This window comes from Engystomops pustulosus, chromosome 2 (assembly GCF_040894005.1).
Source record: "Engystomops pustulosus chromosome 2, aEngPut4.maternal, whole genome shotgun sequence".
NCBI classification, from domain to species: Eukaryota; Metazoa; Chordata; class Amphibia; order Anura; family Leptodactylidae; genus Engystomops; species Engystomops pustulosus.
In genome coordinates this window covers 43136624-43679083 of record NC_092412.1, presented here as the reverse complement: position 1 = coordinate 43679083, position 542460 = coordinate 43136624, and the positions used below count along the sequence as shown (strand labels likewise).

Genomic DNA, 542460 nt, shown 5'->3' with positions numbered 1-542460 from the left:
TAAGCAAAACATGTGCTCCTTGTTCTCGATCAGTCAGGGTTTAGGTGTAAATGCATATGTTATTGGGCCGAACTCCTCCCCCACAGCCTTAAAATTGCATTTCAAAATACAATTTGTGCGCTGTGTGTGAATCCAGTCTATGCCAAGAAGATGTGTGTAGTAGGATCCTCTGCAGCAGCTGATGTGTGTATTGAGAGGTTCTGCAGCAAGTTAGGTGTGTATTATGAGGTTCTTCAGCATCTGAGGTGTGTATTATGATGTTGTACATTATGTAGAATATTAATATAGTAAGAATTATGTGTTGGGGGGAGGCTTTTCTAAAACTTGCTCTGTTAACCAAATAGCCAAATAGAAACTGTTAATATATGGTGGCAATTTTGTAAAACACTGTTCTAGTGGCATGGTGTGCCCCTTACAAAAATCCATTCAAATGATGATCAATGTAGATTACAGTATTTCTTAGAAAATCAAGTGATTACACATTGTTCTCTAAGTTTGATCTTCAGAGCATATCTGATACCAGAGCTGTGGGAGAAGAGCATTAACATGGCACATGATGGATCGTTCTGCGTGAACGACTGAAGTCGGCTGTCCTCAGTGAATAGATGGCCAACTTAACCCTTCACCTAAACGGCTTATCACACCCCCTTTAACATTATAAAATTGGGTTAAAAGTGGTGTGGAGTGGGCAGACAGGCTGGACTGAGGCTCCCTATTATACAATAGGGAGCCGTTTAGGAGCCAGAAGAGCCGACTCTTCTTGGTGAGCAGAGCCTAACTATCCAGCTCACTTAGAAGGGCCGGACTTCCCATCACTATGAGGCACCTCCTAGGGAAGCAGAGGGGCACCTTTCAGGAAAACTATCCTCCATTGGGAGGTCTTCTCCATGAGCTTGTAGTCACATTGTATGAAATGGCCGGGTAATTGTCAATTAAAAAAGGCAGGACTGGTAGATGCTGGGCAGGTGCACTGAAGTATGGTAATACATGGAAAATAATTTATGATGTACAGTATTCATCTGAGTGCCTTTTCCTATTTACCCACAAGATGGCGACATTGACCCCTATTAGATGAAGTTCACAAATGGTGACCTATTAACCTATCACCTGCACATACAGCTATAGACTGGGAAAATATTTATCATACATTTTTAAAAAAATTACTGCGAAAGACAAATGACCAAATATTTTTTATTACCAGAAATCATAACCTTTCATTTAATTTCTAATATTAGACATCATCATATATTTTCATCTGAAATCAAATTTTATACAACCATATAATAAATTAAGAAAATGTCATTGAATTGTTATACACATTTATAAAACATAAACAATGTGATCCATAGTAAATTATTTTATGCGTTTGTGATCAATATTTCTCTATGCGCGGCTGATTCTGTTCTTGTGTATAAAGTGCATCCATACATACATAGGGGGAATGTATAAACGTTTGGGGAAAGGTCTGTTTTCTGGATCCCCCTTCAGTGTTGTTTTGTGGTGTGATTTTACATTGTGTTGCAAGGGCTTAAAGGGGTTCTCCAGATACATACAAGATAGCACCTATCCACAGTACCAGGGTCAACATCTGCAAAGAGTTTGTATGTTCTCTCCGTGTTTGTGTGGGTTTCCTCCGGGTCTTCCGGTTTCTTCCCACACTCCAAAACATACTGGTAGGTTGATTAGATTGTGAGCCCCATTGGGGACAGGGACCAATTTGGTAAACTCTGTGTAGCGCTGCGTAATCTGTCTGCGCTATGTTAATAAAGGAAATATTATTATTATTAGTGGCTAAGTTGCTTTCCAAGTATGGTGCTTGGCAATCTTAATCTCAAACAATTCTCGTGATCTGTGGGGGTCCCATCACAGAGACCCCCACCGAACAGCAAGTTAGCCCCTATACTTTAGATAGGTGCTAACTTGTATGTGGCTGGAGAACCCTTCCAATGTATTTAGCGCACTGCAAGAAGAAAAAAACAACTGTCAGAAATGACACTCCAAATTCAGGAAGGGGTTTAGAAGTTGGTATACTTGCTTTTTGTTAGTTTAAATGTGCACTAAAAATGGTGGCAAAAAAGGAGTTGGGAAACTAGTAGTGCGGCAAAAGTTTCAGAAAGCAAATGCTGCAGGCGCAGAAGCATTAATACATTCCCCTTATTGTGTGCGCATTTTACGCAGACCTGACATAGAATCAATTGCTATCTACTGATTTAGGAAAATATATATTTAAAGAGTTAATTAAAAAAAAAAAGAGAAATAAATGCACAATGTATAGCTTGTATTTTGCAATCAACTTGTTTTATGTATAATGAATATACAGCAATACACATGGATAATATCATATATAATCAGCTCCTCAACACCAATAAGGAGAAGTCATCAAATTTTGGAACACACAGGTTGGTTATGTCAATGATACGCAAATAATATAAATTGAAACATTATATTTAAAAATTATGAGCCCTCAGAGAACACAACATTGGCGGGGGGTAAGGGGGTGGACTTTATCACGCAATGTTATACATTGATGTTATCCCCGCCCCTCCGGGTATGGTGGATATACAGTATATAGAGGCTCCGGCCTTCTGATATGTCTGCCGTCTGCCATGCGGCAGCAGGACCTGGCGTAGAATTGCACTATAACCTTTGCCAGTTGCACGTGCATGCTATTGGTAGTGCACAGGCACGGGGCAGGAGCGCTTCACTCAATGTGTGTATGACGCCTTAGGGAAGATGCACACGACAGTGAAAAGCCCCCACGTGCTGTCTATTATTAGATAGGACAGCACACGGCTTCTCAAATTCATTTTAATGAATCAGTGCCCATCACCTTAATTTTTTCCGGACCATGCAATTGATTTGTGAAAAAATGAAGCATGTCCTAGGGAAAACTGTAACAGTCATAGGGGCTCATTTACTAAGGCTCCGAACGCCGCACTTTCGTCGGGTTTCATGAATATTTCTGTTTTGCGCCGAATTGCCCCGGGATTTTGGCTCGCATGATCGGATTTTGGTGCATCGGAGCTGGCTTGCACGCGACAGAAATCAGAGGGCGTGGCCGTCGGACAACCCGATGGATTCGGACAAACCGCGGAATTTTAAAAAGGTTTTTTGTCGCAAGATCAAGCACTCACATGCACCAGGAAAAAGCAGGTGAACTCCGACGGACCTCTGGCAGAAGTGATGGATGCAGGAACTCGGACGCACGATCTTAGTGAATCACGCTGGACTCGAATCCACGTCGGACATCGCACTGCGGGATTGCGGGTAAGTAAATCTTCCCCATAGCAGATGCCAAACTAAGTCCATTTTCACTGTATGTGTGCAGTTGTCTGTTGTAAAACCATTCAAATTTTCCCCATCTGTAATGCTGCATTTTGAGTAACTAGAACTTAAATGATATTTTAATTTTGATATTTTTGAAGAAAAAAAGTTTTACATTTAAAAAAAAAAATAAAAATTGGATACTCATTTGCATGTGTATATTAAATTGCTACTGGTCACTGTTTGGTTAATTCTTTTTTTTTCTTTTTTCTTTATATAGCGCCTACAGGTTACACAGCGCTGCACCAAGCATGTCAAATTGGTCCCTGTTACCATGGGGGGTCACAATCTAATCATGTTAAGAAAATATTTGCTTAAATCAACATTGACATTTATAAAAGTGTTTGCGCCAGTTCTTTGTCTGACTTTGCACTGAAAAGAACATGCAAACTGCATACACATGTATTTATACAGTTTCTGCGCCCATAAAATAGTGCACACTCCCCGAGCAGTGCAGGGCGCACCAAATTCATTCGTGCACCAGTTTTGATAAATCTGCATCACTCCGCACACTCCACAGTCAAACTGCACATAGTACAGACTGCAATAATTTTGATATATGTGGCCAATTATTTTGTAAAAAAATAATTTTAATTAAGGTCTATGCAAAACTAGCTTTTTAATGGATCTCACTGATCAATTGGTTTACTTCATTCACAGAAATTTAAAGGAAACCTACCATCAATTACTCATAGATCCAGGCACCATGGTAATCTTCATATATTTATTAATCAAGGCCTCCTTCCTTCTAAGCTCAAACTATTAAAATGATGATAACGGGGGTGTTACCAGAGCCATTCCCTGCTGTAGCTGCATAGGCTGTTACACTGTACTATTCACTTCTGCTGTGAGATTACAGTAGGCAGAGGGAGGAGGGAAGGCCGCAGGGAGAGGGTGTGACTTGACTGGTTGCTATTGACAGGGCCGGCACCAGCACCAGGCATACCTGGGTAAGTGCCGGGGCCCAGAGCTAATGGGGCCCCACACAGTTGGATCTCAGTCCCCAGCAGCCTGGCAGCACCTGGTGAGGGATGAGGCTGTATATAATGTATAAAACTGTGTATAGTTAAACTGTGAGAGGGCTGTATATAACACAACCTTGACAGGGCTGTTTGGGAATGATAAACTAGGGAATACATTACTTAGTTTCTGAATTTTTAATGCCACCACATGAGTTTGCTGAAAAGGGCCCACTGAGGCTATGTTGCCCAGGGGCCTACTGAAACCTGGAGCCAGCCTTGACAACAAGTACAGGTTTTTAATAAATTAGGCCCAGTATGTACGTTGGCCAGTTACATGTATCCTAACTACTCTACCAACATGAATGCTGAGTCAGCGCCAAACCCTTCTGACCATTTGTGTATCTCCGTGAATACAAAAATCGAACATATCTAATCCAACATGCCCAAGCATTGTATGGACTATGGGGCTGCCTTAATATACAAGCAAAAATATCCTATCTGATTCAGTGTGATGGACTTATTCTGGCCATTCCTAGATAAATGGATCTCTTCATCAACAGGACAGCTAAATGTAAGCCTAGGATCATCATAAGTTGTCAGCGCTGATAAAATTCCTTATTGTATTGACTAATAAAAATGTATGGTAATAAATCATTTCAATCATCCATTGTTTGCACATCCTGAGGGTCTGATACTGGAGCCGAGTAGTAGCAAAAAAATCTATTTTAGAATCACATAACATATCCAGGAAAGATTCCAATAGGAAGCCTGTGAAAAATAGAGCTCCACAAAGCACAGACCTAGTTTATACTATTACTCTTATATTACTATACAAATTCACAGTTTTACGAGTCAACCCGGAGATTGGAGATGTTGGCAGCATCCTTGTCATGAAATGGACAATTTACTGAGCAAAAAATGATGAACCACCAAGTCAATTCAAGATCGGCTCAGCGCACAGTCAACAGGATCCTACTGATGTTACGGGTGATGTGAGAGACAATGGTGGTAGAGGAGGCAAGGGACCATCCACCAGCCCATAGTCGAGGCATTTCTTCTTCTAATCTGTTTCTACCAAGACAAGTTTTTTCCTACTTATATCTCCTTTTGCCCTTTTTTGAGTAATAGGTGATCATAAAAACAGAGACAATGAATACGAAGCACATGAAAGCCACAAAAGCAAACAAATATTTTCTAGTCTGAAACACGTGACAGTCTGTGCAATCAAAGATCTCCTCCGGGCAGGGGGCTGGAGTGGTATCCATGCTGGGAAATCCATTATTATTTATGATCCTCCTGTATATATTCTTTGAATCTTTTGCCTCGTATTTATTGGCAACATATTTGAACAAACCAAACTGGGGATCCATCTTGTCAGTGAAGGAATACACAAAATATCCACGAAGATCTACTCCGTCTAGTAGGGTGGCTGAAAGAGATGAATATGATATTAACATTCATAAGGGTTAGTTATAGACTAAATAAACAGTTACAACCACTGGTGATAATTCCTTGTCTGTTACATCAAAGGCTACATTCACATGACCGTATGGGGGACATGGAGGACAATCTTGCAGCTGTACATGCTTCCCCCATAGACGGCAATGGCCGCACAGAGCGATACGGTGCTGCACATGGGTGCACAGCTTGTGTGCCGTGGATCTCTATGGAGAGGGGAGTCACAAGACTGACTATGGTATGAGTGACCTTAGCGGACCACATGGCATCACTTCCTTGGTAATGGGAAGGCACATCCCTAGGTCTGAGGAGGCCACTTCTTAGCTGAAGAGGGGCACATGATGCTCCAAAACTAACAGCCAGATGCAGTGCCGAAAACCAGAAGTACAAGAGTGATTCTGGGACAGTAATTTTGCTCTCTTTTTTGTCTCCATCCATACTCTGGCCCCCTAGGGAGTATTCCAGATTCCTGGAAAACCCCTTTAACTTTCTCTTTTTTCCTCTATCCTTTCCATTTCCTCCCCATTCCCTTTCATTCTATACTACCTTTCTCTTCCCTGTTTACCTCTTTCTTTTCCTTTTGCTTTCTCCTTTGATTTCCTTTCCAACCATTTTTCTCCTTCCTTATCCTCTTCCTATTATTTTCACCACCTTTACTCTTCCCTTCTTTTCCTACTATTATTAGTTTTCCTCCCTACCTTTTCACTCTCCTTTAATCTACTGCTCCTGGGAAACATAAGTAGATTGGACCTATCTGTTCTGTTTGATACCACCACAGGGTGAAAAAATACCAATAGAATAAATATAAATGTACCTTTTAAAGCTTCATTAATATAATGCTGAATATAGTAGATCCTCAGCTTATCATCCAGTTTTCCATCATCAATTCCATTTCCCAGGACATATATGGGTATATCCCCATACTTGGATTTTATCCAGTTTAATATTTTCCGCAGCCCCCAGGGAACCACAGCATACTCATGTGGAGAATGCAGGAATGTACTATCAGTGATAAATTGAACTTCAAGGCCATAGTCATATCTCACAGTATCTTCCATCTCCCAGTGTACAAGTTCAGTAGTGTAATGGGTTAAAGCAAAAAAATCAAAGGTCCCTTTGATCAATTGCTTTTCATATTCCGTAAAATGAGGTAAATGAAAGTCAAATACTCCATGACTGTTCTTCTGACCCAGCCATTCACGTATTACTTTTGGATAATCTCCACTGAGAAATATGGGATCTGCGAGTCGTCCGATATCAAATTCCAAAACCCTCTCACTTGTGGTATTATCATTTCGTGAAAAAGGAGAGGCAGGTTCCACCCAATCGGCATGAAGTGCCAAAGAGATTTTTCCTTTTTGGGTCAACCGGAATTCCTTGTCATACAGATGCCATGCTAACGCGTGGGCCTTTAGGAGGTTGTGTCCTGACGTTGAGGTTAGGTTTCTCATTGGGGGCTCATGCATGGTTATCCAGATGGCCACAAAGTTCCCAAGTTCTTTAAAGCACAATCTAGCATATTCAACAAACGCATTAATGGTGTGTACATAGTCCCATCCACCCATTTTATAGAGTTTTAAAGGCATTCCCTGGTGCTCAGCCATAGGTTGCCAGAGAGCGACTACCGGTGTGATGTTAACTCGAACAAGCTCAGTTACAAAACACTGGTAATAGTGAAGAACGCTGTGATTGATCTGAGATATGTTCCCATGAGGAACGATTGAACTCCATTTCAGTGAGAAATAAAAATGGTTAATGTGTGTAGAGCGTAGCATAGATATTTGGAGCCTTATTGAAGCATAGTCAGCACAATGGGTTTTTCTTTTTGGCATTCTCAGACCTTCCACCTTTGTAAGTCCCTTAGTCTTATTCATGTCCCATACGTAGACACTAGGGTCATTGAATTGGGCTGGGATTGAGTCCACCTGCCACAAAAAAAAAAAAAAATATATATATATATATATATATATATATTATAACATAATATATCATTATACAAAAACAGAAGAAAATATATTGTCACATCGGACCCCACAAGTAGACATTTCTCCTTCCCCTGTGCTATACTTTTAGATCCTATGTACATAGCAAAGATGTGTGTAGGATAACAGGTGCAAAAATATTCTCCTTTAGTATATATATTTTTTTTTTTTTAAAACCTGCAAAAATAACTAAAACTATTGCTACTAACATAAAAGGCCATCACTGATACCTGAATTGTGCATGCAGTAACTCCCCAAGCGAAATTGCATGGAAACGTCCCTTGGATAGGTTGATTCTCCTGTAATGGTGGAAATCCATTCTTTTTAATAAGTTGCTGATAAAATAGAGCTGAAGATTTTGGCATGAGCTTTTTGTTCTGACTTGCAAAATCAACATAAAACAATCCACGTCTAATCCTGTATTCTCGGTGCCACTCAAAGCCGTCCATGAGAGACCAGGCCGTGTACCCGATGACGTTCACCCCGTCTATTCTAATCGCTGAAAGTAAATCAGAGAGATACGTATGTGTATTTACTGCATTAAGTAACACACCTGACATGCTAGTATTGGAGATAACAATCTAAACGGTGGGGATCCGACTGCTGGAACCCCCATGATCACAAGAATCACCCCCCACCAGTCATGAGAATGGGGGTCCCACTCTCACAAATTGAGAGAGTGGCAGATTGAGAATGCGTCATGCTTCTCCATACAGTACTATGGGAGTGTCTGAAATTGCACAGTACATAAGTACATAAATAGTCCATGTGAGAACCAGAGATACCTGAGCGCTGTGCTCTGCAATTTCCAATGCTCACATAGTATTGAATGGCATATGACACATGCTCAACCTGCAGCTAAATTCATTCGTAAGAGTAATACCCACCCCCGTTTTCTGGATAGGGGGTCTGTGCATGGGTTGGACCCATAATGATCAGATTGTTATCCACTGTTTACATTATAGAGAATAAGAATCAAACTTTAAGGGGTTGTAACAAGTTTTATAAATGGTATGCCCAACTTTTAAGACCTCCCATATGACAATCTTTACGTTTTGGAAAGGTCCTACAAGAGAGTGAATTTGTCACCACACCACAAGTAAAACCAGATATATGTAATTTTCGAAAACATTCCTATCTTTATGCAAATGATCTTCTAAGTTGTTTAAGTAACATTCAGAACATCTCCTTTACATAATTATTTACATCCCTTAGGTCCAGGGGCGTAACTTGAGGGGTTGCAATGATGCAATCCTAACAGGGCCCAATAGAAGACTACCATTATAGGCTGGGGCCTGGCACAGACTTTGTATTGGGGCTCATCACCTTCAAGTTACACCACTGCTTAGGCCTCAAGCTCCCGAGCGAGTCTGATGAGACTAACTCGCATCATACTTGCATCACATGATTTTGGAATGTCCGGCCTGAAAACTTAGAGACCGGAACCTTACTGACATGCGAGAGGCCTTAAAAAAAGAGGTTGTAGAAAGAAGAGAACCCACAATCATGTTCCCAGCCTTGGTGCACCAAGAAGTTCATATGCACATATCACTTATTTCTAAAAGCCAGAATAATGCTATAAAATAAACCATCTTTGCTGTCAAAATATTCTAGAACATTTATAGAAACTTGCCAGATCCCATATATATCATTAGTGTCTATAGGGGGTTATTGTGATTTGTTAGATGAAAGTTATGGGGTTAATGAACTATAACCAATACTGAGGGGACATAGCCTGAAGCAAGAAGAAGATGGAACATTATACTGATTTTACATACCCTTTAACGTCTCCATGACAAATGTTTTGAGATAATACATATACTTAGCATCTTCCCTCTTGGTAAAGGCGGCAATGAGCCAGCTGTTCTCTACAATAAATATTGGCGGTTGGTTGTACTCCGTGTTAATCCAGTAGAGGAGCATCCTCAGAGATAAAGACTCCATTTGTCGGAACTTCATATCCGGATCCAGCATTTGGAAACTTAAGATGGGCCCAAAGGAAAGAGCAAAAAAGTCGGCTGTTCCTTTATTGAACCTTTTCTCCTCCTCAGTAAACTCAGGCAGGAGGGAAGTCAGATTGTACTTCATGGATTGAGGATAATCTCCGTCTATAAATATGGGCCTGGCAAACCATCCCAAGACAAAATCCAGGGATTTCCGAGATTCTTCGATGCAGTGTTGGGTCATATTGATTGGGTTTATCCAATGAGAAGCCAGCGCTATGGACACTTGACCTTTTTGTAAGGATCGGAATTGTGTGTCATACAGATGCCATACACGAGCGTGAGCCTGTGCCGGGGAAAACACAGATATCATTAATATTCGTGACAAAGCTCATATCTTTATATCCATAGGGAATAGCAATACACAATGTTATCATAGCATGTCATTGCATATCATAGCATATCATGCACCCAGGGCCGGTTCTAGACAAATTGGGGCCCTGGGCAAAACTAAAAGTGGGGCCCCAAAATAAAACAATTTTATGACAAGTCAGTAAGTGGCTCCCTTTAGTATGGTAAAACAAACTGTAATATGGAAGGCGATAAATAGATTGATGATAGGCAGCACAGTGGTTCCGTGGTTAGCACTACAGCCTTGCACCGCTGGTCATCATCGGCAAAGAGTTTGTATGTTTGTGTGGTTTTCCTCTGGGTCCTCCGGTTTCCTCCCACACTCCAAAAATTACTGGTTGGTTGAATAGATTGTGAGCCCCATGGGTACAGGGACTGATTTGGCAAGCGCTGTGTAATCTGTGTGCGCTATATAAAGAATTATTAATTATTATGATAGAAGATAAATATGAAAGCTGATTTCTAGATGCAGAACTATAAAGTAGATGATATAAGCAGTAGATGGATATGAGAGAAGTACACTAGAACAGAAATAGATTGATTGATAAATAGAGAAAAAGCGAGATATATAAATGTTCAGATTATAGGAGATAGATATATAGACAGGACAGAGATGATAAGCATCTTCACCCGGGAATTCGACAGTCAGGTATTTCTGGATATTTTGTCGCATTATTGACCTGAGCAATTTTTACAATTTTGGCGTTTAAAATTAAACTCAAAATAACAGCAAAAAAAATTAAAGTTACCCAACAAACCACATATTTTCTGAGGGCAGACACTTGCCCCATTTTCAAAATTGCATTAAAGAGTTTATAGACATAGGCGCCTTCATGCAATTTTGATTCAAACTCAAACATTTTATAAAAACTAAATAGTTAAAATTTGACTTTGATGGCAAAAAATGTTCTCCAAACAGAAAATATTTACCTTCACATCTCCTAAATGTAATAGAGTTCACAATATCACTAAAACTGTAATAACTAGATATCTGCTTTTCAACTAGAAATTCCATTATCTGTGAGAAGCACAGAAAATTCTCCCTGCAGCCTGATGGCTAAGAATCTGGTGGGGGCAGTGGCGTAACAACTGCCGTAGCAGACGTAGCCGTCGCTACGGGGCCCGGGCGCAGGGGGGCCCGTGATGGACGGGCAAAGAATAATTTATTTACTTGCTTCCTGCCTCTGGCAGGAAGCGGGAACGCTGATTTAAAGAGCGGCCAATGAGCCCGGGACCAACATCCGAATTATAATTTGTTATGGATGTGTCCCCGGGCCTGTCCCACTGCATATGAGGTGGGCGGAGAGATAGTGGGACAGGCCCGGGGACATATCATTAACAAATTATAATTTGGCTGTCCGTCCCGGGCTCAAGAGCCGCCCCACTACCTTTGCTGAGGAATCTGGTGCCTGCCCCGCCCACCAGGCATCAGGCCCGCCAACTTCATGTCCAGCCCGCACCACCCTCCGCCCATGCGGCCCGGCCGCCTCTCCTACTGCACGCTTCTCCTGTGGCCTGGCTCGCCCGCCTCTCCTGCGGCCGTCGTGCTCGCCTCACCTGCGGCCCGCTCACCTCGTCTGCTTTCTGACCCCAACACCACGTACTTCCGGGGTCCCCTCCACTGATAAAATAATTATGTCCAATACTAACAATAGATCATTAATATTTCACTGGCCACAAAGCTAGACTCTACTGCGTCACTGACAAGAAGTAGATCACTGTAGGGTTAGAAATTCACCATAATTGCATAAATAGATGACACAACATAATGTTAACCACAACATAATGGGAAGCCTTTACTAAGAACAGTACAAACTGCACTAAATGCAGTTTGCCTGTGTATAGTGTAGGGGGCGCCAGATTCAGGATTTCTAGCGCACGTTCTGCATGAATCTGGCGCTTCCTGCAATGTCTCGACAGAGTGTACCACTTTTTTTTGGTGCACCTTTAACATAGGGCGTGCAACACAATTCTGTCGGACTTTGCATGTTAAATTTGGTGCATGGCCGACTGAGCACCAGAACGTCCCTAATTTGTGTTGCATAATGAATAGTGCAACTGCACCACAAAAGGGTCCCATGCAACACATTTGTGGCGCAGACACTTCCATAAATACCTGTGCAAGCAGTTTGCACTAAAGAAAACGGGCAAAACTGGTGCATGGCCCTTACTAAATGTGCCCCAATTTTCTTATTAATTTGGGGATTTATTTAATAATAACCTCATACCCTACCATATTATGATGGTTCCCATTCTGAACACCATCTTTTTAAAATAGCATATTGATAAAATCCTTGCAGTCCCTAACTGCCATGTTATCAAAATGACTACATTCAGCCACCACTAGGGGGAGCTCGCTACATAATAAATAATACAGCTACCATTAAACTCAATGGAAGATATACAATTATGTATGCACTAAACAGCCAATACATATGGAGCTACTGCTGACTGTGGGGTCCAGGTGTTACAGCAATAATAGGGAGTCTAAATGCAGCTGAATTACAAATGCTTGAAATCGACCATAGGGAGAAAAGGCTGAGATATAAAGAGTCATCTGCAATGGTGACAATTTCTGGCTTTATCCTCAGTTGTACAGAACACTCTATTAGCTGTAAATTGGCATGAAAACAAATGTAAAATGAAGATAAGGTTCCTCCTGGTGCACTCCGGCCTAGTATTCAATGTCCTCAGTAATGCATTAATTTAAATGGATTTCTCGGCATTAGAATAATGCTGATCTTTAGTCCAGACAGGAGGATTTTTAGGTGGATTAAACAACCTGTATCATCCAGAACACAAGGAGCCTAAATCAGCATGTAAGAAACCTGGAAGACAAATCCTACTAAAAAAAGTAATTACTTTCTGCCTACAACCGAGAACTCTGAAATAAGTCAGTCTGTCTGTCGGCCATTTACCCCAGAAAGAGACATAGCAAAGGATCTGTATCTCCAGATGTCAATCTTTTGTGATAATCAGATGGTCACAGCAAGGGTATTACAATATTTTTCCTCATACAATGATAGGAACCAGAGGAATCAAAGTTAAAGCCACCCTCCCCCCCCCCCCCCAATTTAAAGGTTTTTTTCCACAAAACAAGTTAGGCCCTATCCACATCACTGAGACCCCCAAAGATCACAAGAACGGGGGGTCTAATGTACCTCCTTCGGACACACTGACATTCCCCGAGATGAGCGTTCTCGTGATCTGTGGGCGAATTGCATTCCGCCGGCATTGGCCACCGCCCTTTAGGGGAGAATGGGTGGTCCCTTCAGACGTCATCTGGGAGCAATGACAATGAGTGTCAGCTTTGCCAGACAGTATTTAAATATATAACACCAGCACTGATTGTGGGTGTTGTTGGCTTTGCTGTTGAGCAGAATGCAAACTTTAGTCAGAAGTTTGGGTCCAGCACCTTTAAAGTCCGCTAAATACTGCTCCTGCTCATGTCCAAAATCTGTTTTGCTGGTGACACCCGTGTCCTGCTGTGCCACGCAGCACCCCGGTCCGGTTCTTGTCAGGGGTGTTGTGGATCGTGGGTGCACCCGTGCTCCGCTGTCCAGCCCTGCTCCCCCTCGCCTTTACTCACCGCTCCTGGCTCCGCTCGGGTCCCAGCGTGTGGTCCGCGCGCCTCCTTCCTTCCCGGCCGTGCGCTCCCGCTGCTAGGGAACTTAAAGGGCCAGCATCCTCCTTATTGGTGCTGGCATCACGGCTCTGCTATATAGCCTGGCGACTCCCAGCATTCCCTGCCAGATCTTCATGTCCTGTTACTAAAGAGAAAGCCCTCCGTGTTCCCAAGCGTTTCCAGACGCCTCTGTGGATTCTGTGTTCCGTGTTGTTCCCGTGTTCCGTGGTGTTCCCGTGTTCTGTGGTGTTCCGTGCTGTTCCTGTGTCCTGTGGCGGTCCTGGTATCCTGTGGCGGTCCTGGTATCCTGTGGTGGTCTTTTTATCCTGTGGCGGTCCTGTTATCCTGTGGCAGTCTGGTAATCCAGTAGCCATCCGTGGTCCTGCCAGCCATCCGTGGTCCTGCCAGCCATCCGTGGTTCTGCCAGCCATCCGTGGTTCTGCCTGCCATCTGTGGTCCTGCCTGCCATCTGTGGTCCTGCCTTCTCATGGTTCCCGTGTCCCTACCTTGGCTGCCGCCGCGGGCCTGGTCGCACCCGTGGAGCGACCTGGTGACTCCCCGTCGCATCAAGACCATCCCGCTTTGCGGCGGGCTCTGGCGAAGACCAGGAGTTCATTTAGACTCTGCTCCCGGGTTGCGGCTAAGGTTGCTATCCCCCATGCTGGTCCAGGGAGTCCCCTGAGACTGTGACAGTCTCACATATGTTTAAACAGCGTTTGATGAAACTTTATGTATACTTTAAGCATATTTCTCCTATTCAAAGGCTCCACTTTGTACTAGGGCTCATTGTGATTACAAGAGGCATTTCATGTTCATTAATCACATAAAACCCAGGACATCCAGGTATAAAATTAACTTGAATTAAAGAGAGTTCAGTACATGGTCACATCCAGCCTTGCACAAAGAATATGTTCAAAGGGCATCTCTTCTGGTACAATGCCATATTTCTAGATATTTTATGTGTTAAAAACAAGCCACTCGACATTATGACTTTAACCTTTTGTCTAGACAAAGTGAAAGTTACAGCCTCTGATGTCCATCGACTTCTAAGAACATTTGTAGGACAATCAAATATCCTAGTTGGATTTATATTGACAGTCTGGTAGCAGATACAAAGGAGGGAATATACTACAGAAGTGATGTCATGGTATAATAAAATGAACAGATGCAATATTAATAAGATATATTAAGCCTCAACTCCATACAATGTTAGTCTATGCAAGGACACACCTACTTGGCCATTTACGTTATAAGAGAAGATGCTCCGGAGTTGTTATATTATATTGAATACTTTTTTTTCAATTGGTATAATTTTTTTCTTGTGCCTCACAAGCCATTGGCAATTTATGGGTAAAGAGGCAAGCTATAACCCAGTCCTCATGTAACAGTCCCACCCCCATCGCCCTTACCCAAATGTCCGTTGAAGAGTAATCCCTAGGGGTATGTGCTATCGATAGTAGTATAAAATAGATACAGCGTGCCGCCATGTAGTATAAAATGCATACAGCGTGCCGCCATGTAGTATAAAATGCATACAGCGTGCCGTCCTGTAGTATAAAATGCATACAGTGTGCCGCTATGTAGTATAAAATGCATACAGTGTACTGCCATGTAGTATAAAATGCATACAGAGTACCGTCATGTAGTATAAAATGCATATAGTGTACCGCCATGTAGTATAAAATGCATACAGCGTGCCACTATGTTGTATAAAATGCATACAGAGTACAGCCATGTAGTAAAAAATAGAAGCCCTGATAAACAACACAAATACTGCATAGACATACAGCATATATACACATATACAAACAGTTGATACAGCATATACACACACATATACATATATACACATATACACACACACACACATATATACACATATACACACACACACACACATATATATATATATATATATATATATATATATACACACACACACATATATACATATGTACTCATATACGTATATACAGATATACACACACACACATATACATATATACACATATAGACACACATATACATATATACATATTACATAGATCGGGGAACCGAGAGCCTGGAGGGGGGAGGAGGAGGGGGGAGCAGAGCGGGGTTGAGACAGGAGCGGGGAGTGGGGGTCAGGAGCACAGTGTCGGCCGTCGGCCGGGAGCACAGTGCCAAACAGAGCACTCGAATGCGGTGCTGGGAGGCCAGTGGGCGGTAGTTCGATGAAGGCCGGCAGGGAGGCGGAAGCTCGGTGCCGGCAGCGGCGGGGGACGGGCGCAAGGTGCCGGCAGCATCTGGGAACAAGGTGCCGGAAGGAAGGCTGCTGCGCGGTCCCATCCGGCATGCGGGAGCTTAGTGGCGGCCGGCGGGAAGTGGGAGCGTGGTGACGCCCCCTCGTTGAGCAGGGGGCGAGCCGCCTGAGGTGAGATGCTCAACTTGCCTCATGGCAGGTGCGCCCCACTGTGTACAATCAACACAAAGAGCATGCTTAAATATGATCAAAACTTGTTGAAGGGAACCTTCACCAGGGACCTAATTTTCACTAAAGACAGGTTGCAGAAGTCCATTACACCTGCATTGCATTTGTGCTTTCTTTAAGTATTGCATAACAATATAATTGTGTGTTATAACTTACCTTGCACCCTGACAGAATCCTCTGTGTAGTCCCAGGGGTTTGGCTTTGGTTTGGATGCATTACAAAAAACAACATATGACTTGTGTGTGCTGCAGACTCTTCAGCTCTCAGCCCCCACTTTTGTGCTCCTGTACAGCTCCTTCCTCCCTCACGAGGCTGTGGCCTCTGTGAAGGAGCAGGAGGGAGGAGCTGTACAGGAGCACAAAGGTGGGGGCCGAGGGCTGAGCAGACTGCACCACAGACAAGTCACATGTTGTTTTTGAAATGCATCCCCAAAAAAAAGCCCAACCCCTGGGACTACACAGAGGATTCTGTCAGGGTGCTAGGTAAGTTATGACACACAAGTATATTGTAACGCAAATGCTTAGAGACAGGCATATTTGCAATGCAGCTGCAATGGGCTTCTGTAACCAGTCTTTAGTGAAAATTAGGTCCCTGGTGACAGGTTCCCTTTAAATTAGATTTTCAGGGGCAACCAAATTTAAAAAAAAAAACATTTTAAATATAAAACATTATCCGGTACTAATAATCCTTTTCCAAAGTCCATACAATAGCCTAGTCCAAATAGCCCACCCAATAGCATCATACCAGAATTGCATAAAAGAAAATGAACCCCTAACTAAGTAGAAAAGCATGACTTCATAGTATTAGTGTAGCTGGACTGGAATGTCCCCGCACTAATGAAACTTGTGTTCTTGTAGTTTATACTTCTGCTTTTACAGATTAACCAACTAAGTAAATCATCAAATCCGTCGGAGTTATTAAGAATTAAATGACTAATACACAACAACACTCTGCAAGAAAATGTTGTGTAAATCTTTCATGGGCCATGTAGTCAGTATATACTGTATAGATATTATGTGGCACATTTAATTAGCCAGTCCTGTCGCAATCCCCCATCCGGACTGTCCGACGAGGATAAAGTCTCGAGTGATTCACCAAGATTGTGTGCCTGAGATCCTGCATGTGCCGCTTCTCCGCTAAGGTCCGCCGGAGTTCACCTTCTTCTTCTCGGTGTATGTAAGTGCATGTCTTGCGTCACAATTTGACATGTTAAATCCAGCGTGTTGTCCGAATCCGTTGGATCGTCCGACAGCCCGCCCCCTGATTTAAGTCGCGTGAAAGCCAGTGCTGATGCACCAAAATTCGATTGCATGCGACAAATGCGCCGCACATCAGAAATTATCGGATATACCGACAATAGTGCGGTCCGTGGACCCTTAATACATGAGTCCCAATATGTTTTCAGCAGCTACTTAATTTGACGAATTTGTTGAATAAATGGCAATTCCCAAGTTTCATTCTGTTTACACTTATAATTTAGCTGCAGAACAAGAAGTATAGACTTAGGGTTCCTTAGGTGGCCCAGGGAAAACTATTCTTAAAGCCTTTCCACGATCTCTATAGATCATGTAAGCAGTTATCATTGCACATACAAGTTACATCAAATTGCCTCCAAAACAGCATCAAGATGTCCGCATTTTGGAAAAGAGGAGAAGGTATTTTGGTGCCCAAGGCAAAGAAGCAAAATTGCCCAAAACCCTTCTTGTAAAATTGTAGCAAAAACACAGCAGAATAAGGCCATCAAATATCATAAGAAAGGATATTGGGATGGGATCATCTACAATTAGGCCTACAAGCAGTAAATACAGTACAAATACCAAAAATATGTCCCTCCACTGAATGTAGGGAACACATAAATATATTCCTGCAATGAATATGCCAAACACAAAGATACCAAAGACTATCCGCACATGTCAATATTTACGGGCAATAAATATACTGCACATATAAATAGATGCCAAAAATGAATATACTGCACATATAAATAGACACCAAAAATGAATATACTGCAAGCGGAAATATATATCAGCAGTAAATAACCACACATAAATATATACCAGCATTAACACCTTAAGGATGACAGCACATGCCCCCAGTATATATGTATCCCAGAACATGCCCCTAATTAATATGTAGCCCAGCACGTCGCCAGTATATATGTAGTCCAGTACATGTCACAAATATATATAGCCCAGCACATGTCCCCAGTATATATTTGACACAGCACTAATATATATATATGTAGTCAAGCACATGCTGCCGGTAAATACGTAGCCACGTCTATGCCGCCTGTATATACTTTATGTAGCCCAGAATATGTCCTAGTATATATGTAGCCGAGCAGAAAAAAATATATACTCACCTATGTGTATATGTATGTGATGTGTATAAACGGTATGTCTGTGTATATAATGCATGAGTGTATATGATATTGTATTGTATGTATTTTTGTATATACTGTATGTATGAATATATGGTGTGTCATTGTAACTCACATGTGTGAGTATATAGATGTGTGAGTATATGATCTGCTCAGCTCCTTCTGCTCTATAACATGCAGCCTGCAGATAGGACACTATGTACAATCTGCTCAGCTCCTTCTGCTCTATAACATGCTGCCTGCAGATAGGACACTATGTACAATCTCCTCAGCTCCTCCTGCTCTATAACATGCAGCCTGCAGACAGGACACTATGTACAATCTGCTCAGCTCCTCTTGCTCTATAACATGCAGCCTGCAGACAGGACACTATGTAGAATCTTTTTATCTCCTACTGCTCTATAACAGCAGATAGAACGTCAAGTCTAAACAATTTGTTATACGTTACCCTCATAAGTTACTGGTACTTTATTCTTACTAGGGCACGAGGTCTGTGCAGGGCTGTGTACATATAAAGAAGAAGAATTGAGGCACATTACCAAAACACAATTAAGCAAAATTGATCTAGTAGTCTCAATGTAATTAACAGGAGCACATAATACATTATCTGACAAGCTTGGAAACATTATGTTCTTAATGAATGCTGCACGTAATCCTGGAGCGTCATGAGATTATACAGTATATGCTGCCTATGGGTTGTGTACAGTTTTATGTAGGTCCCACAGGTCCTAACATAACTTTTGAGCTGTAGGAAAGGGGCCAATGATAAACAGGTGTTTGATTTTGTGGGAGGTTTTTCTTGCTAGACTTCTATATAATTTCAGGCTTATCTTTTCATGTGATATAAGATAATAGTATGTATGTCGTATGTACAGTCAGCTCATAGTGTTAGGTCATATCCCATAGAGCATTAGTGTTTATTGCCGGAACATGGTAAAGTTGAATTATTTTATGTGGCCAAATGATCCTGGGAGAATGCAATAAAAATAAATGACATTACTATGGAAAGGCGAGTATTATGTATCTGTACTCTGCTTCCTTTACCTTAATAAGGTTACACAGATCAGCGGAACGACGGAGTCATTTCACTACAAATAGGAGATTGCCTTAAAGGGATTCACTACAAAATAGACCTGCAAATGACCTAAACAAAGATTTATTCAAATAAATATATAGAATAGTAGGTGGCCTGTGGCAAACAGGTTACAAAGAAAGGTCAAATGTGATGGTTTCTTATGAGCAACTCCATTATACATTTCCATGGGGGCCAGGAGTCACTACCCGGTGTCCGGGTGCCTTACTTAGATTATGGTGCCGTTTTGTGCAGACCACCTAAACATAAAAAGTTCTAGAAACAAACAGGTCACAACTGCTGTAGCTGCAAGCAATAGGATGGAAGTAAATTTCTGAAACTGCATACCCTGGAAGCAATAGGAAACCCAGGGTCGGGCAAACTCTCAGCAACAGGTTTGCAATGTTTATAATTTGATGTAAATGCTTAAAGGGGTTGTCCAGCCACTGAGATGAAATTTAACCTTTTCCTCCATCCAAGGGATAGGGGATAACTTGCTGACTGGTTAGAGTCTTAGTGGTGCTGCCCCCATGAATCACAAGAATGGGGGTCACACATCACACATGCTCCCTGTTGCTCTATTCATCTCATTGGTGCTGACAGAGACAGCCAAGTGCCATACTCAACTATCTCAAACATCTTTTGGGGTACAACCAACCCCATTCTTGTGATCCATGGGAGTCTCCCCACTGGGTCCACCACCAATCATGTAACTCGACAACTGCTTTTAAAGGGAACCTGTCATGGTGATTTGCGACACTAAACCACCCCCAGGTCCTTATGTACCATTGGTTTAGTGTCCTAAATCGGCTTGGTTTTTGAAGTGCGCACCAGAAAACCCCTAACTTTATACTCACCTCTGTCCTAGATCCTTCGGCACCTGTGCGTTGAGGGTAGTGAAGCCAGTGTAGTACACCACAGCTTCACTGCGCAAGGGCCGTAGGTACAGCTCATGCGCAGTGAAGCCAAGAAGTTATCCCAGCCTCATTTGCCTCACCACAAGGAGACAACAGCACGGGATCTTGAGTTCTGAGTCGGATATGCATCATCGGACTTTTGTCTAGGTGTAAAAGTTAGGTTTTTTTAAAAAATTTTCATGGACCTTAAACCACAGGCCTGTAGTTGGTTTATGGTATCAAATTGACCCGACAGGTCTTCTTTAATGGAAATCCTTTTACCACTAAGCTAAAAGCATAATGGGGGAAATTTATCATACGCTGGTGCATAAAGCATCCCCTGCATGCGCCATATATAGCTAAAGATTGCAGCCTCCTGATGTATAAATACAAGAACAGTTAGTACACTACGTGCGGTTACCATACTAGACATAAATTGTACATGTACATGTGAGCTCAAGGCAGCATAATCAGTCCCAAAGCAACCAGAACAATTAAAATAGTATTAGGCCATAATGCCTCTGACGTTACCATAGCATGAATAATGAGAACATTGCAGTTACACGCATGAGCTGTTCTTCACTCTAAATTTATGGAATTTAGACGCACCATGCTTTGTTAGACTGGCTTCATGTGCATGATGACATATACTATTGTAGAAAAATCTGCAAAACTTTATAAAACCTGTTGTAAATAAGCCCTTAATCAGCCAAGAAGTTGAAAACTTTGTCCACATTTAGGACTTGTAAATTGCAGCGTCCATACTGGGGCTTATTTACTAAGGGTTCGTGCACGCACTTTTTGGGGATTGCACGGCTGTGATAGTTACTTAACAGGGGTCTGCGCTGGGATTGTGTTGCGCCGGCTTTCATGCGGCAGAAATGGGGGGGGGGCGTGCCATCAGACGATCCGACTGATTCGGACTGAGCGCGGGATTTAACTTTCAAATTGTGTCGCAAGACAATGCACTTACATGAAGAAGAAGGTGAACTCCGTCGGACCTGAAGGGGAAGCAACACATTCGGTTAACTCCTCGAACCAGGTAAGTAAATGTGCCCCACTGTGTTTTGCTATACAACGTCATAGCTTTTAAAGGATTATTTCCATAAATTTCATAATGTATAACTAATAAATGGAATACGAGATCAATGGGGTCTTACTTTTGAAAGCCCTGCTGACTGAGTGAATGTTCCTTCTGGTTGCCTATAAGTTCTCTTATCCACCTCTACTGCAAACAGCATTCAGCAGCTGCAATCTAGACATCTATCCTCATCAATATAAAGTTCATTTCATAGTAGGCCAGGTGTAACCTGGTGTAATAGGCCAGAGTATACCCCCAGCCCAAACAATACCTGGGGTTAAAGTGGCCTAGCCCAAATTATACCCCCCCTAGTCCATTTTATACCCCTATTAGTAACAGTGTGATATACACAAGAATAACCTAATTTTTCTACATTTTAATTGGGATTAATCTCTTATAGGGTAAAGGACATCTACCACCAGGTAGAGGACATCCTGCTCCTCCTTATAAGTTAATTTCTTCAATTCCATTTTACTAAAAAATGTCTATGTGTGAAGATAATTTACCATAAATGTCACCATTTTGTCCCTTAGAAACAAGATAGTTGTCCTTGGATACAACTGTGTACATAAATGTGGTGTAAACAGTGCTATAACATTGGGGCACATTTACTAAGAATAGTTGAAACTGCACTAAGTGTGGCTTGCCTGTGTATAATGCAGGGTGTGCCAGATTCAGGATTTCTGGTGCCCGTTATTCATGAATCTGGCGTTCCCTGAACTGGCCCAACAGAGTGCACCACTTTTTTCTGGTCTATTTTTAACAAAAATCTTTCTCACCAGAGGTAAGACTAGTGTTCTCTCTCAAAGTATTTGAGAATTAAGCCCATTTAGTTTCCTACAAGTAAATCCAGTGAAGACAGCACATACAGGATGAATATGGTGAAAGCCTAGCAGCTTCCATCACATGAAGGAGCAGGGGACATGTACAGGACATACAGGATGTATATGGTGACAGCCTGGCAGCTTCCATCATTTGGAGGAGCAGGGAACACGTAATAAGTGGTCGAAATCATTAGTACATGAAGTCTATAGCCTGGGCTGTGTGAGCACTAAGGGTTAATAACTTATCTGCACAGAGCTGATGCCACGACAAAGTGGGGGAAGGGAGCAGCGTGAGGTGCAGAGAGAGACAGAGAAAGTTCCGCAGAATCACAGACTGTGATAGGGAACAGGAAGTCCTGTACCACACTATTCTGTGCAGGAGACATGTGTATCCACAGTCTGGAACACATACATCTCTTCTGTATACACAGAGAGAGCTCTGTCACGTAACCTCCTCCCCTGTGAGCAGGTAGCAGCAGCTCCTCCCCTCCCGTGAAACCGATAGATAAACAAACTACGGACCCCAGGGCTTGTCAGCAGATGGAGCGGAAACAGCTTCTGCTGCACTGAGGTAATCTGAGGCGTATAGCAAGGAAACTGCTGGATATAGGTAACAAAGATAATAGGCAAAGTTGTTTTACATCCCGAGAGCTATTGATTTGGGAAAAAAAAACCTTTACAGTTACTCTTTAAAAGTTTTTATCAAAGTTGAATGTTGGTGTGTTTTCTAATAAAGATGAATTATTGAATGTTGCTCGCCCACTCTTTTCCTAGCTCTGTGGGTGTTTTTTGACGTGCTCTATTTAGCAAGGAAAGATGCTTGATCTGATCTTACCTAAACTTTAACCCTGTCTTCTATTCTAGATTAGATGATTATCCCTAGGAATCTTGACAAGGAATCCATGAGTTCCATTAGGGTTCTGTTTTTGATGGCAAATGTGGTGCTATATTACACACCCCATGATAATATGAATAGCTTACAATTCACTCAATATATTGGCCCACATTCATTAAAGTGTTTACACCCGTTCTCTGTCTGACTTTGCACTGAAGAGAACATGCAAACTGCTTACACATGTATTTATAAAGTGTCTGCATTTATTACTGCGACTCGACAGAATTGTGTTGTACACTCTATGCAAAAAAAAGTTGTTGCTCACATCCAGAGCAGTTCAGGGGGCACTAGATTAATGAAGAACATGCGCCACTTTTGATGCATCTGGCGCCTTCTGCACACTACACAGGCAAACACCATCTAGTGCAGTTCGCACCACTTTTGATAAATGTGGTGTGGAATTTTAAAGTGCCATCAGTTTCTGGTCAATTCCTTCAACACTATACAATTTTGCTCAAAAATAACATACTGATTGACTGTATTTATGATCTATTATTCATTAGGGAAATCAGACAGATAACCCCAATTATATCCCGTAATCCTTTTTAATGTAACCTATTAACTATATGATACCATGATCTAGGAGTAATAGAAGACAATAATGTCAGAAGAAGATGTACAGCTGAAGAATACAATCACAGATATTATGAACGTGTCACTGAAAAGCCTATATTTGTATATATATATCGTAGTATCCTGATACAATGTACACACAAATAAGAGGAATGACAACTGCAGTCACTCCTACACATTGCATTAAAATAATTAAGGCTTGAATGTGTGATCTATTTTTTAAGTGAGCGTCCTATCCTTAAAACAGGTTATTATTAGGTGATTTAGGGTATTGCTTTTGTCTCTTCTGCCAGTCTCCTGCTTGTTAGCTCTATGACACTTCACTTTGTTGTTTAGTGGCCGTGTGAGACATTACAGCTCGGTTTCATTCACTTGAATGGAAAGAAACTGAAAGAGATGTAATACCAGGCAGAGCCACTACTAGAAGTATGGAGCTATAACTGATAAACAATGGAAGGGGGAGCAGAGTAATGAGCTACCAGGCTATGACCTTTAAACAGGTACACGCGCGCATCAAAATATATTAGTTAGGGTGGCACGGTGGCTGGGTGAGGCTGGGTTCGAATCCCGACCAGGTCAACATCTGCAAAGAGTTTATATGTTTTATCTGTGTTTGTGTGGGTTTACTCCGGTTTCCTCCCACACTCCAAAACATACTGTTAGATTGTTTAGATTGTGAGCCCCATGGGGACAGGGACCAATTTGTCATACTTTGTGCAGCGCTGCGTAATCTGTGTGCGCTTGTACAGGCCTTGGCATACAAGCCATGAACAAGTCACAATTGGTGTCCACATGTGTCAAGTGAGCCTGGAGGGGCGCAGAATGGACCTACTCAGTAGCTGTGGCCAGGAATTGGCATAGGTTATAGTGCAGTTCAATGCCAGACAGGACTTGGCGTAGAATTGATGGGCAGCTCACGGACTGTTATCAGGAGGCCGGATCCTCTAGATATATCTGATGTGGAAGGAGGAGCAGGGTTTAGATCAAGCACTGGGACACCATGTGCCAGCATGTGATAGATACCCCTATAGTGTATGTGATCCTTCATGAGCTATAGAATTCATGGCATACATTTTATATATAGGAGGAATAATTTCTGTAGCACCATGTATATCATACAGTCATGTATTTTGATGTTCTCAGGTAACCTCATGATTTATTACCCACATTTATATCTCCAAATTGGAGGAAAATGACAATTATATTCCTGTATCATCACTGCTGAGTATTAATGATGACCAATAAGACATATATACAGCACATAACTCAGGGCAGCATCTTGCCTTATGTGCTGATCCACATACTGTACCCGCTGCACTATATTCGAGAACACGTCCCTGCATTTATCTCTTCATTTTAGTCCCCCCTGCTCCTCAGACAAATGACTATGAGACTAATGATTTATCAGAAATTCATAAGCTAAATCAGAGAACATCAGCAATGAATTCTCTATGTTCATGTCCCTCCTGTGATAAGGTAAACGGCACCAAGGATCATTTCTATTTATAGAAATAATCCAAATAATGGATAAAATAATAATCTATGTGCATATATAAAGTAATAATAAAGATATGTTCCATATTGAATGAAGTGATATATTGCATTACTTCTATTGCCGTTAAAAACTTTAAAAATAGATATGAAAAGAATTCCATAGTATAGATAGATGATTGGTAAGTATGAGATAGATACAGTGAAACCTCTTTGAGCAGACCACTCAATTCTGAACAGAATGTGATTGAAAAAAAAGAATCAGACACTGAAAATAAATCAGTTTTTAATAGAGGGGAGGTCTTTTAGAGAGTCTTCGCTGTAGATAAATAATTGACACAAAGGTATGGAATATATATTTTGATCATAGATAGAGGAAAGAAGGTTACAAATAGATATGAAATGGAGTGAAAGATAGATTTTACATAAAAATATATCTGATAGAAATGTAAGATGAGAAGTAGATAACATAGATATTAGATGGAAAGATAGATAATCCAAAAAAATAGGCAGCATACTAATATAAAAAGAAAGTGGGTACTTTATTGAACCAGTGCTCTTTTTTATATTGGTGTGTTGCCTACCTTTTTGGATTTTTGTACTGAGAAGTTTTAAAAGATAGATAGATAGATAGATAGATAGATAGATAGATAGATAGATAGATAGATATGATGGGTAATACTAGAAACAATCAGATAAATAGATGACAGATAGATACAAGATGATACATAGACATATGTGAGATGATATTGCAAGATAGGTAGATGATAAATATATGATCACTAGATGTGAGATATAGATCTTCTTATAATAATAATTCCCTTATATTCCCTTATTTATATAGCGCACACAGATTACGCAGCACCACATGCCAAATCAGTCCCTGTCCCCAATGGGGCTCACAATCTAATATCTTATAACTACATCATTCATTCTAGCTTTTCCTTATTCCACTTCTCCTTTGGTCTAGTCCCAGGTTTGCCCCTTACCTTTATGAGGTTGTGTCCAGCTTTGTACCCAAGTAATTTGTCTCCTTTAATGCCAGGGGGTAAACTTCCACTGGAATATCCATGCCATGCCACCACGTAAGGATTGTCAATGGTGATCCAATACTTCACATCTTTCCCAAAGAGATTAAAACAAGCTTTAGCATAAGCTTCAAAGACTTCCACCATGGACTCGTTGACCCATCCACCATAGATATCCTGTAGCCTCTGAGGAAGGTCCCAATGGTAGAGAGTAACCACAGGTTTTATGCCAATCTCCTTCAGCCTGTGGATGAGTGTCCTGTAATATGCATACCCTGCCTGACTGGCACCTGCATGGGTCCCATTAGGAAATAGCCTGGACCAAGAAATGGAGAACCTGTAATGTGAGACCCCCAAAATCTGCAGAGCTGCTGTGTCCCTGTAGATGTTGTTGTAGCTGTCACTGGCCACATCTCCAGTGGCACGTCCATCCTTGTGGCAATGTGTGTCCCAGATGGAGGGTGCCCTGCCATCCTGCTGCCAGCCACCTTCCACCTGATAGGCAGCTGTGCCCACTGCCCACATGAAGTCCTGGGGGAAGGTGTCATAGAGGAACAGGTTATCTTTAGGGAAGGGCAGCCTTGCAAACCTATGCCATATATTCTCTGCACACCCAGGGAGCCAGAAGCCCAGTGCCAGCCATGCCACCAGTGCCCTCATGGTGAGAGGAAAGTGCTGTCAGCAGTCAGCTCTATATATCACCTGCCTACTCTAAACTGTGCGCAATCCCCTATAGCAGGGAGGGACAAGCCATTAATAATTAGCTGAAGAGCTCATCAACTCCAGAGCTTCCTCCTCTGCTGAGAAGCTGCAATGTTCAGAGCTTCATACAACAAGTAGCTTCTCCCCCTCCTCCTCCTCCTCCTGTGCTCCACACTGTGACACTCTAATTACAGCCAGGGATGCAGGGGCACAAGGCTGTAGCAATAAGCAGGCACCACAGGGGGCACATGAGATGAGCACAGTTCATAGGGTGCACTGCCCTCAGCCATGGATGAAGGGATCACATAATAATCACTGCAAGGGAGACATAATAGGCAGGTGCATAGGGTTACATGATCCTCCAGAGCTGTCATGTTAATTAACACAAACTAAAGATGATTAATTAATATTCATTCATCAATTATTAGATTAAAAACAAGTTATCTCCAGTATATTGGCCTCATTAAATTTCGTTATTCTAAAGGGAGCACCCACTTCAAGGCTGAAGCCTTAATTTGGGAAATGCATACCAGCAGCATCAGGGCTCTTTCACATTGGCGTTTATTTTTCACGTCCGTGGTTCAGTGATTTCCACAGATGCCGCACAAAGCCATTGGTTTCTATGCGCTTGCATTTTCACTGCTCTGTGGAAAAAATTACGAAAAATGTCCTTTTTTCACTGATGAGGCTAAAAAAACTGATGTGATGTTTTCAAAGCAATGTTAAACCTTCAGTTTTTTTGCAGACACAGAGACAAAACAAAATCATCACAGACACAAAATGCAATGGATGTGCAACTGATGCTGAGCACTAATACCAATGTGAAAGAGGCCTAATACACAGTGCAGTAAGTTCAGCGCATGTTATAGACCTTGAGGAGCTGAGCAGATTGTATAACGTGTACTATCTGCAAGCAGCATGTTATACAGCAGGAGGAGCTGAGCAGATTGTATATAGTGTCCTACCTGCAGGCAGCATGTTATACAGCAGAAGGAGCTGAGCAGATTGTATAATGTGTCCTATCTGCAGGCAGCATGTTATACAGCAGGAGGAGCTGAGCAGATTGTATAACGTGTCCCATCTGCAGGCAGCATGTTATAAAGTAGGACGTAAGCAGATTGTACATAGTCTCCTGGCTGCAGGCAGCATGTTATAGAGCAGGAGGAGCTGAGCAGATTGTACATAGTGTCCTCTCAGCAGGCAGCATGTTATAGAGCAAAAGGAGCACAACAGATTGTAAATAGTGCGTTATCTGCTGGCAACTTGTTAAAGAGCAGGAGGAGCTGAGCAAATTCTAAATAGTGTCCTATCTGCAGTCAGTATATCATAGAGCACGAGGAACTGAGCAAATTCTACATAGTCTCCTATCTGCAGGCAGTATATCATAGAGCAGCTGAGCGATTAGTACATACTGTCCTGGTTGAGAATTAACCAAATGTGTATAATATGTTCCCATTCTCTGTCGTGCAAATTCAATACAGATTTACTTTTGGAAACCCTCTTGTTCCCGAATCTGGTACCCGCAGATTCCAGCATCAGTCAGCTACCAATTGTAGGATGTGTGTATATGGTTTGTGCTTGTTCTACTCTACAATTACCTGCTGATGAAGGTCTCTTGGTTGAGCAATCACTCAGAGAAAAAGTACAAAAACAAGAGCAGAATTATTCAGGTGAGAGCAAGTTCCATAGTTACAGCATGAATCACATTACAAGGAAACAAACAATATAGTATGCGACTGAGAGACGTAAGAAATGCCATCAAATGTCAATATATTTGTCAGTTAGAGATCTCAAATCTCACATTCGTATTATGTATGTATATGGAAACAATATGTTACAAGCAATTGGTATAGGTCCTGGAGATCTGTGTAATCATAATGATTGTGTGTGCTGTAAGTAGCAGCAAGACATTTATATTCCAGGATTGCAGCTGGAATTGAAATAATGGAGGCTTGTCCTCACAATTCCATGCTGTGTGATATCTAATCTGAGCTGCTCTATACAGATCATCCCCTCTCTGTAGCAGACTTGTAATTGGACACTATACGAGTCACTCAGTGCAGAAGGGAGTGGTAGGTGGAGCAGTACAGTGCAAAGACCCAACAGCACAGCACTGTGAGGATACAGCCCCATTATAGACTGCCAGCCTCTGTAGTATATAGCCTGCCTGCCCCCCATTATATAGCTTGCCAGTCCCCTATAGTATGTACCCTGCCAGCCCCCCCCAGTATATAGCCTGCCAGCCCCACCCAGCATATAGCCATCTCCCTCCCCCCCAGCATATAGCCATCTCATCCTCCCAGTATGCCAAGTCTTCCGACCCACTCACAGGTCCACTTCTTGCTTTGGATGCTCCGGTACCTCTTCGGGTCCTCTACAGGTCGTTCGGCTCTTCTTTGGCTCCTCAGCCACTTGCCAACGTCATTGTTTGTAAGCCATCGGCATCGCGAGCCGAACGACCCAAAGAGGAGCGCAAGGACCCGAAGAAGCGCCTGAGCATCGGAATAAAAAAAAGGACCTTATGATTACAGTGTTGATTTTTTTTTATTGACTCCAGTATAAGCCAAGTTAAGTTTTTCAGCACAATTTTTGTGCCAAATTGTGACTCAGGGACCGTCGTAGACTAGGTTTTGAGCTGAAATCTTCACCCTGCGCTTTCCAAAATAAACGTATAAACCACCATATACAGGAACCATTGTCTTCTGCCTGATGTGGCAATTAGCAACCATTGACAGCTCAGTTTCTATTTTGCCACAGGTCATTAATATGAGCTCTGAGCTTTCATTGGCTATAGGCTATAGGCAAAGAATATAAGAAAGCTTAAGTGTGAGGTAATATGTGAAGTAATATGTGAGGTATTATGAGGTAATATGCAAGGTCATATTTGATGTGATATGTAAGGTTATATGTGAGGTTATATTTGAGGTAATATGTGAGTAATGTGTGAGGTGATATGAGGTAATATGTAAGGTTATATGAAGTTATATGTGAGGTTATATGTGAGGTAATATGTAAGTTGATATGAGGTAACATGTGAGTTAATAGGAGTTACATGAGGGCATAATCACACAGTATCCAGACTCTGAATTGCCAATTGTTACATTGACATGGTTCTCTCTACATACAGACTGGAAATGATGATGCTCTCATGACCACGATGGGCAAATTATTGGCCCCGGTTGCCACACGTGCAAAAACGGTGATGTCACTTTGTACTAATTTTGTAAAAAAGTTGGCACTTATGGTCATAATAAATTGATGCTATACAATCATAATATGGATATTTAATGGGTTGTCCAAGATTTAAATAAAAGTTATAAATTGCTGTGGGTGAGGGGGGGGCTAGGAAAACAATAAACCTCTTCTACACACCTCCTCTATGTATACAGAGGTTGGCGGTGATGCCCCGACCACTGCTGCGTGCCTGCTATAGCCTGAAACTAATGCTGTGCAGAAGTGGTCAGAACAGCGCTGAACAGGAGTGCAGGAGGTGGTGAGGGTTTTTTTGGAAGGAGTTGGTATCATAAAGATGATAGAGAATGCATATTAGAACCCAATATAAGAGCACAACCACCAATGTAATGGTTAAACCCTTATGGAAAAGTACCAAGCTGGTTTAATTATTTGTGATGTTGGAATTTCTTCCTAATAATACGAGTAACTGGATATGACTAGTTACAAATCTACCACCTCCAGTCTATTGTAAGTAAAGAAACCAATCTTCACCAATGTGGGAAGGACGGTGTCCACACGTGCAAGAAGTTTTACCTTCTCCATCAAAACATGAACAATCACCATCTCGCCTGATGTTCTCAGAAGATATGCGCCTATTTATAGACTTTGCGAATAGCTGCTGGTCATTTACCTTTATTTATAGTAGTTGGGTTCAGTGTTAATGACCAAATGTAAAATACCAGGAACCTTAAAACGTTTAAAATAAGGACTAAGTATGGTCATTTTGCTAAATATTAATGGTATTTTATGGTTTGTATTCTAAATATAGTGTCTCGATATATAGATATATGTACACAACAAACATTACCTTAATGGAGTTCTCAGGAAGAAGGGGAAAAAGAATCCAACAATTCCCCCTCCCAACAAATGGTAGTATCCAGTTGTGATACTATTTTAAAGGTAGCGTAATGGAACGTAACATCAACTCAACACAAAGAAGGGAGAGGTTCCAGCCTTTCAAATAAAATTCCATTTTTATCATACCATATATTCCGGCGTATAAGACGACCTGGTGTATAAGACGACCCCCCTACTTTCCTGTTAAAATATAGAGTTTAAGATATATTCGCCGTATAAGACTACCACTTTTCCAAAGCATACAAAACACCGGTAAAAATTTAAAAAAAAAACAGATTTGAATTTAACATGGTCCTTTTTTTAATTTAAATTCTTATGACATGCAGGTATACAGCAGGAAAACTGTCGCTCATAAACATAAGGCATACAACAACAACATTACCATCGTCCATTTTACTGTAAATGTTACCATACTGTACCTTAAATTTTTATTTTATTAAATATCCCATGCCATGTATTCAGAAGCGGGAAAAAAATTCCAAATGCAATGAAAATGGTGAAAAAACGCATTTGCGCCATTTTCTTGTGAGCTTGGATATTACGTCTTTCACTGAGCGCCCCAAATGACATGTCTACTTTATTCTTTGGGTCGGTACGATCACGGGGATACCAAATTTGTATAGGTTTTATAATGTTTTCATACATTTACAAAAATGAAAACCTCCTGTACAAAAATTATTTTTTTGATTTTGCCAAATTCTGGTGCTAATAACTTTTTTATACTTTGGTGTACGGTGCTGTGGGTGGTGTCATTTTTTGCGAAATTTGATAATATTTTCAATGATATCATTTTTAGGACTGTACGACCTTTTGATCACTTTTTATAGATTTTTTTATATTTTTCAAAATGGCAAAAAAGTGCCATTTTCGACTTTGGGCGCTATTTTCCGTTACGGGGTTAAACGCATTGAAAAACAGGTATCATATTTTGATAGATCGGGCCTTTTTTGGACGCGTCGATACCTGATGTGTTTATGATTTTTACTGTTTATTTATATTTATGTCAGTTCTAGGGAAAGGGGGGTGATTTGAAATTTTAGGTTTTTTTATTATAATTTTTTTTTTTTTACTTTTTTTATTTTTATTTATACTATTTTTCAGACTCCCTAGGGTACTTTAACCCTAGGTTGTCTGATCGATCCTATCATATACTGCCATACTACAGTGTGGCAGTATATGGGGATTTTCCTCCTCATTCATTACAATGTGCCTCGGAAGACCCGAGGCTACCATGGAGACTGATCGCCGCCCCCGATGACGTCACGGGGAGCGGCGATCCTAGGTAAGATGGCGACGCCCATGCGCCGCTATCTTTTTGAGGCTGCCGGCAAAGCCATCGCTGTGAAAACACTAGCTAGCACCGATCGCGGGTGTTACCGGTAAGCCTTTGCTGCAATATGCGGTGAATACACGGTGGGCAGTCAATTACCGGCGTATAAGACGACCCCAGACCAGACAGAAGATTTTTCTGTCTTCAAAAGTCGTCTTATACGCCGGAATATACGGTATTTGTGTTATAAAATTCACCACATCACACAATGAAGCCGGCACAATACTGCTTCCTGCGCATGTGCCTTGGATACAGCGCTTGTGCAAAAAAGAGGGGGTGTACTGCTTTGTCTTCATGGAATCACTGCGCACGCAGTGCGGGGAGCATGAGTCTGAGGTGCGTCATCAGTGCCATCTCTAGGTTAGTATAAAGGTTTTTTCTTTTAGCGCCCACGGAGAGATCTTAAACAGGGCGATATGGGACACTAAACCACTGGTCAGTAAGGACCTGAGGATGGTTTAGTGTCCCAAATCACCCTGACACGTCCTCTATAGCAGAGTAGAGCTGTGCACAAGGGGGCCCAAGACATTACAATGTTAAAGGATCATTTGGGACACTAAACATAGTACAGGTTCATATGGTTTAACCCCTTCCCACACCCTGACATAACTCTACGTCATAGGAAGCGGGTAGTTCCCGTACCTTGACGTAGAGTTATGTCATGGCGATCACAGCAGCCTATCACTATCCTGCCTGTTTAACCCTATAGACACGGCGGTCATAGTGACCGCGGCATCTATAGTGCATTGCCATGACAATCGGCCCCCTCCATGCAGGAAACGCGGCGATCGTTGCCATTGCAACCCTGGGGTAGCAGCCTGCTTGGATCGTGCTGAATGCAAAAACAGTGCAGCTGTCAGCCTTTGCATAGGCCAGTGATGGGCAACCTTTTGAGCTTGGTGTGTCAAAATTCGCCAAAAACCGAGCAAAACTCGGGTGCTGTGTCACCTTTAGAAAAAAACCTAATTTTGTAATAACATGTCCAGCAGCAGCCTCCCCTTATTAATAACATGTCCAGCAGCGGCCTCCCCTTATTAATAACATGTCCAGCAGCGGCCTCCCCTTATTAATAACATGTCCTGCAGCGGCCTCCCCTTATTAATAACATGTCCAGCAGCGGCCTCCCCTTATTAATAACATGTCCTGCAGCGGCCTCCCCTTATTAATAACATGTCCAGCAGCGGCCTCCCCTTATTAATAACATGTCCTGCAGCGGCCTCCCCTTATTAATAACATGTCCTGCAGCGGCCTTCCCTTATTAATAACATGTCCTGCAGCGGCCTCCCTTCCCAAATAAAATACCCCACCGGCCTCCCTTTACTATTAAAATGCCCCTAGCAGCCTCCCTTCCCTAATAAAATACCCCAGCGGCCTCCCTTTACTACTAAAATACCCCTAGCGGCCTCCCTTTACTACTAAATTACCTCTAGTGGCCTCCCTTTACTACTAAAATACCCCTAGCCGCCTCCTTTTACTATTAAAATACCCCTAGCTGCCTCCCTTTACTACAAAAAATACCCCTAGCCGCCTCCCTTTAAATATAATATAATAATAAACTTATATACTTACCCAGTGATGTCTTCTTCCCTGTAGCTTTACTGCAGGCGGCTCGGCACCTCCAGGTTGCACCACGTGCCTCGGGTCACGTGACTGAAGTGACGTCAGGTCGCCTCAGTCACGTGACGAGCAGCGCGCATTGCAACCTGGAGGAGCCGGAGGAGTTGCAGACGGTGGGCGGACCAACGCGGCGCCGGACAGGTAAGCAGGGGGCAGAAACACAGGGAGGGGGGCGGGACATTTACACAGGGACAGCACATTACACAGGGAGGGGGGCGGACCGCTCGCGCTGGGCGGCTGCGTGTCACCAAAAATGGCTACGCGTGTCAGTGCTGACACGCGTGTCATAGGTTCGCCATCACTGGCATAGGCTGACTATGTAATATGCTGCAATACATTAATATTGCAGTATATTACAATGAACTAGTGATGAAATGATCACTTGTTCATGTCCCACCCCGGGACAAAATAAAACAGTACAAAAAGTTTAAAAAAAATTCAATTAAAAAATTTATTAAAAAAGGATAAAAGTCCCCTAAGCCCCATCCCATATAAAAATCAAATACAACATAAAATAGTGAAAATCACCATAAAAACATTTTCACACCTGACCTCATGAAAACAGCATATAAAGTGATCAAAAAGTAACATCTACCTCAACATGATACAAAGATAAAGTACAGCTTGTCCCGCAAAAAATAAGCTCTAAAACAGCTCTGTAAACGAAAAAATAGAAATGTTCTGCCCATTAATACCTGGTGATGCAAAAACAAGCACATTTCTCACAAAATGAGTTCTATTCTGCAAAATAAGTAAGCCTTAAAAAAGCCATATAAATGGGGTATCGCTGTCATTGTGATAACCCATAGAATAAAGATAACACATTATTTTTATGGTATAGTGAACTTCCGGGGAAAAAATACAGAAAAAAAATAACAAGAATTAATGATTTTTGTAACCACCACCAAGAAAGAGTTAATTAAAATCGGATTTTTAGCTATTGAACCCCCCCATAAATGTTGTACCTGAAAAGTGGATCTCATCCGCAAAAAAAAAAAATCCCCAGTATGTCCAAATTACAAATAAATAAACATTTTATAGCCTGTAAAATGTGACAATGCAGATCTGGTCTTGATGGGGCCTCCTTCCCTTCTATGCCCAGCCATGCGCCCATACACCAGTCACTACCACATATAGGGAATCAAATTAGGTATCAAACTTTGTGGAGTTTCTTATCATTTATTATTTTGTTTTTGGCCAAAATTTATGTATTGTCTACAAAAAAATTACAGCTCGAAAATGACACCACTATTTTGTTTTAACACCTGTGAAACATCTAAAGGGTTAACACACTTCATAAAGTTGATTTTTCACATATTGAGGGGTGTAGTTTCTAAAATGGCATGGTTTATGGGGTTTTACTGCTTTTTAGGCCTCTTAATGTCACTTAAATCTGAGGAGGTGCCTCCAAATAAGGTTTTTGGCGATTTTCATAAAAATTAGAAAAATTGCACCCACAATTCTGAACCTCCTAACAACCTAAAAAGAGAGAGGATCCATAAAAAGCCCATGCCGATATAAAGCAGACATTTGGGAAATGTTAGTTATAAAGTTACTTGGGTGCTGTCACTATCTGCCTGAAAAGCAGAAAATTTAGAACTTTAAAAATGAATAATTTTTTGACATTTTTGCCAAACTTCCATTTTTTTTCACAACTAAACACAAAAGATATACCATATTTTTCAGACTATAAGGCGCACATAAAAACCTAAGATTTTCTTAGAAATCCAAAGTGCGTCTTATAGTCCGGTGCGCCTTATATATGAAACAAGCTAAGGGCCAAGCAAGCAATATCCTACTAACACCCTGCACACGGGCACAATACCCCACATCAGTGCCCTGGCACCGCCATAACAAAATTGTGCCCCTCCGTGCATCGGAGCAGGGCAGTAGCAGGAAGAGACCAGAGCCACGGCTGCGACCCTGCACGACCAGCAGTACCAGAGGGGGACTCGGCAGTGACTGGAGGAGACAAGGAGGCAAGTCGGAGGAGGGCAACGGACCCTACTTACATGGGTCCCTGCTACCGGAGACAGCCCCTTCACTGCAAATCACCAGCGGAAACTGCAGACCATGCGGGGCGCGAACAACAGGCGCCATAGCGCAAACCAACTTCTGTCCCGCCCGGTGTCATCTCCCTGTGTCCTTGCTGCTGCTTGGGGAGGGTGGTGCTGACAGTTGCCGGGTCACTGCTTTACCAGAGCTGGTTGCGACCGGACCCCCTTCTAACCCAAGCAGCCACCAGTGCGCCTTATATATGCACCTAGACATCGTAGCTGGCCTTTATTCATAATGCGCCTTATAGCCCGGTGCGCCTTATCATCAGAAAAGTACGGTAATCAAAAATGTTCTATTACTTTGAAGTACAGTGTGTGATGAGAAAACAGTCTCAGTCTGCATTTAAAAAGCAAACTTGTATACTTACCTCTGTCCAGAACTCTCTGGGCCTGCGTGGTGATTAAATGAAGCCAGCATAGTACAACCTGGTTTGACAGTGCATGTGCCATAGGTGTTTCACATGGCTAGTTAACCCGAGATGAACCGCTCCTACTTCACCAAATTCCCATGCAGACAACAGGCGCCCAAGAGAGGAGTCCAATGTCAGACCTGTTGTTGCACTGTTACTTTGGTAATCTTCTTATATTTTATTAACCATGGCCTCCTTCCTTCTAAAATTATGTTAATGAGCCTGAAGGGCACCTGGGGGTCTTCACCATAACCCTTATATGCTGTTAAACTATGCATTCTCAGCACTTCCCCCTCCCTTTGCCTGCTGTAAGCTCACAGTAGCAGTGAATATTAGCACACAGTGAGAGTGGAGAACAGTGTAACAGCAAGGAGGGGCTCTGGTTTGTCCCCCCCATAGCACTCCTGACTCATTATCATAAGTTTGGAAGGAAGGAGGTCGATGACAAATATAAGCAGATTACCACAGTTACAGAGCCTGGATCTGTAACTGGTTTATTATGTTTGGTTTTAATTTCCACTAACATCATGCATGTAGAGCGTAAGGGCTCCAGGGGGCGATACCTCTGAGCTCCAGGCTATAACAAGACCCCTAAAGCTTTTGTAACACAAACCCGATTCTCCAGTTCTCTCACTGTTTGCCAGAAATATCACAGAAGCAGAGGCCGTGTTACAACTACTGTAGAGCCCGGAGCTCAGAGGGGCTATGGTAACGCCCCCATAGAGACCTTTCTCCATTTGCATAAAGTGCTCCTAAAAAAACATCCAGCAGCCTGAATACTTGATACAAGACAAACTAATTGTTAGATTTGCTTTGAATATTCCTGCCAGGTTCTCCAGTCTGATTCTGCAATTATGATCCCTTTGGTCTGTCCGCCACCTCTTACTAATCTATCGATCTTATGTCAGAAAGATAAGCTGGTAAAACGTGTTTTTTATGACTAAGTTATTTATTACTATGACTTAGATATTAGACTGTTGATATTATTGATTTTCTTGCATTTAGTATTTTTAGTCTGGGACTTTTGCTATGTCTAAGGGTCACGGCAGCACAAGTAACTGGACGCTGTTTACACTGATGGATGTTCTTCTGATGAAACATATTAGTTTGTGAGCGGTTTGGAATCTTGGACGGCTCCTCATAATATGCCAGAGACATCCAACCCCTCCATTGCCTTCTGCTAATCTTCATACCTGGGTGCTGCCTTTTCTCCCACCTCTTTACTTCACCCCTATTGTCAGCAACTGCACTCTCCTCCTAGGGGTGAACCAAAAACTCTACACTTTATGGGCCGGACTATAGAATAGCCTTTATTCCTCATCCAATTGTAATGTATGAGGTTATTTTTTGAATAAGTGGGTTCTCCATTCAGTGTCACATACCCATGCAGACAAAAGTTTGAATGGACACTACTTTTAAAACCAAAAAAGTCTGAGTGTATATATTAGTAGGTCCACTCACGAGTCCACTAGAGAGCTTACATAGAGCTTACAAAACTTTAATAAAAGTGATATTCTGTGGTGTTCAACTCAAACAGTTTCCTCAAAATACCTCCATGGTGGTATTTGTGTGTTATGTGTTTTGTGTGTTATTTGTTAGGCTTCCTAACACTACTACTTTTAAGGAGCAGGTCCTGCCTTGCTGCAGACGGTGCTGCCTGAGGTAAGAATCTCACCTTGCCTCATGGCTGGTGCACCCCTGTCTACTTTCTTGCTCAGTTAAGCATACATGTTGTGTGGAATTTGAAGGACATGGCCATTGGCCATGGAACTAGCTACCTTGGCTACAATTTATTTCACAGCATATATATATATATATTCTAGTCGCCTTATTTCAGCATTAAGTATATGGTAAGAACAGGTCTAAGTTTTTATGTTGGGGGAGTCAGAAACAATCCCTGTTCACTTAAATAATTTTCATTTATACAGTTCAGTATTTTTATGCATCTACAAAAACACATCAAGGACATTGGTTGAGTGACTGCAATGACTTACCTTCTATTATATTGTGTAGACTAGAGGAATAATGGCTGTGTAACAATAATAGGCTGATAGTTTATACTTTATAACATAACAGATTCTAACAATGTAGTTTTTCTAACTTCCCCAATAAAAAATGACTTCATAATGTAGCCATTTTGTGAAACCGTTTCATCCTGCTGATACAGACGTGTCCTTTTTGGAATGGAGATGTCCACATTTATATGAGCTTTTCGATACAATAATGGTTTTCTGATTTTGATGGTATGGCTACAGGATCAGACTTTCACTCTGTTTCTTTGTAGTCTGTTACCAACGAGACACAAAGGACTCAATAGAACAGGAGAAGCGCCGGAGACTAGCAAGTCACCTAGCGGGATGTCGGCACTGCCAGACCAGGAGTGAGAGTAGTTGATGGCTGGGGCACAGGTACAGTGCTTCGGGCTTGATTAGACCAGGATATATGGGTGGTGCACGGCTTGTTCAACCAGGTGGATGCAATCAAATAAAGACAAAAGATAGCGGCACTCACCCAGAAATCTTCTTTATTCAGCTTAATGCATAAGACAGGGAGGTGCAGCACAAGAAAGGCTTCGGCGACGGGCCGTTTCGCGCACTCCTGCGCTTCGTCTAGCCGTACAGACGGCTAGACGAAGCGCAGGAGTGCGCGAAACGGCCCATCGCCGAAGCCTTTCTTGTGCTGCACCTTCCTGTCTTATGCATTAAGCTGAATAAAGAAGATTTCTGGGTGAGTGCCGCTATCTTTTGTCTTTATTTGATTGCAGACACAAAGGACTGTATAGGAATTTAATATACAAGATAGAAACCGTATTATTATCAAGGATTTTTAAAGTTTTATTTTTTAGATGTAGGTAATTAACATTGTTGGTAAAGGTGGATATACACTGGAGATCTTACATTTTAATAATAATAATAATAATAATAATAATAATCAATAATAATTCTTTATTTATATAGCGCACACAGATTACACAGCGCTGCACAGAGCTTGCCAAATCAGTCCCTTCCCCAATGGGGCTCACAATCTATTTAACCTACTAGTATGTTTTGGAGTGTAGGAGGAAACCAGAGGACCCATAGGAAACCCACGCAGGCTATAACAATCACCAATCAGTAGGAAGTGTAAGGTCCTTTGCTTTGAATGACTTCTGCACATGCGCGACCACACAACATCACTAGTCTCACACTGCTCTGCTGGGATTCTGCTCCACTCTTCTTCCACTCTCTTCCACAGTTCTGTGACTGTTGTGGGTTTCTTGGCCATAACTTTGTCACCAAGGATTCCCCAGAGGTTTTCTATTTGGTTTGTATCAACGTTTTCTGTTTCAAGGAAATGCTACACCTGTTGTGCTGTGTGACATGGGGGCATTGTCATGCTTGAAAATGACTGGCTGATTGAGTGAGGAATACAAGGATGGAACCAAGTGTTGTTTAAGAAGGTCTGGATACATTCACTTGCATTCACTATGCCATGTAGCTGTATGAGAGGTCCAACTCCTGTTGCAGGAAGCATTCCCGAAACCATAACACTTCCTCCACCACCTTTCACTGACTTCTTTACACATGGGTTCAGTCTTTCCCAGTTGGTCAGCAAACATAATGTTTCCCAAAAAACCCAAATAAATTAAACTTGCTTTAATCACTAAAGGGAACTTAGGTAACATGCTCCTCGGCAAGGGAGTCTCGCCTTTTGATCCTTTCTGCTAATGAGAGGTTTGGACACTGCTTTCAGACCAAATGGTCTTAAATGTTGAAACACTATGAAACAGATCCCTACCCTGTTCAATTACCCATGGAGATTCTCTGAATTATCCTGTCCTCTTTTGCATTTGTGTTTTGAGGGTTAGTGGTTAGCATTACAGCCTTGCAGCACTAGGGACCTGGGTTAAAGTCCCAGGGTCAACATCTGCAAAGAGTTCTCTCCGTGTCCAGGTCCTCCGATACTGTAGGCTGATTAGATTGTGAGCCCCATTTGGGAATAGGGAATGATTTGGCAAACTCTGTGCAGCGCTGCGTAATCTGTGTGCGCTATATAAATAAAGGAATTATTATTATTAATTGTAAAGATGCAGTATTCTAGAAATCACTGACCTGCAACGACCAACTTCTCTTTTTACGGCTAATAGGGTCTTCTCTTAAATCTGGCACCAGAAGGGAGAGTCACACCAATAACTTGCTGGTATCTGAAATTGTGCTCTAATTTTGGTTTTTTTTTCAGTTTTCGCATTAAAATGTTTACTCTGTGCTTTAGAATGTATACAGTTTAGGTAATAATTAGAGATGAGCGAGCACTAAAATGCTCGGGTACTCGTTATTCGAGACGAACTTTTCCCGATGCTCGAGTGCTCGTTTCGAGTAACGAGCCCCATTGAAGTCAATGGGAGACTCGAGCATTTTTCAAGGGGACCAAGGCTCTGCACAGGGAAGCTTGGCCAAACACCTGGGAACCTCAGAAAAGGATGGAAACACCACGGAAATGGACAGGAAACAGCAGGGGCAGCATGCATGGATGCCTCTGAGGCTGCTTAATCGCACCATTATGCCAAAATTATGGGCAACAGCATGGCCATGACAGAGTGACAGAATGAAGCTAGATAGCATCTAAAACATCCAATAATTGACCCTGACACTATAGGGGACGGCATGCAGAGGCAGCGGCAGCAGCGGAAGGCTAGAGAGTGGCATGGCGACATACCCTAAATGGACTCAGGCTTCAAACCAATGGGTAGCAGAGAGGAACCAAAGAAGGTGAGCAAGAAGCGCTCAAATAATATTGGTACATGATAAAAGTTTGCCAGTATATTTTGTGGATTACACAGCAGGGTGGCGACAAAGTTAACATGGAAGCCATGAAAACAATCCAAAATTCTGCCTGACACAGCTCGTTTGATAAGGGGACGATGTATGGAGGCAGTGAACTAGTAGTAGATTAAAGGTACTGCAGTTAAAACTATGTTAGTTGGTTCTTGGCATGGAGCTGGCGCTCCGCTGCCAGGCGAGCTTTCGCCAATCCAAGCCCCTGTCTCTAGGCTACTCCCCAAACAGCACTTCTAAGAACCTTTCGGATAAGATCAAGTGTAGTAGCGTTCTTATAAGTTTGGGATATGGCGGGTGAGGGGAATGTAAACATCTGCGCAAGAAGCGCTGAAATAATATCCGTAAATGAAAAAAGTTTTCCAGTATATTTTGTGGCTTACACAGCAGGGTGGCGACAAAGTTAACAAGTTTGATGTGGAATGCCCTGCAATAGCTCTTGGGCGGTGTGCCTTTTATCACCTAGGCTCAGCAGTTTGAGCACCGCCTGCTGTCGCTTAGCAACGGCACTGCTGCTGTGCCTAGAGCTACCGACTGATGGCGCCATGCCCACGGATGGTAATTCGGAGGAGGAGGAGGTGGAGGAGGGGTGGGAGGATTTGGAGGTATAGTAGGCCTTTGAGACCTGGACCGAGGTAGGCCCCGCAATCCTCTGCGTCGGCAGTATATGACCAGCCCCAGGGTCAGACTCGGTCCCAGCCTGCACCAAGTTAAGTGTAGTAGCGTTCTTATAAGTTTGGAATATGGCGGGTGAGGGGAATGTAAACAGATGCGCAAGAAGCGCATGATGCGCATGGAGCTGGCGCTCCGCTGCTAGGCGAGCTTTCGCCAATCCAAGCCCCTGTCTCTAGGCTACTCCCCAAACAGCACTTCTAAGAACCTTTTGTATAAGATCAAGTGTAGTAGCGTTCTTATAAGTTTAGGATATGGCGGGTGAGGGGAATGTAAACAGATGCGCAAGAAGCGCATGATGCGCATGGAGCTGGCGCTCCGCTGCTAGGCGAGCTTTCGCCAATCCAAGCCCCTGTCTCTAGGCTACTCCCCAAACAGCACTTCTAAGAACCTTTTGTATAAGATCAAGTGTAGTAGCGTTCTTATAAGTTTAGGATATGGCGGGTGAGGGGAATGTAAACAGATGCGCAAGAAGCGCTGAAATAATATCCGTAAATGGTAAAAGTTTGCCAGTGTATTTTGTGGATAACACAGCAGGGTGGCGACAAAGTTAACAACTTTGATGTGGAATCCATGAAAACAACCCAAATTTCGGCCTGACAAACCTCGTTTGATAAAGGGACGATGTATGGAGGCAGCTATATGGACGACTTTTGGAGGTAGCAATGGAGACAACGTGTGGAGGCTGCTATGGAGACAATTCAATTTGGATAGTGCCTGTATGTGGCAGTCCAAAAAATTTTTCAAACCAGAGGAGCAGGTAGGTGGCCCTCCAGAAAAATGGAATAGATTGAGTGCCTGTATGTGGCAGTCCAAAAAATTTTTCAAACCAGAGGAGCAGGTAGGTGGCCCTCCAGAAAAATGGAATAGATTGAGTGCCTGTATGTGGCAGTCCAAAAAAGTTTTCAAACCAGAGGAGCAGGTAGGTGGCCCTCCAGAAAAATGGAATAGATTGAGTGCCTGTATGTGGCAGTCCAAAAAAGTTTTTAAACCAGAGGAGCAGGTAGGTGGCCCTCCAGAAAAATGGAATAGATTGAGTGCCTGTATGTGGCAGTCCAAAAAAGTTTTTAAACCAGAGGAGCAGGTAGGTGGCCCTCCAGAAAAATGGAATAGATTGAGTGCCTGTATGTGGCAGTCCCAAAAAATTGTTTAAAACAGAGGACCGGAAAGGTGGCCCTCCAGAAAAATTGAATAGATTGAGTGCCTGTATGTGGCACTCCCAAAAATTGTTTAAAACAGAGGACCGTGTCGGTGGCCCTCCAGAAAAATTAAATGCATAAAGTACTATACCTAGAGCCAGTGGGCCCTGTCAAAAAATAGCCAGTTTCCTCTGCTTTACTGTAGAAAGAGGAGGAGAAGGAGGAAAATGAGGAGGAGGAGGAGTGGATAAATTATTCAGGTTGAGCTTCCTTCACCTGCTGGAGATTTGAAATTAGGAGAAATCCATGCTTTATTCATCTTGATAAGCGTCAGCCTGTCAGCGCTGTCAGTCGACAGGCGTGTACGCTTATCGGTGATGATGCCACCAGCTGCACTGAAAACCCGCTCTGACAAGACGCTAGCGGCAGGGCAGGCAAGAACCTCCAAGGCGTAGAGCGCCAGTTCGTGCCACATGTCCAGCTTTGAAACCCAGTAGTTGTAGGGAGCTGTGTGATCATTTAGGACGATGGTATGGTCAGCTACGTACTCCCTCACCATCTTTCTGTAAAGATCAGCCCTACTCTGCCGAGACTGGGGACAGGTGACAGTGTCTTGCTGGGGTGACATAAAGCTGGCAAAAGCCTTGTAAAGCGTACCCTTGCCAGTGCTGGACAAGCTGCCTGCTCGCCTACTCTCCCTCGCTACTTGTCCCGCAGAACTACGCACTCTGCCGCTAGCGCTGTCAGAAGGGAAATACTGTTTCAGCTTGTGCACCAGGGCCTGCTGGTATTCATGCATTCTCACACTCCTTTCCTCTCCAGGGATGAGAGTGGAAAGATTTTGCTTGTACCGTGGGTCCAGGAGAGTGAACACCCAGTAATCGGTGCTGGAATAAATTCTTTGAACGCGAGGGTCACGGGATAGGCAGCCTAGCATGAAATCTGCCATATGCGCCAGAGTACCAACGCGTAAGAATTCACTCCCCTCACTGGCCTGACTGTCCATTTCCTCCTCCTCCAACTCCTCCAACTCCTCTTCTTCTGCCCATACACGCTCAACAGTGTAGGACTCAACAATGGTCCCCTCTTGTGTCTCGCCAACATTCTCCTCCTCTTCCTCCTCATCCTCCTCCACCTCCACCTCCTCCGATATGCGCTGAGAAACAGACCTAAGGGTGCTTTGGCTATCAACAAGGGAATCTTCTTCCCCTGTCTCTTGTGAGGAGCGCAAAGCTTCCGACTTCATGCTGACCAGAGAGTTTTTCAACAGGCCAAGCAGCGGGATGGTGAGGCTGATGATGGCGGCATCGCCACTGACCATCTGTGTTGACTCCTCAAAGTTACTCACCACCTGACAGATATCAGACATCCACGTCCACTCCTCATTGTAGACTTGAGGAAGCTGACTGACCTGACTACCAGTTCTGGTGGAAGTTGACATCTGGCAGTCTACAATCGCTCGGCGCTGCTGGTAAACTCTGGATAACATGGTCAGTGTTGAATTCCACCTCGTGGGCACGTCGCACAACAGTCGGTGAGCGGGCAGTTGGAGGCGGCGCTGCGCTGCCCTGAGAGTGGCAGCATCTGTGCTGGACTTCCTGAAATGCGCACAGATGCGGCGCACCTTCGTGAGCAAATCAGACAGATTGGGGTATGTCTTGAGGAAACGCTGAACTATCAGATTTAACACATGGGCCAGGCATGGCACATGTGTCAGTCTGCCGAGTTGCAGAGCCGCCACCAGGTTACGGCCGTTGTCACACACAACCATGCCTGGCTTCAGGTTCAGCGGTGCCAGCCACAGATCAGTCTGCGCCGTGATGCCCTGTAATAGTTCTTGGGCGGTGTGCCTTTTATCGCCTAGGCTCAGCAGTTTGAGCACCGCCTGCTGTCGCTTAGCGACGGCACTGCTGCTGTGCCTAGAGCTACCGACTGATGGCGCCATGCCCACGGATGGTCGTTCGGAGGAGGAGGTGGAGGAGGGGTGGGAGGAGGAGGAGGCATAGTAGGCCTCAAACACCTGGACCGAGGTAGGCCCCGCAATCCTCGGCGTCGGCAGTATATGACCAGCCGCAGGGTCACACTCGGTCCCAGCCTCCACCAAGTTAACCCAATGTGCCGTCAGAGATATATAGTGGCCCTGCCCGGCAGCACTCGTCCACGTGTCCGTGGTCAGGTGGACCTTGTCAGAAACGGCGTTGGTCAGGGCACGGATTATGTTGTCTGACACGTGCTGGTGCAGGGCTGGGACGGCACATCGGGAAAAGTAGTGGCGGCTGGGGACCGAATACCGAGGGGCGGCCGCCGCCATGAGGCTGCGAAAGGCCTCGGTCTCTACTAGCCTATAGGGCAGCATCTCCAGGCTTAGCAATCTGGAAATGTGCACATTAAGGGCTTGGGCGTGCGGGTGGGTTGCACTATATTTGCGTTTCCGCTCCAGCGTCTGGGGTATGGAGAGCTGAACGCTGGTGGATGCTGTGGAGGATCGTGGAGGTGACGATGGGGTTTTTGTGGCAGGGTCCTGGGCAGGGGGCTGACTATCAGCTGACACAGGGGAAGGAGCAGTGGTGTGCACGGCCGGAGGTGAACGCGCTTGTTGCCACTGAGTGGGGTGTTTAGCATTCATATGCCTGCGCATACTGGTGGTAGTTAAGCTAGTAGTGGTGGAACCCCTGCTGATCCTGGTTTGGCAAATGTGGCACACCACAGTCCGTCGGTCATCCGGTGTTTCCTTAAAGAACCTCCAGACTTCTGAAAATCTAGCCCTCGCCGCAGGAGCCCTCGCCACGGGAGCTTCACTAGTTGACACATTTGGCGCTGATGCACCAGCTCTGGCCCTGCCTCTCCGTCTGGCCCCACCACTGCCTCTTCCAACCTGTTCTGGTCGAGGACTCTCCTCCGTCTCAGAAGCACTGTGTTCACCCGGCCTCTCAACCCAGCTTGGGTCTGTCACCTCATCATCCTCCGATCCCTCAGTCTGCTCCCCCCTCGGACTTCCTGCCCTGACAACAACTTCCCCACTGTCTGACAACCGTGTCTCCTCATCGTCGGACACCTCTTTACACACTTCTTCCACTACGTCAACAAGGTCATCATCACCCACAGACTGCGACTGGTGGAAAACCTGGGCATCAGAAAATTGCTCATCAGCAACCGGACAAGTGGTTTGTGACTGTGGGAAGGGTCCAGAAAACAGTTCCTCAGAGTATGCCGGTTCAAATGTCAAATTTTGCTGGGAGGGGGCAGACTGGGGGGGAGGAGGCTGAGGTGCAGGAGCTGGAGGAGTGCCGATTTCGGTGACATGGGTGGACTGCGTGGAAGACTGACTGGTGGACAAATTGCTCGAAGCATTGTCGGCAATCCACGACATCACCTGTTCGCACTGTTCTGGCCTCAACAGTGCTCTACCACGAGTCCCAGTAACTTCAGACATGAACCTAGGGAGTGTAGCTCTGCGGCGTTCCCCTGCTCCCTCATAAGCAGGTGGTGTCTCACCCCGCCCAGGACCACGGCCTCTGACCCCTGCAGTAGTTGGACGCCCACGTCCCCGCCCTCGTCCTCTACCCCTAGCCCTCGGGTTAAACATTTTGAAAATGAGAGTTATAACTTGTATTTTTTTTTTAACTTTTTTTTTTTTTTTTTTTTTTTTGTGTTTTTTAGTTTTTAAAACCAAACGATGCTATCCTATTGCTATGGCTATTTTCTAGCCAAGTATTACAGCACACTACTATGCCAGATGAGATGACGCTGAGTTATGAAAAAAATAAACGTAAAATAAAAAAGGAAATGGCAGACTGTGCCTAGTTGAAATACAACCCCGGGCCCTAATAAATTTTCCCACTTCGGTCTTTGCGATGGATATGTGCATCACTAAAACACAGTGGTCGCAAGTCTGACTCCAAATTGCTCCCAATTTGATAGTAGATGCACTGCAGCAAGTACAGCCACCAGCAGATCAACCAGAAATCAAATATATATAACGCTACTGTAGGCGTAATTAAGACGTTTGTATTCTCCTATGGCTATTTTCTAGCCAAGTATTACAGCACACTACTATGCCAGATGAGATGACGCTGAGTTATGAAAAAAATAAACGTAAAATAAAAAAGGAAATGGCAGACTGTGCCTAGTTGAAATACAACCCCGGGCCCTAATAAATTTTCCCACTTCGGTCTTTGCGATGGATATGTGCGTCACTAAAACACAGTGGTCGCAAGTCTGACTCCAAATTGCTCCCAATTTGATAGTAGATGCACTGCAGCAAGTACAGCCACCAGCAGATCAACCAGAAATCAAATATATATAACGCTACTGTAGGCGTAATTAAGACGTTTGTATTCTCCTATGGCTATTTTCTAGCCAAGTATTACAGCACACTACTATGCCAGATGAGATGACGCTGAGTTATGAAAAAAATAAACGTAAAATAAAAAAGGAAATGGCAGACTGTGCCTAGTTGAAATACAACCCCGGGCCCTAATAAATTTTCCCACTTCGGTCTTTGCGATGGATATGTGCGTCACTAAAACACAGTGGTCGCAAGTCTGACTCCAAATTGCTCCCAATTTGATAGTAGATGCACTGCAGCAAGTACAGCCACCAGCAGATCAACCAGAAATCAAATATATATAACGCTACTGTAGGCGTAATTAAGACGTTTGTATTCTCCTATGGCTATTTTCTAGCCAAGTATTACAGCATACTACTATGCCAGATGAGATGACGCTGAGTTATGAAAAAAATAAACGTAAAATAAAAAGAAACTGGCAGACTGTGCCTAATTGAAATACAACCCCGGGCCCTAATAAATTTTCCCACTTCGGTCTTTGCGATGGATATGTGCGTCACTAAAACACAGTGGTCGCAAGTCTGACTCCAAATTGCTCCCAATTTGATAGTAGATGCACTGCAGCAAGTACAGCCACCAGCAGATCAACCAGAAATCAAATATATATAACGCTACTGTAGGCGTAATTAAGACGTTTGTATTCTCCTATGGCTATTTTCTAGCCAAGTATCAAAGCACACTACTATGCCAGATGAGATGACGCTGAGTTATGAAAAAAATAAACGTAAAATAAAAAGAAACTGGCAGACTGTGCCTAATTGAAATACAACCCCGGGCCCTAATAAATTTTCCCACTTCGGTCTTTGCGATGGATATGTGCGTCACTAAAACACAGTGGTCGCAAGTCTGACTCCAAATTGCTCCCAATTTGATAGTAGATGCACTGCAGCAAGTACAGCCACCAGCAGATCAACCAGAAATCAAATATATATAACGCTACTGCAGGCGTAATTAAGACGTTTGTATTCTCCTATGGCTATTTTCTAGCCAAGTATTACAGCACACTACTATGCCAGATGAGATGACGCTGAGTTATGAAAAAAATAAACGTAAAATAAAAAGAAACTGGCAGACTGTGCCTAATTCTACTCAAACCCCTAATAAATTTTCCCACTTTGGTGTTTGAGGTGGATATGTGTGTCACTAAGAGCTAAACACAACGGTAGCAAGTCCCCCTGCTAATTCCTCACAATATGGTACTAGCTGCAAATAAAAAAAAAAAAAAATTATAACGTTATTGTAGCCCTAAGAAGGGCTGTTGGGTTCTTTAAGAATCACTCCTGCCTAACAGTAAGCTAATAGAACACCCTAACGCTTTCCCTGAGCAGCAGCAGCTCTCTCCCTAGCGGCATCCAGACAGAGAATGATCCGAGCAGCGCGGGCAGCGGCTAGTCTATCCCAGGGTCACCTGATCTGGCCAGCCAACCACTGCTATCTACGTGTAAGGGTACCACGTCATGCTGGGTGGAGTGCAGAGTCTCCTGGCTTGTGATTGGCTCTGTTTCTGGCCGCCAAAAAGCAAAACGGCGGGAGCTGCCATTTTCTCGAGCGGGCGAAATACTCGTCCGAGCAACGAGCAGTTACGAGTACGCTAATGCTCGATCGAGCATCAAGCTCGGACGAGTATGTTCGCTCATCTCTAGTAATAATCTTAAAATGCTGCTATTTTACTCATGTTAGGATATATTCCCATAGAACACACAATAACCTTGACAATTCTGTGTTGTTCTCATTGTAATTTTACATATGAATGTGAACAAGTAGAACTGCAGTGTAAAACATGGAAGATGAAAGAAAATAAGACATTGTGAGAATGTGTAATTCCACTAGTCTACATTAAAGGGAACTAGTCAGGGTGATTGGGGACACTAAACCACACACAGGTCCTTATGGACCAGTGATAAAGTATCCCAAATCAGGCAATATGATTGCCAGCTGAAGTCATTAAAAAAAAAAATCTGTAATGTTTATGTGGGTCCACTGCTCCCAATGCCTACAATGTAGTGTAGTAAAGTAATGGACTGCATTTTTACACATACACAGAGAAGCCGTGAAGTACCTCTCCAGCTGGAGGAAGGATGTCAAGGGAATGTCACTTTAGACTGCCCAATCTTTGGTTTATAGCACCTACAAACATGCTTTTGGTGTCATATTAAAGATAAAAATATCATCTTTCAGATTGCATCAGGCTTCTGGTTTATGAGAAACAGAACCTGCTATATAGACAATTAAAGAAAAACAACTGGTTCTTTATCTGCAGCCCACGCTTCCACATATGTCTGTAATGCAGCTGCAAGGAAAGGACATCCAGTTGGAAAGGAAAGGACAGGCACAGACAGTGCCCCTACCTGCTTGTCAATCCTAGCATAATTAGTCGATGTTCCCTTTCTGCACAAAGTGAAAGCACAGAGACAGAAAACAGGACAAACACAGTAAAATGGTCATACAAATATGGGTCAAAACCATGAAAACAATGCAGTACAGAATCAGGAGACAAACAGATGGTCAGAAGACAAGCAAGTGTCAGAAGATCAAAGAATGCGAAAGAAAAAAAACATTATAGCAGGCTGCAAAGAAGACTAACAAGCACTGGGAAGTGGGCAAACAATTTTCTTAAATGATATCAGAGTTCCAGTCCAAATGGTGACTGCATCAGTGCTCTTGCATCCAGACTAACCAGACCTCTAGGGGTGGAATCTGAGTGGAAGAGGCATCTGTCCATCACTACTAGCTTATCTGTCTGCAACAGGGAAGATGGGTGGTGTGGAAATCAATTAAGACAGTCGGGAGTAAAATAAGGCAGTGTTCAGACTAGTGCAGGCCAGAATGAAAAATAAGAACAAAATTAAAGTCTGCAGTGAATCTTCTGCCATACTTTAGGGCAGAGGATGGTGCTGAAGTCCGAAAGCGCATAGTTGTTACAATGTGGTTAGCTTCCTCTATCTCGGATGCTGTAACTCACAGAACCACAAGCCTGACATGATCTGAAAGATGAGATTCTTATATTTAATATGACACCATGTTTTAGGTACTGTAGAACTGAGGATAGGAGTGTTTGGATTGACATTCCCTCTGTAGTCTTTTAACTTGACTCATCTCAGGTAAAATATGACAAAGAGGGAATTTTAGAAAGGATGTTTCATACTATACTTGAGGGGCTAGTAATTTAATGGGGTCAAATCTGATGCCAGAATTCCTTAAAGTGTTCATGCTGAGCAAAAATCAATAAGTATATCTGCACAGTGGTCAAACCCGAGACACTAAAAGTCAAGTGGATCTCATGAACACTAAACCTTGGTTAACTTTTAATCAATGCCATTAATTTTCATGTAGATCATATTGTAATAATTGTGGTTTCTCAGCTGTAAACGGTATTAGATAAGATAAGCAAAAGCAATTGCTCTATATACAATGATCTGTTAGTGGAGGCCTCCGCCGGCATTAACATATTCTTTCCCAAATCCATTATAGATTTACATACAAAGTGAAGAGTTTTAGTTAATATATAATTTTTATAACTTTTTTCCATTCTGGTTTTATAGTTTGTGTGATATAAAAAAAACAATTAAAGGTCTAGAAGCGCTACAGAAACGACCTACTGAGACTTTGGACTTGTATGGATATGTATAAAATATTCCATCAATAACAAGTTGACAAGGCTGTTTTTTTTATGCAGATCAAAGTTTGTTTTTCCCAGAAGTTCTTTGGGTAATTTAAGGAAGTAAAACAATCCAATGACTGCGGTCAGAGAAAATTATTTTTTTCCATGGATATAGATTCAAAAAAACCATGTGTCATCCTGATATCATGGAACAGTCCACTGCTTATTATCAACTGGAATTTTTTTTACATTTTTAATTTATATTCAATTATATTTAATTTGTCTATTTTTAATATATAAAGCTCACAAAAATTAGCATGTTATATATTAGTCTATTGCTGTTATGTTAAATAAACAACTCAGAATAGGTCCTTAGCATCCAGTGATCTCCTCACTGTAAAATCCATAGGTGACTATTCTCTCCTCATTCTTCTGGATCTCTCTGAAGCATATGATACTGTGGACCACCAGCTCCTCCCCAGGATGTTTCACTCTATTGGCCTGAAGGACACTGTGCTCTCTCTAGGTTTTCTTCCTATCTTTCTGATCTCTTTCTCTTGATCTCTCTTATCATCTTCCTGGCGCTGTTGGGGTTCCTCAAGGCTCAGCCCTAGGTCCACTTGTCTGTACCCTCTATACTGCCCCCAAAGGACAAACCATTAGCAGATATGGGTTTTAGTACCATCTCTATGCTGACAATACCCAGTTATATACTTCAATTAACATCACCCCTACCTTAGTGCATAACACCTGTGATTGTCTCTCTGCTGTCTCTAACATCATGTCCTCTCTCTACCAGAAGATTAATCTTTCTAAAACTGAACTTCTGATCTTTCTACCATCAACTAACCCACAGAACCTTCCCATCTCCGTTACCATTGGGGGATATCACTATAACGCAGATGCAGCAAACTTGCTGTCTTGGCGTTCTGTTGGATTCCGACATCTTGTTGGCACTGAACATACTATCATGTGCATTGTAGAATCCAATGTTTCTTGACTATGGAAACCTCTAAACCCGAATCATCAAATTGATTCACTATTGCCAAAATTAGCATAACTCCCAATTAATCTAGACTCTTCGACAGTCTATTTTTAATGCAGCAGCCATACACATCTTTCAGTCCAGACTCGACATACATGCCTCCAGTCTATGGTAGTTGCTGTACTTGCGCCTTCTGAATTCAATTCAAACTGATTTCCCTCATCTGCAAAGCTCTGGACATTGCTTCTCCTACCTACCTGTCTTCCCTCATCTTAGTCCATCGTCCAAACTGTGCTCTTTGACCTTCCATTGATCTACGATTAGTCTCTTCTTTAATTCAACAGCCTTCTTTTCCTGTCTCCTGGACTTCTCCAGAGCTGCATCAATTCTCTGGAATCCCCTTTGGAATTTAATTATTTTATCTTTTTTTAAAAATGGACCATTGTACAAGCACTGTCACCTCCCTGTTTTACCCCTTCATCCTAATTCCTCTTGTTTCATCACGTTATTGCTCGGTTATGTCTTATTTTCTTTGCATATACTCCATGATAAATAGAGATTCTTGCATTCATTCAGAGAAAAAATTGTAAAACAAAAAGAATGATTGAGGTGAATTTAAACACCGAAGCCCTTAAACATGACATGACATGAAACGGAGTGGTTAGGTAGTAATTGGCTGGTTCTTGCTGGTTTGGATTACTTTGGGGGCAGGGAAAAGGCACCACAGAGGCAGGTTAAACCTTTATCAAACTGATATGTATGAACTAAAAGTCCCCAAATAAATTTAAAAACACATGACTCACTTCATCAAGGTCCTTAACCCCTTAACGATGTGTGACATAATAGTACGTAAAGCGTAGGCTGCAGGTGCATGGAGAGGGCTCACAGGCTGGCAAAGCTGCCAGCGGCTTCAAAAAGATGGCAACACATGGGCGCCACCATCTTGGTGAAGACCGTCGCTCCCCGTGAAATCTTCGGGGGGCAGCGATCACTCGCCATGACAGCCTCGGGTCTTCCAAAGACCCAAGGCTGTCTCGTTTTAACCCATTCATTACAATGTGTGATGAACACATTGTAATGAATGAGGAGGTAGTATGGTAGAATGAATGGTAGTATATGTTAGGATCGATCAGACAACCTAGGGTTAAAGTACCCTAAGGGGGGTCTGAAAAAAAGAAAAAAAAAATTAAAAAGTAAAAAAAATTATATTGAAAAAACCTAAAAATTCTAATCACCCCCCTTTCCCTAGAACTGATATAAATATACATAGACAGTAAAAAACATAAACACATTAAATATCGCTGCATCCGAAAACGCCCAAACTATCAAACTATATTAATGTTTTTTGCTACGTTTAACCCCGTAAAGAAAATAGAGCAGAAAAATAAGTTGAAAATGCAACTTTTTTGCCACTTTGAAAGATATAAAAAATTCAATAAAAAGCAAACAATAGGCCATACAGTTCTAAAAATAAAAGCATTGACAACATCATCATAAGTCACAAAAAATGACACCACCCACAGCTCCGTTCACCGAAATATAAAAAGTTATTAGCGCCAGAAGATGGGAAAATTAAAAAAAAATTTGTACAGGAGGTTTTAATTTTTGTAAATGTATGAAAACATTATAAAACCTCTACAAATTTGGTATCTCCGTGATCATACCGACCCAAAGAATAAAGTAGACATGTCATTTTCCCACAAGAAAACGGCACAAATGCTTTTTTCCACCAATTTGACTGCATTTGGAATTTCCACCAATTTTCATTTGCATTTTTTTAGCGCTACCCAGTACACAGCATGGAATATTAAATACCGTCACTATGAAGTGCAATTTGTGACTCAAAAAACAAGCCCTCGTAGAGCTCCTCAGATGGAAAAGTAAAAAAAAAGTTATAGATTTTTGAAGGTGGGGAGTGAAAAATGAAAACGCAAAAACGAAAAAGGGCCTCGGCGGGAAGGGGTTAATAGGTAACAATTGGGTTATTAGAAAAACTTAATCACTGATATGGTAAATACTAGATGTCTGCTTAAAGAAAAAAAAACATGTGGAATGTAATTTTTTTTATTCCGTTATTAGACACCATTAGTCATGCGTTCTTAAATACAGAAGGATTTTGTAGCATCTGCAACTTATTGAGAACCTTGAGTTCTCTTGCTACAAACCCTTGATGATTAACCTGATTATTAAACTATAACTCAAGTACAATTATTAATTGGTTTTCCCCATCAAAGTCACACAAACTTGACATATGAGTAGTTTTTCAGATATGACTAATAAAGATTAAAGCACTATTTAAGTTTTTTTTAATTAATTATTGATAATAATATATTGGGAGGGTGTTACAGCAAATTAATGTTATTGCTTGTCTGACCATGGTCACACAGGTGCACGGCTTGTTATGTCACACGGCTCTGATTTAGGAGATTTATTATTAGTGTCTGGGATCATAACTGTTCAAGTTGCCCATGGCCACCATTCAGAACTAAGCTTTTATTATGCTGTTGGACAATGAAAGCTGAGATCTGATTGGTTGCCATGAACAACTAGAACAGTTCTGCTCTTAGACACTTATAATAAATCTTCCACCATGTTTGGTCCTCATGCTGACACTGGTCTTTACTTTATTACTGATTTACTGATTTACTTTATTACAGAACCAAATTGGTTTGGTTCTGCTATTCCGCAGTTAGATGTCATTGTTTATATTAGGTTATTCTAACAGTTTCTGCCATTTAATGGGTAAAAGGTGACATCACAGTTTCAGAAGGGAGGTCAAAAATGTGTAACACCTTAAAGCCGCATTCACATGACCGTTAGGGGACATATATACGTTCGCAAGCTTGCGGCCATATATACGTCCACAATAGGCTAGCAAAGGGTGCACGGAGCGGTACGGTGCAGTAACCCTCCTCCTCTCCATATCGCCGGATGTATGTCCGCCCGGCCAACATACATTCATGTCATTTTACACTAACAAAGAGTGACATAATAGTATGATGCAGATTCAATAGGAATGAATGGAAAGGGCTCCCGGGCCAAGGCTGCATTCATACTACCAAAAGGGGGACGTATGTACGGCTGCAAGCTTGTGGCCGTACGGTGCGATACAGTGCTGCACGTACCGCTTCATTCGGCCTGTACCCAATGCATTGCTATGGAGAGGGGATGGGTCACCCATGCATGTGAAAAGTGTGTATCAAAAGTAAAAATGTGAATTAAAAAAATGAAAAGGTTGTACAGTCCCCACCATCTACTGTGCATAGGTAGTTCATCATCACGTTGCAGTGTGATATCCTCAAGGTTTCTATGAGGTTGGTGCCAATGTCCCCATCTCTTTCATTCTATATCAATTTGTAATTTCCTTTTTCATACTGACCCTAAGAATAAAGGGGAGATGTAAAAGCAAAAAGCCATAAAAACAATTACGGTAAAACAAAATAAAGTGGCTCCAATGCATTTTTTCAACAATTTCACTGCTTGTGTCATTTTTCCTGCCTGTATGGAACATTAAATGATGCCAACTAGGAAGTACAATTAATTTTGCAGAGAACAAGCCCTCATATATCTGTGTATATTTGGGTTTTAGGAGGAGGGCAGCGAAAAATAGAAAGGCAAAAACGGAAAAAAACACAACCGAAGCAAGACTTGTTCATACTCAGATGCATATTCTACTAGGTGAGGTCAAATCATTCACATGACCTTGAGGCTAATGACTCTGTGATTACCAAGTCTTACAATTAAAGTGGTGAAAATGCCATTTTTTAAATTCTGATTATTGACAAGCTGCACAAATGACATCACCATTACATAACATCTGATAAGTTACCTTCAGGTGAAGTGTTCATGAGCACATTAGAGCAGATCTTCTAGATTATTCTTTTAACAATTACTTCAATTATCTTCATCCATTAGTGATAATAATTAGCAGTGTTATAAACATTATCAGCTATTATATGATAAGCTTTCATCATTGGAACCAGCTATAGAGGGTTCAGAGATAGGTGTCCATCACATCCAGAGCCCAAAGATTACTTCTTATCACAGTCTTTGAGATAAGTTTCAGTCTACAGTATATATTCTCGAGTATAAGCTGACCCGAGTATAAGCCAAGGCCCCTAATTTTACCACCAAAAACTGGGAAAACCTATTGACTCGAGTATAAGTCTAGGGTGGGAAATGCATTGGTCACAGCCCCCCTCCCCCTAGTATATAACTAGCCAACTAGGCGTGATCGGAAGTGACCTCCCTGTTTAGGGGAGGGTCACGTAGGTCTTTTTAACTATAAATGTTTGTTAATGTGTATTGTACATCAGCCATGACTAATGCATTGGCTGTATATGTCTGTTGGAGTGGATATAATGGATGTAATGCTACTTATGCTTCAATAAAAAAACTATTGTGTTTGGAGCCTGGCTGGATCGTGGACTTATTATCTCTTTATTAGAAACACAACTGCACCACACTGCTTGAGTGTAACCTCATAGGAAAGTCTAAAGAAATCAGCCAAGATATCAGAAAGAAAATTGTGGACTTGCACAAGTCTGGTCCATCCTCGGGTGCAATTTTCAGAAACCTGAAGGTTCATCTGTATACAAAATGATGTGCAAGTACAACAGGTTGGGAATGTGCAGCCATATTACCGCTCACGAAGGAGACAAATTCTGTGTCCCAAAGAACAAAACAAAAGAACTTGTGAAGATGCTGCGCGAGACCTGGTAGCCTTCTCCTCTTTTCCTCCAAATATAATGCTGGTCATTATGGGTAAACAGTAAAATTTTAGTCTCTAAAAATGAGACATCTCTGAGACACAACATCTTGCTTTATTTTGATTCTTTTGGAGTAAAGGCTTCTTCCTGGCAGTGTTGTCTTTCAGCCCATGCGGATACAGGACTCCTTTCACTGTGGATAATGACACCCTCTTACCAGCCTGAGAACACCATCCCAACTGTGAATGGAGCATCATGTTGAGGAGGGACTGGTGCACCTCACAAAATAGATGGCATCAGGAGGATATATCATTGTATATCATATCATTGTATTTCTGCTGCCTCTTTTCAAAGTTGTCTGCTGTTGGCACACTTGTGTGTTCTTATGTATCCAACATGTATTTTTTTTTTGGTAGGGTGAGTTTGTTTGTTGATCTTTTGTGACTTTTTGGTCACATGTATGGAAGTGGGTCAGTTGTACTTCGATTTGCACCTAAAAAGTCTCTAATTTGCTCAAAAATAGGGGGTGAAGAAGGCACAAATCAAAGAAAACATCCACACACACACCAGCAAACTTAACATCTTGGCATAGGTGCAAAAAAGGTGCAAATACTCGGAAAAAGGTGCAAAAAATCCAAAAAGGTGCAAAAAGAGGTCATAATAAAGATACATGCCCTACATTATGTAACAATACTAAAACAACATCTCAAGACATCAGCGAGGAAGTTAAAGTTTGGGTTCAAATGGGTCTTCCAAACGACCCGAAGCCACTTAACAAAGTTACAAAGCCATCACAAATACCTTTATGGACAAAGCTGAAAAGGCCGGTGCGTGCAAGGCAACCTACACACATGGCTCAGTTATACAAGTTCTGTCAGGAGGAATGGGCCCAAATTTCTACCAACTATTGTGGGAAGATTGTGACAGGAGATCCAAAACATTTGACCCAATTTAAACAGTTTAAGGGAAATGGTACCAAATACTAATGAACTGTATTTAAACTTTTCACTTTGCACTACTGCTCTACAGGCAGTCCCCGGGTTACATACAAGATAGGGTCTGTAGGTTTGTTCTTAAGTTGAGTTTGTATGTAAGTCGGAACTGTATATTTTATCATTGTAATCCCAGCCAGAACTTTTTTGGTCTCTGTGACAATTGAATTTTAAAAATGTTGGGTTGTCATAAGAATCAATATTAACACTAAAGCTTCATTACATACACATTTGATAACTGTTATAGCTGTTTATTGTAGCTTAGGACTAAAGTAAAATAAATTACCAATATCCAGAGGTCCGTTTGTAACTATGGGTCGTATGTAAGTCGAGTGTTCTTAAGTAGGGGACCGCCTGTATATCCTTTATTTTCCCAATCTTGAACTGTCTAAAAAAATAATTTAATGATGAGTTACAATTGTGCTCTCATAACCCATCTATTTAAGAAAGCCAATCACATTTCCCATCTACATGAAACCCTCCACCCCAACTACCGTCCAGACCAGATCTCCCAGACAGTGTAGGAGAAGTGAATGCCACCCCTGGATGCCCCGTCTCTGTGCTCTGCAGCTAAACTTCCCCTCATACTGTCAATACTCGAATATTACCTAAGGCTTCTAATTCTATAACAAAAAAAACTGGGAAAAGTTATTGACTAGGGGTAAGAAATACAGCTACTACTCTAATATAATGCCCATCAGCCGCACCACATTGATAAAATGTCCACAGCAAATGCCCCGTCGAAAGAAATGTCCACAGCAGATGGCCACTTTACAGAAATGTCACTGCAGAGCTTACTCCCCTTCCCCCATTATCGAAATGACCACATCAGAACCCTCTTGGAAAATTAAAACTCTATACTCACCTTCGGCTTCTTCTCCCTACGGCTCTGTCCTCTCCTCTTCTTGCCCATGTGCACACACTATGATGTCACGCAGCCATGACACTGCCACGTGTCACGGGTGTCCCCATGACCCACATCTCGGGTCGCGGGTACACCCCGTGCCTCACTCTGGTCCTCGGCTCCTCCACGGCCCCCGGCTTCCCCCATAAGTCCTTACTTCTCCAGGCTCCTGCTCTGGCAGCATGGCATGCGCATCCCCATCACCTAGGGCATGCGCGCTGGTGCTCAAAGATTTAAAGGGCCAGCACACCGCTAATTGGTGCTGGCCATTTCCAGGAATTTTATAATGCTGGCCACTTCCTGCATCCACCCCCCCCTCCCCCTTCCATTTTTCTAAGATGTCATATCAGTGATCTAATTTTATTTTTGTAGTGATTTGGGAGCTGATAGACACCCCTTTAAATGTTTTTTTCCATATAGTAACCACTGATATTTTTACCCAGTTATGAACCTGCACCAGGGTCAGCGCTGCATAACAAACATTATCCTTGTAAATGTCTATAAGCAATTATGTTTTAAGATATTTTCCCCTGATAAGATAAGAATTTTACTCAGAGATCCCACCTCCTGATATGCTACTCCAGTACAGCCACATACAGTGCCGCTAATAGGACTAAAATGGACAGATTTATGACTGTGGAATTTAACCCAGATTCTCAGAGCACAGTTACTAAGCAGCGTAATAAGAAATTTCAACTTAGGTGTAAATTGAATTCTGCTGCTACAGAGGAAGGTGAAAAGAGCAGGAGCCTGTAGTGTGCTCTGAAATGAAGAATACAGGGATTGCTCAGGGATATGTGAAAGCCCATGTGAAGCGTGACTAGATGTTTTGGGTTATAAACAGCATCTGGGGGGAAATACATCGGGGATAACTCTTCTACATTGGGCTCTCTCTTAGGAGAAACAGAAACCCTAGATCCCTATTAAGGGTATTACCTACATTTTTAGTAAGGATACAGGGACTATTTACAAGCCCAGCCTTTCCATCTAAGCCTAAACTAAACCACTAACAACACAGATATTAAAAGATAGATGCCACTCAAATTCCATTGACCTCAAATACTTAAATGAAGGTGGTCCCCGTATTATGGACACCCGACTTACAGACGACCCCTTGTTACAGACGGACCTCTCTGACCACTGTGACATCTGGTGGTGGTCTCTGGATGCTTTACTTTGGTCCCAGACTACAATGATCAGCTGTAAGATGTCTGTAAAGAAGTTTTATTCTTTGCTCCCACAACAAAATCCAATTGTCACTGGGCCAGAAAATTTTTTTGTCTGGAGCTAAAACGCCAATAATTATAACATATACCAGACTTACATACAAATTAAACTTAAGAAAAAACCTAAAGAACCAATCTTGTACGGAACCCGGGGATTGTCTGTAACCGAAATTGATCTAAATAACAACACTAGGACTAGTGACTCAAGAGGTAAAAGTGCTTGTACACTGCTCCAGCCTCTCTTTATAATAATAATCAGAAAGTGAGTAACCAGCTGCTATCTGTATGTATGGAATTAAAATTGCACGGGCATTATTATTATTATTCTAATTATTTGAAGAGTCCCATAATGCTGTACAATCAATGAAGGACAGTCGGACACATTTTGGTACAGAGTTCCAGAGTATTGGGGAAGCACGGGAGAAGTCTGAGAAACGGTTGTTAGAAGGTGGTAATGATGGTAATAGATATGGAGGGGACAGGTTGTGGACGGCTTTGCAAATCATGATGAGTTTTATAAATGTTGATAATTCTTTGACTTGTTTCCAATTTTTATGGTCACATTCTCGTAACCACACATGGATCGCACCTACATGGGAGTCTTGTGACATAAAGCAGGAAGCACTGCCTCCATACATGATGTAACAAATTGTTTTAAATATAACTACATTGTAGCGTCATGACTAAGACACAATAGCGGTAATTTATCTTTATTTTTCTTCTTGTCTTTTTCTGTCTTTTTTGAGGCATTATTTGGCGCATTTCAATTTTTTTTTGCCTTTTTGGGGACATTTTGAAATGTCTGCTGGAAATGAGTTTTTCGTCAGTAAGACACATTTATCTTCTATTTCAGATGTGCTAAATGTTGCAAGTGCCATTTATCATTTCAAATTGTCTAAAATTTGCAACATTTTTTGGCGCAGAAAACTCCAGACAAAACCATACTTCAGGAAAACTTATAAAATGGAAGAAGTGACTTAAGACATTTGTGCAAAATGTTTGAGACATTTGTAAGAAATGTCTCAAAAAGAGATCGAAAAAAAAGCATTTAAGGCTACATGCACACCATGTATGCCCGCCGAATACATTGGCGCTGGGGAGAGGAGGAGCACTGCTCACCCCTGCCCCTCTCTATAGAAATACACAGCCGCACCAAACCCCTCCCGTACAGCGCCACAAGGCCATTGAAGTGTATGGGGGATGTATATACGCTGTATATACGTCGGCCATATATACGCCCCCCATACGTTCGTGTGAATGTAGTCTAACACAAGGAAAAAGTGAGATTGATAAATTACCAAAGAAGCAGACGGAAAAATTACAGGCAAAAAACTAGCCGAAACAAACAGAGATAAGTTAAATGACCCCCTATTTCGAGACAAAAATGTTCACTTCTGTCCCAGTCTCCTCCATTCTCTGTGTATTGAAGCCCCGGGAAGAAGCTGAGAGGCGAAACCCTGGGTCGGGCAGAGATTGGCGTCCTCGTGGAAAACAATTTTGATATGCGCTTTTTTACCTTTTTATGTGAGAAGAACCTGTAATAAAAGTTTTAAAACTGTCTACACTATGTCTGGATATGTCTCTGATACACATTGAATGGAGGAGACTGGGACAGAAGTGAACATTTTTGCGGTTTCTTGTCTAAATGGTGACTTATTCTCGAAAGTAATCTCTTGTGTTTGGAGTGGTGCACAAATAAGGAGGAATTGTACAGTGATCGATGGTGGAATTATGAGCTCCGGTCATTGAAAAAATTGTTATTGCTGGACTACTAAATAGTGGATGATCGCTGGATCCATCCAAGACCGTGAAAAGAGCTCGTAGGACAGAAGGTGCAACACCATTTACTATTATATGTGTCCATTCCATAGAATTAGTGCAGCTCGCGAGAAGTCTTGAAGAAAATAGTTGGAGATTTGGATTATAGAAGGTGTTAGTCTTTGACTGTTGACACTCCAAATAGAGCAGGTAGGGTGATAGACAGGGATGCTGGAGTACAGCTAGGGAGGTGCAGCATTGTTTGATTTGTTGGATGGCGATGTAAAACCAGCGGAGTGACTGGAGGCATCTGGATTGTGTAGCATCTTGATTGAAAGATGAGCCTGGCCGCCTCAAGATAGATTATGGAGGAAACAAGTGGAAAATCATTCAGTAAAGAGTTACACAAGTGTGAGCTAGGGTGACGGTCATTACAGAGCTTTTATCTCATGTGTATGGGCAGCTTGACTAATTTCTCTATGATGAATGTGCAACATCCCCCACCGGGGCCTAGCCCTTTGAGGTGAGGCCTGGAGACAGCCGGGGCCCGCGGTACCGGAGTGGCTGGCGGTTGCGGCCTAAGCACGCTATTGTCACGGTGCTTGGTACGGGGGAACCGGAGGGCTGTCCTACAGCCTGGCAGGTCTCCAGCAGGGTGGTGTTGGCAAGAAAAGATGAGGGAGAGGCTGCTATAGCGGATCTCCCTGGGGCAACCTCTTAATGTCCCGAGTGTGAGTCTCTGGGTGATGGACAGGGTGCCGGTGATGAAGGCAGCCGTATTAGCAGGGACCAGACGGAGACAGAAGTTGAAGAAAACAACTTACAGTTCTTTATTTGAACCGGCAGGAACCGCAGCAACGTGCCTTTAACAGGTAGATGGAGTGCGAGATGTAAGTTGGAGGGAGCCTCAGGAGATAGTTCACCAGCCTGGATGTAGAGGGCAGGCTGGGAAGGCAGCTGTGTCCTGGTAGGAAGCTTCAGCTTGTCCTGTAGGGCTTCAGGTATCACCTTTAAAGGTAAGATAATACCCCTTTTCCTCACTACACTAACTCTAGTCTTCTTGCTCCACTCTTCAGAGGCAGGGGCTAGGCTCTTCCTGCTCTGGTATGGGTTAGACAGAGATTACTCACTCACTCTCTAGGATTCTCCTACACTGGAATCTCTCTCACTGAGAATCCCCTAATGTTCTCCAGAACATTCCTGGCCAGGGGTTTTATTACCTTCCTTTGGTCAGGTGGTGGCTGCTCCTCCAATCACATCTCAGCTTACAGAGCACAGGATGTAACACATATCATTGGACAACAGCATCTTGCATCATACAAAATACTTAACCTCTGCCTTGCCAGGCAGGATTCACCACTGCAATATCCCCTATGTCCTATCAGGACCATGTAGTGTAAGGTGATTACATGCAGGTGGGACGTATTCGCAAACCCTCCCTCGCCATTGCATCGGCGAGGGTGTTGCAAATGAAACCTGCAGGTTATCTATAGAAGGAAAGTTTATGTGTTATATATATTATAAACAGTTTACCATTCCTTAAGGTTAGGGATATAATATGTTACTAAAGGAGACGGTACATATTTTTAGGGCGTATTATTATTACATGTCTACAACGTGTTCTGCTAAGGTATAATGTTCACTCATTCAGTTAGACATTAGGAAATGTAATCAGTGATAACATCTTGTTTTATAGCTGTCATTCATAGCTAACACCCATCCCTCTCTTTCTGAACTTCAGGTAAACATTGCAGCCATGTCATTTAAAAAATATATTTGCATAGAAATAGCAGCCCACCTGCTAGTTATTTTAAATAGTCGGACAACCGCTTTAAAACCTTCCAGATCGTGTTTCTTTCATGGCTGAGGGTGGTGGTGTCATTCAGAAAATCAACTTTGAAGTGAATAGGTTCAATAAAGTCATGTAGATGGAGAGTTCAGGGCTGTCAAGTTCTCCCCACCTCAGAAAGCCCTTTTGCTGTGATTTGAGATCATTCCTCAGGCTTCAGAAAAGCCCTTTACTGATATTCATGGATACAGGGGTTTTAATTACAGCACACGGGTCACTTTGAAGCTGGGAGAGCTTGACTTCAGTGCTGAATTCTCTTCCTCCTAGACTTTATACATTCAATTTGTATCTGCCTTAAGTTCATTTTCTCAATAATGCCACAAAGCAGGTCCATAAAGGGAACATGATCTGGAAGGTGTTAATCCATTTGCCAACATGCTGGTAGCAGGTTTACTAGGTTAATTTCTGCTGACAGATTCCCTTTAAGCAATCATAAGAAATGAGACTTCCATTACAGAGCAATGGTGCATTGTGTAGAGCAGTGGTTCTCAAACTTTCTAATGCTGTGACCCCGCAATACAGTTCCTCATGTTGCGGTGACCCCAAACCATGCAACTTGCAGTAAAAACACAATAAAATTGCGGCTCCGATGGCTTTAGGCGACCCCCGGTTTTGTTCGTTCTACCCCATATGGGGTCCCGACCCACAGGTTGAGAACCACTGGTGTAGAGGAACCTTCAGACCACAGACATGCAACGGGGTTCAGCATTTTCGAGTTAAGCCCCTGACCCCTATACAATACATACATAACACTATATTAGCACTGCTTGAAATGACCCCCCTCTAGTGGTGATAGCAGCAGGAGGCCAGTATATTGTAATCAAACTTCAGAGATTATCTACATATAAAAAAAGAGATTAAACAACTCAGAATCATGGACCTAAATGTCTTCCTATACTGCAAAGATATTTGGGCAGATTTACTTACCCGGTCCTGTTGCGATCCTGCGGTGTGTTGTCCGACAAGGATTCGGAGCTGCCGTGATTCACTAAGATCATGCGCCTGAGTTCGTGCATCTGTAGCTTCCCGATGAGGTCCGCTGGAGTTCACCTTCTTCCTCACGGTGCTTGTAAGTGCGTGTCTTGCGACACTATTCAAATTATTATCGCGTTGTCCGAATCCGTCGTAGCCCCCGATTTCTGCCGCGTGCAAGCCGGCGCTGATGCACCAAAATCCGATCACGCGCGCCAAAACCCCGGGGCAATTCGCCGCAAAACGGAAATCGCCGGGAAACCCGGCAAAAATGCGCTGTTCGGACCCTAAGTAAAAGAGCCCCAATATATGGGAAAAGAATTTTAAGACAAGTAGGTAATTATATTCAGGACTAGTCGGCGGCTGGCCCTGACTGTAATACTGTAAACCTTAAAGCCAATCTGTATCTTTATCAGAAAGTCCCGTTTTCCATAAACGAGCTTGAATGAGGTTACAGTGACAGGGAGAGGACGTCGGTGAATTACTCGCATGTCCCGCAGCTATAATTTTGAAAGCTCCTGATTTCTGTGAATGCTTTGATTAGGTTAGAAACAGAACAGAGACTGTCATTCACAATGAGATTATACAAAGAGTCTAACAGGTCAGCGAGCTCTGGTGACGTCAGGATGATCCGGAGGAGAATATCTTCGATTGTATTGCTTTTCCATTTTCAATTATAGTATTTGTGAGGGAATGTTTAATATCGAGCGTCTGCACTTATTTGTGGTAAATCAGCCTTTGAAGTATTATTGTAAAGTGTGAGCATTACTATGCGAGACTGTAACTACTGTATTATTTCAGACCTTACTAATAACTATGGGAATAGACATGATTAGAGGGTCTCCTATGACTCTGTGTATACAGCTTCTATGTAGACATGTGTATTTCCATGGTTACAGACCCAAAACAAACCCTGGATAATGTAATTGTGCATGTCATGTCACTACAGTTCCTTCCTATATTATTTGAAGAATATCTATCATCAGTTTTACTACTAAAAAGATCCTTAAGAACTATGCTCCTCAGGACTTCTTTTATTAGAACTCTATACACCATGATTGCGGCAATATAGAGTTATAAAAATTATATTAATTAGTCTGGAGTGCTCTGACCACGCCACCGGAGCACCTCAGAGCGATTCGTCTTATAATTTATTCCTTATCCCGTAAAATACAAGTCCTGCTCGTCAGCATTGTGGATGCGTGGGACTTGCATGTTAGGAGGGAATGAAATTATAACACTTGCCACTAAGAGGTGCTCCGGTGATGTAGCCAGAGTGCCCTAAACTAATTAGCATAATTTTGATAACTCTATATTGCAGCAGTCATGCGTATAGAGTTATAATAAGAGAAGTCCAGAGGAGCATCGTTCCTCCGGAGAACTTCTTAGTAGGACACGTCCACCATCAGTAAACTGTTCTTTAAATTAGTTATAGTAACAAGCAGTAAATGGTGCTGCCAGGTAATTGGGTTTAAGTGGACAATGCTGCAACAAAGTCATTGTCATTGGCCCAAATTTATTAATAGTGAGACATACTGTATTTTGTGCAGTTTTCCTCACTATCGTGTAGAGCAGTGATTTTCAACCAGTGTGCCGTGGCACACTAGTGTGCCGCGACACATGGTCGGGTGTGCCGCGGGGAAAGTTCCCCAAACTATGGTGCCCCCTGTGTTTTGTTTCCCGGCAATGTGCAGCGATGTAAAATGAGAAATACTATAGTCATGAGGCTGGAGTACTACAAGTACCAGCTGATATGCTGAGTATATGAGCTGGCACTTGTACTCTGGCCTCATGGCCATAGTACTTCTCATTGCACCCCTTTATTTTGCAGTATATAAGCCACATAATAATCAGCACCACATACTAAAAACAGGGAGAAACTGAGAACTGTTGAGGAAGAGGTTTCACACTCATTGAGTGAGTAAAATAAATTTAGAATCTATATTAACTATATGTATAATATGACTGTTTTAGTGTCATTTTGTGCTATTTTGGTTGGTGGTGTGCCCCAGGATTTTCTAAGCCTAAAAAGTGTGCCGCGGCTCAAAAAAGGTTGAAAATCACTGGTGTAGAGTGCACCCAATTCAGGAAGACTGGAGCATGGTCTTCATGAATCTGGGGCACCCTGCGGGTGCTCAAAGTGCTTAAGCTGAGTGCACAAGTTTTTTCTGGTGCACTCAGCTTAACGGGCATGTGCCACGATTATGTTGGACTTCCAGCATTAATGTGGTGCACCGTGCGAATGCGCAGCGGAGCACAGTATTGTGTATTTATGTGCAGTCTATGCCAAAATACCGGTGCAGACTGCTGAGTAAATGTGGTCCATTATCTTTTCAGAGCAGTCCAGGTGTAGGTGGATCTGGATGGACCTAGAGATCTGGAGGCAAAGCACCAGGTAGTTAGACAAAGAATAGCCAGGGACAACCCCAAGTCAGGGCAGTCTGCTTTCTAGCAGAGACGAGGTACAGGCTAAGGTCAGGTAGGATGGCACAGATATGAGGTCAGGTCAGGCTAGAACCAGGAGTCATAAACAAGGAGTTCAGCTGACGTCAAAATTAGGTTAGGAGTCTTTAGAGCTCAGACAGGTAGGTATTCTGCTGATGGCTCTCACCTCCTGCATTGTGCTGCCCCGCTGCTGGCTTTCAGTTTCTTCAAGGGCAAGTTCACAATAAAAAAACTGTGTCCCCCTGGGTGCTAATCTTCATAAAGATCCTTGTGTCACAAGTCAACTACCCAAGCAGCAAATTATAGCGCATGTTGGGTGCTCTATTTTTATTGTCATTTGGGGTGTGAGCAGGCTGATAACATAACCACAGGGCCATTGTTTGCGGCCCTTGATTTTGTGTGTTAGGCCTAAGCTTAGCGTGTTTTCTTCACCTAACAATCTTGGTCACTGTCTTTTTTCCCCATGACCTCCACCTTCAGCTAAAACTTACCTTCTGACCACAATTTTTGTATACGACTTTAGACCTATGATACAGAAACTTTTATATGTCTGACAAAACCTACTCCAGGGGGAAAAACGATTCCCAATGGAATAATAAGTCCATACCTCTTTAAGACGGTAGGGTGTATTCTCCATTGCATTGGAGAATATCACTTAAAGTGAATCTAATAAATGATTTCCGCTTCCCTTACTTTGAGCAGGTAATCAAACCTGACTTTGATTATATAAAAGGGGCGGAGTATCCTGACATGACTCCTAGGAGTGAGTCTCATCTCACAGGATGATTGACAGACATACTGATACAGGGACAGCTGTCAATCATTGTTTGTGGGCGGGTTTATCTCAATGTCTCTCCAGGGAGTTCTGACAAGATTTATAGAAACCCGGATGCATATCCCATAAACCCTGTATATCACTGACCTCAGCATCTACCCTGCTCTACGACAGTACTAACCTGACAATTTAGCATTTCTTTTAATGGAACCATTACCAATCAATAAAATATAATCATTAACATTTCAGCATTATAAAGTCGAATAATAAATATAGTTGGAAAATTCAATTTTCAGAGTCCGAGCATTTAATACACCTAGAATTTAATTACACAAGTTTGTTTGTCTTGCTGTGAACGGTTGTTGCTGCACAAATTCGAGTTAATCTTTGGTGACTAAAGAAGGTTTTGATTGAGCCCATAGGATATCATTCATAAGTAGATTTTAATTAGAAACATTATTTTAAGCTCTCGTGTTGCGGCTGCTTAGGCGGTAATCTTGGCACATTACGCATTAAGCGGTCACATTGGACTCAAACCCGACATCCACAGCAGCGATAGGAAACATTTTGTTCTCAAAAGTTTGATTTATCTGATAAATTTCATTATTGCTTTCAGTTTGATGAAATTCCACAGAATCCATTGTGAAAACGCTTCCCATCATTTTTCTAATTGTATTTTTTTTAACCGGTAAAGGACCGGGCCCTTTCCTGTTTTTTCATGTCCATTTTTCACTCCCCACCTTCAAAAATCTATAACTTTTTTATTTTTACACGTAAAGAGCTGTGTGACGGCTTGTTTTCTGCGTAACAAATTGCACTTCATAGTGATGGTATTAAATATTCCATGCCATGTACTCGGAAGCGGGAAAAAAATTCCAAATGCAGTGAAAATGATGAAAAAATGCATTTGCGCCATTTTCTTGTGGGCTTGGATATTACGTCTTTCACTGAGTGCCCCAAATGACATGTCTACTTTATTCTTTGGGTCGGTATGATTAAGGGGATACCAAATTTGTATCGGTTTTATAATGTTTTCATACAAAAATTAAAACCTCCTGTACAAAAATTATTTTTTTGATTTTGCCATCTTCTGGCGCTAATAACTTTTTTATACTTTAGTGTACGGAGCTGTGGTTGGTGTAATTTTTTGCGAAATTTGATAATATTTTCAATGATATCATTTTTAGGACTGTACAACCTTTTTTTAATAGATTTTTTTATTTTTTTCAAAATGGCAAAAAAGTGCCATTTTCGACTTTGGGCGCTATTTTCCGTTACGGGGTTAAACTTTAACCCTAGGTTGTCTGATCGATTCTATCATATACTGCCATACCAGTACTATCAGCACATTGTAATGAAGGGGTTAAAACGAAATAGCCTCGGGTCTTCGGAAGACCCTAGGCTACCATGGAGACGGATCGCCGCCCCCCGATGACGTCATCGGGAGCGGCGATCCCAGGCGCCCATGCGCCGCTATCTTTTTGAGGCTGCCGGCAGCTTTGCCGGCAGCCATCGCTGTGAAAACACCTGCGATCGGTGCTAGCACCGATCAAGGGTGTTACCGGTAAGCCTTTGCTGCAATATGCAGCAAAGACTTACCGGCTATGGAGAGGGCTCAGCCATGAGCCCTCTCCATGCAGCGCGACCCGACCGCCGCCGTGAATACACGGTGGGCGGTCGCGAAGTGGTTAATGGTTATGTGCAGTTGAGCTTCGTCACACCTCACAACAACGCCGGATGTCTGACAAGATCTAACAGAGTTTGTAAAGTTCATTGTACGGAAGGGCGGTCTCTATTGCCACTTCCATTACACCTAACGCAGAAGCGGATGTGTGCCGCGCGCCACAAACCCGGAAGAGAGTACGAGCTGAGCTAAGCAGCCGCTCCACAATCAAATAAATTTTGCGGAGTGGCAGCTCGGCTCGGACACAGGGTGGCGAGACACAATGGGGAACATTTACTATTGTGTTTCCGCTCTCATTGGAAGTTCTGCTTTCCGACCTATTTATTAGCTGGAGGCGCCAGAAAAAATGACTTTTTCCGCCTGTTCCAACTCTGCTTCGAAAAGGCGTGTGGCAATTAATGTGCGTTGTAGCCACTTTTGGGTGCTGTAAACTGGCGGAAAGTAGACCAAATGAAATTTGGTCTAGCAGGGACACAAAACCGTGGTATTGCACTCAGCTTTCACTAGCGTACCCCAGACTGCAGGGAACTTTCTTTTGAAAAATGGAGTTTAAGATCAAATTGTGTTCTACTGCAATTGATATCATAGATTTTGGATTAATTGTACAACAGTCTATAAAATGTAGGTGTCTGCTGAAAACACTCACCACATAAGGATGTCTGCTGCCTGTCCTTCTGGTATCCAATTCTGAATGGACGAGCTGTCGGACGAGGTCAGCCACTGATGCATTGCTGCATCGGACATTGCTGCTCTCCAGGGCAGCGCTCAGCTTATTCTCCAAGTGCTAGACACATTTCTGGTGCTCGGGAAAGAGTTTTGTCCGAGGGACAGAAAATGGTCTTGGCGCCAGAATTATATCTGCACAGCACCACAATATTAAATATATATCTCCTATCTGAGAGCAGGTCGGTAACCACGCCAGTGCAGACACCGACAGATTCTCCAATAAGATCACTGCACGGTGTCCTTGCATTACGGGGACCATTTACTAAGAATGTGGGAAACTGCACTGAAAGTGCTCGGCCCGTGTATAATGCTGGGTGCGACGGATGCCAGAAATCATTAATCTGTTGCTTCCCTGCATTGGCCCGACAAAGTTCAACAACTTCTTTGTGGTGCATCTTTAATATAGGGTGTGCGACAGACTTTGCATTATAAATATGGCACACAGTCCGACTGAGCACTGGAACGCTCCTTTAGTTGGGTTGCATTGGGGCTAGCACAACTGTGCCACAAAAGGGTCGCGTGCAACACATTTGTGGTGCTGGCACTTCTTAAATACCTGTGGCACACGCGGCTATTACACTAGAGCCTTTCATAATTAGGAACTGAAGGAGCATTTTTAAAAAAAATTTTATCGTTATGCACTTGTTCAGGCCTAATGAAGATATTTTCCTGAAGCAAAAGGCCTACCGGTACTTTGTCCAAATCATGTCTACCGAGTTGTAGATTTCCTTTAAAGGATACTTACTACCAGGATGAAGGATTGTAAACCAGGCACCCTGACATAGTGGTGTGTGCCCCCTTTGGCAGGATCTGCTCTGCTTTAAAGGGAACCTACCACCACAAATCTACCTATAAAGGTAGATCGGGTGGTAGGTGGATCAATGGGACGTGAGGATAGCCCTTTTAAGGGCTAATCCTCACGTCCCCGACCTTTTTAAGTAACTTTTATGCTAATTTTATTATGCGGCTACTGGGGCGTGGAGTAGCCGCATCTGAGGTTACACGAGGCGGCTACTCCGAGCTCCGGTAGCCTCTTTTCTCCTCCTACTCAACATCTTCGACACGCAGCTGCTCGTAGCTCTGCGCCCTCGTCCGGCGATCATGCCGTCTGCGCAGGCGCAGAACAGCAGGCCCGCGCCTGTTTCGGAGCAGTGACTGCACAGGCGCGGGCCTGCTATTCTGCGCATGCGCAGACTGCAGGACCGTCGGACGAGGGGGCGCAGCTACGAGCAGCTGCGCGCCGAAGATGGTGAGTAGGAGGAGAAAAGAGGCTACCGGGGCGTGGAGTAGCTGCCACGTGTAACCTCAGATGCGGCTACTCCATGCCCTAGTAGCCGCATAATAAAATTACCATAAAAGTTTGATAAAAGTTACTAAAAACGTGCGGGGACGTGAGGATTAGCCCTTAAAAGTGCTATCCTCACGTCCCATTGATCCACCTACCACCCGATCTACCTTTATAGGTAGATTTGTGGTGGTAGGTGCCCTTTAAGCTTCCTATGCCCTTGTTTAAGGTAAAAAAAAAGGCTTTAGAAACATGAGGCTATGGAGCCTGGATCATTTGCATAATTGTAAAAGCAGGGGGGCACACACCAGTATGCCAGTGTGCTTGGTTTACAATCCTTCCTCCTGGTGGTAGATGTCCTTTAAGGTTCATCAAGACCTTTAACTATGTTTACAGCCAGAAGAAGTGACACCAGAAACAGGTTTGATACAGAAAATGCAGTTTATAAAACATGACAAATTCAATTAATATGTGGTATTTTATAAAAAGGCAAAGAAAACACAAGACAAAGTGGAATAATACCAATTCCTACGGTGATAATCTCATTTATTCGCGCTCATGTCTTTGCTCTCTCTGCTGAATCTGAAGGATAAATGTAACTGCACACCATGTAAAAATAAACCTGGCTCTGGAAATCCATCCCGGGGAGCGCGTGTGCGGCCGGTGGCTGCTGATAAAGGCCGCGCTCTGTGAAATGTAATTATCGGCAGGAGATGCCAGTTCACAGCGGAGCATAATCAGCCTCTCCTCCACTTGTCAATGTGGCAGAGCAAATCACATCAAATGTAGCCCTGATCTTATCCGTCCTCAAGACCGCACTACCTGCATCTTATTGCAAACTATTATTAGAACAATTAATAACGGCAGAAATCTCGTCTTGTCTCTTCCAGTAACACTCCCCTCTCATTTCCATTACATACAGACGCCTCAGGCCCTGGAAAATGACGGCGTCAGTAGAAGATAATTATGTTTTCTGTACTCTGAAGCCTCCATGTTTATTATACGGCAATGAAGGCGCTTTTGTCACTATAAAAGTAGGATTTCTACAACACGCATTATTCTGTAACTCATTCACACAGACGGTAAAAGATCCTATTACTATATTTAAACTATATTCTACCAACTAATAGGACAATATATAATCTACTCAGCTCCTCCTGCTTTATAATATGCTGCCAGCAGATAGGACACTACACACAATCTGCTCAACTCCCCCTGCTTTATAACATTATCTGCAGACAGGAAGATACAATCTACTCAGCTCTGCTTGCTCTATAACATGCTGCCTGCAGATAGGACACTATGTACAATCTGCGCAGATCCTCCTGCTTTATAACATACTATCTGCAGACAGGAAACCATGTACAATCTTCTCAACTCAGCTTGCTCTATAACATGCTGCCTGCAGATAGGATACTATGTACAATCATCTCAGCTCCACTTGCTCTATAACAAACTGCCTGCTCATAGGATACTATGTACAATCTTCTAAGCCAGTGATGGCGAACCTTTTAGAGCCGGAGTGCCCAAACTAAAAGCCACTTATTTACAGCAAAGTGCCAGCGCAGCAATTTAAGCAGTAATTTATTTCTCCTTTTTCTTTGACAATTTTCAATTGTTCAGCCTCTTAAGGACACCAACACAGTTGAAAGGAGGAGGGCAAATTTGTCTAATATTGTAGGAAGATTCTGTAGGAAGATTCTGTAGGAAGATTCTTTGAGTCCTGTCTGGTGAACTTCATTATGGGGTGATGACCTGGGTGCCCACACAGAGGGCTCAGAGTGCCGCCTCTGGCACCAGTGCCATAGGTTCGCCACCACTGTTCTAAGCCCTGCTTGCTCTATAACATGCTGCCTGCAGATAGGATAGTATGTACAATCTTCTCCGCTTCCCTTTGTATATAATGTCCTTTCTACAGATGTTATAGACCATCTGCTCACCACTCCCTGCTTTATAACATACTATCTGCAGACAGCAAATAATATGTCATAGAGCAAGAACAGGACACAGCATACAATAGTCAGGAGGTATTTCATGACATACAATCTGTTTAGCTCTAGAATGTTTTCTGCACATAGGAAACTTTTTGACATTTTCTCAGCTCTTCCTGCTCTATTATATGCTGCCTGCAGATGAGACTGGATTTTTTTAAGTGTAGTTAAAAGATCCAAGTCGATCGTGAGTTTCTTGGTTGTCATTTTTTTTTTACTTTATTTGGAATTTACTATGAAAAGTATTTTAAAAATTCAAGGTTTTTTTTAAATTGCTTTTAAATTGAAATACTATTACTGTTTTGTGTTGGTAGTTTTTATACCAGATATGTGTAATGGTGGGTCAGACTTCAGGGTAGCTTTGCATTAGCGGAGCTTTTTTGTCTTATTTAAATAATATTTTTATTCTTAATGAAGAGGATTTATTGTATATTTATGCCACAAAACTATCCAAAATGCCACATTTACCAAGAGTTTGCCAGCTTTATGCACTTTTTTTAAGTAGTACAACAAAACTGATGAAAGTGGGAAAAGGAGCGGGAGCCTGAAATTATGCAAATTAACTAGAGTTTTGATGCAATTTTTGTGTGTAAACTAAGCCAACCATTTGATTGTCTGCTCTTATTTTTAGGCTGCCAATACACAGTGCCCCCAAAAACTTAGTGATTATTACTGTTAACATGGGCGGCACGGTGGCTGAGTGAGTAGCATTTCTGCCTTGCAGCGCTGGGGTCCTGCGTTTCAATCCCACCCAGGTCAACATCTGCAAAGAGTTTGTATGTTCTCCCCGAGTTTGCGTGGGTTTCCCCCAGGTCCTCCAGTTTCCTCCAAAACATACTGGTAGGATGTTTAGATTGTGAGCCCCATGGGACAGGGACTAATTTGACATGCTTTCAGCAGTGCTGCGTAATCTGTGTGCGCTATATAAATAAAGAATTATTATTAACATGACAGTCATTAAGTAGTAATGTTATAATGAATTATTGGCACAATTCCTTAGTTCGTTTAGTTCTTACAGGATTTGTCAAGGACAATGCAGCGTCTAAGATGCATCATGCACACGATTGTTATTTGGAGACAGAGTTCTGTCGTTTTTGCTTAATTAATCTCATTATCTTTGAAAACAGTTTGGCAGGTATAATAAGCCCGGACTCAGTATTGTGCATCGATTAAAGTAGGAATAAAAGAGAATGACGCACAATGGGGATGTTTATAACGCGTCACTGGTGTACAACAGAGCAATGACGATGGATGCGTTATCACCGGATGCATAGGAACATATGGGGGAGATTTATCAGAAGTGTCTGATGTTAAACTGTTCTAGTTGCCCATGGAAACCAATCAGAACTCAGAACTTTAATTTTATAAACAGCAGTGGAAAAATAAAAGCTGAGCTCTGATTGGTTGCCATGTGTAACTAGAACAGTTCTGCTCTGTGACACTTCTGATAAATTGAAGTGAATCATAGCCATTGTCCTAGATCTATTATTCTGGCTGCGCCAGTTTTCTGTCTGACTTTGCTCTAGAAAGAACATCTTGGGAGCTTTTACATGTATTTATAAAGTGTCTGCACCAGTTTTGTATCGAGGCACCACTGTGTCCGACAAGGCAGCAAAAAATCTGCACCTAAAAGGGGCAAGTTATTGCTTAATCGGATTTTGCAACACATTGAATACAACTTCTTGGCAGCACACTCTATGTTAAAGGTGCACCTAAAAAAAAAAGTCGGTGCACAATTCCCGAGCAGTGGGCCAGTACTCAATAATTTGGTGCACCCTGCACATCCATGACGCAGACTGAACGTAGTACAGACTGAACTACTTTTGATGAATCCGGCCCATTGTGTTTTGAAGAATATATAGTCAGGTATTTCATTTGTAAATCACGAATGTCCACATGTGGCTCAGGCAACTGACCAATGACAAAGGATGAAGTTACTAAATGGACAACTATCTTTTGACCAACTTACTACTCAGTACAGGGTTCCCCCAAATGACTTTGTCACCCACTCAAATCTCAAGTCCCTGAATTGAGGCTCCTGATCTCCTCACCTACTCATAGACACATGGTCAAAATTATTGGTACCCCTTGTTTAATGAAAGAAATACTCACAGTGGTCACAGAAATAAGTTGAATCTGACAAAAGTAAAAATACATTTCTATGGAAATGAAAGGCAGAAATTGATTTTCAACTATGCTACAAAAAACAACTCATGAAACTGGCCTGGGCAGATATGATGGTTCCCACTATTTGAGGCAATCACAATTTCTGTAACTGTCCATGAGACTTCTGCACCTCTCAGCAGATATTTTGGGTCACTCCTCATGGGCAAACTGCTCTTGTTGTCTGGGGTGTGACACCAAAGATGCTCGATAGGATTTAGGTCAGGGCTCATAGAAGCCACTTCAGAATAGTCCAATGTTTTATTCTTGGGTGTTTTAAGCTGTGTGTTTTGGATCATCACCTGCGACCAAGGCCAAGCTTTCTGACACTCGGCAGCACATTCCTCTTTAGAATCAGTTGAGTTTTCATTGTACCCTGCACAGACAGCCTGTACCAGATACAGCAACTCAGAACATAACATAGCATCCTCCATGTTTCACAGCAGGGACAATGTTCTGTGAATATAGAGCTGTTGAGACCAAAAATCAACATTTTTGGCAAGGCGCATCCATAGGACATGCTGCCAGAAGCTTTGTAGCTTGTCAACATGTAGTTTTGCAAATTCCAGTCTTGCTTTTTACGATGTGTTTTTAGAAACTGTGTCCTCCTTGGTCGTCTCCCATTAAGTCCACTTTGGCTCAAACAACAAAGGATGGTGCAAACTGACAGTGATTTCTTGAGCTAGAGGTTCACCTTTAAATCTCTTTAGAAGGTTTTCTGGGCACCCTAGATACCTTTCTTATAATTTGTCTCCTTGATTTATAATCAATTTTCCTCCTCCGGTCACATCCAGGGAGGTTGGCTACCATCCCATAGATATTACATTTCTGAATATGTGTAGCTGTAGTCATAGGAACATCAAGCTGATTTGAGATTCTCTTATAACCGGATGGTCTATAATCTATTTTCTAAGTTCCTTAGATAACCTTTTCTTCCTCTGGTTGTGGTACACACCATGGCAACAAACAGCACAGGGAGTGGCTGTAGCCCTATTTACATGCCACTGACTGAATACAAGACACCTGAGATACTTATCAGTGGACTGTCCAGGGCTGTTTTGTGAGTTAAATTTTTTTTTAAATGATGTTGAAGTATGGTTAAAAAGCCATGTCTGCCTTTCATTTGTTCATTTTCATAGAAATTAAATTCCAATTTTATTTTTATCAGATTCAAATTATTTCTGTGACCATTGTGAGTTTTTTACCATCATTTAACCCCTTTGTTGGTGGTTTGATGGTCATTGGTAACTGAATGTCCACGTAAACTTTTTGCATGTTTTTTTTGTCATTTTTCCTATAAAATTGCTTTAATGTAGTAACTTTTACTAAAATATGTTCTAAATATGTACACTATATGTACATTATCCAGATGCAGAGGGTGCATGTACTTCTTTACTGCAGCTCCTTCTATATCCTGCCTTTAGTCGACAGGCTGGAGGGGGCTCATACCTATATCTCCTGAACCCTTGCACTTAGAAACCCTGGTGTAATATTAAAAACAGGAAAGACTCCCCTTTAATATGATATAAGGATTGTGTATAGATGCTTAACAGAATCTGAAAAATCTGCTCTTAGGATTTACAGTTGGACATCGAAAGCTGTACATAAAAATAAAAAAATGGTTTAGTATAATTTTAAGGGTGGATCTCTCTGGGGGGGGGGGGGGGGGCTAGCAAACGTGCGAACTGAACTTAAGTTTTTTTCTAGTTTTAGGGGTTTTGGATTTATTTCAATAAGAAATTGTGGGTACGAAATTGAATCTTTTGTGATAGAAATGTAATGCTAACTATAGGATATATTCTCTGTATTAAATAAACGTAAATATTGATATTGTATTATGCTTAATATGCTTGTGTAAGGAACGCACTTGTTAAGTTATGTTAATTTTTTCTTTGTCTGTATAATGTTGATATAAATACATTTTGTACTTTAATATAAAAAAAAAAAGGTGGATAGCTCTGGTTCCATGAACCATACAGCAGTGATGGCAAACCTTTTAGAGACCAAGTGCCCAAACTGCAACCCAGACCCACTTATTTATTGCAAAGTGCCAACACAGCAATTCTAGCATTAACTTATTAAAATCTTCTTGCTCCGTGCTGCAGCTTTCAACGGTCCCGTGGACACCAATATCGTTGACAGAAGCAGGGAAAATTCAGATTGCCATTGGAAATCCCTTTACGACCAGGAAGAATTATGGAGCTAAGAGCAGGAGCTTCAATGGCGCCAATGATAATCCGCCCATTTCCACACCTTCTCTTCCTGCAGTCTCAGGAAGACCCACTTTAAAATAACGCCAAGTGTGTCGCGCCTTGGGATACCTGGGCCTGCATTAGGTTCTGTCTGGTGAATTCTGTGCTGGGGCAACAACCCGAGTGCCCACTGAGAGGGCTCAGAGTCCCAACTCTGGCACCCGTGCCATAGGTTCGCCACCACTGCCATACAGTATATCATATTAAAGGGTAGATTCTCCTGTTTAATATGACACCAGAATTGTGTTTCTAGGTGCCAGGTTTCAGGAGATCTAGTCGTTTGAATTTTGCTACTATCATGGCGTTTATAATCGTCCTTTCCACTAAATTTTGTCTTATATTTCTCATAGGCACTGCACAGGCGTAGGCATCCTGAAAATCCAGAGCCTATGAGGAATGGATGCTGATTTTGATCTCTTTGCCTCCATATAGTACACAATATTTTAATCGAATGGTATTTTTGGACATGGATACATAGAGCTCCATTTACTTGCATATTTTCATTTACAATAGGATCCTAGGGCCGACAGAACCTATTGTATGCCTATAGCAGCTTCCGCCTGGGTATTTCCCAGTTTAAGCGTCAAAAAGGGGTTTATATTGTGATGTAAACACCTCTTACATAGTCACCTATTGAGCTTAGCCCTTGTTAGTGTGCACATACTATGTAGCCAGCACTTAGGAAAGATTGATATTTGAGTATACATTGCAACAAAACCCAGCAACTCCAGTATGTGAGCGGCGCGACATTGTATTTCTCTCCAGCCGTGACTAACGCGTTTCGTGTTCTCGGCGCGGCTCACACAGACATAAAGTCACTCTTTAAACATTCACCTTGAACAGTTTGCACCTTCGTTTCTGTACTATTTGCATCACAGCCCAAATATTACATGGACTAAAGGTCATCACTATAGATGAATTAGTAATGCTAAATTTTCTACCTTCATGTGCACCAATATCTAGAAGGAAATCTCCACTTTGAGGTACATTTGTAACTTTGTTCGAGGATGTTAGAGCGTCAGACTTTTACCTAAATGAGAATTTAAAAAAAAATGGTAAAATTAAATATCAATTGGTAATTTGGTGACTGGTAATATGGACCATGTGCGTTCCCAACAAAGTTTTACCTTGTCCTAAATAACGTAGTATTATCCAAGTAAACTGATGATCACCTGCACTTGTGTCCCATACTATCAGTATCCGGGTGCTATGCCAAGCCCAATGTCAGCAAAGCATAGGGTCACATCTGTGTACAGCAGGAACAGAGATTCTGTGCACGCTTTGGCTGGGCTGCTTAGAGCTCAGCCTTATGGGAAGTGAGGGCAGCTTCTCTGGCCTCGGTGCCCTCACCACTTCAGTAGGAGCCGGAGATGATTTTATAAAAAAGGTTTGGTGTACATACACACATCCCCTAGAAAAAAATCCAGCAACATGATATCTGTATTGATGGAATTGTTACAAGCGCTCTCCAGCTGTGCGAAAACTAGTTTTTGTCAGGTAACTTAGTAATTTCCCAGCACTCCAACAGTGGACTTTGGACATCACCTCCAAAATCCACTGGTGGTAATTTCACAGCACCCCAATGTGCCGGCACAATCATATTACAGGATTACCCTATATATTTGAGTATAAGCTGATGTACCACAAAAAAAAAAAACAAAAAAAAAAAAAACTGGGAAATCTTATTGACTCTAGGAAAAGCCTAGGGTGGGTAATGCAGACGCAACTCCTTTATAAAATGTCTAGCTTCCTTAAAATGAATAAATTCCTCTTCTCCTCAGCAGTGTGGGCAGAGGCACATTGTTGCACAAACTGTGATGTAATCATACGGAGACAATGGCATGCCATAGCCTGCACTGCCACGAAGTTGGAGCCATGGAGAGAAACCAATCTGTGGGGAGCACTGAAAGCAATTACTATCCATCCATACACACAGGGGCAGAGTGGAAATTTAACTTGGCCCTGGAAAAAAACTGTAAAAGTCGCCCCATTCTGTGGACAGGGGTCAAAACAAGTAGGCGTGACCATGTGATGTGGGTGGAGTCACTAAACTCCACAGAAACTGTTCATGGTTTAAATCAACATGTACGCCACAGAGAAAGACTCACACTGCTTCCCTTCTACAGGAATAAAGCTTCTTTTAAAAGAACACAACTTTATACTGATATATATTCCTCAAGTATGCCATTGTTGATCATATCCAGTTCATATAATTTTTTTTTCATAGGCATTATGATGTAACAATGCTTGTTTGGTGAAAACTACATCTGTACGAATTGGGGGCCTTCTAGACCCCCGCTGTTTTTATCATGTTTTCAGAAGTGTTTGAGTCTCAAGTTACTTTATTTGTAGTCAGTGACGCTGGTGGAGGGGCCAGGGTGTGGATAATAACATGTGAGGATGTCATGTTAATATGTATATTTTTAACGTCATGCGTTCTTGGATTAAGAACACCTGACTTGCTTACGACCCCTGAATGTTGGTAACTTACTGTATATTAGCCTTCGGCTACAATGATCAGCTATAACAGTTATCACAGGTGTCTGTAATGAAGCTTTGTTTATCCAGGTTCTTATGACAATCCAACATTTTTCAAATCCAATTGTCACAGAGACCAAAAAATTTTGGCTGGGATTACAATGATAAAATATACAGTTCCGACTTTATACAAATTCAACTTAAGAACAAACCTACAGACCCTATCTTGCATGTAACCCGGGGACTGCCTGTATACATATACACACACGTTAACAAATTGCCTATGATAACAGTATATTTCCCTAGAATTGATCGAAAAATAAACAGTAAAAATCATAAACACATTAGCCATCACAGTATCCAAAAACGCCTGTTCAAAATATAATAACGTTTCATGTTTTTGCATGGGGTATCCATCAACCAGCCACCCATCCTTCCATCTGGACCAGCGAGCATTGCACGGCACTCATCGGTGAACAAAACAGTTTTGAAGTTGCTCTTCATGGAGCGTTTCTGCTTGTGTGCAGTGCATAGAGGAGGTCGACAGGATGGGTTACGCACAGCTGCAAACCTCTGAAGGACCCTGCATCTTGTTGTTTTGGGTACATTGGAGGCACCAGCAGCTTCAAAAATTTGTCTGCTTCTAAGACAAGGCATTTTTGCAGCCGCTCTTTTAACCGGAAGTACTTGCCTGTTGGAAAGTCCTCAATTTTCCCTTATCGGTGCTCACACTTGTGTGCTGTGAATCAGCTACTTCTTCTTGATTGTGTGATGATCACAATGAAGTGTCTTGGAAATGTTGATTGTAGTCCTGCCTTGACCTAAACACACCACAATTTGTCCCTTCTCTGAAGCCAGCACATGCTTTTTCTTTCCCATTTTAGATGAAAATGTTGGCTGCTTAATAATGTGGGACAGACTTGTTAAAGAGAACCCGTCATGCAAAATAACCCCCCTAAACTAAATATATTTTCATAAACTGCCATTAGAGAGCATTGTCTCTCTCCCTTCATTGTCCCTCTACATGCCTGTAAACCTAAGCAATGAGGTCCTAAAGCTGTATGCAAATGACCTGTGAAATGTCCAATGAAGCATTAGCATATTCAAGCTGTCCGGCTTATTCATGAGTGGGAGGCACAGCCACACCCCCAGTGCATGACTGACAGCCTGTATAATGATGTGAGGCTGTATAATGATGTGTTTCCTGGTGCTGGCGCCCCCTGCAGCCTGTGTGTGCATGTGTGTGTGTATAGGAGAGATACAGCAGCTCCAGGCAGCCATGTTACAGCAGAACATGTCAGATTCATGTGTAGCTGATGTCTGTGTCTCTCACCTGTATATTAGGAGGATGCAGCATGTCAGCAGATGCAGGACACACACTAGTCATGCTTTACTATACATTACACACAGACATGAGCAGGGGGAGGAGAGGGGAGGGCTAACAGGAGTGACATCACTGCCTCTGACCATGTGACCAGCCTCATTTAAATGATAAAAAATAGATGATTTTACAATGAATAATGTATGAAATAACTAGATAAAGGCTGGGATGGGATCCTTGTGAGCTGCTCCAACAGGTAGTAGTGACAGGACTAGTGGCAGAGACCTGATGACAGGTGTCCTTTAAGTAGTCTTGCCTTTAATTGGACACACCTGCCAAACTAATTAGCACAGGTGTCTGTAATTGCTGTCAGTGATATAAAGAGCCCTGACACATCACCAGCAATGAGAATAACTGACAAACAAAAAATTCTTACCTTATCACTCCTAAACACTGTGTTCCAAATTATTATGCAAAAAGTGTATACATATTATATACATACACACACACAAATATAACTACTATAATACTTCCCACTGTGTACAGGAATATAACTACTATTGCCTTATAAATGGGGTTGGGACCATCAGTTGTGTTGTGCAGAAGTCGGGTGGATACACAGCTGATAAGAGTATTCAGTAGGACTATCAGCTGTGTATCCACCCGACTTTGGACAACACAACTAATGGGCCCAACCCCATTTATAAGGCAATAAATCCCACTTTAAACCTTACAGGGCACCTGTGATGCGAAAACCTTTTCAGGTGACTACCTATTGAAAGTCATCAAGATAATGAAAAGAGTGTGCAAATCAGTAATCAAAGCAAAAGGCGGCTACTTTGTGAAACAAATGAAAATGTGTCTTATGTTCTAGGTTCTTCACTTTTTTGTTGAGGATATAATTCCACGTGTTAATTTATAGTTTTGATGCCTTCAGTGTAAATCTACAATTTTTATAGTCATGAAAATACAGAAAGCTCTTTGAATGAGAAGATGTGCCCAAACTTTTTGTCTGTACTGCAAGTGTGTATAATATGTATGTATGTATATATATTTTATACACACGAACACACATACATATCCTGGAAAACCCCTACACAAAACAAGTTTAAAATAAAGCCCAGTTCACACCTGCATGTGCACATTATCTTCCATCACTAAAACCATTAGAAATGGTTCCAAGTCCATTGAAATAAATAGACATTTTAGGGAGTAGTTGTACTTTACATGACACTAAAGAAAGTACCAGAGAGGGATAAAATAGGTAGCGTCTTTAATACATTATTTTCATAGCACAAACACTTTAAAAATTATAATAGTTTAAAATTGTTTTTTTTTCCCCCCCGATAGAACTTTGCAATGCCACAATACAGCCAGCCATGGCTGGCAAACAATACTGAGGTGAACTGTGACCACAACCTGACTGGGTCAGCTCGTGCCATCCTATTGGACATCAGATTTCTGAAGAAGAATAAAAACAGAGGGGGAAAAAAAAAACACACAAAAATATGGAGGGGAGCACCATGAAAGACCAAAAAGGCGGCCAAAAGTTCACAGAGCATTAAATAATTGAAAGTTGAGAGATAGTGTGACTTAAAACAAATCCATCTCTAGGACAATATGACACTTTCCAAAATGATTTCTTTCACAGTAAAAAGGCCAAGGAAATTACTACACAAACAATGGCAAATATTGCTTCATTTTCCTCCATCATACTGGAAAAAACAGAGAGGTTCATCCATTTTTATTTTTTTTTTGTCAGTTAAAGCTGCAAAATAAAAGCTATACAAGCACTTTATGACGCATAAAAAAAAGGAGCTATGTACAGGTTGTCGTTCAGGGCTACATGTCCGGCACACGTTACAAACCACACGAATATCCAGAGCGAATGATGAACAGTGGTGGCCGCAGCTGCAGGGGGGGTGAAGTCCGTCTCGTTGTCAGTGCACGACCCCGCTGTGTACATGAACAGCCTCAGTCCCATCACATTGTACAAGACATTTCATCTACTCTTCTCCAAAAGTAAGCAGCTTATGTCCCTTCATCGTTTTTTAGCAGATCGACGCCGTACCTGTGAGGATAGAGAAATAATTATCTGGGAACAGCACACGACATGTAAAGGGGAGGTTTCTCCAATTAAAATAGATGCACGTTGCTTTCTAATGTGCATGTTATTTTCTATATAACAAGGATGATGCGGGCAGCCATGTAGTTTCTGTTCACAACATTCTTAGGGCACATTCACACGGCCGTTCATGGGGACGTACATGCAGCCGTAAATTTGCGTCCGCATATACGTCCCAATAGACTGAAATAGTGGCCCGATCCGCGCCGCAAAAAGATAGAGCATGCTCTTTCTGCGCGTGTGTGCCTGTGCGCTGCCGTTTCCTATGGAGGGGTCACCTCCTCCTCACCTCCAGCACAGCGGGCATACCACGTGTGAATGATCCCTTATATAGACTGCAGCTGCATCTTCCTTCAGAACCTGTAGTCTACTGAAAACTTCTAGAATTCTTTGGTGACCATCTACTGTTAATGGTGTATTCTGCATTATATAATTTACAGTCACTAATGTATAGATATCTGTTGACAGGTAATCTCTTCAGAACAAGGTATATAGACACAGGAATGTAAAAAAAAAAAATCTTAAAAAATTCTTTATTAAAAGGAGATTTTAGAATTTTATGAATCTAGCGGTAAACTTACAGGCGCAGGTGTTACTTCTTCCTCTGTCTCCTCCTCTTCTTTAGAATCACTAGGAGCAGGGCTGTTCTGTGATACATCCATTTCCTCCTCAGAATCGGGCTCTTTGGGGACTACTTTTCTCGGCCGACCAACATTACTAAAATAACACATATTACAAAGATTTTGGATCAGTACAGCAATGTCAGGGGACAGTGTGTACACTGCATGGAGCAATCACCTTCACTTAGGATTTGTGGGAGGCAGACATACAACACCAGCACCCCCAAACGCTATTAGGGCCTGCAGTTTGAATAATACATCACAGTGTATGGAGTGGGAAACATATGTACAATGTAGGGACCATGACACATTACAACTCTTATCCACTTATCCCAGACAACCCTATTAGCTCTGACTGTACAAGGGGCTTGGATTTTACCCACTGGTATAAAGTGCATTGAGAAACTACTCAGCAAACAAAAGCATTTACAATAAACTACTTTAAAATTGTCCCTCCAATCGCACATCCAATGCATAGAGAAGCACATGTACACTGGCAGGAGAGCTGCAGAGGCAACAATATGCTGCTCGAGCAGGTATCCCGCACAGGTCCAATCCCGATTACTAGGACACAGTGGCGAAACTAGGAAAGACGGGGCCCCCCTAGCAGGCTACTGCACGGGGCCCCCCTTCCCACTTGAAAAATATACATATTAGTATACTCACACATGCGAGTTACAATCACATATACATACACTCATGTGCACACACAGCGCCATATGCAACATACTCACAGTGTATACAGACACCATTCATATACACATCACAGTATATGTTATATACATATTATGGACAATGTGCAGTACAATATAGTTATAATGGTCCACATCCTTCATTCTTCATTGTGTCAGGTCAGATGACCGGGGCCCCCTGACACTGTGGGCCTCATAGCGGCTGCTATGGCTGCTACCCCTGCTAGGACATGTGTATGATACCAGACAGATAACGTACAGATGCATCTGCCCATTAAAAATCTTATACATTGAAAAAAAGAAAAAAGAAAGGAGTCTGCCCACTCCCGGGGCCAGCGTCCTCTCTCCCACCCAATAGGCACTGAGCAATTTTGAAAGAATTGTAATGTTTAAAGACATGTGAATGAGACTTTTGACTTTCCATTAAGAGGCGTTGGATAATTTACCCTTTCTTTTGCTGTACCGGGGGCGTTTTAGGCGGTCTCCCTCGCCTTTTTGGTGTTGGCGTTTGAGTAGTTTCCAAAACGGATTCTGCCTGGACAGATCTAAAACAAAAGTGGCTTATTAGAACCTATATCATGGATAACCGAGATATCAGTCACGATTTTATCGCTTAAAATAATAATAATATTTTGCATCTATAAATAACCATTCCTGTAATACAAGTCACCTTAAAGGGTTGTTCCATCTAGTTCAAGGAAATGTATCATCGCAAGCAGGATAAACCAGGGACAATTACCCATAGATCCAGACACCGTGACTGTGGTAATCTTCTTATATTTGGGGAATCCATGGCCTCCTTCCTTCCAAAATCAACTTTTAAAATGATGCTTCTGCACCCTGTGGATGTTACCCGAGAAGATTACCACAGTCCAATGGCCTGGCTCTATGAGTAAGTGCCCCTTTATCAGGCTTGATTTTCATCGCAGATTTTCTTTAAAGGGCATTTACCACCAGGATGAAGGACTGTATGCAAATGAGCTTGAGAGGCTCCAAGTTTCATAGGCGTTGATGGAGTCTGGAGCCACTCAGGCTCATTTGCATACAGTTTCATACTAATGGTAGATGCCCTTTAAGTTATTGCTTACCCACAGGATAGGGGATAACAAGTTTATCAGTAAGGGTCTGACCCTTAAACACTAGGAGGGGGCTCCCACAATCCATTGTAACGGGTGTGGCGGAAGGATGAGCATGCGTCCTGCCTCTCCATTCAATAGTACATGAGCACAGCGCTCCAGTATCTGCAGCAGCACCAGTCACGGTCTAAAAGAATACCAGTGATACGCGAGGCCCTACTCTAGGAAAATGCATTTCCACCCATTAGAGAGTGGGACCTTCTTTTTCCATATTACTGGTGGTACCAGAAGTCAGATTTCCATATTCCAATAGGGGATAACAAAAGTGAAATAATTGGTAGAACCTGTTGAAGTCTGCTAGAAATAGGAGCCACTCTCTTTGTTTCACTTATTACAGTAGGGGAGTGTGATGTACATATGAATGTAGGAGACACCCAGTTTTAATCCGACTATTGAACATTTGTTCTCAGATGTGTTCAAGACGACAAATTCAACTACAAGTTTACAAGACTTTACTTACTTTTGTACATTTTTTCGGGGCCCTCTAGGTGCGCCCCTGCCTTTCCGTTTCTGTTCTACGTTTTCAGAGTCTTGTTCTTCGCTGATATCAAGTGCTTCCTCTTCATCGTCTTGGGAACTTTCCACCGGCACGGCCTTTTTTCTCCCCCTCCTAGGAGTCTTTGGTGCTGGTTCTTCTTTTGCAGCCGCTGCCTTGGCAGACTTAGGAGGCCTTCCCCGTCTGGCTTTTTTAGGCGGACTATTTTGTTCATCTTCGAACTCAAGCAAGTCGTCTTTTAACCTTTTATCCGGCCACTGCTGGTCGTCTGACTCGGAGGCAGCCGCTGCTCTCTTCCTACCTCGCTGGCCACCTCTGGGTTTGGATTCTTGAATAGATTTGGAGAGCTCGTCCATACTTAAGCTGTCATCTTGGTCCAAAATAGACTGCTTTTTCCGTCCTCTCTTGTCTACGTCAGAGTCGTCCCTCTTGTCGCTTTTCTTCATGGACAACGGAGAAGAAATCATTGAATAGTCTTCATTCTCACTGTGATCAAGTTCGGCACTGTCAAGTCTTTTTGTCGAATAAAAATGAGAGATTATATTAACATGTGACTCATGTATTTTGCAAAGAATCTAATAAAACAAAGTTGACATTACCCTGTAATTGTGGAAAAACTCATACAACACATTATAACTGAATAGAGTACAATCTAAAGCCTGAATTAGGGAATAACTGTAGAGTGAAAATTTAAGCTTTTAAATGACACCAGAAACATGGCTCAGACAACCAATATGTATTGGTTTAAATGAGAAAGAAAAAGTAGAGCTATAACTTTAGAACTCTGGCACCTGGAGGCACAGTTCTAGTGTAATTTTAAAGAAGAGAACCTCCCCAATTCGTATTACACAAGACTTCTAGGTGCCGCAGACAGATATATTTATGGTTAAAGTCACAGTTGGGAGCTGCATATGAAACTCACTGTAATTGAACTGTAACTTACAGTGGAATCTCGATTCTGTGACACCTAGAAACAGTCCTTGCGTTAAATTTAAGGGGATATTCTCCCCCTCAAGGATGGAAAAGGCCTCAAGCTGAGACGAATATAAAGTGAATGGTGACCTTCACAATTTGAAAAATTTGGGGTTTTTTATTCTACTAAACAAAATCCCTGGCACCTAGTTATATTACATGTTTAATCCACACTAGAATATTAATGGTGTGGCAATAAATGTGGCTCAACTTTACTCCCTATAAACAATGAATAAACCCCCTTAGGTTTTTCATACCTTCCTTTACTCCTTCCTGGTGAACCTGGATTAGAACCACTACTTGCATTGCTTACAGTATCCATTCGAGACGACTTGGACTGGGTTTGCTTTCCTGCGGTTGACAGGGGTTTGTTTACTGCTCCAAGAACATTTGTGGATTTAGGCTGTAAAAGGAAAATTTAAAAGCACATTAGAAATTGTCCATTAATTGAAGTTGATCAAATATAAATCATTTCAAAAGAAACAACCATGCAGCTATAAATGTCAGTCTTTTAGATCATTCAAGACAAAACAATATAGCACTTTATATTAATGAACAATGTCTCATATATGAGGTGCAAACATATATGGTTTTGTATCCAGCCATGTACAAGTGTTGCAACATAGATCATACACATAACATAGAAAAGAACATTAGAAACAAAAAAGTTTAACATGCAAATTATACATAAAATACACACAAACACTGCATGCCAAATATAGACAATCACAGCAATATCATACAAACTGGATCCGATTGAACAAATTGAGAAAGCCTATACTGATCTACAACAAATTTGTTTGTCTGCCTTCAGCTGAACACAAGATTGTAACTGTATTAATTGTCAAAAATCAAAAACTCACCTTCCCTGGCGTGAAAAATGCCTTCATATCAGCAGGAAGATAATTTTTGGTGTTACTGAAATTCTGTAAATGAACCACAAATACTGTTACCCCTGCGCAGTGTAACACGTTAAGTCATTTATTATGTACATTATCAGCCTGCAAACAACACAGACTGCTATACAAGTAATGTCTAGGCAATTATTATGTTCTGGATGGGGGGAGATCTGGTACCGTATAATCTTATGAGGATCCACATAATACAATTACCTGAAATGCAACATGAATAGCAGACAGACACGGTCTAGACTTGAAACACATGATAACAGATTGCTCTAGTTATGATCCAGGCGTCCAATTCTATTTGTGTTTATATTTAAGATACACATATCCAGAGTCACCATTATTACATTTTGGAGCCTTTTGTTTAATCTGGGGTCTCCGTTTTAATTGTTTGCTCTCGTGTCCACATTATTATTGCTAGGTCTGGGGTCTGTATGAATTTCAATCTTACCTAGGGTCTGCATTATTATCGCCTATATGTAACCTCAGTCTGGTTTCTGGGGTGGCATTTATTGCTGCACTAGGGGGTTTATCATTTCTGGGGAGGTAGTGGTACGCTACTGTGGGCCTTTAAAGATAAGCTGTATGAAAATGGGGCCATAAAATATAAAAGTTGTGCAAGAACTTTTCAGAACTTACCTTGTCTGGCTGTGTGAAATAACGTGCTGGTAATACTGGGTCTTTAGGAGATTCTAAACTATACGTTGTACTCTTAGAAATAATTATATTCATTGCCACATCACAAACTGTGTAGAGTTTCTGCAAGGAAGTAAAAACCACCATTTATGTCATGTGTCTAAGATACATATATATATACATAACCAGAGAATTGTGATGCTATTTTCTCCACACAATCATTAAAGTGGTTGTCCCCCTCAACACTGTGGATAGTGAATAACAATCTCAGTCTAGGTACGACTGTTTAAACCCCCAATTATCACAAATATGTTGTTCCTCTTCCTCCTAATTACTGGGGCAGCAGGTGGAGCAAGCATTCTTCTGTTCCATTCAAGGTCTAGTGCAGTGCTGCAAATTTTTGGAAATGCCATAAAGATGAGGCAGCAGAATACATGCTGAAGTAGGCACTCCATCAACAGATCTCCTTAACAATGAAACTTAAGATGACCATGTTGGGTATCAACAGTCAAAAACTATGTGACCCGTCACCAGCTAATCACAATGGGAAATAAAGCCTCTGTTTACCTCATTCATCTTGGGGTCATCAGGAGATTGAGCATCTTTTGTCTGCTTTATGTTTTCCACCATTTTTCTGATAAAAGCGTGACTATTGTTTTCATTCTTCGACATCAAGATCTCCAGGATGAACCAGAGACACCTTTTAAGAAACGGACGAGATTCAGATTTATTAAGCAACCTCTAGAAATGGTTTTATATAAAAACAAGACTGAAAACATTTCATATTGTATGTTCCAGGGAATCTCATAAAAAAAAAAAAACACATAACAAGGACCAGTTAAAGTTCTCATCTAGTTTGAAGCAACACTAGATCTAGAAATGAACAAGTAAACAGAAGATATGATGGACACAATGCTGATTAGTTTGCTGGATTTTCTTAAAGGTTCCTAAATTCACCAACCACTAGAGTAAACGAAGCAAGATGACCTCAGTTATTTCATCAGTTATTTCCATCGGGTATTATGAGCCCAAACAAGCAAAACAAGTGCAATATTTTCTTTTATACGGTGTAGTCTGCACATCTGTTTTTGGCTCCCAATAACGTGCAGTAACCTGGATGTAATTCTTAGGCTACATGCACAGGTCACGACCACAATAGTATTCTCTGTTACGGTGAGCACACAGAGTCTCACTGCTAGCGTAACGTGCTAAGGGGTCCATGCCACAAAAAAATACTTTTACTAGAGTTTGGCCAAGGCTGCTCGGCTTTTGGAGAGGGGGTGGTTGAAAAGTGCTCACCCGGCCGTGCATATAAAGCCTTAGGCTTTGCCGTGTCATGTCTTGCACAGAAAAAATTTGTGCCAAGGCTGGCGTTAGTGGGCAGCTAACTGGGCATTTGTCTTGGTCGCCTGTCCTAAAGGGGCCCCCTGTATGTGGGTTTTTGTGGGAAGAGGATATATTCCTTGGTAATACCCCTTGGTTGATGTTTTCATATATCTCCTGTCAATACATCTGTCATCCATTTGTCTACTTATCTATGTCCTATAATTAGTCTATTTCTCATCTATTTATCTGTGATATAATATCTAACAATTTATCTAATCTATAAAAACCCATCTCCCATCTCTATCAATCTTCTCTCTTCTACTGTCTCTCTTACATCTAGTTTCTATTTATGCATCTATAAATCTACATAGTCTTTCATACTTTTCCATCATCAATCTCCCTATCATCTGTCTATCTCGAATAAAATCCTCCTACAGCACCAAGTTATACATTGCCTTAACTTACTACCGTCTGTAAACTACAACGTGTTATAATTCTGCAGGAGTAAAGGGAGCATATTGCTGAATGAGACTGTTCATAAATTTAATTTTGGGAACCATCTTAGTTTTGCCCAGGGCCTCAATTTATCCAAAACCGCCCCTTATTTGTGTGTAGGTATACTGACAGACCAAAAAGCTTGTAGTAGACTTACTCTTTAATGTCTTTAAGTTGTTCAATATCTTGAATTTTCACATAATCAGGATCATGGGCAAGAAGATGAATTGTGTAGGGGACCACATATTCAGGCAGGAGAGACAGCAGCTTATCTGAATGAGGAAAGAGACATTACATGGTTAGCAAAATGAATATCATCAGGGAAATGGGGAAACTAAACATACAACCCTGTAGGTGGCTGGCACTGCATTATAACCTCCCATGCAGAGAAGTCTCACCTACAAGGCCATCTATAAAGTTTATATATGACAGAACTGACAAGTTAATAAACAGTTTATATAATAAATATATCGTGTAAAACAAATTTCCACTTTAGAACTGAGCACCACTACATAGCTGATATAACAATGAACAGGGGGGCTGACGTGTGTACACCACGCCATATATACACACACTATTTATTTATTTTTTTTTTTATAAAAAAGGGAGAAAGAAAACACATTTTATCCAGGAAAACTTCTGTAATTATAGGACAACTAGTTGCAAAGGAAATTCCAGAGAGGTTTGGGACACCATAGTAATTATGTACAAGGGAGTCCTTCTAGTCAATCACACACAGCTGGAAGTGCAGCAATCATATTGTACAACCCGGCTACCATTTACATTGCTCTTGTAGAGGGGAGGAAAGCTGACATTTTTAGTAGCTGCTTAATATATTACTTTTTAAGATCTATTTTAAGCAAACAATACACCAGAGGAGGATAAGAAGCACTTACCGCTTACTGCAGAGTGCTGCTTTAGATACTCTCTTCTAACGTTGATATTCTTCACCAGACACTGCCTGGCATGGGCTCTCCTCTCTTTCACAGGGTCTTTCGCACAGAGGGCACAGATTGCCATATACTCTAGTGGAAGTCTTAATCTAGCCAATCCCTTGTGTAGCTTTTGTGCAAATAGTTGTCGGACTTGGTAACACTCATCCTATGAGAAGCATTGGAAAAGTTCATAAACAAGAAACCCATGTACAGAATAACACTGTACTTAATCTGAATAGGAAAAAGAAGAGATGGACAACTCCGCATATGGGGACATATATCCGATACGCGTTTCCATAAAAGGCTATTTGCCTGGTGGTGGTACAGCGTGCATTGCTATGTAGAGGGGGGAGCAGCACTCAGCCCTCCTCCTCTCCAGTGTGCTTGCCAGTGCCACGGCCGGGTGAGCACACACTAGGGTTGCATCGATACCAGAATTTTGAGTGCAATATGATACTCGATACAAGACTTCAAAGAAAAAAAAATATTACCTGATTGTTTAGGGTGCGGTCACATGGGGCGTTTACATTGCATTTAGAAATGCAATGTAAACATCTGAGGGAGGGGCTCAGCCTGCTCACATTTGCATTTCAATTGAAACACATGCGAGCTGTAACGGTCAGCTAATGATTTTTCAGGAAAAGCCTTCGTGCATTATTTAGTATATGGGTTGTAATGGTTGTCCTGGTAATGTTAATATAAAATACTAAATCGTATAATTTAGGGTTCATGTAGACGGGCGTTTTTGATGTGCAGACAGTGAGGAAAAAAATTGCAGCATGCAGACCATGTACATCCATAGAAGTCAATGGATATGCAAAAAACTGGACGGAACATGCATGATATCTGTATGTAGAGTGATTTTTTTCTCAAACGGATGGCATACGCATACAAAATGGGACTGATCACAGACATCACATCCACAGTTTTTGCAGATGTCATCACCATCTCTGAGAAGATCCCTCTCTATAAAACACTGCATGGAGTCAGTGTAACAATGAAGCTCTTGGTCATATAAAATCCTCCCAGAGACAACCACTAAGCCCATAGCTTAGTAGAGGCTCAGTCCTGCATCTCTATGGCAGATGGAGTGTAGAGTGTGGGTTCAAATCCGGAGCTCGGCAAAACATTAATTGAATTAAAAAGAGCCTGGTGTCTGGGGAAGCCCTGGAGATGTACAAACACCATATATGGACAGATGGTGATATTTCCCTGATGACGTGGTCCCTGTCTGCTGCTAACCAACACTTCTACACAAAGGATTCCCTGCAGACAGATACAAGGAGTCTGTAGAAGTCATTCAGTACAGCAAGTAATAGAAACCTGGTACTGAACCGTTCTGACTTTTAAATTATCGTATAAGTACCGAGATATCTATGCATTGTGCAACCCTAGCACAAAGCAGTGTGGAAGTAGCATTCGGATAACAGATCTAAAAACCATGCAATACATCAAGAAAAGGTTCTGAATAATCAAAACATAAAAATGAACCATATCTCCTTTTAAACACCACACAAACCCCATATATATTTAGTGTCACGGTATCCATAGCGACTGAAAAATGCACCTAATTCAGTTTAAAAGAAACCATGATACGACGAATTTAAGGGAAAACAGATTTTTATAGCTTACTAATAGCCGCTACATGCAGAACTAGCTACTGCATGGCCCTCCTTCCCTTCTGCGCTTAGCTGTACAACAAGTAACATCCACATAAGCGGTACCTCCATACTAAGGAGAAATTGAATAAACTTTAAGATGGGTTTGCTCCTTTTATCTTTTGTGAAATTGTATATTTTAGGGCTCAATGAATGCAATACAGACAGAGAAATGACACCATTCTAAATCTCACCTGCAGTTTGTTTTAATTGCCAACCTTTATAAAGCAAATTCTGGTAGTCTGAGGGGTGCAGATTTGAGTACAGGGCAATTCATTGTAGGTTTCTATTACAAATTTCAAATCTTATTAAAATAAAAAATTATATTAAAACAGGGCTGAGCCTTAAGTCATAAGTCAAGTTGTTGCATCCAGAAGGGGTTAAAAGGAAATCTACCACCAAAATGCGTCATAATAAACCAGGGGCACTAATAGATCCAGGCACTGCGACTTTAAATTAGGCTATGGAGCCTGAAAGGGTATTAGGAGAGACCCTCTGTTTTGTAGCTTCCCAGGTTGTTACAGTGTGCAAGTAGCATTTCCCCCCCCCCCCCCCTACCACCGTGTACTGAGAAATCCTGCAGCTGTGAGATTACATCATGCAGAGGGAAGGGGGAAGAGCTGAGCAGATGTAGAGGGGTAAACCGTGTAACAGCCTGTGAATCTGCAGCACAGAAGGTTTCTGGTAACCGTCCCAAAAGCCTTTCAGGCACATGAGTGTCATATTAGAATATCATGTCAAATACATAACCTTGTAACGCGAGTCAATAATGACAAGTGGAAACATTAAATCATGTTATAGGTCATAAAGCAGAGATGTAAACGGTTGTGTAAAACACTTACATTGACCACGAGGGCGCAGAGCTGATACTGCTCTAGAGTAATGATTTCATGGTAACACGGCTCCTGTGCCAGCTTCACAACTGCGCTTCCAGCTGCTAATCTGAGCCGTGACATATCTGGTTTGCTAGAGGGAATAAAACACAGTTATATGAGAACTATACTATATGAGAACTATACTATATGAGAACTATACTATATGAGAACTATACTATATGAGAACTATACTATATGAGAACTATACTATATGAGAACTATACTATATGAGAACTATACTATATGAGAACTATACTATATGAGAACTATACTATATGAGAACTATACTATATGAGAACTATACTATATGAGAACTATACTATATGAGAACTATACTATATGAGAACTATACTATATGAGAACTATACTATATGAGAACTATACTATATGAGAACTATACTATATGAGAACTATACTATATGAGAACTATACTATATGAGAACTATACTATATGAGAACTATACTATATGAGAACTATACTATATGAGAACTATACTATATGAGAACTATACTATATGAGAACTATACTATATGATAACTATACTATATGATAACTATGTTATATGATAAGAGACACATAAGAAAACCCATCTGCTTAGAATCTTACAGTTTTAAAAATGAAACAAACTAAATAAAGCTGGTCCGTAAAAGGTCTAGGAATGGAGTAGATACAACTACAAGAGATGCCATATCATCATTTGTCAAATAAGCAGCAACCAGGTGTGATAAACCACGTACCTCAGCTTTCCATGCTCGGTTAGATCCCCATCTGCATGTAAAATCGCTGTTAAGAGTCGTAATGTAGAAGTCCCAGATTTACTGTGGTTATTTTTCATTCCCACTAACCAGCGCACCATCATCTTAATTGCCTGAATCTGTATAAGCAAAAAAAAAAATTGTAGTAGTTTCTCGTGCTTATTCCCTCTCTGATCCCTGTCTAGCTCAGTACAACATTAACAGCTACAGCAGCAGATGGGGACCAATGAATTGATCTATCCCCTGATGATTGTATCCTATGATACATGAAACGCGTAGGGAGCATATAACACTCAGTAAGTAGGGATTAATAGCTGCCATTAGGGACAGCTTTGGGACTGTCCTTGTCAGGACAGGAGCAACGGGGACACCAGGTGATTACACAAGTGTAGGGATTACTAGGCCCTATGTTCCTGGAATATCTCCTTGGATCAAGAACCATCACACACAAGACTGGTGAGATCCAATTTAATTACTCTATTGCTGGTCCCTATTAAAAATGTCAGTAATCAATATCTTGCTTATGTTTACATTTGAACCAATGAAACATATGTATTTGATTTAAGTCTTTGTGGCTCTTTTTACCCAGTTCTGGTGACTGGTGAGCTGATATTGCACTTTACCTTTTGAGAATATTTTTACTTGATAAAGAATACAAGTTATATTTTAATGTACACATCCTGCTAATAAGTAATTTCTGTATTGTGGATGAATTAATGGTTTGGTGATTGCATCCTGACTGGGACATTACCAGTTCAGATCTCACCTGTCTTCTATCTTACTATTTAGTAGTTTCTTTGAGAACATCCAGTATGAAAGAGAAAAATAATATGAGATGGATGGAAAGAAGTGACGTGTGAATACAGGGTAAGGCCTCTTTCACACAAAATGTATGGAAACAGTCGCATGCTACCCGTACCATACAGTATTCATACTTGTAGCATACGGCTACATTCATTTCCAGAGGAATTGAAATCGGCCATATTGTCCACCGTACCTTGAGCGAGATGCAAAATTGAAATAAAGAGCATGTCCTATTTCCTGGAGTATTTCCGTTCCATTGAAGTCTATGGGAACGTATAAAATGACTGCTGCATACAGTTGTGCACTGTATGCTGCTTCTGTATATGCCTGCAAGTACCCAGGGAGACCAGAACCAGTGGGAGGTTCATTCTGTCAGCCATCAATTATATTTTATACCAATACGGTACGAATACAGCAACATACGTGCAAATCTGGATGAAAAAAGACACGTATATACAGATTCAGGCCTCATTCTGACGGACATGATGGTCACTGATTTTTGGCACCTTCATTTGTTGTCAAAGTACCAGTAGCTGGTACGAAAGTAATGTACCTTAACCAACGTCTCTTGTGAAACTTCATCATCAGGAACCCAAAGTTTAGTGGTCTTTCTGCCTGGACACTGGTGGGTTAAAGAGAGGAGTAACAATGAATGTTTTTGAAAAGTTAAGTTCTAATAGTAAAGCAATCCCTACCAATACAGGAAGAAATACCCGATAAGGGTACATTCACACAGCCCTATGCTGTCGGGCGGGCATACCGCAGTGCGCTGGAGTAGTGGAGGTCTAAAGTAGGTCTAAAGTAAGGTTCTTACTTTAGACCCACTTTCTCCATAGAGAAAAGCGCTGCACACATGGGGGAAACAGAGCACTCTCTATTTTCCCTGTGTATGGCACAGAACCGCAGCCGGGCCACCATTTCCATCTATGGGGAATGTACTCCAATGCTTACTGATGACAGACGGCATCAAATCTCCCAAGTTATTTATCTACCCAATCAAATTTCAGCGGTGGTCGTTTTATTGGGACTTGCTACACAAATTTTCCAATATTGTTTACTGTTAACTACTTGTTGCCCTTGAAAAACATGTGATCCGGCTTCAAGACAAAACATTCCACCGGCTACCATGAATAAGGGTAGCGGTTTTACCCGAAACGCGTAGTCAATTCTTCTCGACCTGTGTGTTGACTCCGTACATGTATGCTTTTATACTGAGATGACAATAAATTTTTGGAACTTTTAAAAGAGAACAACGGTGGAATGTTTTGTCTTGAAGCCGGATCACATGTTTTGCTGGTTAATGGACTTCATCCTAGCTGGCGGAACCGTGCTCGACTAATCCACCCGGGGTTGATATCACTCCAGGTGAGCTGGCTTACAACTCCTATCGACTTGTTGCCCTTGTCCTCCTTGGCACCAGAAACGTATCAGATCAAGAAGGATGAGAGGACTTTTGTAATTAGCTAAATACAAAAAGACAATAAACCTAAAGTTGATGCCACAATGTCTTGCTCTATAATTGGATGCAAGAATAACTGTGCGGCATCATTTCCTATGGAGAGGGGAGGGGTGAGAAGCGCTCTCCTCTCCAACGCGACTGACATATGGCTGCCCGGCCGCATGTGAATGCAGCAGTGTTCTACGTTTGGGCAGGCATATGGTCATGTGCATGAGGCTTCCCATTGTAGAAGAAAGGAAAAAAAATGTACTCACCCTGTCAGTCATTAACAAATCCTTTACCACAAAGTTTGCTACCATTGACTTTAATGGGCCTGCAAACTGATCAGGGGCCAGCTGCGCTATGTGGCCCATTGTAATGAGGGATATGATGAGCTGCTCCGGATTTCCTGGATCAAGACTCTTGTGCAATGGCTGAAAGTGGTGGAAAAAAAAAATTTACTAACAAGAATACATAGAATTACATATACAATGCATCTAAAAGAAAAATGTTGATTAAGCCGACTCTTTTCAAGCAATCATCAGTCATACGCGAGTAGTAAGTCCACCTCCGGCCTTCATATGACTTGCATGGTCCATCACTTTCTGTTTACCCCTTCATCCTGAGACTATAATCTCGTTAGCAGGACCCTTATTCCTATTGCATTATCTCATTATATTATTACTCTGTAATGTCTTGTTATATCTGTACATGTACCCCATGATCTGTACAGCGCTGCAGCGTATAATGGCACTATAAAAAGATTTAACATCTCCATTGACTTCTGTAACATGGTCCGATCAGCACACGCTGTGGAATATACACAGAAGTGGTTATGCAGCAAGAGACATTAATCCAACTGGAATCAATGTAATGCCTTTTTTATTTTGCAGCAATGGGGAGGTGGTCATGGAAATCAGAGCTCAGCTTCCATTTTTTCACAGGCGTTTATAAAATTAAAGCTGAGCTCGGATTGGTTTCCATGGGCAACTAGAAGAGTTTTACCTCAGAAACGTCTGATAAATCTCCCCCCATGAAGGGAAAATCAGTTTCCGCTGTTGACTTTTTTTTTTTTTTTTTTTTTTTTACACAACCCATGTGTGGGATTTGGATCACAATACGACAAGCAATGCATAAACAGCAAGATAAAACTTGGGTGATGGCACTGCAGTTTGCTGATGACTAGATATTGTTCTGTGATTAAAAATGTTATCTGGAGCTACAATTATACAGTTTCGACTTGCATACAAATTCAACTTAAAGAAAACCTACCACCGTGGATCTACCTATTAATGTAGATCTGATGGTAGGTGAATCTAATGTATGTAAGGATAGCCATTTTTAGGGCTAATCCTTTATTCCCCTTTATCTTTTTTTAATCTTTAATTGTGGTGATATGCTAATTTTCTAAAGAGGCTACTGGGGCGAGGAGTAGCCGGAGCTGAAGCTACATGGCACAGCTACGCCACGCCCCAGTAGCCTTCATGATCCTCCTACCCAGAAAACTTCAGCATGCAGCTACAAGGAGCTGCGTGCCCTGGTCTGCGAAGCCAGTGTTCTGCGCATATCAGGGTAGGAGGATCAAGGAGGCCACTGGGGCATGGAGTAGCCGAGCCATGTAGCCTCAGGTCCGGCTACTCCATGGCCTAGTAACCTTAGAAAATTAGCATATTATCACAATTAAAGATTAAGCAAGATAAAGGGGACTAAAGGATTAGCTCTTAAAAGAGCGATCCTTACATACATTTGAGGCACCTACCTGTGATGCAGAAAACACAGCATTTGCTAGGAAAATATAGACTTTTGTGCGGCATCTTTCCTTTGAAAATCCAGAGCGTGAAACAGCATAATATAGATTTCTATCTTGTTGGAGATGGCATCATACGCCTTAGGGCCGTTTCACATGAACGTGTGGAGCCCATGTAAACGTGACGTATGGTGGCACGATGTCACAGGCTGTATATAGAGCAGAGGATGAGAGTCCCTGCATTATATAGAGATATAATGCAAGGACGTTCCTTCTGCCGGCCGGACAGTGACACCGTCACTGTAATAGTAAACATAGTTTCAGTCCTTGCATTATATTTCTATATAAAGCAGCAACTCCCGTCCACTGCACTCAGGGGCCTCTCGTGCTTATTTGCACAAGTTTTTAAAGCATAAAAGAAAAAAAAAACACATGCAACAGGAAGCTAAAAGAGGAGCAGATCCAAATCAATAAACAGGTAACAAGGGTCAGGTATGACCTCGTCACACACATAATTGATTGAGTACCAGAAACGCCAAAATTACCCTTTCAGATATCAATGCGTAGCCAAAAAGCCATTGAGAAAGGCCAGTTGGTTGAAACGTGTGTAGGGCACTGAACCCCAGGTAGTGTTGGCCCACAGTGTACCTTTTACAGATACCTGTTTATACTGTTGAATGTATAATTATTTTATCTTATATTCTGCTTTCCTCATGGTTATATGAACTGTGATTGGGACAGGTATTGCACACTACTAGTTAGAAGACTATTGATTGTTTGGTGCTTCCCCACACACTAAATTATTGTCCACTGTGTATCCACTGCCTGGCACGTTTCATTTTTGGTTTAATTATGTAACCAATAAAGATCACTTGTTTATCTTCAATATAGCCGATGGTGTGTTTATCACTTTTTGTTTCATTTTTGTTTTTGTTAAAAGAAGAGCAGATCCTGCCAGTATGTCAGTGTTTTTAGTTTACAAACCTTCATCCTGGTGGTAGATGTCCTTTAAAGGGTGGACCGCCAATACAGAAGTTTACCAGGGCAAGTACAAGACCCTTATAGGGTCACCCAAGTTAACCAGGGAAGCTACAAAAACCTAATAGGGTAAACTCAAAACATCAGGGGTTGGAGGGGTATGGAGATGTGCCTAGCACAGCCCTCCAACCATTGATTTGGGAGTGGTTATCATGGAGGACATGTGTATACAGTAATACAAAGAAAATAAGTTCTGACAGGAGCTTTCTCTTCCAATATGTTACTCACTAGCAACGCCCCAGAAGAAGCCATACAGGGCGAAACCCAGGGTCGGGCGAGAACGTGCAGCTGGCGTCACATATTGGAGTTTTATATGCGCATTGTATCGCTCTTTTGCGAGTATGTTTTTAACCTAAATAAATCCTGAGTGTTAAACTGTACTACGCTATCTGCGGGTGAATTTCTTCCTGCGATCTACGGCAACATATGTTGCATACGGAGGAGGTCACAGGAAAAACGCAGGAGTGTTGGTCTGAATAGTGGTATATTCTAATCGGAGGATTCAGGAATTTGTGCTGGAGGAGTGTGAACTGCTCTATTTTGTGAGTGACATATTGGAAGAGAAAGACACACGGAAGCAAGAGAGTCAAGAGCTCCGGTCAGGACTTATTTTCTATGTTTTACAATTTGGGTTTACAGGATCAACCCTTGACTGTTTGTAGCTCCATATGAGAGGTGTGCAGCACATAGCTGTTATTGCTGTATTTTTTTGCTTGTATACAGTAATGACTGCAGAGCAACCTTCATCCACAGGAAACCAGCAGGACCCAGGACATCGCAGGAAGTAGCTAGTTCCACTGCTGGGTGATCATGTGAAAGGCTCCTGCACACTGCATAGAAAGCTTACGAGAGTAAATATAATATGGGTGACCCCATTAAGTACTTTTGTATTAGTGGGCAACCCATTTATCGCAATCTTCAATGCTTACCTCAAATATTTGGGCAAATTGTGTCTCTTTGCTGGAAAATATTGCATGGATGCAGTGAATAGAGTACTTGGCTTGGCGAGGAGGTCCCTTTTTAGCTTTTTGTTGCAAGACTGGAAGCAAAGCTCTAAAAGTAAAACATGCAAGAAAAAAAGCATTTAGTACTGTAGGAGCAAGAAACAAAGCTCAAACTGCTCAAAGATGAAAAAATAAATCTCTGATGCAAATTATAAAAATTAGACATAGAGAATAGCCCCTTACGATCTAATGTGTGGAAAGTCATCTTCGATTTTGTTCCCAGTGTTCTTGAATATCTGCAAAGCTGCCTCAGCGACCTTCTCATCATCCATCTTAAGACAAGCCAAGAGCGATTCAAAGGTTTCCGCTGAATGAAAGGAGATGGGATGTGTGAAAGACAACACCTAGGAAAAGAAAATCACTGTAAGTAACATAATAATGTGTTCTAACCCAATATAATCCAAGATACATTGCCAACTTTACATCAAAAGATGATCACTGTGTATTCACACATGGGATTTTTAGCAAATATTGCAGTCATATCCGATCATATACTATATAAAAATAAAGATTATTATATACTACAGTTCCTGAATATTATAGTAATGGGCAGCGTAAAGATGATCTGTCAGTTCTGCCGACGTCAAATTTAGTAAATCCTATTGCTCCTCATAATAAACCCATTTTGAAAAGTCTTCTAATCGAACTCTGTATTAGGAGGGTCCTCTGTTATTACTCCTGTTAAACTGACCACTTGGTGTTACCATTCTGCTTTTCATACAGGGGTGTCCTGCCACAAATCTGTCCAAATATGTTTAAGACAGGCTAGAGGGACACGAACAGCAATGGCAAGATGTATCCCAGTTCTCAGTAATCTTTAACAATGAAATAAAATTAAAAATTTGGGCATCATCTCAATGAATGCTATAGTCACGGGCGACAGGAGACTGTAGATAGCTGTCACTAACCTTCAGTAATTCTAGGCCTGCCCTGATGGCTTGATCTGTTGAAACCCCTTCATCTTCATCATCTGCTGTGCCATCTATCGACTTGTTCACCAGCTTAATGAGGGAACTTAAACGAAAAGAAATGAGTATATATTACCAACAGTGAAGGTCATATAACGTAATGCTGCAATGTAGTACTGCAGGGCTGATGGCAATCAGAGCCCTGCTCCAGGGGAAGAGGTAGGATGGATGGTCTGTGACATACAAGTAGGTAGTCTTAGGAAATAGTGTGGGGAAATGTTCAAATATTGTGAAGGATATTGTAAAATTGCATGCATACACGCAACTCTGAGATCTCCCTCGTAGAGGCTGCATATTGCAGCGAAGAACCACAGGCAGAACAGATTGCCGGCGACAGTCAAAGGGTTAATGCCCACAAAGCCACCAGCCAGAGTAAAACGTGGGCAGCGGATGGGCGCAGGTGAACAGGCAGTTCCTCCTCCCATTTGTTTCCTGATCAATCTAGTTTTGTATTATTTTTGGTATTAATATATGTGAACCCCTTACTGATATTTGCAACAAGAGTTTATCATTAATCAGATCATTTTCCTTATGAATATTGTAGCTTGAAGTCTGAATAGCTGCTTAAGCCACAGAGCGAGCTGTAAAAGTCAATTTGCATTAGGTTTTTATGGAAAACATGGTTAACATGAAGCAGATTAAAATAATCTCTTTATGCTAAATTGACCAAGTAGACCATTTCTGCATCTCTGCATTTCTGCATCTCTGCATTTCTGAGCAGTCCTGTACTACACAGACTTTTGCTCCAAGTGGCATCACAGCTACTTAGAAGTCTTCGAATACCCGACTTCTTACCTTATTGACTCGGTGTCTATGTGCACAGGTGCGATGCGTTCAAGCAGAAACTTCATCATTTCCAGAAACGGATTTGTAGGCTGCTTAGGATTACCAAGCTTCTTTGTAATATCACGCTTTTATTTTTCAGAAGGATTAGAGGAAGAAGAAATGGGTTAGCTTAACCTGTCACTTTACATATTAAACCTATTTTTACATGATCAAGTAACAATACATTTCTGGCAAACTGAATGATAATGTAAATCTCTACTGGAACATAGTGGATTAATGCAGTGAATGAAGCCTTGGTGCACTAGCAGAACTTGCGCTCCATTAACCAGCATGGGGGTGGGGGAGATAGGGAGCAAGCAGCACATTAGATGTAAACGGAGAGACAGATGTGCATGGACAGGGATTATCCAGGAGCACTTATGATCCACTACAACATTAATATTGATGATATACAATGTACAAAAGTTGATATTATAAATTATGGGAGGCCCAAAATTTGACATTTCGCTTGAACTAAAGTATAAACATTGGTGACAATATCTTTATCAACATCACTTCTTACACTTCGGTCTCGTGCACACAACTGTAAATTGTGCCATGATCTAGCTGCACGGATTGGCTAGCACACGGTCCCCCCATATATTGTGCAAAGCTACACTGCGGAGCAATTGCCACGTATCACCACACTGTAAATTGTGTTGGATAATTTATTAGCGTCCAGAGCCAGGAGACGCTCGGCTGACCCATGATTTTTATAAAATAGTTTTCGTGGACAAACTGACCTTACAAAGAAGCGGAAAACCAATGCAGAAGACCCGCAAGGTAATGAGCATGACAGTGGGGACAGTCTACCACCAGTAAATCTGCTGGTAGATGTCCTTTAAGATGTGACTTAATATTGACACGTGGCATCTGCACTTAAAAGATGGTTTTCTTCACCGCTGGAAGTGTAAGTAGCTGTAAAAATGTGAAAGCTGCTCACACTTCTAGCAATTAAGAAAACCGCTTTCAAATGCATGGCGACATGTAAAAATTGCATGAGTTTTAACAAATGTGTTTCTGCATTGTGGTTTAAAAACGCATTGCAAATGCCACATCTTCAAAAGCTTAACAAAAACAAGAAAGCGCCTTTTAAATCCTAGCTTCTTTTAAAATGTATAAAGGGAGGTTTTCCTACCACACAGACTTCGGCCTGCTTGCACGAACAAGTTGGACTGACGAGCTTCTCCAGTTGGCCTCTTATTTTCTCGTCTTCTTCTAACACTTGTGTAAATTTCTTTAAAAAGTCTTGGCCTTTACCAGGGTCTGGTAAATTTCCTAATAAATCATTTATAAAGAAAAAAAAAATTGAAAATCTTTAACATTGTGTAAATGAAAAGATAATTGTCACAATACTCTTGGTTGAGAAGGAAACGGCCTCATCTCTGCTTCGTATAGGAACGGCACAGGACAGAAATGTTTGGGGGAGGGGAATTTATCATATGCTGGTGCATCGTGCATAAGCACATTATGTATACCCTCCCAGTCTTCCATGCAAGGTCCTGTCTGGTGTAGAATTGCCCTATATCATTCGCTAGAACAGGCGCAGGCTATAGCTAGTGCTTTGTGCTTAAAATAAAAGCATCAAGACAAGAGCAACCTAAACCCGCGCCATCAGGACGGAAACAGCAATGCAAGTTATTTACAAAAATAACACCTGAATTTACTCCTGCACCAGCATAAATTGAAAAAAACAATCTATTACAGTGGTATTTGATTCATAAAAGGTAACGGTAGATAATGTTCACATAATGTCATGACTGAATAACGGCTCAAGGTTAAGCATCACAGTAAGCTCTATGTAATAATTATAGTTACCAAATTAGCGTGTTAAGTGATTAAAGAGACTTACGGGTAATGACCATCACTTTGGAAAAAATTGCTTTACTGCCAGACTCTGACTGAAAGACAAAAAAAATTTAAAATATTTAATCCTAAAAGACATTTAATTCAATTTGCAATGCAAAAGTTTAGTGTTAGTGGAAAAAAAACTTTTAAAGATGCCACAGCTAGCAGGATTTCCAAATTAGAATTGGGGAGATTTTAGTTAAAAATAAATAAAAAATAACATGTGCAAAAAGTAACAACAAAAAAAGTGAAGTGAAGAGTGAACCAAAGCAAATGAAGATGATTTCACATCGCTAGCATTAAAATAAAATACACCGTCACACAGAAACACTTACTTTAGGCTGTTTGATCAAATCCAACAAATCCTTTACATGATGTCGGAGCATATTCTGACATTTCCACATCTCATTCAATGCTCTGTCAAAAAAAAAAAAAAAAAAAAAAAAAAAAAAAAAAAAAGAGTCAAAGTAAGTTCTCATGTACATAGGCGTGTGCTTTGGCCTAGAGCTACCAACACAAACTTTCAGTAACTCACTGCCCTAGAGACTTCTTTTAGGCCAATTCACAATACGGTGCATGCAGAATGAGGCACCATGCCAGTAATCTGGCGACTGCCCGCACCATATAAGATGTGGCAGATCCCACTCCTGGCTGCCACTTCCTATGGACGGACTACAATCAATGGCGTAAAGCTTGTGTACATGAGGCCTAAGTTTTCTGAATTTGGAAAGTGACCATAAAGCGTAGCCTTACTTTTGCACAAGTCAGTCACTGCATAAAAGTACTAAAGGGTTGCATTAGCACCAAAGAACACCTACCTAACAGCATTGAGGTCCAGTGTTGCATACAGATAATATAAGCACTTCATTCTTTCGGTAGTTTCTAAATTATGAGGAACCATATACTGTGCAAAGATTCGTTCTACCAGCAACCTACAAAAAGAGGCAAAACAAAAGGTTTAGTGTGAAAGACAACGACTCTTCAACATGATCATGTTTTAAGAACCTGAGGAGGAGGGTGAAGCACTTCACTACATCTTCATAGAAGACACAAAAACTTTGCTTGAAACCATTAGCGTTTCTACACCGTAATAAACACCACTTGAATTATTGTCATCAAAACAACACGAAGACAAGAGTCCATGTAACCGATTCAGAGATTACCAGGACTATCTACCTTACAATTCATTCTTTTGCATTTTTATCATAGAGGATCCGGCGCCGCCTCTCTATGCTCAGAGTGTGGTACTTTTGCAGTAAGGAGTTCATCACCTTGGACCTGGCTCATTGGTCATTTCAATTCCCGGACAAAGGCAAATCTGTACCAGGACTTGTGCAGTTCTTAAAACTTGTGTCTTTTACTGTTGCACAGGGGCATTTGGGGCGCTTCAAGTACCAGATCCTGTTATCTTTGCACTCCCCCACTTGTATAATGGGGAACATGTGCTCCCCGTGAATAGCCACAGCTGTCTCCAGCACCTGGACCAGTCCTTGAAACCCTATCCTTAAATAATATAATAATCTCATAATGTACTTAGAACCACTATACCAATTTGGCAATAGAGTAAAGCATTGGCGCTGTGCCCATTACACGACTGGCAGAGTTTAGGTGTATTAAACCTGTCACCAGAATTGGACCACCCTGGATAACAATGCCTGCTGATAAAGGATTACATATCACATAAAATTAGCTGCCAGTGGGGCACTGTACCTTAATTACAGGCATTTTTCTGATATGCAAATTAGCTTTTGTGACTCATGTCTGGTATCTGACTCTTCTCTCCCTCTCTCAGGCAGGCAGTAAACCACACTCCCTTATTCTGACTGCTCTGCCTCCTTGTACTTAGGGACTGTCTGCTAACATTCAACTACAGACATATAAAGCTCTTTGTACAGATGGGAAATATTTTGTCAATTATTTTACGCAGTGCCTTGTGTTACATTCATGTAACCAGTTATATCATCCCAGGTCCTTTAGCCTTCTAAGAATAGCTGTACACCACGTATGTTATTACATGTGATCACAGCAGCCTCCATGGAGGATGGGGAGAAGAAGTCCATGGAGGCTGCTGTGACTTCATGTGGCTCACAAGAGGCTCCGGAAGCTGAATTGATGTCACTCTGGTCACATGACATGAACTGTGACTAGTAAGGAGGCATAAGGTATAGAGAGGATTAGATGGGAGGGGCCGGCCGAGCAGGACACAGGGGCGTTATATAAGATAAAATGTGATTTATGTGGATGTAAGCGAAACAATTTTTAGCTAAAAGAAGGGGGTCAGTCAGTTTTTAGAGCTCTATAGGAACCGGTTATTAGCTGTATATGTGCAAATGTGGTGACAGGTTCCCTTTAAGTTAATTATGATTATAAAAAGATTTTTATTAAATGCAGCATGGCCAACATACTCACCGATCATCTATGCTGTTCTGGTAATAGATATGGAGAAGTTTATCTTTAATCCATGCAATTTGTTTTGCAGCCTCTTTACCAGCCTCAGCCTGCAATACATACTTCTTATAGATCTGAGCCAGACCCATCATGGCTTCTTTTCTTACTCTCCACTGATCAATAATAGAAGAAAAAAAAAGAAAAAAGTTGGTGTAATCAAGAGTCTATGTCTTATTAAAAAAGTTTTCCATAAAAACAAAACAAAAAAAACATGAGATAAGAGCTAAAAGCGAATGTCCACCACACCATCTGTGGCAGGAAGCCAGGTAATGCGAGATAACGTTTTATTCAGAAATGACAGTATTCAGAATGCGGACAAAGGCATTTTTAAAATCAGCGTAGCGTAGGCCATTTGAACCAGTCAACAGGCAAAAATTATAATCCTGGCGACAGGTTCGTTTTAAGTTACGCTTTTTATCTTAGTTACATAAATTGAGCAATATGTCTATATGCAAATACAGGCAGTCCCCGGGTTACGTACAAGATAGGGTCCGGAGGTTTGTTCTTAAGTTGAATTTGTATGCAAGTCGAAACTGTATATTTTATAATTGTAGATCCAGACAAAAAAAAATTGGCCCCAGTGACAATTGGAGTTTAAACATTTTTTGCTGTAAGGGGACCAAGGATTATCAATAAAGCTTCTTTACAGACACCTTACAGCTGCTCATTGCAGTCTGGGACTATAGTAACATCCAGAGAGCTTCACCAGAGGTGAGAGGGGTCTGTCTGTAACTATGGGTTGTCTGTAAGTCGGGTGTCCTTAAGTAGGGGACCGCCTGTAAAGTGTCTAGGTTGGACAGCCCTTTTAATAAACAGTATATGCATGATTAACATTCTGATTTCAAAGGGGTTTCTTTAGTTTCAGATATTAATAATGTTGTACAGGATTTGCAAAATATAGCCACTTTCTTCCAAAAACACATCCACATTGGACAGTGTGCGACATTGCAGATAAGCTCCAATCATTTCTATACAACCGAGTTGGATGATCTCCCACTTAGCATCAAAGGCCTCAATAGAGTTTGAGGGAGACCGCAAACCATCTGCATCTTGATCTTCTATCAGAGCTTAGAAATGATGACATAGTCTGAGGCAGCGTTTACAACCCTCCCTGTTGTACTTGAATCACGCTCAGACAAAGTGTGAACGTTGCCTAAGTATATGAATGTAAATTATTGTATACAGACCCTGTGTAATCCAAGCGATTAGCCAAGAGATTAATATCACAATTGGTAAGTGACATCTGCTATGGGCATCTCCAGCATGAAAACTCTATAGTATTCCAGAACTATAGAGAACAGACTGAATCAAGACCTCTGTAATGGTTTGCAGAAGAATTTTAATACATTTTTCACCATGTATTATATGTACAATACAAAAAGCATTCATTCATATAGTATACTTTTCAAAAAATGGGAATTAGATCTAAAACTTTTATAAAAATTGTAAACTTACTCGTTTATCTAGTGTTCTTTCCCGAACAAAATTTAGGAGCTGGTCGTTAACAAGAAGAAGGTCTTTCTTTGCAGCAGTTACTATAGACACAATGACATCATGTCTTATGGCTTCCTCTGGATCATGGGATCTCACTTTTAGATACTCTGAAACACAAAGTCAGAAAAATTATACAAACCTATAATGAACCTTGGGAATTTTTAAAAGTATTACGCGAGAAGCCACATTGCGGATTGTCAAGCATAAAATCAAATACAGTACATAATAATGTTTTAAATGCCCATTTTTTGTAGACATGTAGATGTGCTTAGATGGTAGTGACTCATTGGATGAACATGAGATTTTGAGGTTGGGATACAGTGGTTTGCCCCATTCCCATACATATAGGTCGCCGCCACCATGAGTTTCAAGTCTCCTTAGGAAGTGGTGGGAGCATGAAACGCGCATTGGGGGTAACCTGTTGCAGCTTTGGAGAGGAGCCTGAACGGGTATGTGCATTTAATATATCACAGAGACACATTGGTAACTAGTTATGTATGGACACTTGTCCTTTCACTATATGATTATGGTTAATGCTGTATCCTTGTGGTCACTGCCCTAATTTTATATAATGTACATGATATATGGCTTTTCGATTTATACTCAAAAAATTTTTATGGACACAATTCAATTTTGTTGGGTTTTGTATGTGCGTAATGTGTACTTTTATGTGGATTTACTTGATCATGATAATTCATTTATCATTACCAACATACAGTATACATTACTTTCCAAATCACATTCAAGTCAATGCTACTGTATGACCAGGCAGATTTTTTGTAACTAAATTTGCTATGCGTGCAGCCTAAGGCTGCACAAGTGTGCCACAAGTGTGCAGCACCATATCGCTCCATGCACCCATTGCCATCTATGGGGACATATGTGCAGCCGTAAGCTTACGGCCGTACATATGTGCCCCAAACGGTCCTGAGAATGTAGCCTTTGACTTATGTTTACACATGGCAAGTTTACTGCAGAAAATGATGCAAATATCCATTCCATCTATGTTTGTCTTAGATCAGTGGGGCAGTGGCAGAGATTTCTGCAATAATCCACATAGGGTATTGTTCTAACAGATGGATACTGGTACCTGTTAGATCTTTTGCCAAGTCCGGATGGTTCATTAGGCAGTGGCTGGCAAACTTCACACATTCCAAGCGAATAGGTACATGTATGTCATTAAACCTAGCAAAGAAAAAAAAAGGTTTGCTATCCAGTGTAACAAAAGAAAGTTACATCTTATTAAATAAAAATATGTCAAAATAGATCATTTACCTCCCCAGGTAGCACTGCCATAGGGGCTTGTTCTGAGCTGCCAATTCAGAATCCTTAGCTCCAAACATTTTTGCAAGAAGTTTCACCACCTGCAGTCGCTCTTCATTGTCGTTGCTCTGTGGAAAAAAAAAAAAACATAAAAAAGGTTACATAAATATAAACATTCAAAATAATCCAATTTTAATTTACCTATTTCACTATTTATTCAGTTAAAGTCTAATACTATTCAATACAAAACATTTAAATAAAAAGAATGAAAATCTGAAAACAGACTTGCATTTAAATTTTAGGTTAGGCCCCCCTGGCCCAGACGTAATAGCCATGGCTATGATTGGACACGGGGAGTTCATCCGCCAATCCAACATGTATGGGTCAGGCTGCCAAACCCGACCATTGGGTCTAACACATCTCTACTCAGGATTAGAAAAGTTCTTGTAGTTCAATGCAGTTGTAGCCAAAACCACAAGTAGCTCAATAAGTAATATGCAGTACAGGTACTTTCATTTTATAATCCTGGCTTTAATTCATAAAAGCTGGCAGTGATATTCCAGCCTTCAGGAGGAATGAAGCCATGGCTTTCTTTAAAGTATCAAAATCCTGAACAATCCCCTTTAAAACAGTTCATCCCATAAAGGCAACCCTCTTTAAAGAAGATCAATCACCAAGTGTCATTATGTGCTAATAAGGAACACATGTCTTCCAAGACAAGATGATTCATTGTTGTTTAATAGAGAATTAAAGTATTTAGTTAGGTAAGCCATGACAGGAGACACTATTTGCAGACAACCATTCAAGGGCCATGAACAATGCACCGCAGATCAGTTGTGTGAGGCCTGTGTGTCATTGGCATGGGAGGTCCGCTGACATCCTGATGACCTCTAAAAAGACATTTTGGGATTTATCCACTGAATCAGCAGATAACACATGGCTGTGTGCATAAGGGACAACTCAGAAGCTTCCCATATGATGAAGCGCTCTGGTCTGAACAGACACTCACCTTAAGCTTAAACTCTAATTGAGGCAAGACAGAAAGGAGCAAATGGCTATCAATGTTATATAACTCCAGAATCAAATCAAACACGTGTTCAGACAAGTCGCTGATGGAGGTTTTCCCAAGCATGAGGACTTGGTTAAAAAACTGCAAAACAAAAAAGGAAAATAAAGGGGTATTTCCACAAAGATAAGTTTCTTAAAGGTACTCAGGATAAGAAAATAAATACAAAATACAGCATTTTACAGGCATAATTCCAACCTGTATCATTTCTGGTGTACACAATTTCAGTTGCTCCTAAACACAACCCTGTAACTTCTGACTTGGGGTGATGCCACACATGGCGTTTTTGGTCACACATGGCGTTTTTCATCTGTTTTCAGCAGTTTACCATGCGTTTGGCTGTTTACATCCTGTTTATCTATTAAGATAATTGGGAAAAACGGACCAAAAACGCCATTTGTGGCAACACCCTTAGGGCCGTGGACGCCATCTTGGATTTGTGTGTGACAGCCATGCTGCTGAGTTTCTATGTCTCTGCTCCCTGCACTGTAGCCTCACCTCCTGAAGTCCAGCACGGCACGGAGCTCACACTGATACACAGACATGATGAGTTCATGATGCAGCAGCAGGAGGAGGAGGAGAACTACAAGCTACAGGCAGATACATTCTTTATCTGGGGAGGCACAGCAGATCTAATGTGTTGTGGAATAGCATATGTAGGAGAACTGACTGTCATTGTGTGCAATATGCATCTCATGGATCTCATTATCTCTGATCTGTCTCATCTCTCTTTCTATGTGTCAGATACTGGTAAATGTTCAGGAAGTAAATAAAAGTGTAGATAAACCTTGTACCCTGATAATCTGACCACATTGTCACCCCACAGACATAGATGGATCATGAAGTGTCTTAGAGAGTCCCTGCCCTGGAATCTTACACTGACAATCACTGAGTGATAGGAGCTAAAACAGCAATAAAATTGTGAAGTAAAGGTTTAAAAATGATCTTTATTGTGTTTACATCACTATGGGATTGAAATTTTAGAACTTTCATTAATGGGCAAACCCTTTTAAAAGTTTAATGAGAGATAGATATATTTTTTTCTTTAAACATACACAGAATTGTTAACCCACATCACACAGATCTAGGAGGAGACATTCATTTCAACCAAAAGAAAAGGAAAAGGATTTATTAAACGTGTTTATCTAGTTTTAGGATTTTCACAATAAAGCAATGATTAATAGCATTTCCAAACACAAATGTAAACGCCACGAGTGAACGTGGCCTGACAAAACAATAAAATGAATATAATCTTACATTTGTGATGTACGGCTCTATAGCTTGGGCAGTTCTCTTCAGGAGCGCTTTAGCCAGGTCATATGCTTGCTTGTTTAAATTCTGAAAAGGGAAATTGAGAAAAAAAAAAAGTTTAATATAAAATAAACAAAAAGTATAAAATGTATCATTAAAAGAAAAAAAAAAAAAAAAAAACACGCTATGATACTAGTCTCGGACTATACTTTTTTGTTAAATATGTTTTCCAGAATGGTATAGGGAAAAGATTATTTGCTTACAGCCGGCGCCCATGTGGTATACAGCCGACGCCCCGCAGTTTGCCAAACAGAAAAAATAAATAAAACTTAAAAGGCGTTGTCAGAGTTTAAAAAAAAAAAAAAAAAAAGTGTGGCCGGGAGCAGGCTGCCTAAAACAATAAAGCTGTACTTACCTTCCGGTGCCCTCCCGTACCCAGCGCTGCTGTCGCTCCGGTCCGAGCGCCATGAAAACAAACATGGCCGCCGGAGCAGTGCTGCATTCAGCTTCCGGCTGGCCGTGGCCGGGTACGCCTATCCGTCCCTATACACAGCATTGTGTATGGGGGCCGGAAGGTTGTCGGGTCCGGCCGGAAGCTGAATGCAGCGCTGCTCTGGCGGCCATGTTTGTTTACATGGCGCCCGGGCCGGAGTGACAGCAGCGCTGGATACGGGAGGGCACCGGAAGGTAAGTACAGCTTTATTGTTTTAGGCAGCCCGCTCCCGGCCACATATATGTTTTTTCAAAACTCGGACAACCCCTTTAATACTCACGCTCCGGTGTCCCCGATGTTCGTCGCGGCTCCCCGAGTCTCCTCTTCTCTAGACAGCAGAGTCGCGTCCATGCGACAGCCGGCAGGTCGCATGTACGTGACTCTGCCGGCTAGAGAAGATAGAAGGGGAGACACGGGGAGCCGCGACGGGGATCGGGGACACCGGAGGGTGAGTATTACGTTTTTGTTTTTTTAAATTGACTCATGTATAAGCCGAGGTGAGGTTTTTCAGCACATTTTTTGTGCTGAAAAACTCGGCTTATACACGAGTATATATGGTAATACCTGTCGTAAAAATTGAAAAAAAAAACTTCTAATTACAATGACAGTACCTTATGTGCCGGAACCAGATTCACCAGTACTGTATCCAGTAATTCCTGAGAAACTGTGTCTCCCTCACATACAATGGAGCTCATAAGATCCACCATGTGCATATGTACCTTCTGATTATGCCCATTGCTGAATAATGAAAAACATACAATTAAAATATAGTGAGAGTCCGGCTGCTAAGCTGTTCTATTCTTTAGTTAAGTTACATGAACCAAAGACTACCATGAGAAAATAATGAACTAGGACAAGTATTCAAGTGTAATATAATGTAAAACTTAAACTTATGACAGGTCTATGCAAAAATGTATATGCCAATTTAAAATGAAACATGCCACCATAAAATTGGAAAAATATTACAGAGAAGGAGGAGCTGAGCAGATTGTACATACATAGTGTCCTATTTTCAGGCAGCATGTTATAGAGCAGACGGGGCTGAGCAGAGAGGATACTATCTATGTACAATCTGCTTAGCCCTGTCTGCTCTATAACATGCTGCCTGAAGATTGTACATAGATAGTGTCCCATCTACAGGAATTGGTTATAGAGCAGGAGGAGCCGAGAAGATTCAAACTATTTCTCATCCTAAGTCAGGGACGAGAGAAAGTAGACTCACTCAATGGACTGACAGCCTTCCATATCTCAGCATGCACAGATATACACCTATAAATACAAATACCACAGGGACTAAACACATCTAAGACAACCCCAAAGTCTTGATTGATACTGACAGACATGGAGGCAACTGGACAGACATGCAAGAGGAAAACAAAAGCCTGAAGGGAAATCACAGACTTTTGATATCAGACCTTCAAGACTGACACAAACAAATGACTGCTCCACTATGTAAATATCTTTTTTGCTTTATCTACTTTATACGGACACTGTTGCCACACTAAGCTACCGGTCTCCTCAGGCAGGGGATGAAATATCCTGACTTCACTCTTTTACATGAGCCTTTAGAGCAGTGATGGCTAACCTTTTACAGACCGAATGCCCAAACTAATACCAAAACCCACTTATATTTCACAAAGTGCCAACATTGCATTTTAAGCAGTAACTTATAACTACCTGTTCTTCCACATCTTTCAATCGTATCAGCCCCTGAGGCCACCAATACAGTTGAAAGAAGGAGGCAAATTCAGACTCATTGTAGCTTCTCACCAGGATCTCTGTGTACAGGAAGAATAATGGGTCCAGGAGGAGGACCTCCAAAAATAATGCAGCCATGTCCAAACCTTCTCACTTTTCCCGCAGTTCCAAACAGCCAATGAAGAGTCGCTTTAAAATAGCGCTGAGAGAGGCATCTCTTAAGTTGCCTGGGACCTCAGGAAGATTAAGTGGATTTGGTCCTGTTTGGTGACTCTGTCATGGGGTGATGGCTCTGAGTGCCACCTCTGGCACACGTGCCATAGGTTCACCACCACTGCTTTAGAGGCTGGCTTCAGACACTGGGCTCTACAGCAACTATAGTATTGCTGTAGGATACGCTGAAGAGGATTGTATAAGGAGGAATGATGGATATATGGGGCTGAATCTTAGGCTAGGAAGAAGCCAGAAGCGCAATATAGGTATAGTTGGAATTGCTGTCAGGCTCTCTCCAGCTGTGCCAAAACTATATTTGGCCAGATAACTTGGGAGTTATGCTTTGATAACGTATAATAAAGTTTATTATTAACACCTGCTCTATTAAATTCAGAAATAAAATACAAATAAAAACCTCATAGTCAAGAGACGTTACATCACAAACATCCAAATTCTAAAACCCAACAAAAACAGACTTGGGGCTCATTCGCACAACCTCTGGGGGAACGTATGCTGCCGTACATATGTCCCCCATAGAGAGCTATAGCACACGGGCTCGGTACAGTGAGCGCAACAAGAGCTCACCATTCCGAGCCGTAGCTGCAAAAACAGAGCCTGCTCTATCTTTGGCCGTACCTACGGGCGTGCGGCTACTATTATCTATAGAGATAGGGCGCACGGGGGAGGGGGTGAGAGCTGCCCGCCCCGGCCTTTGTGCTACGACAGTCGTCACAAGTTAGTGTGAACGTAGCCCAAAGCTATCCTTATCTAAATATTTATTTCAAATTTAAATTCTACTAAAAAAAAAAAAAGCCTGTATGCGGGATTAACAGGATCAAACCTAGAACTACTGATCTGGATTTAATAGAATAATTTTTCCTAAAAAAAAAAAAAAAATAATAATAATAATAATAATAATAATAATAATAATTTGGAGGGCTTAGTATCTATATTTTCGCACTTACTTGATGACTGAAAATAGTGTACGGTACAGCTGAGTAAAGATTTCATTACTATCCTCCAGTTCAAAGCAAATATTATAAGATTTCACCCAGGCAATATTCTGGCAACAAAAAGAAAAATGTATCAGGGTTTAGGACTAACAAATGACCATCAACACAAAATACAAGTTATTAAGCATCTCCAAGGTCGACTTACCTCAAGCAAATAGAAGTATCTGTTAAACTGTGGACTCTTCGTATCTTCAAGTCCTTTAAGTTGTCGTGTTATGAACATAAATATATCCTGTGGAGAAATGGAGAAGGTCGTTTGGTTTCTGAGAAATTCATTCCTCATTACCTTAGTGGATCGAAAACTAGCAAAGCGTAAACTTCATGCCATAATTCCTGCGTTGACAGAAATTTCCTTAAAATAAAAGTTAAGAGGAGGCAGATTCTAAACAGGCTTCGCAGAACACCTGTGAGGACCATCATCAATGAATGGGTCAGGCAGAAGAGCTGCAGTTTTGGGCCGAAGGCTATTAAACCTTCTGCCAGCACCACAAGTGCCATAAAATATTCAGGTATCCCTGCCAACACTGCCGGGAGAAAAGGAGCGAGGAATTAGATTTCCCATCGCTGCACTCCCCTATTAAACTCCTCTGAGAGACAGCCTACAGCTAAAACACAAAAAATAAAAATAATAATAAAAATAATGTATGAGAAATATATATACATATATATGACATTTTTACAGAATCCACTGCAAATAACTCCACTGCAAATACAGCTTTCATCAGCGGAGAGGACTGTTCAGAACCTCATGCTGCTCCCCATTTCTCTACTGATTCTGAAGCCCTAATAAAAACTTACCTTCAGTTTATCTGGAGAAGTGTATGGAGCCTCCGGGGCATAAATCCTAAAAATATCTGCAAGGCAACAGGCTACAAGCAAGCGGACGTCTTTATCTGGATGCTTTAAGAAAAAGTCAGATGCTAGATGAAGAGCAAGATTTAGATAACGCTCCTTCTCCTCCTCAGAGTCTTGATCCATATCCATGAAGGTCTTTACAACCATCTAGAAGACAAAAAATAAGGTCCCAAAATTAAACCTATTAATCTTAAAAGGAAGGTCATTTTGTAATTAACAATGCCGCATTTTATAGTGTCCAATCTGCAAGCAGCATATTATAGAGCAGGAGGAGTTGTGTACCGTGCACCAGATTGAGGATTTCTGGTGCCCGTTCTTTATGAAACTGACGCCCTCTGCACAGCTCTGACAGCATGCACAAACATTTTTTTTTGGGTGCAATTTTAACATGGGACGTGCAACACTTTCGGACCAAATCTGGCGCACGGTCCGAATGAGCACCGGAACGCCTTTAATTTGTGATGACTAGTGCAGCTGCGCCACAACCGAGTCGCGTGTGACACACGTGGTGCAGACACTTCTTAAATACCTGTGCAAGTAGTTTGCACTAGAAAAAACGTGCAAAGATTGAAAGAAAACTGGTGCACGGCCCTTAGTAAATGCGCCCTATTGTGTATTCCACCTCATACGGAGCTCATCCTGCAAATTGTGCATAGTGCCCTGTCTTGATCTCTGGAATGACTGTATATTCTTCAGTGTTCAGTCAGTGCGTTACAGAGCAGGAGAAGCTGAACAGATTGTACATAGTGTCCTATCGGCAGGCAGCATGTTATTATAGAAAGAGTAAGAGCACAGTGTATGTTGCATCCAGTCTGCACCCAAGTCTAGTTTAGGAACTTTACATTCCCCTCCCATTGCTACTTAATCTGGTTTCTCAAATCTGATAAATGTGGCTAATAATTCTGTTTCTTGCATAGTAAATCTCCCAAAAAAATACTGTGACAATGAATACTGACTAATGGGCAGTATAAGCAACACATACAGTCTAAAAATGGACCAATGCTCATGCAGCATCAGCCACTGTGCTACACCTGGGCATTTGCCTGCTTAATGTTCTTCATGCCTCTAAATGTTATGAAACTTAATGTCTCTGAACAACCATACTAATCTATCAGTGCTTCACCCATCTTTAGCAATTTTAATTGGACAAAACAGAGGCTGCCTTGGGAACAATGCTACACAAAGTGGCACATTGTCTATACAAGCAAAATATAAAATCTCACCCTCATACTTGGCCCAAGTGGGCTTCTACACAAACAGCAACTTACCTTTTCCTTTGCGGGTTTGTACTGTCAATTGTAGTCAACACATTAGTAATATCGGTTTGGAATTATTAAAGTGGCAATGTTACAAATTTCTCTCTCCCTGCACTCTAAGGCTGCATTCACACAGCCGTGTGGGGGGATGTATTAACGTCCCCCATAGATGGCAATGGGCGCACGGGCCGTACAGGAGCGGTACGGTATCTTTCCCCGGAATACGGCACCGTGCCCCATGTTTCTCTATGGAAAGGGGTGGGGGTGAGCAGCGCCGACATGTGCCCGCCATGCTATGGTACGGCAGGCACACCAAGTGTGATTGTAGCCTTATCCAGCATCCTGCAGTCCAGGACAGAGCTCACACTCGGAGGTCGCACTAACATTTTTCCAGAACAGTAATAATACTCCTCTCACAATTTTTGAGGAGTATTTTTAACCCCGGAGGAGTACGAAATTTTCACTAATAATGTAGTCACAGGCGTATATATAGTGTCACAATACCAACTATAGTAATCAGGACTATATTCATCCAAAAAAATCACAATGCATGAAACAGCAAAAATACATTAATCAAATTTTATTACTGCCACAAGGTACCAAAAAGGACACTATAATTAAAAAAATCACTAAAATGCATAAACAACAGACACACAAAAGCGGTGGTGGTAGGTAGATGTACAGTTTCACCGACAAGGTATAAGTATAAATATAGAGAATACAGTACACATATGTATAAGAGTATACAGGCCCAATGGTCAATTCACCCAAAAAAAACAAGAGGGTATTACAAATACAAAGGCCTACCACTCTACCAAAGTATCTCCAAACACCACCACCGCAGCACCCCGACGTACGTTTCGCCGTCGCTTCCTCAAGGGGGTGTGCTGCAATAGGGCAGGGGGAGAGTATATATGTACAGGGAACCACCCACAAATTATGCACGGGCCAATAGACACATATGAAATGATCATAAACACATTACCTTAATGGGTGGGGACTGGATCGGCGATGTGTGTGAGCCCATTAGTCCGGTCGCCGCGCACGTCCCAGAGCCATCGGGCCCGAGCCACCTGAGAGCGCATGGCGCGCAGCACTAGCGCGTCATCGCTCACCGTAAGCACGGACCGGAAGCCCAGGGCACGCATGCGCGCCGGAGCAACGCGCTTCAGCCGTCCATTTTGGATTTGGGCAAGACAAGAGATGGACCCTCGATAGGTAAGTATATCCTATGGATATCAAATTGTTAACTTCTATATTGAATCGTAATAAATAATAACAAATAGGTGTATGTGACACACCTTGATTAATGTATTTTTGCTGTTTTATGCATTGTGATTTTTTTGGATGAATATAGTCCTGATTACTATAGTTGGTATTGTGTTTTGTTTCCAGTATAGGGACTTGGTATTTGTGCAGTGGTCATATCTTTCTTTGGTATTGATTGTTTGTATTTAATTATAGATATACCCCACGCTGATTATGGATTTTCGAAGCAGGGAATCGAATTGGTTGTCTATGGTTACTCAAGTTTTTAATTGTGACTCACATGGCTCTAGATTAGGGAATGATGAGACGAAGGAAGCTCAAACCTCCTTAAAAAACCTTCTAAAAAAACGGATTAAAGTATGGTGGAACAAGGCTGCATTGGAGCAGTATTTGGCCAAAGATCTTGTACCTAGAGGCCTCAGGGTACAGGTGTACCCCTCATTTGCACTAGAAGATGAGGTTATCAGAAAACGGTGGGAGGAAACGTGTAACACCTGTTCCCGCACCTTTATTGAAATTCTGATTGGTATTGAAAAAAAGAAATTAGAAAACATTGAATTGGAATTAGCCACTATGCAAGACAAAATTAAATTGTTATTGTCACCAGATAATTTGAGCAAGTTTGAACAAGATTTGAATAATGAATGTCTAAAGTGGGAGAAAGACACGCAGGCAGTCAAAACTAAGAAATTTCATAGGGATATGGAGGATTTTCAGAAACAACGTGCGTACCGATGGCAACGTGCGAATCCATCTCGTCAAATAAGGAGGAGGTCAGGATCAACAACCTCAATAGATACGGCAGCCTCGGACTCCTCAAGCTCTGCAGCAGAAGGGCATTCTGGATGGAGACCTCTATCACAGCAAAACCGTGGAACTCCGATGAAACGGAAATATAACAATCAACAGGAACTTACGAGTGGGAAGCTGAAGGTAATTAACCTTTCAAATATCATATTGACATCTGATCAACTCTCACTCTTGTCACTGGGGCTTAACTTTAGTCCTGTGGCCACATTTGATGATTTCACGGTAATTAAAGATGTGTATCTGTTTGCCCGGAAACTGCTATGGAAAAAACATTTTAGTGGTAATACCGTTGATAACTCTTGTTCTATTACAGCCCCGGAAGACCTGGAAACACTCAGGGTATTAGAATCACTTTTAGAAGAACAGGACGAGTCTGGGGTGAGTAACCCTGCAAAATTTCCTGCTGAAATTAGACCTAAATCCATCACGTGTCCTCCTTTTTCAACAAGTCCTGAGATAGAGATGTTTGTGAAAATGGTCACAAACGAGCTACGCCAACTGTCTCAGACGCGTCAGTTTGACAACTTAACACGTGGTCAACGCCAGGCTTTACGTGAGTTAAAAAGTATGAAAGAGGTGGTATTCAAACCCGCCGATAAAGGGGGAAACGTGGTGGTGTGGCCGGTTGCTATGTATGAAGCAGAAGCTTTTAGACAATTGAACCAACAGGAGTGCTATAGACAACTGTCTGGAAACCCCACCGATACGTTCAAAAATGAATTGGTCCACATTTTGGACACAGCCTTGGATAAACGTATCATTCCACCTAGAATCCGTAAGGGCTTAGAAGTGGATTTCCCCACAGTACCTACTCTGTACCTTTTACCAAAGGTACATAAGGACGCCAAAATACCACCAGGTCGTCCTATAGTGTCGGGCTGTGGAGGTTTGTGCGAGCCCATTTGTAGATTTGTGGACTTCTATCTACGTCCGTGTGTGGAAGAACTTCCCTCATATATTCGGGACTCCACCGACGTCTTAAAACGGTTGGATGACGTCATACTGGAACCAGACATGTTTCTGGTTTCATGCGATGTGGAGGGACTGTACACCTGCATAGCCCACGATTTGGGGATCACAGCGGCAAAATATTTTTTAAGTATTCGTGAATTGGATGATGACCTGGTGACATTCCTCATGGTCCTAATAAGATTCATATTGGATCACAATTACTTCCTCTTCAAAGATCGGTTTTTTATACAAACCAGAGGGACCGCTATGGGGGCCACGTGTGCCCCCTCATATGCGAATCTTTTTTTAGGTTTTTGGGAGAGAAATCAGGTCCAAGAGGCTATGGATAGGGCGTGTGGACAAGTCATCTCATGGATGCGTTTCATAGATGATATTCTTTTTATTTGGCAGGGCACAAGGACAAATCTGGACCAATTTTTGGAAGATCTCAATACCAATGATCTTAACATCCGACTCACCAATAACATCAGTCAAGAACATATGGAATTCTTGGACATCCAGATTTTGGTCCAGTCTGATGACCGCCTGAATACAACAGTTTATCGCAAAGAAACATCTGTCAATGCCCTCCTACACGCCAGGTCCTTCCACCCTGCCCATACAGTGCGATCTATCCCAACAGGCCAATTTTTGAGGGCACGCCGAATTTGTGACACATCGAGCAGTTTTGAGAGTGAATCTCTGATACTCAAAGCGCGTTTTAAGCAAAGAGGTTATCGTGACACGGATATAGAGAGGGGCTATCTACGTGCCAAATCCACAGATCGAAGCAATTTGTTTGTTCGGAATCGGACATTTGACAAAAAGGTAAGAATCATTACCCCCTACAATGCTCAATGGAGGGAGATGAACATGATTTTTAAACGGTTCTGGCCAATTTTGTTATCAGATCCGGAGGTCAAAAAACATGTAGCTGAAGTGCCACAGGTAATTTCAAGAAGAGCTAATACTATTGGTGATACCCTGGTGAGAAGCCACTACCCGTCTCCCATGGTCCGCAATTACATCTTTGGATCGAAAGGTCCTGACTGGGGGTCCCACTCATGTGGACATTGCTCGGTATGTCCACAAATTGTGAAAACTAAGATTTTTCATGATTCTGATGGACAAAGAAATTTTAATATTGTCCATTTTATCAATTGCAGCACTACAGGGGTGGTTTATATCATCCAATGCCCATGTGCACTCATGTACGTTGGTATGACCACGAGAGAACTGAGAATCCGACTCCAGGAACACATCAGGGATATTCGATCAGCGGGTAAGCTTCAACTTACTGACCTCGAAAAAATATCCAAACTTAAACCCGTTCCAAAGCATTTTTTTGAGCACCATGAGAGCAGATGGCAAGATCTGAGGGCATTTGGCATAGACAAGATTATCTTGGGCACTCGAGGAGGTGATATCTTCAAAAAATTGGAGCGTATTGAACTGAAATGGATAGTGAAACTGGCTACCACGTCTCCATTGGGCTTAAATGAAAAATTGTCCTTTTCCCCATACTATTAATTATAGCCAGTGGTCCGGTTTTTTAAATTGTATGTTTGTTTACATCTTCAATATGGGCATATGAGAGTAGTGTATACGTGTGTTATAGGGCCACAATATAGTCCGTGGAATTTTTGGGTGATTTTATGTTGTTTTATTGTCTAGGGATATCATGTTGGACATATGATTACCTTGAGCACTACGGAAAAGCCATCGTTTGAATGACCGCTGATGACATCCATATACGATCTTGTAGGACTCTTCTAATAGTGTGTTGTGCCGTAGATGCTTCCTCATGGGGATGTCCTGAATTATGGTCATCTCTACCATGGTTCATGTTGACCCATCTGTTCAATGAATTCTTTCTTTTTTTAGGTCCAGTTTTGTTCACTGTTTCATTAAGTACACGATTTTCCATATACCATGCACATATAGTGCTCTTCAAATTATTAGGCACTTTTATATATAATCTTTATTGTATTTTGCACTATAGCACTTTATATCACATTGGCAGCCTTCATGTAATTCATTCTTATGAAATTTATAACAAAAAATTTTTTTTCACCATCTGAGCTTGTTTATATGCGATCATACTTAGTCTATACACAACAGCTACACTTTACTTCACACTACAGCACTTTACATCACAGCGGCACTTTATATACAATTAATTTTCATGAATTTTGTAATATACATTTTTTGTCACTCATGTTCGAGTCTGTATAATATTTCAAATTTTACTTCATCTAACTTTCTAATTTCATCACTTTATTTCCATATTATGCCCAGCCCCACGGGCAGGCATTTTATTTCGTCGTTTATATTATACTCATATAAAAATGTACAAATGAATAATGCAATAATAGAGCGATTAGCAACTAATAACTCATATATTTTATAATGATATAATTAGCATGCATTTTTCATCACAGCACGGTTTTTTTTTTCCGTTTTGTTTTTCACTTTTTTCACGTGCACTTCACCTTTTTTTATATAAGGCAGAATATGTGTGTCACATACACCTATTTGTTATTATTTATTACGATTCAATATAGAAGTTAACAATTTGATATAATCAATATCCATAGGATATACTTACCTATCGAGGGTCCATCTCTTGTCTTGCCCAAATCCAAAATGGACGGCTGAAGCGCGTTGCTCCGGCGCGCATGCGTGCCCTGGGCTTCCGGTCCGTGCTTCCGGTGAGCGATGACGCGCTAGTGCTGCGCGCCATGCGCTCTCAGGTGGCTCGGGCCCGATGGCTCTGGGACGTGCGCGGCGACCGGACTAATGGGCTCACACACATCGCCGATCCAGTCCCCACCCATTAAGGTAATGTGTTTATGATCATTTCATATGTGTCTATTGGCCCGTGCATAATTTGTGGGTGGTTCCCTGTACATATATACTCTCCCCCTGCCCTATTGCAGCACACCCCCTTGAGGAAGCGACGGCGAAACGTACGTCGGGGTGCTGCGGTGGTGGTGTTTGGAGATACTTTGGTAGAGTGGTAGGCCTTTGTATTTGTAATACCCTCTTGTTTTTTTTGGGTGAATTGACCATTGGGCCTGTATACTCTTATACATATGTGTACTGTATTCTCTATATTTATACTTATACCTTGTCGGTGAAACTGTACATCTACCTACCACCACCGCTTTTGTGTGTCTGTTGTTTATGCATTTTAGTGATGTTTTTAATTATAGTGTCCTTTTTGGTACCTTGTGGCAGTAATAAAATTTGATTAATGTATTTTTGCTGTTTCATGCATTGTGATTTTTTTGGATGAATATAGTCCTGATTACTATAGTTGGTATTGTGTTTCGTTTCCAGTATAGGGACTTGGTATTTGTGCAGTGGTCATATCTTTCTTTGGTATTGATTGTTTGTATATATAGTGTCGTCTATTAATACAAGGAAAAAGTTACAGCTCCTGTTTTATGTGCTTAAAGGAAACCTACCACGTGAAATTCAACTTGTAAGCTTCAAATTCCGAGCACCAGGTGCCGGAGCATATTTTCGTTATTCTCCTAAACCACTGTATTGCGCAAACGTGCGACGAGCGCCTAAATAGGAAGTACCGGAGAGCGGGTGACGTCCCCCACCCCTCGCCCGGCTCCTCCCCCACCCCTCGCCCGGCTCCTCCCCCACCCCTCGCCCGGCTCCTCCCCCACCCCTCGCCTATCTCTCGGCGCCCCGCGGAAGAGACGCAGACGGTGAGCAGGAAGTCCCTCCCTGTTTGCTTCCAGCCACTCAGCGCTGCGATCCTGCAGAGAATATTTTGCAGGATCGCAGCCGGCACCGTCACCGCTTGGAAGCGGCAGCTCTCAGGAAAATTGGGGGACTTTTTTAGTGAGTAAATTAGCCTCTAAACGCATCTATGACGCGTGTAGAGGCGTTATCGCGACCTCTGCTCACACTGACACATGAGTTCCTGCCGGCAGCAGCGTGAGGAGTGCAAAACTACAGACATACAAGTTCTTTATAGGGGGAAGGGAAGCAGGAACATCAGATCTAGTGCATTGTGGAAAAGCAGAGGATGTAGGAGATCTGACTGTCATTGTGTGTAATATGCATCTCATCTCTCTTTCTCTGTGTCAGAAACCAGTACAATGTTCAGAAGGTAAATGAAAGTGTATAAAAACCTGTACCCAGATAATCCAACCAGACTTTCAGCTCACAGAACTAGATGGATCATAATGTGTCTGCTTAGACACACCCTGGAATTTTACACTGACCATCACTGAGTGATGAGAGCCAAAACAGCAATAAAACTAAGTAAAATTGTGAAGTAAGGGTTAAAAATTATCTTTATTGTGCTAACATCACTAGGGGGTTGAGATTTGAGAATTATCTTTCATGGGAAAAACCCTTTAAGGTGACGCAAGGTTTGGTGCACAGTGACATCACTGCCTGCTGTGCCATTATCCTATAATGAAGGGTGAGGAGAGAGGAGGCCACTGACTGCAATCTCTCCCTCACCTCTAATTCAGTCAGTTCTCCTATAAAAGACACAGACAACAGTAAAAGAAAGAAATGTAACAAAAAGCCAATAAAGTCAAAATAGAATCCTTACCTTAAAATAATAAATATATTGGACTTTTTACCCAAATGTTTCCACAAACATTCATAAAATCTCATATACAAAAACACACAAGATCTTACCTTCAGGCGTCTAACCATTTCCTCTTTTGAGATTTTGTCGGAGATCTCTTTCACCCCTGGGGGATATGTGATCTTCCCATCGTTGCCCTTCGTTTTTGATTGAGCCATGGTGGCACAGGGTGATGCTCTCCTAGGCGAGGCGGAAGGAGGGGAAACATGGTAAATGATGTTGTACGTATTGATAGAATACCACAGACTCACTTATATATATATATATATATATATACACACATACATACATACATACACCACATAAAACTCAGCATTGAGAGAAACAAAACCATTTTCTTACAGGTTTCATCCTAACAGTGCGAACAGTATATTTAACATTAGGTCACTTTTATAAAAACTTTTATAAAACAAGGTTTGTACAAGCCTGTGAGAACCTAGAGAGCCATAATAATCAGATGGAATAATAAGAATGAGGTCCAAGTTTACACAGTCTATGACAGTGGTGGCGAACCTATGGCACGGGTGCCAGAGGTGGCACTCTGTGTTGGGGTGAAGGCCTGGGTGCCCACAGAAAGGGCTCAGAGTTTGCTAGCTAGGACTCAAGGCTTTCTCCTGTGATCCAATACAGCCCAGGACGTGCTATGCTCAGCGCTATTTTAAAGCAACTCCTTGGCTGCCAGGACCACAGGAGGAGCAGGAAGGGTTGGATAGAGATGGATTGTCATTTGAGCTCCTGCTCTGGGTCCCCTGATTCTTCCTCTTCAGGGGACCCTGGAAGGAAGCTACAATCCAAATTTCTCCATCTTTTTATTGTATTGGTGAACTCAGGACACCAATAAGATTAAAACCTGTGATACAGCAGAGATCAATAAGTTACTACTTAAAATTGTCATGTTGGCACTTTGCGACATACAAGTAGATTTTGGTTGCAGCTTGGGCACCAGCTTGGGTAGGTTCGCCATCACTGGTCTAGGAGATGACCACTGCTCAGCAATAGACTAATGAACACCGCTGAGGGCAGTGAAAGCCAACAGGAAGACAACTCTGTATACAAACATAAATCACAGGCTTCATGCTGGACCATGGAGAAGACAGGAAAGTTAATTTTATTTTTTAATAGCAGCCCAATCTCCCTTTAAGAGTAGAGGTAACGTGTGTCCTCTTATAGGTGCTCTGCCTCAACTTGATTTGTAATAGAAGCTGAACATTTGTGCTTTGGTCTTATTCACACATGATCACACTTGATAAGGGTTTTCCATCAGTTACTGTGACCCAAAACCAGGTGTAGAGACTACAATAAGCTATAATGGAAAGATTTGTACCGCACCTCCTGGTTAACCCGAGGGTAATTTGCAGGCAGTGGACTTTTTCCAAATTGCCAATCCTTTATAAATAGCTGATGTATAGCAAGGTAACAATAATAATCTTTATAGCACCATCATATTCCGTAGCGCTTTACAACTCATAGGGGACAAATACAAATAGAGTACAAACAGTCCTATGGAACAATAGGGGCGAGGGCTCTTCCCGCAAGAACTAAGTATAAGGGAATATAAATGTTATATATTATTCCATTCGCTTTTATTTTCAAGCTTTTCCTAGATTTATGCAAAATAATTTCTCACCAAATATTTGCAGTAACAATTCAGAAAATACAGAGCAGCAAACAGGGAATTGCTCTGAATCTGGTCTCTCAGAAGCCTCTGCTAGACACACGTGTGAGGAGCATCACCTATGAATGGGTCAGGCAGAAGAGCTGCAGTATTGGGCTGATGGGTATTAAACCTTCTGCCAGCACCACAGGTGCCATAAAATATTCAGGTATCCCTGCCAACACTGCCGGGAGAAAAGGAGCGAGGAATTAGATTTCCCATCGCTGCACTCCCCTATTAAACGTCTTCCAGAACAGAAGAGGCAGCCTACAGCTATAACGCAATAAAGAAGTATCCTAGCGTGCCATTCCCAGCAACATCACCGCTTCTCTACATAGAGATTGTCCAGATAAAAAAAGAAGAAAAAAATCCTAAAAAGTATGTGGAGCGTGAAGGAAATCTACCATCAAAATCAATCATGATAAACCAGGAAAACTTACTGATAGACCCAGGCACTGTGGTAATAATCTTATAATTATGCCAACAAGCCAGGAGGGCTCTGGGGCTGTTACAAGAGCACCTCCATGATGCATATTCACAGGCTGTTACACTGTCTCACCCTCACCCCCTCCCTCCGCCTGTTATAATCTCAGGGGACACAGGATGTTTCAGCACAGTGGGAAAATGGGGCTCTGGGAAGCCCTTGAGGCTCATTAGCATAATTTTAACATTTAAAAGGAAGGAAGCAGGCCATGGGTAACAAACATAGGGTTACAGCAGTCATGATGCCTCCGTTGTTCGTTTTTTGGACAATGACCCAGACATATGAAAACTGGTGCAATCCACCTTGGTGTAGTTTGCCTCGCTAATGTGTACTTTGCAACACATTATTTAATAGTGGCGCTCGCTCTCTGTTGATCAAATCTGTTTTCAGGACGTGACACAATGTACCTATGGTGCGCTCACTCCCCCTCCCTTCTCCACCCGGCCGTGTGAATGAGGACTAAGGGTTCTGTCACACAGTGCGTTCTTGGTCTGTTTTTAAACGGACTGAACCCGCATGTGTTTTTGTATGTTTACCATGCATTTGGTCGGTTTTAATCTGTTTCACAACTGCCTACACTTCTAGAAAAGGAAACCAGGTTCAATCCAGCCAAACACATGGCAAACATACAAAAACGCATGGGGTTTTAAACGCACTGAAAAACCCATCATCTTATATACAAAGACCAAAGTGAATGTGACTGCAGAGAAGCCTGGAGCTCGGTTTCTGGAGGTTGCTGGATAACAGATGGGAGGACACAGGATGGCTTAGTAAAGAGGGATGAAGTGTCAGGCAGTTAGCGAGTGTGATTGGCTTTCTTAAAGAGATGGGGTTTAAAGGACACCTGTCATCAGGTCTCTGTCACTAGTCCTGTCACCACTACCTGTTGGAGCAGCTCACAAGGATCCCATCCCAGCCTTTATCTAGTTATTTCATACATTATTCATTATAAAATCATAGTTTCTTTATTATGTAATACTCTGCTATACTCTGCTAATACTTTGCTAGTGTGTGTGCTGCATCTGCTGACATGCTGCATCCTCCTAATACACATGTATGGGACACAGACCTCAGCTACACAAGTACCTGACATGTTCTGCTATAACATGGCTGCCTGGAGCTGTTGTATCTCACACCATTATATCTCACACCATTATACAGGCTGTCAGTCATGCACTGGGGTTGTGGCTGTACCTCCCACTCATGAATAAGCCGGACAGCTTGAATATGCTAATGACTCATTGGACATTTCACAGGTCATTTGAATACAGCTTTTGAACCGGATTACTTAGGTTTATAGGCATGTAGAGGGACAGGGAAGGGATAGGGGCAATGCTTTCTAATGGCAGTTTATAAAAATATGTTTCGTTTTGGGCAATAATTTGCCTGACGGGTTCTCTTTAACAGCATGTTTGAAGCTTTGGAGGTTGAGTATTAGTCTGATAGTATGGGGCAGAGCATTCCATAGAATTGGTACAGCTCTGGAGAAGTGTTGGAGATGTGAATGAGAGGTTCAAATTAAGGAAGAGATTCATCTAAGATCAATGGCAGATCACAGAACACGGGTTGGGCGACAGCCTGAGATGAGAGAGATGGGTGCAGCATTATGCAAAGCTTTGTGGACGAGGGTTATTTTTTTAAACAGTTTTCCAAGACAGCTCAGGATGTGCCATGCTCAGTGCTATTTTAAAGGAAACCTACCAGTTCAAATGGTAGGGGTAAGCTGTAAATACTTACTTTCGTTAGTGTTATTAACCGCTGTATCGCGGTTTAAACACTTCTTAAAGTAAGCGCCGAAGCATCTTCAGCTATAAACTTTAAAAAGTGTTTAAACCGCGATACAGCGGTTAAAGGGAACCTACCACCACAAATCTACCTATAAAGGTAGATCGGGTGGTAGGTGGATCAATAGGACGTGAGGATAGCCCTTTTAAGGACTAATCCTCACGTCCTCGCACTTTTTTGGAAACTTTTATTCGGCACATATGTAAATTTTTTTATGCGGCTACTGGGGTGTAGATTTGTGGTGGTAGGTACCCTTTAATAACACTAATAACACACTTTCAATAACGAAAGTAAGCACCGGCACCAGCTCACCCTGAGCTGGTGCTCGGTATTTACAGCTTACCCCTACCATTTGAACTGGTAGGTTTCCTTTAAAGCAACATCCTTGGCTGCCAGGACTACAGGAGGAGCAAGAAGGTGTGGATAGAGATGGATTATCATTAGAATTCTTGCGCTGGGTCTCTTGAATCTTCCTCTTCAGGGGACCCCTGGAGGGAAGCTACAATCCAAATTTCTCCATCTTCTTTCTATTGTATTGGTGTCCTCAGGATGCCAATACAATTGAAACCTGTGATACAGCAGGAATCAATAATTGCTTAAATTGGCATGTCAGCACTTATAGGTATGTTTTGGTTGTAGTTTGGGCACTCTGTCTATAAAAGGTTCGCCATCACTGTCCTATATGTATCTCGGGTCTCTTTCTGCATTTCAGATATTAGTAGAATGTTCATAAGCCAAATGAAATTGTAGATAAACTCTGTAGCCTGATAATCTAAGCACATTGTCAGCACACACTGACAAGAGACAGGAGGATGTGCACAAGCACAAAACAGAGGATCAGGAAGCTGCTCAGCTAGTCGGCATGTCGGCATCACTAGGGGATTATGTTTTAAGGATTCTCATGGTCTAACTCTTAATAGATCAGTACTCAGGGCTGTTATTTTAACTGACTGTTAAATTAAATCTACAATTTTTTTCCGCAGATTTGTACAGACTATAGTTCATTGGTGAAACACCTATGCCAGCCTGATGCCAAGAAGCTCGCTAAAGTTTCTGCAATGTGGGTGTATTACTAGGAGGCAGTTTCACCCTGCTCTCCTTGCCAAGTGTATTAATATCAGCTCTTACAGCAAGGAGTTAATAGAAAGCAATGTAATGGGAATACAACGGGGACTTAGCCACAGAAAGTAGTCAAACGCATCTATAACTGTAGCTACTAATTGTAGAAATTCACTGTATCACAGCAGTCACACTCTTATGGGGCATGATTATAAACTCTAAACACAAAGAGCCAACATTGGGGGGGGAAGGGGGCTTTGTCAAAGTGGACAAAACTTTAATGGGATTCTGTAGCTCAGCGGTCCAAAACATGGACCTGGCCATAGTTAAACTCAAAAAATAAATAAATAATACTCATCTTCCCAGTTCCCCTGCAGCAGTCTTCTCTTCCTTTACTTCTTGCCCATGTTACTGCATTGCTCCATTGCCAGCAGGCGTGATGATGTCATCACATCACATCTGCCAACAATAGAGCAGGGCACGAACGCAGAAGAGAAGTGAAGGCAGAGAAGACTGCTGTGGGAGAACGGGGAAGGTGAGTATTCAATTTTTTTTGTGTTCAGCCGCCACATCAAGGAAGGAAGGTAGATTTGGGGTGTGGTGGCAGACTGGGGGTTGCAGTTAAGGAGATAAAGGGAGCAGGTAGAGGTATGCTGCAGCAGAGGGGACAGTATAATGGGGGCATGTTGCATTAAAAAGGGCAATAGAGGCAGGGAGGGGACATGCAGCTGGAGAGGGATAAATATAAGCAGGAGGAAATGTTGTAGTAAATGGGAAAATATAAGTGGGGCACACAAGATTTTATATAGGTCCAAATGTAAATTTTTTGGCTCTGAAACATCGGCAGCCCTAGAGAAAATTTATGCTCAGAGGATTCCTAGTCAAAAAAAAGGTTGGGGACCACTGCTGTAGTTCACTGCTAAACTGCTAAATAAAACCTAGGCAATCTCTTATTTTTGTGAGCGTTCCTTAGGATTTCCTTGCCTTCTGTCTGGCTACGAGGTGCATCATGAGGTCTGTAAATGTCATGTCACCGCTGATTTACGAGGTACGGTAATAACAGGAGATAACCGCATGTAAAATCACTGACCACCTTAAGAAAGCGTCGACTACAAGAGGACGGCAATAACCATTTACACCGTGTAAAAGAAAGACAGGCTCTTCATAGTAACCGGCCACTATTTACTACCGAGTACAACTCCTCCCTCATTAAGAAACTAAACCCTGCAGGCTACACGAACGCCAGCCAAGAAGTAGTGACACACCAGGAATGTAACTGAGGACTGAGCCGCACTTATATCCCCAGCACGGTACAAGGCTCAACAATCCTTCCCAGTCTCCTGCTAAGGTTTCATTCACTCTGCAGCAGTAATGTATTAACACAGACTCCTGCCTCTTGTGGCCGGGCAGCCAGTGTTTATTTCCAGGCCAGGTTCTAATATGCGCAGCACTCCCCTGCCGACTGCGCCCCTCTTCATGACCGTACAGGGGGGGGGGGGGGGGGGGCATAGGGGATACCGTATATACTCGAGTATAAGCCGAGACCCCTAATTTTACCACCAAAAACAGGGAAAACATATTGACTCGAGTATAAGACTAGGGTGGGAAATGGATTGGTCACAGACCCCCCCCCCCAGTATATAGCCAACCAGCCCCCTATAGTATACAGCCAGCCCAGCCCTGCCCCCAGCAGTATACAGCCCTGCCCCCAGCAGTATACAGCCCTGCCCCCAGCAGTATACAGCCCTGCCCCCAGCAGTATACAGCCCTGCCCCCAGCAGTATACAGCCCTGCCCCCAGCAGTATACAGCCCTGCCCCCAGCAGTATACAGCCCTGCCCCCAGCAGTATACAGCCCTGCCCCCAGCAGTATACAGCCCTGCCCCCAGCATTAAAAAAAATAAATAAAACGTATATACTCGCCCTCCGGTGGCCCCGATGTGCAGCGCTGCTCCCCCGATGTCCGCGCGGCTCGTCTTCAGGCTTCCGCGCCCGTCTTCTTTCTTCTGCCGGGCGCCGCCATTGCTCTCTCTCTCTCCGCCGGCGTCATACTAGGCTCCGCCCGGGAGAAGAACAATGGCGGCGCCCTGCAGAAGAAAGAAGACGGGCGCGGAAGCCTAAAGACGAGCTGCGCGGACATCGGGGCCACCGGAGGGCGAGTATATATGTTTATTATTTTTTAAGTATTTTTAACTCGTATATGACTCGTATATAAGCCGAGGGGACGTTTTTCAGCACATTTTTTGTGCTGAAAAACTCGGCTTATACACGAGTATATACGGTAATTGCATTTGCTGGTTGTTTGCTAGTAATTGCCAATATTTCAGGGATACTAAGCAAGTTTTCTGGCAGAGCAGCCCTGATAAATGTCCCCCCACGGAAAGCGTTTGTTTGACCCAACTGAAAACGTGGGCCCCGGGATTAGCAGTGATCACAATGGTATTCAGAAGAGGCTAATGATAGTATATGAAGGTTGTAGTGATAACAGTATATGCCCAGGAGTCACAATTCTGGAAGGGATCACTACAAATTCTTTGATGGTGCTCGATGCCTTTACAGGGTACTTTGGGTAATTTGCCCCTGCTTCTGGATGTGCTGTATGGGTAAGGCGGCAGCCAATCCTTGGTCTCCTATGACTATGAAGAGTCATGTCTCTGAAGTGGATCCTGTATAGTCCAGGCACTTCTACCCCTATAACCCTTTTAAGGACAGAGACACTTAACAGGTTAGGATTCTGGAGGTTATAAAGGAATAGAGCTTAGACCTTTGTTTTACATAAAGTGCTCAGAATATTTTGTTTTAACTTTCCAAATGTTACCAAGTGCAATGAACACATTTGTTTCAGTTGTGTTAAAATTGTGTTTACAAATGTGTTAACATTACATTTTTGCAAATGTTAACTGTAATGTAATTTGCCAAACGTTCTCCTCTCAGCTGTTGCAAGTGCCATGTGTGAACGCAGTCTTACAGTCCTATTTTTACTGACTCGGCAGCACCTGGTACAATGGACAGGTACAGCTGTCTGCTATATTTAAGCCTCAAATTTATTTTAGCAACATCATGAAGTTCTTGTTTCTTCCAGCCAGGCTCACCGTCTTATTAACCAGGTGGCTGGTAACTGCTGCAGGGGCTTGGTTGCACCAGAAAGCAATTTTTAGCCATTTATGTTTTCTTTCTTGCAGTTTTTTTGTGGTCGGCAGAGGGAGTCCCCCCACACGGTGCGTTCACACGAGTTTTCAAAATCACAAAAGCAACGAAGGGGAGATTTGCAGTCAACATTGCATTTACAAAACATATGCGTTAACACCGCATTAACACATGCATTTTGTAAACGTAATGTTGACAGCAAGGGAATTAGGCAAATCTCCCCTTCTCACCTTTTGTGATGCATTTCAAAATGCATTGGTTAATGCAACGTTGGAATGCACCATAAGATGCCGCTGATTAAAGCGCAACAACTCTGGCCTTAAAGGAGTCTTTCCAAGTTACCAAATTATTCTTTTTTTAACAGTATAGGGAATAAGCTGATCAGTGAGGGTCTGGCTGCTGAGACCACCCAGCAAACCGGAGAACAGAGATTTTGTTCCCACAAATGTGTAGAGCAACAGGTCGAGAACGAGTCCTGCCTCTTCATTCAGTAGTATGGGTGCAGTCAGAAACTGCCAAGCCCAGTGGTCACCCAACTTCAGCACCCAGGGATAGCGCAGCACTGGCCAATCACTCATCCTACTGAATAGAGCAGAGGGACACATGCGTCACCAGTCACAGCACCCAAATTAGCTCAATTCTCTGTGGGCTCCCAGCAGTTGGACCCTCACCGAACAGATTGTAATGACCAATTGCAATGCACAGGAGTTGATTTCAGAATTTGTTATAACCTCCTTAAAGTGGCATAAAAGATATTTGTACATCAGCAGCAGATCACGCCAAAAAAATGCAAACTGTAAAGGAATAATATTTTTCCCCCATTACTCAGCAATATCTTGTTTTGTCTAGCATGATAAGTGCAGTGCTGTAGAATATGATGACACTACACAAGGTGCTGCAGAGGATAAGCACCCATTGATTAAAAATGGATTTTAGAATAGTTTGTACCCAATCATTTCCCCTCTATTGAACAAAGTAAAGCAATTTTATTCATGTTTAAAATAAACTACCATCAAAATCCATCATGATAAAATCAACTTTTATGCTAATGAGTAAGAAGGAATCGAAAGGTTACCAGAGCGCCTCTGCACGCTAGCTTCACAGGCTGTTACACTGTTCAGTGGCAAATCTCCCCCACTTCTATGTGCAGAAATCTCAAATACAGAAAAGACATACTGCTGCCCAGTTTAACAGCCTGTGAAGCTTCAGCACGGAGGGGATCTGGTAACCCCCAGAGAGCTTCTAGCTCATTGGCATAACTGTGCCCAGATCTGGTTTATTATGCTTGATTTTGAAGGTAGAAGCCATCCCTTTAGCTAAAAATTGAATCCCTCAGATCTCCATATAATCAACTTTCGAATTTTACCTGGCTTCCAGGGACATCTATAGCGTGCCCGGGGGGAGGGGTTTGGATAGCCTCCTTGGACTGAATCCAGCAGCTCTTCCCCATGTAGCAGTTATGTTACATCATCTTAGGCACTTCGGCAAACACCCCATGCATTTATCTGCTCACATGAAGTCACAGGATGGGGAGGAGAAGAAGTCCATGCAGGAACGCTGAGATTTCATGTGATCAGATATATGCATGGGTTACAGTTTGCTAATGTTAGGAGGCTAAAGGACCCGGGATGAGGTCACCCTGGTCGCAGGACATTACTGCTGCATCCCCAGAAGCCATGGGAGAATCTGTTGGATTAAGCCTCAGGAGGCCATGCCCCACTCGACTCGCTATAGTTATCCCTGGTTAACGGGTAAAATTATTAATTTGATTATATGGGGATCTGAGGGAAACAAGTTTAGCTAAAAGAAGGGTGTCAGTTAGTTAATGGGGCTCTATGGGAACCCGTCACTAGCTGTATTTGTGAAAAATGTGGTGACAGGTTCCCTTTAAACCACTCATACAGATGATTAAGGCTACATTCACACTGCCGTTGCCCGTACCGTACCGTACCGTAGCGGGCAACGGCAGTGTACGGGGAGAGGAGGAGGAGGTGAGCGCAGCTCACCCCCGCCCCTCTCCATAGCAACCTATAGCGCACGGCCCCGTATTACGGGAAAAGATAGGACATGTCCTATCTTTTTCCCGGGTACGGAACGGTACGGTGCCGCACGTGTGCTGCACCGTACCGCTCCCGTAGGGTGGCGTGCGCTCATGGAGTGTATGGGGGACGTATATCGGCCGTATATACGGCGGCCGTATATACGTCCCCCATACGTTCGTGTGAATGTAGCCTAAGGAGATCCACGGGTCTCCGGATCTGCTTTGGAAATACTCACTCACTGAATATGTAAGGATATTTCATAATTTGTTGGTATAAATCTTCGCAATTATGGGGTTTCCTCATAAAGGACAACATCGGTCTTCATGCCTTTATAACAGAGAACTCATGGGTGGCTGATCACATCATGTAGCCACAGAAATCAGCAGCAGAGAATCTCTGTGTCCAGGAATGTGTTGCCAACAATATGCGACGATCAATTACACAAGCGATCGTTCAGTAACGTACAATAGCGACATTCGCTCGTTGTAAATGAGGCCGACTCTCCTCCATCAGCATTTCTTAACAGCAGAAGAAACGGTCAATGAAAATGCCTGAAGACATGTCGTTTTTGTCATCTAACCATTATTGAAGGGTCATTAGATGATCCCTTAAACGAAAAAGCAACAAAAGCACTGAGGGATAGTATTGACAGCTCTGGACCCATCCAGCTACCGGGGTAATGAATGAGGCAGCCGCAGATCGGAGGTCAGTAATGGCAGGAATACATTAACCCTAACGAGCCCTTCACAAGACAATGCCTTACATTCCCCTACACGAGGGATTACACATTGCTGATAAAAGGACCCCCTACAGCTTGTACCCACCAACACCACGTCACCATCTGAAAAAGCGGACAGCGCGATACATGGCTTGTTTACGGGCGACCATCTCGTAGGATTGTGTCATTTATCACACGTGGCGGAGGAGGGGCGACCGCTTCTGGTCCTAAGGAATAGAATAGTCTACTACAAGAGATGGCAGATGTTGCCCAAAGACATGAGATTATCTATCAGGGTAGCCCCATGGTCTCCAGCATTATCCGTATGGCAATATCCTTTTATTCCCAGAAGATAAGCAGCAGTGCCACCCCCCCCCCCCCCTGCAAGAGCATTTCCCTCTTCTTCCTATGGGGGTTCAGGTACATGAATAGCAAGTCTCCTGATCACATCCATGTCCATCACATATAAGGAACCTTCTTCTCACACAAGGACATGGGGCAAGGGACTGTATGACACCACTAATGGATGGAAGAGAAATTAATATGGAAAAACAGAAAGATTGAAGGTCTGTGCACCGGACCGCAGCGTGATCAGGCTATAAGTGGACCCTGACAGATTAGTGGCATCAAGTTAATAGGCATCTCATGTATGAACCCAGCCTAGGTATGAACCCACAACAGCAGATGTAGTTACATAGTAAGAACTATTAAAAAACAGACAGAGACATTCGTATAACCAAGAAATGTTATAGAAAATTCTGCATGTAGCTGTACATAGAAGGCTTCACGCTCCATGTCCTGAATTGGATTAGGGTAGAAGTTTCTGCAACAAATCTTCTGTGTGTGAAAGTCTATCAACATACAAAGCTGAAGAGAGTGTTAGGTATTGGTCCTGGTCATCTTAGTAGCTATGCAATGAGTCTGTGGTAGCAGCAGGACTGTGAAAAATACATTTATATTCCAGGATTGTAGCTGTATTTAGAGAACTGTGGTGCACTGGTGTGTGAGGTCTCTTTACTGAACGTAACACATCCTCTCCCCTCTGCTCTAGAAGGCTTCTGGTTATATAGATATGTTAGAAATTACAGATCTTAAAGACCAGGGGCTGGGCAGTGGTTTGAATGCCGGTTAAAAAAAACAAAAAAAAAAAACAGTAGTGTGAGGACACTCACCCAGTGCAGTTACAATCCTGGAATACAAATCTAAGTTTCCCAGTGCAGCTGCTACTATAACACCACAAACAAGTTATGGCTACGCAAATCTCCAAGGACAATACCAAACATTGTCCCATAATTCCAATAATCTGATCTCTTATTCATCTGTTTTGAAACAGAAAATGCAAAACGGAAACCTGATGGGCACGGACCCTAAGCAGGTGCACAACATGGGCTGAATGGCTAAAGCGGTATGCCAGGTTTACAAAGAAATCACAGATGCTGAGGATGCAGTCACATGTTCCGGTTGGATTGCGTTTCTAAACACAATCCAATTGGATTGAGGCGGGACTCGAAACGCAGGCAATCCGTAACAAGCACCTAACGTTTTGCATTGTTTACATGCAAACCACCAGCTGCTATTTAAAATGAAAACACATAAACGAAAAGGGCCGCAACGCACCCCATTCCAATTCCATTACGTTTAGAAACGCAAACCAACCAGAACATGTGACTGCAGCCTCAGGATAGGCGATCAATTTCAGATTACCAGGGATCCGACACATCAATAGCAAATACATGTCAGCCCTTCTGGAACCTCAGCGTGCACAAGTAGGATACTTTTCAATAATAAGGTAATAACTTGGAGCTCTGAAAAACTTGAGATCATTGGTTATTAATTGTTTTCAATGAAACCGCAAACCACATTTAATTTGTGACGTTTTGGGCTTCACCAGACCTTCCTCAGACACAGCACTGCTGGAGGGGAGAAGCAGAATAGAAGAGGCCTCTGCGAGGCTAGCAGCGTAGGAAACCATAGCACATTGGAGTAAAATGCACAATTCTATGTCTGAGGAAGGTCTGGTCAGGACAGAAACATCACACGCATTAAAGGGGTTCTCCCGAGGCTGAAAAACATGGCTGCTTACTTCCAAAAACAGCACCACACCTGACCATGGGTAGTGTGTGGTATTGCAACTAAGCTCCATTCATTTCTATGGAGCTGAGCTGCAATACCAGCACTAACCATGGTCAGGTGTGGGGCTGTTTTTGGAAGAAAGCAGCCATGTTTTTCAGCCTCCGGAGAACCCCTTTAACTGTGGCTTGCTGTTCAATTGTAATCAATAGCAGCATGGTGGCTCAGTGGGTAGCACTACAGCCTTGCAGCGCTGGGGTCCTGTGTTCAAGTACCACCCAGGTCAACATCTGCAAGGAGTTTGTATGTTCTCTTCGTGTTTGTGTTGGGTTCCTTCCACACTCCAAAACGTGTTAGTAGGTTGATTAGATTGTGAGCCCCTTGGGGACAGGGACCAATTTGGCAAGTTTTGTGCAGCGCTGCGTAATCTGTAGGCTCTATATAAATAATTATTATTATAAACCAAGGTTCGCTAGTTTTTCGGAGTGCCAAGTTGTTGCCTTAAAACTAATTCCCTTTAAAAGGCTACAGAGACTACACAGTGTACTGCAGAAGCCTGAGCATCACATTAGTCCTCCTCATGACCGTGTACATAAGACTGGGGACACACAGGTGAGGGGCTATTGCAAACAGAGGTAGGTACATATGAGAGCCAACTATAAAATGGACAGGTATAGCAGTTACCACAGAAAATTAAGCTACGACCTGACAGCAGCCACTGAAAAGACGACCAGACAGCAGCTAAAATCTATAGAAAATATAAGCAGTACATACAGGCGGTCCCCTACTTAAGGACACCCGACTTACAGACAGACCCCTCTGACCTCTGGTGAAACTTTCTGAATGCTTTACTATATTCCCAGACTGCAATAATCAGCTGTAAGGTGTCTGTAATGAAGCTTTATTGGTAATCCTTGGTCCCATTACAGCAAAAAATGTTTAAACTCCAATTGTCACTGGGGCCAAAATTTGTTTTGTCTGAATCTACAATCATAAAATATACAGTTTCGACTTACATACAAATTCAACTTAAGAACAAACCTCCAGACCCTATCTTGTACGTAACCCGGGGACTGCCTGTATATTGGTAGCTAATGGGGATTAATGTTCCAAAATTGACAGATAGAGATCTCCTTTATTATGTGCACAGATGAAGATAATTCTCATATCATCAGTGTCATATAATATCTAGTGATTGACGGACCCCCAGACACAGAGGATAAGCAGATCACCCCCCCCCCCCCCCCAGCATAACATAATAACCAGCGAACGGATATATAGAGGGAATCATCAGTTCTCATCACATCTGGAGCTGTATACACTGTACATGTATCCTGCTGGGGAAAAGGGATATCCACCTATATGAGGAGGGGGCACAGGGCTATCCATCTATATGAGGAGGGGGCGCAGGGCTATCCACCTAAATAAAGGGGGGCTCAGAGTGCTACAGAGTGTAGGAAGCTGTGCACTGGTGTGTGGCTATAGGTCACTATAGGATGTATATAACAGCAAAGGGGAAACTCCCACATGCCAGGCTATAGGTGTATATACAGGAGAGCACCCTTCCACATGCCAGGCTATAGGTGTACAGACAGGAGAGCACCCTTCCACATGCCAGGCTAAAGGGCACTTATGGGGGTATATACAGGAGCACCGGGCACCCTCCTACATGTCAGCCTATAGGGTATATACAGAAGGTTCCGGCACCCTCCCACATGCCACACTATAGGGGTACATACAGGGGCACCGGGCACCCTCCCACATGTATAGAGACCACTCTCCATTACTACACGGGGAGGGGGTGGTGCGCCCCCACCACACACCAGTGCTCCCCTGTACACCCCAGCACCCCGCACCCACTGCACAGCGATGACAATCCCAGCCCTGACACACAGGACCGGGGCCGCTCTCCTCATCAGCCCCCGATCCTCCCCGGGCAGCAGAGGCCGCTCCACGCCGCAGCCGCCTCTCACCTTCCCGCGCCTGCAGCCCTCGGTGTCGCCGATCAGTGACCCCCAGCGACAGCTCTCCGCTCTCTCCACCGTTCGTGTCACCCTCACCGTGGTTACGGTTCCAGAGCTTCAAAATGGCGCCAATTTGTCTCTGGCAGCTCCAATGGAAGCGACGGCGGCGGCGATGGGAAGAGCGCGGCCTGAGGCACTAGGCGGGGGAGCGGCGCCACCTAGCGGCACAAGCGGAGCACGCTACACCCCGCCCCTGCGTGACGTCACAGACTGTGAGCGAGAGTAGCGCCGGTGCTTAACACCGTGTGTGCGACTCTTACTGGGAGACTGGCTGCTGGATTGTGAGCGGCTTATACTGGGGGCACTATTCATACTGGGAGAACTGGTCATACTGGGAGACTGGCTGCTGGACTGTGTGCGACTCATACTGGGGGCACTGGTCATACTGGGAGACTGGCTGCTGGACTGTGAGCGGCTTATACTGGGGGCACTGGTCATATTGGGAGACTGGCTGCTGGACTGTGTGCGGCTCATACTGGAGGCACTGGTCATACTGGGAGACTGGCTGCTGGACTGTGTGCGGCTCATACTGGGAGCACTGGATGCTGGACTGTGGGGCTCATACTGGGAGACTGGCTGCTGGACTGTTTGCAGCTCATGCTGGGAGAACTGGTCATACTGGGAGACTGGCTGCTGGACTATGTGCGGCTCATACTGGGAGAACTGGTCATACTGGGAGACTGGCTGCTGGACTATGTGCGGCTCATACTGGGAGACTGACTGCTGGACTATGTGCGGCTCATACTGGGAGAAATGGATGCTTTACTGTGTGCGGCTCATACTGGGGGCACTGGTCATACTGGGAGACTGGCTGCTGGACTGTGTGCGGCTCATACTGGGGGCACTGGTCATACTGGGAGACTGGCTGCTGGACTGTGTGCGGCTCATACTGGGGGCACTAGTCATACTGGGAGACTGGCTGCTGGACTGTGTGTGGCGCATACTGGGAGAACTGGATACTGGACTGTGTGCGGCTCATACTGGGAGACTGGCTGCTGGACTGTGTGCGGCTCTTACTGGGGCACTAGTCATACTTAGGGCACTATTCATACTGGGGGCAGTGGCTGCTGGACTGTGTGTGGCTCATACTGGGGGCACTGGTCATACTGGGAGACTGGCTGCTGGACTGTGTACAGCTCTTACGGGGTTCACTGGTCATACTGGGAGCACTGGCTGCTGGACTGTGTGCGGCTCATACTGGGGGCACTGGTCATACTGGGAGACTGGCTGCTGGACTGTGTACCGCTCTTACCGGGTTCACTGGTCATACTGGGAGCACTGGCTGCTGGACTGTGTACAGCTCTTACGGGGTTCACTGGTCATACTGGGAGAATGGCTGCTGGACTGTGTGCGGCTCATACTGAAGGCACTGGTCATACTGGGAGACTGGCTGCTGGACTGTGTGCGGCTCATACTGAAGGCACTGGTCATACTGGGAGACTGGCTGCTGGACTGTGTGCGGCTTATACTGGGGGAACTGGTCATACTGGGAGACTGGCTGCTGGACTGTGTGCGGCTCATACTGGGAGAACTGGATGCTGGACTGTGTGCGGCTCATACTGGGAGACTGGCTGCTGGACTGTGTGTGGCTCTTACTGGGGGCACTATTCATACTGGGGGCAATGGCTGCTAGACTGTGAGTGGCTCATACTGGGAGAACTGGATGCTGGACTGTGTGCGGCTCTTACTGGGGGCACTGGTCATACTGGGGGCAGTGGCTACTGGACTGTGTGTGGCCCATACTGGGGGCACTGGTCATACTGGGAGACTGGCTGCTGGACTCTGTGCGGCTCATACTGGAGGCACTGGTCATACTGGGAGACTGGCTGCTGGACTGTGTGCGGCTCTTACTGGGGGCACTGGTCATACTGGGAGACTGGCTGCTGGACTGTGTGCGGCTTATACTGGGGGCACTGGTCATACTGGGAGACTGGCTGCTGGACTGTGCGGCTCATACTGAGAGAACTGGCTGCTGGACTGTGTGTGGCGCATACTGGGAGAACTGGATGCTGGACTGTATGCAGCTCATACTGGGAGAACTGGATACTGGACTGTGTGCGGCTCATACTGGGAGACTGGTTGCTGGACTGTGTGCGACTCTCACTGGGGCACTGGTCATACTTAGGGCACTATTCATACTGGGGGCAGTAGCTGCTGGACTGTGTGTGGCTCATACTGGGGGCACTGGTCATACTGGGAGACTGGCTGCTGGACTGTGTACAGCTCTTACTGGGAGAACTGTATGCTGGACTGTGTGTGGTTCTTACTGGGGGCACTGGTCATACTGAGAGACTGGCTGCTGGACTATGTGCGGCTCATACTGGGAGAACTGGATGCTGGTCTGTGTGCGGCTCATACTGGCTGCTGCACTGTGTACGGCTCTTACTGGGGGCACTATTCATACTGGGGGCAGTGGCTGCTGGACTGTGTGTGGTTCTTACTGAGGGCACTGGTCATACTGGGAGACTGGCTGCTGGACTGTGTGTGGCTCATACTGGAGGCACTGGCTGCTGGACTATGTGCGGCTCATACTGGGGGCACTTGTCATACTGGAGGCACTGGCTGCTGGACTGTGTGCGGCTTATACTGGGGGCACTGGTCATACTATCCCCCTGCTGTTACATCCCTGTGTGTATTATTCCTGTACTGTGACATCACTGTGTGTATTATTCCTGTACTGTGACATCACTGTGCGAGGTAACCTTTCCGTTGTGTTTTTCATCCGTGTGCTGTGACATCATCATGTTTGTGACTTAATTATGTGTGTTGTTTCATTATGACGTCTCAATGTTTATTACCCATGTACAGTGACATGACTGTGATACTGTGTGCAGTACTATTTTATATTATATGACTTTGCTATCCATGTTCTGTGACATCATCTCATTTACTGTCTTCGTTTTTTGACATCACTTTTTCCTCTCTCTTTTTGCTGGCATGGTCACTACTCATATCAGTTGTGGCATTACAGGAACAAGTAGCAGTCCTACCATAAGAGAACTACAAATGGGCACACATATAGCACCTGTAATGGAGCTACAGTGTCCCCATAAACAAGCACTAGTACTGGCTAAATCTAGCCAGTGGCGTAACTAGAAGCTGATGGGCCCCAGTGCAAAGACTGTGCCAGGCCCCCGACTATAATGTATGGTGTATAGTAATAGTCTTCTCATATGGGAAAGTGATACCATAAGGGCCCCTTAAACCTCTTGGGCCCAGGTGCGACCGCAACCTCTGCACCCCCTCAAGTAACGCCCCTGCATCTAGCGCCCTCATTGCATTGGACTTCACTGTTCACCCACTGGTGTAAGTCTCCCAGAATAAGAGCCACTGTTATTCTCCATTCACACTGTGAATGTAACGTTATGGTATCTGGCTCCTTCTCTATACTGTCCACAACAGTGCAGAGTATGGTGATCAGTCATCACCATACAGATTGCATAGAGCAGGCAGTACAGTGTTTGCTTCTTGATCCGCTGATAATTTAGAATGGTTGTTCATACAAACATTTTCTCAGCAGATCATTTAAAACGTTAAATGTTATAATTCTTCAGCTTTCAGGACACTGTCTGTCTGTGTTACTTAAAGGGGGTTTACACTTCTCAATACTGATCTCCCATCTTAAAAACGTGTTAATTTTAATGGCAGTTGAGCTTCAGTACCTTGCTTTGGCCACTATACATTGAATGCGCCTAATAAACCACTACTAATATTTTGTCAAGCAGCTTAACACCTTCCAGATCATGTTTCTTTCATGGCTCAGCGTGATTCCATCATGCAGAAAATCAACTTTGAAGTCAGATGTAAACTGGTATAAAGTCAAGGAGACGGATAGTTTAACATTGAAGTTAAAAGGAACCTGTCACCACATTTTCAAATATACAGCCAAGTTAAAGGGAACCTGTCACCACATTTTCACACATACAGCCAGTGACAGGTTCCTATAGAGCTTTATTAACTGACTGTCGTCCTTGCTTTAGCTAAAATTTGTTTCGCTTACATCCACATAAATCAACTTTTATCTTATATTACCTGGCATGAGAGGGGGCGTGTCCTGCTCACTGGGCTCCTCCCCATGCCTTATGCTTCCTTACTGTTCACAGTTCATGTCATGTGACCCGAGTGACATCATCTCAGGTACTTAGGCCTCTTAATAAAAGCAAGCTGTACCCCATGTATGTACCTGACCACATGAAGTCACAGCAGCCTCCATGGACTTCCAATCCTCTCCATCCTCCATGGAGGCTGCTGTGATTTCATGTTATTACATAAATGTGCAACACCCCTGCCAACGTATAGGTAAGGGGGTAGATGCTAATATTTCCGCCGGAGTTCACCTTCTTCTTCCTGGTGCATGTGAGTGTTTAATCTTGCGCCACAAAATTCTGCGGTTTGTCCGAATCGGTCGGGTTGTCCGACGGCCATGCCCCCTGATTTCTGTCGCGTGCAAGCCGGCGGATGCGCAAAAAACGATCGGGTGCGCCAAATTCCCGGGGCAATCTGGCGCAAAACGGAAATATTCAGGAAACCCGACAAAAGTGCGGCATTCGGACACTTAGTAAATGAGCCCCAGTGTGTTTGCTTTAAAGGAGGAAATAATGGTGAAGATTTTGAGGGCCATTTATCTTTAGGCAGGAATAGCATGCCAGTATATTTTTTTTTTTTTTAGCTTTTCCGCTCCTCCAATTTATCATAGTGGGTTTGCCAATTAGATACATTTTGTCTATGTGGTCTTAAAGAGAACCAGTCAGGGTGGTCTGGAACACTAAACCACCCACAGGTCTTAATGGACCGGGGGTTTCGTTGCCTAAATTGCCCGTTAACAACGTGCTGTGTGACCACTATTAAAATAAAAAACCTTTGTACTTGCACCTGTGCAGTCATACAATGGGTTCACTGCACATTTGCTGTGGTATGACACTTGCGCGATGAAGCCAGGGTGTAGAGCTCCGGCATTGCATTACTGCGCGGGCGCGGCAAGCACCAAAGATGGGTCCGATGTGCCTTATCGGACCCATCTCTTCTCTAGGTTATTAGTATTCTATAGGTTAGACTTGGTAAAGGGATGATTTAGGGAGCAAAATCACCGGTCCATAAGGACCCGTGGGTGGTTCAGTATCCATAATCCTCCTGACTGGTCCTTTTTAAGGTCTGCCGTGATCTTGCAACATTTTAGTCTAACAATAGTACATCAAACACCAACATCCGGGAACAGTCGAAATACAACCATAAATAAGGCACAAACCAGGATCACTGATATACTGTAAACTCCTGCTTGCACATGAAAAAGTTGCAGAAGAGTGCCCAACCCCCGCCCCCCCCCAAAGAAAAAGCTGAAAAAAAAGAAACCCAATCTAACTATCATAAATCCCCAGTCCCCACTTTAATCTTACAATTTGACACCTGTGGAGATGCGGCCATCGTCTTTGAAATTTGTAGAATAACATAAACAATTCATGGTAATGGGGGCGGGGCAGCAGGTCCACACGTATCTTCCTTTTATTGACAACTATTTGTAGATCCTGGTGCTGCCCGGGATAGGAAATGACTGCTCTTAGCTATAACAAAATAGAATGGGTTGACAAAAAATATTCTTTAGGTATCTATCTCTCACTGACTGTCTGTCTCTGGCCTTCTCTGTCTCTGGCCTTATTGTTCAGTGACAGTCTCTGACCGACTGTCACTTTTGTTTAAGGGGAGATTTATCAGAAGTGTCTGAGAGCAGAACTGCTCGTCATTTTAAAATTTTTGTAAATTTAATTTTTGCACAGCTGTTTAATAAATTCCAGCTGATCTCTGATTGGTTTCCATGGGCAACTGTAACAGTTTTAACTCGACATTCCTGATAATTTTTCCCCTCTATCTCTATCCATTTTACCTCACACATCAACGTCTTCTGTTCATTGCCTATAGTAACCAATCACAGATCAGAGCTCATATTAATGACCTGTGGCAACTAGAACAGCAAACAATCACGGCTCAGCTTCTAACTGCCACAGCAGCAGCAGACAATGGCTCCTGTATAACTGTATATCGGCTCAAAACCGGATTTATGATGTTCTCTGAGTCACAGAGAGCGGCTGTGCAAAATTTGGTGATTGTAAACGCGACGGTGTGCAGTATATTCTTTGGAATCTTTGGTGCCAGGTGAATCAAGGAGAGAAGGGAATGCTTAGGTTATTTGTGTTCATCAGAAGAGTTTTTTTGGGGCTTATGAGGAGAGGCTTCTGTCAAAATTTGTAGCAATTGCTAGAGATCCATCACATCCACTTACCTCGGAAATAGATGACCTGCATAGGGAATTTAGCGAAAGGTACTGTCTTCTGATAATTAAAAGTAAAATATTCATTCCCACAGTCTGCCATAAGTCCAATGTTTTGAATTGTTATGTCTTTTATATTAAATGTATACAGGCGGTAACCTACTTAACCCCTTCATGCTCCGCGCCGTACATGTATGGTGCAGAGGTGTCTGGGGTGTAAGAAGAGGGCTCACTGGCTGAGCCCTCTTCATATACAGGTGGGGTTTGTTGCCTATTGCAGCAAACCCCCACCACTAATACCCGCAGTCCGTGCTTGCACCGTTTGCGTGTATTGACCCTTCCGATGCCACTGACAAAGCTGCCATCGGCATCTAAAAGATGGCGGTGCATGGCGATCAGTTGCCATGACAAACTCGGGTCTTTGTCAGACCCGAGGCTGTCTGGTTTCTGCAGTTTCATTACAATGAGCCATGGCTCATTGTAATGTATACTGTACAAAAATGCCATATACTGCAATGCAGTAGTATTGCAGTATATGGTAGGATTGATCAGACCATCTAGGGATAATGTACTCTAGAGCAGTGATGGCAAACCTTTTAGAGACAGAGTGCCCAAACAACAACGAGAACCCACTTATTTATTGCAAAGTGCCAACATGGCAATTTAAGCAGTAACTTATAGTTCCCTGCTCTGTCACAACTTTTAATTTTATCAGTGTCCTGATGACACCAATACAGTAGGAAGAATTCGATGTATCATTGTAGCTTTCTTCCAGGGTACCCTGATCAATAAGAAACACTCCGGGCCTGGAGCCGTAGCTCCAATGGTCACCCAGCTGTGTCCACACCTTTTCTCGTCCAATAGTCTCAGGTCCAGAATGTGTATGAAAATAGAATAGAGCACGGAATGTCCTGGGTTTCCTTGGACTGCAGGTGAGTCCTGTCTAGCAAACTCTGGGCTAGGAGGACAGCCTGGGTGCCCACAGAAATTTCTCTGAGTGTCACCTCTGGCACCCGTGCCATAGGTTGTCCACCACTGCTTTAGAGGATCTAAAAAGTAAAAAAAAAAAGTTTTAAAATAATTAAAAAAATAATTAAAAAAAAAGTTTAAAACCTAAAAGTTCAAGTCACCCCCTTTCCCCAGAACTGATATAAAATAATAAACAGTAAAAGTCACAGACACAATGGGACTCATTTAATAAGGGTCTGTGGAGCGCATTTTCGTCGGGTTTCCCGGCAATTTCCATTTTGAGGCGAATTGCCCCAGGATTTTGGCGAACGCGATCAGATTTTGGCGCATCGGTGCTGGCTTGCACGGGACAGAAATGGGGGGGGGGCCCATCGGACAACGCGCAGGATTTAACATTTAGAAATGTGTCACAAGATCAAGCACCAGGAAGAAGCAGGTGAACTCCGGCAGACCTCGGCGCAGAAGCAACGGATGCAGGAACTCAGGCGCACGTTCTTAGTGAATCGCGGCAGACCCAAATCCTCGTCGGACAACGCACTGCGGGATCGCAACAGGACCGGGTAAGTAAATCTGCCGCAATAGGTCTGTGTCTCAAAATGCCTGATCTATCAGAATATAAAAACTGTTATTGCAGGCGGTGAACCACATAACGGAAAATAGTTTTACATCACATAAAAAATGGAATAAAAACTGATCAAAATGTCGCACAGTCCTCAAAATGGTAGCAATGAAAATTTCGGCTCATTTCGCAAAAAATGACACATCACACAGCTCGGTACACCAAAGTATGAAAAAGTTATTAGTGTCAGAATATGGCAACATTTTTTTTCGTTTTCGTACACATTCGTTTAATTTTTGTAAATGTATTAAAACGCAGTAAAACCTGTATAAATTTGTTATCCTCGTGAACGTAGCAAACCATAGAATTAATCAGAGATGTTATTTGGAGCATTAAGTGAAAGTTGTAAAAACTGAGCCCACGTCTATTTTTTTTATAGTTTTCCAAATTTTTTCCAGCTTCCCAGTACACGGCATGGAATAATAAATAATGTGACGGATAAATAAAATTTGTTACGCACAAAATAAGCCCTCACACAGCTACGTACATGGAAAAATGAAAAGGTTATGGATTTTTGAAGTTGTAGAGCAAGAAATGAGCGAAAAATCGTTATCAGAGGTGTCTGCAATTAAGCTAACCCAACATTTTTAAAACCCAATTGTCACAGAGACCAAAAAATAATTTGGCTGAGGTTACAATGATAAAATATACAGTTCCGACTTACAAATAAATTCAACTTAACAACAAACCTACAGAACCTATCTTGTACTTGTACTGCCTGTATTGTTATCAATGGCCTCCTTCCTTCTAAAATCAACTTTTACAATTATGCTAATGAGCCAGAATGGCTCTGGGTTGTTACCAGAGCACCTCCGTGCAGCACGTTTGCAGGCAGTTACACTGTCTCCGCCTTCCATCTACCCCTCAGCACTTCCCCCTCCCTCTGTCTGATGTAATCTAACTTCTGCAGTGGAGGTGGTAGTACTCGTGCACAGTGTAGCAGCCTGTGAAGCTACAGCAAGAAGGGGCTCTGGTAAAACCCCCACCAGCCCTTCGGGCTCATTAACATGATTATAAAAGTAGATTTTTATAGGAAGGAGGCCAGGGAAAACAAATATAAGGAGATTACCACCGTCACAGTGTCTGGATCTATGAATAAATATCCATGGTTTATCATGATGGATATTAATGGTAGATTTAATTTACTTTTTTAGTTTTTTTTTTATTCTATTTAGCAGAATCAACTTATCTTCTAATTCATTTACAATCTTAATAAATAAAAAAACCTTACAGAACAAAATAAACTAAAGAAATGCCAGACATGATCTATACAAATAAAGATTACTATTAATATGTAAGTAGCCAAACATATAGTCCAGAGGCTCTTATACAATGTGGGTGAAGGGCCTTGCAGCTTGTTACTATGTAGCTGTAATTCTTCCCTAAGTGTTGGTGAAACGTCTGATCCAGGTATATTGTCGCAGTATAAAATTGCTGACTTCTTTTTCTTGCTCTATGAATAGAAGCGAGGAAAGAAATGACAATATTAGCTCTGTTCCCACAGAGACGAATGTTTCTCTCTCATAGCCCGAAGCAGACGCCATATGTGAATGTAAACACAGAAATAATCTCTGCATATTTTTATGTTTATTTTGTTCACATTAAGAATATTTTGGTCTCTACTTGAGTAAGTATTATGTACATAACCATTAATCTTTATCTAGGCTTTCATACTCAAAGTAAAACATCCCATAGTGAACATAAATTATAGGTCCACTTCCACTTGTACCAGTACAGTGTATCTGTATCTTTTGTTCTTCCTTAAAGGCGTTGGTTACCTAATTTAACAGAGTAGGTTATAGGGTCACCCGTAATACACTTACCCTATAAAACCTTACTTCAAGGACTGCTTGGTCTAGCCGTCTTCAGAGCAGGGACTTCTTGTGACATCCCGGGTCCTGTTTCCTTCCAGTAGATGGAGGGACTGTGCAGTCAGGTCCAGTCCTCTGTCATGATCGCTGGTTGGAGGGGGTGCCATAAGAGCTTACAATCTATGGGAGGGATGACACAGGAGGCATCCGTGTACAGTGGGCCGGCCATTCTTTGTACATAAAGATGGCGGCTGATGCATCATCATCATTTATAGAGTTGAATGTGCATGGTCCGTCATCAGCCTCCATCTGTATGTACAGTGTCCATGGTACTAGATCTGTCACCAGCTGCCATCTTTATATACAGAATCCATACAGAAATTGCAGAACCTGTAAAATGTTATTAAATCTGGAAGGATGAGGGTAGGAGTCAAAAGTGGAGGGGTTAAAGAAAAGAGAGTCCAAGTTAAATGCAGTTAGTGAGTGTATGAGACCTGCCAGAAAAGATGGGTTTTTAGTTACAGTGTCTCGCACTTCCCCTACTTGATGTAATTTCATTGCAGCAAAGGAAGTTCAATTACTCTGTGGGAGGGAGAAGAGCTCCTGCACAGTGTGACAGCCTGTGAATCGCACTTAGGGGCTCTGGCAACTCCATCATTAACATCATTTTTTAAAGTTGGTTCTAGAAAGAAGGAGGCCATGGATAACAAATATAAAATAATCACAGTACAGTGCATTCACAGTATATAGAGTAGTGCAGTCAAAGATAAGTAGAGCACTGGGGCTATGCATAAGAGAGTGCTGAATTGCTATCCAGATCTGTTTCTTATGCATTTCTGCCAAGTGGAGGTAGCCCAGAACAACTTACATATAGATTGAGGTGTTCATGTGACCCTGAGTTCTTCATCTAACATTAGGGTCCTGGGACAGAGGATGTCCTAGACCAGTGATGGTGAACCTTTTAGAGATCGAGTGCCCAAACTACAACCAAATCCCACTGATTTATCATCAAATGCCAAGGCTCCCGTAAGTTATTGCTCTCTGTTCTGCCACAACTTTCAAAATTGCATTGGCTCCTGAGGCCACCAATACAAAGAAGGAGAGAAAATTTATGCAGCTTCTCTACAGGGTCTGTATATGAAGAGGGCCTTCAAAGATAATACAGCTCTGTCCACACCTTCTCAATCTTCCTGCAGTCCCAAAAGCCAAGGATGTGTTGCTTTAAAAAAGCTCTAAGATTAGCATCTCTTAAGTTGCCAGGGACTGCTGGAAGATTCTCTGAGTCCTGTCTGGTGAACTCTGTGCTGGGTCTCTGTGCTGTGCTGTGCTCTAGCTTGGGTGCCCACTGAGAAGGCTCTGAGTGGCACCTCTGGCACCAGTACCATAGGTTCGCCATCACTGTCCTAGACTAAAGTAATGCTGAAGAAGTCAGTAGCACCAAGGTGTTGCTAGTGTTAGTAGCTTGTAGCCAAACATCACCCCAGTGTCAGAACTGTCACCCATTGCTTTTCGATAGCCTGAAAACATGTTGCTAACTGCATAATTTGAGAACTCTATACCTCCAAGCTCATTGACCCCTTAAGGGTAATTTTCTGTAGCTCTCCAGTTATATCCAAGGCTACTCCAGTCATCTCACCGTGGGGAACTACTCAACACCAAGGGCTCTATAGGAGCTTGTGCCAATGCCAGCCCAACCTATCCTGTTACAAGCTTTCTTCTCTCAATGATCCTCTATTAGGTCCTCTGTTGCTGCCTACCACACACATGCATTGACTACCACATATATGTTTTTTAAATGCCAAAACATGCCAATTCACCTTCATTAATACTTTTTCCATGTTTCTGTACCAGATCATAACAATTAATTTCCTTCTATACGCTAGATAGTTATTCTCCTTTAATGCATTTTACCCATTAAAGGAAATCAACCGCTTTGAAAATAAAAATAAAATAACATAATAAAAATCTATTAATACTCACCTCCGCTCTTCTTCACCTTGATCAAGGCGCTGTCTGTTGCAAATCTTGACATGCCTGGATCACGTAGATACAGGCGGTCCCCTATATAAGAACACCCAAGTTACAGACGACCCCTAGTTACAAATGGACCTCTGGATTTTGGTAATAACTTTAGCCTTAGGCTACTAAAACTGTTATAACAGTTATCAAATGTGTCTGCAATGAAGCTTTATTGTTAATCTTGCTTCTTATGACAACCCAACATTTTAAAATCCAATTGTCACAGAGTTACAATGATAAACTATACAGTTCCGACTTACCTACAAACTCAACCTAAGAACAAACCTACCGAATTTCGTACGTGACCCGGGGACTGTCTGTAACAAAGTTATGATTAGCAGCATGGAGCACGGGGACAAGATGTCCATCGCCTCGGGGTGCTAATTATACACGCCCCCGCACCTCCCTCTCCCAGCATGAGTACCTTGTACTGTCATTGCCCAAACTCTGCCTGGTTTATGAGCTCCACCAGCCTAAGCCTTTGTCTATGAGGCCATCTCTTCTGCCTGTAGATTTTAGTTACCAATTTTTATTTTATCATCTGCAGGGTAATAAATTGTAACAATCTCTGGATTTAGTCCAAAATAATGAGAATGTATGGTGAATGTTTGAGACGCTACAGGAATGATACTCCATAAAAAAAACCCAATCTATTGAGGTGAGTTGGGACCTGTTAGTAAGAGACTTGTACCTACCGTATATACTCGTGTATAAGCCGAGTTTTTCAGCAAAAAAATGTGCTGAAAAACGTCCCCTCGGCTTATACACGAGTCAATACTTAATTAAAAATGGACTAAAAAAAAAAAACTATTTACTCACCCTCCGGTGGCCCCGATGCGCAGCGCTGCTCCCCGATGTCCGCGCGGCTCCTCTTCTGGCTTCCCGGCTCCTCTTCTTGCTTCCGCGCCGTCTTCTTTAACATCGCGTTGGGCGCCGCCATTGTTCTTCTCCTGTGCGGCGCCTAGTATGACGTCAGCAGCGGCGCGTCATACTAGGCGCCGCACGGGAGAGAACAGTTGCGGCACCCAACGTGATGTTAAAGAAGACAGAAGACGGCGCGGAAGCAAGAAGAGGAGCCGGGAAGCATCGGGACCACCGGAGGGTGAGTAAATAGTTTATTTTTTTTTAATTCTGGGCTGATTGTATACTACTGGGGGCAGGCTGTATACTACTGGGGGCAGGCTGTATACTACTGGGGGCAGGCTGTATACTACTGGGGGCATGCTGTATACTACTGGGGGCAGGCTGTGGTGGCTGTATACTACTGGGGGCAGGCTGTGGTGGCTGTATACTACTGGGGGCAGGCTGGGGTGGCTGTATACTACTGGGGGCAGGCTGGGGTGGCTGTATACTACTGGGGCAGGCTGGGGTGGCTGTATACTACTGGGGCGGGCTGGGGTGGCTGTATACAATTGGGGACAGGCTGGGGTGGCTGTATACTACTGGGGGCAGGCTGTATACTACTGGGGGCATGCTGTATACTACTGGGGGCATGTTGTATACTACTGGGGGAAGGCTGGGTGGCTGTATACTACTGGGGGCAGGCTGGGGTGGCTGTATACTACTGGGGGCAGGCTGGGGTGGCTGTATACTACTGGGGGCAGGCTGGGGTGGCTGTATACTACTGGGGCAGGCTGGGGTGGCTGTATACTACTGGGGCAGGCTGGGGTGGCTGTATACAACTGGGGGCAGGCTGGGCTGACTGTATACTACTGGGGGCAGGCTGTATACTACTGGGGGCATGCTGTATACTACTGGGGGCAGGCTGTGTGGCTGTATACTACTGGGGGCAGGCTGGGGTGGCTGTTTACTACCGGGGGAATCCTGGGTGGCTGTATACTGCTGGGGGCAGGCTGGGGTGGCTGTATACTGCTGGGGGCAGGCTGGGGTGGCTGTATACTACTGGGGGCAGGCTGGGGTGGCTGTATACTACTGGGGGCAGGCTGGGGTGGCTGTATACTACTGGGGGCAGGCTGGGGTGGCTGTATACTACTGGGGCAGGCTGGGGTGGCTGTATACTACTGGGACAGGCTGGGGTGGCTGTATACAACTGGGGGCAGGCTGGGGTGGCTGTATACTACTGGGGGCAGGCTGGGGTGGCTGTATACTACTGGGGGCAGGCTGTGGTGGCTGTATACTACTGGGGGCAGGCTGGGGTGGCTGTATACTACTGGGGGCAAGCTGTATACTACTGGGGGCAGGCTTGGTCAGGCTGTATACTACTGGGGGCAGGCTGTATACTACTGGGGGCAAGCTGTATACTACTGGGGGCAAGCTGTATACTACTGGGGGCAAGCTGTATATTATAGGGGGCTGGCTGGCTATATACTTGGCTGGGTCTGTGACCAATGCATTTACCACCCTCGGCTTATACTCGAGTCAGTAGTTTTTCCCAGTTTTTGGTGGTAAAATTAGGGGTCTCTGCTTATACTCGGGTCGGCTTATACTCGAGTATATACGGTATTTGTTGGGTGTCCTCTAGATTGGGGTAACCACTAAATAAGAGAACATAATCTAATGCCGAAAAAAAAGTCTATCCAACCATATGAATATACAATTGGAGGCAGATCTCACTGATAAAAATGTTGTGTATATTGGACTGGCTCTACAATTATGATGGGGGCTGCTCCAGAGACTGCCAGTCGTATGCTCCTAATTATCCCTCCTTATACTGTATGATAAGTGCAGGAGTTGGTCATCACTCCCTCTATAATATATGGAGGCAGCAGCTTAATACTATGGAAATGTTTTTCGGAAGCTGTGACTGGGAGTCTTCCCTAGATAGATGAGAAGACGAATGGTTTACATTACAGACAAGTCCTGAATACAAACTTTATGTCTTCTGCCAAAACCCGGAGAGATGGATCGTTTTTCAACAAGACAATAGCATAAAGTATAAAGAAACAGCAGTACTGAAGGCTGAAAATGACAAAAATACATCTCCGTGCCATCCAATTCTAGCCTTAGAGGACAGCAAGTAAAAGAAAACTTTCCATTTCTTAATATTTGTCATTAGTAGATTTGCATAGTACGAAATTGTTCCCCTCAGGAATAAGCGTTCTAGCTTGGGGTTTCATCTGTTGTTTGATATTAGGCTGCATGTATTTGGATGATTCCCAGTAATAGCAGAGAATGAAAAAGTAATTTAGTAGAGACTCCGACTCCATAAAGCTGGCAGCACACGTAAGATAGATGATAGCTTCCAGGTTACATTGTGCATTTGGTTTGACAAGTTTATTTATTATTTTGTATGATTTCTATAGTTTCTTATATTTTCAACAGCAATGTACAAAGATTATTTTCACTTTTATTTCCTTTTTCTTCTGATGGTCCATACAAAATATCTCATAAAAAGTTATTCCATGTTAAAACTTAACAGCTTAGCTGGGCTTTAATGCTCCGCGCCCGATATATCGGACACAGAGTTGATGCGGCTCAACTCGAGATTGGCATCATAAAACAGTGGGTGTCAGCTGCAACTAACAGTGTAACACCCACCATTTAAACTGCTTGAAAATGGCTCTATTGATGAGCTCAATTTATTTGCCAATGGTGAATAAAAGACCGCACTGATTCCACTGGAATGCTGCCTCATTGTAGGTTATTTGGATGGTTATGATATAATATAGAATTGTTTTGCATACATCCCTTCCTCATTCAATCGCCTTGCTTCCCCAGGGTATCTACCACCAGAATGAAGGATTGTATGCAAATGAGCCTGAGGGGCTCCAGGCTCCATTGTTGTTATTGGAGCCTGGAGCCCCTCAGGCTCATTTGCATACAGTCTTTCATCCTTGTGGTAGATGCCCTTTAAACTTGATGGACATGTGTCATTTTTCAACTTTCCCTTCCACCTCAGACAACAAGTCTTCCTACAATACATCTATGACTGCAGCATTTACAAATAAAAAATACTGGGGCACATTTACTAAAAACAGTGCAGTCTGTACCGTGTGCAGTTTGCCTGTGTAGTGTGCAGAGGGCGCTAGATTAAAGATTTCTGGCGCCTGCTCAGCATAAATCTGGTGCCTACTGCACTGCCCCGACAGAAGGCACTAACTTTTTTTTGGTGCACCTTTGGACTGCATGATAAATGTAGCGCACGGTCTGACTCAGCACCGGAACGCTACCTTCAGTGCCCAAATTTGTGTCCCGTGAAGAATAGTGCAGCCGCGACACAAATGGTCTTGTGTGACACAAATGTGTCTCGGACACTTCCTAACACATGTGCAAGCAGTTTGCACATGAAAGAACGTCCAAAGTCCGACAGAAAACTGGCGCACGGCTTTTAGTATATGTGCCCCACTGAATCTGAAACAAGTGATCAAACCGACAGAAGAACTCTCCATTGGTTTCAATCCTTATGATTTATTTTCATTAACACTCATATTTATAAGGTCTACTCTATGCAGCTGACATCATGATACTCCTTCTACTAGAAGCATACTGCAATGCCAGAAATGAAATCAGTCAAGAGCGAGCTGCCACCATGACTAATGATGTGGCTGCAGTGAGTCCGCAGGGGGACCCTGTAAGGTGCATATGACATACCTAGCCTATTGTTCTTGTTTCTGTATCCTCAGCAGAGCAAATTAGTGATGGTAAATACACCATACAAAAGTCTAACCACCTTCTTTTCCAATGATAAAATAAGAAATGTAGGTCAGTGTCCCTGAAACAAGTGCGATCCGCTTCATGAATATGTAGAATAAGCACCAAGGTTATGTGAGTACTTATGCCTTCAGATTAATAATGTGCAATATACTACAAACTGTATAAAGCCACCTAGAAATGAACAGGATCCATTACAGATCAATTGCAATGGCATTTTTGCACATATAATGAAGATGTATAGTAGAAATACAGTATATAGCGTGAGGAGAGAATTACAGTCATCATTCTTTAAGAAAATAACATAACTTTAAGGGGTTGTCCACTTTCCGCAAATAATTGATATTTACTTGTGTAAAGAAAAATTTTACAATGTTCCAATATACTTTAAGTCTTTGTAAGTCTTTGCTGCATATTTGCTATCATGTTACAAAGCTGCCGGTGGCTTCAAAAAGATGGTGGCGCATGGGTGCCGCCATCTGTCCGAAGATCGTTGCTACCTGTGATGTCATCGGGGAGTGGCGATCCGTTACTATAACAGCCTTGGGTCTTTCCAAGACCCAGGCTGTTTCGTTTTAACCCATTCATTACAATATGATAATTGCACGTTGTAATGTTTGAGGATGAAAATCCCCATATACTGCTATACTGTAGTATGGCAGTATATGGTAGGATCTAGGGTTAAAGTACCCTATGGGGTGTGAAAACGGTAAAAATAAAAAAAAGTTAAAAAAAAACTAATTATAATAAAAAAACTAAAAATTCAAATCAACCCCATTCCCCTTTGCACATTGTAAAAGATGATATGTAAAATCCTCATATACTGCCGTACTAGATGGTGCAAATGCATTTTTTTTTATCAATTTCACTGGATTTGTAATGTTTTTACCGCTTCCTAGTGCACTGCATGGAATATTTAATACTGTCACTATGAAGGGCAATTTTTTAATGCAGAAAACATGCACTAACAGATCTTTATATCGAAAAATAAAAAAGTTACAGATTTTTGAAGGTGGGGAGTGGAAAATGGAAACGCAAAATTGAAAAAAGGCCTGGTCGTTAAGGGATTAATTAAAGAAATCTACTGCTTGTATTTAGCTGTATTCACCCTTAAAGGGGTTGTTCACTTTCAGCAAGTAATTGATATGGTGTGCGTAGCCAGACCTCCTCTCCTCCTCTTTCCCTCCCCCTTTACCCCTCACTTATGGTTCTTCCTCCGTTTTCTCTCTGTACCCTCTTGTCTCCTTTTCTTTTTCTTCTTAGGCTCTCATGGGCGCTCTTCTCCTCACAAATTAATTGCTCATAACTGAATGACTTATTTACTGTCCACGTGACAAATTATTGCACAATTTATGTAGCTAGGTTCTTTCTTTCCTTTTAGGTGGAATACCCAGAAATCTCTATGTGAAAGCATTGCATTATACTATCACACATCGATACCCAAGATGTCTGGTATTAAGTATTTATAATCTATTGGCAGTTATGTTTTATATGACTTGTAACCAAGTCTTGTTTTAAAAAAGTCCTGGAATGTTAAAAAAAATGGAGGCTGTAATATTCTATGAAAATGGTGAAATTTTTTTTCTTCAGACTTAAAGTCCTCCTTATCATGCCTAAAGGCCTAGGTATAAAAAGATCTTTACTCTTCAATCTACTCATATATAGATGTATCATTCCAGAGTATATAATGGCTCGGTGATAAATCTGAAAGGGATATTCCCTCGAAGACAAGATTCTTAAATATACTCAGGATAACAAAATAACACATTCTCTAATTCACAGTTCTTAACAAAAATACAGCATTTCACAGATATAAGTCCAACCTGTCTCTATCAGTCCCGGTGTTTACAATTTTGGGGTTGTTTCTGGATAATAGTGTAGATAAACCTGGACCCTGATAATCTAAGCACATTGTCAGCACACAACATTTCATAGCACTAGAGGGATCATGAAGTGTCTGGTTAGAGTGTCCCATCTCACACTCTGGAATTTTATACTGACCATCACTGAGTGACAGGATCTAAAACATCAATAAAACTGAGTAAATTGTAAAGAAGGGGCTTAAAAAGATCTTTATTGTGTAAACATCACTAGAGAATAAAAATTTTATACCAGTGTTACGGTTGCTACAGCTGCTGCAAAATCAGTAATTCTGGTTTCTGTCTATATTCTGTCTCATTTTTTTTTTGTCTTTTAAACATGATTTTTTGTGTTGTTTCCAGCCGAGCCTTTGTTGAATAAGTGTCTCATGTAGCCGATATTTTGTAGTCCATAAAAATGTACTGAACTTTATCTTGCAGCCATTGATATATGTTTTCATTTTCTGCCCATTGGCTTAGTTTCAGTGGAGCTGGAAATGTTTAGTATTCCTGTATGAGCCGAGCGAGCCTGAGGCTTGTTTTATGACACGGCTTGCAGACTCTTTTATGTATGTGCATTTGAAGGTATAAATAACAATGTTCTGCATTTACATCCTGAAATGGTTCTATAGAGAATGTGCTGGAGTAATAATACCCATAATGCTGCAGTGCAGAGGATTATGTCGTGAATAAATAAAATTAAGGATTCTTCTGTTTAATAACCAATTCCTGTTTTCAGTATTCCATTTTTTTCCCATTTCTCCTTAGGCAAATCCGAATGCATTTAGCCTGATAGTGGCAGACGAATCCAGACATACCATATTAAAGAGTCATAGGAACTCAATGGGGGGGGATGTATCAATGTTCCCCAGGTTCCATCAGTTTAGTGGAAGAAAACCCTAGTCATTTTCTGCGCCAGATTTATCACTGTGTTAATGAATCTGGTGCAGGATAAGACTGTCGGTTTCCAGTTTAGATCTACTTTAAGGTGGTTTAAACTCTGCGCCACAGTTTTAGGCGCACGGAACATGCAAATAGGCCGCGACCCTCTCCAGAAGGCCACGCACCCTCAGTCGGAGAAGTCGGAAAATGGATAAAAACAGGTCTAAAAGCCATGTTGAATGTCGCACAAGGCATTTTAGACAGTGTTTTAGGTGCAAAACCACCAGAATTGTGCCAGAAGTGCCCTAATACACCCCCACCCCCCCAATTCGCCACAATATGGTGCCCTTAGGCCTCTTTTGCACATATTGATAGCTCTGTTTCCAAACGCAGTGCTAGCGCACAGGGGGCAGGGCTCGGCTAATCCGCCCTTCGCTGCTCCATTACCACAAAGAAGTTACACTTCTAGGAAAAGGTGTCGTTATCTGTGGTGTACAGATCCACAATATGACACCTATTTACAATCTATAAGCTTGTATTAGATATTAGTTTGTCTACTTGTGGATGCCAGACTACTGCTGTTAGCCATTTTAAATGAACCAAGCACAGGCACCCACTCCATTTACCAGGCTGTATACTTAACCAACGCAGGAGTGAGTGTATCTTTATATCACCCCACATTGGCCCTCTTCATGTATATGGTGCACCCTGCAAAGTGCACCATTTTTTTTTTTGTGCACTTGGCTTATGCTGCAGAATTGTGGCGCACATCAGTAATAAATGTGGCACAAACTCCGACTAAGCAGGTGCACATTTTTGTCTGTCTTGTCGGACACAGTGCAGCCAGGACACAAAATTGGCGCAGACACTTTATAAATACATGTACAAGCAGTTTGCATGTTCTTCTCACTGCAAAGTCAGAAAGAAAACTGGCACAACCTAGGCCTATGGCCCCCTGTGCCCTCCAATAGACCATTAACCTCTGTTATATCCATGCAGATGCTCACCATTAGATGCACCAAACTGAATGCATACATGATGGTGAAGGATATACAAAATAATTATCTTATTATGACAGTGGGTGTCTTATGCTGAAGTACTATTTCTTGTAACTATTAGAGAAGGACAGTGCTGGGATCAACATCAAGAGGAGAGTAGGTAAGTATTTGTAGTTTAGTTTATCGCTAGCTAGTGGTAGATTTCCTTTAAAGCTGTTAAGTAGTTCCCAGCAGCGTGATTACAGTAATATGTTTATTATATTTATTATAGTTGTGTTGATCCTGAACTTTTATACCCACAAATCACTGGTTGCACAATTTATTTATGACAGTCGGAGATAGCTACGCACCAAATATATAGAATGGAATGGCTGTGTAAGTGTGTAGCAGTGACTTCTTTTACTTTAGGGTACAAGTTTATAAAAAGGGTTCTTCCTTGGTGTGGACTGGGCTAGAGGAGTCTGCAAGTAGTTGAGTGAGAGGCTGGGGTGTATCTGAGGAGACTAAGCCTCAAGTTCAAGACAGTTATCAAGGCCTCAACTACAGCCTGCACCCACCCAGCCCTTCCTCAAGGTAACGAACCAGGAGGATCGCAACTGGGGTGCAGAGGGCGCGATCGCAACTGGGCCCAGGAGTTTTAGGGGCCCTTATGGTATCAGACTTTGCACTGGAGCCCTGCAGATTCAAGTTACGCCATTGCAAACCAGAGGTCATTACTAAATCGGAATGTAATGTTATATGCCCCTAGTTACACCTAGGGTGTAATGCTGTGTTCTAATTGGCTTAACATACAGATGTTTTTTTTTAAAAAGGGGAGGAGTTACATATATTACTAAAATCAACTGTCACTTGTAGTTTTAGCCAGTCAGAGTGAGAAAGTCAGTCTTTGAGGAGATAGAGGAGGGATGTGAGAGTGCCTGTGAGACAGAAAGAATAGCTGTGAGTCAGTGGAGTATTTATTGAGATACAGTATCTAAAAGCTGCTCAACTTCTTGACAACACATAATGGAAGTGGTTTATTTCGCCAATTTCTGATGAGAGGTTCCCTTTAAGTAAAGTAAGTTCTGGTATACCTCACTGCCTCCTCCATCCATCCACCATGTCCCTGCTGTACTAGTACACTAAGGGCTCTAGTCATATATCATCAGGCCAATGTCACTATAAAAGAGAGCCTGGAGGAATAACTACTACCACCAACATCAGTGCAGCCCCCTCATTACTGGCAACCTCTGCAGTGAGGGCTTACAGCTAGCACTGTAAAATAAGAACATCAGACCTCAGAACAGAGGAGGATTCAAAGCCACCAGCATCCCTGTCACTACAGTCCCCAGCATCCAACACCTCATCTTCAATTCAACATCTACACTCTGGACTGCTCTGATGTATGCTACATGAACCCTGCCTGCAATCAGATCCTGCACTACCTACTTGCTGCTCTTTCGATTCCTGTACCGGAATTAAGGTTGGACTATTGTCTCTATGTATGTCCCTGGGTTAGCAGCACTCAGCATCACCATCCTCTCCTGTACCACCAGCTGAGACCCTTACCAGGGGTAGAAGCCATAGCAGCTTCTGAGGGGCCTGCAGTGTCAGGGGGCCCTGACACATTAAAGAATGAAGGTTGTGCACAATTATGTACACATTTTGCTGCACATTTTACAGTATATCATGGATATAACAGTGCAGATCTTCCACAGTACACACCTGAGGTGGTAACTCGACAAGAAATGTCAGGGGAGGGGACAGTAGGACTAGGAGTAAAGTTAAGTAGGGGACAGTAGGTTTCTCTGATACCCGTAGACCTGGACCTGCTCCTGCGCTAGCAGAAAACCAAAGACGATGCTGCAGACTCCGGACCTGCGCCCACTGAAGTTTACAAGGGAAAAACGATACAGTAAGCAGTATGTAAGTGTTTTTAGTGTGAAGGTGCAGGTATACTACTCTTATCCTGTATAGCACAGCACTATTACTCCTATCTTATATATCGGCATGGCATAGCACTACTAATTTTATCCTGTAATATGGACTCACTACTCCTATACAGTATATGGATCCTACGCAGTACTACTATGCCTATCCTGTATATATGAACACTGCATAGTACTACTACTCCTATCCTGTATATGTGGGCCCAAATCAGCACTACTACCTTTACCCTGTATACATGGGCACAGCTCAGTACCATTACCCATATGTTGTATACATGGCAACAGCTCAGTACCATTACCCATATGTTGTATATATGGACAAGGCTCAGTACTACTACCCCTATACAGTATATATGGACACAACGCAGTACTACTATGCCTATCCTGTACATATGGACCCTGCATAGTACTACTACTCCTATCCTGTATTTGTGGGCACAAATCAGCAGTACTACCCCTATCCTGTATACATGGGCACAACTCAGTACTATTTACCCATATGTTGTATATATGGACACGGCTCAGTACTACTACTCCTATCCTGTATATAGTAGCTCAGTACTAGTAATGATACAAATTAATAGTTACAAATTGAAGATTTTCCCTTTTATAGAGTATGTCATCATGGACAGCACTGTAACATCAAAATGTAAAGACTCTGATGGGTTTTCACAAAATATATCTCACTGTGAACTTGTAAGAGAGGGTGGCAAGGGGTGCTACACCAGGGTTGTGGGGAATAGTGGAATATTGCTACACCGGGGTTGTGGGCACACTCGTGTGGATTCTCCCCCCCCCCCCCCCTCGGCTTATGCTTTACCCCCAGCTACGCCTCTGGTGTCTGTGTACATAAATATATAAATGTGAGTATGAATGTATTAATGTGTGTGATTATATACTCATGTGTAAGTGTACAGATATGTATATTTTGTGTAAGGGGAGGGAGGCTCCATTCAGAAGTCTGTTATGGGGCCTAGACTCCCCTAGTTACTCCCCTGCTTACCAGTCAAGAGTACTGCCCCATTCTTAGAGATCTCTGTCAACCCTTATGGGTTTGGGAGAATTAACATCATCCAGGAGAAGGCCACCATGACCACCCAGACCAAGACCACTCTGATCCTGGGCTACCACTATGACCACCAAGATAAGCTTCGAGACCTAAACCACTTTGACCCGGGGCTTTACTTCCCATTGTTATTGATGTAATCCCCTGTTCTTCAGATCAGTGGTTCTTAACCTTGTTTGAGGAACTGAACCCAGTAGTTTCATATGCACATTCATCGAACCCTTCTTTAGTGATAAAACAAATATGTGTGTGTCTTGACCTGCATGGCGGAGGCTCCCCCAAACCCCTGAGACCGACTCACTGAACCCCTAGGGTTTGACAGAACCACTGCTTTAGATAAAGGGCAACTCATTCCATTATATTCCCATTCAAATAATTTCATTTTATTGAACTTTCCTTTGATATTTGCTCTTGACACTGAGCGTCAAATATCTGGTTAAGGTAAAAGAGGCTGATTATTTTATTACACTTGTTTCACTGCAACAAACCCGTTTTTTCCTCATTTCAGGCAGAGGTTGTGTAGCCTCGAGCAGCTTTAACAAACAGCATTTCTATTCTAGACGCAGTTCTGTTGCATCAGTGTGTATGATTTATCAATCGCCCTCATCATTTGGCTCCTCGCTGTTATAATGTGATTCACACACTGGAAACGTTGTAAAGGCTGTAACAATACACGGCTCACTGATTTAATGTTACTGCAATTCCAATGTATAATGCCTGGCCGACAACCTGCTCGACAGACTAAACAAATGTCAGACATTATTCCTGGACGCATTTCTCATCCTTGCAAGATCGGAATTTATAGATCTGCAGTGTAATATACCGAAGGATTTGTTACAGCTTAACCTACAAAACATTCAACCAAAGGAGCTTTTTCTTTTTATAGATATGCAAGATAAATTCTCTCCAAAAGTCCATCCCTCTAGATATCTTGCTTCTGTAGGCAACTAAAAAGTCCCATGTCAGATGACCAAGAATTTACCTGCCAGATAATGTCCTTGTTCTGCAGTCTGTAGCTTGTCCACAAAACTGGTAAGTTTTATCCAGTGCCAAAATGCCGCTATTGGGAGCATTGGGAGATTGGTAGGTGGTACCACCAGCTGAACATATAAGCCACATCTTTTGAATAGAATGAAAGATTAGGACATTTTGCTTCCTTCTCCGCCTACTTTGGCTCTAATTTATCATCCTCCATCCTTTTCTGAAAATAATTTTTTTCACTGGGAAATCTCTACTAAGACTTCTTTAGAACCAACAGGATCAGATTATACAAAAGAAATTGTAGGAGAAGGAAAAGGGTGCAGCTAAGTCTCCCACCCATCAGCAAAGAGAGAACTGTAAATTACAGATACAGACTGGTAAAAGCAAAGCTGCTGAGAAAATTAAGATTACAAGTCACATTGGGGCACATTTACTTACATGGCCCCTGGAGTTCACCCAAAGTGCATTGTCCGACGACAATGCACTGTGCCTTGATTCACAAAGATTGTGCGCCCGATTTCCTGCATGTGTCACTTCCCCGCTCAGGTCCACCGGAGTTTACCATCTTCTTCCCAGTGTATGGTGCATTGGTGCAACACAATTTAAATATTAAATCACATGCTCAGTCCGAGAAGAGTGAAGAAATCAGGCGATACCTTTTTGAGGATAACTGAGTATATTTGATGGTGAGCTTTCGAGAATACTAGTTCTCTTCATCAGACATCATGGTCTTTCCATAGGCACGACTTTGCCCGTGGTGGTGGCCAAGGGACGGTACAAAATCATGAGACTGAGACGGAGTTGTGGACAGGCTGAAGGTCAGGACAGGCAGCACAGGATTGGAGTCAAGTACAAGGCAGAAGGTCAGGGCTGGCAGCAGAGGAGCGAAGTCTGGAATGGAACCTGGGTCAAAGCAGGGAATCACAACAAATGCACAGGTTATTATAAGGGAACAAGCTTTCTCTAGGGCACAAAAATCCTGCAGCGAGCAAAGGAAGAGGTAGTCCATTTATTAGGGCAGGCGCCAGCAGCACAATTAGTGGCACGCTTTAAATCTCACCGAGCCGGCACGTGCGCACACTAGGAGACGCTGCTGGAGCTAGGAGAGGTGAGTGTCATTCTGCCGGGGAAATGCACACTGGTGCGCCTGCGACCCGAGACACGGGTCGCAGTAGCACAGCACCCGTGACAAGGAGTCTGTAAATCTGGAAAGGTGGCCTGAAAAGGCAATCTTTATAAGGGAAATTAATTCTTTCCTGACCTAGCATCATCCAAGTTTACAGTTCTTCTAGAGATCAGCCATCCAGACTCTCAGTTTACAGTCACATGCTATATATGAGGCCATCCTCCAATATGGTACATAAACTACAGAATCCCTTTAGGATTGTGTATGGCAGTGATGGCGAACCTTTTGGAGACAGAGTGCCCAAACTTCAACCAAAACCCACTTATATGTTGCAAAGTGCCAACATGACAGTTTAAGCTGTAACTCCTGCCATATAACAGGTTTTAATCTTATTGGCATCCTGAGTTCACCAATATAATAGAAATATGATGGAGAAATTTGGATTGTAGCGTCCCTCCAGGGTCCCCTGAAAAGGAAGAATCCGGGTTCCCAGACCAGGAGCTCCAGAAATAATCTCTTTCCACACTTTCTTGATTCTCCTGTAGCCCTGGCAGCCAAGTATGTTGCTTTAAAATGGCGCTGAGCATGGCATGTCCTGAGCTGTACTGGACAGGAGGAGGAAGCCCTGAGTCCTGTCTGGCAAAGTCTGTGTTGGGGTGATGGCCTGAGTGTCCACAGAAAGGGCTCTGAGTGCCACCTCTCGCACCAGTGCCATAGGTTCGCCACCACTGGTGTATGGCATCAATTTTGATACTGGACACCATTCTTTGCCAGATAAAAAAATTTTTTAGCATGCTTTAATTTTTCTATCTGGTCATAGTCACCCTATGGGGCCTGAATGGTTGCATCTGGTGCACCTAAATGTAATCATTTGTGTCTGGTTAACTCCACAACATGGATACACATGACCACAACCTTACTGATTAGAACAGTTATGTGAGATGATATTTGACACTTCATACCTATACAAAGTGCTACAATTGTCATCTATACAATGGAGGCTTTGCTGAAGAGGCTATTAAAAATGGTTTTCAAGCCAAGCAATCCAGCCGGTCCACTAGCATGATGTAAATAGAGAAAATTTATAGTTTGTGATCATAATTTGAAAATGTGGGAGAAGTAGTAAATTTTACATCTGCCTCCGGTGTTTGCTCCACAAGTAATCATAAATTCCTCTTCTATCAGCATTAAACTTGAAAACCTGCGTCCATAAAAAGTTGAATAAACCACAAAACTTCCATATATTGAGTATATGTATCTAGCTTTTACACGCAGCTATCTTATGTCATTTTTACAACCTACTTGCTCAAGATTTTTGTTAGTTCACTCATAAAACCCATCTGCCTCCTCTTATGCACTCTCTATCAAAGCTAGTCTATAACTTGACACTGATGTCGTAACGGCTTCAATTAAAGTAGTTTTCAAGTTATCTCCTGTCCTCAGGATAAGGGATAACAAGCTGATCAGTGAGATACCAACTATTTGGACCCCCAACGATCATGAGGACCCCAGCAATCTTCAAAACCAAGAGAGGAACCTAGAAAAGAAGACTCCTATTTCCTTGCCATTGTTCATTGGGGTTACGGCACTCATAAACTTATAATTTGTGTGATCTCTTCTTAAAACATTATTTATTAATAAACTGAGATCTGGGTGATACCATTTTCTTTGTAACAATAGGCGTGTTACCTGTGAGGTTTTTTTTGCAAACATGAAAAAACTGGATGAGGTATGGATGAGGATACAAGAAGGACTGCACAGGAATATCACACATCTGCATTTTTTTTGCATACTTGAAACATACCTGCCCGTCTGAATATGTACCTAGGGAGTAAACGGTAACATTAACAGGAAAATACATTAAAATTAGCTGCATAAAAATTAATTATTAAATTATATAAATGTATAAAATATGTTCATTGAAAAAGAATGAAAAGTTTAGACTTAGTTGCTGACATTATCTATAAAACAATAACTGATACATGAGGGCCCCAACACTGCTTGGCTCTGCCCCCTGCCGGCCTAGCTCCGTTCCCTTCCACCCATGAGAAGCCACACTATAAGGGGGCGTGAGACACCACAATATGAGAAGGAGAAGGGAGGACACAATATGAGGGAGAGATGATGGGACCACAATATCAGGGAGAGATGATGGGGTCACAACAGGAGAGGAAGATAATGGGGTTACTATATGAGGGGCAGATGATGGAGTCACAATATAAGATGGAGATGAGAGGTCACAATTTAGGAGCCACCATATGAGGAAGAGATGAGATGGGGAAACTATTTAAGAGGGAAGGTGAAGTGGCCACAATCAGAGCTGGCAGAGGTTTCTGATTCCTTTTAACAAGAGGTCCTACCTAATGCTGGATCTTAATTCCATGATCTCAATTGCATTTTAAAATGTATGTCAAGCACATCTGGACTTTCTCCTCCGTGAATGCAGATATCTTTAGATCTAAATGTCTGCGTTAGCAAAACACAATACTACTTACAGAACACAAGCATTTAGGTCTAAACCCATCTGCATTTGGAGAGGAGTTATTCCTGATGTACTTGGAATGCATTTTAAAACCCAATTTAGCTGCTAACTTTAGTAAGTGCTCCTAGAGCAGTGGTGGCAAACCTATGGCACGGGTGCCAGAGGTGGCACTCAGAGCCATTTCTGTTGGCACTCAAACCATCGCCCCAGGACAGAGTTCACCAAATAGGACCAAATCCACCAAAACATCCTGCAGTCCCAGGAAACTTAAGAGATAGAAGCAAATGGATAAAAGATGAGGATCGCACTCTGGCTTGCTTGTATCCAAAATATGAAAAACTTTATTAACGCATGGAAGCAGCGATACAAAAAATTGGAATAAAATCTGACGCGTTTCTGACCTTTGCGGTCCTTAGTCGTCTACGACGACATGCGTTAATAAAGTTTTTCATATTTTGGATACAAGCAAGCCAGAGTGCGATCCTCATCTTTTATCCATTTGCTTCTATTTGTGTAAGAGGACAGAGGCGTCCTCGGAGGGCAACGCACCGGGAGTAGAGCAGGTCTGTATCATGTGATCATAGATCACCATTGTCTGGACAAACTTAAGAGATGCTGAGAGATTTTTTCTGAAAGCTGCAGACAGGGCTGCATCATTCCAGGAGAGTTCCGAGGCCAGGGTAGGGAACTGGACAAAAAAATTCCCCTACCGATAAGTCGCCTTGGCACAGCTTCAACAATGCAGTCTCAGCAGAGGAGGCCCGTGCAAGTTCTTAGAACACGGACCGGAACTCCGCCAGAAATGCCGTGAGAGTAGCCGCGACCGAGTCGTCTCTGTCCATGAGAGGGGTAGCCCAGGACAGGGCCTTCCCAGAAAGGAGGCTGAGGATAAATGCCACCTTGGATCGCTCTGTGACAAACTGAGACGGCATGAGTTCTATGTGCAGGGAGCACTGGGTTAAAAAGCCCCTGCACAGCCTGGGATCATATTTGTCAGGCATAGACAGCCGTAGCCTAGGTTCAGCAGCAGGAAGACAAGCCGGGGTAGCAGAAGTTGCGGGAGCAGTCTCAGGAACCTGTTGCTGATGCTGAGTGGCTAGTAGCTGTTGCAGCATGGTGGTGACTTGTCCCAGCTGTTCGCGTTGCGCGGCAATCTGCCGGGATTGCTGGACCACGATGGTGGCAAGATCGGGACGACCGGGAAGCGGAACCTCGGCGGCACCCATGGCTGGATCTTACTGTCAGGATTAGAGAGTGGAGGTGGTACTAGCCGACACCTGGGATTGGAATCTAAGTGCCACCTGGTCTTCACTAGAGCCTGCCACAAAGCGGAATGGTCTTGCTACAGCGGGGTACCACCAGGTCGTTCCACAGGTGCGACTTGCACGTGGTGGCAGCTCAAGGTACCTTAGCAGGAGACAGTCTCGTTGGCAGGTTCAGGGTCAGGGCAGGTGGCAGACATGCAAGGTCAAGTCCAATCCGGGGTCAGCAATGTGAGGTCCAGGCAGATGGGAACGGGAAGACAGGAACACGGGACACAGGAACGCAGGAACACAGGAGTCAGGAGCAGGAACAAACAGGAGCGGGAACACAGAGAAACGCAGGGACACAGGACTCAGGAGCAGGAACACACAGGAACACAGGAATATCGCTGGGGAGCTTTCTCTAAGGTGTAGGCACAGAAAGGGGCTGGGAATTTATCAGGAAGGCAGGTGGCCAGCACCAATTATTGGTGCGCTGGACCTTTAAATTTTACGCACGCTGGGCAGCGGGGACCTGCTTGAGGAGTCGCAGGAGATGCTGCTGGAACATGGCAAGGTGAGGGGCGCAGCGAGTGCAGCGGGGCACACAGAGGAACACGGGTGCACCTGCAACCCAAGACAGGGGTCGCAGGGGCACCCGGGACATATTGCTGTGCAAGAAAACTGCACCAAAGAGTGTGTCGCCATTAAAACCGCGTACAAAAGGGTTTATACCTTATGTGGTAACAGTCTTGAAGAGCACCACGTACTCCAGATCTCCCATGGAAGCCCATATCTTATCCATGGCTTGGCCGCCTTCCACACCAGCCGCTTTCTCTACTATGTGATGAAGCTGGCTGCTGGAGGGAACCTGCAGAATCTGATAGATAAGACCTATTCCTTCACAAACAAGACCTATTCCTGCACACCAATTTCCTGCACAAACAAGAAATTATCTATTGTGACCTAAAGCCACTAAATTTATTGCTGACCACTGAAGGCCACATTAAAATTGCAGACTTTGGCCTCGCTGTAAGAGGTGCATTCAATGGTACAAACAACAGTTGCAGAGGAACAGCAGGATATGCAGCCCCCGCAATGATACGTGGCTTGCTCCATGGGAGCGGGGTAGAATACTACTCTATCAGCGCCATCCTCTACAGACTTCTGACAAATACCCTACAAAGAGGGGAACTATGAGATGATATACTAAAAAATTACTTTTTATTTCATTGATATTAAAACAAACACATACATTAACAAGGTTTTTACAAAAAATTAAAATGATCCCAAGAATAAGGTGGAGCCAGGCAACCCAGCTGTAGCAGTCCGGTATTACATTTTGTTTAGTGCATTAATCCAAAAATCTCTTTCTATGGTGAATATTAGACTAGTTATTACCTTGCTGCTGTGGCTGCCGTCCGCCCCTCGCCCCGACGCACGTTTCGCCTATTGCTTCCTCAGGAGACTTCTGACAAAGCAGAGAGCTTTCCCTGGAGATAATCGTTTAGACCTTGAGCAGTCCGTCCTCCGTCTTACCAAGTCAGCATCCAAGAAGGCCTGCTGTGCAAAGACAATGGAGCCATCCGAAGTTATCCATTCTTCTATGACGTTAACTGGGAAGATGTGAAAGTAGAATGGAACCACCAGACATTCTGAAGCAAGGTGTTCTGACCCAGATATTAAGGAGACTTTGGACTACACAGAACCAATACTACTCGGATATATTCAGTAGAGGATGTTTCAGCATTTTAGCTTTCTGTGTTCAGAGTGGACACAGCATTATCATCTTGACATCAAACAGACAAGGAGCTGGATAGCCAGACTCTTCACCAGATTGTCTTGCAGAAAGTAAGAAAAATGGTGAAGGGGTAATATTGGTGGCCCGCTACTCCTTCTCTCATTCGCCAGCCTAGTCTCCTTGTAGCCTCCTCCACCCACCAGACTTGTCCTCCTGAAGGTTGCCTTGTGCACCTTCAATCACCATAAATAGCATGCTTAATGGTTGCCTCGTGCACCTTGCAGCCATAGACACCCAATGGATTTGTCCTCCTGAAGGTTGCCTTGTGCACCTTCCATTACTGCGAATGGCCTGCATGATGGTTGCCTTTTGCACCTCGCAGCCATAGACACCCAAAGGGACTCGTCTTCCTGAAGGTTGCCTTGTGCACCTTCCATCACCGTGAATGGCCTGCTTGATGGTTGCCTCGTCCATCTTGCAGCCTTAGACACTCACTGGACTTGTCCTCCTAAAGATTGCCTTGTGCACCTTCCATCACCGTGAATGGCCTGCTTGATGTATGTCGCAGCTATAGACACCCAATAGATTTGTCCAATGGAAGGTTGCCTTAGGCACCTTACATCACCTCAAATGGCCTGCTTGATGGTTGCCTTGTGCACCTTGCAGACATAGACACCCGATGGATTTGTCCTCCTGAAGGTTTCCTTGTGCACCTTCCATTTCCGCAAATGGCCTGCTAGATGGATGCCTAGTGCACCTCGCAGCCATAGACACCCACCTTACTTGACCTTGTGAAGGTTGCCTTGTGCACCTTCCATCACCACAAATGGCCTGCTTGATGGTTGCCCTGTGCACCTCGCAGTCATAGACTTGTCCTTATGAAGGTTGCCTTGTGCACTTTCCATCAATGGCCTGCTTGATGGTTGCTTTGTGCACCTCGCAGCCATAGACACCCACGGGACTTGATCTCCTGAAGGTTGCCTTGTGCACCTTCCATCACCACTAATGGCCTGCTTGATGGTTGCCTTGTGCACCTCACAGCCATAGTCACCCACCGGACTTGACCTTGTGAAGATTTCCTTGTGCACCTTCCATCACTGCCTGCTTGATGGATGCCTCGTGCACCTCGCAATCATAGACTTGTCCTCCTGAAGGTTGCCTCGTGCACCTTCCATCATTGAAAATGGCTTGCTTGATGGTTGCCTTGTGGATCTCTCAGCCATAGGCACCCACTTGACTTGTCCAACTGAAGGTTGCCTCGGGCACCTTCCATCACCTCAAATGGCCTGCTTACTGGATGCCTTGTGCAACTTGCAGCCATAAACACCCAATGGATTTGTCCTCCTGAAGATTTCCACATGCACCTTCTATCACTGCAAAAGGCCTGCTTGATGGTTGCCTTGTGCACCTCGCAGCCATAGACACCCAATGGATTTGTCCAACTGAAGGTTGCCTCAGGCACCTTCCATCACCTTAAATGGCCTGCTTACTGGTTGCCTTGTGCTTCTCGCAGCCATAAACACCCAATGGGACTTGTCCTCCTGAAGGTTGCCTTGTGCACCTTCCATCACCACAAATGGACATTAAAACAAATCATTATTGAAGTTACACAATGAATGGCGTAAAAAAGAAATGTAAAAAAATCCACCCAAAATTATAATTTTACCTACAGTATGTTGTCCCACATAAAATGCAATAAAAAGTGATAAAAAAGTATCTATATGAAAATGGGTTTGTTGTAAAGTACAACAACAAAAATAGTTAATACATTTTCATCAATAGGGTTTAGCCACTCCAAAATAGGATCACAAAAAAATGCATCTAATCTGGCAAAAAATAAGGACTCACATGGCAACATTAATGGAAAAACAAATATTCAATAGCTTGCAAAAGTGCGCCCGTGAACCAACTAAAAACCCCTAAATCCTGTAGGGCAAAACTGGCAGCTGCATGCCTGTACTTCCCTTCTGCACCTCGCAGTGTGCCCATACAACACATAGGGGCAGATTTTACCCGGCCCAGTTGCGATCCAGTGGCGCGTTCACCGACGCTGATTTGGGTTCTGCCGGGATTCACTAAGGTCGTGCGCCAATTGTCCACCAGGTGTTGCTGCTGTGCTTGGAGTTCACCTCCAACGTCTCGGTGTATGTGTGTAAAGATATTAATACGATTGCTCACCTGTATGTGGAATCGCCAAGGTCTGGAAGCAGGTGGGAGTCCAGTGGCCGACAACACGGCAGAATCTCGCAGCTGAAGCAAGCGTGGGCAAGCAGTCCAGGTTCGGTACACAGATAAGCAGAGCAGATTGAAGGATAAGGCAGAAGCGTAGTCAATAGCAGTCCAGGTTTGGTACACAGATAAGCAGAGCAGATTGAAGGATAAGGCAGAAGCGTAGTCAATAGCAGTCCAGGTTTGGTACACAGATAAACATAGCAGTTGCAGGAGGTTCAGGAGAGTTGCTGGACTATGGCTGGAAGCACAATAATCTGGCAAAGAGGGAGTGTCAAGGCTTCACTAAATAGGCAGTTCAAGGCTGTGGTCAATTAGGTAATCAAGGCATGGATCAAGGAACAAAACTGTGGAACTGATTCAGAACTGGAGCTGTCCAGAAGGCCAGTAGCTCAGTGGGAAGAGCTACTGCCTGGGATACAAGAGGTTCTGGGTTCGGATCCTGACAGTACTCCCCTTCTTCCAGGATGACCTCTGGGCATCCTAGGGTCTGGTTTGTCAGGGTGTCTTTGATGAAATTCTCTGGCAAGTCTAGGAGCATGAACATTTTCCACTGGTTCCCAAGAATTTTCCTCAGGGCCATATCCCTTCCACTTGATTAGATACTGAAGCTTATTTCGATGAATTCTCGAGTCCAAGATCTTTTCAACAACATATTCTTCTTCACCCTGCACAGTTACTGGTGGTGGAGGAGGCAAAACGCGACCAGGAAAGGTATTTTCATTATAAACTTTAAAGAGTGAACAATGGAAGACAGGATGGACCTTCATAGATTCCGGTAGTTTTAATCGAAAGGTGATGTCATTAATTTGAGCGGATATTTGAAATGGCCCAATATATTTCTGGCCAAGTTTTGGAGAAGGAACTTGCAGCTTTAAATTTTTTGTAGAGAGCCACACTTTATCCCCCACATGAAAAATAGGGGTAGTTTTTCGATGTTTGTCAGCAGCCTGTTTAAATTGTTTTTGTGCATCATGCAAGTTCTCAACAATCTTTTCTTGAACCTTCTGCAATAGAGTTAGACGTTCGGTTACAGCTGGAAGTGTGGTTGAAATTGGTAAATCTGGAATGAAGACTGGATGAAGCCCTGTATTGGCATAAAAAGGACTTTGTAATGTTGAACTGTGCTCAGAATTGTTGTATGCAAATTCAGCTGTGGGTAGATAATCAGTCCAGTCATCCTGAAGATACGTTATGAAGCAACGAAGGTATTGCTCAAGGCTTTGATTGGTTCTTTCCGTTTGTCCATTTGATTGAGGATGAAAGGCAGAGGACAAGTTTACTCCTATGCCTAGAGCAGAGCAAAAACTTTTCCAAAATTTAGAGGTAAATTGCACACCTCGATCAGAAACCACATTGTCAGGGATGCCATGCAATCTGAATATTTCCCGAATCATAAGATCAGCAGTTTGTTCCGCAGTAGGTATTCCCTTAGCTGGTATGAAATGGGCCATCTTTGTAAGACGGTCAACAATAACAAGGATGGTGGTCATTCCCTTGGAAGGAGGTAGATCAACTACAAAATCCATAGAGATTGAACCCCAGGGACGAGAGGGTACAGGAAGTGGTTGCAGCAACCCTAACGGAGAAGAACGGGGAGTTTTATTTTGAGCACAAATTAAACATGATGAAACATACTTCCTGACATCTTTCCTAAAGGTTGGCCACCAAAAGGAACGAGATAGAAGTTCCCGAGTTTTCTTGATGCCTAAATGTCCAGCCAGCTTAGAATCATGAACTAATCTTAAAACAGCAAGTCGTGCACTCTCTGGTATGTATAACTGGTGGTCTTTTCTCCAGAATCCATTTGTGAAGCAGAGGTTAATATTCCTTGGAGGGTGACTTAACACTGCGTCATTTGCATATCCATCCTTAAGTAAATTCAGGAACTCCTTAGAATGTGTAACCCCAACAAAGTTCTTCTCAGGTAAGATGGTGCTTTCACATTTATCTCCTTGTGTGGGCTCTGCGAACATCCTGGATAAAGCATCAGCTTTACCATTTTTTGATCCAGGTCTGTAAGAAATAATGAAGTTAAATCTAGAAAAGAATAAACTCCATCTAGCTTGTCTTGAGGACAGTCTTTTGGACCCACGGATAAACTCCAGATTTCTATGATCAGTAAATACAGTTACAGGATTAGGAGATCCCTCCAATAGATGTCTCCACTCAGAAAATGCACATTTGATTGCTAGGAGTTCTTTATTTCCAATGTCATAATTTCTTTCTGCTGAAGACATTTGACGAGAAAAATAAGCACAGGGGTGAAGCAACATCTTATCTCCAGATCTCTGAGACAGGATGGCTCCTACTGCTGAATCAGATGCATCAACTTCAACAGTAAATGGTAAGTCTGGATTTGGATGAATTAATATTGGTGCCGATATAAAGAGAGTCTTTAATTGTGTGAAAGCATCATCGGCCTTTTGAGTCCAAGAAAAGGGGACTGTTTTCTTTGTGAGTTCAGTAATTGGTGCAATGATCTTGGAAAAATTTCTGATGAATTTTCTGTAAAAGTTAGCAAAACCAATGAATCTCTGAACTTCTTTTTCATTCCTTGGAATTGGCCAATCAACAACAGCCTTGACTTTGCCAGGATCCATACTCAGACCTTCTGGTGAGATGATGTACCCCAGAAATTGAATGGTCGTCTGCTCAAATTCACATTTCTCAAGTTTGATATATAAGCAGTGTTCTCGAAGTCGTTGAAGTACAGCGCGGACATGTTTACGATGTTGCTCCAGATTTTCAGAGAATATTAAGATATCATCCAAGTAAGCAATAACAAATTGATCAAGTAGGTCTCTAAAAACATCGTTGATAAAGTGTTGGAAGGTGGCTGGGGCATTACAAAGTCCAAAGGACATTACAAGATATTCGAAGTGTCCATAACGTGTCCTGAAAGCAGTTTTCCATTCATCTCCTGGACGGATTCGAACAAGGTTATATGCCCCTCTTAGATCGAGCTTGGTAAATATTTTAGCTGCACGAAGCCTTTCAAGTAATTCTGGGATTAAAGGCAGAGGATATCGGTTTTTAACTGTGACATTGTTAAGTTCCCTATAATCAATGCAGGGTCTTAAGGTGGAATCTTTCTTCTCCACAAAGAACAATGGTGCCCCAGCTGGAGACGTGGATGGCCGAATAAATCCTTTTTCCAAATTTTCATCCAGGTATTCCTTTAATGCCTTCAGTTCTGGTTCAGAAAGGGAGTAGATACGACCAAAAGGTATTTTAGCACCAGGTAACAGTTCTATTGGGCAGTCGTATGGACGATGTGGAGGTAGCTTATCTGCATTTTTCTTATCACAAACATCTTGAAATTCTTTATATGATGGGGGTAGCAAATCTTTAGTGGAAAGTTCAGATATTGAGGAGTTTTCAGGCAATGAATAATTAGGTTTAGGCAAACAATTTAGTTGACAAAATTCTGAGTGGAACTGTATAGTGTGTGTTTTCCAATCTATGATTGGATTATGAATAGAAAGCCAAGGGATACCCAAAATCACTGGAAACTTTGGAGAAGCAATTAGTGAAAATTGAATACTTTCATGATGATCAGGTTTGAAGAAAACTTGAAGTTGCACAGTCTCATGAGTAACAGGTCCAGACGACAGTGGTGATCCATCAACCGTTTCCATGTCTACAGGTGCTGACTTTGTTAACAGTGAAATATTATTATCTTGAGCAAAGGTTACGTCCATAAAGTTTCCACCAGCCCCAGAGTCTATCAAAGCAGAACAAGAAATCTCTTGAGTTTCCGTACAGATATGAATTGGCACAATAAAATGAGACTGTGGTATTAATATTTTGTCCTCATTCAGTGCTAAAGGAGAAATAGAATTTATTCCTGAGTCTGATTGATTAGAGATTTCTGACTTGATTTGTTCTTGGATGTCAGTGACAGCAATCGTTCTGTTGAATTTGTTTGGACATTTCAATGCATAATGCCCTGATCCTCCACAATAAAGGCAAAGATTTTCTGAAAATCGTCTCTCCTTTTCCGCCATAGAAAGTGGTTTTCGAATAACATCAATTTGCATTGGTTCAGGTATTGATTCTGTATTTCGCTGGGTAGTTTGACTGAAGGAATAGGCAGGTCTATTCTCCAATGCCCACAATTTTTCCCTTCTTCTGTCAGTAAGTCTCTGATCAATATTGATACACAGCTGAATAAATTTCTCCAATTCTACTGGATTTTCCACTCTGGCAAGTTCATCTTTCACTTGTTCAGCAAGCCCTCGCCGAAACTGACTTTTCTGGGCTGCTGGATTCCATGTAGTATCAGCTACCCAGCGACGAAATTCTGCCGTATACTCAGCAACCAAACGTTTTCCCTGCTTCAAATTATGCAGTTTGGCTTCAGCTGTGAAACATCGATTGGGGTCATCAAAAACTTGACTCATAGCAGTAATAAAGTCATCAAAATTGCTTAAAATATCACTTTCCTTTTCTACATATGGAGAGGCCCATGCAAGAGCTTCATCTGTCAGCAGATTGATAATAAACAGCACTTTTTTCTTCTCAGTAGTAAATGGGGCAGGTTGCATTTCAAAATATATGTTGCACTGATTAAGAAAACCTCGGAAATGACGACGATCACCACCAAACTTTGATGGTAATGGCATACGAGGGTCTCCAGCTGAGTTGCACACCCCCAACACTTGTCGTTTTAATTCAATAATCTCTCTTTGTTGGCTATGTACCACAGTTTGTAACTGAGAAAATTTTTCTTGATAGGTGGCACCAAAGTCCTGTAGTTCAGAAACCTGTTGCCTCAAAGTATTGACAGCGGACTCCATATTTTTGGGCCAGATTATTCTGTAAAGATATTAATACGATTGCTCACCTGTATGTGGAATCGCCAAGGTCTGGAAGCAGGTGGGAGTCCAGTGGCCGACAACACGGCAGAATCTCGCAGCTGAAGCAAGCGTGGGCAAGCAGTCCAGGTTCGGTACACAGATAAGCAGAGCAGATTGAAGGATAAGGCAGAAGAGTAGTCAATAGCAGTCCAGGTTTGGTACACAGATAAGCAGAGCAGATTGAAGGATAAGGCAGAAGCATAGTCAATAGCAGTCCAGGTTTGGTACACAGATAAACATAGCAGTTGCAGGAGGTTCAGGAGAGTTGCTGGACTATGGCTGGAAGCACAATAATCTGGCAAAGAGGGAGTGTCAAGGCTTCACTAAATAGGCAGTTCAAGGCTGTGGTCAATTAGGTAATCAAGGCATGGATCAAGGAACAAAACTGTGGAACTGATTCAGAACTGGAGCTGTCCAGAAGGCCAGTAGCTCAGTGGGAAGAGCTACTGCCTGGGATACAAGAGGTTCTGAGTTCGGATCCTGACAATGTGAGTGCTATTTTTGAGACACAATTTTTTTTTTAAATTTCACATTTTTTACCGTCGGCCACGCCCCCGATTTCTGTCGCATGAAAGCCAGAGCAGCTGCGCCACAATCCGATCGTGTTAGACATAATCCCCTGCTAAATACTTGTCACGGTCGTGCAATCCCCGAAAATGTCGGAAAATCCAACTAAATAAGCCCCAATATCTTTGATTAGAAAAGACTCTTTCAAAAACAGTAGAAGTGTCCCCCACAGTAGCCAAGTCACAGTATCTCTCACAGTAGCTACATCCCTGTGGACTAGTGACAATGCTACTCCAAATAGTATAAATATTTCCCAATCAAAACAGTGGCTCCATAGATTCTCTTTGTGGGTTGCCTGACTACAGTAGGTACAGTGTGAGCCCTCTGGCTATAGTGGCTACTGTTGTTGGGTGCTGTGACTATAGTGGCTACATTGGTGCGCTGTGACTTTAGTGGCTACATTAGGGGCCCTGTGACTGTTGTGGCTTCACAATGGAGCCCATGTTGTGGTTATAGTGGGGCACTGTGATTATAGTGGATACAGTAACGCCTTGAGACTATATTGACTGCAGTGGGGCCTTGTGGCTATATTTGTTACGGTGGGGTCCCTATGATTGTACTGGCTACATTGGATTAATTAAAGGTTATTAAGCAAGGGATTTTGTTGGCGTAAAAAAAGCCTCTAATAAGTCGCATTGATTTTTTTTTGCAATTTTTTACTGCCAAAAAGCTGCCCAGGGTTATTTGTGCCAGCTCACCAGTATTTCAGGGGTAGTTACTGTTACAGTGTGTGCGGTAGATCCCTCCTAGGACCAGGGTAAGCAATGCAGCAAAATATAAGATTTATCCAGCACCAAAACTCTCTCATCATAAAACATATCCAGAACAGGTACAGGATACAGGTATGGCTATTTTTTTTGGCCCCTCTAGATTTCGTTCTTGGGTCTGATCTATCTTCAGACACAGTAATAAATTCGGTGAAGTATAAGGCTACATTCACATGGACAACGTATGGCACAGACGTATCCCACTGTATGCTTATACATTGGGATATGTCAATATGTCACCTGGGGGCACCCTCTCCCCCCTGAATGCGGTTGGGAGTATACATCAGCAGAAATCGGCGATGGTCTGGTGGATATGGTGTGAACCCAGCCTAAGTCTGTCTCACTCTGATATTAGATGCTTCTGATAAATCTCCTTCAATGTTTCAATTTGGTGGTGTTTAAGACTACAGTTATTAGCAGTCTAGTATTCTTTATAGTTATGAAGGGTGGGCCTCAAAGATTTTCACTGGTGGGCTCAATGTCCATTCCGACACTTATCTATATAGATGGGACAGTCCTGTTTTCTGGGCTCTGTCCCACCGTCATGGGCGGCTGGGAGAATGTGGGGGGCCGGGGGACAGGAGGAGAAGGAGAAGGGTGGAGGACAGGAGGAGGCTGGGGGACAGCAGGCCACAAGATGAGGAGGCTGGAGGACAGCAGGCCACAGGATGAGGAGGCTGGAGGACAGGGGGCAACAGGTGGAGGCTGGAGAACAGGAGGAGGAGTCTGGAGGACAGGGGGCCACAGAAGGAGGATAGGGGGCCACAGGAGGCTGGTGGACAGGAGGCTAAAGGAGGAGGCTGGTGGACAGGAGGCTAAAGGAGGAGGCTGGAGGACAGGATGCTAAAGGAGGAGGCTGGAGGAAAGGAGACTACAGGAGGAGGCTGGAGGAAAGGAGACTACAGGAGGCTGGAGGAAAGGAGACTACAGGAGGAGGCTGGGGGCTACAGGAGGAGGCTGGAGGACAGGGGGTTACAGGCGGAGGCTGTAGGACAGGAGGCTACAGGAGGAGGCTGGAGGACAGGTGGAGGATGCTGAAGGAGGAGGCTGGAGGACAGGAGGCTACAGGCGGAGGCTGTAGGACAGGAGGCTACAGGAGGAGGCTGGAGGACAGGAGACTACAGGAGGAGGCTGGAGGACATGAGGCTACAGGAGGAGGCTGGAGGATAGGAGGCTACAGGAGGAGGCTGGAGGACAGGAGACTACAGGAGGAGGCTGGAGGACATGAGGCTACAGGAGGAGGCTGGAGGATAGGAGGCTACAGGAGGAGGCTGGAGGACAGGAGGCTACAGGAGGAGGCTGGAGGACAGGAGGCTACAGGAGGAGGCTGGAGGACAGGAGGAGGCTACAGGAGGAGGATGGAGGACAGGAGGAGGCTGGAGGCCACAGGAGGAGGCTACAGGAGGAGGATGGAGGAGGCTGGAGGACAGGAGGCTACAGGAGGAGGCTGGAGGACAGGAGGAGGCTACAGGAGGAGGATGGAGGACAGGAGGAGGCTGGAGGCCACAGGAGGAGGCTGGAGGACAGTAGGAGGATGGAGGACAGGAGGAGGCTGGAGGCCACAGGAGGAGTCTGGAGGACAGGGGGCCACAGAAGGAGGATAGAGGACAGTAGGCTACAGAATGATGCTGGAGGACAGATGGCTATATAAAGATTAACATATAAACATGCCATGTGTATGTATATATCATGTTTATATGTAAAACACAATAAAATTCAATTAGGTAAAGTACAAAATAATAAACTACTATTGTATATGAGACGGAGTAAACAATTTCCAGTAACTCTCCCCAGTACTACACATACATTTGCAGCAATACATGCTGTACCTGCCGCGTCACTATCCTGCAGGACTACACTTCCCGGCATCCTCGGCGGCCGTGAGTGATGACGTCACGCCGCGACGCCTATGTATGGAGTAGTATGTGTCGGGCCCTGTGTATGGATGCGGCGGCCGCTTCGGGGCCTTTTACAGGTGACATCGCTTGAGGTAATTGTACACACAGTGCGGTTGTTATATTGTGCTTGGTGCTGGGGTTTGGGCTCTGTGTTTGAGTCGTGACAACCCCGGGCTCCATCAGAACATGTTCCCCAGGGCTTGGTAATAATCCTTTTTGTGGGGAAGCTGAGAGCTCTGTTTTATTGGGGCTAAAGCATGTAACATAACACAGCAACCAATATTTATAGAGGTTACCCCACGTTTTATTGATATCCCCGATCCCCTGGAGGAGTCTGACCACAGGCCCCCCACTATTCACAAGATTGGGGATCCTGTTTCCCCCAATTTATGTAGCGCAGCGATTGTATACCTGCTCTAATCCTATGGACCGTGATAGAGCTGCTGATCCATTTCTGGATTTTACAGACTGAGCACAGGACTCCAAGCATCATAGTGATGTGATGCAAGGAGTCCCTGCAGAACCTCAGCACCAATGGCAGGGGGTGTGACACCCAAATACATTATGTGATTCCTCTCTAGAGTGTAGCTTCCACATGCCAGGAATAACTAATTATTTTAAAGTTCTTCGGCTACCTGAACCTGAGGAAATGAGGACATGCGCTAACCGTATTTTCTGCACTAGTAAACGTCCTCATTCACTTCCATGAGCTCATGCACACGTGCATGCGACGCAGAAGATAGAGCGAGTCCTGTTCGGTTTTGGCGTCACAGGTAGTCATATTGAATAGTCATCGGACACGGGGTGCAAACAGTTCATGGGGACCCTTGTTTATATCCCATATAACTGCACACGTCATATGAATTCAGGGAGCCTTAGACTGCAAAGAGCCGATCCCTGGTCCGTTTTTGCAGTCTGTGGGTAGACAGTTTCTGAGAATTGTATCTGAAAAAATGTGTCATCCATATGTCATCTGTTTATTCCCCCCCCCCCCCCACGCTTACAAATAATGTCACAAGCTTGTCACATGAGTGTCTTAACAAGAACTGATCTGCAAATTTGGATGACACCTGTGGGGAATGTGTATTTCTCACATTGCAGGTCCTAGTCAACTGGAATAGGACCTGTTCTACATCCTCTACGCATTGAAATGAGGGTCAGTGTGAATTCCGCAAAAAAACACAATAGAGCACATACAAAGCCAACATTCATGTGATTGTAGCCTTATACTGTATACTCTACAATAGCCCCGGTGAACGGAGTACGGCGTAGCTTCTCTAGGTTTCTTAGGACTCAGCGGCTCCTGCAGTTACCTAAGGCTTGGAATTGCTTCCTGCAGCATTTAGGATCTTTTTGTAGGGGAAGACTACCTCTTTAAAGGGGTATTCCCACAAAGGCAAGATTCTAAAATATACTCAGGATAACAAAATAACACACTCTAATTCACTGTTATTAACATAAGTACAGCAGTCCTGGTGTTTACAATTTGGTTGTCCCTGGTTACTATGGTTGGGCAGATTCCTCTAGCTCAGTGGTGGCAAACCTATGGCACAGGTGTCAGTGGTGGCACTAGGAGCCCTCTCTCTGGGGACCCAGGCCATCACCCTAGAACAGGGATCACAAGACAGGACTCAAAATATTTTTCTGCAGTCCCCTGCAACTTACTGGGGTTCTCCCATAGTGGCAAGGTCGGCCATATCAGCTCCATAGAGATGAATGGAGCAGTCCACACATGCGCCGCCGGCTGCTCCAATCGTCTCATGGTGCAACGGGTACGTTGGACCCCAGTTCTGGTGATCCGCGAAGACCCATTACTGAGACCCCCACTGATCAACAAGTTAGACCCTATCCATAAGATAGAGCCTAACTTGCTATGACAGGAGAACCCCTTTAAGAGATGCTGCTCTTGGTGCCATTGTAAAGCAACAAATACTTGGCTGCTAGAGCCTGCAGGGAATGTGAGGACAGGGTTGATTATCTTTGGAGGACCTTCTGCTGGAACCACAGTTCTTCCTGTACAGAGGGACCTGGAAGAGAAGCTACAATGGAAGTCTGAATTTGCCTTCTTCCTTTCAATTATTTTGGTGTCCTCAGGAGGCTGATAAAAAGTGGTGGAAGAACTGGGAGCAATAAGGTACTGCTTAAATTGCTGTGTTGGCATTTTGTGATAATTAGGTGGGTTTCGGTTGAAGTTCGGGTGTTCGGGCTCATAAAGGTTTGCCATCACTGCTCTAGCTTATTTTGTACTACAGGAGAAGGGGGAGGGGTTGGATGCAGAGAGCACTACAGACACAGGCACTTCCTGTCCAGCAGCAGTGTGCAGGGGAGACATTAGGAGATGGACAGTGCTGTGTTTTATTGATAAGTTGAGGTACCAATGCCGCGTGTGTTATTGTGTCTTATATCCATCTCATGACTCTGATCCGTGTTATCCCTCTTTCTATGTGTCAGATACTAGTTAATGTTCTGAAGCTTAATAAAAGTGTAGGTAAACCTGTACCCTGATAATCTAAGCACATTGTCAGCACACAGCATCTCATAGCACAGAGGAACCATGAAGTGTTTACAAGACATAAGCTGTATCCACGGATATTGTTCTCATAGATTTTCGCTTCCCAGATGAAGCATCTGAAGTTCCCTTGAAAGGAATAGCAGGTGGGATTAGCTCACTTCTCCGCTACACTACGAACAACAAAGTCTTCAACATCCTCACATATTCTGTACAAAGAGGAAAGGTCAACACTCACCAAAGTTTGATAATAAAGCCAAAGCCTCGTTTTTAGCACAGTCGTGCAATGCAGAAGGTCAGACACGTTTCAGACCAAACTGGTCATTAGTTTTAGAGCTATGATTAAAGACCAGTTTGGTCTGAAACGCGTCAGATGATAACCTAATAATCAATGTTTCGTGTGCATTGTCCAACTGTGAAAATAAAGCTAAAGCCTTGACCTTTCTTCTTTGTATATCTGAAGTTTCCTCCACTGTATTTTGAATTCTGCTGCCCAACATCTGACTTGGAGAGATACAGGTGCACATTGGTTTGGGGGGTTTGTATTCTGCACGACACACAAGTGTCCGGAGTGGGTTTTTTTTTTTTGTTTTTCTTTATGAAGAAGGTAAGGCCATCATATTAGGCCAAATTATCCAGAGAGACACATCAAACTGCGGAATCACCAAACTTATAGCAATAATCTGTGTATAATAGTGATCATTGTGATCTGTCTATAATAGCAGGGGGCACATATATAATCTGTTCACTGCAAAGTAGAGCCCTACTCTTAGAGGACCTGTCACCCTCAAAAACGGCACTAGAAGCTGCTTACTAAAGTGAGCAGCTCCTAGTGCTAAAAAGGATGCAGAAGCGTTACACTTCTAGCGTTATCGAAAACCTCTGATAACACGAACAAACACTGCAGCGCTGTACACTACACATGCCGCACCACTCTCAAAGGGGGGGCGGGTTTAGGGGCGCATGACTCATGGCAGTAGTCACCGCCGGCCTATGGAGTAAGTTTTGAGAGCGGTCCGGCGTTTCTAGTGTACAACGCAGCGGTATTTGTTAGTGTTATCAGAGGTTTCTGATAACCCTAGCAGTGTAACACTGCTGCGTCTGTTTTAGCACTAGGAGCTGCTTACTTCAGTAAGCAGCTCCGAGTGCCGTTTTTGAGGCTGACCGGTACTATTTAAAAACAAAAAAGTAAATTAAAAAAATAATTTAGTTTCAACAAAGTTTTATTCGATGAGAAAACAAGAAAGTGCCTTACAATCGAACATGCTAAACAGAGATAAAAAAAATATTTCAAATAAAACATTGGGGGCCACTAGAGGTGAATGCACCTGACATAAGCGGTAGGGATTCGTGTTCGGCTATGCGACCCAGACATAATGGCAGCTGAAGAAAAGGCAATCCAGCCAGAAGAAATAATGTTGGCATCTAGACTCACTATGGGCATTGCGGGCATGTGGCATGGAGGTTACAGCCAGTGCTGGCAGCTCACGGACATCAGTTGTTTAACTGACTTCATCCTTCTGCACTTGCCATGATGTCTCCGGAGGTCAGCATGCCGCACCCTATATGTTCCCCTGATATACCAGTACACGCTGCAATTCATCTGTACAGTATATACTATGTTAGAACGATTTTCTAATGTATATCAATGTAAAGACGGCACCATTACCTATATCATGCAGCAGATCTGTATATAAGGTATAGGCTACAGTGCCATTATGTAACTTCATCCCAGTGGGGGCCTGAAGAGTCCGCCATGGCCTGGTCTGGGGTGGGGGGCCCAGGGAGTCCTCCACGGCCTGGTCTGGGGTGGGGTCCCGGGGAGTCCGCCACGGCCTTATGTGTGACCTTAATCATGTGCAATGTAAGAATTGAATTTCCTATGCTATAATCCACTATTACATTAGTAATAGGTTCTTATTATTGGGAAATTAAGTTTTTCAGTATTTTTGCTCTCTTTTAGATGCCTCATGCAGAAAAGCACTTATCTCACCTTGTGCATGATTCCTCTATTGAACCTTGCCTGAAAAGGTCCAGGCCGGACTCCTCCTCGTCATGGGCTTGGAAAGGACCTGACTTCTACAAGGAACATGAAGCCACATCACAGAAATGGAGCTTCTCTACAAGCTTGGAGGAGAGAACCCATCAATCAGGACATAGAGGTGATATCAATGTAAAATATGACTCTTATGTGGAGGAAGTAAGATGTCGCCATGGTAAGGAGCAGGACGACACTAAATCCAACCAGCATCCGTGTGAACTTCCTAGAAAGGAGAAAAATGACAGTAACTGTGATGTGACATTTTCAGGAACCAGCACTTCTTTCATAGGACCACAATATCGTCCGTCGCCTCAAGAAAAACCTCATCTTGGAGTCCCCGGTAATCCAAGTGCTGCTCCTTCTTTCAAAATCGCCACTGTAGAGGTGGGCAAGTTTGCCAGTCAATCAAAAGGCAAGCACGGCATGGACTATGAGCTACGGCAATTTTATAAAGAGTTAAATGAACTTGAAGCTGAGGTTGACGACCAGACTAAGGTCACTAACACAGAGGTGGATGTTGGGTCACATATCGTCCCTCGCCCTGACAAGTCACCAGCTGCTCGCCCTTCCAACCATCATCATGGCCAGGTGCCTACCTCACAGCCATACGGATCTTCTAACTTGGTATCCCTTACCTTCCCTTCAAAAGAAGAACCAGGACCACACCTAGAAAGACCCCCACTACCTCTAAATAATCTGTTTTCTGGTGATGGTCCTCGTCCATATCCTCCAACAAACTCTTCTTTTGTAAGCCATGCAATACCACCTCCGAGGTTTGATGGCGGACCTCCACCTACCTTTATAGTACCTTATGGCCCACCCCCACCACGGTTTAATTTTCCAATGACTTTTCCAAGGCCAGGTTCTATACTACCCCCACCAACACCACCGGCACACAACCTAAATTACAATATTAGACATGAGATTCCATGGCATAGGTCCCCTGTACCTCCTAAAAGCTGTTATTCCTCTCAGGGGATCCCTCACAACAAGACCTTTTCACAAGACACAAGTGAAAGGACGTGGCGGGACCTTCAGTGTAATGGTCTGTATGGACCACAGGATGGACAGTCTGGTGAACAGATGTTACCTCATATGGGTAACAGGACACCTATACCATATCCTGGTAGATCTGAGGAGAAAAGCAGAAGACTATTGGTGCTACTAAGAGGAGTTCCTGGCTCGGGGAAAAGTACGCTGGCTCGGTTAGTATCTTAGAGATTGTTAGATGCATAAGAGTGTGTTATAGGGATTGTCCAGTCACAGGTCCAGGTCTCTAACCCATCACTGAGACCCCTACTGATCAGCAGGTTAGCCCCTATGCTGTGATTATGGGCTTGTTGTGACTTGACAACCCCTTTAAGGTCAGGCCCACATGGGGCGTACATGCTGATAAGTTGCAGGCTCCCACAGTAACCCCAAAGTGGCAGAATTTTTATTTTGTTTTTTATAAACAATTCTCATCTTCTGGCCTATGGCGCAGGCTTATCTACAAGATGTGTGTTTGTGCAGTAGGTTTCACTGCAACTTCTACTTATTGCCATGTGTAGGATAACGTCTGTAGCAAACCTGCAGCAATTACTTTTGTGACTGGACAAAGTCAGCTAGTGTAGGAACAACTGGAAACTCCCTGTAGATTTCTAGGAGAAATGAGATAAAAACCACCCAATAAACAGACCTGGCTATATTTATATGACATATGAAAAATACATGTCTAAGATGCGATTCTCTTAGTTTCCCTCAGTTGTTATTGAGCAAAATGGAAGCACATTGCCTGTAAGTGAAGGAACCGCACCTTCCCTCCTGGTGGTAGGTTAAGCAGTAACTGCTTCTTTCTGGCGATCCATGGCCAATGCTGGAAGGGGCTTACATCTTCAAGTCCAGCTCTGGAAGTGAACTACTTGAAATGGGATGAATTATCCATCTACATATCAGTGTTAACCCCTTAACACCCCATGATGTCGATATTTGCCCTAATCGGGGGACCAGCTAGTATTGCGTGGGTACTGCCAGTGTACATCGGCACCACACCGGGTGGGTTTTGCTGCATCTCCCCTGAACAGAGATCTCTGTAATGGGGAGTTTAACCCCTTAGCTGCCGTGATCAATGATGAGAGATGTCCTACCATTCCAACGCAATCACAATTACCCCGAGGAGGTCTAGTAGGCTAAATGTCAGTGTTAGAAAAATGATGTAAAAGAGAAGTACAATACCGTGCAATGACAGTATGGAATTTGTAAGTCCACTAGTGGGATAGAAATAACATTTGATAAAGTAAAAAATATATACAGAGGAAATTCATTGGTCTCCCCCCTCCAGTGCTTCCTTTGGCTCCTCTTCTCTTTCAGCTTCCTGTGTAGCAGCATGGCTAGAAACGGGTCTAGGTACTCTGCCCCCGCAAAATCCATGATGTCATCAGGTGGCGACACTGGCGCATCATAGTGTTTGCGCGGACAGAGCTGGGGGAGCGCCAGAGGTAGGTTCTAAAGATTGTTAATTTTTTTTTATATACTCATTATAAGCCATGTGGAGATTTTTCAGCACAAAAATTGTGGAGTATATATGGTATTTTAGAAAATAAAATTTTCCCCTTCAATTTTATGACAAAAAAGGACCCACATAATGGGTTATAATGAAGGTGAAAATACGGTGAATCGTATACAAAATATACAACAAAAAGGACATTTTTGTATTTTTTACCTCCTAAGACATTAAAGTAAAAAAGGGTCAAATATAAAAAATTTTAACTAAACAAAAAAAAAGGATTCCCGTCCCGAAAAAACAAGCCATGAAACGTATCTTACAGATCTTCAAAAGTGAATCAGCTTTGCTCAAAAGAGGGTTATGTGCAAAAACCTATTTAGTATCTCTGTAATCACATTGATCCACAGAAAAACATATTTAATTTAGAAAAAAAATAAAAAATAAGCCGCAGACTTCATCCATTAATTGTTAATAAATGTTGTTTATTATGATAAACTTACCCATAAAACTGTGTTTTTTGGAGAATACAACTCATTCTGAAAAAAAACCCGAACCCTTCTCGGACTGTGGACAGAAAAAGGTTACATTTCCTGGGAGGCAGAGATGGAAATACGAGAATAGATGTGTCCTTAAGGGGTTAAGTAGTGCACAGCCCCTTAGTTTGTGGTCCTGTACCATCACTACGGAGGATTGTGCGTGATCCGGCTGTGTTATCTCTCTCATTTCGCAGTACTCTGCTCCAGCAGTCTCCTGACGGGATTGTCCTCAGCACCGATGATTACTTTTGCCAGGAAAATGGATACACGTACGATGTCAAATTGCTTGGGGATGCCCATAGCTGGAATCAGAACAGAGGTGCGTGAAGTGTTACCCGTCTTGTGTGTAGAGGAACGCTTTATTTATTGGGAAGAAATCTAGATCAAGACGATAGTAAAAATACACTGAATTATAGTAGGGACATTCTAGATGTATCCGTCGAATTCCCTGGTGGGGAAAAATAAAAAGGAAATCTATCAAGTCTTGCATGGATAAAACCAGGGACACTTGCTCATAGATCCGTAACTGTGGTAATATTTGTTATTTTTTGCCTCCAAGTGAGTCAGAAGAACTCTGCGGGGTATTACCAGAGCACCTCAGTGCTGTAGCTTTATAGGCTGTTACGCTGTGCAGCAGCACTACGACAAATGTACCCTTGGCACTCCCCACTCTTTCTGCCACACAATGGGAGGGGAGAAGTGCACAACCACCGAAGCTGCTGCATGGTTATTTTGGCTCATTAGCATAATTATAAAAGATGACTTAAGAAACAAGGAGGACATGGATAACAAAATTAAGAAAATTGCCACAGTGATGGTTCCTGGATCTGTGAGTAAGGCTACGTTTACACGAACGTATGGGGGACGTATATACGGCGACATATATACTGTGCATATACATCTTCTATGGGCTCACGACATGTCCTATCTTCCTACGGAATACGGCGCCTTGCGCTGTATATTCCTTTGGAGAGGGGCGGGGGTGAGCTGTGCTCATCCCCTGCTCCTCTCTGCCGCGCCAATGTATGCCTGCCGTACTACAGTACGGCGGGCATACCTCGTGTGCTTGTAGCCTAAGTGTCCCTGGTTTATCATGATGGATTTTGATGGAAGATTTCCTTTAAATGGGTTGTATCAAATATGGTTATAACAATCTGATCAGTGCTGGTCCGGCACCAATCCCCCAAATGCAAGTCCAATCACAGTAAATAGAGAACCTATTCTCAACCTGTAAGTTAATGCTACATCTTTGGTTCTGTAGTACCCAGAGATCGCGATAACGCCTCTACAAGCGTCTATGACGCTTGTAGAGGCTGATTTACCCCTCCAAAAAACCGCCAAGCGTATAAATACGCTTGGTGGTTATCTGCCGGCTGGGTGCTTGGCTGCCGGCGCTTGCTGCCCAGGATCTCAGCTCACGCCCGCAACGCTCGGCAACACCCACAATATAGTGCTGCCCCCTCCCCTCCTGCCGAGCTATTTTGCGGCTCCGATGGAAAGTCATGTGACCGGAGCACAGGTCACATGACGTTCTACATCGGCCGCGGGCTGAAGCAGTGAGTAGCTCCGCCCTCCCCCCCCCCCCCCCCATGGCCTGTGCGACCGTGCACACAGAGCTATGAACAAGATTGGGCTGTCTATGTGACAGACCAATCTTGTAGCCAGAGCAGCCCCTGTATACAGTGAGAGGCTGCAGGGAAGGTGCTATATGCATCCTCCCTGCATGACTCTGTATACAGATCACTGATAACAGTGATCCAATAGACTGTTACCATTAGGTCACTGTTATCTGTTATCTATATATAAGTTTAGCCGGGAACACATGTGACCTTGTAAAAAAAAAAAAAAATGTAATTAAAAAAACCCAAAAAATTACAGTAAAAGTAAAAATTAAACAGTTTAAAAAAAGCGTTATGCCCCCAATCCCCCTCCCCTCCCCCCAAACATTTTTTTTATAAGTTTAGCGGTGTCAGGCATCAGCCAGGTCTATGGGGGAAGGGGGTCCTGGGGGTGGAGTGCAGCGGCCAGCGTCAGCTCTGGCCCGCTCTGTGGATGGGGTCTGGGGCTCAGCGTCAGCCCTGGCCCGCTCTTTGGGTGGTGGTGTGAGTCTGGGGCCAGGGTCAGCCCTGGACCACTTTGTGGGGGGTGGGGTCTTGGGCCGGCGTCGGCTCTGGGGCTCAGTGTCAGCGCAGGGCCGCTCTTTGGGTGGGGGTGGGGGGGGGGGTCTGGGGCCAGCGTCAGCCCTGGCCCGCTCTGTGGGTGGAGGGTTCTTGGGCCAGCGTCAGCTCTGGCCCGCTCTGTGGGTGATGGTAGGGGTCTGGGGCTCAACGTCAGCCCTGGCCCACTCTGTGGGTGGTGGGGGTCTGGGGCCAGCGTCAGCTCTGGCCCACTTTATGGGTGGGGGGGGGGGGGAACGTCAGCTCTGGCCCTCTCTATGGGTGGGGTCTGGGGTGCAGCGTCAGCCTTGGGCAACTCTCTGGGTGGTTGGTGGTCTGGGGCCGGCCCCAAATAGTACTATAAGTGTCCCAAGAAGCTACAAAAACAGGGGCTGTAACAAATTTTCTTCTATAAATAGACATCTATAATACTAATAATCTTTATTTGTATAGCGCCATCATATTCCGTAGCACTTTACAAATCATAGGGGACATATACAAATAAAATAAGACAGTACAGGGTAAAAACATAGTCATATGGAACAAAAGTCTATTAACATTATATACAACCTAGGAGTTATATATTTGTATTACTGAAAATTTCATACTCCTCCTCGGCTGAGATTACTCCTCAAAAATGGTGAGAGGAGTATTATTACCCTTATGGAAAAATGTTAGTGCGACCTCTGGTAGTACCCTGAACTATATATTAGATATAAGAATCTCATCTTTCAGATCACATTGGGTTTGTGTTACTGGCAGCTACAACAGACATTTAAAAACATATACTAAAACCTGAGCTGCAAAATCCAGTTCCCACGTATTACTTTAACTGCCTGTATGTTCAGTTCTGTAGATCGCAGAACCCACAACCCTGATGCGATCTATAAGAGAAGATTCTTATCTTTTAATAAGACGTGAATCCTAGGTGCTACAGAGCTGAAGATGGGGGACTCTGAAGTGACGCTCCCACCTGCAGCTTCTAAACTTTTTTTACTCTTATGTAAAATATGACTCTTCTCTGCACATTTTCTAGTTACTTTTGAGAAGATTTATTTGTAGGTGAACAGATGCGATTTCACACATGAGAGAGAATTTCAGAAAGGGCATTTCATATCCTGGTATGGCTGGTAGTTTAATGGGTTAAAATCTGGTGGAAGGTTCTCTTTAAATATATTACTATGAATATAAGACACTGAATCACTTTGTAAAATAAATCCTGCAGTCCTTGTTGTTGAGGCCAGTGGTTCCCTGCAGTAGTCATACAATGTAACTGCTGGCTAATACCATGATTAAGAACGGCTTGACCGTTTGAAACGCGTTGGATTGAAGGGGATTAATAAAATCACATTGTGGATGTACAATTTTGACAAAATAAAGTCTGAAGTTTTATTGGAACCTGGCTGGATCATTGGAAGTTTTTTCAAACTGTAGGCTAAGCCCAGTAATCCTACAACGGGGATGTGCACAACTACAGGAAGGCATGAGGGACAATTCAAGTAGTTCTCTTATTGCTGCTTACTACGCCATGATTTGTGTTGATGTAAATGGTGAAGCTTTGTTGTATTGCAGGGGGTTGTGTGTTCTTTTCTTCTTCTCACATCATAGTCGCTTTATCATGTTGTAATATGAAAAATGTGCTTTCTCTTCACCTTTGAATTATTTGTTCTGCAGCCAGAAGAGCGCTGGATGATGGACGGTCTCCGGTTATTATCGATAACACTAATATCCAGGGCTGGGAAATGAAGCCCTATGTGCAGATGGTGAGGATCCTGAATGCTTAATACACCTGGAGCTCAGAGAAATGGAGAGAAAACAGCTGCTGAGCTCATCCTATTCTACTACCTTTCTCTTCCCAGGCTGTGGACAGGAGATACGACGTGGAATTTATGGAGCCGGATACTTGGTGGAAGAAGGACGCTCAGGAACTGGAAAGGTGAGACATTTATGAAGTGTCGCTCCCTCTACATGTTTGGTTTACGACTTGTTGTCGGTAATAAGGCCCATATATAATTTTAGGGCTCTTAGCAGTTAAAATTTCTGTCGCCTCTACGTTTTTTTTTTTTTTTTTGTCTGGAGTTGCACCAATGTGTGCAGCAGTTGGGAATTTGCTAAGCAGGCGGCCGAGGAGCCACAGCAGTGGCAAGTTTAGCCTCTCCATCCTACTTGCTCCGACGATTTGTCCAGTCTCCCACATTTAGTTCAGGAATCTGAATATGGGGAGTCAACCATTTACTGAAACCCCCAAGCCATGTACGAGTGGTGTGCAAACTGATAGGAAAGCCAGGTAAGGCCAATGCCATTTTGTAGGGCATAACTGGTTTTCACCAGGCAACCCCATTGCTCCATTTAGATGTTCTGGGTATTCCCATGTCCCCATTACAGGAACTGCTTGGCCCCCCAGCTTCTGCTAGACTGTTTTTTCTTTCAGGCTACTTGCCCCAATTATCGAGTGCGAGAAAAATCAGAGAGGAACATTATTTGTGGCAGAGGTTCTACACCTTTCAGGGCATGACCCTTTAGGAGCGGATAAGCCGGAAAATTTAAGATTTTCTGGCGCCGGCCAATGATAAATGGGATGGGAAGGAGAACAGGTGGTAGGGAGCGCCCTACCTTATTGTAAATGTCCCCCATTATCTTTTAAAATTAAGCCATGCCAACAATGATGTGTGAGAGCAGCTTTCTCTTGGACAGACCTGTCTTGTGTGATCGGCCATGCACAGGATTGCTAAAATTTGCAGGTTTTTAAAAAGTATGCAGGCTCAGGGCAGGCATTAGGTTGTCGGCTGCGCCCCTCTAAGCCCGCATGACATGTCTTGCAGTGCTGGGATCCTGGGTTCGAATCCCACCCTGGTCAACATTTGCAAAGAGTTTTTATGTTCTCTCCGTGTTTGCGTGGGTTTCCTCCGGTTTCTTCCCACACTCCAAAAAACATACTGGTAGGTTGTTTAGATTGTGAGCCCCATGGGGACAGGGACCAATTTGTCATGCTTTGTACAGCGCTACGTAATCTGTAGGCGCTATATAAATAAAGAATTATTATTATGACGTGGAGGTGGTGCAAGAATTTGTGGTTGTATCAGCGCTTCTATGCTATATTGACAAATCTCCCCCATAATCTTCATGTAATGTGCATTTTCTAAATGCACCAAATTACCATATTCTGAGTTATGGCCTGTAGATCTTTTATTAAAATATATAATATAAAACATAAACCAAACATTATATGCCAAATATTTACAACAACTCCCCTGCTGCTCCAGTACCATTCATACCTAGCACCCGTGTATGAGTAAAACCTAACAAGTACACCTATATTAAATAACACAACATAAGCCCCCAACCACATCATAGTTATAGCCTGTATTGTTCCACAGAGCTGCACTCACAATTCTACTACCGGTTGAAGTCAATACAGTAATTTCTCTCTTCTCAGGAGGAACACGCACAGAGTCCCACGTGACAAGATCTCGCAGATGTTGGAACGCTACGAGCATGAAATGACTGTCCCCGTAGTCATGAACGCGGTGGAACCTCGTCATGCTCGCCCTAATCGCCCACCCCCAGAGGCCCGGCCGAGGTGGGGAGCCTCTGTTGACTGTTCATATAGCAGCTCATCATTCCATAGCAGATGACGGTCCTCGGTATATAGTTGCGCTAGCAGTAAATGGCCATGAGATACAGGAGGGCAATACTCTGCAGACAGAGCATCCTTTCCATGTGCATGCGCCTCATTTGTCCCTTCTTTCTAATTTTCCTGATCACAGTGTTTGCTGGCGGCTTTGTCGCCGATACGTTTTTTGTTTTAGATAAGTTATGGTGCCGGCCCAAACCGTATTCTGTAAATGAGCATTTTTATAAGACTCTCAGGGTAAGTTCCCTTTAATTCCTCATATTTTCATTGAACAAGGCGTTTTAAAAATATCTATTTTATTTGATTTTATCTCTCGGACAACAGCACAGTATTTTTAAGACTTTTTCCGGGAAAACATTTTTCATTAATTAAAACAAACAAAAAAAAAACAAACCCTAATAATAAAAAGAAGCCACTGAACTCGGCTGATAACATTTTCAGTGCTAGTCTGTATATGAAATGTATCATAATTTATTTTACCTATTGGAAATAAATGTCTTTGAATCAAATGTCTATAGCCATCCGATTTATAACGGTGAATGATATATTATTACAATGACCCTTAGGGGTTGTCTACTATCAAAATAGAGCATGGTAAACCAGATGCAGACACCGTGTGGTGATCTTCTTATATTTGCTATCCATGGCCTCCTTCCTTCTAAAATCAACTTTATTAAATGATTATGCTAATTAAGTCAGAAGTGCTATGGGGTGCCATTACCAAAGCCCCTGTGTGCTCCAGCTTCAAAGACTGTTACACTGTGCAGGAGCACCCCCTCCCACGGTGGGAAATTACAGCAGGAAGGCGGGAGTGGAAAGTGCTTCTGCACAGTGTAACATCCTATGAACATACAGCAAGGAGGTGCTCTGGTAATGCCCCCCAAGAACCCTTCAGGCTCATTAGCTTAATTTTTAAAAGATGATTTTAGAGTGAAGGAAGCCATGGTTAATGAATATAATATGATTACCACAGTCACAGTGCCTGGATCTATGAGTAAGTGGGTTATCATGCTTTGACTGCAGGTTTCCTTTAAGCTCCATTACCCGACACGAGGTTGAAAAGATTCTGTGTAGAGCTATATTTTTGGAGGCATAAACATAGGAGACTTCCAAGGTCTACAGTCTACAAGCGGTATGGACCATACAAAGCTGCAGATAGAGTAAGGTCTTGGCCCTGGAGATCTGTGTAGTCATACCTTTTGTGTAGCAGCAGGACTGTGAAAAGGGTATTCATATTCCAGGGTTGTAGCAGGACTTGGAGCACTCGGGTTCACTGGTGTGGGAGATCTTCTCTGGTGAGCGTTACCTTCTGGAGCACTGCACCTTATTATGATGTAGAAACCTTTTGCTTGACTTACCTTGGAATGGTCCATAATAAACCCCTGTATTGTACCTGTGTGCCGCTCATAACAATTATGGCTGTTGGCTGGTCAATCATATGGTTTATGCAGGCATACAGTGGGGGGGGGGGAGTATTTAGACAGCCACCAATTGTGCAAGTTCTGACACAAACATGAAATGGGCCTGTAAGTGACATCATAGGTAGATCCTCAACTATGAGAGACAAAATGTGAAAGAAATTCAGAAAATTCCATTGTCTGTCTGATTTTTAAAAAATGTATTTGCAAATTATGGTGGAAAGTAAGTATTTGGTCAATAACAAAAGTTCATCTCAATACTTTGTTATAGATCATTTGTTGGCAATGACAAATGTTAAACATTTTCTGTAAGTCTTCACAAGGTTGGCACACAATGTTGCTGGTATGGTGCCCCATTCCTCCATGCAGATCTCTTCTGTAGCAGTGTTGTGTTGGGGCTGTCACTGGGCTACACAGACTTTCAACTCCCTCCAAAGATTTTCTATGGCGGTGAGATCTGGAGCCTGGCTTGGACACTCCAGGACTGTGAAATGCTTCTTACGGAGCCGCTCCTTCATTGTCCTGACCTTGTGCTTGGGATCATTGTCATCCTGAAAGACCCGGACACATGTCATCTTCAGTGCCCTTGCAGATGGAAGGAGGTTTGCCGTGAAAATCGCAGGTTACACGGCCCCATTCATTCTTTCATGTACACGGATCAGCCCCTCGTCATGACGTTGACCCCCCCCCCACCCACCCATGATTCACAGTAGGTATGGGGTATTCATTGGATGCTACTCAGCATTCACTCTCCTCCAAACACAGTTTTTCTACCAAACAGTGCTACTGACCATATGACATTCTCCCAATACTCTTCCAGGACACCCAATGCTCTCTAGCAAACTTCAGATGGTCCTGGATATGTACTGGCATAAGCAGGAGACATGTCTGGTATGGTCCCAGCTTTCTGCAGGTCAGTTACTAGCTCCCCTCTGTGGTTCTGGGATTTTTGCTCTTTCGTTCTTGTGATCATTTCGATGCCCCCCCCCCCCCCCATTGCTCCCACAGCTGTTTTCGTCACCCCAAGCAGCTGCCTTTGCGGCAGCAATTCATAACGCGATTCATGCAGTTTGGCGGTGCCCACTCTGGATGAATGTGCTGGTGCGTTATTGTGGTGAAACAGCAGCTTCTTTTTTGCCAAATGTGGGCGTGTCTCCTTCAATTTTTTGTCGAAGCGGTCCAATAACTCACTGTAGTATTGTCCAGTGACTGTTCTTCCTTTTTCTAAAATATCCATGAGGATGACGCCGTTCGGCCAATGTTATCGTCTTTGCCTTCTTTGGAGCAAAGTCCCCGGGAGAAATTAATTGTTTTGATTGTTGCTTGGTTTCTGGTATGTAATGATGGCGTGGTGTGGGGGATCTCACACGACAGGTAAACCATGGTCACAAATATCCGGCTCACAGCTGCATATTAGATGTACCCACCACACAATTTAATAGCTAATTCATTATAGCGATTTGGGGGATATCATTGTGATCCGGATGGGCACACTCAATAACTGTCCTTTACTATATCATGCTCTTGTGGTTCCTGGTTATGTAAACCTCTGTCTCCTGTAGCTATACTTTTATAATGGATATTCTTTTATGTATTGTGACTAATAAAGTTTATTGATTTATTTTCTATACATCGTATTGCTTGCACCTTTATTCCTCTTGTTTCTCTTGTGTGATGACCTTCCTAGTATAGTTGAGAGGATTACTTAGGGTTTCTTGGCATACTTTGCTACTAACATTGATCTAGGTTAGATTAACCTTTCTGGCACATTAGTATTTATTGTTGTATATTTGGGGTGAAATAATTTTGCAATATTTTCATACTTATCTATGGAGCTGTGTAAAGTGTTTGTTTTTTTTTTTTTTGTGGGAATTACTGACTTTTTTTTTTTTTTTTGGACCAAACAGGTTTTTGATCATATTATTTTCAGTGTGTACATTTGGACATTTTTTGGGGGGTGTTTACCAAATTGGACAATTATTGTTATATATTTAATAGGTTTAAGATATTATTTATTATTTTTTTTGCTAGAATTTAATGTCTATACCAGGCAGTCCCCGGGTTACATACAAGATGGGGTCTGGAGGTTTGTTCTTAAGTTGAATTTGTATGTAAGTTGAAACTGTATATTTTATAATTGTAGATCCAGACAAATAAAAATTTGTCCCCAGTGACAATTGGAGTTTAAACATTTTTTGCTGTAATGGGACCAAGGATTATCAATAAAGCTTCATTACAGACACCTTACAGCTGATTATTGCAGTCTGGGACTATAGTAAAGCATTCAGAAAGCTTCACCAGAGGTCAGAGGGGTCTGTCTGTAACTATGGGTTGTCTGTAAGTTGGGTGTCCTTAAGTAGGGGACCGCCTGTATAAGTAAGGGTACATTCACATGCGGTGTGCCCACCGTGTGCTGGAGAGGAGGAGGAGGTGGCCCCTCCTCCCTCCATAGAAAACAGTGGCTCACGGCCGCACACCGAAAGATAGAGCATGCTCTATCTTTTTGCGGTGTGCGGCCCGGATCGTTGCCACCGTATCCCCGCCGTGCCGCTATTGCCGTCTACGGGGACGTACATGTGGCAGCAATTACTGGGAGCAATGTATTTACATATGAGGTAAGAAAATGTAGAGGAATGTGAAACAATGTTAGATCAGTATGTAATAAGGACAAAGAATAAGCTCAGAGAGGAGAGAGACGCATGAGAAGAAGCTAAACTACTATTTATTAATTTATATATGTTTTGGAGGGAACATTTAAACCATTTTTAGGTTTCATGGGTGCTTCTAGTAGTTACCTATGGGGCATGATCACTTATACAGAATACAGGCCGTCCCCTGAGTTACTTACAAGATAGGTTCTGTAGGTTTGTTCTTAAGTTGAATTTGTATGCAAGTCAGAACTGTATATTTCATAATTGTAATCCCAGACAGAATTTTTTTTTCTGTGACAATTGGATTTTAATAATGTTGGGTTGTCATTAGAACCAGGATTAACAATAAAGCTTAACTACAGACATATTTAATAACTGTTATAGCTGATTATTGTAGCCTAAGGCTAAAATACAGTAAATGACCAATTACCAGAGGTCCGTTTGTAACTAGGGGTCGTCTGTATTCGGGTGTTCTAAGTAGGGGACTGCCTGTATTGCTAAAATGCAGAAAAGGGAAGGTTAAATTGCTACCTTTAGCTGAAACATCAGGAATAGCCGCTCTGGAAGGTGTATTTTCATTTTGCTGGATGAGAGGTTTTCATTGATCCCATTCTGGGGACACATTTTTATGGTAGGCAAAATGGTGAAAAAGTGTCAATTTGGACCTTTTCTTTCCTTGCAATGTTCACTGCATGAGATGATTGTTATTATACTTTGATAAATCTGACATTTTAGGATGCCAGGTTACTTAGCATGTTTATGGTTTTATTCGTTTACGTTTTTTATGTGTTCTATAGAAAGGAAGTGGACTTGAATTTTTTTTTTTCCCATATTTCTCCCCCCTCCCTGCCCAAGGGCCGATTGCCTGAATGTCCAGCTCAATTTTTACAGTTCTATGCTTCTTTAAATAACTATCTCTGGAAAAGCTTTCCATATCAAAACAGTTTTTACTTTGTTTTTTTTTAAAGACTTGTTAGACTATGACTTAAAGGGAACCTGTCACCAGGAGACCCATTTTTAGCACTCCCCCAGTCCCCACAGAGCATAGTACATACACTGCCAAAGTGTTTTTGTATTAAAAATTGGTTTTACAGAAAAAAAGATATGTTATATTGTACCTTTCATTAGCATCTGCTGTGTGACTAGGCAGTTGCCTTTTGGGAGGAGCTGGAAAGGAGCAGTTCCCCCCCCCACCCTTGGAGAACAGCTTCTCCATGTGACCTTTTCAAATATATGAAAACACCCATCACTTGGCTTAGCGACGCCCCCTGCTCCTCTACAGCCAATCCCGAGTGTGGGGAGTTATTCATATATTTGAAAAGGTCACATGTTTCCCAAGGGTGGGGGGGAACTGCTCCTTTCCAGCCCCTCCCATTGGGCAACTGCCTAGTCACACAGCAGATGCTAATGAAAGGTACAATATAACATATCTTTTTTTCTGTAAAACCTATTTCTTATACAAAAACACTTTGGCAGTGTATGTACTATGCTCTGCGGGGACTGGGGGAGTGCTAAAAAATGGCTCTCCTGGTGACAGGTTCCCTTTAATAGAATAGTTTTGTTACACTTTTTTTTTTTTTCATAAAATTAGCCAATAAATGATTACAAATGTGAGAAAATAATAATTTTTTGTTGATCTGATTTAAAGTTTTTTTTAATAAGTAGTAAAATTTAATACAATTTTACCAAAACATGTTCCAAATATGTACAGCATCATCCCCCCCCCCCCCCTTTTCCCCAAATCCAGCTACAGATGCAGAGTGTGCAAGTACCTCTGCAATTCTGTACACTAATACTTACCTGCAGCTTCTTCTATATTCTGCCTTCAGCTGACGGACTGGCACCTAGAAACACAATTTTTGGTGTCATAGTAAATCTTCTTGGTTGTGTATTTAAGCTTCACAGAACAGGAGATATCCTCTCTTTAAGTTACAATTAGAAATGGACCATTATATACACATACTGCACATTCTACAGGATAATACTGTATGTATAACAATGCACATCCTGCAGAGTACACAGCTGGACCAGCAGCTCAGATGTCGAGCAGGACTAGAAATCTCTTATGTGGTCAGCTACTAGGCTGTATGAAGGTCAGATCTGTGGCCTGTGACACCCGAGCTAGGAAGACTTTGTGTGTGTGTGTATATATGCTGTATGTATGTTTATTTTGTGTATGTGCATATACTGTATGTACGTGTGAATATTCTGTATGTAATTTACTATACTTTAGCCCTAGGCTACAATAATAATCTGTAACTGTTATCAAATGTGTGTGTAATGAAGAGACCAAAAAAATTCGGGCCACGGTTACAATTATAAAATATATGGTTCCGACTTACATACAAATTCAACTTAAGAACAAACCTACAGAACCTATCTATTTTGGGGACTGCCTGTATACTGCATGTTAATGTATATAAGTGTATTTATGAGTGTAGAACTTTGTGTATGTAAAAAAAAAAAAAAAAGTGTATAACTGTGTCTAGGGTGGTAAACGTATATGCACATTTCCCACAATCCCCTAGTGGAGCATCAATGGCTATAAGTTTTCAGATGCCTATAAGGCGCCCTGGTCTCCATAAGGAGAACTCTTTACTTCCTGACCCTAAGGTGTCTATATATGAGAGTATAAATGTGTTTTGATTGTATGTGTATTGAGTGTGTGTCCAAAAATCTATACATATTTTTAAGGGAAAGGTGGGCCCATGGAGAAGTCTGCTACAGGGCCCTGCCTTCCCTATTTACTCCCCTGAGCTCCTCTCCTCCCCCTCCCCTGGTACAATGACCTCTTTATAGATAACACTGAGCCATCATTACATCACTACTGACACTAGATGATGTCACAGCTCATCTCCTCCCCCTCCCTGTACAATGACCTCTATATAGATAACACTGACCTATCATTACATCACTACTGACAATAGATGATGTCACAGCTTATCTCCTCACCCTCCCTGTACAATGACCTCTATATAGATAACACTGACCCATCATTACATCACTACTGACCATAGATGATGTCACAGCTTATCTCCTCCCCCTCCCTGTACAATGACCTCTATATAGATAACACTGACCCATCATTACATCACTACTGACAATAGATGATGTCACAGCTTATCTCCTCCCCCTCCCTGTACAATGACCTCTATATAGATAACACTGACCCATCATTACATCACTACTGACCATAGATGATGTCACAGCTTATCTCCTCCCCCTCCCTGTACAATGACCTCTATATAGATAACACTGACCCATCATTACATCACTACTGACAATAGATGATGTCACAGCTTATCTCCTCCCCCTCCCTGTACAATGACCTCTATATAGATAACACTGACCCATCATTACATCACTACTGATAATAGATGATGTCACAGCTTAGCTCCTCCCCCTCTATACACAATGACCTCTTTCTGTAAATTAACAAATATCTAAAAAATTTGTAGCCCCTCGCATGATCAATTTTAGAAAATTGAAATACAAGCAGATAGCCAGACAATTCCAAAGGTGCCAATAACCTTTTCCTCCAAGTATACCTGATATTATGGTTCACTTGATTTCTTACATTCTGTTTTTGCAATGAACTTTTGGGATTTTGCTTTGGTTTGATATATTATTTGATAAGTTGTTTCAAATTCCTTTGAAGATTTATAGACTTTCCTAGTCGAGGATTGCCATGATTTGAGGTAAGTGACTTGTTAAGACTTTGTGTTTAGTGATTTAGTTGTTTACTTTTTTATTTTTTTATTGTAATTGTGTTGTAGATGGTATTGTGTATGGTATATTTGCATGTGCTCAGTCTCTTGATGGAAATATGAAAATTAATAACAAAGGTATAAGTATAAAAAACAGAGTTAATCTAAAGAAACCTCAAAAAATGATTTTGAGTTATTGGGGTTGACCAGATAAATGTTTACCAGGGTGAGGAAGAGATCATAGTAGGGTCACCCATGTTACCCAGGTAAACTTTCCCTTTTTGCTGAGAGGAGCCATGGATCACGTGACTCTTTTTGAACTTCCTGTAACATCCTGTTTCCTGTGGACCACAGGTGAATTAAGGCGCCATATGTGGATATCCAACCCGTGACTTGGGAGTGGTCTTCCAGTGGAGGGAAAGTTTACCAGAGTATATTTAATATGGGTGACCCTATGGGGATTGTACTTGTCCATTAAATGTTTCTTATATGTGGCCAACCCCTGTAAAGGCATTAGTCCTTATATTTTCATGTGTAAAATGTACCTATATTTGATATTAAAACCACCATCAAAATCAAGCCTGATGAGCTCATAGATCTAGGCACTATGATTAGTAATCTGTATTGAACATTGAGGAAGATAAATATTAATGGAAATTTATGGTATTTTATGACCCTTGCTATAGCTTTGTGTTTCCATGTTATTTATTGTAATCTATTAATTTTATTCTCGTTAATCATTTATCAAGTAATAAAACAAAGGCAGCTGGACCATCCTGTGGAAAACAAGCCGGCTATTGTTAACCAATGAGCCGCCAATAGTCTCAATACCATTTTATAGGAAATCTACTTTCAGAGAGATTCCCTTGGTAGATTCCTCGTCCGGGCGGGAGCAGAAATAAAGTTTAAATGCCTAAATATACTAATTAATTTCTAAGGCTACTGGAGGCGGGAAGTAGCTTCAGACCGCTCTGGGGCAAAAGCTACTTCACGCCCCAAGTAGCCACTACAGACCCGTCTCTACCCGCTCCGGACCGTTTTTCTTGCCTGTTGAGCATGCAATTGAGCATGGCGGCTGCAGAGTAAATGGGAGCTACTGAGCAAGCGCAGAGCTCCACAGTAACAGGGGTGTCACCTGCAGCGGAACAGGAGCTACTGCACTTAGGCAGAGCTCAAATGCTACAGGAGACGCGCCAGAAGTACTGGCAAGAGCAGGTAGAGGCAGGTCTGTGGTGGCTACTGGGGGCGTGGAGTAGCCTTTGTGCCCCCAGTAGCCTTGGAAATTAAATTGCCTATTTAAGCATTAAACTTTATTTTTGCAGCAGCTGTGTCCCTAAATTGGTGAAAAATGTGATGCAGCTGCTGCTTAGAAAGTAGATTCCGCATGGTAGATTTCCGTTTAATTTCGTGTTCATTATTTAATTTTTTTCCCATTAGATCTGATTTACCAATACTGAAAAACTGGTCTTGTTACTCAGTGGAGAGAAATTTTTTTTCTCAAACAGCTTTGCAAAAGATGGATTTTAAGTACCATAGCTGCAATGGATAATAATGGCCAGTGGATGCTGTAGGTTTTCCTGTCTAGATACATTTAACATGTGTGTGAAAGTTTGACAAAGGCTGCAACCAATTTAATAAATCTCTGATGTTGAATGATAAATCTGAGATTCCCGTTATACAATCCATCAGCAGTTCTGACTATAGAAAGCTTGCAGACAGTGTTGGGTAGTGCCCCTAGAAATGTGTAGCCATACCTTTGTGTAGGTTCTAGTAGCAGTAGGACTGTGAAAGTGAAGTTTGTAATACAGGTCCGCAGCTCTGCAAGGCCTCTGGGTGGGGCTAGAAGCCTGAAGAGCTTTCTGCTCTCAGCAGAGGGCGAGGGGCTGTGGAGCAGCACAGTGTAAAGACTAGGAGCTGTATCAGGATTTTGTTTGGATACTTACAGCAGTCACTCAGAACAAAAGGAAGGGACGGTGGAATAGCTCATTACAAAGAGCACAGTCGTATTCAGTCCACAAGGTCCGGCCAGGACCTGGACTTCCACCATCATAGTCACATAGGATGCTATCAATCCCTGCTGGACTACAGCTCTGTACTGTAATCTAGTTTCCTTTATGTCCTGCTTGACGACAGTGGGACAGATTTCTGAAAAGCGCCTCTAAGTTAGACAGTATTGGGTCGATTGCGTATGAGTTAGTTCAATCCAAGAATCTCAGTCCATGCGCTGAAAGGATTTCCCATACAGAACCTTGAACCGTCTGGACTGCACAGATATGCTTATGTTAGTGATTAGAGGTTTGGTCTGGGAAATCTCACCAGTGTATGGACCAAGTTTCTCACTCGTGGGCAACCAGCCTTCTCATACTGGTTGTAATAGTATCTACAAACTGTCTAAAACTGTTAATAAATGAGGCACAAAGTCTTTTAGGTAATTTGTATTTTTGTAAGCAAATAATTCTGTTGCAAACAGGTAAATTAATCTGCATCAGTGACTCCGAGCATTTTGACTACGATGGTGGGAGCCCTGGTCCTACTAAAGTGTCCAGTCAGGGAAATACAACTGTCGAATGGCCGAGGTCCAAATTTTATGCACTGAATTTTCCTGTGGGGATAGATACTGTGCCATGATTCCTTCTCCAGACATAAAAGATATAAAAGTTGTAGGCATGGAAAAGTTATATTGTAATACAAATGTATAAATAGTAAAAATAAAAACTTCTCTATTCATCTTTCAAAGGACACCCATGCTGAAAAAGAAACGTTACCAGAAAAGCCACAAGATTGGAAGAAAAATTGCAAGTGATAAAGACCGTTTATCACTCCAAAAAGATGAAGAACTGGAGATCTTGGCGCTCGAACAGACAGAGACTTACTGTAAAGTGGGAAGATTTATCATAGATGCTGCAGGTATCGGGAAAGTTAGAGTGAAGATGATTTTTTCTGGAAAAGAAGGATATTTATTGGATTGTCTAGCAGAACTTTTCTTACACCACTCTAATATTAGTACGGCTGCATTTTTGGGCATGGTGTCCAGACTCATGGACCTCACAGACAGACGTATAAGTCAGTTAATTTCCAAGAGTGAAAGTTTAGTCTCCCATGGACAGCACTTGTTTTTTACCTATCTGCTCTCTGCGGTGGTAGGTGGTATGTTATACAAAGGCACAAATAGTGTGAGACCGTTCCTCAGGTGGCTCCGAGCACATTCTAAAGGTCTACTTCCTATAGACCAAAGCCATTCTAGAAACCAGAACATAATGAATGAGGGCATTGATCTATACCATAGCTTTATTGTATCTTTCTTAGAACAACCTTTGGCCCTTTATGACGTAAAATACTTTGAGCTTCAAACTTTTTCCTGGTCAATGGATCAACTTCCAGGTAGGGTAAACAAGAACCAAGATGGAAAATCTAACCAAAAACTCTTATGGTGCCAAAGACAGAAGAATCCTCCTCTAGAGAAAGAGATTGTTAAACACAAGAGTCAACAAATCAGGGACAATTCTAAAAGTTCTGTAGAAACCAACCAGACAATTCCACAACGTCATAGGTGCCGTAGGAGAATCTACAAATTGGCACCAACTTTTCAACATCCAAGAATTTTATCAGGAACCCAAATAAGTAGTAGGACAGACAAGTGCGGAAATGTAGCAACTGCTCCTCATCCAGAAACTGATGCAGTGTATACAACACAGAACTTACCGGAAGATTATGTCATGAGAAGTTTGGTCCGTGATGAATGTATAGCTTGTTTGACCAGTAGAGGTCCAAGTTGTAGGCTTAAAGATGCAAGTGTAAGCAAAGCTGTCATCTATGAAGAAGACCTCTGTCCACTGACATTCAAGTTCTCAGATGGTCCTCAGAAGTTTGTACTTAAGAAAAGTTACTCCGGTTTCCCTCCTGGGGCACAGTCTTGTGCTGGACTCTGTTTACCAGAACAATTTGCCAGACAACTTGTGGAGCTCTTTGGGTGCCCGGGTGTTGAATTAGGTAAATTATTCTCAAAAGGTGTGTGTGTGTGTGTGTGTGTGTGTATATATATCTCCCGTCACCGTATTTTACCCCATTAAACAACAAGTCCTCTCATGTAAGGATGAAATGTTTTTTTAAAATTCCCTCTCTTATGTGTAATTTAAGCCATTTAAACAGAAGTCATATTTTGCCTGAGATGAGTCAAGTTTAGAAGCTGCAGTTAGATTGCTAGATAAACCCTTTGGTAAACCTCTGGAGGTTTCCGGTGCCCATTAGAAATGGATTAAGTCAGATGTGTATGACACAGGGCCGGCCCAGCACCATACATACCTGGGCAAGCGCCGAACCCAGATCTGCTTGGGTGGCCCACATGGCCGAATCCAAGTCTTCAGCAACTTGGCGCTGGTCAGGGGGACTGTATATCATGAATCCATGGGGGGCTTTATATAATAGAACCTTGATGAGGCTGTATATAAAATATCCATGACAGGGCTGTTTGCGAATGATAAACTAGGAAAAATTTTGTTGGTTTCTGAATTTTTTTATGCTACCGCATGAGTTCTCTACAAAGGGGCCCACTAAGGCTCTGTTGCCCAGGGGCCTACTGAAACCTGGAGCCGGGCTTGTCTTTATTGATGCAACGTGTTTTGTCCTGGTACACAGGACTTCATCAGGCATAAGCAACTGTAAGACAACAGAGCTTTAAATACCAGACCAATTGTGATGGAGGAGATAAAAAGGGGCGCAATTATGGTCTATGTTTCCTTAGGGGACATATCACCACGAGAGCCTACCAACCTCTATACACCATTTCTGATTGGTCCGGTTTTGTACTATATTGAAAACTTTTACTTGGATTCGGTAAAAATGTAACCAACAGTTTCCAAATGTTTTTATTTTATTCCACTGTCTGAATTGGCATCTATGTCGTGATCTTATGTGTACCAATGTCCGAAGCTAGATGTGTGCATAATGTATCCTCCTTATTATTATTTATTTATATATTTTTATTTTTTTTTTGTTTGTGGCTGTTTCATCTTATGTTTTAGTCTTATGTGGATATGGGTATCCGTTCACCAGGAAACATTGACCATAACCACAGCCTTCTCCCCACCCCCATCTGTCCTGGTTTTCCAAATTTTTTTTTTTTTGTGTGTGTATTTAAAGCTCTATACTCTTACTGCCCGATGAAGTCCTGTGTATCGGGACTAAACGTGTTTCATCAGTGAAGATAGATGTCATACACATCTGTCTTCATCCACTATTACTGAGCACTGGACACCTCTAGAGGTTCACCCAAGGTAGATCTATCAATCCACGTGTCCTCAGTTGCGTCCTGGTAGTGAGAAGACGACCCATTCTGGAAGGATACCGGCTGCCATTACATTCAATATATCTTTGGAAAGGTGAGAGTTGAACCATACGCCTGTTGTTTTTATTGTATTTTTACTCTGACAATGTCACCCTATGATGTGCTCCTTTCTGGCTTGTTGCCTTCATCTGGGATATTTTCTCTATAATCCCCCCCCCCCCGCCCCATGAGAGCTACTACTCCTTGGTTTCTGAGAAGCTGCCACTTATCATTGATTCTTTAGCACCTAGAAATATGCTTTTGGTGTCATATTAAAGAAACAATACGAGGGTGTGTCATGCCAATCCATTCAATTACTAGGAAATTAGTTCTCCTGATGGAGAACTAGCATTAGGACCCCCACCGGTCAGCTTGTTATCCCCTATGCGGTGGATAACTCAAATGTTGAGACAAGCCCTTGAAAGAGAACCTGTCATCGCAATTTGGGGCCCTAAACCACCCACAGGTTCTTTTCTTCCGCATCGTAGCGGGTCGGCTCAGTTTGATGTAACTATGAGTGATTCCCACATGTAGTGGGTTGCAGAAAGTGAATGTTTCTTCGTCTGATGACACAGATGGCGATAACCAGAGCTGAGCTGTGAGGACATGTTGTCCAATTGTTTGGTTGTAGGTAAAGAAAATTTATGCGGCAACAATTCTGTTCAGCAACCTTCAGTGCACATTTGCTTGCTTAGGGTTCGGTCACATCTGTATCGGAGGCCCTTTAAGAACCACCACAGATCAAAGGTTTTGAACCAAATTTGTGCTACGCTAAGATAACGGACACCATGATGAAAGCCTGACCGGCTGACAGCAAGACGCATTTAGACCTAAACTAGCACCAAGTGTTGTGTCGTGTTTACCAGTGTTGCTACACATGAGTTTAGTTCTAACTGCATCTGTGTTCAGTAACAGCTCTTCCCCAATGCGCTGAAAGGGAACCTGTCATCAGAAATTGACCTAATCAACCATTACAAGTATGTTCTGAAGTAGATTAACACCTTCCAGATCTTGTTTCTTTAACCCCTAGGCGCACCAGGACGTTATAGTACGTCCCGGTGGCTAGATACTTAGCGCACCAGGACGCACTATAACGTCCTGCTTCTGGCACCGGCTCACGAACGGAGCCGGTACCAGAAGCAGCGGCTGTCAGCTGTCTAGTACAGCTGACAGCCTGCGCTAACACCCGCGATCGGAGCCGACTCCGTAAGGGTCTTCCCCCTATGGATCGGATCCCCCGTGCCGCTTACCGGGGGATCCGATCCTCTCCTGGGCAGCTCCGAGGACTGGCATGTGCCCCGGAGCTGCCCGGTTTCCATGGCAGCCAGAACCCTTCCGGGTCTGACTGCAAACTGTCTGAGCATGCGCAAGCACCACCAGACAGTTTACACTGCTCTACAATAAAATAGTATTGTAGAGCAGTGTATTGGACTTAAACCAGTGATCAGAGTATCACTGGTTTAAGTTCAAGTATGTAGAAGTAAAATTATGCAAAAACACTTAACACTACACATTATAATAAATAAAAAATAAATACATAAAAATATAAGCCCCTAAAATGTCACTTTCCCATAAAAACACTTAATAAAGTATAAAAAACATAAAAACACAAAAAACCCCCGCATGTTTGGTATTGCCGCGTCCGTAACAATCTGCATAATAAAACAGAATTGTTACTGGACCCGCACGGTAAACGCCGGAGGAAAAAAACGCAAAAAACGTTCCGAAAAAAAGATAATTTTTAATTAATACCCTATAAAAAATGCTCTAAAAAGTGATTTAAAAAATTTTATGCACTCTAAAATAAGCCCACTAAAAAGAACAACTGTTCTCGCAAAAAATAAGCCCCTAACCAGATTTGTCAGCCAAAAAATAAAAAAGTTATGCATATGAAAAGATGGTGATGCTAAAATGAATAAGATTTTCTCCAAATTAGTTTTTATTCAGTACAATTGAATAAAATACACAAAACCCCCACATATTTGGTATCCCTGCGTCCGTAACAATCTGCATAATAAAACAGAATCGTTATTAGATCCGCAAAGTGAACCCCGTAAAAAACAACCTCAAAAAACTCTCTCTGAAAAAAAGATGATTTTTTATTAATGCCCTTTAAAAATGCTCTAAAAAGTGATTTAAAAAAGTTACGCAATCTAAAATAAGACCACTAAAAAGAACAATCCTTCTCGCAAAAAATAAGCCCTTAAACAGATTTGTGAGGTGAAAAATAAAAAAGTTATGCATATGAAAGACGGTGATGCTAAAATTAACAACAATTTTGCCAAATTACTTTTTATTCAGTAAAAATGGGAAAAAATTAAAAATATATATAAATGAAGTATTTTTGTAATCGTGGCGACCCATAGAATAAAAATAATATACTATTTTTATGGTATGGTTAACGGCCAAAAAAAACCCACATAAAAATGTTCCTAAAAATTGACGATTTTCATTTCCTCCACCAACAAAGCTTTAATTAAATCTCACCAATTAGCTATAGATGCCCCAAAATTATGTACCAGAAAAGTGCATCTCATGTGGCAAAAGAAATAAGCCCCTATAGGTCCTCAATAAAAAAAGAAAAAAATTATAGCCTGTACAATGTGACATAGCAAATCGGATCTGGATGGCGCCTCCTTCCCTCCTATGCCCAGCCGTGCGCCCATACAGCAGGTTACCACCACATATAGGGTATCGGTGTACTCGGGAGAAATTGGGTATCAAACTTTGTGGAGCCTTTTTTCATTTAATCCATTGTAAATGTTTAATTTTCCACCCAAAATGAGTGTATTGTGAAAAAATATTACAATTTGCAGACTGCACCTCCATTTTGTTTTAACCCCTATAAAACACCTAAAGGGTTAACAAACTTCTTAAAAGTGGTTTTTCATACGTTGAGGGGTGTAGTTTCCACAATGGGGTAATTTATGAGTCTAGCTATTATTTAGGCCTCTCAGTGTCAATTAGAAGTTGAGCAGGTCCATCTAAGTACGGGTTTTGGTGATTTTACAAAAAATGTGAAAAATGATACCTAAATTCTGAGCCTCAGAACATTCTAGTAAAATATGTGGAATCTTAAAAAAACCATGCCAACATAAAGCAGACATTTGGGAAATGTAAGTTATGAATTTATTTGGGTGCTATGACTATCTGCATCAAAAGTAGAGAATTTAGAACGTTGAAAATATAGAATTTTTCCAATTTTTTGCCAAATTTTGTTTTTTTTCATAACTAAACGCAAAAGATTTCATCCAAATTTTTAAACTAATTTGAAGTACAATGTGTCACGAGAAAACAATCTCAAAATCCCCTGGATTTCTCATAGCGTTCCCACGCTATAACCACTTATAGTGACACAGGGCAGATTTGAAAAATGGGTCCGCGTCCTTTAGGCCAAAAGATGCTGTGTCCCGTAGGGGTTAATGGCTCAGTGTGGTGGCATCATTCAGAAAATCAACTTTGAAGTGAGATGTAACTTGGTTGTGTAAAGTCATGGAGGCGGAGAGCTCAGCATTGAAGTCCAAGCTCTCCTCACCTCTGAGTGAAGGAAATCTGGTTAGTGATGAGTCTGGATGCAGGAGCAACAATTACAGTGAAGAGGGCATTCTGAAATGAGGAAAGCTTGACTTCAGCGTTAAACGCTCCGCCTCTGTGACTTTATACAACCAAATTACTTCTTGCTTCAGACCTGATTTTCTGGATGATGCCATCACGCTGATCCATGAAAGAAACCTGATCTAGAAGCTGTTCACCTGCTTGATGACATACTGGTAATCATGGTTTATTAGGTCATTTTCTGCTGACAGGTTCCCTTTAAATTGAATTTCCACTGCAATGTGTGAACATGGCCAAATGTGTGTGCACCAGTGACCCCAAATAATTTTTGTGACATTGCAGATGCATTTGACCCAAAAGACTACATTGTACCACTTGGATATGACCTAGCCCGAAGAATACATCAGAGATGGAAGACGTCACTGGAGGTGTGTGCTTTCTTATTAATGCAGAAACCAAGGCCACATACAACCAAAATATGAGAATAATCTGTATTCAATATAGAAACAATAAAATATATCTAAATAGAGTGCATCTCAGAAAGAGCAAATGCATGCCAGGTAATAGGTCCGAAATGAAAAGTATACATAACAATAGTGTGAAGACAATACAGTTAAATAGATGTTAAACTCGCATAAAAACAATATAGTCTGAATAACACTGAAGGAATGAAGCTCGAAATAATAAGGGAAATAGACGCCAAAACTGCAAAAGTACATGCAGTGTGGGAGGCTGGAGGGACAAACTATTACCTGGCCTGCAACCACAGCAGGTCTTTGTCAAGGGACAGGGAAGCAGGGACTCCTTGTATTATCTACGATGCTGGGTGACCCATCCTCAGCACTGTGGTCGGTGTGTGAAATCTGGCCAGCGCATGGTCCATGATTTACGGACCAACCATTTTTGTGCGTTTTTAGCCTAATGGTTATCTTTAACCGAAGGCACACGGCGATAATCTGTGTAAAAGGTAAGATAAAGCTGATATCTGGAACTAGACAGACCTGCAGTATTCACTTGTGGTTACTCAGCATTCGGGCCAGATGTCCCAGCCAGCACATGCTGGGAGTGTGATGTAAGTTGGACATTCACTGGTCTAAGGGTGATGCCACACGTGGCGTTTTAAAACCGTTTTTTGGTCCATTTTTAAGCAGTCCGTTAAAAACACATTTCTGGTTTTGTACGGACTGCTTAAAAACGGACCAAAAACGGGTTCAAAACGCCACGTGTGGCATCACCCTTAGTGTCCCCGGTTTATCATACTTGATTTTGATGGTGATTTATATGATACAATATATGTTTTATGGTTTTATATTCAATGAAATGTAATTTTACCTTTTTTTTCTTTTTTTTTTTTTTTATACAGGAGAAATGCAAGTTTCTTCCAGCAACGTAAAGATATTAAGCCTCATAATAAAGTCTATAAGACAATTTCTGTCTCCTGTACTGGTAATTTCGAACTGTTCTGACTTCTGGATAAGAAATCATAGCACTTGATATTGATAATGATCTTGCACACGTACCTGCAGTGGGTAAGCTGCCACATGGAAGGAAAGCCGGGCCGGTGTCAGCAGTGGGCATACCTGGGCAAGTCCTGGGGCCCAGAGCTGCTGTGGGGGCGGAGGGGGTTCATATAAGGCTGTACATAAGGGATCCATGAAGGGGGGGGGGGGGGGAAGTTGGGCTGTATATAAAATAACCATGAGGGTGCTGTTTGGGATGATAAACTAGGGAATAGGAAACTGTTTTAGTTTCTGAATTTTTAATGTCCCCATGTGAGTACACTGCAAAGGGGCCCACTGAGGCTCTGTCACCCAGGGGCCTATTGAAACCTGGAGCTGACCTTGTGTGAAAGACCAGATTTTACAAATCGCATGTGCACACTGTGTAAATCAACATGACCTGGAGGAGTTCACAGTAGCATACTTGGCCCCAATTGTCCATGGAATTGTGGCCCAAAAACCTTTTGATTTCTTGATGGAACTTTAGGTTAGGGATACTAATCCCAATGGGTTAGCCAATGCAAAATTACCAGGGATCAACCTGCCGTCATTTGCATTGTCATCATAGTGTAAGGGATCCTGTCTAATTGCCACAAAAAACCCCAAAACTTTGTGCAGTGGGAGCTAATGTCTCACACTTCTGTCATGTTCCTACTTTCAGTCTTTTTTGAAAGTGAAAGTAGTAACCCAAATCCTGCCTAATTTCTGCTGGTGATATACTGTAACTGCTGTGCGGTTTCCCCCTAGAATCACATCGTGGTATACTCCACTCAGGCTAAATGTCATGCACTGGTCTCTACTATAACATTATGGAGGGGGGCGTTTTGTAAAAATGTCCATAAAACTGTGTACAGTATAACGGCACACACATTCACACTGTACACAAAGCGGTTTCCCTCCCACCCTGACCCCGCCCCGGTACCTCCCTGACACCCTCCGATAACCCCGGCACATGACACGGGAGGTACCGGGGCGGGGTCGGGCCCGGAGCAGGATGGCGGAGCGGCTCATCAACTCTTTTGGGAATCTGCGTCTGGACGAGCGGCGCCCCCAGCGGCAGAACCAGAACAGACCCCCAGCCCATCCCCGGGCCGGACCGGGCAGATTCAGCAGACACCTCTACCTGCTGCGGGGGCTGCCGGGATCCGGCAAGAGCAGCCTGGCCAGGTAGTGTCTGCGCTCTGCTGCCTGCAGGGGGCGCCATGCTTAGCGGGGAGTTCACACATTGCGGTTTTTAACCCTTACCGACAGTTTACAGTTCAGCGCATGTTGCAGCTTTTACCTGCTTTAGTGTATGGGACTGAAACCTGCAGCAAAATCTGAAAGTGTAAGAGTGTCTAATCATAATATTTATAGAGCGCCATCATATACCTGAGCGCTGTACAGATGTAGCATTTGGTTTGTGTTCACACAGGACTGAGAAGCAGCTGAAGATCTGCAGCAAAACACAATTGGACCAACGATTTAGGGAGCAAGGACAGAGAGATGATGGGGTTCAGCCCATATTCATTGCCATCTAGTAGGGGTAGGGGTCCGATCACAAAACTAAGGGTCCAATCCCAGCGTGAGGTGTGTGATGGAGAATGTGCACTGCCCCTCCATCCATTCTCATATCCCATTGGATAACATGGGGATAGGGGAAAACATACAATTTTGACCAGTCCCTTTAAACACAGGTTGCAGGACAAATTTAAAGGGGTTTTCCATGAACAAAGAAAATAAAGCCAGGGGAATAATACAAAAAACCCACCACATACCCCTCCCCATCCGCGCTCATTGTTGCATTTTGAAGCGCATTGGATAAACACGGGGGGCTATCCCCACCATTCCTTCATGTGTTTCAGCCTGCGGCTCTGGTTTCCTCCGTCAGTACTTCTGCCCCCTCAGGTTGGTTTTCTTTTAAGTGGTCGTTCTGTATTTGTCCAGAGCTTGTGTATCGCACTTTCCTGTACATAACCCCCCAAACATAACAACTTTACTGAGGGTATATACAGCTAGAGAAACACAAGAGAAATTGTTACATCCAGTGACTGCAGGTGATGTCCCCCACACAGCCAGGGCTGGATTAAGGTTAGTGGGGGCCTCTGGGTGCAAAATCTGGTCGGGGCCCACATTGACTGTAGTACAGACAAAGATTAGCAATCGCTATATACTGATACCCAGCAAATAACTACATACAGCCTCCCCAACAATCACTATATACAGCCTCCTCAGTAATCACTATATACAGCCTCCCCAACAATCACTATATACAGCCTCCTCAGTAATCACTATATACAGCCTCCCCAACAATCACTATATACAGCCTCCCCAACAATCACTATATACAGCCTCCCCAGTAATCACTATATACAGACCCCCAGCACTCACTATATACAGCCTCCCCAACAATCACTACATACCGCCTCCTCAGTAATCACTATATACAGCCTCCCCAGCAATCACTATATACAGCCTCCCCAGCAATCACTTTATACTGCTCCCAGTAATCACTATATACAGCCTCCCCAGCAATCACTTTATACTGCTCCCAGTAATCACTATATACAGCCTCCCCAGCAATCACTTTATACTGCTCCCAGTAATCACTATATACAGCCTCCCCAGCAATCACTTTATACTGCTCCCAGTAATCACTATATACAGACCCCCAGCACTCACTATATACAGCTCCCAGTAATGTCCCCCACACATTTCCCCCCCAAGTAATGTGCCCACACAGCTCCCCAGTAATGTTCTCTACACATTTGCCCCCTATGTTCTCTCGCTTCCCTTATTCCCTATCATGTGCTGCTCTGCGCATGAGCTTCTACTGCAGGTCATGTGACACCTGACATCACCACAGGTCCTGCAGCCTCCAGGTAGTAATATTCTCCCTGAGGCTGCAGGGGAAAGCAGTAATGTACACTTTCTCATCACAATCTGTGTCAGAGACCGTGATGAGAGAGGGGAGAAATGCACGGGAAGCGGGACATATGTCTTGCTGATCTGTGGAGATCCAGGGCTCCGGACCTAGCGGCACCCCTGGGCTAGAGGGTGTAAAACATGACTGCTTTCGTCCAAAACAGTGCCACACCTGACCATGGTTTGTGCTGGTATTGCAGCTCCGCTTTATGGGGGTGAATGGAACGGAGTTGCAATACATGTACTACCCATGGCCAGGTGTGGCGCTGTTTTTGGAAGAAATAAGTCATCCCCTTAAACTACTAAATCCTTGTTATGAAGTCTTATAGAAAACCCACCATAATACAAACCCCTCATTATTTGTGACTTTATGAGTTGGAGCAAGTTAAAATCCATGTAGAAGGACAATTCAGTACCATTTCCGCACAGATGTCCTGGGTGGAAAATCCTTAAGACACCCTGTATCAAGGTAGGTGACCGCCGTTGAATTAGAGGTAGTCCAGACAGTCCGAGGCCAGGACCATGTGGTGGACTTGTTTTTTCTACCAAATAGAAGATATTCATGTAATAGTGGCCGCTGCTTTGTGAATTTTCATTTCTTCTAGTCCTGGGGAGGTTACAAAATAATTTCCCAAGACTAGAGGAGCGGGTACCATAGTGTGAGCTTCTGCAGATAATATAATGGTCCTGGCAGAGGAGGGCTGTATATATTCAAGCCAGAACATGTCTGTGGTCTCAGTGTTTGATGCAGAATTAGAGACGTCTGGAAAATATTTACCTACTTCTGCCGAGCCATGGCCAAAACGGGCAGGTGCTGGTGCCAAGTCAAATGACTCATGAGATAACCTCCTAGTATGAGAAGGGTTGTTGATTTTACATTCTCATTGAAAGAAATGCGGAGCAGGACGGCACTTTATACCTTCTACACAACCTCCATAGGACCTGTGGACCATGGTCACCTCATCTCCTAGTTCTCCCACAATAACCTGATCACAGGACCCTCTCCGTACATGGGAACTTGTGTGTCTGCTGGGTAATGTACGTTGTACATGGAAACTGGGAGACCCCATGTTTTCAGACTGTAAGGCGCACAAAAAATCCTTTGATTTTCTCAGAAATTAAAGGTGCGCCTTATAGTCCAGTGCGCCTTATATATGAACCGTACTTACAGACAACAGCTGCCTTGAACTGTGCACAGGTCTGCCACCTGCCGGTCAATCATCCTTATAATCAGGTGCGCCTTATAATCCGGTGTGCCTTATATATGAACCGTACTTACAGACAACAGCTGCCTTGAACTGTGCACAGGTCTGCCACCTGCTGGTCATTCATCCTTATAATCAGGTGCGCCTTATATATGAACCTAGACGTTTTAGCAGGCATTTATTGATGGTGCACCTTGTTATCCGGTGCGCCTTATATTCCCAAAAATACGGTTATTTGTCCGGAGCGCCCCTTTAAGCATTGTCCTCTTCACAGGAATTTTAGAGGCTGCCGTTGCTTTCTTCTGAGGTCTTATTCACTAAATCAAGTCCGATCACATCCATATAGATGTCCATGGAGAATGGATAACACACAGAGGTCACCCACACACTGTTCCCCTACAGACATCAATTGCAGATCCTGAAAAAAGGGCGCAGCTTGTAATGAGTAGTGAACGGATCAGAACATGGGTGTGTGAATAGCCCCAAAAAACAGAAGTTACATGATACTTTTGGACTGAATAATCCTTGTAGGGCACTTGCTAAGGGGCCCCTCGAAAACGGGAGTCTTGGAAGAGTTGGCAGAGCTCCTGAGTCCAGGAAGATTCAGAACCAGCTTGAAGGCTCTTTATATGGCGAATGGTCACTACAAGAAGGAGTCATGTGACTGGCATCTAGAGCCACCACATCAGATAAAGCGGGCATGGCAGGGGTGGGACTAGCTGCAGTGTAAATACTGTGGTGCGCTGGATTGACACTCAGTGAGATGAGTGTACACAAGAGTCTCATTGTATGTCGGCCACCACCATTCCCAGTGGTACATTGTATATGGCATCTGCTCATATATTATTATATATATAACATACACTTTAAGGTTAAAGGGGTTGTCCACTTCCAGGATAAAATAATTGATATTGTTTGAGTAATGAAAAGTTATACAATTTCCCAATATACTTTCTGTATCAATTCCTCACTGTTCTCTAGATCTCTGCTTGCGGTCATTCTATAGAAAGCTTCATTGTGGATAGGAACTGGCCCCAGGTGCAGTGCTCATTGTATACCTGGTCCCAGGGATACAACGAGCAGTGCACCTGTGAGACATCATACAACCAGGGATACAACGAGCCATGGAACTGTGTAACATCACATGACATGCTTGAGAATGTCTTTATGGAAAAGACGAAACGTCGCATCACTGGTGGAATAAATATCACTTTTTTCACCTAACTTCTTTGGAGTGCTGCTTCATCTCTGTATTTGGTTCTATCACATGACAAGGGATATAACGAGCAGTGCACCTGTGTGACATCAGATGACCAGGGCTATAACGTGCAGTGCACCTGTGTGACATCACATGACCAGAGATATAATGAGCTGTGCACTTGTGTGACATCACATGACCAGAGATATAACGAGCAGTGCACCTGTGTGACATCACATGACCAGAGATATAACGAGCAGTGCACCTGTGTGACATCACATGACCAGGGATATAACAGACAATAGGGGGCATAACACAAGGAAAAAGGGATGATGGGGGTGGGGGTAATAGTGTTTTGGGGCAAAACCAAAATAGAGTTGGTTCATTCTGTTGGAGCAGTGCAGGGGGCATCACATTCATGAAGAACGTGCGCCACAAATCCTGAATCTGGCGCCCTCTGCACACAATACACACGGCACAGTGTTTGATAAATGTGGGCTGCTGAGCTGAATTTAAATGACATCTACCACCAGGATGAAGGGCTGTATGCAAATGAGCCTAAGGAGCTACAGGCCCCATTAACATCTATGGAGCCAGGAGCCCCTCAGGATTATTTGCATACAGTCCTTGATACTGGTGGTAGATGTCCTTTAAAGGAGTGTATTGACACATGAGCTGTTCTATAGTGAAGAATAGAATACCACTGATGTCATATTCATTTTTTCTTTATATATATATTTTTTTAATTACAGTAAATATGGGAATAGATCCCAGCACAAGGGAAACAATCTGGGTTCTACAGTCCCTCACTGTACTCTCCCCCAGAGAGACTGGGACAAAAAGTTCTGGAACAGAGAATGTTGTGTTTTATATAAAAGTGCAGCCCTACAGGGGCCCTGGTATGGGCTTGGACCCGTAAAAGGGCTGCCCGAAAAGTAAACTCTGTGCATGAGGTCTGCAGTTCTATTAAACATAATGTTGCTAAATAGAAGGTCTGGAGCACCTGTCCTGCTTGGGGACATGTTTTTGTAGTTTTACCGATTTCTTTTTGTGGTTAGTCACAGTCACATTGTCCGGGTGGTGACAGAACTTAATAAACAAGAACCTTTAGATGGTAATAGAAAGGCCAGAACAAATCCCATATTCTATGAAGCTTAACATTCCATGATTTTAGGATATTGGCCCACATTTACAGTGCAGTGTGTACTATGTGCAGTTGCCTGTGTATAGCGCAGGGGGCGCCAGATTCAGGATTTCTGGCGCCCGTTCATTATGAACCTGGCGCCCCCTGCACTGCTCCAACTTTTTTTGGTGCACCTTTAACATTGGGTATGTGACACATTTCTGTCGGAGTCTGTATGATAAATGTGGCGCATGGACCGACTGAGTACCAGAACACCCCCTTTTGTGCAGAAATTTGTGTCACAAGATGACTAGTGTAGCTACGACACAAAACAGTCGCCTGCGACACAAATGTGGTGCGGACCCTTCTTAAATACCTGCACAAGCAGTTTTCACCTAAAAGAACGTGCAAAGTCTGCCGCAAGCACCTTAGTAAATGTGCCCAAATGCAAATAGCTGTAAGAAGATGATGAAACTGGGTCTGTGACATGGACCTGGCATTGTCTCGCTTATTTACCGACACTGAGCCATAAAAAAGGCGCAGTCACTGCCAGATGTGCTCTGTGATATTTACAGGAGGAAAGGAAATTCAGGATAAGTTGTGAGATCAATCCTGTAGTGCCCACACTTTACTATCCTGCAGGTATGTAACACAGAATATAGGAAATACGGCCCAGACTTGGATGAAGCAGTCCTCTAAAATTGGCTTTACACATACAGTGAAGTTACAGCTGGAGCACCAGTCTTTATTACATGCATCTCTGTACCTGGTGCTGATGCTGCTGTGATCACAGGACCTCATTAACTAGCAAGCTCCCTGTACAAAGGTCTGATAATAGGATTTGATACTGTATATTCTTTCCTGTGTCACAGTTTTTGTACAGCAACCAGACAAAGCATCCATATAATGGAAGAATTTATCACATAGATATCATAATAGATCTGTACATCTGTGTGATACTAGAAGTGTATGAGGATCATTAGGTTATTGGGATGACATGTTCTACTGGACTATTTTTTTGCACAATACGTTGATGTATCACCGGGGTGCTCTCTTTATAAAAAATTATAATAAAATTTTGCATCACAATAGATTCTATACCTTTAAACATCTCTGAGTTATGGAAGATGTGGCTATAGGTGTTTAGTTCTTCTCTTCTCCATTCATAGGAAGCTGAAGAGAGATTTCCCCAGCGCTCTGGTGTTCAGCACCGATGACTACTTTTTAGCAGAAGATGGAAGTTACAGCTACGATCCTGATCTACTACAAGACGCTCACAAGTGGAATCAGAAGAGAGGTGACCCCCTTATGCTTTATATTTACTGTCTCCCGTGTACCCCCTCACCTACAGATGAGCTACACGTCTGTGTTATTTCACTTCCGTCATGCCAGTCCATAATGGAACAGAAAAACCAGTCCTGCCGCTCAATGTCATTTCTGCCATCATAAATAATAGAAAGATGACGGAATACAGCATTCCATATGTGTAAGATTATGTATAAGATCACACAGGCAGAGCCATCCCCTACTTACCCCCCTTATATAATTATCAATGTCTCCCAATGTTATTCCGTGTAAAATATGATGGAAGATAACAAATCACTGACTGATGTGGCAAGCTATAGCGATCCTACATCCCATAAAAGTGCCCTCCTTTTCATTACAAATCTGTAGTATTTATTACGGTCGGGAAGTAAGAGCTCACCTTGCAGGCGTCTAGAGACTTACAGGTATTCATGCTCCACCGGGGGATTCTGGGAGATATGCAAATACATTTTCCAGGATGCGATAAAGAGAATATTGCCTCTTAGCTGACTTGTAAGGCAGCCCCCAAGCATGACGTTCAGGAAGCCTAATGATATGTAGTAGGATAAAAAGCCAAAAGAAGGTGTTTATTACAGCTTTCCTTTGATTAGTCTGTATTACTGTCTATGGCGGTTCTTGCAGTTTTATAATTTCTCTCTTTATAGCGCGCAAGGCAATGAGCAGAGGGAGGACGCCCATCATCATAGATAACACCAACATTCTGGCCTGGCATATGAAACCCTATGCTGTTATGGTGAGAAAATGCACTATTGTGTTACTCGCTCTGTACAGATTGTCCTCTAAAACAGTGCCCCCCCCCAACCTTTGGGGACCAGCTGCACCCAAATCTTTTCCCAGGGACCAGAATCCCTAGAATAAAAAGAAATTGTGTTCCCAGTAAATACCATTTATCTAACCCCCAACCCATATAATGTGTCATTTCCTGCAGCGCCAATCTAAAATTCTTCTTTTTCTGTAGCCCCACCCCCTTTATAGTGCTCTCTTTTTATAAAAACCCTCTCCTGTTACTATAGCCCCATTTATTGTGCCCCTTTTATGTAGCCCCCTTTTTATACCACATATAATCAAGTATAAGTTGATCTGAGTATAAACCGAGGCACATCATTTTACCACAAAATAACTTATTGGGAAACTTATAGACTTGAGTATAAGCCTAGGGTGGGAAATGCAGCCGCTACTATTAACGAAATGTCCAGGAGCCTCCCCTCATTAATAAAATGTCCAAAGCAGAGCCCCCTCAAAAATGCACAGCCTAACAATGTCCTCAGCGAAGCCCCTATAGCAGTGATGGCAAACCTTTTAGAGGTCAAGTGCCCAAACTACAACAAAGACCCGCTTATTTATCGCAAAGTGCCAACACAGAAATTTAATTTGTGATTTATACTTCCTTCTCTGTCACAGTTTTCATTGATACCAGCCCCTGAGGACACCAATAAAGCAGAAAATAGTCCCAGGTAGCACTGTCACTTTAAAATAGCTCTGTGCACAGCAAGTCCTGGGCTGTCTGGGACTGCAGGAAGATACCTGGAGTCATCTCTGGTGATGGCCTGAGTGCCCACAGAAAGGGCTCCGAGTGCCACCTCTGGCACCCGTGCCATAGGTTAGCCATCACTGCCCTATAGTAATGTCCCCTGCAATGCCCCCTTAAAAATAAAAAAAAAACCTCTATTCTTACCTCTGACGCTCCTACGTGTGCCAGTTACTTCATGGTGTGCGCACACTGACATGACACATAGACGTGCTTCTTGCAGTCAGCCATGAAGCCGTGGGGAGAAGAGGTCAGAGGTGAGAATATAGTTTTTTACTTTAAGGTCTTTTGGCCACGGCCCAGGACCAGATGTTCCACGGCCCAGTTGTTGAGGACCACTGCTCAAAAATATTACACAATGTGCCGCCTTGGAAGTAATCGCTGTGGCCGTGGTTGTAGTGGTCACATATTTCATCATCACACATGGTCATCATCACTTCCATTGGATCATACTGATAAACTTGAAAGATCCCCCCCCATTAGTCTCATACAGCACTGAAAAAAGCTGGAGTAGGCTTTAGGGCTAATAACCTGCAATGAGGACCTACAAAAGTAGAACATAAAATGTGGCTGAATGATCCCTTTAACGGTTCCTATGTCTTATACATTGTACTACCAGGCCCTGGAGAACGGCTATGGCGTCATATTCCAGGAACCGAACACACACTGGAAGTTCAATGTACGAGAGCTGGCGAGGTAGGTGCACATACAGTACATATCACACTATACATTATATTGTTACTATACTATGGTAGGTTTAGTATTATTATTATACAATCGCATCTAATGACCAGAACTAACAGCATCGCTGATCTAGGACCTTGTCCGTTTCAGTCACTTGACCCAATATTAGACCAGAAATACAGAGCATATAATACAGACACATCACAACCTCCTACACACACAAAAGGATAAACCGGTTTGCACTTCTTTGTACTTGCTTCAGTGCATCTGTAAAGAGGTCTCTCAGCTGGATCCCTGCATCACCGTTCTACCATGCAGTAATAACATGAGTGTCTACATCCAGCAAAGGTCCAATAATCTGATTTCTCTATATTTAGAAGGAACAGTCACGGAGTCCCCAGGGAAAAGATCCAGCGTATGAAAGAGGCTTACGAGCACAATGTCACCTTCAATATTGTCCTCCGTGCCGAAAACCCAAACTAAAAATGGACTTACGACCCTAAAAACAAATACCTCCTGGGGCGGAAATAAAAGTACAACCCACCAGCACCACCAGCAGGAGCCTGACTCCAAAGACTATCGCTAATTCCTGTTCCTAAACATGGAGGTATGTCATGAAGGGTCTCACATTCCTCCTTTCTATCACTCTGGGTCTGACAAGGTAGAAGCCTGGGGACCAGACTTTAACATTTCAACCAAATTGTTGCATAAATCAGTATGACGAGAATAATATATTGGGGGGGGGGGGGGGAATTTATCGTAAGTGTCTGAAAGCAGAACTGTTCTATTTGCCTATGGAAACCAATCAGAGCTCAGCTTTAATTTTCCCACAGCGGTTTATAAAATTAAAGCTGAGCTCTGATTGGTTTCCATAGGCAAGTAAAACAGTTTTACCCCAGACACTTCTAAATCTTCCAAATTCCATTTTACTACAGCAAGGTTGAGAAAAGCTGACTGAGGCGTCAGATTACAGCTCACCATTGAAGTCTATGGAGGAGGGAGGTGTGAGCTTAGTGATAACAGCCAGTCTCTGCTCACAAACTCAGAGACAATTGAGAATTTCATATAGAGCCTGTATCAAAGACAAATCCTTTAACACGAAACCGGTGAAAAATAAGCCCTAATCGTGTAAGACATTTATTTCCAAGGTGTGCGCTACCCACACTGTAATATGCTTTATACAGCCAGACAAGTCTATGGAGAGCGGAAGGCGTGTGCAAGGGGCCTAATAAAAAAAACGAGGAATGGCAGGTATGGCACGTTCTTACACGTAGCAGATCTGCAGAATTTAAAGACTAAAGGCTTGGTTTTGTGGTTGATATTTTTACGAGTGATCCTTGCCCCATACCCAAGGCCTAACAATTTGTTTCCACTTTGCACTCCAATAGAAGGTAATAAAAGTATCTATCATGTGACCATCGCATTAGAGCTCTGCAACCCGTGAATATGTGCAAGAAATAAAGTGTGAAGATTTACGGTAGTGTGCACAGTGCAGGCAGACCGGGCGAGTGGTTAAACGTTCAGAGTGAATAAAAAACCCATCATATCCCCCCCCCCCCACATGTGAGAACATTACACCAACAACTAGTGTGAGATCTGGAATACAAATACATTTCTTACTGTGTAACATAAAGTGATCAATACCATAAATTGTCTTATTCCCATCACCATACAGTGTTCATATACACTCCCCAAGGAATACAGGAATACAGCTGCCAAAGACCCCACCATAGATCTACAGATCTCATATACAGGTCATGCTGCAGATTAATGGTGAATTTCATCACTACCACAATGAAAGTAGCTAAATCCATCCACAGACGCGTTTCGCTTCTCCTCATCTGACTGAAATGCATTGTGTGCAGGGAAATTCTCCTGATGGATTTTCTATGATGCTGAGCAATGTCCTGCTGAATCTTGTCATGTAAGATGCGTCTCAGAGTCTCTATAATGTATAGCCTGATTATACTTACGTTTTATAGATCGTGTTATGCTGGAGTATCTCCTGTAAAGTGACATAAGACGATGGCTGTGCCTGTTTGACCTGCTGTCAGGTTTTCTAGTCCTAGTTACTGTGTAATAAAAGTTTATAACATGCTGCATAAAAATGTAAAGGGGTATCCCAGGACTTATTTATTTCCTATCACATTTGGTCATCAATATCAGAATGGCAGGGGATCAGACAACCCACATGTGGAAGCCTCAAACTTCAGGTTTTCTGATGCAGTTTTTTTTTTACAAAGCCAGGAGTGGAGTGAGCAGAAGAGGAGTAGAATCTCTCAGTTCTCATACGCTCTTACCTGTTATGATCCGCTCCTGCTTTTGGGTTAAAGAACTGCATCAGTGAACCTGAACGTGTCTTCAGTTTTGTCCATAGTTAGATAGGACTAGGACTGGTGAAACACACAGAAGAGGCACAAGCCCTTACATTATACCTTATCCCTGTATAGTCACCGGAAACACTTGCACCTTGCCTGAGTATTCACACCTCATCTAGTTTTGGCTAAGAACCTAATGGACATGTGGACTGGGCCTTTGCTGCTTTAAGTGATGAGGGTGCAGAGATTTGGACCCCTAATAATTCATGTTTATAGGAAGATTACAATGTCAGGGTTAAATAAATCTAATGTAAATCATAAAGTAAATAATTTGCCAGATGTATTGTTCTATCCTTTTCTGTAGAATTTCCTGTAAATCATTCCTTATTCACTTTTCCTTTGATTCTGTATCTTGGATCCTTGTTCTGGATCTTTCTTGTACATTCACAGAATTTATGAGACCAGATTTTGTAGGGAACAATTTTATAAATATCTGTACAGTTTGTAAACATATTAAACTTGTATATACAGACTCGGCCTCTCTTTTCCTGTGACGTTACACATTCAGGGCTTCTGCTTCCTCCTCCTGCACAGTCTCCTCTTGTAAGGAGCCGGAGTAACATCTTCAGTCTTCGGAGCCTCTTCACTTGCAGGAGAGACAACGATAGGGGGCGTCTTCTGAATGTCTGACCCTGCCCTTTCCTGCTCAGAGCTCAGTTTGCCCCCGTCTAACCCCGATACAAGGGCTTGTGTATTGATCATGGCCAGCTCTTCATCAGCAACAAACCCTCCTTCTAATTTACTTGGGGTGGAGCAGTCCATACTGGCACAGGCCTTTTCACATGGACGGTCTTCTTTTTGTAAGCTCCGAGGAGGCCGAAATGCCCTCTGTAATGAAGGAGACAGTAATGTCCGCATTGGAGTAAGAGGAGCAGGGGGTGGTATTCGGCTGAGATAATCCAACCCTTTCATCTTCTTGCAGGTCTTTGGGTCAGTGTTGATGTTACCATTGGGTATTGACATTTGGGGGTGACTGATTTTTGGCAATGGTGTCTGGTTGTAGAAAGGAGATAAAAATAATAGATTAGATGGACCGATCACACAGAGTTTAAAACTAAATCAGGCAGAAACTGCATCATATATTGTATTTCTCAGACTATAAGGCCCCATCCACACACCCCAGCGAACATACAGGGGCAGATTTACTTACCCGGTCCATTCGCGATCCAGCGGCGCGTTCTCTGCGGTGGATTCGGGTCCGGCTGGGATTCACTAAGGTAGTTCCTCCGACGTCCACCAGGCAGCGCTGCTGCGCTGAAGTCTGCTGAAATGCACTCAAGTACACCAGCCTATTCCTGGTGAAGGTAAGTGAAGCTCCGCGACACTTTTTGTTTTTTAAATGTGGCGGGTTTTCCGAATCCGTCGGGTTTTCGTTCGGCCACGCCCCCCAATTTCTGTCACGTGCATGCCAGCGCCGATGCGCCAAAATCTGATCGCGTGCACCAAAATCCCAGGGCAATACAGGGAAAAGCGGAAATATTCGGGTAACACATCGGGAAAACGCGAATCGGACCCTTAGTAAATGACCCCCATAGTCACCATAGAAGTGCATTGTGCACTTTAAGGTTTATTGTGCCTGTTCTTGATGACAGGTTCCCTTTAAAGGAAACCTACTATCAGGGATCTACCTTATGATGGTAAATCTCTAATGGTGGGTTTCCTTTAAGAAAGATTTTCTTTTAGCTAAAAAGTGCATCTTATAGTTCAAAAAATAGAGTAAATTAGTGAAAGTGTGATGGATTTGGTGCATTCTCAGAGGATTTTCTGTCAATATATTTGAGCAATGTTGCTAAAAAGAGATTGAAGTATTATTCCAGAGGTGACTTATGTTGAGAATGTAGAAAAATAAATAAAAATTGGAAAGATTAACTTACAGAACATCTGCCTTCAGCAGCTACAAGAGAGCGCGGATCGAGGCTGCAACGTGATAGGAGTGCTCGTTCCTTTGGATTTTGAGTTTGCAGGATTTCCATCAGTTTATTCTCCATTTCTTTGCAAAATTCTGAAACAGACTGAGTATAATAGAAACACAATGGTTTAATGTGTAATGACAGGAGATTGGTTTGCATCTCCAAGGGCAGGGATGTCATTTTCACAGGAGGGGAAGCCATAAAAGGGAGTCCGCAGTAGTCACATTGCCCCTACAACAGCCACAATGCCCCTACACTGCCCTCTAGCAGCCAGTGCCCCCCACAGTAGTCACAGTTTACTCACCTTTCTCCCATGAAGCAGCGCCAGCAGCAGTCTTGTAGCTTCAGCATTCCCCACTGTACGTGCCGGCTCTGAAGCTGACACGCTGACATCATCAGGTGTGCTGGATTCAGATCCGGCATGTACAAAGGAGGGGTGCTGCTTCGTGGAAACAAGGAAAGGCGAGTATTGGACCATGCCTCTATGCTACATTCCTGACAAGTGCAGGATAGAGGCAGGGACACAAGAGCCGGGCTGGATTACACAAGGTCAAAGGTTTGGCCTGCGTTTGTTTGACACCTGTGTCCTAGGGGATCACCACCATTTCCCAAACCTCCTCAACCCTCTGTTATACCCAAACTCTAAGCTAACTACTATAAAGTACCTGTATGGATTGAGAAAGTTTCTGAATGGCTTTTAGTACATGCTGCTCTTTGGGATTTGCTGCAATAAAGGACAGATCTCCAGCAAACACTACAGGGACTCCGGACATGTGCTCCGACCTCCAGCGTAGGTTGGTGGCAGCGATGAAGGTGCCCGGTCTGGTGATCTCCTCCAGGGCCAGCTGGCCCAGATCTGTACAGAACTTCAGGGCCACAACATTACACGATTCATCAGACAAATAAACCAGCGGGGCAGCTCCTAAAATGTTTGCATAGTAAGCAGGTAGAAAAGCAGAGATTAATTATTTCATTACCGAAATCTAATAAAAGTTTAATATTTCTTAAAAGAGAAAATCAACAGAAACTTCTTATCCAGTATTAGTAGATTGCATCTTGTACCCTGGAGTATGGTGCCAGCCGAGATCAGTACATTCAGCTGCCATATATCTAATGTATAAGGTCACATTAAAATTCCCTGCAGACAGGTATGATGTCTCCGCACCCAATCTGCTTCCAAATCCAAATGGAATACATATAGACGCATGTGGATCTTCTTTCAGATTTTACAGCAAATTCCTCCTCTACCTCTCAATAAATGAAAAATCAGCTCTAGAACCGCAGCAGAAAATGGGTACGCAACGGATCAAAAAAAATCTACAGTTTACGTCAATTTCGGTGCACAATTTTAAGATTTTATATCATGTAACCTGCAGCATTTTTTTTTCAAGTAAATCCGTGACCCTGTGAAACATGAAGTAGGACAGAATATATGAGATCCCGCAGTGTAATAGGCGATGATACCTGGCTTTTGTTGAGTGGAGATCACCAGCCCCACTACATCCACTTCTCCATATACAGCTGTGAAATGAGGCTCCTGGAACTGACTGAACTCGGTCACTTGTCTTTCAGTGTAAATTTGCTCCAAGATGTCCTGTAGGGGCTGATAATAAACATCCACCAATGAGGATATGCAGAGTAAGACCCCCAGTGTCTTGTCACCCCCCATCTCACCTGCAGCTGCTGGAACTGCGTCTTCTTGGTGGCAGTCAGCTGCACCGCCGCCGTGTCCGATTTGCCTCTGGACTGGGAAGCTGCCAGCTGATACATCCTGAACCGTCCTCCTTCCTTCAGCAGCGACACTACATCAGGCAATGGCCGCCATATGCTTAACATGTAGGCTGCCAAAATAAAAAAAATCACCTGAAGCACTTGCAGTAGTATTCCCCAAGTATTATAATCTGCTGGCCGCATATTGTAGAGAAATTCAATGCGATTTCCAAGATGCCTCCATTTTCCCTTCTGTTATGCAAGTTATGAGAAATTCCCAGTTTAATCCTTACGTTAATGAGGTACAGTATTTTGTGCTCCCTGAGCACTGACATTCCCCGTTATAAACCATTTGCCTCTTCTATTAGTGACTCCCCAGGCCTCTCATAAGACAAATCTCCAGCCAATCTGATGGAGATTGCTGTGGTCCAGGCAGGAGTCATATAAAGTTTGAACAGAACTTTCTATAGAATGTAAGTTGAAGCTATATAACAAGTAAAAACATGATACAACTGCACATATGGGCATGTAAATGATGATGTAGAGCAGAGTCGGCTCAGCTGAAGAGAAAGCACATCCCTTGTCAATCAGGAATCTGGTGACGCAGCTAAGCTGGAAGAACATGAATATGCACACATGGTGAGTCAACTTTACAAATGGACAGGCATAGAGAGGAACAATATAGGGATAGTTTTACTGTAATGTAATCCCACCAATAGATGCCATGAAGATTAGATAAAAAGCCTAAAGATGAGGCAATTGTGGGGCATGTGCCACTGTGAAATAGCCACATTATCTAGCCCATTTCTAAACTGGCAGAATTTGCCACAGTCTTTATAAATCTATCCGTTGTTGTGGTAATATGGCCCCTGGACCAGGATATAAGTGGAAACAAACCTGAGGTAGAGTCAGGGTCCTTGTAATCTGTGATGCGGATCTTCCAGACCGGAGTAACTTCCCTGCGTGTACTGCTCCCAGTCTCCTGCTCCGAGGACTCAATGGCTTTCCGGAAGTCAGCCTGGATCTGGGCCTGCCGCTTGTCATTCAGTAATTGTCGGTGGTGATTCAGGGCCCTGAGTTGATCACTACTTAGACAGGACTGTAAAAGCAGCGAGAACATTACTCCTCACATCGGCTATGGAATAATTTCATCATGCACCACCCATTATTTAAAGGGAACCGGCAACCAATTTTACCCCACTAAACTATTATCCCCGTCAGGTAGGGCATAAAATTCCCTCTTATGTGAAATCTCACCCATTTGCCTATAAAAAAAATCCTCCACTAAATACAGGTAAATATGACTCTTCTCACCTCATTTTCACATGAGATGAGTCAAGTTTAGAGGGTTCAAGGGAGGGTCACTTCAGAAGCCCCTATTTTTGGTTCTAGAACACCTAGAAACATGCTTTTCTGTGTCATATTAAAGAGGAGGAGAATAAATTGACAACGGAGTGTTATTAGTCCAATCACTGGGGGAATTCAATATGCCTTGTCCTCCAGTCTTCTTGCAGACAAGGTATGTAACAAGCCCCGTTTCCCCCATTTTTGTCAATTTTCCTCACAGCACACCACTATGATGGGACAGTATTTACTATAGCCTCTGTCGGAAAACTTAGAGATTGCTTTCTGCCACTGAGGGTGCGTTCACACGTGGCATTAGAGCAATCAAATGAAACAATAGGAATGAGGGTCCTGCTGGCAATGATGATGATACAACATAAGCTTGTAAATATAGCATTTCTGCTAATATAGCATATATGTATTTCTATTTCCTTTGTTATCATTGAGGCCCATACCTCCAGGTAGCTCGGATCCGGCTCATTCTGTAGGGCATCGTACAGCTCGGCTCCATCCTGGAGGGCAAGTATCTGTTGTTCACTTAAAGACTGACGTCTGGGTCTTCTTTTCACAGCAACTACAAGAACAGATTATCTGTTTTAGGCTACATTCACACTGCCGTATGGGGGGCGTATATACGGCCAACATATATACATCCCCCATAGACGGCAATGGGCGCACAGTGGCGTTCCGAAGCCGGGGAAAAGATAGGACATGTCCTATCTTTCCCCGGAACACGATGCTGTGTGCCATACGTTGCTATAAAGAGGGGCGGAGGTGAGCAGCGCTCATCCCCTTCTCCTCTCCATGGCGCTGCCTTGTGCCCGCCGCGCTACAGTACGGAGGGTACATCGTCATGTGAATGTAGCCTTAAGAGAATTGTGTCTGTATTAAAGGAATCTGTGTTTTCATGAATTGTGAACTAAACACACATTGAGAATGCTGTAGCTAACCTGGTACAGAATCACATCTTGTTTAATCCCTGAACTGGGATTTTGCTTTTGCTCAAAAACAATTATAAAATTCTGGACCGCATAACATAAACGCATTACACTGAGCTTCCTGAACCCTCCAGACAGGATTAATTAATTGATTGGTGCAGCAACTGATAACTTCTGCCTGTCGGGGACAACACAGTGATTACAGCCTTCTCTGGAGCAGTGCATAATTAGGGTAAGAGAAGCGACGAGCAGCCACAGGAGCGACAGAGGCTCAAGGTATGTTTGGTTCATAATACATAAAAACAAATGGTAGATTTCCTTTGCCTACATTTTTTATTCTAATAGATAAAGTCATACAGTCCTTTTTATAACCACACACATTAAACGGTATGTGTGATGAGTCAGGAGGGTCCACCATTAGCAGTAGAACTGCAAAAGTTGGTGTATTCCTGCCTCTGGGCCATACACAGTGGGTGCACTCACTTTGGTTTCCTGTGTGTGTGCGAATCAGAACTAGAGTGAAGGAATAATCCTTTATTGGTAAACCACAATGTAAAGCCTAAGAAAAGGAAGTTTTAGGCTACTTGCACTCAAACGTTGCAAAAATCGGCCATGAAAAAAAGACATTAATGTCCTTTTTCATAGCCGATTTGCGCCAGTCCAGCTGCAGTTCTTTTATGGATGCTCATAAACTATAGGCCAATGAGTGATCCATGAAAAACCGTTCTGCCTAGGAGATGTGCTAGTTTCTGTCTCACTGTCTGATAAAATAACAGCTGTGGCCTTTGATCTATTAAAGGGGTTTTCTCACCAAGGAAAGTTAGGTCCTATCCATGGAATAGGGCCTAACTTGCTAATTAGTGGGGGTCTCAGTGCAGAGACCCCCACAGATCGCGAGAACGAGAGGTCCGACTGACCCCTCGCCGCTCCTCAGACCAATGGAGCAGACGGCCGTGCATGTCCGTTGTGCTCAATTAATCTCTATGAAGCTGACGGAGATCGTCAAGCGCGGCGCTCGGCAATTTCTGTCAGCTCCATAGAGTAACGGTCATGCGCAGCCGTCTGCCTCATCAGTCTGCGGAGTGGTGAGGGGTCAGTCACACCCCTCGTTCTCGCAATCTGCGAAGGTCTCAGCACTGAGACCCCAACTGATCAACTTTGCTTCATGGGAAAACCCCTTTATAATCGTAGGATTTAGTGGATCCATGGACATCAGTCCTAACTACATGTCTCCAGTGCTGTCTTATTCATGTCTCCAGCTTCCTGTGTGTGTGATGCATATTCCATACATCATATACACTCACCGGCCACTTTATTAGGTACACCTGTCCAACTGCTCATTAACACTTAATTTCTAATCAGCCAATCACATGGCGGCAACTCAGTGCATTTAGGCATGTAGACATGGTCAAGACAATCTCCTGCAGTTCAAACCGAGCATCAGTATGGGGAAGAAAGGTGATTTGAGTGCCTTTGAACGTGGCATGGTTGTTGGTGCCAGAAGGGCTGGTCTGAGTATTTCAGAAACTGCCGATCTACTGGGATTTTCACGCACAACCATCTCTAGGGTTTACAGAGAATGGTCTGAAAAAGAAAAAACATCCAGTGAGCGGCAGTTCTGTGGGTGGAAATGCCTTGTTGATGCCAGAGGTCAGAGGAGAATGGGCAGACTGGTTCGAGCTGATAGAAAGGCAACAGTGTCTCAAATCGCCACCCGTTACAACCAAGGTAGGCAGAAGATCATCTCTGAACGCACAGTACGTCGAACTTTGAGGCAGATGGGCTACAGCAGCAGAAGACCACACCGGGTGCCACTCCTTTCACCTAAGAACAGGAAACTGAGGCTACAATTTGCACAAGCTCATCGAAATTGGACAGTAGAAGATTGGAAAAATGTTGCCTGGTCTGATGAGTCTCGATTTCTGCTGCGACATTCGGATGGTAGGGTCAGAATTTGGCGTCAACAATATGAAAGCGTGGATCCATCCTGCCTTGTATCAACGGTTCAGACTGGTGGTGGTGGTGTCATGGTGTGGGGAATATTTTCTTGGCACTCTTTGGGCCCCTTGGTACCAATTGAGCATCGTTGCAACGCCACAGCCTGAGTATTGTTGCTGACCATGTCCATCCCTTTATGACCACAATGTACCCTGTAACATCTGATGGCTACTTTCAGCAGGATAATGCGCCATGTCATAAAGCTGGAATCATCTCAGACTGGTTTCTTGAACATGACAATGAGTTCACTGTACTCAAATGGCCTCCACAGTCACCAGATCTCAATGCAATAGAGCATCTTTGGGATGTGGTGGAACGGGAGATTCGCATCATGGATGTGCAGCCGACAAATCTGCGGCAACTGTGTGATGCCATCATGTCAATATGGACCAAAATCTCTGAGGAATGCTTCCAGCACCTTGTTGAATCTATGCCACGAAGAATTGAGGCAGTTCTGAAGGCAAAAGTGGGTCCAACCCGTTACTAGCATGGTGTACCTAATAAAGTGGCTGGTGAGTGTATATCATCTCGCATGCAGTATAGTTTTCTCATACCTTGCTGTTTTTCATAATCATCCTGAATCTTCGCAAATAAAGCCTCCAGACTCCTCTGTTGCCTCGCTGCGTGTCTTTCAGCTTCCTTCTCTTCGGCGCGCTCATTGCGGAACATATATGTCCCGTTGCCCATTTTTTCCATCCACTGAGTGAAGAGACAGAGATTTGTGCATTTCAAATCAGTATTATAACATGAGGCTTTGTTCACACAGAAATATTTTGCATCAGTATTTATTAGCCGAAATCGAGAAACGGATCTAAAATCCAGAATAAACACAAGAGAGCAGTAATATCTACCCAGACTAGTGTTTTATAACATCTCCTATCAATTTATAATGAAGCACCAATTTGGGACAATATGATAAGAGGACAGTCACTACTATACAGATTGTAGAGGTAGGTAGGGTATGGAAGTTATCCAGGAAATTAGAAAGACATTAGAAATAGAAAGACAATGCATGAAGGAATGAATTATCATCTCTATGAAAACCAAATGACAATCTAGCAGTGGCAGGAGACAACTTCTAAAAACTGAACACCACATTCACCTATCGGGTATAAACCGACAAGAAGGCCATGAGGTTATCAGCATTACAATACAAGAGACACAAAATACAGTAAAGCTGGAAAATTTATTAACAGGAAAACTTGCTGTTCTAGATTCCTGTGGCTTTGTTATAGACAGCGGGAGGTGACTAAGACAGAAAGCTCTGGTATCGCTGCCGCGTTCCTGTGTTTACACTAGAAATAACATTACTGGTATAAAATAATGAGAGAAAGGTTCAGCGGGTTCATACCTGCATGGGGTAAATCCTTTGTATGAGGACATCTACACACCCCGCTATGCCGCCATCAGCCAAGAGCGAGGACAGGCGCAGGCAGAAAGGTCTGGGGTCAGGAAAGTACCCAAGTTTAACAAACCAGCGAGCAGGGCGAGTGCTGTTACCTGCAATCTGAAAGATAAGGGATAAAGCTACAGTCGGGTGTCACAGTCATTCTCTACTTTTACATCAAACATTCAATTATAGTTGCTATTTTTTTGTCTTTTCCATAACACATCCACAGCACATTTGTGCTATAAGTTTGGTTGTATTTCCCGACTGCAAGAAATGGAACTTAAAGAGAACCCGTCACCAGCTTAAAGCCCACTAAACTACTGGCCCCCTCAGGTAGGGTATGGAAGGCTCTTTCTAGAATTCAGGAGATGTGGAGTGTGTGTGTGTGTCTGTGTGTGTGTCTGTGTGTGTCTGTGTCCTTGCTACTCTCCTATTCCTGGTAATTATTATTTCGGTATATTGTCCGATTCATAGTAGTGAAACTATCCCCATATATAGAAGATGCCCCCTCCAAGGACTTAAAGGAACACTCCAGTCACAGCTAATTAAATAACCGACAGTGCATGGCCTGAAGGGTGCAGACTTGACTCATTTTCGTTGTATTCTTACAACCTAGAGTCACGCTCCTCCCTTCAGGCCCTGCGCAAGGTGGAACGCAATGAATCAGATGTGACTGGAGGGTTCCTTTAAGAAAGCATGGGTGGTCAAATTCAGCAATCCTATCCTAATACTTGGGCTGTGTAACCTAAGGGTATCTTCACACACTGCAGATAGTCAAGCGGAAAAATTTTTCCAAGGAAATCTGCAACAAACGTGCAGATTTTAATGCAGATTTGTGTTTGTGATGACTTTTCGATACAGATTTACATGCACCTTTTCTGTATGGCTTTTATAACCCCCTGATTGGAGATCATTTCAAGTAAAAATCAATCTGCGTCATGATGCAGATTTTCACTGTTCAATCCAAAAGAAAAAAAAAAAAGAAAATCTGCGAGGGCACACAAGTGACCAAGATTTTATTTTCCACAGTTTGTGTGAAAAAAATAACGCACCTTCTACTTTTTCCATATCTGAATCACTATGATGCTACATCAGAACCTGCTTGTATAATCTGCAATGAGTGCAGATACCGTACAGAGACAAAAGGACGCCCTGAACCTTCACAATCTACCAAGTATAGCTAAGACAGCCATGCTGCATGTCTACTACCTTTAACATAAGAGACTCCGGGGCTTCCAGGGGGGTGCATGCATCGTCTGAGCCCACCAGTTCTGCTCCATGTACCATGATCTTCTGGCCTGGGAACAATCGCCCTTTCCTCAGCAGAGAAGAGAGCGCGGGGTCCAGAAGAGCCTTGATGCCATACCAGCCATCGGTCACCTCAATCATGGCAGAGGTCTGCTTAGTATCGCTGTTTTCACTGTGACCCAGTGTAAGGACCTTAGAAATGCAGAGAACCAGAGTCTTAGCCGCCGTGTCATCTCTCTCCATTATCTTCCTCACAGCTGATCGCCGACATTTATCCACTTCCACATCGTACCTGAAAAGACGACAATTTTAGTGTTTGCAAATGGAGCAAAAAACATCAGTTTCCTGTCCCACTCTTCAGTCTGGTTTATGAGATATTAAAGGGGTTGTCCACTTTCAGCAAAAATTTTATATGGTTTGTGAAAAGAAAAGTTATTAAATTTTCAATCAGTTTTCAATTATTATTCAATTCATTACAGTTTTCTAGATCTCTGCTTGCTGTCCTACATCAGAAAGCTTCTTTGTTTACTCCCAACGGATAGAAATCTGTCCGTGGTCATGTGATGGACATGCCGGTGCCCGTGCTCTTAGTATCACAGAGTAAACACAGCCTTATGGTAGAGCATGTACTGCCTACCGTGGTTTGTGAGTTCACGTCACAGGAGCTACGCGGTGGGGAGCTCATGCTCAGCCATAGAGAGAGGAGTGAGTAGGATGCAGGCATACAATGCATCGGCACAAGAACTGGAATCAAAGGGGATTGAAGGGAAGGAGAGTTCCTTGGTCATGACTACACTGGACCACTGCAGGAAAGTTCTGTCGATCAGGCCCATAGTATCCAATTAGCATACAATCCCAGGTTGCAGATAAAATTATAGAAAACATACAGAGAAAGAAATGGGGCTGCAGAGCTGATTTAGGAATGCTGCTTTGTTGTGGGCTGTAATTTCATGTGACAAGTGTCTGTCATACTGCTATATACTATTTTACCTGCATTATATGTTTTTACTTTTGCGTACATAAATAATCTAATTATTTGTGCTGTCTGATGCACTTTACCCTGCATCAGGTAACCTCCTTATCTCTGGGGAGGGGTACTAGTGGGTCGTCTAATTTATTGTGCGATTAATACTCTATGGGAGTGCAACAGCTTTTTTATTTTTTCTTATGCTGCTATATACACTCACCGGCCCCTTTATTAGGTACACCTGTCCAACTGCTCGTTAACACTTAATTTCTAATCAGCTAATCACATGGCGGCAACTCAGTGCATTTAGGCATGTAGACATGGTCAAGACAATCTCCTGCAGTTCAAACCGAGCATCAGTATGGGGAAGAAAGGTGATTTGAGTGCCTTTGAACGTGGCATGGTTGTTGGTGCCAGAAGGGCTGGTCTGAGTATTTCAGAAACTGCTAATCTACTGGGATTTTCACGCACAACCATCTCTAGGGTTTACAGAGAATGGTCCGAAAAAGAAAAAACATCCAGTGAGCAGCAGTTCTGTGGGCGGAAATGCCTTGTTGATGCCAGAGGTCAGAGGAGAATGGGCAGACTGGTTCGAGCTGATAGAAAGGCAACAGTGACTCAAATCGCCACCCGTTACAACCAAGGTAGGCAGAAGAGCATCTCTGAACGCACAGTACGTCGAACTTTGAGGCAGATGGGCTACAGCAGCAGAAGACCACACCGGGTGCCACTCCTTTCAGCTAAGAACAGGAAACTGAGGCTACAATTTGCACAAGCTCATCGAAATTGGACAGTAGAAGATTGGAAAAACGTTGCCTGGTCTGATGAGTCTTGATTTCTGCTGCGACATTCGGATGGTAGGGTCAGAATTTGGCGTCAACAACATGAAAGCATGGATCCATCCTGCCTTGTATCAACGGTTCAGGCTGGTGGTGGTGGTGTCATGGTGTGGGGAATATTTTCTTGGCACTCTTTGGCCCCTTGGCACCAATTGAGCATCGTTGCAACGCCACAGCCTACCTGAGTATTGTTGCTGACCATGTCCATCCCTTTATGACCACAATGTACCCTGTAACATCTGATGGCTACTTTCAGCAGGATAATGCGCCATGTCATAAAGCTGGAATCATCTCAGACTGGTTTCTTGAACATGACAATGAGTTCACTGTACTCAAATGGCCTCCACAGTCACCAGATCTCAATCCAATAGAGCATCTTTGGGATGTGGTGGAACGGGAGATTCGCATCATGGATGTGCAGCCGACAAATCTGCGGCAACTGTGTGATGCCATCATGTCAATATGGACCAAAATCTCTGAGGAATGCTTCCAGCACCTTGTTGAATCTATGCCACGAAGAATTGAGGCAGTTCTGAAGGCAAAAGGGGGTCCAACCCGTTACTAGCATGGTGTACCTAATAAAGTGGCCGGTGAGTGTGTATATACACACATCCTATTTGCACATGCCCTCTGCAGGAAGCACGTATATACAAGTCATGCCAGTGTCAAACTTTTAACAGTTACATCTCCTGAACTGTGGTTGCTAGAAACACAATGGGGGTCATTTACTAAGGGCCCGAAATGCGTTTTTACGTCGTTTTACCCGCTTTTTACCGATTCGCGCCGTTTTTCCCTGAATTGCCCCCGGGATTTTGGCGCACGCGATCGGATTGTGGCGCGATGGAAATCGGGGGCGTGACCGTTGGAAAGCCCGTCCGATTTGGAGAAACACTCAGTGCACTCCGGCGGAATTCAGCGGAGCAGCGACACCTGGTGGACATCGGGGGAACTACCTTAGTGAATCGCGCCAGAACCCGAATCCTCCACAGAGAACACGCCGCTGGATCGCGAATGGACCGGGTAAGTAAATCTGCCCCAATGCACCCCTTTAATATCAAATCAACATTGTATTTCTAGGTGAAACAAAACTGTTAAAAGTTAGAGTTCCAGTAAAAATGTTTGTTTTTTTAATCAAATATATTAATAAAGTTTTTTTATATGAAAGACCAAACAATTTAACCCCCCGACACACACAAAAAAAATATGTGACCTTTAAATACAGATCTCGATTCCCGACTGATCTCTCCGGTCTTGTTTTACCTAGAAAAACAACCCTGATATTATATTAAATTTTATTCTTCTCATTAATGTGACACCAGAATGTTTTTGTAGGCGTTTCGAGGTGCAATGGGCTCCCCTATAACCTGTCAGAGAATGGCAGAAAACAGAGAGCTTTTGCAAAAGTACTTGCACCCTCTGCCTCTTAACCTGGAAAAAGGTAATGGATTGACACTGTACATATTTGGAACATATTTTGGTAAAAGTTTATGTAATTTTACTGCTTATTAAATACATTTTAATGAAAGAAAAAATTCTACTAAAACAACAATACAATTATCTATCAAGTTAAAGTCTCATATGTAATTTAACAAAAAAAAAAAAAAGGAAAAATTGTTACGAAATGTAAAGTTGTTTCAAACATATCGTGGATATGTAAGTACCAATGGTTAAATAGATTGTAATTTCACACAGAAATGTAATAGTGAGGAAGGCTCTGACATTCACCCTTAAAAACATCTAAAATTCACAGCAATAGTTTATCCATAAAGTCACACCTGTACTTGAGCTGTAAGAGCACTCTGCTCGGTGTTAGGCATCTGCTAGCAAAGATCATAGGGAACATCACTTCCATGGCCGCCAGTTTCCACACGATCCATCGGTAATGGTTATACACCCATTCTGGACTGATGAGCTTAGGATCCACCCCAGGGGTGTCACACAGGGCTCTGTAAAGCAATGAACAATGGTCATCAACAGCCCTACACCAGTGCTGGAAAATCACAAATCTTGACCCTTTTTACCACTGGTAAACTTATATATAATTATTTTACAAAAGAGGTTCTGCAGCAGCTGCAGTGAAAAATCAGACAGTTCTGTGCAATGGCTGTTGCAGATCATTAACCTTTCAGGAAAGGAGAGCAATGAATGTTATCTATAAATTCCCAATTTTGTACATATGAAAAGCAATAATGTGCCCACTTCCATAAACTTTTAGGGATCGATAACCCCCTGGCATCCCATACCTTGTATAAATGGATGTCTTCTGCCATATAGTATATCATTTAACAATAATAATTCCTTTATTTATATAGCGCACACAGATTACACAGCGCTGCACAGATCTTGCCAAATCGGTCCCTGTCCCCAATGGGGCTCACAATCTAATCAACCTACCAGTATGTTTTGGAGTGTGGGAGGAAACCGGAGGACATCGACACAAACAAGGAGAGAACAAACAAACTCTTTGCAGATGTTGACCCTGGGACTTGAACCCAGTTCCCCAGTGCTGCAAGGCTGTAATGCTAACCACTAAGCCACCGTGCCGCCCATTTCATGTGTCCTGGAGATGCAGCTTATAGATTACAGTAGGATGTGCCTTATCCCATAAAGAGAAGAATTTTAAAAGTCTGTTCAAAATTTCAATGTCACAAAAGTTCTCAACAGTCTGAAATTAGACATTTAGGTTCTCCAAGTCCCCAGTGTGCACGTAGCAAGACCAATGTTCAATAGAGTTCAATAACCAGAGAAATGAAACGAACAGAGGCTGCTACTACTGCTCTACTACTACTACCACCACCACCTTAAAGGGGCATGCCCAGTTATTTCCAGTCTGCAGGAGCCTGGCTAGAAGCGCCAGGGGGCACATGATCCGTTCCAGACCATGGGACATCCCTTCCTCGCTTCATAAGTGATTTAATGTGGTCTATGAAAGCCACCGATTGCCCAAAGTGGATCCATTGATCCCATGGCACCTCCAGATGGGTGGAATTGCTAAAAACTGGAAGAAAGTAAGTACACTTTCTTTAAAATTTCTTTCTGGTCTGGCCAGGATAGTTTTTTTCAAAAATTCCTGGGAATCCTTTAATAAAAGGAAATAAAGAGACTTGTCAGCCCTAACATACCCCCTATGATGTATGGTTAGTGGGCACCCCTTTTATACATAATAATAGGACGCTGCACACAGATGATAGTGTTACACCAGTTATATGTGTGTTACTGCATTAGTTTGCTCTCAGATATTCGGTACCTGTAGAATTCCTCTCGGCCGGCGGTTAAGTCCTCGGAGGGGACCAGCCAGCCGCCATCAGCTATCTGCACACCACCATTGGACAGGAATGGTTCCCTTGTGAAAAAATCCAGACAATAAAATTGAAAGCTTCCGGCTTTTTCGCTGTTGATTCCAATGTGATTCTTCAGAACTCCACATCTGTACAACTGCAATACAAGAGAGGTGGAAGGTAGATGGTGATTTATGTAGAAACTGGTAAAAGGTGGAACGCAAACAGCTTGAAATTTACTGAAGTTGTCCGGATGTCCTAAATATAATTTACTAATAAACAGTGATTTGACCTGAGCATGCGCTCTCTTAGCTCCCTACAAAGCACAGCGCGGTTCATAGTACAGTGGCAGTGCTTGGTATTGTGACCACATTCAATTGAATGGGAATGAACTGGGAATGGGAATGAGTGACTCTGGGTCACATGAAGTCCCAGGCCAGTGATCCGGAGCACTGCAAACACTTCAGATTGCCGAGATTGTGGAGCCATCACACTATGGATCGGTGTTCACATCTAATATTACAGTGTTGAAGTACCCCTTTAAAACAAGACCCATCAGGCGTCAGATGTAGTACATCAATCATAGTGGGTACATGTTGTGCAATCACAGCTGATTTTACAGGCTGGAATATAGATAGATAGATACAAACTTTAATAATCCCAAAAAGGGAAATAGTTTTTTTGCCACAGCAGTACATGTAACACAACAAAGGAAATCATACATACACACACTTATACACCTAGGATTTAGGAGAAAAGCTAAAATTTCTTCTGTGGAGGCTAAGCCATTATTACATCTATTCACCGAGGCTAAGACTCCTCTTTGGCTTTTCTGGAAAGGGATAGCGCCCCCTTTGGCCTTGGATCTCAGATAGTAGAACCTGGCTACTTCATTACATGGCCACACGGACTACTTTCTCTAAAAGGAAACCTACCACTTGAGGTGGCAGGTTTCAGATGGAAATACCGAGCACCAGCTCAGGGTGAGCTGGTGCCGGAGCTTATTTTTGTTAGAGTTTTAAACCGCGGTATCGCGGTTTAAAACACTTTTTAAACTTTATAGCCGGCGCAGGGAGGTACGCGCTCGGCGCTTACCATGTGCGCGGCTACATAGGAAGTGAATGAGAGCCGCGTGCACGGTAAGCGCCGAGCGCGTACCTCCCTGCGCCGGCTATAAAGTTTAAAAAGTGTTTTAAACCGCGATACCGCGGTTTAAAACTCTAACAAAAATAAGCTCCGGCACCAGCTCACCCTGAGCTGGTGCCCGGTATTTCCATCTGAAACCTGCCACTTCAAGTGGTAGGTTTCCTTTAATGTGAGCATGCAGAAATGTCACCATGTTTACACAGAGGACTTGTGAGCCCCTTAACTATGATAGGTAGAGGTTCCCAGCAGTTGAACCCCAAGTGTTCCAATACTTATGTCTTATCCTGTGGATAGTTCAAAGTGTTTATGATGCAACCCCCCTCAATAAACACTATCTTATAATTACTATACAATATGGATGATCAGACGGTAATAACCACAGGAGCTTTATACCTCGGCCTGTGGATATACTGTTGGCGTTCTCCCTTCTACGGCCGTCACTAGATTAATTCTGTCTGCAGAAGAGGATTTTTGCTGATATAAAGATCCAGGTTGTGGTCTGATCCTCTGTTTTTGTTTCTTCCGTATTCTCATCTCCTGCATATCTCTGGCACAGGAGATATTTGGAATCAAATCGGAGAAATCCATCCCTGTAGAAGCAAAACAAAGAAAGGAAAGGTTGCTCTATGAAAATAGAATAATTGCATTACGATATATCACAGGGGTGATTTTACTTAGACCATTGTTCTCTGTGTATGCATATACTCTGCCACATTTACACGTGATTAAAGGAAATCTACCAGCAAAATCCATCATGATAAACCAGGGGTACTTAGTCATAGATCCAGCAACAGTGACTTTGGTAATCCTAGATTTGTTATCCATGGCCTCCTTCCTTCTAAAATAAACTTTTAAAATTAAGCTGAGCTTTAAGGATTCCTGGGGGCGTTACCAGAGCCCCTCTGTGCTCTGGCTTCACAGGCTGTTACACTGTCTCACCTTCCTCTCTGCTCCCTCAGCACTTGCCCAGTTACAGTACACAGTGGGAGGGGGAGAGTCTTTCTACACAGTATAACAAGTCTATAAAGCGACAGTAACCCTTCAGGCTCTTTAGCACAAATTTAAAAGTTGATTTTAGAAGATGATTAAAAACGGTCACAGAGCCTGGATCTGTGTGTAAGTGTCCCTGGTTTATCACGCTGGATTTTAATTGTAGATTTTCCATATCTTGGACTGTACTAAGGAAATTAATTTTTAATCTACACCTTCTATAAGTGAATATACATTTTTACTATAAGTTGCAAGAATACCTGGAGTTAAACCATATATATATATATATATTAAGGATAGGAGTATAATGGCTTACATTTTGGGCCTTGTAGGACTCCAATATCATTGAGACATACAAGCTTACTTATATCCTTATATTATAGTTAGCTGCTTTCCCAGAGCTGTGCTAGTCCATGGGTTGTGTCTGGAAAGGTAACTCAATACGAGTGATTGGGGCCGTGCTACGACACCAGTACTCATAACCTATGGATGAGCACCGTACTGTTTTGACAAGAAAGCAGCCATGTTTTTCCAATCCCTTGTGCAGAATACATTTGATAAAGACAAACCCCCATCTAGTAATACCTGATTCATCCTCAACTTCGATACGGCTTCTACATACATCTTCAGTGCCACCCTGATCCCGTCTTGGAGAGTTGAGCGTCTGACCAGCTGAATGTATGTGGAGTTTGTTCTTAAAAGGGATAAGAGATGAGCCTTTAACACATCTGGACGCGTTCTTCAGGTCATTCCCGCAGTCAGCGCCAGCACGTGTTGATGTGGTTTGTGATGAACTATCAGAAACGTTAAATTGGGAATAGCGATGGTTCTGATCAGTATGACTGGTTTCTAGTGTAGCCTTTGTTCCATGTAAGAAACTGTAAAAGAAATGAAGACTGATCGTTGCCGTCTGGGACTAAAGTAAAACATCCAGAGAACAGAGGTCACAGTGGCCAGAGAGCTTCCTTTGTCAATAGGGGTCGTCTGTAAGTCGGGTGTCCTTATGTCAGGGATCATCTGTACAGGCTTTGGCATTGACTACATTGCACTTACCTGGCAGGATCAGAAGACAATGGTTTTAGAGAAACCTTGTACAAATATTTTCTCCTGTCCTTCAGGCTCTCTATGTAGAGAATGGAAGATTAAATACAAGTTATCATGGATAATTAAGAACAGCAAAGCAAGTACAGAAAACAATAAAAACAAACTCTGGATACTTGGATATTGTAGTTTTTATTATCCACAAAAATATGGTTTAAAGTTTAAAAAAACAGACCGAAAATGACGGTAAAGAGTAGTACTATGTGGCTGGATGGTAAGCTGCTCGCTATGATGGTCCAACCATGATTTCTGCTTATCAGAAGTCAAAGCCTAATTGCGATTAATAGGAATTAAATTAATTAGACATTGATATGTAAAGCAGTGTATTATAACAATACGACCCACCATGAGGGTTGCTTGTCAGAGGATTTAAAGCTGCTTTCGACTTGTTCTCCAGGGATCTGTCAAACTCTGGTAAAAGTTGCCTCTTAATCGGTGGTTCTCCTGTGTACAGATATATTTTTAAGATATTAGAAGCTGCCCCCCCCCCCCAATCCCATCTCTCTTCCAAAATTACTAGCTTATAATAGTATATTATTTATTCCATTGAAAAGTCTATCAGGACCTCTTCACACATAACCTTCAATATGGGACACTGATCCTATAGGCCAGTGATGGCGAACCTTTTAGTGGCCGAGTGCCCAAACTGCAACCCAAATCCCCCTTATTTATCGCGAAGTGCCAACCAAAAATTAAAGCAGTAGGTTTTTGATCCCTGTTCTTCAACAACTTTCAATCATACCGGCCTCCTGAGGACAGCAACACAGTAGAAAGATGGAAAATTTGCATCACTTTAGCTTCTTTCCAGTGTCCCTCTGCACACAGAGAATCCTCCAAAGATAATTCGGCCCTGTCTACTCATTCTCCCATTTCCTACAGTTCGAAGTAGAGAAGTCAGTATCAAAATATGTCTGAAAGCAGCATCTTTTAAGTTGCTTGGAACTGCAGGAAGATTCTTTGAGTCCTGTCTGGTGCGCTGGGGCGATGGCCGGGGTGCCCACAGAAAGGGCTCTGAGTGCCACCTCTGGCACCCGTGCCATAGGTTCGCCACCACTGCTATAGGCAAACCTTTTAGTGACCGAGTAACCAAACTGCAACCCAAAACCCCCCTTATTTATCGCGAGATGCCAACCAAAAATTAAAGCAGTAAGTTATTGCTCCCTGTTCTTCATCAACCTTCGATCATATTGGCCTCCTGAGGACAAGATGGAAAATTTGCATCATTTTAGCTTCTTTCCAGTGTCCCTCTGTACACAGAGAATCGTCGGGGCCAGCAGAAGGTCCTCCAAAGATAATTCGGCCCGGTCTACTCCTCCTTCTTCCTACAGTCCCAAGTAGTGAAGTACGTATCACTTTAATATATGACTTTTAAGTTGCTGGGAACTGCAGGAAGATTCTTTGAGTCCTGTCTGGTGTGCTGGGGCTATGGCCCGAGTGCCCACAGAAAGGGCTCTGAGCGCAGCCTGTGGCACCCGTGCCATAGGTTCGCCACCAGTGCTATAGGTCTTTAATAGGGTCTTCTGTATGGATAGATCCCTGTCGGGGGGCAGCTGATTAGGGTCTCAAGTTGATGGATATAGGGTGTAATAAGTTCCATACAACCTATAGTGAAATAGGGATAGTCTCACCAGACCTGGGGAGAACGTCTTCACCGAACTCCACACATCACGATCGCCTCACTCATTTACTTACATGCCATTTTGACTACAAAGTCAACCTGTCACGATGACCCAAGGTGATGTTCTTCAAGGAATATAGGTCTCATGATTTTTGTTATCTAGAGGTAAGCATCCTCTTTTTACATACTATGGTCCACATTTATCAAAAATAGTCCAGTCAGTACTATGTGCAGTTTGCCTGTTTATAGTGCAGGGGGCGCCAGATTCATGAATTGTGGTGCCAGTTCTTCATGAATCTGGCGCCCCCTGCACTGCACCATTTTTTTTGGAGCACTTTTGTTTATGGCGCACGGTCCAATTAAGCAGTAACAGCCCCTTTTGGTGCACATTTTTTTTCTGTCTTGTCGGACACAGGGCAGCCACGACACAAAACTGGTGCAGACACATTAGAAATACATGCACAAAGAGTTTGTATGTACTTTTCAGTGCAAAGTCAGACAGAAAACTGGTGCAAACGCTTTAATAAACGTGGGCCTGTATGTGCCGTTAGTAATCGATACATCCGGATCTAGCATACCTGTTTAATAGTGTCTATTTTTAACTGTGGCAGATGAGCCATTTAGAACATTATCCATCTCAATCCCCCATCACGAATTCCTCTCCCTTTTTTAACTTATTGTGTAGTAAACGTTTTGTTTTATACACTTCACTTCTTCACAATGCACTTTCCAGGTCATTCCTCCTGTACCCTCTCTTACTTTCCCATCTTTTGAGGTCCACATCCTCAGACTTTTCCGCCCATTCTCTCTTCGAGTGGCTGTAATATACCGTCCTCCTGGCTATCCCTATCAGTTCCTTGACCACTTTGCCTCTTGGCTCTCACTTTCCATCCTGTGACATTCCAACCATCATCATGGGAGACTTCAACCTCCGTGTAACACTCCCATCTCTCCTCCTGCCTCTCAGCTCAGCGAGCATATACATCGTTCAGTAGAATGGAAAGACAACATAAAAAAAAAATAACTAAATGTGCGTCTTTCCATCCAGAGTTTCCTGCAAGGTTCAACAGATACTGTAGAAACTGAGGAAAAATAGAAGCCTTTGTCTGCCAGTACAGATCTATAGACAAGACTTATCAGAAGTGTCTAATAGCAGAACTGTTCCAGTTGCCCTTGGCAACCAATCAGAGCTCAGCTATAATTTTCCGCAGCAGCTATAAAATGAAAGATGAGCTCTTATTGGTTTCCATGGACAACTGAAACAGTTCTGCCCTCAGACACTTCTTATAAATCTCCCCCGCTCAGGGTATATGCTGGGAGCTTTCCTGTCATATATGCTGAACATAGCCAAAAAACAAGATGTGACTGTAGCTTTACTATGTGTTACACTATGCACCATTATCTTGGGTAGATGATCAAAGTATACATTTCTAAAATTCCTGAACTCAAAAAAAATGGGAATTTAGTAGGCGGCCATATGTAATCTACTCCTTGGAGCCAATATTTACTGCAAACTCTACAGGCACCTTCAGAGAAGGCTGCAAACTCAACAATATGTATGACATACTGAAACACGAAGAATCTAGGGGAATTCTTTCTGCTTGCAAATAGGGGAAAAAGATTTATCGTTATGGTCTATCCAATGTTTTACACTTGAAATCTAATTCATAATCCACCACCCATTCTTTACATCACAAACAATGGTGGGTATTGAACAAAGTAATCACTTACCACGTGGTATTCCATCATCGGACCGTAACCTTTTTCCAAACCGAACACTGGGGAGTTTGTCAGTACTGGGAGGTAAACCATCTGTCAGGTCTTCATCATCCATGAATGCTTTGGCACTTTCTGCGGCTTCAAGCTCAAAGTCATTTTCTGGAGTGTGAGATGATGTAAAATATAAGTTTGTTCTTCCTGGGCCATAGAAAGGTGTGGAAGGTTTTACAAACTGTGACGGTGGAGCGTTACGGCTGGGAACATCTGAAGGCCTAGTTGAAGTATTTTGGGCACCTCCACTACCTACAGTGTTTTTCTCTGGGCATTCTTGATTGGTGTTCACGAATGGTTTCATTCTTGAAGAAGCTTGATTTACAGCAAGATTATCTCTTGAATTTTCATTGTTATCCAATTCTTCAAAAATGCCTTTAACTTTTTGCAGTGCACCTTCGGAGACATGCACCTGCTTCCCACTAGCTGTGCTAAATCCAAATGACGCTTTGGAGGAATGTTTTATTTCGGATTCTCTTAAAGATACTTTTGCTACAGGTGTTGGTTTGGAATTAGGTGGGATATCCACGGAAGCATCACAATGGGATGAGCAGCCATTGTCTACCTCAGAAAATATCTGCCGTGCCCTCTTTAACGATTCCTTGGATACAGTGACAGATTTACCTCCAGCGGTGCTAAAACATGACATCTTGGGTACAGAACAATCTTCCACCATCGGTTCTCCAGGGTCATTTCTCAAGCTACTATCTACTGAAGATCTTCTTTTACTAGTCTGACAAGTTTCTACTACAAAACTGCCTTCCTTTTCTTGGGTTTGGTTTGTTCTGACTGCTGTATTAAGCTTTGAACTATCAGCGGGATCTACCAGATTATCAGCATCTACAAAAAGAAGTTTTGCCTTTTGGAGCGAATCATGAGAGACGGTCACAGCCTTTCCACTTGCGGTGTTGAAAGCTATAGGGGGCAAGGCAACAACTGGAGATTTAAACTGCACAGTAGGTCTATGAATGTTTTCAAGGTTTTTACCCTTTACGGAGGAGAGGTTGTTTTCCTTAATTTTGGATCCCGTTTGGACACTTTCTTGGAGCGACTGATCTTTTATCTGGTCATCATTTAAATCAGCAAACATCTCTCTAGCTTTCTGTAGAGCCTTACTTGAGAAATGAACAGGATTTCCACTTGCTGTGCTAAAGTATGCATTTTTTTGGTTGGAGGCCTCCTTCTGAAAAATGCCTGTATCTACAACTTTAGGATTAGTACATAGTGATTTTTTAGAAATGACTTCTGTTGTCTTCTGATTAGGTTTGAAGGTATCTAAACTTTTTGATGGAATCTTAGACTCAAATTTACAGACGACTTCCGATGCATCATCAGCATCTGCAAACATCTTTTTAGCTTTCAGGAGGGAACTTGGAGACACTGCTACAGTTTTACCACTAGCTGTGCTGAAACCTAATGGAGGCAACTTGGGATTAGGATATTGTCTCGCATTTTGGTTGACTGAAGTACAAACTCTTCCTGGATCAAGTAGAAGGTTGTCATCTAAATCAGCAAACAAACCTTGTGCTTTTTTCAACGAGTCTTCAGAAAGCTGAATCGACTTCCCACCAGCAGTGCTAAATGATGTTCTGCTCAAGTTAGTAATTTTATCTTCACATGAATAAGTCTTAGTAGAGATTTCTTTTCTGGAAAACCGGTCTACTACTTGATTGACCAAGGGCTTCATTTTTCTGTCTTGAGATATGTTAGAGCTCCTTCCCTGATCTGCGGATTCCAAGACATCACAAGCCTGGTTTTTCTCCTGATCACCGGCTTCAGTTTTACTATGATGGTTAGGATTTCTCTGTCCAACGTCTAAATCATTAAGTTCTGCAATATCAGCAAATATTTCTTGTGCTTTCTGCAGAAATTTTTGAGATACACCTATCACTTTACCATTTGCAGTGCTAAAACCGGGATGGTGGAAGTTAGACGTGGCTTCTTTTACTTGAACAGTTTCATTTTTTAAGTCATGAAAACTACCAATATTGTCTGTAGAATTGGTTAGGTAAATGCTAGAGGATTCATGGTCTTCTAAACCACCATCATCTACTTCAGAGAAGATTTTGTGAGCCCTTTTTACACCCTCCTCAGACAACTGAACAGGTTTACCACTTGCGGTACTAAACAATGAAATACTTGATAGCAAATTGTTCTTCTGAGGAAGACTTGACTCCTTGGTCCCCTCTTTTTGTAACATGCACAACTCCTGCTTTGGTTTCTCGAGATGACCATCAGAAAAAACTTTAGATACTTTACTCAAGGCCAAAGGTCCCATTGGGCGAGGCATTGTCCCGTCCTTTCCTACAAAGGTGGTCGGAGCTTGATCTGCATTTGTTTCATCGAACACTTTTGATGGTTCTTCCAACGTACAGTGATCTTTACATGGATCAGATGAATCCAATATATCACTGAACATCGTCCTTGCTTTATCTAAAGCAGCTTTGTTAACATTAATCAGTTTTCCTTTACCAGTAGCAAACCCAACTTGCACTTTAGACAAGAATGAAGATGAAGCATCTCCATTCTCCGTTTTGTTTGTCGTCAATACAGCTACTCCCATTTCGTTACTATTACGTTTATGCTCTTGCTTTGAGAGATACTTCTTTTTCGTTTGTTCCAGTGGTGATATAGAAGTAGTTTCTTGAACAGGTAATGTAGAAGTTTTGCCCTCTACTGCAACATGTAAGACATCAAAACTTTGGGCATTAGCTAAACACTTTAGATCTTTTATGGTCTTTGTGCATTTTTCTTTCCCATTTTCTTCCAAATCCCCAAACATCTCCATCGCTTTGATTAAATCTTCATCAGTAATACCAACAGATTTACCACTTGCCATGGTAAATCCAGCAACAGCACCATTCCCAAGTTTGTAGCAAGAATCTAGCAGAGCTTTCTTATCGGCAGTGACATCAGAATCACTTGTACTCTCTGATGCGACGCTTACTACGTTACTTTCTACTTTTTCTTCTCCTGTAGCAAAGCTATCATTGAAGTCTACATCTTTCCAAACATCTGATGTATTTAGCTTCTCAGAATCAGTAATGCTTCCTGCATTTTGCACATTTTCACTATCTGATCTTAGTACATTCAGTTTCTTAACCTGTGTAAAGTCAAACTGGCTGCCGGCGTTCTCCAAAATAGAAGAAAGTTCATTGATCTCAGCTTTTTGGCTTTCTGTAAAGATGTCATGTAAGGTGGATTGAGTGCCACTCGACAAACTGTGAAAGGTTTTCCGGTTTATCTTTGTAGGAGAGGTATTTAATAAGGCTGCAGAGTTTTCCTTCAAGCTCTTCACGTCTCCTTTTGACTTACTGTCTGGAGTAGGTGATATAGTAGGCATTTTGTTTTCTCCCTTTACATCATGTGCCACCTCATCCATGTCCCCTGAAGCTGTAGGTTTGATATTGATAGTCATTCCAACCTGTACATTCTCTACGTTAGACGCGGTCCAATCAATAGCATCTGTCCTGCGTCTTTTCTTTGGGGTTTGATGGATTTCCTGCTTAATATCCTGGAATAACCTAATGCCTTTAGCAAGTCCAGTTTCTGTGACTATTATCTTCTTACGTGATGCAGTCTGGAATCCCATCGCATCTCCGGTTTCAGTCATTACACTTAAGGGCTCTTCGTCTCCATTTTCAGCTTTAGCAGGACCCGATGTGGGCAGAACTTCAACTTCTTTTAAAAGACGTTCTCCTTTCCTTAAACTTTCTTCTGATATGTGGATGTTTTTATTAGATGCGGTTTTAAAGCCTCCAAAACTTTGCATATTTGTGACTATAAGTAAATCGCCGCATTTCTCATTAGCGGAGTTATACTCTGCTTTTTTAAGGTGCGAAATAGAGGAGGCGGAATCCCAATTGTTAACTTTTGAGTTGTGTTCTCGATCGATCACAGATTTTAAGACATCATCTTTAGCACAACGTTGAGGCAAGTTTGTTTCTACAATTGTACATTCCTGACTAGTGGAGGGCAGAGGATCTCCATCAAAGTTTGATTTCACCTCAGAAATTGCTGCCGTATCTGTAGGACCGTTCTGGATTATATTCATGAAAGTTTCTTCTATTTCTTGGATGTCCATACTGCTCTCCTTCATTTCACCGTCTCCTTCCTTTACGCCTAGCTTCACTTCTGGCAGGTTATTTGATACCTCAGCATACGTTAAATCCGATGGCCCTGGAGGGGGAAAAATTTAATTAGTACATTTGTAAATAAATCCGCAACATGAAAAGGTGAATTTCAGATGTTAATGTACTTGTAAAAACTTCCAGGTGAAGCAATATCAGATTACAGGTTAGTTGGGGTCCTTAGCTGGACTTCCCATACGCAATGTAATAGAAGACTGGCCTAAAATTTCCTTTCTTCTGTGACTGACAAGGTTTACATAAGAAGATCTTTAGTGACTTCAGAATCTAAACAACTGGTCTTCCATCATTCTACCTTATTGCACAGGATATGGAAATCAGTTTCCATTGTAGACTTTTTATGCTTCATGTGTATGGGATTTGGTTAAATACCATTCACTATGCTACTACTGTATAATGCTGAGAGGTTTCAGCATTGGAAGTCTGTATGTTACATGCATTGTGTGCAGAAGGCCTAATGTTTTGCCATTCTGGCCCAGATATATACAAACTAGTGCACTGTGCCTGGTTTTAGTTTGCTCTGTTGCGACAAATAATCTAATAGTGTTGCACGCTCTTAGTTGATTCGTTTACAGGATGTGAAACAGTTGCACCTATTTTTGGTGCAACCTATTCTTAGTGCCCTTGGCTGCATGCTGTTGCAACATAACTCTGTTGTATCAGTATCAATAATAAATGTGGCACAAACTAAGATGCACAGTATTAAAAAGTGTCGGACAATGCTTCTGTGACACAATTGTGGCTCACAAACATAATATCCGGCAAGTTCTGTGTAGCGATGCATAATCTGTGTGCACTATATAAATAAAGGAATTATTATTATAAAAAAAAATACATGCACAAGGTCCAAAGACAATTTTTTTTCATACAAACGTAGACTAAAGACTAGCACAGACAAACTAATATATCTGGGCCAATGTCTCTGGACCAAACCAGGCAGGTTTGACAAGTCATACAGCAATTTCCTAGATATTTGGGTGTGGTATTGACAGGGGAATATACTACTCTGCAAACCCTACATTTCTCTTCAGACAACCATGTGCACAGTCTCCTACACAAACATAGCACCTTACCTGTGTGAGTAGTATCTAGTACTGTAGCTTTATAAAAACTGGGGTGGGTGCCCATAGATTGGACAACGCTTCCCCCACTTTAAAACCTTTACGATTTATACTATATCTATGGTTAAGTTTCTGTAGAGTTTATTTACCTAACAACTTTCAAAACTAATCCCAAAATATTTTCTGCAATGTAACATTTAAAAGAAGAGAACACTTACTGCTGGACTTGGCGCCAAGTGTTTCCATGAGATTTGAAGGTCCGCTGGCCAAGGCCATATCATCCTTCTGTTCGTTTTTAGTTTCTTGACAATCCCCCTTAAGGCAGTATGTAAATTTGGTTGGCCTTTTCAGCATAGAAAGCATAGGTTTAGGGGCCTGGTCGGCTATATTGTTGTTCTTCCAAGTATTATTATATTCAGTCGCAAAAGATGATGAGCGATGGCCTAAAGCAAGACCCAAAAGATTCTTATTGTCATCTTCAGCAACGTCAGCTCCTTCTTTGGGTTTCTCCTCATACTGAGAGGAGCTTGAGGGACCATCTAGATTGGTGTTACAGATGTGAATCTTATCTGTGTGCAGATGTGAATCCTTATATGAGCAATTTTCCATTACATTACAATCTCCACGTCCACCATTTTCTATAGCCAGCTTCTCCTCCTGTGTCGTATCAGGGAGGTTCAGCGGAGTCCACTCATAGGATAAGGATATCTCCCTTGAACACGTCTTCTGCTGTATTACATTGCTATTTATGTTGTGGTTCTTGACATCATACAACATGCCCTGCTCCTTTGTGTTTTCTATAGGGGAATCACATATTTCGGGCACTGCACTAAATGGTTTATTTTTCCTTTTAATTCTTCTATCAACCTTTACTTTTCTCAGTTCTGGTGGTTTTTCGTTAGTGAAAAATATGGACAGAACATCCTCCATTCCTTCTATGGCATTCTCAACCACTTGGCGCGCTTCCTCATCTCCGACAGTGTTCAGGACGGTTTTCTTTTGTTGTGCCTTCATATAACCTGATGATTTTTCAGTGTTTTCAGAAGTGGTGGCTTCTGCTATAAATAACATAGCACAATCAGGGAGGTACCATTAGTTTTAAAGTGCACCTAAACTTTAATAATACACAGCATATATCAATAGTCAAAAGCATGAGGAATAACGCTATTTTTGGAAACTATATAAGTGTTCAGTTTTTCCCTCTGTAGGTACCAGGTCTCATTTCTCCATTGGCTGGAGGCCTAGCTGATGTGACTCATTGCTCCCATTCCCCTCTTCATAGAAGTTTTATAATTATATTTATATTTAATTATATTATATTTTCTCTATCTTCAAAGCAAGGCAGAATTCAGTAGAGATTTTATAAAGGTGGTCACTGCTTGGTGCAGCTGAAAGGTAATATACACCTTTTATAAATTAGCCTCCAGATTACAAAATGTATTAAGTGTCCATTGCCCCTTAAAGGGCATCTACCACCACATTTAGGGGTGGTAGACTGTCACCAAATGCACGCTCGTAACCTTAGGGGTGATGGGGGGTGGAGTCCTTCTGCCACGTTCCGGAACGCCTGCTCCTTTGAAATAAAGACTTTAGAACTTTATGCAAATGAGCCAGAGGCGCTCACCTCTCTGCTAGCTGAGCGCCTCCTGGCTCCGTCGTAAGATAATTTATGCACGCCCCTCATTGATATTCCCCCCCAGAGGACCAGCTGCAAGCGCTTCAGACAGCTGGTGATGTCAACCGACGGTCTCCTAACCTTGCGCATCCGTGTGAGCTACCTCCCTTGCGCAGCCGGCCGGAGAGAAGTGCGGCTGCACAAGAGACACACATGCAACTTTGTCTGCGTGCCAGAGAAGGAGGAGGACCTCTGAAGGTAGCTCACACACATGACAGCCGGGAAACGTCAATGAGGAGGAATATGAGGGGGGAATATCAATGAGGGGGTGTGCATATATTATCTTCTGATGGAGCTAGGCTCATTTGCATAAAGTTATAAAGCCTTTATTTCAAAGTAGCAGACTTGCCGGAACATGGCAGGAAGACTCCCCCATCACCCCTAAGGTAACGAGCAAGCATTTGGTGAAAAGTCTACCACCCCTAAATGTGCCCTTTAAAGGAAATATACCTTAAAAATCATGTATGGATAAACCAGGGGCTATTACTAATATATCCAGGCACTGTGATTGTGGTAATATTCTTCTATTTGTTATCCATGGCCTCCTTCCTTCTAAAATCAACTTTTACAATTATGCTAATTAGCCCAAGGGGCTACCCTAGCTCTTCTGTGATCTGACTTTACAGGCTGTTACACTGTCTGACCCTCCAACATGCTTCCTCAACGCAAATGCATGTAATATATAATATCTACCCTAGGAGATTACTCACTGATGTTTGTGCCGTCACTGTTATTATTTGCTGGGGGTGGAGATGAGGAAATAGTGTCAGTAACACCGTTCATCTTGGAGAAGAGGCTCCGTACAATCTGGGGGGAAAAAAAAGTAGTGATGCGAGCTCTTTGTATAATATGCATTACAGAAATCACAGGTAATAAAAGCACATGAAGCAGGCACATGAATTATTCTATCTCATCACTGCAAACACCGCATTTCAGTGAAATTCCATGACAAATGAGAGAATCTGCTCACCACTACATCTTCTATATTATACTCCCTCGGCTTAGGAGCCTCTTCTTTATCTTGAGCTACAAAAAAGCAAAGTAAAAATAAAAAATAGGAAACGAAATGAGAATTTATATATACAGTCATATAGTCATACACTGTATGTTCTCATCTATATGGTTTGATATGGTACCACTATAACCTTACCCCCAAATCCATAAAGTTTTGAGGATATACCGTATATACTGGAGTATAAGCCAAGATTTTTGTGCTGAAAAAGCCCCACACGGTATATAAAAAACATATTTAGTACTCACCTTTCAGCGCCGACCCCCCAACGTCTAGCAGAGTGCCCCCATGAAATAAAGAGCTTAGTACTTGCCCTTAGGTACTGATCCCCGGCTTCCTCTTCTCCACACAGCACCTCTTCGGGTGCCCGGTAGATACACGTCTGTGCGATCTGCTAGCACACAAACTATGATGTTAGCAGACATACACATGCATCTGACGGCCCGGCCAGGAACCCAAAGTCATGTTGTGGGGAGAAGAGGATGCCGGGGATCAATGCCTGAAGGTGAGTACTAAGTTCATTTTTTTATGGGGGAACTCTGCTGGACATTACATTTATGGGGGAACTCTGCTGGACATTACATTTATGGGGGAACTCTGCTGGACATTACATTTATGGGGGAACTCTGCTGGACATTACATTTATGGGGGAACTCTGCTGGACATTACATTTATGGGGACACTCTGCTGGACATTACATTTATGGGGACACTCTGCTGGACATTACATTTATGGGGAAACTCTGCTGGACATTACATTAGTTGAAGGGGCTGCATTACTAAGGGGAGACATTTAATTAAAGGGTAATGGCTGCATTTCCCACCCTAGGCTTATACTGGAGTCAATGTGTTTTCCCAGTTTTTCATGGTACAATTAGGTTATACTCGGGTCGGCTTATATTCGCGTATATACGGTAAATGACATAATGAACTTGTGATAGCCATCTGTATAATATATCCGTAAAGTTTACAATTATTATACTTTGTCTTTCCATATGAAATAAAGTGAAAGGAGTAGTACAGGCTTTACAAATTGACCAACTATGGCAGCCCCAGACTGTGTGTGTGAACAAAAACCAACTCTTACAATTTTTTCAAAAATGTCTTCAAAATGTAGCACCTTATTATCCATTACTTACCAATGATCACAGTGGGAGAGAGCGGTGTAGCCATTGAACTTGACCAGGACATCTCGGAATCGGCTTCTACCCCAAGACTTTCTGATATACATCTTGAGCTCTGGTTCTTAACAATATAGAGCAAAGTTAATGATGAGAGTTGTGGGAATTCAAGCATTTTATCTAAAAGAAGCACTCCAGTCATGTCATTATCATCATGCCTTTCTGTTCGGGTCCTTTCATCTCTAGTCACAAATTCAGTTTTCTTACCCATTGTAAAAAAAAAAATAAGTAAATAAAAAAAGCACTGCAGCTCCCGCCCAATTTCCGATTCTACTGAAATCAATAGATATTTTAACAGATCCATTTGACTTTCATTATTATTATACAACAGAGGTCTGAACAATGGTGTGTACTGGGCCCAGCCTATAGAGATGAGCTGCTATCTAATGGGACATCATATAGTACATAGCCAGGTAGATCAAGGCAATTCATGTGCCCTATTCTAGACATTCTTATTGTGAGCACCTGTAACCACATAGATGAAAAATATGTACTTACCCTCATCAGCTGAGGTGTGCACAGTAAGCTGTCAGAAAAATCTGAAATAAATGATGAGGTTTATACAATAAAGATCATTTTTAACCCCCTTACTTTACAACGTTACTCAGTTTTATTGCCGTTTTAGCGCCTATCACTCAGTGATGGTCAGTGTAAAATTCCACAGTGTGTGTGGAGACTCTCTGAGCAGACACATTATGATCCCTCTAGTGCTATGAGATGCCGTGTGCTGATAATGTGCTTACATTATCAGGGTCCAGGGTTTATCTACACTTTTTTTAGCTTCTGAGCATTCACTAGCATCTGCCAAATAGAAAATGAGAGATCAGACAGATCAGAGATCCATGAGATTCACATAACAATGACACATTCTAACCCTGCTACATCTCAGCCTCCCTCCCCTGGATAAAGATCGTATCTTGTTTGTAGAGTAAACTCTGCAAGCAGCTTGCAGGAAGTGCACTGTCTGAGTTTGTCTTGTAATCATTAATGATCCATCCAAAGTATAGGTAACCTGTGATGGGTGTTAAAAACCCAGGCCAGTGTGCTGTATCTGGCTCAACACATAACAGAGCAAAAAGCACAGTGGTTACCCAGCCTAGAGACTATAGAGTACTTACCAAACTTTCTGTTCTGCTGCGGTGTCCTGTGCTGGTATTTTCCATCCCGAAAAGGAGTCTTAAACAACTGTTTTAAGACAACAGGGCTGAAATAATAAGTAGTAGAAGAAGATTCACACAATATGAATGTATATGAACATTTGTACACATCCACATTGCTGTGACTGGTAAAACTGAAGTGGTAAGAGTACAATCATATGTAGACAATCCAATTCTACCTTTATAACTTACCTCTCAGTTAAATATCTATTTGAGGTGCCGAAGGCTTGGTGAGCTGGTACAGTGTTGTCAGGAGTTTGCTCTGTCTTGGTAACATTACTAAAATTTCCTGAGGGGGGAGGAGGGGAATAAAATTAGATGCTTTAGAATAGAGGATAAGGCAGAGCACAGACAACTTATTATGTGGCTTAATAACAAGCTGTGTTGTTTGCAAGGAGCACAAGCTCCAAACGTTAAGGGAAATTGTCACATCGAAAACATCCAGTTAAAGACGTTGCAATTGTTCCTCATGTTTTTGTAGTGTGTGTGTAAGTGAGGGGGGGCAGGCTATTTGGTAATTAACAACATACATCTATTAATAGTTCTGCTCTGCTTTCTTGATACGTAAAGTCTTTTACCTCATCAGCCGGACATTCCTGTCCATAAATGGCCGCAGATGGAGGGTCATGTGATCTCTAACTGTCCATGAGCAATCGCCCTGCCAGGACCTTATGATAGTATTCATGAATATATGATCACGATCCTGTTGGGGTAATTTGTCAAGGACAGTTAGAGATCACATGACCCTCCATCTGCGGCTATTTATGGACAGGAATGTCCGGCTGATGAGGTAAAAGAGTTTAAATATCAAGATAATGGTGCAGAACTGTTAATAGATATATATTGGTATATTACTTAATATCCTGCCCCCCACACTTACACACACATTACAGAAAAACAGGAGGAAAAGTAGCCAACCCCTTGAATGTTATAGAAATGAAAAGTGGAATAAATTGATATCTAGTTTCAAAGAAAATAATTCTGCTGTATAACACTCCTCTATAGCAGACAGGATACTTTGTACAATCTGCTCATCACCTTCTGCTCTAGGACATGCTGCCTGCAGATAGAAGACTATGTACAATTTGCGCAGCCCCTCCTGCTCTATAATATGATGTGTACTGCTACCTTTCTTCAGAAAAAAACATTACATTTAGTTTCAGTAGAGGTAACATCTTACCTCCTGTATATTGACTTTTATCATGATCTTTTGTTGGGGAAAGAAAAAGGGGGGAGCATAAACTCTGCTCCCTGAAAATGGTTGGCGTAGACTCTAACTGGCTGTAATGAGATCGCCTCTGCTGCGGGGTCTTTAAGAGGTTATCACCCTGCCGGACCCCTCTGTTGTCCTCATCCTCATGTATCCTGGGCTGGAGCCGTACAGCCTCTCTTGTCAGATCTTCAAACCAGTTTATATTGATCTGTCCCAAGTCTGTAGGAAAGAGATCCATATTATAAATGGTAAGAAAAATGAAATTCTGAAAACATCAAAGTATAATGTAACACATGTACTGTATATATCATACATCCACATCTCCTGAGCAAACCAAATCATAAAGCTGCTGTAGAAGATAATACTGGTGGGTGGTCCAGAAACCCTGCACAACACTGCCACTTCTCCTCTCCTCTCTGCACCGCACTGCCACTTCTCCTCTCCTCTCTGCACCGCACTGCCACTTCTCCTCTCCTCTCTTCACCGCACTGCCACTTCTCCTCTCCTCCCTGCGCCGCGCTGCCACTTCTCCTCATCCTCCCTGCACCGCGCTGCCGCTTCTCCTCTCCTCCCTGCACTTCACTGCCACTTTTCCTCTACTCCGTGCGCCGCCGCTTCTCCTCTCCTCCCTGCGCCGCGGTGCCACTTCTCCTCTCCTCCCTGCACCGCCACTTCTCCTCTCCTCTCTGCACCGCACTGCCACTTCTGCTCTCCTCTCTGCACCGCACTGCCACTTCTGCTCTCCTCTCTGCACCGCACTGCCACTTCTCCTCTCCTCCCTGCACCGCGCTGCCGCTTCTCCTCTCCTCCCTGCACTTCACTGCCACTTCTCCTCTACTCCGTGCGCCGCCACTTCTCCTCTCCTCCCTGCACCGCCACTTCTCCTCTCCTCCCTGCACCGCCACTTCTCCTCTCCTCCCTGCACCGCCACTTCTCCTCTCCTCCCTGCACCGCCACTTCTCCTCTCCTCCCTGCACCGCACTGCCACTTCTCCTCTCCTCCCTGCACCGCACTGCCACTTCTCCTCCCCTCCCTGCACTGCCACTTCTCCTCTCCTCCCTGCACCGCACTGCCGCTTCTCCTCCCCTCCCTGCACCGCCACTTCTCCTCTCCTCCCTGCACCGCCACTTCTCCTCTCCTCCCTGCACTGCCACTTCTCCTCTCCTCCCTGCACTGCCACTTCTCCTCTCCTCCCTGCACCGCACTGCCACTTCTCCTCTCCTCCCTGCGCTGCACTGTCGCTTCTCCTCCCCTCCCTGCACCGCCCTGGATACACTACAGCATTATTAACTGAAACAAATGGAAAAGGGCCCAGGCTCAATGACACAGCCATTTAATTTAAGAATGTATATTACCCCCCCCCCCCACCGTGTCATATTCTGGTGTGTCCGTGTGACCGCAAAAGACTTTAGAGGCTCAAAGGAGTTATCTAGGAATCTAGGGGGCTGGGGTGAGAAAAACTAAGCAAGGGCGCTGTCCCAAGTTGCGTTTGCAAACGCAGACAAAAACGCCTGCGAACGGGAACGAGCCACCGGTGTTTTGCATTAATTTAACACAAAACACCGGCAGCTCGTACCCGATCGCAGGCGTTTCCATAGAAACGCCGATGCGATCGGACCGGTGGGCGCGGTTTTGTCTGCGTCTGCAAACGCAACGTGGGACAGTGCCCTAAGGATACTTACCTTCCACCAGCTTCTGGTTAGTGGTTAGTCAATTAGTGGCCTCCACAGACAAGGGGACAACAAAAGAACTGCCCTCCCATAGTCCAAGGATGCCTCCCATTGGCTGAAGCCAGTCCCATGACCCCTGAAACGTCTAGGCAGAGTGACATGGGAATGGGAGCAGGGTAAGAATGCATTCTTTTATTCCTCCAGATTCCTTAAAAACCCCTTTTAAATGGTCACTTATCAGAGAGGCGAAAATGTATGTAGGGGGATTGTATTATTTTTGTCTTTGTTGCATCTCACAAAAACCACAAAAAATAGGGGGTGGGGGAAAAAAAATCAATTTCCAGTCAAGCTGCTCAGTAGGTCCATGGAGGTCACTGATTGGATGAAGTTGGTCCGGTGACCTCCTGCACTAACAGCAGAGGAAAAAGTACCCTAGACAGGTCCAACACTGCAGCACTGACACCAGGAGCCGGAGCAAGGGTAGTGGACTTTTTATTTTGGTTTTCACATTAAAGCTGCATTCAAACATGGCGTTTATATTGTATTTTGAAATGCAACACAGCAGCTTTAGAGAGATTTGCCCAGGAGTTTTTGTGCTGCGTTTCAAAACGCAATGTAAACACCACTTGTGAACGCAACCTACAAGGGCTTATTCCAGAAACAGCGCCACACCTGCCTACTGGCTCAGAGTGGTATTGCAGATGCACCGAAGTAAAGAGGGTGAGGCTGCAATGCCCCTTTAATATGTTTAGGAATATTTTGGGCAACAGGTGGTGAGCAGTCACACCAGCCCCCGGCATGGGCACAGCATGGCGCACGCTGCTCTATGCACAGTGGAGACAGACACTTATAAGCACCTGAGTGACTGCAATGCTCCTGGAAGAGCCGCAAGAAGACGGAAGCCATGATGGTGACGTTCACATCAGTGCGCGCTGCTCCGTCTATTCCATGGCCGGCGCCCAGGCACAGCGACCACAGACACTGTACAGCTTCAACTTCCCGCGGCATCTGCTCGCCCCGCCCCCCAACAGCATCCGCATGACACCGGGCCAATTACAGTACAGCTCTTAGACTGCTCCGCCTCCTGGAAGTATGAACCGGCTGTTGTCATTGGCTAAAGACACGATGGAAGTTGTTGTAAAACTACATTTCCCACAATGCAGCTGCGGAATGCTGGTGTCAGTGTAAATAAATAGTGTGACGTATGAGGCTGCGAAAACAGGAGGAGGAGTTATAGAGGGATATTAGGAGGCTCCATAATAACAGTACAGTATTTACCCAGGGTCCCTTACCGTTACCAGGTCCTATCCCTTCCAATGTGCTGGGAAAAAAAATCCAAATGCGGTGGAATTGATTAACCCTTTCCCTGCCAGACGTTTCTGTACATTTTTGTTACAGTTTTGACACGTGCAAATAAAACCGAAAAGACAGTATAAAGAGTTATACTAAACCCCAACAAACCATATATTTGCATTAACCCCTTCCAGCCGCCCTCACCTTTTTCCCCTTTTTTTTTTTTGCGTTTCCATTTTTCACTCCCCACCTTCATAATTCTAGAACTTTTTCATGTGTCCGTGTACAGAGCTGTGTGAGGGCTTATTTCCTGTGCAACGCTAGCCCACAGGTGGGCCTCGGCCCGATTGCAAATGCGGTTCCCTGGAAACGCATATGCGATTGGGCCGAGGCCCGCCCCCTGTGCGCTAACGTCGCGTTATGAACGCAACGCTAGTGGGTTGGTCTGCATTTGCAAATGTGGGTCGCGGCCTGATCGCATCGGCGTTTCTATGGAAATGCCTGCGATTGGGAATGAGTCGCTGGTGTTTTGCATCACAAGCTGATATCCCCCTCATACGTCAGCTTGGAAAGTTATTGGGGTGCACCAGATCAGGACTAGACTCCCTGCAACTCTTGCCCTCACCCCACCTTTTACATGTTACCCAACTAGCTGCCCCCTTAGTCTGCACCTCCATACTTCCCTTGAGGGCGCGTTCACACGTTGCGTTTTGACCTGCGTTTTCATTGCGTTTGAAACGCATATACAACAGCTGAGGAGAGGTGATTTGCCTTATTACATCACTGTTAACATTTCCGTTTACAAAACGCATGGTAAACGCGATGTTAACGCACGCGTTAACAAAGCGTTTTGTTAACACATACGTTAACATTGCGTTTAGAAGCGTAAACGGTAATGTAATTAGGCAAATTACCTCACATCAGCTGTTGTATATGCGTTTCAAACGCAATGAAAATGCAACCAAAACGCGTCCTGAGAGGGCAGTCGTTTCACTAGTGCCACGTTGTGCGTTGCATTTCTGACGCATTTCACTGGCTCCAGCCTTGATTACATGCTAAGGTTACATTGCGTTTTAGCAGATGCAGTGGAAACGCTATGTAACCTTAGCATGTAATTTTTGATGCCTTTTAAAAGTCGCTTTCACACAATGCGTTTTTTTATGCGTTGGAGATAAGGAGGAATAATCTTCTCAATGATAAGTCTTCACCCATTATTATCCACACCTGCTTTTGGATTTAAAAACTGCATCTGAAATACTGAACGTGTGAACGCGCCCTTATTAAGCTGCATACATTTGGCTGGAGAGGGCTCCTCACTCCTCCGCTCTTCATAGGAAGCAGTGCTCCAAGGTCGTACTCCAAAGATAGAGCATTTTGTGGTGACGGTACGATGCAGTGAGCATAGGTGTGTGTGTTCACCGTATCGTGCCGTGCACCATGCACTTCTATGGCAGCTGTACGTATGGCTAGCATACGGCTGCCACATACGGTCGTGTGAAAGCGGCCTAACATAGATGTGTGGTGATGACTATGGACCACTGCTCCATAGCGCCCCATGTGGCAGTATTTGTGTTTGCAGCTGGGGTAATTAGTCTGTGACTGCCCCCAGCTGGAGCTGATGAGGCCGGTAGGATATAGCTGTGGCCCGGGCAGCAGACAGCAGATACACGAGTGATGGCGGGCTTCATGTACTCCCCGTATAACGCCTATCACAGCTATGGCGGCGGCACTTTCGGGCAGGCTCCCTCTGGCCCGGCCCAGCAGCCCCCCGCCAGGCACAAGCAGCCTCCCTGGAAGAGCGCCAAGTCCTCCGACACCCCCGACTACTTGGACAACTTCCAGCGGGCGCAGCTGAAAGCCATCCTGTCCCAGGTGAACCCTAACCTCACCCCACGCCTGAGGAAGGCCAATACTAAGGAGGTCGGGGTGCAGGTTAATCCTAGGGTGGATGCCGGGGTCCAGTGCTCCCTGGGGCCCCGCACCCTGCGCAGACCTACCCCACCCCCTCCCGGTAATGCGACCAAATCACTGCCCGACCCCGTGCGATTCACTCGGCCGGTGGCTGTGTACTCACCGGTGGTGGATCGCAGGGTGTTCTCCCTGCCACAGGGGGGTCGTGTCCCCAGGAAGAGCCCGGCCATCCCCCAGTACAAGGAGACGGATCACAGCCTGGAGGAGCCATCACACCAGGAGCAGGAGAAATCGGCCGAGCCGGTGCTAGAAGAGACCCGGGAGGATGTGGAGCCGGCCCCGGATAAAGAGCCAAGTACAGACGAGACGATCTCTGCATTCCAGGTAGTGCGATCTGATTGTAGCGATAATGTAACCTACTATAGTTTGTATTGTAACATGTAGCATTGCCTTTAACTCTTCTGTATCTTTTGGTACTTGTGTGACCACTATTCCTTCTAACACTCTGCATGTACATGCATGCTTGGGTCAGGTGTGCTTGTCTTCTGTGACTCATGCACCATCGTTCCCCTTAGGACTGTGGGCTGAACTGCTCATGATGATGTCCATTGATAATGCAGGCAGGAATAGGACCCCCACTATAAGCTGGGGTGATGCTGCTTCACAGTGACTGTACCCCATACTAGTCAATGGCGGACTATGCATCTGTGCGGCTAGCTCCATCCAATGCATGGTGACTTGTTCTAAATCAGTGGTTCTCAACCTTTCTAATGCTGTGACCCCGCAATACAGCTCCTCATGCTGTGGTGACCCCAAACCATGCAACTCGCAGTAAAAACACAGTAAAATTGCGGTTCCGATGGCTTTAGGTGACCCCCGGTTTTGGTCGTTCGACCCCCGCCGGGGTCCCGACCCACAGGTTGAGAACCACTGTTCTAAATGCTAGGGGCCCCATTTCAGGACACCGTAGGTACAGCTTTATTTTATATTCCATCCTCCCCAGTCCACATCTCAGATAAACTCAAGGGTGCAATCACACGAAGCGCTAGGGCTGTGATGGTGAACCTATGGCACAGGTGCCAGAGCTGGCACTTAAAGCTCTGGGCACCCAGGCATCAACCAGAGCATAAGTCTCCATAGAGGACTCAATGGCTCTTCCTACAGTCACAGGCAGCCCATGATGTGCCAAGGCGATGTGGACTGTCCTGAATCAACATTGGCGCTCCTACTCCAGGCCCTGCCATTCTTCCTGCTCAGGGTAGCCTGCAAAGGAACTACAATGATCCAAATTTCTTTTTTCTACTGTATTTGTGTCCTCGGGATGGCGAAATGATGGAACAGGGAGCAAATACCACTTGCTTTAACAAAAACTGTGGGTTTTGGTTGTAGTTTGGACACTAAGGTTCACCATCGCTGAGATGGGAACTTGGTGTCTTGCATTGTTTTAATGCAAGACTTTGGGTTAGCATTTGCTTGTTTCCATAGAATGCAATGCTGAATTCTGGTTTTCATGGGCAAATAGAACAGTTTTACCTCAAACTCATGATAACACCCCCCCCCCCCTTTCCCCTGTTATCTTTTTGCCTGTGCTGAGTAATAAAGTATTTGCATTCTAACTTGTATGTATTCAGTAACCTGCTATATCAGTTGCCTCTAAAGCCAGCAAAATCTTGTCATGTATGGACTCTCAGGATGGCGTACAAGGCATTGGTTTGGCCTCGCCTGGAATATGCCGTTCAGTTCTGGGCACTGGTCCATAAAAAGGAGACGCTGGAGAGGGATCAACATGGAGCCACAAACATAAGGGGTATGGAGGGTCTCAGTTATGAGGAAAGATTTAAAACTAGATTTATTTAGTCTGGAAAAGGGACAACTACAAAGGGGACATGATTAATTTTTATAAATGTATGAATGGTCCATACAAAAATATTGTGGTAAGTTTTATCAAATCAAAAGACGAGGGGGCACTGCCTCCGTTTGGAGAAAACCAGGTTTAATCACCGGAGGCGACAGGGCTTTTTTTTTTACTATGAGAACTGTCAATCTGTGGAATAGCCTGCCTCAGGCGCTGGTCACAGCAGGGACAGCAGAGAGCTTCAAGAAGGTCTAGATGCCTTTTTACACTGAAATAACATTGACGGTTATGTAGAATTGTTTCCCATAAATCCCATCCCTTCCTTGGTTGGACTTGTTTAGTTTTAACATAACACTGCTTGTTGACCCTCTATAATGCAATAGGTGCTGTGTATTGTGTAGTGCCTCGCATTGTATGTAATGACTACATGTCCTTTCAGTTCCTGGAGCAGAAGTACGGCTACTTCCACTGCAAGGAATGCAAAACCCGATGGGAGAGTGCTTATGTGTGGTGTATTTCTGGAAGCAGCAAGGTGAGGAGCCGCTACACATCACAGGGGTCAGAGGTCATGGGTTTTACTGGGCCACATGTATAATAGTTTTTTGGCTGCCGCTTTTTCAGGTTTCCTGAAGTTGGCCTACTTAAGATACATTGCAATGATAAGTTTGTTTTTTTTTCCGCTTTGTGATACATGTGGTGAGCTGCCTGTTTAGTATCACTTATGGGACTTTTTGTGGTGTGAGGCTTTTTAGTCCCAAATGGTAGTTTACCAAAAAATTCTGGGTCTAGCCTGTCCTGTTTTGTGACTTATTAGGTACAAGAATGGGACAATTCCAAGCCTAAAAGTTGCACAAACATGTGGGCTACAAAGATTAATACAGCACACTGTGCTAAGTCCTTAAAGAGAACCCGTCATGCAAAATAACCCCCCTAAACTAAATATATTTTCATAAACTGCCATTAGAGAGCATTGCCTCTATCCCTTTGTCCCTCTACATGCCTGTAAACCGAAGCAATGAGGTCCTAAAGCTGTATGCAAATGTGCCCAGCAGGAACTTCCCTGCCCAGTCACTCCTACTATCTGTGGAAGACTAGTAATGAGAGCATTGCCCCAAGAATGGCTAGCATGATTTGTATGCCAGAGAACTGGCATACAAGGAATGATGTGCCCCCTGGTGTACGTGCCATGTTCTGGTCTTTAGCACCTGTTTCTGGTGCAGCTTTGGGCAGACAATGGCCTCTAATATAAAGTGATGAACTGTCTTCCCTTATGAAAAGGTGCTGTACAAACATGGATCCTGCCCAGAGAAATATGATAAAATATGCTGTAACACTCTCTGCCCTGTTGCTTCCTCCCCACTTGGGTAACCTATACATTAATGTATGATTATCAATACACAACATAACCTTGGCTTGGATCATTAAGGACTTTACTATGTTTCAAACAGATGCAGAAGATGGATATCTCAAGACTTATTTTTTTATGTATCGTTTAGTACTTGTTAGATTTTGTTTTGTACTTGGGATACTGTACAATGATATATCATGTAATATACCTCAATACATGGTCTTGTAATCTGTCCAAATATGTTTAAAAAAGTGATAAAGGCCACTGGCTAAAGTGTCTTGGAACCCCCTTGGCACTTCTGGAGATATGTGCTAAAGACTAGGTACTAGAGCGGGCTGGGAGAGTACACTATGCATTATGGCAGCCCCTTCCCTAGTCCCCTGTTTGCTTCTATACAGAATTCCTAGAAAACAATTAACCTGAATTAACACTCTTGATCCACAGACATCTAATTATCTAACTACCGGTAACCAGAAATTTGGGCAAACTGATGGCAAATAAAACTTATGACTGCAGTAAATTCCCCATTTTCTTGCAGGTCTATTTTAAACAACTTTGCCGCAAGTGCCAAAAAGGATTCAATCCCTACAGAGTGGAAGCGATCCAGTGCCAGGTATGAGCATCTGGTATATTGTTTGGAAGGAGATCTAACAATGTTTCTATGCATTGTGAATCAAATCTACCTTAGGAATGCTATAGCTACACAGATGCAGAAACATATCATATCTCTGAACCAAGTGGTTTTGCTCAAACAATTATAAAATTCAAGTCCTTGGGAAAGCTGGGTGCAGACTGGTCCTGTCTGGATAGTTCAGGCAGCCAATCAACCTGAGCTGGATGATTCATTCACAGCAGCTGGGGTATGGTGCAGAGATTGATTACATATTCTTGGCTTATGCTGGTTGGGACAAGGCTGGATGCATGATAGAGGCAAGAGGCTCATCGGAGCAGCCCCGTTATCATTTTTATAATAGTTTTTTTTTTCAGCTACACCACTCAGTTCAGAGATTAAACAAGAAGAGTTTCTGCATCAGTGTAGCTACAGCATTCTCAAGGGATTTGGTTTGGTTCATAATGCATGAAATCAAATGGTAGATTTTCATGAATGATCCTGTGGATAGGGTGTAACCTTGAGTTTAACATTAAAATTCTGTAGGGGGGGTTGTGTAAAGCAAAAACTGTCTTGTGTGTTGTGGTTGCATTTAGTATTTCAGCCGAAGGCTATTAGTAAGCACTGTAATTGACCAGTGATGGTGCACTGGGAAGGACAATGTAGGGATTTTAGTTGCTCTGAATAGTGATCATATGTTTCCATTCTTTTTATACAGACTTGCTCAAAGACCCGCTGCTCCTGTCCACAAAAGAAAAGGCACATAGATCTGAAGAGGCCGCACCGCCAGGAATTGTGCGGTCGCTGTAAAAACAAGAAGCTTTCCTGCGACAACACTTACAGCTTCAAGTACATTGTCTGATGTGGGCACGGCTTGGCCTGTATGACCCGCACTTTGCTCTATGCATGTTGCACTTTGTTGATCGGCTCTGAATCTTGGCTTTTGACGCGGCATTGGAAAATGGACTGATGGCATTTGTATCTGTCTTGTAGAGTGGTATGATTTTGTATACATTGTAAATAAAGTTGATTTAAAAAATACATGTACAAATTGGAGTGTGCAGAGATGTCATCAATGGGAATGTATTCTCGAAGGGGTGGAAAAATGCAAGGCTATGGTGGAGACCACATAGATTAAAGGGATGGGCAATATGTTATACATCTGCCCCCTATAGAGGCTCTTTAAAGGGTTCTCCAGAGGTGGAAAACATAGCTGCTGCCTTTACAAACCATGGTCAGGTGTGGTGCAGTTTTTGAAAGGTACTGCAGCTCAGGTGTATAGCACTAAAAAGGCTACGTCTGTTATACTATGCGCTACCAATGATCAGACATGGAGCTGATTTTTCAACCACCAGACAACCCCCTTAAACTGAACACTTCTACAGCCATGGAAAAGGTAGTTGCATAGTGTCCCTATTAGGACAGGTAAAAATGTTCTGTGCTAATGGGAGTTCTCAGACTGAACTTCATCACTGAATTGACATACTGTGGGGAGATCAGTCTGTTCTGCACCAGAATTCTCAGGTCTCGTGTGCCTGAAATGCCTTGCACCAGATTTACTAAAGATTTTGGGCAACTTTCCAACTTGTCCATATAATCGTGTGACCTAGGCTGTGTGCTGATCAACTTGACTCCTGACTTTGATCCATTTACATGACTGGCTACAAATTGTGGCTGGATCATGGCTACAATAGGTGTGTTTCGTGTGTGTTCCGTTCAAACTCCAGCAAAATATAGGACATTCTTATAAAATGGAGCCCTAAGTCTTCCCAGAAATATCAGGTAATGCAGAGGTATTTTGGTCTTCTACTCAACATTTCACAATGGGAGCATTGGAGTCCTCTTGGCAGTTGTATCCTGTGACAGCAGATAATTCTGCCATATATACGGGCAGCATATGTTACCATTCATTTCAATGGGGAAAAAAACTCATCAAATGGCTGTATTGCTCAGTGTGAGCCACAAAAAAAAGAGCATATCTTATTTTCTCATGTATTTGCATCCATATGACCCGTTGAAGTCTATGGGAACATAAAATACAGGTTTCATGTGGTACACTGTATGCTGCTGTACAATACATCCTGTATCCAGAAAGAACATCCATTTGGCAGCTCCCCATATTTTATACTGGTACGGTATGGATACCTGGACCAATGTGCAAATACAAATGAAAAACATCACGCTTATATACGGATTCACATGGCACTGGAGAAATTACACCCTAAAGCCCACAAGTGGATTTGGTGTGAGAAACACTTTCTGTACATTTTTGGGGTTTACAAACTGGAATCACTAGGGAGATCTTGTGCCATCAGCTGAAGCAAAGTTTCTCTTACTTTGTTTTCTCATGGGCAAAAGGGGCATTAGTTTGAGGCAGCCACAGGTCTGTAAACGTAAGTTTGCTATGCACCAAGAAGGAAAGCATTATATGGGATAGAGTTCAACAGGAAGAGCGTATTATATATTTTATTGCCGAATGACCTTTTCACAGCGTTGGCTTAAAGGGAAACCTGTCACCAGGGACCTCATTTTCACTAAAGACAGGTTGCAGAAGCTTATTACAGCTGCAGTGCAAATCTGCCTTTTCTATGCATTTGCATTACAATATAATTGTGTTATAACTTACCTTGCTCCCTGACAAAATCCTGGTGTAGTCACAGGGGCTGGGCTTTGGTTTGGATGCATTTCAAAAAAACATGTGGTTTGTCTTTGTTACCCACTCCTCGGAACTCGGCCCCCATCTTTGTGCTCCTGTCTAGCTCCACCTCCTGCTTCTTCTCAGAGGTCACAGGCTGGTCAGCCTGAAATCAGTGGGGGAGGGACAAGCTGTACAGGAGCACAAACATGGAGACGGCCTGCAGCTCAGACATGTCACATGTTTTTTTGAAATGCATGCAAACCAAAGTCCAGCCCCTGTGACTACCCCAGGATTTTGTCATGGAGCAAGAGTAAGTTATAACACACAATTATATTGTAATGCAAATGCTTAGAAAAGGCAAAGGCAGATGTGCACTGCAGGTGTCACAGGCTTTTACAATCTGTCTTTAGTGAAAAATGAGGTCCCTGGTGACAGGTTCCCTTTAACATTGGAAGACACATATGTCTGAAAGTCTTGGGAATTGCTACTCCCAGTACGGACTTGCCAAAAGTTAGTGGCAAATACAGAATCACTGGTTTCTGCACCTTTATGTCGCAGCTACCATTGATTCATAGAGAAGTGCAAAAGAGCTGTTCTGCAGTCTCAATGACACAGACAGCGCGATCACGTGATTATGTCATCACACAAGTCCAGAGAGGAGATTCTGGCAGAAGAGAAAAGCGTGGGATCACAAATTGTGAAAAGCAATTATTGTTATTATTATTATTTTAGACAGCTTCATATTATGGCATGATGGCACTGTTTGGATGAGGAGCTGCACTGGGGAATATATATAAATTGATTTGGGGGCACTATCACTTAATTGAGGGATTTAATATGTAAATTTAATGACGTATATTTGCACAGTCAATAAAGGGGTGTTATAGATGTATTTGGGAAAGGACAGTATATATATATGTATATGCACCACAATATATGCAGAATCTACCTAATATATGTACAGTTCCCCCTAATACATCAACAAAGTAAATAAAGGTGTGCTATATATGTATTTGGGGGGATGTATTAGGGTGCTGTATAATACAGCACCCCAATATATACAGCATTTCCCTTATACATATACAGTTCCCCCCTAATACATTTAAAGCACTTTACTTATATACCACATGCCCATAAAAATACAGCCAACCCTGTAAAATTGTGTATATACACATATATGTGCGCACACACACAGGGTTTAGCAAAAAGGTTGAATATCTTGCAAAATACACATCGGATCGAAAAGCTAAATATGCATGCATCACATATGTTTCAGAAATCCAATTCAATCTTGGACCCCCACTCTCTAGGGGTGGATCAGGGCAATTTAAAAATCTTAAATGGGAACCCCCATTTTTTTATTGCATATTGGGATTGCATTGACTTCACCTGGGTCTTTTTCAATTTCGGTGACAGCACTGGAATCGCCCAAAATCGTAACGAGTGCAAAACGTTGAAAAAGGGGGACATTTTAATAAATACAGATCCAAAATCTGAAAATAGACGTATGTAATATTCTTCTAAAGGCTTTTCAATGTTCCAAAGTTTCGGTTACTGGTGCAGGAACAATTTTTTTCCTCCTCCTACCTTACCCTTAGGCTATATTCACACGACCGTATGGTCATGTCAGTAGACGGTAATGGGCGCAGTACGGTGCGGCGCGGTACCGTAGCCGGGAGGAAGATAGGATATGTCCTATCTTTCTTCGGAATACGGCGCCTTGCGCCATACAACGCTATGAAGAAGGGCAGGGGTGAGCAGCTTTAACCCCCTCCTCCTCTCCCCCACGCCGCCGTGTGCCCGGCGTGCTACGGTACGGTTGGCACACGTCTTGCGAATGTAGCCTTAGGCTGAATTTACATGAATGTATGCCCGCCGGGTTGTAGCGTACGTTCGCCGCGATGGAGAAGAGTGGTGATCCCTCCCCATAGCGATTGCATTGCGCCGTAACATGGGGAAAGACAGGACATGTACAGAGCGGTATTGCTTTGTGCGCCTATTGCCGGCCTATTGGGGCCCTACATATGCCCCTCATATGGTCGTGTGAATGCAGCCTTAAGCCAAAACTTGCAAATTTACTATAAATGCCACCACAATCTCGATTCTTGCAAAAGTTATAGCTGAATTCTATTCCAGTCAGGTTCTGGAGTAGAATTGTCCCCAGGTAAGCAAAATCCTAGTTGCATGTGATCAGATTTGATTACAGTATATTCCAGCAGCGACTGCAGCAGGTAATGGCGGGTGTCTGTTGTATTATACAGTAGACATGTGCTCTGTTTGGAGAGTGCTCAGCCCCAAGTTACAGGAACATTACAGTCAAAGCTAATTAATTGAATTAGGAATGAAGGAGGAGCAGTTCTCAGAGTCATCCTGAGATTTATCAGAAGTGTCTGAGGTAAAACTGTTTTAGTTGCACATGGAAACCAATTACTGTATAATTCAATGAATCAGCTTTGTCTGAAGTTTTCCTTTAAAGTTGTTGGGACCTAACGCGGAATATTCACCCAGCTTCCCAAAAATAATGTACTGGGGTTTTTTTCATATAGGAAAAAGATGCCTTACAAATTCCACTGGGCCCAGGTCCAGTCACACGTGCCGCACCACCTCAAGTTATGCCTCTGTAGATCGATATATTACCAAAAAGTTACCACAGTAAATAACTTCAGTATCCGTTTAGTGACTGAACAACTTTATCATATATTTCAGTGAATGGTACTCAACAAAAATAATCTTAATTACTTCACAAAACTGTCAGTATTATGTACAGAGTGAATAAGTTACATAGATTAGGCGTGAATGGAAATGATTCAGATGTGCAAAAGAATTTCATGCGATTCAATTCACACTCGACAGCAGAAGTTCCACAGAGGAAAATCTCATACATATATACCAATATATATATATTAATATAATATGCATATCATAAATCAAAAAAAAGCTCTTCCAACTTTAAAAAAAAGGTAAAACTCATTGCGATAATACAAACATATCGTCCAAATATACATTAAATAAAAACAGAAGAGAATAAATGCATGCGTGACGGATGAAAAAGATGTCGTCGTTCTTCAAACTTCCACTTTCAATATGGTAGTCAAGTCATATCAGCCTTCTTTTTCATTGTATAAATAGGTTGAAAAGCAAAATCTCTTTAAGAAAAGGCAGCGGGGGATCTAAATCATATCGGGGGCGGTGATCCGGAACAGTTCTCGACTATGATCAAGTACAGTTAATCGCAGCAGCCTAGCAAGTCTAGGAAATGTCTGTCATAGCAGCGTGAAATACAGTAACTCTACAAATTACAGTGTACAACATAATTGTAGTCTGCTTACAATCCGCCTCCATATCTACAGGCTCTCAGCTATCGACCAGTCTTAATATCCAGTATTCTTCCACGGCCAGCCTCATTCCGCCTGTTGAATGTTCATTGACAAATCAAAAAGTATCTGAAAAGTAGATTAAGAGCAACAAAAAATAGACTATATTTATATATATTATTCTGTGAAACATTGCACTTTTGCCATCCTAAGGTTAAGGTTTATAGAAAGGAAGTATGATTCGGTATAATAGGCTTTGGTACACAATGGAAGTCATTTCTTTAGTAGTGAGATAAATCAGAACAGCTATTCCGAGTGGTTGGCCGAGGGGCAAACATCAATCGGGGCTGGCTTATATTCTCTACACACTTCTATACTTGTACACTATTGCTGCAGATGCCTCCATCTGTTGGCTTTGCTTCATAGACGGGCCTAAGGTTAGCAGGAATGGTAACAGTGTGACGGAGTCTTCCCAATATTGAGTAGATACTGAGGGATCTCAGTCCAGCAGGGCAGCACCTCCACTTGAGGAGAGAAGATAGGCGCTGGCTTCTTGTCAGAGACTAGTGCCAGAAATGTTGGAGTCAGGGAGGTAAGTTGAGACAACGCGGTAGTTCTGAGCACGGCGAATCATGTCTCGAATCTCCATGTTGAGGTCCATGAGTTTGGTGCAGATGTCTGTTAAGTTTTGATTGGAGCCTACAAGGGCGTACGTGCCGCTCTGTCCTAATGTCTGGTGACGGAAGTAAATGTTCAGTAGTGTTTGCACTTCATCGTCAGCATTGCTCCCAAATATGTCATTGGGCCATAGTTTCCTGAAAAATAAAAAGGTATAATTGATATAATGGCTTGGTAACATGTATTATCCATAAATGATACACAAATCAGCCAGGTCATCAAAACCTTCTGTCTACTGTTGCAGAGTCCATGAAAAGGTGGACAAACACAAGACCTCCAAATGTGTCAAACATTTATGTTTTTATTAGTTTGCTGCAATCGTTTCCTTTCGTGGGACCAGATCAAAAGGGCTAGCCTAGTCTCTGCGCGTTAGCGATTTTTTGGTGACAATGAAATTGTGGGCGAATTACCACTTGGCCATGAATGTGTTGGTGGTCAACCAGTTGTCCTCCCATGGACTACCACTCTAGTGGATACTAGCCTTTGGTAAACCTCCCATTTATAAAATGTTCTGTCTCAGTGGTCTAGACATAACTATTTCAACTTAGCCAAGTCATGTAAATTCTCAATTTTTCAATCTTCCAGGTGGTATTAAACTGGTCCCTTCCTCATGATGACCTTACAATGTCATAGGTTGACCTGCAGTATACTGTGTAAGACCTAAATTGTTATGCTTATAGTCTATAAATGTAATAATACACTAGTAAGCAATCACAACCTAATCAGATCACATACAATTACTAATCAATAATCACATCCAGGTAATTCCAAAAAGTCATGGCAAGATTATCACCACCGACAGAATTTCCAGAGATCTCCAGTAATGACTGGGATGGTAGCACTCAGACTCACCTGCAGTTGCGTATCTGACGTATTGCCTTCCCTAGCTCGTTGTTCTTTAAGCACTCCAGCATGGACTGTATGGCGAACTCTGTGGAGCTGAAGGTTGGCTCATATGGTATAGCTTCCATAGTAAGAGACTCTGCTGCAATGTATAAACTTGCCTCCTTTAGGTTCTTCTTCAGCTCATTCAGTTCTCTTGACATGTTAAGTAACTGCAATGGTAAGGAAGAAATACCAACATTAATAAGATCTCTTCACTAAATTATTTCTTTTCCCCATTGATAACCTCACCGACCCAATGCCATGCTGGAAAAAGCATGGCCATTGCAGAAATGGGACCACCAACCAACCTCACATATTCACAGTAAAAAGACATTGTTGTTTCTGTAGTTAACTATTAAAAGTACATCCTGGCTCCTTGGTCCCACCTGAAAATGGACCATAGTAGCCTCCAAATCAGCCTGTATTTTTGCGATCCATTATTGGGTTATAGCCTGAGCCCAGCGGAGGATTCTCTGGTTGGCCAGTCCAATACCAAACACAAAACCATACAGTGTACAAAGGGGACAGAGCTGCAACCAGGCTAGGATTCACCAATCTTAAGGACAGGAAATAATTGATTCTTAAAAACTGCTATACCCCTTATGATTTCTTTGAGCCTCTTAAGCCTCATGCACAAGACCGTCAGAGGGACATATATCTGGCTGCAAATTTACGGCTGGATATAAGTCCCCATAGACAGCTCTGGTGCCCGGGCTCGGTACGATGAGCATGATGTCTGCTCACCGTTCAGTGCCATACAAGCAAAAAAGATAGAACTCTTCGACTTAACAACGACCGTGTGGTGCAATTTACTATGGAAATATCCTCCTCTCCAGCGCCTACCTTCGTGCGGACTACGGCCTGGTGAGCACACATTTGTCTGAATGAGGCCTTAAAGGAAACCTACCATTTCAAATGGTCGGTGTAAGCTGTAAACACTGAGCACCAGCTCAGGGTGAGCTGGTGCCAGTGCTTAGTTTCGTTAGTGTTAAAACTGCTGTATCGCGGTTTTAACACTTTTTAAACTTTATAGCAGAAGCTGCTTCGGTGCTGCGTGTGACCGTGCGCGCGCAACGCCTGCGGCATTTCCTATGTAGGCGCGCGCACGATTGTGCGCACGCAGCGCCGAAGCAGCTTCTGCTATAAAGTTTAAAAAGTGTTAAAACCGCGATACCGCGGTTTTAACACTAACGAAACTAAGCACCGGCACCAGCTCACCCTGAGCTGGTGCTCGGTGTTTACAGCTTACACCGACCATTTGAAATGGTAGGTTTCCTTTAATGGAAATTTACCACCAGGATGAAGGATTGCAAACCAAGCACATTTACATGCTGGTGTCCCTTCTGGCAGTATCTGCTCTTTTTTTAGCTTCTTACGCTCTGGTTTTTACTAAAAAGGCTTTTAATAATTATGCAAATGAGTCTGAGGGGCTCCAGGCTCCATAGGCATTAATGGAGCCTGGAGCCCCTGAGGCTCATTTGCACAATTTTAAAGCCTTTTTTTCTTAAAAACAAGGGCATAGAAAGCTTAAAAAAAAGCAGAACCTGTGGGAGGGGTCACACACCAGTATGTCAGTGTGCTTGGTTTACATTCCTTCATCCTGGTGGTAGATGTCCTTTAATCCTGTATAAGAAATCTTATGTATTCTGTGAATACACGGACATACCTCTGGCATGGAGCTGACTTCATGGACTTGTCCAATTAGTTTACAATAAGACTGAAAAAGCAATAGCAGCTGGAAGTGAAGCTTATACAATCTCTGACAGAGTTCCAATTGCTGCAAAAAAATAGAGAAATAACCATGTTAGAAACATCATTCACCTGGTTTCTGCATTCCTTTAGACATGGCATGAAGCATTCTGGGCTATTCCTAGTAAAACCAGCAACATCTTTCCTCAGAGCTGGAATCTCTGGGTCACTTGAAGCCAAGGATTTTAGGCCCATGTAGGTGTTCTGGTGGCGATATCATATGTATGTACAAAGTGCACATGTTTTTTTGTCTGATCTGATCAGATAGTCCGAAATCCTAACAAGTGAGTATTAAACCAGGGCTTTAGGATAAAGTGTGGCTGTCCACCATCATCCTATACATTATTCTAGAAGAGTAAGCATCACACACCAGCGGTGTAACTTATAGAGAACCTGTCATCAGATTTTATCCCATTAAACTACTAGTTCCCTCAAGTGAAGGATGAAATTGGGAAATTTAGAAAGGACATTTCATTCTCTACCTAAGGGATCTGCCAGTATAGTGGGATAAAATCTGGTGACAGGTTACCTTTAAGGGGGTGCAGAGTTTTCATCCAGGGTCTATAAGTTAAACTTATACAGGCCTGCTACAGATTTTGCATTATAGCCCAGCAATTTCAAAATTCACCTCTCTCAGATTTAGTTGGATGTCTGGGTATGGATTGGTGACAGATCAGGTTGTAGAAGACAACCCTTCACTCAGATTTGGAGAGCAGTGCTCCCGGCCAGCTGTGCTGAGAGGATATTATGTCATGCCATAGTCTACATACCAGACACACAGATAAGATAGTGGGATCAGGAACGCGGGAGGAGGCAGATTCCTGAGGATTTGTTGGCTGCCTTCCATCACACATTGCAGAAAACCCTGAGCCATTAATAAACAGAAGTTTCTCTGCTACAGAGATGAAGCACAGATCTCTGGATGGACGGGACCTTGGTACTTTTACTGTAGACCCTACTGCAACTTACACAACTTTACCTATTCGTAGCTTCCATAGATACATTTTTTTTACCTTGTCTTCCGAGCCACTGGTTGCAGAACACCGCCTTTGGCGAACACTTTTTCGGTATTAAAATCTACACCCAAAAATCTCACTTATGTCAATGGGAGAGCACCTGAAATTCCCATTTACATTAATGCAAAAAAGGTTCTCCAAAATGAGCCGAATTTAAAATAAAGGGGCTCATTAACTAAGGGTTGTGCTGCTCACTTTTGTCAGACTGTGCACCTTTTTTGGGGATTACGCGGCTTGCACAGCTATTTCATAAGTGTATTTGCTGGGATTTTGGCGTGCCGTCGGACAATCCAACTGATTTGGACTGAGCGCGGGATTTTACTTTCAAACTGTGCCGCAAACCCAAGCACTCAGAAGCACCACTAAAAAGATGGTGGACTCTGTCGGACCTGAGTGGGGAAGCGACACATGCAGGATATCGGGCGCACAATCTTAGTGAATCGCGGCACTGTGTATTGGAGTCGGACAATGCACTTTCGGTGAACTCTGGGGACAGGGTAAGTAAATGTGCCCTAAAGAGTCAAGAAACTGTGCTAAATACACATTCATTTTGTATGTGTTTTCTTAAGCTTAACAAAAAAGTTAGTATGAACATAATGTTAGGGTGTTGAAGGGAGTCTACCAGCAGTTCTGTCCACATATAGGGGGTCATTTACTAAAGGGCCCGATTCGCGGCTTTCCGACGTGTTACCCGTGTTACCCGAATATTTCCGATTTTCCCTGAATTGCCCCGGGATTTTGGCGCACGCGATCGGTTTGTGGCGCATCGGCGCTGGCATGCACGCGACGGAAATCGTGGGCGTGGCGAACGGTAACCCGACGGATTCGGAAAAACCGCCGCATTTAAAAAAATAAATTGGTCGCACGGGCCATACTCACATGCACCACGATGAAGACGATGAACTCCGGGGCACCTCGGCGGACTTCCGTACAACAGCGCCACCTGGTGGACATCGGGCGCAGGACCTTCATGAATCGCCGGAAGACCCGAACGCTCGTTAGAGAAGCCGCCGCTGGAACGTGAATGGACCGGGTAAGTAAATGTGCCCCATAGTGTAAAGTATTGGCCCTGGAGATGCACTGTCATTGTGTGTAGTAGCAGAACTGTGAAAACACATTTATATTCAAAGATTTTTGTATATAAGATGGTGGCTGACGGCTGGTGCAAGCAGCATCTTAATTTATTACATTATTTTTATTCCAGACAGCCCCATAAACTGTAAGCTCTTGTGACCAGGGACCTCATTCCTATTGTTTCATATGACTGTTATTATTCTGTAATGTCTTATTATATTTGTACATGTTTCCCAGAATCTGTAAAGCGCTACAGAATTTGAAGGCTTTATATAAATTTAGATTATTACTATCTTAATTTATTACATTATTTTTATTCCAGACAGCCCCATAGACTGTAAGCTCTTGTGACCAGGGACCTCATTCCTATTGTTTCATATGACTGTTATTATTCTGTAATGTCTTATTATATTTGTACATGTTTCCCAGAATCTGTAAAGCGCTACAGAATTTGAAGGCTTTATATAAATTTAGATTATTACTATTAGATGCCCCTGCGGTATGAAACCCAAGAGGCTCATTCATTTGAAAGGGTCGTCCCCTTCACACAATGGGGCACATTTACTAAGGGTCCAAACGCCGCATTCTCATCGGTTTTTGCGATTTTCCGTTTTGCCCTGACTTGCCACGGGTTTTTGCCGCACACGATGTCACATCGGCGCCAAAAGACCCGAATCCTCGTCGGACAATGCACGGCGGGGATAGCGATGGGACGGGTAAGTAAATGTTCCCCAATGAGTTGGTCTACTGAAGTTTTCAAACATGGAGGTTCTTAAATCCCCTCAAGCACCTCGTGTGAATGAAGCACAGTTTTGCATGTCTCACCTGCGCCAAAGAACTTCTGAGATGGCTAAACCCCACAACCACCAGGGGAACCCATGAGATTTTGTGGTGCGTGCAAAATGTAGGATTTTATGTGGTAGAGCAGTGATTTTCAACCTGTGTGCCGCGGCACACTAGTGTGCTGCGACACAAGGTTGAGTGTGCCGCGGGGGAAAGTTCCCCGAACTAAGCTGCCCCGGTGTCGAGCTGCCGCCGCGCCCCCGTATTTCTGCCCCATACTTACCTCCAAGCCCCGCGTCGGCGATCCGCCCATCTTCTGTAGCTCCTGTACCGCGCGGCCCATGTCACGTGACTGACGCGACCTGACGTCAGGTCGCGTAAGTCACTTGACCAGAGGCGCGCGGTGCAGGAGCTACAGAAGGTGAGCGGATCGCCATTAGGAGTGAAGGTACGCGGAAGAAGACATCAAGGGTAAGTATATAGGGTTATTATTTGTATAGGGAAGGCAGCTAGGGTCTTTTTTTTATTAGTAAAGGTAGGCTGGGGCTTTTTATTTGTTAAGGGAGGCCTTTAGGGCCTTTTAATTAGTAAAGGGGGGCTCTAGGTCCTTTTAATTAGTAAAGGGGGTCTCTAAGGCCTTTTAATTAGTAAAGGGGGGCCTCTAGGGCCTTTTAATTAGTAAAGGGGGGACTCTAGGGCCTTTTAATTAGTAAAGGGGGGCCTCTAGGGCCTTTTAATTAGTAAAGGGGGTCTCTAAGGCCTTTTAATTAGTAAAGGGGGGCCTCTAGGGCCTTTTAATTAGTAAAGGGGGGACTCTAGGGCCTTTTAATTAGTAAAGGGGGGCCTCTAGGGCCTTTTAATTAGTAAAGGGGGGCCTCTAGGGCCTTTTAATTAGTAAAGGGGGGCCTCTAGGGCCTTTTAATTAGTAAAGGGGGGCCTCTAGGGCCTTTTAATTAGTAAAGGGGGGCCTCTAGGGCCTTTTAATTAGTAAAGGGGGGGCTCTAGGGCCTTTTAATTAGTAAAGGGGGGGCTCTAGGGCCTTTTAATTAGTAAAGGGGGGGCTCTAGGGCCTTTTAACCAGTAAAGAGAGGCCGCTACGGGCCCTTAATTTGTAAAGGGAGACAGCTAGGGTCTTTTAATTTGTAAAGGGAGACCGCTAGGGTCTTTTTATTTGTAAAGGGAGGCTGCTAGGGCCTTTTTATTAGTAAAGGGAGGCATCTAGGGGCTTTTTATTAGTAAAGGGAGGCAGCTAGGGCCTTTTTATTAGTAAAGGGAGGCATCTAGGGGCTCCACTGTGGTAGAGGATTAAGCCAACTCAGAATGGTCACGTATCCTTCCACTTATGTTAGTATAAACCTGGAACATTTTGTGAAAACATCATCATCCGGAAAAGAACATAGTAAAGAAAAGAGACTTACTGCAAGAGATTCCATTTGCTAGTGAGACAGCATGGGGTGAGAAAACAGGAGAAGAGAGGACAGGTTCACATCAGTGCATGCAATATAAAGGACCCACATCGGCACAGCGTCACATAAAGCAGCGCTAGCAGTCGTTTTTCAACCACTAAAGGGGTTGAAAAACATAATAGAAAACCTAAAAACGCATGCAGGGCAGTCACACAAGCCGATAAAAGGAAGAGGAACTCTAGAATTTAGTCACATCCGCTCATTGCTATAAGGTGGTGACATGAAGTGTTGCCATAGTCTCCAGGCGACTGACCAACCTTAATCACTACATAGATATTATTTCCTCTGCCGGCTTGTCTCTTTAGTTAGTAATGAATAATTCAGCACCACTTCCTGGATCTGGTCATGTATTATGTAGGACATGACTTGGGAACGATTCTCAGTACGCAGCACATGAATGTCTGTGGCCATAGAAATATTTGCTCATTAATGGCTGTAACTTTTGTAGTTTATAACATGGTCTGGAATAAGTTTCTCCTTGGAGTGTGGATAGGGATGTGAGATAAGTCCTCTATAATTGTTGGGGCAGTTTGGCATCAAACTCTAGAAATTGTTACCTTTAAAGGGGTTTTCTAGAGGCTGAAACACTTGGCTGCTTTGTTTTCCTAAAACAGCGCCTCCCCTTATCATGGGTAGTGCATGGTATTGCGACTAAGCCCCATTCATTTCTAAATATTTGAGTTACAATACCAACACATAGCGTGATCAGGAATGGTGCTGTATTTGGAAGAAAGCGTGGATTTAACCTCTGAACAACCCCTTTAAGGCTACATATACAGGAACTTGTTTTTGTATGTGTGCTATCCGTTAATTCAGTGGATATAACATGCCCATGCTTTACCACAGCTTCCTACCTGAGCCACAAAGCTCAGAGTCGGTCCTATTCCTGCCCATGTTTGGGAATCGGGCAGTTTTTTCTCTCATCGTCAGCGTTTGAGAGGACCTGATGACACATGGGCCACGGGACTTTAGTGACCATAATATCGACACGTTTGTGGGCAAGAGGCCTAAAACGGCTGAATTTCTTAAGCCAATTATTGCATTAGAGCTCTGTCCCACCAGAAGGTCCTCTGGTACCCTGCTAGGCATGTCTGCCCTCAACTAAAGACACTATGGAAGGGAACCTATACTAGAATATCTATAATAAAAATGCTTTAATGGAAATGGATTCTATGGGGGAGATTTATCATAAGTCTCTTAGAGCAGAACTGTTCTAGTTGCCCATGGCAATCACTCACAGCTCAGCTTTCATTTTTTCACAACTGTTTGTAAAATGAAAGCTGAGCTCTGATTGGTTTTCATGGGCAACTAGAACAGTTTTACCTCAGAAACTTGATCATAAATCTTCCTCTATATAACTTGACATTTGATTGATTTAACATCTTGTAGGAGTCAAGTAGGTGGCCCTACTCAGTGACTTACATAACTCAAAGGTCATTAAGCAAAACCGTCTACTGGACTCCTAAGCTCAAGTCCAGTGGAATTTTAGACCAACAAATCCCAAGGTTCTGAATAGGACCCCCCTTAAAATATACATATATTTCTCTATGTATTTATATTTATATACTCACACAAAAGTTACAGTCACATACATCATATACAGTTCACATCTACACATCACATATTCACACAAATACAGAACATATACACATTACATATACACACACTTACAACAAATATACACATACATACAATACCATATACAGACATAAAGCATATAAACATCACACACGTATGCAGCATATACACACCCAATACCTCAGATGCTGGGGCCCTCTGACACTGTATGCCCCATAGCAGCTGCTATGGCTGCTACCCCTGTAGTTATGCTCCTAAGGTACATAATATTTTCTTCCAAAGTCATATAATAGTCTGTCCTCCTGCTGTATCCTACTAGCATGTTAAACATGAAATGCTTTCTTTCGCTTATCCTCCAACTTTATAAAGCCAAAAATATTGATGACTTATCCAAATGAAAGGGTAGCAATATCAGATTGCTGAGGACCCAGCACCCACCACCAAAAATCAGCTGTTCTCAGGATGGAACAGGAAGACGGTTCCAAATTAGTAAATTATCCCTTTTAGAAAAATTATTAGAAAATATCCACAGGGACATAGTGATGAATGGTCGGAGGAATTCAATTCCCAAAATAACACATACTGAATCTTATATTGGACACCATATTCTACAGAATTTATTTTCCGTTCACACTTCTCCCGTTACTTTATAATTCTACCTCTTTTCCTCAAAACTCTTTGACCTACTGCACAAATTCACCAACGCCAATGATTCATCTCATGTACGCCAATGTTTTATAGGATTTTCGGGACAATCCTGTACAGTCTGCCAAATGAGTTATGAATCCTTCCTTCCGTGTGATTGTCCCCTATGCTAGCGGCCAAGTGTGAAATCATATCTGCTGCCTCTTTTTGGTTAACCCTATTTTTCCTTGAAATAGCACAGAGCAGAGCACAGTGCTCAGGTATCTCCATCAGATCCCATAGAGCTGAATGGAGAGGGTAGGGAACAAGCTCAACTTGCCACTTCAGCCATCAGTGAAAAGGGGATCCCCATTCTCTGGGTTTCTGTGGGTCCCATTAAGGAGTTTGCCATTGTGTGCCAGTCTTCTTTAGCCCCAAATCGTATAGAGAAGGGGCTGGGGACTGTAGGGGATTTCCGATGATGGTACAGAAGGTGGCTAAAAAGGCGATTGGCCCCTTCTTTAGGCGGGCCCAAAAAGGGGCTGGATTGGGCGGGCTTATTGGGGCCCGTCCTGTGGTTTTAAAAGCATTCGGGGCACGTGGAGGGGCCTCTTTCCTTCTGCCCTCAGGACCGAGCGGCGAGAATTCAAGCACCCACCCACCCTTGCCTTCAGGTTAAATTTCGTTTACAGGTGGTTTTCCGGTTTCTAGCTGTTCTTTCTGTCTTCCTTTCAGATGTCACAGCATTGGCGGATTTTCACATGCCCGAAGGTGACATGAAGGTGCCCACATGACGTCTGACGCCATTCGGGTGAAAGGTTTTTGCTCAAGAAGAAGCAAAGGGCCCGGTTGGCATGAATTTTGTTCCAACTATTTAGCATTTTTTTTCTATTGGTTATTTAATTAATTAATTGTTTCTCTAAAAATAATTGCTGTGCCCCCCCCCCCCCCCACATACCCACAACAAGAAACACGGTGTGGTGTCCATTGATGCCTGGTTTAATTTTGCGAGGATTTAAAATTTCCGGGTCAAGATCCTGAATATTTTGGGCTTAGTTTACAAGTCCCTACAGTCCAATAATTACCACACTAGTGTGATAAGCCAGATTTTTAAGAGGTTGTGGTGCAGCACTCATGCGTTGGAATAAAATCTATACCTGATATCTCAGCTATAACTAGCGCCAGTACTCTGGGGAAGGCTGTAGTATATTTGGCTGGCCCAGGTGCTCCTCCCAACTCCCACCTTTCAAATTAGACTGGTGCAGTCGGTTGACTGAAATCTGCTAAGATCCTCCTGCTCTATAATATGCTGCCTACAGCGGCTACCACAGGTGAAAAATTACTTGGCCAAATGTGCAACACTTATTCTATTAAGAAACCCACAAAGAAGCGCCATTAGAGGGGTCATTTTTATGTGTACTGGGTTTCCTGAAAAAAAGGTTTTGGCAACATTCCCATAAAGACTTTACTTAAAGGTTTTTAGGCAGCATAAACAACTGCAGTGGGCTGGCGTTTGTAAAATTTTGGTCCTGAGCTCCATAGGCAGCCCTTTCAGAATCCCACAACAGCAATGGAGGACCTGGGGCGCCGGTCCTGATAATCATGATAATCATAGGGGGTCCACACAGTTGGGCCCTCAGTGATCACACATTTATGGAGTGGAGTTTTCCTTGTATAAATATGCCACATAATCTACAACAGTGGCAAAAAAGGAACCAGAATTCCTGCACCTTTTGTGACATTCTGCAGTAAATATGTTTTGTGACATTTTTGGAGAGAATTTCACATGAAGGAAGTTGTTGATGGAATTCTGCATCTTAAATTAGCAAAAATATATTGCAAATAGTATGGATTTTCTTTCCTATCACAGGAACATAGAGTGGAATTTAGTGGCAGATAACTGCAGAACGCACTGACAATGTAGATGCACTAGTCCTCTGGTCAGGTAAATGTTGCAGTTATGTATTCTGGGCTCACGTCATATTATAGTGATCCAACAGTAATAGAAATTTTAAAGGATACTTGCTACATTGAACATGCATTGCACTGCATATTATAGAGCGGAAGGAGAGAGGCAGAGTGATGGATAACTTTATGGGAAAATATTTTACAGAACGTTTCATATAATTCTTGCATATTCTAAGCTCTGGAATCTAGTGGATTCCTGAGCACTGAATGAATGTGACAAGTTATACTGACATTTTCCTAAACATAAATGTGTCTTAGGTTCCTGCTCTATAATATGTTACCTGCAGGTAAGACACTATGTACAATGCTGAGATCCTTCTGCTCTATAACATGCTGCCTGCAGATAGGAAACTATGTACAATCTGTTCTGCTTCTCCTGCTCTATAACATGCTGCCTACAGATAGGACACTATGTACAATCTGCTCAGCTCCACCTGCTCTATAACAGCTGCCTGCACATAGGACACTATGTACAATCTGCTCTGCTCCTTCTGCTCTATAACATGTTACCCGCAGATAGGACACTATCTATAAGCTTCTGAGACCCTTCTGCTCTATAATATGCTACCTGCAGATAGGACACTATGTACAATTTGCTCAGCTTCTTCTGTTCTATAACATGTTACCTGCAGATAGGACACTACGCACAATCTGCTGACATCCTTCTGCTCTATAATATACTGCCTACAGATAGGACACTACGTACAATTTGCTCAGCTGCTTTTGCTCTATAACATCCTGCCTTTAGATATGACAAAATATACAATCCTCTCAGCTCCTCCGGCTTCAATGAACACTGAATATTTAGTTAAAGTCCAGATAAAAATGACTTGCCTAAGAGTATCTTGGACTGTTTCTGAATGTTTAAACTGTTTTTGATTATTGTCTTTTTTCACTTGGATTAGTTAAGTTGGTTTTGTAATCTATACTGGATACCCAGATTTCTACAGGGCGAACTTAGCTAACAACAGCAAAAGAATACAAACTTGAACCAACAACGCTTTAACTCACTCTGGAAAGATTCAACATATATGCCAACATTTGTCATGATTTTGTGTATATGTGTATCTCTATGTTTACAAAATTAATAAAAAGCTTATTAAAAAAAAAAATGACTTGCCTAAAAGGATTGTACTACATAATACATACCTAATATATCAACTGCTCTGTAGGGTACAGATCTACCATTGTTATGGCATAGAGGCGCACCTACAGCCAAGGGGATACAGACACGGCTACCATACTCCAGAAGAACATTAAATTAAGCTCTGGCAGAAGTGACTCAGAAGCAGCAATAACTGGAAAGAAAACACTGCTCTCTGGGAACATGTAGGTATGAGAAGTTCTTCTAAACACAACTGGATTTTTGGAATGTATTCAAGTCTGCCATGTCAGCTTAATTTTTATTTAAAAAAAATTACAATAAAAAAGTAAAAATAAAGGGGTTTATAGAAGCGGTGGGGGAGGGACGGATAGGATACTTATTGCAAGCAGAGGCTGCCGTTGCCATGCCAGGGTTACTGGAAGGTGTGACATACGTACAATTCTGACGGAACCTGATGCAACTTGTAGTGTCAAGCACATCCTGACTTTTGCATAAACAGAATTAGGTGAAACTAATTTCATTACCATACAAATGCATGAATGACCTTCATTATAACAATGCTTTGCACCGTACAGAATAAACCTACTATGTAGTCTGATAACTGGAAGATTAAAGAATTCAAAGAAAACTGTATTATTTAGGAAAATGGCACCTAATGACTGTGTCCTATATGTAAGGACTATATGCAAGTCCTTCCTAAGGATTGGGTCCTATATGTAACTCTGTATGGAGAAAACCAGGAGCTTCTCATGATCCATTGGAAAGCATATAACAAGCTGATCAGTGAGGGTCCAACAGCTGGGAGATTAAAGAATTCAAAGAAAGGTGTATTATTTAGGAAAATGGCACCTAATGACTGTGTCCTATAAGTAAGGACTATATGCAAGTCCTTCCTAAGGATTGGGTCCTATATGTAACTCTGTATGGAGAAAAACAGGAGCTTCTCATGATCCATTGGAAAGCATATAACAAGCTGATCAGTGAGGGTCCAACAGCTGGGACCCCACCGAGAACCAATCTGGAAAATAGGGGTCCCGTTCTCACTAATGAGTGGAGCAGAAGGTCGGGCATTTGTCCCACTGCTCCATTCAATATTATGGGGGTGACAGAAATAGCAAAGAACATAGTTATCTCTCATACTCACATAGACAATGACTGAGCGTGCCAGAGCACTGTGCTCAGCAATTTCTAAAATAGCACTGGTCCCAATGCACCAATGACATCTTGGGGTTGGAACAAAATGGTTAACAACCGGACAATACAAGTAATTTTTGCTTACCAGACCCAAGCGACAGCGCTAGTGATGGCAAATGATCATGTTATTTTGACTAATATTTATTAGTCAATATTTATTTAATTTGTATGGTCAGATTTAAGTCAGATTGAAGTTTAACTTAATGTCCAAGACTCAACATCTTCCCCCGCTAACAAATTAAATTGTAAAAACTTTAGAATTTTGGGGCTAAAGTGATAATTAATTATAAAGCATTTTTGATCTATTAGGTCACATGAATGCAGGGGCGTAACTACAGGGGTAGCAGCCATAGCTGCTGCTATGGGGCCCACAGTGTCAGGGGGCCCCGGCATCTGGGATATTACATGTGAAAATGCTGAATGTGTTTATTTGTGATGTGTCTATGGTGTATGTCAGTGTATATGATGCACGGTTGAATATTTGTGTATTTATATTTTTAAGGGTTAAGTAGGGCCCCATTCAGAAGTTCGCTATGGGGCCCTGCCTCTCCTAGTTATGCCACTGCATGAATGTCATAGATAAGAGACCCCATCTATAAGCCCCCCTAGACCTTTGCAGCTCATGTAGTCACATCTTTGACCCATCTTTTGGTGACCCACAGACCTCGTCTGCCCGTGTATTACATGGGCGAGCAATTATCTTTTTTGGATACAACAGCTGCTTTATGAACTTATCTGTATATTTAAGTTTTATGCTCAATTACAACAGCTCAATGAGAAATAAAGTAGAAGGTTTTCTTACTTTTTCTTCCGAATCTCCTGGTTGACAAGTGATAACTCCATCTTTTGAGCCCCCCGCGAATGTGGATTTACAGTTTTTTAGCCACTAATTGGGAGAAATTAGAAATTATTATAAAGATTGGATATTATTTTGCATACCATGGATTCATCTTTTCTCTTAAAAAAAAAAAATATATATAGAAAACCTTTTTCTACTTTCAACAATTCCAACTTTTTGGAATCTTTAATAGATGCCTATTCATTGATTTCAGAGCAGTTGGATTTTTTTCATTGAGACCCGTCATTCCTGGCCAATCACTGCTGTTAGTTTTGTCCTCCAGTATAATTAGATGGGCGGTCAAGGTTTAGGACCGCCCACCTAATCCTTGAACCTAAAGAACCTATAGAACATGCTATGTGCTGAAACTAACAGCAATGGTCACTGAGAAACATTGGGGGCTACAGGAAAAATTCCAATTCATTAGTAAAGTTTTTTAGAACAGGAGCAGTAAGAGTCAGTTTTGTCAGGGATACTCACAGATACTGTAGCTTCTTTCCTATTGTTGTATGTGTCCAGGTATTCCTGCAGCTCTAAAACACTGAACTTTAACTTCTCCAGGAGTCCACATGATAACAGCTGAAAGCCAAGTAATAATAATAATTCCTTTATTTATATAGCGCCAACATATTCCGCAGCGCTGCAAAGAGCTTCCCAAATCAGTCCATACTTGATAAATACATTTGGTTTATGTTAGGAATTTCCATACATTTCTAGCTATAGCAATGATGCTACTAGTCACTGACCAGTTTCTGACATGTGAAGATTAGACACCTAAAAATTGGCATGTAAATTATGCTGGAAGGTGTTACCAGAGCCCCTCCGTGATGCAGCTTCACAGGCTGTTGACTGCATCCCCCTCTTCCTCCACTCCATTGGCACTTCCCTCCTTCCGGAGCCTGATGAATTCTCAATGCCGCAGAGAAAGTTTCAACACACAGCGGGAGGAGAGTGCTGCCTGTGAATCTGCAGTATGGAGGGGCTCTGGTAATGCCCCCCAGAGTCCTTCAGGTGGTTAATTAGCATAATTTTAATAGTTGGTTAAAGGAATGATGCCATGGGTAACAAATACAAAAAGATCACCATGATTGATTTTGATGGTAGGTTCCCTTTATATTTCTGATAAAGATCAATTACAAAATACAGCTGTTCCTTTACAATACTCACAGTCTCAGCATCCACAAAGAGAGTTGGACATTCAGAGCACATGGTCAGTAGTTGAGAGGTGCTCACAAACTTTGACCCAATACCCCGAAGACTATCTCCAAGATAACAGGCAGCATCGCACGTTAGGAAGCAGAACCTCTTCTGGATACTCTGCAAGGAACAACGGTCCAGTTACAACTATTGGATCAGTATTGTAAAATCAATCCAAAGCTTAAGCATGTGCTCATCACATTGTAAAAGACTCCTATAGGTCTGATGAAGATAGTAAAGAGCTGTCAGTCAGTCCTATAATTGGAACAACTATCCAAATAAACGGGGTACACAAAACCCGGACTCTCATGACTGTGATGGTTCTAACGCTCAGACACCCATCTAATGGACCAGTGATACATTTATGATTCTGTAAAAAAGGCCTTTAAAAAATGACTTTCATCCAAACTCATCCTTTAGTTATTGGTACCTTTATTTACAGTATCTTTAGGACTATAAACCACACCGGATTATAAGGCGCACCATCAAAAAATCCCTGCTAAAACATCTAGGTTCATATATAAGGCGCACTGGACTATAAGGCGCACCTTTGATTTTTGAGAAAATCAAAGGATTTTTTTGTGCGCCTTATAGTCCGAAAAATACGGAACTGTACAATATGAAATTGTGCGAGTAAACGTAACATGGTCACACTTGAGATCCATAGTTAGTCCATATCAGATGCATAACAGAACCTACCTTGAACAAGGAGGAAAACACATGAAAGGTATAAACTGCACAGGACCCATCGGAATCGGACATAAGTTGGTTGATATGACTACGCCATGCTTCCTCTGCGTCATCACATGCGGTTGGTTGAAATGCAGCCAAGATGGCAGAGAAGAAAGGTGAAGGAGGAGGTGGTGTTATTCGTTCTCCATCGCCAAAGCTTTGAAGAAAGATAATAGCAAAAAAAAAAAAGAAGTGAATAAAATGCATATAAAGAAAATAGGCATTGGGGGGAAAAAATGAAAAACATACTGGGTCAGGGCATACTGTTCCATCATCCGATCATCTTTCTCTTCCTCAGCCATCTCAAGGCTAAAGCTGTCATGACATTCAAACACCACCGGCAGTTCGTTCATAGACCCAGAGAGGTCGTCTTCTTGTACAGTTGCATCATCTTCATCGAGGGCAGCATCTGCCTGAAAGGTAAAAATTGATACAGAAATTAACACACTTTCCTAACAAAAAAATCAACCAATTAAAATGATTGAAACCAGATACGGAATATGGAAAAAATATTTTTGCATGGTCTCCTACTTAAGAATATCTCAACTTCTAATGTCTTCATAGCTTTCTGTCTCCTGATAATATGTGAATAGTGTTCACCAGATCAGGTGGGTCATGATGATAACTCACGATACATCATTCTCCAGGAGATCATCTATGTTGTTATCATTGAAGGACGGACTGACCAACCAAACCTTGCTTATATTTTAGATGTAAGACTTTCAAATAAATGTTGTTATTTCTACAAACCACCAACTCTTGAAAAAACCATCATGTTGGTTCTTAGCATTTACATGCAGTGTTGGACTGAAGTTCCTTGGGCCTACCAAAATATCCAAGAGGAAATAGACCATAACAGCCTCCGAATAAGGTTCCCTTCTGGGGTTCACTATTAGGTAAGAGCCTAGGCTCACCAGAGGATCCTGGTGACAGTGGGTACACGATTCACTGCCTAGAAGTTTTAGGTAAAAATTTCGCTCAGACAACAAGGATCATTCTACCAGCTAACAAGTATATCTTTCATGTTCAATAAGATATCTTTCTGATAAGGATTTGATACCCTTTTTCAGCTTTTTTGAACCTCCGCTGCCTAGACACAAAAGTGCCAAATAAACATCAGGTAAAGTGATCGAACATATTAAAATGATGAGCTATTGAACCAACAGAACAGTTTAGAACCTTTAATAACAAGACAAGATTTCAGTTTTAGAATATCCATTTTTTCCCTAGTAATACAAGATATGCTCAGCTATATGAAAACATATTTAAAAACCTCTAACATGGGAACTCTCTATATCTTAGACTATTTGCAGTCTTATTTTTATGCTTTACAAATGCACCTCCTTCACCTAGCTGGCTGTCCTGTTGATTCTGACACAGATTTTGCTCTGTGTTCTTTCTGTGTTAGAGCAGTTGTACATAGCACATTACAGTATTGGGGGGGGGGGGGGGGGGTAAGTAAGTCATCAGGGATTGAAGATTATATAAGCTTAGCCTATAGCATAGCCATATCCAATCGGTTTCTGTCTGGACAAACAGATTATAGATCTTGATAACTCTGTGGGAGCCAATTATTGTAGAATATATTGCTCAAGGACCTATACAGTGAAACGTCAAAGGTTGCTTATCCATGGCATCTGCATATGTACACTAGTTCTATAGATTTTTAGGTGACGTTCCAGCCACCCCTTTCTAGTCACATATGCCAGATTACAAACAGAGCCTGGATTATGTAACCACAGCAAAGTCGATGAACGTTCCCTTGTTCCTATGTTTACAATCTGCTACAGGATTAAATATGTTGAGGTGTTTGCTGCAGTTTGCTAGAAGCTTATATACAGGAAAAGAAAACATTGATCAACTTTCACCAACCTTTTATAATGAAAGAATCGAGTCTTCAATGCACCATTGCCTTCAAACAGCAGCATAGAGCAGTTTTTGTGCAAATCTAGCAAAATACTGTGGTCAGAATTTAATATTCTGATAGTGTGCCAAAACGGCATGAATTCATTCAAATGTGCATTGTGCACAATGGGGCTCCCACGTAGGAAAATAAATCACGGAGAGGACATGCAACCCACATCATAATAAGCATTTTGTGCCCAGCGCCTGCTAACTTTGTGTATCTCATAGTCCAACATGCAAAATAAAAAAAAAATCAATCGAGGTCTATGTGAGAAGCGCCTCAGTTAGCCGGATCAGCGTCATAGGTTAAGCAGCAGGAAATAAGAGAAGTGTGAACGAGCAACAAGCAGAACGCAGAGGAGGATTCATCATGGAAGGCATTCATATTTCACATGTAATAGATTTAGCAAAATATCACACTGCATATTTTATTGTAGTGTAGTGATGAAAGATTTTACCCTGATTTTGTAAATAAATTACCAAAATGTTGGGCTTGGGGTTACTTTATATTGAATCTTGGGGGCCCCTTTGCCTAGCAAGTACCATTTATGAAACCAATGTCCTCTTATCTTATGGGGGACTAATGGATTCCCTCAGGGATCAGGGCATCAGTGTAGCCGCTTACCCTACATCACCACCTCTTGACCCCAATACAATTTGGGTTGCAGCTGTATATGCCCAGTGCTACAATTTACATGGGTTCAAAATCAACCTACTTTTAGGTTGATTCCTTTTTTTTTTAGAAAGTGACTCGTGGGTCTCACATCAGACCTTGATGGAGACCGGGTATATGGGCTTTATGAGTGTATATGCTATGATATTCGCTAGTGCTACATCTATAATAATATATCACTTGTATCCATTACTCGTTATTACTGATATAATACTAGTATTTATAGTAATTAACATTTCAAGGAATAGTTCCCATTCATTAACGTTAATTACGGTACCTTAAATCTAAAGCCATATAGAAACCTAGGAATTTACTTAATATGGCTGATGTTTCCATCTTATACTAGGTAAGAATATAATGCTAAAAATATCTACTTGTATATACAAAAAGTTAATGTAATAGTAAAAAAAAAATTGAATTTCACAGTGTAGATGTTGTCCTACACATCTTGGACAAATAACGGGAGGAGACCACAAAGGTTAAAGAAGACCAACATGCATCACCAGATGCTAAGGAGCATCTTCTGCATGACTACGGTCATATTCTTGCCAAAATAAAAAAATATGTAGATACATGTGAAATATTATGCTACAAAGCAAGTGGCCTAGCGCAGGCCAAGATCATCATTATTAGCCACCACGATTAGTCTAATCTCCATGAAACTTTCTGTTTCGAGAAAGGACCATTACAATCATGGACCCTCCAGTTAAGACCAGCTTAACAATTTGGTGTTTAGTCAGCATATTAGTCTCCCAATATGATTTTATGGGTTATTGAGAAATCAGATAGAAGAAGCAATCATTCAGCCAAAGCCAACATTTGAGTTCTACCATGACTCCATCACCTTAGCATCCTCAGATAAGAGTGGATTAGTGATTTCAGGCAAAGACGCATCAAAACTAGAGGTTCTTGTGTTAAGGGAATGGGGATCAGCAGAGGTTGTGTCACATGATGTGGAAGGAGACTCCATGTGATTTGTCTCTTCTGAAGGAGAAAGGCTTATGATCTACAACAAAAGAAAATAAAGATGATATGAGTTATAAGTATGTATATATGAGCTTTATAGAAGCCAATGAGTGTCCTATTGGGTTTTCAAACAAATCATTGGGGGACAATCACGACCTGTTCGCCAGTTTTCTGACAATTCCTTGCAAACAGCTGGGCGTCGGAGTGTGTCGGCAAAGGGTCAACCCTGCCACGTGCAGGTTAAAGCACAATTCTATGCCAGGCAGGGCCTGATGTATAATTGTACGCTGGTGCAGTCACCCACCGGATAAATGAGGAGGCCAGGGCTTACGTTGAATGCTTGTGCCGATGCCGTGTGTCTTTGGCATATAAGGTCCCCTCACTCACTGCTGACGGTAGAAAAGACTGACCAATCTGCAAACTCTGAGTTTGTGGCTCAGGCAGTCGTATGGGGCTGTTGAAATCATGGCTGTGTGCATGAGCCCGTAGAAATACATAGGACCGTGTGCTAGCCATTGAAGCAATAGATAACACACAATCATAAAAAACAGTCATGGGCATGAGGACTAAGTTAAACTTTGTTATATTTTAGATATATCATTGTAAGTAATGAAATTTTAATGAACTCAATTTGTATCTCTACCTACGAAGAAACTGTGGAACAATGATGTAACATATTTCTAAATTTTTTTCTGGTACTCCTCTGTAACTTTGTGATAGCTAAACCCTAGCTAAGATGAAACAGTATCACAGGGTACAAAACATCTCTTTTGACAAATATGGCACCCTCCAGTCATTGGAAAATGGGGTACTGTCACTGTTTGAGGAGGTCCAGTTGATGAAGTTATATTTGCAACAAAATATGCAAAATAGCTATCTTTTAAATGATTTATTACAACTCTACTGAAACCTATAGATTACCCTGTCAGTCGATGTCAGATCCATTAAAGAGCCTTGACACATGGTTTGAGAGTAAAGAACCAGGATTAAGGATTCTAACTCTTAAGAATAATGTAGGTTTTTTTCTAATAAAGTGTGAATCTCTTAAGTTTTTACAGGGCAGAAAGTTTTGATTAAAATTATATTCCCTGCTCTTGTATTGTTCTTATTTCCTTTATAGAAATCTATAACATGACTTTATACATAGTGACCCTGTAAGATGGGAGAATAGTACAGCGACAAATATAAAAGGCATTCTGTCTGTCCTGCCTAGTAGTAGCAGCTGAGCCCCTTTTCTAGTAACCCCATCCTTGGACTTACCAAGTGAGAAGATTCCAGGATTTGACTTGTGGTGAGGTCTTCTTCTGAGGATTCATCGGAATCGTCCTGATTCATCTTGTTCAGGCTGTGTGTGCTCCCAGAGAGCTGGCTCTCCTCCAAAAGCTGCATATCGCACTTATCCAGACTGTCAAGAGAACGTCTGCGAACTCCCCAGTTGAAATTATCCATGCTTTCTCCCTGGAATCATATACATCAGAAACTAATGATAAAGCTGTACAGAAATCGATCTTCACATAAGGCTACACTAAGTAAAATACCTTCTAATAACGTCCTTCAGCAAGGTCTCTTTCCACAGGAGGACGTCAGTGTCCCCTTCCAGGCGGCAGTGTTTTTATCTGCACGTTCCATTGCTTGCTTTAAAGGACAGCCATGCAGACCCACCCAACAACTAAGTGTTTAATTAGATGTCATACGAATAGTATGTTTCCCTGGCTATTCTTCAAAGCTCATGTATTTGCACAAGATCAGCAAATAGATGGACAGGGTATTCCAGCAGCTCCTAGTGGGCCAACAATATATGCAACTTGATTCCAGTTACAATCCTTGTCGTCTCATGTGGGTCATAGGATCTAGGTACAGAATCAGGACGAGGAGCTGAATACATAACTACGAGGGTGGAACACTACTACAGGAATACTACAGGCTTCCTGTGCCTCACTCACTCAACAATACACTAATGATTTGCTTTACTTAGAAGAAAATGTATCCAAGACAGTACAAATGCAGGAAACAAAACAAAGTCAATGTTAAAAGAGCTAGTAAACAGCAAAATTTTACTGGCGGTGCAGGAAGATTCTAGAATGTAAATGTGTAGGGAATTGAGAGTTTTTGGATGGCATGTTGGCCAATTCCCCATCAAAGAAACCTAGGCTAACAATCTATTGATAACAAAGTTAATCTCTAACTGGGATGGTTTATTTTAGTCTTTCATGCCCCCCTTACCCTTATTTGAGGGTGCCAGATCCACAGTTAGATCTGCACCAACATTACATTTGATTGGTAAATTCTCTGCCTGGAAATAAGATATAGTATAATATTTCTTTCCATGGGTAAAGGACAGATGGTATGGAAATATAAAGAAGTCTAATTGCAGGGGAAATAAACTTGTATCACATATGTAAATGAGCTTACAAGTGCCCAGTGGGCGTTTTTCATCAAAACAAATCCTCCTGCTCTGGGAAATGTTTACTGGGTAGAGCCTAAGCACTTGGTGCTGACCACCGGACACTTAAAAGCTCATTTCAATACATGATAAAAGTTTTTCTGCATTGAAACTTCTATTGATGACCACAAATTATTGTTAATTACAGTTATTGGTTTAAACGCCACTTCTTCACCTTGTCTAATCTGGACAGGACCAATGAATATCCACAAAGGGAGGTTGCATAGTAAAAGTTCTCAGATCTTTAAATTGGAGGCCTCGTGGGTAACAATAAACCCATCTCTTATCTAATAATTCCCTTGTATCTCAATCTCCCCTTCTTGTCATTAATTTACAAGTTCTGATTGATAAAACACAGATCTCTACCTGCCCCTCGCCACCATATGACATGAAAATACTATTCTTAATCCCTTTACTTTAGGGCTAGATTTATATAGATTTTATACACTATCAGGGCTCTTTCACTTGGCGTTGTTTTTCACGTCCATGGTTCAGTGATTTCCATGGATGCCTTACAAAGCCATTCATTTCTCTGAGTGTTTTAACATTTGCTTGTATTTTCACTGAACCGTTGTCTGTGGAAAAAACACGTCCTATTTTTTTTCACTGATGTGTATCATGGAAGGCAATAGAAGTCTTTGGGTCGTCAAAAACAAAAAAACCTGATGAAACATCCTTTTTTTCCAGTGATGAGGCTGAAAAGCCAGGTGTGATGTTTTCAAAGCAACGTTAAGCCTTCAGTTTGCGGACACGGAAAATGGAGACAATAGTGATCCGTTGTCAACGCACATCCAGCACCAACGCCAATGTGAAAGAGACCTTAAATGGAAGCGAGTACAATATGCAACATTTGTTAAGAGAGGCACAGATCTTCCTAAATTTGGTGAATTTTAGGCAGCCCACGAGTCAGAAATTTCCACCTGCACATTAATTTGCAGCAATCTCAATAACAATTTGGCACTCCCTTTTTGTATGGTGCTTAAAATGAATTTTATTAATAGTAGTAGTATGGTAAGCCAATTATTTAGTGTAAAGTTTGGGTCCACTGACCGAAGAAAGGCGGCGGTAGAAGACATGGCAGGAGGTAGGACGGATCTAACTCCTACAGCTCCATGCGGCCTCTCCTACAGAAGCTTTTCTTCTAGCAGTTATCCGCTACACTTATCTAACCCTATTATCCCTATAAATCTGTGTTTGAGTAAGGTCTCCCAGTGAACTGAAATTCTTATAAGTGAATAAGTGAATTAAAACTTGTGTCCAAAGTACGTACAGCTGTACAAGACCTAAAACAATTCAGTGTTTACTTACAATCTATTTATCCCAATTGTAACAATCTTATTTTGTCCTCTACGGAAAATGAGGATCAGGTTGGACCAGAGGGCGGTGCATTTCCAATGTCATATCTAATGGAAATAATGGGGCTCATTTACTAAGGGTCCGAACGCCACACTTTCGTCGGGTTTCCCGAATATATTTCCGTTTTGCGGCAATCGGCTTTCACGCGACAGAAACCGGGGGGGGCGTGGCCGTCGGACAACCTGACGGATTCAGAAAAACCGCGGAATTTAAAAAACGAAATGTGTCGCAAGATCAAGCACTCACATCCACCGGGAAGAAGAAGGTGAACTCTGTGAACTCTCGGCGCAGCACCTGCTGGATATCCGGCGCACGACCTTAGTGAATCCCGGCAGACCCGAATCCTTGTCGGACAACGCCCCGCAGGATCGCGACTGGACCGGGTAAGTAAATGTGCCCCAACAACTGCAACTTGTTTTATCCCGATCCTAAACCTTTCTTCATTTTTTCCCATAAATGAATAATGGGAGCGACTTCATAAAGGTCAAGAATGTGCACCCCTCCTTCTCTATGTAAAATCACAGAATCTCTAGGAATCATTAACCCAAAGCACAGCAAATACTTCCATGCGCCTGATATATTTTAGGTGTACAGCTCATGCATCCCCCTACAACACGGCTTAGGCTTCCATGTGCTCTGTGAAGGGAACTCGCATACAGTGGCTGAATGTTAACACTTTCAGGTTTAAAATGACATGATCTTACCTGAAGCTCCTGGTTAGCAGATACAACAAATAAGAACAAAACAAAAAATGAGAAGAAAAACCATTTTCAGTCTCCATGGAATAGGTTCACCATAGTAATACACAGTCATAGCAATGTCATTTTAGCTAGACGAAGACACAACATCAAGACAAGACTTATATGAAGACCTACATGCAATTGAATATACAGTGGCAGCAATGATGAGTTTGTCCGCAGAATTTCAGGAGCATTATCCCAATACATTTATTAATATTCCCACATCGGACCACTATACAGGAGTAAGAAAGGCATCGCTGTGTACTCGGTCCTATCTGAATAATACGTTATTTTGTAGGATGCAAACATGATATGACTGCAGAAAGTTACGGAACAAATTCAGCTCTGCTACTTCTGTATAAAACTGTGCAAATATCATGACATAGGCAATGAGTTGGAAATATTGCTTTATGTATCTGTTTTATTTTAGTGTGATTCCAGTCCATATAAAAGGTGGTGACCCACAATGTTCACAGTATAGGTTTAACATGTCTCATCTATGGGGCCACTATAAGTTACTAGAAAAGGAGTTGTGATGAGTGTAAGTGAAGCAATGGCTGAGCATGGGCCCTGCCACTCCATTCACTGTCAACTGGGCAGTAGGGTCGGCCAGAGAGAGACCCTGGCCGATACTGTATCCAACCTACCTCCAAATACAATATGTAAGTGCAGGGGGTCAGGACACAATACAAATATTCTGCCTTATGTTTGCTTATCTATGGCGCCCAAATCAATCTGCTATCCATTTCATTCTATAGGGTAAAAATTCTGCGAAAATTGCAAGTCCAAAATTGCATGTCCAAAAAGGCATAGGAAAAAAAAGTGCAAAAGATAAATAAAGTGGAGCTTATTCACTAGATATTAGAGTAAAAGCTGAGATTCTGTGGCTGTTTAACTTGTATGTTTTTTTTTTGAGTTCAGGGATCGCCCTATTGATGGTTAATATGGAAACTGCATATGAATTGTCTGGGTGGTGTGAACATCCAGATTGCAGGAGCACCACAAGTTGGATGAAGAGCACAAAAGATGGACAATCCCGGAAGATATAATCTGATATCTGAATAAGTCATATGACGTTTATCAAGTTTTATTTTAATCAGAATGCGTTTCGGTCCATGACTCGGACCTTGGTCAGGTGTGTACAAATACATGTGTGAATATAGACGTCAAAAGGGTTGTAAGGCCCAACACAAAATTTCCACCATGTACTTTAAGGGCCCCAACTTTAACCCCAAATAATATAAATCTTGGTGGCTAGTTGTTTTTTTTTTCATTTTAATAAGTTTTATCCAGATGTCTAAAGATGGACACCCCGTGCCGCAAAAGGACTTCATGTCCCATCATACTCCATTCAAACAGAACTGTCTGCATGTGTAGACATTAGGCACAATGCAGAAAATTGGTTGCGCACCAGAGCGTGCAGTTTTCAATAAACCCCCACCAGAAGGCACAGGATTTAATATTACGGTAATTGTGATTTTGCTGTACTATGACATTAGGTGCATAATTGCTATACCAGCTCATATACTTTGTTAGGGTTTGTTATTTTAACTATATGGATAGCTACATTTATGTATTACTTACTATGGCATATTACTATATACAGAAGCAGATTATGTGATCCCTAATCATTTTTTACAGCTGACTGTTATTACTCTGAAATGTCTTTGTATTTGTAAAGCGCTATGGAATATGATGGCGCTATACAAATAAAGATGATTATTATTATTACTACTCTGCAATGATGTTATAATCCTAGTGTCAGCCTAGTTTATACTGTGGACTTTTCGCTTCCCATTTTTATGTAATTTTATTATGATTAATAAAGTATTTTTGGCATGAATTTGCATTGTTTATGGTTCTTGTAGTTTTCAATGAACGAGCAGCTGCGCAGCAGGGAGGCCTCTACACGCATGCGCGACAGGGGTCGTTTCCAAGGCAATTGGGGGTTAGCAAACCTCGAAACTACCAAATTGTTTCAATATATTTAAAACAGGTGTTTTAAATTAGGTGTTGTTATAATAATTGATTAAAAACAGATTAAAGGTTAATGTTTGTGAATGTACAATCCCTTTAAATATACTGGTAAATATGCCTGTATTGCATATGTATTTGTATGCGCAGGATAAAGGTCCATGTCCTGGACCGAAACATGTTGTGATAATAAACAAAAGAATCTTCATTTAACTGATTCCGAGCCTACTTTCTGCATTGTCCACATGTAGTGCTCTTTATTTCAGGGGAATTTGTCTGGTTTATACAAAATACCTTTTTTATGCCAAATTAGGAACCATAAGTTATGGAATCTCATGTATAATGCGGAGCTAAGAGCAACCATAAAAACATGTATGTACAACAGAGCCACCATTCATCATCCTTCATGGGAACTAGTTTGTACACTTTCTCTCAGGAGACATTGCCTGGTCTCTTTAATCTAACTTTTGGTTTTCCAAAGACCAATAGGAACTGCTCATTGTTATACAGGCAATCCCCGGGTTACATACAAGATAGGGTCTGTAGGTTTGTTCTTAAGTTGAATTTGTATGTAAGTCAGAACTGTATATTTTATCATTGTAATCCCAGCCAGAACTTTTTTGGTCTCTGTGACAATTGGATTTTAAAAATGTTGGGTTGTCATAAGAATCAATATTAACAATAAAGCTTCATTACAGACACCTCTGATAACTGTTACAGCTGATTATTGTAGTCTAGGACTAAAGTACAATAAATTACCAATATACAGAGGTCTGTTTGTAACTAGGGGTCGTATGTAAGTTGAGTGTTCTTAAGTAGGGGACCGCCTGTACTGTTCTCTCAGTGTTCCCTCTTCAGTTGACAAGAGATCATTGGTGATTGCGGCAGAATAACACTCTCGTTATGTTTTCATTGGGGACCATTAGAACAAAAAAAGGAGACAATCCCGAAACCTCCTTTACGTGGGCTCATAGTCCAAGCAATTTATCTGGTCAGGAATCACAGTGTTTATATAAATCCCAATTTGTGTATGTATTGTATGTTCCTAGGCGGATGGAAGCTTAGAAGATCTTTAACTCTTACCTCTCCATCCTCAAGTTCTACATCTAGGAAGTCAAAGTCTCTGAAGACCCGGAACTGCTGTTCGCTGTTTGTATCGTCCATGATCTCTTGTTCCCTTATTGTATCCTCAGATGACACCAGGCTGGTCTGGTGATCGATCAAGTCCAAATCACCACATGATGAAAAAATAACCTGGAGATGAGGACATAAAAAACACAGTGGTAAAGGCACGCAGCTCCCTTCAATAGCTTCTATTGCTAATACTGGCATGGAGTCTCCCGCTGGAAGGGTTTCCAGTCCACACCTAATTCCTTTGCCTGTTATTTTTAGATTGCACTTTGGCTATTTATGTTGGACAGGTGCCTTCAAATTGAAGTTGGATAAAGTGACGACTTCAGACTAAAGGAACTTGGCTGTGGCGCACGAGACTGCTCGGCTTCCTTAGAGCGACGTACTTGGTATTGTGTAAATGTTTACATGAGATGTTTAGAATGGCTGAAAGCTAAAGCAATGATAAGCATCAAATGGGCTGTGGGAAAGGATTAAGCCATCGAATTAGGAACGTTATGAGAACACATGAAGGAGTTGTAACAACAGACCATAGATGGCATATACAAACATGTATAATTTCAATAGGAAATCATGGATTACTTTCAATATATGTTGTGATACATTTTACCTGATTTAAAATGTTATAGAATTTAGGAACTTCTTAAAGTGACCCCCCCCCCCTATAGGCTACATCAAATTGGAGGCAAGGAATAGCACACAGTAGCACTATTCCTCCGCTCATATCCACAGCATGGCACCCACCATGAGGATTGGTGTCAGAGATGTGGCATCTTGGTTTCACCTATAACAAAAATCATGGAGGAGTGAACATAGCGTTAAAGGGGTTGTATGAAGTTTGATTGTTCTCCCATATCTACCGGGATTACAATCTGATTAGTTGGGGTCTGAAAGCTGGAACCTGCACTGATCATGCCATTCAAATAAATATGTTGTAAAGAAACAATCGTAGGGCATTTGTGATAAAAATGTCCAGAAGGGACAACAATTCTTTACAACCACACATCACTTTTTCCTATAATTGAACCCATCAGGTGCTTTTTTCAACCTACTCTGACCCCAGCATATGCAGTATTATATGCAGTAATAAGGTCCTGTCCTATGGTGCCCCTCACTAATCTTTACGTTGCTGAAAAGTTACGTTACACTACACAAAAAAAATAACCTTATTCCCATACTGACTGACGTTGGAAGTTGTAAATAGTCTTAAAATGTATTTTTTATTAGTTTGTTTTGGTAAAATCTAAAAAATAACTAAGTATGAAATAAATGTATACAGCAATAACGCCTTAGCAGTGCTAGGTGTAATACCCAATAATATACATTTTGATATAATTCTAGTGCCACTTGAGCCACTTCTATTTATGTGATCCAGCCCCCCCTTAGCCCCAGCTAAGCCCCTCCCCCTTAGGCAAGGGAAAAAAATAAGCAAAAAAGTCTATAACACAAATATGGTACAAAGAATAATTAATTTAACCTGCTCTTTTCTAATAGACTTTCTTTTCCCAGTATCTTGCTTTTGTCTCAGCAGTAAGTTACCACAGCAGCCGGAGATTATATTGTACTGAACTAAACATCAATATCCCACCATTCCCACTTTCCAGCGGTACCCTCACACTTTTGGTGTGGTTTTACCATTGACTACAGTGTGAATTTTACAAAGATAAATGTAAAATTAGTTATTATGGTTCTCCATAAAAAGTGTCTCTTGGTGGCAAAATTGCCATAAACAACATCATTGGTTTTGCAGCAATGATGGAGCCGATCAATTCCATAGGAGATTTTACAGTGATGTACATATATTCCCTGGTCAGCAGCATCCAAAAAACAGAATCAGTAACAGTGGCTGGCACTTGGGATACACTATTTTTTTTTTTTTTTTTTAAACTTTTTATTAATTTTGTAAACATACAGATACACATATACACAAAATCACGACAAATGTTGGCATATATGTTGAATCTTTCCAAAGTGAGTTAGAGCGTTGTTGGTTCAAGTTTGTATTCTTTTGCTGTTGTTAGCTAAGTTCGCCCTGTAGAAATCTGGGTATCCAGTATAGATTACAAAAAAATATACTGTAGCTTGGGAAAAATGGATCAAGAGCCCTAACTACCAAGGATAACATCAGCTATATCCAAGATACTCTTAGGGATACACTATTTATTATACTAGTGGCTTCTTAGAAGACATAAGCTCCTTTGAGCCCCTTTAGGTGCCACGGGCTGAGTATAACTGCTACGGTTCCTGTCTCTGTTCATACGTTGGATACGGAATTCAGTTACCGTATATACTCGAGTATAAGCCGACCCGAGTATAAGCCGAGACCCCTAATTTTACCACAAAACCTGGTAAAACCTATTGACTCGAGTATAAGCCGAGGGTGCGAAATGCATTGGTCACAGCCCCTTCCCCCAAATATATAGCCAGCAAGCCCCCAGAAGTATATAGCCAGCAGCCCCGCAGTATATAGCCAGCCAGCCAGTCCCTGCCCCCCAGTATATACCCTGCCAGCCCCTGTGTCCCAGTATACAGCCTGCCAGCCCCTGTGCCCCAGTATATAGCCTGCCAGCCCCTGTGCCCCAGTATATAGCCTGCCAGCCCCTGTGTCCCAGTATATAGCCTGCCAGCCCCTGTGCCCCAGTATACAGCCTGCCAGCCCCTTTGCCCCGGGAAATATAGCCTGCCAGCCCCTGTGCCCCGGGAAATACAGCCTGCCAGCCCCTGTGCCCCGGGAAATACAGCCTGCCAGCCCCTGTGCCCCGGTTTATATCCTGCCAGCCCCTGTGCCCCGTTATGGAGCCGGACCCCTGCCCCATTGATGTAAAAAAAAAAAAATAATCAAAACTCACCTTTCCGGCGGCCCCCTCGGGTCTTCTTTGCTGTCCATCAGTCAGCGGCAGGTCCGTGCCGCGCACATCGCTGACGTCAGCCGTAGCCACTGACGGCTGCCGGCACACACAATACTATTGCAGCGGCGGCGGCTGATGTCAGTGCCTGTGACATCGGACGAACCTGCCGCTGACTGCCGGATCACACAGAAGACCCGAGGGGGCCGCCGGAAAGGTGAGTTTTGATTTTTTTTTCAGCGGCAAGTCAGCGGCAGGTCCGCACAGCGCTAACATCAGCCGCAGCCGCTGGCATCACAGTGTGTGCCGGCTGCCGGCACACACAATACTATTGCAGCAGCGGCGGCGGCTGATGTCAGTGCCTGTGACATCGCACGGACCTGCCGCTTACCAACAGATGGCACAGAAGACCCGAACGGGCCCCCGGAAAGGTGAGTTTTGATTTCTTTTCTTTTTTTTGTGTGTACATTTTATGTTTGACTCGAGTATAAGCCGAGTTTGTGTTTTTCAGCACATTTTTTGTGCTGAAAAACTCGGCTTATACTCGAGTATATACGGTATTTATTTATAACGGATAATGACTTACTGAAGGGTTTTTGCTGAGTCCCACTTCTTGACCGCAGAGAGTAAGAACGTTCACCAACTTCTCCCGTGTTTTCTTCTACAGAAAAAAAAATAATTAAGGAAAGTATTAAACATATAATAAGATAAAAGAATGATATTAATAATAAAATAATAATGCATAATAATTGAGATGAGCTACAATATTAATGCACATTAATAGGATGGACAGGCCATGTTCGGTTCTATAGATCTAGAGAGTAAACACGGCAATGGAGAAGCTATGTGTGGAAAAATCACTACTGACCCCATAAAATGAGGGGACGCTCCTCTGTTGTGGTGGAGAAGGAGCAATGATCCTTGTCAGCCAACACTAGAAATGTTTGTTCTGGTCTAATACACTTTGGAAAGCAGAGTAAATGCAGCCGTAAAAACTGCTTGGACCGACAGTAAAAGGCTCATATTTCAAGGATAGCCATCAACAGAAATGTAATAACACAGAAATGCGGGAGGGAGGAGGGGATTTCTGTACAGACTGTTTAATACATCCTCTGCTTCACTGCCCACATTCCTTACATTTCAATGCACCAGCTCTTCATTCCACCACAGAAGACTGGAAGAGAGAAAAGCATGGACATTACCTGAGATGACTGAGGTCTTTTCCAGCTAACAGGGACTAAAGCATTGGAATTGGATCCAGAAGAAGTGGAGGATGTGCTCCGTGTGACCGGCATGGCCCGAGATTTACCGTCCCGTCCAGTAGAGCTCTGAAGGTCATCAAATCTTCTGCCTATAATAGGAGTCTGACAAGAGAAGATGAATCTTAAATGGCTTTCCATTTGTATTAAAGACGATAGCACACAAGTCCCCGGCCTTATCCCAATTTCATTAATTTGTATACAGGGAAATAAATGTGCTGAAAATGCGATTAAAGGGGATCTGTCATGCAGTTCCACCACCCAAAACCAACAGCACTATTTTGTAGGCGGTAGTATAGATATTCCAGATACTTAGCTATTGATTTCCAGAGTACTCCATCAATGTGCAAAATGTTTAAATATGCTAATGAGACTGAAGTGCACCAACACTGTCGCTCTGCCCCCGCCTCCTGTAATCCTTTCCCCTTCGGTGACGTCACTTCCTGGTCCGGCAACATCACACACATGAGCAGAAGAGGAAGTATGTGGTGCAGGTGCACAAACAACAGTGATTCCAGATGACAGCTGATACAACCACAAACATCATCCAGGATCATGGTCCAGATTTCAGTAGGCCCCTGGAGGTCAGAGCCAAAGTGAGCCCCTTTGCAGTGAACTCATGTGGCAGCATTCAAAATTCAGAAACTAAAACAGTCTCCTTTTCCCTAAAATATTATCATCCCAATATACGCCCCCCTTAACCCCATGGATTACTTATTTACAGCCTTATGGGGCCCTTCTAGCAGCTCTGGCCCCCCGGTACATGCCCAGGTATGACCACTGCTGGTGCCGGCCCTGTCCAGGACAACTGTTTCTTGTGTGCCTGCACCACCTACTTTTTCTTCTGTGCATTTGCGAGATGAGTAAGAAATATACATAATAGTTCATAGAGATTGAATAACTAAGAGCTGTAAAATCCGACCTTTTTCTGTAGAACAAAAAAATACTACTTTTCCATTCTTAAAACATTGAGAAGTGGGGGTATCACAATATCACATTAGTGGGGGGTCTACATATACAGGTATGTTTTAAGTAATATTTTTCAAATAATGTAATTTTTGCGAAATAACCTTTGATTTAAGAAACATAACTGAATCCAGGAATATAAAGCTGAAGGCTAGGGTCAGAAGCAATCTCCAATCTGCCAGGAGATAGTAATATTTTCAGAGCAGGCAGTCAATTCCCTCCAGAGAAAGCGGGAAAGCAGCTGCCTGGAGTCAAGTGCAACTTAATGGCACTTTGCTAGAGACATCTAGGGTCGGATTTGACTTATGTCAGCACTTATATGGGACAGCCATTTCCCTGCAGATCTCAGCAGAGAACAATCTGTCTGTTCACAAGATTACTAATAGGAAGGATTTGTTCTTGATCTCTCAGTTTTTGTTGTTGTTTTTTTATCAGTATTGTTGTCGCTATTTTTTTCTTTTTTATGGATACAAACGGGATCAATCTTGATAAAATGAGAAATATTGATCTGTATTTTATAGCTCTTGATGGAGAGAAGAATACAGCCATTAACCATCGGCATACACTACATAAAATTCAGAACTGGGAACTATATACGGTTAGAAATGACCATATCCATCATTGCATTAATACATAGTTCAGTATTTGGATCCTTTGAACTAATCGGACAATATGGATAGTGTGATAATTTTATCCAAGTGCAATGAGAAGTGGAATTTTGCCTTTACCCATTTATGTCACAGTCTCCATAATTTGTTATTTTATACCTGAGAGACATCAAAGTGGAAATCAAGAGTCTTCCCAGGAAGTTCCTTGGAGGAGCTGGTCCACAGTCGACTGATTTCAAGCTTCGTCAGATCCCCGTGTTGGTAAGCTGGTAACACCAGGCTGGCAGACCGTGATACAACCAATTTTAAGATATTCAGAGCCTCTTTCCAGTGAACACTCTGAAAAACAGACAGTTGAAATAGTGATATTGTTCCCTCATGGAGACATATTCCTTGGTGACTATTGGGATACAGAGACAGGCCAATTATAGTAATGTATAGGTGAATAAAACATTAGGCTCAAAGTACACCACTGTGGTTGGTACGTGAATCAAGGGTGGCGTGTTGGTTGGATTTCCCAGGACTTCGAACATCGTAGTGATATACGATGATTACAGTGTAGGTGCTGCTGTTTTGCGGAGAAGGGACACCTTGAATCATATATCACTATGATGTTCGGAGTCCCATCCTCTGCACAGTGGTTGGTCCACCATCCAGATTCATGGACCGATCACACATTTATGTGGTTTTAGCCTGAGACCACTAAATTCGAGGTAGGAGTGGGTACCTACCAAGAAATAGAAATCAATGTATCTTCTGCAAGTATTTTCTCAGAGACAATGCCACATTATTATCTTGCTATAAACTGATTGTCTATTTTTAGGATAGACCATTATTATAAAACTGGTGTAGGCTTCTGACCCCCAGGCCTGTGCCAGGCATATATACACACATATATATATATATATATATATATATATATATATATATATATATATATATATATATATATATATACATATACACACACACACAGACATACAAGAAAAAGGGGGCATTCATTTAGAACACCATATGAGAGGCCTATTGTTACCTAAGGTATAGCGTTAAAATTTTACTTTTATTAGTAAAAATGTAAAAATATATTTGTGTGCCCCTCCAGGTGTAACCCTATTAATTGTATCTAAGGTGGGGTAACTTTTTTTTCTCCTAATCTTATTATTTTCTCCCCTTGTTTTAAAGGAAATCTACCATCAAAATTGAGCATGATAAGCCTTGGACCCTTACTCATAGATCCAGGCACCATGACTGTGGTAATCTTCTTATATTTGTTAGCCATGGCCTCCTTCCTTCTAAAATAAACTTTGAAAAAAATTCTAATGAACCTGAAAGACTTCTGAGAGTGTTACCAGAGCCCTTCTGTGCTGCATCTTCACAGACTGTTACACTGTCTCACTCTCCCCATTCTGCTCCCTCAGGACTCCCCCACACACACACACCCTCTGCCTGATGTAACCTCACGGAGGCACAGGAAGTTTCAGCTGGCAGTGGGACAGGTTAAAAGTTAGATTTTAGGAGGATAACTAATATAAGATAACAAAGTTTACCACAGTCACGGTGCCTGGATCTATGCGTTTGATTCCATGGTTTATCATGATTGTTTTTGATGATAGATTTCCTTTACCCCTCCTCCCCTTTTTTTGGCTTACCTTTTTGACCTCGCAAGTCACAAATTTACTATTGTGTGCAGTTAAATTTCCTTATTTTGTTATTACTTGTTATTACCTCCATGGATGCGTAATACCAAGTAAGGGCCACTCTAATGAAACTCTAATGACAGCCAGACTTTGGCTCCGATTTGCGGCTAAGTTGCCCCCTGATTGGAAGTATATGACAGAAGAAGATGGGAAAGCCAAGTGCTGTTTCTACTGAATCAGAATCAAATCAAATTTGTTTTTACCTGAACATATTTTTCAATTGTCTTCAAGACTTCTATGTTGAATTGCTTTCCAGGAATCATTGACATGTCCATGTGGCTGAGAAGACTGTAGATAATTTGAAGAAGAGACTGCTGCATGCTGGGAAGGCCTTTTTCCAGTAACTGGAGAAAATACATACAGGTGAGAAGTTCTGCTCACGTTTTGGGTTATATTCAGTAATATAAATATATGGATGGGTATCATGTATGAATTACCTCTGCTAAGTAAGTCACCATGTTGAGCGTAATATCAGTAAATGCTTCATGGAGGTATCGGCAGACCACGTTCACCCACGTAGAGCAGTCCCGGGTATAGCTATGTGTTTTGTACAGGGTCATGACATGGGCCAGGTTGGACAGCTTGGGGTTCTTTTCTTCCAGACAAACCTAGCAGACAAAAAGATGGGGTTACTGCATTTTTTACTGGTAGGTTAGAATACGAGGTACAAAAGACAGAGATCTCTTCATATCAAACCTGTGCAATTCTCTCTGCTGCTTCCTTACAGAAATTGTTTGGACATTCAAAATGCTGGATTAGATGAGGCAGCAAGCACAGTATATTCAATGGAAAACCTGGGGAAAAAAACATAAGGTTTCAAATTTAAACATACCCAGAACAGTAGTATACCCCTTATTCCTATTGATGCATAAGCAGATTAGTCCAATTTATCGATGTCAAGAAGGACTTACAGCTTTTGTTCATACTCGGATGCCCGCCAATGCCCTAGCAGGGAGTAACACTCTAGTAGACATTTTTGCTGACAGCTGGAGGTCAACCTGACGTTGTGAACCTGACAAAATGCTTGGTCCAAGCGCGAAACGCGTTGTTCCTATATTGTCCTAATGGATATTTTCATTTTGTTTTTTATAATACAATAAATTATTTTTTAAACGCATACCAGACCCATCAGCGCCATTTTATCGTTTCCTAAAACACTACAGCCCTATATGGGACATCGTTGCACAATTGGAAACAGTTTTCTTAAACTTTGGGGAAAGAAAACAGCACCAGGAACGCGACAGCAGAAAGGTCCATTGAATAAACGTTACTAGGAGTTGTGCCCTGTACGCACAACTCAACCAGGTTAGTAGTTGATCGCACCACGATTTTATTGTACTTCCGAAGGGTAATACAGATAATACACTATAGGAGTGCCCCTGTCTCCCCTTTTCTTTTCAAGTAGTGAAGCTAGAGTTTCTATCCACACTAAATTTATTGCGGCCTTCCATCCAGACATCTTGGAACACTAGAACTATATCCCACAGTTGCCCTGTCAGCTGCAGGCGCCTGGACCAAGGTCCAATCCAGTGACTACTGGGGGATAGGAGAGTCAACTCCTCGCTCTGCAAGGAAGGGAACCTTGGTTATTAGAGCTACAAGTAGCCTGAAGTACCTCGAAGTGACACATCACCCAAGTTATTCTTGATTTTTTTCATGAGTTTTGACACACTGGTTCTGCCTCTGACACAGGACAATGTGCTGGAGATTTTTGATCTATAGATGCAGTCAATGAAGGGGAATAAGCAGGGTGTAAAATCACCCTGTAGTTCTTCTAGCCCTTCAGACCAAGTCATAAAAGAGAATTTATTGAGGTCATGTGGTGCAGCACTTGAGACATTATGGGGAAAATTGGAGATAAATAGAAATAATATCAATTTATATAGTGTTATGCAAGGCAGCAAAGTTTCTTGAGAAGACTACTTTTCACTGCATTTTTGGGTCGTCATGTCAAAAAGGTTTCACTGTAGATTTATACATTTACTAATGAAATCCTTGGTCCTGTAGAAATCTAAGCACCGAGATCCCCCGAGTGGTTACAATGGGTAAATGCTATCACAGACTTCTTCCCCCTCATAAGTTCCCTTCTAGTCTAATGTATGACAGGTCACCAATAAATAAACCAGATACAGCTAGTTAAAAAACTCTATATAAATACATATTATGTATACAAATACATAATTATCTCAGAGGAACTGGACCCTCATCTATTGGGTAATGGTGGTAGATGCATATTTTATCCACTGAGAAAAAACTGAAGTCTATGAGCACATCGGCATACACTTTGAGAGCACCGAGGATTATGCCAATCCTAAAGCTCAAGTTAGTGTGAAGAGAATCTGAAAGACATATACATCCTTACCTATGACGTGTGTAGAGTCCACCATGGAGACACGTGACACTGGCGTCAGCATACTAAAGAGCTGTAGCGTCAAGTCAGTTGTAGTAAGAGATGTGAATCCTTTAAGAAGAAGCTGCTGCAGCCCGGAGAAGTCGGACCATTTCAGTTGTCCTTGTAGCTTCTCCAGCTTTTCTCTGTTCTCAGACTTGTCCAATGGCAAATGAGACAAAAGTTTGTTCAACAGTCTCAAGGCCATGAAATACTCAAATTCAAAGTCTGATTCCATTAGAGCGATTGCAACCCAAAATATGGTGGCCAGCAGGTTGGTAGGATTGTTTATGTGAGAGGGATCCGTCACATTGTCTTTTAGCGAGGACGAGCTTCGTGTTTTTGGAGAGAATCCCTGTTGGGTACAAGCTTGAATCCTATCCAGAGTGGCACTGCGAGGAGGATCTGAGGACTTGTCCACCACACCAAACTTTTTAGGAACAGAGAAGCTCCTCTGGTGTCGGCTACGTTCAGAAGTGGCCGTATTTCCACCCACCATCCCAGAATTTACATTCAGCTGTCCAGTGCTCTTCCGGTTTGCAGTTAACTTTGTATTGGAAACCAAGTCGGGAGATGATGATCTGTGAATGAAAGTTTATGAAAAATGTGTTACATTTGTATATATCAATTCTTATAGGTGTTGGCGGAACTCTTATAAAAATGATCAATTCCAAATCAGTCATTTGTGGTCAAGATAGGAATAGCCTAGTCTCCCCCCCCCCTTTTGGGTTTGCTGGGAGTCAAGGAAGCACCTGAAGGCTCAACTCTATGCTGTTTTTGTAACTGCAATGGAGGTAAATAGGAAATTTTGAAAAGTGCAGTTCTTTCTATTGGACACTTTCCTTAAAACGGTTTTCTGACAGGGCTCATCCACAAAGTATGTTATAAGGACATGATGGGGAGCTGAACCTATCGAGAATAGTACACTGACCCTCCCGCTGTCAGGCCGAATGCAGTGTTTGCTGCGCATGTACAGCCACTCTTCATTCAAGTCTATACCAGTGCCGAAAATAGTCAAACTCCACTATTTTTGGCACTTCTGAATAGAGAAGGCTGCAGAAAGGATGGTCAGTGTACACCCCTTTTTGAGATCAGTGTAGGCCCTGGCGGTGTAACTGGCATCTATTGAGTATTTTTGACATATCAAATGGATATTTCATGAATAGACAAGATGAGAAAACCCCTTTCACCGTTATTTACGTCTATGAGAGTAACATAAACAGCATAGAAAATCTGCATTTGACTGTAAAGAGGCGTCTTCTCCTTTAAACGCCCATTCACATGAGCAGTTGATGGCGGCCGACATGCAATGTCATAATCACTTAATTCCAACTAATGGCTCAGATACCAACAGGACACTAACCATTGGCTTATTTGCTGCCCGATACTTTATGCAGTGTCAAAACTCATGTTTTGTCATTTGATGATAAATTGTTAGCTTTGCCGATAAAATGTCGGCAAACAACATGAGCCGGATATTGACAGTGTCGACAGTTTTTTCTAGAACAAGTCCAACAACAAAAACAGAAACTCCGGGGGAGATTTATCATAAGTCTCTTAGAGCAGAATTGTTCTGGTTGACCATGGCTACCAATCAGAGCTCAGCTTTCATTTTCCCGTAGCTGTTTCTAAAATTAAAGATGAGCTCCGATTGGTTTCCTTGATGATAAATCTCCCCCTTTTGTCTATTTTTGATAAATGGGAACCATGTATTTAACAAGGAATGAACATCAATGAAAAACACTGATGGTTATGGCTGTTCCTTCTGTAAATGGCGCCACTTCAGCCTACAGGTTGTGACCAGCATTGCAACTCCACTACAATGAAGTGACTGTGTCTGAACTGTAACATGTCATAGGTGTGGCCCTGCTTTTGGAGAACAGCAGCCACATCCAGTACAACTTCTGTAATGTGATCAAATGGAAGAGAGAATTATCTGATGCTGACTGAGCCGCAGAATGAGCTCTAGAAATGCTAAGGGAAAGACAAATGTCATTATGTAATGTAATACCCGGCTGCTCATGCATTAAGCAAATGCACTGTAAGGCCTCTAACCATTAATTCCAGGGCCTTGATAATATCCGCCGCATTAGTTATACACATGTCAGGGTAATGGCCGCACATTCCTTGGTATTAAGCTTGAGCATTATCCACCACTAGCCAAATCCTAATAAGTGCATTGTAAACAATATTTGTAAAGCACTTGGATCGTGTATAAGGAATACAAGCTATAACTATATATGATAATGTTAGGCAGGACAATGTAAAAATCAATGCAACCCTTTACAGCGTCCTACACGGCTTAAACTGATCCCCTAATCTTTAGATGGTATCAGATTGTGGGTGTTTGGCACCAGATGGACCCACCAGTCATCTGTAAATACAGACCGGAGAATTCAGATGACTGCTGAGGCTTCTTCACAGTCTACTGAGTACAGCGCCGCACAGTGTATAGTGGTCATGCTTGGTAATTGCATAACTTGAATAGGACTGAACTACAAACTGACATCACAAATCTGGAAGAAGCACCATTTACAGACACTTTCCATTTTCATGTCGATGACCAATGCCAAAGATAGGAAATAAAACAAAAAAAAGTCCTGGAATCCCCCTTTGAGTGCATTCATGCCATAGATGAGTATTGCTGGAAGACATTCACATACCTGGACAGCACAGCTAAGAGGTCACTGTTCTTAAGGCAGTCAGCCAAGTTATCTACTGCGGATTCCAGAGTAAGGAGGACTTCCATCACATAGCCCTGCCATACACAATAACAGAATGAGTGATAAAAACCAAGGATATGCTGAAAATGGCAAGGACCTTATGAATATACATGTAAATCCCCAGGTTACGTACAAGATAGGTTCTTTAGGTTTGTTCTTAAGTTGAATTGGTATGTAAGTTGGAACTGTATATTTTATAATTGTAATTCCAGCTTTTTTTTTTTGTCCCAGTAACAATTGGATTTTCTAAATTTGGTGCTGTCAAGGGGAAAACTATTATCAATACAACTTCATTGCAGACACCTTACAGCTGATCATTGCAGCCTGGGACTGAAGTAAAGCATCATAAAAGCTTCACAAGAGGTCACAGTGGGGGGAGAGGTCCGTCTGTAACTAGGGGTCGTCTATAAGTCGGGGAACGTCTATATATCAATAAAGAAAACATTTTATTTCCCAAATGAAGTAAAACATATTAAGATATATTCTGTCATAAAATCTTGTCCTATTTTAAGTCCGAACTTCCCACTTGTTGTTATACAAGCTGAATACACTACTAACAATCAAGCCCTAGGGATCTGGGAAGATACAAACGGACCTCTGGATTTTGGTATATAACAGTTATCACAGATGTCTGCAATTAAGCTTTATTGTTAATCTTGCTTCTTATGACAACCCAACATTTTTAAAATCCAATTGTCCCAGAGACCAAAACATTTTTTGACTGGAGTTACAATGATAAAGTATACAGTTCTAATTTACATACTAATTCAACTTAAGAACAAACTTATAGAACATATCTTGTACGTACAGGACTGCCTGTATTAAAATTTATTTTAATAGGGAAAGCTTCTATTTAACACAAAATGTTGTGGCAAGAAGAATTGTAATATAATGTAATTTTACCTGCATGGCTTTTTTTTTTTTTTTTTTTAAATGTAGTAATAGTAGTTCCAAAAGTAGTAAATTATTTTAAAATCTATATCTTATTGGTATACTAACCTGAAGAATAAATACAAAATTTCATTTTTAACCGTATAAAGGACAGCACAAAAATAAATGAAATCAAGTGTTTCCCCACCCCCCAAAGAGTTTTAAAAAAACCTATCAATTTGTACCCAAAAACGTATTTTATTAAAAAAAATACAATAAATTTAGCAAAAATGTTAACACAAATTCTACAAAATTACGTAGCTGTCATACAATATATGATGGACATACCTGAATTTCATCCCCATACTCTCCTATGACCTCAACCAACCTAGAAAGAAGGTCGGACAATGCATGGGCTGAGAGCGGCTGCTTCAGGGCGCGAAGAATCTGGAAGGAGCGGCCAGCGTAATGCCTCGAGGAGCTGGCAAGAGCGGTCTGTAAGGCCACTTCACTCAGGTGCTGCTCCAAGTGGAAGCCTGTGGAACGACACAATATCAAGCATTTGGCGCTTTTCAACATTTTACTAAAATTTTCATAAATTGTTAAAATTTGGGATCTGATTTTCTTAATTAGTGGATGAATCATGTAGAACCATAAGTTCTCTCCGTGTTTGCTTGGATTTCCTCCGGGTCCTCAAGTTTCCTCCCACACTCCAAAACATACTGGTAGGTTGAATAGATTGTGAGCCCCATGCGGACAGGGACTGATTTGGCAAATTATGTATAGCTCTACATAATCTGTCTGTGCTATATAAAGGAATTATTGACATATATATATATATACATATATACACACACACACACACACACACACACACACACACACACACACACACACACACACACACACACACAATTCTCCTATCCTTATTCAAACTTTAGGCCACCAATGTTACTAACTACCAATATAGTCTTGTAACTTTGAAAACCTAAACAACTTCTTAACAGTAATAAGGATTTGTGATTTGCAATGGCAGTGCACTTAGGAAGAGTAATCACACAGCGACACAGCAGGGGGCAGTGCAGTACCACATCCTATAAAGCATTGCCCAGATAAGATTAATTACACAATGCACAACTCTCTGAAAAATGCAAGGCATGTTCATCGCAAGAAAAAAAATTAATAAATAAAATTAACATGTATTTTGAAACAGTGGGTATATGTAAATGAATCCATTATGCCTAACAGCAAATAATAGCAAATTTATTTTTAAAAGAAACCTACCATCGTTCTGACCCACACATACCTGCACATAACAGTGTAGCTGAGATGGTGCTGGAACATATTTTGGTTAAGCATATAATCTGGCCATTTCGTTATAAAAATAGATTCTTATATTTGCTAATCACCCATCGGCGCTTCTGTGTGCGTCACAGCGATTGGGCATTAGCATAATAGGGCAGGCATGTACCGTGCCGTCGCTCTGTTCCTCGCTCCCGAAAGCCGGTGACATCACCGAGCCCTCAGGAGCATTAGGGCATGCGCATTGCAGGCTCCCAGGGCGGCTGCGGCCGCGAGACTGCGGCGGTATGTGTGGGTCTGAACGACCATTTCCAAATGGTAGGTTTCCTTTATGTAAAGTATCCTGCATCATAATAATTCCATTGTGTTGGCTGAATCCAGCGATATCTGACTTTTTATTTTGATGACAATTAGCATTTTAGTGCACCGTGGGTGTGGCCATGGACAGGTGCTCCCTCTCTAGCCAAGTTTGATAGTAGGAGAATGTTAATTAGGGCTCAATAGAGGACACTGATGTTCTTTAGAAAGCCATGCTTATGATGTAGAAAGCTTCACCCGTGACAGCACAATTGATAAGTGACCCAGGATCTGAGATTTTCACTTTCAGGTGGCTATGCACCTTATTTAGGTACACACAGAAAGGTGGCAGCACATTAGTATTTGGTATTCTTTAGGCAAAGAGATTGATATGCTACCAAATGAGGGTCTCATCATCAGTAATGGATTATAAAACAGGTGGTTTGGCCGGTAGCCCAGGACTCAAGCCTTCTAGGGGGCCCATGGCCACCCAAACCACCCACCAAATTTTATACTGAGAAGGACCTTTACCCATGAAATCCTCGTACATCTGTTCCTGCTCGCAATACATGTGCACAAAGGCCATTTCAAGACCTTTGAATTTCCTCCAAAGTGACACATCCTCTATTACCCAAGAAGCTGATCCTAGTACTATATGTAGGAAGTGATTCCAGACTTGTAGGGGCTATAATATTCATACAGCCCGTAGCCACGGAAGTCTTATCCGCCACTATTCACCATACTTTAGAGACCTGGTATTTTGAACAAAGTAATTATTATAACCGTCACCTATCTCAAAAAACTATAAATCATGAGCAACATTATATTTTTGACATATAAGGGTCAGTAAATTACCAGATTTTGAGTCTTTGAATACAGACACTACATGTCGTAGGAAGTTGGTGAGCTGGTCTGCACTCCTGGAATTCTGGTTCTTGGGTGTGATATCTTCATGACACCAGAGTGGTCCAAAGGCTCTGAAAAAACAGAAGACCACATCTTTTTAAATATAGTATATTTACATTTACGGTATTAATTATTTTTGCTAATTTATTTGTTGGATCCTGATCACTAAATTTATTAGTGCTTTTATTGTAATACATATGTAGGGGGCATTATTAAAATTGTCCAAACAACCCTTGTGTAACTCTCAGGGTGTGTTCACACGTTGCAGTTAAAACTGCATCGTAATCAGTTTTGAGGTGGTTTTAGAGGCAGTTTTTTTTATTTTAACCTGTGAATGACATGTACTGTACAGGTGAATTAGATTTATTGAACAGGTTTCCCCTTTAAAATCAAATTCACCAGTTCAGTTCATGTCTTTTACCAATGTGTGAACGCACCCTGATGAGTGCACAAAAAGAGAGTCAATTCATTGATCACATCCCGCATAGGTGTTTTAGTATTTCTCAATAGGCAGGAAACACTGCTCAGCCAATCACTGGCTGAGGCGGGTCACTTCTGTAGCCACTGATTGGCAAAACAATTGTTTCCTGTATTGGGAGGGATCAGGAAGCAGTAGGAAACATGGCAAAGTTAGAAATGGTTTGAGGGGGGGGATTGCAGATATGTCTTTATTATTTAATCGGTTTCTGAGCCAGATGTCTGCAAAAACGGATCTGCGAAAAAAAAGGTTGGCAAATGCTGTCCCAACCCCTTGAAGGGTCACATGGTTGTGTTATATAGCAACTTATCCGCAGATACACAGATGATACTTGCATGTCATCTATGCGACATCAGTACTTTTCATGTTCCAATACACTTGTATGAAAAGTTCCGGATCACAAACATGGGTAGGAATAAGACAGGGGCTTCGTTTGCTAAAGCCTTCAAACAGATATGTGAAAAACACATTCATGTCCATGGGTCTGTTGAAATAATGGGGCTCATTTACTTACCCGATCCCTGCGTGATCACCGATCTGGACTGTCCGACGAGGATGAACTCTGCCGCGATTCATGAAGATCGTGTACCCGATATCCTCCATGTGTCGTTTCTGCGATCAGGTCAGCCGGAGTTTACCACGTTCTTCCCGATGCATGTAAGTGCTTGGCTTGCGACACAATTTTGAAGTTAAATCCCGCGGTTTGTCTGTATCTGTCGGATCGTCCGACGGCCCGCCCCCCTAATGAAAGTCGTCGCGAGTGTGCCAAAATCTGATTGCATGCACCAAAAACCCCTTTTAGATCCCTGTCCCAGTGGTGCAAAACGGAAATCGTCGGGATGTCCGACGAAAGTGCGGTCCGCGGGGCCCTTAGTAAATGAGCCCCAATGTGTCATCCACATCCATTAGAGTGATGGTAGGTTCCTAAATTCTGCAAGCAAAGTTAAGGTTTTCTATGGAAGTAGTATATTGCAGGATCAATGCCAATCAATAAAAAATGGGTGCTATGCAAATTAGGCCAAGGCTGGCTGACCTGCAGATTTCTCTAAGAGTGCCATCTTTTGTGTTGTACATTGTACCTTCAGGAGATGTCAAGTTAATATCAATAATGTTAGATTTCAACATGACAGATCCTTTGTTCTCACCACCAGTGATGTCAAGCAGTAGCCAATTCCCATAGACCCTTTGGATGACTTAGTCAAACCAAACACAAATCAGGGAGTTGGGAGGAATAGCCATCAGCTAAACCACTGTTCAGCCAAAAGCAACTGAACTGAACCCTTTAAGGGGAACTCTTAAGACTGTTCAGCATACAGAGAACATTACTGAGAGAGTGTTGTTCATGGCTACACAAACCCTCATTACTCAAACCAGAACACTCTTTCCCGTCACGTAAACCTCATGAAAGATGAGGTTATCTTCGGCATATACAAAAGTTAAGATAAAATAATCTGTTCCCTCCAGACAGCTCACCTGGTGGTCAGAAACTCTATCAACTTGTTGGCTTTTTCATCCGTTTCAGCAGATGCGTCAACATCCTCTATCTCCTGGCTGATCTGGGGGATGTTCCCGCTGCTTCCTCCGAGGCTGATACTGGAGGAGGTAGAGCTGGAGCTGAGGCCAGAGTCTGGCACTGGAGAAGACTGGTATTCCCGGAGAAAGTCAAAGCCTCCTGCCAAAGATAATACAGGAATGTAGAATATCTCTCTGCCGCACGCACACAGGCATGTCTGATGGCCCAGACAGACTTTCGCTACAAATATTTGCAAGCTATGAAGTAAAAAACATGTACTTACACATCATATCTTTCCATAAATATGTATCAAGTACATAAAGGGAACCCGTCATTTGTTGCCCCTTAACCACCAGCATGCAGCTGGGGTGTAGGGTCCTAAACCTTTTTACCTTACCTGTGTTGGTGGCTCCATTCCTGGGTTTCCAGGTAATAAAGACAGCAGGGGTCCAGTGACTTGAGTCTTAGTCCATAACAGAACCAAGAACACTACTACCCATGCTCTGAAAATCTGAAACAATGGATACCCACCACCCCAGGAACATGGTCATTGACACAGAGAAGGTAAAAACGATTTACTACTCTAAACCTTAGCTGCATGTAGGATTTCCGGAGGTTAAGCGGCTCCAAATCTAGTGATAGGTTCACTTTCAGTATGAATGCTGATGCTTAAAAGGTGTGCTATGTGGTGAAAATATCTTTAAATATATTAAACATCCAACAAATGACACCTAGCACAAATGGTTATTTGGGGCTCTATACCATACACCGGTCCTTATGTGCACGCTCAAAGACCTTTAAGTTTTCACTGAACAACGGGTCTCATTTTAAATTAAGTACGGACAGTAATTATTTAGGACTATTTGGGAGACTAACTCCCTGGTCTATACACTCCTGTGGGTAGTTTAGTGTCCCAATTAGCCTTGATAGGTTCCATATTCCTTTATTCACAGGATAAATGCGACCTGCTGGGACTTCAGCGATTACAAGACCCATAGACCCCGTACTCCCTATAGGAGGGGAAAATGTATACTTTCTTCTTGTGCCCCATTCAGATGGGCTGGCTGCCTATGCCAATTCTACATGTGCATGAATGAGTCCAAAGAGATAAAAAAAAGCTAAGGATCAATAGTAAAGATTTTAATTGATACAGATCTAAAATGTATCTAAAGGACTAAGCATGTTGGATAAAAGATCCAATAATCTCGAATGTCCAACATTCATTGGATTTAAAACCTCACTACTACATTTTTGTAGTCAGAATTCAAGCCTGCAATTCTTTGGATTACCTGTGTATGGGTATTCTGAGTGGCAGGAGGACTGAACCGTCAATGTTTTGGCTTCATTGATCTCTCGGGCATGTAGAAGAACAGATGCAATGCTGGAGAAATTGCTATTACAGGAAAGTGCAATCAAAAGGTGAAGTAGAAGCCTTCTGCTGTGCTCAAAGACCTCAGGACGGTAATGGTCCAAACCTAAGAAAGGCAAAGGAGTGTGTGTTTAGACCTACATGTACAATCATTCATATTTTTAAGTTTTATATAGGGACAAAACTAGATAACTCATTTTCAGGTCATGTGGATCAAAATGAATGGAAAATTTCCCAACACAACCCTTTTTTGAGGTCGATTTGTGACAAACTGCACAGGGAAAGGATCTCAATGCCAGAACTATGGTTAAGGTCCCCAGCTATCATCTTCCTATATATAAATTTTTTATGTGGCAGAGGTACCTTTAGCCCCCATCAATCACCTGGACTGGGTGAATGTTCAGAAGCTAAATGAAAGTGTATATAAACCTGGACCTGGATGATCTAAGCACATTGTTAGCTCACAACATCTCATAGCACAGAAGAATTATGAAGTGTCTACTTAGGAGCTTAAACAGCAATAAAGCTGAGTAAAATTGTAAAGTAAGTAAATGATTGTGTATTATGTAAACATCACTAGGGGATTTAAATGGGCAAACCCAATTTACGGCAAAGTTGGGTGACCCGCATACACAATTAAAAGGGTTCATCAAAACTGATGACTAGAAGCCTATAATAGTTAATTAACGGGAGATTGGTTGGGGTCTGATACCTTGGTCCAGCATTAATTGTAAGTCTGGAACAGCTACCAGAAAGAAGGTTTAGTCTGGATTTCAACAAACCATTTTATTTTTGTTCTCATAGTCGATGAGCTACTACCAAAAGCATCTGACAGCACCTAAATATTTTCTTCTCCCTAAACTATGAAGGGTATTATAGGATAGTTTTTGGAAAAACAATCACTTATCCTTAGTATGGGAATCAATTTATTATTGGCAGGGTTGGCCTGCTTGATCCAGCCTGGTTTGTAGCTCAGTCCAGTTCAAGCGAATGGGATTCAGCTGCAATACCAAGCGAAACCACTATAGTACGGATGATGGTTTGCTAGGTTGGTAGTAAAAAGACTGCTGTATGTGTCAGGGAAAGCCAGAAATGTTCGTACATGAAAACAGTCAGGAGACACAAACAACAAAGATTCATCATTTACCTCAATACCTAATACTACCTAAACATGCGGCATAAAGCCCCAAATGAATAATTCACTCCAAAGATGTCTGTCTCCATGGATAAACCAAGACAATGACACAGAGATGAATTTTGAGACATATTACTTGCCTAAGAAGAGAGCATGGAGCAACAAAGGAAGGTGAAGGGCCCAGTCCTCTCTCACGCTGTGATCCACCACCATTTCTGTCATAAATATCACCGCAATATTACACCTATGCAGAAAGACACAATGGGTTAAACATGTGCAATTTTTATTAAAACAATCCTTAGTCACAGAATATTACAATCTACTAGGGCACAAAACATTGATAAGAAGTCGATCTTCAATAATGTCTCAGATGTTGTTGGAAGATCTGAAGTCCTGTTCCCGACTTTCATCGGGAACAGAAGGAACATGTCTGCTTTTTATCTCTCTATGCGTTTCAACGCTGAAAGTAATGCAAAGAATCTCAGCAGTGATAACAGTGTGCTCACATGTACAGCCAGCAATAAACCAACAAGCCCTGCTTATCACAGTACCGCCATCAGACGCTTCCTGTGTGTTGCTACATGGTGTCTGGAACCTGCATTCCTGCCGTTAGGTCTATTGCTAAAGCTCCAGATAAGAGGAAGACCGCACCTCATCTCTACACTTCTGCTTATAACTACACTGCCTTTAACGTCGGGTCAACGTCAGAGGAGAAATGATCAAAGAAAAAATGGCGAGCATTTTATTATGTGACACAGAACCATTAAAGGGGTTTTCCCACAAAGAAAAGTTAGGCCCTAACCCGTGGATAAGGCTTAACTTGCTGATCAGTGGGGGTCTCAGTGCTGAGACCCCCACAGTTGACAAAAACGAGGGGTCCAATGGGGTCCACGTACCTCCGTCGGACCCCTCGTCGCTCCGTCAGACTAATGGAGCAGGCGGCCGCATGTGACCGTTCTGCTCCATTAATCTCTATGGAGCTGATGGAGATTGCTTAGCGCTTTGCTCACCGATCACTGTCACCTTCATAGAGATCTGACAAACTGACGGAGCGACGAGGGGTCCGATTGAGGTATGTGGGACCTCATTGGACCCCACGTTTTCGGGATCTGTGGGGGTCTCAGCACTGAGACCACCACTGATCAGCCAATTAGGCCCTATCCCGTGGATACGGCCTAACTTCTGTGTGTGGGGAAAACCCCTTTAACTCCATATTATATGGCACAATCTATATGGGATGGTAAGAAAAAGGAAAAAATAGCAGCACTCCAAGGATGTAAATTGATCAAGTGGATTTATTCCATGGTAGCAACAATGTCTCAGCTCTAGTGTTGAGCCTTTCTCAAGCCTTGGGATGGTAGATAGAGACACAAGGGGAAGGAGGTGAGCAGTGCAGGTTTTTAAGGTTACATTAGGTTTGGAAGGTGGGGGACAGTCTGATGTATTGTGTTAGAAAATTCCAGAGTATAGGGGAAGCACGAGAGAAGTCCTGGAGATGGCCGTGGTAAGAGAAGATGGTAATTAAGTGAAGCAGAAGGTCTTGTAAGGGATGAATATTACATGTGGGATGTATGGGTTGTTTAGGTCAGAGATATACGGACAGGACAGGTTGTGGACAGCTTTGTAAGTCATTGTTAGTAACACTGAATTGTGCAATTAGTAACCAGTGGAGAGACTGGCAGAGAGGCCAGTTCTTAGCCCCCCAGCTGGTTATGTATATTTTTTTAAACCCGAACAACCCCTTTAACAACCCCTTTAATTCACATTACCTGGCTCCCTGCCAGCAGCCTGTGGTGAGTCCCGGGGGGGGGGGGGCTGCATCCTGTGTGTGCCTGTGTCTCAGTCTTCTCATGTCTCAGTCTCCTCCACACTACCCCCTCCCTACCCTGCTTGATCAATGCATATGACAGCAAATGGGGAGGGGTGAGGGAGCTGCACGAGTGTGGAGGAGAGGAGACTGACACAGGCACACACAAGCTTTAGCTGCCCCTCCCCGGAACTCACCACATGCTGCTGGCAGGCAGCCAGGTAATGTAAAATAAACATGTAAAGTACTGAAATGATTCTGAATGCTGACTACGGCATTTTTAAAATCAGCATAACATAGGTTCACTTTAATATAATAATATTACATTACACATGCTATAAGTAGAATAGTAATCAATATATTACCCATCTAGTGAATCTGGTGTGTAGACAAAGTATATAAACAGGTGGTTAATAACTCCAACTTCTCATGAAAGAAATGTAATACAATATAGTGACACATCAACCAAATATTTGACAGACTGCACTTAACAACACAACCTTCATGTAGTCATATATAGTCATTTGGACACATATAGGTAGGATATTTTGCAAAATTATATTGTCTTGAAAAACTGGAGACCTCACCTATGCAGAGGTCCACGTGGGGTGATAGTCTCTGGGAGATAGTCTACCAGTGGTGCCCAGCACCCACCATTACATGGCATGGGGAGAGGCTGAGGCTGGTTACTCTCCACTATATTTAACATCCAGCTGATATAAGGAGACACAGGATCGTCTAGAACAGAAGAGTTAGATAGATGTTACCATTATCACCACCACAGATAGGCACAGCATACAAATTCTGCAAGATTCTTGGCGGCCAATTCTGCTGCAGGATGTTTCCAAATGTGGCAGCAAAATGTAAAAAGGAAGGTGAATTTTTTAAGTCCAACACCAGTTTTAAAAATTTCAGATTTTTTTTCAGAAGGCAGCAGCAACAACAAAATGTGAGGTATACCTACTTTTGTCATCATCATAGGATCCTCCCGAGCTGTTGCTGTATCTGGACTCTAGTCTGGTATGAGCTCTGATGACATTCCCAAACCTAAGGAACAAACAAATGAATTACTATTTGAAGCCGCATTGTTCTCCGCTTGACTTGAAGCTTTTGGATCAAATGAATCTGTGTGTTTCTTCATGAATAGTTGTATTTAACTGAGAACTCAGTGTTATTGTATTAACCAAGCAGTACAATAACCTTATTAAAAATTACCACCTGCAATGTTTTTATGCATTATGAAGCAAATATACCTTGAGAATGCTGAAGCTACACTGATGCAGAAACATATCTTGTTTAAGCCCTGAACTGAGTGGTCTTGCTAAAAAAAGAACAATTATAAAATTCAGGACTATGGGAAAGCTGGGTGCAGACTGGCTGTCCTACATAAACACATTGGGGTACATTTACTGTGGGATTTGTGATGCACTTTAGCAGGACTGTTCACGTTCTTCATGGCTAAAACGGCTTGCACAGGTATATAAGAAGTGTGTGCACTGGGATTGTGGACTCGAGTGGTATTGTAAGTAAATGTGCCACATTATGTCTAGATACACAGGAGCTGCCTGAACTGTCCAGACAGGACTAATCAACATGAACTGGATGACTCATACTCATATAAGTTGGGAGATGGTGCAGAAATTGATTACTTCTGCCTGTCAGAGACAACACAGTGATGATGTATTATTGGTTTTTGCAGGACAAGGCTGGAGCAGTGCATAATTAGGGTAAGAGGAGAAGCACCGGGGCAACAACAGGAGCGACAGAGCCTCATTATAATAATTTTATCATTATTTTTTCATCTAAACCACTCAGTTTACAGATTAAACAAAAAATGTTTCTGCATCAGTGTAGCTACAGTATTCTCAAGGTATGTTTGCTTCATAATGCATAAAAGCAAATGGTATATTTCTACATTGTACACCTTTTGACCGTATATCACGAAGATTGAATATAAACCTATACACCATCACTTACCTTTCTTTACCACAAGTCTACAAAGCCAGCAGCCCTAATGAAATCTATTTATAAGAATAGTTTGCTGTTCTGAACTTCCTATGTGATAAGAAACTATAATATTTACACAGAAATATTTCTGAGCAAAAATGTATTGTGTAAGCCTTAATCCATGCTACCATTTATGGCCTCGACCATAAAGAATCCCATTAAATAAACTGTTAGGAGGATGACATGAACCAGGTCATTATGATGACAAATAAAACCCTTGAAAAACTTAAAACAGCCTACAATCAGCAGCGAAAAAAAAATATCAAGTCATTACCGTAGTTACAGAAGGGAATTCTCATATCTTGCTTATTGGCTGCTATTTAGCTCAGTTCCATAAGGCGAAGGTTGTGATCGGTTACTAAAGTGTAATCACAGTGACTACAAAAAGTCTCAGTCACACCCCTTGACTCATCATTGGCTTGTACTGCTGTTTTTCTGCAGCCTCAGCCAATGAAGATATGAAGTGTGCACAGTGGCTGATTTACATACAGCATCCTATATAATTCTATAGCCAGGATTAGTAATGCAGCTCAGTTGCAGTTACCCGAATTTACACGAACATATACCTGCCGGGCATACATCCGGCGCAATGGAGAGGAGGAGGGGTGATTGCCCTCTCCATAGAAATGCACAGTGTATGGACCGCACACAAGGGGAAAGATAGGACATGGTATGGTGCCGTAGCGCTCCATGTGGCCATTGCCGTCTACGGGGGACATATGTACGGACGCAAGCTTGCGGCCATATATACGTCCCGCATACGGTCGTGTGAATGCGGCCCAAGGGTATTCAGCTACATCATGAGCAGCCACTATCTATATGAACGGGAAGTAAGAAGGCTGCATGGCCTGTTCACATGCCATGGTCCCTTCATAAAGAAGACTGAAGGAGTTTAGAAGACAACATGCATACATAGGATAACCCATGAGGTCCGGGTCATAAAAAATTAAGTTTGTGGCAAGAACTTTAGAAACTTCATAAAATGTTGCAAAAATTCAAAAACCACAAAACCAACCACCACCAAACAAAGGATTCACTAAATCGAAAACTGGGACAAGGGAAGCATCGGGTAAGCCCTGATAGCGTCTTGCTTCACAGAAATCGTTAGTCACTTCCTTATTCCTATTCTAAATCAACCGCATTAATAAAACATCTGGACATTAAGAATTTATCTGTAATACACAGGCTGATGGTACGTCTGGACAAGATTTGAGACTTTGGATTTATTCCATGTCAAGAAATACAGTATAAACCTAAACGTAAAGTAATAAAATACAGAAAACAGATCTCTGAAGATCTGGGTTTTCTCAAATGGGACATGTGCTGGCTTAAGACTAAAATACTACAATACGTTAAATTCCTGGTACTCACCTGTCATCGGAGTCTTTAACCAATCTGCTGTCCTCTAGATCCGGGAATCCATCTTGTCCAGCGACAACTGTGTTACTACTGGAGGTGGTTCCTGTTAATCGGCAGAGACAAGAATTAATGTCTGCCAGATAAGGATTGTATAGTATGAGGTCCATTTCTCACAGGTAAGTTTGGTCTGAGAACAAATATAAATTATAGTCCCTCGCAGTCACAATACATATCATCCATTTACCCCATTAATAAAATTTGTAAAAACCTGTGAAAAAAGGTAGGACCTTTTTATAAGACTAGAGGGAGTAATAGTCTAATTTCCAGGACAATTAAAGCAACATGGGTCCAGACTGAATAGATCATTATGAAAAATTTGGTGAAGTGACCTGATTGTCTAGAGCCTATAGTGCAAATTCTATCAAAAACCCTGGAATATAAAACCGGCTTCATTTCTTTGTAGTTAATAGTTTCTGTTAGGCTCCATCGGCATCCGTCATGCAACAGATTCACCCTAATTTTTCATTATATGGACGCTATAAAGTACAGAAAAGAAATATCTGAAAGAGAAGTGAAATTATATTTATAGTCCACTCTATCTCTAAGGTTTTCACATTCATTTTCTCAAAGCCATTTTTTTTCCAGATGCCAAGTAAGGCAAATCTTGGTGGCGATGCATCTTATTCCTGGACTACAAAATTATGATGTGATTCTGTCTGAGCCTTGAACTGATCTGCCATAACAGCATCTTGTTTAATCAGTGGGAAAAAAAACCCTTAACATCTTATCTTCTATTGATCTGCAAGGAGGAATTTGGTTTATACAACCAGGTACCAAAAATCAGTGTCAAAACTACTAATCTTCCTTGTCGAGATTCTATACAAATGCTTGTACACGCTAGAATAGACAGCACTGAATTTCCCAGAGCAAATATTCCTAACCGTATCTCAACAAGAATAAAACCCTTGTAGGCACAAGACTTTCTTCTGCTTCTCAGATCATTCCCTTTTGCTCCGCAGTACTTTCTAGTTAAAAGCTAAAAGCACATGAAGGAGCTGGAGAAAAATCTGAGTTACGAATCAAAGATCAAAACATATTCATTTGTTACCAGAGGGAGCAGCGGAGGCCTTGTTACTGGCGGTGAAGCGATAGAAGGGGGGGTTATCACAATGTTGAACTATGGGGTTCACAGGATCCGTCTGCTGAAGCTCAAAGAGAAGCTCTTCCATCGTCTGGATGGTATTATTTCGGCACAGGTAGATGGCCACTTTTTTGATCTGCGGGATCAGAAATAAAATGTTGCTACAAGGGGAGCACAGCTTTCATAGTTTTAAAGATAGAAAAATTATAAATTAATATTAAAAATGTAAAATAAATGTAATTCCTTGGTCAATTAAAGGGGTTTTTCAACGCAGTTATAGAAAGGCTTAAAATAGGGTGTTTTATCATAACAAATGGTGACACTTGTTGACCATGGTTGTGACAAGCGCTCTACTTCTTGGTGTCTCTAAAAGTGCTTGAAGATGCCTACACATTTAATCACTGGCATCTCCAACCATTTTAAAAGACACCAGGGACTGAAGCACAGAGGGGACCCCAGGCAGCATCTGAACTGGACCGGTATTGGTTTGAGGTGTGTAGGTTTTTTTTGTCTATCTGTAGACTTGAATTAAAAAACATTAACACACAAAACTTAATTGCTGTGTACATCATCCCAGGCTGTAAGAGGATTGTACAAAATATACATATCTAAAACCTAAAATGAATAATTACTGCATTTCTTTATAAATGTGGAATGTGCTGCAAAATCCAGACCGAAATGGCACAATTACAAAAGGCTAAACTGCACATCCTTGTTCTATGTATGGAACAATATTGCCCACATGCTAGTCCTACCTAATGTCTGCCATGTTATTGAAGACACAACATACACTGGAGCAGTGCCATTATCCAGCAGCCCACACCACCTTTAAATTGTGTCTTCTGATGCATTCCCTTTATGTAGCACAGACTAGAACCTCATTTATTAATACATGTGTATCTGAAAAGCAGGTAATGGATGGAAAGGTTTCTTATCTTACATAAGGCAGCAGGGTGGTATCACTGCTGACCCCGCACAGGCTAATTAGGAACTGTAATGTAATACGGAGGTTATTGCTCCACTTCTCATTATTGGCCAAGGCATTCCAAGCATTTTCCACCTCCTGGCCCGGTACTTCGTCTGCATACTGCCAAAAAAATATAAAGGTTTAAATCAATATTTTATACTTAAAACTAGGGCATACCTCTGTTACAGAGCTAGGTCGTAGTCATAAAGTCCAAATTGTAAAGTTACCACTTATCTCCAGTATAGGTGATAACTTGCAGATCAATTTGGGCACGGGTGTTTCGTCCCCACCAGTTCCAAAAACGTCTGCTCTAGTTTTCCCTGTATGAATGGAGCAGCGGGTTCTTCAGATTCTTTCCTGGAATCTGCCTATGGCTGCATTTACACAAATGGAGGATTGACCCTCTCCATAGAGATACACGGTGCCCAGCGCCGTAAGACGGGGAAAGATAGGACATGTCCAATCTTTTCCCTGTGTACAGAGCAGTACTATGCCGCATGTGTGTTGCACCGTACAACTCTGTACATCCATTGCTGGCCTATGATGGACATATATACGGCCGGATGCTTGAGGCCGTATATACGTCCCCCAACGGTAGTGTGAATGCAGCCTTAGGTAACCAAATTCTAAACTCTTATATCTCAGGTATCTAAGGCTCTGTTCATTGGATGTTGGGTTTAGCCAATATCATCCTACCAGGGTTTCTAAATGTACATCTATGTATAGATGCCACACACCATATGTCAAGCCAAAATGTTTACCTTTGCTGTCATATACATGAGATTATTGAGAACAAGGGAGGTGGCCTCTGGCGACCCCCATCCATTTCCTTTGAGTCCAGAGGTGGTGACTGTTTCTCCATCTCTATCGGTGATTTCTTCTTCTGGAGTGCTAGGGCTGGAGTCTGGAAGAAGAAGTCTACTGTCCACCAGCTCAATGTTATGCAGCCAAGGCAGCAGGTAGGTGAGCATGATCTGGCGTCCATTTGGATGAGTAGTTGGGAATCGCTGGCTTACTTCTGTTGGGGTCAACAAGTAAACACAAAGCATTCGTGAGCAAAAGATTTAAGGCGCAATGAATGCAGATCTCCTAATTTATTTTAAATATGGTAAAATCCAAAAGTGAAATGCTACGAATATTGGGGCAGATTTACTTACCCGGTCCAGTTGCGATCCAGCGGCGGGTTCTCCGACGCTGATTCGGGTCCGGTCGGGATTCACTAAGGTCCGCACGCCCGATATCCACTAGGTGTCGTTGCTGCGCCGAGGTCCGCTGGAGTTCACCTTCTATTTCTTGGTGCAGGTAAGTGCGTGTCAAGCGACACTTTTTTTCTTTTTAAAATACAGCAGTTTTTCCGAATCCGGCCACCCCCCTGATTTCCGTCGCATGCAACCCGGCGCAATCCAATCGTGTGCGACAAAATCCCGGCGGAGTTCGGCGGAAATCCGAAATCGTCGGGACACGTAATCGCGCGATTCAGATCCTTAGTAAATAAGCCCCATTATCTTTATTAATGGCCACCTGTAGATCAGTAACAGGCGCGTAACTAGGAGAAGCAGACTTCTGAATGGGGCTCCCTTCCCCCATAAAATATACATACACTCATATATACACACACTTTTATATACCTATATACATAAACATACAGTTCTTCACTTTTCACACCCACTTATACACTCACACACACATACAGACACATATAGAACATATACACACACATACAGTGCCATGTACAGATGCACAAACAGTGTCAGCGTGCCCATCATTTGACCTGACACTAAAGAGTGGATGATGTGCACCATTATATACTTCACATTGTACAGCATAATACAGCATATAAACCAATGAGAGCTCAGCTTTAATGTTATAAAAAGCTAGGGGAAAATGGAAGCTAAACTTCTTTACACGGCAGATATTTGCACTTAAAACTGGAAGACGTCAATGTTTACTGAGATTATAAACATATAAAGTACCATCCAATAAATCAAAGAGGATACTGAGCCTAATATGTTAACTACACATTAAGCAAAGACACTCACAAATTCTTTATTATACAACAAAACTACATACTATACCACACTCATGTAGAAAAACAAATTGTACCATGGCTATACTTGTTCAGACTTGACTTAAGTATTCAGGACTGCAGAGGATGTTTACAATGAATGCTATATTCTGAGGGCAAAGCTTTTAACCACTATTCCAAGAACATCTAAATAGCTCATATCATTTGGCTCTTTTACAATCCTCTCATTATCAGGCAATCAAAGCCGCCTTTACTGGAAGTCTTTTTATACATTTACATGAAAAAGTTACTTCCAGAAGGTGGCATGTATGCCAAGAAAGTGGTGCAAGGACAAGTGGTGCCAGGGCATGGTTCCCTAGTGTTAACAACAGTATACAAAGGCAGTCAAACCCTGTTACATAGTCCGGTCCATGATGTATTGGTCATAAAAATACAGAGTTAGGACATGTGGTTTTTCAGCTATGGTCCTGGGTATAGTTGGTTCCAGTTGGTAAAAGGGTTGTACAAAGTTTGATTGCTATCCCCTATCCAGCTGTCCAACACTTACTAAGAACGAGGCACCCATTCTTTTGCAATCATTGGAGGACTGTTCTTGTGATTAGTGGATGCTCCTCCAGTAATAGAGGAACGCAAGTAGGACAATGAAGGAGGTGGGACAGTAGGTTATTGAGTTATAGAGCAGCCTTTGCTCCCACAGTTCGGAGAGTCTACTCCGCCCCAGAAGCCTCTGCCGAAATTAGCATGTCAATTAGATAAAGTTTAGATCAAGTTAGTTAGTGTTAGAAGATTAGGGAAAGATGGTTTGAATTTTAGTAGAAGCCTACCATTTGATCTACCTTAGTAGGTAAATTCCAGATTGGTTTCCTTTAAGATACAGCAATGCACATAAAGTATTACCTGAAAATAAGGGCAAAGTGAGCTCCGGGTACATCCGTGCCAGCTCGTTGGATAACCGGATTAATGAAACACTATACAGGGGCGGTAATACTCCATGTGTCCCGTACAGGATACTTCCAGGCTTTTGCTCCGCTACCTTCTTGGAGTATACAAACAGCTTTCCCTCAAGGACCTACAGGACAAATAAAAATGAAAAGACTCTATTATCTTGAAAATGTGAACATACAGTGCTCAGCCCCCAGTATAAAGACATTTTCCCCATGTATAAAGACATATTTTCCCCATGGATCTGCTACCACCCTTGACTCTGCCTGCTTCCCCACGCTCTGCACTTCTTGGTCCAATGAAGACATTGACATCGATAACCTATCTTAAGAATACATTGCCAATATCACAAATGGGGTGGGGGTTGGATAGGACCTCCAACCAATCTGCAGATATCATTCGGGCTATCAGAAGTTGTACATCATCCACAGCTATGATTTCCGGGATAACACAGCTCTGTACACTGTGTAGTGGCCATTACAGGTTACTGCAGCTCAGTTACTATTCCCCTGTAATTTATTTTTCCGTAATATGACCGACTTTCTGCACTTGCCTGCATTAACTGCACAGATATTTCATAGATTTCACGGTTGGTATCCGACGCTTTAAACAGCACCAGGTTCAGTAAAGTCACAATGTCAAATGGATAATTCCTGCAGAAAAAACAAAGATAGAGAATTATCCTTTCAGGAAAAACAAGATGAAGTATTTCATACTAGAAGTCATTGATGCCACATGTGAGAAGCCATATTATACATATACACCTCATTATATAATGTTACATTGTCTAGGGGCACATTAAATTGTCCTTGGAAAAGGTCCATTAATCTTCCATCTCCCAATGTCTCAAACCCCATTATCCCTATATTATAGTTTTACTTTCCAATAATTAGGCTGTTTCAATGTAGAGTTATTGGCAGCAAAAGAATCTTCAAAATTTGGTTCCAACAGAATAAATGAATGTGGGGAAACCTCCCAAACGTAAAACAACCTTGGCTGGAAGTCTTTTCCCCCATCCAAGACATAAAGTTAAAAGATCTAAGCTAGATGGACACGACCAAGTCTATTCCCAGCTGTGAACAGCGGATGTTCGGCATTGCAAAGTTTCATCATTTGCATCCACATTCCACGGATCCTCATAATCTATTATGAGTCAATCTTAAAAAATGGTTCTGACTAGGTCATGCTTTACCGAATGACAGAATGGACACGCAGACTGTTAGTATAACAGACATTAACATTGATTCATTAAGAATTGGTGTACAGTGGGTACAGAAAGTATTTAGACTTTACATGTTTCACTCTTTGTTTCATTGCAGCCAATTGGTAAGATCAAAAAAGTTCTTTTTTTTTCATTAATGTACCCTCTGCTCCCCATCTGGACAGCAAAAAACTGAAGTATAGATATTTTTGCTAATTTATTAAACAAGAAAAACTGAAATATGACATGGTCATAAGTATTAGCCTCTTTGCTCAGTATTGAGTAGAAGCAGCTTTTGAGCTAGTATGGCCATGAGTCTTCTTGGGAATGATGAAACAAGTTTTTCACACCTGGATTTTGGGAACCTCTTCAGTTCCCTCAGGTTGAATGGTGAACATTGGTGGAAAACATTTTCAAGTCTGCTCAATTGGGCTTAGGTCAGGGTGCTGACTGGGCCAGTCAGGAATGGTCACAGAGTTGTTCTGAGGCCTCTGCTGTGTGCTTAGGGTCATTGTCTTGTTATACTGGGTCCAGAGCAATTGAAGGAAAGATGGATGTGGCTAAGTACAACCAATCGCCCTATCCCTGCCCCCATAGCATGACGCTACCACCACCATGTGTCACTGTTGGGACTGTATTTGGCAGGTGATGAGCAGTGCCTGGTTTTTTCCACAAATACCACTTAGAATTAACACTAAAAAGTTCAATCTTCTTCTCATCGGACCAAAGAATCTTATTTATCATTGTGTGGAAGACCTTCATGTGTTTTTTTTTGCAAACTGTATGTGGGTTTCATATGTCTTGCACTGAGGAGAGGCTTCCATCGGCACACTCTACCATAAAGCCCGACTGGTGGAGGCTGAAGTGATAGTTGACTTTGTGGAACTTTCTCCCATCTCCCTGCAGCATCTCTGGAACTCAGCCACAGTGATCTTGGGGTGGTTCTTCTATACCTTTCTCATCAAGGCTCTTCTCTCATGATTGCTTGGTTTGGCTGGATGGCCAGGTTGAGAAAAAGTTGTGGTCATCCCAAACTTCTTCCATTAATAGATTATGGAGACCACTGTGCTCTTAGGCACCTTGAGTTATGAAGAAATTCTTTTGTAACCTTGGCCAGATATATGCCTTGCCAAAATGATGTCTCTGTGCTCCTTGGGCAGTTCCTTAGACCTCATGATTCTCATGTGTTCTAACAAGTGCTGTGAGCTCTGAGGTCTTATATAGACAGGTGTGTGCCTTTCCTAATCAAGTCCAATCAGTTTAATTAAACACAGCTGGACTCCAATGACCTTGAGTACCATCTCAAGGAGGATGAGAAGGAAATCGACAGCATGTGAGTTAAATATGAGTGTCATGCCAAAGGGCCTATACTTATGGGAATACTTATGACCACACAATATTTATTTTTTTCTAGTAAACTCGAAAAATAGCTAAATTTCTGTTTTTTGATGTCAAAAGTGGTGCAGAGTGTACATTATTGATCAATTGGTCTTACCAATTTGCTGCAATGAAACAAAGAGTGAAAAATTTAAAGGAGGGGTCTGGACCCACTGTATTTATGCAGCCCTACTCAAAAAATGGACAGCTCACGACTGTTGGTCAGAGCCATGTGCATCTGCCTTTAGTACATCTATTTTGGGAACAGCTTCTTTTCAACAAATCTTAAAGGGGGTGTCTCCCATAGTCCTGCCCCTGAATCTAATGCCGTATCAGGCGAGCAGAAGTAGTCGGAGGAAAGCTCCTACCTTTGTAAACAACCAGGGGTATGCCACTGATGGGTGGTGGTGCAGGACAACAGAAGCGACAGAGAAGGGGAGTATACCTTTTTTTGTTTGTTTTTACAGTTCCCCTTTTAGCCACTAAAAAATCTGTACCAATCCACCTATCATTTTTGGACCATGTGTCCATTGCCTTAATATTACAGCATGTCTTGATCAGTAATTTTTTCATAGATCATCATTTAGATGTAACAATGTGATGAAAAACGCCCCAAAATCACCTCAATTGTGTAAATATAGCTTCGGAGAAGCAGACACTTCTGCCTGGTGCCGATCTCCTGGCAAAATGGAAGACTGAACTCCGTATAACACATGTAAGGTCGCACACCTTTGACACCTATTACAGTCCACAGGTGAGTTTACTCTCTTGCGTTGCAACATTGTCTTGAACACAATAACATTCAAGCAGGGCCAGCACCCGCACTGGGCATCCTTGGGCAAGTGCCAAGGCCCAGAGCTGCTGGGGGCCCCACATAAGGCTGTACATAAGAAATCATGGGAGCTAAAGGGATGTATCTAATAAATTCATAGGGTGTGAGGGGGGCTTATATAAAATAACCATGAGCTAAGGAATTTAAACTAGGGTATTTTTAGGGAACTAAAAATAAACTAGGGAATTTTTAGGGAACAGGAGACTTTTTAGTTTCTAAATTTTTTGATGCCACCATGTGAGTTTACCGAAAGGGGCCTACTGAGGCTCTATCGCCCAGGGGCCTACTGAAACCTGGACCCGACCCTGCATTCAAGTAGAGCCATCCTGAAAATAATAGAGGATTCGCCAGAAAAGAAGCATTCAGTAAATGGAAAGTCAAAACTTTAATTTGGGGGCTCCCCACAGTTGCCCTATGAAAAGCTTAGTAGATAACTCCAAAATGGGTTTTACAGTGGGAGAAGTTTTTAGAAAGAGGGAAAAAATGGTTAAGTCCTTAACGCCACTGACTGCTGTCATCTTTGAATGGCCATGCCATGTGTTGCCAAAAGGAACCAGGAAATAGAAGGCAGAATGGGTTCCGGAAAGCATCAGAACTTTAATGGTAGGGGGGTAACACTTTTCACATTTTTCAAATCTGATCCAGCCCCTTTTAAAAAAATAAATAATGAAGGACTTTCATAAAGCCGTAAGCAAATGACAGCCTTGTGAAATTGTTGGGATCATTACAAATTATCTACACGTTGATGAGTAAAAATAATATTAGATTCAGAGTGATCCCCAGATCATGGATATGGAAGGATATGGAAGTACATGGAATACTGCAGTGTCTAGTCCATATGAAGAATCTACCCTTTTATTTTTTATGCAATTCCGCCCTCCCCCCATTTTTGGCCCTATATGTTGTTTGGCGGTTACCTAGAAGACAAAATACAGTCTCCAGTTCCTTGGGGAGTTTGAAACAGTGTTTTTTGTGGTGTGACCAGGAGGTCTGGCATCAGAATTATAGTACAAGGCCAAACACAAACAAGGAATATAGGCTATAAAACACTGGAACTACATGACCTGAGCAAACTGCCGGGGAGTTAGCCGTCTGTGCACATAAACACTGTACAGACACAAAGATTAGAAAGTCTACTCGCTAATCCTCATCAAGCACCCCACCTAGCTAAGCGGCCAAGCTTTATTTTCTCACGTAAGACCTCAATTTTTAATTGCATTTTACTTTCACTTTTCAGTATTCATTCACCCATGTATGTATACTGTAGGACCTATGGTGTAGTATTCCCAGGCAATACCAGAGTGCAACACTAGTGTACCACAGGCCCCTGATCTTTTAGCGGGAGCGCCAGATGTCCCCGGGACAACAGGACACTTATCCCGAGGTCCGAGTAGCTCTCCACATTCTCACTTCTAGTTGTGTCACATATAGATGTAAGTTCTGTAGCTGTGGATAGCTGCTCCATGGCAGAAGTGAAGAAAGCTTAGTATTAATGTTTATTATTTTTTATAATTGCTGTTGAAGAATTCTATACTTGGGTGTGTGGGGCACATAACATACTGGAGGCACAAATTATACTGGGGGATGTGGGGTCACAAGATGTAGGTACTATAAATAACATAATGGGGCACATTTACTTACCCCGTCCCGTTGACGCCGCTGATCCGAAATGTCCGACTAGGATTCGGAGCTGCCACGATTCACTAAGATTGTGCGGCCGATATCCTGCTTGTGTCGCTTCCCCGCTGAGGTCCGCTGGAGTTCACCTTCTTCTTCCTGATGCATGTGAGTGCTGATCTTGTGACACAATTTCATTTTTAAATTCCACGGTTTGTCCGAATCAGTCGGGTTGTCCGACTGCCACACCCCCCGATTTGTGTCGCATGAAAGCTGGCGCCGATGCGGCAAAATCTGATCGCGTGCGCCAAAAACCCGGGGCAATTCAGTGCAAAACGGAAAAATTCGGGAAACGTGAAGGAAATGCGTCCGACGGAACCTTGGTAAATGTGCCCCAATATGTCTGTGTGGTATGAAACATGAGACATGATGATGTTGGATCTAATGGAGAAGATAGAGAACAACCACAATCCGAGAACACGTCACTTGCAGTCATTGGGTGTAATAAGCAGAGATTTCCCTGCATTTCTTTTAATTTCAGTATATGATAGGTACAGGTACAGTTGTTTTTGGCAAAAGCACATGAGAGGGATTATAGGTGTGGACATTACTGAAAAATCGCTACATCTGCATTGGGGCCCATGCCGTGCAATTTTTACAACCCAAGCAACGCCCCTGGTCACAGGAATCCATATATACTGTAATTTAGATTCATTTATCTCTATTACTTGACCTGTCCTTCTGGTCCCTTCCACACAAGCGTATATGGTGGCCATATGCTAGATGTTTGAGCGGCAACTAGCATACAGCCACCATAGAAGTGCTTTGTACACTTTGTCAACGTTGCTTGTCACAGCCAGAAAATAAGATAGAACGTGCTCTATCTTTTGCCGGAACTACAGTGCGGCTGAACGGCTCAATATCCACTTGGCAATACATGTGTGTGAAAGGGACTAACGCTGTTTGTAAAGATCTGCCATCTCCTCAAGGATGGGTGCACAAATAGGATTCTTTTTTTTTTTTGTCTGGTCTTGCCTACAAGTTGTTAGGTGTCAAGCATCACGGTTCTGTCAATGGAAAATCATAAACTTTTAAGAAGCGGCTTCCCTTACATGTAGATGAAAAATAGTTTCACCATCATCATAGATGGGATTCTTGGGCACAGCAATGGTCATATACTAGGAGAGTTATAAAATGGGCCTGGATGCCTTTATTGAGTGTGATAATGTAATGTAAATAATATGGAATTTTATTAGCATCTTATTAGCATTTATTAGCATTTTATTAGCATCTGCCTCATAGGCGTTTTTGGTAGAATTACAAATTACAAATTGGATTTGATTTGCCCTTTCGACTAACTTTTACTCAGTTTTGTGAAAACAGCAATAATACATGAGAGGGAAGTCACATTGGGCATTTTTTCTGGTTCAGTCCCCAATTTATACGTGTTCTCCATGGCAAAAAATACATCTTCAGAAGGGTGGATGGATAAATCAAAGACAAAACGTCACATGCTGCATCTGGACACCTGTAGATTAGCAGCAGTTTGCGCAGCACTTGTGTCTTATTGTGGGAAATGTATTTCGGAGGCTTTTGAGATTACGTTATTTGTGCCTGCATGAGAATTTTTACCTCATGAAATAATATTATTCCTCCCGCATATTAATAGTCTGCCTTTTAGAAGCCAGTGATAAGAGGAAGTCAGCTGAAGCAGATTAAGCTTCCCTGTGACTCTCCGGAATGCTCAGTCACTGGGAAATCGAAATAATCAGGTTCCCAAATAGTAACCTGACCCTTTTCTAGAACACTCTACCCGCCCTCATCAGAACATGCATTGACGGAAACAAAGAGAGGTCAAGCTGAAAAGGACATTTAAGTGAATTTTCTCTTCAGGAACAATAAGTCATGAAAAGTTGGCAATGCGATGGGAATATAAATTAGTTCTAAATAGAGTGGCAAAACCTTCATAAAGTAACATTGGCCTAGTCATGTACAGTCATAAAACATTAGGTTACTGGTCTGGAAATAAAAGTTCCAGAAATTTTTTAGAGATACAATTTGCATTGACAACATCTCTGCAAAAGGAGCAAAAACATGGGGGATGCCCATGGATAGAAAGAGGGTCAGCAACACCACCCAGCAAAGTCAAGGAAAATCCAGGTTCAACCAGAGAGGAGAAGCCATCTAATACTCTCTAGTCAGCTTTAGGCAACATTCACAAATCCGTGTGCTCGCCCCGGGGCGAGAGGGCCATGTGGTGAAGAGAGGGGGAGTGAGGGCTTACTAATTCCCTCTCTATTGAAATAAGAGCAGTCGTGCTAATCTACCCACAAATAGGACATGTGTGGGCTTACTGCAACGCAACTGGGTGCCATAGACCTCAACAGGGGTCTTGCTCTGGCCGCAAATTGTGGGGTCAGTTCATGGCCCACATTGTGGTCATGTGAAAGTGGCCTTAGGGATTCCCTATCATTAGGCTACGTGCCTGCAAAACAACCGGAAGGCTGGCAAATGACGTCACTAGCTTGTCCCAAGCCCTGGAAACTGTTCCTTCTGGACTTCTATGGGAAGGAATAAACCAAAAGGACCTGTTCTTAGTTGTGCAGCTCAACTAGTTGGCTTATGCTTGGGGCCAAGGAAACCACAGAATTCCACAGAATTACATAAGGACGCAAAATTAGAACGTCTGTATGCACAAGGCCTTACTGAAAGTAAAGGTGAAGCTTTCAAAGACCATTTGTCTTCTGACAAGAAAGGGCTTCAGGGAAGCCCATGAGCTGAATGAGAAAGTATGATGCATATTATTGTAATAATATAGGCCCCTGGTGGGACTTGAACTCCACACCTTGTCTATAGGAGGCAGGATCATTAATAGTAACATTAACATGCAATATAATGGTATATAATTTTATTTATTAAAACCTCCGATATGCTCTATGTATACACAATAGTTGCTGTAATACCTGTTTCCACAAACAGTTGCTATAGCTTTGAAACACCCAGAAGCAAGCTGGTACGATCCGGTGTAGCAGCGATCAATGGCCCAGTTAAAAAGATTAATTTGATCAGGATTTAGTTCCAGCAATAATACGACCACTTCACAACCAAGCTGGTGAACCTAGAGACATAACACCACATTAATAGGCAGTACTTTCTTTCAGGAAATATATAATTCATGAATAAAGGTAGAAAATTACTTTAAACTTCCCAGGAGAACATATAAAAAAAATTTATATTCATATACCAAGTTATCCATTCAGTATAAACAAGACAACGTTTTACCATCACTTTTGTATAGTTTTATCCTTACTTACCCTCATGTCCTGACAAGCCAGGATATTGTCCAACCATTTGTAAAGATACCCATCTGGAGACAAGCCCACATTGTCAAAGACGGGACCACAACATAGAACAGCAGACATGGCCTGGAAACATACACAGAAACAATGTATTAGATTGGTAAAGTGTTGGTGAAACTATGGTCCATGTATCAAATGTAGAATTAAGAGCCCTGTTTGAGGGCACATGCACCGCCCCAACACGACTCTAAAGGCCCCCTCTTATAGTACCAGGCAGACAAGAACATCCAGTGCTCAGCGCTATTTTGTGAAAGTTATTAGGTACAAATAGGATTGGAACATTATTGGAGCAAGAAACAATAAGTTACAAAGTGGGTTTTGGGTTGCAGTTTGGGCACTAGGTCTCTAAAAGTAGATCTTCACCATCAATGACATAGGGCAGTGGTGGCGAACCTATGGCACGGGTGCCAGAGGCAGCACTCAGAGCCCTTTCTATGGGCACCCAAGTCACTCAAAGAATCTTCCTGCAGTTCCAAGCAACTTAAAAGATGCAGCTTTCAGTTAAATATTAAAGTGTTACTTGGGACTGTAGGAAGAGGGAGAATGAGTAGACAGGGCATATTTATCTTTGGAGGACCTTCTGCTGTATACAGAGGGACACTGCAAAGAAGCTAAAGAGCTGCAAATTTTCCATCTTGTCCTCCTAAGGTCAATATGATCGAAGGTTGTTGAAGAACAGGGAGCAATAAGTTACTGCTTTTGGTTGGCACCTGGCAATAAATAAGGGAGGTTTTGGGTTGTAGTTTGGGCACTCGGCCACTAAATGGTTCACTAAATGGTATCTGTGTTGAAGCCCCAGGTTTCCCAGGATCATTGAAGGTCCTAAATGAAGGATTCACTCTTGATAATAAGGTATAGACATATCCTGGAGATATGTCATCATTACTGACAAGGGAATAACATATAACCATAATTTACATATAGGACCTATGGAAATTTTCCGATAATATGACTTGATATAACAAACAGTTGTACAAAAAAAATAAAACTAAAATTAAATGCTTCTACTATTAAAAAAAAAGATAGAAACAAGAAATTTAGTGGGTAGCGTTGAATTCACCTTTAGGGCACAGTACTGATATCTTGTGATCTGATGGTTTCGATCGCTGTAACGGTCCAGAGGAGTGAACATTATGCTGAAAGGACCGGCCCACTGGCTAAACAGGATAAATAGATGGTGCCGCAAACTTTGTTGTGGAAACAAAAATCTCCGGTGGTGAACTAAATACAAATACAATAAAAGACCAAGTTTTAACAATGTGTTCAAATGTCCACAAATATGATGCAGATTTTACCATTATTGGTAACACTTTCAGGTTACTTATTAAAGGCATCCTTTACTGAAAAGCGTAGAAACTATGGTATAAACCTTCATTAAAGATCTCCTTTCTTTTTGTGGCTACAGCCTTTATGGAGATTTAGTTAGCCTCATGCTATCAGAGTAAAAACAAACCCTGTGTAGTATCCAGGGACAACATTGACCCATTTGTAGGAAATTCAAAATAAAGAAAATGCAGCATGGATAAACCAAGGACACTTACTCATAGATTCTGTGACAGTGGTAATCTTCTTCTTTGCTATCTATGGCCTCCTTCCTTCTAAAATCAACTTTTAAAATAATGCTAATGAGCCTGAAAGGCTACTGGGGCAGTTCCTAGAGCCTCTGCAGCAGTGAGATTACATCAGGCAGAGGGAGGGGGAAGGAGGGAGCAGAAGGGGAGAGTGAGACAGTGAAACAGCCTTTAAATCTGCAGCACAAAGGGTCCCTGGTAACACCCTCAGTAGAACTTCCGACTCATTAGCATAATTTGAAACATTCATTTTAGAAGGAATGAGGCCCTGGATAATATATATAAGAATATTATCACAGTCATGGTGCCTGGTTCTATACATAAGTCAGTCCATTTCATTTCAGTATTGCATCCAAGTCCATTGCCGCAATCGTGGTGTAGAGAATTATAATAAAAGAAGTCCTGAGAAGCATAGTTCCTTAGGAATATTTTAGTTGGACATGTACCATTACTTTTAATGATGATAGACATGTGCTTTAAATTATATCTATTTGAACTGTTAATTCACTTTGAAGCAACTAAATAAAGAGTTTCCTTATAGTCAAATTTTCCCGACCTGTGCCAAAGAAAAAATAAAAATATAGTGCAGACCTTAAATAAACAACCAGCACCACCTGATATCATACCTGGCACACACTGGATCAGATTGGCAATCATGGCACTGAAGTGAGCTCTAATGTCTTTGAGTATTTCAACATCCTTATCATTTTCAGCTTCCAGAAGCATCCGGGTAAGGTCCACATACTCCAAAAACAAGGCCCCCAGAGCTAAGGTGTCTCTTTCTAAGGCGCCATTAGTGCTTAAGATAAAGGAAAAAAGAACAAATTCAGAAACAAATACAGAATGATTTTCTATCCATTTAGGATAGAGATAACATAACTTACTTGTCACTTATAACACCAGCATCGGCCAATAACTCAAATATCCTCAATAGCTGCAACCTCAGCAGGTCTCGCCGCTCTCTCCGTTTCTTGTTCTGCCAGGCAAATCAATATTAGGAGAATATGTTAAACTTTCAAGTGCACAGGGAGGAGTCACTGCTGTAGCCAATCAGAGGCTTTAGTAGTGATCTTTATAATGGTTTCCCTAACTGGAAGAGGGGTGCAATGAAGGGTTTACTTACTTATTTTACCACTACGTTGCACTAAAGGGAATCAGTCATCACAATTTACCTACTCAGACTAACTGCTATGTTATGTGGAAGGTGCTGGAAGTATAGCAGTAGGCCATGTTATCACTGCAGAGGCAGAGCCATGAGGTGCTCTGTCACCACCCACACAAAGCCTAATTTGCATTATTTTTAAACTTGCTTTTTGGCATGGAGTGTGCAGCAGGAAAAAGAATGGGAGATATATGTGGGCAAAGCCCTACAAAGCATAGCAGTTAGGCTATATTCACACTACCGTATGGAGGACGTATATACGGCCGACGTATATACGGCTGATATACGTCCTCCATAGACGGCAATGGGCGCACAGCGCCCTACGGGAGCGGTACGGTGCAGCACACGTGCGGCACCGTACCGCTCCGCACCCGGGAAAAAGATAGGACCTGTCCTATCTTTTCCCGTAATACGGCGCCGTGCGCCATGTATCTCTATGGAGAGGGGCGGGGGTGAGCTGCGCTCATCCCCTGCTCCTCTCCGCAGCGCCGATGTATGCACGCCGTACTACGGTACGGCGGGCATACATCGTGTGAATGTAGCCTTAGTTTGAGAAGGTAAATCTTGATGACGCTTTCCCTTTAAAGCAGATTTGATTTCCCCTTTAAATGTCTGAAGACTAACCTCTGGTCTCCGTTCCAAGGCTTCTTTCATTAGAGGATGAAGTTCTTCCACCAATTCCCTGTAAAACAGATATTTGTCCATTTTTAACCAAACACGACACAGTTACTGGATGAATTATTCTACTTTACAGAAGATCAATCACCTTTCTGAGTTTTCTGTTTTACAAAATAATTGTATTTGGTAAGAAAGGAAAAGCAAAAAAACTAAATAAATAAGATTTATACGGCTAGTTAAAACATAACTGCCTTTTTTTCAGATAGAGCGCCACACCCGTCCACAGGCTGTATGTGGTAATGCAACTCTGATCCAAGTGGTGGTAAGATGCAATACCAAACTCAACCATAAGCAGGTGTGGTGCCCTTTCTAATAAGCGGAGTACAGGCAGTCCCCGGGTTACATACAAGATAGGTTCCATAAGTATGTTCTTAAGTTGAATTTGTATGCAAGTTGGAGTTTCAAAATATTTTGCTGTAATGGGACCAAGGATTATCAATAAAGCTTCATTACAGACACCTGTAATCATTCCAGTCTGGGACTTTAGTAAAGCATCCATAGAGCTTCACCAGAGGTCACAGTGGGCAGAGGGGTCAGTCTTTAACTTGGGGTTGTCTGTAAGTTGGGTGTTCTTAAGTAGGGGACCACCTGTAATCTTCTATAATAATGCATTACCTCTATAATTAATAATTACCATACTTCAAAATTTCTGTCCAAACTCAGTATATTTCAACTATATTTTTATTATAATAGTTTTTTTGGGACAAAAATGGAATATTATTGGCCTTGGATGTGCCAGAAATTTGACTGAATAATAATAATATTAAAAAAAGAGCCAGTAAGAAACAAAGTAGTGGATTATTAAAAGAAGAAGGGGTCACAACCACAATGTATGACTGTAAATGTGTATTATGGATTATTTTTCTCTAATTAGCATCTACATTGATGTTGGAGAAAGGAATTCCAGGCCATTTGGTGTTACATCTGTGACCCTCCCATAAGGGTGCACAATACCCCATTCACTTGCATGAGCCGCAGAATACCGACAGACTCCTTTGGGAATCTGTTCTTAATTGCTGACAGAATTCTAAACTTGACCTATGAAAGTTAAGAATGTAGAGAAATAATTCCTACAGTTTGAATTAAAATAGTTTTTTTTCTTATTTTGAGCACTTTAAGGTGTAGGAACAACTGAAAAACAGTTCATGCTGCATCATACCTGAAGACCAATGCGTTTGTCCTACCAAAACCCAGCACAAGGGACTCAGTGATTTCAATACTCTCCAGTCTCATCAAGGGGACGAGTTGTTTGAGCAGGACACTAATGGAAGGAGTTCCAATGATCTAGGAAAGAAAAACATCCTCTGTAATTTCATGTATTGCCATGATGTGTGCAGTACTAGGGCTCCAGCCAAGGAAAGACAGAGACGTATTCTTAATAGGACTAGGACTGGAACATATTTTAAAGTTTTCTTTAATCCACAGGTCGCCTTCCCCCAGACAAGGCTTCTTTATTGTAAGAATTGGGAATACAGGCAGTCCCCGGGTTACATACAAGATAGGGTCTGTAGGTTTGTTCTTAAGTTGAATTTGTATGTAAGTCGGACCTGTATATTTTATCATTGTAACCCCCAGCCAGAACTTTTTTGGTCTCTGTGACAATTGGATTTTAAAAATGTTGGGTTGTCATAAGACCAGGATTAACACTAAAGCTTCATTGCAGATGCCATTGATAACTGTTACAGCTGATTATTGTAGCCTAGGACTAAAGTACAATAAATTACCAATATCCAGGGGTCCGTTTGTAACTAGGGGTCGTATGTAAGTTGAGTGTTCTTAAGTAGGGGACCGCCTGTATGTGGAAAAACCGAGCTCATAATAGTAGAGACAGAAGAGAGCTTCAAAAATGGCCTAGATGCCTTTTTTTTTTTTTAGCAAAATTACATTGAATATTATGTTATAATATAGACTTGCATTGCCTTACATCCCCTTCTCTTCTCTTTCTTGGTTGAACCTCATGGACATACGCAGGGGCGTAACTACAGCGGTAGTAGCGATAGCAGCCGCAATGGGGCCCGCAATGTCAGGGGCCCTCGGCATCTGACCTGACACACTGAAGAATGGAGGATGTGCACCATTATATACATATTAAGCTGCACATTGTAGAGTATAATATACATATTAGAGTGCACATCTTCCACAGTACACAAACACAATCGGCAGCTCAGATAAGAAATGTCGGGAGGGGACAGCACAATGACAAGACTAGAGACAGGACTAGATCTCTCATCTCTAATATCTGCCATATACTCTCCTAGTTACGTCCCTAGACGTATGTCTTTTATAAAGAGTAAAAACTATAAAACTAAATGGACTGCCACAGAGAGCTGAGATCTGTGCTCAGCAGTCCCATCAATGGTAAAGAGAAGGGTAGTGCAGATACTTGGCACAATGGCCCTGTTAGCCTTTGGGCTTTTAAGGGTTGTGTCGGTGTTAGTTTTTTTGTTCTAGTGTCTTTCCAACCCAAATATTTTTTCCCTTTGTGTATAGCGTCTCCTCACTGTTTCTTAAAAGATTTGTGTACCTAGAAGTTGGGTTCAACCTACCTCCCTAGTAAACAAAAAAAAAACAGGTGTATGGTGATTGGCAAGACTTCATGCACACGACCACCTCCATAGGAGTGGGCACTCGGGTTGGTCAAGGTTTAGTGAGACACAGAAGCCTCACCGCTCCGTGACCGTGCATAATAGAAGTGAATGGCAGCCGTGAACTAGCCACAATTTCTGCGGCGAGCTCACATCCACTATATACAGTCATATGCATGAGGCTTAAAGGGGTATTCTCGTCTGGGCATTCACATTCAGTTTCATTAATCTGCCATATATAAACATTTCTTCAATTAGATGTTATTAAAAAAAATGTTCCTGTGTGAAGATAATTTCCCATAAATGTAGTAATATGGTCCCTTAGAAACGAGATAGCTTCCTCGGATACGGCCACGTCTGCTGGAGGGATTGCACAAAGAAACAAAAAGGTTTTTGAATATGAAATGTCTGGGAGTTACTACATGTCCTACAGCCGTCCTGTGGTAATGATCGCTGAATCCAGGTGGTCAGGCAGGACTCTATAGCGCAAGTCTGGCCACCACAGCCAGAGTGTGATGTGGTCGTATCCGAGGAAGCTATCTCGTTTCTAAGGGACAACATGGCTACATTTATGAGAAATTATCTTCACACCGGAACATTTTTTTTAATAACATCCAATTGAAGAAATGTTTACATATGGAAGATTAATGAAACTGAATATGAGTGCCCAGACGAGAATACCCCTTTAAGTCCTATTATAGACTCTGAAGAACATCTATGAAATATTTACAGCATAACATGTGGTAACCCCAAAGAATCGAACACCCCTTACCTTGTTATCGTAGCTGATGGAGCCATCAGGAGTTGTAGCCATAATCTCAGGAGTAGATGCCCGTAAGTGACCAGGACTCATAATACTAGGTCTCGCAACACCAAAACAGAGAATAAGATAGTTCCTCCATAGCGTAACATAATTATCCCCACTGCTGGCAGTACTGGTTTTCTTGGCATTTATTGGGCTACTATAACAAGAAAAATACAGATTTTCTAAATTTCACATTGCACAAATTTTCTAATTTTCCATTATTTTTATATAGGGCACACAGATTCCGCAGCACTACACATGCACGATGGGGGGTCCGACTAAGGTACTTCGGATCTAATAGGACCCCACATTCTAGTAATCTGTGGGGGTCTGATCACCTAGACCAAACCGATCAGCCTAACTTATTTCGTGGGAGAACCTTCTTTAAGGATTATGGAGGCTGCTCTGCTCTTAGGAACCTTGAGTGCTGCAAAGATTCTTGCCATTTCTGTTTTTGAGCTCTTTGGGCAGTTCCTTAGACCTCATGATTCTCATGTACTCTGACATACACTGTGAGCTCTGAGGTCTTAAAATAGACATGTTTGTGTCTTTCCTAATCAAGTCCAGTCAGTTTAATTAAACAACCGGACTCCAACGTAGGAGTAGAACCATCTCAAGGTGGATCAGAAGAAAATGGACAGCATGTGTGTTTTTCATCTTACAAATTGGCTTCAATGAAACAAAGAGTGAAACATTTAAAAGGGTCTGAACACTTTCCGTACCACTGTGTGTCAGAGCCTCTACCACTGGAGGATTAACTGGTAAACTCTGGTGGATCAGTATGTCTGTGTAAAGAACTATGAAGTTATGATTAGTATCAAACATCCAAAAATTGTTTCTATTTCACCCTTACCCCGAAAAAAAGACTGACAGCCCCTTCCCCTATAGGATGAGGAACACTATGTATTGTATAAAAGGTAATTTCTCTTAAGGCTGCACTTATCGCTGCAGTATGCCTCTTCGCTGCACTAACAATTATTACATTTCACAGCGTGTTAGCTGTTTTTAATGGGGATCTCAAGAACAACCAGTACTTGAAGAGAACTATAAATATAGACAAATCTGCCTAATGAGACCTAACAAAGGACGTTATCTTTGTAATAATACAACAAAGTGATTTAAGTATTCTGGTATAATACTATTCTGGAAAGAAGCAGATGGAACATTTATAATTAGCTATAAATCGAGAAAATACAGGGGTATAATAGTTGTGATGTTTTTATGCTCCAATACCAAGAGGCCCCTGGTAATGTGAAAGGCCCCTTCACTTTTATTGTCATATCAGCATCTATTAGGGTAGCCTGGATGGGCGTCAACAAGAACAGAAACTTAAAAGGGGACACTTTCACCCCCTCCACCAATACAAACTTTTGTATCGCTAAAGAGGTGCCACTCCTCTCATTCAGACACAGTTGGAAATTATTTTCTAGCCCCTATTGTCCCCAAAAAAATCACTGCCAGAGTCTTATTAGCATATTGGGAGTCAAAACTTAAACTAAAAAGGTCTTAAAGTGACAGAATCCCCATTGGATAGTAAAGTTAATACCGGCGTCTTACAATGTGGTAGAAGGGTCCCTTTAGTCTATAGCCCTGGGTCAAGAAAAATGAAAATTTTATATTTCACATCTAAATATTTTTTTTCTGTAAATTTTGTAACTTAATTAGTCTCTCAATAAAAAGGTAGTATTTTATAAAATGTATTGTCTCTTTGGGGGTCTATAAGATAATTTATACAATATTCATTTTTTACGCTCAGATAATACCTTTATAGCTTTGCTTAGATTTATTAAAAAAAAATACAAGCAATGTGCCCTACTTACTTAGGGTCTACCAATGGCATCAGCAGCTGTAGTCTTGTGAAAGCATAGGGCCAGGCATAGCTGAGGGCTGTAGGACAATGTTTGGGTAGGTTTTCTTGCCTAAGAAATGTGAACAGGCAGAGGACCCATGGGTCCTTTACAGACTGTGCAAATATCCACACGTGAGAAGGGCTTTTCACATCGTAATGGCTATTGACAAGGACTGCGTTCCACTCCACCAACCACTGTAGGTCCACATTGTGAGTAAATGGCAGAGGAGCCTGGTAACAAAAGTAAATATTATGTTAAAAACAACAAAAAAATTAGAATGTACCGTAATTGACAAGAGACTATGGATGAGCACATGGGACAAGCCTATCAATTTTCAGCAATGCAGTTTACCAATAGCTATTCCTACTCCCCGATACACATATATGCTCGACAGGGCATGTAGGTGCTTACTATACAGTGAAGGGACCTTCTGTAAGACACCTTCGTTGGCGGTTTGTCTCCTGGAGCAAGAAATGACATGGCAAAACTGAAAACGCCTAATCCTTCCTACCCCTGATACCCTTTGAGGGTAATGAAGAGGCCTCCACAAACATGGTCAGGAAAAAAATGCCAGGATAGATAGATGGTCAGAAGAAGAAAACAGATGGGATGGGATGAAAGTACAAAAAGATTCCCTCTGAGGCATCACATTATTTGGTTTGTAGTGTATACAAGTAGAAGAAACGTACTATGTGGGTCAAGGTTAATACTATTAGGACCAAAAGTAAAGTCCTTGGATTAGGTAACAGGATAAAAACCTGATTTGGCAAACACTTCTAAGAACAAAGTGCAAATGATCTGGATGTTCACCAACTTAGTACTGCTTCAGCATTTCAACATTTTATGCCAACATTGGGATTAGATCAGTCATGTATTATTAGGAAAGCCTACTGTAATGTATTTTTTAAATTAGAAACGGCCCCAACCATGGGATATGGGAAGCAAGCCGCCCACAGTACTGGAATGAATCTATAGTAACGCTATCGGAATGCAGCCATAGGTAGGATGGACGTTCCAGGTCAGGAAAAGATTCCATAGCCGATAAAGTGGGTTGTTACTAGAGATGAACGGAACACATGTTGCCTTTCTGCCGTTACTAGAGATGAACAGACCTGATATTCGGGTTCTGCCATTCAACCTGGACAAATTGACGGATTAGCAGCTAAACAGCCAATATGGCAAATTGAGGCCACTAGCAACTATCCAGTTGACCAGGGGGGCCACCCTGTTTAACCCGATCATCAGGTCCGATGATCCAAGTTATGTTAAGGTGACACATTTTTCATGACCAGGTTTATGGCACAACTGCAGCAGCAATAACAATGGAAACATGGCTGTAGATACTATATATTAATATTATGTTTTTTTTAAAAAAATATATAAGACACAACCAAATATATAAAAAACTACTTACAGAATCGGACACTGCTACATGTAGGAAGCTTTCAAGTATAGAGGGACTGAGCTGATCCAGCACATCAATCATCGGCTTGTCGTCTTCCTATAATGAATACAAGGTTTAAAAACGTCATAAGACAAAGATGTTTAATGCTCAATAAGGGGGAGAGGTATTTTAAATATTAAAGGATTAATCATCAAAATTAGATTTGGCGGTGGACTGACACCTTGTGCCTCCACCGTTCAGCTGTTCCTGTATCTGATTCACATGGTTGCAATGTCCCATGGTCTGTTCGGAGCTTAGTATCATTTAAGAGAAAGGAAATTAGCTGCAATACCAAACTTGGCCACTATACAATGTACATTGGTGAGCTGGGTAGACTGGTTTCAGAGTGTCGGTCCCCCAACAATCGGATATTAAATCACCCATGCTAAAGATAGGAATACAAAGTAATACCCCATTTAAGGTGTCATCATCCAACATACACAGATTGATAGCTCAGTACATACCTCCGCTTGGCCCAGTGCAGTAAATAGCGCTCGGACCTCTTTGAGGATTAAAACCGCCATTTTCCGAGTTGCCAGCTGAAAACTGCAAAGTAACAGAAGTGCAAATCCTTCTACCGCGTGCAATACATTGGAGTAAGGTCCTCGCTCAGACTGTATCCTGTGACTGGATCCATTCGGAATGAGCTAGGTGACAAAAAATACACGAAGATTAAACAGTTAATACAGAACCTTAATTTTGGCTCTAGTAAGACCTCCTAGTAACCAAAGCTACAATTCAGATATACTCTTAATAAAAAAAAACCTTCACAGCCAAAACTATTGCAAACCAATACCAAGCTAAAATAAGAGCAGACCCTACCAGAAGCGAAACACACCAGTATGTCAGTGTGCTTGGTTTACAATCCTTCATCCTGGTGGTTGATGTCATTTAAATAGTCTCTAACATTTCATCAATTTTTGCATAGTATAAGTGAATATGACAATTTGGAACATACTCTATCCCATCTCTAACCACCCTCCCTATCCCTGTCCTAAACTGCTTTTCACTCTCTCTTCAATCTCTGCTGAATCCATCTTGCTGGCAAAACGGAGAGACTATCAATACGGTATAACATTACATAGAAGTTCTGTGTCAGATAAACCAGGGACACTTACTCATTTACTCATAGATCAGGCACTGTGACAGTGGTAATCTTCTCATAATCAACTATTACAATTACGCTAATGTCCCTGAATGGCTCTAGGGGGTATCACCACTCCCCCTCTGTGCTGTAGCATACACTGTGCAGAATCACTCCCCCCTCCCACTGTGTGCTGAAAATTTTATCTGCTGCCGTGAGATTACATCAGGCAGAGGGAGGGGGGAAGTGCTGAGGGAGCAGAGGGGGATGCAGTGTAACAGCCTGTAAAGTTGCAGCATGGATGGCCTTGGTAACGCCCCCCAGAGCCATTGTGGCTCACTAGCATAATTTTTAAAGTTGATTTCAGAAGAAAAGAGGCCATGAACAACAGATATAAGAAGATCACCCCAGTAACAGTGGCACAGTAGTGTCCCTGGTTTATTATGATGGATTTTGATTTCCTGTAAATATTACAATTAAAATTCTGAAATGTAATTTTTTTTTTATCAATCTCACATATTTATGGCACAACTTTAATAATAGGCCAGTTCTCCGATCTCAGCGACCAAAACCAGGTGTGATGCAAAAAACAACCACCTAATAATGTAAAGTTTTATGGAATATGGTGGGTTGGTTGCTTTGGGACACTTTGTAATAGTAAGGCTATATTCACACTGCCATTGCCCGCCCGTACCGTAGCGGGCGACGGCAGTGCACGGGTAGAGGAGGAGGAGGTGAGCACTGCTCACCCCTGCCCCTCTCCATAGGAAGTTATGGCGCCGTATTACGGGAAAAGATAGAACCGCTCCGGGTACGTAACGGTACGGTGCCGCACGTGTGCCGGACCGTACCGCTCCCGTAGGGTGCTGTGCGCCCATTGCCGTCTATGGGGGGCAGTGTGAATGTAGCCTTAGAATTTGAGTTCCTTCTAGACCTTTGTAGCATAGAAAGATAAAAAAAAAAAGGACAATCCGTAAATCTGTAAATGCACCCGAGCCAGCACTACTTTGTATGTAGCAGGTCATCTCTTTTCATGTGTGTCTTCGGTATCCAATCCAAGTTCATAACATATTTTATACATTAAACCGTCCTTTTGATATTTTTTGCTAGCCACTACTGGATTAAATTATTTAGACTGCATGTCTTCTTATATAAGACTCCTTCCCTGACCTTGGAGAAGACTTTTCATTTCTTAGAAAATTACATCATAAATAATTAAGCTGAAGCATTCAGAGCAGCGCTACATCAGAACGCAGCAAATCAATCCCAAAGGACTCGACCAGTCATAAAAATAACCCGAATTCTAAGATATTATACATGCACGTATCATTCTTCTCTTCTACCGCCGAGGCATCTATTCTGCCAGCTGAATCAATATGAAATGCAGAAGATTGCGCTGCAGTGTAATGCACTTAAGTATTGGTCATCAAATTCATTGGGGGTGATGTATCATTGTTTGTTTTGTATCGTTTTTGTCTATTTGTGGTGTTGATTTGGAGCCGTTAAAAATGCTGTTTCGCAACTTTACATTGAACTAAATGAACAAAAATGAGCAAAGTCATTTTGACGTAGACTCTGCTTACACCAAATTCACGAAACTTTCATAGCCATTTTTTCACAATAGGACTGAATTCATATGCGACTTTCTATGATGTTTTTTTGCAACTTTTTTGCGACTGTTGCAAACAAACCCCATAGAATAAGAACACTGCTAACAAATTTATCAAGGAGCTCCAAACACAGACATGGGGGAGATTCATCAGAAGTGTCAGGGAACAAAACTATACTGGTTGCTAATGGCATCCAATTAGAGCATAGCTTTCATTTTCTACACTGCTGTGGGAAAATTAAAGCTGAGCTCTGATTGGTTGCCATGAGCAACTAAAACAGTTCTGCTTTTCTTATAAATACTAGTGATGGGAATTCCGGATCTTCTTCGTGAGCTGGCTCATTAGCCTCCGCTCACTAAGAAGAGTCGGCTCTTTCGGCTCCTGAACGGCTACCTATTAAATATACACTCACCAGCCACTTTATTAGGTACACCTGTCCAACTGCTCGTTAACACTTAATTTCTAATCAGCCAATCACATGGCGGCAACTCAGTACATTTAGGCATGTAGACATGGTCAAGACAATCTCCGGCAGTTCAAACCGAGCATCAGTATGGGGAAGAAAGGTGATTTGAGTGCCTTTGAACGTGGCATGGTTGTTGGTGCCAGAAAGGCTGTTCTGAGTATTTCAGAAACTGCTGATCTATTGGGATTTTAACGCACAACCATCTCTAGGGTTTACAGAGAATGGTCCGAAAAAGAAAAAACATCCAGTGAGCGGCAGTTCTGTGGGAGGAAATGCCTTATTGATGCCAGAGGAGAATGGGCAGACTGGTTCAAGCTGATAGAAAGGCAACAGTGACTAAAATCGCCACCCGTTACAACCAAGGTAGGCAGAAGAGCATCTCTGAACGCACAGTACGTCGAACTTTGAGGCAGATGGGCTACAGCAGCAGAAGACCACACCGGGTGCCACTCCTTTCAGCTAAGAACAGGAAACTGAGGCTACAATTTGCACGAGCTCATCGAAATTGGACAGTAGAAGATTGGAAAAACGTTGCCTGGTCTGATGAGTCTCGATTTCTGCTGCGACATTCGGATGGTAGGGTCAGAATTTGGCGTCAACAACATGAAAGCATGGATCCATCCTGCCTTGTATCAACGGTTCAGGCTGGTGGTGGTGGTGTCATGGTGTGGGGAATATTTTCTTGGTACCAATTGAGCATCGTTGCAACGCCACAGCCTACCTGAGTATTGTTGCTGACCATGTCCATCCCTTTATGACCACAATGTAGTGGTGGAACGAGAGATTCGCATCATGGAAGTGCAGCCGACAAATCTGCGGCAACCGTGTGATGCCATCATGTCAATATGGACCAAAATCTCTGAGGAATGCTTCAAGCACCTTGTTGAATCTATGCCATGAAGAATTGAGGCAGTTCTGAAGGCAAAAGGGGGTCCAACCCGTTACTAGCATGGTTACCTAATAAAGTGGCCGGTGAGTGTATATATATCAGGGAGCCGCAGGCCAGTCAATCACCCCACACCACTCCACTTTTAACTCGATTGTATCGGGTTGAAGGGGGCATGGTGCTCCGGTTAGGGGCCGGGTGAAGTGAGCCAACAGCTTACTGACGGGAGCCGGCTCCCGTCATTCACAAACAAGAGAATTTTAATACTACAGTGACTAAGATGGTTCAGGTTGTTCATGCCAAATTGGCGGACAAGGAATAGTAAATTTTGGCTTCCATTGGGTGGACAGACACCTATGGGAGACTCTGGCAAGTGGGCCCTGCTTTATCAATTGTGAATATAGCCCTACCCCACCGGCTCAAGGTACCATGTGAACAGTTCTTTTAACTTACAACAAAAAAGATTGACTGAAGGGATGGAATAATCACCCTGATCCACAAAGCTTTGCATCATGCTGCAAAAACTCTTTTCGATCTGCTAGTGATCTTAGATTATTCTCTATCTTAATTTGAACGTCAACAGGACTTCTCCTGAGCTGCACCATTTCTCTGGAATGCCCTTCCCTAGAATATAAGAACATGCTCTTAAAACCCATCTCTTTAGGCAAGCCTAACCCATTCTGTGTCCGTCTCCCATTCATTATGCGGCAAACAGCAGATGCCAAGCTCCAGGCTTCTCTGCAGTCCCACTGACATTGGCCTTTGTATATAAAATGGTGGTTGCTGGTTCAAGGAACAGAATTTTTATTTATTAAATAATTTAATTCTGTTCCCATATAAAGATTGGCCTAACCATTATACAAGCTCTTATACCTCTTGTGTCACCCCTTCATCTTAATAGACTGTAAGCTCTTCGAGCAGGTCCTTCGCTCCATGAGACTGTCTGTACTCTGTAATGTATTATTATTTTATTTGTCCCGTATGAGTTGTAAAGAGCTCCGGAATATCATGGGGTTATATAAATAAAGTGTATTCGATTATTTTTATTATTAATATGCCACAGTAAAGGCATTACTACCTCATGTCTACGTTGTAAGTAGGTGGTAGTGAGACCATCCTTGACCTTGTCACGGGACCCAAAATATTCTAACTAGCCCCACAGTAAATAAGCTGCTACCACAGGTATCTGGACCCAAAATATTCTGCTTTCCCCATTGAAAACACATGCATGCCACGCACAGATGCTCGCTGGGTTACAATATACGCTCTATAAACAGGGGTTTTAACAGAATAGATTTGCGATTGCAGCAATAGTCACTCTCTTACTTTTGCTATATTGATATAAACCTCTGATTTAAAGTGAAATAGTGGCACTCAAACCAAATTTAAGTATCCACCGTACAGGATTAGTCTGAGTTTATGAAATGATAAAATCTTTCAGCCACACAACATTTTTCAATCTAATGTTCTACAAGATTATATTTTGGTATCTTGTACTCATCACATAAAAAAACTACTTGCTATAAAAAAAAGCAATAAAAAGCTACAATACATAACTAATACAAAGCACAACAATAAATGATCAGGAACCAGAACAGTGATTTTCGAAAAACAGATGCCCACATTGAAAATGTACAAAAATAAAATGTAATATTGGAAAATATGGATGGAGGAATTCGGTAAACGGGTAAGATCAAGCAAATCTACAACAAACAAAACAAAATATAATATAAATGCTAATCATAAGACGCACTTCTGCTGATCCTATTAAAATCCAAAGTACCGTATATATTCGAGTTTAAGGTAAGTTTTTCAGCAAAAAAAGTGCTGAAAAAACCCTAACTCAGTTTATACTCGAGTCTAAAAAGAAAAACCTCTGTACTCACCTTTCCAACACCCCCAGCAGGTCTTCTGTCTTCAGCTCCGGCTCAGTCTTTGGATCTCGGCATGGTCCGGTCACACACCATGACATCAGCCGCTTGCCAACATCATAGTGTGTGCGCCGCTATCGACACACACTATAATATCAGCAAGCGTCTGACGTCATGGTGTGTGCGACGGGCCCTGCGGGGAGCCAAAGATGGAGCCAAACACAGAAAAGGGCCTGCGGGGGACATCTGCTATATACTGGTGGGGCAGGCAGGCACTGGCTATATATAAGGGGGCTGCTGGCTATTTACTGGGGTAAACAGTACAGAGTTTTTTGTTTTAGGCTGGGCAGGGGGCTGCTGGCTATATACTTGTGGGGCAGGCACTGGCTATATATAAGGGGAAGGCACTGGCTATATATAAGGGGGCTGCTGGCTATATACTGGGGGTAGGGGGCTGCTGCCTATATACATGGGGGCATACATTGGCTATATAAAAGGGGGTTGCTAGCTATATACAAGGGGAAAGTCACTGGCTATATACAAGGGGACTGCTTGCTATATACTAGAGGGCAGGGGGCTAGCTATATACTAGGGAGCTGGTTATATACTAGGAGGTAGGGGGTGGCTGCTATATACTAGGGGGCTGCTGGCTATATACTGGGGGAAGGGCTACTGGCTATATACTTTGGGGCAGGCATGTGCTTGCTGGATATATACTGGGGAGGCTGTGACCAATTTATTTCCCACCCTTGGCTTATACTGAAGTCAATAGGTTTTCACAGTTTTTGTGTTAAAATTAGATACTTCGGCTTATACTTGGGTCGGCTTATACTCAAGTGTATACGGTACAACAGAAAAGGAGCACATTTTTCTGTGACTCCTGACTGGGAAGAAGATTGTAACAACCTTCTCCGCAACCTTCTTTGTTGAGAATACAGGCAATCTGAGGGATAACTCTTCACTAAACTTTTCCTCTCAAAAGACCAAGAATGACTAAGGCCTCATACACATTCAGTTATAAGTATGGATATCACAGTTTACAATAATAATAATCTTTATTTATATAGCGCCATCAAATTCTGCAGCGCTTTACAAATCATAGGGGATATATACAAATAAAATACTACAATGCAGAGTACAAAAAGTCATATGGAACAATAGGAGTGAGGGCCCTGTTCTCAAGAGTTTACAGTCTATTAGGATCCTCCCTGACTGTATATTTATGGTAGCTTAGCTCATTTAGAAGAATATAGAGGGGTAGGATAATTATAGTGTACCTCCAGTTACCAGAGGTGGTTCTTTCTCTAAATGGTCATAGGATTTCTTATAGTAAGCGCGGTATGTATGTAAAAAAGTGAACACTGTTATTAATTTTCTAATTTATTTTTTACTTTGATGTCCCTTTAATTCATGGGAACAAGCATATTACTTTCTCTATAAGGCAGTAAGACAAGCTTGACAGCTTATGATTAGTTATAGCACATTTTGCAGTAGGTTCTATAAATATGGAAAACTTTAGAAAAGCACCAGGGACCAGACAAGATATAAGCGTTGTGCCCACAAAGGTGTCCCACTGGGAGACATCAAAGGAAAATATGAGAATGTAAAAGCATCCTACCTCTGATGTCCTGATTTTCGCCTGCTCGTGAGATTTCCCAGGAGTCTGTATTACTATCTTCCACTGGGTGAGCAACTGCAAGAGCATCTTGAGAGATGTGTCAAGAAGCGTCTGGTGGGTATCATTCACTTCACGTAAGAGAAAATTAATGAATCCAAATAATACGTCTTCTCTCCAATCCACAAAGTCAACAAGAAGACCCTGGAGAGAGTTCTGTGCCAGGTGCCGCAGTTCATCATCCATGTGGATCGACAGCCTGCAAGGACATAGAAAACAAATGAAATAACGTCATCAATCACTGCTAAGAGATACATCGGCCTATAAGGAAGTCATATTACAGCACAGATTTCATACAAAAATGGCCGATCAAATAGCCTTAGAAAATGAGGTCCATACTTTCCTCCAAAAAATATTACTACTAAGGCTAATACTGGGAACCGGATGCAATGTGACTTGTTTGGTTCCAAACTTATAACGGAACCAGACTACCGACACCACCAATTGTACAGGGCGCCAGAAGATAAGTGCCAAGTATATACTGTGAATATTACATGGACATTGTCATTGGCATTGTCAGGCTATATGTAGAATATATGATGGATAAAGAGGACCTCTTGTATTAAATCCTTACATTGTGTAGCTTATCTCTGCTGCTACTGGAGTACACTTGTGACTTATGTATACATAGTTTGTGGCGTGTCCTGGGGGGTCCTGTTGCAGGTAGGTAGTCACTATCACATGACATCACCTGCTATGTTTTGTCACGAAAGCAGTTGACCTGCCTTTTTCGTGTTTTAATTGGTTTTATATTGTCTGTCCATTTGAGTTACCTGTTTTGTATTCCAATAAAGTATTTTCTATTTTCATGGCTACTTGACACATGTTTTTCTTGTTCGCTGTTCTCATAGACTTTTTCATGTGTGTAGCACCATTAGATTTGGTCTTCCAATAGGGATTTGATTCCATTCTGGTTAACTTGTTGTATGATTTATGACTATTGGTTCCAAACTTCAAACAAATTTGAAGTTGAAATGTCATACTTTCTTTCTACTTCCAGGGATTTGAAGAACACCAAGAAGGGAATAATGGTCAACCTATCAACCCACCTGGCAGAGAACTACGCACGGAAGACTATATTTGAACAGCCATTAAATGTGTTTTGAGACATTAGGCCTCTTTTACACTAGCATGTGCTCACGCTGGAGAGAGGGGTGAGCAGTGTGCGGCATGGTGTCTAGCGTTATATACGGGCAAAATATAAAGCATGCTCTATCTTTTTCCTATGGACGGTATGGTAACCGTTCCATGGCTGAGCACCATAGGCTTAGTGAAAAAGAGGGCTTAGCCGTGTAAGCACAACTGATGACAAACTTGATACAAAGCTAATTTGAGAATGGATAAACTGATGCAACTGATATACAAAAACACACCCTTAAGTCTCGACAATAGCAAGATCATAGGGATTAAAGATGCTGCAACACAGATGTATTATGGCATAACCTTTTCTTTCTGTGGCTTTTTATTATACAGCTGCATCTATGGTGAAAAAATACAAAAACCCACTGTTGCACTAGTCAGTGAAAATCTTCACATGTCAGGTAGCATTGAGAACCTATCACTGGGGATTTTGTGAAGCAGGTACGGATTGTTTATTTCCATGTGTGGGCAGCTAGAACAGTTCTACTCTAAGAGACTTATTATAAATCTCCCCCTAAGTGGCTATTGGTCAAGATGTGGCCCAACTGCTTCTTCCTTCATTCAAATATTCGTTAGGGAATGCCAGGAAGGCCAAATCTCTGCACTGGATTGCCCAAAGGCCTCTTTCCATGGGAAGGAAACTATTCAACTCGGTCTTTCCCTTTTTGATTGAGGTATGGGATGTCAAGACAAATCTATAAAGGTGTGGGAGCTTTGAGTTGATATCCCTGTCACATGGCAAACATATATTTCCATGCCTCGCTCCCTCAGGGCAAAGTAGTTCCTGGTGATCCTCAAGCTAGGTGGGGCTTGGTGAGGCAGTGGAGATTGTTTGTTGAGGGCAGTGACCCTTGTATACTCTCACTGGAATGTAGTATTTTTACATAAGCTTAATAAAGTAACTTGTACAAAATTTGCCTAATCCGGTGGCTCTATAACTCAAAATGGGTAGTCCCAATTTTTTAAGAAGGAATTACAATCTTTGAAAAATGTGCATGAAAGAGCTGAAAGTAAATTCCGAAAGATGATGAACCATGAGAGGAAACATGACTACATCACTGAGATGATCTTCTTGAGAAGCACATTCCTTGATTCTTAAAGTTCTTGAATTATTCTGTAAAGTAATCAGTAGTAAGGAGCTCCATACCTGGAAAGTAGGTCAATCAACTCCAGTTTTGACATCCCATCAGGAAGTAGACGAGGAATAGCGGCGACGCATGTTCTGAAGAGGTCAATCTTTGGCTTTCGTTCTCCACTGAAATGTGAAAATGGTACATGGAGATCAGAGCGTACTGCACACTTCCTACATAAACAAGCAATTACTGTGATTCCAGAAGGCTGTTGGCCGACAATGAAAGACTTGGGCATGGTACATTAATAAAGACACTCTGCTCTGTTTACTTTATTACGTATTTTCTCATGGCTTCTTGCATCAACCAAGAACATCAGCCAAATACATGGATTTCACCAGTTTTCTTCCATGGAAGAAAGCAGTAGAGCCTGCAGCCCACCAGAAAAGATCCCAGATAAGAACATGAGTAATTCAGTAAATCTCACTGGAAAATATAAAATATCTTATAGGAAAGGTATCCTTATTACCACAGGATAATTTTGTCGACTGTCTCTACATGCAAGGCTTCACTTCTAAATTGCAGCAGAAAAAGATTCTCTATCGTCTCGATTTACAAAAAAAAAAACGGTTGAAGCCAGTGATTCACAGAGAGGCATTTATAAATGCTAATGTGTTCACAAATATAGAGCTCAATTGGTTGCCATATTTAGAACGCAAAGGAAATGAACCTTCACCGAAAGAGATTGCTTCAAATCTGAGCTGAACAAGTACATAAGGGCATTTGAGTTTGGTTGCCTTCTGAAAATTCTTATACATTAGTAGGGTTTGTTCACATACAGTGTACTATGCCCTGGCAAATATGAGATTTTAATATTATATTAATTGAAATGATTGTCATGTAAAAATGTATTTTCTCTGAAGGATAAATGTTTGCTTGGTCAGTCAATACCGATTTGTGGAGTTGTCGGTAGCCATCGCTACAGTAACCCCTTTTAAACATATAATAGGCTGTCGCCTCAGCATATAGGACTTTAGGCCACCTTCTGCAGTCCCAGGTGCCAGGGTCAGCACTATTTTTAAGCAATACATCCTGGGTTTGCGTGGGACTGCAGGTAGAGTTAGAAGGTGTAAATAGGGTAGGATTATCATTGGGGTTATTGGAGCTCCTGCTCCAGGCCCTTTGATTCTTCCTGTTCGGAAGGCCCAAGAAGAAAGCTACAGAGAGAATCACATTTCTCTCCTTCTTTGAACGGTACTGGTGTCCACAGTAGGGGTTTAACTTAAGGGGATACAGAGTGTGCGATTGCATCTGAACTCAGAAGCCTTGGCGCCCATAAGGTGTTTTTTTACCCATTTGAGAACACAGGTACTATAAGCAATATGTTATTGTTGGGGGCCTGGTACAGATTGTACACTGGGGCCACGGTAGTTTCAAGTTATGCCACTGGTCCCCAGGATGCTGATCCCATTGAAAGCTGTGACAAAACAGGGAGTAATAAGTTAGCAATGTCACTTTGTCTCTTAAATATTTGCCACCATGGATATAGGTGATAAATATGTTATTGCAAGAGATCCAACTACTGTGCCTCCCAATTATAATTAGGGTTATGCTTCCTCAATTTTAATGAATCAGTAGTTGAGCATACCCAAAACTGCTCCATTCACAGTCTATAAGACCAATGAAGCAAGTACAGTCATGAGTAGAAATGGATTCTAAATGGATCCTTATATGAAATATGACCATAATTCTAAACGTATAGCTTAAATGTACATCATTAGTTGCTTACATTGGGGCAAGAAAAATTCACTTCAAAAAGCTACCTACGTGATCATGTCTTCAGGTTCCTTGTTCAACATCTGTACATTGGTCATCATCATGCACCTTCCCACTTCTTTGTCCAGATGTCGGAGAATGTTGTCTACTGCTTTCCGTACTTGAGCATAATACAGAGACATTCCTAGAGGAAAAGATTTCACACGCTTTTCAGAGGCTTAGAGATGAATTTGTCATTTGTAAACCAATTGTTTTATCATGTGGTTCTTAGGAAACCCCATTATGCTCAATAATGTCATAAGAGATATCACTTACCAATCATCTTTGCTTCCTCCTCTGTAAGTGTTTTACTTAGGTAGGTTTTCTTCACACGTAGAGTGTTACCCGAAGGGTGGATAGCTCCTGTCACTGGCATGGGTGGCTCCCCATCCTTCTGCTGTAAACTATCCGCTACCACCAAGAAAGCCCTTAAGCCGATATTCATTCTCTGTTGTGATGGGGAATCAAGGAAATGCAAATTAAAGTAGACTTAGGAGGACCTTTCACCTGGTCACCAGCTCTAACTCTTCACATCCCATGACATTGGAACAGTTGTAAATTGTTTAACTCGCCTTCACCATTCACAAGTAATAATTTCAGTAAGTTTTAGCATCAAATATGTTAATAAGACTTTTTACTGTCAGGCAGGTAAGTGCTTCAGCCTAGGACCTCCCATCTGACAGCAGAGAGCCTTATTAGCATATGAGGAAAAAATATAATTGTCCTGTTTTTGGTGAGCAGCAATTAAAGAATCATAAAGTTAGAGTTGGTAAAGGTGGTGGAGTGTCAACAAAAAGAAGGGCGGACCTCCAAAAGGCTATAAAGCAACCTGGACTGAGGCTTAGAGTTGTTTCCTGGGCCAGTTCACATCTCTGTTATTTCATCAGTTTTTTTTTACAACAGTAATGGTAAAACACTCCTAGCACGTTACGAACCGGTTTTGAACTGGGCACCTTTCGCATACAGTTAATGTAAGCCAAAATGAAGAGTTTCCACTCCTGATTTTCACAATATTGGATAAAAAATTAAATAATGGAGGCGTATAGCAGTCCAGCTTTTTATAGTTATTTAAAAGAAATCTACCAACAGGATCAAAGATTATAAACCAAGCACACTTACTCGTCTTTTAGCGTCTTATCTTCTTCTTTTTACAAAAAAAGCCTTTAATGATTATGCAAATTAGCCCAAGGGGCTCCAGGTTTCATTAGCATCTATGGAGTTTGGGGCCCTCAGGCTTATTTGTATACTTTTTAAAGCCTTTTTGGTAAAAACAAGGACATAAGAAGCGACATAAGAGCAGATCCTGCCAGAGGGGACACACAAACCAAGTGTGCTTGGTTTATAATCCTTGATCCTGATGGTAGATGTCCTTTAAGTTATTATAAGAATTCAAAGACCGATTGTATTTATATGGAAAGTTGATAGAAATAGAAAACAACGGCAAATTCAGGAATAAAACTTACCTCTGGATTGAGGCTGAATGCTTTTGCGGCTTTTCCAACGCATAAAAGGTCAAAAATAATTTCTTTCATAGCAAAATCTAGACGTTCCTGAGTTAAAATATAAAAAGAAAATACGAAACTGTGTAAAGCTGTTAAAAATCTTTAATATAAGTAAAAAAGTTTTAGGCATGGATAAACAGATCACTTTTGATTGGTAGAAAGGGCATGGTCTACAGTTGACCTAAGTCCACCCACTTTTCTTGCAGCACAAATATAGAATGTGCCAAATTCTCCGCATGGTTACATTCACTCAAGCTGACAAACTGGAACTAGGGTGGAACTGGTGGCAAATGATAATATAAGCTCCAGCACAAGACAATGAGCAACTTACGTAACATTATGCAACATTATACAAATGCCCTTCTGGCCAACAACCATCATCCTCAATCTCACAGAAAACATGCATGTTCAGCTTGGTTTAGGTTGAGGTAGACAAGCCACCGTCAGAGGATCTGGTGACACCTTATCACACAAAATATTTAAAAAATCATGCTTATCTCTCCAGATATCTTCTGATAGTTGGGACAAAAATGTATGGAAAGAATTACATTTTTGAGAATTGAGAATTCTCCCCATTGCATGAACCCATAGGAAGTGGGTAGAAGACAACAATGTACATTCAGTAAATAGCATGACATACCTGTGCAATGAACTGTATAATCTTGACAAAGATGTTGAGGGGCATGTCGCGAGGGACGACCCCTCGAGAACCTTTGGGGAAAAGTGTCCCAATGATGGTTGTGAGACGGCTGTTGAAAATTAAACATCATTAACAGTTAACACTATTCGATTAACTAATAAGGTATTATCAGTATTATTATACCCATAGCCAATACACACAAAAAAGGGAACATTTGTTGTCCGCAGACAATAAATATATCCTAAAAGACCCCAAACACATCTTATGGAGACGTAATACAGAACTGGCAATAAATCAAAATGCACCTAATATATTTTCAGAAGGTCACAAGACAAGTAAAGACAAGACAGGCGGTTCCTTACTTAAGAACAACTGACTTACAGACGACCCCTAGTTACACAGGGACCTCTAGATCAGTGATTTTCAACCTGTGTGCCGTGGCACACTAGTGTGCCGCGACACATGGTCGGGTGTGCCGCGGGGAAATTTCCCCAAACTATGGTGCCCCCTGTGTTTTGTTTCCCAGCAATGCGCAGCGATGCGCAGTCACGGCCTCTTACAATGTAGGAGACGTGTACAATAACACATGCGCAAGCTTTGAACCTCGTGCGACAAAATGACGTCACCGAGGCCGGCGCATCATCCTGAGAGCAGAGAGACTCCCGCATTTGCCCACCGCCAAGGTAATGCCCACCAATAATGATGACTATATGAGCTTTTGCCTGAGTATATGAACTGTTGGCAGAATACTTAGCATATGAGCTGGTACTTTTAGTACTCCAGCAGTATACTGCATATAACAATGAGAAATGTAAAATGAGAAATACTATAGTCATGCGGCTGGAGTACTACAAGTACCAGCTCATATGCTGAGTATATGAGCTGGCACTTGCACCGTGGCCTTAGTACTTCTCATTGTACCCCTTTATTTTGCAGTATATGAGCCACATAATAATCAGCACCATATACTAAAACCAGGGAGAAACTGAGAATTGTTGAGGAAGAGCTTTGTGTGTGTCTTTCCACCATTCCTGCCAGGATATCCCTTTTGTGTTTATCGAAACAAGCCCAGGTTTCACACTGAGTGAGTAAAATAAATTTAGAATCTATATTATTAACTATATGTATAATATGACTGTTTTAGTGTCATTTTGGTTGGAGGTGTGCCCCAGGATTTTCTAAGTATAAAAAGTGTGCCGCGGCTCAAAAAAGGTTGAAAATCACTGCTCTAGATGGTGGTAATTTACTGTACTTCAGCCTTAGGCTGCAATAAACAGTTATAACCGTTATCAAAGGTTTGTCAAATTAAGCTTTATTGTTATTCCTGGTTCTTATGACAACATTTTTAAAATCCAATTGTCACAGAGACCAAAAAATTTTTTGCTGGGGCTACAATTATAAAATATACAGTTCCGACTTACATACAAATTCAACTTAAGAACAAACCTACAGAACCTATCTTGTACATAACCCGGGGATAGCCTGTAGTGTCTTATTTTTAACAACCAGTAGTAAATTAGTAAATTTGCATGTATGTTTTTGGTACATTTTAACTAATAACCACAATTTTTATATATATACATATATATGACATGCAATGTGTTTACAGTGAATTCAATAAATCAAAGACATATTACCGACCTTTGTGTTGCAGTGTTACTTTCACATTTTATTCGTATCATATACACCCACAGTAGTCTGTACAAGGATTCCAGTGCGACTCGGGCCATTTTTGGATCTTTATTCTATTGAAAAGACATTAATCAAAACCGACTTGTGGATTTTACTTTTACTTACAGTTCTGTGAGAGACAAAAGATTACACCTCATGCGAATCGCCTCACAACAAACCAAAACTATGAGCTCAACACAATTTTAGATTTTAAATATTATCGCGAAATACTGCTGCGTGAAAGTGGCATCTTTATATTTACTTAAAGGGGTATTTACACAAAGACAAAATGCTTAAATTTACTAATGATGGCAAAACAGTACATTCTAGTAGTCAATGTTATCAACAAAAATACAGCATTTCATAGATATAATAACCTGTCTCTATCAGTACTTCTGTTGTACTTTTTGGTTGCCATTGGATACAACCATAAATTCAGTCCTACCGTAGGGAAGGTTTTTCTGTCTGCACCAATTCCTCTCACATAAACATGTACCTCCTGTACTGTAGAAGCAGTGGAGAGGGAGAGGAGGCAGAGAGTAGCAGAGGCACTTTCTGTTCAGCAGTGTAAATTGGAGAAATGGTCTGCAGTGAAAATAAGTGTCTTTATCTGAGGAGGCATAGCATTGCTCAAGGTGTGTTTGGTTAAATGAGATAGCAGAGATGAGTGTGCCATTGTGTCTAATATCCCTCTCTTGACTGTGATCATTTTCATCTCTCTTTTCCTATGTGTCAGATATTAGTAAAATCTTCAAAAGCAAAGGTGTAGCTAAACCCTCTACCCTGAGAATCTAAGTACGTTGTCAGCACACAGCATCTCATGCTTTGATAGTGTCTGCCCACACAGCTGAATACGAGCAAAAGCAGCAATAAAATTGAGTAAATTGCAAAGTAAGGGATTGAAAGTTATCTTTATCATGTAAACATCACTAAGGGATTAGGATTTGAGAACTTTCTTTCATGGGCACACCCTGTTAAAGCACAAAATACCACCTTTAATATCATGGAAATCTCTTCAATGGTGTAATGAATTAAAAACATTTTCATGTTTACAGCTCCTATACATACCTATGTATCTCAATGGTAACAGACAACAAACAAACCATATTCCCTTCTTCCATTTTCAGCTTACTTTGAATGTGATCTTCCACAGTACTATTATTTCTGAACATAACTAAATACACATGGTTTATATTAAATCAATTTAACTAAAATAACATCCATCTATCACATTATTTTGTATGTTCCAGGAGTCTAAGCCATTTTCGTTTTTAGGCAGCTCACTGTAGAACTGAATGACTCTTGTGTAGAGAAACAATCACATCATTCATCATGCTTCAATTACGGAAAGCTAAAATCAGATGGAAAGCACAGATGACACCTTTACCTTCAGGTTAGACAAGCAGTTGTTAAGAAAAATATGCCACCGATTTAGAAAAAACGGCTTCTGGCTGACACACAGGAGACACGTCACCAAAGGGTACAATGCCTTTAAAAAAAGATAGAAAATATTCAAGAATACTTTAAAAATCAGAGCACTGCACTCATCACATTAAACATGACCTAAACTGTCTATTCATATAATGTTAAGCAATTGCCAACTACGACTGTGCCCATAGAGGTTATGCCCCCACATTCACTGATATGCAGAATGATTCCCCCTCCGCCAGTGTTCCAAAAGTTCTATGACTTCTGTGTTTTTGGAATCCTGGAAGTGCTAGTTCTTGTAGAGTGTATAGTAACTTGGTTCCAGTAAATACTTGACGTGAAAAAAAATTAGTTCTCCCTCAAAAGGAAGAAGCCATGGAAGAGAAGTTCCTATTTGCGGCAGTATGAGCCTTTTTTCCCACTGCATATTGTTTTTGAGTGGTATTCATGAGAATTCACTATCTTTTTGATCCAATCTATAGACAAACTTCCTCCTTGAATGAGGAGATTCTAGAAGACAGGCCCATGTATAAAGGATCCGGAGGACATCCAAGTAAAGGAGCCCCAGCAAAAGAAAAAGAATACTTATTTTTTTTTAAATAAAACTTAATAATGCAAGAAATTGAAACCTTACTCCTACTTCATGTAGACAAAGGCAGGGGGGAAGAGGGGGGTGATACGGCCACACAATTTGAGGCCTCCAAAGAGGTCTTTGGTACTGTATGCTCACCGCACCGTGACCAAGCCGTCAAAATACAGGATTTGTGTCTTATATTTTACTGTTTTACAGCAGTGGCCTCTTAGACTGTAAGCTCTTGTGAGCAGGGACCTCACTCCTTTTGTTCCAAATGAATGTTTTGTGCTCTGTCATGTTTAATTACATTTGTATATGTCCCCTATGATTTGTAAAGCGCTATGGAATATGATGGCTCTATATAAATAAAGATTATTATTATTATAGTGGCCACTTGTCTTTCTACGACAATGAGGAGCGCTGTGTTCTCCTGTGGATTACAGCCTTGGTGAGCACAAGTTCGTGTGGAAGGAGCCTAACTTTTACTCAAATTATACAAGCAAACAACCTTATATAAGGTTTGGGCCGATGAAGTATTGTGCATTATAGCGGTTGTGATATTTTGACAATGCTTATGACAGACCCTAAAACAGGGCATATAGTAGCCAGAGATGAGCGTTACCAAAGAAGAATCTTACAAATTGTACAGATCTGGATCATAGGGTTGAAAACCAATGTAATACCCAGGCCACCATAGTCTGCCATAGTCCTATGGATTAAAGGCATAACCACTCTCTTCTTCGGTAAACTCCTAAATTATACTCTTGTGGGGTGAATACTCACCAGTGAATGCTTCTTCCTGGAGGATAGCTCAAGGGTTGTGTCATAAAGGCTCTCCACAAAATTTCTGAGACAAGGAACATTCACTTCATTTTTCACAGCCTGAAAAACAATTGTACAAAATCAACTTGAACACTGAGCAGACAACAGGACAATAAATCATGTAGTTCCCCCAGACTTACAGCAGCCACAGGTACCAGGATTTCCACAAACAGGCCTGCCAGTGCATGCTTAATGTCCTTGTCTTTTACTTCCAGGAAATAATGGGCACATTCCTACAGGTGAGAGAACATACACATAAATGAAGACTTCAAAACACGTACAGAAAATTAAGAGTCTATAGACAAGCACCGCAGGATCTATTGGTCAATCACATAACCCAACCATACTCCTATACATAGTTATATGTAACTTATTCCAATATCTGCTTTTATAAATGTCTCCCCATACAAACTCTGGATTCGGCAGTTTCTCTATAAACCCAACAACATTTAGCTGTTGCAATCATTCCTTTTTCTATGAAGAGGTTTGGCGCTGGACATAGAAAACAGGGGCAACAGCATACATGACCCCAACCCTTCTGCACCCAGGAAGCTCAATGGCCTATAAATAAAACATATTGGGAAATAGAAAAAAAATGATGTCCTAGTTAATTAAATGGCTTAAACAATGTTTTCATTTAAGTGGGAAAAATTAGAAACTAGTTATTTATTTTCTAATTATTTTCTTTGTATAAACTATGAAAATTAGATTTCCTTAAAAAACTGTTGTGGGATTAAAGGGGTTGAACCAGCTTCTAGATCACAAGAACAGGACCCAACTTTCCAGAGAATGATGATCCCAATTTCAGTGTTGGGTGGAGCGGATTCCCATTCTCGTGGTCGGGAGGTTCCCAGCAGTCACCCTCTCCGATCAGCTATTATTCTCTATTCTGTAGATAGGGGGTTACTTAAATAGTTGGGAGAGCTTCTTTAATTGAAATTGCTATGCCTGGAGTAAGTAAGAAGTTGTTCGCCAAATATAAAATGGTAAATGGTGTCCATTTGATGAAGGTCTTTGCTGCCTTCTGGATTAAGACTAAAGGATTATAGGTTGGATTTCATGGACCTGTGTCTAATATTTCACATTATCTACCATACAACTTCTATTTTCCCTATCTGAACAAATGTTACTGGTGGGGAGAGGCTGGAGTCTAGGATGTGTCTTTTCTTGGCCAATGAAAAAGAAGACTCCAATAATTGAAAACGTAAATTCTTTCATTTCACTACAGGATGTAGAGTACAATGAATGTAGTGAGTTTTTATGGTCTTAATGATCAAAAAGTGTGAATATACAAGGTTTTTTTTCCCCAACAGATTCAACATTAAGATCCTGTGCAGATCGATTTCAATGGCTCGGGTAAATAATGGCTCCATGTCATCCTGCTATACTAAGTGACACCACATAATAAATGATACCTGCATGAACTGTAAAGAGGCTTCAAAGTCTTCCACTGGATACATCTTAATGCGGAAGAATTTCATTCCCATTATAAGACTGATGATGCTTTGAACCACATACGGGTTCTGCTCTTTTTGCCTCAGCTCTTTTAACTCGGCCATAAATTTCTTCTTCACGGAAGGAAACCTGACAAATGGAAGACGACAGCTAATAAATTGTACAAAATGATTCTATTCACAATGGTCTTGGCATCCTCTATATACTCTACCCCAATGATTTACACAGTGTGACCAGACCCCACTCACACCATCAGCCATAACAAAGGCTCAGCTGGCCAACTATATCCTATGTAGTGCAAGTCTTAAATTACTGTAAGTCATACCACAGCTGTTCTTTAATGTATATGGGGTAAGTACAGTAAATAATCGCTTGGTGTAAAAGTGTATAAAATCAGCCATGATAAACCAGGGACACTTACTCAACTCAAAATATGCTAATCAGCCAGAAGGGCTCTGATGGGCATTCATGGAAATCTACCGTCAGAAACCTACTTATTTAGTAGATGCTGTTGGTAAATTTCCCCAAATCTAACTTATCCCTAATCGTCTAAAACATACCGTAATCGATATATGTCCTAGTCAAAACGGTTTTCCATGGCTGATTTTGTCAACCTTCGTGTGCAGTAGGCTTCCGAATAAAACTTCTAGAGAGTTGCCCAATAACAATCATAAGTTAACAAAATAGATCATTCCACTTTGACACAGAAGTGGAATCAATGATTAAATTTCTTGGTGCCCAAGCTATAAGGGCTAGTGGTGCCACCTTCATTTGTAAAAGAAAATGAAGTCTGTGAAACCACCATTGCCATGGTCAATCATTTTATTTAAGAAAGACAGTATAGTTCTCACTCTTATAGGTTATAGTCGGTCCCATCTTAAGCCCCATCAATTCTAACTACATTTTTCTTATAGATATGGATCAAGTTTTGTACAGAATTACACATGACCAACTTTTTTCTTTAAAGAGGTACCGCATTTATCACCTGTCTACTAGATATAAGGAGGAGTTCAATAATACAATGGCTTAGTGGTTAGCATTACAGCCTTGCAGTGCTGGGGTCGTGGGTTCAAGTCACAGCGTCAACATCTGTAAAAAGTTTGTATGTTCTCTCCGAGTTTGCATGGGTGTCCTCTTGGTCCTCCATTTTCCTCCCACACTCCAAAACATACTAGTAGGTTAATTAGATTGTGAGCCTCATTGGGGACAAGGACCAATTTGGCAAGCGCTGTGTAATCTGTGTGTGCTATATAAGGGAATTATTATTAATAATTGAGACCCCTGATGAGCACTACAATGCTCTTCTGTCTTCCATCAATGCCACATAAAATAAATTAAGTGAGAGTGTACACTCTACTATTTACCCATACACTTCTCCTATGAAAGATTTTGAGGGTCCACATAACCAATTTGGGATTTATCACCCATTACATGAATAGGTAGTACAGTTCTGATTGGGAAATTCCTTTTATATATACATTACCGGCTTTCTAATCATACAGTAAACAATTTAATTCTGAGTAACAGCAATATGACGCTTACTTTGACTGCGCTAATACACCAATTACTTCAGCATACAGATCTGCCACAATATGCATATTACCAGTGTTTGGACCTAGATACCTAAGGATAAAAGAAAAGAAAGATGAAAACTGCAGCGAGTAAGGGAAGAAGCCATCCGTTTCAATTACCAGTATGAATTGCATTACCCTTCCTTGTATTTAAAGTGCTTGAAAGCCAAGGTTATGACTTCATGAACCAAGCTGTCAATTACTGGATGCAATGGAATCTGGAAGACAAGGAGAATTGTGAAATGCAATCATTAGAAAGGTGAATTGGTCCACAGGAGATACAAAATTACTTGACTCTGGGATGAATGTATTTATATCCAGAAATGTCGAAAGCAGCAAAATATTCCACATGGTTTCAATGATACACGCTAAGCATAGGGCAATGTGGGTTGAGACTACTGCAGAATGTACACTGTGGCCGCCCCGCTTTAGGAACACTTGCTGCAAATTCCCCAAATGGGATCATTTTTTCAACACTTTCACCTGAACTGTACATTTCCCTAGTGGAATCCAAACAGTTCATTGCAAAATCCACAGTAAGATCTGTAGCAATAATTGCTAATTCGATTTTTATTATCATTTGTTTTTCTAAATCCGATTCGCTTTGTTACACCTATAGATTCCCACTATTCCAATGAAAATTTTCATCATGTGTCCACAACCATGTGTCCCAAGTTTACTAGGGAACCAAAAAAAATTAGTATTGGAGGGTGGAAAAAATCTTCAGCAAACTTGTGACATAACGATCTACATATAGGATATAGAATGACTGATGTTACAAGACAACATTGGTGGATGACCTAAACCCCAGATCAAGTTGAAAAGTGTCCACCAATACAACAATTTTCTGGGGCATACGGGAATTTGTGGGTACGTGGATTCACTAAAGCCCAGTTGACCTTTAGTTTGAGGGTTTCTGTTACACTCTCCATTTTAGAAGAGCCTATGAGAAATATAAAACAGAAGATGAACAGAAGATCTTGTTACTTCTTTTCCTATTGACAAAAAGTATGTAACGGTAGCTTCCGTAATGATTCCGTTATTTAGTTTTGCTATAAATAATGTAAAAGCCATTGAAGCCGACCTGTTGAAAACAGATGTGAACTTAGCCTCAATTATTAGGGCCTGTTTCTTAAATCTATATTAAGCAGAAATATTTATCTGCACTTAAAGGAAATCAACCACATAAAAAACCTCCGCTCCTCTTCATCTTCATCTTGGTTTTGTTCGTCGCTAATCTTGACACGGGCTACTAATTCTGCACACCCCCTACACCCTCTCCCATGCTGGGAAAGTGAGGAAACGTTGCATGAGAGATGCAGTGACGTGCATAATTAGCAGCCTGAAACGCCGGACATCTTGTCCCCGCTCTCCGTGCTGCTAATTATAAGATTATGGACAACGTGGTGCCTCAAATGGGTTGTCCGTTTTGGACAAGCAAATCAATTGACAATATTGTCTCAGTTGCAATTAGCTATTATGTCTGGGAATACTTGTCAATAAAGCGGGTGGCATTAGATGGGTCAAGGGTGACCCCACCTATGTTGATGGGCTCTGATCAACAGATATTGGAGAGATAGGGATTGCCCTGGAATTTCAGCTGCCAAAGCTTCTAATTGCATTGGCTTTCTCACCTCTCCCCTTGTAGGACACAAGATCTATGAAAAAAAAACAATGAATAATATGAGGGGACCCTATCACTTGTTCCATAATACAAACTAAAATACTTGATTTCCAGTTAAAAGGTTTCCTATAAACCAGTCCCTAGTATCAATCAGACCAAGATACTCAGTGGATGCCAATATAAGTCCATTCAGTGTATGGACAGTGCAGGATATGATTGGATAATGAACAACCTACATACTGCATGTTTCCGTTAACAACACAGTATATAATCCTTGGATATTACTACAGACCGCTAAATTCATCTTCAAGAACATCTGCTGATGACTTAATGCAAAGAATATTAAATTTAGTGGCATTATATACATTACCTACTTCCTGAAAACATAGATAGAAATTAGCCCTGGAAAAATAATGAAAACTATAAATGTGCAATCAATGGTAGTGTCATCTTACCTGCTTCAGGACCTCTATAAGGACTAATGAGAAAATAAAATCAATTGCCAGATCCCTCCTCTCCATCAAGTAATCTTTCTGTTGCTCATCACTGAAGACAAAGACAAAAACCCTTGTAACCAATTATCCACAGCCATTACAGTGCACACACTTCCTACACATGATCAGGAACTTGATATCCTTAGTAGACCTTCTAAGGCCATTCCATATGACCAAGATTGACATATTAAGCTCTCTTCTGTGTTGGACGGATCTAGACTTAACTGAACTGAAAAGGAGTCAGTTAAGCCATCATCAACATTGGGGTGGGGGATCAAATCCATCCAATGTACCGACTGAGCTTTACATATTCAACTTGGCCATATAAAATGATGATATGTTATTGACTAATTTAAGGTGATCTAGAACCTTCTTTTTTCTAGATCTCTTTCCTCCATATTAGCTTCTCGGGGTGGCATATTACACATAGGTTCAATATTAGGGATGAGTGAATCAATTTGTTGGTTTGTAGTTTTTGTTCTAAATCAAAACAGAATGTTTTCTCCTTTGTGTCATTTAAATTGGCAGTAAGCTACTGTTGTCTTTCATCCCAGAGTTTAGAGAAAGGGGATGAGTTAGAGATAGTAAAAAAAAATCTGCATATTAGAGGACTTGATGGTGTTTAAAGGGAACCTGTCACCAGGGACTTCATTTTCACTAAAGACAGGTTGCAGAAGCCCATGACACCTGCAGTGCAAATATGTATTTCTGCTTTCTCTAAGCACTTGCATTACAATATAATGTCGTGTTATAACTTACCTTGCACCCTGACATAATCATATGTGCAGCCCCAGGGGTTGGGTTTTGGTTTGGATGCATTTAAAAAAACAACATGTGACTTGTCTGTGCTGCAGATTGCTCAGCTCTTGGCCCCCACCTTTGTGCTCCTGTACAGCTCATCCCTCCTGCTCCTTCGCAGAGGTCACAGCCTGGTGAGTTGACATCAGTGGGAGAGGGAGGAGCACAAAGGTGGGGGCCAAGAGGTGAGCAATCTGCAACACAGACAAGTCACATGTTTTTTTTTAAAATACATTCAAACCAAAGCCCAACCCCTCGGACTACCCAGAGGATTCTGTCAGGGTGCAAGGTAAGTTATAACACACAATTATATTGTAATAAAAATGCTTAGAGAAAGCAGAAATGCAGATTTGCACTGCAGGTGTAATGAGCTTCTGAAACTTGTCTTTAGTGAAAATGAGGTCCCGGGAGACAAGTTCCCTTTAAAATCTGGAGCAGAATTGGTTCGCCTTAACCGAATTGTCGGAAACATCCGTAAAAGCTTCAGCAAAACACATATTGGATTATTTGCATTATATAGTAAAACTTTATTTTCCTACGACAACTTCCTTTTATAAAGGAGAACCTACTTGTTTTAAGGGCAATTACCCAGGGTTCTTTTGGTTTTGCTCCTTATGGCTATAAATTAGGAATTATCCAAAATAAATGGCAGCTCCAGATTGATCTACCATACAGTAACTTCTAATGTATTAAAAAATATATAATCTAATTACAGAACAAAATCCCCATGTAGAAGTAAATATTGTGCTCTCTACATAGGAAACAGAGATTTACCCTTCAGGCCGGTAACAGTTCCAAAGAAAGTCAATCTTGGCAGCTTATTTCTCCACCGGTAGATTAACGGGAAGAATGTAATGCCATTTAGGAGAATCAGACCACTTTCATTGAGACTGGAAACCTTTCACTACTTTAATATACAAACAAGAGACGCTCCAGCTGTGACTAAAAGGGAGTAAGTTCTTCTCTGGAAACGTTCAGCTGCCACAAGTGACAGGTACAACACTTGAAGACTATAGATGGACGGATATACAGCGCTCCTCTCTAGACCAGTGTAAACAATGGAGTCACTGGCAAAATCACATCATACTTGACTTGTTCAACAAAGTCGGAGGTCAGAATTGCAGCTGTAAGACACTGTAACAATGGCAAGATTGATGAGAAGTCAAGTCCACAAGGATTACAAGCTGCTTTGAACCAAAACAGAACAAGGAATTTCCTGTCATTAGTTTATCACTGCCCTTTAGACTATAAATTGTTCTCTATATACATTATATGACATGACATTGCCTAGATCTTCCATGATGGTCTATGGAATAATAATCTAATCTAAGCTTTATCTTTTTAATATGCAAATTTCCGGCAGAGACTAATGGGGCATGGAGTAGCAAAGGCTTCTCCACGCACCAGTAGCCTCTACTGTCCCACCTGCTTGAGAGTCCTCAAGCTGTATTCATGGCACTGGCTTCTTCGAGCTCTTTGCATGCACAGTAGCCCCATCAGTATCGGTGGCTGCCAAGATACACGTGTGTGCTCTATCACTGGCAGGAGCTACGTAAGCACAGATGTATCAGGAGCGCGCCAAGGATGCACCACGAGATGGGACAGCAGAGGCTTCTGGGGCATGAAGTAGCCATTGCTCCTACAGCTTTAAGAGGCTTCTAAACGCCCCAGTAGCTTCTGCTGAAAACCGCATTTTAGGAACATAAAATTTAGATCAGGTTAGGCACTAATAAAGGATTAGAGAAAGAAAGTTTAGGGGTTAGGACGTTAAGAGGAACCTACCATCGGATCTACCTTAAAGGACATCTACCACCAGGATAAAGGATTGTAAACCAAGCACACTTACATGCTGGTGTAGGCCCCCTCTGTCAGGATCCGCTCTTCTTTTAGCTTCTTAAGCCTTTTTTTTTTTTACGAAAAAAAGGTTTAAAAAATATGCAAATGAGTCTAAGGGGCTCCAGGCTCCATTAGAAGTCAATGGAGCCTAGAGCATCTCAGGCTTATTTGCATAATTTTAAAAATCTTTTCTTCATAAAAACAAGGGCTCACGAAGTTAAAATAAGAGCAGATGTTAACAGAGGGGACACACTCCAGCATGTAAGAGCGTTTTGTTTACAATCGTTCATTGATTTACAATCCTTCATCTACCTTTATTAGGGAGATTCCTAATCGTAAATTTTGTTGAATCCACATTTTAAAGGATAAGGGATACTTTGCGGGTAGATTATATGGGACTGTTGTACGGGTCACTCCATTTGGATGGGGGTCTCCATTATTGTAGTCAGTGGGTCTTTAGGTACTGTTAACACATGAACGCAGAAACCTAACAGTGACTTTCCAATTGCCCGAGGTGCCCAATCCTTCTTCTGCCATCATCATCTGTCAATAATACTTTTGTGCTCATGGAAAGTTGGCTGTCCCTGCTGAAAGGATGGGTTTAGCCAAACTTAAGATACTGTAAATGGCTCCCTGGGACTCCAAAGCATTAAATGATCCTTACAGTTCAACTAACCACAAATATCAATCCTGAGAACAACCTGATAGTCAGATATAAAAATGTAATACAAAACCTCTACTACAGACGCACATGGGACCTCGTGTATACATACAGACAATTACTCTCTTTATATTCTTAGTTAACATCTGTTATTACTGGCAATGTTACCCTTTGGATTTGGTGTTTGTCCTTGGCCTGTATTCATGCGACTCGTCCTCAATGCCGTTCTGACGTTTGTACCAGTCGAACAAGGTGCGCAGTATGGAGGGTAAGCAATAGTCGGACAATGAGCTCATTGAGCTTATTACCTGGCAAGAGAATAAAATGGGATTAGCACAAATTAAGCAAAAGCCGTAAGATAGAACCTGTAGAGGTTGGAAGTCTATCGGATGCCCCTCAGTGTGAATAATCAGAAAATCTACTAACTGATCATTACTATTGTATTAGTAAATTTCTCACTGAACCAGCATCTCCTACCTATTATATATACATAGACCCAGACATTGCCGATCCATTATTACTATGTACTTTATCATAAAGAAGAATGTATTTTTTTTTATAGTACTTGTACGGAAAAGATATCATATGGTCCCACTAAGGACCTAGCCTTGTCTTTGCTATACTCTGGAGACCAACCTCCTGCCTAAAGTGCCTGTACTAGTAACTGATGGCTTTGGAAGACATGGGGAGTCTAATTATTTATTTATACAGCACCATTACATAGATATGGCGCTTACATTACATAAAGATGAGAACAAATGCAATTACAAAATACAAAAATACAAAGACATGAAAAAAGTGGAGGAGGGCCCTGCCCATGAGGGCTCACAATCTATATGAGAGGCAGGGGCGTAACTACAGTGGTAACAGCCAAAGCAGCTGCTATGGGGTCCACAGTGTCAGGGGGCCCAGTCATCTGACCTGACACTAAAGAATGGAGGATGTGTACCATTATATACATATTATGCTGCACATTGTGCAGCATTAAATGTATATAACCTATATGTAAGGTATATATGCCATATATGTGTGTTTGTATCTGATATGTATATGCTGTATGTGTACATGGTGTATGCTATGTATATGCGTTATGTGTTTATATATGCTGTACATTTGTATATGGCACAGTATGAGTGGATATGTGTATATGTTCTATATATATGTGTGCAAGCGTATAAATGTGTGTGTATGAGTGAAATACTGTATGTTTATGTATATATGGTAAGTATATAAATGTGTGTGTATATGTGAGTGTAATATATACATTTTTAAGCACAAAGGGGGAACCCACTCAGAAGTCTGCTATGGGGCCATACCTCACCTAGTTATACCCCCTGATGGGATGGAAGTTATTGTGTGTTGTAGGAAATCCTAAACAGGTGGGTTTTCAGGTTACCTTTGAACACTTGAAAAATTGGAGGACAATCTTACACATTTTGGTAGAGAGTTCCAGAGTATGGGGAAAGCAAAGGAGAAGTCCTGGAGTGAGAAGACGGATGAAAATAGAGTGAAGAAAAAAGTCTTGCTAAGATCAGGAATTACGTGTGGGACGGTATTAGCTGATTAGTTCAGAGATATATGGAGGGGACAGGTTGAGGGCGGCTTTGTAAGTCATGGTTAGTATTTTAAACCGGATTTGTTGTTCAATGGGGAACCAGTGGAGAGACTGGCAGAGAGGAGAGGCAGAGGAGAAGCGAGGAGACAGTTGCATTAGCCAGGAAGTAGAGTTAAAGGACACCTGTTATCAGGTCTGTGTCACTACTACCTGTTGGAGCAGCTCACAAGGATCCCATCCCAGCCTTTATCTAGTCAATTCATACATTAATCATTATAAAATCATCTTTTCTGTATTATGTAAATGAGACTGGACACATGGTCAGAGGCAGTGATGTCACCCCTGTTACCCCTCCCCTCTCCTCCCCCTGCTCATGTCTGTGTGTAATGTATAGTAAAGCATGGCTAGTGTGTGTGCTGCATCTGCTGACATGCTGCATCCTCCTAATACACATGTGTGAGACACAGACATCAGCTACACAAGTACCTGACATGTTCAGCTATAACATGGCTGCATCCTGGAGCTGTTGTATCTCTCCTATACACACAGGCTACAGGGGGCGCCAGCACTAGGAAGCACATGGAGGAGCTATTACACCATTATATCTCACATCATTATACAGGCTGTCAGTCATGTGTATAGGAGTATCTCATACACACTGGCTGCCGGGGGGCGCCAGTATAGGAGTATCTCATACACACAGGCTGCCGGGGGGCGCCAGTACCAGGAAGCACATGGAGGAGCCATTACACCATTATACAGGCTGTCAGTCATGTGTATAGGAGGATCTCATACACACAGGCTGCAGGGGGCGCCAACACCAGGAGGCACAGGGAGGAGACATTACACCATTTTACAGGCTGTCGGTCAGTCATGTGTATAGGAGTATCTCATACACACATGCTGCAGGTTCTCCACTGTTATATATAGTATATACTATATATATGACCGGTTCTCCACTGTTATACACAGTATATACAGTACATATGGCTGGTTCTCCACTGTTCTATATAGTATATACTGTGTATATAGCTGGTTCTCTACTGTTATATATAGTGTATACTGTATGTATGGCCGTTTCTCCACTGTTATAAATGGTATATTCTGTATATATGGCTTATTCTCTACGGTTATACATAGTATAGACTGTATATATAGCTGGTTCCCCACTGTTATACATAGTATATACTGTATATATGGCTGGTTCTACACTGTTATATATTATATACTGTATATATGGTTTGTTCTCTATTGTTATACATAGTATATACTGTATATATGACTGGTTCTACACTGTTATACATAGTATATACTGTATATATGGCTGGTTCTACACTGTTATATATTATATACTGTATATATGGTTTGTTCTCTATTGTTATACATAGTATATACTGTATATATGGCTGGTTCTACACTGTTATATATAGTATATATTGTATATATGGCTTGTTCTCTATTGTTACACATAGTAAATACTGTATATATGGCTGGTTGTACACTGTTATATATAGTATATATTGTATATATGGCTTGTTCTCTATTGTTACACATAGTAAATACTGTATATATGGCTGGTTGTACACTGTTATATATAGTATATATTGTATATATGGCTTGTTCTCTATTGTTACACATAGTAAATACTGTATATATGGCTGGTTGTACACTGTTATATATAGTATATATTGTATATATGGCTTGTTCTCTATTGTTACACATAGTAAATACTGTATATATGGCTGGTTCTACACTGTTATATATAGTATATATTGTATATATGGTTTGTTCTCTATTGTTATACATAGTATATACTGTATATATGGCTAGTTCTACACTGTTATACATAGTATATACTATGTATATAACTGGTCCTCTACTGTTATACATAGTACATACTTTATATATACACATACAAAAAGCAACAACAGTATTAAATGCCTTGTGAAATGCAGCAGAAAAACAAACTTCTGCCTGTCAAGGTGTAACCCACATCCCACAGCCAGGAACAGAAATTATTATTTTTTTAATAGTGACTTCACTCCCAAAAACAGATGATTCACAGTGAGTGAGAGGAGGCGCCTGGTCCCTTATACAAGCCATGGTACAAGCACATATACAAGTAATAATTCTATATGCTCATATGCATCTCCTTCTCTTTCAAGTCCTTGCAGGAAGGAAGGGTGGGATTTCAATGGAAACCTGACTCTTATGGAACAGGAAGGGAGGGACGTCTAGCCAGCAAGCTGGTTGCTCAACCCATTCATTTATTGGAAGTAAACCCAATAAGGAGATGAATCTGGGCTCTGTGCTGGTGCTGGAAGGGAGGGTACTCCTGGATAAATATGTCCTTGTTGCACTAAATGACCATATTCTTCCATCATAAATGAACTGCTCATGAATATCAGGTCCAGGCAGAAAAATTTTTTTTTTTAAAAGCTTCTTGTTCGTTTACCATCAAATGCTCTTTATAAAGAAGTGTCTTTAATATTTAGCATTTTGTATGAGTAGACCAGGAAGACAAATTGGGTTTAACCGATCAGTGTCTGAATTATTTTACATATGTTATATAAGTGGTCACAGGTCAGGATATATGTTTCAAACATGGTTAACCCCTTCTTACTTCACACCTGGTGTGAATAATTGCCATTTTTATATGTCAAGTTTAGCTTTGTAGCAGTTGACAGAACCCCTGATGCTGCCCCCCATCTTGCTGCAGGTGGCGCTGCCTGAGGCAAGAGGCTCAACTCGCTTAATGGCTGGTGTTGGAAACCCTTTTTGATCATCTTCTTTGATCTAGCTAGAAAAAAGGTGGGAAGGATTGGTTCGGTAACAGAACAAAAGAAAATACAAAGCTATATTAGAGAAAAGGGGTTCAATGTTTGAGTTAAAGCCAACCAGGAGATGCAGGGGCATGCTATAAATTTATGTTAGAGTCAAGTATCATGAACTGCAATACCGTAATCAGTCCATTGATTTGATGAGGAGTGAAGAGCACATGGAGATAAAGCATACACGGACCTCCATTTGTTGGTGCACTGGTAATAGCTAATAGTAAGGCATAGGCTCGGCTGCTTTCTTCCAGGAACAAATCCACACCTGATCATGGTTGTGTGTGGTATTCCACCAAATATCCATTCAAACTATGTCTAGGTGTGGCAACCCTTGGATAATCCCTTAAAATTTAAAGCCAGAACTATTCAGAAGGTTACAGACAGAGCTCCCAGGGTTTACTATGGAAAGGAACTTGTGTTGCATGTGGTTTGAGATTTGTAAATGGATTATATAATATTTGCATGTAGCTGTGTAGTGTTGGAGGGTGCCAAGAATGGATTTATACTGGTTGACTTTAGGTCTCCACTGCTTGGGCACACCTTCATCCAACAAATATTCTTCCTGACACCCCCCCCCCCAAGCATTATTGTGCATATGTTGTTATTAGGTAGAAGGGAGTAGGTTGGTGGTGACACTAATAGCCCCCATACATATAACACAACTGACCAGTCCTTCTTAGGCCCCATTTCACACTGCCTTTGTGGGGACATATTTGCAACCGGTATTACGTTCCCATAGACGCCTATGTTGCCCTGCGAATGTGAAACACGCGTTCCAATGTCCCATACATGGGAAAAAGTTAGAGCATGCGCTATCTCCCCCCGTGTTTACAACCAGGGGCTATGCATTGATATGGAGAAGGGTGGGGTGAGCAGCGATCACTCCTCCTCCTCTCTATTAAACGGCTATATCTCCGCCCGGCAGGCCTTAGATATAGCCAGCAGTGCTCTAATATGTATTGTGGATAGAATTAATGGAGCTCATTTACTAAGGGTCAGAACGCCGCACTTTCGTTGTTTCCCGAATATTTCTCTTTTGCCCTGAATTGTTTTTTGGCGCACGCGATCGGATTGTGGCGCATCGGTGCCGGCTTGCATGCGACAGAAATCGGGGGGCGTGGCCGCCGGACAACCCAACAGATTCAGACAAACCGCGGAATTTAAAAAAGGAAATGTGTCGCAAGATCAGCACTCACATGCACCGGGAAGAAGCAGGTGAACTCCGGCGGACCTCGGCGCAGAAGCGACACATGCAGGAACTCAGGCGCACGATCTTAGTGAATCGTGCCGGACCCGAATTCTCGTCGGACAACGCACCGCGGGATCGCGACTGGACCAGGTAAGTAAATCTGCCCCAATAGGTCTTAAACTTCATCCGTCCTGGAGTGTCTTTAAAAAACTTTTCTCATCTGTTATACAAGGGTTATCATAAGACTATAATAAAAAATTACTGAACCATTGCTTAAAGAAAAACGCCAAAAAAAAATGTCTTTTGTGTTCCCCAAAGAAACTCATTTAAAATCCAATGTAAAAAGAGCATAGATAAAAAGAAAGTGTGTCTGTGAAGAACAGTGCAGTATAAAGATAACCAGTTCTTCCCTTTCTGACCTCATTAAGTCCCGTGCACATTGACATTCGCAACTTTGCTTAAAATAGGCTGCCGAACGTCTCCATCACTGCCTTTCCTTAAGTAGAAGTCGTACAAGCATCTGGCTAAGCCTCAGCCTCTCTGCACCAGTTACTATATCTTTTCGTGTTGGCGCTCTTATCATCTGCCCGTCATGTCCCAGATGTAAGAGTGGCGTCAGCAGTGATGAAACGTGGACTGCACCCCTAGACACATTTTCCTTTCCCTGTATTATAAGTGGCTTGTACGTCCACCCAGAGACTGCCTTTCTATAAAGCGGCTTATAGTTATAAGGACATGATGTAATAAAATCCAGGGTGGATCACATGGAACTAAATCAGAGAGCTAAAAATACCCAATGGAGAAGGGAATAAGCTAAATATCCAAGCTCAGGGAGCAGAGGGCAAAGGTGGGAAGCAATTTATGTGAATTACTATAAAACCATTTCCTTTTCCCATACTCGTTTAGAAAATGATCTTTCCACCCATGTGACTAACTGTAGGAGATTATACTTTTACATAGTTTATTGTTAACAATTTATAGATGATAGAATTACAATTATATATATATATATATGTTGAATTTGTATCTAAGTCGGAACTGTATATTTTAGAATTGTAACCCCAGACAAATTTTATTTGGTCTCTGTGACAATAGGATTTTAAAAATGTTGGACTTTTATAAGAACCAGGATTAACTGGCATTAACCTTTGATAACTGTTACAGCTGTTTATTGTAGCTTAAGCTTAAAGAAGTACAGTAAATTTTCAACATCCAGAGGTCTGCTTGTAACTTAGGGTGGTCTGTAATTAGGGTGTTCTTAAGTAGTTGACTGCTTGTGTATATATCAGAATCAGCCAGAAGAATATATCAGTGACTGGAAGAATGACATATTGATTCCTTTGTGCTATTAGAAGCTGTGTGCTGACAATGTGCTTAGATTATTAGGGTACAGGTTTATCTACATTTTCATTTAGCTTCTGAACATTCTACTAGTATCTGACACACAGAAAAAGAGATATGAAAGATGATGAGATCTATGGGATGGATTTAACACACATGACACAATTCAGCTCAGGTACATCTCAGCTATAACACACACAGTGCCTCCTGTGGATAAAGATCTTATCTCTAGCCTGTAGAGTAAACTCTGCACACTGTTGCTTTCAGGCATGAAGTTCCTGTGTCTGAGCTGGTCTTGTAATGGAGTGGGAGGGACTGGAGGCAGAAAACACTTCAGTGTGCAGATAGAAGAAGCTATTCATGAGAACAATCTTGCCTGCCCAGCCAAAGTCAGAAGATTTACGGTTGAAATTGTAAACACCAAGACTGATAGAGACAGGTTGGAATTAGATCTGTGAAATGCTGGTTAATAACAGTGAATTAGAGAATGTGTTATTTTGTTATTCTGAGTATATTTAAGAATCTTGTTTTCATGGGAATATCCTTTAAAAAGCAAATACATGTTTCAAATAAGTCATTGCTTAAAGAATACAGGGATGCAAATAAGAAAAACATTGGGAAAGATTTATAAAAAGTGTCTTGAGGTTAGAAAGTGCAGATTTAGACTAGACAGTCTTATAGATGTTTGGTGCTGGATGATAAATCTGGTGCAGTATAAGACTAGTACACCTTTTGTTTTTTGTCCTAAAAGCATTATATTGGGCGCAGGGGCTGGCAGGCTATATACTAAAGGGGGCTGGCAGGCTATAAGCTAAAGGGGACTGGTGGGCTATATACTACAGCGGGCTGGCAGGCTATATACTACAGGGGGCTGTGATCAATGCATTTCCCACCCTCGGATTATACTCGAGTCAATAGGTTTTTCCAGTTTTTTTGTGTTAAAATCTCGGCTTATACTCGGGTCGGCTTATACTCAAGTATATACGGTAAATTAAAAATAGTTAAGATTGGCAAAATACAGCTGGTAATGCCAATATACAGTATAACGAAGATACATACATTTTCTGATTTAATAAATGAACACGAAAAGAAACAAAAAAGCCCTTTCAATCATCGCTCCACTAAAACCAGTATCAATGCAGAAGGTGCACTCTATGCATCAGGTCTAATATAGGATAGAGAATTTAGGATGGGTATTTCCTTTTCCTCTTTGTAATGCTACTAAATCCTGGACATGCTGAGGCTGTCATATTCAGATTCGCCCCCAGCGTCACCGTACATGACTGTTCAAAACTGAATGAATGAGTGATTTAGTAACAGTGGGAAATGTGTGGGAGGAATCTATTTTTGTCCGCTATGTGCTCCAGTAGTTTTTTAGTCCCAGAAAATTAGGTGCTAGAAAATTCTGTAGATTTTATGATTCTTATTACTTTACAGTTACGGTTAATAATAGTAAGTGATCCAGGCGGAAACTGAAAATAGGTAACCATGATTGACCTCATCTGATTTACTGTGCTCAGAAATCCACCGGTTTATGTGGAAGGCGGACAGTTATATATCAGCATTGCCATTGGTAAGTACGGTATGTGATGATATAATGTCTACCCAAAAATGTTGCATTCCTCTGCTATGTTAAACAGTCACATGACGTTACGAGACTAGGACCAGGCGTTAAGAATTCAGCACCCGGCATCCTAGCTCCCAAAATTGGCTCTCGACACATCAGCCACCTATGGTGGGTCTTTTCTCTCTCCGTATCCTAACCATTCTAGTGCGGAGCAATGGGGCTTACCCATTATCTGAACATACGAAGATACATTACAGAAGACATGTATACCTTGTCTATTCTACTTCTTACTGCACATATACAAAACATCCACATTTTGCAGCCATTTAAACTTCTTCTTGTTTTTTTTTACTTAGTTCAATCAAAGTACTTATGTCCAAAATGTATAAAACTTCCAGTTTTCAATGCAAAATTTGTAACATTGTTATAACCTATCCTGTGCATGGCCGTAAATGAATTTATCCTGTGCATATCCAAAACCCCACCTATTCTGCTGTCTACTTTTGTAGTACACAGGCCTTTGGACCACCCAAAGTACTAGGGCCCAAGTCAACATCTGCACCACCTATCCAAGGTTTATAAAGCTCCTGGGCCTCAATGCAAAATCTGTTCCATGGTTTTACCCTACCTATCCAGTGCATGGCCGTAACCCCCTCTATCCTGTGCACCGGTACTAGGACCCACATCAACCTCTGCACCACCTATGCCCCTGCATATTAACTAAATGCTCGGAAAGTGGCCTATCCAGCCCCTACAGTCTACACCCACCCCCATAGGGGTTTTCCAGCACTATGATATTGATGACTTATCTATAGGATGGGTCATCAATATGGGATTAGTAGGGTCTGACACCTTTATACATCAGCTTTTCCCAGAAACTGCAGCATTTGTATCTTCAATCCTTACCGGGTACAGCATCATATATATAACGGTGGATAAACTACCGTATTTTTCAGACTATAAGGCGCACAGAAAATCCTTTGATTTTCTCAGAAATCATAGGTGCGCCTTATAGTCCAGTGCGCCCTATATATGAAACGTACTTAAAGGCAACTGTTGTCTGTAACTGTGCACAGGTCTGCCACCTGCTGGTCATTCATCCTTATAATCCGGTGCGCCTTATATATGAACCTAGACGTTTTAGCAGGCATTTACTGATGGTGCTCCTTATAATCCGGTGCGCCTTATAGTGCGAAAAATACGTTAGGTATAGCAGCTTGGACCCATGCACTTGAATACTAGTGGGCTGGAAACAGCTCATCAGTGGGAGAGATAGATTGTCGGACCACCACCGAGCTTCAATCAATGAACTATCCCTAAGGCATCAGTATTGGCCCTTTAATGGAACATGATTCTGGGGTGAAGTTTGGGACAAAGTTCCAAGTAAGCATGTTATGTTAGATATTCATGTTATATAAGATTTATGTGATCATTTATGTGGTTAATTGATAAGACACTTATCAGAGCTTCTACACCTGTCAGCATGATAGGCTGACTGTTCACAGGTTTTATCGCAAAAGTACGCCAGGTCAGGCCAGGCACAGCCACCCGACAGATTTGTATCATACATCAGCGCACAAGCGTCAGGGTATGATAAATTACCCCATCCATATATATATATAAATAACCTGTAATAACACACAGGGAGGTTTCTGAATTTCAGCTGCAGCTCTTGTACTAACAATTCTGTGCTAACAGACCAAAAACCTTTACTTTAATAAAAACAGAGGCATTATTATAGTTGGCTCAGATACCTTCTTATTTCATAGTTGCCGTATCTGAAAAAGTGGCTGGACCCGGGGAAGTGCTCCGTTTAAGAACAGCAATGAAGGAGAACAAATAACTCCTTTCATGAAAGCTGAGGTAAAACTACAACAAAGTGCCAAAAATGACACAGGTTCTGGGTGTACATCCAGTAAGTAATGTAGATACTTCAGTATATATGAGTTACTGTGTCCTGCTAAAATTTGCTCAATAATACTGTATTGGGCTTCCACCAGGACCAGGTAGTTAAGTTAAAGTCCATATTCACATTGTACAGAGCTTTTGAAACAAAACAAGAACCATAACAAAGTAGATTATTATAATCCTGGTCCGGTCTCATCAGATGTATGGTCCGCAGAAGAAGCCGAGGTTAGAACAGTACATGCACCAATGCCATTGGACCTGTTTACTCGCACAGTGTACAAACCTCTCTGATAAGACTTAAATGGCATTTTCCACCAGGATGAAGGATTGTAAACCAAGCACACTGACATCCTGGTGTGTGCCCCCTCTGGCAGGATCTGCTCTTCTTTTAGCTTCCTATGGACTGTTTTTTTTTAAAATAAAAATAGGCTTTAAATTTTAAGCCAGAGTGGGGCTTCAGGCTTCATAGGTGTTAAAGGACATCTACCACCTGGATGAAGGACTGTATGCAAATAGCCTGAGGGGCTCCCGGTGTTAATGGAGCCTGGAGCCCCTCAGGCTCATTTGCATACAATCTTTTATCCTGGTGGTAGATGTTCTTTAATGGAGCTTTTTTAAACTTAAAAACAAGGGGTTAAGAAGCTTAAAGAAGAGCAGATCCTGCCAGAGGATGTATGTATGTCTACCGGCACACGTGGGGTCAACTCACAGCTGCTGTGCATTAGGTGCACACAACTTGATTGGAGGTAGGTGGTCACCCCGGGATACTTAAGGCAGGGCCCCTCAACATGCAGGCACTTACCCCTGAAGAAGTCGCAGGACTGAGACGGAACGCGTGGGATGCCTCCAGCCACAAGTAACACTTTGACCGTTTCTTCCCACTCGGACTCTGTGACCTCTGTGACCTCTTTTGACTTGCATATCCAGGATGTTGTCCATACCCATGGGCTATCCCTATTACTTGTTAGTTCTCCATCTTTAGGGACCTCTCTTTGACTGACATAGGGACTACTGCAGGAGTCCTTTTATTTATTCATCCAGGACAATTATGCATTGGTTATTTTGATTTGTGGGAATAGATTGTGTACCCTTTAATACTTGTGGCTGAGTGTGGATCGACTTATATTGCTCTGATCCACTTGTTGTTTTTCTATGTGTGTTCTGACACTTTTTAATTGTTTTTAAGGGACTTTTTGATGCATGGTATTTGTTAAAAGAAAAAATTTATCAATAAATAAAATTAAATGTACTTTATGCCTATGCATACTAGCTTTTCTTCTTTGTTACATAGTATATTTTAGTGTGCAGGTTACTACACACTTATCCACTTATTGTGTACAACATACTGTACCAGTGACTAATGCTGAGTACAACGGATGTATGTATGTCAGCATGCTTAGTTTACAATATTTCATCCTGGTAGTAGATTTCCTTTACACAAGAACTAATGATTTTAAAAATTGTGCCACACACAATATCAATGTATATATACAAATATATAGCCCTATATATAGATATTGTTCAACTTTTGTTAAATTTTTATATTTTAGTTAATATTTTACACCAATCAATGAACGGCCTTCTCAGACCATGATACATAACTATTTTTAGCCTTTTTTAAAGGGATATTACTTTTTCTGACCACAGGATGTCACTTCCTTTGTTTGCCTCAAGTTCAAGAAGGCCACTCATTGGTTGAAGCAGGTCCCTTGTCTTCCTAGAACTTACAGCCGAAAACCTGAAGTACCGGAGCAACACAAAAACCAGGAGACAAAAGCAGAGTAATTGTGTTTTTCTGATAGTCCAGACTTACTTGATCAAACTGAGGGTCCTCTCCTCTCTGCAGTGATTTTGTTAATGGTTTTTCCTATAAGAAGAAAAAATATATAAAAACTTAGTTTAGTGGTTTACTCATGGCTGCAATCACAAAACATATAACAACATCTAAGTATAGGTTGTATACATCTCTGCCATCCCGATTAATACAACATCCTTAGGTCACAAGGTCATGGTCTAAAGAACATAAAATTAGAGTAGTATAACAGGGCATAAAAGAGGTTGTCCACTTATAGAAAACTTTAACGGGGTAAGTATAATACCCTAATTGGGTCACCCACATTATATTTACCCTGTGAAAGTTAGCCGTTTGTCGTGAGTCACATAACCCCTGGACAGCAGGACTTCCTGTGATGTCCCATGTCCTTCTGGCTTCCAGTGGATGGTGTAGTCATTATTTATGTTATTTATGGTATACAATGGACCTGATTTCAAAACTGGTCTTGGTCTGAGGTTGAACCCCATAGTAGATTATAATATAGGCAGTTTGGGCTGTAGACTGGGCCCCAAGTGTTTTAGTGGGCCCATGTCCACCTAAACCACCCACCAAATTTTATACCAGATTCATAACTTGAGACTTTTGCAAAAAGTCACATAAAAAGTCTTATAGTCACTCCAGTCCCCTGCTGGTCTATGTGTTGAGACTTTTTATGCATTTTGAGACTTTTTTGGGACTTTTTAAAAAAACTCTCAGACAGAAAATAGACCATGAGACCATTTATTAAAGGGCAAAAGCCACTTTAATAAATTTGATCGGCACCGGAGCTCCAAAAATTGACAAAGAACTGTCCCAAGGAGCTGCCTAATGATCAATAACCCCCTAGGTGTCTATGTTAGCGAAATAAGCCTCAGCTAGTTATTTAAGCAGCAACTGAATGCTGGGGACATGCGCAGGGCAGTAACTGCATCTAAGCTACAGGTAAAACATAGTGGGGGGAATTTATCATTATTCTGGCTCCTATGTATGTTTTTGGTGCTCTTCTGCCTTGTTTTGCGACAGTCGCATAAAAAGTTGCAAAAAACATCAAAAGTCGCAGCATATAGACCGGTATGGGACTGACGTCAATTTGCGTCAAAGCTTACACCTAAATGGAAAGTCGCTAATCACACATTCAGTCTTATTGTGAAAAATAAATCTATGGAAATCATGAATTTGGTGCAAGCAGGGTCTATGTCCAAGTGACTTTGCTCTGTTCCATGTTCATTGGTGCAATGGAAAGTCACAAAACAAGAACTGTGCCAAAACAACGCCAAAGATAGGTAAAACCAATGATAACCTCCAGTGTGTCTGCTGCTTTTAGTATTTTTTTAGTATTTTATACTATTTAGTATGGCACTAATACTAAGTTGGCAGAAGTCTATATGAACATTTACAAGCACCAATTTATTCCAAAACTAGTCTATCTATACAGAGAAGCATGTAGGTATATGAGGAGGTGTATACTTTCCAGCAACCTCAAATTTTTTTTTCATTTCCTAAATTTTCATAGAACATCTCAGCAAATTCGGCTTGATGGAAAGAGCTGGGTGTTCCTAAAGGAGGGCTTGGTTTACGGCCAGCGTTAAGCCCTTTATTCAATAGGTATTCAGTAATTCTCTGTATATGCATAGACACACACAGCACATAGAGCAGGGTAGGGACTGGCGCCAATGTGGGCCAAAACTTGACCCTAAACGGAAAGTCGCAAATCATGAATTTAGTCCAACTGTGAAAACTAGTCTATGCAAATAATAAATATGGTGAAGCAAAGTGACTTTGCTCCGTCCCCTTCTCCTTAGATGGATGGCTAATCCCATTGAAATCTACAGGTTTGACATCCAAACAGCTAATATGTTTGGCCAACTTTATACTATGGTCAAAAAACACACAAAAATGCAGCATCCGTATCACAGATGACAGACACATGTCCAGAAATATGGGCTTTCCAGTTGTCCCAAGTGCAGACTGTATAAATGTATTCTTTTTTAATGTAACACGTGGGAATTCTAGGAATTATATTCTCCATATAACGTGCGTTGATGTGTTATCATGTAAGAAATCGTGGCCTGTAACATTCCAAAAACACGGATTCTAATTCTAAAACATATAAAAAAATGATTTAAAATAAAATACAAAAGCAACAAAATGCTGAACCAGTAATATTATGCTTTTTTTCTGCCACCACTATCCTAAGTTTTAATTTTTCGCCTTTTTTAAACAACATCTTGAAGAGTCCAGCGTCGGAGTGGTTAATATCCGCTGACCTCCATCTGCCCTTAGCAGGAAGAGGTGACTCCAGGGCAGAGGGAATTATTTTGGTGACTCTCTGAGGGATGAATTACAGTGTCGCATACATTTTTGACTTTCCCTGACCCCTGGAGAAGTCATTCACGTCCTGAGATACTCCTTGATAAATTCCAGATTTCGATTTAGGAAAAATTCTCTTCTTTTGTTTCACAGACTAAAAATATTTATATTAAATGTACAATGAATGTAATATAATATATTATATATATATATATACACACACATACACACACCATATATACTCAAGAATAAGCCTAGTTTTTCAGCACAAAAAAAATATGCTGAAAACCCAAACTTGGCTTATACGCGAGTAAAAAACAATATCAAAACTCACCTTTCTGGCTTCCCCCGCTGCTGGCTATATACTGGTGCAGGGGGCTGGCTATATACTGGGTGATATGGGCTGGCAGGCTATAAACTGGGGGGCAGGTGCTGGCTATATACTATAGGGCAGGGTCCGGCAGGCTATATACTGGGGAGGCTGTGACCAATGCATTTCCCACCTTCGGCTAAAATTAGGGGCCTCGGCTTATACTTGGGTCGACTTATACTCGAGTATATACAGTGTATATATATTTATTTATATATACATACATATACATACACACATATATCTTCTCTATTACAAGGGCTGTTTCTCAGTTCAGCTTTATTCAAATGAATAGGACTTAGCTGCAATACCAGAAGCTGCCTATTTATTAGAGTGGCGCTGTTTCTAGTAACAAAATAAGATTCCTTACAAATTTTGTAAATTTATGTTGGATGATTAACCTCAGACAAATATTCTCTAGTCTACAAAAACTATTATTTTTATTATCTTGGCCTCACAATTTAGAAGACGTTTTTTAGAAGTACAGTGTCTTGAATTAAGAAATCATTGTTTATTTTTGGAATTAGGGGCATGGGGAATTATGGGTTTACATGCTCTGTGTACATGGTACCAAAAAGTTCTGCCTTGGCTGGGTTGTTTAAAGCAGCTATCTAGGGTAGAAAATGTGTAATATAAAGAGCGCCACACCTGTCTGTAGCCTAGATGTGGAATTGCAGCTTACCTCTATTAAATTCAATTTAACAATATGGTTATAAAGAAGTCTATAAGTTAAAGAACAGCCTCCCATCTTCCCAAGTACTTAAGAATACTGGCGGTCCCCTACTTAAGGACACCCGACTTACAGACGACCCCTAGTTACAGACGGACCCCTCTACCCCCTGTGACCTCTGCTGAAGCTTTCTGGATGCTTTACTATAGTCCCAGGCTGCAATGATCAGCCGTAAGGTGTCTTTAATGAAGCTTTATTGATAATCCTTGGTCCCAATACAGCAAAAACTCTAATTGTCACTGGGGCAAAAAAAAATTTGGTCTGGATCTACAATTATAAAATATACAGTTTCAACTTGCATACAAATTCAACTTAAGAACAAACCTCCGGAACCTATCTTGTACGTAACCCGGGGACTGCCTGTACTAGAAACTATGTGCAGTTGCCTTTGTAATGTGCAGAATCTGGCGCCCCCTGCACTGCCCCAACAGAGTGTACCAACTTTTTGTTGGTGCACCTTTAACATGGGGCGTGCGACACACTTCTATGAATGTGGGGCCCGGTCTGAACATGCTACATTCCTATATATGTGATGTTCATTGCTTATGTGCGGTGTAGTCAATAAATTATATAGGGAGTTAAATATCAAAGTCTCATTACATACTCATTAGGGTTAGATAAGGATCTACTGTACAACCCTAAAGGAACCCTATATACATTGATAACCCTGCAGCAGTATATCCATTACCTAGATATTACAGGTGACTCATCTGACTTTTTTTAGTTGGACATGCTGAAGGTCATCGCAACCCAAGCAGCCAATCGATAACACAATTCATCTTGTCCAGCCTTCTTAACCGCTATAGGCCAGTTTATTCTAGGTCATACACATCCATAAAATAGCGGTACAGGCACTTGTCCTTGACATGTCAATGTAAAGGTCACAGTAGTAATTATGGCACAATTAGGGCATCCATACACTGGAGCAAATTGGGTCTCCTATTATGGACCTCCGTTTATAAGACTACTGCATACCTGAAATAATATAGATCAGCATTTCTTAACCTGTGGGTCGCGACCCCTTTGAGGGTGAAACAGCCTTTTTACAGGTGCTGCCGAAGACCATGAGAAATATTTGTTTTTCAATGATCTTAGAAACACGGTCACCGCAGTCCATACCACTGGTTACTGTGGACAGGTACTGTGAATGCTGGCTACTGAGGACAGGCACTGTGACTGCTGGCTACTGAGGCCTGAAAATCCACTTGTCACTGGGGCAAAAAAATGTTTTCGTTTGGATCTACAATATACAGTTTCGACTTACATACAAATTCAACTTAAGAACAAACCAATGGACCTTATCTTGTACATAACCCGGGGACCGCCTGTATGTGTTTTAACTTCATTATTTTTTTTAGGTTTTTATGAATAGTTGCAACATTCCAGCAAATAGTGCAATGTCATTGGCTTCTGTTCGGCACATAATACGGGATGGCAGAGCAGATGTGTATATGGAAGGAGGTGACAGCCGCTCAGGAAGTTGTAAAGATCCCATCAAGTATAAATAGATTGGGCAAGACACCAAATACAACAGCCGAGTGCTGAGTAATGCGTTTTGTCAATGTCAGGAAAAAAAAAAAATCTGATAACAATGGACTGAGGCGGCCCCGTCATCTGCATGCTCACAGATAATTCATATCTTCATCAATATATATGGGAAAAGTTCTCACTCACATGGTAATTCTCAATATGTGAATATTGCCAATGCATTGTATACTGTGCATGGAAGGGGCTACATCCATGTATAACATCTATGACAAAACGTAGCTACTCACCAAAAACCATCTGCACTAGAATAATAAGAGCTGACATCTGATTGGTTACCCGCTTGGCTTCGGGTGTGCATCACGCACCCCGGACATATTGCTGCACTGGCTTCTGAATAGCCAATACTGCATATTAACACCCCTAGCAACTAGCCTGGGTGTCTATGTGGCCAATAAAAGATATGGCTGGTAACTAGGGGCGTTAATTTACAGAATTGGCTGTTCAGCAACCTGGCAATATGTCCAGGTCACGCAGTGCGCATCCCATACCGAACAGGAAGTTCAGATCCGCTCTTCTCTACTGGTGACAGGGTGCAATAGCCTATGCTATGCTGATTATTGTGTCAGTATACCGAATCTTTTTTAGTACTATATAAGACTTTATTTCACCTAGCTATCACCTAGCTCCCTGCCAGCAGCATGTAGCGAGTCCCAGGAGTTGTCTTGGGGGCCAGTTGCAGTAGCCTTGGTGCCTGTGTCTCGGTCTCCTGTCCTCCACACTCATCCTGCTGCCTTCCCCTCCCCACTTCCTGAAGTTCACTACCCATCCACCAAACTCCCTTCTGCCAAAGGGCTCACCACATGTTTCTGGCAGGGAGCCAGGTAATGTGAATTAAAGTTTTATAAAGTACCAAAATTAATCAAAATATTGACAAAGGCATTTTTAAATTCAGTTTAAAATGACATTTCTGGTGTCAGGTTAATTTTAAGTTTTATTTTAAATAGTTCTTAAAAAAAATCATGACTATAATCATCTGTTGGAAACACATCTGTCCACAGGTTGTTTGTGGTATTGCCAATAAGTGGCATTGAATGGGATTACCCTCAAAATTACCTTACAAAATCTGTGAAGAATTGTGGCAACATGTAATAACTCCTCAGCTAGTGTCTCCATCTACCTTCCCAAATAGATTGTAGAGTCATTCACTCCTAGCACTCAGATCACCAGTGATCAGTCCCCATTATTTAGTTTAGAACAAAATTAAACTAGTATCATATACATTTTCATACATTACTCACCAGGGGTTCGGCCATTATGATACGAATCTTGCGCTCCGCTTGTGTGGTAAAATTTGCAAATAAGCTCTTGAGGATATATTCCCCAGGTTTACTCTCTGGGTCAATGTTGATGGGCAGCATGGTTGGCGGTCCTTTGTCTCTTTGTGTGCTGGATACTGGCTGTACTTGGGGTTTTATATATCCGTTACCCACTGGAGAAGCTAAAATACAAACAAACAAATAGCAATAAGTAAAGTCTGCACTAAACACTCCAGTACTGTGAATCTACTGATGCAATAATTTGGGAGAAAAGGATTTCTGGTCTAATGGGTGGGAGGGAGACTCAGTCATTTTAACATATTCCGTGTGATAAAGTGTTCATTATAGCATAAGCCTATTTAATTCAAACTTCTAGCGCCTCATAGTACATAGTGATAATATTTGACAGCAAGGAGGAGATAAATAAATGTGAAAATATAAAAAAAAAAATAAAAAAAAAATCAGAACAAAGATTCTACATAATTAATTTTTACATAGATTTACCCTATGAAACTGAAAAGATTTTTTCATCCTCGTAGACGGTAAGCTCTTGTGAACAGGGCCCTCACTCTTATTCCAATTCTGTAGCTACAGATAAAATGTAAGTTTTGTATTTGTGTGATGTGGTATGTTGTATTTATGTAGGAGGATCTGGGAAGTACAATGCATAGTACAGTATATTCAAAACTAGGGTTTAAATTCTGGGCTAGAAGTTGAAATTACTGTTACATTCAGATTGATTTATGATTTATAAAATATAAGGCATTTTACATATCATAATTGTGTATTAGAGCAGGCAGCATTTTTACCCATAGTGCCGAACTGTCCCTGATTCGGCGGGGCAGTACCGATTTCTCAAGGCTGCCCCGCTGTCCAGGATGGTTGGGGATACGTCCCGATTTTTCCCGCCTCCTGGTCCCGACAGGAATTGCTCAACGGGGACCAGAATGCAGGGGAGATGTCCAGGATACAGCTGTTACCTGCCTCGCACACATGGTAGCTGCTAATTCACAGCATGGGAAAAGAGACCAGTAGGTGGAACAAGGCTGCTGGGAGGCACTGTAAGGGGGAGCTTCTGCTAAGGGGGCCACTATGAGGGTGATCATCTGCCTGTAATCTTCTTATATTTTTTTTTAATTACTGACCTCCTTTAATCTAAAATCAGCTTTTAAAATTAAGCTCATGAGCTCTATGGCTCCTTGTGTTGTTACCAAAGCTCCTCCATGCTGTAGCTTCACAGGCTGTTACAGCCCTCCCCCAGCTCCCTCAGTACTTTCCACTGCTCCCTCAGCACTCCCCCTCCCTTTGCCTGCTATAATCTCACAGAGTGGGAGGGTGAAAGAGCTCCTGCACTGTGTAACAGCCTGCAAAACTATAACACAAAGAGGCTCTGGTAACACCCCAAAACCCTTCTGACTCATTAGCATAATTTGAAAAGATGATTTGGAGAGGAAGGAGGCTTTGGACAATAAAGAAGGTTACTAGAGTCCCATTGCCTGGATCTATGAGTAAGTGTCTGTGGTTTATCATGATGGATTTTGATGGTAGATTTAATCTATATATTCTAACAGCAAATTAGAATTAAGTGATAAAACCGTAAAATAGTTGTTACTTTTGATTGTTATTTGTCTTTCCTGAAATTTCAGGATTTCACGCTTATATAAGCTCTTTCTTCACACTAGGTCACCAATGGTAAAATAAAGGACCTCCTTGTACCAGGCTGTGCGTATACACTGCCAGGATATGTCACTTTTCTGCATTTCATTTCAACCAGCATAAAAGAAAAGAAAGCAAATACCAGCGCTGTTTTTCCATGCATGAGATTCCATAACTTAGATTCTCAGGCAAGCGGCCAGAAGGGATTTAGTGTTGGACCAGACAGCCTGCTCCTTGTGGACAAGAGAAGGTCCTGTCCAGCATGCTACAAGGTGCCAGCTGTGCCACAGAAACATCCTGGTGCCAGCACCATAAAGAATCGCTCACCTGTTATGTTTTTTAATCCAATTATCAAAATTATAAAGTATAACATGCTGTGTCCTCTTTCATGTACTGACCACGGTTTCCAGAACAAGATTCTGTGCATTATAGGAGTATATGATGCAAGGAGTCCCTTCCTCCCAGCAAAACTGGAGCACCGGACTGTGATAATTATTGCAGTTTGGTACTCCTGTTCTTCAGCGACGCATGGACTCCCAATAACATATATAAGGACACTGCACGTCCGTGATTCATGGATTGACCAGGGTAGTCTGACAGAGCCCTTAAGATATATGCAAAGGTGACCAAACACATGAGACACCTAATCCCTCTTCTTTGGAAGGATAAATCAACCAACCATCTCAGGAGTATGAGTGCATCTCAACTCGCAGAGGATGTTATTGTAAAAAAGGAACGCACGTGTGTAATTTCAACCTTAGTTCTTAAAGATTCTCAGTTTCTGAGTTTTTGCCCCTCATCAGCATACAGCAGAGTACTGGTTAGATGGATGAGAGGCCTATGACTCTTATCCTAAGAGAGAGGGGCCCGGTCAGGAACTCAGTGGCTGCCAACTCTGTGAATCAGGAAGTCATCATCTCCCTGCTCCACCATCATGCCAGCAGGAGGAACGTGATGATATCATCCAGCCTTCCAGCTTAAAGGAAATCTACTATCAAAATCAAGCACGGTAATCCAGGGACACTTACTCATAGACCCAGGCACCGTGACTGTAGTAATCTCATCCTGGTTTGAACCTGTTTATCTTTATTTCTAGAAGTGTAGGCAGCTGTGAAACAGATTAAAAGCAGCCAAACGCACTGTAAACATTCAAAAACGCATCAGTATAAAAACGGTCCAAAAACGGTCGAAGAACGTGACGTGTTGCAGCACTCCTAGCCATTTCTTACCCAAAGACACAGACCTAGTCCCAACAGTCTCATTTGATGTACCAACTTTTATATGGCACTGTATCAAATGCCTTGGAAAAGTCCAGATACACTACATCCACAGCCTCCCCCAGATCCAGTCTAGAACTTGCGGCCAATCAGATTACTCTTACAGGACCGATCTCTCATACACCGATGCTGAGTTTTAAGGTTATATACTGAGAGATACTCTAGGATAGCATCTCTTACAAATCCCTCAAATATTTTTCCATAACTGAAGTTAGACTCACAGGTCTGTAGTTTCCTGGATCCCTTTTTGATCCTTTTTTGTATACTGGCACCACATTTGCTGTGGATTTTCCTCAGTGCTACACTTGACCCTAAGAGGTCAGCAGAGCTGCAGCAAAGGACTTGATTTATCACCAACCCTATAAATAATCACCGAAAACACTGCAGTATCCAAGGGTAGCTGCAGACCCCGGGAGCCATCTACTCCCTGCTGATAATCTATAAGGCATCGGCAAAGTCATACATGACCCATTACAATATTCTTAGAGAGGGAGAACAGTGTAAAAGCTGCAGCAGCACTTCAAAGGAAGGAGTTTCCATGGCAATTTACATTTATAATCATGATTTACTAACTCCTAAACTGGCAGACGTTCCTTCATTAATAATGCATTATATGACTATAATAGTCTAACGCTGTGCAGACAGGCGTAATAGGCCAAACTATAAACCAGGAGAAAAACACGATGAGTCCTAGACAAAATAGATAACAAGCACCACATACAGTACAATCAATCACAATGAAAGACACATGTAAAATCATAATACATAGTCATGTGTAGAATCAGTCATAAGTACAATCATAATACATACAGTAACATTTACTGTCACTATATAGAGTGCACATATAAAATCAATCACACAATCATAACACATAAAGTCAGGGTCAGCTCCAGGTTTCAGTAGGCCCCTGGGCGACAGAACCTCAGTGGGCCCCTTTGCAGTGATCTCACGTGGCAGCATTAAAAATTCAGAAACTAAAACAGTCTCCTGTTACTTAAAATATTCCCTAGTTTATCATCCCAAACAGCCCCCTCATGGGTATTTTATATAAGTCCCCCCTCACACCCTATGGATTCATTAGATACAGCCCCCCTCTTCCCCATGTATTCCTTATGTACAGCCTTATGTGCCCCCCCCCAGCAGCTCTGGGCCCGGGCACTTGCCCAAGAATGCCCAGTGCTGGCATCGGCCCTGCATACAGTTACATATACTACAATCTCACTGTATATAATGTTACATAATATATACAGTTACATATACTACAATCTCACTGTATATAGTGTTACATAATATATACAGTTACATGTACAACTGCAACACACAGTCACATATACAATCACTATTACAACCTATTTAGCAAAGCAGTTCTGAATTTCAGGGTCCACCCTGTGAGGAGGGAACATAAAGGGGGCCGTTATAATTTGGGTGAGTAAATAAAAGGGGGCATTACATTTGACCATTAGCGAAGGAAAGACTACAGTGAGAGGCTATAAATTGGGGCTACAGAAAGGCAATTAAATGGGGGTTAAAATTAACAGGGGCTTTTTCTGTATTATTCATGCAGTAAGATTGTAAAACTGTGATCAATCTAGCGATCTGAAGTAGTAGATATTCAAAACCAATTGATCAGTTTGTGGATACAGATATAGTAGATGCAGAGATAGCCGTCTGATTTGGGATTACACTATGAGTAACCTATGGTTTCTCATGAGATTGCAGATGTCCACACCACAATTTCTTGTTTAGAATAAAACATTTTATGGAATAAAAAGCTTTAAAAGGAAATTTTAGATTTTGTTTAACCCTATAATCAGTATCACTAGAATACCCTAGAACCATATATATACTCATTGTGCATCTTCTGCCATTACCTGGTGTATGATCTCACTTTAAGGTCCATGTTGACCGTTTTAGACAAATTGTGACCATTTCAACATTTTAGTACTTTAAGGATTGTACGGCTAAAATGTCAGCCCAATCTTTCTTAATTGCAGAGTATTTTACCTTATAAATGTACAGATGGAGTAGTGTACTTGTATATATGTCCTACATCTACCATATTTTTCGTACTATAAGGCTCACCGGATTATAAGGAGCACCATCAGTAAATGCCTGCTAAAACGTCTAGGTTCATATTTAAGGCGCACTGGATTATAAGGGGCACCTGGTTATAAGGATGAATGACCAGCAGGTGGCAGACCAGTGCACAGTTCAAGGCAGCTGCTGTCTGTAAGTACGGTTCATATATAAGGCGCACTGGACTATAAGGCGCACCTTTGATTTCTGAGAAAATCTAAGGATTAGTCTGAAAAATACATTACATTGATAATTAGGACAGATATACTGATGGTAGTCAATAAGGGTTAACTCAGTACAGTTTAAATTCAGCACTAGAGAGTCAGGATATACAGTTAGCTCATTGAAAGTTTTAGGAAAAATATAATATTATATGATCTAGGGCAGTACAGTGGCTCAGTGCTTAGCACTACAGCCTAGAAGTGATGGGGTCCTGGGTTCAAGTCCCAAGAGTTTATATATTCTCTCTGTGTTTGCATGGATTTCCTCCAGGTCCTCCGGTTTCCTCCCACACTCCAAAACATACTGGTAGGTTGATTAGATTGTGAGCCCCATGGGGACAGGGAATGATTTGGCAAACTGTGTATTGCTGCGTAATCTGTGTGCGCTATATAAATAATGGAATTATTATTAGTATTATAGTCAATAGCTTGGATCATTCATAACGCTCTATGGAATAATCACTAATAACCTGTTGAACCCTGCAGGTCCAGCCCACATATACATACACACATATATGGGGCCAAACCAAACAAATTTTTGTTATAGAATTGCTAGAGTTAAAGAACAAATATAAATTGTGTGGAATATGCAAAGAGCACTCAACCAAAAAAAAAAGGGGGGTTCCACAATACAAGTACTAAAATGTAAATAAATTTTATTGTTTTGAATTTTTTTAAAAAATAATTCAAATATGTACTGTTAATGGACAACTGTGCACAGGAAAAATGTGCCCCGGCACTAAACAACGTGGACTAAATCACTAATAACCCGTTGAACCCTGCAGGTCCAGCCCACATATACATACACACACATATATGGAGGTGTAGAATAGAGATAATGACCTACCAAGCCCCTTTATGAAGTTGACCACTCTCACTCGGCCCCAACAAATCGCAGTGGTCTCCATAAGCTTGAGGTTAGCAGTCCAGAAAGTGTAATATATCCAGGGTATAATGTCCAGTTACAAGGAGTCGGTGCAGCATAATCTCAAGCTCTTCTGGTTCACCGGAAAGTTTTTAAGAGGACTGATGCTCCTCATGGTTAAAGATCCTCATGAAGGTCTGTTGGTTATGCATTACAGAACGCCCACTGTTTTTAAGCTGAGGTATGAAAGGGGTCATTTTTAGCCTGACTGCTGTGATCACACCTACAACTTGTACAGGGTCTATATTTATCCACTGTACGTGCACGGCTGACAGATATCAGACGGACTTCTCTCCAAGAACATGACACTGGGCAATGCGCTGCACAGTAAACAGGGACTCGTCTCACACAACACAAGCGTCACCAAGAGGGCGATAGGGATCAGAAATATAGAAAAACATTATATATCATAGGGCGTGGGAAGCATCACAACTGCATACATTTCCTAAATTGTGTCATTAGTCTGTCGGGGCACAGTACTACAGGTAGTAATGAAAAATGTGGTCACAAGAAGGGCGTAGGTGGCAGAGCATGTGCCCAGAGCAAGTCGGTGTCATAATTGTATTCGTAGACAGCATGTTAGTACAAATCGGGCATTGGTGGCAATTAAGGACAACAGGTCTACCAGCTAAAGCCTGGGGCAATAAGTTATAATCGAGGGAAGAAGCAGCAAGCGTTGCCAAGTGCCATTCAATTGTGCTGTATTGTAATGCATGAGTTCTTCAGATTAGACAGAGGCAGGGCCGGTGCCAGCACTGGGTACACTTGGGCAAGTACCGGGGCCCAAAGCTGCTGGGGGGGGGGGCACCAAGAAATCCATGGAGGTGAGGAGGGTCTGTACCTAATGAATCCATAAGGGATGAGGGGGGGCTTTATATAAAATAACCATGAGTGGGGTAGATGATAGGCTGTTTCGCACTACTATCGCTTTGTCAAACCCCTTTGTTTGACAAAGCGCTAGTAGCGCGAAACAGCCTGTTATCTTTTGGACCTCGGTGTCCTCACATGTCTGCTTGCCTGTACGCTAAATAAAGTTTGTGCCGTCCTCTCCTTGGATTTGAACTGTCAACGGATCTGCCTTAATAGGTGGTAGGTTTCCTTTATATATTCGGAAAATGGGTCTGCTTTGTTTCCCGAGACAGCACTACTCTTGTTTTTGAGCAGTATTGTAAATTGGACCCATTAAAGGAGATTCCCAATCTCACCATAGTGATGGTAAATCTTTACATTAGGCCACACAGATCAGATTAGTGTGGCCCACCTTTTGGCACTTCCACTTATCCCTCGGTTGAGTATCATGGTCTCATTTCTGGTCACATTGGTCTGCAGGGACTGTGGTTGGCATTACAGCTCTATCCCAAGCTCTCCTCTCTTGGAAATGTATGTTTACCCTATATACACAAATCCTTATTCACCAGCAGCTTTCAAGGTGACCAAACATCTAAAACACACAGTATACATATGTCCCATAAAGATGATTAGTATTCCGGCTGCTTCACCGAGCAGGCGATTATAATGAACGCTCTTACATTGCAGTGCTGAGCTCTATGCATAAAATAAAAGCATTACTAAGCTAAGCTGCTAGCAGACCTCAATGGTGTGTGTGTGCGCTGATGATTTCATCCCAGGCTGCAGATCCACATAATAACAAAGCACGCTCAGTTCTCATTTCTTGCCAAGAGTTTGTGAGAAACCACACACCCAAAAGGAAAAAGTACACAGTGAACATCTGCCGGGGAAACAAGTCATCTTACTGGTTTATAGGGTGATTATATGGTCCAAAAAAGACATGATGTAAAAACCAATTCTAAGTACTTTGTTTACACTGCCGGCCAATAAATAGCAGCTCAGGTGAGGCACAATTATCAACCCCCGCATGGGAAAACAAACTCATATAGAAGATAACATATCATTATGTAAAAGAGGAGAATTCCTGTCTTGCAGCATCTGACCCATGTTTATCTAACAATCGGTAGGACCACTTTAAAGCGCACCTGTCACCTTTGAGCTGGTGACAGGTTCCAAAAACCTATTCTATACGGATTCTGAAAATGCTTATATCAGCATTCAGAATCATTTCAGCAGTTTATAATAGTTTGATTTACATTATCTGGCTCCCTGCCAGCAGAGTGTGGCGAGTACCAGGGGAGGGGCATCTGCAGCCTGTGTGGACCTGTGTATCCTTATGTATTCTTTCTCTACTCCACTCCTCTACTCTTTGTCTCAGCACTGAGACCCCCACTAATCAGCAAGTTAGGCCCTATCCACAGGATAGGGACTAACTATCCTTTGTGGGAAAACCCCTTTAAATCTATGGTGAGCAATGAGACCCCCACTGATCAGCAATTTAGGCCCTATCTCATGGATAGGGCCTAACTTCCTTTAGTGGGGAAAACCCCTTTAAGGACAGTTGAAGTTGCTTAGGATCGACCACAAAGTGTATGGTATAGTCTTCTCTGGACACTATAAATAGACTTATTAAAGGAAAACTATCAAGAACGCCGAAGGAGGTGGGAAAGCATAGGCTACTGGGGCTTGGAATAGGAGGAACCTTAATAGGTAGATTCCTGATGGAAGGTTTCCTTTAAAGAGTCTTTGAGTCTTTGTTAGAAGAAGTAGAAGGTTTCTATTTGTAGGCAAGATGGAATTGCAGATTTGGTATACATATATGTGTGTACATACATGTCACTACTCATGGGACATACAACTTTTGGTTTTTACTCTAGTGTTGGCTACTTGGATACTACTGTACAAGGGTATAGCTATGATCAGCAATTAGATTAAATCCAACTCTTTCCAGATCTATTCCTGCCTAATACTTAGTTGTTCTTCTACCTTCAAAAATGTGTAGCACGTTACCATTTTCCACTATCCAGTTCGGTAGTACAGAGAATTGTAGCTTACAGGAGAATCTAATCATGACAAAGTTCTTCAGGGAGACGGAATAAACTGTCTATGGCTAAACAGGCGGTCCCCCACTTAAAAACATCCGACTTACAGACGACCCCTAGTTATATTAACACAACCTCGAGAGAGCACAGGAGTGAAGTCTGGTTCATAGAAATCTCATTATACCGTTTGGTTAAAATTTCATTACTTTTATTTAATCGTTACATTAAAAACAACAGTATGACAATAAAGTTTGTAAAGTGCAAACAAGAAATAAGTTGTCCTCGGGAGTTCCACTAAAGCGTCCACACTCCACAGAAACACAGGAATATATCCAGGTTGTTAGCCACATATAAATTTATCACTGGCACTTTACATATACTTCTCTTTGATAAATTTATTGTCATACTGTTGTTTTTAATGTAACGATTAAATAAAAGTAATGAAATTTTAACCAAACGGTATAATGAGATTTCTATGAACCAGACTTCACTCCTGTGCTCTCTCGAGGTTGTGTTAATATATAATAGAGTGGGTTCGCATTAATTTACGAACAAATGTTACGACTGAATTTTGTGCTAACTTTTTGGTTCGGTGGACCCCTAGTTATAAATGGACCTCTGGATGTTGGTAATTTACGGTACTTTAGCCTTAGGCTACAATAAACAGTTATAAAAGTTATTAATGGTGTCTTCAATTAAGTTTTATTGTTAATCCTGGTTCTTATGACAATCCAACATTTTTAAAATCTAATTGTCACAGAGACCAAAAAAATTTGGCTGGGGTTACAATAATAAAATATACAGGTCCGACTTACATACAAATCCAACTTAAGAACAAACCTACAGAAGCTTTCTTTACGTAACCTGGGGACTGTCTGTATGAGTCTGGACATAGTTACTAACAATCTTACATTCTATGGACCTGGTTGGGTGTGTTTTTCACTCTCACTTATTCAATTGCAGAATAGTATTTTTGAAGAATCAAAGGGCCCCCTATGCCTTCTCTTATTGTGTCATTTTTTTTAAGTACTACCCCCTTTGTAGCCAGTATTTTTAACGTTGCAAAGAAGATTACTTATACAGTATATACTCTATGCTTAGAGATTGGTTGTCCATCTCCCGATAAAGAGCCAAGTAAGAAATAGAAGGGTCACATACGTCAATATCTTATTAGTAATTAGTGGGGTCTCTGCACCCAGACCCCCTATCATCTGAACTTTTGAAATGTTAAAGGTTTTACTTAAAAAAAGGAATTCCCTTTAAGAAGTCAAAAAATATTGAACTGTTCTGAACATTACATGAACATTTCTTCGATGTTTTGCTCAGCGTTCATGTTATGACTCTAGGAGAACACCGGGGGCTTAGGACTCCTGTCTTGAAGTCTATTGTTTTATTGTAATAACTAAACAGTTCCCTGTGTAAAGGGCAAACCAGGCGGCTTATAATGATGTTTAGGAAATCAGAACATTTCCATCTGGCGTCTAACCAAAAGAACATTTCTCATTGTTAACTTCAGATACAATGATTTGTTGCAGTCAAGAAAGACTTCGAGGAATTATGAATTTATTTGAAGAAGAAACTTCACACACATTTTATTCATATCCTTCCATTGAGAACGCAATTGTTTGTAAATTATTCCAGTAGCAAGATAAATATACACCGTGAAACCGGCCCCGGAATGTGGCTCCGTGGTCACATGTGCCTGTTTTCTGTTGTTTGGAAACTCTATTCTTGTCCAAATGCTGTGTCTGGTAATGGAGCCTGGCACCATTCACCTCAATATAGGGCATTGTAATACCAGATACAGCCTATACAAAATGGGGGCACTGTTTCTGGAGGAAATAAATATACAAAATCTTACTAACAAAATAGCTCAAAAACAGATTTTTTTTTTGTGTTTCTCTGCTGTGAATACATGAACGCTTGGCCAAAGCAAAAAGTGTATGTACAAGGTTGAGACAAGTAGAGAAACTGTTGCTGCATAGGACATGGAGCAAACACATTTGACGACATGTGACCACATTCCAGGTTTTTTTGTGTTAATATATTTAAGAAAATGGGAACTGCAATAACCCAGTTTGGCCGCTATATGGAGAATGGTGCTGTGTTCAGGCTCCACAGACTGTTGTGCACAGCAAGTAGTGGGCGTTTCAGGGCGCCTTCCCACGTGGCGTTTTTCTCGCATTTTTGAACGCATCCAAAATGAAAGTGGGAGGGGGGGGGGTCTGCCTGAAACGCATGCGTTTCATTGCAACAGCATATATGTTTTGGTCAAACCCCCTCCCACTTTAGTTTTGGATGCGTTTAAAAATGCATGAAAAACGCCACGTGGGAAGGCGCCCTCAGGTGTTTGATAAATACATATGGTTAAACTACCTTAAAGGGGTGTTCCCAGTTCAGCAAATAAATGTAATTGTTTGTATAATAAATAATTATACAATTTTCAAATAAAACTTTCTGTATCAATTTCTCACTATTATATAAGGGTGCAGTCACACCACGCATTGCACCAGCCGGAAAGAGATTTGCCTAATTAAACAGATGTAAACATTTGCGTTTACAAAAAGCAACAGCTAACGCTATGTTACCACATGCATTAACATTATGTTAACTTAAGTGTTAACATTGGAGTTTTGTAAACACAAGTGTTAGCAGATGTTTAATTAGGCAAACCTCTCTCCAGCTGGTGCAATGTGTTTTGGTTACGCATGCGTTAAACACTATGTGTGTCTGCACCCTAGATCTCTGCTTGCTGTTCTTCCATAGAAAGCTTCTGCCCATGGTCACACAGGTGCATGGCTCGTTATATCACACAGCTCCGATTACTTGCATCGATACTAATGAGCCGTGCATCTGTGTGACCGTGGTCAGATTTCTGTCCACTGGAAGTAAACATAAAAGCTTTCTATAAGATGACAGCAAGCAGAGATCTAGAAAACCATGAGGAACTGATACAGAAAATATATTGGAAAATTGTATAGCTTTTCATTATACAAGCAATAACATTTATATTTCTAAAATGGGAATAGCCCTTTAGGATAGATCATCAATCCCAGAAACCCCAGTAAAGAAGAAGGGGGTATTTGCATCTTTTTAATGCTACATTGTAAAGTTAAAAGTAAAAAAGTAAAAGTTGAATAAATTTCCCACCCTGATAGTGGTAGAAATGTGGTTTACATGTTTTACATTTATAGATAACTGCTGTACTTGAAGAAATCTTGTGACTGACACAAAGTACATTGAACGTTATGTAAAACTTGACTTCCCAAGCCTCAGTACATATATATCGCCTTACCCCCCGGCCATAGAGTACAAGCATCTAACAGGACAAGAAACGACAGGGTTTATGAAACATATAGAAAAGTAGATCGCTATTATTATCTTAAAGGGTTGGCCATTTTGGACATTTCCTTTTATTCTGAAACAAAGCAGATAACAAGGTGACAAGCAGCAAGTGATCATTTACCATATTATATTACCCTGGAATACATCAGGGTATATTATAGAACACAATAGATTGGAGCCAATGATTGTTAAATGTGCCATAGATTTTTCTACATGGAAACAGAGTCAGAAGAATACAGTATACAGGCAGTCAACGGGTTACGTACAAAATAGAATCCATAAGTTTGTTCTTAACTTGAATTTGTATGTAAGTCGGAACTGTATATTTCATAATTGTAGCTTCAGAAAAAAAAAAATTGTCCAATTGGATTTTCTAAATTTTTATCAATATAACTTCATTACAGACACCTTATAGGAGATCATTGCAGCCTGGGACTAAAGTAATGTATCCAGAGAGCTTCCCCAGAGGTCACAGTGGTCAGAGGGGTCCGTCTATAACTAGGGGTCATCTGTAAGTCGGGTGTCCTTAAGTAGGGGAAATGTGTATTCTTTGTCCGTCTGTTTTTTGGGATATTTCTTGGCTTTTCTGTTGGTCAGATGCATCTTAGCAGGTTTTCCTTTTAGATAAATGTGGTGTTTTGTTTTAAAAAGTTTGCTACAGACTCAAAAAGCTTCCAAAAGTCACAATCAGTTTTTAGCTAATTACTATGACTAGTTAGGGGCAGTCATAAATTTGTGGCAAAATTAGCGACTTTTTTCACATCTGGATTCAGGTGATAACTCAGAAAACTAGACAATGGTAAACTTCAAAGGGAGCTAGTCTTAGGGTGGTGACACACATCACGTTTTTAGGCCGTTTTTGGCCCGTTTTTAGTTTTCAGATCGTAAAAAACGCACTAACTAAAAACGGACCAAAAACGGCCTAAAAAAGCCATGTGTGTCACCATCCTTAGGCGTAAAAAAAGGTCAAACATGAGCACAAGCACCATGAAAAGTCTCAAAAATTGAGAAAAAGGCAAACCAAAAGTGTAATACATGTGCCCCACTGTCTTATTTTCGGGGAGACACATTGTATCTCTATGAAGGTTGACTCTGATTATGATATTAATAACCTGATTTTACAGGTTGAATATAACTTACTACAATTGATTTTACATTGTGAATATTTTATTATGAGCTATCATAATTTTAATAAATGGCTATTTTTAACAGTACGATAATGAATGATGTAGCAGGCGATGCAGTTGCAGTTCTCCTGTTGACTATTTTTATTAATGTACAGTTGTGCAGGCCAGTAATGGTGCCAGATGAAGCACTTTGGGGATAATACTGATAACCCCTTTAATGTTCATGAACTGTTATCCATTATGAAATGGCTAACCCTCCGATTCCATCTTATCAAGTCTCTCTGTGGGGTGCTGGAGCATTATCATGGTAGCTTAAAGTTCCCCAGTAGGAAGACTTTAAAGAAATCTACCACCAAGATCAAGGATTGTAAACCAAGCACATTTACATGCTGGTATAAGGCCCCCTCTGGCCTTGTTTTTACAATAAAGGGCTTCATAGCTGAGGGGCTCCGGGCTCCATAACAGTTATTGGAGCCTGGAGCCCCTGCTTGGTCTACAAACCTTGATCCTGATGGTAAATTTCCTTTAAAATAAAATTAACACAAAAAACCCAAACCCTTTGTCCAGTTAAAAAGCAAAATTCTGATACAGCTCCTAGTCTAGCAGAGAGGAGGGGCAGTACAGTGCAGAAAGCTCTTCAGGCTAATATACCCGCCCAGATCCCCTGCACGTGCTGCAGACTTCGATTATAAACTTAACTTTTCACAGTTCTGTAGCAAATACTAACAATATACACAAAATGATGGTTATACAGATCTCCAGGGCCTAATACCTAACACTGTCTGCAGCTTTGTATTGTCAAAACTGCTAATAGGTTCCCTTTAAGTAAAAAAATAAATTAAAATACATGAATAAAACAATACTTGTTCAGTATTGCCGTCTTAATATGTGTACCTAAAAAAAACTATGAAAACTATAGGTTGCCCAGTAAAATACACAAACTCACAACTCTATTAATAGAAAGTTATGTTTTAAGGTTTAAAAAACAAAAACAAAAGTCGTTAGATGTTTCTAAGTTACGAAAGAAGCCATTGATACTGTAACTTAAGAGATCACTACACAATACTGAGAGAAGGTGCATTTTACTAAGCATATGACAAGTACAGCCTCAAGCAAGAAGCCATGCATGTTCTCCGGAGACCTGCCGGTTACTGGATAGTCCAGAAAACCTGGAAATTCCAATAGTCCACGATAAATTGATTTATTAGGCTTAGTAAAAAAAAAGCAAACATTTTACAGAATCCACTGATATTCCCCTAATCTGATGTGACACCATTAGTGGATAATAATCGCACAGAGTTCGTGGTGTAACCCAAGCTGCCAATCAAACATGATAGTCAACCAGCGTAGAAGAGTATATCCATGGTTACTACAATTCCCACATGGCTATGCGCCAAACCAAAATAAATAACACGCATGACCAACCCACCGAGCAATTAGCGCAGGAAGTGTTCTGGTTGGATGGAAGATTCCTTAGTAAGCAAATAAATCCCTGTCACTGCCGAGCACTTCCCGGGAGCTGAGCTACACTGCATTTATAATATATCTCATACTAGAAGATCCACCACGTTACCTCTACCTAAGGGAAAATGGATCAGAAAATATGTAGGGATCACCCACAGTCAAGTCATGAATGCAGGTGGAAAGATGCCCAAGCCAAGTGCCCTTATGTACACCTCGGCAGGTATTTTAAAGGAAACCTACCACTTAGTATGGCAGGGGTAAGCTGTAAGTACCGAGCACCAGCTCAGGGTGAGCTGGTGCCGGTACTTACTTTCGTTAGTGTTAAAACCGCGGTATCGCGGTTTTAACACTTTTTAAACTTTAGGGCAGAAGGGGCTTCGGCGCTGCGCGCGACCGTGCGCGCGCAACATCTCCGCTATTTCCTATGGAGGCGCGCGCACGATCGTGCGCACGCAGCGCCGAAGTGTCTTCTGCCCTAAAGTTTAAAAAGTGTTAAAACCGCGATACCGCGGTTTTAACACTAACGAAAGTAAGTACCGGCACCAGCTCACCCTGAGCTGGTGCTCGGTACTTACAGCTTACCCCTGCCATACTAAGTGGTAGGTTTCCTTTAAGCCAGAACTTATTTTTCAATATGCAAAACTAGTAGATTGATGGGACCCTTAAGCCACCTCTAATTATTTTTTTCTAGGTCCGTGGCCTCTATGGCCCATATATGTGTGAGCCAAAAAGGTGGTAAATGGTGCTGCAACTCATGTATCTTCTATGTCATACCCCAAAATCTGCTCCATACCATGTTATAGAAATAACAGAAGGTAACATGTGGAATCCTTAATACAGACCTACAAGGCACCCATAAACTTTTATATGGCACTATATACTAAAGTGAAAAACAACCACTATGCTGTCCGTTTTTACTCCACGTGGCTGCATTATGTTCCGTTCAGAGTTAGAGTATGTCCCAGTGAGAACTGATTTTAATAGAGCGTGAAAAACGGAAGAAAACAAAGACAATTAAAACTTTCACACATCCAATTCTAATTATGGCAGTCAGTTAAGAAATTGCCTATTAAAGGGAACCTGTCATCAGCAAGTGGCCCAATAAACCACTACCATAATATTGTCAAACAGCATAATACCTTATAGTTTTTGTTTCTTTCATGTTCCGTTGTGGTGGCATCATGCAGAAAATGAACTTTGAAGTGAGAGGTAAATTGGTTGTATAAAGTCAAGGAGGCGGAGAGTGAACAGTAAACACTGAAGTCCAGGTTCAGAACTCTTAATGCCTCCTCCTCTGTGATTGACATCATTAATCCGACTTCAGGATATCTGGGTAGTGATGTTTCTGGATGCAGGACCATCAATAACAGTAAAAGGAGTTTTCTGAGGAAGAGAGAGCTTGACTTCAGTGTTAAAATCTCCACCTCCTTGACTTTATAAAACCAGTTTATATCTCAGTTGAAAGTAGATCTTTTTAGATGATGCCATCACACCGGTCATGGAAAAAAGCATGATCTGGAAGGATTGAAATGCTTGGCAACATACTGGTAGTGGTTGATTAGGTCAATATCTGCTGACAGGTTCCCTTTAGGTATTTCACTCATATATAATTTAAGTGGCTCCTTTGGTCTTCAATTTAAAAGGAAACCTAAATTATTGGAAAGTTTTAGTTGACATTATTTTCTACCACAGGTATAATACATTCAGGACAGATTTGGTAATTTTGGGGGCCACAAGCCATTGGGGTCATGTAGAATAGCCCTAAACAGCTTTCTTTCTCCTACTCTTGGTCACTTGAGATTTCAGGACTGGAAGAAACAGAAACCAAGAGGGAAAAAGAGGGTGGCACACCAAGGGGTGATTATCCCATTACTCCCTAGTTCCTAGGGGGCCACAAACTGGGAATATGCCCTGTCCTAAAGGGACCCCTTGCATGTGGACTATCTACTTCATATGTATGAATCTATAAATCTATATCATCTTCATATTTATCTTTTATCATCAATCTTCCTATCACCTGTCTATAACATTCTCCTACAGTCCCATATTGCCTTACCCTACTACTGTGTGTAACTACAAATTGTTAATATTGTGCAGGGCTAAAGGCGCCTCTTATTGACTCTGACTGTTCATCTAAAGTGGGGCCCCACTTTTAGTTTTGCCCAGGGACCCACTTTGTCCAAAACTGGCCCTGCTTACGACCCCTTGTCTACGTTCCTCCATCAGCAATCATTGGTGCTACGTCCCCCTGGCCAAGTAGCTAGGGGGGCGTTAATTTGCTGTATTGGCTTGACGAATGGCCAGTCTCTATTGTGTGAAGGTGTGAGGATCCTGAAGATTGGGAGCACCTATAATACTGTAGAAATTTGGTAAAGTTTATGATTGAAAGACCTCTACACAAAACATATCTCTCGTAACCACTAATAAAATATTTTTATTTTTTTTAAATAACCCTAAGCAATACAAAAGGAAAAATCTTTGTAAACCATCTATTTCTCATGTCACACAACGGGGGAGAGGAAACTTGATTATAAAACTTTATTTTTCTCCTTCATACGCTCCAGAGAATCTCATACGTTGTACCATTAGTATAAGATGTATAGATGTAATAACATGATAATATCTCCATAGCCCTTACAAGTAGGTCTTGTATATAATAACTGTCAAAGAGGGATTTACTGCATCAATATTATTATGTAAGCCTAGTATGTGAAACTATGCATGAAGTCCTAATTGTGTATTATGTATATATATGCTATAGCTCAGTATATAGATCACAATAAATATACATTCTATTAATAGTATGTTGCCAGGCATAACAGGGCTCCACAAGAAGAAAAGTGTTAGATCGCACCACCCAATGCCTAATCTTGTCCCCATGTTATAATGAATTGCTTATGGTCTTTTCTTATAGGAAAGAGACAACTTTATAGGTCTAGTTGAAGGGATCCCATTGCTACCCCTAAAGTTATGCCCCTGGAATACAAGTTTTGTGGTGTCCTGGAGCGCCACTTATAACAAGAATGGGGGTCTGAATGTAGCAGAGGTTGCGCACATACATTACCCCTTCATTCCTCTCTTTGGGGCTGGCGAGAAGAAGTCAAGTACAGCACACTGGGGTAAAGAGGATCCCTCATTCTTGTCAGGGGCAGAATTGGTAATTCTGAGGTTCCAATCAAAGTTATGTCTTGGGGGACACCAACTTGCACTACTCCACTCCAAATTGTAGAGTAGTGAGACTATTGTTCATTGCTTTACACCCCTGGTAATATCCAGTCACACTGTTGATTGGTATCATTGACGAATTTTATATTAATGCAAATGACATACATAAATTGTATAAGGTTTCAGTCATGTATTGACCTTTGTCAGACACGTTATGCCTTGAGTACTAGGGGTAGCCTCTGAGTATCTGCTAGCGCTGAGTAATATGGCGGGTGAACACGCTCTTGCATGATAAGCACTCAACCAGAGTCTACTCATGGTATATTGTCTGATGAAGGTCAATACTTGACCGAAACATTACACAATTTGTGTTGGCCACTTGCATTAATAAAAAAAACTCACCATTGATACTAATTAACAGTATAACTGGACTTGACACTTAAAGGTCATCTACCACCAGGATGAAGGACTCTATGCAAATGAGCCCGAGGGGCTCTAGGTTCCATAGGTGTTAATGAAGCCTGGAGCCCTTCAGGCTCATTTGCATACAGTCCTTTATCCTGGTGATAGATGCCCTTTAAGTGTACTACTTTGTGGTATATGTCCTTTAATACTTTATGTATTTATGTATGTATAGTGGACAACTTTTCATGGGATGGATCTTCAAGTTTTAACTAGTGGTGGTGGATACCAGGCATAACCACCAATCAGCGCCTACTATGCAGACAGCTGTGTTAAAGGACATCTATCTCCAGGATGAAGGATTGTAAACCATGCACACTTACATACTGGTGTGTGTCCCATCTGGCAGGATCCACTCTTCTTTTAGCTTTTTATGTCCTGGTTTTTACAAAAAAAGGCTTTTAAAATTATGCATATAAACCTGAGGGGCTCCAGGCTCCATAGGAGTTTATGGATCTTGGGGCCCCTCAGGCTCATTTGCATCATTTTTAATGTCCTATAAGTTCACCAGCAGGCTCCTAGTAGCTAAGTCAATTGTAGACCTGCCTATATCTAGATAATAGATATAGATAATGCTCCAAAAGCCCTCAGATTTTTTTTATGCATATATTTACAAAAATATATTGAATATATCAATCTCATATCCCGGAGTCAGACTTTAGCAACTAGTACAATTGATTTGAATAGTTAAGCACTGTGTATCACATCCATCACAAGACCGTTGAAGAGTCTTTATTCAATGGCTAATACAATTGTCAATTTACAGACAAACTGGCTTCCATTCCAGGCCTAGTCCTCACAATAGAAGCCTCATGACATCATAGTATAAATTAATGGCAAACAAAGGCTGTGGACTGAACACGTGTGGTTTCCATGACTATTCCACTGTGTATTGTTCAAGAGTCGCAAGACCATTACATTCTCCAACAGTGAAAACAGAGCGCTCAGACAAAACAAAGTCCATTCTCGTTTTATTCTGAAGAGGTTTTCTTGGTTTAGGAAAAAAAGTTAGTTTATTCTTCCATAAAACAGCACCACACTTGCCAGTTGGCGATATCCGGTATTGCAGCTCAGCCCGCTTTATGGGTTAAATCTGATGGTGTAACAGAGCTGCAATAACACACACAACCTGCAGACAGGTGTGGCACTGTTTCTTGAAAGAAGTAGTAAAAAAATGTAAATTTCCGTACAACAAATTTTTTGACAAATGCTGATTCACAGAGTATACAGGGAAGGAAAGCTACGGTATCATATCCTCAGTACTAAGAGGCAAATTCCTGTATTGTAATATAACAAGAAAATAAGTATAAGACTTGGAGCTATGCTCAGAATTTATGATTGCTGCCACAAGATCTACGAATTAAGGAGGTGGATGGGAAGAGATGAAATAAAATAACTGCAATATATACAGGAAAAGATTGATATGAAACAGAGTCTGAGAATCGGGAGATGACCGTTGCTCTTTGATTTAAGTTTTAAAACACAACATTTTTGATTGAAAAAAAGAGAGAAAAAAGATGGTCTCCAGCTTGGATGAAAAATCTCTGGAGGCCAAAAACTACCGGTGACATCACATTCCTGCTTCTATGACCACCGATTGGCTGCTTTAGGTCCCCCAAAAGGGTTTTTCAGAGATATTGGGGCTTATTATCTAAGGGTTTCATCTGATTTTCTGGATTTGTGCCACTGCGACAGGTATTTAGCAGGGGATTGTGTCGCACGTGATCGGATTGTGGCACAATTGCGCTGGCTTTCATGTGACCGAAATTAGGGGGCAGGCCGTCTGACGATCCGACTGACTCGGACTGAGGGGATTTAAGATTCAAATTGTGTTGCATCCAATGCACTTAAATACACCAGGAAGAAGATGGTGAACTCCGGCAGACCTGAGCGGGGAAGTGACAGATGCAGGAAATCGGGCGCACGATCATTGTGAATGGCGGCACAGTGCATTGACACTTTGGGTGAACTCCATCAGTTGGGTAAGTAAATGTGCCCCATTGTGTAACCTTTACAAGGGGAAATCGTCATGAGGATGTAGGGCCACAAGCTGTCACCAACCCAATGTACCACGACTATGGGACCTCAATTATGCCAAGAAGGAACAGGCCATTGTGACTCCTCCGCTTCCATGGTCATTTAACATTAAAAGTTCTGCCATACAGAACATTGTTTGAACCTAACAATTTTGTAGGGACTGGCTTGTGCCCTTATGGAGGTCCCATTCTCTCCAAACAGTTAATTGGAGAAGACCCCGGCATGCTGCAGCCTACTTCTTTTAGCGAGATAATATCTAGTAGACCAGACATTTTGGCAATGGCTCACTCCTCGATCAACATTTTAGAATAGGTAACCGTATATCTGGTCATTATATCACTTATATTCTACATTTATTGACAGTTTTCTTTTCTGCAGGATCCATTTAATACTTCTTTTTCTCTCTAACTTACATATAGAAATATTAGCAGCACAGAGGACATTATACAGCAATACTCTTCAGTTTAGTTGTGAAAATGACACATACTACAAGAAGCAGAAACTTTCTTTGCATACCTGCTCCTCAGCACCTGCCTTCTCCATAGACAGATACAGAAGCAGCAGCAGCAAAGAGGACCTTATTCAGCTGTACTATTCCGTATAGTTGTGAATACAACTTACTACAAGCAGCAGCATCTCAGCATAACATCCTAAGAATTGCCCTTTCTATAGATTCTTCAGTTTGCAGCTGGAACCTGATCCTTTAGTGTATCTACAAAGTTTCATCTTTGAAGACCTACTTCCGAACTTTTCTTCAGTCAAAATGTAGAAGCCAATCATGTATTATGATGAATGACTAAAGCTGTAGAAGAACTGTATCCTTTATAAAGCTGTACATAACCAAAACTATGCAGGGGAAGGAGAGAAGGTCGTCTTAGTACAGTGTCTTAAATGCACAGCAAACTTCATCAAACAAATCCAAAGTGTTTTCCTAAAGTCAATGTTATTGAGCAAACACGGGCTTGTTTATCCATCACTGTCCTGCAGGGACTTCACATAAGAACGTCAAACATTCTAAACATTCTAGGTTGGAAGTGCGAACTCTATCTCTGGAACACGGCTATCTCAGCATTCCAGATCTGTATGAGAGATCACAGAGACCCAGACAGAAAATTGGCACCTAAGAGATGTAGATGTGCTGGACTACTCCAACTAATCCTTTAAAATAAAGATGTCTCTATCAACTATCCCTACATCTGACAGGTTGTGGGGGTCTTCTATCCTGTAGCCAAGGGAGGAAGCCAGGAACCACAAGGATATCCTCCTGAGATGTACTAACCACTACAGGCTTTGGCTTTTGTAGATCACCTACGTCTCCCCTTATGCATAGGTAGAAGACAATATATGGTCCCCTTTTGCACTATAAAACATGGGGCACTTAATGTATACATACACATAAGCTAGAAATATTGATAACCTATCCATAGAATATGTATCCTCAGTATCAGATTGGTGGAAGTCCAGGAAAATGGAAAATGAAGCAATAAGCTCTGTTCTCTCTGTAGTGGTCAGATCAGGTTACTGCAGATCAGCTCCCATTTATTTGATAGGATCCAAGCTTCATTACCGCGATACAGAGAATGGAGCGGTCTTCATCTTGTTCTGTGGGGAGTGTTCAACCTCCACCATTCTGAAAACCAGTCTTGAGCAGACCCGAACCGCAAACAGTTAGAAGTTCGGGTTTGGCTCAAGCCCCCTGCTAATAACACCCCCGATTATGCCGCCGCATTGCGAAGGATTGTTGCTCTACGATGTATCATAGTATATAAGGCTGGAAAAAGACACAATTCCATCAAGTCCAACCTTTAAGAATTAACCAAATGTTTCCTCATAACCAGTAATATTTTTGCTCTCCAGAAAGTCATCCATGTCTCTCCTGAACATGTACATAGAGTCCGCCATAACAACCTCCTGCGGCAGAGAGTCCCATAGTCTCACTGCTCTTACAGTAAAGAACCTTTGTCAATGGGGATGGTAGAATCGCCTCTCCTCTAAGTGACAATCCTCCTTCCAAAAATGGTGGCACCCATGCACTGCAGGGATCTAAAAGCCACCAGCAGTGATTGTGGGTGTTACTGGGGAGGTCCCGCGTGTGCTCAACACTATTGAAAACCTATTTTTTGGATACGTGATCAAAATTTATAACTCAAATACCCATTTAATAGAAGGTATGAAAAGGCACAACTTGAAGGCTACGAACCCAATGCAAACGCTCACAGGCCATTTATAATATTGGTGTCCTATTAAAAGAGGAGAATTGCAACTGCTACCTCTGCACCCCTGCAGCTTTGCCCCAATAATGCAAGTGCAGTTTACCCAACACTTGATCCCACTATACAATACCTATAATCCAGATGTTGATACATCTGGATATACATATAGCCATCAGATACACTTCTGCTACATGAATAATGCTGAATAAAAAGTTATCAATAATTACAATAGCAATGAAAAATATATAATATGATTTCACATATTATTAATATTATGAATAATAGAATGCCTGTGGCTTCCAGGCCGGGCAGGATGCAGGGGCACATTATGTGACAGAATTGTTCATGGAATTTATGGAATTTTAAAGATACAAAATAAACACATGTTGTCGGCATTTTACATATCCTTCCACCCCACAGCTGTAAAACTTTCCATAGAATGGACAAACCAGAACCAAGCTTCATTTAACACACTTATCTGTGCATCAAAGCACTAGCATATAAGTAGCCATGATACATGTATGATTTAATGCATGTATGTGCTATGCTTCCATGATCTTATGTACATTGTGTATCTATTGCATTTCAAGTTAAAGGGGGGCTGCCCACAAACAAATCCCAATCCCTATCCAAAGTATAGTATTCGCTGGGGTGCCAAATGCTTGGATCCTAAATGGAAAAACAGCGCCTTTATTTTCTATAGGACTACTGTATAGAGCCGCTTCATTCAAGATAGAAGGACAAGCGATCCCCTCTGCCCCACTCCTTCATACGGTTTCATATGACTATATTATTACTCTGTAATGTCTTATTTTGTCTGTATATGTACCTATGATTTGTGCAGCTCTGCAGTATATGATGGTGCTGCAAAAATAATGATTTATTTAGCTCTATAAATTATATAATGACTGATCTGACAAGCTCTGTGCAGCGCTGCGTAACCTGTGTGTGCTATATAAATAACGGTTTTATTATAAAGGAATTATTATATTTAATTCTGTACCAATGTGTGGTAAGGATTCCATAATATCATGAAAAGATCATTCTATGATGCAATTTATATTTGGTTCTATGAAGTCATATCCATAGGATTCTAGAACATGATGGAGGAGTATGATGATGTCATAGACGTGATTCTATCACATTATATAAGAGTCAATGCTGTCATATATATAGGATTCTAGAACAAGATGTAGGAGTATGATGATGTTAAAGACGTGATTCTATTACATTATGTAAGAGTCAATGCTGTCATATACATATGATTCTAGAACATGATGTAGGAGTATGATGATGTCATAGACATGTGATTCTATTACATTATGTAAGAGTCAATGCTGTCATATACATATGATTCTAGAACATGATGTAGGAGTATGATGATGTCATAGACATGTGATTCTATTACATTATGTAAGAGTCAATGCTGTCATATACATATGATTCTAGAACATGATGTAGGAGTATGATGATGTTAAAGACGTGATTCTATTACATTATGTAAGAGTCAATACTGTCATATACATATGATTCTATACCACAATGTATGATTCCATGGTGTCCTGTGGGTATGGTTCTGACGTCATATACATTTGATTCTATATCATGATGTCCGAGTCAATGATGTCATATGCAGATGATTCTTTAACGTTGTGTATGATTCTATGATGTCATGTAGGTATGACTCTATGAGGTTATATACATATAGGAGTCTATATCAGGAAGTATGACTCTGCTGTCATATGCATATGATTGTATATCATGAAGTATAAGTCTATGAGGTCAAATATTTTAGATTTTATAACAATGATACATGTGTAGATAACGTCATATGATTCTCTGATGTGTATGTATGGTTTTATGATGTCATATACATACGGTAATCTGATGTATTATTCTATGATTTTATATATGGCCATGTTTGAATTTATGAATGATTCTACAAAGTCACATATATAACAGTCTAGAATATAATGTATATATGATACAATTCAAACACTTCGAGTGTACAAATAGCCCTAGCAGGCTATGATGAAGGGTGTTTGTATGCTCAGAACGCGCAAGAACTGCTGGATATATCATTTTAAACTACAATAATAAAGAAGAGGTCTTTCTGCGATCTTATAACAGTTCCCAATGAAACCAGATGATGACGGGAGGGGAGGAGGGGTATGACACTGCTGGGACCACCGCGCTTCACTAGGTAGGGACATTCAAATTAAGCAGATTTTAGTTCCCCACTGCCATCAGGGGACACCCACTATTATTGGCGATTTGCAGACCTCTATTAGACTCTGGGCACCTTCCCCTTCCATGAATAGAAGTATCTGGGCCTGAGGAATCCCCTTGATACTTATTAGCTCCTTCTGCATTGTAATCGAGGCAGACACTTAACCCTGAACTTGAATGAACATTTCAGTCAGTCCTATGAGCGAGCGAGTTTATAGATGGAGCCGCCGCCGATTATAGCACAAAGGCGCCAAAACATATTCATGGTAAATCAACTGGATCCACTCTGCAGGCGCATCTCTATCCAGGAAGGAATGCGGAGAAGTTTTATTTGCATACTTCAAATAATATAACAGACATAAGAAGAAAAAATTCTAAACTCTTACATTTTCTGTGTGTTATAGGGATTAACCACTTCTGTCCAGGGACCAGAGATAACAAAAAATCTGTCTTTAAACTCTAGACTTGCCCAAAACGGTTATAGACGGGCTATAGTGAAGCACTTTAACATAGTAAATCCAATGCTAAAGGGAATCCATCAGCAGTTTTGGCCATGTAACAGTGTCCATCAGAAGCTACATTTCCAGATGTATTTAGTCAAAAATGGATTTATGACCCAGGATTGAAGCTTAAGGAAATGCACTGGGAATGAGTCAGACTCCTAACACTGCTGTGCTCCTGTGCCCAGGACTGATCCACAATCCCTACCCTATGAGTAAAAGCTTCAGTAGGTGTCTCATTAAATACCACACTCAGAGAAAAAAGGCTGTGAAGTCGCTGAGTGCAGAGAGCACAGCAGTGTGAGTGACCTTGGACAAGCTGGAAAATAAATTCATTTTTCACTGTCCTACTTCGACTTCAACAATTTCCACAAACGTGTGATGAAACAGCTCTGCAAGCTTGTGACCTTAGGATCTCATGCAATTTTGGAAGGTCAGAACTTTAGAAAGATTCCTATTGAGCACAAGATGATAAGAAATAACATATCAGTTGCAGGAATGCATGTTACATGATTAAGATGCAATATTACAACACTTATCCAATCAGAGATAACATGAAGCTGCTGCCCCCCAATGCAAACTTTCAAACACTAATCAAGACACCCCCCATCCAACAAGTACAAGGTGTCACGTATAACAACCGGCCACCAGGTCCAGGATACACCTGCTACCTCTGCACCCCCTAACAGCAGCACCTCCATGCCCCAAGAACACCAAGGTAAATAGACTTTATGGGGCTCATTTACTAAGGGTCCCGCTGCTCATTTTCGTCGGACTGTGCACCTTTTTTGGGGATTACACTGCTTGCACAGGTATTTAACACGATCGGATTGTGGTGCGGCTGCGCTGACTTCCATGCAACACAATTTAGGGGGCGTGCTGTCGGACGATCCGACTGATTCGAAGTGCAGGGCTTAACTTTCAAATTGTGTCACAAGACATGCACTTACATGCACCAGGAAGAAGAAGGTGAACTCTTTCAGACCTCAGCGGGGAAGCGACACATGCAGGATATCGGGTGCACAATCTTAGTGAATTGCGGCACAGTGCATTATAGACAGACAATGCACTTTTGGTGAACTACAGCTGGAAAGTAAGTACCGTAAATGTGCCTATGTGTTAATAGTATCTGAACATGACAAGTATTTTTTTTTTTTATTTGACATGCAAAGCAAATATAATACGTCTAAGGGGAAAGGTGTTACTAGACCGAAGAAAACTGAACTAGAAACCGGACCCGAAAAAATTTGGAAGTTATTCTTCATATGTTGAAACCAGAACAATGTCACGTCCATCTCTCTGTCCAGGGTCAAAGTTATCCATTATGTACCAGAGATCTTTACCCATCAGCGACCCTATAGCAAACAACGGGTGCTCCTCAAGGACAGGGATGTGTTACAGCATATACATCAGGATGGAGCTCTATGTTGTATGATATTTATAACTCTACGTTGTGTGACATTATAGCTCTATGACTGTTGTATGATATTATAACACTATGTCGAGGACATTCTACCTCTATGTTGTATGACATTGTAGCTCTACGTTGTATTAGAAGCCTTGGTAATACCACCATTAGTCATCCCCAGTATACTTCATACCCTCTATTATGTTTATACTACTATTAGAGAAGACTTTGTATCAGAGCTTCTAGGAGAATCCTCTCCTGTTCAGGGTTCATTTCCTCGGTAGTTCCAAATATTAATTGTGTTATTGAATTACCGTATTCCGTACAAGAAAGTAAAAGAGCAAGATAAACAACCCACTACATAGTAAATGTCACTACATAAGACATGTATGCTGTTATCCTGCTTCTATGCACAGTCTATCACTATGATGTCTTCCCGCTGCTAGTAATTGGCCGCATTTGTTTTTGAAGTTCGCAGCAGGTGTTCTGCTACAATGTTTTCCTTTTTTTTTTTACCAGCATCAATCTGGATATATTATTTGGGATTTTTACAAGTGAGCATAATACAGGGAAGCTTCCACCCCTTGGCCTTGCGCAGGACTATTAAATATTTCTGGGCTTTATAATAAAAGTGTTCAGTAACTGCACCACACCCAAGCATTTTTAATAAGTTGACACAATGCTAAAAATAACTTTGCATGAATTATCACACACCACCTCCCTTCCAGTAACAATGTATAGCATGACAGATAGTATACAGTGTAAACAAATCCACAAATCACAATAAAACATATTCACATTATATATATAAATAAATATATACACATTATATATACACACACAATGTATCACTGTTATTTACATACATATATACATACACACACATATATATAGATATATATATATATATTCATACATACAATGTATCACTGTTGTTTACATACATATATATATACATATATATATATATACATATATATATATATATATATATATATATATATATATATATATACACACACACACGTATAGATATATATATATATAACACATACAATGTATCACTGTTGTTTACATATATATATATATATATTACACATACATATATATATATATATATATATATATATATATATATACACACACACACACACACATGCATTGTATGTATGAATATATATATATATATATCACTGTTTACACACACACACACTATATATATATATATATATATATATATATATACACACACATACACACATATACATACACACACATTATATATCTATATATATATATATATATATATATATATATATCTACACACACACATATATATATATAAAAACACATACAATGTATCACTGTTGTTTACATATATATACACTCACATATATATATATATATATATATATATATATATATATATATATATATATGCACACATACAATGTATCACTGTTGTTTACATAGATATACACAGACACACACATATATATATTATTCATACATACAATATACACATACAATGTATCACTGTTGTTTACATAACCCGCTATGTGCATCCTTGTCCTATAGGCTGCCTTCATCTCCCCAGCCTGACACAGCAGATTGAGTCACCCAGTGCCTATATACATTCTGCTACCCAGTATACAGTACAATTCACAGGGGGACATCTCCTAAAAGGCTTCATCCACAAGATACTTACTATTACTCCAGGATTTCAGCAAATACTTGATACTGATCTCAAAGAAGCCTGAGTCCTGCTGGCTGGCCATGTCTTCTGTATGCTGCACCTCCTCCTAGCAGGTACAGTTATGTGAGGAGGTGACTGACACCAAACTAGAGGTCAGCAGAGGAAATGAAGTCTGCAGATGGGTTTCACCTCTTCCTGCTAGGTAGAGCCCTCATTAATAAGCCATGAGATGCTTCTTCCAGTGTGCTCCTCCTTCACCCTGTGATGCTGCTTCTCCTTCACTGCAGCCTGTTTGTAGCTGATGATGATGATGGTGGTGAAGCTGGCACTGCAGGGTACACAGGGGGTGACACCTTTTGTTCCATGTATGCAGCTCAGTCTACATCCACATTGCTGAGAATGGCTCCTGCAGCCTGTAAATCCTATTGAGCTGAGGGGCTGGCAGGCAGATAGGCTGCACCTCCTCCAGGAGACACAGGGAGCCTGTCTGCAGGGATATCACACATCCACTGCTGCTCCAGTGTCTGTGATTGCAAGCTCTGCAGCCCAGGGTGCCCCTGCTGCCACCCTGCCTTCCCCACACTGCATCATGCTGCGGTAGCTGCACCCATAGACCTGCTGCCAGTGACGTCCATACAAAGCATTCAGCACAGTCGCAGAAGGGGAGCACTTGGCTTTGTGCTCTCATTTGCCAGCTACTGTAAACACATTACATGTTCCAGGGGCTGATAAGCCATCCTTCCCACCTTATATTACATACTCTCTTCATTCCCTGACTCACTGCTATGTCTACATGTCTCATAGTCATCCATCAGAACAAGCCCTGGATTCATTCCACACTGGATACAGTAGCAATGTAAATACGTAGACTGATAGGGAACCATTCACACCTAGCACTTGTTATGACTATATGATGGATATGGAGGCATTAGGTGTAATATCAATATTATAATTAATCTTATTGCAATGTAATAGGTTCATAGGAGGGCTCTTTCACATTGGTGTTGGTGCTCAGCTTCAGTTGCGTTTTATCTTCGTGTCCGCAAAAAAAAAAAAAAAACGAAAGCTTTGACTTGAAAGCACCACACCTGGTTTTTCAGCCTCATCAGTGAGAAATTAAAAAAACCAAACATATTTCATCAGTTTATATTTTTTGCGGACCCACGGACGTCCGTGAAAAAAAAATAAGATGTTTCATAATTTTTTTCCACAGTGAAAATACAAGCCAATGGGAAAACATGGGCACCGTCCGGAGAGATGGCAGCGTGGGAAGGACCGCGGAGGTGAGTATATGTTTATTTTTTTAAGCAGCCCCCTCACGGCCACCAATGTTTTTTTTAACAGTCTAGGACAAGTCCTATTTATATGGCCTTAACGGTGGCCGTGAACTGACGGGAGAAATTGCGGCAAGATCACGACTACGATAGAAGTCTATGGCACCAGGTCACAGTGGGCTCACAAGGGGGTATTTATTATCAACGGAATCTTTTTTCCCCAATTATTCTGACTCTTGCACCTTATCTATGAAGTGTCGGTGGCACTATTGGTGATTTTACTATTTTGGGTGCAAAATTTTCTAAATTTGGGTACACTTTTCTAGCACCTCTATTTTTCTGACTTGTTTTGTGGCATAATTTGTGGCACAAAAAAAGAGAACAGTAAAAGGCTGGTATAGGGAGTTCTATTTCACCTTTTGTCTGTGCGCCAAGTCATGAATCCCTTGCACCACAAACTTCACAAAAGTCACAGTGAAAATTATAGCACCCTGCCAGTGCCACTCTGCACCCAAATTAATAAATGCCCCCCACAGGGTCTCACTGCACCGTGACCGTGCGAGGTGGCCACACCACAAAATACATGTCTAATACAGGTCTATCTATATTTTGGCAGATTTGCAGAGCCAGTGAACCTCTTTCAATGGATAGGGGAGGGGTAAGGAGCGCTCACCCATGCCCTTCTCCAGCCGGCTGTATGATACGCCTGGGTTGTGACCCCAGCGAAGTATGCATTCGTCTGCATAAGGCGTCACCCATATGTCCATCGTGTTTATGGATGTATGGAAGACTGGCAAATGATGTAATTGGCTTCTTCCAATCACTTGATTTTGTGTTACCTTGAAATACGGACAGGAATAGGACCTGCTTTAAAAAAAAAAGTTGCTACACAGATATGCCGACACAGAATCTGTGAAAAATGGCAGTGTGCATGACAACAGTGAATAACATTGAAATGTGAGACCACTGTATAACATATACGGATGAGACACATTCGGATGAAACAGCATAGTGTGTAGCCTCGCGCTACGGATTATCCAAAACAAAATCCATACACAATCGGCTTGTTTCTGCAGCGGATACTGCTACGATTCGATTGTCACACTATGATTTGTGGCAATAAGTGACAGGTCACATTGTGTTTTCCCACATTGTGTGTATGGGATTGCCCAATCCCGTTTAACTTTACTCAACAGTGAGTGAGGTCATGTGACTCTCCAATCACGTGGAACCTTCTAGACAGCCATATTGATTTTGATTTAGAAAACTTTATAACATTCCAAAGATTCACAGCGTAACATAGGTCACCAAGTAATAGCCCCTAAGTACAACGGATATCATGGTGCACGGGGGCTGTAACAAACACACAATCATACTCATACACGAACATAAAAACAGCAAATAACAGGCATATTTTCAGGTTACTCCCAACATCAGGCAATGCGAGTTAAATATTCAGGCTGTCTCAGATATTTGCTTTAAACCGGCGACTAGAAACTTTTTCTAGGTCTAGACAGATCCCATTATTTTCAGGAATAACCAGTTTGAACTAAATCTGTCCAAAAAAACCAAAACAAAATTCTTGACTTTTTTTTAAAGTTATCGACAGAGATGGGTCTGTCGTTCCTATGACACCAAATGATGCGTACAAGTGCATCTTTGTAGAGTATTTAACACTATAGCCCCATTCACCTTTATGGTAGCAGTGTTAAAGGGGCTATCATATGGCTCTGTCCTTAAAGGGGTTATCTGGAGGCTGGAAATCAAGGAAGCTTTCTTCCATAAACAGCACCACGCCAGACCATGGTTTGTGCCGGTATTGCAACTCAGCTCTATTCATCTCTATGCAGCTGCAATACCGGCACAAACCATGGCCAGGTGTGGCGTTGTTTTTCGAATAAAGACCTGTTATTTTTCAGCCTCCAGACAACCCCTTTAAATGGTATGTGTCATGTGATGTTTTTAAACCACAATAACCCAATTTAAAGGATATTAGTGTCCTCCCACTAGGACAGGCTATTTAATCTTGGCACCTCAATCTTTTAGCTTTTGACTATGGGGGGGGGGGGGCATTTATTATGCCTTCTCCACCAGTTTTCTGTAGGGTAAGGCAAGTAAAAAGTACAAGTCTCTACCATTTTGTCAATTTCCGCCCCACTCCCTGTACTTCTATGCCCAAAATGGTGTCAATGCCCCTGTCGGCCATATTTACTAAAGACAGAAAACCGATGGAAGCTACAGGTGAATTCTTGACCAGGATGAGATTCATTCTGGCTTCAGCAGAGTACTTTTTTGGATTTACTAAGAGGCCGGAGCCCCTAATAAATCTGGCGTGTAGCATGCTGAAGAGAGGAAGATTAATGTTTAAAATGCCGGTCTTAAAAAATTCCCTCCTTTGTTCTAGCTATATTTTATCATGTTGCATCTACCTAAACTTTACCTACTCAGTAATAGGGCTGTGGAGTATCTAGGTAGGTAGTAGATGGAACATAGGTAGATAGATTAGGTAAACAGAATAGACTATTATGTTCAACAAACAGGTGATTGAATGGGTGCCAAAAGTCAGACCCCTACCAATCTTCATAGGATAAGTATAGGTCATCAATATCCTAATGGCAGAAAACCCCCTTAAAGGAATAAATAGTGTCCTAACTGATATATGTAGTCACTAACTTTTCAAAATGTTTTGCATAAAAATATACTTTAAAGAAAATCTACCACCAGAATCAGCCATTATAAACCAAAAACACTCACATATTGCAGTGTTCATCCTCAGATGGGATCTGTTCTTATTGTATAATTTTGTGCCCTCCTTTTTCTCAAGAAAAAGGTTTTTAAAAAATGCAAGTGAGGCTGAAGGGCTCCAGGGGTCGTCACCAGAGCATCTTTGGGCTCCGCCCAGCCAGAGAGGCAGCAACATCTGGTGGCTCTTGGCAATCCCTGCACATGCGCAGTAGTATCAGTATTGTGCAGTTGGCTCATCATTCTGGATGTAAACCCCAAAGTGGCTTCACTTTCAGAAGATACTGATACTACCGCACATGCATCAGCGCTGACATATACGAGAAACTTTGCAATATATTTTATTAGTGAAGTTCTACTTTCTCCACTTTGACTCTTATCACCCCCTTCTTCCTTCCTTTACAACGTTTCACTCAGAGGTGTCAGATTACATATAAAACTCTATGCAGAGGGGAGGGGGAGGAGTGAGTCACAGCAGCTAGATCTCCACCACCATGCAACTTTAGCAAAAGAGACTGCAAAGGAGAAAATTGCCTGAAAAAAAAAGAATACAGGTCACATAATAGCCAGAAATTGTGTGATACCTCGCAGACACTGGGATCTGCACTGTTTGGTGAAAAGGTGATGTACACTTTAAAGTCTATCATACACTTCCAATAAAAATACTTTTCCAAGGTGCCAAGCTATAAAATACAAAAAAAACATAAAAGACTAGTTAAGATCAAATTCTTTGATTTTCATCTCTTTTTTTTTTTTCAAAGCTGAAGAACTTTAAAAATAGAACCTGTAGATTATCATAAAACAACCAGAACATCAGATAAGAGACGCTTAACATAATAAAGCACGACTCCTCTTGATTTAAGAATCTCTGAAGATTACATGATGGTTGAACAAGTTCTAAGAATGTTGAGCGGCATTAAAGGCTTCAGACAGTGATTAGTGAAGTTAGCCGTCCAGGATGCTTCAGTACCCAGCACATCCCTCTGTACGAGAACATAGCACACCGGTCCGGTCCTGGTTGGCTGAGTAACATTTACTAAGATCTTGGGTAGTATAATATATGTAGAAGTGCATTCAACCATTACATGTTCTTCTTAAGGTCAGGATCATATTTCATTGACACCCGGCTTGTACTCCAAGGAATCCATGAATAACTGGCCATGTGATCTTCCTAATGATCACCCACCCATGGATTAGTATGTGGGGTCAACAGGCCGAGTAGTATAAAGATAGTAGTAGGTTGGGGTCAACAATCAAATCCCAGCCATGGTTTGTGATGCAAAGAACAGCACATTTTTTCCTGTTGTTTAAAGTATATATCCCATAGAATATGACAATCTTTAAATCCACGAAGATCCAAATGAGATTGCAACCTCATAACATAACAATGTACCCAAATTCCCTGACCAAGTTTCAGTGGCTTGTTGGTATCTCTCAAAGCCTCAACTTTAGGGCAGTGATGGCAAACCTCAACCGAAACCCACTTGTTTATCGCGAAGTGCCAACACAGAAATGTAAGCAGTACCTTATTGCTCCCTGTTTCACAACTTTTTATCAGCCTTCTGAGGACACCAACACAATTGAAAGGAAGAGGGCAAATTCAGACTTCCATTGTAGCTTCTCTCGAGGGTCTCTCTGTACAGGAAGAATTGTGGTTCCAGCAGAAGGACCTCCAAAGATAATCAACCCTGTCCACACCTTCTCTCATTTCCTGCAGGCTCCATCAGCCAAGTGTGTGTCACCTTACAATGGCACCGTGAGCAGCATCTCTTAAAGGGGTTCTCCTGTCATAGTAAGTTAGGCCCTATCCACTTGCTGATCAGTGGTGGTCTCAGTGGTCACCCCACGGATCACGAGAACAGGGGTCCGATGTACCCCTGTTGCACCCCGAGATAAATGTAGCAGCTGGTCACGCATGCGTGGGCTGCTCCGTTCATCTCTATGGAACTGACAGAGATAGGGCCAAACATGCCACTACAGGACAACCCCTTTAAGTTGCCGGGGACTTCAGGAAGATTCTTTGAGTCCAGACTTGTAATCTCTGTTCTAGGGTGATGGCCCACTCAGAGAGGGCTCAGATTGCCACCTCTGGCACCCGTGCCATAGGTTCGCCACCACTGACTTGGGGCATATGCCTCAGAAGCCACGTCTTGACTACGATCCCTGTAGTTGTCCAAGAAGAGAAAAGAAAATCTACTGTGACAATATTGTAAGGAAACAGAAGGGATGCAAATTTAGGGAACATATTAAAGTGGAACAAGGCAGATCAAAAACCTGAACATAAGAAAAATGGGGACAATCTATATAGGACTATGGTCTCCAAGTTTTTCCGCAAATTCTTTACTAATATTGAATAACTTGAGAAGGGCCCTTTTCATCTTAGGTGGCATCCATATTGTGATACGAAACCCAATAACATAACCCAGCCCCTTAATGTTTTCCGTTTAAATATTGATGTTACATTATATGAGTATTCAGGTCACATTGATAATAGTTCTGGAGGAATAACATCTACTCCAGTATAAATCATAGGTGTGTATGCAAATTCCTGCCGTGTCCCAAACAAGATGCAATCCATGGACATCATTCATAGAAATCACGTTATTACTAGTAATGTCTGACATTATGTAACTGATCACTACGAGCTCTTAAGGATTGACAGCGATCAAAAGGAAATGTCTGATGCATTCGCAAGAGAACAGAGAGTTTCCACGGCCCTGTGTGTGAGACGACTGCATGATGGCAATGGCCAGAACCGGTCCTATACCTGTCCATGTTTGCGGGTCTGGTAGTCATCGGCATATGAGCGGATTTCACACACTGAGGAAACACAGGCCGCAAACAACGGACTATGGAACATATGAACATATTCATATTTATCTGTATGAAATAATGAAATATATTGGTATTGTCATGCTCCTAGAATATTTCCTCTAAATTTCTACTGTGCCCTTCCTCATAAATTACTGACCCATCAGATTTTCTCCACCAAGTCAATGGCCAACCTACCCCTGACCATAGAAGACCAAACAAAACCCATGGTGGCGTATCGTAATCATTGTTTTAGTCCATTCAGATTCGTTTCATATACTCACAGTAGCCTATATATGTTGGGCCTAGGCTTTCATTGCTCATTTTGCCTCCTTGCCCTGTACTACAAGAATGTACACACAACCACCTATACCTCCACTTGGTATTATACATGAAGTCAAGTGTTGGAACCACAACATAGGCTCTAGTTTGTAAAAGTGGGTTTATGTTGATTTATTTAGACCAGTTATACATGTGTCAGTCTTAGCCATCATCACTGATACCCAAGTAGCAACAGTCTTCAAAATTCTGGTGTATCTCAGGAAGTCCCATGGGCTTAAGGTCATCAATCAGCCAAGGTATGATAAAGTGGCCCATTTCTGGGGACCATGAGGGACACTGTGGGAATATTTTTACTGAACGCCACATTGCAGAAGCATTAGTCCCGAAGGGACTCAACATGTCCACAGCAATATTCCCAAGATGTCGCTGTGTATGTGCATTTTTTGGAGAAAAAAAAAACACAAGACAATAGAAACACTACATCCATGTGAACCTTTTGCCTGTGATTATTTAGGCAGCGGTCCAGTGCAGTGCATGCTGGGAATTACTGGAATACTCTCATACCGGGGGTCAGGGCAACTTTACACCCAGGTTATGTTCTGTACAATGTAAAGTACTAACTGGAGACATTTCCTCGGCCCACCGTATTAATGATTGCCCTAATCCTATTTTCTTCTAAAATTAAATTCTATAGTGATAGCAGCACATTTTTGGCATCATTTGGAAACATTCCTAAGACAGCTGTAGCTGGCCGAGCCGTTTCAATAACAACCAGCCTTTTATATCAAGGGTTGTCAAATCTGTCTGGTGCCTTAACCACTGCTGAGCTGGCACTGCCCGGGGTTCACATCCATCTTATCTCCCTTCATACTTCTATGCAATTATTTAGAATTTATTACAGTAAATAAGAGCAGGCAGCAAAGAGCCAAGTTCAAGGCCAAAAAAAGGTGAAAAAAGAGATACATGTTTTATTAAAGATATTTTAGATGCAGAAAGGCTTCCTTTGTTTGCAATATATACAGAGATATATATATATATATATATATATATATATATATATATATATATATATAGAAGATAACAATGAATACATCTATATACATGGGATTGTCATTTCCTATAGGGGATAACTGTCTGATTGGTGGGTTTTCTAAAGTTGGACCCACACCAATAAGGAGAACAGAGATCTCATTCCCTGGCAGGTTGTGTATGGGAACTGTGGGGGATATTTATTAGACCAGATTTTTTGCCCCACTGGTGGTTTATTCAATAGCCCACATTTATTAAAGCCCCTTTGCCAGTTTTCTGTCTGACTTTGCACGTTCTTTTCAGTACAACCTGCCCTAAAAGGGGCTCAGATTATATTTATTAGATGAACCTGCCCCCGAATCTACTTTAATAGGTAGATCCGAGATGCTAGTATTTCTTTAAAAGGGCCAAGCTATATTCTTATCCGCTCTCCACAGGATAGGGAATAACAATCTAGTTGGTGGGGGTATGACTCCTGGACCCTCAGCAATGGATTGAATAGGAGTCCAGTTCTCACTGGCTGGGGGGCAGTCTGAGAATGTGTCTTAATACAATACTATGGAAGTGTCATAAATTGCAGAGCACATTGATCAGGTATCTCCATCACTCCCATTCACTGTTTATTAGAGTGCCAGAGATAGCAGAGCGCTGTGCTCTGCAACATAGACTGCGAGTGGCAGGATGCAGGCTCCACCCTCCATTCACTAGTGAAAACAGGACCACTCAACCAATCAGATTGTCCAAAGTATAAGGGCTAATAATATATCTTGGGAAAACTCCTCTACAAAACGGACACAAACAGGTTCTGTAAAGCTAGATAGTGGATTGGAGAATAATTCCACAGGTTTTCCTAAGGAACTCTAGAATAATGTTATTATAATATAATTGCCAAATCCAAAAAAACACCCTGTTTGAATACAGCCGTGTATACCACACAGATAGAAAATTGTCAAACTTTTTTTTTTGACCTTATTGTAACGGTTCACATTATATTTCTTTTACATAATGTGCTGAAGATCTGAATAATCTGAGACAGACTGGTTACTAGGGTCATACTGTAACAACCCTGCTTAAAAAGACCCCCTTTTCTTGAACTTGGTCAAACAACTTCCTCTGATCTGTCTATACTGCAAAGGATTTCTGGGATTGGATGGATGTCCTTTAAGATTTCCTGAAGTTCCATATAAAGCAATTGGGCAAGGACTGGTGGATCCCCATTCTGACCTCCCAACCCCTGATCAGATTTTAGATGAATACAAATTCTGTGTGTTACCAGCTCGCTCTTCTGTGAGGCTGGACTGCATAGGGCGCATTTATAGCAGGATATCAGTGATTATAAAAAACCTAAAGAATGCAAGAAACCGTTCCGTAAGTTGTGTTTGGCTTTCTGCCCGATTCAGATGACTATTGTTATATTATTGAGGACGCCTGGCATCGGGACATGACATTTCCGCAATGCATTAGGCAAAGACGAAAAACAAAACCTGCAAACAAAAGAAAAAAAATGCTTTTTGTATTATGCAAAGGAAAGTATATGTACGGCTGGAGTGGATCTCCACATTTTCAAAGAGCAAAACATTCTGTGTCTGTACATTTCTTAAAGAGGACGTCTGTGTCGGGGGTCACTGCTGAGTTATAAGTACCGTATATACTCGAGTATAAGCCGACCCGAGTATAAGCCGAGGCCCCTAAATTTTACCACAAAATACTGGGAAAACCTATTGACTCGAGTATAAGCCGAGGGGGGAAAATGCATTGGTCACAGCCCCTGCCCCAGTGTATATAGCCTGCCAGCCCCTGCCCCAGTGTATGTAGCCTGCCAGCCCCTGCCCCAGTGTATATAGCCTGCCAGTCTTCTAAAGAATCCTTACAATGAGATGACCTCTTTCCATTAGTGGGGGTAAGACTCAAAGATTCCTCAACAATTACTGGGGCTGCACTCTGACGTGATGTCATACTAGCTAAGGAGAGGTCCTTACAATTGTCTGACAGTCTCATGGACCCTATGTATCTTTCACAAAAAAATTTATCAAAACTAAATTTCAGACTTTCAAAAAAATGTACTTTCATCTGAAAGCACAAGTTCTTCCCTCCAGTCACTCACACAGAAATGAAGAGGAACAGAGATCTTCTATCCCAGATGGTTGAAGCCTGAATACTGTATTATGCCAAATTTAGAAAATCAGGAGCATAGATTTAATTTTTCTCTCCATCCATGTATAAAAGTGTTCTGTGCATTTGCTACATCACATAATCCAAAATAACTCCCATTAGTCTCTAAGTGCGCAGCGGCTGATACCAGTAAGGGATAATGTACGGGTATTTTATAACCCTGAGCTAGAAGCGCTTCAAGTGTTTTTACGCGTTTCGCAGATCGGCACAGAAATTCACATATCGGACATAGAAATACAGGCAGTCCCGGGGTTACGTACAAGATTCTGTAGGTTCTGTAGGTTTGTTCTTAAGTTGAATTTGTATGTAAGTCAGAACTGTATATTTTATCATTGTAACCCCAGCCAGAATGTTTTTTAGACTGTGATTGGATTTTAAAAATGTTTTCATGTTGTCATAAGAACCAGAGTTATCAATAAAGCTTCATTACAGAAACCTTTTATAACTCATACAGCTGATTTTTATAGCCTATAGCTAAAGTACAGTAAATTACCACCATCCAGAGGTCCGTTTGTAACTAGGGGCCATCTGTAAGTCGGGTGTTCTTAAGTAGGGGATCGCCTGTATACTGAACCACATTCTACTCTTGTGAGAACTAGCCTGGGTCCACCAAGGGTTAGGATTCTAAGGGCCCATCTATAGGACCTTAACATGTTCATGTATGGTCAAGAAGATCTCATAAATCTATAATTGTGAATTATCCTAAAAGAAATAGCCACTAATTTTAGGTTATCAATCCAAAGTCAGCTAGAATTATAATCATGTATAGTAAGTTACCTTCTTCAGGATGGAAAAAAGATAGAAGAATGAATCCTAAGAACCGTCCCTAATCTAGGTCAGAACCAGGTAGAGGAAATTCCTACCTGTCAAAATAATGTTTGTGGAAGCTGTCAAAAATATACATATCAGTCCATAAATATTTCATGTGTTTGGGCAGATTTAGGCCAGGGTCCCAGAAAGTAACCATGTATGCAGTCGTTTTATCTCAAGCTTCAAGTCTATGCATTGGGTTTTCAGCAAATGTGTCAACCCAAAACCCATCCAATAGAGCCCACAGTGTGAGTAATTGGATAATGGGAGTTAACGGAGTACTCAGTATGATGGTGACTGGGCCAATCATATACAATGTAACAAGATACTACTTGAGATCACCCAAGAAATGGGGCAGTCATCTTCATGAAGGGAGTTTACAAGGTTCCAACACGTTTTAGACCTTCTCATTCTGTGGAGTTACCAGGCATTTTACACAGATGCAGAGGATACCACCAACAGCTTCACATCCTCATATGACGATCAGGTCTAATCAGGTTGAAGCATCATAATTTGTGTATGTGTCCTTCCCCTTCCCACCACTTACACGATTTATATTACCTAATTGATGGATCGCTACAAAATTATTACAGAACATTTACCTTGTTTATTAGTTATGTTTTTTTTAACATTTTTTTTAAAGCGAAATTATGAAATTTAGTAGTTAGAGGAATAATACTGGAGGTATATTAGATGTGAATGACTTAAGTCATGACAGAGTAAGTAGACAGAGAAAAGTGTGTGGTGACCGGTGATGGCATCAGTACCATGTACCACTGCACAGCAAAGCAGCATGAGGAAGCCATGGCACCAAGAAGCTTAGATAATGGCCACTCATGGCACAGCTATTATTGAACTTAATACTTTAATACTTATAACCCATATACTGCTTTTCGTTACATTTTCTAGGCAGACGCTGGACCCACAGATAGTTACAAACATCTGCGGTGATGCCAGGTTTTGGACCACTACCTATATCCAATATATGACTATTGTATGGATAGGATAACACTTACTACCTGACCCTAGTCAAAAGCCTCTCACTCAGCCAAACCAGTTTCCTACGCTGAACTGAGGAGATGCAAATACATCGAAACAGTGCTGTCTACAGTTGGGAATCTGTTCCTTCTGTAATACATATACTGGTTTGGCTTGAATCCCACATCACGTCATTAGGCTTCCTGAAAGTCATGCTTGATGTTAAAGTAAACCTGTCACCAGGTTTTACACCAATAAACTATTATTCCCCTCAGGTAGGGTATGAAATGTCCTTTCTAGAACTCTCATTTTTGTAAAATTTCACCCATTCACCTATATAAAATACCCCCCAAAGTTTAGGCAACTTCTCATCCCATTTTTACATATGAGTGGTTGCAGGAATAGTGTAAATTTAGAAGTCCCTATCTTTGGTTCTATAGTACCGTAACCCATGCTTTGTGTGTTATATTAAAGATAAGAATATATTTACCTACAAGATAGGGTCCGGAGGTTTGTTCTTAAGTTGAATTTGTAAGTTGAAACTGTATATTTTATAATTGTACAAAAAAATTTGGCCCCAGTGACAATTGGAGTTTAAGCATTTTTTGCTTTAATGGGACCAAGGATTATCAATAAAACCTAATTACAGACACCTTACAGCTGATTATTGCAATCTGGGACTATAGTAACATCCAGAGAGCTTCACCAGACGTCACAGAGTCTGTCTGTAACTATGGGTTGTCTGTGTCCTTAAGTAGGAGACCGCCTGTATACATTTAAAAAACAGGTAGGAATTGGATCTGTAGCTGCCTGTATCTCTGGCTCTGTAGATCACAGAACCATCAGGAACACAAGATCCTTATCTTTTATATGGCACAAAAAGCATATTTCTAGGTTCTATAGAACCAAAGAGGCTTCTGAAGTGACACTATTCCTGCAACCACTAAACTTGACTCATCTCATGTCAAAATGCGGTGAGAAAAGTCATATCTGCCTGAGTTTAGTTTTTACATAAAAGAGGGAATTCTAGAAAGGACATTTCATACCCTACTTGAGGGAGCTAGCAGTTTTGTGGTGTAGAACCTGTTCCCTTACAAGGTAGCTAAAAAGGCAATTTGTTCCTTATCCCATCCTGGAAAACATATTTGTATATTTCCCCAATTGTATGGATAGTAGAGTTGTTGTGCGGCACCTGACTTCTCCGCATCCGCTCACATCCTATCCCTAAACCGCACGCTCCGTTACATTACATCATATGGACAAGAGTGGAGTTGTTTCTTGAAAAAAAAAAAAAATAATTGGATTATTCCTTAATCATAGCCTAAACCCAGGTTGTGGAGTGGCCCTGAAATGTATCCACACTTTTTATGCAGTACATAATTAGGCACAAACAGAGCTCTCAGTTATAGACCTATACTGACGTTTACTTGTCACTTTTTCCAGTTTGGCATTATGGAAAGTTTTACATGTATTCCCGACATTTACAAAACTGGAGGGAGGGGAGGACTTTCCTACATCTCAGGGACTGTTCATAATAAAGGGTTAAACAGACCATACACGTGTTCCACGTGTTTTCTCTCTGCGTTCTGGCAGTCTTAGCTGTTCCATGTCCTTGTATAGTAGAAGTTGTGCTCTCTATATGAGCCACATTCTGGTGTACCCATATAGATAGCTTTATTTTAGCTTGAAGCAAATAATTTTTATTCACATTACACCCCAATTAAAAAAAAAAAAACATGAAGTGATTTTCAAATAGTTGTCTCTTTTTAGGACTTATTCACATGAACACATTTGGTCCATAAAACACAGACTTTTCTCTGGACGTTCTTCGTGGACCAAAAATTTCTATGGGGACAGGAGTTCAAGCACCATAGTTATATATGATGCAAGGAGTCCCTGCATTCCAGCCGGACCACTGTGCCGAACTCCAGTCATGTTTTCAGTACAGCTCGGTTGTCCTGAGAGAATGCAGGGAGTCATTGCATCATATAACTAAGATGCTTGGACTCCTATCCCTGAAGCAGTGTTCAGTTTGAGAAATGCATTCACATGGACAAAGCACATTTGTGCGAATAAGCCCTTAGTGTTACCAGATACAAATGTCCTATCATGAGAAGAAGCCGTAAAAAAGGTATGGGAAACACCTTTTGTGTAATTTATCAATCCATCTATGGGGAATTGTTGTTCCTATTTGTTTTCCATGGCCTCCCTCCTCATAAAATGAACTTATGAACTTATTAATGAGCGAGAAGGGCCCCTCTGTGTTGTAGCTTCACTGGTTGTTACACTGTCTTCCCCACCCTTCTGCTCCCTCAGCACTCCCCTGCCTGCTGTAAACTCTCCCGCAGTGGTAAGGGAGGGGGAATGCTCCTGCACAGTGTAACATCCTGTGAAGCTACCGAAAGGAGCAGCTCGGGTAACGCTCCCCCAACCCCATAATTTTATAAGTCGATTTTAGAAGGAAGGAGGCCATGGACAGCAAATATAAGAAGATTACCACATTTACAGTGTCTGGATCTATGAGTTATGCTCAATTTTGATGGTAGATGGTAAAAGCATACTTTTTGTTTACTGGAAAGCCCCTTAATACATCCGATCAACTTGTTGGAGGGGATATAATAAGAATAAATTGATGAGATACCTCCAACGGAGGTACTTCTTAAGAGATAATTCCTCAATAACATATTAGACTTCACTGATAATATATCAAACAAATACTAAAAACAAAGGGAATTATATAAAGGAGTTCTATATTAATGGATGGTGGCCCTAAGGATCATCTCTCCTGGCGCACCCCATGAGCCCCAGTCCACCAGTGACGTACAAATAAGAAGAACTACTTGATATACATGAAATACTAAAACACTGATAAGTATATGGAAATGGGCTGAGATGTCATGTTCATTCTGTATTTGGGGGTATAATATAGCTCACAGTTATACACATAGGACATACATCGCTCCTGGGAGGCTCCAAGGCTGACAATCAGATTTATACCACATCCAGGCTTGGCTACAATTTTTTGCTTCAGGTTATTTTTCAGTTTTCTAACATAAAAATACTTTCTGCTGGGGAAAGTCATAATCATATGAAAATTACAAAATTGCATTAATGATATATATAGCACACACACAACATGACAGCAAAACCTCCGGCTAACACAATCCCCAGAGCTTCATAGTTACAGAAACATTATATTTAGATGCTCTCTTACCTACATTAAGGGGAATTATGGGGTAAAAATGTTGATTACTTATCCTAATAGAAGGTTATCAGGAGTGTAACTACATGTGTAGCAGCTGCTATGGGGCCCACAGTGTTAGGGGGACCCGTCATCTGGGATATTTCATGTGAATATGCTGTATGTGTGTATTTGTGATGTGTATATGCTCTAAATGTGTATAAATATGTGGCATGTCTGTGTATATAGTGTGTATACACTGTATGTATATTTTTTAAGGGTATGTGGGGCCCCACGCAGAAGTTCACTATGGGGCCCTGCCTCTCCTAGTTATGCCACTCTATGAAACCCACACGGAAAGAGGCAGTGGTGTAACGAGAAGCTGATGGGCCCCAGTGCAAAGACTGTGCCAGGCCCTGACTATAATGTATGGTTTATAGTTATAGTCTTCTCATATGGGAAAGTGACACCATAAGGGCCCCCTAAACCTCTTGGGCCCTGGTGTGACCGCAACCTCTGCGCCCCCTCAAGTTACGCCCCTGGAAAGAGGCCCGGAAAGCCCGAACAGCCAACAAAATGGCTTCCAACCGGAGGATGCAGATCGAGTAGGCTGCATTGGTAAAGCAAGGAGCCGCCAGCTCCTCACACCACCATTGAATAGAGAAGAGAGGGCTGCTGTTGGGGCAAAATTTTATATTTGACTGCATAGGGGAAGAATTGGATGAAAGGTGCGTTGAGGTTACGAAAAAGTGAGCATAAAGTCAGGGTGCTACTTAAAGGGGGCATAAGGTGGAAGGCTAATTAAAGGAGAACTTGAAAATTGGAAAGCATGACATCCTAAATAAACCACTCCCTACCTCGCTGGCCCTATGCCTATTGGGAATTAATTGGGTCTCATTATAAAACTATTTAGTAAGTTGAAAGGGCTATAAAAAGGGGGAGTTTTTACAGCTAGAAGTGAGGAGGGGAGGGAGCCACTAAGAGGGGTAATACATTTTGTGAGCACATTAGGGGATAGGGCTAGGACACTAACTTAATTTTAAAGGAGGGGTAAATTGTGGCAGCTTGTAATCTAATCCAATCTATTTAATTTACAGCCTTTTACTCCATAGTACTTGATGTTCGATTGTTCAAGAAAAAAAGGGGATAAAAATGTTCATGCAATGAAATAAGGCTTGGGCTCGGTGGTCTATTATTATACTATGTGGTGAGCACCCAATAACATGGCCCAGGACAGTGTATGACGGGTGCACATGGCCACACCGTGTAGATGTAAGAAGCCAGAATCCTCACCACCGGTGGCTGAGAACATTTGGGAATACAGAATTTCACCCGCAGAGAAGGTTTCTATAACTGGACTTCAGAGGTTATAGATTTGTATATTTGCACATCTGTCTTCCTGTAGAGTATGGGGTCCATTGTGCCGATCAGTGGGGGGGTATCAGAGAAGGTTCATGAACTTTTAGTGAAAAAAAAATAAAGCAACTTCTCTTATTTAATTGTAGTGAAGAAATTTCTAGATTTATGATGAACATTATAATAATCCGCTGCAATTTGTTATAATGGACGTGTTAGTTAACTGCTACTTTTTCCGGGTGATTTATAATAGGAATGCTCCTAATTTACTGAAAATGTTTAACCCCTATAGTTTTTTCTCTGAGTTCTGGCGGTCTTAGCTGTTTTATATCCTTGTATAGGAGAAGTTGTCTACATAAGCCACTTTTCTGGTGCACACATTAATAATTTTAATTTAGCATGAAGCAATTAATATTTTTAATTACAAAATATTTGTCTTTTTTGTAGGGCTTTTTCATATGAACACACTTGGTCCATAAAACACAGACGTTCTGGTGACAGTTCTTAATGGATCAAACTCTTCTATGGGGACAGGAGTTCAAGCATCATAGTTATATATGACGCAAGGAATCCCTGCATTCCAGCCGGACCACTGTGCTGAACTGTTGTCTTGTTTTAAGTGCAGCTCGATTGTTCTGTCAGAATGCAGGGATTCCTTGCATCATATATAACTATGATACTTGGACTCCTGTCCCTGAAGCAGTGTTCGGTCCGTAAAAGGCAGCCACATGGACTAAACACATTTGTGTAAAGCCCTTGGTGTTACCAGATACAAATGTCCTATCTTAAGAAGAAGCCATAAAAAAGTTATGGGAAACACCATTAGTGTAATTTATCAATCCAACTATGATGAATTGTCGTTCCTAGGAATTGCTACTCCAAATAACTGGTCTATGTAAATGTGCAGATGATCACACAAAAAAAAACAAGCAAATACTAGACTTTTGGGTGATGGATCTGTTTTGCAGCATAACATATAGCAGTGACGCAGTAGTGTTGTTGTATATCTATAGAACAGGCACATTTGCCATTCCTAGAATAGCCGGATAATCCCATGTGGGTGCTGTAATGACAGCTACATTGTTTGTCACCCAGCTGTATCGGAGAACAAAAGCAATTAGAAAAGAAGTGTAGAATAAATGAAAGTCATTTTTAGTAGTTTAAAAGGGAAAGTATCAACTATATACATGTTTTCTTTTACTTATTAAATCAGATACATTCTTTTTTTCCCCAACCTGTTCTTATTGTCTGATTATTAATGTTTTTCTTCTATTTTCTGCATATAGTTATGTGGCGGACCATCTTGCCTGAATTGTAGTTCATGATTTGTCCATCTGGATCCTACCTATAATAGAGATATATCTGCCTGTAACTACAGCGTGCGCATGAATGGAAGCGTAATACTATTATTAGGGTATATGGTCATCAATGTAGGGTTATTGGCTCATAATCCTAATCCAGCCTCTATATAGTTATTCATCCTAACCATCCTATACATGTTTGCTTAGCTAGCTGTGCATGTGATCTTAAAGGCAAACTACGACCAGGATGAAGAAATAAACCAAGCACGGTGTGTGCCCCCTCTGGCAGGAGCTGCTCTTCTTTTAGATTCTTATGCTGTTCAAAAAAATGGCTTGAAATGCAAATGAGCCTGAAAGGCTCTGGGAGGTGTTACAAGAGCTCCTGCAGTCTCTGTCACCTATTATACACACCTCTTTGCAGTTTCAATGTCCGCCTCCTACCTCTCCTTTCCCAAAGTCTCAGTGACATCACTCGGCTCTAGGACATTCCCAATTATGCACAGTTGTGTTGGCATTGCCGTCTGGACAAGTGAACCTGGGAAGAATCTGGGAAGCCGCACTGAATAGTAGCCGGCTGCACAATGCTGTGACGGCCACACATGGCGGGGAGTTGCTGAGAGCTTGGCGACTTCAATGGATATCTGTCTGGGGAGGGGAGGGAGGAGGTGGACATTGAGGCTGTGTGCATAACTAACAGACAACACGTTCTGGAGAAACACCCTCATTTGCATAATTTTAAAAGCCATTTTTTTTTTTACAAAACAAGAGCATAAGAAGAGCGGATCCTAAATGAGGGTTTACAATCCTTGAACCTGGTGGTAGGAAATGACATCTCGTTTCGAGAACCAAAGGATAAACAGGGTCCCTCATCGTATTTTGTGGAATTGAGGGTGTGTGGTAAACATTTATGTATATAGCCGTATAAAAAAGGCTGTTTTATGAGGGACACTTATCCCCCTGTCCAGAGAAAAAATTGGATAAGTGTCTGACCACCCCCAGGAATCAGGAGAGGAGGAACCATATGCACCCAGGAAATAAAATTCAGATGTGACACAATCTATTCACTCCAATAACAAAAGAACAAAACATAGAGATTTTACATCAAAATCCATCAAGATAAACCAAATCTTATATTTCTTATATTTGTAATCCATGGCCTCCTTCCTTCTTAAATCACTGGTGCTGAGTGAGCAGGGGGAGGGGGAGACAGTGTAACAGTCTGTAGACCAAGATCATAGATGGCTAGGGTAGCCCCTTAGGCTTATAAGCATAATGTTAAAACTTGATTTTAGGAGAAAGGAGACCATGGATAACAAATATAAGAAGATTACCACAGTCACAGTGCCTGGATCTACGAGTAAGTGTCCCCGGTATAAACCATGCTTGATTTTGCTGGTAGATTTCCTTTAATTATGTCACATTTTGTAGAAAATAGTTATTTAACATAACAAAAATAGTATCTATGAGGAAGTAATTTCATTTGTTAACATTCACACTTACATAATACCTGGAAATCATATCCAAAACATACTAGAATATCAAAGCAAGTGGAAATAGAAACCCACAAATCCAAACTAACAGCACAAATCCCTAATGATATACACACCAGAAGATTTATCAGTATTGCTCTACGGTATGTATCACCTCCGGGACTACGGAACTAAGACAAGTCATATGTGACAGTGTCCCGGTTACAATTTTTCAAGTTGCATCCAAAGTAAATCTATTGATAGCTGGACACAATACAATCACTTAAAGTAAATCTACCATTTGCCTTAATGCATTATGAAGCAAACATACCTTGAGAATGCTGTAGCTATACTGAAGCAGAAACATATCTTGTTTAATCACTTAACTGAGTGGTTTTGCGGAAAAAACAATTATAAAATTTTGATAATGAGGCTCTGTCGCTCCTGTGGCTGCCTCAGCGTTCTCCTCTAACCCTAATGATGCACTGCTCCAGCCTTGTCCTGCCCAGCATAAACCGAGAATACATCATCACTGTGTTGTCCCTGACCGGTAGAAGTAATGAATCGCTGTACCATCCCCCAGCTGCTGTGTATGAGTCATCCAGCTCAGGTTGATTAGTCCTGTCTGGACAGTTGAGGCAACTTCTCTGTGTGTGGAAGTCATGTGTTTACGTACGACAGCCAGTCTGCACCCAGCTTTTCCCAAAGTCCTGAATTTTATAATTGTTTTTTGAGCAAAACCACTGAGTTCAGGGATTAAACAAGATATGTTTTTGCATCAGTATCGCTACAACATTTTCAAGGTATGTTTGATTCCCAATACACGGGTAAGTCTTCTGCTGGTTGTCAGGAAGGCACAAATATTTGGAGATAATAATCTGATATTTGAGGGTCCAACTGTTGGGATCACATGAACAGGTAACCCATTCAACTTTATTGTCCAACATCAGGTCAAACATGCATCCTACAGCTTCAATTAATATAAATGGAAGTGTTGGAAATAGTCGAGTGGTGCACTCTCCTAGATGAAGGATTAGAGTGTCAGAGATCAGACTAAGCATTCCAATAGACAATGAATGGAGCACCAGGTTGCATTGTTCATCACTTATTCTTAACCCAAATTTGCAGTACGGCCGCTCAGCTACTATGGAGATAGGATGGGTGAGGAGCACTCACCCCCTCCCCTCTCCACCTGGCTGAAGCAAGGGGATGTTTGCACACCATTCTGATGATCGGTGAAGCTCCCAGCCATCAATCCCCCACTAATCAGATAGCGACACATTTTTCTTAAAGGATTTGAAAGCGGAGATGTCACCTCACTTGACATTTCTATTTTAGTGAATATTCATTCAATGACTGGTAGCTGCCACTTTTATTTTATAATTCCAGGAGGCATAAAATGCCACATACTTTTGACCCAGATTTGTCATTTTATGAAGAATACTATTTTTTACTTAATCATGACTCGGCTCTTTAAAGAAACATTTTTCCACTTCTGAGTATAATATAACTTGTACAATATTCAACTTTATTTTCACACACTGAACAAATAGTGCGCTCAGGAAGGATCTGCATTCTAGTATATTTACAGGCTAAAAATATCTGGCACACATTACCAGACCACATCCACCAGAATATGAACAAACTTAGACATTTGCTGCACTGTAGCTTATTTTAGTTTAGTGTCCCTCTTATAAATACACTCACAGACATGCCTAGAAGGGAGGTAAAAACTAAAACGCAACAAACATTGGGGGTCATTTACTAAGGGCCCGATTCGCGTTTTCCCGACGCGTTACCCGAATATTTCCGATTTGCGCCGATTTCCCCTGAATTGCCGCACGGGATCGGATTGTGGTGCATCGGCGCTGGCATGCACGCGACGGAAATCGGGGGGCGTGGCTGAACGAAAACCCGGAAACGGAAAAACCGCCGCATTTAAAACAAAAAAACAGTCTTGCACAGCTGACGCACAATACCAGTCAGATGTGATGCTGCTCTCGGAAGAAAGTATCCACATTTTTAAAAATCTTTTACAATAACTTAGCCCTGATATTGGATAACCTTTCTGAGAGGTTCTATGCTGTAGATACTGTACATAGCACTGAATTAACTGAGCCAATAAATATTGGTTTATTTTTTTTAAACCAACCTCGGAGAATGAGGCTGAAGGGTGATTGACTGTTTGTTAGTTCAGGTCTCTTCCATCTTTACAGGAAAGATACTGATGAAGTCTGAAGAAAGAAACTTTCACAAATGTATACATCATGGGCAGAGAGAGTGTTCTGGGCCCCTGATAGGCCCTTTGCAATCTTCCGTAGGTAAAACTCTCAGAACATCTTTTTATTCAGAGACAAAAGGGAAATAACATATGGGAATACTGAAGCAAGTGATATGTATGGAACAAGACACCATGAAAGCCGCCATATTGTATCAAGAGCAAGTTCTTCCAGTGAAAGTTGGTGATGCAGTATATCAATGAAGACTAGAATTGTCTCAGAAATTGATTGAAACACTATCTCTGGTGTCGTCCTTTCTCTACCAATCTGATTACCAATCTGATTTGATCAGCATACATTGTGGAAAAACTCTTTCAAATGTTAAACAACTGATACAATGGCTGTGGGTCCCTATTAGTCAAAACTCAACGGGCATTTGCGAAATACTCAAATTGTAAAATCATCTACATTGGGTGGTTTAGTTGTATGGTGTATTACAAATGCTGAAAATTCTGAATCTGTAAAATGCGCTTAATGATAGATATGTATCTGCTTCTCTTGTAATTACTCGATAAAAACATTTATGAAAAAAAAAACAGTCAAATCATCTATTCCATATACACAGATTATCAAATTGTAATCTTACATACAATATTTTAACACAAAAATTGAAACTTAAAACATATGGCAATGCTTTACAGGTTATGACTGCCTATATACCATCTGTCGGGAAGTATTAGTTCTTCTCATAGAGCCAAGTAAGGCTACCATGTAGTTGTGTGGAGTCTTATAGCCATGGATGCTCCACTATGGGGATTCTGGGAAAATATGCAAAATTTTCCAGGATGGGATTAGGAAAACCACACCTCTTTTAGCTACCTTGTAAGGCAGCTCCCTTGACATCAAGCATGACCTACAAGAAGCCTAATGACATGATGCAGTATATCTATTCCAGAAGGAACAGACTCCCAACTGTAGACAGTGCTGTTTCGACCTGTTTGGGTCTCCTCAGTACAGTGTAGGAAACTGGTTAGTCTGGGTGAGAGGCTTGTTACTAGGGTGGAGAAGTAAGACTCCACACGCCTACGTGGTGGCCTTATTTGGTAGTCTCTGTAAGGAGAACTCTTACTTCCTGACCCTTGTCTCAAGCCTCTGAGCCAACCAAACCAGTTCTCTACGCTGTACTGTGGAGACCAAATCGGGTCGAAACAGCTCTGTCTGTTCCTTCTGGAATATATATACTTGTTTGGTTTTAATCCTGCAACATGTCATAAGGCCTCTTGTAGGTCATTCTTGATGTCAGTCAAGGGAGCTGCCTTACATGGTAGCTAAAAGAGGCGCGGTTTTCCTTATCCCATCCTGGAAAACTTTGCATCTTTTCCCAGTATCTACCATCTGCTGAATCTGGCTGGGCCCAATTGGTGAATCCGACCAGGCCTAAAAGGTTAGTTCGACCGGGACCGAATGGTGAATCTGATTAGTACAATTGTTTCAAGCTGATGCAAGTTATCAAATTTATTGCTTGTTTTATTGATATGTCGTTCGGTTCATTACAATATTAATGATGTCAGGATTGCACATTTCCAGCTCTGTACCAAGCCTTTGTGTAATTCCAATTAGTCATCTTAATCTTAATTACATCTCAAAGCCACAAAAATTATCACAACACATGTAACACAGCTCAGATCAGCACAATTTACTCAGCGCTAATTCTGCAACCATTCCGCAAACAATACAAACCAGCCCAAAATAGTTTGGTTTATGTTTCAATTTACGGCTTGTTTTTCTGAAGTTGGGGGACAGAGCCCAACCTTTATATCACAAAAGTTCAATTCTACATAGAAAACCGCAGCAAAAAAAACCCTGATATGCTGCAGATTGTTGACGCAAAACGTGTATGGGATTTGGATAAAACTACTCTTCATGTGTAATATGCATCACATGTAGATAGTCTGATGGGATAACTGGCTCCCCCTTATTGGTTTGGGTTAGGATCTAACCAGTGCAGTGACTTCATGCACCCAAAGATCCATCAATTGGCTACGCAATTTTGAAAGTCATGAGCAATCAACATGGTTGTTGCAGTACAGTATAATAAATACAGTACAGGCTGTCCCCTACTTAAGAACACTCAACTTACATACGACCCCTAGTTACAAACGGACCTCTGGAAATTGGTCATTTATTGTACTTTAGCCCTAGACTACAATGATCAGCTATAACAGTTATAAGTGATGTCTGTAATGAAGCTTTAGTGTTAATATTGATTCTTATGACAACCCAACATTTTTAAAAACCAATTGTCACAGGGACCAAAAAAGTTCTGACAGTTCCGACTTATATACAAATTCAACTTAAGAACAAACCTACAGACTATCTTGAATGTAACCCGGGGACTACCTGTATTAGACACAAACAGTAAACAGGCAATCCCCTACTTAAGGACACCCGACTTACAGACGACCCATAGTTAAAGACAGACCCCTCTGCCCCCTGTGACCTCTGTTGAAGCTCTCTGGGTGTTACTATAGTCCCAGACTGCAATGATCATCTGTAAGGTGTCTGTAATGAAGCTTTATTGATAATCCTTGGTCCAATTACAGCAAAAAAATGTGAAACTCCAATTGTCACTGGGGCAAAAAATTTTTTTTGTCTGGATCTACAATGATAAAATATACAGTTTCGACTTACATACAAATTCGACTTAAGAACAAACGTATGGACCCTATCTTGTATGTAACCCGGGGACTGCCTGTATAGGCATCTGCATTGTACAATGAATGATAAGCACTGTTATAAAGATCCCTCCACCAAAAAAAATACAGACTGTATATAAATCCATGTAAAATATGTACAACTAAAGGCATCAGACTGCTATTCCCTCCACAAACACACATTTCTCTATATTTGTAGCAAGGCATTAATAAATATGGTCATTAACGGACATGGGACTCCCAGTACACGTCTGAAGATATTTTTCAGGAGCAAAATAACTATTTTTGTTTATTCATTTTTTGATAATATGAAAGAAACGACTCCTGTTTTACACACTACACAAGAAGAACCATCTGCTGACACGTGTTTTTAACAGGGCAACGTTATTTCAACCATTCCAGCAAGAGCCTATTGTCACTTCACAACAATGCTGCAGGTCACTTGCTTGGCTCCTAGAAAATGTGTGTACACCAAGACTACAAGTCACAGGGAGCCACCATACGCTTGGAGTGGAGATTATGCTTGTGGTGTGTTTCAGTATCAAAACCCACTGGGAATCATCAGCCACAAACTCCACAAACTGTGGCATATAAAAAGGGGGAGGGGGGTTTAGATCGGATTTTGAAGGAGACAACTGCCTCAACATCTGATGCAATTTCTGCAGTGTGAACTCAGTTCAAGCGTTACACATGCACATTTCTTAGATCATACTAAACATTATAGAGCAAATGTTTAGAATATAGGTCCGAAATATTAAATCATCTGGGCAGTGACCATAGTTGTGTGACTAAAGCTCCCCCAGCTTTTGGTGTCATGTGACATTGGGGATGATTCTACAGACGGACCCATCCATCCGCTGGAGACCATCAGGGTACGGGGCGTCAGAGGAAGCCCAGGGTGTCACATGACTCACAAATTTGAACACTTGTCAAAGCATTTAAACTAATCTATACCAATTGCTGCTTACATAATAATAATAATAATAATAATAATATTTCCTTTTATTTATAGTGCAGACAGATTATGCAGCGCTGCTCAGAACTGCCAAATCAGTCCCTGTCCCCAATGGGGCTCACAATCTAATCACCCTACCAGTATGTTTTGGAGTGTGGGAGGAAACCGGAGGAAACCCATACAAACACGGAGAGAACATACAAACTCTTTGCAGTTGTTGACTCTGGGACATGATAACATTTTTACAAACTTGCATTAATAAGAGGTCTTCTCTGTTTTATATATCTAGGACCTGAAAATCTGGTCTGGATAAGGAGGCAGTGTTCTCAGAGTAGTTTCATTGTTACAATTCATCATCAGTCACAAAGGACTCAATCATCTGCTGCTCTTACCTGGGATAATAGAAGGTCTTTTCTTAGTCCGTCTTATAGGATCCAAAATTTTCATGTTTTTTGGAATCCGTCCTTTGAAATCAATCCCTGTGAGCAGCTCTGGGGGAAGGCTGCAGCGTCTTGAGAGCGCATTGTCACTTACATTTACCCACAGCCTACTCTTTGTCCTGGCATAGAGACTGCTGTCATCCAGGGCCATGGCGGCCGCTTCATTAATTGGTCAGCATTAATTATGATGACTTATGATAAATCCAGGCATTTCCTCTGGTGCGCTGCCTGCATTCTCATGCTTGTCTGCCACTTGTTTGGGAAGTTTAGCATGGCGATAGGCGTGGACTTGAACAGGTGTAGGATTACTAAGCAGCACCTCCCTGCACCAGGTAAGGGCTCGGAGCAGGAGGAGGGGGAGGACAATGAAAACCATTAGATCAAGACAAAGATTTGCACTGACTTCAAAGGCGGAGATAATCTTCCATCCGGGTGTACAAACACAAATAAAAATGATGGCTTTCCGCAGGTGTTACACGCTATGTCACCTGACCTCTGTCCCTTAATCAGCGCTGTCATTCATGATGAAAGAAAAGACACCCGACGTGGCTAGAGAAGCTGAAAAACCAGGAAGACAAAGACTCCTCACTATACACTTCATGGTTTCTCCTTTGTTCTCATTTTCTGTGTTTTTCTATTTTTGGGAGCAGAAAAATTTTTCTAGCTTTTCTAGAGGCCAGATCAACAATAAGGAGGTGTCGATTTAGTCAAAAGTTCCACAACATAGTTTTATTCCAGAAATGAAAATGACTTATCTGAATACACAACAAGTAATGGGTGCAGGTGCCTATTTTTAGGCTATGTTTTATGATGAAAGCCACCATATTGGATTAAGGGCAATATTTTCCCAATGGGAAAGTGATCATGTAGTTTATCAGAAATCGATGGCACAATCAGATCAGCAATATCTGTCATGGCATAATATTTTACGGCCATGGGGCTATGGGCCGTAGTCAGTCAACTTCAACTTATGATAAAATCAAATTATTACCATAATCAATGTGACAGCCTTAGGACAGTTGCACATGGGCAAGTTTCTTCCAACACCAGAAACTAGAACTTATTCGTAAGTTACATTTAGCTGTTCTAGGTTGGCAGTGCTAAACTTGGCAGACACACTGGGGGGAATTTATTAAGACTAGAGATGAGAGGACCTGGTGTCCGGGTTTGTTTTCAGCTGCTCGACCCGGACATAATTGGCAGCTAAACAGCCAATACAGCAAATTGACTCCCAACTTGCAACTAGCCATGGCTATGATTGGCCAGGGGAGATACTGGAGATATTGCCTGGCCAATCATAGCTATGACTAGTTGTAAGTGGCATCAATTTGCCAAATTGGCTGTTTGGCCAACAATCCCTCAATATGTCCAGGTTGCGTGGCCAACCCTGAACCCCGTTGCCAAATGCGACCTCCACACACACTTTTTGGAAAAGTGACATGGAGGTGGCAAAAGGAAGAAAAAATTTGCTATTTCCTGTCTGTACATGGTATGATAAATTACCCCTACTGAGGTTTGTCAAAAACCTGCCCCTAGAAATGATTTTAAAGTCACCAAAGAGCACTAGCTTTATACTAACCGGTTCAGATTCCTGAAAAATCAGTGCCAAACCCTGCTACAGTGCAACTGATGTCACAAATGGATTTGAGTGTCAGCATACTTCCCAACATAGTAAAATAGGTGTGTTAAAGTCCTGTCACTGGGCCTGGGGTGGGTATTTCATGCGTGACACCCCTTTTCAAGTCAGAACATGATTTATACTATATTTTCTAAGGGTGTGGCTTATCAGGAAACAGGTGTGGCTTCATGTAAAGTGGGTGCCCCAAAAAAGCACCAACATTTTGATGCATCGGCTAATCTGCAAGCGGCTTTAGTCAGGTAAGCTACTATGACATCACGGTGGGTTTATTCAGGTAAGCTACTATGATATTATAGGTGGCTTAAGTCAGGTAAGCTACCATGATATCACAGACGGCTTCAGTCTGGTAAGCTACTATGATATTATAGGTGGCTTCAGTCTGGTAAGCTACTATGATATTATAGGTGGCTTCAGTCTAGTAAGCTGCCATGATATCATAGGTGGCTTCAGTTAGGTAAGCTACTATGACATCAGAGGTGGCATCAGTCTGGTAAACTACTATGACATCAGAGGTGGCTTCAGTCAGGTAAGCTACTATGATATCATAGGTGGCTTCAGTTATCTAAGCTACTATGACATCAGAGATGGGTTCAGTCAGGTAAACTACTATGACATCAGAGGTGGCATCAGTCAGGTAAACTACTATGACATCAGAGGTGGCATCAGTCAGGTAAACTACTATGACATCAGAGGTGGCATCAGTCAGGTAAACTACTATGACATCAGAGGTGGCATCAGTCAGGTAAACTACTATGACATCAGAGGTGGCATCAGTCAGGTAAACTACTATGACATCAGAGGTGGAATTAGTCAGGTGAACTACTATGACATCAGAGGTGGCATCAGTCAGGTAAACTACTATGACATCAGAGGTGGCATCAGTCAGGTAAACTACTATGACATCAGAGGTGGAATTAGTCAGGTGAACTACTATGACATCAGAGGTGGCATCAGTCAGGTAAACTACTATGACATCAGAGGTGGCATCAGTCAGGTAAACTACTATGACATCAGAGGTGGCATCAGTCAGGTAAACTACTATGACATCATAGGTGGCTTGAGTTAGCTAGGCTACTATGACATCAGAGATGGTTTCAGTCAGGTAAACTACTATGACATCAGAGGTGGCATCAGTCAGGCAAGCTTAGAGGTAGAAATACCATTTGTTCCATCAAATTTGTTGTAAATGAAGGATGGCACATAGAGTTCTTGCACAGGCCCTGCTGCTGTTGGCGCCTGTGCCTGCCTGGGAGTAGTGAGAGGATTATCTTGTTGTCTGAGCCCTCAGGTACTGCTAAATATTTGTCCACTAGAGTGCAAATAGTGCATCTCAGCCTTGTCCTTACATTCCCCCATTACACATAGCTATACTGCTGTTACAGAGGATGTTGTGAAATAGGGAGGAGCCGCTTCTGGAGGCTAAACACCGATGGGGCTGCCGCTGGTGGAGGATATGGTGAAAGCAGACCTTCCTTCTCTAAGGTCATGTTCACACCACATGTTTTTAGGATATCACCACAGGTATCAGAATATAACATTTAAGTGAGGTCAATGTTTATTAATTTCATCCACGCAGAAAAGTTCAAGTGTGTGCAGTTCACAGGGCAAGGCCAGGCTTCATTAGGCTGTGTTCACAAGCTCTAGACACTACTAGCCATAAACCGGACATCAAATATGGAAGTTACTGTCCGTATTCTGGCAACAGTCTGGCGTCTTTTTTTCACTGATCCTAATAAAATGTAGTTGCAACACCCCTGCCAACGTATAGGCTGGGGGGTAGTTGCAAATAAGGCCCTTTACCTGTCAGGTGAGCTTCATCAACTAACCCAAGGGATAATGCAGGGAGATCTCAGGTAATCTGCAGCTGTAGCCTCTTCCTGGAAAGACAATAGTTTAATAGGTGTAAGTTGTTATCCAATTATGTGGCTGTAATGTAAAGTGGAGTGTGATTGGAGAGGTGCTATCACCTCACCAGGGGGAGTATAAAACCCCTGTGCAAGGGGGAACACATGGTTTTAATCCAGTCTGAGGCCCGTTCCACACTTGCGAGTGTGATGCGAGTCCCGGCCCGAATGCTGCAAACTGGAACTGAACTCAGCATGTCAGTTCAGTTCCGGTTTGCAGCATTCGGGCCCCCTTTGAAAAACGCATCCGTTTTTGACCAGTTTAAGATAATTGGTAAAACCTGTCAAAACTGCTTTAAAATGGCGCAAAAACGGGTTCAAAACGCCACGTGTGCCACCACCCTTAGAGTCTGCCCCATTGGGCCAGATTTATTTACCCGGTCCTGACGCGATCCAGTAGCGCGTTCTCTGTGGAGGATTTGGGTCTTCAGGCGATTCACTAAGGTAGTGTGCCTGATGTCCACCAGGTGTCGCTGCTGCGCTGAATTCCGTCGGAGTTCGCTGAAGTTCACCGACCTACCCTGGGTGCAGGTAAGCGCGTGTCAAGCGACACTTTTAAAAAAAAAAATGCAGTGGTTTTTCCGAATCCGTCGGGTTTTCTTACAGCCATGGCTCCCGATTTCCGTCGCCCGCATGCCGGTGCCGATGCACCACAATCCGATCGCGTGCGCCAAAATCCCGGGGCAATTCAGGGAATATCGGCACAAATCGGAAATATTCAGGTAACGCGACGGAAAAATGCGATTCGGGCCGTTAGTAAATGACACCCACTATGTTAATCGTGCAAACCAGGAAGTGGACTTTTGGCAGGTTCTCCTTCCTATTTTTCCCCCTTGCGTGTCTGTATTTCAATAAAGCTTCGGGCCAGTGTTACCCCGACCCTCTCCCCTTTCACCCCACACCCTTTCCCAAATTTACACTTGGTCGTTGCCATTAAATGCCATGCGTGTTCAGTTAGGTTCATTGACCGAGCAGTGTGCTAGTGTAGTATTTTCATGCCTTAGTTGAGGATTATACTCTTGTGTGTTGATAATGCTCAAGAGTGAATCTTAATTTATTGTATATTGTGTTGTGGTCTGTGCTGTGACACAATATACGCTGTATGTATGTGCCATTGTAAATACTTTGCAAATGTATGTACAGGCAGTCCCCGGGTTACGTACAAGATAGGGTCCGGAGGTTTGTTCTTAAGTTGAATTTGTATGTAAGTCGAAACTGTAATTTTTATTATTGAAGTTCTAGACAAATTTATTTCTTTTATCCCAGCGACAATAGGAATTTCAAAATTTTTGCTGTAATTGGACCAAGGATTATCAATAAAGCTTCAGTACAGACACCTTACAACTGATCATTGAAGTCTGGGACTATAATAAAGCATCCAGAGAGCTTCACCAGAGGTCACAGTGGGCAGAGGGGTCCGTCTGTAACTATGGGTTGTCTGTAAGTCGGGTGTCCTTAAGTAGGGGACCGCCTGTAATTTGACTTGATCTTTCAATAAAACTTTCAGTGCTGACACAGAACCCAATCCCAGGAACATAGTCGGGAGACTCTAACCAGAGCTGTAGCTTCTACAGTTTGAAAAAAGCTTCATCCAAATTCTACCAGCCGGCATCTAATACCAGGCTGGTGCTGTATTCCTGAGGACCACTTTCCACGACAACTCCAGCGCCACAATCTGCTGTTGACCGTTTAGGTCTGTTGCCTGCTACCTGTTGTTCAATAAAGAACCGTGAGTTGATTTGCACAACGTTGCCTCCGTCTGATCCCGTCTACCAGCAAGGGCTTCCTCATCCATTACCCAGGTACCTATCTCACAGACACTCAGGGGTTGCCCCAGGGTGAACTAGTACATGAGCCTCTCCCTCCATATTTCTTGCACACACCACCTGCTGGAGACCTGCCAGGCTGTAGGACAGTCCTCCGGTCCTCATACCAAGCACCGTGACATCAGCGTGCCCTAGGCTGCAATTGCCAGCCACTCGGGTATTCTGAGCCCTGGCTGCCTCCAGGCCCTGGTGGGGGATGCTGCATTGTCTTTGAGTGATCTATGAAAAATGCTTCTGACTAGGATATTTTCTACTTTTTAATGGATAGGTTGCACCATCTGTTAAAATGGCCATGGAGACATATTGCATTTAAAGCAGTCTTGTGCCGTCCACTCAAAAAACAAAAGGTACAGGGCAGATTTCTCATTTGACATGTGCATTTTCGAAAAAATTGCAAAGAAAAGCAGATTTGCTGTGTTTTTTTATGATGCAGTTTTATGGAAACATAAAATGAATGAATTTCACTAGTCAAATCATTAGGCAGTTTGCCAAATTAAAAAGGATGGCATCATTTCTATATAGTTTATGGACCAATTCCTACTAATAGGGTCAGAGTCATTGTGCCTTTTCCGCCAACCCAAATATAAGCTGAGCCACCTAATTTTACCATAAAAAAACTGGGAAAACATATTGGGGGTCATTTACTAAGGGCCCGATTCGCGTTTTCCCGACGTGTTACCCGAATATTTCCGATTTGCGCCGACTTTCCCTGCATTGCCCCGGGATTTTGGCGCACGCGATCGGATTGTGGTGCATCGGCGCTGGCATGCACGCGACAGAAATTGGAGGGTGTGGCCGAGCGAAAACCCGACGCATTCGGAAAACCCGCCGCATTTAAAACAAAAAAGTGTCGCTTGGGACGCGCTTACCTTCACTTGGTCCGGCCCGGTGAATTCCAGTGCGGAACGATGCTTTTCAGCGCAGCAGCACCACCTGGTGGACGGCGGAGGAACTACCTTAGTGAATCCCGGCCGGACCCAAATCCACCGCAGGACGCGCCACTGGATCGCGAACGGACCGGGTAAGTAAATCTGCCCCATTGACCCGATTAAAGTCTAGGGTTCGAAATGCATTAGTCACAGCTTACCCTCACTAGTTAAATGCTCAGAAGCTTCCCCTCACTAATGAGATGCGCAGCATACCTCTCTCCCTAGTGAAATGGCCTGCAGCCCCCCTTCCGTAATGAAATGCCCAGCAGCCTCCCCTCACTAGTGAAATGCCCAGCAGCCTCCCCTCACTAGTGAAATGCCCAGATGCCTCCCCTCACCAATGAAATGCACAGCAACCTCCCCTCATAAATGAAATGCCTAGCAACTTCCCCTAACTCTGCCCTTTAGCAGCCTCTCACAAAGGGTTATCTGAATAACAATAAGAAGTATTATCTGAATTCAAAATGTTTAGGGTGCGGTTATATGGGCATTTACATTGTGTTTAGAAACACAATGAAAATGCCTAGGGTGTTTTGCAAAGAAGCTTTAGTTTATGATAGTTTATCATGTATTGTAAAAGTTGATGTGGCTACAATATATTTTGTGCCTTATACATTTTTTTACCGTATATGCTCGAGTATAAGCCCCTAATTTTACCACCAAAAACTGGGAAAAACTATTGACTCGAGAATAAGCTGAGGCTGGGAAATGCATTGGTCACAGCCCCCCCCCCAGTATATAGCCAGCAAGCTCCCAGTAGTATATAGTCAGCCAGCTCCCAGTAGTATACAGCCTGCCAGCCCCCGGTAGTATACAGTCAGCCAGCCCCTGTTAGTATAAAGCAACCAGCTCCTGGTAGTGTACAGCTATCCAGCCCCTAGTAGCATACAGCCAGTCCCCAGTAGTATACAGTCAGCCTGCCCCCAGTAGTATACAGCCAGCCTGCCCCCAGTAATATACAGCCAGCCTGCCCCCATGTAGTATACAGCCTGCCAACCCCCAGCTGTATACAGCCAGCCAGCCCCCATGTAGTATACAGCCAGCCCAGCCAGCCCCATGTAGTATACAGCCAGCCAGCCTCCAGCAGTATACAGCCTGCAAGCCCCCAGCAGTATACAGCCTGCCAGCCCCTAGTAGTATACAGCCTGCCAGCCCCCAGCAGTATACAGCCTGCCAGCCCCCAGCCGTATACAGGCAGCCTGCCCCCAGTAGTATACAGCCTGCCAGCCCCCAGTAGTATACAGCCTGCCAGCCCCCAGTAGTATACAGCCTGCCAGCCCCCAGCAGTATACAGCCTGCAAGCCCCCAGCAGTATACAGCCTTCCAGCCTCCAGTAGTATACAGCCCCCCAGCCCTCCCGTAGTATACAGCCAGCTCCCAGTAGTATACAGCCTGCCCCCCCCAAAAAACAACTTATATACTCACCCTCCGATGTCGGCGCGGCTCCCTGATGTCGGTGCGTCCCATCTTCTTTCTTCCCCGCAGCTCCTCTTCTATCTTCTGTCATGGACGCGGCCATGTTTTCTTCCAGCAGGCGCATACTATGATGCGGCCGCTGCTGATGTCATAGTATGCGCCGGCCAGGAAGATAACATGGCCGCGTCCATGACAGAAGACAGAAGACGGGACGCACCAATATCGGGGACATCGAGGAGCCGCGTGGATCATCGGGCCGCCGGAGTATATAAGTTTATTTTTTTAAAAGTGTTTTTTTTTTAAAGTGGGTTTTGTAATAGACACATGTATAAGCCGAGGGGACGTTTTGCAGCACATTTTTTGTGCTGAAAAACTCGGCTTATACACGAGTATATACAATTAATTAAATTTAATTGTATTAATTATATGCTTAAAAAATAAAGGATAATGTTGTGATATATAGAGAGTTAAATAGATATAAAAATTATAGCCTTTGCTGGTATTAAGAGGATTGGTGGTGACATCACTTAGATGTTACTCTACATAGGCTGTTGCGGGAGGGCACTATTAACCCAATGTCACTGCTGAACCTCTGTATACCAGCAAGCAGGCAATGACCAATAGAGGTGTCACACTGGAGTGGATGCACTGACAAAGGTAAGTATTACTTCTTTATTATTTTTTACACCTAGAGCCACTTTTACAATGAATGCTTTGTCCCGGACATCCCCTTCAGGATCTATAAAACCTCCATAAGGATATATACACACTAGCTATCTCTGAAATCTCCGTTTATGAACTTGCTGAGATTTAGGAGTTAAAAGCAGATCTGATATTACAAAGTTTCTTGTTTTCTCTTGTACTACTAATTTATTCACTATTCTTGAAAAGTTAGTGACTGCCTCGTCCATGTCTTTGTGCATTATTATTGACCTTCCTTTACACTACACAAAGAATCACTAGATAAGGGTGCATTTGCACATGTAGAATGATATTGTTATTGATTTGTGTGGTTTGATAACCACATTATTATGAATTTACTATACATTATAAAGTTTTGTCTCTTCACTACTGCCCCTAGGTGGAGCTAAGTGCATACAGAAGTATATATATGTGCACATGGAAAGATTTGGATACAATATATTGTTATATAGATTAAAAACCTCCCCTGCAGGGGGCACCATCTTGTTAGATATGACCATGAACCATTCCAACATAACACCCTGGGTAATAAAGTGAGCCCTCCTGCATATTAAACTGGGGGAAAAGGTCATAATCCTTCTCTATAGTTGAAATAATTTGCCTAATTCTTAAAACCAACCATACAACCCAGTATATCTGGATCACAGAACCAGGAGGAAGTATCTTTCTGAAATGTAACGCACGTTGCACAACAATACACAATGCACATACCACAGACAGACACACGGCAGGGGTCAGGAGAGTTTACTGTATTATTACTGCCTTATGCAGCAATTATCCCATTTCTCAACAAACACATCCATCATCTTCTGTTTACCTAGGTGTCATGAGGTATGTAAGAATTTAACGGCTTTCAGTATGCAGGAAAATCGCTGTATAAGGGGCTAATGTCTCATGTATAGGACATACATAAACTTATACACAGTATTTAGCATTAAACTAGTGGCTCATAGCTAACTATAATCTTCCATGTGTGTGTGTGTGTGTGTGTGTGTGTGTGTGGGGGGGTCTTTACTTATACAGGCAGTCCCCTACTTAAAAACACCCCACTTACGGATGACCCCTAGTTACAAACGGACTCTTGTATGTAAACCTGGGACTTCCTATATGCAAGCGCAGGCTTGGCATCTTGAGGCTTCTCTAATGATAGACTCAGCAATTTGGTGTGGCTCCACTCTTCTTCTCTTAGTCTCGTTTTCGCCCCAACAAGCAGATTGGGTACAAATCTAGCATTTCGAATCAGGCATGGAATCAAATCTGAATCTTTTCAGATTCACTTCGTAGAAATCTTTAAAAATGGTGGCTGCTGCTACTGCCTTCATTCATCTCACATTTTAGGGATGAGGGAAAATGTTAAAAATGAATTAAAAATGTTGGAAAGGAGATAGCAGCTTTCTGAATTTTAACGGACACTGGGGGTTAAACATAAATTTCCATGACTACTTTTGACTCCTTCGATTCGGACCTGAACTAAATGTTTTGAAAAATTTGACCAAGCTTCAATGAATCAAATGTTGGATGATTCACTCGTCTCTAATTATATCTTGTGGATCTATGTAATAAATGTTCTACAGATGTAGCATATATTAGTTTATTTAGTGCACAATTTCTAATAAAGTAGGGCATATTTACTTATATTATCTAACAGACAGTGTGAATGTAGACTAGAAGGTCTAAAAATGAGCAAGATTTATCATGGAGGTCTATACTGGTCTTGTTGGGCTTTACACTATCTACACTTTTTTATAGGATTGTTGCATTTGAAGCCACAACCCATTTCTGAGAAGATACTTCCAGCTCCATGCAAGCCACAACCCCTCTCTCTTTGTGGTGAAAAAATGTGGGCTGCACATGCACCGAACACTTACAAAAGCTCCTCTGCCCTAGAAGCTAGAGGAGATAAGGTGGCCACACCAAATAAACAACACATATCACCCCATGATACCATAGTTAATAGCATCAGCTTATGTTTTTTTTAACATTTTATAAATGAGATCCATTATCCAGCACAGGCAGAAATGTCAGGCTGGGGTATGATGGGCCAAGGTGGGCAAAGGTGGTGATCCAGTGGGTCCACTTTCCATCAATGAAATCCTCATGTTAGATCATCGGAGATCTAATATTTCATAATATGCGCAAATCATCCTATAGACCATGATGGCTCCAGTCACTTCCAAATGGGTGTGTCTTCGGCTGGATCTTTGCAGACCCTTATAATGTTTTAGAATCTTGGTCCACCGGAAGATTCCCTGGTTAGTGGGACAAGCCCTCACAAGGAGAGAAGATACTTTGAGTGCCTCTTTGTAGACACGTGTCTCTGCTATATGAGGCGCCAATATCTTCATACTTCCATGACTACCTTTGCTCTATAAAATCACATGCTTTTATAGAGCATAAACAGTGAAAACAACCAAATATAATATTTTCTTTAGCTTTCAGTTTGGTGGAATTCCACTCATGGTTTGTTACATGTTTTCTGTCAGACCAGCGGTGAAGCGTAGAAATTCCTCAGAAACATTAGCATATCTAAGAGGAACCATGGCTGTGAGAAGACCAGTTTGAGCTGGTGAACTTGTTTTAATTATAGGTTTTAGCTGCTGTCTAACCAGATTTTGCACCTAGGATTTCACGTTCTGTTTGCCAAGTGCGAGATGCCATTAGCTGCAGTGGATTTAACACAGTGCACACCCACACTACACAACAGCCCGAGCCAGATACTAGTGACAGGACTCAGCAGGACAAAACACGTTTCCAGTTGCATAAAGCACCCTCAGTGTCAGCTCCTTGTGACATTGAACAAGGAGTTTTATCCAGTAACTATAAGAACATTACAACTGGATATGAAATGTTACCTACGGTAAATAGAGTCGGCAATCCATATTAATGCTTGAAAGATTCACATAGTAATAAGTGGAAATGGTTTAAGTTCTGGAGGTCACAGCAGGTGCAATGCTTTATGTTGCCTGTAGAGGCACTGCAGAAAAGCTGCACACTTACTGCCCAATACACAGGACTGTGAGTGCAAAGTGATCCCCTTTTTGAGTCCTGTTTTGGCTGGTTGGATATCGGCAGTTGAGTGGCGTCCATGTCCATAGGAACACTTGTAGGACACCGCCCATGCAAGTTGTGATGAGACACGGTGCATGAACCGTCCCTCACCACAATGTGACCGCACACAATAGATCTCAATTTCGTCCATGAGCTAGCCTTAGGCCTAAAGGTCAGAGAAGACCAAGGGGGTGTAATCACGGCATCTGAAAAAAATGCTTCCAGTGTTGATGCAATTTCTGGTGTATTTTACATTTAAAATTGGTGAAATACTGTAAATATGTTTCATCTGTGAAATTTTTAAAAATTTATTAAAATTATAGATGAAAAAAAAAAAGAATACTTATCCTGATCTGGCTCCCAGTTAACGCATTGCTCTAGTACTTCTTTCTTTCGGCCTCTGACTTGATATTCGAGGGAGGTCAAGGGAATTGCTTTGGCCAATGAGTGGCTTCCTTAGACCACAGGAAATCACTTCTGTTCACCATGGGAGGTTATAGCTCAAAAAGGAATACCAGGTTACTTGACGCACTGCCTAAGAAATATATACAGTGGTGCGGGCTACAAAAACATATTTATTGTAATAAAGGTGGATTTAGTGGGACAACGCATTTCGGGAATGGATTATTCCCTTCATCAGGTCCATTACATTGCACATATTGCCAGAACAGAGGAGATCAGAGAATTCACCTTTGCTAGCAGGCTGTTGCATATAGCTAATAAAAAATCGGGGTTTCCTTTTCACTCGAAAATCGGGAAGGCAGAATGTAGCCTGTGGAAAGTGAGCGCCTGGCAGCAGCGCTTGGGAGAAGTGTCTTGGTTGGCAGATCCTATCCTATCAGGGAATCTGTTACTTATTACTTTACTATCGGTACCCTGTGTGTCTAATATTTATCCACCTTAGGCTGCATTCACACGACCGAGGGGGGGGGGCGTATATACGGTCACAAGCCAGGACATTGCAGCATAATGACCTACAGGATACTGGGAAATCTGGATAATGTCACAGGTTCTTGGGGTAAGAGCCTCATTATCATAATATTATTATTTTTTTTTTTTAGCAAAACCACTCGGATCAGGGATTAAATAAGTTATGATTCTGCATCAGTGTAGCTGCAGCATTCTCAAGGTATGTTTGGTTCATAATGCATCAAATCAAATGGTAGATTTCCTTTAAGTTAATAAAAAAATAAGAGCAGATGTTTGCAGTTTGTGTAGAATATATTATATCCATATGTTGATTATATCCATTCAGTTACAACAGAGTTTTATAGAACCGCTGGTTAATGTGGGACCACAGATTATCTTTAATAAACAAGACAGACTTCTCTAGAGCAGTATGTACTAAGTGTACTTACCCTAAACAGTGTGTCTAACACATGGACATGTCAATTAGCCTGTTGATTTATTTGGGTAGTCAAGAAGGGGTTTAAGAGCTTGTACCAAGTATTATTGGTATCCCCTATCCTCAGGTCTGACTACTGGTACCCACCTCCACCAATCTCGAGAATATCATGTCCACATACAGTGAAGTCTCCAGCCAATTATGATGGTCTGCTCTATGGTCTATTTCGGCGCCCTGTGTCTGGCAGCAGTATATAGTAGGGCTGGGGGATTTATCAAATTAATTCCTTTAATTCACCTATTCGGAGGAGGAAAAAACAGATTTTTCTCTGGCTCCAGGAAGCTGCTTGTTTTCAAATAGAGAAATAGGGGGAAACATAGGAATAAAGAAATAAGTAGGGGGCATAGAGAACAATGTAGCGGAGGCAACAGGGTGATGGGGGGGAGTAGAAAGAATGGGGGCACAAATATATAGTTCCGGGAAACAGGGATCTGGGGTTTAAAGAAATAAGATGCAACTTAAAGAAATTGGGGATAAATGGGGGCATACATAGAAAAATCGACTGAAACCGAGAATTGTGTAATTCATGATTTGAAAGTTCTATGGCATTTGACGGCGCTATACAGTATAAATAAATATTATTATTGTTTAGGAAAGTCTAAATTTTCCTTTTGTATGTGGACAGGAGGAGGCGTGAGCTGGCTCTCTTTTTCTTGTCCAATCACATCCTAATTAGCTGATCACACCATGAATTATGGGTTATTATCTTCCCTTTAAGGTTTCTTCAAGTGTGACGCATTACATTCTACCTGTAGACGGTGCGCCTCCTGCTGGTGGAACTCAACTGGCTGCACCTAAAAAGACCTAGAACAAATAGAACGAGAGACTACAGGGACATCTGCTGGCCGTAAAGTAAAAGCGTGAATAAGTTAGGGTGGAGGTGGGGTTCGGGTTAGATTATAATACATTTCTCTCTAATATCCTCCATTTCAGTAAAATAATAATTTTCTAGGGTTTACTAGGTTGACATGATTGATCCAATGTATCCTGGATAATGAGGCACATTTACTAAGGGTCCACACACCGCATTTCCGTCAGGTTTCCCAACTATTTCCGATTTGTGCCGCATTTAACAGAGGTTTTTGGCGCAAACAAACAGATGACAGGTGACATCAGTGACAGAGAAATGCAGTCCCAAGGAAGTCCACCATTAAAATCAGGCATCATAAACCAGGGGCACTTACTCATAGATCAATGGAACTGTGGTTTTGTTTCTCTTTCTATTTCCTATCCACGACCTCATTACTTCTAAAATTAACTTAACCTAAAATATTGCTAATCTGTCTGCAGGGCTCCCTTGAATGTTACCATAACCCATTCGTGCTGTAGCTTCATATGCTGTTACACTATCTCCCCCCTCTGCTCCCTCAGTACATCCCCTTTCTTTGCCTAATGTAATCTAACTGCAGCATATAAAGTTTCAGCACACAGTGGGAGGGAAAGTGCTCTGCACAGTGTAACAGCCTCTGAAGCTACATCACGGAGAGAGGCTCTGGTAATAACCCCAGGAGCCCTTCAGGCTTATAAGCATAATTATAAATGTTGATTTTAGAAAGAAGGAGGCCAGGGATAACAAATATAAGAAGATTCCCACAGTCATGGTGCCTGGGTCTATGAGTAAGTGTTCATGGTTTATCATGATGGATTTGATGGTAGATTTCCTTCAATAGCTGGGTAGTAATAATAATAATTCCTTTATTTATATAGCACACACAGATTATGCAGCGCTGCACAGAGTTTGCCAAATCAGTCCCTGTCCCCAATGGGGCTCACAATCTAATCAACCAACCAGTATGTTTTGGAGTGTGGGAGGAAACCGGAGGACCCGGAGGAAACTCATGCAAACACAGGGAGAACATACAAACTCTTTGCAGTTGTTGACCCTGGGACTTGAACCCAGGTCCACAGCGCTGCAAGGCTGTAGTCCTGACCACTAAGCCACCGTGTAGTAGGATTTGACACTTGCTCTGTCTGCCTCACACTGCAAACAAAAGACATTACAGGTGACCTCTGCCATAGCGTTACATGTTGCTCATCAAAGGTACTGTAGACTTATGCTTGTCTCATACAATCTGTGTCTGATGAAGATCCCATGTGGACCAAAATGTTCTGCAATGCATTCTGGGATGCACCAATTTGTGCAAAAATTGCCAAGACTTCTTCTCTGTATGTATAATGGTTGCTGTAACCCCGACCTCCTGCGGTTCTGCTGATCCAGACACAGATTACATGATGATACAAGTTGAGCTGAACCACAGGAGGTCTGGACATTGTGGTCATTATCTGTATTATAGCTGTGTGTAAGCACCTCACACCTACTTAGGACTCAAATCGTGCCCATATTTTAGATTCTCAAAGAACACAAAGAAATCTAAAAACACGACTGCTGTAAAAAGCCAAGACCTAGCGCATGACATATCTACAGACGGCATCTCTGTATACCAGAAGACTATTTACTGTAAATATCTAGTAACCAGAAATGTGCCACCGGCAATATTCCCACAATAGCCCATTTCAAGCTATGAGAGTGATCCTACTCAGACGCCCCTTGCCCTTATATTTTGCACACAAGTTATTTTTTTTAATGGCTCTGAATACAGGTAATATCTCGAAATGTAGCCCTGCAGCTGCACAAACAAAGCCAATTTCCATATAACCCAGTTAGACTTGTGCGCTCTATAAATCAAGTATATATATATATATGCTGGCCTGAATAATTAGATTGTTCTCTGACGTCACAGCAGAAACATAAAGTAGATGATTAACTGTGCGGCTCCTCGTGTTGTTATGTACATAGTGAACTATATATAGAATGGGGAATTAACAGCTTACATGCCAGATTCCATCTTTCATTGTGTGCCCTTGGTGCAATATGGCCAGAAATATGGCTTCTACAGGGACATCATCAATTTAATTTTGATGGTCTATCTATGTTTGATCACCTGTCAAATACGGCTAGTGGCAGATTCCTATAGAGCCCTAGTAACTATCTGACCCCCTTCTTTAAGCATAAAAATTGTTTCCCTCAGATCCCCATAAAATCAGAGTTATAAACTTGCCTCGTATATAGGGAGCTATAGAGCGAGTCAAGAGGCGTGGTCTAATATCATGTGACCAGGGTGACATCATCACAGGTCCTTTAGCCTCTTAACATTTGGAAACTGTACCCCATGCACATATCTAACCACATTAAAAATCCTCCTTTTGGCGAGGATAACGTGTAGCACTGTACATATCTGTATTTGGCCTGGTTATGGCGGCAGAGAGGAACCAAAGGAGGTGAGCAAGAAGCGCTGAAATGATTTCCTAAAAACTTGGTAGCTCTAATGACATCTGTTAGGTGTCATTGGTGTCTATCATGTAATGGATCCATATCTATTTCTTTTATTGATCAGCCTAAAGTAAATTTAGACCTCACCTTACACTTATCCAAGAAACAAAGGACACAGCATGCTTGTGGGATCGGAACAGTAGTAAAACCAGGGATAGGAGGTATCCACAGAACTTAGAAGATATTGGGGCAGATTTACTTACCCGGCCCATTCGCGATCCAGCGGCGCGTTCTCTGTGGTGGATTCGGGTCTTCCGGCAATTCACTAAGGTAGTTCCTCCGCCGTCCACCAGATGTCGCTGCTGCGCTGAAGTTCCCCTAAGCCCGCCGGAATGCACGAGCCTATACCTGGTGAAGGTAAGCGCGAGTCCCGCGACACCATTTTTTAAAAAAATGCGCCATTTTTTCCAAATCCGTTTCGTTCAGCCATTCCCCGATTTCTGTCACATGCATGCCGGTGCCGATGCGCCACAATCCGATATCGTGTGCGCCAAAATCCCGGGACAATACAGGGAAAATCTGCAATATTCGGGTAACACGTCGGGAAAACGCGAATCGGCCTTTAGTGAATGACCCCCAATATATGAGTATCTCTACACATGTATGCCGAGTATCTTGGTGGGGGAAGGGTCTGACCACTACTTGACTTGAGAAGACTAATGAAGTACCAAAGTATACAAGGGAGAGAGTCACACACAAAGTTTGCCTTGGCACTTTCCATAAATTAGGAATTCAAGCCCGAGGCCAATGACTGAAAGCTCCACACTTCATCCACTGTGCTTAACCACAACTTTCGCTCACTTCCACAGTAGCGGTCTTTACCATCAGCAAAACAGATTTTCACTCAACTTCTTGTACGGGCTGCAAAAAGTATGCAACGCACATCCAAGTTCAACAGAGTTTGGATGAATTTTGTGGGAAGAGTATATAAAGAAGTAACACATTTAAGTATCAATATGGGCTTTATTCATTGATTGCGGGGGCTAATAATTACGCCTGTCTCTGTATAAGATACCATTCGTTGCAAGTCATTTAAACTATCCCACTAATATTCACACAGGGCTGTGACAGCGGTGTCATGACGAGGGTCAGATCGGTTTTCTACAATGTGGTTTTACATTTTTGATATTTTTTTCAGTTTGTAGAAATAAAAAATATTCGGATAATGAATAATCAAGTGCAATATGTAAGAAATTATATATAATACTGTGTAAATTCTTATTACAGAGAATTCATTGGAAAAATGTTTGGTAAATGAGTTTGGCCCAGGTGGACCTGGTCAATGACCTGTGAAGTCTACCAGCAGGGTTGACCATACAAAGGTGCAGACAGTGTTAGGTGTTGTCCCTGGAGATCTGTGTAACCATACTCTTGTGTGTGTTGTTAGTAGCAGACTTAATTGCATTTATATTCCAGGATTGTAGCTGGACTTGGAGAGCTGTGATGTACTGGTGTGTGAGATCGCTTCATAGCAAAGCCCCTCTGCTCAATGTCTGAAGTTTAACATTTTGATTAGCTTTATTCGACTTAAAAGGAACCTGTCACCAGGTTTTAACCAACTAAACTGTTAGTCCACTCAGGTAGGGTCCTTTCCCTCTTTTATGTGAAATCTCACAGGCTTCCCTACAAAACAAAATTTCCTGACTTTTCGGGATGTTTTTTTTTTTAATACGTACACAATTGAGACTGCCCATAAAAGAGGGAGTTCTAGAAAGGAAACTTTAAATTACCGTAGTTTAGTGGGATAAACCTGGGTAACTGAACCTAAATGCTCATACACATGGCTGTTTCATAGGATGGATGGGTCCATCCAATGAAAAATCTGTAAACTGTAAAACTTTGGAGCCACCTCAGGCACCAGTATACGGGTATCACTGCCATATTGGGACACCACTGCGCCTCATGCGTAAGCCTTCTGGGGTGCAGAGTCACATTCATTCTGTTATCATAATAAGCCTTCAACTGTCCATGAAGGGAAATACCAGGTGCCCTATATTTTGTATCAGTTCTCACGTCTGGGTGGCAGATTTATCAGAATCAATCAGATATCAGATTTCATTTTCCAACAGCTGTTTATAACATTAAAGCTAAGCTCTTATTGGTTTCCATTGGCAACTGGAACAGTTTTAGTGCGCAGTCACACTGCCGTTGCTCGCCGTACCGTAGCATGGCGGGCACACGGCTGCGCCAGGGAGAGGAGGAGTGGGTGAGCGCTGCTCATAGAGGCCCCTCTCCATAGAGGAATATGGTGCATGGCGTCGTATGCTGAGAAAAGATAGGAAACGTCCTATTTTTTCACAGGGTACAGAACGGTACGGTGGGCACCGTGCACCCACTGCCATCTATGGGGGACGTATATAGGCCATATATACGTCGGCCGTATATATACGCCCCACATACGGCAGTATGAATATAGCCTAACCTCAGACAATTTTGATAAATCTCCCCCATAGACTTGACCTCTACATTATCCTAGCAGGGGGCAGTGCAGGGATAATGTCTGTGACCTACCAGGCAACATCCTTTAAAGGAAACCTGTCATCAGGAGCCCTTTTCTTGGCTCCCCCGTGTCCCTAGAGAATGTCCCATGTCCCAGAGAATAATGTGGACATTGCCAGTGGCCAGTGAGGAGCGGTCCCCCTCCCACCCTCAGGAATCCACTCCGTCATGTGTCTTTTTCAAATAGGAGGGATAAGGGCGTTTAAATTTGAAATAGACACACAATGAAGCGATTTCATGAGGGTGGGGGTGGGGGGGACACCTCTCCCCACTGGCCACTCCCATGGGACACTGCTCTACAGAGAGAAAGGTCAACTTTCCTCTAACTTTTTCTTAGCCAGTTTTATTATAAAAACACTTTCTGCATGAAAAGTCAACTTTCATCCAAAAGACAGCATTATTATAAAAACTCTTTAGCAATGTATTCCCATTCTCTATCGGAAAATGGAGGAGTCAAAAAAGGGCCTTTAAGAAATTATTAAAAAGGGGCCCTTTGCCGAATAAAGTCACCCATAGCAGAACGAAGGGCACAACATATGATGAACAGTCATGTGTAATGTAAAGTCACGTTAAGCTAAAAGTCTGAACCTTGCATTTTTCTGAAGAGCCACATTGTTCTTATGGATAATTTACAATATAGTATTTTTCTTATTATTTGCTCCATTTGACGCTCAGCAATGGAATAACAAAAATTGGATACTTTCCCGCTGAGTTGTGCTAATGCTTTTATCTATCTGCACCTTTAAAGTCACCACAGGACGCACTTAAATCTGCAAGCTGCGAGTAAAATGGTTTCTTACGCATTTTATGTTTTTTTTTTGTCTTGGACACCGCAGGGATGGCTTTGTCGTCTTCTCAAAGGGACACTGAGGTGCGAAACCCTTTTTTTAGGGATCCGTACTACAGAAGAATTACAGTTCAGAGCTAAGAAACATCAGCAACGTACCCGCGAATAGAGGGAAAAAGGTCTAAATGTGAAATTGATTGTACAGATATAATAGAAACTCTCACTGTATAAAAGTAATTAAAACAAATACACTTGGAGATGCCGGGTGCTGGTAGATTGGGGTTTTCCTTTGTTTGACTTCCCATTAGGTTAAATAAAAGGAAATGCAGAGTACATTTGTTTCTTACAAGACTATGCTTAGGATTTTTTGGAACTGCACTTTGTCATTGGGGCAGATTTACTTACCCGGCCCATTCGCGATCCAGCGGCGCGTTCTCTGCGGTGGATTCGGGTCTTCCGGCGATTCACTAAGGCAGTTCCTCCCCCGTCCACCAGGTGTCGCTGCTGCGCTGACGTCCGCCGAGGCCCGCTGGAATGCCCTGAAATTCACCAGCCTATTCCTAGTGAAGGTAAGTGCAAGTTCCGCGACACATTTTTTTTTTAAAATGCGGCGGTTTTTCCGAATCCATCGGGTTTTTGTTCGGCCACGCCCCCTGATTTCCGTCGCCTGCATGCCAGCGCCGATGCGCCACAATCCGATCGCGTGCGCCAAAATCCTGGGGCAATACAGGGAAAAATCGGCGCAAATCGAAAATATTTGGGTAACACATCGGGAAAATGCGAATTGGGCCTTAGTTAATGACCCCCATTGTGTTTATCCTGGTGAGGACAAAGAAGGTTACTATTGATGAGCGGACCCCATTCAAACAGACATAATCAGCCAGTAAAATATTGACCAAATGATCGCTCTATTTGCCCCAGGATGGTAGAAATTTACGATACTAGAAGGACCTGCATTGTACTATGATCATATTTTCAGTACAAGACTGTAGTTCTCAGAGGCGTAACTAGGAGAGGCAGGGCTTCATGGCAGACTTTTAAATGGGGTCCCCTCAGAAAATATAACTTTTTGCAATACAGACACATGCAAGTTACAATCACACATTTCTACACTAATGCACACACATGTAGAGCATATATACACACATACAGTGCAATAATATGTATATAATGGTGCACATCCTCTATTCTTCAGTGTGGCAGTTCAGATTACAGGGCCCTCTGACACTACAGGTCCCATAGCAGCTGCTGTGGCTGCTATCACTGTAGATACGCCCCTGGTAGTTCTGTAGGGAGGCACAGACTCACTTATAACTCTGATGCCGGTTGTCTGAGTCCCATACCACTGGTAAATACAGCCCGCATGTGGTATATAATTTACGTCTGTTTTGATCTTTGAACAGGGATAAGAATCAGAAGATTCTCTGATAGGTTCAAGCTTTATTCCAACATATATTTTTTATTGGTCAAATAACACAGTTTGGAGTCTATTTCCTAAGACCAAATGCCCCCCTGAACCAATTTAGTTAGTGGGCTCAAGCTAGCACAGTTCCGCAATGCCTCAGTAGTCTTTTATAGAAATAGCCACTGGTTAGGAGCCTACTATACGTAACAAGTCGTTTCCCTGTTCGTTTCCGTGTTCTCTGTTTCTGAAATTATTTTACGTGGCAATGAATGTGTTGTCATCACCGATGGCCCGGAAGCATGGGGTAGAAGGTGGTTGGTGCTGGTAACCAGGAGACCCTCTGGATGCGTAAGGTAGAACCTTTATGAATTTCCCCACAATTTACCACCATTCAGAGATGTTCTGCCCCTTCGTAGGGCAAAGACAATTACAACATACTAAATAGCAAGAAGGTGCCCTTCATGAATTGATTACCAGCGTATATAACTGGGTCTGCAGAAGCAGAAGTTTGGGCACTTTGCTTGTCAGGCTTTGTTAAAAGGGAGATATGACCAGTAAAACATAACACGGTAATTTCCTAAATAGGCATAAAGGCATCTACCAGCAGGATGATGGACTGTATGCAAATGAGACTGATGGGCGCCCCTCAGGCTCATTTGCATACAATCTTTCATCCTGGTGGTAGATGTCCTTTAATGAAATATATAAACCTGCTAACTATTCAACAGACACATCATTTACATCAGAGAAACACCATTATTATATCACTTGTTGACCATCAATTTAGAAAAAATTTAAGTCAGTGGAAAATTTTCTCCAAGTTCAAATTGTGCAATACTCAGAGACATTCTAAAAAGAAGATGGCAGCATGGATTATGGTATGTTAGCAAAGTATAACACATCTAAAGCAATGTTCTTTGGACATACAACCCCAACGTGTAGAGCAATACCCTCACAACAATGGGTGGTGGAGTGGAAATGACCTAGTTTTGTCAAGAGTAGTAGTATATAATATGGGTAGTTCGAGTGGTAGCCCAGGACTCAAGGCTTCTAGGTGACCCTTGGCCACCCAATCTACCTACCATGTAGCAAGCTACGTGTTTCCATCATGCTGCCTCTGGCTGAGCAAGGCATATGCTATTGAAGTCTATGGATGGTGGATGTAGCAGTACTGCATCGCCCCCCCCTGGCCTCTGCTGACTGACACTGGGTAAACAACCCGATTATTGGCATCAATCATTCAGTAGCTGCTGATGTTCACATCTCCTATAACATCCAGGGGGGAGGAGGCACTGGATGATATATTCCACTGTATAAGCACTGTATATACATTGGAATACATCTGTGCCCTCCATGGTAAGGACCACAACAAGATGTGAATGCAGCCAAAGTTAGAAATAAGAATGGCCCCACACCTAGTATTGTAAAAAGGACGTGTCACAACCCCCCGCCCCCACGAACCACACAGTACCGTTTAGATGTCTTTATACATGAGCCAGCATCCTTCTAAAAAAGACCTTTATTGATGTCCTCTGTTCCAGTTATGGAGACCGGAGCTGCAGTATACAGTCCAGCTAGCCGTCTCCTGACTGTCACTGACACTGAAAACCAACTGAAGAGAATTCCTGAAGGAGGGGGGAACAGTTGGTTTCTCTGCACATAGCCGCAGTCTCAACCCCGTCCTTCCTGAGGGAGTGGTTAATGATGTAGCAGAGCCAAGTCACACAAGCCACTGTCTCTCTAAATCCTCCTCACCCCGCCCTCAAGAATTATCTTCAGCCGGGTTTGCAGTGTTAGTATCAGTAAGGAGGGGGGGCTAGCTTGACTGTATACCGCAGCTCCATGACTGCAACAGATTACAATAAAAGTCTTTTTCAGAAGAATGGTGGCACGAGTGGAACATGTATGAAGACATCTAAAAGGTACTGCTTGTGGTTTGTGGGGGAAGGGGGGGGGGGAATTCAAGGGTGATGGGTGCACTTTAAATACAATTAAAGGAAATGTACCATCAAAATGAAAAAACAGGGACACTTACTCATAGATCCAGGCAATGTGTGCAGTATTTTCTTATGCTTGTTATCCATGGCCTCCTTCCTTTTAAAATCAACTTTTAAAATTATGCCAATGAGCCTGAGGGCTACTGGGGAGTTATCAGATGTACAGGCTGTTACACTGTCTCCCACCCCCCCCCCCCCTCTGCTCTCCTCTCAGCACTTTCCCCTCCCTCTGTCTGATGTAATCTCATTGCAGCACAGGAAGTTCCAGTACACAGTTGGCGGGGGGTAGTGCTCCAGCAGCGCAGAAGGGCTCTGAGAACCGCCCAATAGCCCTTCTGGCTCATTGGGATAATTGTAAAAGTTGATTTTAGAAGGAAGGAGGCCATGGATAACAAATATAACATGATTACCACAGTCATGGTACCTGGATCTATGAGTAAGTGTCCCTGGTTTATCATGATTGATTACATTAAAGAATAGTGGGGTAGCTTAGGGGAACAGTTGGGCTGTGTTGTACCCAGGAATAAGGGTCATATGGTTTCCCTATCCCCATCTTTGTAAAAATATATTAGCAGTTGCATTAGAGCATCAATACGCATCAGTACATCAGGCGCCTAGTAAGGGGAGGCATTACATTTTATTCTATTTTATTCAATCCTTCTCTCTTTTGTGACTGTAAGTTACCTGCCGCTCTTCTCAGTAGAGATCATATATAATTTACCAGAGGTTAATTGCATTTCAGAGCGTAAAAATGAAAACTTTCCAGGCTCACAGAAAGCCAAATATACAAATGAATGCAAAGAGCACCCTCTGCAGGCAAGAAGAGGATATTCTTCTCACAATATGACCTTTCTCTGTACATATACAGTGTATGTTTTCTGGGTAAAATCAATTTGTTTTTATATAAAGAATTTTCTACAATAAAATATAACATAAAAGAAATAACAATAAACTGCACAAAAGTAGTAAATGTACAAATACTCGGCACATCAACGTGCACATCAAATTTCTATAATCAATTTTTTGAATAATAATTTAAGGTATTGGGTTCCTTTATTGTGTAATATACTAGATTATGATATTTACATATAGGTACGATTATGAAATATTTGATGTAGCTCACTCCTGCTACTGCTGATGAGTAAAGATGCTCCATGTCACTCTGACAAACACATAACATTGTTCCTGGTTATAATTAGGGATGGGAATTCTGGCTCTTAGTGAGCTGGCTCTTTAGGCTCCGCTCACTAAGAAGAGCCGGCTCTTCTGGCTCCTGATCGGCTCCCTATTAAACATATAATAGGGAGCCGCAGGCCAGTCAATCACCCCACACCACTCCAATTTTTAACCCGATTGTATAGGGGTTAGGGGCTGGGTTAGAGCCGGCTCGTTCGCAAATGACACATCACTGGTTATAATCTGATATGTAATCTGTTCCTCATAACTTTGCTGTTGTAGTGCCTGTCTGCAAATTTGCAGTCCACTCTGAGCTGGTGGGTGGGGAGCTAGCTGCTGTGACTCACATCTAACCCTCCACTCTCCAGAGTTTCTGTTTATCTTGCAACAAATTTAGCAGCAGTGAAATGCAGATTAGAAGGAAAGACAGAAGGATAATAAAAAACCATACAGGGCGGCAGAGATCTGTGTAACCATACCTTTATGTGTTTTGTAAGTAGGTGTAAGGTTATAGAAAAAAAGAATTTAGATTTTAGGATTGTAGCTGGATTGGGAGCACTCTGGTGCACTGGTGCAAGGGTACACTAAACGTGAGGCAAGTTGAACCTCTTGCCTCAGGCAGCATCACCTGCAGCAAGATGAGGGGCAGCATCAGGGGGTGCAGTCACCTGCTACAAAGCAGAAGTTAAAAAATCAGATGTCAGCATGGGTGTGAGACATTGCACGGAAAGCCCAGGTACTAAAAAATAACCTGCTATATTACTACTAGATGGGGTGGAGAGGGCACCATTCTCTTACTCGTCTAAGGCAGCAGAGTTTAGGTTCACCCCTGCCCTGATGTGTAAGATCTCTTCACTATATTGCTGAACTGCCCCCTCCTCCCTTCCTGTAGAAAGCTTCTGGTTGAATGCTACAGCAATTATTCAGGGCGAAGGGCTGTGCTGTATTCAGTGAATAGATCTCACACATCACTGTTCTCTGAATCCAGCTACAATCCTGGAATATAAACTCTTTATTTCACGCCAGTCCTTCTGCTACTTACAATACACATATAAAGCTATGATAACGCAGATCTCCAAGGCTGCTACCTGACACTGTACATAGCTCTGATAATATATATGTATAGAACGTTTTATATGATTTGTAAAAAGTTTGTTAAAAAGTTGCTGACTATTTACTAATTTAGCCCAAAGACTTAAAAGGAAATGTGGGGAAGGAACATAAGTAGATGTCCACATGCAATATCATTTTTATTATATAACATCATTCATTTTTATATTTAATGACTTTTGTTAAAATCTAATACAGGCAGTCCCCTACTCAAGGACACCCGACTTACAGACAACCCAAAGTTACAGACAGACCCCTCTGACCTCTGGAGAAGCTTTCTGAATGCTTTACTATAGTCCCAGACTGTAATGTTCAGCTGTAAGGTGTCTGTAATGAAGCTTTATTAATAATCTTTGGTCCCATTACAGCAAAAAATGTTTAAACTCCAATTGTCACTGGGGCCAAAATTTTTTTTTGTCTGGATCTACAATTATAAAATATACAGTTTCGATTTACATACAAATTCAACTTAAGAACAAACCTCCGGACCCTATCTTGTACGTAACCCGGGGACTGCCTGTATATTATATCAATGACACCATTGATAAATGTCCACCAAATGTTAAAAATTGGGCAATATGTCTGCACTTTCTTCAGGCTGTACATGACCTTTTCAGCTTCCACTTTTACAGAAGTAGAAAACATCTCCCAGTCCATCACGTGTGCACAGGGGTGGAAAAATCATCCCTCTGTATGTGGAGCTTGTGTCTGAGAGCTGCTATTTATTGCAGCTTAACTTTCAATGTGCACCATGAAAATACTGCAGTCTATTATATTCCCATATGAACAAAGGCTTATTATGTACATCTGACAGACGCTTCCTACAGCACCAGAGGTGACATGACAGCACAAACACTGAGCAGTGCGAGTAACGCTTTCCAAAAGGTATTCATTCACTGGCGGCGGCTGACATATGATGAGATATCTACTATCCAAATGTCAATGAAGGGTGAAGAAATCAGGAAGTTTGTCCAGCTTCATACATAAAACAAGAAAATTCCAAATTGCAGGCTCCAATTTAAAGTTAACCTAATATGACTCTTCTCACCTCATTTTCACATGAGATGAGTCAAGTTTATTGGTTGCAGGGGTGTGTCAGTTCCCTATAAGCCCCTATCCTCTGTTCTATAGCACCTAGAAAAATGGTGCTAGTTTCATATTAAAGATAATGGGGGTCATTTACTAAGGGCCCGATTCGCGTTTTCCCGACGTGTTACCCGAATATTTCTGATTTGCGCCGATTTTCCCTGTATTGCCCCGGGATTTTGGCGCACGCGATCGGATTTCGGCGCATCAGCGCTGGCATGCACGCGACGGAAATCGGGGGCCTTGGCCCGAACGAAAACCCGACGGATTCTGAAAAAGCACCGCATTTAAAAAAAAAAAAAGTGTTGCGGAGCTTGCACTTACCTTCACTAGGAATAGGCCGGTGAACTTGAGTGCGTTCCAATGCTCTTCAGCGCAGCAGCCTCACCTGGTGGACGTTGGAGGAACTGCCTTAATGAATCCCGGCCGGACCCGAATCCACCGCAGAGAACGTGCCGCTGGATTGCGAATGGACCGGGTAAGTAAATCTGCCCCAATATATCATATCAGACTTATGGATTTGAGAGCTACACAGAACCAGAGATACAAAGAGCTAAAGACATTGGGGCACATTTACTAAGGGTCTGAACACCGCATTTTCGTCGGGTTTCCTGACTTTTTACCGTTTTGCCCTGCATTGCCCCAGGTTTTTGGCTCACGCGATCGGATTGTGGCGCATCGCCGCCTGCTTGCATGCGACACAAATCGGGGGCCGTGGACGTCGGACTTAATTTAATTTAAAAACCAAATTGTGTCGCAAGATCCGCACTCACATGCACCGGGAAGAAGAAGGTGAACTCCGGCGGACCTCAGTGTGGGAAGTGACACATGCAGGATATCGGGCGCACAATCTTAGTGAATCACGGCAGCTCCGAATCCTCGTCGGACATTCCGGATCGGCGGCGTCAACGGGACGGGTAAGTAAATGTGCCCCATAGTTTGAAATGCAAGCTGCAGATAAAGATATATTTTAACTGCTTGTATGTCCCGTTCTGTAGATCACAGAAACGTACATTTGGAATCTGAAAGATGATTCTAATCTTTTATATGATACAAAAGCATTTTTCCAGGTACTATAGAACTAGAGATAGAGCTCATTAAGTGAAACGACCCCTGCAACCACTAAACTTGACTCTTGAATCTCTTGTGAAAATGGGATGAGAAGAGTCATATTTGCCTAACTTTGGAAGAGTGTGATATTTCACATAAAAGAGGAAAAGGACATTTCATTTACTACCTGAGGGGACTAGTAGTTTAGTGTGGTAAAACCTGGTGTCCGGTTATTTTCAAGGCAATATTTATTTAAGGAGTTTTTAAGGATAAGCAATCACTTTAACCCATTCTCACACTATCTTGACCATTGGTCAAAGATTTAAAAATCTTAAAAAATAGGAAATCTTATGAAGGAAAGGTGGAGACATCATATATGACAGGTCCTAAATGAACTTCTTGCAGGTCTGCAGACCTAAAAAGCTCTAGACAACTTTATAAAGTTTTAGTGTTAGACATTTACCCACATACCATGCAGTTTCTATCTGAAGATTCTCATGTAGTGGCTGTAACATGGATGTAACGTGAATGTCTGTGTCTTCCCATATACTCAGTAGCAAAGACATCACTTCCAATTATTTCCAGGCCATTTCCTCTCCAGAGACAAAACAAGAAATTGGTGGATATTCTGGGGAATGTTGTATATCTGTCCTGCCTAAGTCACTCCTTGTCTATTTATAATCGCCATCTGAAGGGTGAAGTGCCGAGTTGCCATGGAAAACTTTATTTAGAATATACGTAACAAGAGAAAATACTTCCAACTTCCTTCAGCGAGTCACAATACATTTAATTCACACCAAATATATTACAGAAGCCGCGGACTGAGAACTTCAGCGTCTGACTGGGGGCCGCCAGAGGAAATGGCTCTGGGTGCCCACCCTATATCTCTACAGGACATGTGCACGTACACTTTTTGTTTTAGCTTCATCTTCATTTTTATCATTTAGGTTACTGTATTTTTCGGACTAAGAAAATTTGATTTTCTCAGTCCAGTTTTCTATAGTCCAGTGCGCCTTATATATAAACCGTACTTACAGACAACAGCTGCCTTGAACTGTGCACAGGTCTGCCACCTGCTGGTCATTCATCCTTATAATCAGGTGCGCCTTATAATCCGGTGCGCCTTATATATGAACCTAGATGTTTTAGCAGGCATTTATTGATGGTGCGCCTTATAATCCGTGTGCCTTATAGTCCGAAAAATACTGTATTTGGAAATCAGGCCCTAGTGATATGGCTGCATAGTCAGCTCATAATAGATTCTGTTGGACCTTTGGAAGCCAAAATTGCATTCATGTCAACGCTTGGGCCCACTGCAGGACTCTCTAATGTTTAGAAGTCATTTGCAGTTTTCACCAATTCAGTGGCTTTAAAGCTCTTTTGAAAAGCCTGCAGGTGGCCCGGGGGGTATTTTTAAAAAACAAATCAGTACTTTCCTCCTCCGTCAATCCCAGTATACCGCTCAGCCATCATGCCATATTAGGTGCTGAGGTATGGGGACGGATGAGCGTGGAAGCCAAAGCCGAACTCAGCGGAGCTTCTGTGCCCTGTAAAGGCTGATATTGCCTTCCAAATATGGAACATACAGCATCCTTTCAAAAGGGTGTATGTACCATCAGCAACTTCATGGTTGGTGAGGAAACATGGACAAGCTATAAGTACTAAAATCCTCAAAATAAGACACTAGACTTGTCTATGTGACGGAGGTGTCAAGCCAAACATCGGGGACATTTACTCCGGGGACGTTGACTCCGCTGATCCCGAATGTCCGACGAGTATTCGGGTCTGCCGCGATTCACTAAGATTGCGCGTCCAATTTCCTGCATGTGTCGCTTCCCCTGCTGAGGTCCGCCGGAGTTCACCTCCGTGCTGATCTTGCGACACAACTTGCTTTTTAAGTTCTACAGTTTGTCCGAAACAGTCGGGTTGTCCAACGTCCATGTCCCCCGATTTGTGTCGCATGCAAGCCACAATCCGATCACGGTTGATGCGCCACAATACGATCATGTGCACCAAAAATCATGAAACCTGACGTAAATGCAGCATTCGGACCATTAGTAAATGTGCCCCATCATGTTTTTGGACAGTTTTAAAGCATCCGTTTTCAGTCCGTTTAAAAACACATGTGTTTTTAAACGGACTGATAACGCATGCTTTAAAACGGTCCAAAAATGTGGCGTGTGGCATCACCCTAAGAAACATATGTTCATTAATGATGTGTCTTCTTTTTCCCTCCCGTACATGACTAGGGCATACAACCTTCAGATGTAAATTTAGATCACCTTTGTAATAAGGACATGTCTGAATAAATGGGAGACACCTTTGTCTGGCGTGTACCTGCTTTCATTCATTCAATCCATTATGCAGACGCTACTGTATAGCTACTGAGACCTATTCTCTGACCAACATGATAGCTAATCCTACACAAATGTGTATACTGTGACACCAATGGAGACCTATTATTTTGGTATCCTAAAATGTATCCTAACCCCATTTAACATATAATTAGATCCTGGAGGTGCCTGAATAATTTATGCAGAAATACGGAGCATGAAGCGGCTCATGTTACTCCTTTGAGCCTAAGAACATGTCTGGTTTCTTCTGGAATAACTTTGTGCTAATTCCAAGGACGACTTTACTTTCTATTGGGTTACATTGTGAATCTACATAATCCCATTACCGTTCTCATTTTTTGGGATCGTCATGAAAAAACTTTCACCCTTTAATATAATAGTACAAGTATATATAATGTATAACTAAAGCTGTTGTGAAATGTCACTCCATAGTGTGTAGCCGAAACTTATACTACATTTATGCAGGATTAACCTATTCTGCACCTTAATGCAAACAAGTGCATCCAGCCCCTATTCGGCACCTGGTCATTGACTATACAGTCTGCTGAAATTCAGGTCTATACCAGCCAAACATATGATAACAGGCAATATTCTGGAAAGAGAGGCTACTGATTGGCTGAAAACACACTGAAAATATTTTCAGTGTAAAATGTAAAAATTCACCCCAACATTACTATGACCCTAGACTTTACACTGTAAATACCATTGCATATCAGATGTATGTATGTTCCCCAGTTTTCCCTTACTGCTAAATGGCAGATCTCCCTAGTTACAGCAGGTGAAATAAGTATGGAAAAGAGCTTTAGTAGTTTAGAAATTATTCTGTAACCAGAAGATCTTGTGATGTTTCTGTGGCACCTTAGTAATAGGACACATTTATATAGGCCATCTGTTGAACCACCTGACATTATTTTTGACTAAATGATATGATTGTTTTCTAATTATTGACAGATTTCAGCTGGTGTCATGACTTTCTATGGCTTTTTGCACCTCTGTTTCTTAATATGTTTCTTCATATACTTTTTGCCTTTTCTCATTATTCTCATTACTTACCTCATTATTTCATTTATGGCTTGATTTCTTTGCCAGTGTGGATTGGATGGGTTGTAACTGACATCTGGTTAACCTTTTTATTTTAATAGCACCTTAAGAAATATATTTCATTAGAAAAATGGTGTGTGTTCAAAATTTATTATTCATAATGTATAAATATGGCTACACTGAAGTGTGGTTCAAGTTTTCCCAGAACTAGTAAGGCTGGGTTCACATCACGTTATTTGTATACGTAAGTGCATACGTCGGGAAAGCACCTGACATGTACGCTTAGCGTATACATTGACAAATAGTGGCAGACAGGGACAAAGTTGTTGCCTCCTTCTGGCCATTAAACATACTGGGGCACATTTACTAAGGGTCCGTCATTTTCGTCAGGTTTCCGGAAGATTTCCGCTTGCACCGAATTGTTTTGGTGCACGCAATTGGATTTTGGCACATCGCCGGCGGCTTGCACGCGACAGAAGTCATATTTATATGTGTGAGTATACTAATATGTATATTTTTTTTAGTGGTGAGAGGGGCCCCATGCAGTAGACTGCTAGGGGGCCCTGTCTCTCCTAGTTACGCCACTGGGAAGAAGGGAGGATCCAGTGATCCATATTAGGACAGTGACATCACTGGGGGAACACCCTGTTCACACTCCTCAGGGGGGAGGGGGATTCCCGGGCGATGTATTCCACTGTATAGACATACAGTGAGGTACGTTTGTGCCATACGTTGTAAGGGCACTTCGGAATCCTTATGAGGTGCCCTTACAACTTATGGCATATGTTGCGGTGTGAAACCTACGAGTGCAAAATTTCATGCAGCTACTGTATATTTTATGAGGTTGATTAAGTAAAACAGGGACTCTAGCACTCTAGGGACACATGTATGTGCCTCAGATATCATTAGAGTTATCCGAGATGTCCAATGTATACATAGAAAAGATTGATCCATAGAGTAGAATAAATATGTAATGTAGTGTCATATTGATATGCCATAAGTAAGCACACCGACTGCTTCCTGGTATGAAACTGTACACGGCTCTATCATGTGCACAATACTAAATAATGTGATTCCCTCTGGAGATGTTCATGGACATAGAGGACAGCTCCCTTGTCCTATTCTATTAAGAACGGTCCCTTCTTGAATTATGTGACAGGAGTAAATATCCAGATACAGACGTTGTCATTTCCCTTCATTTTATCACCGCTGTAATTTACAGCAGCTGGTCAAATAATATTGTGTTAAACTCAGATATAAATGACTTTTCTACAGATCATACATCAGGAAGGAATTAATAGTCATAAATTACCATAATACGTCCATTCTTTCCTGGTTCTGCAGTGGTAATATATGTGTATTCATTGCTTATTATATTATACAGCACCATTGTGTGTGCAAAGCCTATTCCCTAGAAAAATTAATTATCATTCTATACTATAATTAGGTTTCTGTATATAGTATTATCATTTGTTACTGAGAATGAATGGGACATGTAAGTTATTGCATTCCTGTAACAATTCAGGATCATCTTTCCTTACATTTCCGTGCACAGTATTTTTCCTCTGAGAAATTGATAAATACATTTATAATAGGGTGTTATTAACTAAGGGTGTGTCTATACACTCATTGACCAAAACCCAATCAGAACTGAAATAAGACTGTAAAGGGAGACAGTTGTGAAATTATTCATACATTTCTATGAGGAATTTCAAGGTCAAAACACACTTAAAGGTCCTGTTTCAAATGTGATTGTTATCCACAATCCACAGAATAGAGGATGACCATGTGATCAGTGAGGATCCATCTGTTGGGATCCCCATTGATCACACAAACAGGGTCCTGGGCTCACTAATTGATGGAATGGTGCTTCCACGTTAGTCAATGCTATGGAAGAATTACAAATGGCTGAGTACAGCACTTGGCTATCTTCACATAAACCCGAATGTTGGAAAAACTTGAATCAGAGCTGGCGCCAGCACTGGGCATAGTTTCAGGGGCCCAGAGCTGCTGGGGGGCCCACATAAGGCAGTACATAAGGAAATCATGGTGGTGTGTGAGGCTGTATCAAATGAATCCACAGGGGGTGAAGGGACCTTTTCATAAAATAACCATGAGGGGCTGTATATAAAATAGCCATGAGGGGCTATATATAAAATAACCATGAGGGGGCTATATATAAAATAACCATGAGGGGCTGTATATAAAATAACCATGAGGGGACTGTTTGGTATGATAAACTAGGGAAGATTTAAGGGAAATAGTTTCTTTAGTTTTAGCTTCTGAATTTTGAATGCCGCCATGTGGCATAAGGCTGCCATAAGGCTCTGTCACCCGGGGGCCTACTGAAACCTTGAGTCAACCCTGACTCAATTGCTTTGCTTGCAATTTCCAATACTCCCATACTGCTGGATGGAGTGGCAGGACACGAACTTGGAATAACCCCTTAAGGCCCTCATCCAAATTAGATAAATATGGTCCAACTCTGCTGATTTCCAGGGGAGGATTAAGCCTGCTATGGGCCCTGGACTGTGTGAATATTATAGCCCCTACAGGTCTGGACTGAAGTTTCCTGGGGAATTAAGGGTGGGTCCTTTCTGCCTGCTTTCAATCTGTAGGTTCAGGACCATTGGAGGACCTGAAATGGTCCTGAAATGGCTCTTGTATAGATGTAGAAACAGATGTACAAAGATTCATGGATAAAGGCCATTCTCAGTATAAAATGTAGAGGGTGGTCAGGGTGACCATGGGTCCCCGAGAAGGCTTAGGCTTAGGCACTACTGCTCAGTGCCCTGGGTTATTGCTTGACAGGGAAGGCAAGAAGTTGAATTGGGTTGAATTTGTTATGAAGCCCTCTCCTTTGAATAACCTTCTACATTAGAAAAGCAGTAAAAGTAAGCTAGATTAAAAATAGACATTCCCAAAAGATAGATTTCTCAAGGATCCGCATACTGAAATAAGAAACTTATCGCAGCTATTAGCTTTTCTCTTCACATTGAGCTCTACACGCTGGAGCCAGTTCATTGGCTCAGATAATGAACAGCCATAACTGGCATTACTTTCATTACACGCTATATCATTACATGGTATTTGGGTAAAGGCGGGATCGAAATGGATTAAGCCAACAAAAGATGTTGGTTTCTGTAAAACAGTCTGGCAGTGTGCATAGATGTGCCCCAAATTCACCCAAGCAGCAAGTGTCAGGGAAATATAGGGGAAACTAGACTTTACCAATTTATTTGTTATCAAAGAAGATATGCTCCACTAGAGGTGTGAGAGTGACCTATCTTCCCCTACACAAATCATACACACAGCCATGCATGCATGTTGATAATGTACAGTATCTAATGTATAATGTATTCAGGCATTGTTCACACTGGCATCCTAGGTTTCATTTTTGCAAGATACCATTCTCTACTGAATCTGTTCAGTAGAAACTGGCCTCCAGCTGTGCCTAATGGTCCCCACTGTAATTTTGTTTCTTAAGGTTTTCCCATAATTTATGCTATTCTCATAGCAAGAATATTTGTGCATTAGTGATGTGTCGTTCGTCACACAAAGAGCCGGCTCTCGTTTGGAAATGACGGGAGTCGGCTCCACTCAGTGAGCCGTTGGGTCACTTAATCCCGCCCCTAACCGGCTCACCATGCCCCCTTTAACCCGATAAGTGGAGTGGTGTGGGGTGACTGACTGGCCTGCGGCTCCCTATTATATAATTAATAGGGAGCCGTTCAGGAGCCAAAGAGCTGGCTCTTCTTAGTGAGCGGAGCCTAATGAACCAGCTCACTAAGAAGAGCCGGAATTCCCATCACTATTATGCATTACTATTCTTATTGCTGCCAAACATGATGGAAAAATTCAACCACAGACTGAAGGCCTAAGTACAATCTGAATACAGTCTTATATACAAATGGCAGTAAACAGCAAGGAAGTATCAATGAGCCTTTAGGAAATAGACCCATCAACTTATAATTCTGTCTGGTTGATCCATAATCTAAATGTACGGTCCACAGCTATGACAAATTATATCGTTTATTACAAGATTTTGTATAAGCAATGTACAATGCCATGGTGGCACTCCTTGCAGCTGTGAAGGCTCTATTGGAGAGCGGGTGCCCATCCATATTTACTGTTATCACTTTTTAATTTGGATGTTAAGAACCTGCGATGGAGGAACTACATTGTCTACAATCCGGGGTCATAGAAATTTTTAGGGCGGGCAAAATAAAAACACAAAGTCTAAAAAATGGCACCGTAATGGGGGTCCATTTCACCCCTTGCTATGAAACCATCTCTCTTTTATGTTTTCCCCTGGTACATGCCCAGCTGTCATCCAGAGATTACAATCCTAATTAGAAATACCACATTCCCTGCCTCATGTGCTTGTATTTCCTGGAATGTAATCTTTGGCATTCCTTCTGTAGACTTCACTTGTTATGAGTTTCTTCCGCTACATCTTTCAAATATCTAGAATTAAATTGTTAAACTGAATTATTTGGAGGATTATGTTCTCCTAAGAACAGATGGGGAAGGGAAATATGTCAGGTAGTGATATAACAGAGATATCCCAATCATCCCCAGGATAAGTGCATTGGAAACATATAGACTGAAGACATTTTACCTTGTCCAGAAGGTTATCCGTCACCAAGTCATAGCTGTGGTAAGTAACCGTGAAGTGGACATCATGTTTCTGCTGTAAACATAATAAAATATTAAAATTGAAATGAGAATATGCAGGTTACAATAGGGTTTCAGGCTTTAATGCACAGGTCATCAATATCATTACAGGGAGTCTACCACCTTCTAAATATTCTTATAACAATTGTGGGAGATTTGCCCCAGTAGAGTCTGAGGTAGCGGGGTGTTGGAATGCAGTTCAAGACAGTGACACCAAGGTACAGTCCAAAACAGGTCTCGCCTGCGTTTATTGCAGCAGCAAAATAAAACAGCCTTTACATTCAGGCATTAAACAAACAAAATCCTACCCGTCAGGGTGGTAACTAAACAGAGTTTCTCTAACTCACCACTAGTACATAAAATAAGTCGCTGCTCCAGGCACAGAGGTCAGGGCTGTGTGCTCTCCAGCCTCCTTTCAGAGAGACAACACTCTCAGCTCTGCTCAGCAACTTTATGCAGACTGATTAGGCTGCTCCCATCACCTGTGTCCAAGGTGCTGGACACCCAACCTCAGCACTAAGGCCTTGCATAATAGGAAAACCTAGGGGAAACATACCGCCCATCCACAGTTAACCCCTTCAGTGTCTCACACAATGCGTAGAAAACCAGCGGAGAATATAGCAAAAAACGTATTCATTCAGTCTTTGAGGACCCAAGACCGCCAAAAGGCGGTCTTTACACTTGGTGGTCTTGAGTTCATAGTAGTTGTTTGGAATGTCTGTGCCATATTTATGAACTGTTGGTGCCACAAAAAAATTGTTTTTCCAACTCTGTTCTACCAAGTACTATATCATTTTCATGAATGTGGAGTTAGTTCAGGGCATCTTCAGTCATGCAAAATTAATTTACCCCCTGCACCACAACCTAACATCCCAATATTAATTACTGCACGATTCGAGCGCCAATAACACAGACCAAGCAACACTTTTAATGCCCCCCAGAGAAAGGAGATGTGGTGTTATTTTCTTCATTCACATTCCTCCAATACATAGGGGAGTTTTTCTTAATAGTGTCACAGGGTGCATGTTTTAGTGTACAAATTGTTTCCATGCATTCCCCGGGTAATGTACAAGATATGTTCTGTAGGTTTGTTTTTAAGTTGAATTTGTATGTAAGGTGGAACTGTATATTTTATAATTGTTGCTCCAGGCGAAAAATTTTTTTGGTCTTTGTGACAAATGGATTTTAAAAATGTTGGATTGTCATAAGAACCAGGATTATCAATGAAGCTTAATTGCTGAAACCTTTGATAGCTGTTATAGCTGTTTATTGTAGTCAAAGGCTAAGGTACAGTAAGTTACCGACATCCAGAGGTTCCTTTTGTAACTAGGGGTCGTCTGTAAGTCGGGTGTCCTGCCTGTACACTGGTATGTTAGATTGGCGCATCACAGAAAATGGTCTGAACTAACTCCACCTTCATAAAGGTGATATAAAACTTGGTAGAAAATAGTGTTCCAAAAAAGTGTCTAGAACCTAGAAGTTTGGGAAATGTGTTGAAATTCCACATCTGCACCCAAATTATGCGACCCAAAATATGAGTGAGAGATGGGAAAATGAGTGAGAGATGGGAAAATGAGTGAGAGGTGGCGCCGAGAGTTCATAAATATGGTGCATCCATTCCAAATACCAACTATGAACCCAAGACCGCCAAAAAAACTGGCATACAGACAATAATGAACATCCTTAATAATTTTTAGTTAAGATTTAGTTAATTAGTCCAAAGTATAATCGAACCAATTAAATACAATATAGTGACATCCTAGCAGTCAGGGTTTTTTAACTCGTGAGCTAGATATTGTATGGATCCATGAAGAAAATTAATTGCTTGGGAATTCTTCAGATCTTCAGGTCAGTTAAGGCAAATCTAACTATTATTAGCTCTAATAATACAGTAGTGAAACTCTTGTGCCATAAGAAAGGAAATATAGTATACAAGCGGTCCCCTTCTTAAGAACACCCGACTTACAGACAACCCCTAGTTAGAGACAGACCCTTTTGCCCACTGTGACCTCTGGTGAAGATCTCTGGATGCTTTACTATAGTCCCAGACTGCAATGATCAGCTGTAAGGTGTCTGTAATGAAGCTTTATTCATAATCCTTGGTCCCATTACAGCAAAAAATTTTGAAACTCTGATTGTCACTGGGGCAAAACATTTTTTGTCTGGATCTACAATTATAAAATATACAGTTTCAACTTACATACAAATTCAACTTAAGGACAAACCTATGGACCCTATCTTGTATGTAACCCGGGGACTGCCTGTATACCGTATATATATAGACAACCAAGACCATAGCGAGAGCTTCCGATGATTGAATAACACAGTTGCCTCTGCCATCAATACTGAATCAATCTCCGAGTCACCAAACAATAGAAGCCACACAATCTGCTGTCGTCCAAATCACGGTTTTAATGAGCTGTGGATAAGCTTGCCCGCACCGTCCTTTCTGGCCAAAATGTCAGCGTGTATGCTAATGAGACGTGTACAGCACATGTGCCTCTATTCTAGGCAGGCCATATGTCCACTCCTTCTTAGTTATTTCGGTACGTTGCATGCCCTTATAATCCAAAACAAGAATATTTCCAGAATTTTTATGCGAGCAATTGTCTGGAAACGTCCACCCCCTACAGATGGAATATTCTGCGCTAAATACTACGGTGATTTAAAGACAAAGAGTTGACGGCTAGGCTGCACGTCTTAGTCTTGTATGATGTCATCTGGGAGAAGTGCCTTGATGGAAACGATGGGATCATGAATAATTTAATCAGCAGTTATGACAAAGGATCAGATCAAAGCTCCATTTGCTAAGACTAATATGAACGCTTGTTAAGTCTGAGTTATCGCGTCTCCGACCACTTCAAATGCTTCTAAATCTCCTAGTGCCAAAACATAAGCATGAAGTAATGTAGAGAGCGATTTGTACCATACCATTTCCATTTGAGAAACTTTTAACGTGTCAGAAGATGTGATTGGTGGTGGTCTGCATGCAGAGACTTCTCCGATCCCCGTTTGCTCGCATTAGTGTTGCTCAACTCTTCCCTGAGGAATGAAGTTAGAAATGGTGGTCGTGTCAGTAGTAAATTAGTAATATGGCTTGATGGAAACTCTAAAACCAGCCAATTTGCCAAAAACATCCAGACCGCCACCAATTAACCTTTCTCACATGTCACTGACAAGGTCTCTTTGACATGGACAGCAGAATTATTCCATAAAAGTGTGATCCAGGGATATTCTGGGATTTTATTCAATGATACTGTACTCTTAGGATAGGTGATCATACTGATGGTAATCGACCAGCCCCACCAGCTGTTTGAAATTGTCACATTGATGATCCTATAGCACCACTCCAAGAAGACACATCTTTCCATCCCTGCAGTCCTCACCTTCTGATAATGTACATAGTAGAAGTGCAGAATATGATCAGATTTCTGCGTCTTTGTGCTCCTTGCTATTAATCCCATGATGTCTCAGCACAGAATCACAGACACTACCTTGCCTGCTGGAGGACATGATAATCATCATATTCTCTTATTATATCTATGGAACTACACATATACAGTTGGGAATGTTGCACTGCCATGTCCATCATTTAAACTGCTACAGTAACCTGTCTTATTATCAAGACTCTCCCTGTCAATCACTGTGTGTGGGAGCGGTAATCAGGACTCTCCCTGTCAATCGCTGTGTGTGGATGGTGTAATCAGGACTATCACTGTCAGTTGCTGTGTGTGTGTGTGTGCGGGGTAATCAGGACTCTCACTGCCAATCACTGTGTGTGGGCAGGGTATTCAGGACTCTCACTGTCAATCACTGTGTGTGGGCGGGGTAATCAGGACTCTCACTGTCAATCACTGTGTGTGGGCGGGGTATTCAGGACTCACTGTCAATCACTGTGTGTGGGCATGGTATTCAGGACTCTCACTGTCAATCACTGTGTGTGGGCGGGGTAATCACGACTCTCATGGTCAATCACTGTGTGTGGGCAGGGTAATTAGGACTCTCACTGTCAATCACTGTGTGTGGGCGGGGTAATCAGGACTCTCACTGTCAATCACTGTGTGTGGGCAGGGTAATCAGGACTCTCACTGTCAATCACTGTGTGTGGACAGGGTATTCAGGACTCTCACTGTCAATCACTGTGTGTGAGGGGGGTAATCAGGACTCTCACTGTCAATCATCGTCTGTGGGCGGGGTAATCAGGACTCTCACTGTCAATCACTGTGTGTGGGCTGAGTAATCAGGACTCTCACTGTCAAACACTGTGTATGGGCGGGGTAATCAGGACTCTCACTGTCAAACACTGTGTATGGGCAGGGTAATCAGGACTCTCACTTTCTATTCTAGGAGTCCTGTCAGGATTCACTCCTCTATTTTATTAAAAAAATCTCCTCTATAGTAGCTTGTCCTCAAATTTGAGACGAAATACCTGTTACAACCGGGTAATATGGATTTTTAAGTGACTGTATGACAACCATACTAAAATCTTCTGTATTTGTTGGAAAGGACCAAAATATGTCCTTTTTTGTGGTGTTAAAAACCCTATAAGCTTAAATTATATTGTACTTTTGGCAAATATTTTATAAAATACAGATTCTTAATTTAAGCTTGGAGTGTGTGTCACCTGCCTGGGTCATGTGTACATTGTACAACCTGGATGCATATGGGTGCTATCTCTGAAAACATTTCTCTTATTTTCCAGTGAACAGAACGGCATCATTACACTTGGATCGCTGACAGCACCTTTCAATGTCATGAGCAGCTGTGTCAAGGCTGGCTCCATGAATTATAATGCTCATAAATATAATTAACAAGCCAGTCTTTGTTCTCTAATGACTACAATCAGACAGCCAATGGAGATTTACACTACCCATACAAAGTATACAGAAGCTATTATCCACACTGCTCTATCCTGCAGACTATGTGCTCATTCAATCAACAGATCCCAACCCTGAATGTAGTGCAGTGACATGGAGAATAACGACAGGAAACCGGATTATAGATATTACAGAAATGAAATAAATTCTATACATTTGACATTTTGTGGGATATTTATGATTGCTGGGGTCTGGATTGCTGTAAATGACATCAATACAGGCAGTCCCCGGGTTAAATACAAGATAGGTTCCATAGGTTTGTTCTTAAGTTGAATTTGTATGTAAGTTGAAACTACATATTTTATAATTGTAGATCCAATTTTTTTTTGCCAGAGTGACAATTGGAGTCTCAATATTTTTTAATGTAATGGGACCAAGGATTATCAATAAACCTTCATTGCAGACACCTGCTGATTATAATAATCATTGCTGATTATTGCAGTCTGGGACCAGGTAACATCCAGAGACCTTCACCAAAGGTCACAGTGGGCAGAGGGGTCCGTCTTTAACAAGGGGGTTGTCTGTAAGTCTGTGTTTTTAAGTAGGGGACCGCCTGTATCGCAAAATTGCCTCGGATCCTAAATTCAACATTGCTAAAAAAAATTAAGATTATTTTAGATGCTGCTAAGTTTGTAAACATTATTGATAATGATATATATCTTTTTGGTCATACAGCACCCTACTACACCTGTACTGTACACCTTGACGAAAATACATAAGAACTTGTTATCCCCCCCTGGGCGCCCAATAGTGTCAGGGAGTGGTTCAATTTTTTCACACATAACCATCCTTTTAGATAAACTACTTCATGATCTCACAATTTCTGGTCAATCTTATATACAGGATACCACAGATTTCATTAACAAATTACAAGAAGCGAATCATGCATCACGACAGATACCCTCCTGGCATCGTTCGACGTGGTATCCCTGTACACGTCTATCGACCACGGGAGGGGTATCTCCGCGATCAAACGTAAACTGTCCACCACACAGTACACACCTAAGACGCAACAATTTTGTTTCCCTAGACAATGGTAAAATCGACACTGATCTTTATGTAAAGCCCACAGACAGGAATACCCTGTTACGTTATGAAAGCCACCATCCACGGGCTATGGTTAATACGCTTCCTTATAGCCAATTACTACGGGTCAAACGTATCATATGTGACCCAGGGAAATCTAAGGCCAACTTAGCCATCATGGCAAATAAATTCCATAAAAGTGGTTATCCCTATAGGATCATTGAAAATAATCTACACAAAACACAACAAATTGATCGTATAACCTTATTATCTCCATCTAAGAAACGTACCAATTCCAGTAGAATACCGTTTGTGTCTACGTACAGTGAACAGAGCAACACCATTGCCAGCATTATACGTAAACATTGGAGCAAACTATCTGGAAGCCCTTCCCCTGTGCCAGAGTTTCATAATCCACCCCTCTTCTCATACCGTAGGTCCCAATCAATTAGGGATCGGCTGGTTAAGTCCGATGCAGGTCCATCAAATACGAGTAGACAGATGGGCATTTTTGGCCAAATGAACAAGGGCTCATTTCCCTGCCGCAATTGTATCAATTGTAAACAAATGAACAAAGGGGCTGTCTTCCATCACAACAATGTACAATATCGTGTGAAACACTATCTCAATTGCAGCAGCAATTTTGTAATCTACATGCTGAACTGTCCCTGTGGGTTGATATATATTGGAGAAACCACTCTAGAATTCAAGATTCAACCAGCATCGCTACACAATCCGTAGTGAGAGAAGGGACCTACCTGTGCCCAAACACTTTGTAGAGAAGGGTCACTCTGAAAAGGATTTGCGGTTCCAACTGATAGATCATGTCCCCCCACTACGTAGAGGAGGACAGGGAACGCATCTTAAAACGCAAGGAATTGTGGATACATACCTTGTATACCTTAAGACCGAAAGGACTTAATGTCGATTTTAAGCTACATAATATCTGTTGTAACGCATAGTCCTCGTCCGTGGGGAGGATCTCCCTATACCTCCATTATTGTAGGCATGTAGTGACATAACTTGTTTAACATATTTGTCTGTTATCACATTACTCATACTCTTTTTTTATTTCTCCTAGATTTCATCAAGACAAAAAAAGAAAAAATCTTTGGGATTACTCTCACCATCTTGGCATCCAAAGAAACCCTCCTTCTATATTTTTTTCAGCGCTTTTTTTCAGTGTTATGTTTTTTCTCCTGCTCTTTAACATCTTTCTAATACAGTATCTTACCTTGAGTTGATCATAATTTGTGCCATGGGAGTGGCTATGCACTCATTACGCATGACCCCTTCATGGGTTTACAGGGTCACAGGGATGTAAATACTATCTAGTGGGCTATTGCTTTTCCCCGTTTTGCACTGGGGTTAACCCACATAAAACTCCTCTGATTGGTATTTCTATCTTAAGTGCCCTCCGCTGTGCCATTGATCACCTCATCTTTATACTGTAATGGATTGTTCTTTAATACTGAGCCGTACCAACTCTTTGTATACACATGATGTAATTGGTTCCCCTGGTAACGCGGCAACTCCCCTTGTCAGTCAAGATTGCCTAAGCACTGTCCTGGACATGCGCAGGAGCGCCACATATCGCTTGTATTATGCGCAGATGCGGCACTTTTGCGCCACTTTTTACGCAGGTGCGCCACATTTGGCGTGCATTCCACCTGTGGTCCATATCTTTTCATACAATATAGCGCTTGATATTATTGACCAGGGTATCGGAGGATCCAGGTGGTGAGACACCCTCTGTTTTTAAACTTGTTTAATTGTGATTTATTCACTGTGTCAGCACTTTATGCACTTGTCACTTTATTGACACAGGACACATTCAATACGATCCACTGTATTATAATGAAAAGGATTGCTGCACTAGCACTTTAGATACCTATGTATGTATTTCAGTATTTTCATGTATTATTATGTATTTTTCAATGTTTAAACACTAATTTATGCAATGTGATGCAATATGTTGATGCAAGGGGGTGGGAACGATTTGATCATGTGATCACTTGTGTTTGATATATATATACCGCCATTCACCTATGTCACTTAGCTTGATAAAGGCTCTTTTGAGCCGAAATGTCGCTGCTGTACTATGCTGTACCCTTAAACATGGAATAAACTTCATCTACTTCACTTTTGACACCTGATGTCCTGGAGTGCTGCTTACATTTTTTTTTGCATCCTTTGTATATATCTATCTATCTATCGAGGGAATATCGTGTAACAACATGCTGAAATTCTCGGCTATGTAAACAGATTGAGATGAAAAATCCAGATTGGAAACGCTGGACGTGAATATGTAGGAGTGGAGTTTGGCACAGAACATTTAACCTGATGCCGATGACAAACGGAACTCTACGAATCTAAAACAAGATCCTTCTGATGGAAATGTATTAAGCGGATTGAGGATTAGTGGACAAACACCATTCCCTGAGTTCCTCATTCCATCAGGAAGGATGAAACCTATAGATGTAATCATATTTCCTTCCTATGAGATATACTGATGGTTCCTGGTTTATTACTGACGTGGAATGCTACTGACGTCCAGACTAATACCGATATCATATCATAGAATTTATCATATTGTGATGACTATAGAAAGGATGAGGGGTTTTACGGCACATCATGATTTGAGTGGTTCAAGGACATTTTTATGGTCTATAAAATTAATATTTATAAGCAATTTACAACTAACCTCTATGGGTCCCAGCTGTTTTACTGACAATGTTAGTCAATTAATATTGGCTTCAAAAATGGGGCTATTATAGATGGGAAGATAAAGAAAAGGGGGTATTATACAGTGTGTGGAGAACAGGAAGGCTTGGAGATCTAATATTTTCCTTGGCATGATGTGCACACCGCAACTTGCCTCTTGCAAGCACGAAAGTTAAAGCGTAACTATAAAGTGATAGTGATTTTACCAAATTATTATATGTGATTCCCCCTTTGAAAAAAAAAACAGAATGATGCCTACTTTCTGCTTCTCGCCCTTTTCTTTCCAAAGTTATGGCATTTTCAAAAATCTTTTTCACAAGAGGTGAAGTGGGTGGAGAATAATGTCTGTCCATCTATTCCCTCAAGATGAGGCCAGTTAGCTTGCCCACAGATCCCATAATGCCTTGTGTTCTCTCTCAAAGTAATTTAGAAGTAAATCCATTTAGTTTCCCACAAGTAAATCCACTGAACACTGCACAGGGCACATACAGGATGTATATGGTGACATCCTGGCAGCTTCCCTCACGCGGAGGAGCAGGGAACATTTACAGTGCACATACAGTATGTATATGGTGACAACCTAGCATTTTTCATTACATGGAGGAGCAGGGAACATGTACAGTGCAAATACAGTATGTATATGGTGAGACAGCCTAGCAGTTTCCATTACATGGAGGAGCAGGGAACATGTACAGTGCACATACAGGGTGTATATGGTGAGACAGCCTAGCAGTTTCCATTACATGGAGGAGCAGGGAACATGTAATTAGTAGTAGAAATTATATGTAAACTAGTTACATGAAGTGTATAGCCTGTACTGTGCGAGCACTAAGGGTTAATAGTTTCTATGCACAGAGCTGATACTGCCAATGTCAAGGTGGGGGAGGGGAGCATAATGAGGAGCAGTGAAAGACAAAGAAAGTTCTGCAGAATCACAGACTGGGATTAAGAGACTGATAGAGAACAGGGGAGATTTTCTACCTCACTATTCTGTGCAGGAGACATCTGTATCCACTGTTCTGAACACATCCAGCTCTGCTACATACACAGAGAGAGCTCTGTCACATGACCTCCTCCCCAGTGTGCAGGAGCAGCAGCCCCTCCCCTCCCATGAAACCAACTGATAAATTATAAATAAAATAGGATTCATAGGGCTTGTCAGCACATGGAGTGGAAGCAGCTCTTAAGTAACAGCTCTTAAGTAACCTGAGGGATATAGCAAAGAAACTACTGAATATAGGTAACAAAGGTAATAGGCAAAGTTATTCTACATCACAAGAGCTATTAATGTGTGGAAGAAAAAAAACCTTAACACTGCAGTCACAGATGATGGCCTGAAAGGAGGATCATGACTCCAGGTTCTAGCAAGGTTCTATGAAAACAATGAAAATGAGTCATGTTCCTTCCTTCAGGTCCTGCACCATGCATTATACAATTATCTTTGATGGGAATGTTCTTTGAAGAGGTATGGGTACAGAATATTAACATAAGCTGTAGGTTTTACAATTCACAGAATGTTGATTTCCTGCTGTGGATAAGCAACAGATGTCTCTTCAATAGGAGAGGAGAAAACTGTCCAATAATAGCTAATGGTGCCATATTCATAGATGGACATTGATAATACCTCGTATGCCAGTTCTCTTGCATAGTAGGCATTAAAGGGGTTATCCGGCTTTTAAAAATAACTCAGGCCCGGGCTGGGGAGGGCTATTTAAAAATAATAAACATGTACTTACCTTGTCCGGCGCCTCCAATGTCCTGCGCCGCGGCCGGTCTTCTCTGTGCGCCGGTTTCATTACAAGGGCGCACAGGGAGCTTTCATTCAAGTGAATGGGGTTGTGCAGGGCCGAATTGAGGTAGGTGGAGTCTCCTTGGAGCAAAATCTGGTGGGGGTCTCATTAGTAGTATGTATTACGTACATGTTAGCCTAGTGGTGGCCTAGCTGGCACAGTGGCGGTGGTGTTAGCCTAGCTGCTGGTCTAGCTGGCACAGTGGCAGTGGTGTTAGCCTAGATGGCACAGTGGCAGTGGTGTTAGCATAGCTGCACAGTGGCAGTGGTGTAAGCATAGCTGCACAGTGGCAGTGGTACTAGCCTAGATGGCACAGTGGCAGTGGTGTTAGCCTAGATGGCACAGTGGCAGTGGTGTTAGTCTAGCTGGCACAGTGGCAGCAGTGTTCGCCTCCTAGCTGCTGGCTAGCTGGCACAGTGGCAGTACTACTGATTAGTAGTCCTAGTCACACATCACTGCTTTCCTGAGGGTTTATTCTCCTTATCCCAAAGTACGGGCCAAGTATACTCATTGGCTAGAACTTGGCTGGCAACCTGTTCAGTCAACCAGTGTTAGGTACTAAGGAGATGGGATCAGGTGTCACACACTCCGACAGAGCCAGTGAGTAACTGTCACAGCTTGGAGGCAGGCACATGTGTGTCGTAGTGGTACCGCTACTGCACATCACTCCCAGAGACAGTTAATTCACAGCTGTGACCTGGCTGTGGGACATTGCTGATGGGGGCCCCCTTATGAGTAAAGTGGTGAGGGCTCTGGGGAACATGCTCCTGGAGCCCTCCCTATAATCCGTCCCTGGGGCTGTGCTACAATACTAAGTACAGCCATACTAAAATGTATGGTGCTGTGCTTGGTAGACTATGAAGTAAACACCTGCAGTCTATTTCCACAGGAGTTGTGTTTCAGAAACCTTCCAATCTCATATTTATTTACCACCTACACTAAGGATAGGTCATTTACCACCAGGATTAAGGATTGTAAACACACTGACATACTGATATGTGCCCCCTCTTGTAGGATCTGTTTTTCTTTTAGCTTCATATACCCTAGTTTTTAAAGAAAAAAGGCTTTACATTTATGCAAATGACCTGAGAGGTTCCAGGCTCCATTAACACCTATAGAGCCTGGAGCTCCTCAGGGTAATTTGCATAATTTTAAAAGCCTTTTTTTGTAAAAATCAGGGAATAAGATGATAAAAGAAGAGCAGATCTCTCCAGGGGAGGCACACAGCAGTATGTCTGTGTGCTTGGTTTACAATCCTTGATCCTGGTGGTAGATGTCCTTTAATGGAAAAACTAGGTATTTACCGGAATACATATTTACATATTTAAGCTATGTACATAATTACCACCAAGTTTAAAGCCAAAATACAAATAATGTCCTGTCCATCTTGTGCTCATGGGGCCCATGGATCATCTCTTTATTGCTTGTCAGTATTAAATCCAGAGGATTGCTTTAAGCACTACTTAGCATGGAAACAAACTATTATGGATTAATTATTAACTAGAGACCTCAATGGAGCCTGCGCTTGAGTCATAGACCCCAGTGTCATCACTATTTCATAGTTACTTGTCATCCGTCTTCTTTATTTGTGCCTTCTCTGCATATAAGATACAGGTGAACGTATTCCTTGTCTCTAGGTGCCCCTGGCTGGGTAGGTGTTAACCCTTTTGTGCTACTCGGCCAAAAGAAAGTGCTTTGTCTATTCCCATCAGAGGCTTTCATGTGTAATATTACTGCTTTATACTCTTGCTAGGAAGAGAGATTTCGAGGGTGTAACCGCAATGTAACTGCAACCACAAAACATCCAATAAAATGTCCAATGATAAAGCAGTCAAAATTAAAAAAAAAAATCACAGCGGAATGAATTCTTGAAAGTAGTCGTAGATGGCAGAGACAGGAACACTCCCTGGAAATTTGCATCCAAATGATTATGCAAAGGACTAGGAAGCAAGGAGATTCGTGAGTGCGACACATCCCCCGTGCAGCCCACATTCGCTGCGCTACTTGATACGGCACAAAACCAAATGAATCTGGACCATCTGTGCTACAAATGCCAGTGGGACAAAGACTTCTCTACGGATCTGTTTCGCTGTGCTCTACATTGTAAGGACTGAGAATAGGGGCAGCTAGATGTATTCATCTGCCAGTTCCTTCCACAATGTAGTTTGCCTGTAAATACTGTACTGTGTAAAAGTTTTAAGTATGGATGAAAAAAAAAAATGCTAAAAATTAAGAATGGTTTACAAATGGACGAGTTACTAGTTTATTTATATCAATTAAATAAATGCATGGACAAAAAGGAAATCTATATCAAATCAATATTCAGTGCAACCATTATTTGCCTTCGGAACAGCATTATTACCTCTGCACAAAGTCAGGAGTTCTGTAGGTAAACACTAGGGTGTATAATGAAAGCGAGTACCACCTCCCAATCATAATCTGAATGTTATAGAGAAATGCCCTATGATTTCAAAAATACCTTTATCGTTTCTGTGAATTATATTGTTTCTGAGAAATTCCCATTTTAATCCATATGCTAATGAGACAGTTGGTGTACTCAGGTCGTGTCCTCAGCAACGGGAGCACTGCTTTTCATTACCACTAGCCTCTCTGTTAGATAAGGAGGAGATTTGTCCTATGTGAAGCATGAGAAAATACTGGAAGAGAGAAGTCATAAATGCGAGAAGAGCAATGCCCCAGATTCTGAGGACACGCCCTGGGTGCTCTGGGTACTTCATTAGCATACAGATAAAAATGGGAATATCTTGGAAATTGCTTAATGGACAGAAATAATAAAGGTATGTCAGGAATCATTTTGCATTTCTCTAAAGCACGCGGCCACAAGATTATAACACTTGGTGGCGGTGGTGGTTTCCTTTTAACATAAAAAACTGATTTAATAATGATTATCATTTTTAAGTTTAGGATAGATCAAAGTTATCAGCAGAAAGTGAAACCATTGTTTTTAAACTTGGTTGGAAAAAGCCAGACCAAACTCCAATGGTGTCCACAATGAACATGTGATCCATCCAACATCCCAGTGCTGCAAAGTTACTATCCCCTGCATAACCTGCATCCAGCATACTGTATTATGGTGGGCTGCCAGACACTGATGCCAGTTCACAATCATGCTATCAATGGTTTCTGTGGTTGGGTAGCCCTGGCAAAAGTCCATTTGAATAAGACACAACTTGTATGTACAGACTAGGAGTATTTTAGGAGATGTGACTATGAGCATCCATCAATATGATCTATAAGGCTACATTCACACGACTGTCGGGGGGACGTACATACGTGCCCCATAGACAGCAATGGCTGCACAAAGCGTTACGGTGCTGCACACATGCGGCACTGTACCGCTCCGTACACCCCTCCTCCTTTCCATCGCAGTGAACGTATGCCCGCCGCATACATTCGTGTGAATGCAAGCTAAGGCTACATTCACACACGTATGGGGGACGTATATACGGACGTACATACGTCCCCCATACATGGGCATACAGTACACATGTGGCACCATACCATTCCGTAGCCGGGAGAAAGACAGGACATGTCCTATCATTCTCCCGTAATACGGTGCCCCGGCCATATATCGCTATGGAGAGGGGTGGGGGCTACAGTACGGCGGGCATACATCGTGTAAATATAACCTAAATGTGAGCTAGTCTATCATGGAGAATAAGCACAACACAGACCCTTAAGTATAGAAAGAATATCATATGGATATTTAGACCACTGCAGAATTTACAACAAACCAATTTCTACACCACAATTATGGTAAGAAACTATTGTTTGTCATTTTAACCAAATCCCCCGGCTCCTAGTGTTTTGCAACCTAAATACAGAGGATAAGATTAGTTCTTAAATTAGAGAGTTGCAAATGTCCAGGAAGATCCATAGAGGCAGACTCTATGGGGGTCATTTACTAAGGGCCCAATTCACGGTTTCCCGACGTGTTACCCGAATATTTCCGATTTGCGCTGATTTTCCCTGTATTGCCCCGGGATTTTGGCGCACGCGATCGGATTTTGGCGCATCGGCGCTGGCATGCACGCGGCAGAAATCGGGGGGGGGGGGGGGGGCGTGGCCGAACGAAAACCCGACGGATTTGGAAAAAAACGCCGCATTTAAAAAACAAAAAGTGTCGCGGAACTTGCCCTTACCTTCACCGGGAATAGGACGGTGTACTTGAGTGCATTTCAGGAGAGTTCAGCAGCGCCACCTGGTGGACATCGGAGGAACTACCTTAGTGAATCCCGGCCGGACCCGAATCCAACGCAGAGAACGCGCCGCTGGATCGCGAATGGACCGGGTAAGTAAATCTGCCCCAATACGCTTCTCCAGTGGAGCTCCTAAGTAGATGGGCGCAGGTGGGCTCCATAACTAATTTATATGTTCTGTGAGCTGACTCCCTGACTGTGTACTTATTATTTCTTAGATGATTTTATAGAATATAAAAAGAAGGAAATTCACAGTAGATAGAGCATCTGACATGAGACAGTTGTCTCAAGTGAAGCCCCCTGCTAGATAATGGGGGTGGCATCTTTGGGCCTGGTACTAAACACCGATGGGTCTGTTTCATCGTGTTTATGCTGAGATTTGCATTAAAAATTCATTGAAACTTGTATAGTAAGAACATTTCCCTGCAGGACGTGATATGACATCATTCAGGTCCTGCCGCTCAGGAGGATACTGGAAATGTATCTATTCATCCATTCAATCCATTTTCTATATCCTCCAGGGTTAAGGATCTGTTTTAATGTCAGGATAACATAACCTGCAGGAAAATGCATTGTAGGGTCGGTAGCTTGTGGTGGAATGCTCACTGAAGAGACCCAACCAGGTCGAAACAGCGCTGTCTACAGTTGGGAATCTGTTCCTTCTGGACTTTCTCGAGGCATCATGAGATTGTTAGCGGAACACAGAGAAAGAGAAATCAAATCTCTTCTGACCAGACAACAATATACTAGGGCACATTTACTTACCCTGTCCATTCACGATCCAGTTGCGCGTTATCCGAAGCTGATTCGGGTTCTGCCGGGATTCACTACGGTCGTGCGCCCGATGTCCACTAGGTGTCGCTGCTGTGTTGAAGTCTGGCAGAATTCACTTCCTCCGTCTCGGTGTATGTGAGTGCTATTTTTGGGACACAATTTTTTTTTAAAATTCCACGGTTTTTCCGAATCCGTTGGGTTTTCCGACAGCCACACCCCCCAATTTCTGTCTCGTGAAAGCCGGTGCCGATGTGCGTAAAAAGTGCAAAGAGTGAAAGACAATCAGGTGAGAGGTACAGACTTTGTTCAGGATCATGTTATAAGCTGATCATGATTTATCAAGCTGTCTGAAAGTCAGAATATTTCTAGTTGCCCGTGGCAACCAATCACAGCTCTCCTTTGAAATATTCATGTGCACTGGTAAAATGAAAGCTGAGCTGCAATTGGTTGCCATGGGCGACTAGAAATATTCTGACTTTCAGACACTTGATAAATCTGCCCCATATAGTCTCAAAAACAACAATAGCTATGACATTGTAAAAATTAAAAATATCCACTTGTGTCACAAAGTTCTAGATTTCTGGATTCGATTAATCAGCTGATGGATGTTTGGTGAGGAATGAACCTGTGACACTGCGAGCGATGATCCCATATCCATACGTTTAAAATGCACTCTGCCGCGATTCACTAAGATCATATGCCCTGCATATATCCTGCATGTGTCACTCCCCGCTCAGGTCAGACAGAGTTCACCTTTTTCTTCCTGGTGCATGTAAGTGCTGGGGCTTGCGACACAATTTGAAAGTTAAATCCCTCGCTCAGTCAGAATCGGTCAGATCGTCCAACGGCACGCCCCCCGTTTTTTGTTGCATGGAAGACAACGCAGCGCAGACACCTGTTAAATACCTCTCAAAGCCGTGAAATCCCTGAAAACGGCGAACATTCCACTGAAATCTGCCGCTCTTAGTAAATGAGCCCCACTGAGTGTCCTAAAATGGACTTCTGCATAAATCAGCTATAGCAAAACTACAATTTCTCGGAAAATTAAACTCTATTGAATTATCTCAGCATCTTATAATCAGCATCAACTATCCCACTGTTATAGGGACATTGTCACCAAATTTTACCCAAATAAACTATTAGCCCCCTAAGGGAGGGAATAGAATATCCTGACTGGAATTTGCCCAAATCTCACCCTTTTATGTGTAAAAAATCTCCTTATATGTCATGTGAAAATGAGGAGAGAAGAGTCATATATTGCCTGAGATTAGTCAAGTTTAGAGCCTGCAGAGGGAGTGTCAAATTGTTTCTATAGTGCCTAGAAACATCCTTTCATATTTCATGGTGTCATATTAGAGAAAATTTACCTTTAAAATCCCCGATGACAAACCAGGGACAGTAACTCAGAGATCCAGGAAATGTGACTTTGGCAATCTTCTTATATTTGTTATTTTTGGACTCCTACTTTCTAAACTCAATTTGTAGAATTATGCTAATGGCCTAAAGGGCTATGAGGACATTGCTAGAGTCCTCAGTGCTTCAGCTTCACAAGCTGTTACAATGAGCAGAACATGTCTCACCCAGTCCAGACTCTCTCACTCCTCCCTCTGCCTGTGTAATCGAGCAGAAGCGGAAGTGCAGGGGCAGGGGGGACCTGCTCTGCTTATTGTAACAGCCTGTGAAGATACAGCACTGAGGTACTCTGGAAACACACCCGAGAGCTCTTATTGTTTATTAGCATAATTATAAAAATTGATTTTCATAGGAAGGAGGCCATGGATAACAACTATAAGAATATTACCACAGCCACCATGACTGGATCTATGAATATCTCTGGTTTATCATGATTCATTTTGATGGTAGATTTCCTTTAAAGATAAGAATCACATCTTTCAATTGACAACAGGATTGTGGTTCTGTGAGAACCATAGAGCCATCACAATCCAATGGGTACTAAATAGTACCTATTGGTCAATTAAAACTCAACCTTTATTAATAAACCTTTAATACACAAGTGTGTTTGTGTCTTTTCTTACTTCTATACAGGGAATATTTATAGTAGGAGTGGCTACAGAATAGATAAAGTATTGTCCCTTTCTTGTATATAAGGGCTTTAGCAACAGATCATCATTGGACAGTACCATATACTTGTGGGCAATTTATGAGACTGGAGAGAAGGGGGTGACAGTAGAGCGCCAATACCCCCTGAGGACGTCACGCGTTGGCGTACATAGGGAGCACTTCAGTGTGGAGCAAGTGATGGGAGGATAGTTAAGAAGAGTCAGGAGTTGTGTGAAAATGGGGCATTTTTAGCAGTGCTAAATAGATTATCAATTTGACTATCAAGCAACCAATATTGACCATATCTCCTCCTTACTCTCCAGTCACCATCACCTATTCTCATAACGTTCCCAAAAGTCCCTGTCTATAGTACTGTCCAATAATGGTATTCCAAGTGATCTGTCGCTAAGGCCTTTAAAGGGAACCTGTCATCAGGAGCCCTTTTTCTGGCTCTCTCGTGTCCCCATAGAGAATAGTGTACAAGTTGCCAAAGAGTTTATATAGTAAATATTCCTTTTTCCTAAAAAAAAAAAGATAAGTTATATGAAAGTTAAGCTTTCTGTATGCAGAACTGTGGCCCTAGTCCCCTGGGAGGGGCCAGTGAGGAGTGGAGCAGACATGTAGGACGTCCTGAGGGGGGGGATATGGGTGGACATGGGAGGTTTTTTTAATTTGAAATCGATCCATGACGGTGTGGTTTCCCAAGGGTGGGGGAAACACTCCTCACTGGCCACCCCCTTAGGACTAGGGACACAGCTCTGCATTAGGAAAGGTAAACTTTCATCTAACTTATGGTTTTTTTTTTTTCAGAAAAAGCCATTTTTACTATAAAACGCTTTGGTAACGTGAACACTATGCTCTATGGGGACATGAGGGAGCCAGAAAAAGGGCTCCTGATAACTGGTTCCCTTTAAATACAAGAAAGAGACAGTATTTTATCTATTCTATAGCCACTCCTACCGCCTCCTGTTAATCATCCGATGTAAATACTCCCTGTATAGAAGTAAGAAAAGACACAAACACACCTGTGTATTAAAGATTGATAAAGGTTGGGTTTTAATTGACCAATAGGATCTTTTGGTTACTATTTAGTAACTATTGGATTGTGATGTTGAATTATGGACCCTGCCAAACCTAGTGGCCCAGCGGATACATCAATTATCTTGTCTTTGTAAACCATAGAACGAGACATACAGTCAGTAAAAGATCCATTCCCAATCCATGCCGCTCCACTCACTGTTTATGTCACTGTTGGTTTAGTATTCTGCTGAGGCAGGGTCATAGAAGGTGATTGGGGCGGCGGGACATATGCTCTGCCTGTTGTTGCTTTCATTAGGAGGAAGGACCCCTGTTTCATGAATTATGGGGTCCCAAACATTACCAATCACCATGTTATTGCTTATGTGTTACTTGATATCTTGAAACAACCCATTTAATAACCATTGTACTATTGTGCTAAAATAGAAACCGCTGTTACCTAAAGAATATTATAGAGCAAGATAAGAGGGAAATGTAGCTTACATCCACAATAATCATAAAATATGTAACAGTGCAGACTTGTGTAATTAACAGGAGCTGTCATGTCCACATCAATCTTTTAGCCTCCCTACAGGCTTATGCACTTGTGTACAGGATAGAAGTCAGTATACTGGGGATCTGGACTGAGTATAATAATAATGCCTCAATAATAATAAAATGTCTCAGAAAAAACTGAAAAATAAAGCTAAATGACCCCCAAAGAGTAACACATTGGGGCTTATTTACAAAGGGTCCGCGGATCGCATTTCCATCAGACTTCCCAACGTTTTTGGGATTTGCGCCGCTGGGACAGGTGTTTAGAAGGGGACTGTGTCGCACGTGATCGGATTTTGGCGCAGCGGCGCCGGCTTTCATGCGACAGAAATGGGGGGGGGGGGTCAGACGATCTGACTCATTCGGACTGAGCGCGGGATTTAACATTTAAATTGTGTTGCAAGATCAAGCACTTACATGCACCAGGAAGAAGATGGTGAACTTCGGCGGACCTGAGCGGGGAAGCGACACATGCAAGATATAGGGCGCACAATCTTAGTGAATTGCGCCAGAGTGCATGATCATCGGACAATGCACATCGGGGAACACGCCAGGGACCGTAAATAAATGTGCCCCATAAAGTCAATAGAAACTGCAAAAAACAAGATTTTTGGCCCACGACTGCAATGCAATTATTATAATTGAAATCTAAAGTGCAAATCTATACCCAAGGCAATTGTCCATACAGAGTACATTGTGTGGAGTCTTTTTTTATTCAGCTTTAGAGTACGAAATAATGGTTTGGATTGATCGATACTGTAACCAGGGACAGGTCTGGCTCCAGTATTGCCTAAAATTGTCAATAATTGAGGCAATTATGTGTCTGGAGATAACAAACTCCTGACATGTAGTCACATACAAATTCCCAAACTGTATATTCCGTCTATATACATATGCGGCTGGTCCATTCAGTCCTATGGCACTATTGAGAATGCTGAGTACTGTGCTAGGCCATCTGCAATACTATACAAAATGAATGGAGCAGAGGCTGCACACATCTCACCACTCCAATTATTTGGGGGTATAAGGGATCCCTGTTCTTATGATCAGTGGTGGTTCCAGAGGTTGGACCTCAACCTTCAGAAAATTACAGCTTCTATTATTCTCTGGATAGTTACCTATATATGACCAAAATACCCTTTTAAACTCTAATGAGGGTACACTAGCAATAGACTATCTCATAAAAAGCGACTACGCCCCCATGAAAACAAGTGAGGCCCTATCACAGGATAGGGCTTAACTTGCTGATCATTGAGGGTCTCAGTGATGAGACCCCCACAGTTCATGAAAACTTGGGTCCGATGGGGTGCCATGTACCATGTACCATGTATCAGAGAAATGGAGCAGATGGCCAAGCATGACCGTTCTGCTCCATTAATCTCTATGGAGCTGACGGAAATTGCCAAGCACTGCAGTATGTGGGACCCCATCGGAACCCTCATTTTCGTGATCTGTGGGGGTCTCATCACTTTGTCTGTAGGTAAACCCCTTTAAGGTGCTAGACTAGCCAAGCTTGTTTCCAGACCTAAAACCTATTGAGCATTACATGCTACTTCATTTCCAGGTTCACCTTTCCAACTTTTTACATCCCATGGGAGATATCCTATTTGTAGTCATTCACGTGCCATTAGTACAGAGGACAACACCAAGGCTTGTGATTGGCTGTAGCACTCACCAGGTACAGACAGGCCATCAGCCTGAGGATACAACTGCAAGGAGTAGCTGGACAACCCTTTAAGAGCCATATGACATGAAATGTATGACACGTCCATAATAAATATTAGTGACAATAGATAGACGGCACCCAGTGGATATGCGGTGCTCAGGTACGGCCAATGCCTCAGTCAAATGCTTAAACTGGTTGAGAGGAGCTAATATTATACTGTGCAGTAGGTCACATCAAACTTTTCCAATCACAATCTGAGGACCATATATTTTTGTGCCTCATACATAAACCAGGACTGATACCTGTCACCTAGAATGTGTTGTTCCACGGTTATTCATCCTACAAAAGTATTGTTATCAATTAGAGGATGTGCCAGAGTTTTCTGGAGTACAAGCCCTGAAATAGTCACAATTCCCGGTGCTCATCAAGGAATTGCAACTTTTTATCCCCTTCACACCACCTGAAAACCAAGTGAGCGTGGAGGGGTGTGAAGGGGTCTGTGCCCGGTGGTGGAGTGTGCCGGTGAGGGGCCTTCCTACCCACTACCTGTAACCTGTTTCGGTTCCTGTAGCACAATTGTATGCCAAGTAGGAGCCACTCCATATATCCGGCGCAGATAAATGTCTGGCAAATGGAATTGTGATGACTAGTTGTCAATTTATGCATTATTTATCTGTAGTAACGTTGCAATCCTTTAGCTAGGGGAATGGTAACACCCACTTGTCAAGTTATTCTCAAGTTATTCCTTTGTTCTAATAATCCTTATTTCATGGAAAATACAATTATTTCCTTGACAGGGGAAGCTACAGATGCTCTCTACAAGATACAGAATGATGTGATATATTGAAGGGGAAGACAACCTCAGGCACCGGCAGGTGGTCCAGATTCTCTGGGGTAACCATGTATTGTCGGGGGGCAGCAGTCAGACATTACTGGGGGGGGGGGGGGCTTGGGAGCTGATAACAAGTTATTATGTAGCTTCTACCTAAATGATAATATCCAAGGCTTTACTCTGTCTAATCTGCCCTAATCCCTTTCATCTACAGTCACAATAACTGGAATTTTTGCAAAATCCTTAACGTTAACAGTGAAGAAATAAACCCTTGAGTCGGCTGTGTGTCACCCGCGTCCATCACTCCCTGAGCTTATTCTTCTCCCTGAAGTGTTAGATATTGAGTCTGGAAATCCCATTTTACGCCTGGAGATGCTGAGAGAACATTATTTCCCGGAGCCGGCCGCTCATTACTTGTAACGCGCTCATGTGACGGGGAGGGGAGTGCGCTGCACCTGTTCACGGCAGGTGGTGTGTTCAAGGATTCTACCGAAAATCGCTCACTGGCGTCATATAAAGGAACTAGGTTATTTTTCTATGAGAATGGATTGATGATCTTCGTATTCAATCAAAATGTCATGTAGATAAATATTATAATTATTATTATATTTATTTAAAAAAAATTATATTTTCTTCACTTGTTCACAGCTTTTACAACACTAAACTACCAGCTCCCACTTCCCAGGTTGGGTATGAAATGTTGTTTTTAGAATTCCCTCTTAAATGTTAAATCTGGATTTACCTATAAAAAATGAGCTCCAAAATCATAGGTAAATAAGTCATGTTTTGCTTAAGATGAGTCACAGGTAGGAGAGGGAGAATCACTTTAGACCCTATCTTGGTTTCTATAGTACGAAGAATTATGCATCTCTGGTTCTGTAGCTCACAGAACCCCGATCCTGACTTGATTTGAAAGATGAGATTCTTATCTTTTCATATTAAAGTTTATGAAAGAATTTCCAAACAGGTCAAAAAACAAACACAAAAGAAGAGTAAGCCGAGAGGCATATATATATATGAGGCACTAAGCCGCACCTCTGGAGGCCATTAAAAGACACATAACATTATGGGGCACGTTTACTTACAGGGTCACTGAAGTTTATTGTCTGTCTATAATCCGGCATACGCCAGAAATCATGAATGTGTCGCTTCCCTGCTCAGATCCGACAGAGTTCACCATCTTTTTTTTTGGTGCCTTTTAACATAGGGCATGCGACACAATTCGAAAGTTAAATATGGCGCTCCATTTGAATCAGTCAGACTGTCCGACGGCACGCCCCCTAATTTGTGTCGCATGGAAGCCAGTGCAGCTGCGCCAAAAAAGGGTTGCGTGCGTCACAATCCCAGCGCACACACTTATTAAATAACTGTTCAAGCTGTTTTAGCCATAAAGAAAGTGAACAGTCCGACTAAAGTGCAGTGCAAAGCCCTTAGTAAATGTGCCCCTATGTATTATCATTCAGGGTTTCTTATTTTTAATATGACACCAAATGCATAGTTTCAGGTTCTATGGAGCCCAAAACAAGGAGATCTGAAGAGACCCTGCCCCTCCGCTGTCTAAAAGTGACACACAAGCAAAAAGTGACTCTTCTCAGCTCATCTGAATATGACTTTGGAGGCACTTTTTTTATAGGCAAACATACAAGTTTTCACTTAGAAGGGTATAGCTACACTGATGCAGAGACATATCTTGTTTAATCCCTGTCCTGTAGCTGACAAAACTATTCTAAAATTCAGAACCTTGGGAAAGCTGGATCCACATTACACACAAGCTTTCTGAACAGCCAAGGACTAATCAACCTGAGCTGGATGCATCAAATCAAATGGTAGGTTTCCTTTAAAGGAGATTTTTTTTTATAGGTGAATGGATTCTAGAAAGGGCATTTCATACCCTACCTGAGGGGACCAGTAATGGAGCATAATCTGGTGATAGTATCAGTTTTCTAATCATTCACTTGATGAACATTCAGACATTATCCACAAGGCAGTAAAGATACATTGGCAATTTATGTAAAAGAGTGGCCAACCCCTTTAACAGTTAAAGAGTAACTGTCACCCACGAAAAATACCCCAACCAAATATGTTCCCCCTAATCCTGCCCCCAGCCCCTTTATATTTACAGGCAGTCCCCGGGTTACATACAAGATAGGGTCTGTAGGTTTGTTCTTAAGTTGAGTTTGTATTTAAGTCGGAACCGTATACTTTATTATTGTAACCCTAGTCAAAATTTTTTTGGTCTCTGTGACAATTGGATTTTAAAAATGTTGGGTTGTCATAAGAACCAGGATATACAATACATCTTAATTACAGACACCTGTGATAACTGTTACAGCTGATTATTGTATCCTAGGACTAAGGTACAGTAAATTACTAAAATCCAGAGGTCCGTTTGTAACTAGGGGTCGTATGTAAGTCAGGTGTTCTTAAGTAAGGGACCGCCTGTATTCAATTTTTATTAAAAATTTGTGTGTGCAAACTTAGTTTTATGTGATATTAGTGATTTTATGATTCATTCATGTGAACAAATGACTAGGAGATATCTATGAATGCTGCACACGTTCATCTTTTACATTTATGAGATGCGGAGCTAATTATTTTCTGTTTGGGGCACATTTTTTTGGGACATCAAAGTAAATTTTTATGCATTTTTAAAAAAAATTTTACACTTTGAATCAAAATTGCATGAAGGTGCCTATGTCTATAAACTCCTTAATAAAATGTTGCGTCTGCTTTCAGATGTATGTATGTATTATGTAGTTTAGTATAATTCTTTATTCTGTAATTTTGGTTTTATTTTATGTAAAAATTTTAAAAATTGCTTTGCCCAGTAACGAAACAAAATTTCCAGATATGCCTGTCAGGGAAAGGGTTAAATCAATACAACTACACAAAAATGCAGGCGTTAAACAGTAGGTCCCAGGGTGTCTGAATTTCCGCTGAACATATTTCATGGACTGGCCACACTGCAGAGAATGGGACTCCCCGGATCATAGTAATATATAACAAGGAGTCCCTTCTGGCCTGCACAATAACATGATTACAGTTTAGTGGGGAAGGAGGGACTCCTTCTATCATATAAGTGCTCAGCTAAATGTTATTCCCCTTCATTTCTGATGAAAGACGGGAGAAAGGGCTTTTTGGCTTATAGGAGCAGATTTACTATAGACAGTCTATAACAGTGTTGGCGAACCTTTTAGTGGCCGAGTGCCCAAAAAGCAACCCAAAACCCCCCTTATTTATCGCGAGGTACCAACCAAAAATTAAAGCAGTAACTTATTGCTTGCTGTTCTTTAACAACTTTGAATCATATTGGCCTCCTGAGGACAGCAACACAGTATAAATATAGAAAATTTACATTATTTTAGCTTCTTTCCAGTGTCTCTCTGTACACAGAGAATCGTGGGGCCAGCAGGAGGTCCTCCAAAGGTAATTCAGCCCTGTCTACTCATTCTCCCTCTTCCTACAGTCCCAAGTAGCGAAGTAGGTATCAAAATATGACTGGAAGCAGCATCTTTTAAGTTGCTTGGAACTGCAGGAAGATTCTTTGAGTCCTATCTGGTGTGCTGGCCCAGGTGCCAACAGAAAGGGCTCTGATTGCTGCCTCTGGCACCCGTGCCATAGGTTCGCCATCACTGGTCTATAACATGTGGAAAATATAAAAAAAATTACACTTTTATACCAATGGGACATAAAATGCACAGCATTCTACACCAAAGTGATAAACCCCACACAGAAGTGAACATCAATCCATACATTTTTGCCAATTCCTGAAAATGAGTGATGCCGATTTCCCCGACATTAAAGCGTCACCTGACTTTCCAATAAGACCCCCATCCAATAAGACCCCCATACCCTCTCTATTCCCTTCTTTGTACTATTTTGAAAATTCTATTGACGAAACAAGTTGAGGTAAACAATTTTTTTCGTTGCCAACACAGTACCTGACAGAAATAAAAAAGGAGCGTGTTATCCGAATCTCTCAGTAGTGCAGCCTCGGGCTTTGCTTTTTCATCTGGGAACAAAGTTATTAAAGAAGACTTTCTCATTTCCAATGAACACGGCAGAGCTTTCTTCTGAAGCTTAGCTGTAGACACTGATAAAGGACACTTAATATTGCTACTATCATAGTACAGCGGAGGGAGGTGGAGGTCTCCTACATTGGGCAGAGGGTCCCCCCCCCCCCCATAACTGGAAGTGCATTATATCACTCCTCTGCCTAAGAAGGACCCTAAAATGGGAAAAGGGCATGTCATACTTTCCAACAGTCCCACATGTATAGTAACAGATGATGAAACATCACTCAGTGTATAGGTGCCCTGGAGAGCAGGACTTAAAGCGTAACTTTTTTTTATTGCTGAAATGAATAAAGAAGGTGATAGTAGAAAGCTTTGTAATGTACATTAAGTAAAGCAGCTTCTCTGCACCTTTTTTTTTCTGTTCTTTCTCCTGTAGTAAGCAGTGTATCTGAAAGGCTTCTGAGATCTATCAATGTCAGAGAGATAAGGAGGCTAATGATTAACTCTTTCCATATCTAGAGAATATTTCTCTTGATTATTCAGCCCTATAAGGAAATTAGACTATCCAGGGACTGTAAAAAGTTAAGTCATTGCACAGGTTTCTTTATCTCTCAGCTGTCAGTGGAAACCGGGCATAAAGCTGATTTACACAAACTGTTGGAATAAGGAAGAAAGGAGGGGAAAAAGAAGGACACAGGATTTCTTCAATGAAGTACAGGCGGTCCCCTACTTAAGAACACCCGACTTACAGATGACCCCTAGTTACAAACGGACCTCTGGATGTTGGGAATTTACTGTACTTTAGTCCCACGATACAATCCACAGCTGTAACCGTTATCACAGGTGTCTGCACTTAAGATTTATTGTTAATCCTGATTCTTATGACAATCCAACATTTTTAAAATCCAATTGTCACAGAGACCAAAAAAAAATTGTCTGGAGTTACAATTATAGGTGACCTATAGATGTTTTTCTCAATCTAGTAATTGATGACCTGCGGCAGTTCTCTTCTGGTTATGAGTTACAATTTTAAAATATACAGTTCCGACTTACATACAAATTCAACTTAAGAACAAACCTACAGAACCTATTGTGTACGTAACCCGGGGACTGCCTGTATATTAGAAAGTTTTTTTATTATCATCTGTTCTATCCACTTCTACAATTTTGTCCAAAGTTTAGTTACACCTTAAATACATGAACAGAGCAGTCATGTACTGTAGGCCAGCTGGACAGTTAGCTTGCTGCTTGCACAGTTCAGAGTCGCTCTTTTGCTTATTCTTTTAGTCATTATGACAATTTAACAGAGCCCAATCTTAGCACTCTGCATTGCGCTTCTTTATAGCCCCTCCCCTTTGTTCTGGGTGACCAATATAGCCAGAAGCCTACAACAACTTTTATTTAGAGGAACAGAGAGAAGCTTTAGAGAAGTTCAATGCAAAAAACAAAGAACAAGGTAGTGCAAGGATAACCCCACAATGCACTTGAAGACGAGAGAACATAAAACAAAGTTTACAATATCAAAGTATTAAAAAGAAATCAATACCCTCCCTACCCATATGGAGAGAAGCAGGATGCAGAAGAAAGCAGTATTATGGATATCGCTGACTTGGCATCCTCTATCCATAAGTTACACCCTACAAAAGCTGGCTTTGCATTTTGTAGGATTTTATCAATTCAGTCAATGGGGAGGAGGTGGTTAACTTTCAATTGATGATAATAGAGAAGTTAACTGAGGTTGCCAAAGCAACCACCACGATCATCATTATATTTAATTTCCTTCATAATTGTCAAATTATGTTTTTAAACCATGAACTCATCATGAGCTCAACCCTTCAATGTTCCCAGGTGCTGAAAGTGACTAGAATGAGCCCTGCTGAATTAGCTATATAATATATGGCAGCGCAGTATTGCATCTACCACTCCCAAGCATTGTGCCCGTAGCAGGCTGATAGATCAGGATGTCTACAGATGAAACAGAACAGGAGTTTAATTAGATTTGCATGTATTTTTCATTTAGTAGCTGCCCAATATATATATATACATTTAGCTGGTGACAGGTTCAATGCCTTTGTAAGCAATCTGAATCATTTCAGTAGTTTATAATAGTTTATTTTACATTACCTGGCTCCCTGCCAGCAGAGTGTGGTGAGTCCCTGGTATTGGGTAGCTGTCTGTATGTGCCTGTGTCATTCTCTTCTCCTCCACACACATCCAGCTCCCCCCCCCCTCCCCAGTCTCTGTCATATGTATTGAGCAGAAGTATTCATGCAAAAAACATAGGATAGCATCAAATAGTGTAGTAAGTATGGCAGAATTTCTCTTTATTCCAATAAATAGTATACTCATCTTTTTTAGTTGTGTTAAAGTCACAACCCATTTTTTTTGCCTTTTCTTATGGTCAATCCCTAGGGCAGCACTTGGTGACCCAATATTCAGACTCCAGAGGGTGTAATCTCATATCCAGTTGACGTAGATATAGATATAATTGACATTTTATCTTGAGCACTTTTTATTATATGCAATTCTTTTTACAAATAAATATTTTTATCCCACAGCTGGGAGCCGAACTGTATTTTTTGTGATATATACGTTCAAACGTCCACTGAATATGTGCATTGAGCAAGCAAGGGAGGGAGTGGGATGTTGTGGAGGAGAGGACTGAGACACAGGCTGCCCCTTCCCCCTGGGACTCACCACATGCTGCTGGCAGGGAGCCAGGTAATGTAAAGAAAGTAAACTTTTATGAAGTACTGAAATGATTCAGAATGCTGACATTTTTATAATTAGCATACCATAGTTTATTGGAACCTGTCACCTGCTAAAAATCACATTCCTGATGACAGGTTCACTTTAAGACTGTTTGAGACCATTATGCTCCTTGCCTCTGCTTAAGTAAAAACCATTGATCAATTCTTATGCTTTGTCTGTCTGAACTCTTGCAAGAGTGAAACCCTAGATATACCAGACAATGGGCAAAAGTCTTACCCCTCACAAGTGTCTGGTTTACAGATTACCTACCCAAGTCTATTTAGACACTGTATAAACATGGACACCTGGAAGATTCCCAGGCTTTAGAATTCTTATATCCCGAGCAGGACTACTGACCACATCACTTAAAAAGTTGAGTCAATAAAAGTTTGCAGAAGTGAATTGTGGCAAGTTTATTACAGTAATCTTGGACTCTCCTTAATGAGATTTTCTTACCATATAGCGTTTTCCCCCAGGGATCAAAATGGGGAGTGTAACGTCTCAAAAAGCGTAAGGTCAGGGCTATACTGCAACTTTTTGTAACGGTCATAAAACTGCAAGAAACTCCATAAAGTTCCCTACATTCACTTGAACTGCAGTTGTTACTCAACAGTGGGAATCAATCAATAGCGCTTGTTCTGGATAGTTAGATAGTGATAGCCTCATGTATTCAGCAACCATCATACGCATGCTGTGATTAGCTATCCAGGGATATGGCCGTACAGTATGGAGAATTCATTATTGCTTTTGCAACAGCTTTTTGGAGCTCTTAGGTCTATAGTTGGTGTTTGGAAGCCTACGCCATATTAATGAACTGTCGGCAGCATGAAAAAAGCTGGTTTTCCGATTCTCACGCCTTATTTTTTTTTGGTAGTTCAATTTAGGCGCAGCTTTGGAATCCAACACTTTTCCTGTGCTTCTAGCTTCCCTAAACTTTTTTGTCCCAATTTTTGGTGCACAATTAGATCTACCATATATACCAGAGTATAAGCCAACCCAAGTATAACACAAAAAACTGGGAAAACCTATTGACTCGAGTATAAGCCGAGGGTGGGAAATGCATTGGTCACAGCCTTACAGTATATAGCCAACCAGTCTCCTGTAGTATATAGCCAGCTAGCCCCCTGTAGTATATAGCCTGCTAGCCCCCTGTAGTATATAGCCAGCCCCCAGTAGTATATAGCCAGCCAGCCCCCAGTAGTATATAGCCAGCCCCCAGTAGTATATAGCCTGCCAGCCCCTGTAGTATACAGCCTGCCAGCCCCCTGTAGTTTATAGCCAGCCCCCTGTAGTATATAGCCTGCCATCCCCTGTAGTATATAGCCTGCCAGCCCCTGGAGTACATAGCCAGCCAGTCCCAGTAGCATATAGCCAGCCAGCCCCCAGTAGTACATAGCCAGCCCCCAGTAGTATATAGCCTGCCAGCCCCTGTAGTATACAGCCTGCCAGCCCCCTGTAGTATATAGCCTGCCAGCCCCTGTAGTACATAGCCATCCAGTCCCTGTAGTATATAGCCAGCCAGTCCCTGTAGTATTATAGCCAGCCAGACCCCTGTAGTATATAGCCTGCCAGCCCCTGTAGTATATAGCCTGCTAGCCCCTGTAGTAAAAAAAAAATTAACACTGTACTCACCTTTCTGACGTCCCCGTAGGTCCTCTTCTGCTTCCGATGCCGCCTTGGGTCCACTGGTCCTCTTCTGGTTCTTCCGCTTCTCTTTGGCTCCTCTTCGGGACGCTCTGCTCCTCTTCGGGTGTTTGTGCTTGGCCGGCACACAAAATGTTGTCAGCCACTTGCTGACGTCATTGTTTGTGAGCTGCCGGCATCGCGAGGGGACCCAAAGAGGAGTGGAACTTCCCGAAGAGGAGCCGAAGAACCCAAGGCGGTACCGGAGCATCGGAAGCAGAAGAGGACCTACGGGGGACGACGGAATGGTGAGTACAGTGTAATTTTTTTTATAGACTCAAGTATAAGCCAAGTTAGGGTTTTTCAGCACAAATTTTGTGCTGAAAAACTCGGCTTATACTCAAGTTTATACTGTACCTAGTTCTATTTCACCTTCATGAATTTGGAGTTAGTTTAGACTCGTTTCAGTAGTGCAGCAAATCCTTAAGCACTTGTGCCACAATCTAAAATCCCAGTCTAACATACTGCACAATTTGTGCACCAAAAAATAATAATTACCCTGTGCCATAATTGATGAGGGCCCCCTATAGATTGTTGAACTGATACATGTCTGATTTGCAAGCTAAAGATGGCATTTATAGTATCTGCATTCCATAAAAAACTTATAAAATAGTACAACATTTTAGGCTTCTTTGAACAACATTTTCCAACTTTTTGAATTCTTATGCCACTCCCTCAACTTTTCGGTTGAAAAAGTGGCCCAAGTTACACGTTTAGCCACATTTATCAACTGAGACATTTTAAACAGCCTAAAAGTTGTCCCAATCTAATTTCAATAAAGGAACAGGGTGGAAAGTGGAGTTACATCTCAATACAAACTAATTTCAGTCGGCAGGTAATATGATAACGAATTCTCCCAAGAATTCTTAAATGACAAAATGAGCTTCCTAGCTACCACCGTCACCACTAAATACATCAAGGACTTATTCTAGATGACTTTGTAGAAAAATGGAAAGTAGAATAAAAAAGATGATAGAAAAATTCATAAGTAAATAGGCAAATCGGGATAGATAGATCATAGATACATAGGAGATAGATATGAGAAAAATAAAGATATAGATTTATTATATATAGATAGAGACAGATAAATAGATGTATAGAGGATACATAGGAAATAATATATTCAGTAGATAGATTGGAGAAAAATAAATGCATAGATAGAGAGGGATAGAAGAAAGGAGCTATAGATGTAGGAGGTAATAGAGAGAGATAATAGATATACAGTATAGTATAGATATATACAGTATATATATATACATAAGATAGGCATGAGACAGATAGATCGAGATGTGTAATGTACCCCTAAGTTTGTTTATGAGCAGTATTATTAATCTATGTGAACTTTTAAACTATTATGGAAAAAAGAATAAATAATCACATTCATTACATGTTACTAATATGTACAATAATACTATAAACACTATGGGAAAAGTGCATTGGTGTTAGACAGTCACATGTACAGTTCTCCACCTGACTCCTGATAAGAGTTTCCTCCCACTCCTCCTGTATACTGGAGTAAGATACATGTGCAGGGGCAATGGGCACAGAGTGGGGGGCAACACAAAGATGAAAACACTACAAAGAGTGGCAGAGGGTTCCCTCATGGTGGCTCCAACTTGTGCCCCCCCCCCCCTGGTCAGTAACACAGACAATAGCAAGTGCCTCATGAGCAGCAGCTGTAACACAATGGTGGCAGGGTGAGGGGTGATACATTGTATCCAGGGCTGGTTACCTTTAGCAGGAAGAGTTGTGCTGCTGCATTGTGTCTATGTGTTGTCACTGCTCCTCTTCTTGCTGTTCTATTCTTTGTCCCCCCCTTGTTTCTCCTGTCAGTGTCTGCTCCACCTCCTCCTACAAGCCTAGGCAACCAGTCCTCATGTCCTCCTCCCACAGCATCCTGATTGGGCTCCAGCAGCTTCTCCTGCCATTCACCCCTGCAGCTCCAGTGCCAGCCTCTACTCTGATGGCAAGGGGGGAGGCAATAATCAGAAATGCACTTCATATTTCTGCCCCCATACAAATACACAGCCAGGGTCTTTTTGTTAACCAAGAGTCAGGAATAATAATCCAGACCATTCATCAAAGTTCTCCCCCTCCCTAAATAGAATATCCGTAAGCATCATGTATCAATCACTGTTCTAATTCTGTGACTGTCACCATGTTGCTCCATTACTCACACTCCTCATAATGTAAAACTGCATGATGTAGACAGAGTTTAAGGTGAACCTGTCTCCTACACACTGCGGAGGCAGATATTCTGTAGAAAGCAGGACTTAGATTATTAATGGTGACAGCTAAAGTGCAAATCAGAAATAAATGCACTATGGGGTCCCAGGACCCTATAACTGAAGTGGTTTCCAGCATAAGGCTCTTTTAATACTTCTCTTATTAGTAAGACTTCTTGATATAATGGAGCCTATTCTTATGTGGACTTAAATACTCAAATGGAGAAAGTTTTAAAGTCCTTTAGAGAGGAACACCAGGGGTTTTAACATTTTAAAGGGGTAATCCCATCATGGGAGTGGTGTAATCTTCTTACATTTTTTATATTTTTCCATGGTCTTCTTCCTTCTAAAATCAACTTTTAAAATTAAAAGCTCTTAATCTCTGCTGCAGTGAGATTACAGCATTCAGAGGGAGAGGTTGTGCTGTGGGAGCAGGGAGAGGGTTTGAAACAGTATAACAGCCTGGAGGCTTGTCCTCTATCCTTCTCATACTGTGGTCCCCTGTCCTCCATCCTCTACATACTGTGGCCACCTGTCCTTCATTCTCTTCTTCCTGTGGCCTCCTGTCCTCCAGCCTCCTTATACGGTTGTCCAGTGTGCTCCTTCCTCTTCTTACTGTGGCCCCTCTTCTTCTCGTGTTACTGGTATTAAATGAAAAAAAATGTTACTTACCTTTCCTCATTCCCCTGCAGCAGTCCCTCTTCCTCTCCTGCCAAGGTTCTGAATGTGACTCATAGTAGGAAGCACATCCAGCCGAGGGGAAAAGCAGAGAAAGCAAGAAAATCTCCTCACATAATGTGCTAAAGAGAAGCTGATATGTAGGGAGGTAGCAGGGAGATCCCGCCTCACCCTGGCCCCCATGCCTCCGCTGCTCTGCAGATGTAATGTATGTGATGGTTGGGAGCCATCATATGTATTTGTTTTCATGCTTCAATATCTAGTAACAAAATCTATGTGCTGTAGTTTAGCAAGAATCAGGCATGACTACTACCAAATGTAAGTTCACTTTTTCTGGTACATGGTGAGGCAGGTGGGGCCTGTAAGGAGGTAAAGGAAGATTCTCCTATCCTATGCCAAGATCTAGAAAACCATAAGGAATTGATACAGAAAGTATATTGGAAAATTGTACAACTATAACCATATCAATTATTTCCCAATAAAAAGAAAAAATAGAGTGGCTGGCTGTAGTTACAACCTAGTTTCGGAATGTGTCATGGCGGCTTTGTCCATAGGAACAGATCCTAATCATGCTCGTCAAGACCAGCAAGGACATGCAAGAAGAGGGTGAGGACGCAATATAGATAATGGATCCCCCTAGGGCATTCCTGGTCAGTGTGTGGTAATGGATCTCTAGGCACATGGCGAAGGGGAGACCCATGGTGTTAGCGCAGGCCAAGGATCAAAAGACTTTAATGGAAGACACAGTCCACATAGCAGCAGGTAAAAGGTCCTTCCTGCAGGCACACAAAAGACACAGGGGCAGATTTACTTACCTGGTCCATTCCCGATCCAGCGGCGCGTTCTCTGCGGAGGATTCGGATTCACTAAGGTAGTTCCTCCGACGTCCACCAGGTGTCGCTGCTGCGCTGAAGTTCATCGGAATGCACTGGAGTTCACCGTCCTATCGTGGGTGCAGGTAAGCGCATGTCAAGCGACACTTTTTTTTTGAAAATGCAGCGGTTTTTCCGAATCCGCCCCCCGATTTCCGTTGCATGCATACCGGCGCCGATGCACCACAATCCGATCGTGTGCGCCAAAATCCCGGGGCAATTCAGGGAAAATCGACGCAAATCGGCAATTTTCGGAAAACCTGTCGGCAAAACGCGATTCGGGCCCTTAGTAAATGACCCCCACAGACTCTCTCTTCTGGGGATTTCCAGGACACCAACCCCAGTCAGGGATTCTGCAGGAAGGAAAACAAATGTTGCAACATAACATAAACATCACATTTTAACCTTTCAGTAATAGACATGATATTCTACAGGTGTCAATACTACATTTGAGCATTATTTCAGTAGTTGGCCAGCTATAGCAAGGATAACTTGTCAAGAGTATTCCAGTCTTAAAGGGGATGGAAGTTTAAGGTGGGCATGGAAGGGGTGGTCAAACCCTCTCCAGCCAACCAGGAAACTAACTGGAGCCATCTTTAGTGATCACCCATCCTGTTGGATATTACATTTGCCTGTGTGTTTACATCTATCCTACATATATGCTATGGGCACATCACAGTTCTACTACTCTTCTAGCCTGTGTATATGAGAACATCACATTTCCGCTATTCTTATCTGCATATATTGGTAACATCATAGTTCTAATACTCTTTACTCCCTCATACATAGGCACATCACAGTTTTACTCCTCCTATTCTGTATGCAAGGGTACATCAACATTTTATTACTATTATCCTGTATGTATGAGCTCATCAAGGTTCTACTATCCTTATCATGCATATATGTGCACATCATAGTTTTACTACTCTTAGGCTGCATTCACACGACTGTTGGGGGACGTATATAATGGCTACATGGCGCGATACAGTGCAGCACACGTGCAGCAACATACTGCTCCATACATGGGGAAAAGATAGGACATGTCCTATGTATCCCTGTGTTACAGCGACTTACACCTTGCATTGCTATGGAGAGGGGAGGGCCTGTCTGGCTACAGCCCGGCGGGCATACGTTCATGTAAATGCAGCCATATACTGTATATATTGAGCATATCATACACTACGGCTCAAAAGTTTGGGGTCAGTTATAAATTTCCTTATTTGGAAAGAAAAGCACATTTTCTCTCAATGAAGCTAAGATTAAATAAATCATAAATATATATCTATACATTATTAATATGGTAAATGACTATTCTAGCTGCAAACGTCTGTTTTTTTTAATGCTATCTACATAGGTATATTTAAGCCAATTTCCAAAAACCACCACTCCAGAGATTTAATGGTACGCTGGTCTGCCAATAGTGTAAGCAGGCAAATGTTTACAAAACCCTTAAAAAACCCTTGTTCTAGTATGCTAGCACAGCTAAAAACTGTTTGGCTGATTTGAGAAGCTATAAAACTAACCTTCCTTTGAGCTGGTTGAGAATCTGGAGCATCACATTTGTTTGTTTTATGAAACTCTCACAATGGCCAGAAAAAAAGAACTTTCATGTAACACTCGACAGTCTATTCTTGTTCTTCGAAATGAAGGCCATTCCGTGCGACAAATTGCCAAGAACCTAAAGTTTTCCTACAAAAGTGTATACTACTCACTTCATAGGAGAACACACACAGGCTCTAACCAGAGTAGAGAGAGAAGTGGGAGGCCCCGCTGCACAACTAAACAACAAAACAAGCACATTATTACATTAAATAGTACCCACCAAACGCCAGTGTCCCCCTCTACAGCGAAGAGGCGACTCCGGGATGCTGCCTTCAGGGCAGGGTGGCAAAGAAAAAGCCATATCTGAGACTGGAAGGAAAGATTAATATGGGCAAAAGAACACAGACAGGAAGATTGAAAAAAGGTCTTATAGACAGACAAATCTAACTTTGAGGTGTTTGGATCACACAGAAGAAACTTTTTGAGAGACACAGAACAACTGAAAAGATGCTGGAGGATGCCTGACGCCATGGTGGAGGTCATGTGTCGGTCTGGGTGTTTGTTTTGGTGCTGGTAAAGTGGGAGATTTTTTACAAGGTCAAAGGGGTTTTGAATAAGGAAGGCTATCACTCCATGGTCTGCTGCACGGTACCCCTCCCGTAAGGTGCCATGCGCCCATTGCCGTCTATGTGGGACGTATATCAGCCGTATATACGTCAGCCATATATACGTCCCCCATATGGCAGTGTGAATGTAGCCTTATACTGTATGTATGAGAACATCACAATTCTACTACACTTACCTGCATATATAGGCACATCATAGTTCTACTACTCTTATCCTGTATGTATGAGCACATCATAACTATACTACCCTTATCTTTATATATCAGTACATCATAGTTCTATTACTCTTACACTATTTATATAATCACATTATAGTTCTACCTCTCCTAGCCTGTATATATGAGAATATCATAGCTCTACTATTAATATCCTGTATATATAAGCACATTATAATTCTACTACTCTTATCCTGTATATATGACCACATCAAAGTTCTATTACTCTAACCCTGTATATATGAGCATATCATAGTTCTACTACTCTTATCCTGTATATATGAGCCCTTCATAGTGCCACCTCTCTTATCCTGTATATATGAGCCCTTCATAGTGCCACCTCTCTTATCCTGTATATATGAGTACATCTTAGTTCTACTTCTCCTAGCCTGTATATAAGGGTACATCATAGTTCTACTACTCTTATCCTGTATATATGAGCACATAATAGTTCTGCTATTCTTATATCTACTACTCTTGTACTGTATGTATGAGAACATAACAGTACTACTACTCCTAGACTCTCTACTAACTGGTCTTCCACTCACCAAACTCTCTCCTTTCCAATCGATTCTTAATGCAGCAGCCAGGCTTGTCTTTCAGACTAAACGTTATACGGATGCCTCCAGTTTATGCCAGTCACTGCACTGGCTGCCAGTCACCTTTCAAATACAGTTTAAAATAATAACCCTCATCCACAAAGCTCTGTATAGTGCTGCACCCCCTTACCTCTCCTCTCTCATCTCAGTCTATTGCCCAACCCGTGCTCTTAGATCCGCCAGTGATCTTAGATTAACCTCTACCCTAGTGCGGACCTCCCACTCGCATCTCCAAGACTTCTCTAGAGCTGCACCAATTCTATGGAATGCTCTGCCCCGGACTATCAGACTAATACCTAACCTCCAAAGTTTCAAGCCTGCTCTTAAAACCCATTTCTTTAGGTAAGCCTATAACACTCATTAACTGCATGAAGTTTTAACTCTTTTTTTACTAACCCGTCCTGTGTCCTCCTCCCATCTGTTATCCAGCAACCAGCAGTCACCAGACTTCTCTGCAGTCCCATTCACCCTGGACCTTGTATATAAGATGACGGCTGATGACTGGGTCAAGCGACAGCACTTCTATTTACAGGCAGTCCCCGGGTTACATACAAGATGGCGTCTGTAGGTTTGTTCTTAAGTTGAATTTCTATGTAAGTTGGAACTGTATATTTTATCATTGTAATCCCAGCAAGAACTTTTTTGGTTTCTGTGACAATTGGATTTTAAGAATGTTGGATTGTCATAAGAACCAAGATTAACACTAAAGCTTCATTACAGACGCCTGTGATAACTGTTATAGATGATTATTGTAGCCTAGGACTAAAGCACAATAAATTACCAATATCCAGAGGTCCGTTTGTAACTAGGGGTCGTGTGTAAGTCAAGTGTTCTTAAGTAGGGGACCACCTGTATTATATTTTGTTCTATTCCCTTATGAAGAATGACTGGACCATTATATATTCTTTTACCTCTTGTGTCACCCCACCCTTCCTCATAGACTGTAAGCTCTTGTGAGCAGGGACCCCTCTCATTTTGTTCCATACAAATGTTTGTCCTCTGTCATGTTTTATTATATTTGTATTTGTCCCCTATGATTTGTAAAGCGCTACAGAATATGATGGCGCCATACAAATAAAGGTTATTATTATTATTATATATGAGAACATCACAATTCTACTATTCTTACCTGTATATTTGGCCACAGCACAATACTACTACTTTTATCCTTTATATTACTTCTCCTATTGGGACATAGCAAAGTTCTATTATCATGCGAATACAGTATGGGCACTGCACAGTATTTCTCCAAACCTGTATATATGGACAATGCTTTTCCTATTATTCCTATTATACTTTTCCTATTAACCTTAAAATATGGGCACTACCCAGTATTACAACCCCTATGCTGTATATATGGAAACCACACCGAACTACTACTATCCTATTAATATGTCAGTTCACAGTATTACTTCTCCTATCATTTACGTGTGGGTGCAACACACTTCTCCTATTTCACCACCTTTTTTTATTGGCCATGCCCCCCTTTGTTGCATTGGCAGCGCAGTGGTTTTTTAAAAGAATTTGGAAAAGAACGCCCCCTGCAGAAAACTGGCGTAGAAGCGAGTTTGTATGTTCTCTCTGTGTTTGTGTGGGTTTCTTCTGGTGCCTCCGGTTTCCTCCCACACTCCATAACATACTGGAAGGGTGTTTAGATTGTGAGCCCCATTGGGGAGAGGGACCGATTTGGCAAGCTCTGTGCAGCGCTGTGTAATCTGTGTGTGCTATATAGATAAAGGATTATTATTATTCTTATGATAAAGCACCCACATGGTATTTTGCCTCACTACAATGTACAGGAACAGAGGCCACAGACAAAAGTTTTCTATTGGACCCAATCAGTTCTAGTTACAAATTATATCCTTAGAGCTATGCTTGCCCCACACACTGTGACTGACAATTCTCACGGTATACACCCTTATATAGGAAAAGACAATGGGGCACATTTACTTACCCGGTCCATTCGCGTTCCAGCGGCGGCTTCTCCGCTCTGGATTCGGGTCCGGCCGGGATTTAATAAGGTAGTTCTTCCGCCGTCCACCAGGTGGCGCTGCTGCGCTGAAAGTAAACTCATCGCGCCGGAATGCACCGAGCTGGACCAGGTGAAGGTAAGCGGTCCTTATGCGACACAATTCGGTTTTTAAATTCAGGGGCTTGTCCGAATAATTCGGGTTGCTCGAAAACCACGCCCCCTATTTGTGGCGCACGGAAGCTGGTGCGCGCGCGACACAATCCAAACCCGTGCGCCACAATCCCGGGGCAATTCAAGGAAACTCGGCGCAAATCGGAAATATTCGGGTAACACATCGGGAAAACGCGATTCGGGCCCTTAGTAAATGACCCCCAATGTGTGGGCAGGAGAAGTGCCATGTCTCCTGTTGGAGGTCCTGGGTGGAAAGCCAGGTGACAGGTTTTATTGAGCTTACTTAAATCTCTCCTTTGAGGCCCATTTACATGTTGCGCTTCAACTGAGTTTTGAGAAGAGATATTGAACCCCTTTAGAGCTCATTTATTTCTATTTTTCAGTTCAGGAAACCCCATTGAGCTTTTTCTCATATTCAAGGAAGCATGTGTCACTTTTTGCAGCTCCCGCAGCCAAATCCCTGAAGGACCTGATCCTCAGTTATATGACAGCGGCGTTCCTCGCCTCCAGGATTAGTGTCTATATTAAGGATTTTTTCCTTAAATTTCTAGCACAGTAGAAATGTTGACTTGCCGATCAGATGATGACTGATCTCTACCTTATTTAGAATGTTCAGACCCAAAATAGATCTCTGCAAATTCACAAGTAAAGCCCCATCCTCCGTGTAACGTGCTCTGCACCAGATGTTCCGCGGAGATATTTCTTTAAATCTTACTAATAATTATATAACCGCAGCGTGAAAATCCAATTATCTCCAATGATTTGAGCTGAAGGAGCAGAAAATCTGCGGAATGCCAGAATATGTAGGGAAGTCTGCCGGATACAACTCTTTATAGCAGAAATGACTATTACTTATTTTGCAGGTTTTATTATTGCCAGGTCTTTTTAGAGGCATCCCATAAAGGGGTTTTACAGCCTAATGATATTGATGACCTGTCCACTAGATAAATATCAGATTGGTGTGGACCCCAACATTAAACATTGAAGACCTTCGATCACAGTAGCTGAGCTGCCAAGCTCAGCCACTAAAAAAGAGATCATAGGTGTTCTTTCAGCTTTGTCCTCCGTTGAGCTTGGCCCCAAAGTTAAAAGCCCCTGGCTACATCGCATAGATTCAGGGCAGTATATGCCACTAGATACTGTAAACATGGTGCCTAGGGCGCCCCACAGAGAGGGGCAGCTGGACTATGGGGGAATTTTTATTCAGGTTTGGCATTGTCGGAGCAGGTGCCGTTCGCATTGGCCCCCCGACTGCTCCTCACACTAATCTGGGGGATGGGATCCGTTTGAAGCTCCTGGCTCCCACCTGGATCCGGAGCAGGATGATGTCTGACCTCAGCATACATCGCTGAGAGAGGAGCGAGATAAGTATGTTTTCATTTTTTAATTTATAAGTTACCGGTCCAGTGCTGCCCTCAAATAGTACTGTCACTACTTGGGACAGCACTGTGGCAACTGGGGGCAGCACTGTGACTACTTGAGGCAACACTGGCTAATGGGGGAAACACTGTTGCTGCTTGAGGCAACACTGGCTTATGGGGGCAACACTGTGACAAAGGGAAAGGTCTATAGCAGTAAGTGAATTTTTAATAATAGTTCACATGAAAATCCAGCACATCTGTAAAAGAAATGTGTCACTGTATAGCACCGAGAGGTATTTTGTTATCTCTGTCTACCTCCTCTCTCCATTCTGCAGAGACTCCTACTGCATGTAGATGTGATGAATATATAGAAGTACAAAGCAAGTGTCCTTTCATATACAGACCTTTACATCTAGATCAGTGCATTTACACATGTCACAATTATCTCCCACTTCTTCAAGATCAGAATGGGGTAATCAAAAAAAAAATTAATTTTAAAGGGGGACTTCACACTTTAGCGGACTCATTGGCACTACAGTCTTTTCTATCCAAAAATTGAAAATAACTTCATATGTCAGTTATAGAATTATGGGCCACCCCAGCCAGTTACAGGTACATTTCGGGCAGCAGGGTGAATGCATACCTGGGTCTCAACCTATTCTTGAGGCCTTGGATGAGATATACAGAGGGAGCATAGTAAGTGGGTCATATTTGGTCGCAAAAGACACTGTATATCTGGATGGGTCAGACAGCAATGAAACCATAGTCCTATGGCCTCCCATTGAGAAGTTAGAATTCATCCAATGTCCTGGGTCTTGTCTAGGTAGGAGGTATGCTAGACCACACCTAGCACCAAAAATAACAAATCAGCCCCCTTGGCCATTGCTTTTGTCCTGGGGGATTATAATAACAAGATCATATTAAGGAAGGAAGACTCTTCAAGTGCTGGCCATCTATCCCCAATGGTACAAGGTAAATAACTTTCAATGATTTGTTTCAACTTGTTGCAATCTGCTTGTAATTTAGACTTAGAAATTGCCAATTACATATACATATAGGGTCACATTTACTTACCCGGTCCTGTCGCGATCCCCGCTGTGCGTAGTCCGACGATCATGGACTCCGGCACGATTCACTAATATTGTGCACCTGGTTTCCTGCATGTGACGCTTCCCCGCTCAGTTCCGCCGCAGTTGACCTTCTTCTTCCTGGTGCATGTAAGTTCATTGTCTTGCGACACAATTTAAATGTTAAATCCCACGCTCTGTGCAAATCCGTTGCATCGTACGACGGCCCAAACCCTGCTTTCTGTTGCATGGAAGCCAACGGCAATGCGCCAAAATCCGATTGCGTGCGACACAATCCTCTTCTAAATGCCTGTCCCGGCGGCGGGATCCCAAAAAAGTCAGAAAACCTGACGGAAATGTGGCTTTGGGACCCTTAGTAAATAAGCCCCATAGTCTCTTGTATGTATTGTTCTGTCTAGTTTGCCCTTGAAGGCAATTAAATATATAAATTTGACCTGCATTCTTTTATCTCAATCCGCTAATCCCCGCGCCAGTGTCTTGTTATAAACACGCTACCTGGGTCTGCTTCTGGCCTGATATAATCCTGTTATGGACCAGCCTTATATGTAATGAGAGCTGGTGGCAGACTACCTGGCTTGAGAGGGCTCTGTTTGAGGCGAGAGAAAAAGTGAAAAAAAGTGAAATAAAGTTAATAAATAGGCATTTTCCTTTAATAAAACTAATCACAAAGTTTACTATCATGACCTGTGCTATGAGTAAAAGACTCATTTTTGAGTTTGTTTATGAGAAGATAACACAGCAATAAAATTGATACCTGTAGGTTATGCAAAGTGATCTTTGGAGACTACAGGACACATACACTCACCGGCCACTTTATTAGGTACACCTGTCCAACTGCTCGTTAACACTTAATTTCTAATCAGCCAATCACATGCCGGCAACTCAGTGCATTTAGGCATGTAGACATGGTCAAGACAATCTCCTGCAGTTCAAACCGAGCATCAGTATGGGGAAGAAAGGTGATTTGAGTGCCTTTGAACGTGGCATGGTTGTTGGTGCCAAAAGGGCTGGTCTGAGTATTTCAGAAACTGCTGATCTACTGGGATTTTCACGCACAACCATCTCTAGGGCTTACAGAGAATGGTCCGAAAAAGAAAAAACATCCAGTGAGCGGCAGTTCTGTGGGCGGAAATGCCTTGTTGATGCCAGAGGTCAGAGCTGATAGAAAGGCAACAGTGACTCAAATCGCCACCCGTTACAACCAAGGTAGGCAGAAGAGCATCTCTGAACGCACAGTACCTTGGAACTTTGAGGCAGATGGGCTACAGCAGCAGAAGACCACACCGGGTGCCACTCCTTTCAGCTAAGAACAGGAAACTGAGGCTACAATTTGCACAAGCTCATCGAAATTGGACAGTAGAAGATTGGAAAAACGTTGCCTGGTCTGATGAGTCTCGATTTCTGCTGCGACATTCGGATGGTAGGGTCAGAATTTGGCATCAACAACATGAAAGCATGGATCCATCCTGCCTTGTATCAACGGTTCAGGCTGGTGGTGGTGGTGTCATGGTGTGGGGAATATTTTCTTGGCACTCTTTGGGCCCCTTGGTACCAATTGAGCATCGTTGCAACCCCACAGCCTACCTGAGTATTGTTGCTGACCATGTCCATCCCTTTATGAGCACAATGTACCCAACATCTGATGGCTACTTTCAGCAGGATAATGCGCCATGTCATAAAGCTGGAATCATCTCAGACTGGTTTCTTGAACATGACAATGAGGTCACTGTACTCAAATGGCCTCCACAGTCACCAGATCTCAATCCAATAGAGCATCTTTGGGATGTGGTGGAACGGGAGATTCGCATCATGGATGTGCAGCCGACAAATCTGCGGCAACTGTGTGATGCCATCATGTCAATATGGACCAAAATCTCTGAGGAATGCTTCCAGCACCTTGTGGAATCTATGCCACGAAGAATTGAGGCAGTTCTGAAGGCAAAAGGGGGTCCAACCCGTTACTAGCATGGTGTACCTAATAAAGTGGCCGGTGAGTGTATATGGGTGCAGCAGACATACAGTGCAAGGAACCACAGGTAGTCTATAAACTTGTCTGTCTGTGCTGTGACACCAGGAGAGGCAGCTGTGGAGGTAGACAATGTGTGTCATTCATTACCTACTAGATGATCTTTGTGGTGAATGTCAGTAGAGATGTGGCAATGTGTCAGCAGGACCAATACCACCATCAGCTACTATTTATTTTACAGCAGATGTTCTCTATAATGGATATCATTTAGTGTAACTTCACATCAGCAGCGTAACTACAGGGGTAGCAGCCATAACAGCTCCTATGGGGCCCACAGTGTCAGGCATACCTCCCAACCGTCCCGGATACAGCGTGACAGTCCCGTTTTTCATGGTCTGCCCCGCTGCCCGTCACGGCGAGAGTCATGGCCCGGGACATCTACTCTATTGCCACGTGATCTCCCCTCTCACACTTTCACTATGAATAGACGGCCTCATTATCATAATCCTAGCACTCGGTAAAGTCCACACCCATCTCCATTAAGGCAATCCCCTGTCCACACCCACCTCCTCCGCTTAGCCAATCCTCTGTTCCCACTTTACAGTCAGTGCAGTCATGCAGACTCCGCCCAGTACACCTTTATCCTCTCCACTTCCGGGAGTAGAGCTTCGGGTGTCACGTGACTGCAGCTCACACTGCTTCCTGTTGTGTGACTGGCAGCATGCAGCTCACAGCCGGAGTTATCATCAGTAGACACACAGCGGGCAGTGCAAGTCTCTACCTGTCTCCTCATGTACCTGCACACTCTACAGGTATTGTCTGAGACTTGGTTATGTCTGGCCCCCTGCCCTGTACTCCTTCTGCTCTCTGTGCCCCCTGCCCTGTACTCCTTCTGCCCTCTGTGCCCCCTGCCCTGTACTCCTTCTGCCCTCTGTGCCCCCTGCCCTGTACACCTTCTGCCCTCTGTGCCCCCTGCCCTGTACTCCTTCTGCCCTCTGTGCCCCCTGCCCTGTACTCCTTCTGCTCTCTGTGCCCCCTGCCCTGTACTCCTTCTGCCCTCTGTGCCCCCTGCCCTGTACTCCTTCTGCCCTCTGTGCCCCCTGCCCTGTACACCTTCTGCCCTCTGTGCCCCCTGCCCTGTACTCCTTCTGCCCTCTGTGCCCCCTGCCCTGTACTCCTTCTGCCCTCTGTGCCCCCTGCCCTGTACTCCTTCTGCCCTCTGTGCCCCCTGCCCTGTACTCCTTCTGCCCTCTGTGCCCCCTGCCCTGTACTCCTTCTGCCCTCTGTGCCCCCTGCCCTGTACTCCTTCTGCTCTCTGTGCCCCCTGCCCTGTACTCCTTCTGCCCTCTGTGCCCCCTGCCCTGTACTCCTTCTGCTCTCTGTGCCCCCTGCCCTGTACTCCTTCTGCTCTTTGTGCCCCCTGCCCTGTACACCTGCTGCCCTCTGTGCGCCTGCTGCCCTCTGTGCGCCTGCTGCCCTCTGTGCGCCTGCTGCCCTCTGTGCTCACTGTGTCCCTTGCCCTCTGTTTCCTGTGCGCCCCGTGCCTTCTGTGCACCCTGTGTCCTGCGTCCCGTGGCCTCTGTGCGCCCTGTGACCTCTATGCCCCATGCCCTCTGTGCGCCTTATGCCATCTGTTCGTCTTGAGCCCTCTGTGCCCCCTGCCCACTATGTTGTGTGCGCTTTGTGCCCTCCTAGCCACTTGCTTGTGTTCTCTGCAGTTGTGGCTGAATTATAACACATAGGTGTTAAAATTCATCCGACAGCCGGATAACGTAAGGAAAGGAGGTGTGAGCAAGCCACCAGACTCGCAAGTATGTATCTGGTTACCAGGCAGAGAATAAATGGTAATTTTTTCCTTTTCTGTGCAGTGATTTTATTAGCTGAAGAAAGCTTGCCCTAATGCCATAAGGGCTCTATGGGAACCTGCCCACAAATTATTTTTTTCAAACAGGAGTGAAAGGTTCCCTATGAGGACTTAATTTGCTTTTCAATATGTGAAGTGTATCCATATTGTTTGTTATACTACCACTTTGAGGAGATAATTTAAAGTGGGGAAAAATGTGAAGTAAAGCGCTGTGGAATTTGATGGCGCTATATAAATAAAGATTATTATTGTAAATTGAAGAAAACCTTAAAGAGGGGTTATATGTTGCTGAATTGCAATAGGAGCTATTATATAGGTCCTTTGGGGGGTTGGCCACACGACGGGTGCATTATACTTTGTGTGGGCCGTTAAGGTCGATATTATACTATGTTTTGGGGGCGGGCAAGGGGTGGGACAGTGGGTGTGGTTTAGGGAAATGGGAGGGGCTTTTGTCCCTCTTTCTGTAGCCCAAAAGTTGGGAGGTATGGTGTCAGGGGGGCCCCCGGCATTTGGGGTATTGGATGTGTATACCCTCTATGTGTATGCATATATAATGTGTATATGCTGTATGTCTGTGTATATAATGCATGGGTGTATGTGGTACTGTATGTATGTATGTGTGTATATACTTTATGTATATACATATGGTGTGTATACACTATATGTATATTTTTGGGGGGTAAGTGGGCCCTGTTCAGAAGTTCGCTATGTGACCCTGTTTCTTTTAACCACTGCTCCACATCATCACGATGTTGGGAAACTAGAAGGGGACACCTACTCCTAGATGACTGTAACATGTGAGTGATTTACATCCAGGAGGGGAAAGAAGATTTCAAGGCTCCAGCTTGGGAAATAGGAACAGCCTAATATGGAGCCTTCTACTATAGTACAATACTGCCACCTAGCGGATGAGAACTAAAATACACCGTAACATCTAGAGAAGGGATGTCACTGTCAATCTATTTTTCACTGAGGCCGACATGAGTCTTAGGTAACAGTCACACGTCGAATTTAACGCATGCGTTTCTAAACGCATAGCAACCAGAGAGATTTTCCCAATTAAACAGCTGTTAACACTTGCGTTTACAAAACACAACTGTTAACGTTTAACATTTATATAACATATGACTGTATTATATAGCAGCTAGTCTGCAATAACGAATGGCAGGTAGATGACACCTGAGGGCGTCACTCTGTTTGATTGGAAAGGGGGAACCACATATGACAATTTGCTAAAAATCAAAGTTACCCTTTTAACCGGTTCCCGACTGCCCGACGTGTATTCAAAAGTTATTAACGCCAGAAATGGGAAAATAAAAAAAAAAATTTTTACAGGTGGTTTGAATTTTTGTAACTGTATGAAAACATTATAAAACCTATAAAAATTTGGTATCCCCATGATCGCACCGACCCAAAGAATAAAGTAGACCTGTCATTTGGCCCACACCATTTTCACTGCATTTGGAGTTTTTTTCCCGCTTCCCAGTACACGACATGGAATATTCAATACCATCGCTATGAAGTGCAATTTGTTATGCAGAAAACAAGCTGTCATAGAGCTCTTTATGTTTAAAAAAAGTTATAGATTTTTGAAGGTGGGGAGTGAAAAATGGAAATGAAAAAACAAGAAAGGGCCTGGTCCTTAACTGGTTAAATTCTGTAGATTTTTTATTATACAATCAGTAATTTTTACTTATATTGGTAATAATGGCCCCATAAACATGACAAGCCTCCATTTATCACAAAGTAAAGCAGTTATGCTTTTTGGTGTCAATATTTAGCCAAAAATGGACTTGAGCTTGGTACAATACGTAGGACCAAGTAGGAATAAGTGGATCTTTTGTACAAGGGAACTCTAAAATGCAACCTCCTAGATCCCAGGAAATGAAATATATTAGGGGTCATTTACTAAGGGCCCAAATCACTTTTTTTGGGGGGGTTTCCCAAATTTTTCCGATTTGCGCCGAATTGCCCGGGTTTTTGGTGCACGCGATTGTATTGTGGCGCATCGGTGCCGGCATGCATGCAACGGAAATCGGAGGAGTGGCCGTCGGAAAACCCAACGGATTCGGAAAAACTGCGGTATTTAAGAAAAAAAGCGCTTACCTGCACCCAGCAACTGTGCAACTCCAGCGAACTCCGGCGGACTTCAGCGCAGCAGCGACACCTGGTGGACATCGGGTGCACTACCTTAGTGAATCGCCGGAAGACCCGAATCCTCGACGGAGAACGCGCCGCTGGATCGCGACAGGACCGGGTAAGTAAATCTGCCCCATTAAATAAATATTTAATATTCCAATTCTTTATTTTTTACATAGTAGAATGCGCTGAGAACAGTAAAACATAAAAATGATCAATTAAAATCAAAATTTCAGACTTGTCCAATATCAGTGAAAATGCTTCAAGACAAGGAAATGTGGCCCAGTATTGTGTGTGGCCTCCACGTGCCTGTATGACCTCCCTACAACACCCCGGCATGCTCCTGATGAGGTTGGAGATGGTCTCATAAGGATCTCATCTCCTCCCAGACCCGGATTAAAGCATCCGCCAACTCCAACTCCTGTGGTGCAACGTGCCGTTGGTGGATAAAACAATGTATGATGTCCCAGATGTGCTGGATTGGATTCAGGTCTGGGGAACATAGGATATGATACTACTTTATTGATCCCATAGGATATTGTTTGTACGCAGTGTCCAGGCATGATGTTGCAGGTCATGACATACAAAGTCATTGCAAAAACAAAAAGAAAGAACTGGAAAGGAGAAAAAAAGAGAACAGAACACATACTCCACGTGAAAGGGGGGAATATGGAATATGTGTTCTGTTCTTTTTTTTCTCCTTTCCAGTTCTTTCTCTTTTTGTTTTTTTTCCTTGTATTCCTGGAAGGAGTTGTGGAATCTACGAGTTTGGCAGAATATTTGACAATAGGAACTGCTGATGGAGCATCGGTGCAGTTCATAGTATTATAGGGGGATATTTATCAGAAGTAAGGGTGGTAAAACTGTTCTAGTTGCCCATGGAAATCAAGTTAAAGCTGATCTCTGATTGGTTGCCATAGGCTCCTAGACACTTCTGATAAATCCCCCAATGCCTTAAAGGAAACCTACCACTTGAAGTGGCAGGTATAAGGGGGAACTACCGAGCACCAGCGCAGGGTGAGCTGGTGCGCCATGCGCGTACCTCCGTGCGACGAAGCAGCTTCGGCCATAAAGTTTAAAAAGTGTTTTAAACCGCGATACTGCGGTTTAAAACACTTACAAAACTAAGCTCCGGCACCAGCTCACCCTGAGCTGGTGCTCGGTAGTTCCCCCTTATACCTGCCACTTCAAGTGGTAGGTTTCCTTTAATAATGCAGTACATGCTTACACTATAGCCAGGAACTGTATATTTTATAATTGTAGCTCCAGGCAAAATTTTTTTGGTCTCTGATTATTGGGTTTTAAAAATGTTGGGTTGTCATAAGAACCAGGATTATTATAAATAAATCTTCATTGCAGACACCAGCGATCACTGTTACAGCCGATTATTGTAGCCTAGGGCTAAAGTAGAGTAAATTACCAACATCCAGAGGACTGTTTGTAACTAGGGGTCCTCTGTAAGTCAGATGTTCTTAAGTAGGGGACTGCCTGTATTTATTTTATATTGCCCTCAGCACCTCCCTTATAACAAAGAATGTACAGAGCATGAATACAATCTGTGTATTATAGCTTAGCACTGGTTCCACTAAGACAGAAGGTACAAGTCCTAAGCAACTCGGGTAGAGTTGTTTCATATGTGGTGATATATACTATAATAGGACAAATGGATTACCACAGGGGTTGATCCAACCTAGATAACATAGGACTACATCGATTTGGTTGAAATCTTCAAAATGCTGACAACATTCCTATGACTTAAATCAGAAAGAACCATGTGCTATACCAAAATACAATCTTTATTAATACATGGAAAAATCACACCAAAAAAGGAAAATAAAAACAATTAAAAAGGATCATAGTCCTCTATACATAACCAAAGGGAGGGTAGGGTATATGATAAGTACCCATGAAGACAAACCTCCCTATACAGCCCCCAAACCTTTAAACCTGTCCAGCTAATACAATACAACAAGTGGCAAGCCAAAAAAATATATACCAGAAGTACCAATAGAATATACTATCCTACAAAAGCAGGGAAACCAGTATAACAAAAGGTGAAGCGATATAAAATGATGATTACCAATGAACGCTGAGCTGGCAGGAGAAAAAGGGGGAGAGGGGGGCTGGAAGAGGCCCCACGCGTATCGCCACACACAGTGGCTTCCTCAGGGGTAACTGGTGTGATGGGTGACACAGTATAAATACCTGTGTGAATATAATTAGTGGTGGCAGGTGTGGAGCGCCATGGTGGAAGGATAGGCGCTCGGCGTCCTACTTGGTGTAGTGCGCATGCGCCTGTTTTTTAGCTCGTGCGTCACATGATAGAGTGTCATAAGTCACATGATAAAGTGTCATGTGACCAAGTGTCGCGGCGTCCAGCGCCGCATTGATCGGACGCAAGGGAGATGACTTCTGCACGCAGAGCGCCCAAGATGAATGTCATTGTATGTGTCCTACATAGTTGTTTCTCCATAGAAATATGTGATAAAAAAGAAAAAAGAAGAAAAGGAAAACAAATACTATAAAAAGGTAAAAATACCTCGAGAAGTACAAAATGTAAATATGAATGAATTAGTTAACAAGTGAATAAATAAGTACATGAATAAATAATTAATTAATGTACCATAGTGTAAAAAAAAATTTTTTAAGTAATGAATAAAGGTTCTTATATAGTGTGCATGATTCAATCCAACATGCAAAACATGTAACAGCAACAATATATATATACATAAACATGCATCATGGATGAAACATAAAACATAGAGGACTACTACACCCAGGGCCGATTCTAGCATATTTGCTGCCTGAGGCGAATATTAAAATGCTGCCCCCCCCCCGCTCCCTGTTAAGTAAATGCGGAAAACTTTACTAACAAGTAACAACCCTACAGACAGCTCCCTGACACTGTGTGACTGACTACAGGATCTGAGAGGCATTAGTGACATCTAGTACCTTATAGATGACAATCTCTTCCATCCGTAGAACTTTATTCCGGGTTCTCCAATCCATGACGTATCACTGCTGAATTCACGGCCGGATATCTTCAGCTCCGTGCAGCATCTCCACCCGGCGTCCCTAAAAATACCACAGTCACTTACAGTATGAAGTCTCCTGGATAACAACACTGCGCTCCTAAATAATATATAACCCTCACAACACAAGTGATCGCACGCTACCCCACTTATAAAACATCCCTTCATTATATATATTCTACTGGAATTATAGCATGCACAGCACCAATCAATATACAACACCCCCAATTTATTAATACAGACCCCTAACATTTAGTTTAAATTATGCAAAATAATCTATGGTATCCTATAACTAATATATCCCACCCTGTTATTATATTACATGATTTTACATACAGTGCAACCCTGACCAATGTGAATATATAGCACCCCCTAATATACAGCCCCCCAGCTTAGTAATATACTGTATCCCATATACAGCCCCCCAGCTTAGTAATATACTGTATCCCATATACATCCCCCCAGCTTAGTAATATACTGTATCCCATATACAGCCTCCCAGCTTAGTAATATACTGTATCCCATATACAGCCCCCCAGCTTAGTAATATACTGTATCCCATATACAGCCCCCCAGCTTAGTAATATACTGTATCCCATATACATCCCCCCAGCTTAGTAATATACTGTATCCCATATACAGCCTCCCAGCTTAGTAATATACTGTATCCCATATACAGCCCCCCCAGCTTAGTAATATACTGTATCCCATATACAGCCTCCCAGCTTAGTAATATACTGTATCCCATATACATCCCCCCAGCTTAGTAATATACTGTATCCCATATACAGCCCCCAGCTTAGTAATATATGTATCCCATATACAGCCCCCCCAGCTTAGTAATATACTGTACCCCATATACAGCCCCCCAGCTTAGTAATATACTGTATCCCATATACAGCCCCAGCTTAGTAATATACTGTATCCCATATACAGCCCCCCAGCTTAGTAATATACTGTATCCCATATACAGCCCCCCAGCTTAGTAATATACTGTATCCCATATACAGCCCCCCAGCTTAGTAATATACTGTACCCCATATACAGCCTCCCAGCTTAGTAATATACTGTATCCCATATATATCCCCCCAGCTTAGTAATATACTGTATCCCATATACATCCCCCCAGCTTAGTAATATACTGTATCCCATATACTGCCTCCCAGCTTAGTAATATACTGTACCCCATATACAGCCTCCCAGCTTAGTAATATACTGTATCCCATATATATCCCCCCAGCTTAGTAATATACTGTATCCCATATACATCCCCCCAGCTTAGTAATATACTGTATCCCATATACATCCCTCCAGCTTAGTAATATACTGTATCCCATATATAGCCCCCCAGCTTAGTAATATACTGTATCCCATATACAGCCCCCCAGCTTAGTAATATACTGTATCCCATATACAGCCCCCCAGCTTAGTAATATACTGTACCCCATATACATCCCCCCAGCTTAGTAATATACTGTACCCCATATACATCCCCCAGCTTAGTAATATACTGTATCCCATATACATCCCCCCAGCTTAGTAATATACTGTATCCCATATACTGCCCCCAGCTTAGTAATATACTGTATCCCATATATAGCCCCCAGCTTAGTAATATACTGTATCCCATATACATCCCCCCAGCTTAGTAATATACTGTATCCCATATACATCCCCCCAGCTTAGTAATATACTGTACCCCATATACAGCCCCCCAGCTTAGTAATATACTGTACCCCATATACAGCCCCCCAGCTTAGTAATATACTGTACCCCATATACAGCCCCCCAGCTTAGTAATATACTGTACCCCATATACAGCCCTCCCAGCTGAAATCTGGACCCATATAAATATATAACCCGCCAGGAAAAGAATAATCTGGCCTCATACAATATATACAGCCCCCCAGTATAAAATTATTCTGGCCCCATATAATATATAGAGCACCCCCCCATCCCAGTTTAAATGTATCTGGCCCCATATAATATACACAATACCCCCCCCCCCCCCGCCCCAGTTTAAATGAATCTGGCCCCATATAATATATACTGCATCCCCCCAGTATAAAACAATTCTGGCCCCACAAAATATATACAGTACCCCCCCCCAGTATAAAACAATTCTGGCCCCATAATACAATATATACAGTAACCCCCCCCCTTCCCCCCCCTCCAGTATAAAACAATTCTGGCCCCATAATACAATATATACAGTAACCAACCCCCCCCCCAGTATAAAATAATTCTGGACCCATACAATATATACAGTAACCAACCCCTCCCCCCCCCCCCGCCCCCAGTATAAAACAATTCTGGCCCCATGTAATGTATTACTGCCCCCCCCCCCAGTATACATCAATTATGGCCACATATAATGTATACAGTATTCCCTCCCCCCTCCCACGATAACGACACCTCCCCACTCCCCCACATAAAATAAGTGACAGTACATGAAAAATAAAAAAAATCACACTCACCTGCAGGCAGCTGCTCCCTCGGCGCGCGGCCCTGGTCTTCACGCGGCTCTCCTGTGAGCCGCGGCTCCGCACAGTGACACAGGTGCATGACGTCATGACGCCTGTGTCACTGATTAGAACGGAGCGACGCAGCTGCCGGAAAGGCGCTGCGTCGCTCCGCATATAAATTGCGCCTGTGTCTTAAAGAGACAGGCGCGATTTATTTAGCTGGTGGGCGATTCGGGCGTAATGGACGCCCGAATCGCCCACTTTAGAGCGGCGAATTTCGCCGCCCTTTACAGGGACCCGCATTCTGCCGCCTGAGGCGAGATTTTCATCTCGCCTCATGGCAGATGCGGCCCTGACAACACCAACAACACATACAATGACTGACACATACATGGGCCCATGTACACACGCACACACACATATACATAGAGTACACACACCTGAAAACCACCTTATTTGAAAACATCAATAAAATAGAAAATGCGAGTATCTCCAGATATCTATGGTGGTCACGAAAGCTATACTGCAGACAGTTAAGGATAAGGATGACAGGTAAGTCCCGGGTCCACTGGAGAGGAGACCCAAATGTTTGAGAGATTATTTCTGCCGAGGGATGAGGCAACCAGAAGTCGGACGAGCCAGAGCAAGGAAGGTGAAGGGAATGAAGTACATATGAGGCAGAGCACAGAATCCTTCTGGGTACCAAATGAGAGAAAAGATGTAACAAAAAATGCTGTATACTGTACAAATACAAATACAAAAATTAGTTACAAGGTTGTAGAGAAAAGGACAACAAAGTGAAAGGTGTAAGGTGTAGTGTAGGGAATATGGAACCAGAAAGGTTAGATTAAGGGTGATGGTGGTGAAAGAGAGAGAACAAGAATTGGGAAAGGAGAAAGATGAAAGGGTGCAAACAATAAAGAGTGGCAAAAAACTACAAAGCGTGTGCACTGTGAACCAAGACCACAGGGGTGAAAAAACACAATTAGCAGTAGACCTAGTGAAGCATGTACAATGTAGGGAGTCACACCACGAGAGCAGAAACAAATATACCATAGGGCAATCGTGTGAAGCGTGACTCTAGAAATGTGACAAAGAACAATAATAGAAAATAGAGGATATATGAGTGGATAGAAATAAGGACCAATGGTTAAGTGTGCAAGTGACGAAAAAGAGGGAGAAGTATTGAAGAGTAATAGTAAAGAATATATACTATACCTTATTGCTTATAGAATCCTGAGAACAACATATCTTCATTTATCCCCATTGGGGACAGTGAGCCCAGTCGGAATATCCATCTTGCCTCTTGCCGTAAAAGTGCTGGTACTGGATCACCACCCCGAATGTTGGACTGGATTTTTTCCAGGCCTACCACTTTAAGTTTACTCGGATTGTTGCCATGAACCGCATGAAAGTGCTTAGCCACTGTGGATAGTTGTCTACCGTTGGCCAAGTCCTGTGCAGCATTATTAATTGTAGAGACATGTTTTTGAACTCTTTTGCGAAGTTCTTGGGTCGTTTGACCGACGTACATTTTCGGGCACGAGCAGATCAGTCCATATATTACACCCCGGGAGCGACAATTAATGTAGGAGCGTAGTATGATCTTTTCTTGATTGATCGGATTCTGAAAGGAATCACCTCTCAGGATCATGGGACAAACCGTACAGTCCCCACAAGGATAGGAACCCGTTAATTGTATACCTCTGCCTAGTGCTTGACTAGGTCTCTGAAAGTGGCTCTGAACCAATGAGTCACGCAGATTCTTAGCTCTCTTTGCAATCATCCTGGGTTTAGCTGTAATGTGTGGGTGTAGCTGTGGATCACTCCTCAAAATGCCCCAGTTTTTTTGCAGTAATTTGTAGATATCTGACCATTGGTTGTGGTAAGGTGTTGTCAAGCAAGGTTTTCCATCACTCTTTCTCGTGCTGGGTATGAATGTATCTTCCCTCTTGGTATGCTTGGCCCGCATGTAGGCTCTAGATACTACCTTCCTTGGGTATGCACGTTTGCGGAATCTGTTGGTTAAATCCGTACAGTGTCGTTGGAATTCCTCCTGGCTGCTACAATTTCTCCTCAAGCGTAGAAACTGACCAATTGGGATCCCATCCCTAAGATGTTGTGGGTGAAAGCTCGAATAATGTAGCAAGTTATTGGTCGCTGTCTCTTTTCTGTAGAGAGTCGTCTCAATGTGTCCGTCCCGGGTTGTGATACGGAGGTCTAGAAAGTTTACCTCTGTCTGTGAAAACACAGGTGTAAGATGGATCTGTAAATTATTGGTATTTAGATCTGAGATAAACTCTTGGCAGGTCCCAAGTGAACCCCTCCAGAACACCAGCACATCGTCGATGTAGCGATGCCACCCGACGACGTGCTCCCGGAAGGCCCGCGAGGGGTACACGCTGGTCTCCTCCCACCATCCCAAAAAGAAATTGGCGTAGGAAGGAGCACAGCGTGCACCCATCGCGGTACCCGAGGCGTGCCTGTAAAACACCCGGTCAAAAACAAAATAATTGTGTCTAAGGACAAAATCAAGTAATTCGACCAAAAAGGAGCTATGTCGGCAATCACTCCCTAGGTCCTTCCTAAGGAAATAGGCAACAGCATTAATGCCCACCTCATGTATGATGTTGGTATATAACGATTCCACGTCCATCGCCACTATCCAGAGTTCTTCGTCTGTCAGGTGTGGATCCAAATCTTCAATCTGTCCTATAAGATGTGAGGAGTCCCGTACATATGATAATAATTTAGTCACTCGATTCTGTAAAAAGAAGTCGATATAAGTACACGCCCTCTCGCACAATCCCCCTATGCCAGCCACGATGGGTCTACCTGGTGGATTAACCAGCGTCTTGTGCACTTTTGGCAACATGTAGAACGTTGGTATGACTGGTCTCTTAACTGTCAAAAAATTCCTCTCCTTCAGGGAAATGATGCCCGCATCTGTTGCTCCTTTGATCAAACGATCCAATTTGCGTTTAAAGACATCTGTGGAGTCTGAGGGCAAGGGAAAATAATATTTCTGATTGTTAAGTTGCCTCTTAGCTTCACCCACATATTGATCCATGGGCCATAGGACCACGTTCCCGCCTTTATCGGCTTCCTTGATGATGAAATTAGGGTTAGATCGTAACTCACATATTGCTTGTCGTTCTGCTTTAGACAGATTTTCATGTTTGTATGGTTCTTCCTTCAATTCACGGACATCGGTCATCATACATTCGAAGAAAATCTGTATGGCTGGAAAAAGACGAAGGTTAGGTGTAATTTGTGAAGGTGATCTCAACGTAAAGTTCGGCCTACCTAGTAGTTCTTCTTGTTCATTTTCCCGTAAGAGATCAAGTAGATCCGTGAAAGTTCGTCGATCCGCCTCTGGCATGAAATCGGCAAGCGATGGTTGGTGGTACATCAATTTGAAGGACAGCTGTCGACAAAAAAGGTATATGTCTTTGACCAGAGTGAATTTATCCAGTCTTGACATAGGGGAGAAACTGAGACCCCGACTCAAAACATCTTGTTCTAAATTAGACAAAACATAATCAGACAGATTAATGATCCGTAAATCCTGCTCACCCTGTTTGCCTTGTAGATCTAGTTGCTTTTCTTGGTATTGTGCCTCTGCCGCCCTCGTTTGTAACTCGGGGATCACCTGTTCCTTAGCCCTCTTTTGCGAGTGTTGGATGCCTGTTCTCCAGTGCTTCCTGGGTCTCCTTCTGGATCGCTCACGTCCGATGATAAAAAATCACTCAATGAGGCGTC

At 42.1% G+C, this 542460-nt stretch overlaps 7 protein-coding genes across 20 annotated transcripts; 3 read left to right on the top strand and 4 right to left on the bottom strand.

The window, feature by feature from the left end:
• Window positions 1-2855: 2855 nt before the first annotated feature.
• Window positions 2856-27090, bottom strand: KL (klotho). Its single transcript, XM_072134400.1, has 5 exons — window positions 26377-27090; window positions 9505-10015; window positions 7957-8225; window positions 6559-7669; window positions 2856-5715 (listed from the first exon to the last, which is right to left on the bottom strand). Exons 1-5 carry the CDS (start codon window positions 27073-27075, stop codon window positions 5378-5380), a joined length of 2928 nt encoding a protein of 975 aa, XP_071990501.1. The 5' UTR covers window positions 27076-27090; the 3' UTR covers window positions 2856-5377.
• Window positions 27091-82968: 55878 nt separating this feature from the next.
• On the bottom strand, window positions 82969-140882 carry PDS5B (PDS5 cohesin associated factor B). 2 transcript variants are annotated; one of them, XM_072134399.1, is made up of 34 exons: window positions 140734-140882; window positions 125766-125895; window positions 116749-116952; window positions 116096-116182; window positions 115903-116000; window positions 113638-113764; window positions 112540-112620; window positions 111226-111366; window positions 110229-110344; window positions 110044-110138; window positions 108915-109060; window positions 107421-107572; window positions 105830-105943; window positions 105347-105428; window positions 105016-105064; window positions 104302-104441; window positions 103134-103249; window positions 102279-102384; window positions 101554-101714; window positions 101296-101419; window positions 97857-98015; window positions 96697-96765; window positions 95322-95458; window positions 94551-94674; window positions 92012-92216; window positions 91273-91387; window positions 89862-89994; window positions 89298-89417; window positions 88617-88679; window positions 88011-88156; window positions 86746-87294; window positions 85596-85694; window positions 84419-84554; window positions 82969-83783 (listed from the first exon to the last, which is right to left on the bottom strand). In XM_072134399.1, exons 2-34 carry the CDS (start codon window positions 125871-125873, stop codon window positions 83754-83756), a joined length of 4332 nt encoding a protein of 1443 aa, XP_071990500.1. In that variant the 5' UTR covers window positions 125874-125895; window positions 140734-140882; the 3' UTR covers window positions 82969-83753. The 2 variants fall into 2 exon arrangements, with proteins under 2 accessions (XP_071990500.1, XP_071990499.1); XM_072134398.1 differs by having other exon boundaries at window positions 140647-140868.
• Window positions 140883-181575: 40693 nt separating this feature from the next.
• On the top strand, window positions 181576-213078 carry LOC140117556 (NEDD4-binding protein 2-like 2). 6 transcript variants are annotated; one of them, XM_072134396.1, is made up of 9 exons: window positions 181576-181707; window positions 186088-187370; window positions 189381-189505; window positions 193017-193105; window positions 193202-193278; window positions 194779-194922; window positions 205490-205659; window positions 211973-212058; window positions 212994-213078. In XM_072134396.1, the coding sequence occupies exons 1-9, from the start codon at window positions 181627-181629 to the stop codon at window positions 213021-213023; spliced, it is 2085 nt and encodes a 694-aa protein (XP_071990497.1). In that variant the 5' UTR covers window positions 181576-181626; the 3' UTR covers window positions 213024-213078. The 6 variants fall into 6 exon arrangements, with proteins under 6 accessions (XP_071990497.1, XP_071990492.1, XP_071990496.1 ...); XM_072134391.1 differs by having other exon boundaries at window positions 205490-206742; XM_072134394.1 differs by lacking the exon at window positions 181576-181707 and adding an exon at window positions 185578-185670 and having other exon boundaries at window positions 205490-206742.
• A 916-nt stretch (window positions 213079-213994) lies between these two features.
• Window positions 213995-223838, top strand: N4BP2L1 (NEDD4 binding protein 2 like 1). The gene is made up of 5 exons (XM_072134390.1): window positions 213995-214296; window positions 220729-220856; window positions 221530-221618; window positions 223033-223109; window positions 223475-223838. Exons 1-5 carry the CDS (start codon window positions 214082-214084, stop codon window positions 223578-223580), a joined length of 615 nt encoding a protein of 204 aa, XP_071990491.1. The 5' UTR covers window positions 213995-214081; the 3' UTR covers window positions 223581-223838.
• A 1904-nt stretch (window positions 223839-225742) lies between these two features.
• BRCA2 (BRCA2 DNA repair associated) lies at window positions 225743-261849 on the bottom strand. Of its 3 annotated transcripts, none has more exons than XM_072134388.1 (26): window positions 261696-261849; window positions 259136-259387; window positions 258148-258244; window positions 257917-258002; window positions 257297-257337; window positions 256757-256862; window positions 255577-255632; window positions 255317-255413; window positions 253150-253986; window positions 247684-251901; window positions 244680-244778; window positions 244287-244356; window positions 243819-244111; window positions 242637-242833; window positions 241067-241254; window positions 239595-239765; window positions 235975-236305; window positions 234727-234882; window positions 233930-234074; window positions 230895-231013; window positions 229993-230194; window positions 229060-229226; window positions 228850-228988; window positions 228051-228307; window positions 227350-227487; window positions 225743-226468 (listed from the first exon to the last, which is right to left on the bottom strand). In XM_072134388.1, exons 1-26 carry the CDS (start codon window positions 261844-261846, stop codon window positions 225980-225982), a joined length of 9102 nt encoding a protein of 3033 aa, XP_071990489.1. In that variant the 5' UTR covers window positions 261847-261849; the 3' UTR covers window positions 225743-225979. The 3 variants fall into 3 exon arrangements, with proteins under 3 accessions (XP_071990489.1, XP_071990488.1, XP_071990490.1); XM_072134387.1 differs by having other exon boundaries at window positions 225744-226468; window positions 253150-253989; XM_072134389.1 differs by lacking the exons at window positions 225743-226468; window positions 227350-227487; window positions 228051-228307; ... (3 more) ...; window positions 230895-231013; window positions 233930-234074 and adding an exon at window positions 234110-234186 and having other exon boundaries at window positions 253150-253989.
• A 1933-nt stretch (window positions 261850-263782) lies between these two features.
• ZAR1L (zygote arrest 1 like) lies at window positions 263783-268896 on the top strand. The gene is made up of 4 exons (XM_072134386.1): window positions 263783-264426; window positions 266337-266429; window positions 267784-267858; window positions 268574-268896. Exons 1-4 carry the CDS (start codon window positions 263806-263808, stop codon window positions 268715-268717), a joined length of 933 nt encoding a protein of 310 aa, XP_071990487.1. The 5' UTR covers window positions 263783-263805; the 3' UTR covers window positions 268718-268896.
• A 4269-nt stretch (window positions 268897-273165) lies between these two features.
• Window positions 273166-517733, bottom strand: FRY (FRY microtubule binding protein). Of its 6 annotated transcripts, XM_072134385.1 has the most exons (63): window positions 517616-517733; window positions 485836-485907; window positions 396067-396266; window positions 389871-389924; window positions 377832-377971; window positions 374330-374420; window positions 372389-372468; window positions 372222-372302; window positions 370640-370808; window positions 369365-369457; window positions 369186-369284; window positions 367788-367889; window positions 366371-366474; window positions 364730-364838; window positions 364051-364137; window positions 362864-363035; window positions 362600-362732; window positions 360850-360957; window positions 358506-358761; window positions 351435-351617; window positions 350941-351027; window positions 349497-349756; window positions 347644-347833; window positions 345446-345570; window positions 344233-344290; window positions 343331-343422; window positions 343073-343245; window positions 341936-342096; window positions 340831-340941; window positions 340480-340634; window positions 333043-333142; window positions 332445-332616; window positions 330283-330539; window positions 329495-329641; window positions 328522-328690; window positions 327426-327516; window positions 325012-325094; window positions 324635-324785; window positions 322381-322484; window positions 321026-321211; window positions 319697-319895; window positions 317695-317816; window positions 315589-315776; window positions 314311-314405; window positions 311621-312228; window positions 309955-310052; window positions 309696-309866; window positions 309462-309602; window positions 307721-307900; window positions 305931-306092; window positions 305315-305389; window positions 301835-302005; window positions 295499-295696; window positions 294117-294278; window positions 290944-291107; window positions 290662-290851; window positions 289933-290082; window positions 289246-289344; window positions 288730-288813; window positions 281411-281428; window positions 277037-277147; window positions 275338-275540; window positions 273166-274622 (listed from the first exon to the last, which is right to left on the bottom strand). In XM_072134385.1, exons 3-63 carry the CDS (start codon window positions 396184-396186, stop codon window positions 274364-274366), a joined length of 8901 nt encoding a protein of 2966 aa, XP_071990486.1. In that variant the 5' UTR covers window positions 396187-396266; window positions 485836-485907; window positions 517616-517733; the 3' UTR covers window positions 273166-274363. The 6 variants fall into 6 exon arrangements, with proteins under 6 accessions (XP_071990486.1, XP_071990481.1, XP_071990483.1 ...); XM_072134380.1 differs by lacking the exons at window positions 485836-485907; window positions 517616-517733 and adding an exon at window positions 450462-450776; XM_072134382.1 differs by lacking the exons at window positions 485836-485907; window positions 517616-517733 and adding an exon at window positions 424789-425424.
• Window positions 517734-542460: the final 24727 nt, after the last annotated feature.

Bases quoted from the DNA above. Each gene is read 5' to 3' on its own strand.
- N4BP2L1 (XM_072134390.1), top strand. From the start codon at position 214,082: ATGACACGGGAGGTACCGGGGCGGGGTCGGGCCCGGAGCAGGATGGCG. The intron at 214,297-220,728 runs GTAGTGTCTGCG...CTCCATTCATAG, and splicing joins GGCAAGAGCAGCCTGGCCAG to GAAGCTGAAGAGAGATTTCC. The intron at 220,857-221,529 runs GTGACCCCCTTA...CTCTCTTTATAG, and splicing joins CAAGTGGAATCAGAAGAGAG to CGCGCAAGGCAATGAGCAGA.
- PDS5B (XM_072134399.1), bottom strand. From the start codon at position 125,873: ATGGCTCAATCAAAAACGAAGGGCAACGATGGGAAGATCACATATCCC. The intron at 109,061-110,043 runs GTACCAGTATCC...TTTGTGTTTCAG, and splicing joins CTTGGCAAAAGATCTAACAG to AGTATCTAAAAGTGAGATCC. The intron at 101,715-102,278 runs GTTAGTGACAGC...TTCTTTTCCTAG, and splicing joins CAGGCCTAGAATTACTGAAG to GTGTTGTCTTTCACACATCC.
- FRY (XM_072134380.1), bottom strand. From the start codon at position 450,660: ATGGCCCTGGATGACAGCAGTCTCTATGCCAGGACAAAGAGTAGGCTG. The intron at 364,839-366,370 runs GTCGGTAATATG...AATTTTCAACAG, and splicing joins AGTAACACTGCAACACAAAG to CCGTCTCACAACCATCATTG. The intron at 342,097-343,072 runs GTATGATATCAG...ATTTGTATTTAG, and splicing joins TCTGATCCAGTGTGTGCCAG to TTCACCACCGGAGATTTTTG.
- ZAR1L (XM_072134386.1), top strand. From the start codon at position 263,806: ATGGCGGGCTTCATGTACTCCCCGTATAACGCCTATCACAGCTATGGC. The intron at 264,427-266,336 runs GTAGTGCGATCT...ATGTCCTTTCAG, and splicing joins AGACGATCTCTGCATTCCAG to TTCCTGGAGCAGAAGTACGG. The intron at 266,430-267,783 runs GTGAGGAGCCGC...ATTTTCTTGCAG, and splicing joins GTATTTCTGGAAGCAGCAAG to GTCTATTTTAAACAACTTTG.
- LOC140117556 (XM_072134391.1), top strand. From the start codon at position 181,627: ATGTATGGAGTAGTATGTGTCGGGCCCTGTGTATGGATGCGGCGGCCG. The intron at 189,506-193,016 runs GTGCGTGAAGTG...TTTGTTCTGCAG, and splicing joins TAGCTGGAATCAGAACAGAG to CCAGAAGAGCGCTGGATGAT. The intron at 194,923-205,489 runs GTGGGGAGCCTC...CATCTTTCAAAG, and splicing joins CCCCCAGAGGCCCGGCCGAG to GACACCCATGCTGAAAAAGA.
- BRCA2 (XM_072134387.1), bottom strand. From the start codon at position 261,846: ATGCCGCGGGAAGTTGAAGCTGTACAGTGTCTGTGGTCGCTGTGCCTG. The intron at 258,245-259,135 runs GTAAGATGTTAC...CTCCCCCCTCAG, and splicing joins TAAAAGTCAATATACAGGAG to GAAATTTTAGTAATGTTACC. The intron at 253,990-255,316 runs GTGAGTAATCTC...TGTTATTTATAG, and splicing joins CAGTGACGGCACAAACATCA to CAGAAGCCACCACTTCTGAA.
- KL (XM_072134400.1), bottom strand. From the start codon at position 27,075: ATGAGGGCACTGGTGGCATGGCTGGCACTGGGCTTCTGGCTCCCTGGG. The intron at 7,670-7,956 runs GTATCAGTGATG...TTTTTGTGGCAG, and splicing joins TTACTGCATGCACAATTCAG to GTGGACTCAATCCCAGCCCA. The intron at 5,716-6,558 runs GTACATTTATAT...CATCTCTTTCAG, and splicing joins TATTAATGAAGCTTTAAAAG to CCACCCTACTAGACGGAGTA.